This window comes from Pteronotus mesoamericanus, unplaced genomic scaffold (assembly GCF_021234165.1).
Source record: "Pteronotus mesoamericanus isolate MK-2021 breed Mesoamerican mustached bat unplaced genomic scaffold, CSHL_Meso_final scaffold_651, whole genome shotgun sequence".
Lineage (NCBI taxonomy): Eukaryota > Metazoa > Chordata > Mammalia > Chiroptera > Mormoopidae > Pteronotus > Pteronotus mesoamericanus.
In genome coordinates, this window is record NW_026555325.1 from 21,042,343 (window position 1) to 21,541,181 (window position 498,839).

The following is a 498,839-nucleotide window of genomic DNA, read 5'->3' on the forward strand; positions in this document are numbered from 1 at the left end:
AACCTCTAAAGACTTGAAGCTAGACAACTTCAGGGGGATAGGAAGGTATCCAAAAGTTGGTGCTGACCCATGGAAAAGGGGGTTTTATTTCTGAGAATGACGTATTGGGACAGAGCAAGAGATGGGAAGGGGGGAACGCTAAGAAGAAATGTGCAAACTGTGGCCACAGCAGACAAGCTCCAATGTGAGCTGGGGAGCCAAAGACAAGATTGGAAGAGAAGGGAGATCAGGCAGATGGTGAGAACTCCACCAAGTGTGATGGCACAGTCTGAAACTTCTCCTTAGGGTGCAGCCCCAAGGCAAGCCTTACATCACGAACACAACAACTAACAACCATCATTTACAAAGTACTTTCATATTTATCATTTGATCCCAGACTACCTACATGAAGTGGTATTCTCCTATTTTACAGAATAATAATGGAGGAAGAGATTAAATCAGTTGCTTAAAGGCACAAAACCAGTAAATGGTGAAGATTGCTAGAGCTCACTTCTTCTGACACCAATTACTATTCACTGCTCACTGCACCATCTTTAGAAATTGCATTTTGTTTACCAAGTGGTTTTCAGGTTTGTTTTTTCCTTCATAATTGTCCTTATTTACTTAAGGAATTTTTGTTTTATTGTTTGTTTAATTTAATCTTTATAGTATTTTTTTCATTACCATTTAGTCCTCTTATGCCCCCCTCTCCCCAGAAATCACCACACTGTTGTCTATGTCCATGAGTCCTTTTTCCTTTATTGTTTTTAATACAGATATGCCTTGATTGAATACAGAAGAAAAAAATCAGAAAGAAAAGAAAGATAGAAAGAAAGAAAGAAAGAAAGAAAGAAAGAAAGAAAGAAAGAAAGAAAGAAAGAAGGAAAGAAAGAAAGAAAAGAAAGAAAGAAAGAAAAAGAAAGAGAGAGGAAGGAAGGAAGGAAGGAAGGAAGGAAGGAAGGAAGGAAGGAAGGAAGGAAGGAAGGAAGGAAGGAAGGAAGGAAAGAAGGAAGGAGAGAGGGAGGGAGGGAGGGAGGGAGAGAAGAAAAAATATGCTAAAGCCTGGGCCAGCATAACTAAAGAGATCAATTTCCCTGTGGTGTCAGCCATTGAGTCATCAACAGTCCCAGCTACAGATCAGCCCCCAGATCACTAGAGTTGTGGATTACACGTGGTAACATTTTGATAAAAGATACATAGTAACTTTATCTAAATTATCTTCATTCCTCCCTCCCACCCAATGGATAAATGAATCTTATATTATTCTAATAGGAATGAAGGATTACAGTCAGGAAGAGAATGAAAATTTGAAAAATATAACTCAAAGGAATATTCTCTTCCAGGATATGGAACTTGCCTCTTTAGAGAGTATAACTTTGCCAAGAGCTCTTCAATTAATACATGCTTCCAACACTGATTAGAAAGTAAAATGTACTCCCTCAAACTAGAGTAATACCTTTTTTTAATAATCATATGATTTTGTTTTAAGAAAGTTTTCCAGAGCTGAGAATAGAATGTCTCTATGGCTCCCAGTCCAGTGAACTAAACAATGCGGCTTCTTCATTTTTAAATGGTCTGTTTTAAAATGAACAAATCTTAACAGTTCATCAAGCTAAAAGAAGAAACAAAAGAAAAGAAATAGTCTTTTAGGCCAAGAAAAAAGCTGAGATAGGTCTGAAGTTACCTGTAAGGCTGCCAAGTTAAACTGAATCAATTGATTTCACTTTTTTAAATTCAAACAAAACCCACCCGAAATATATTTTTTTTCTGACTCAAAATCTGCATGTTGAATTCACACAGATGAAATGCCTACCAAATCCAATGATATACAATAGAGTCACAGGAAATGTTGATATTTCCTAAGATAGAGATTTAAGGATCCGGTGTTTAACTTTGTAAGACTGGGCTTTCAAGCAAGATGTGCATGTATACAAAGATATACTCAGAGATATTCACAGACCACACATACATATGCCTTCTCCGCCGAAGGCACAAAGGTACTCATTTCAACTACTGTGGGAAAGCACCTATAACACATATAAAATATCTATTACATCACCAATTAAAGTGTAGTTTTTAGTGCTACTACCTTTACATGAACTAAACAATAAAGCTCTTCACGAACCTGACAGAAAGCAGCTTTTCCAAAGGGAAACAGTGAACAGCACTGTCCCCAATGCACTCATCAAACTAAATGATTAAAATGGCGGATGGTACAAAATTTAAAAAGCTGTTGTAACATAACACTGCCAAGATTACTAGTCTTGTCTCAAAAAAAAAAATTCATTTGTAGAGGCATTTATTTAAAAAGGAAACAGAACTAATTTATTTATTTAGCAAATGAATGGACTGAATAAATTTAAAGCAATCAAAAGACACTCAGTGGTCCTCAGACCCTCAAACTGCTGCCAAACTAACTTGGACACTGGTGATCACAGGCTGGTTCTAATGACACAATCTTAATAACAAACAGTTATTGTGTGTATCCAACAGGGCTGAATTCAAGGTTTACTTCCTCAGTTACTTACTATTTGCCTGACCTTTGGTAAATTACTTAACCTTTTACTTATGTCTTTTGTGACATAAGTATTATAAATATCAGTTGCCTAATGGAAGTTATGCTATTGGCAGTTATAAATGCAATTTTATATATATATAAAATTATATATATATATAAAATTATATATATATAATTATATATAGCACAGTGTCTGGTTTAGAAAAAATGCCCAATAAAGGTTAGCCATTGTTATAGGGAAATCTCAGAGTTAGAGTGACCACATAATTTCTCATCCAATCCAGGGCATTTTTGAGATTAAAAGGAAGTTCCATTAACAATACAGTGGCAGGGATGGAAAGTCACCCTAAAAATTGTCTGTGCAGTACAGTCTCGTAACAGGGAAAGCTAGGGACCAGGAGCAAGCTTTCAGTGATATACAACATGTAAATAAGGATGCCTAGTCATCAGTGAATAAAAATATTAACAATGTGGAGAAGGAAGGGCTCAAGGTAATTGGAAATTTTCACTTTTATAATCAGTTGATAATATGATCACACCAAAAGCACTGTTAGTGTTAAAAAAATTTTCAGCATTCTAAATTTAAAAAGATCAAACTGTTTAACAACATAACTTTACAAAACATTTTGAAATCAAGAGATTTTTATATTTGCACTTATCATAAAACATCCTTAACTATTTCTTATATCTATATACACTTTCCCATGTGGTATCTTTAGCATAGCTTTTATGTTAGAAATTAAACTAATTTTAAAATTATGGAAGAAACAGCATAGCAGTTATCTAAATCATCAAACCAGAAAGGAATATCCCGGAAAGTGCACCAGAATACTCCAGCCTCTTGAGAAAACCAAGCTTCCTCTCTGGCATCCTTAACTCAAACACTGTGCTTCCAGCAAATTAACCAATCTATTCTGAAACTTCTAAGTATGCAATCAATAAATGTTTATTTCAAATCATCTTGCTAATTTTGATAACTATAGGGAGATCTTGTGAATGTATATGTAGATGATTTAATTAAGTATCTTTGCAAAGAAGAGTTAGTTACCAAATGACAAATGAGTCAGTAGCAAGATTAAAAGAGCTTTATGGAAAGAATTCTAAATTTTTGCCACTTTTTGAAAGAATGGGAGAAAAATAAGAATTCATATTTGTGTTTCCTTGTATTTTCGTTAAGAAATATAAAAACAATCACCAAGAAACTACTAAAAATTTTTACGTATGGGGCCAGGAGGAACAAGGGGAACAGGGATGAAAAGGTGTAAGAGCTCTCCTTGCATACAATCTGAATCATTTTAATTTCTGAACCATATTGAATATTAGATATTTAAAAAAATGTTTAAGAATTTTTATATTGCCTATTTTAATTAAAAAAAATAGTTCTAAGGAAACTGTGTGGAACCTACAAACAAATTTAAAGATAGAGGAAGCTAAAGTACATCTATGCCTCTTATAATTATAAACTTTATTGAAAGATCCAAGATGGCACCAGGGTAGGTGGGAGGTAGACTCACCTCCTCCCAGGACCAAATTAGAATTACCACTAAACTATAGAACAATCATTCTCAATAACCAACTGAAAACTAGCTGTAGAGACTCTTATATCCAAAGACTTATGGAAGGAGCCACATTGAGATTGGTAGGAATGGCAGAGACTGAAAGTGTTTAAGGTTCTGCAGTGATATCTCAGCTGCAGGTGATTCTCCCTGAAAAGCTTGGGGTTTCAACCCCAAGATGGGCTCTGCAGCCCAGTGCACCAGAGCCGGAAGAGGCACCCACATAATATCTAGCTATAAAAATCAGTGGAGATTCTGTCTGTTAAGGAGAGACAAAAGTCCACTAGAGACACAGTCTTAAAGGGCCACCATGCAAAATTTTGTTTATAGCACTCACCATGGGCTCCAGAAGAGGAAGGATAGAGCAGACCAGAGTCATATGAGAAAATTCTGGGGTATGTGGCTCTGGGGAGAGAACTGAAGGGACAGCTGCCAGGGTCCATGTGCTGAGTCCCTCTCCCTCATCTCAAATGCCATCTTTCTTGGGTGGAACACTCCCTTATATCAGCCAGGGGAAAATAATAGTCCTCTGGACTCCCTCTCACCCTACCCTGCCCCACCCTATGGAGCTTATGTCCTGCTGAGGAGTCAGCTGTCTTGGCCAGAGTGTATAGGTCTGGGCAGACTCAGAGGGTATCAGTGACTGAGTTGTGTGGCTTTGCGCCAGGGGCCATTCTCCCACTTTCCTGTGAACCTGACTAGCACCTTCCCCCTCATGAGATATCTGCTTGCCTCACCAACCCAACTCCTGGTGACTATGCCCTGCTGAGAGCTGAGCAAAATCTGGGACAGACTGAGTTGTGTGGCTCTAGGCTTCTGAGATCATCACCTCCCCGTCATGGGAGAGCCACTAGCCCCATGCTCCCAATCCCTGGAGGCAACACCCTGTTGAGCCTGGGCTCCACCTGGCACGACCTGGGACAAGCTGAGTTGTGTGACTCTAAGACAGGGCCCATTTTTTCCTCACATGCCCAAGCAGTACAGAACCCTCCCTTCACACAGCCAACTCTTGGTCTGTTTATGCCTGATAAACTCTTCTGGCCTCACCATGATGACTCCCTGAGACCCTGCCAGACCACAAAGGTGTGCGATCACCCAGAGGGTGGCAGCTGGAGCTGGTATATCTGGGGACATTTGCTGAGTGGACTCAGATCCAGCACTGGCACTGAGTTTAAACCAGTATCTGTCTGGTGAATACCACTCGCCCCTACCTGGTGACTCACTGAGAATCTATCACATACACAGCTCCAGTAGCACAAGAGGCTCTTTCAGTAACTAACCCTAACAGGCAGCTAGCAGGCAGACAGGCAGATGCAGATCTCGAGTGCCTTAGGACTTTGCTACCAGTTTCCAGACCCAGTGCTGGTAAAAGATGGCCTTAGTTCTCAGCTTAATTCCCTACCCACCCCCCGCCCCACACACACACACGCAGGCCCAGCAGAGGCAGCTAAACTCTGTGGATAGTTTGGAGCTCCAAAAAGGTTGCCCAGGATCAGTCAAAGGTAGAGATTGACATTGGTCTGCACCAAAGTGACTCCCAGAGGCCCAGAATCAACACACTCAGTGGGCAGATTCAGATAACATCACAACAGGATCCAATAAGATTCACAAGTGGCATATCCAAAGGGAGATCTCTGCGAGCACCAAACCCTGCTGAGGCTAATTATGCATCAAGTGGTAAGTACGTGCACAGCAGTACACATGCCTTTGTCAGGGCTGAGGCTCACAGACAACCAGCCTGAGGGTCAATCATAGGATGAATGAGCCAATAGCAATCAAGACTCAATTACAACAGGAGGGTTCACATAACTCATACAAAAGGCATTCCTGGAGCACCCCACCCAGTTGATCAATGAGATTGCACCACTGGATCCCACAGGACACATATGCATACTATATAAGGCCATCCTATCAAGACTAGGAGTCATAGCATATCTACCATATACATAGAAACAAACACAAAAAGGCAGCCAAAATGGGAAGATAAAGAAACAGGCCCCAAATGAATGAACAGGAGAAATCTCCAGATAAAGAGCCAAATGAAATGAAGGTAAGCCACTTATCAGATACAGAGTTCAAAAAAACGCTTATAGATCAAGATGGCAGAGGAGTGAGTGGAACTCACACTGACCTCCTCCCAGGACCAACCTGGAATTACAACTAAATTGTGGAGAAATCACCTGGAACAAACAACTGAACAATAGCGAGAGAGGAGCCTTATAACCTTGGAGACAGAAGAATCAGCTTTAGCGCAATCTAACTACCACTTACTCTGGTCTCCGGCAAAGGCAGGGGCAGAGTGGGCCAGACACCTGAGGAGAGACTGGGGAAGGAGACTTTGGGGAGACAACTGAGACAGTGGCCGGTGGGATCTTGGTGCTGACTCCTCCCCCATATGGCAGCAGCCATCTTGTTCAGGCAGAGACCACTGCCCTGAGGGGCAGCGGCATAAGAGGACCCAGTAACCCGGCCCCCAGTAGGGACTCTGCCCCATGTTGAGCTGTCTAAGCTGGCCTGCTGAGTGCAGAGTGACTAGATTAACAGCTGAAGGAGACAGCCATAGACAGTAGATTCTTGGAAGTCTCGAACAGACTCTCTAAGGTCAGATAGGAAAAACATCTGACATCAGCAAAGACAGATCCAGAAAGAAAAAACAGTGATCTCCTACCATAGAAGTTCACAACACAAAGTCAGGAAATCAAGACAGATCAATTTAAGAATCAGAAGCAAAAAAGAAGAGTCTCACAAATAATGGGAAAACAAAGAAACACCCCTTATTCGAAGGGAAAGGACTTCCCAGAAAGAGAAATAAATGAAATAGAGGCAAGTAAACTATCAGATATTGAGTTCAAAATGATGGTTCTAAGGAGGTTCAATGATCTCAGTGAGCTTAGAGAAAATTACAAAAAACTAGAGGGAAATATTAGGAACTTACTGCAAACTATATCAGCATGAACAAGGACACAGAAACTGTCAATAGAGACAAGAGGAAATGAAGAATACAATTTGAACTGAAGAACACAGTAGAAGGAATCAAAAGCAGGCTAGATGAAGCCAAGGATCAAATCAGTGAGCTGGAGGACAAGGTAGATAAAAGCTCCCAGAAAGAGCAAGAAAATGAAAAATGACTCAAAAAGAATGAAAAGGCATTGAGGGAAATGTAATGATACCTGTATAAGAGGGATACGAGAAGGATAAGAGGATGAGGAGGGGATAGAGAACCTGTTTGAAAAAGTAATGATGGAAAACTTCCCTAATTGGAGGAGAGAAAAAGTCACACAAGTCCAGAAAGCACAGAAGGTCCAATTCAAGAGGAACCTAATGAGGCCCACTTCAAGACACATCATCATTAAAATGGCAAATATCAAAGACAAACAGAGAATCCTAAAGCAAGCAAGGGACAAGGAGGTAGTAACATATAAGAGAGCCCCGATACGGATGGCAGCTGACTTCTCAACAGAGACTGCAAACCAGAAGGGAGTGGCAAGAAATATTCCAAGTCATGAAAAGCAAAGGCCCGCAACCAAGACTGCTCTACCCAGCAAGGCTCTCAATTAAAATGGAAGGTCAAATAAATAAAGAGTTTCCCAGAGAAAAGAAGGCTAAAAGAATACACCTCCACCAAATCAGCATTGCAAAACATGCTAAAGGTACTGCTTTAAGATAAAGAAAAAGAGTCCACAAATATCCAGTTCCTTTCACAGATGCCAATACTTGATATTACCAATATTTTTTAACACGTATTAATCTGATTGTGACATTGATGTGTTATTTTAATTATTTCTTTATTATTTGTTGAAACTAAATCTGTTTTTGCATATTTCTTGCCTATTTCTATTTTTTTTTTTAAAAAAGCTTTATATGACTTTTCGGTATTTTTATCCATTTATTGATTAAAGGTTCGTAGAATTTTTTTCCCTAAAAACAACAACAACAACTATTAACCCTTTTTCAGATGTGTAGCAAATACTTTCCCATTCTATTACTTGTTCTTTAATTTTTTATATGTATATTACTATATCGTCTTAAATGTTTAATATAGTCATGCTGTCAATATTTTACTTCATAGCTTTTGGGTTTGAGTATTTTACTTCAGGGTAAAAAAAATACTAGTCTGTATTTTCTCTTAAAACTCCTTAGATTCTACATATTGATTTTTAAATCACCCAAATATTTCTTGTATAATGTGTGAAATAGGGCTCTATATTTGTTTTATCTCAAGTAATAGTGGTCCATACGTTGGGAAAAGCCCTGCCTGGTTTCAGAAGCTGTAACCCTGCCAACAGGCTGGAGGGCCCCAAGGCTGGAAATAATCAGGAGGCCTTGGAGAAACAGGCTCCTGAGGAGATTTGTCTTGTCCCTCCTCCCCACCCCCTGCCTCTCTGCTCTGCCATGGGTGGTCAATGGCCAATGACAGGTAAGTTACCTCGCACTGAGGTACATGACCTAAGCCAGGTATTGGCCGATATGGGCAGCAGATAAGAAATTGGGGGACACAGAGAAGGGGCAAAAAGGCCTCTGCACCTCTCGGCTTGGCTTGAACACGACCAGAGTCCTCATTGCAGCTGAGAAGCAGTCTCCTTATCTCTTGGTGGTTCCCTTCCCCCGCCTGGCTCAGGCTTGAAGCAGTGCAGGAAAAACAGCCCTAAATCAGATCTGGTGGGTCCTGGGGTAATCAGGCCTAGAGGTAAATTCTTTGGAGTGTGCTCTGTTCCTCCCTCAAATCTCTGGTCAGCTCGTGCTGCAAAGGACCTTTGTTTACACCCCTTACCTGGTATTGTTAAGACATTTACTTTATTTACACTTTTTACCCTATACCTTTGGGCGCCTTTAAGTCTACTTCTCCCTTACCTATAGTCTCTATTGTTGATTCTAATCTCCTCTCAGACCCATGAATATCAGTGAATTCCTGTCACTTGTTTTCTTAAAGGTATCTATTCTCTGTGAACCTTAATATGCTAATGTAATGAGATAATGTAAGCATTCCTGTTACATACCCCACTGATAAGATTTTCAATAAAAGCCTTGAACAAATGGCAAGGAAGCCTTCCCCACTAGACGGCCTTCCCCATTAGGGGGATATGCCATGGCCTTACCCAGTGAAAGGGAAGTGTTCCCCTCTGCTCTCCCAGCAAATAGAAAAGTGTTTGCGACATGTTGTGTTTGTCCCCCTCATCCGTGACAACCCCAGGACGGGCTCTGCGGGTTTCAGAGCCCTGTTCCCACCTCAGCTGGCCCAGCTGCTTTCCCTCAGGTTTCAGGGAGCGCTGCGCTCTCTGCGGCGCTCCCCGACTGTGGCGCGCCCCTATAGTCCTCACGCAGTGCAACATCCATGCACCTTACTTGTTGAATAAGCCTTAATTTACCCATTGAGTTGAAATATCAATTTAATCAGATATTACATTGTTAGACAGATATATATGTTTGTTTCTAGAATGCTCACTATATTTCATTGATCTACTTTATTATTTCTGTGCTGGTGTCATATTGTTTTAATTGCTGAGACTTTACAATGGTTTTACATTTTTTAATATTTTATAATTGGCTTTAAATTTAAAAAGAATAAATATAATCAACCTGCATTTATAAAAAAGAAAGAAAGAAAAGAAAGAAAGAAAGAAAAGAAAGAAAGAAAGAAAGAAAGAAAGAAAGAAAGAAAGAAAGAAAGAAAGAAAGAAAGAAAGAAAGGACTCCTACCTTTTGCTACAACATGGATGGAACTAGAGAATATTATGCTAAGGGAAATAAGCCAGTCGGTGAAAGACAAATACCATATAATCTCATCTCTAAGTGGAATCTATTCAACAAAATAAACTAATGAAGGAAATAAACCACAGGCATGGAAACATGGAGCAGACCGAAAGTGATCAGAGGGGATGGGGAAAGAGGACAATGGTGGAAAGAAGGGGAAGGGACCAGACAAAGAACATGTATGAATGACCCATGGACATGGACAACAGAGTGGGAATTGACTGTGGGATTGGGGGATGGGGGTGGGATGGGTGGAAGGGGTAAAGGGGAAAAATTGAGACAACTGTAATAGAATAAATGATTTAAAAATTTAAAAAATAAATAAATACATTTAAAAAAATGGTTATAAGGATGCTCAAGAAACTTAGAACTACAAGGTACTTAGTGAGAGCTACAACATTATGAAAAAGGATGTAGAAACCATAAAAAATTGATTCTAAAGAAGAATGCAATATCTAAAATGTATAATACACTGGAAGGAATAAAAGTAGGTTGTATGACACAGGGGATCAAATCAGCAATTTGAATGACAAGGTAGAAAAAATACTCAATCAGAGCAGCAAAATACACACACACACACACACACACACACACACACACGCATGCACACACAAACACATACACATATTTAAAAAAGGATAGTTTAAGGGACATAGGACAACATGAAGTGTAACAACATCTGCATCATAGGAGTACCAGAAAAAGAAGAAAGAGAACAAAGGATTGAGAACCTATCTGAAGAAATAATGACTGAAAATGTCCCTAACCTGGTGAAGGAATAAGACATGCAACCAGGAAGCTCAGACAATCCCTAGCATGATGAATCCAAAGAGGCCCATACCAAGACACATCATAATTAAAGTGACAAAGGTTAAAGAGAAAGAGAGAATCTTAAAAACTTCAAGAAAAAGACAGTTATCTAAAAGGGAGCTGTCAGTAGATTTCTCAACAGAAAAATTTTAGGTCAGATAGGATTAGCATGAAATATTTGAAGTGATGAAAAGCAAGGACCTATAATCAAGACTACTTTACTCATCAAGGCTATCATTTAAAATTGAAGGAGAAATAAAGAATTTCCCAGAAAAGAAAAAGCTAAAGGAGTTTGTTACCACCAAACCAGTATTACATGAAATGTTAAAGGCTTGTTTGCAAAAGAAGAAGGAGGAGGAGGAGGAGGCAGAGATAAAGGGGGAGGGGAACAGGAGTAGGGGAGGAAAGTTAAAAGAATAAAATTGCAATAAGCATGTACCTATCAATAATAACTTTAAAATGTAAATGGATTAAATGCTCCAATAAAAAACATAGGGAAACTGAATGAATAATATAGCAAGGTCCATATATGCTGTCTATATGAGACCTACCTTAAAATGAAAAATTCATACAAACTAAAAAGTAAAGGAATATGGAGTGATATTTTATGTAAATGGAAAGGAAAAAAATCTGGAGTAGCAATACTTATTTCGGACAAAATAAACTTTAAAACAAAGGCTATAGCATGGGACATAGAAGAACACTAAGTAATGATAAATGGACAATCCAACAGAAACTATAACCCCAACATAGGCGCACCTAAATATATAAATAAAATCTTGATGAAATAAAGAGAGATTGACAGCAATACAGTCAAAGTACAGGATTTTAACACCCCATTGACATCAATGAATAAGTCTTTCAAACAGAAAATCAGCAAGGAAATGGCGGCTTTAAATGACACACTAGATCATACCAGTTTAATTGATATCCTCAGAGCATTTCAACCCAAAGCAGCAGAATATACATTCTTTACAAGTACACATGTAACATTTTCTAGGATAGGCCACATGTTAAGACACAAAACAAGTCTCAATAAATTTAAGAAGACTGAAATTATCTCTAGTTTCTTCTCTGACCATAATTCCATGAAACTAGCAATCAATTACCAGAAAAAAACTGAAAAACACACAGACACATGGAAGCTAAATAACATGTTACTAAAAAGTGAATGGACTAACAATGAGATCAAGGGGGAAAAAAATCAAAAGACACCTTCAAACTAATGAAAATGAGAACACAACAACCCAAAAATACATGGGACACAGTGAAATCATCCTTAAGAGGGAAACTCAAAGTATTACAGACCTATTAATGTTAAAGGTACTTATTTAAGAAAAAGAAGATTAAAACTAGGAACAATAAAATGGCAACAAATACCTATCTATTAACAATTGAATCTAAAAAACGAACCAAGCAAACAAGAAGAACAGAGACAGAATCATGGATATGGAGAACATTTTATGGTTGCCAGGTGGGATGGTGGTGTGGGGAATGGGTGAAGAAGTGAGATGATTAAGAAGTACAAATAAGCAGTTACAAAATAGCCATGGGGTTATAAAGTACAGTAGAGGAAATGAAGACCTACTTCCAAAGAACCTACAAAGACTCTACTACAAAGAACCTACACGTGACCCATGGGCATGAACAATGTTCTGGGGATTGTCTCAGGGAGTGGGGGGTGCTGCATGGAGGGGTCAAAGGAACAAAAATTGGGACAACAGTAGTAGCATAATCAATAAAATATAAATTTTAAAGAAAGGACAATCTAAACTGATACAAATAAAGGCACAGACACAGCTTATATTTGATCAGCAAGATCTTATTACCCAGATTTTCACAGAATTTGCAAAAGGGGATAAAAACAGAGAACAAAGCTGAAGGAAATATTAGAAATATGTGCAAATATTTTCAACTTAGTTACATGAACAAAATGTGTTAGATGTTTAGTTAATTATCATTAAACATAAAGATCAGTTCAGTAAGATTGAATCATGATTTTCACAATTTTCAGACAACTTAATGGCTTCCATATTTACATATTTTATATTTTGTTAGAGTAGATACATAGGAATAATTTACAATGATTATAATTATTAAGTAGTTTGTTGGACATTGTAATACTTTAAAGTCATATAAAATAATGGCTAGGATTCATAAATATATGTACATTTGAAATGTATATGAATGTTGTGTGTGAGTGTGAATATGGTGAGTTCTGAAACTATTTCTATGGTTATTTTTGAAAACATAAAAAAAAAAAACTAGTTTTTGTATGTGAAGGCAATCTGGCTGAAACACCTGCCTGTTTATTGATTGCCAGGGTGGTTCTACGTCATGACGCTGTCTGCACCAGCACCTCCTTCCTCCTTGAGCTCTGTGCGTGCATCTCCCACACACCAACCTGCTCTGTGACCTTATTACTCCAATTCACACTTACTTGGACAGTTTGAATCCTAGAAACAAATCAAAACATTGTGGAAGCTCTGGCTTATAAGAAACCTGAAAAGTCTTTATAGAGATCCAAAGGTTCTCCTTATCCTTCTACTGCCTGAAGCCTATTAGAAATCCAATTCTTTGTAACATAGCAGGGCTGACACATAGCCTTTGGGTAGGGAGTTCACTGCACAAGCTCATCTGGAAATAGAGAAATAGAGGCTGAAATCTCAAATGTGCTCTGCTTTCTAAGCCACATGCCCTGGTGTAGGGCTGCATCTGACTGTTTTTAATTCATACGACAGTGTCCTGTGGGCTAGTGAACCCTGAATCATAATTTGAAGTACAGGTGAGAGACCGGCTATTTTATATTCCCTGATACTCTTCCTCTCACAGTAAGGCGTAAAACACTACAATATACACCTTCAGGAAGTTATTTTAAAGTACCCCTTTTGAGAGTACACTCTATTTGGTACATTATATTTCCAGTATAATCAATGAGGCCTGTTTTATCTAGATTAATAGAAGTATGGCTTCTCTCTTGAACCTCTCTTAATTTTCTCTGTCTCACTTTTCTCTCTCTCCCTTCCACTTCCCTCTCTTTCCAACTCAATATTTCTCTCTCACTCTCCCACCCTGACCTCATCCCTAAGACCTTGAAGAAAACAAAATTCTTTCTGGCTGAGTTTTTGGTATAATGCTCAAATTTGGGTTGAAACAGTTCTTTCCGAAGCCATCTGCCACCCAAGCTGTTTGCATTCCTCACTGAATTCCCATTTCTAAAAGTAGGGAGAAAAAAAGGGCCTATGCTGCCAGCTTTCTCTGAATTTACCCTTTTGACTCGAGTCTGCCTTAGGTTTTTCACTGCTGGCTTCTGGTCACCTCAGCTCCTTCCCTCGGCATCTTCTTTCTTCTATCACATTTCTATCAAGAGTCACCTGGTCTCAAGGTATCTGTCCCTCTATTTATTCCACCAACAAACCATCTACTTCTTGCTATTTCCATAAATAACATCCCCCAAATCACAGGTATATATGAGATTTTTTTTTTAAGTAAAAGGACATCTTAAGCAAAATAAATACAATGACAATATATACCCTATTTAACTAGAAAGAGAGATACATATATTCAGGAAAATGACACAGTTATTAAATTTTTGACTGTAGAGCATGTGAAAGAAAAAAAATTAAGCCCAAAGACACTTAGGTATAGAGCAAAATCAAAAATTAATTAGGCCCCAAATGAAGAATAGATTTTAAACTGGTCCGTGGTTGGGTTCCATCATCACATGTCAGCACTAGGAAAAAACTTGTGATTATATGCAAAATCTTTTTGTGTTAATTTTCCTGAGGAGAGATTACACATATTTCATCAACTTCTCATAGGGAATCTGTGACCCAAATAAGCTTAAAATATTAAAGAAGAGTCAGTGATGGAAATACCAGAAAAAAAATCTCAGTGTAAGTAATTAATAAAATCACCTAATACTTAGCCTATTTTAAGTGCAAATATGTATGTCTTTGTATAAATATTAAAATGGCCTCATCATATATGATAGGTCCAGGTAAGTTTTTTAAGCCCCATTCAAATCACTTCATATATGATTGAAAACATATGAAGTTATTCCTTAAAGTAGTAGTATCCTAAGCTTCTCTGATGATATGAATCACTTGCAGTGCTTTATACTTAAAAAATAATGAGTCCCGGGCGCTAACCCACAAACACTGAATTGAAATTTAGAGGGAGGAGGCCAAGGAATTTTTCATTGTTTTTTTTCAAGATAATTTTGTTAGAGCTGTTTTATGTTCAGAGCTAAATTAAGAGGAAGGTATAAAGATTTCCCATATACCCTCTGCCCCAACACATGCAAATGGACAAGCCTTCCCCTATTATCAACATTTCCCAGCAGAGTGGTACATTCTTTACAATTGATGAGCCTATGTTGACACATCATTAAAACTCAAAGTCTATAGTTTGCATTACAGTTTACTCTTGGTGTTGTATATTCTGTGGATTTGGACAAACACATAATGACATGTATCCACCATTATAGCATTGAACAGAGTAAATTCATTGACCCCCTAAATCTTCTGTGCTCCCCCTATTCATTTTTTCATCCTGGAATGTTTTTAAAGAAGTGTCTCAGATAATTCTAATCAATAGGAAGCATTTTATGGAAATTTTCCAAAGTTGCTATTAATTGATAAAAAAACAAATGGACAAACAGAAGGAAAGTCAGAAACTTATGGTTTAATTTTCTATTAAAACATATCATCTATTTAAAATTGGATTCCATTCTTTGTAAAATTTTGAATACAAGTTATTAATAAATAATAATATCTTAAAACATTTTAACCTTTGTAGCAATACAACAATAATTAGTTAATTTCATAACATATATAACCAGATACAAAGGTTTTTCTACCTAATTTTTCCAAACCAGGTGATAGAATGCACTTACTGAAAATATGTGAAGAGCATCAAGCATGTGAGTCTAGGAATTTGATGAATTATCATGCTTAAAGTATTAAAAATTATTAAAGGAATTTCAGCCTAAAAACGAAACATTAAAAGAAGTAGCAGGGGGTCAAGTATTCTCTCTCAAACATATTATTCCATTAAACTAATAGGTTTTTTTTTTACAAAAATAATGCTTTTCTAATGTATTAAAACCTCCCCAGAGAGATTATTTATAATGGCCACTCTAATGGGCTAGCCCAGCTAGTTTACTCTACAGTGCCAACTTTAATAAAAAACATATTGGGAGGAAATTTCTTTCCAATTTTAAGTATTTAATTTTTAAAATCAATGTAATCAATTCAATTTGACAAATATTTGTTTAGTATCTACTGTGAGCCTGGCTCTAGGCTAGCTGCTAAGGATAAAACAATGAGTAAGGCCCAATTCCTACCCTTAGGAAGCTACTCTGGTGAAGAAATTGGGTGTCAGTTCCAAACAGACATGAGTTTAAATTTCAGCTTTACCAATTATTTACAATGTGTTTTTGATCAAGGTGCTTAATTTCTCCCAAACTTGGCTTATTTATATGAAATTAAAATAAAGGTACCTACCACCCAGGGGAACAAAAAAGAAGCTATCCTGTTGTAGATATTTTAAATGTTCTTCTCATGCATTTTAAAATTTTGGGTAACCTAAATCAGGGGTTGGCAAACTTAACTCAGTATGAGGTCAGATACTAAATATTTTTAGTAGATTTAGAGTACAATACATGATCTAGATCTAGAGTCTTTTGTATTTATTCAATTCCATTGTGTACTATTCAAGTAGCTATAGAAAATACGTAATCTAAAAAGCATAGTTCCAATAAAACTTTATTTACACAAACAGGCTGCTGGCCAGATTTGGCCCTTGGTCTGCAGTTTGTCAACCACTGGACTAAATAATTTGTGAATTTAACCTTTCAAATGCTACTTAACATTTTATTACATTTGCCTTACTAAAAAAGTTTAAACCAGGAATAGTAAAAAGAGGATATACCAAGGAGATAGAGAATTAAAGGATTATAGGCTGTGAGAAATCAGGGAAGTTGCTTAAAAAGGAAAGGCAGTGTCACCCAAACTTAAAGTGATTCATCAACAAAGATCAAGCTCTATAGAACAAGATCGAAAACTTTTAAAATATGTGTGCAATAGTAGCAGTAATAATATTATACATAGAAGAATACACTATGCAAAATCACTTTTGTAGCTCTAACTTGCTTTAAAAAGCAGAAGTATTAAAGAATTGGGCATAAAATTACAAATGCATGCATCATCATTTTTAATTAAAAATACAAATAAGCACAAAGAAAAAAAATAATATCTCCTCAAATACTACCAACCCAGAGATACTTTTTCACTGAATAATTTTTAAATGTGTTAGAAGGATCCTCATCAAAGGATCCTCCTGGAGCTTGAAGGATCTGATCTTCATGCACTCATTCACTCCTTGAGTTCACATGTTAGATTTCTGAATATGCTCAAGTGGGGCACACTGCAGTGCTCAGTGCTCAAGCGTTTATGCCACAGGAAGAGTGTGTGCCAGGCACAGGTGAAGAGCTTTCTGGAGATCACCTCACTGACTCCTCCCTACAAGCTGAAGAAGCAAGCAATGTTATTATGTCCATGTTAGAAATGAGGAATCTGAGGCACAGCAAGGTGCTGAAGAAATTTACCCACCATCAAGTAGTTAATCAGTGGGAGAATCATGATATGAAAACAAAATCCTGTCTCCATCATCCATGCTCTAAATCTTTGGTGCTTTTCCTAAGGAAAAATAAGGACATATACACCCTAACACTAACCCTGCAGTCAGTCTTCTGACACTACTTGCTGTCATTGTGATAAATAAAAACATAAAAAGTATGAATGTACCTGCCACTTATGAAGAAATAATAGAAACAATGCCACAATCTTAAATGGTTTGGAGTAATTCCTGTTTATTGATTTTTGGTAATAAATTTGAGTCCATACTTTGATTTCTGGGGGTCATGATTTAAAGTGTCAGAACAATTGGTGGCGCTGAACTTTTTGGAGGATCCAAACACATGGCAAATATGACAAAAGCCACAGATACTTTCCCCAGAGGAATACACGTAAGCAATGCGTGGTGGCCCTGGGAGTGCATGACTCAAATCTCCTTCCAGACAGCTGTGGCCTCGAGCAGAGTTGATGGACACTCCCAGCTGCCACCCCTTGTATCCATGACAGTGCTCATAGCAAAACCACATTTTCCCTGGGACTCCACCCCCACCCACCCCGTCAGCTGGGCTGAGACTTTCTCGGAATGAGACTGAAGTTTGACACTTTCTACCCAGCAACTCCCTTTCCTCCCCGTTCACAGATGTCAAACCTGCATTGGGATCTCGTTTCTAACTACTCTTGCTTCCTCTCCTTTATCCTCCATAGGTATTTCAACATAAATCGAGCTTGTCTAATCCTGTCTTGATGTCTGTTTCTTGGGGACCTGAAATAATATTCACAAGCATATAAAATGTTGTGCACCTTTTCAGAGTGTGAGTACAACTTCAAAGCTCATTTGTGAATCCCTTGGAGCATAAGGACTCCAGGCTAAGAACCTCTGAGAAGGCACAATGAAAATCAAATGAGAGATAAATGCTAAATCAATATCTGCATTATTCTACTCTTACAGTTATAAGAATTTAGCCAATGATTTAAAATATATATATATAACCCAAATGTTAAACAATTAACTATCCTTAAATGCTGGTTAAATTATGAAAATTTATTTTAAAAATTTGAATGGAAAATAGTAGTCACAGAAACAACATGAATCAAACATTTTTGAATGTTTTCTTAAAAACTGGTTTTCTAGAAAGAGCACTGGAACCTGTAATACTGAATGAAGCCTGAGGTCAAAACCTGGCTTCGTCTGGGCTTATGAGTTATCTTCTATAAGTCACTAAACCTTTCTGGGCTAAAATTGTCTTGTCTCTGAAATGAAGGGGTTGAATCAGGTAACTTCTAAGGAAACTTTCAATTCTTAAAATTTTATGATAATATATGTTTCTCTGTGTGTGGCATAATAAATAAATAATGCCAGGGAGAGAAAGCTAATTCTAAGGCAAATATGAAAATATCAATAATGCCATTTCAGAAAAAAACTGATGGTAACTAATTTTATTTGAAATCCTCAAGATCTGGCCCCTGACTCCTTTTCTAGCCTTATAAACTATATTTTAGCAGCACCTTCTTTCTGTTCCTTGTTCCTCTAAAGGTCATTCCTGCCTCTAGGGCTGTTGCATCTGTTTGGAAAGTAGTTCTGGCAGTTTTTCAAATGGCTTGCTCCTTCCCATAGTTCATGTCTTGGTTCAAATGTTGCCTCCAACAAAAGATCTTATATGACCACCCTGTCCAAAATAACCCTACCAGTTCCACAACCTTCCTTATCAGAATACTCTTTCCTCATCAGCAGTTATCACAATTTCACTGTTTGTCCATTTCTCCCCATTAGAATAGAATTTCTAGGTGCAAACATTTTCACTGTCTTGTTGATCATTATATTCCCTAGAATGATGCCTGGAATGTAGGATGGGCTCCATAAGTGTTTGTTACATGAGTAAGCAAATATATGCATGCTAAAGAAAATATACATTTTAACGTTTAAAAGAATGAAAGGAGTAATAAAAATCATCTTCCATTCAATATTTATCCAGGGTCATACAGAAGCAGAATATGAACTTGGCTCTGTGTGTTGTTTTTCACAATTAGAGAAGATAATAATTCAAACATGAGCCAGAATTAGTATTAGCTTTCGCTGGGGATTTTTGGGAGGTCAATAGAATTGTATGATGATCACTAGCAAGATCATGTTCTAACTAACTGAGCAAAAAGGCTTAGATTACTCAGTTTTATCTGGAAACAAGCAAGTATCAAAATAGTCATGTTGATTTCCAAAGAATTAAAAATCACAATGCCTAATAATAAAATAATAAAATAGCTTTATGAAAATTTAATTACTATAGAAAGTTTATATAAGAAGGAGCCATAGAAGTTTAAAGAAACATTTTTTTTATAAGACAGTCCTTTCACTGAATTTGATGTCATAAAATCCAAAGAACAGACAAGTTTGAAAACAACTCAGTTTTCCATGATAGAGTCAACTTTTGGCGCACAAAGAAGTAGCAGAAAGGATAAAGGTTTTGGAGCTTCATCAATTCTGTCTTTGCCACTTACTAGCTATGGCTTTGAGCAATTCACTTAATTTTTCTAGACCTCTATTTACAATTTGTAAAATAAGATTAGTAATGTATGTTTTGCGTGATTACTAATATTAGTTTTGGAGTATCATGATAACTGCTCTAGAGCACTGAACATGGGACTAGACACACATGAGATAATTATGGCAACTAAGCTGAAAAATAAAAATGCATTGAAAATGGAAGTTTGTGCTACTTGGGCATATGTGCTTCCTTTGTGAAAATAAATAATCTGTACAGTTGACTGAAATATTTTGAAAATAAGTCTTTCTTCTCCCTTGAAAGACAAGTGGTAAACAGCAACGAGGAGGTAATCTTTTAACCATATTTTTTTAAAAATAGAAATCTGCCTTCATAATGAAACTTTACTTGAAATCAAATTCTTCTATGCTATTATCTTCCATGTTATTATCTTCATTTTTAAAAAGCTATTTAGAATATATGAAATGATGCACAAGGACCATAATTCATAAAGTGGTCAACAAATTTCATTTGGAATCTATCACGCTCACGATTCTATAAAAATAAAAAAGGCAATCATTGTCTCATATTTTTGTTCATTCATTCAGCAAATATTTATGTAGTGCCTAGTGCTAAAGACATGAAGCTTATTTTTACTAGGGACAAAGCAGCAGTGATATCATTAGTTTTATAAAACACATACACAGCGCATGTTTAAAGGGACAAGGGAGACTTTCTTGAAGAAATGACATGAGCTGAAATCTATAGATAAATGAGATTAATTAACCTGGAGAAGGGTGTGATTTGCATTTGGGAAAGGACATTCCAAACAAGGGTAATCGCATATGCTGAGATCCTGCAGCAAGAAAGAAGGTGATTTTCCAAGAACTAAAAGCAAGTCAGTGTGACCGGGGAACAGAGTGAAGAGTAATGTGGTAGGAGAAGAAAGAGAGGTAGGCAAGGGCCAAAACATTAGAGACTTTTAGGTCTTTTGAAAGATTAGGGTCTTTATCTTAAAATCAGTGAGAATTCATTGAGGAAGGATTTAAAGTGACCTGCTTAGATCTCCATTTTTGAAGATTACATTAGACTTAGTATTGAGGAGAGATGTGGGTGGATAATTATAGGGGATATATAGAGGCCAGTTAAGAGACTGTTATGAGATCAGATGACACATGATATTTATCTTGAGCTAATTAAGTGGCAATGGTGAGAAAAGGATGGAGTAAAAAAATTAAAAGGTAAAACGGACTGGGCTTGCTGATGGAGAGAATAAACAAAGAGGTACATTTAGAGATGAAAAATGAAACAGTTCAAGATCTCTCCCTTGTTTCTGACCAGCATAATTGGATAAGATGGAGGTGTAATTCACTAAAGCATAAAACATTGGAAATGGGCCAGGTTTGGAGGGGCAGTGGTTAGGGCATGTAACAAGATCACAATTTCATTAACTTGATTTTGAGTTGCCTTAGAGACATCCAAGGAGGATGAGGATGTAGAGTATGTAAAAGAGATCCAGGCTGGGGCTAGAAGGTTGAGGGTTCTTGGTAACCTTTAGTGTTGTTGTAGGTAAGATGTTCCAGGAACAGCATAAGAGATTTTTTAAAAGGCAGGGTTGGGGGAAAATTTGTAACAAAGCCTTGAAAAACTCCAGGATATTATGCCCAGGAAGTGGATGGTGAACCTGAAAAGATGTCTTAAGAGAAATGGCAAGAGAGGAAGGAGAAAAATCAAATTAGTGTGTATTCCAAAAGCCAGTGTGAGACAGTCTTTTAAGAAAGATATCTAATGTACACACACACACGTGCACAAATACACACACAAACAAATGCAATCTGTTGAAAGGTTTTTCTAAGGCATTAAGACGGTAATAACAATAATAACAAACCAGACTTCTACTTCTGACCATGATGGAGTATTGAGGAACAGGCTTACCCTTCCACTGTAAGCAACTACAAAACTGGACAAAATATATTAAACCAATATTTTCACACATTGGAGAACAATAAGACCATGTTCATGATCACTGAGGAAAAAGAAACACTCTGAATGGCACCCATGATTTACCTGGGTCTCTGCCAAGAGTTATATTCTAGACTATGCAACAAGGATAGGATTTCTCAAGCATTATTAGGCTTGAGGAGTCAGAGACTTGCAGTCAGGGAAGCTAAGACATCTAGAAGTTGTGAAGCAGAGTTCCCAAAAGAAGGGAGTGCAAAAAATTCAGCTCCGGAAGTCTCTACAGGCTTCTCCTTGAGTTTTTGCTGAATACTAAGAGATGGGTATGTCCAAGTAAACATTGGGTATGTTTGCTGAATACAAAGAGATGGGTATGGGGAAAATAGTCCAAGTCCAAGCAAACATTGAATGGGAAGATGTAAAATGAGCAGCTACTAGAGTCCACACAGGGATGGGAGATGCTCCTTTTTCTTTTGACTTGCCATAGTGGAAAGCCCTTGTTAATCACCCAGGGCATTCAGTAGAGACTCCAGGAGGTTATGCCTTAGTAGTAGGGCTAAATTTTTGTTTAAAGTCTACTCAGCATTCATTCTACCAAAGTTTAAAACAAGCCTTGATCTGATCCACAAGTCTACAGTGCTTGCCAAACAGGACATGACATTAATTTAAAGTAAGACAGCAAAATCAAGATACTCAATAATATAACATTCACAATGTCTAGTATTCACTCAAACAGCACTAGAAATACAAAGACACAGATAAAAGTTGACCAATAAACAGGCAAAAAAACTCAGTAATTGAAACAGATGCAAAAATGACAAGTATGAGCTCTGGCTGGTATGGCTCAGTGGATTGGGTGCCAGCCTGTGAACCAAAGGGCACATGACTGGATTGCAGGCCAGGTCAGGTGCATGAGAGGCAACCACACATTGATGTTTCTTTCCCTCTCTTTCTTCCTCCCTTCCTCTCTGTCTAAAATAAATAAATAAAATCTTTTTTTAAAAAGGGCAAATATGGTAGAATTATTGTTAAAGGAATTGAAAAAAAGGTTCTAATATATGCTATATATGCTTAAGTAAAAGAAAACAAACCTAAGAAGGAGTCAAATGGAATTTCTAGAGATGATAAAATACAACATGTGGAATGAGAATTCTACTAGATGCTATTAACAACAGATTAGACACTGCAAAAGAAAAAATCAGTAAACTTTCAGATATAAAAGTAGAAATTATTCTAAATGAAGCAGAGAGGAAAAAAATCAACAGAGCCGCAAAGGTCTGTGGGATTCCAAAACAACCAGTATACATGCAAGTGGGGTCCTAGAAGAAAGTGAGACCCAGAAAGAAATATTTTAAGAACAGTCAAAATATTTCTATGTTTAAAGAAAATGATAAAACAGATTCAAGAATTCCAACAAATCTCAAGGCTACCATGACAAACTTTAATAAAACCACACAAGACCACAACAATTAAATTGCTGAAAACCAGTCATAAAAAGAAAATCTTAGAAGCATCCAAGGCGGGGGGGGGGGGGGGGGACATATAGTACGCAGAGGAGCACAAATAAGAATGATCACAGACTTGTCAGAAACTATACATGTTAGAAGACAATGACACAAGTTCTATAAGGTGCTAGACGAAAAAAAAAAAAAACAGCCTGGCAAACTTGACTTCTAAAATATCTTTCAAGAACAAAGGCAAAACAAAAATATTTTTAGGCAAACAAAATCTAAAACAATTTATTGCCAGGAGACCTGCACCACAAGAAATTTTTAAAGTTTTCCAGGTGGAAAAAAAAAATTATACCAGATGGAAAATATAAAGAGTGGTGTTTATATTATATGTGGTTAAAAGAGGAATTAGAACAATGACAAATGATAAAAGAAGGGCAATAAAAATATGGTATGATAAGGGTCATATATAATGGATAAACTGAAAAAACATTGTCAAATAAAAATAGATTTTTTTAAGGTGCTGTCACGGTGGGCTTCCTGAGGATGACCACTGGCTCTCTGGGATTGGTTGCCTTTGAGAGTCCATACCTAAGGCTAAGAATATCATACACAAAGATTCTTGATGTTCTTGAGAAAATCCCTGAAAATGCATCATACAGAAAGTATACAGAACAGATAATAAATGAGAAGCTGGGTAGTTTTAAAGCAGAAGTAAATGTTAATAAATTAGAAGACCAACTTTAGGGTGGCCAAATAGAAGAGCTGATTCATCAGGCTGAAAGTGAACTAAGTTAAGTGAAAATAATGATACGATGGAAATCATGGGAGGCTTTAGTGGAAGAGCCTCCTGCCAGCTAACGGAAGTGGCCAATATAATTATCATCAAATGATTTGTGTGTTAATGGAAAACTGATACAATTAAAGGTTCTGTTATATTTTTTAAAAAATGGATTACTAAAAGCTACGGGATTAATCCAAAGGAGCAGAAAAACTCAAAGAAAATAAACAAAGACTAGATGGTATAAATAACAAAAACTAGCAAGATGGTAGGCTTCAATCCAACCATATTGATAAGTATATTCAGAGTAAATTATATAAACACTACAATTAAAAGGCAGAGATTGTCAAATTGATTCTTTTTAAAAAAGACCAACTATATCCTATCCAAAAAATACACTTTACATATGTACACAAATATAGTTTAAAAGTATATGGGTGACAAAAGGTATACCATGTAAACTTAATATAAGAAACCTGGAGTGACTATCTTAATATCAAATAAGACACTGGAATAAGATATATTACCAGGGATTTAGAGAGTTTTTCATAATGATAACAGATAATAACTCTAAAAATATTTGTACCCAGTAACAGTTTTAGAAAACATGAAACAAAATCAGTGATAATTGAAAGAATAAATAAGTAAATCCACAATTATGGAGAGTTCAAAACTCCTTCCCAAGTGATTCATAAAAAAATATATAGAAAATCAGTAAGGATATGTAAGATTTGAACCCTATCAACCACCTTGACCTAAATGACATTGTTAGAACACTCCAACCAAGAGTCGCATAATATATATTTACTGCAAGTGCAAATGGAATATTAACCAAGGTAGACCATATTCTGGGGCTTAAAACAAGTCTTGGAAAATGAATAGGATTTTAAATCATATAGAGTATGTTGTCTGACCAGAATAAAATTCTAAGCAGAAATTAGAAATCAGTAACAGATGAAGAACTGAAAAATCCCCTCGTCGTTCAAAATTAAAATATTTAAAAATCCAGCTTTATTGAGGAATAATCGATATGTAGCACACTCTACATATTATACAATTTAATTACTTTTGATATATGTAAATATCCATGAAACCATCACCAACACAATTAAAACACTTACCATATGCATGGTCCCCAAAACTTTTTTCTTGCCCTTTGTCATCATTCCCTTCTGCCCTCTCTGCACTTCTATCCCTAAGACTACTGATCAGCATTCTGTCACTATAGATTAGCATGCATTTTTCCAGAGACATGTGATCACATAGAAAGCAATTTTTGTGTATAGTTCTTTAATTCAGAATAATTATATTGATTTTCATCAATGTTATAGGGTATCAAAAAGTCCTTCCTTTTTTATTAGGTAGTATTCTATTACATGTGTATATCACAATCTATATATTTATCTGTTGATGGATATTTGGGTTGTTAGCATAAATGAGACATTTATTTAACTAACTCATGGATCAAAGTAGAAACCACAATGAAAATTTAAAAATATTTTGAATTGAATAAAAATGGAAATACTATGTATTAGAATTTGTGGAATATAGTTAAAGCAGTGCTCAGAGGAAAGTAATAGCCCATTTTTAATATGATATTTTTGTTATTAAGTTGTTTATCGATTTCTTACATTATCATACAATGTTATTTTTTCTTATGTTAGTATTTGAAATAAAATAGGCTGACGGTGTTTTATTAAAAGATATATTCTTTGCTATGACATATATGGCCTGGGAATTTTAAGCCCTACTTTTGTTGATACACAAGTATTTCTTTTTGAACTTTAAATACAATATTTATGATTGGAAAAAGAATGTATGTACTGATCAACTTTTTGTCAATATTGTTTAGTATTCTATTTTCTTTCCATCCTAGAAGGGTATGAGGAAATGTGAAATACTCATTGATTTATCCAGATTCAATATTGTTCATGTTCATCAGGTATGTGCAGTACTATAATTTTCTCAATGCTATAGAATTTTGCTTTTTTATAAGTCAAAATATTTTCCTAGGCTTTTACTCTTTATGTGACATATTTGTTATGCTTGCTCTATGGAACATTAGGTTAATGGTACTCCTTAATCAAAATGGATAAGCATGTTCTCTTTTAAAAACTGATATACTATAGTTAAATATTGAGGTAGAAAGTATGCTTTGCACCCAAATTTGAGTCTTGCCTATTAGAATTGATTGTTTTTTTTTCTTATTATAAGAGCTGTTATATTGTGAAAACCTGCTTTGATACAGAATTTTAAGAGCCTCATTATCAAAGACAAAAATTCGTTAAAGTTAAAATAAATAATTGGCTTTTGTTTATGAATGGTGAATTCTATTTCATAGTGTGAAAATGCTAAGAACAGATTACTTCCCTTAGATTGTTAGTGAATAAATGTTTTCATCAGTTAACATTCTTTCCTAAGAACATTTTTTTTCCAGTGCTATTTCTCAAATGGAGTATTAATTACATAAGTAGATCTGCCCAAAGGACAGTTCCTGAGCTTTTTTTCTTTAATGTCTTTAAGTATAATAATTATGGCATGCTAGTCCAGAATTATGACAGAAAACAAAAAAATCACATTTCAAACAGGTAATTTATTTGGAGAAAATTTTGCCATATATAGTCATTCCTGCAAGTTAAATGAAAGGGACATGACCCACAAATCATGCCAGTCTCCCCCTTCATCATGATTTGGCCAACATTTTACATCCCCCAAAAATGGAAGGGAAACAGCAGTGGATAAGTAATAGAGTGTTGTCTCAAAAGGCCCCTGAAACCTAAGACACAACATGCTACTCCCTCAGAGCTCCCCTTGTGCCTCAGCTTTACTCTTTCCTCTTCTACCCTGTACTGAAGTGATACCATTTTACTAGGTTCTATATAGAGGGGTGCAATAATTGCTAACATTTATTAAGCAATTACTATGAGCAGGGCACTATTGTAAGAGCTTTTTCTATTTTGATTCACTTAATTCTCACAATAATGTTTGAGTAACACTGCTGTTCCTATTTCACCAAATATTTAGAAAACTGAGGTCCAAGATCATACAGCTACTAAGTGGCAGAGACCAGATGCATACCCAGGCAGTCTGGCTCTGCAGTCCATGCAACTAATTTCTCTTTTTTGAAAATTTGTAAAAAGATTTTATTTATTTATTTTTAGACAGAGGGGAAGAGAGGGAGAAAGAGACGGAGAGAAACATCAGTGTGTGAGAGATCCATCGGTTGTCTCTCACACACCTTCAAATGGGACCTGGCCTGCAATCTAGTCATGTGCCCTAACTGGGAATCTAACCAGGGACCTTGTGGTTTGCAGGCTGGCACTCAATCCACTGAGCCACACCAGCCAGGGTTAATTTCTCTATTCTACTCCCTCTCAGTGAAGGGTAACAATTCACAGGTGGTGCTTGTCAACATGCATAGAAGTAGACAGACTTGTCATGTTTTGTTTTGTTTTTTTTTAAGTAAACAGCTGCTTTCTTGTTAAGATAAAGATAATATCCTAAAGGGAGGGAAAGGAAGGCAAAATATATAAATAAGTGGGAATTAAGGGGAGAGGCAGATCTTGAACAAAGATAAGAGAAAAAGTCTTTTCAAAGAGAGTTTATGGAACCATGAAAACAAAGAAAGTAATGGAAATAGACTTAATGGCTATAGCAAAGTGATAAATATTTTCAGTGAATTTTTTTCAGAAGGAAGCAAAGCCAAGATTTAGCATGAGATCATGCAGTTATTTCATTTTATAAATGAATTAATCTAATCCGAGAAAACATTTTAGTCTGATTGATGCATTTTACAGATCCAGAGAGATTAAATGCTTTGTTCAAGACTTAAATAAGCAGGTAGCATGAGTAAGGCTAGAACCCAACCAGGGCTCCTGATTATAAGCTCAGTGCTCTTCCACCAACCGTATCAGCTTCTAAAAACACAGAAGTAGTAGTCAATGCATTTTGACTCAATTCCAAAAACATAAAATATCACTATAGTGATTACATATTGAAAACTAAATATAGAATATCTGAAGTTATCATCTTCTCAAGAGTCAAATAACATTGCAGAAGAGCAGTGCAGATAAAATAGTCATTTATACATGCAAGGAAGGGAACTCTTGGTATAAACTGCAATTTTTTTCCCCTCTGTTGTTTTATCCTTATAAATTTTTTTAACTTAACATTATTTAGTTTTGGAAAATTTAGTCACACACATATATTTGACAAATGGTGAAATTTCTAAATGATATTAATTTTTTCGTTATTAGAGAGATTGATATGGTTGAATGGATAGAGTCTTAGGCTGGTAGTTATATGGTTAGTTTTAAAACTGGTTTGTAATCTCTAAGGTTTTTACCAGCTCTATAATTCTGTAATTTTAGAAGATTGATTATTGAAATAAACATTGAATTAAAACACTAAATTTAAGTATACATGACAAATAAGATTATGATATACCATCTAACAGAAGTCTATGAGAAAACCACTATATGGTTTCATAAAAGGGAGATTTCCAAGAATAAAATGCTGATAATTATGCTATCTATGGTAGTTCGGACTGTTACTTAATAAAGAAATTTTTACCTAATGTTAACAAATAGAAGGATGGAAGCAAAAGAAAAGTTGATGTAAAGTAGAAATAAGTCCTTTTCTGAGATAAATTCTTATATCCCTAAGACCCCTTTGCTTATGGTCAGATATAGGTAAAATGGCATACTCATACTACAAGTTCAGAAGTTTACACCTTTTACATTTTTTAAGTTTAAAAGTTAATAATTAATGTTTTTGAGATTGGAAAAATATATTAAGCCTCACTCTCATAGATGAAGGGCAGGCAGTGGAAAAATAAGTGACTTTCCCAAGGCCAAATAATAGATCATTGAAAGCCTAGGAGTTTGAAATCAGGCTCTCTACCGACTATCAAATATACATTAATTCTGTGTGGGTAGATTTTTTTTCTCTTCTCAAATTCTCTACATTTATTGCTATTTTCTTGGTCTTCTTTAAATTGTATATTTGTTATTTATGTCTCACTTTCACATCATTTGGCCATGTCTTCTCAACACCACTGACTATTCCACTGACTTCTTTCAGGTAGGATCATGATAATGATCAATGTCTGTGATGATGCTAGATTCAAATGTGATTTAGTGGAGGTAAATGACCTAAGTGATCTTCGAGACAAAGAAAAGAGCACCCTGGCAGGTGTGGCTTTGTGGATTGAGCGCTGGCCTGCCAGCCAGGAGGTCAGGGGGTTTGGTTCCCTGTCAAGGCACAAGCCTAGGTTGCCAGCCAGGTCCCCAGTAGGGGACAAACAGGAGGCAACCAGCTAATGTTTCTCTCCCTCTCTTTTGCCCTCCCTCTCCTCTCTCTGAAAATAAATAAATAAAAGTCTTTAAAAAAAAAATAAAGAAAAGAGCAAAAGAAAACAGATTAGAATGTAGTCTTTCAAAGACTTAGTCACATTACTTGGGGTAGACAGAAGAGAAAAACTTTCAAAAATCAACAAAAACAAATAAAGTCAAGAGGTTAAGAATGTACATTTAATTAAAATATATTGTAAAACCAAGGCCTCAAAACATTCTCAACCACATACCTTTGTTACTAAACATCTTTGAGCACATACTTCTACAATTATTTATTATTAACTCTAAAAGTATATTACCTCAATATTATAATTTACATTGCAATGTAAATTATAAAACACAAATACATAAAAATCCATAATTAGATAAAAGATATTTATTATTGGCATATATAGTATTGATAATTTAAACATATTTTAGTGAGATTAAGAGATGGAAAATATTGCATTACCTTGAAAATCTTAGTTTTAATACCTGATCATAGAAGAATTCAAAGTTTAAGTTCACATTATTTCCATACTTGATTATAAGGGCTATAATACTAATACAGACATTGCAAAAAAGATATGGAAGTAGTGCAAAATTGACTTCATATATTTAATCATGATACTCAAATTTCAATTCCATTCACTAATTATAGAAAGATTGTAATTTAGTCTTTTTCTCTAATAAATTTCTGACTTCTCAGATAAGTTTCCTTTGCAAAGTTTTTTTCTTTAATGTTTAACAAATGGGGTCTAAATCCACTGAAATGCCATTTGGAAGCTTTTCAATCATGTTAGAAAATTGTTTCCAAATTTTTTTTTAAAACCCACGAATTTACTGAGTATTCATATATGAGAGTTTAAGATAGTGTACTTATGTTACTTTTTATTTATAATATCTTTATTGAGATATAATTTACATTCTGTAAAAATATCCATTGTTAAAAGTAAAATACAATTATAATAAATGTATGTTTATACAATTTTTAAAAATGAATTGTGCAACCATCACCATCATTCATTTCATCACCTGAGAACTTTCTGCCATGACCATTTGCATTCAATATTTCCATCCCAAGCCAAGATAATCGCTGATTTGCTTTCTGTCTCTATATTTTTTTCCCTTTTTGGAAGTGTCATATAAATGGTATAATGCAAACTATGGCCTTTTGTGGATTACTTTTTTCCTCTTCATGTTGTAGCATGTATGGGTAGTTCATTATTTTTATTGTTGAATATTATTCCAATGTGCCACATTTAATCTAATCTTTAATTGGCAGACATTTTAAATATTTCTAGTTTTTTCCTATTATGAAGTAATACTATTATCATTCATGTAAAAAGTCTTCATATAATTTCTAAAGGCAGAAATGCTGGGCCATATAAGTTTACATTTAAATGTTTAAGAAACTGTTCAATAGTTTCCCAAAGTGGATATACCAATCAGCAATTTATAAGACTTCAGTTTTCCCACATCCTTGTCAGTACTTGGTATTATCTTTGCTATGCCCATTCTTGTGGTTGTGTAGTGGTACTGTATTGTGGTTTTAATATGCATTTCCCTAATGACAAATTAGTTGAGCATCTTTTCATGTGTTTAACCAATCATTTGCATAACTTTGGGGAAATGTTTATTAAAATACTTTGTGCATTTTTAATTGAGTTGCTTTCTTTTCTTACTTTGATGTTTATAAGGATATGTCCTTTACTAGGATTAGCAAATATTTTTTCCTTGTGCAGTCTGCAGCTTGTCTTTTCATTTAACACTGTCTTTTGAGGAACAAAACTTTTATTTTTTTTATTAAGTCACATTTATCAATTTCACAACGTGGTATCATCATATCTGAAAAATCTTTGCTTAAAGCTAAGTCACAGAGATTTCGTTCTATGTTTTCTTCCAGAAGTCTCATAACTAGTTCTTAGGTCTATGATGAATATTGTTAATTTTTCTCTGTTGTGTAGAGTATAAGTTCATTATTTTGCATATGGTTGCCTAATTATCCCAGCAACATTTCTTGAATAGGTACCCCTTTTGCCATTAAAGTACCCTGGCATCTTTGTTTAGAATCAATTGATAGAAATATAAGGACTTCTATTCTATTCCATTGACCTAAAGGGATATAATTATGCCAATACTGTATTCTATTTTTTAACTTTATAGTATGTTTTGAAATTAGATATTGTAATCCCTCTGACTGTTGGGAAACACCCTGCCTGGTTTCAGGGACTGTAGCCTTGCCAACAGGCAAGAGGACCCCAAGGCTGGAAATAATCAAGGAGGCCTTGGGAAAACACACCACTGAGGAGATGAAACCTGTCCCCCTGGTATCCCCCCTCACATCCCCCTGCTTGACCCTGTGATAGTCGCTTGTCGATGACGGGTAAGTTCTCTCAAGAGGAGGGACAACCTATGACAGACATTGGCCGGTGTGGGCAGCAGACAAGGACTTGAGGGACACAGAGAAAGGGCAAAAAGGCCCACACCCCTCAGCTCAGTGTGGACATGGCCGGAGTCCTACTTCTATCTTAAAGAAGTCTCCTCATTTCTTGGTGGCTCTGCCTCGCCCGCATGCCTGCCTGAGGCTTGAAACAATACTAAAAACAGGTACCACCCTAAAATGGACCTGGCAGTTCCCTGGACAATCAGACCTACAAGTAAGTTCCTCTAAGCATGCTTGTTCTTCCCTCAAAAGCCATGATAACTGGCTCATACTGGGAAGGAAATTTACATTATTCATAGACCCTGACCTGAGGCAGATCTCTTGTGATCCTTTAATTGTCTCTATTTGTTTGCTGTAAACATAGCCTTTTGACATTGATTGATGAGCTTTGTTGCATACCTCTGCACACAGGGTTCTCAATAAAAGCCTTTGGACATGGGGGTTCGGGGCCCTCTCTCCCCTAGAGGGAAGAGCCATGTCCCCTCTCTTGGCAAACAGAGAGGTGTTTGCGACGACACATGTTTATTCCCCCCATCCATGACAACCCTGGGAAGGAATCTGCGGGATCCAGAGCCTGGCTCCCTCCTCAGATGACTCTGGAGAGTAACCCTCAGATCCAGGAGCCCTGCGTTCCACCACAGCACTCCCCGCAACGCATCGCTCCCTGCGACATCCGACTTTGTTGTTTTTTGCGATTTTTTGTTCTTATGTATGTCCATTTTAAGACTGGATGGTCAATTTGTATTGTACTAAATGTGTTTGCTGGGATTTTGATAGGGAGCACATTGAATCTATAGGTCAGAGGTCTTATACTTTCTTTCTAAAATTTATTCCTAAGTAGCATATTCTTTTTCATCTTATAATGAATGGAATTATTGTCTAAAGTTCATTTTCAAATTGCTAGTTCCTAGCACATAAAAATTCAATTGATTTTTGTATATTGGTCTTACATTTTATGACTTTCCTAATTCATTTCTTACTCCTAGTATTACTGATTTTTAAAAAAATCTTTAGGATTTTCTATGTATAGGATCATGTTATCTGTAAATAAAGATAGCTGTAATCCCCACCCTCCCAAAAAAATCTATATGCCTTTATTTTTTCCCCTTATTACTTGGCTAAAACCTCCAGTATAATTTTAAACAAACAAAAAAACTATGACAGTGGGAATCATTTTATTTTCAATCTTAGAAAGCATTCAGTCTTTTACCACAAATGTGATGTTAGAGGGAGGGTTTTCATAGATGTACTTTATCACATTGAGGAAATTCCCTTCTATTGCTCATTTATTGAGAAATTTTTATCATGAATATTTGCATCAATTGCTTTTTTGTATGCATTTTTATCATTTTTCTTTTATTATTTAAAAAATCTATTACAGTAAAGAAAAATATAACAGTTCTTGACTTCTGGTTCCTGACAAAGTGATGTACTACCAGGTGTTCTTGACTTGCTCCCCCAGTCCAACCCCAGAGGTGCACAAATTCTGTAACCAGCTGTGTGGAAGCTCTGTGGTGACCGCTGACCTGGTGTATAAAGGAAACAGGACCCCATGAATGGAAAGGGCCATGGATCATTGTTGGAGGATAGGATGAAGAAAGGGCTCTTGAATGTGACGTATTTTCTCTTGCCACTGCTCTGGTCACTTTTATGAAGCAGACAGAGAGCTTTGGAGTTAAGAAAATAATGAGGTAATATTTTCCAAGAATTTATTTTGGGAGAGGAACTTCAAATCTAGTATTTTAAGTAACATTTAGTGTGGTGAACCTCAGATGCTCCAGGATAGGAATTGAGTTAAGAGCTGCTTCACAAATGGAGAGTATTGACTTGCCAGACTCCCTGCCTCTGTCTGACTGCCTTCTTTTGCTTTGGGCTTCACTCAAATCTGGGTCCTGTTCAACAATTAGCACATTTTCAACAGAGGTCAGTTTATGAGGACATTCACTTTCATTTTGGACAGAAAGTTTTGCTAGATATAGAATTCTTGATTGAGATGGTATTTTTTCTCTTAGTACTTTGATATGTCCTTCACTGCCTTCTAGTTTCTTTTGTTTCTGAAAAGTCAACTGTCAATTTTATCATGGTTTCCTTGTACATGGTAAGTTGTTTTTCTCTTGTGGCTTCAAAATTTTTCATTTTTGGTTTTTCAGACATTTATAACAGACCTAGTTGTGGCTCTGATGTTTATTCAATTTAGGATTACTGAGTTTCATGGATCTGTGGATTAAAATTTTTATAAAATTTGGAAACTTTTAGGCATTGCTTCTTCAAATATTTTTATATACCTTTTCAATCCTTTCCTCTTTGTTCTCCAAGCTATACCACAACTGCCAGCGGCTCTGTTCATTTTTCTTCAATCTTTTTTTCCTTTCTGTTCTTCAGATTGGATATTTTCTTCTTGGACTAGTATTTCCATTTGGCACTTTCTATAGCTTCTACTTCTCTATTGCAAGTCTCTATTTGTTGAGTCATTTTTCCTTCAAGTTTTTCAATGTATTTGTAGTAGCTGTTTTGAATTAGTTGTCAACTAAATCTAACAAAATCCATTCAGCTTGTCTGTTTGCTACATGTTTTCTTGAACTAGGGTTATACTTTATTTTTTTGCATGTCTCATAATTTTTTTGTTGAAAACTGAATATTTTAGATATTATATTATTATAACAACTTTGGACAAAGTCTGGTTTTCCTCCTGGAAGACTTTATTTAATTGCTGGAAACTAAATTTCATAATCTGTTTTGCCTGAGTTATGGGGCCACTGATCATTGATGTCTCTGATAATTTCTCCTACTTCATTTTTATTTTTTTATCCTGGTTCCTAAAAAATTAGTATAAATGTATAAAATAAATATAAATTATAATATATTCTTCCTATGGTGTGGCAAAATGATTCTACCCTGAAAAAGCAATCATATTGCTCATCTTCTCAAAGTTCTCTTCCTCCTAACTTCAAAGGAGAACTGAGAGTTGAAGAATATAAGGCTTTGAGGTTGTGGAGTAGAGCTAAATAAAGCTTTTTTACTCAACTTAGGTTGGCGATATTTGGAATTAGATCATTCACTTCCTAGTCTTTGCCCATTAGAAATTTTCAGACTGTTGCTCTTCATAGTCCAAAAAATAGCCATAACATATGTTTTGTTTTTTTGTAAAGTATTGCCATAATATTTTAGTGAAACCTTTTGATTGTAGGGAACAGATACTCACTAAAGGTAAATCAGAAAAAAAAAGAGAATAGCTTAGGATGATTATAAGAAACAGAAATCTTATGGAACAATAAAAAATGAAGTATATTCTGGCTTCACGGAGAGAATAGCAACCCAGAAAATGTCAGGACCAAAGAAGGCAGTTGCTCTCTCTGGCTCACTTGCTCTCTCAATTCCAAATTCCCAGATGAAAAATTTGTTTGGCACTATTACAGGTTATGGGTCAATGGTCAGCCAATGAATTGACTACATTTGAATCATCTCCTCACCAGGGCTGATACCATGGTTAGATGCAAGATCATGAAACATGAAGGGCAGCCAACATCAAGCATTATAGATGTAGGTACTTGGAGACATGTCTGTTATACTTAACAGGTGTTTGAAGCCTTTTTAATTTTATGAAGTTGTTAAATTCTCATGATTCTACAGTGTTCCAAAATACAGAGCAACCTGAATGTTTCAAATGGAAAAAATGTAGGTGACCCTTATTTAACCTGCTTGACAAAGCTGAGTTTCAACTGCTTTCCCTCCATACATAGAATTTTATAGCCTTAGCCCTGAATGTATCTTCATGCCAAAGAAGATGCAACCAGTCCTTATCACACAGGTCCCCTCCCTCATACAGGGGTTCAGATAAGTCCTGGCAGAGATAAGATTTGAGGCCTTTTCTCTCTCACAACGCTACATGGCAAAAACTTCTCCTCTACTTTGCCACACATTACCTCACTTTTTCCACAGTGAACCTCTAGTCCCATATTTTTCTAATTACTTCCCAGTATGACTGGTTCCAATTTTTCATTGTTGGAAGTCAAATTCTTCCAAGGGCTAAAAAAAAAAAAAAAAAAAAAAAAAAAAAAGGACTAATGAATATTGGCTCTCCTTAGTGTGGGAAGCACTTCAGTAGTCTAAAGCACACTGAAGAATATAGTCTTGACTACAATATGGATCCTATCCTCTAGGGAGAAGGTTCACACGCAAAGTATTGCTTGGGGTAGAGAGTGTTAAGTGCCACAAAAACATACTAAAGCAGAAATCATCCCTTCTAGAGTGGGGTAAGGTCAGGAAATTTTCAGAAAAGTCTTTATTATTGGATAAGGGAACTATTGGGCTGCACCTGTAAGGACAGGTGAGGTTTACAAGTTCAGAGAATGGGCTGGAGGTGGGGCACAGTCAATTCTGGAATCCTAAGCATATAAGGCCTAGCATCCCTTCTTGGGACCAGTTTATTCACTGCTTACTTTCCTTCATTGGCAACCTGCCTATGTTTTAACATTCCTTTGTAAAAACAAAACCATGTCAATGATCAGTGTACTTTTTGGAATTACTATCTTCACTGCCTCCACCTCCTCTCTATAACATAGAATGAGAAGAGACAGTGTTTCTGCTGTCTCCTTTTCCTTACTGCCTCTGCTAATATGAAAACGAAAATTGGAAAATTACAAAATTTTCATAATCATGAAAGGTTCAGGTTGACTTCTTTCTGGGTTGGAAGCTGAAAAGTTCACTCAGATTTGTGCTCTTTATGTTTGTTCTTGAGGGTGGAGCTCACCAAATTTCCTCTTTTCTTTCCAACATTTCTAACTTGCTCTAGGCCTCGGTCAGCCTGAGCAGAAACCACTCTTCCTTCCTTCTAACCTTTCTAGCTTGCCCTCAGGCCCTCTTCCCACTCTTACTTCCCAGTAGTTAGACCTGCCAAGGTGGTGTAGCCAGCAGATAAAAGCTTCCCCTTCTCTTGTAGATCATTTGCATTTCTCTGGACCCCTGGGGTGGGAGAATATGGTTTCTACCCTTCCCGGAAATCTGGAATTTCAGCGTTGCAATTTGCAAGAGAAGGGCAATTTTGTAGGAGAACTTTATTGGCAAAATAAGGTAGGATTTTGAGGAGAAAGAGCACCATCTTCACAGTCATTTTCGTTGTATTAAAACTTCATAACATTGGAGTTGAAAAAATAGAAGCCTCAAGAAATTCCCTTGGGACTCCTATTAGGGGAAAGAAAATGCCAATAGGTGGAGTTGGAGGTAGGATAGAAAGGAGATGTTTTTAAAGCGTAGGGGAAAAAAAATTAGGGGAAAAGAGGTAATACATGACCTAAGAGGAATTATAATCAGCAGAGCAAAATTGTGGAGGGGTAAGGATGACCATGTTTAGAAGCACAAGTAGAATATGAGCTTTGAAAAGAAGGGTGGATACCCCTTCTCAGCCAGGACTGATGGAAGTGATGAAGTGAAAAAACTGCAACTAAAGGAATCTGATGGTGGGGTGAGGAAGCTGACAGTGGGTGCTTCAATCAAGTTATGAAGCAAAATCATTTGCAGAACTGGAAGAAGACCAAGTACAGTGGTGGCTTATGGATAGCAGAAATAGAACAGGTTTGGGAGAAAAGCCCTGGATAAGCATCTGGATAATCAGTCTTCTGATGAGAAAAGGAATTTAGATAATCATTAAACACCCAGCCAAGTCTAGAGAGCATAAATTTTTAGTGAACAAAAATTTTTAACCTTATCCAGCAATGTTTGGTAGTACAGGAGCAAGTTCAAAAGAAACCTTTTAAATGAGTATAACAATTAAGAAAATACAATGTTGAATGAAAACATTTTAGGGGACATTACTCAGGGTGGATTTTAGTAACATTTTAAATTACAAACACAAAATACAAAATAGCAAAACACTCTTCAAACATATGACTTGAGAAAAAACACAAAAAGATTATTAGAGTAAAAAAATCAATTAGTTCTTGTTTTCTTCTTTCCATGCTAGCCTAAGGCAAGAAAACATCATTTTTTCCCTTTCCATTAGACACATCTTCCTTTTATCGAGTATTATTACATGTTTTTAAAAAACAAAATCATTGGTATCTTGTTAGTACATCGAAGGTGAATCTTATAAAAATTTGCATTTTATTTTTTCCGTTCTCCTATAAATAAACACCAAAAAAGCCAGAAATAAAAAGCATGATGGTCTAATTTCCATGAAGGCAAAGCAGGAGACAACACTCCATGGCTCCTGGTGATTCCTTTCTAATTCAGGAAATATTTAGGGGGAACATCTACATATTCAGTTGTTTTGTTCTGCAGTCCAACCCTGCATAGAATTGTTAACTAAGTTTAAATTTTACTACAAATTGTGAAAAATATTTTTGCAATCAGGTTCCATATTAATAATTCTTATCTATGTTTATAATCTTCAAATACAGTAACATAAAAAACAGAAAACAGCATACTATCCAACTTAAAACTCAGGACGGTAGTTAGACATATGTGTCTTGCACACATTAATCTGTTTCTGTCAACAAAATATTTATAATTTCCAATTATAAGTCCGATATGGTCCTCCCAACTTGAAGGGCAGTAATGTAAACATGGTCTTCTTACTAAATAGATTAGTATAAAAACAGCAAAATCACCATGGGATGGAACCTAAGAATACCAGTGGATATATGGTAGAGCAACATAATGCTTGAAAGCCGAATATATTCATAAAGTCACACTTTGATAGCCATATCTAAATGTGAAAGTGATTTACAAAAAAAAACAATTGGTATTGACAAACTTATACCAAGTAGCTTTAAATAAAAGCTTATTAAAGCACAGCATTTTTGTGTGTACTGTTTCCACAGCTCATTGTTCTTTACCAAATTTAGAGATAAACTGGAACACGCCCAGAAAACAAAACCCACCAACTGTAATCTATTTCCTTTACTCTCTTGTGAAATAATCAGAAGCATGGACTGACTCTGTCATCCGTCTTTCCCCACCCTATAACCTCTGAAGGGAAAGAGCAAACACCTGTCAAGCTCACAGTCCAGAATGCACACACAGATGGGTGTTTAATAAATATCTTTCAACAGACAGATGAGAGGTTTGCTTTAGGAAGCGGGAAACACATTATCTTAAGTGTTGAGCCGATGACATCCATTACACAATACTTCAGCCAGTTTCCTTACCAAAATATCATCCAAAGGATATCCTTTTTGAGTATCCTTTAGGTAGGGCTATAAGCTTGAAGACAAAAATTTTGGCAAGATCTGCCCCAGCGAAGGGAAAGTGGTTGGGATGAACAAGTAAAATTGAAGAGTTTCAGTGACGTCAAGCAGCAGCGATTTAAGGGATGAGGTGTAAACTCACCTGAAGTAGCAGAAGATGCACATATGTCAAAGGTCAAAGGGCATAGCCTCACGGGCTTCCCAGACTCAGGAATATTGAAACGCCCACGCCTAAACGTTTCACCTTCGAGTATTCCCTTTGGGGCTCAACCTGTTCCTGCCTCTGACGCCAGGGGACAAACCCTACCTTTTATAGCTGGAGCTGACAGGAAGGCGAAGCAAAAGCTGCACCAGATTACAGAGACCCTTCCGGGAATGCCCCTTACTTTTGCCCACTGCTTCCCGCGCCCAAAACCAGAGACACTTTCACCCTAACTCCCCACCTTCTCCAGGCCCTCACTCTTAACAGCATCGGTCTCTATGGCGACCTGAAACCGTAGTTCCCATTGGCCCGTTCAATATGCGGGCCGGGCCAATGGGGAGGGCCAGTCTTTTTTTCCCGACCAATTGGGTTGGCAGGGAGCGGGTCCGGAGACGGCGGCGTGCTGACGTTCCCGGGAGTCTAGGGCTGACTGGGCAGGCGGGCTGGCGGCTGGGCGGGTGGCGGCGGCGGCGGCGGCGGCCTCTGGGCAGTAGAGGGGGCTCCGGGGCTGAGTCTTGTGGCTGCCGGCTGCGGAGGCAGTATCATGGGCACGGGGTAGAGGGGCAAGTTGGCCACCGCCGCCGCCGGGGGTGGTGGGAGAGCCGCTTCGGGGGAGGGGGCGGGTGGGGGAGGGAGGGGCGGGCAGCAGCTCGGCCGCGGCACTTTTTTAATTTTTCGGGTGTCGCAGCGGCGACCCTTCGACGCTGATGTCCCTCATCCTTGGAGCAACGACGGCCACTGCCTAACCTAGAAAGTAAGTGTGCGGGCTCGTGGGAGGGCGCGGAGACTCTTGCCCGCGAGAATCCCGGCCCTTACTCCCCATCCCGAACCTGCCTGCGAGGGGTGCGGGCGCCTCCCTCCCGTTACTCCGGCCCCACCGCCTCGCGGCCGCCTAGGCTTTCCTGCCCCGCCTCGTGTTCCTGCCCGCACTCGTCTGCCTGCTCCCCTCCCCCCGGCAGGCGCACAAGTTTCACCTTCCATTTGGTTTTCCCGGTGATTCCTCTCCTCGGGTCTCCTCTACACGCCACTCACTACCCCTGTCCATGCTGCTCCTTTCGGATCCAGAGCCCCCAGCCCCGAACTTGAACACCACGCTGAGGCCTCCTGGACGTCTGCCCGGAGGCTTCCCCGCTCCTGCCCGCCTGGCACTTCGGCCCCTAGCCCCCAACACCCCGAGGCGCCCGCCTTTCCCGGCTTTCGAGGCCGTCTGTTCGTCCCTTTCGCCCCAGATCTTGCATCCTGGCCCCCTCCCCTTCCTTCCACGTCTCTTCTGCCTACGCTGTCTCGCATTTGCCCCTGGAGTCCTGTCCACCCCGCTCTGTCCAGGGCGCCCCTCTCTCCTTTCGGCTGGTGTTCACGCTCCACCCCTCTCGGTTCCCCAGCCCGAGCTTCCCTGGCTCTCCTCCTGCGCCGCCGCTTCCTCCTCTCCCTGCCTGGAGTTGAAGCGGACCTGCGCACCCCCCGGCAGATCGGGTGTCCCTTCCCGGCGCTGGGGCTGCCCGGCCGAACCTCTCTTTTTTTTCTGCTCCCGAGGAAGCAAGGAGATGAGCGGCGGGGCCGGGATTTGGCTGCATGTTGACTGAGTGCGACACACAGCGAGCGCGGGCAGTGGATGCGCCGCGGCAGCCGTGGCCGCTCGGGGCGCAGCAATAGGCAGGTGTCTGTGTGCGGGCGGGGGGCAGGGACGCACGCCACGGGCTCTTCGGCTGGCGACAGATTGTGCAGGAATGCAAGGAATGCACCAGGGGCATAGTCCACAGGGCCCGCCGCGGCTGCACTAGCGTCTTCCTGGCCCAGCACCCGCCGCGCAGCCAGAGGTCACCGGAGCATCTTCGGAGCTGGTGAGGCTCGCTCGACTCCTCTCCTCCCCATGCCTGTCTCCATGCGGCAGAGAGGGCGGCGGAGAGGAAGCGCGGCAGTTCTGTTTGGCTTCAGCTAGCCTTTCGTCTTGGTTTTTGCTGCATTGGTCTCCAGGACTGTGAATTGGGGGGCGATGGCAGTGTAGCCAAGGTTATTGATCATTGCACAAGGCTCTTGGCAAGTTTGGTTTGCAGGGTTTGAATTGCGCCTGTCTTTCCCCCCCGCCCCGAGGGTTTTCTGAAAACCTGCAGGAAAGGATGCCGAAGGTCTTAGAGTAATGAGCTTGCAGCTCTATCAAAAAATGTCTGTTAATGCTCATGGACGGGGATGTATTGCAAAAGAGATCTTGAATGCATCACTTTGCTATAAGAATTGTAATTTTTTTTTCTCGTCATACTGGTCTGTGCTTAGCCCTCTTATAATACATAATGAATAGAAACAGAGAAGCAGTGTTTGGTCAGCGATGGGACAGATAGAACTGTCTGGTACAGTTAAATTCGGGGCGTGTCAGTTACCATTGAAAGTAACACGGGGACAACACAATCATGTATATTTAAAGATGTAATTTATTAGTTGAGGTCGCAGTTCTTTCTCTTTTTGTTACTGAGTTTGAAAAATAAATAAACCCCTACAACTTTTAAGGAACAGTAATTATGTGTAACATAAAAAATGATTAGTATATATTTTGATTAAATTTTATTTTTCCTAATGCAGAAAAGCACATTTTTGACAGTAGATTCTTTTCTTTTAAACGGGAAAGTAAAGGACTGTTTCTCTTTTTGAATGCAGCATATTGCTATAGAAGTATCTTCATTTCTGGTACCTGTAAAACAGTTATGGAAGATGGCAACATGAAAATGAAAGCCACTGATGTTCAAAAATAAGTGATTCTGGGTGTTGAAAAGCATACTATTGTGTGTTACACAGTTTGCTTTGAAGGTTGAGTTTACTATAAGCCTCTCTGCACTTGGTTTTTTTGTATCAGATTCAGGCATGTAATAAGTAGATTGCCCAGCTGCTTTCCAACTCTTACTGTGCTTGGATCAAGGGCATTGAAAAGTATGAGATGAGCATCTTTTAGTTAAGGACCTAGTGGAAAGGAGGAAAAGGGAAAAAGAAAATAAAATCCTTTGCACTGAGAAAGGTTGTGTCTTTTGGCTTGTACATTGTTTTGTTTTGCAGGTATGTCTTTAATAAGTGTACCTTCTAATTTTAGAGGTTTAAACTCTAAATCAGCGATTTTCAGCTGATGGGTAGCGGCACACTGGTGTGCTGCAGGAATTTTTAACACATGCAATACCTGACTGTTTACTCAGGGGCACTGACCTCTTTTCCCTTTAAATTGCCAAATGAAGAAATGACAACAGCCGATACAACAGTAGCCATTTGGTGGGAATGAATCAAAATTGTATTTATTTTTTTTTGTCAGATCGACAAAAAATATATATTTTGGCGTGCCGCAGAGTTTTAGTAATTATGTATGCCATGAGATGAAAAAGGTTGGAAATCGCTGCTCTAAATTGTAGTTAGCAACACTGTGCAGGATATTGGGAGATATTTGTAGATGTCAACAGGAAATTTATTATGTAACAATATATTACAGCGGAGTTTAACACGTGCTAATTTGATTTGATGTGAAGATTAGAAAGTAAAAGCACATTTAGCTTTTCTGTCACATTGGAAATTGAAATAACCCCTTCGAGTGTATACATAATGTATATAAAGGATTGGCTGTGCAAGTAGTTATACCCATTCAAGAAAAGGCAGGCTTTCAGTTAGAAGTATGCTCTATTAGCTACAGATATTTGAAGAGACAAAGTTTAAAACAAATTATTGTTCACAAAAACAATATAAACTGTGTTTGACTGTGAAGTACATTATTTCCCCATCTTCCACTATTATGTAAGAAGAAAGGTGTGGCATTTCATATTTTATATGTTATACTGAAGATTCTAAATGGGAGAACTGAGTGTCCAGTTATCTTATTTCTTACACTTTATTCGAAGGGAGATAGGGGAGCAGGGTTGTACTGGAAAGCATAAGAGAAGGTGAAATAGCAAATGGGAGCAGCTAGTTAGCATTCACCCAGAGAGGAGAAAATTACGTTATTGCTGTATTTACAAGCTGAATAAACCAAATCTAATTCAATGACTAGTTCTAACATCCTAATTTGAATTTAAAGAATCTATTACCAAACTCAGTTAAATAAAAACTAGCAATTGTAAGACTTTGAGTATTTGGATTAAGTCTAAATTAAGTCAGGAATGCAGTTTTCCTTCTTTCTTTTTTTAAAAAATTGATTTCAGAGAGAGAGAGATTTTGTTGTTCCACATATTTATGCATCTATGGGTTGATTCTTGTATGTGCCCTGACCAGGAATCAAACCCATAGCCTTGGCATATTGGGACAACGCTACCCAGCCAGGGCCAGAAGAACAATTTCCTTTTTTTTTTTTTCTCCCCTGAGCTATACAAATTGGGAAAGCAAATTTAATTAAAAACTTTCAGTCCACAGAATTTCTAAAAATTGAATTATCACCAATTTTAAAACTGAATGATTTCCTTGCTGTTGACCAGAGATTGATTTAAAGGTCTTACATATTTATTTTTAGAGAGAGGGGAAGGGAAGGAGAAAGAGAGGAAGAGAAACATGGATGTGTAAGAGAGACATCGATCTGCTGCCTCTCACAAACCCCCAACTGGGAACCTGGCCTGCAACCCAGGAATGTGCCCTGCCTGGGAATTGTACTGGTGACTTTCTGGTTCCCAGGCCAGCCCTTAGTCCACTGAGCCACACCAGCCAGGGTGGAATTGATTTAAATAGAGAGTTTTCATACCCTGGATGATGCCAATCACTTGGTAAGTCCAGTCTCTCTCACCTTAATGCTTTGAAATATTAAGATATTTTGAGAATGCTCTATAATGTTTTTTTTCTATTTCAATCAAAAGGTAAATCCCTAAATTACTTAATTCTAAAATGGACAACATACTTTCATACTTCACTGGAAGATAAAAGTAGAGGTTATTCTAGGGCATAAACATCCATGGAATTGTATGTCACTTTGGGAATTGCCTTCACACCTTCAGTGTATTGGGAGATAATTACTTCTTCAATGTGTTAAAATAGTTTGTATTGCCTTTTCTGCACCGACCAGGGAAGAAGGATGTGAAACACAATGCCAGTAGACTGGATATGTTTGGCAAATTAACTGTTTTATCATCTAAACTGTGACTACAAATATTAATAGAGAGAGGTAGGGAGGGAGGGAGGAAGGGAAGAAGGGACTAAGCATACCTGAATGTAAGGTTTCATATACTGCCAGTAAGTGTGATGATAACAGTCAGCAGGTCAGTTCAATGGAGGGTAAGAAGGTCACGCCTTAAATCACAAAGAGCAATAATTCATTTACTTACTGGTTTCAGTTGAGATGTTGTACAATATTCAAATGTTGCTCACATTGCTACTTCAATAATTCAGTGGAATTATGTTAATCTTTTGGGTGCTAGGCTACCATAACTAAATTTTTGCATGATGGCAGACTTCTATTAAACTTAGACTGTTGCAGACATTTCATTTGCCATTGGTCTGTTTTTTTTCCTTTGTATAATTTAAGTTTCCTTTTATTTGATACAGCAATAAATGTCAACTACATTGCTGATCATTTTATTTTTCATGGTCTTGATACTATTATAGTTTGTTATAGCTCATATAATGATTTATAGCAGATGATAAAATGTCATTAGAGTTTGGATTTAAATCTTTAATACTATAAAATATATAAATTAAAATATGGAAACGTCAGTTATTTTAAAGCATGTGATTTTTGTGAGGCATTTTTCCTGCTGATTGGGGAGATGCCTATCCCTGTAGGCATATATTATGTAGCCCTCACAGAGTTCAGAACTCGCAAATGATGGGGGCGGGGAGGGGCACTGGTAACCTTCTTTTTTCAACAGCAAGGCATGTTTGACTTCTATAGTTATTAAATATAAATTTAGTGATTTGCAAATATTCCAGAGAGTTTTCTTGATCTTCCAGAATCTGGATCCCCTTCCTGTCTGGTACCCTGCCACCCCTGCCCAACTCACACACACACACACACACACACCCCCCCACACACACCCCCCCACCTCCACCCCTGCCGCCACCACCAATGCATCTGGAGAGACAGAGAAAGCCCCTTTTTGGGTGCCATTTACATAGAATATAGAAGTTGGTGCCTAATGTTCCAGGTTGAATTTAGAGAGGCTGTGTTTTTTTTTTGTCATAAAATTATATATGAAAGTTAGGTAACATGTAGTTGAAATGTGGCTGTCAGGATACCATGCAAGCTTTGGGGGCCTGGCCTGGAACTTGGAATACAGGTTTTCATAGACACCAGCAACCTATTTACAAATAGACTTTTAAGACACTGGGTAGGTGATGTCTGAAATTCTATCCACTATAATAAGCTCTCTCTTAAATTACACACGAGAGGAATATGAAAAGCATCCTAAGCCAGAAATTAGAAGACCTGCTGCTAAACCTTATGACCTTGGCAAACCATATAACATTTGGTTATAGCTTTCCCAAAGTCCTCAGTGTCTTTTAGTTTTTTTAAGAAAAAGTTTCCTAAGCATTCATGGATGTAATCAGTCTTCTTACCTATCCTAACCCAAATCATAGCAAAAAGGAAGTTGGAGTTCTCTTTTGAGACTTTTGACTATCTTTCATATTCATCTTAAATAGATTTTTTTAAAATGTCATTTTAGAAAGTGAGGGAAAGGGAATAAAGCACATAATATTTTCCTGGTCTTTCTGTCTGCCCCCCACGCCAGTCCAAGATTAACTGGTGGTTTAAGCAAGGAAGGTCTTGGAAGGGGGGCGGCGGGGGGGCAGGTTTCACCATTACACCAAATGAAGCACATTAAATGTGTTTAAGACAGTGAGGTGTTGTAGTTAGCAGCCACTGTCATAGTTCAATTCTGGCACTTTTATTTGTTAAGTGTTTAACCTGATAAATTATATAATCTCTTTAGATCTTACTTTGCTGTGAAACAATTAAAGTATCCACCTCATGGTTGTTGCAAACACTAAATGAGCTAATATATATGTCATTGTTTTTATCCTTACATTGTGATACTTAATGATGCTTTCTGTAGCAGCTACTATATGCCAGGCAAATTACTGGCTTGCTTTCTGTGATCCTAGTCACTATGATTATGAATCTAAGCAGGATATTTCAGGGAAGAAATAAGCTATTAAAGAAAAATTATTATGAGTTTCATAGTTTGCAAGAGGATGTCTGTAAGAAAGAGAATCCAGCAAAATACTGTAAATCAAACAAGGGCCTTTATTTGCTTTTTTTCCCCTCTATTATTGAATTTACAGGGATGACATTGGTTAATAAAATTATATAGGTTTCAGGTGTACAATTCTATAATACAACATCTGCATATTGTATTTTTTGTTCACCACCCCAAGTAATGAGGGCCTTTTTAAAATAGGGAAGTTACAGCTTGTGGTAGCAGTTGTTAGAGGCATGTAAATAAAATGAACCATCAGGTATAGGAGGTTTGAGTGAACACACTTTAATAAACTGCAAAGTTTAAAAAGTAAAGATTGGTAGTATCATATTACAGGAGCCAGAAGTGGAAACACTTGCAAAATTTAAAACGTACCTTTTAAACATGTATACAACCATTGCGTTTGTAATTCTAAGTAGCATTTTATATCATCTCTTTGTAATTCAATCCATGAAGATGCTAGAAAGTGTCAATCATTTATGGACTAAAATACAGCTTGTAAATTAACTCTTTCAGCTACCTTTTCTGTCCAAAATTAATCACAACTGAATTGACAGGAAACTACCAAAGCAAGAAAAACTAGAAGAGAAATTTGGAAGATAAATGATGTAAACTAACAGATAGTGGTTTACTAGATATCTAGAGGCTCTAGTACCAGTCCTGACTGTTCATCCCTTGAGCAAGTTATTCAGCTCCTCTGAACTCTAGTTTTCTCATTTATAAAATGAAAGAGTTAGGCCTAGATTCTCTCTAGAGTCCTTCGGGTACTCATATTTCTCTACTCTTAGAACATCAAGCATTCACATTTGGCTACATTTTTTTTTTTTTTTTCCTGAGCAAGAATGTACGTGTCTTCTCCTCAAGAATTGATTGCAATTTACCCTTCAGGATTAGAGGGAAAATTCAAGTTTTATACATGAAACGTTCAGCTCCTAAAAATGTGTGTTGGAGCCAAACTGACTCCATACTGGCTGGGTCAGTGGCTACCCTCTTGGATTCATTCGTTAACAGCCAGTCTGTTTTGCACATTTGAGGCCTAGCCTATGATTGAAGTTAAATTTTCCAAAAGTTGAATAAAAGTAGAAGTGGAATATAGGTGGTAGTTAGAGCAGACTAGTGTTCCTAAAATGAGAGACACCCACTTACTATTTGCTTTGGTTTGATTTGCCCTCGGAGAAATTAAATAACTGAAACAGTTGTTCCTCTGAAAATAGGTTACTTTTCCAGCAGTACTTTTTATGTTCATAGAAATTCCCTGGTCCATATCTCATTATAGTATATAGGTACTTTTCCTTTGTTGTGTATAGACTATCTGCCAGTGTTCAGAAAATGTGATGGAGTTCAACAAGATGGCATATTACTAGGATTAGTGCTCGTGGATTTGTATGTGTGTGTTTTATTTTTTTAAAAAAACAGTTTCCCCTAGATTCTGCCATCCCCTACATGGGTGGGGATGGGGGGGGGGGACTAATACCTATAGAATTTACATATGTATACATTCATAAAGAGTAGTTTTAAAACATTGATACTGCCTTTTTCCCTTTGCTAATACAACAAAAAGAATCAATTATACTACTAATGTATGCAATATTAAATGAATTTTTGGTGTCATGATCAAAGTAAACACTTGAACAGGGTCTTTGGTTTCCATACTTTCATGAGAATTGTAAACCCTCCTGTAAAATGGAAACCTGTAATAACCACTTTGCATTGAAGTGCGTCATTTTTTCTGATACCTGTACCCTCGATTCAATGGGAAACAAAGAGTAGTATCGGTTGAAGTAATCTTCTTCCTGAGTACCATCAGGCATCCAAGCTAGGAAATGAACACAATTAGTGCTTCACATATTTGCTGGAGTCCTACTTTGTGTGAAGTATTGTGTTATGTTTTAGATAACTCTTTATTTTAAAAGATACGTCTTTCATTTGAATCCAACAATGTTCATTAGTCCCTTGCTCCATATCAGATTGTGCTAGACCTCATGGACAAAAAATAATTTTCCCCAGGGAGTTTTGCAATCTGAGTTAGATATAGTATTGTGAGTCTCCACCTTTGAGGAATCTGATGTTTTCAATGTCATTGGGAAAGATAGGATACGTGAACTGGAAAAAAATTGTCCTAGAAAACTTTCGTATATAAATAAATATGTAAAATTGTTCTGTGAGTGTTAAGGATGAGCTGTAAATGATTTTGTATTAACAAGGTTTTAGCTAAACCTACTTTTCAGGTATGGCTTACTTGATACATTATTGAAATATAGATAGACAGCTGCATTAACGCTGAGTGGCTTTCTTTGGAAAAGGCCTACTTTTGAAAAGGTGCTCCTTACCAGTGATAAGACAGTGATGTCAGAAAAGGCTTTGATCATGAACTTGATTATTTTGGTTATTTTTCTTGGAGTACTTTACCACATAGCTTATGTAAAATAATTGATCACAATGAAAATGCATTATTTATGAAGAACCTTAATTTATGCCTCAAGACTTATTATTTAAGTAAGTTCTTATTTTTATTTTCATACAGCAGTACTTTGGTTTATTGTGTTGTGTTTTGTGCTTTTCTTTATGCAATTTATGTGCCTTTGTAAGTCCAAACTCATTATCTGTTATTGCAAACATTCTCTTCTGTTGTTATGAACAAACAGAAGAATGTTTTGAAAATCTCTTTTGACATCTGCTAGAATAAATGATCTCATTGAATCTTACCTTGAATCTCAGACTGATGCACTGATGGGAATTTTCCACTTATTCTCAATTTGTCAATGACTAAATAAGCAACAAAGTCAATTTTTTAAAAGCACTGAAAAAGGAATCAGAAAACCCAATTTGACAGTCTCAAGAACTGCTATTATTTTGAGACCTGTGATAAAGAACTCAGCTGTTAAAAGTATAACTCAAACTCTCAGCAGATGAAAGATATGTCAGACTGAAATTTTTGGACATTATATTGGCAAGCATCCATTCTTCCAAAATATTTTTTGAGAGTCACTTGTTTGGAACTCTGAATACAGTTCCCATAGAAGCAACATAATCTGTAAATCCACCATCCTAAAATGTAAATGTAGTATATTGGATCCATGTTCCCATTGCCTCCTTCCCTGAGCTAACTTGATAGTAGGGACTTAGTCTTCTAACATGACTTCTCTTGGCCTCTATTTTTTTCTAAATACCTTAAATGAATGAATGAATGTTGAACTGTAGTTTTGGCATACCTTTGCATACTACTCTTAGATAATTTCTCTGTCTAATATGGGCCCTCTTTCCTTTTGTAAACTGCTTTTGTAAATTGTTTGGTTTTACAAGGAGCCTCAAAAAGATTTATCATGCCTGTTTCAGTGGAAAAAAACTGCACTGTCAAAAAATATTACCTTTGTAATACAACTTGCTGGATAAATAATTCATTATATCAAATTCCTTACTAAAACATTATTATCAGATTTTAAACAGATTGAGTCATTCATTTTAACCATAATTGCTTGGATTATAACTATGGTGAGGTAAGTTTACATAGTACACTTTCTCAAACTATTCATATGCAGCCATCAAGGGCCAAGACCAGCTTGCTTGGCCAGGCTTTGGCAATGTGACATTGAGCAAACTTTCCATATCCTTGCCTTTTGTGAACTAGTAAATACCTTTTGTATACTTAGCTGATGAACTGAGGTCAAATGTAGGTGTAATTTTAAGCACATGAAGTTTTTCAAAGGAGAAATGTTACTAAAGTGACACATATAATTAGTTCTATAATACTACATAAACATTAAAATAATAAAGTAGGAAATTTCATAGCTTGTTTTGACCTAACGGGTGTAGCAAATCTTTTATTTTAACAGCATAATTAGAAATATTCTTAAATATTTTGGTTGTCCCTATCTCAAGTAATCACTATGATAAAATTAGAGTAAATTATAATTTTTAAAAACTAAACTTTTAATTGTGAGGTCATTATGAATTAACATGCAGTTGTAAGAAATAATATAGAAATCCTGTGTACCCCTTACCAGTTTCCCTCCGTGGTGACATCTTCTAGCTGCAAGACAACAAATGCCGGTGAGGATGTGGAGAAAGGGAACACTCATGCACTGTTGGTGGGAGTACAGCCACTATGGAAGGCAGTATGGAGGTTCCTCAAAAAATTAAAAATGGAACTTCCTTTTGACCCACCGATTCCACTTCTGGGAATATCCTAAGAATCTTGGAGCACCAATTCAATAGAATTTATGCACCCCTATGTTCATAGCAGTGTTACTTTTACTAGCCAAGATCTGGAAACAGCCCAAGTGCCCATCAGTAGACGAATAGGTAAAAAAAAGTGTTGTACATTTACACAATGGAATACTCTGTGTCCATAAAAAAGAAGGAAATCTTACCTTTTGCAACAGCATGGATAAATCTGGAGATACTTATGCTAAGGGAAATAAGCCAGTCAGAAAAAGATAATACCATATAATCTCACTTATATGTGGAATCTAATGAACAAAGTAAACTGACAAACAAAATAGAAGCCGAGGATTGGACATGTGGAACAGACTGACAGCTGTCAGAGGGGAAGGCCTGGAAGGCCCCAGAGCAAAGAACATGAAGGGATTAGTCAAAGAACATACATGCATAAATCATGACACAGGCAACAGTGTGGTGATGGCCAGAGGAAAGGGAGGATGGGGGATGGGTAAAGGCAGGCAAAGGGGGGAAATGGGGACATCTGTAATAGTGTCATCAAAAAAAAGAAAGAACCATAGTACAGTATCACAATCAGGGTATTGACATTGATACTGTCAGGATTACAGAACGTTCCCATCACTCCAGGGGTAACGTTGCCCTTTTAGAGCTGCACTCCTATTTTCCTTCCATCTTCACCTCCTCAGTCCCTAGCAACCACTAATTGTCCTTTATTTCCATACTTTTATTATTTTAAGATTGTTCAGACTGTAACTTTGGAGGTTTTTCTTCTTCACTCAACATAATTCTTACACATCCATCCCGGTTGTTACATATACCATTCTTCTCTTCTGTTTTATTGCTGAGTAGCATTCCATGATAGGGATGTGCCATAGTTTGCCTAACAAATCACCTGTTGAAGTACATCTGTCTGGTTTATTTTCAATTTATAATAATTTTCAGCTTACAAACAGAGCTGCTATAAATATCTGTGTACAGGTTTTTGAGTTATCATAAGTTTATGTTTCTCTGGAGGAAATTCCCCAGAATGCAGTTGCTGGCTTAAATTACAATATTTTTTAATGCTTTCTATAATTATACACTCAATTCATGAGGGCTTGGTAATATAAAAGTTAAATTTACAGTTTCAGTAAATTAGAAAATTTCTCTATAAAACCAGGTCTTTTGTCTTTCATTACTGAGTGCTTTACAAATCCTCCAGAGTTTACTTTATTTTTGGCAAAATTCCATCATTAATTTTAAGTAGAATTCATGAAGTTGCTTTGTAGCCTGACTTCAGGATTTGTTTTTTTTGTTGTTGTTTTTTTCCGTTACATTGTTTAGACATCAGGTTTATTTAATTTTCAATAACAATACATTCTTTAGAACATAATTGTTAATATTGGGTCTTTCAGAATTTTACCTATATATGATGTAAACAATTGTAGGTAATATTCTTACAAAAAAAAAGTTTATTGTGTGCCATGCTGACAGGCAAAGTGGGGATGTAACATAAAGACAGTAAGTATCCTTGTGTGTGATTGGATTCTCTCCAGTTGTCAGGTGGAAAGCCAACAAGCGCATCTGATACTTTCATAGGCAAGGGCTCTTCTTTCTTTCCTAGCAACAGAAGGCATTTTCACTAAAGCATAGTTCTTTCATTCTGCCTACCCCAAATTTTCTTCCTGGTTTTTGCGTGATTATTGTATACAGTTTCTGCCAGAGGAAGATGTTGAAATGCTGTCTGGCCCAAATAAAATCTTCGCAATTGATAATCTGGTTTGTTTGGTTTTCTTTTACCGTCAGTATCAAATATGTTTCTTTTTATAGTTTAAAATACCACAGGATCATTTAATTGGTTTTATTTTATGTCTTGTTCTGTATTGCTTATGTTTAATACTCTTTATCAATGCTTTTGGCATTCATAGTCTTCTGAAATCATAGCTGACAGGGCAATTGATGGCTATGATCGATATTAAAATAGAGCTATACAACAGCATTCTTCTTTAATACTGCTTTTAAGGATTTGGATTTTTCTTTATATTGGAGCGATATAACCGCAGAGCCCTTCAATTTTGTAGAAATAGGGTCTTTCCAACAAGTATTTCCTGAACGTTTCTGTAGATAACCAGTATGCCCTTCTCTGCTGGGTGAGCCCGTGGTTCTTCTTCTTACTCAATTACTCCTTAGCGATGCCTGCCTTGGCCTGCTGTGCAGATTTAAATCTTCCCATTTGTGTTTCTTAGCGCTTTGCACATAGCTCAGCTATGAAGACAGGTCATGTTGTGTTCCGGTGGTTTCTCTGTCTGTGTTTCCTGGCTATATCGTGAGCCTTACCCAGGTTAGAACTGTGTGTGTGACAGTCATCATTGTAATTTTCTCACCTAGCAATGTGTCTGACATATATTAAGCACCAGATGCTGGTTTTGGGTAAATAATTAAATACTTTGTTTATAACCTTAGTTTGTCCCTCTCTCCTCTTGCAGTGACTCCCCGTTGTTTACCCTTGCAGGATTGCTTCAAACCCCTTAGACTGCCCACCACTTAAGGCGCTGCACAATCAAACCCTAATTACTTTCCTTCCTGAACATTCCACATCAGTAAAAGTAGTTTCTACTCACTGTTCTCTGCCTCCCTGCACTCTGTGTTTAAATCTTTGCAGTCTGACTAGACCTAGTTCAAATCCTTCCTAGTATGCGTGTCATTCCCAGTCCTCTCTGGTTGACTGATGGTCATCTCTTTCTCCAAATGTCTTCACTTTTTCTCTGGCTTATAATGATAAACTCTCCATGGTGGTTGGTTTTTCCATTATTGGATCTGGCTGTTAAATTCTACTGGTTAACTGTTGTCTCTTTCCTCCCACTAGATTTTAGTTCCCTAAGGAGGGGTTCTTGTCTTGAACACTAAACATGTAAGATAATTGATTGCACTAAAACATTTCAAATAAAAGTCACTCAGGAAGTAAAGGTTATGTCTTTTGGAGATGTTGGAGGGCAAGGTCAACCTCTTACTCGGGCACACTGAGATGTGCATAAAAAGTCTCTCATTTCTCCTCCTTTCATTAATAGTTGTTTTCTAAGCACCTAGTATGTGCCTGTCTTTGATATATGTCATTTAGATTTTTTTGGAGACCTCATTTGCCAAATAGGCTACATTGAAATGAAGTTTTGATGGTTTGTTTTTAAAGATCCCATTTGCCAAACAAGCTATATTAAGTGGAGTTTTTCTTCTCTAAGTTGTTACCTTTTATTTTTATATAATACTGTCCCACATTGAAAAGAGTGGAAATTGGTTGGGAAAATGAAATTTTATCTCTTGAAATTTTTAACAATGGAAAAATTACATGTTTCTAAACATACAGAGTTGTGATGTTCAATATGGTAGCCACTGACCTCATAAGCTATTTAAATTTTTAAATTATCTACACTAGCCATATATGAGGTGCTAAATAACCATATATGGCAAGTGGCTCTAGTAAAAAGGCAGATACAGAATATATCTGTTGCAGAAAATTATATTGGAACCAGTACAGAGAATTGCAGGGACCAGTTATAAATAATAACTGGTATAAATAATAACTGGTAGATGCTTTTAGAGTAACAAAGCTAAATAAGAAAGCATTCCAGTTTCCAAAACATTATATTAATATTCACTTAGTTTTTCCCATAACTCTGTAAAATAGGTGAGATATTACCTTTATTTCCCAGACAAGGAAATTGTAAGTAAGAGAGTCACGTGAGGAATAAAAAGAGTCAGTGACTCTTAAAGGGTATTAAAATATACTGTAAGTTGACTTTGTGGTTCAGTTCTTTATACTGAAGCAAAATAGTAGTAAGTATTTGATTAATGAAATGTGGAAAGCATGTGATGTACAAGAATGTGTGATATTTTTGCCTTTGCTTAAAATCTCATCATTTTTTTTTAAACAAACTTTGTATTGGCATTATGTTTTGAAATTTTCAATGGAATTCAGTGAATTCTAGTCCATAATCATTTATTTCTGAGTCCCGGCACTAGATACAGGGAGAGTAATGGAAATGAACATGGCCTAGTCCATTTGTTTACATTTTATACTAAGGATATAAGCTCTTAGAAGTGATATTATAGTAGCAGCTGTGCCTAGAGATGCCAGAAATATCATTACTGATTTCAGAAAGGTTTGACTGTCTGTATCTATGTAGTAACTCTAAGTCTAGCAGAGCCTTATGCTCTCCTCCATTCATTATGTATGCCAAAACCTATAGGGGCAGCAAGGCTTGCCCTCAAGAAGCTTGTATTAAAATTTTCCCATGATTCTGGGGGTAAAGAAAGAAAAAATTATACTGAATATCTTTGATTCATACTTTCGCTTCAGAAATGAAAATGAAAAAGTTCCTGGAACACAAAGAAATTTGGGTATATAGAGTAAGTTAACTCACACATGAAGTATAATTCGTATAGTACTTAGAATATCACCTTACTTATTAACTATAGCAAAATAAAAGCAGAGTTTTTTTCCTTTCCCTTATTTTTTTCTTTTAATGCTGACTTATAGAGTACAAATTATATCTGATTTTAAAATTTCCATAAACTAGTTTTACAGCCAAAAAATGTGCTGAGATATATAATTTGAGTTGCTATAAATGCATAGATCTTAATATTTCAGGATTTTATCATTTAACATATCTCAGAAACCTATACTGCAGCTTACAGTCTTTTTTTCACCGCTTTTAAGAAATTAGGTGATTGGCCCTCCTCAGAGGAAAAGTATGGCTGTATCCAATGTGCAGGTCGGATTCAGTCTGATTGTATAGGCGTTAGAACAGGTAGAGTCAGTCTGAGGATAGCTTTCTGTTCACCTTTTTTGGATTCATTTTAATTTTTAGTTTTGTATTGAGCTTCTTAAAGGTTTTTGGAGTTGAGAAAGGTTGAGAAAGAACTAGGGAAGAATGCATTTTCACTTTATATCTTTTAGAAATCATTTGGTAAGATATATTTAAGTTTTGGTTATCTGTAAAATGAGACTGAATAATTTAAACATGTTTAATTTTTCAGTAATCAGAAGTGTTTAAATGCCTTTAAGTTTAATGTGGTATGTGAAATGGAATTACTTTTTGATGATTAGTGCTTCTCTTCTTTGAAATAATGCTTATCTCAGTAAATGGAAGTTAATAGAAGGAAATTATCCTGATTCCATAACTATGAATAAGACTGGAGACATATTAAAATAAGCATTCATTGACATTTAGGTTGGATGCTTCTGCTTCTGTCAAATCAACTAAGAGATGATTCTTACTTTTAGAATGTCTTCTCTCATGTGTGATGAGCTTCTGTTACTACACTGATGTGCACAATTTGAAATGACGCACAGTTCTTCATGTCAGCACTTAAAAGGTTTTTTGTTTTTGACAATGAGCAAAATGTTAGACATTTCAGTGTGAATAGCTCTCATGATCCAGAAAATAGGAGCAGACAGTTTAATTGTTCTTGACTGTAAAAATTAAATCTGATACTAAATTTAACCCAGGAATCTATTCATGTAGGGTCTCCCCCCGCCCCCCGTATTTTAAACCAAAATTAAACTTGCATGTCTAAGCAACTACACTGATGTAATATTCAGAAGGAAATTCATACTAGGTGATTTATAACTCGTCCTCTTTACTCCCTGATTATTATCAATGCTGTTGTTTGACATTCTTGCTACATGTACATCTGTAACCATATTCAAGTCTTCATCTTAAAACTTGTGATTTTTTTTTCCCGCTATGAACTCCTTTTGGCTATGATTTTTCTCCCCTTCATCTCCAAACTCTGAAAGATCAATCTACACTGGGTGGTTCCATAGTGTTTGGTGAAGAGGGGCTTAGGCCAGTGGCCTGGCTGAAGATTGAGACCACAGGGATCTTGGAGTTATTTCTAACAGGAGTGCTTTTTATAAGTTAAACTTTTCATAAAATGGTGTAACACACTCTTGGCAGACATTCCCAGCTACAAGGGGCTTTCACCAGTGACCTAAGGAAGATGGGGTTGTTTTGTTTGTCTCTGTCCTTCCCTCAGCAGTTTAAGGCGTTTGTTCCATACTAGAGGTGAAAGAAATTTGGGGAGGGATTTTTTTCTCTCTCTCACAGAGGCTGCTCGTCCCCCAGGCCTGCATGTAGTGGGAGACTGTGTCAGGGCTCTGGCCAGTCATCAGTGCTAGCTGCCGGGGAGGTCTGACGGTGAGAAAAACCTGACGTTAATTTCACCTCCTGTCTGTGGCCTTAAGGGCTACTATGTTCTCTTGCTTGCCTACATTTACCCTTTACCAATATGGTAAAAATTCTGGCTTTTTTTTTTTTTTTAACAGCATTTAGTAGGATCTGCCCTAGGTAAGTAAGTTTATCCTTGCAGGTGCTTCTCTTTCCTTTATTTCGGAATAGTTGGTTATAATGAGTTTTCAGCTCTATGATGGGTTGAAAAAATTGTGAATTGGCAGATTGCTTGGTGTTTCTGTTGCTGTCATCAGGGTGAGATCTCTGCTCTTGCTTCTTTACTCCTGGAAGAAATATTATGTTCCATTTATTATAGCCGCTTTGAAGAGTCTTCCATTTGAAATGCCAAAACCCCTGGCCCTACTTTTAAATCCTTCTATTAGAGGGTTTTTGATAGCCTGTCTACCTTCTGTCTTCTCACCAAATTGTGAACTAAAAGTCATGAAACTGACTTTATCCCTTTTCTAAATCATTCGTGCCCAACAGAGCTCCTGGCACAGAATGGGTGCTCAGTAAGTATTTGTAGTTTGCACTTTAAGGGGGAAGGGCATTTCATTTTTCTTATTGTTAATTAATGGGACAGCATATTTTGTCTGTATCCAGCCCACATCCCATGGCACTCACCACAAACTTACTGTTTCCTGACCCAGTAGCTTCCTAATTGCAAGCCCCTCAGCCTTTAAGCCTGAAGCTTTCCCTGCCATGGGTGATGGATCAGGTCAAAAGTGCCAAGAAGTTATTATCCCCAGGAGTAGCCCTCAACCATTAACTACAGGGATCTGGATGGTTACTCCAGCCTCTTCACCCATTAGTGGTGTCAACTCTGAGGACAGCCCTCTGCATTCTCCCAGAAGTCCTCAGAGGGCATGACATCCACTGCTCACAGCAGTAACTTATTCATTAACGCAGCCTGTACAGACTTCTTTCCCTGGCCTATATCACTTGTCCACCTCCCAAGTCCAATTTCTTGCACTCAAGTCCTGTCTTGGATTCAAATGGGGAATTCCAACTCAATACAGGCAGTTATAGTTCACATAAACACCCCATTTGAAATAGTTCTATATATCAGGAACAGTTTACAAAATTAAGGAGACTTAAATGTATGCAGTCTTATTTTGTGAGAGGAGTTAATGCTTTCAACAGGTTTTCAAATGGTACTTTGCTTTTCCTTTCCCCCCAAAAAGTTAGCATAAATTGCAATTAAGGAAGAACAGAGTCCTTTTTTTTTCTTTTTTAGAAAATATATTTTATCAATTATGCTATTACAGTTGTCCCAGTATTCCCCCCTTTGCCACCCTCGGCCCAGTATCCCCCTTCCCTCAAGCAGTCCCCCCCTTAGTTCATGTCCATGGGTCATGCATATAAGTTCTTTGATTTCTCCATTTCCTGTGCTATTCATAACCTCCCCCTGTCTGTTTTGTACCTACCAATTATGCTCCTTAATCCTTGCACCTTTTTACCTATTCTCGTCCTTCCCCATCCCAGTGGATAACCCTCCACATGATCTCCGTATCTATGATTCTATTCCTGTTCTGGTTGTTTGCCTAGTTTTGGGGGTTTTTTTTAGATTCAGTTGTTGATGGTTGTGAATTTGTTGCCCTTTAATGTTCATACTTTTGATCTTTTTCCTAAATAAGCCCCTTTAACATTTCATGTAATAGTGGCTTGGTGATGATGAACTCCTTTAGTTCTGCCTTTTCTGGGGAGCACTTACTCTGCCCTTCCATTCTAAATGATAGCTTTGCAGGATAGAGTAATCTAGGTTGTAGGTCCTTGCTTTTCATTTGAATACTTCTTTCCTGTCTTTTGTTGCCTGCAAAGATTCTTTTGAGAAATCAGCTAATAGTGTTATGGGAACTCCTTTGTATGTAACTCTGCTTTTTGCTCTTGCTGCTTTATGATTTTCTCTTTATCTTTAACCTTTGGCATTTTAATTATGATATGTCTTGAGTGGTCCTCTTTGGGTCTAACTTGTTTGGCACTCATGTGCTCCCTGGATCTGTATTTCCTTCATCAAATTAGGGAAGTTTCAATTCTTCCCTAATATGTTTTCAATTTCTTGCTCTTCCTCTTCTCTTTCTGGCTTCCCTGTGATTCAGATGTTGGTACATTTGGAGATGTCCCAGAGGCCTCTTATATTATCCTTGTTTTTTTGAATTCTTGTTTCTCCTTGCTGTTCTGGTTGAATGCTTACTTCTTCCTTATGTTCCAAATCATTGATTTGAATCCCAGCTTCCTTCTCTTCACTGTTGGTTCCCTGTAGATTTTTCTTTATTTCACTTAGGGTAACCTTCATTTTTCCCTTTATGTTGTTGCTATACTTAGTGAGTTCTTTGAACATTGTAATCACCTGTATTTTGAACTCTGCATCTGATAGGTTGGTTATCTCCATTTCATTTCTGGGGTTTTGTTCTTTTTTTCATTCGAGCCATATTTCTTTGTCTCCTCAATTTGGCAGCTTCCCTGTGTTTGTTCCTGTGTATTAGGTAGAGAGCTGCTTTGACTCACTATCTTAGTAGCATAGCCTTTTATAGAAAAGACACCGGTAAATTGTGTTGGGTGGTACCTTAGGTAGTAACCAGGACCAGGCAGCCTGCTTCACTGCTTTGTGGCTGTGTGTTGGGGGAGGGCTCAGAGATGGGACAGTGTCATTGCATGGCTTCTGGAGGTTTGCCCAGCACTCGCCCCATTTCAAGTCACTTTACCCACTTCCCTATATGCAACTAGCACCCTGGTACCAGAGTCAGTGGGATTGTGTACATTTTAAGACCAGTGGGCCCTTTAAGTGGAGTCTCTTGAAAATCCAGTAGTTTCTTCTGCCTCTGCAACCCCTACTACTTTTTACAGCCAGAAGTTACGGGGATTTATCTTCCTGGCCTTGGAACCCTGGGCTGTGTGGTCTGACCTGGGACTGGAATCACTTATTCCCAAGGCATCCCTCCTGATTTTTATCTACCACGCGTGAATGTGGCGCTGCCCCTTCCACTGCCACCACTGCCTCTCTGTGCCACACCATGTCCCCTCACCTCTCTGCCCATATTCACGCCTACTAATCATCTGGATGAATGTGGATTCTTTAAATCCCTGGTTGTCAGACTTCCATACAGTTCGATTTTCTGACAGTTCTGGGTGTTAATTTGTTTTGAATTTTAGTTGTAATCCTCTCTGTGGTTGTGTAAGGAGGCAAAGCGTGTCTACATACGCCTCCTTGACTAGAGAAGTCTTTTCTTCTTTTTAACCTAACACATTAAAGCAGTTATTTTCCTTTCATAGCACTGGTACACTGAATCTTTTCAGATGAGATCAGGAAATCATTGGGGCATGTAGGTGCCCATGTAATCATATCTCAGTAACTGATTTTTAAAGATATGATTTCAGGTTTTCTTTGTGTTCCTGGTTATCATCACCCACTTGTATAGCAAAAATGTACTGTCATGTTACATTTTATCATTCCTTTTCTGTACTTTTGAATTGAAACTCATCTTCTAAATTTTAATTGAAATAAAATAGTGTTAGTCTTGGATTTGAGAACTGCTATCTTAAATATAGAAAAATTAACTTTTTAACTAATTTTTTAATTATAAATGTCATTCATACTTTTATAGAAAAATCTTCAAATACAGAGAAGCACAAAAGAAGATATTAAAACCCACTATATTCACCTGCATCTGGAGGTGAGCACTGTTAGCATTTTGTTGTAAGTAATCAAATTCCTTTTAAAATTTATGGCTGCATTAAAGTTAAACCACAGATATAATGATCACACTTATTTGCAGATAACTGTGAGGATACTGCTGATGAGGTTAATGCCTAGAGAATCAAAAACTTTCGGACCAAGGAAGGATGTTAGTGATCTCCATATGTTGTCCCTTCCTCTTATATGTGATGAACCTGAGGTCTGGAGAGGTGCTCATTTAGATACATATGCCTACCTGGATCAGGAGGCTAGGTGCTTTCCTCAGTGGTGGTATGACTGCAGCCTGGTCATCCTTTGTCAGAACTGTCTTTGGAGGCTGAGTCCTTCACTTGGTGCATGCCAGATTTCCTCTGTAGGCCACATCTCTACCTTACTTAAGACAGTCAGCTTGCTGTTCCAGTGGTCCCCTTGCCTTAGGTTACTGTGGGAATTACTAGGGAGACTTGACCTCAGGTTGAGTGGCAAGAAACAATGACAGGCGTGCATCTTTGGAATCCATATTATTAATATCATTTTTGTCACCCAGTCTCCAAGAAAGGTCTAAATCTCAGAGCTGAGAAACAGACCTAAGTCTTGACCTAAAGCCTAAACCAGATACTGTTGTTAATATCCCAAAGTTATCAGCCAAATCATAAAAGATATATTGATCTTATTGAGAGTTGACATGACTATCTCTTTTCATGGATTAATTTTATGTTTGATTTTAGGTTTTAGGTTAAGTATTTTTTGAACTCTATAGTAATTGCTACTTGATGCTTTTTACATTTTAGGAAGTACTAAACACACATTCTCACACATACACACACACACACACACACACACGTAATGGAATCCAGATGTAGCCCTGGATTTGACATCCAAATGTCTTCAAAAAATAGAATCCATCTGTTTTGCATATTCAAAATGTACCTTTTTCTGAAAGTAAATAAAATAGAAATCATTTTTCTTAATGACTCAATGTTTTCAATGTAAAATCAATGAAGTAGTTGATCTCTAAATCATTTATTCTCACTGTGTCACCAAAACTATTAAAATGCTCCTTTATTCTTGGATTTATTATCTTGACGAAAAGACCTAATCCACTTCTACTTCATGTTAAGTAGCTGGCCTTAGTACTTGAAGCTTTGGTCTAGTGGTGCATTGTGATGTTGACAAGTAAATGAGAAATTACTATTGAACAAAATCTTAGGCCCTAGAAGTTGCAAAAAAGAAATTGATGATGTGGCAGTGAGTGATATACTAGTGAAATTTATATCAGGATTTATTTTCTATTGGTGTAATTCAATTACTTTGTTGTTTCAAGTATCATTCCTTGTGGTCATTTTATTTAAATCTATGAATTAAATTGGTGGGAGCGGGGGTGAAGATATATCCATGCTACCTAGCTAACCAATTTAAAAATAACTTCTTAGGTGGCACAGTCAAACCCTGACATGATAGTATTCATTGGAAACAAAAGTAAAAAACATTCAGTCCTGTGAAATATGGAGTTGGATCATCACAAGGTTAATGAAGTCACTAAACTAAGTCTGCCTACAAAACTAGCCAGTCACATATTCCAAGAGTTTGGGTGCCAATTTGGTTATATATACATTTTTTGTGTGTATAAATTCACATTATTCAAATTTGGATAGTTGTGAGGCACTTTATTACAAGATTATGATGTGGGGGGTTTTTTGTTTTTTTGTTTTTGTTACACAAGGCCTTTTCTTCATGAAGTGCAAGACCTGTTCCTATCCTGAATTTGTTGGTGACCAGAAACAAAATTAGGGTATGAATAAGCTGATATCTATTAGTCATTATATTAAAGGAGAGCAATAAGATTATCATCAATGACTACAAATTTCTTCAAGTGTTTGCTAGGCATCTTTGATTTAGGAGCACTGGGAATAGCCCAATCTTTAGATCTAGAGCCTGACCTGACCTCTTGGTTTGGCTTGAACCTCTTTCAAACTCTTAGATGTGTACATGCATAGAATTGTGCCTGATAGGGAAACACACATGAGAGCTCAGTGCATTCCATAAGCTTTTAATGTACTATCTGCCCCATTATGTGCATGAAGAAGAGGTAGAAAACTTGACAGCACTTGATGGTGGGCTCAGTAATTGCAAGGCCGCAGGAAACTTTCCCAAAACTGCTGGTCCAGTAGCAGCATCTCGGGCAAGGTACCATGCTTCCCATTAGCTAGATGAGACTCCTTCCCCTCCTTCCTCTCCAAAAACTTTAAAAACAGAAAATGATCTAGGTACACTCAGCTGGAGGTGTGTTTTTACAAACAGGGAATTGGAAGAAAACCATTCCAGAGTAAATGAACTACTTCCTTGCAGTAGAAGCATCAGCTCCCGTGCCATTGAAATATTAATTAAGGCCTGATTTCTCTGGAAGGGACAGACCTTGTAAAGAAAAGTGAAGTACCTGTCTTATATCCAGGTTCCATGAAAATCTGTTGTATTGATCGACTGAGATTAGGCTGAGGTTCAGTTTCCTAGTAATAATTTCCAATTTATAAAAATGGATCAAACTCCATGACTGCTAAACTGTAGGGACTGGCTTCTGAGGAATGTAAATAAATAAGTTAATAACCATAATGATGCTTCATATGTGTTACCAGTAATCCAGGGACAAAGTTTATTCTCTAAGCTCTTGTGTTCTAAAGAGAAATTTCTGGTTCAAGAAAAAACATTTTCAGTGTTCTAAAATAGGCTGGCAAAGGCTTGAGATCTTAAATTTGCAGTTTTGTTTTTGAAAGGGTGTGGTTTGAAGTTTAACCTCATGTTAGCTACAAGATGTGAGGCTGTTGGAAAAAGAAGGCTTTTAGCTTTATCCCAGATTTTAAAAACATAATCACTACTTAGGTTATGTTGAGTTTGTTTTTAATTAAGGAAAGAATAAAAAAGAATTACTTCTGTACCTTAAAAGTAATTACGTTATGTCGTATGTTTTGTTTCTGCCACTCAGTTTGAATATTATAAGATGAGATGCTCACAACCATGACATACTATGATTTTGAATTTTAAAGTTTAATAAACACTTTGAACATTACTAAAAGGTAGTCAGATGTTTTAGAGTTGCTGTACTAATCAAGATACATACAATTATTAGTATGTGTCATCTGCATACTACTGTCCATCACTCTACTTGGGCAGTATTTTATCTTTTCCTATTAAGTAGTTTTGTAAATATTTTGATTTGAATTATCTAAGCTATTAGCAATGGCTTAAACCTTCATTAACATAGTGAAGCACAAATAGTATATGAACTGTCTACATTATATTTTGGTAGTTCAAAAACATAATTTGAACTTTTGGACTAAATTAAACTGGTGATCACTAATGATCATGAGACTTTTTGTTTCGGGTTTTTAGATAATTTTTTTAAATACAGAGAAGTATAGAGAGTAATATAATACTTTATTCCCTATATATTTATATATATAAAGTATATATAAATAAATACTTTATTTATAAGGGGTATAAAGAACACTCCTGAAACTATCCTTCAAATTTAAGAACTGCTGTTTTACCAGAAATGCTTAGGGTTTCTGAAATTGGCATTTATTCTTTTCATTACATTTTTTTACTACATTTATATATTTTTACAAATATGGGCTTTTAAATGCTGAAAATTTTGTTATGATTGATTTCCTGTATCTCCTCCTGCCTCTCCCCATTAGAGTTAGTAAATTCAACCCACTAAGTACTTAGTAAGGGATTTTTTCCCATTACTTTTCTAGGCTGGGCTCCCAAGCTAGCTTTCTCCAGGAGTTTTCTATTATTTTTCTTTTTCCATTAGTAGGAATTACTTAAGCAGCATTATTTTTTTCAACCCTTTATACTCTACATCAATTTAAATGTTCAATAGCTAACTTTTAAATGCAGCATAATTTTTAAATTTTATTTATCATTGATATATTTCTATTTAAGCTTCCATAGGCAGTTTATTTTTGTACTTAAAAGAAGACTTGAGATATTTATCAATTGGAAAAGAAATTGAATGAAAAGCAACCATTTTAAGGGAAAAAAACTACATTAACTTCAACAGGTGGTAATTTTGTTCTGTCATTGATGACAGCAGAATAATAGTTTATGAGATTTAATTACTCTTTAATTTGTTATTTAGCCTTGACTTACTGTGTGAACCAAACAAGTGATCCTTTTTTCCCCCAAGACATGAAATAGAAATGTATTTATAAAGATTATGATTTCTCTTTTGGATTTACACAAATTTTGTACTTCCATGTTCTTTCTTGCCTTATTTTTTGCTGTAATTTTTTCTTTGTATCTTTAAGGAGAGAAGTTTCAGTCCATTTCTCATGTTTACTTGATTTAATGCCAAAACCTAAAACTCAGGGCTTGCCCATAACTTGGCTCCATAGTTTTGCATCAGTTCTAGTGTCAACCAGGGCTGGTTTGTGGCTTAAATCTTCCTCTCTCAGATTTGTCCTTTGTCAGCTGAAGAGGAGGTCAGAAAGAAAGAGACTCTAGCGTAAAACTGCTACTGCTTCATGGTGAAAGCCAAATTACAGACTTATCCTGTATCTCTAGGTCAGGAAGCCATACCTGTCCTATTCTACTCAGAAGTCGGGGCCAGCTCAGAGGTTTTCCTGATTTCTATTGAATGTCTCCTTTTTAATTTTAAGTAGCTAGCATAGTAACCTTTAAAATTTGCATCCTATAATAGCAATGATTTTCACCTGTGTGCATGCAGCAAGAGGCACACTGGTGCACCAGAATTTTTAAAACATGTAATACCTGACTATTTAGTCAGGGGCACTGACCTATTTTCCCTTATATTGCCAAATAAAAAATGACAACAGCCAATATAACAATAGATGTCTAGTGTGAATGAATCGAAATTACACCTTTTTTTTTTGGTTAGGTAGGCAAAAAATATATTTTTTGGTGTGCTGCAGAATTTTAGTAATTAGTTTATATGTGCCATGAGCTGAACAAGGTTGAAAATCACTGCTACATAGAATCTTTGTTTACAAGTAACCTCTTTTCACACACAGTCATTTATTAAAATGCCAGTATTTCTTTAGAGGAAAAAAAATCACAAACATATTTAAAGAAAAATCATAAAAATAGAAAATAATGAAATTTTAAAAGTAAAACTTTAAGTCTTTTTTAAAATTGAGATATAATTCACAAATGATAAAATTCATTCTTCACAGTGTATAATTCAGTAGTTTTTAGAACATTTACAAAGTTGTGGAATTATCACTGATTCCAAGACATTTTCATCACCCCCAAAATAAACCTTGTATCTGTGTAGCAGTCATTCCCCATTTCTCTTTCCCCCAAGTCACTGGGAACTACTAATTTATTGTCTCTATAGATAGGCCTGTTGTGGACATTTCCTGTAATCACACAATATGTATTCTTTTGTGTCAGGCCTCTTTTACTTAACATGTTTTCAAGATTCATTCATGTTTTAGCATGAATTGGTAATTTCTTTTTATGACATAATATTCTATTATGGATATATTATATTTTGCTTATCTAGTTATCAGCTGATTTATATTTGGGTTGTTTTATGTTTGGCTATTAAGAAAATGCTACTGTGAACATTTTTGTGTGTTTTCCTGTAGACAGATGTTTTCAGTTCTTCCAGGTACACACTCAGGAGTGAATTGCTGGGTCATATGATAACTTTATGTTTAACTTTTTTAAAAAACTGCCAAACTGTTTCTAAAGCAACTGCACTGTTTTACTTTCCCACCAACAATGTTTGAGGGTTCCAGTTCTCTACATTCTCACCCACACTTAGTATTGTCTGTCTTTAATTACAGCTTTCCTAGTGGGCGTAAAGTGATAACTCATTATAGTATTGATTTACATTTTCCTAATTTAGTCATTTGAACATGTTTTTATATGCTTATTGGCCGTTTTTATATGTTCTTTTGAAAAATGTCTTCAAACTTTTTGCCCATTTTTAATTGCTTTATTTCAAGTGTTTTTATTACAAATACTGTAATTACTTTTATGGAAAGAAAATTTTCTAGGAATGAATGATAGTGTATGAATAAAATACATGACTGCCTGATAGCACATAAAAACAACAAAACTGATGATGCAAATAAACATTATCCACCATCTGTATTATTGAAATGGTGCCAAATTAGCTTATAGCCTTAGGGTCAGATACTGAGATACTATTGCTAATGTTAGAGATACTTTATTTTACTTAGAGTAATATCAGTAAAGTTTATAGATTGGTTAACTGTGGTCTGTTATGCCTTGATTATTTGTTTGTGCTAATATATATCCACTAGCCACATTTGGCTCTGTGAGTTTAAATTTAAGTCAATCAGAATTAAAAAACTCAGTTTCTCAGTCATCACAGTAGCCACATTTCAAGTGCTTAATAGCCACACATGGCTAGTGCCTGCCTACCATACAGGACAGCACAAATACCCAACGTTTCTATGTTCACAGACGGTTCAGTTGGGTAGTGCTGGTTTAGATTTATTTTATTGAGGTTTATTACTCTAAGGAAAATGTCAATGGGATTAAAACAATTTTTTTTAACCTTAGTTTAGAGCCTTATAATTTTAAATAGCAACTTTAAAGTATTGGATAGCAGTACCCTTGTTCTTATTATTTCTGTTAACATTGTCTTTTATGTGTATTTGATATTTATTTGTAGCAGTCTTCTTAATACTTCACCTCTTAAGTTACTTGCCGTATAAAGGCTTTGTTCTTATTGTCTTCCTTAAAGGGGTCAGTTTGATGTCTCTCCAAATAAAATTTTACTTGCAGATAACAAAGTGAAGGGAGAGAATCAAATTCTTAAGATTTAGCCTATACACTGGTCAATTAATTTTTAAAGGTGCTTTTCCCAATCCAGTGTGCAAATAGTAAATATTTGCAGATAGTTCCTAAAGTTTAGACTACAAAAGTAGTCATTTGACCCATCTCAATATCTCCAGCGAAGATCTGTCTGTTCATTAGTGTGTCCTTAGAAAAATCAGTGAGTTGAGTTGGAAAGTTGGTATCTTTTGAAAAGGTTGAGATAAGGCTTAAGGATCTATGATTGGTTTTCTTTTCATTTACTTATTTTTTTGTATGTCCAGTTCTCATGGTGGAGTTAGTTTTTTGTCCTCAGTTAACTTGTTCTGTTTTTTGTTAATTTTTCTCAAAGGCTCCTTAATTTCTGGTGCCATTATGAGACTTCGTGATCCTTTCTCTATTTTTCCCTTTCTGTGAAATAGTCACATTGCCCTTGAGGTCATGTATTTTGGTTTTTGTTTTTGTTTTTATCATTTGTCTTCTCACTCTGTTCTTACATTGTTGAGGTTTGTATCCTCAGTTTGTAGTACGTGATTTCTGATCATTCGTAATAAATTTCATGAGGTAGTAGAGTCACCTGGACATTAATTACCTCTAGGTAGGTATTAGTGACAAAGTACAGAGTAGGGCAAAAGTAGGTTTACATTTGTGAGTATGTGAAGCAGAGTTTATTGTTGTATTATTTTCCATGTGGACAGCTCTAAGTCTGCTTTTATCCCACCCTGAATGTAACATCATAATATGATGAAGACTGTCAATGTGGCATGTTGGAAAGTAAAATCTTGTACATAGAGGTTTTGTCTGAGGAAACTGCTATCTGGAAGAGTGTTTTTTGTTGTTTGTTTTTGTTGGTAGTATTTTGAAACTTTTACAAGGTCTTATTTAAAAAAAAAAAATACTCCAGGTAAAGTTAGTTGTTTTTAACTCTTGTATTTATTAACATTTACTACAACCAGATTAATTTGTGGCATTATGGTCTACTCTAAGAATTTATATTGGTAAAATTAGGAGATAGAGAAATTAACCTGAAAGATACTGGTTTTCATCAGAGTTCTGTGAAGCATTTTAAAACTGCCAGTGAAATTTATTATTAGCTGATTTGAGTTTTATTTTCTAATCTGTTGCCAGCCTGACTTATGAAGCTGTAGTATGTGTGTGAACATTAAAAAGTAAACATAATAAGAACATTAATGGTTGCACATTTTTCAAAGCCTTTTGATATTGATCCAATTCTGCATCAATTTACTTGCCTTTGAGAACTGAAACATTGAGATTCTGCTGTCTTGGTTTGGCAAAAATGTTAGAGATCTTTTTAGTTCAAGGTTAGCATTTTTTCTTTATATGTATGTCATCTATTCTTAAGAAGATTTTTTCCTTTTGTTTGAGCATGCTGAACTTTTAATGACTAAACTGCCTGTTCCATATTGGATATGCATGTAGATTCCTTTTTCAAAGAGGACCTTACCTAATGAGGCCTCTGGTGTATTTCTTGTGATAAAGATGGTGGCAGCTGACTTTATATCAACTGACATTTTAGAAAGTTGTAATAATAAATGGACTTTAATCCTTTATAAGTAGTTTGATAGCTGTGGAGTTATTCTTTGAAACATAGTTGTAACTGTAGTAAACAGAAGATTGCCTAGTTCTGTAAACACTTGAAAACTTCTAATAAGTGGGGTGCTGGCACAATCCTGTATGGGCTTATTAGAAGGGAGTGCTTACAGTAGGAAAGTTCTGCAATTGCCAATCAGAATAAAAGATACAAAGATATTATTACTGTAAACCATCAGGTCTAACATACTCATATCTCTTCTCAGTGGACCTCGCTCAGTTGTCCCCAAATGCCAGCTCTTTACAAAGGAAACAAAAAGTTCCATTTGATTATATCACTTCTGTATTTACATGGCTTAGTATTGCTCTATGATAAAAAACGAAAGCTTGACCATGACCTAAAAGGCCTCGTGTGACCTGCTGTCTTCTACCATAAAGCTGCCAAACTGGCAGCCTGGCCTGTACACAAGTCCCGATTTCCAACTTCTCCTAAAATAATCATTGTTTTTTATTGAGTGCTTACTGTGTGGCCAGGAACTATTCTGAACATTTTATGTGAATTGATTAACTTATTGTTTACAGCCACACTAGCCAGGTGTTACTAGCTTTATATTACGGAAGAGAATGTATAGAAATACATAATGGTGAAGCATATCATCTAGAGATACACAGATAGGGAGTAACAGCTCTGGAATTTCAGTTTAGGCTATTTAATCCTAGACCCCATACTCTTAACAACTCACTTTACTGCTCCCTGAGATAGGTTGTCAGTATAACCAGGAATACTGTTGTTCATAATTTCACATTTATTTTTAGGGTTATTTGATTGAAGTCTCTTCCCCCCACCAAGACTAAGCTCCATGAAGGAGGACCTATGTCTTTTCTCCTTTCGTCGTGTTTTTAGAATTCATTACAATCACCTTACATGTAGTAGGTGGTTAGTGTATATTTGTTGATGAGTAAGTGAAAGTCATTTAATGTGACCCATCATTGTGTTTTAACGTGAGACCAGGCCCTTTTATAAGTAAAAATATTTAATCCTCTGTTACATCTGTAAAATGAAGGACTGATATTTAAATTTCTATAAAGCATGTTGGATTCTAATACAAAAGATATGTAACTTTGAAATGGCCAAAGATTTGTTTTTGTACTTTTGATTACGAGTTATGAAAATAGGTATCGATTAACTTCTGTTTAGCAACATCCATCCATAATATCAATAATTAAAATACATTGGCATAAGTAATCTAATTAAAGTTTTAGTAATTTAATTTCTTTAAAACTTGTAAACAGCATTCATATTTTGTTACAGAAAGAAAATGTGCATTCTGATTTTGGCCACATTTAATTTTTTATTTCTAATTAAATATGTAATCATTAATAGTAGAGTTCAAACTAAAAGAATTACAAAAATGGAATTTGATAGGAGGAATTGGATTTTATAACATTTAATTTGTAATTATAGTAAAATTATTTTGGAGCTCAATTATTTTGGAGTAGTTAAAATTACTTGGCAGCTCAATTTGTAAATTCTTTTGTGATGGACTAAAATTAAACTAGTTTCTGTCTATTTGAATATGTAGATATAAGAAGAAAATTTTATTAAGTTGTATGAGGTATTGATATAATATTGATATAAAAGGTAGAATTTTTTTCCTTGGAGGTTATTATTAAAATAATAAATCACGGAGAAGTCAAGGAGTTTAAACAATACAACGGAACATTTGCCATTGTATCGAATCTAATGGGTTTTTTGGAAAGTTAATACTCTAGTGGCAGTAAAACTGAGTTTTAGGTGAAATTAAAGATTAAAGGACAAAATTTTGAATGACTATGAAATCCATAAGACCTTCAGATATTATCTAGCTTTTATAGCAGTGTTTCAGCTTAACTAAGTTTGGAAGGTCAAGTAAGTTGTGGGGTTTAGAACATAGTGGCCCCTATTTCAAATCCAGCTCTTCTCAGCTTTGTCCATATAAGGCAGAGAATTGATTTTAAAAAGAATGATAAATAAATCCTAGCTACATGACAGACTGATTTGGGAAATAATCTAGAAAGATACCTGAAAGATGTACCTTTGTGTATCATCAGCAACAAACAGGCTGTTGTCATGTGATACAGATTAACGGTGACTGATGGTTCCTCTTGAGTATAAGCAGTTTGAGACAAAACGTGTGAGTCCAATGTCACTCTTTGCAGGTTGACTAAGACTGTTTGGGCAACAGTTGCTTTAATCATAACTCTGTGTGCAAAGAATGGTTATGGTCAGGAGTATGCTCCTTATAACTTCTGTCCATTACACCAGCATCCCTATGTAAGATATAACTGTAAACAAGGGGAGGGGGCACAACAGCCAGAGCATGGCATTTATCACACAGTGATTCAACCAGTAGTAGTGATCTTAGCACTAGCATGTCAGCTTTCTGTGATACTTAAAAATAATTACAAATGACATACTGAAACCAGAAGGTCTTAAATAGAATGTTTTCAACGGGCACAAAACCCTGATAAAAGGACATTAGTATAAACCATTCAGTGGCTCTCTAATATTTTATCATTTACTAGTTGTCTCCACCACAATCTTTGTGGAGGTATGTAATATAATAAATATTCTGTTTATACACCAGGAAACAGACCAGGAGAAATCTGTGACTTGCCTGAGACCTCACCACTGTTGCGTAATAGAATCAGAATCCAAACCTTTGTTTTCGGACATAAAAAGTAAAGTCCTCTGTTTGACCATGCTCTTGCTCTGAGTTATTGAGAGAGATGTCACATAAAAAACACCTATGAATTTAGAATTTTGGTTTGGCTATAATGTTTATATAATTGTTCAATTTAAATTTAGATGCACTTGTGCTGAAAGAATTTGAATGTTGGAATAGTGTCTGCAAATACAATTGCACACTTTTTTTCTTTATACCATTTTTGATTGCTGAATAAGGACAATGTATATTCACTGCTGGACACACTCCTTGCTTACAGGGACTCGGTGGTATCAAATGAGTGGAATGAATGGGAGGGAATGGAATGGGAAGGAAAAGAAGAAGAGGGGAGGGGAGGGGAGGGGAGTAGGTGAATGAAAGGAACAGGAAAAGTGGTTTTGCAAGTGTTTTTGTCTTGTAATAGGAGCTCTCTTGGGAATAAATATGGTGGTGAAATATATCGTAAAATAAGGAGAAAACTGAGATGTGTCTAAATCATAAATGAAATGTTGATGTGTTTCTTCAGTTAGGGAATCATTCACTTCAGAATTTATTCGGTAGAATCAGACCATAGTCTAGGTAGGTAGACCCTTCATTTTTTTCCCCTAATTTCTTCTCTTTAAACCCACACATTTGATAACTGCCACTTACTAACTTATTTCTAACGATTGTTTGTGTGATCCTACAGTAGATTTTTATTCCCATGCACTACAAATCAAATTTTACATTCTCATGAAGCCAAATTATAAAAATATTTTTGAGGGAGCGCTGTAAGATGCAGGTACTACATAAACTTTAAATGTATGAAAATTTAATTTAACAAGAATTTCTTGAGCCTGTTATGTGCTTGGGCATCTTTTTTTAAGCACTCACTAACTAGCACACATTATCCCAGCTAGAATTCCTTCACTTTCTCAACACTTTCTCTTTCCTTTAAAAGTGACTGTTCCTTTGGTCTTACTCTGACTACTGAGGCTTTTTCAGAGATGATACCATGCTGCATTCTCATACATACCATGTGCTCTTTCCGTATTTTTCTTTCCACACATCATACAGTGGTCTCTCACTTCTAAAGAATGTGAAGAAGCATTCAGAAAGAAGGGATCTTCTCCAACTCTGTCTCGACTGTTTGACACTCAATGTCTCATTTATATCCAGGTATTCAGTGTATGGTAGTATATGATAGATAGCTTTTAAGATAGTCCCCAGGGATCCTCACCTCCTGGAATTCATACCTTTGTATAATTCCTTCCCCTTGAGCGTGGCATAAATTTATTAACTTCTAATGAGTAGAATATTCCTTAGGATTATATGACGTCACTTTCAAGAATAGCGCTGTTACCAATATTGTGATTCTTGATAGCTTTGTGGTGAGAGAACTTTGAATCTGCTCCTGAGCCAGGGAAAGGAGAAGGCTTGTGACTGTTTAAAAAGAACTGTCCAAAGGATATCTGGAAACAGGAACAGGTGAGCAAGGCACGGTGCCTTCAAAAGAGGGCTTTTCTTCATTTCTATTGACTACCTTAGTGGTCTTGGAGAACACATTACGTGTCTCTGAGCCATTATTTTCTCATCTCTATAGTGGATGGAGTTGAACTTGAGGATTTTGATAAATACCTCTTTTTTGTTAATCTCTGTACTGTGTCCCAGGTTTCTTTATTTAAGATCAAAGAGATTAGTGATGCGGGAATTAAAATCAAGAGCATCATTGAACTTCATCTTCCCTTGAATGAGTTCCCCAAACTCCCTTCCCTCCTTGGATTTTGTTCCTAGTTCCCTAGTGAAGGAAGAACTTAGTCCCAAAGCCCCGGGCCAATTCTTGGGGTCTTTTCCCTTGCTCCTCCCTTTCCTGGGAAGGGCAGGCACCTCAGTTTGAATGCATGGCAGAGCCCAGAGTAATGACAGACACCTAGGGAAAGGTTACTCCTCAAGGAAAGGGTCTGAGAACTACAGCCTATGAAGTGAGAGCCCTTGTGGCCTGGGGTACCAAAATGGGGCCCTGATGCCAGAGGAAAGGATATTGTTCTCTCTGAGAAAGGAAGCCTGGAAGTCTCAAAATCTTGTTAAGAATTGTCACTGCTTGATTGTTTGCCCTCTGGCAGCAGTTGTAGAACCACACTCTGGACTGAGTCCTTCTCCAGCCCAAGCTTCTAGGCAATGTGGTTGATCTGCTGCAGGGTGGGCTTTAGGAAAATGTTCTCCAGGTTGCCCCTGGCTTATTTCTTGATACTTGTTTGCTTTCTCTTTCACGCTTGCACTCTGGTCTCTGTTTTGTATACCTCCTTTAGATTCTGGTTGTTGTCAGCTTCTTCTACCCACTTCCATGGCAGGGGCTGCTGCTTACACATGTTCTTCAAACTGAGCTGCAGAGCCTCAAAGTGGCAGATGGTTGTTCAGCTCAACACCTTCCCAAAGAGAACCCCTAAGATGAGCCCACATTGGTCTGGGTATATACCAGAGTGACCCCCTTCTGCTACGGGAACTTGCAGATTGCTCCACACCTTTCTGCAGAGCTCTCATGTCCTCCTTGGGGTTTGGTTCCAGCTTCTCCTTGTCCAGCTTCATGGCCCCAGGGCTTGGGGGAGGTCCCCTCAGAGTCGCTCTTCACCCTAGCTCCCACCTCACCCTCAGGCTGAGGGTTTTTCTAGGTCACCTTGGGGTACGAGCCCCACTCCAGCCTGAGGTCCACAGTAGGCCATCCCCCTGCAGAACTCATGTCGGGGGTGCACAGAAGAACCCTCTCCCCCGCCCCCGGCCCCTACACACACACCTTAGCCAAGAGGCCAAGCCCCAGACGGATTCCCCACCCGCTGAGAGGGCCCTGGGACACTCATCCAGTTCCCAGGATCAACCCAGTCCAGCTCCAGCCCTCCTGGCCCATTGCCTCCTCAACTGCCATTGGAGGCAAGAAGGCAAAGTCAAAAGCCAGTGTCAAAAAGCCACCATAGGAAGGATGGTGCCCCAAACTGGAGCCTGTTGAAAGCAGGGCTCTCCAAGACACTGCTTTTGATAAATCTCTTCTGTTTACTTCCTCTACATCCAGAAATCTAATATTTTGCTTTATAATTACATTTTATTTAAAACAACAAAAGTTCTATCCAGGTATAGGGAAGTTATTTTTTTCCTTCAAAAACCATATGTTTTAGGTATGAAATTTATGTACCATTTTAAATCTTCCAGTATTCTGTGACTGGATATACACAGATCTGAGCTCTTTTTGAATTATTATTTACAGTAACTTCCTAGAGTTATAATCATGAAGCCAGTTTTAATGTGATTAGACTAAAATTTTTTTTGAGTTTGCGTCTCTGACAAATCAAAGAGTTTTCTGAAGCTAAAAATTCCTTGTTTGGCGAAAATGATATGTGTCCCCTTCTCTACACTGAATGGGTTGTATCCCCCCCTCCCCACTTGGAGTTCCTCTGGCATGCCTGGAACCGTCTTCTACTCTTTAAAATGTTTCTGGTATCTGGGGCTCAAAACGTTGCTTCCCCTGACTCTTGGCCTCGTGCCTTAGCTCTTAGCTGGATGTAGGCAGATGGTTTTTTGTCGACAGTCCCATCCCTCTCAGGCTGAAAGTTTATTAACCCCCCCGCCTTTTTTTTTTTAATGTTAGAGTACCAGAAACTAAATTCTACTTAGTGTATTTAAGCCCTGTGTTATTCATGTGGCTTACAAAATTTTCTCACCATTTGGAATCAGGGGAAATAATTTTTAAAGTTATGCTTATAAAATAAAACAAAAGTACCTATGAAAAGAACATAATTATGTCTACCAAAACATTAACAAGATATAGTAGGAAGACATTAAGGTGAGGGGAGTCTGGATTTCTCAGGTCTCTCTCTAGTGCTGATGGCTCTCAATCCCTGGCCACAGTCTTCCCTACTCCACCCCATTACCAGCCTTCTTTGGAAAAATAATTAACAATGTAAACCATTTTTCTTAGCTATTGGTCATTGTTAAGGAAATAATTAGGGAAAATCTTGTCCTATCATTTCATTTTTAAATAGGCACATTAGAGATACTATATCAGTTAGATTTACGTAAACTTTTTAGTCAATTTAAGAGTGTACAAATCATTAATAACAAATGGCCTCTACCTAGGATTTTCAAAGGGTGAGATTGGTATATTGGTAGCCAAAATGTATGAATTTAGCTTATGAACAGTTACTGTGCCAGCAGATTGGTTGATGCCACTGTGAATATGTTGATACAACAGGATTTAGAGCACTAGTTGTCCGGCCTTCTTTCCTGCTAGACTTCTGGTACCTCTGTGATAACAGACATGGTTAGCAAATCAAATTTTAAAAGCTCTTTAGAGGGAAAGCAAAACTGATATCTCCTAGAGCAAGCATATTTACTGGAATTTTTTCAGGGGGTTAAAACCTGCGTGAGTAAATTAAATGTATTTTTCATAAGACTTTCAAAAAACCTATTATAGATACTCACTTTTTAATGGCTACTTATAAAAATACTGTTGGGCTTTAAATGGTGAGAGTGGCTTACCTGTCATAGGTGGTTGAAGTCTGGAAATGGGAAATACCAAGTCAGAATAAACCATCCCCTCTTCCTCAGTCCCTGTTCTTTGCTCAGCTCCCGACAGCCTGCTCTTTTCCTCCCACTGCTCCACTCAGGCTTTGCTGGTGAGGGAACTCGATTTCTTTATGAAGGCTTTTCACACATCATCTTGCGCAAGCAGCACTTGACCCCATTCGACTACCCATTCCTTGGTGAAATTTCTGAAAAGAAATTCCTTGCTATTAGGATATTGGCAGAGGCGAGGTGGGAGGGGCTGTGTGTGTGTGTCTCCTTTTATCTTTCTGACCCCTATTTCTTAAGTTCTCTTTTCAGCCGACTACTTTCCTCCTGCTTATTTCCTTAAGTTACCTTTTCTCTCCTAATAAAAGTGTTATTTATATTTATGGTAGAAAATATGGAATTATAAAAAGGATAGACTCCAAAATTTAATCACTGAGAAGCAGCGTTTTGGCCTTCATTCTTTATTGATACAGGATCATGCTACGTAAACAGCCTTTATACTTAGCATTCTAGTTACTCGCTACCTAATAATATGTATTTACCAAACAAATTTTTAATGTTTTCACTGTTTCAAGTTTTAAAAATGGTTTTAATTAATCTGCAAGTGGTTAAAGTAAAATAATACTGGAAGGTATGTAATAAATAGTCCTTTTGACCCCCCCTTGCCTCATACACTTTCAGTTTTAGCTGTTTTTTCCTGATACTCAGCTATATATTTTTAAATAACATGGTTATACTATTTTTTGAATTACAAATACCATACATTATCTAGTTATGTAAGTGCAAATGTCTGCCTTATACCCCTTTCCTCTCTTTCCATCTAATATTTATATATCACATTTAAAAAAAATTAAATCACTATTCATTGTTTGCATTATTTTGACTATTAAATATTGTTTATCCATGAGCCAAGTAGTCTCTTGCCTTTTTTTATACAAGTGTTTTTTTTCTGCAGTATAAATATTTGCCTAATTTTTCCATTTCCTTAATTTTGATCTATGGCTAACTCTTCTCATACCCTCCTTCAGCCTTTTAGTACCATTTGCTGTGTGATGGTCAATCTGGCAGATGATAAGTGAGTTCCATTGTCCTTTTTTGACCCACCCTCTTGGGGCCAGCCCTCTTTTTTTGCTACACACTGGGTTGGTTGCTCTCTAGGCCTGCTTCACACTGTCATTGCACCTGAGTAACCCTCATCAAGGGAATGGAGGGATTCCAGACATTCCTGCATGACATGAGATAAATTTGGTGATACAGTGATGTTACAAGTTTGGGGATTTCAGAAGACCTCTAGTCCTGATGCTAGCGGTGGGTACCGTTCCCCCCAGCCTTCTGATTTGTGTGTGCCTGCTCATTTGTTAGCACACTTTTTCCTTGTTTCAGAAGTGCTAGTCTAGGTCTGACCATTGGTTTTCTCTCGTTTCTCCTTCCACACTCCCTGCTTCCTATAGATCCCTTCTATCAGTCTCTTTTCATCATCCTGTGTAATTATTGATTGCATGCTGACATCTTTCGGGAAGAAGGGACTGGAGTCTAGGGTGTAAAATTCATCTAAAATGAGGCTCACAGTTTCATACTTCAGGAAGTAGGCAGCCTCTTGCCTACTTATATTATAAAACATGGATCATTTTCTTCTTAAAATATATGAATTTTAAATCAGGGGTTCTGGACCCCCAGACCACAGATTGGTACTGGTTTGTGTCCTATTAGGAACTGGGCCACACAGCAGGAGGTGAGCATCTGGCTGGCGAGCAAGGCTTCATCTGTATTTATGGGCGCTCCGCATCGCTCACATTATTGCCTGAGCTCTGTGTCCTGTCAGATCAGCAGTAGCATTAGATTCTCATAGGAGCATAAACCCTACTGTGAACTGCGCGTGGGAGGGCTCTAGGTTGTACGCTCCTTATGAGAATCTAATGCCTGATGATCTCAGGTGGTGCTGAGGAAGTGGTGCTAGCACTGGGGAGCAAGTGCAAATACAGATTATCATTAGCAGGGAGGTTTGACTGCACAGAGACCATAATAAATCAGTTGCTTACAGACTAATAGCAAAATCCTATCAGTGAGTGGCAAGTGAGGTGATGTACTTCAATTGTACAGCTGCATCTGATGGCAGATTTTTAGTCAGAATCCAACATTTATTTTAGTCTGTGTGTGGCCTGCCCATTATTTTATTTACCACCCTTTTTCCTTCACTGTGCACTTGTCTTAGTCAACAGTTTTGGTAAGCCCACAAGGGAACTCTAGCCAAAGTAAGTAAAAAACAAACATCGCTGGAGAGCTTCTTTGAAAAGGGAGAGAGACCCAATGAAGAGACAACAGAAGACTCTAAGACTGACAACAAAAAGTTGCATTTAAAAGACCAAGAGTCCTACTTAAATTACAGGTTCATTGCAACAGATAATTCACATTCTCCAAGCCCATTTTGTATATGTGGCGACCTGCTATCCAAAAAAGCCATGAAACCTTCAAAACTGTTACGCCACATGATGACCAAACACCCTGCATTAAAAGACAAGCCTTTGGAGTTTCCCAAAATAAAAAACATGAATACGAACAGAAGCAATTATTGAAGGCCACCACTTCATCCCGTATGTCTGCACTGAGAGCATCATTCTTAGTGGCTAACCGCATTGCTAAAGTTAAGAAGCCCTTTACTATTGGTGAAGAGTTGATCCTGCCTGCTGCTAAGCACATTTGTCAGGAACATTTAGGAGAGGCTTCAGTTCAAAAGGGGGCATGTGTTCCTTTTTTGGCCAGCACCATAACCAGACAAATTGATGAAATAGCAGAGTATTGAGGCATAATTGTTGGAGAAGGTTGATGAGTCACTGTGGTATGCAATCCAGGTTGACAAGTCTACTGATGCTGACAAGGCAACAATGCTTGTTTATGTGTGATATATTTTTCAGGAGAATGTGCATGAGTATATGTTATGTGCACTTTTGTTGCCAACCAACACCACAGCTGCAGAGCTATTCAAGTCTTTGAATGATTACATATCAGGAAAACCGAATTGGTCACTTTGTGTCTCAGGAAAACTGAACTGGTCACTTTGTGTCGGTATATGCACGGACGGAGGGGCTGCCATGACTGGACGGCTTTCTGGTTTCACTGCTCAGGTCAAAGAGGCTGCTTCTGAATGTGAATCTACACACTGTGTCATCCATAGGGAAATGCTGGCTAGTCAAAAAATGTCAACTGAACTTAACAACAGTTTGCACAATGTGATTAAAATTATCAACATTCAAGTACATGCCCCTAACTCACGGATACAGAGCACACACATCTTCTCTTATACACAGGAGTGAGATGGCTTTCTAAAGGTAGATCACAGGTCAGAATTTTTGAGTATGGGAGCCACTCCAAACATTTCTTTTAGAAGAACAGTCACCATTGGCAGCACATTTCATTGGCACAGAATGGGTTGCAAAACTTGCTTACTTGTGTGACATACTCAACCTGCTCAACGAACTCAATCTGTCACTTCAAGGGAAAATGACAACTGTGTTCAAGTCAGCAGATAAAGTGGCTGCATTCAAAGCCAAACTGGAATTATGGGGGTGATGAGTGAACATTGGGATTTTTGACATGTTTCATACATTAGCAGAGGTTTTGGTAGAGACTAAGCCAGGGTCTTCTTTCTCCCAGCTGGTGCATGATCACCTATCAGCTTTCAAAAGAGTTTGAGCATTACTTCCCAACGACAAAAGACTCCCAAACTGGGAAGGAATGGACCTGTGACCTATTTGTGAATAAGCTAGGAGAATCAACTTTATCCATTCTTCAAGAGGATCAGCTGCTTGAGATCACAAATGCCTGTAGCCTTAAAAGTATGTTTGAAACAACTTCAGATCACCATATATTCTGGATTAAAGTTAAGGCGGAATATCCTGAGTTGCCACAAAAGCACTGAAAAGCCTCCTCCCATTTCCAACATCCTATCTTTGTGAAGCAGGGTTTTCTGCAGTGACAGCAACCAAAACGAGATTACGGAGTGGACTGGATGTAAGCAACACACTTCAGGTGTCACTGTCCCGTCACCCCCAGATGGTCCCATCTAGTTGCAGTAAAACAAGCTCAGGGTTCCCACTGATTGTGCATTTTATGGTGAGTTGTATCTTTATAGCATTATATATTACAATGTAATAGTGATAGAAATAGAATGCACAATAAATGTAAGAGGCTTGAATCACCCCGAAACCATCCTCCCACCCCCGCCACTCACCCCCTGGGTCCATGGAAAAATTGTCTTTCACGAAACCAGTCCCTGGTGCCAGAAAGATTGGGAACTGCTGCTTTAATGATTCACTGATGAAGAGTGAAGAGGGAAAAGCTGTTTACTCTTAGCATATTTCTCATCGTACTTCAATTCCAGACGCTTATCTATTACCCTGCTTTAGGAATGTTGCTGTTTTCAGCACATTAGGACAATAGGTTATATATATATATATTTTTTCCTTTTTAAAAATATTTATTTTTAGAAAGAGGGGAAGGGAGTGAGAAAGAGAGGAAGAGAAACATTAATGTGTGGTTGCCTTTCGAGTGCCCCCTACTGTGGACCTGGCCCCACAACCCAGGCATGTGCCATGACTGGGAATTGAACTGGCGACCCTTTGGTGTTCGAGCCATCACTCAATCCACTGACCTCCACCAGCAAGGGCAGTTATATATTTTCATTATGTGCATTCATGAAGTTATTTCACCTTAGTATTAAAATTGTCTTTTTCTTTAAGCTATAGAAGGAAAAAATAGTTCAGTTTAAACCAAAAATACTTCTCAGTAGTAAAAAAGTGACCTTTAATAGTATTACCCAAAATTCAGTAAAAATATCAACTGTGCCAAAAATATACTGTGAACTAGAAAGTTATTTACAATTGTATGAATATGTAATTTTAAAACATACCTTAGTCATTTGAAAGTAGATGAGCAAATTATGAACCTGATAATGCTGGAAGTGATGATTAAAAACAAAAAGGATGATTGGTTTTGAAATAATATATTTGAACTAGGTAATCACAGATAGAAAAAAATTATATGTTAGTAGATTGCTTTAATTATTCCATTATTTTTTTATTCAGAAATTTTAATATGAAATTTCGTGCATCAGTTGCCCTGGCTAGTATGGCTTAGTTGGTAGGGGTGTCATCCCATAACCAAAAGGTTGCAGGTTAGATTTCCAGTAAAGGCACATACCTAGGTTGCAGCTTCAGTCCTGGTTGGGCACATGGGATCCCTGGTCCATGTCTTTCGGATCCCCAGTCCACATGCCCTTATGGAAGGGAATGAATCCATGCCTCTCTCCCCCATCGATGTTTCTCTCTCACCCTTCCTCTCTAAAAGGCAATGAAAAATATCCTCAGGTGAGGATTTTTTAAAAATAACTTTTTTAAACTAACTGCAAAGACTTTTTCAAGGTACTAAATATTTTTATTATAGATGAAGTGTATCTCACATTTCTTTGTACCGTATTTTTCCATGTATAATGCATACATTTTTTGCCCAAATTTTTGAGGGGAAAAATAAGGGTGCGCTTTTTACATGGGTAGTACTAATTCCATATCTATGTAAATATTTTTAATTTTTATTCATGCTCATGCATTAAAAATGTAACTCTAGCAAGCAATGATGATATCCGTATGCAAAATAATACCCCAGATGGAATACAATGATTGATTTTGTTGAATTTAGGATGAACTTGCAACGAAAGCAGTTTTGGCCAATGATTCAACAAAATGAAATGAAAAGCAGCATAGTGTTATCCACAGGGTAAGATGGATGATGCTGGTTGTTATCCACTTAATAAGATAGGTAGATAGTGGCAAAAAACTGAATTAAAAAAATTAGAATGAAAGATTTTTTTTTCCTGAAAGTTTGGCCCCAAAACATGGGAGTGCATTATACACAGCAAAATATGGTAATTTGTAAGTAAACAGTTATTAAAAACCAACTAGAAATTACAGTGTTGCTATTTGCTTCTGTAAATTTGGAAATATTTTAACTCTCTTAAATCTGTTTCTTTTCCAGTGAAGTAAGGATATTTCCTAACTAAGGTTTTGTGGGGATTTTCCTTTTAGCTCAATGAGATTAAACAAATTATTGTTATTCTATTTTTTAAAACTTATGTATTTTTGGTAATAAAAGAATGATTAAAACGCTATTGTATCTGTTTTTTGTTTTGTCTTTTTGTTTTGTTGTTGTTTGTTTTTAGACTAAGACTGAAAACAATGATAGGACACCCTCTCCCCCTCACCGCCCCCCGCCCCCCGCCCCGTACTGATGAGGGTCAGGTAGTCGAACTCACATTGCCACAACTCTGCTGCTGAGGAAATTGTCACTAGGCATCAACAGCCTTAAAAAATCAAAAAAGTACATTTGTTCTACCAGTTCTAACATGCTGTAAGGCAATAATCACTCACATGGACAGAGATTGTTTTCAGCTGAGTTGTTTAGAGTATTAAAAACTATAAACCTATATATTATGTTAATACATCATGCAATAAACCTCCATGTAGCCATTAAAGATAGTCATATATTAAAAATAAAAGGACAGGTGTATGTATGAATGTTTAACCTTTCAGTATGGTGAATTGATACCACTTTTCACATATTTTTTAAATGCCTACAGTGATAGGCTAACTTTTGCTATTCTGAACTGCACTACATTGTTTAGTGTCCTTTCTTTCCCTTGGCTCTTTGCTTAGTTTATATCTCCAAGTCCCCTTCCCTCATCTGCTTTTCCTACTCCTTTTCAGTTCCTTGGTTTTGTTTGCCTAGTGCTAGATATAAACCACATGGAGAAAATAAACAATGACAAAGAAGAAGTTATCTCCCCTTTTTAAAAGGTCTTCCAATTCTTTAAAATGTGGCTTTAGAAAATGGTCTCCCAGTGTTTCTGGAAATTTACAGTGTGGTGATTAAGAGCTTAGAAGTCAGGTAGGCTTGGGCTTGAACACAGACTGTGTCACTTGTTAGGTGTGTGACCTTTAGGTGGGTTATTTTACTTCCTTCTTTGTTCTCAGCAGTGAAACAGGGATAATGTAACTCAGTTTTGCCTTGAAGATTAAATGATGCAATATTTGTAAAGTGCTCAGCACTATCTGACTCACAGGAAATGTTTAATGGATGGTTGCTGATGTTGCTATTACAGCATTAGGTTTTCACAGATGAAATGCAGGCCAGACATCATATTTCAAATACTGTTTCAGTTTTTTAAATCTCAGTAAGCATTGCTTTCTCATTGTATGGTCCACCACCTCCCGCCCACCCCAACAAATCAACAAACATTAAACGTAGGGTAGAACTCTAAGATTCACTTAATGTTTTATGAGTATTATAAACTTGTATATGGAGTAGGGCAGAAAGAATGAGGAAGAGAAAAAACGAACGTATTATGAATGGATGCCTGCCTTGAGGCAATGTGAGGGTGGACAACGGGGCGGGGGGGGCGGTTCTGAATTGTACAGCTTAACGTACATTTTTAAATGCATGTGAATATAACGTTAGAAGTTGTGAGGTGATTTGAAATGGGCAGAAGAATCTATCCAGATGTAAAAAGCATTTTTACAGTCTTCACTACATTGTCATGATGAATTCTACATTTTGGTAGTTTGTTTCAGAATTTTTGTTGTGAAATGCTTTTACCAGTGTTAACATTTATCATGTTACTAGTTTTACATAGTTTTCCAAAAATGTTAACTGTGTTGTGAAAAGCAGTTTTGTTTCTTGGGCCTCATTTTTCCTTTCAGCATTCCTCCAGTGGTTGTAATCATTGGGGATCCAATTTACTTTGCTGGTGTTAGCTATCTAGTCATTTCTTCAGGATCGTCCTCTAACGTCTAGGGATCGTGCAGCATTAAACCACGGAGACAAGTTGGTAGGGCACTCTTAGGCTGTTCTGGAACTTACTGCAATCTGCTTTGACTTATTACACATAGGCGCCTCTTGTTCAGATAGCGCTCTTGCCCCTGTGCCTGCAGTGAGAGGGCTGCGAGTGGTTCTTCTCTCAGGAGGTGGGAGATTGGGGGAATCCGGTTTGCTCTGCCTCTGCTGACCAGGCCTGGCTTTCTGCAGCACAGCTGCTGTTGGTGACATCAACATCACACTGTCTGTGGCTACAAAAGAGAGCAGAGCTCCCCTTATCACCCACAGATTGAGGCCATGGAGCTCATACACCAGTGCTGTGCTCCTGAGTCCAACATAAATGTGGAAGTGTATACGGCAAGAATAAAGTACCCTGCTTGAAAGAGGCTGTGTTAGGGGTCCAGAATAACAATTACTTTAGATTCCCCACATGTTTGCACAATTATTGTGATAATTAATCGGGAAGGCTTAATGAAGCTTCATTTTAAAAACAAGACTAAATAACCCATTGGACTTTGTTAATTAAAAAAGATCCTTTTTCCTTAGCACTATAGAAGCGTACGCTGCATGAGGGTGCACAACCCCTACTCAAAGGGACAGTGTTTCAGTGGGCCCCCACATTAAACCCACAGCTAGCCCAACAGCCTTCCTGCTGAGCAGCCTGTCCCATCCTGGATGTCTATCAATTAGGTACCATTGACCCACCTTGTTCAGTTTCTTAGCTTATTCTTGAGAAGTTATTTCCCTGTGACCCAGTTGTGTCTCTAGCTCTAGAGAAACTGTAATACAGCTGAGTTTTGGCCAGATAACATTTAACATCTGTCTGTATATGCATTAGAGTAGCAGAGATCATTGTTCTTACAATCCTGAAGGAGAATTGGGAATGTGAAGGAAACTTTGTATTTGTTGTGGGTGGTAGAGCAAAACACCATTGACCCATACTACAGTTTGAAAGCTCCATGGCCTGAATTCCTGATAATATGTTGTAATTCATGCCATTGTCTTAGTACTTATTCTTCATCCACTTGGTTAGAAACAAGGTCAGTTATGTCTGGAAAAAAAATGGTAATACTTGGACAAAGTAAAATGTTACCCTTCATAGATTTTTTCCTCAGACTTCTTGAATAAAATGAAGGACATTAAAGCACAAAGACAATAGATTGGGAGTTAGAAAGTAAGATTCATGAATTGAACAAAGTATTACCTCTTCAGACTTGAATTTGCAATTTCTGATTCTATTACTATGCACAGTAGTATTACATTTACCAGAAAGTAAGGTGATACTCTGCCAGAACTGTTAGAAAGTTCTAATTATTGTACTAATACTAGAGAATGTAGTCATGAAAGCCATCCTCAGTAGTAAATTGTTGGCATTTTTATGTACGGTATATAAGGTAATTTAGTATATTTTACATTCATGAATAATCAGGGCAGACTAATCTTGCATGTTTGTTTCCTAATTACTCTATTTTTAGCACTGCTGTCATTTTTCTTTCTACCGCAGGGAGCTAGAATGCCCTAACCTGCAGTACAGTGCCTGCACCGATAGCACAGTAGCAAGTGTGAAGGCCCCAGTCAGTTGAGTTGCTTCAGTAGAGAAAGCAATCATCCTAACTGCCATTAATGACAACCTTGTTGATTATACCAGTGAAGGTCTATTATTAATCATTCAGAAATGGTCATTTTTGCCTCATAAATATCTTTGTTTTTTGGTAAACATGCATAATAGCAAAAAATAATAATAAAGATAACCCATCATTAAAACCTGAGTTCTATAGAGAAAAGGCACAAAAATCTTCTATTTATAGATATTTTGTTTCCCTGAGCAACAGAAAACGCAGTTCTTACTAACATCAGTGCCATGGAAAAATATAATCTTGCAGAGAGCAACAGCCTCCATTTCTTTTCATGGAAATACCTCCATGTCAAAGTCTATGGCATCAACCATGGAGCCCCTGACAGCATGCGTGAGGGTGAGATAGCTCTCCTGTGTTGACATCCCAGGGCACCCCTGCACTGCAACTTCTCTTGCCATTTTGGGGCCTGAGCCAAAGCCAAAAAAAAAAGCAGCCTGTAGCTGATGAAGTTGTGATTCCAGATTAGGTCCTTACTATTTGTCTGCTCGCCTTCTCCATCAGAGTGAACTACCAGACCGGAAAACCTGGTGTGTCCAAACTGAGTTCCTAACATTGGTTCTTCTTCTGGTTTTTCCTAGTTTCATATTGATACCAGGCATAAAACTGTAACTCATCTTTGTCTCCTTCCCCTACCCCCATGTCCAGTCAATTATTGTCTTATTGACATTTCTGTAATAACTTCTGAAACCTATAGTCTCAGTTTAATTCCCACTTCCATTTATGTCCCAACCTGAACTTCTGGGATAAGCTCCAAACAAAGTCTCCTTTTCCGTGTTCTTTCTAGTCAGCCTAACATGGCATAGCTAAAGTGGTCTTGCTGAAACATAAAGGTGATGACATCACTCTTCCATTTAGATTTTTTCATTGGGGTCCTGATGCCCCTCATGCAGGGTTATACTTCTTGGCCTACAGCCGTCCTTGCATTTCCCAGGATTTAACATTATTCCCCTTCAGGCATCTTGTCATTCAGCAAAACTGGAATGATCATCATCTCTGCATTCATCCTACAGCATGTTGTCTCCATTCTCTCTGACTGGGCTCTTCACCCTACCTCCAATCTTCTTCTCATTTCTTTACTCACTGTCCAAGGGCTTTGTACACTTCAAGGCCCTGCTCAAGTATTTCTTTCACAAAGGTGTTCCCGATTTCCAGCACCCTCCCTCCTGCACACATCATTTCCCACTTTATTTGTACCTCCTTTAATTACCTCAGATGCTTTTTAACAGTGTGTTTATGAACATCTGTCTTATTATTTACTTCTGAACCTAATTTCTTTGAAGTCTGCATTAGTTTCTGATTCACTATTCTGTTTTCCATGGTACTGGGCACGGCACTTCACACTTAGATCAATAAATGGATCCAGAGATCTTGATTTTTAATATTCACACTTGACTCTGTGTTTTTTTTCTCTCTATAAAATGCTTTTTATATTTGGTAATATTTATAAAATTGTATAGGAAGTAATGGTAAAAACAAATCCTTGTCCAGTTTTATTAAAAGATAACATTCCTTTGTGATCTAACCAGTTTTATGAGAATTTTGTGGTAGATAGACTTCTTATAATAGAAGTAGAATGGAGACATTCCTACCTTTTCATACTTTGCAGTTTAAATCTGTAAATCAGTCTTTTGTGTTAAATACGTTTTTTATATTTTTAACAGGCCGTGGAAGTTTGTGTATTGGTGACGAAGTTGTAAGGGTTGTCTACAGTGAGAAGTGATTTCCATTCTTCTGTTAATTAGAAAAGATTTCTCTAAGAGAAAATTTCAGATTCCAGTATTAGGGAAAGAAATTCAGAGAGAGGCAGGTATCTGCAAGAGGACATAGACTGATGAAAAGGTACTTATTTATATTCTGAGCAACTACAATTGTGCCTTTAGTCTTTCTTCGTCAGAAGCTCTGTTTTGGACAGAATGGACACTAGAGGGTTATGACAGACCTCCAAATCTTTTTTCCTTTTTTTTTTTTTTTTTTTTTTTTTAAGATTTTCCTTCTTTTCTTTTAGAGAGAGGGGAAGAGAGGGAGAGAATCATCGATGTGAGAGAAACATCGATCAGTTGCCTCTCACATCCATTGTATCTGGGACCAGGCTCACAACCCAGGCATATGTCCTGACCAGGAGTTGAACCGGTGACCTTTTGCTTTGCAGAACAGCATTCAGCCAGCTGAGCCACACCAGTCAGGGTGACCCCAAATCTTAATGCCCAGCTTCCTTGCTTTTATTCTGCTGCTTGAGGCTGCCTCTACTAGGAGCCATTTTGTTGAGCTGTTAAGCTATTGATTGTTTGAGATCTGAGGAGCTAAGAAAGTTTATCATAGCTGTTAGAGCTGGGCAGAGATGGGTTTTAGATAGAACTTAGCAGGGACAGCAAGCATCCTCAAAACTCCCCATGAAGGGGCCTCGCTCAGCAGCACTCTGCAAACACTACTTCCTGGGGCAGGTTTCCTGACTCAGCAGCACCAGGCCCCATGGCCTCCTGAGCTCTGGCCTCAAGCAGGCTATTTGACTTCTGAGATGTGTAACCAAAAAGGGCTAATACTACCAATGATAATGTTTCACTTAATAAAACAACAAAAAACCTAACATTTATCATTACCATGCACCCCTGCCTTTTTGACCTTTCTCTGGGTATCTACTATGTCGCTTAAATGAACTGTTTTATTTCTAATTGCTACATGCCAAGTTGGTTTATGTGCTTCTGTTTCTCAGCATTCCACAGATGCCGCATTACTCAAAGTTGTGCTTTAGTGCCTCTTCACAGATTTCTCCATCCCTGCCCTGCCGTCTCCCTGCCTGAGGTTCTAGTGTAGCAGCTGTGTGCATACCTGCTGACATCCTTCCACAGCACATGTACGGCCAACTGAACTAAACTGGGGTGAATGTGCCTTCAGTGCTGGCGAACTGGCTATGCTCCAGGACTTTGCCACTCCTGTCTTGCTGTCTGATGTCATGTTTTGTTGGAGAGGCAGATTTAAATACTTCAGTGAAGTCAGAACCACGTTTCATTAGCTTTGTGAAAAGGTGCATGATTATTATTTCAGTCTGTCCAAATTCTGTTGGCTTTGATTCATTTTCAGACTGTCCCTCAGCACATGAACAGTATCTGTGCTGCTAGGTGAGGTTTTCTTGCCTAATCCAGGTGTGACCTTGATCTTTTTTTTTTTTTTTCCTTTGCTTTGGGGCAGGGGCAGAGAAAGAGGGAGAAGCATCAATTGGTTCACTTCTCTTACACAACCAAACAGGGGATCGAAACCACAACATTTTGTTTGGTCCACAGGACAGTGCTCCAGCCAACTGAACTACACTGGCCAGGGCATCCACTTACTTCTCAATCCGTAGTATCTTTAAAACTATAGGATAATTTGTATGATCACTCAGGGGCTTTCCCAAATAGTACTTCAGGAGCATACTTGTTGGCATTGGGCAGGTTCTGGACCATATTTGTAAAGCACATTTGGTCATGCTTACAGTCTAACTGAGGTTTTTCTGAAGGCTGAGAGCAATTAGCAAAGTAAAATAGAGTAAAATGGAAGCCATTTATTTTATTTTGCTTAACTGCTTTCATGATGAAGAGTTGACCATCCATGTGGATTTAAAAGCCTGCAAAAGTGAAACATCAAGATCTTAGGGAGTACATAGGAGCAATCGTATTTTAGGAACTGGGATAATCTAGGCTGACTGATGACATAAACTTAGCAGATAGCTTGATGATGGTTTCTGGAAATAAGGGACTGGACTGGACACATTTGTGACCTCCAGGTCCATTAAACCCAGCTTGCTGCCTTTGTAGCTCAGGGTTCATAAGAACTCTGGTTCCAGTCTCTTCTGAGATTGATATGTCTTCATAACCCCAGTGTGCAGGCAGGCAGGCTCCCCAAAGAGCTTTCAGATACTCTGAAACTATCATTCCCAAGCTGTAGTTTCAGTTGTCACTCAAGTCCCTTTGAGCTTTAAAAATCTGTGACAGAATGTCTTAAGTTACCTGCCTCTGCTCTTGCCTTGACATCTTGCCTGTCTCCATGTCCCATCCGGTCTGAAGCTGAAGTGTCTTCTCATCGCCTCTCACCTTCATCATTCTTCATTCACCTTCCAGGGGAATCACTGCAGTTGATTTAGCTGAACTTTGGCCACCACTAGACTGCTTTCCCAGTCCCTTAGCCCAGCCCGTCTCGTATCAGACATAACACTGCTACCCTTTAGACAAATACCCAGATGCACTTGGTGCAATTGGAGACAAAAGGTAGTTCACAAAATTGTGTTAACTTCACATGCTAATGGGTGCTGATGGTGATAGAGAAGGTTTGTTTACATGTGATACAGCCTCTATAGTATTAGAGATGGTTTGGGTAAGAATGAAAGTAGACATTCATAAAAGCAAAGAATAGTAAGCTCTCCCTGTCTTAAAATACACTTTTGGCACAAATCCTTGAGACTCTGCTCTGTGGCCTTCTATTTATATGTTTAAGAATGCCATGGGAATTCTTGGTAAGAAGTGTTAAAAGACTTGAGGCCTGTCTTATACCTCTCTTAGCTTTGCTATTCACATCTGTTTTGCATAAATCCAGTTTGACCTCCCCTCTTAGGAATTTTTCAGCCTAATTAAAACTTTGAGCCATAACACATGTGAAGGAATTGGAACAGCTCCTGGAAACATTTGTCAGATGATATAAGCAATATCCAAGTTGTTCCCTGTACTTGCTATGATTCTGATATTTCATAGATGCACATCAACTCATGCAGATGATATGACAAAAGGAATTTCAGTGCTTTGTCTTTAATTTGTTTCATATTTAATTTAATTGGTAGCTAACTCTAGCATTTTAGCAGTACATTCCCTTGATTCTCCTTTTACCTTTAATTTCATCCTTCTTGGATTCAAAAATATTGTGATAACCAAATATTTTAATGGCCAACTAAAAAAACCTCCTACTGAAAGTAAATTTTTGTAAAATGACATTATATTCTTAAATGTAAAGTAATATTTTATGAAATCATTTACTTAGTGGGGATACATTTTAATTTTTCAACATGCTTTTTGAAAATTCAAGTTTTACATTTCTCATTGAAGTTTTTTGTTCAAATTTTGGACATTCCAAGTATTTAAATACTGCCTGTTTTTTAAGTGGAAATTTTGTCAGTTGGTCAAATCTTATACCACTCATTTACTTTGAACTATTTTTAATCCTAAGCTTAATAAGTGACAATTTATAGTTAATTACTGACTGTCTAAAAGCATTATTCCTATAGTTAAGAAATTATGATCTTTATTTTTCTTTTTTTATTGTTCTATTACAGTTGTCCCAATTTTCCCCCATCGCTCTCCCCTGCCCCCCATTCCCGCCAGTTCCACAGTCAATCCCCACCCTGTTGTCCATGTCCATAGGTCATTTATACTTGTTCTTTAACTAGGCCCTTCCCCTCCCTTATCCCCCTTCTCCCTTAAACCACACTTTCATTTTTATGTATACAATTACGAAAAAATTTGTTTTTTTATATTACCTCTGATTTGTTATTTTGGACAATGATTCTGAACCCTTATTGTGTATGGGACTCACCTAGAGGGATTATTAAGCACAGAAAACACAGATCATTCTTCCTGCTCCCAGCATCCCTGATTCAGTAGATGTGTGCTGTTGCTGATTCTGCTGGATTACACTTTCAGGACCACTGATTCTAGTAAATAGTGATCTTTTATGATTTTCAAATATAATGAATTTGAGAAACAAGAGAACATAAAGAAGGTAAGAAAGGCTTACTGTAGCTTTTATGGTTCACAAAATTGTATTCAAGTTACCTTTTAGCCAACTTCCCTTTCTTGCTGTTATCAGGTTTTGCATTTTACTTATTTTGATTTAAATGTGTATAGTGCTAATAATATGACCAGGATTACTTGGTAAACAACCAAATGTACATTTACTAGTATTCTTTAATAATTCAAGAGGTGGTAAATGGACTATTATACTATTAACTTTGCATCTGTATTAGAAACTCATTATTACAGATAGGTCCCTATTAAGCGCATGGCCTAGCCCCTGATACATAGCTGACACTCAGTAAATGTTGGGATGAGCAAATGAATGTACAAGTAGCCCACTTCCCCCCAACATAATAGAGCTACTCCTTGAAAACTTGGCTGACCTGACTTTGACTATTTGAGTGTTACCTGGTTAATCAGCTTTACCATTTATTTGCTTCTCATGCTTATCTTCCTGAGGGATGGATATCCCACTGATAATTTAGTCCTTCTACTAGAAAGAACGGGAGACTTTTCTCTTACTTGTTAGTAACACTTAAATTATTTACAGGAATAAGTAGTATTAACTTCAAAAAGTTCCTTTGGGGATTATTTGGATTCACAATTTAAACTGGTTTTACAATCTTCTAAATATAGTTTTATAAAAACTATTAGCTACTCTGGAACATAAGTGTATGGAAAGTTAGGTATTATGTATATATTCTTACAAATACACAGAAATTATCAATTCTTTACTATTGCATTCTAAACAAGTTTATTATGATAGTCCCCAAAGTAATGAATACTTTGAATATTTATGCAGTGTTACATTTTCCAGTTATATCAGTGCAATTTCAGTGATGTTTCAGCTTCATTTTTGATGGCTGTGCTGTTTATTATACAGATTAAAAGTGACTGTAGATTGCCAAACAACCTATTCATCAAACTTTTGTTCCCAAAGATGCTTCTCCCGCAGAAGGAAATGGACAGAAGAGCTTAGAGTGTTTTCAGGAGGGAATTAATAGAAAGCTCCATTTCTGTCCTGTGCTGATGCCATGATTTCATGGATTCTAGCTTATAAAACATTTCTATACTGCTCCTGCTTACTTCATGAGGATATTCTAAGAGTGAATTAGATAACTACTTTGAATGGTTTAAGATACTGAAAAGAAAGGTACTCAGTAAGTCACACATTTAGGAAATGAGCTGTCCCTGGTTTGAGTGTCTGGAAGGACTCCATGCTGATGGCCAGGAAACATGAAAGTTGGAACTGAGCTCAGGAGGTCTCCAGAATCATATTTCTAGTGGTTAGCCTAGAGTTGTTCATCAAAGCCTTAAGATTCCACCACCCACCCCTCCCCAAAGTAGATCTACCAGGAAAACCAAAGACAAACCCTTAGGAACACCCAGGACTTAGGAGGTATTGGGAATGAGAAAATTGAACCCTAGTCATTTGACCAGGCGTTCACCAAAACCAGGTTCTTATCCTGTACCCTGCTGCCTGCTGAGAGCTGTTGCTTTGCTGACTGGTGAACAAATTCTTTACTATAGTACCTACATAGTTTATATCTGAGATGAGGAGATGATGAGACAAACAGATCACAGGGTGATAAGTGTTAAGATGAAAAAGAAAGCAGGGCGACTGAAGGGGAAAGGCGAGACATCATGGGATGACAGGAGGGGATTGGTCAGGGTCCGGGCCAAGGAGTTCTCTGACATGAAGTAACTTAGCAGTACGAGGTATGAGACTAAGACTTGGAAACTGAGTGTGTCGGGGCCTGGAAAAGCAAGTACAGAGGCAGTTCGAGGGAAGGTTAGAGTGCTGCAGTCCCTAAAGTACACATGTGGGACAAGGGGGCATGAAATGTGACTGTGGCCCATCTCTCTGCCAGTTTAACTCTTGTGGGGAAGACCAGAAATACTCAGGAGGCAACTTCTTCCAACTGTGAGTTGGAACAGTCCTCATTCTGACACATTAACTAAAACATTTAGAAAAGAGTAAATCTGAACTATTGTCCTCAAAGCTATACTGTGAAATTTGAATTTTTAAAAGCTTGCATAAGCATGAAGAAAGTGACTCATGTTTCCTTTAGGATTCTCTTGCTTTGGTTGCATGCTGCAACTGAAAGAACCCTGCCTTGAGAACCAGCAGACCCATTAGCAAGACTGGGCAAGTTGTGCCCTGGCTCAGAGCCTGCCACCATCTCTATTGTGCAATCCTCGATCTTCCTCAGGGAAGCTTCCAGGCTGGCTGTGATTGAGGAGATGAAGGCCCAGTAGGCCTGTAGCTCCTGCTTTTATTTATGTATTGATGTTACTCTAGTTTATTTAGGAAAATAAAAGGTTAAGGAAATAAGGAATTTGGAAAAACATTTAGCTAGATCAGCTTCGAGGTCCTTCCTATTTCTAGAGTTCTGTGATGCTACAGTTTTTATTATTCCTAAAGTATATGTTGCTACCACATAATTTAGCCACAAAAATGTTTAGGTTATGTGTTGGTGACCTCGGGCATTTCTGACAGAAGTGCTTCTTGACTAATCTTGAATTTAGCAATAGTTTCTATGTTTAATACTATTTATTTTGTGATTGCTTTTGAAATCTGCCCAAGAACTGACATAATTTCTTCAAAATTTTTACTTGTTTATTTTCAACCTTTTAATAAACTTTATGAATTGAAATATTCTAAAACTCTGAAGAGAATTAGAAAAGGAACATTAGAGTGGAACTTTTCCCGTTTCCTCTGGCCAAAGTGCTAATATGAAACGTTGCCAAGGGGTTTTTGTAGATATAATTCCACCTTGTATACTTTCAGAATGGGTGGGCCAGCCAGCTGCTGGTTAAAATATTTTATTTTTCATCAGGAAGAGAAATCAAAAGTGTTTAATAAAGGAATGGCTAAGTGTTTGCTGAAAGTACCATACTTAGTTCATGGTTTTTCTTCATGGTTGTACTCACTTTAGAGGACATAGTCTTGTGGGGTGTTTTTACTACTTTGTGTCTCAAAAATAGCAGTATGGAATCATAAAAGTCAGGAGAGGGAAAAGGCTGAGTGATTTCTCTGGTCAACATAAAGCCTGTTCCATCTAGTTACAGGCTATTTTGCCCTTCCCTCCCCATCCTGCTCTCCTTCCTCTCCCCTCCAGTCCCCTCCCCTCCCCTCCCCTCCTGTCCCTTCCCTGCCCTCTTCTTTCTTTCTTTATTTTATTTTTTGCTTTGAAGGCCAAAGTGACATGTCCACCACTTGGATATTTTCATCTTCTGTACATTTATCACAATCCATGTATTTTGCTGTGCTGCACATTGATTGATTGATATCATAAATACCACAAATGTTTGGTGGCATATCACATTGATTCAGAACACACGCGTTCAAGTCTGCAGAGAGACCTGTGTTTCTCAGTGTTTTTTATGTGGCTGACCACTGAGAAGGTATGAAATGAGTTTATGCTGTTAATGGGCGTGGCTTTGTTGTGATGTAATTTCAGTAGATGTTCATGGCAGCTGTTAGTCGAAAGTAAATTGAAAACCAGCTGGTTTAGGTATCACAATGGTGAAGATCGACAGAGTACTGTGAAACTGGGACTCAGTTATGGCAACATGACACTATCCCGGAAACTAACTTAGATGTGTTTCATCTGACACTCTCTCAGTTTGGTCCCTTGCTTAAATTGCTTCATTTGAAAAAAAAAAACTCTCCTTTTGAGGGAGAATGAATTGCAGGTCTTGACAGAGGAATGGGTTTTTGGAGTCTTGGTTAGGTTAGTATTTTTGTGTTTTTGTGACCATCAGATTATTGAAGTTAAAACATTGATGTCTCCCTCAGACTTCTCTGGTTTCCCTCACAGGTATCAAACGAGCAGAGGAAATAATATTTTAATAAACAACCAATGAGAAAGTGACATTTGGGGCTGTGGGGAGGCTTTCTTGAAAGTGAATTACTAGGACAAGCTCTCTAAAACTTTGTTGCTAGTTGAATGCTGCCATGTAATGTGAGGCCTGAGCTCTCCGTGGTGAGCTTCATCCTCATGAAAACTTCCTGGATCCATTTCCAATAATAGACATTCTCCACCTCTGCTTATTGTACTAGACCACAGGGTACGTACAGGCTTTCTCCTTGAGCAGGTACACCCAACTTCCCCCTCCCAAAGCCATTTTATCCTTTAGACATTCATATGAGACACTGAAAACAGAAACAAAAGTGCCAGTAGGGGAAAGTTCAAAACCACGGCATGTCATCAGTGATTGCTAATTCCCACAGACAGTTCTTGCATGTATTTAGTGATAGTTTATAATTGATATGTAGTAGATACTGAGGGATCTAGCTGCTCTCAGAGTAGCGGTAGTCTCTCAGAAAAAGGAAAGAATTGTTGGGGTATAAAATGAGCATAGTGCCTTTTTTTCCTACCATCTTCACCAATGTTAAGTTAAATGTGTTATTTTTCATGGTACCTCTGATGTTCAAAATCATATATGTCGCTGTAATTCTTAGGATTTGTGAGGGTCCACACTTCCATGTGAACAGATGGTACTTTTGACACAGACTTTTTAATCCTACTAGGTTTATTGGGCATCAGAATTTTATAATCACACTATTACCTTAGTTGTAGAGAGATTCTAGGGTGGCTGTGAAAAGTCTTCCAACATGTGTTCTCTTTCTTTGCATTGCCAGGGTTCTAAATATTTATCAGTCATTACTTATTTATACACTGTAATGCCATACTTTATTGGTGAATGTTCCACCTTTCACAGGGCATTAGGTAATTCTCTGCAATATCTAAGAGAAATATGAGCATATCCCTTTCACCCTATCAGTGAACATCAAATCACAGTTTAATGATCTTCAGATTAATAAAGGACACTCTCTGCCTGCCGTCCCCCTCCAATTAATATGACACATAAATGCATCTAGGGACTATTTTATATTCAAAATATTTGTTTTTAAGATTTGATTATGTCACATTAATTTAGATTCTAATAAATTATAAAATTGTATTCAATTGAGTTTGATAGACTGAAATTATCCTTGCACTCTGAATAAATGAAGTTAAACAAAAATAAAGTTACAAAGTTTTAAGACATGTAAACATAGTTAATTTTTGAGATATTTTACCACACTTTAGAATCACTAAATACTGCTTTTGATCTATTCATTAAATCAGGGCACCGATACCTGTATTTTTATTGGCAGTGATAAAAACATGTTATTAAAATATGGAATAATCCAGTCCTTTCATTTTCCTGTCCATTTAATCAGACCAGGTGATGTTTCTATATATTGAGGCAAAATCAAGACTTTGATAAAAACTTTCTAGATTATTATCATAATCATAGTTCTGATTGATTGGGTCTCATTAAAAAGACACTTTAGTTATACACGAGATCTGCAGCCAAGAATTTAGAAATACCAGTGTGACCACATCGTGACATAAATTGTGTTATCTTCTGCAGTTGGAATGTAGCGTCCTTGACTTGTGGTTATTTTCCTAAGTTCTTCCTTTTAAGAAAGTCAAAATCCTCACCTGAAAAGAAACAAGTTCCCTAACTAGGAAGACTGAAAATGAAATCTGATTCTTTCGGACATTTTTAGTGCCAACTACTGAACAAAAGACTTCTTTGGGGAAGTAGTTTGTTCAGTGGTTCTTTGAATATGAGCCATCTAACATATTAAACATTTTTTCAGTAAGCGCAGCAGTAGAGTGCCAGTTTTCTGTTTTCAGCTCCTCTTTGCTTAGTAGAACCAGTTCTGTCAGCAGGAATTATGTGACATGCCCCAGCACATGTGTTAGACACCAAAGAAAATACAGACACAGAGGACAGGGATTCTGGTTTCAAGTGATTTAAGTGTAAATAGAGGGGGGGATATTTTAAGGAGCAGATAAAAGTGGGTGAAAATGAGCATTGTGCATTGTTAAGATTTTAACTAGATTAGTCAGGACTAGAGGAGTGAGTCTCCGCCCCCCCTCCCCCCCAAAAGGACAATTTCAGAACACATTGAGGAGTGCCTTCTTAAGGATGAGGCACTTTCAAAGTATGTGTGTGTGGAAGGAAGAAGTGGTTTGGTGAAGCAGGAGGCAGTGAGCTTGGTTTTAGGCTTGCTTGTGGAGTTTGATAGGACAGGAGGTAGAGTGGCTGTGCTCCGGGAGCAGCAGGGAGCTGTGGGAAGGAGTGGGTGGAGGGGCCAATTCCACTTCCCGAGCCTCAGACAACTGATTGCAGACATGAGCATAGTACCGTATGGAAGGCTGTGTTGAGAGGGCACTACTGCTAGCAAAGATGGCCATAGCTTGGGGACAGATACATTCAGAGGGGCACCTCCCTAGTTTCCATATAACTTTTGCTTCTGATTTCTGTAGTGATCTATACTAGTATATTTACCTTCATTGTTCCTCTACCATTTTTTTATCTTTCAAAGTCCAGTCAGGGAAGACTTCTGTGAGATAGAGTTGAGTGAGAAGCCTCGAGAGAAAATGTAGGGGATAGGGAATGTCCAGACGCCTATAAAACCCATGTTAAAGGTCTCTACTGCATAACCAGCCATCACAGAACCTTTAAGTTGATAGTCTTTATTTTTCCATACATACTGTAATCACAAGTGTCCTTTTCGTTAATTTGAGATACACAATTTTATATGAATGCTGAAACTTACCAGTACTCTAAAACAAACAAATGTTCTACCCTTTGGAAGAAATGAGTTAATTTGGAGAATCTGCTGTAACTTTGAAAAATTTAAGGTACTGTTTGTCTGATGAATAACATGTGCTCGGTTAAGCAGTGACTAATTGTTCTTACATGAGAGAGACACCCAAGAACAGTTAGGAAGACATTTTCAAAGCGAAACATTTCTGTTTTGCAGTTTTATTTTTGTTCAAGCTTTCATACAGAAAACATTTATTTACCTTTCATCTGACTATGACATGCCATTTATATTTTACAAGTGAAATGCATATGTAAATGCAAGCTAATCAAAATAGATACCCACTCTGAATCAGTCCCATTGGGTGTTTAAAAAAAATCCTGAATGAAGCATTTTTAATCATAAAACTAGGTAGTATTCCAACCAATAGAAAAGGTATGGTATGAATGATATCTTAATTTTTAAAAAATGTTAGGATTCACCCTGGCTGGTATGGCTCAGTTGGCTGGAGCATCGTCCTGTAGACTGGGAGATCACAGGTTCGATTTCTGTCAGGGCACATGCCTTGGTAGAGGGTTTGGTCCCTGGTCAGGGCACATACAAGAGAAAGCAACCAATCGATGTTTTTCTCTCACATCGATAGTTCTCTCTCTCTCCCCTTCTCTCTCTAAAAGCAATGAAAAAAATGTCCTCAGGTGAGGATTAAAAAAAAAATGTTATGATTCACTGGCTGGGAGGAAGTTTTTCTAGTTGCTTCTTAGAAATTTGAAGACACTTCTAGACAGTTGTACAGGGTTGGGCAAAAGTAGGTTTACACACCTACTTACACAGTTGCATTGTGACATTCTTTTGAGTTAATAAAGCTATTGTAATAATTGTAACTTTCATGTATTTCCGTATGAACTGTAAACCTACCTGTGCGCACTCCTGTATATGGGTTGTATGTATCTGTTCCTTGAGGTGCTGAGACTAGAAACACACAAAGCACTGTGAATTTTAATGAGGACAGGCTTTATTCAAAAATAGAGATAATTGTCTAGGTGCTTTCTGGATAGCATGTGTGGAATACTGAACCATATTATCCTGAAGAGGTTTTGAAATTGTTTGCACTTTAGATAATTAAATGCACTGTTTTCTGAAAGCAAAAATTTTAAACAGATTATTAGACATAAATGATACCCCAGAATTAAGGCATGGTTTTGCAAAAGTTGATTTAAACTAGTGAATATTGAAAGAATTGAATCTAATTAACATTCATATTGTATAATTGCAATGCACAAGCACAGCAGTGGTGGGGAATTGTGGAACAGTTGCCACATAAAACCTTCCTGAGCAGCTCTTTAAGTATGGAGTTGTTTTCATCGTGTTCTAGAGTGACTAATAGACATATGTTACTCATGGTGGCTAACCTTTTCATTTGTGGCAGTTTTGTGTTAAATTGTTCTTAAATTTCTGAATTAGAATGAGTGACCGACCTTTCAGCTAGATTGTTGTCTGGGGAGAACAGTTATTGGTGGAGACAAGGCCTCGCCCAATTCCCATCACGGAGCTTCAGAGTCATTGCAGCCCTGACCTTGTCCTCAGCTTTGCAGCTCTAAGAAGTGGGACTAATATATAAACCATAATGTTAATTTATTAATTCGCAATAACCAGATTATCCATGTTTGCCAAACAGGCTTCTCCCTTCTCGCCTCAAGGTAACTGTTGAACCTAGAATCCTGTCAAAGGTGTAAAGAGATAGTTTCATGGAATATTTCATTTCAAGACTGTCTCTATCCCTTCTAGCAAAATATCTCACTTTTTTTACTTCCTCAGGGCCAGAATCTAGGTTTTCTTTCCCTGTGCTGCAAACTGACTGTTGCCCTTTCCAATTCAGATGGTAATTAGGATTGGTCACAACCACATTCTGATTCTGCTCTGGATGTTACAGCCTTTTCCATGATTATTTTACAAAGTTCTTTAGGCGAATACATTTACTACTCAGTTGTGTTTTGTTTTTTTTCCCACCCATATCCAATATTATCCTTATTTTACTGATTTATATAAATTTCTTCTGGGAGTCCAGTTTGCTGTCTCTCTGGGTTTTTAGAAACAGCTTCCTGCTGCATCTGGATGTGTCCTGTGAAAATACTGAACCAAGGAGAGTTGCTTCTTTACTTTCTAGAGGACTTCTTTACTTTCCTTTAACAGACCACCTGGAAATGAAGGACAGGGTTTCCTAGGATTATAGTCATCATTGTAACTTGGCATGTAAATGATAGGGGAATAATTGTTTTCTATTACAGGTTTTGCAGGATGTGTTCTTTTTGAAGTCTCCTTAAGTGAAGTTGCTCTTCTCCCCACAGTTGCTTTTTAGTTCTTTTATATGTGTTACCACTACCATCTTCTCCTCCTGAATGTTATCTAACTCCAGGCCATGTTACCAGCTTCACTGAGGCAGTGGTCTTGACTCATTCAAATTCATTGCCTCAACTTTCACCATCATATTAGGCAATCCATCTCGTTCCCTGGCCTTGTGGTTCCTTCATTTTTCTCATCTCCAAAGTTTTCTTCCTTTCTTTCCTCCTCCTCCTCCTCCTCCTCCCCACCCCAAATTTATACTGTTATATGCAACACATTGTGATATTTTATACGTCTCTGTCTTTATAGTAACTCTCATCTTCTCTGATGACTCTCCTACTGTGGTATGTTTTATGCATCTTTACTGGTGCAATTTTCACGCTATTTTTATTCTTTTCTTGCTACACTGTAAGTTCCTTCAGCATCTTGATGGTGCTGAAACCTCACACTACCTGACATATAAATGCTATTTCAATGGCAACACACATTTGTTGTCATTCTTCCCTCAGTTTGTTTCATTAACTGAATAAACTCTAATGAACACCTACCATGTTTCAAGCACATTTATTGGTGCTGAAAAATACAGTGGTGATCTAGACGAAAATCATCCCTGCTCTTACTGAGCCTACAGTATATGTTTGTAGGATACAGAACAGTATAGGAAATACTCAGTATATACAGAATAGGAAATTGCAATATAGTCTGCTGCATGCTCCATCTGTCAACAGCAAAATTCTAGAGGCTTTATAAGGTTGATGTATTTTTTTGTGTGCTTCCTTCACAAAGCTGTTTGGAGATGTTATGTGTGAAAATGTGTTTGTCTTTCTGAAAACAAAATATGGTATCAAGCATACAAAGTCTAAACTGAATAAAGGAAACTGAAAGACAACCATCAGTTCTCTAATTTTAGCTTGCTGAAGACATGAACAGAGAGGATTGTTTTACATTTGTAAACCTCCTTTACTTCTTAATGCCTTTTTAAATCTAGACGTTTTTACTCAAGAAATTGGAAATCATTAGATGCATCATTGCTTAAATCAGCATTGTTAAAAGTGACTTAAACAGGTATAAAATCAATGGTTTTGATGAGACTCCAATTCAAAACTGTTAACTTTTACCTGTGTTTTCAGTAGACCACCATTCATAGATTAACATCTGTCTTAAACTGGACATGTTCTAGGCAAATTCTTATAGAAGTCCCAGATGGAGAATTGATTTCCCCAACCAAAGTACCGATATGTATCATGCACTTAGTCTGTTTCCTGTGATACATATCGGTACTCTGTTTACGATACAAGCATGAAAAATATAATTAAAATGTGTACCTGGCCAAGAGTAGGCTGAGTTCTTTTTCTGGAAGATCATTTATTGGTTCCTTCATTTAGAAACTAAGTTTTCCACAAAATTGGTATCCAACTTATAGCCAAAGCACAATTGCATGCTTCATTTTGTTGTCAGGAATCTTACTGAAAAAATTTTGTTTTTTTATATCATTTTCTTAAAAGTAACTAATGTTTTTCCTTTAATAGGCTGACACTGGAAAAGTTGGGGAGAGCCAAATTTTAATTGTGAAGAATAGAACAATACCTCTTTCTAGCTACTTTTGCTCATTTATAACAACAGTTATATTGTGGGGTGTCCTAAAGTATGTTCCTCAGAATTTTAATAGGTGGACCTCAAAAAAGAGTGGAGGTCAAATAAGTGAGATGTTGAGTTAAATGAGATTAAGCAAGTTCATTTTAAGATCACTTAAAGTCTTTAAAATGCTCTATACCACTGCTTCTCAAAATTTAAGATGCTGGGGATCTTACATGACGATTCTGATTTAGTAGATTGGGCTGAGGCCTGAAATTCTGCATTTCTTAAAAGCTCTAAAGTGCTTCCAGTGTAATTGGTATACAAATCACACTTTAACAAGGTTTTTAGGAATCTTTTAAGAGGAAGCGTGTTCTGCAGTATTTCCCAGGTTTACCATAGGAACCTTGTTTTGGACATACTAGAAGTAGTCCATGGAACATGACTTTGAGAACTTTAAATTTTAAATTGCACCCTTCAAATTATAAATGATTTTATAATTTAAAGAGAAGTCTAATGCAGGAATTCCAAAAAGTACAGAACTTCTAGGTTATTTTGAGCTAGACAGCCTAGCATAAATCCCAAACACTGAAAAATCATTTAGCCAGTTTATGTGAAAAGAAAAATTAGTATCAAGAAGGAAAAAGACAATCACCGAGTAAGATAGCAGGTTGTTACTAGACTGTATGTCTTTTATTTTTAAAACACCCTTCTTAATATTTTAAATGTCAAAGCCCTTAATTAAACAATTTTACTTTATTTTTATTGCTCTAGTAATTCACTTATAAATTACCATATTCCTAAATCCCCAAATGTAAGGTGCTAGTGATTTTATTAGTCTTTAATCTTTGTTAACACTAGTGTTTGATTATAAAAACCAAGATAAAAACAAATCTTTTATTTAAAGATCTTGAGATTTGATATGGCTTAACATATCCTTAATGGCAAATGATATAAAACAACAGTATAGGGATTTTTTTGAGAAATCTATTGAACCTAAAGCAAATTTTACCATATAAAAACTTAATTAAATTCATTAATGCATTAGTAGTGGGCTTTTCCCCCTTCTGGGTCCTTCTGCCGCACCTGGAACAGCGTTCTCTTTTATACATGCCTACTGAAGCCCTTCTGTGAGCACCTGCTTTGTGTGTCTGAGCTCCTCATGGCTTGTTTATCTCAAGCTGCATTTTATTGTAGTTGTTTGTTCATTTGTCTTGTCTTCCCTTTTAGAGCTGAAAATTGGATTTAGAGGTCAAGGTCTTACTCATCTTTATATTTGCAATAACACCAGCTTTATAGTGTAGTACATAAGTGGAAAATCAGTAATGCATTGACTAAATTATATCTTTAAAAGGTAATTCAGCATGTAAAATTTAATTTTTTATATCTTATACTTAAAAATGTTATTTTTTTCTTCATCCTCATTCCCTGTCTTAATGGTTGTATTAGTTAGTATCACTTATTCATCTTACAGCAAGTCATCCTAAATCTAAGTGGCTCAGTGATTTTTAAATTTCTCACAATTCTAGAATGCAAGGAGGTTCATGTACTGGTCTTGCCTGGACCTGCTCAGGTGGCTGCAGTCAGCAGTTGGTCAGGTCGCTTTCTAAGGTGGCCTGTCTTACATGTTCTGAGGTCTTGGCTGGAGTGGCTGGGATACATGGGCCTCTGTCTCCTTGGAATTTTATAATCTCAGGCTCTTTCAAAGCATAGTAACCTCAAGGTTCCAGAAGGCAAAGCTTCAATGCCTTTTAAGATGGAGCCTCAAATGTTGCTTAAGATCATGTCTGCCATATTCTGTGAGTCTAAAGAAGCCAGGCCCACATTTAAGGGGTGGGCAGTGGGATCTGCCTCTTCTTGAGAGGACAGAGAAAGCACAGTGACCTGGAGTTACTCTGTATGTATTTTTCCCACTAGATTAAGTAAGAGCATTACTACAATTTTTTTTTTTCAGCTCCTCACTTCTCTCCTGTTGATATCATGTGGAGTTTAGACTTAATCTTCAACTTCCTCAATTAATTGCTTAGCACTGTACTTTGTTCCCCAATCTCTTCTCCCTCTATCATAATTGCTTTTTGGTTACAGAATTTCCTTTAAAAGATTGTTGAAGCCACGCACTTTGAATCCTGGTATGTCCTAAAATGCCTTTATTTTGACTTCATGTTTGAGTCATAATGTTTGGTCAGTACTGGAAGCTCTTGCTTTATCTACTGTAGTTGATAAGAGGTCTGATACCAAACTGATTCTTATTTCTTTGTAAATATTTTGTTTCTTTCATGGTAATAATGAAGATCTTTTCTTTATTCTTGGAATCAAGAAATTTCTGTAGGTTGAGTCTGCATGCCATTTACCTTTTTCATTCATTTTCTTATTGGCTCATTTTAAAGGATTACTTTTCAGCTCTCAGAAATTTTCATTTATTTCTTTTAGTGTTTGTTCTCCTCTTTTTCTCTCTTTTTAGTACTCTTAATAAATAAACATAACTCCTGGCTCTATAGTCTCCAAGTTATTTATCTTTTCATCACATTTTCTTTCTTTCTTTTTTTCCCCAGTCTGGGAAAACTATTTAGATCACTCTTATGAAATACTCTTTTAAAAAATTATTCATTGCCATGGCCAGGTAGCTCAGTTAGTTGGATCATTGTCCCGATGCCCCAAGGTTGCTGGTTTGATCCTCGGTCAGGGCTCATACAAGAATCAACCAGTGAATGCCTGAATGGGTGGGACAACAAATCGATGTTTCTCTCTATCGTTCCATTTCTCTCTTAAATAAATGAATAAATAAATAAATTATTGATTCCATTGTATGAGATTTTTGTTTTTATCCTGTAATTCCCACTCGGCCCCCACACCCACACAGGTCTCTGGCTTTTTCTCTTTTATGCATACAGCTTTTGATTTAAACACAAAGGATATTACAGTAGTTCTGCCTATTCCATTTCACTTGTTCTGTTTAGGAAATTTGGTTTCTTGGACGTCAGTAGCTGGCTAAGGCCCTGACCTCTCTGGATCGCTCCTTCTTTGCCTGTGGGAACTGTTCGAGCACATCCAGGGCAGGGGCTGCCCACCCTGCTGCACTGTCTCGCTGCCCATGACCTAGACCCTAACCCTGACCTAGACCTAAGCAGATCTCCCACCAGCTGCTCCAGCCGCTAAAGCAGGCCCTTTTCTCTTTTGTGTTATGGTGTCCTCTGGTTATTTTGTCCTGGGTCTGCAGCCATTGTTTTTCTGACTTTTTGGTATACTGATGGCATTTTTAAAATTTCTAGACTAATTTTCTTACCATAGGAAAGAGAAAGTGGCTTTTATTTCATGGCGTTATGAATCAAGGAAGAATAGACATGCATGTTCATCTTGTCTCTTGATCCAGTTATCCTCCCTCAAAATTTTAACTATGTTCTTACACTATTATCTATATCCTTTTTTTTTTTTTAATCCTTCACCATTCCAGGATTCTCCTTTTCCCTCATTTTTATGCTATAAAGGATCCGAGTTTCTGAGGAGAAAAGTGAACCTGTAGTACTTTCTAAAAAGACATTTCAATTTTTCCTTTTTTGCTCTCCATAAGAAATAAGGTTTTCTGGTAAGGTTAAAAATATCAAAGTGAAATTTGTATTTATCCAACATAGAAATTTTACTTTTTATTAACAGTTTTTCAGTATGTACCTATTGTTACAGAGACCATATCAACACTTCACGTATCTCCAGGGAACATCATTCACGTAAAATACTATGAGCACTGCTGTGTCCACGTGCTGACCCTAATGTTACATATTAACCAGGGATGTATTTTCAGAAATTTTTATTGACCAGTATATGGGGTTGAAAGCATTCTGTTTTGTAATGTAATCCTCTTATTATTGAAATGAATTTCATCATTTGTGAGTTATAAAATTGTATTTTGTGTGTAGTTTTATAACCAGAAGTAGTTCAGTTGTTAAGTTTTTGCCATTCCAGTGGTTGTATATTAATATCTCATTGTAGTATGAATTTGCAATTTCCTAATTACTAATGAGATTGAGCACCTTATTTATTGGTTTTACTGTTTTTTACTCTTATTTATAGATTTACTCTTTTCCAAAAGGCTTATTCACACTTTTGTTTATTTTTATACCAAGGTATCTTGCATTGATCTTTTTTGATTATAAAAATAAATCCATAAGCCAAAATACTTAACTGCCATACATAGTTTATCCTCTAGAATAACTATGCTGTTTGGCCTATAGTTTCCTTCCGAACAAATTCTTGCCAAGAAATTTTAATTTTTTGAACTGCCTAATTAGAAAATGAGTATGCAGCAACTATGTCTAAGCCTCCTAAACAGTTGCAGATTTCAGTAATGCTGCTTACTTCCCTTATATTTTTTAAATTATACCTATTTTATTTCTATCTATATTTTTTAAAGATTTTAATTTATTTATTTTTTTAGAGTAAGGGGGAAGGAGGGTGAAAGAGAGGAAGAGAAACATCGATGTGAGAGAGAAGCATTGATCAGCTTCCTCTTGCATACCCCCAAATGGGGACCTGGCCTGCAACCCAGACATGTGCCCTGCCCGGGAAATCAAACCAGCAACCTTTCAGTTGAGTGGTTGGCACACAACCCGCTGAACCACACCTGTCACGGCTATTTCCCAGATATTTTAAAACTGTAACTGTGAGAAGCTTCTCTAGTACTTCTTCTAGAATTCTAGAGTAGGTTCCATATGATCCTAAAGACATATTTTGAGGCATATTCTTTATCTCCCAGTACCTATTTCTTTTTTTCTGCATTTGTTCCAGTTCCATTTTAAGTGAAGAAACTTACCTTTTTTACATAGGACACTAATTTTTTCTGCTCTTACTGTTGTGATATTTTGTTCATCTAATGCTTATTTAATATTTTTTTAAAGTAAAAGTGACACAATATTATATTAGTTTCAGGTATACAGCATAATGATTCAACATTTACATACCTTACCAAGTGATCATCATGGTAACTCTTACTAGCTATCTGTCATGAGTCAAACTTATTTCAGTATTATTGACCATATTCACTATGCTGTAATTTATATCCCCAAGACTTATTTATTTTATAACTGGAAGTTTGTACCTCTTAGTCCCATTCAATTTTTCACCCATCCTCCCACCCCCCCCGCCCCCAGCCATTAGTTTTGATCTCTTTGTGAGTTTGTTTATATTTGTTTTGTTTTTTAGATTCCACATGTAAGTGAAATGATGGTATTGTCTTTCTGTGTCTAACTTATATCACTTAGCATAATACTCTCTAGATCCACCCATGTTGTCAGAAATTGCAAAATTTTTTACAGCTGATTAATGTAACATATTTGTAGATACACATCTCTTACTTATCTGTTGATTGGTGGACACAAGTTACTTCCATATCCTGGCTATTGTAAATAATTCTGTAATGAACAAATTAACATAGGGGCTCATGCATATTTTCAAATTAGTGTTTCCAGTTTCTTCGGATAAATACTCAGAAGTGGGATTACTGGGTTGAACAGAAGTTCTATTTTTAATATTTTAGGGCCCTCCATACACTTTTCCATACGGGCTGTTCCAGTTTACCACCCCACCAATGGTGTGGGGATGTCCTTTTTCTCCACATCCTTGCCAACATTTATTTTTGTCTTTTTGATAATAGCCATTCCAACAGGTGTGAGGTAACATCTAATTGTGGTTTTGATTTGCATTAACCTCAAGATTAGTGATGTTGAGCATCTTTTCATGTCTGTTGGCCACCTATATCCTCTATAGAGAAATGTCTCTTCAGGTCCTCTATCCATTTACTAATCAGATTTTTTTATGTTGAATGTTATGAATCATTTATATATTTTGGATATAACCCCTATCGAATATATCATTTGCATTTAGTAGGTTGCCTTTTCATTTTGTTGATGGTTTTCTTTGCTGTGCAGAAGCTTTTTAGTTTAATGTACTCCCATGTGTTTATTTTTGTTTTTTTGTTGCCCTTGCCTGAGGGAACAATGCCCAAAAAATATTGCTGAGAGCAATATCAAAGAGTTTACTGCTTATGTTTTCTTCTACAATAGGAGTTTAATTGTTTTGGGTCTAAATTTGCCTTTAACCTATTTGAGTTCATTTTTTTATATGGTGTAAGAAAGTAATCCATTTTCATTTTTTTCATGTAGCTGTTCAGTTTTCCAAGCACTGTTCATTGAAGAAACTGTCTTTACCACATTGTATATTCTTACCTCCTTTGTCAGAGATTGACAATATAAGCTTGAGTTAACTTAGGGGTTCTATATTTTGTTCCATTGATCTATGTGTCTGTTTTTATGCCAGTACCATATTTTTTTTTTGATTACTGTATCTTTGTAGTATAGTTTGAAATCAGAGAGTGAGATAACTCCAGCTTTGTGAGGGGCATAATGCGTCCCACACAGAGCCCCTCCGGGTGCTACTAATGGAGGAAAATAAAATAAGTCCTTCCAGACACTTCTTGGTCTGCCAGGAAAAGGGGGTGGTGATTCCCTCTAATGGAGAATTCCCCGAGCCTTTCTCTTGAAGTGGCTTTTATTGAGAACCAAATATGCAGGGGTATACAGCATGGATGCAAAGCTCATCAATCAATGTCAAAAGGCTTTGTTTACTGAAAACAAATAGAGATCATAGGTAACAATTGAAGGAACACAGAGATTTGCCTCAAGTCAGGGTCTTGTACACAGGATGGCACCCATTTATCCCTGAAACCTGGGAAACTGATCACATTCTATGCCCAACCCCAAACATTAGTACTCATTAACTTGAGGGCATTCTTAGCAAAGTAAGTTTCATAGGATTTAATGCATTCCTTTTCCAGGCCTAATTGTCCGCAGGAATCATCCGATCAAGGTTAGGGCTGTACCTGCCTTTAGTATTGTTTCAAGCCTGAGCCAGGTGGGCGGGGCACAGCTGCCAGGAGATAAGGAGACTTCTTTCAGTTAGAGTGAGGACTCCAGCCATATCAAAACAGTGGGGTGAGGGTCTTTTTCCCCTTCTCAGTGTCCCCCAAGTCCTTCCCTGATGGGCCCCTATGCGACTGTGCCTGACTACGGTTGCCCCTGCCATCAAGGGGTCTTACCCGTTATTGACTAATCAGCCACCCTTCAGGGCCAAGCAGGGTGATGTGAGGGAGGACGGGGCTACACCCCTGCCAGGAGGACAAGTTTTGTCCCCTCAGTGGCCTATTTTCCCCAAGGCCTCCTTGCTGAGCTCCAGCCTTGGGGCCCTTTCACCTGTTGGCAAAGCTACAGTCCCTGAAACCAGGCAGGACGGCTCCCAACAGCTTTGTTCTTTCTTATCCTTGCGTTAGCTATTCGGGGTCTTTTGTAGTTCCATCCAAATTACAGGGTTATTGGCTCTAGTACTATGAAACATGCCATTAGTATTTTGGTACAGATGGCATTGAATCTGTAGATTGCTTTGTATAGTATGGACATTTTAATACTTAATGTTATTCTTCCCATCAGTGAACATAGTATATCATTCCATTTATTTGTATCATCTTCAATTTCATATCAATGTCCTATAGTTTTTCAATTACAGGTCTTTCGCCTCCTTGGTTAAATTTATTCCTATGTATTTATTCTTTCAGATCCAATTGTAAATGGGATAGTTACTTTCTTTTTCAGGTAGTTTCTTAATTGCTGTATAGAACATGATAGATTTCTGTATATTAATTTTGTATTCTACAACTTAATTCATTTATTAGTTTTAATTTTTTTTTATTGTTTTTTGATGGAATCTTTAAGGTTCACTATATAGTGTCATGTCATCTGCAAATACAGTTTTACTTTTTTTTTTCAATGTAGATGCCTTTTCTTTTTCATGTCTGATTGATGTATCAGGCTAGGATTTCCTATACTGTATTGAACAAAAGTGAGAATGGGCATCCTTGTCTTATCCCAATCTTAGAGGAAAGTTTCCAGCTTTTCGCTATGGAGTATGATGTGTGTTTGTCATATATAGCCTTTATTATGTTGAGGTATGTTCCCTCTATCCCCACTTTGTTACTTTATTTTTTCATTTTTTAAATTAAATTTGTTAAGGTGACCTTGATTAATAAGATCATATAGGTTTCAAGTATACATCTCGATGATATATGATGTGTATATTGCATTGTGTGCCCACCACCCAAAGTCAGATCATCTTCCGCCACCATATATTTGATCCCCTTTACCACTCCACCCCGTTTCATCTGGTAACCACCATACTGTTGCCTGTGTCTGTGAATTTCGGTTTTATATCCCACAATATGAGTGAAATCCTACGGTTCTTAGCTTCTTCTGACTGACTTATTTCACCTTGCATAATAGTCTAAAAGTATTTCCATGTTTTGCAAATAGCAATATTTCATCTTTTCTTGTGGCTGAGTAGTATTCCATACTATGTATGTACCCCATCTTCTTTGTTCAGCCCTCTATCAGAAGACACTTCGGTTGTCTCCATGTCTTGGGCAACATGAATAATGCTGGAATGAGGATAACGGTGCATATACTTCTGTGAATAAGTGTTTTTGTGTTTTCAGGTAAATATCCAGAAGAGGAATTGCTGCATCATACAGCTACTCTATTCTTAATTTTTTGAGGAACCATGATACTGTATTCTATAGCGGCTATACCAGTTTACCTTTCCACCATCAGTGAATGAGTGTTCCCTTTTTTGCACATCGCCTTCAATGCTTGTTACTCCTTGTCTTGTTGATAATAGCCATTTTCTGGTTGTTTTTGTGGGTGTTCTTCTTTTTCTCTTGCTCTCTTTTCTTTTGATTTGTTGACTTTATTTAAGGTTATGTTTGGAACCCTTTCTTTTCATTCTTTTGGGTATCTGTTATAGGCTTCTGGTTTGCAGTTACCTTGATAGTCATATATAACAATCTGTGTGTATACCAGTTTATTTTAAGTTGATGACCACTTAAGATTGACAAATTCTTAAAGCACTACATTTTTACTCCCTTCATTTAACAAACTTTTCTTATTCTGTGTTATCTATATCTTTCTTTCACTCAAAATACTCTTGCATATTTCTCTCCTTTGTTATTTTTTATTTTTCTTAAGTTGTTCTGAGGCATGATTATTTTATCAATTTTGAAATAGTCATTAACCATTATAACATTTTCTGAGTGTTCAAAATGAAATGATGAGATGCATGTTATAAACCAGCTTACTAATGCAAAAGAGAGAATAAATATGTGGATTCCAGTTTCTTTGCTATATGATAAGATGCAAAGTATACTTAGTATACTTTGACCAAAAATTAGTAATAAAGAGAGGAAAAATGAATATATAGAGAAACATCCAGTATCTAGCTTATCTTCTATTCCACAGAGACTTAGTCCAGAAATGATTTTGTGCATTAGTATCATCTGTATTAAAAAGGGATTATATAGATACTGAGTCATAGGCTGTGCCCATATATTGTGTTACATCAATAGCAATATATTATATTGACAGCCTCGAGATTTCAATAATCACACTAGAATGTATGTGGCCTGCTATCTTGAGCAGAAAAATTTTCTGTTAGTCAATTGTAATTTACTATAAGATTGAGATACATACAAAATTATACTAACACTTTCACATAAAAACTTTTTTGTCTTCAATAAAGATTATGTGCAGAGAGCCTTTGAAAAAGTGTTTTTATAAGGTTCAAAAGAATACAAATCAACTAAATGATAAAATTAGACCTGGGCAAAGATTAAATTTAATAAGTGATTACTGGGATAAAATGAGAACATACTTGTTAAAGTTGGTCAGAAACTCAGCTCTGAGCTTCCTTTGTATAGCCAAACAGAGAAATACATAGCACTACCATTTCCAGTATTCATCATGCCCGCAGGGAAAGCACCGCTTCCTGGCCTTCAATTGCCTTTTTACAGAGAGGTGTCACATGATAGACAGATGCTCTGAAAACTCCTAAGTAACATACACATCAATTCAGAATACAAAAGTTGTCTTATCTTAGTGTCAACCACAAGAGTCAGAGAGCTCCATTTTCTGTTTCTTCATACCCAGTGCAGGATCCCTTCTATTCCACCCCTGTTACTGGCTCATCTGAGCTATGATTAAAGACCTCTCATGATAGGGAATATACCACCTTTAGAGGCCAATCCGTTTTCGAAACTTTGGACATTTCAGTGTTTACTCCAAAAGGAAAGACCATCCTGAACTTGTTCTCATGGCTCTAGAATTTACTTTTGTTTAAAAGTAATATAATCCAGCAAAGAATCAACAAGGATATTGAAGCATTGAACAATATTCTAGGTCAAATGGACTTAATTGATATTTATAGAACATATCACCCCAAAGAAGCAAAATATACATTATTTTCACATACATACTGATCATTTTCAAAGACCACACCAGGGGACTCAAAACAAGCCTTAACAAATTTAAGAACATTGAAGTCATATCAAGCATCTTCTGGAACACAATGGCTTGAAAATTTCTAGAAACCTACCTCAAAGAAAGAACTCAACTTTCAAAGACATGGAGACTGAGTAATATGCTATTAAATAATGAGTGGGTTAACAATGAGATCAAGAAAAAAATCAGAAACTACCTGGAAACAAATGAAAGTGAATATGTAACAACCCAAAACCAATGGGACACAGCAAAGGCAGTCATGAAGAGGGAATTTCATAGCAATACAGGCCTATCTGAAGAAGACAGAAAAATCTTAAATAAGACAACCTAACCTTACATCTAAAAAAAAACTAGAGAAACAACAACAGACAAAGCCCAGAGTGAGTGGAAGCAAAGAAATAATCAAGATCAGAGCAGAGTTAAATGACATAGAGACTAACAAAACAATCCAAAAAATTAAAGAATCCAGGAGCTGGTTATTTGAAAAGATAAACAAAATTGACACCACCTTTAAACAGACTCATCAAGAAAATCAAAGATAGAGAGATCCAAATAAATAAAATCAGAAATGAAAGAGAACTACCAACTAATACTACAGAAATACAAAGGATTACAAGAAATTACTATGAACAACTCTGTGTCAAGAAACTGGACAACCTAGGCAAAATAGACAAATATTGGGAACATTCACTCTTAGACTAAATCAGGAAGAAGCAGAAAGCTGAAAGAGACCAATGACAACTAGCAAAATTGAAGCAATAATCAAGAAAACTTCCAGCTCACAAAAGCCCTAGACCAAATGGCTTCTCAGTAAATTTTAACAAACATTTAGAAAGGAACTAACACCTGTCCTTCTCAAACTATTACAAAAAAATTCAAGAAAAGGTTAACTCCCAAACTCTTTTTACAGACCAGTATTAATCCTAATTCCATAACCACATAAAGACACAACAACGAAAGATACAGGCCAATATCTCTGATGAAAATAGATGCTAAAATGCTCAACAAAATATTGGCATTCCAGATCCAGCAATACACTAAACAGGTCATACACTACAATCACATGAGATTTATCCCAGGGATACAGGATGGTATAATATTCCCAAGTCAATAAACATAATATACCATATAAATAAAATTAAGGAAATCACATGATCATATCAATAGATGCTGAAGAAGCATTTGGTGAAATCTAGCACCCATTTCAGATTTAAAAAAACAACAACAGCACACACACTGAGCAATGTGGGAATCGATGGAGCATACCTCTCTCAACATAACAAAGGCCATATATGAGAAACTTACTGCCAACATCATACCTAATGAGCAAAAACTATAAAAGCATTTCCTTTAAAGATCAGGAACAAAACAAGGGTGTCTGCTTTCATCTCTCTTATGCCCCATTGGACTGGAAGTTCTAGCCACAGTGATTAGACAAGAAAAAGAAATAAAAGGCCTCCAAATTGGAAAGGAGGAAGTAAACCTGTCATTATTTACAGACGATATGATAGTGTACATAGAAAACCCTATAGTTTCCACCATAAAACTATACTAAGCCTAATAAGTGAATTTGGCAAAGTATTGGGATACAAAATCAATATTCAGAAATAGATGGCATTCTTTTACACCAATAATGAATTCTTAGAAAGAGAAACTAATTAAAAAAATCTTATTTACTATAGCAACAAGAAAAATAAAGTACCTAGGAATAAATTTAACCAAGGATATAAAACACCTGTACTCAGAAAACTATAGAACAATGAAGACATTGAGAAAGGTACAAATAAATGGAAGCATATGCCATGTTTGTAGATTGGAAGAGTAACATCATTAAAATATCCATACTACCCAAAGCAATCTATAGGTTCAACACAATTCCTATTAAAATACCAATGGCATATTTCACAGATCTAGAACAAATACTTGAAAAATTTATAGGGAACCAAAACAGACTCAGAAAGCCTCAGCAATCTAGAATAGCAAAGTTGGAGGGATGGCAATACCTGATAAACTATACTACAAGGCCACTGTAACCAAAACAGTCTGGTACTTGTGTAAGAACAAACATATAGATCAATGGAACAGAATAGAGAGCCCAAAAACAAATCCATGTCTCTGTGGTAAATTAATATTTGACAAAGGGGGCAAACGAACATGCAGTGGAGTAAAAACAGTCTATAAATGGTGCTGGGAGAACTGTACTGGTACATGCAAAAAAACTGAATAAATTAGACCACCAATTTACAACATACACCAGAATAAACTCAAAATGGCTAGAGTACTTAAATATAAGTCATGATACCGTAAAAGTTACAGCAGAAAATTACAGGCAGTAAAATTTCAGACGTCCCATGTAATAGTGTTTTTGCCAATATATCTCCTAGGTCGAGGGAAATAAAGGAAAAAATAAAGAAATGGGACTACATCAAATTGAAAAGTTTCTTGACTGCTAAAGACGCCATCATCAAAATGAAAAAAGAGCTAATTATGGGAAAACATAGGCACCAATGATACCTCGGAGAAGGGTTTAACCTCCAAATGCAAGGTCTGTCCAGGAGGTATTCACTCATGTAATATGAAAAATAGAGACATATATGGAAGAAGATACAAGAAACATTATATATAGGACAGTGAAGCCTTTGTCCCTTTCATAGCAGGCACTTTGGGACCTCACACATTTTTTTCAGTCACCATCAGCTGCCCCGATGTATTTCCCTGAATCTCATCGAAAGCCTGAAATCTCTTCCCTTTCAAAGGTGATTTTAGTTTGGGAAAAGCCAGAAGTTGCAGGGCACCAAATCTGGGCTATAGGGGGGCTGAGTCACCTGGGTAATTTGATGTTTTGCCAAAAAGCTGCACTAGACTTGATGCATGAGTGGGCATATTGTTGTGATTAAGCTGCTAATCACCAGATTCTCATAGCTGCAGCCTTCTGAGTCATCCGAATAGTTTCTGTGGAGGAATGTTCAAGTTTAATGCAAAATTTGATCCTGATTTGGTGCTCTACTTGCTCAGTCATTTTGAATGCAACAGCCACACAGTACACATGCTCACTCAAAGGCATCTGACACACCCACTGACTAATACAGGGAAGTCATCATTATTAACCCATGAGCATTCCAGTCCACTCTAATTGGCTGCCAGGTTACATCAATGTCATGCCAACTATTCTTGTTATATTAAAATGTCTGGACCTTTTCTGAACAGACCTCATCTTATATAAATAATTTATATGACTCAACACCAGAAAAACAAACAAGCTAATTAAAAAATGTTCAAAGGACCTGGATAGATACTTCTCTAAGAGGGAAATACAGATGGACCATAAACATGAAAAAATGCTCAAGATCACTTTCCATCAGAGAGATGCAAATTAAAACCACAGTGAGATACCACCTCATACCTATCTTAATGGTCATCATTAACAAGTTAACAAACAGCAAGTGCTGGCAAGGATGTGGAGAAAAGGGAACCCCAGTGCCCTGTTGGTGGGAATGCAGGCTGGTGCAGCCACTGTGGAAAACAATATGGAATTTCCTTAAAAAATTAAAAATGAAACTGCCTTCTGATCCAGCAGTCTCAGTGCTGGGAATATACCCTAAGAATCCTGAAACACCAATTCAGAAGAACTTATGCACCCCTATGTTTATAGCAGCACTATTTACAGTAGTCAAGTGTTAGAAAACAGTCCAGGTGCCCTTGGATAGATGAGTGGATTAAAAAAATGTGGTACATTTATACAATGGAATACTACACAGGAGAAAGAGAAAATTCCTATGTTTTGCAACAGCATGGATAGAACTGGAAACTATTATGCTAAGTGAAATAAACCAGTAAGGTAAAGACAAATACCACATGACCTCACTTATAACTGGAAGGTAATGAACAAAATAATCTAATGAGAAAAATAGAACCAGAGACATGGAAGCGTGGAACAGACCGATGGCTGTAGGTGCAGGGTGGAAGGGAATGGTGCAAAGAAGGGGAAAGGATTAGTCCAAGAATATATATAAATGACCATGATGAGGAAAATGGAGAGGGGAAAGGCTGTAGGAGAGAGGGGTGGGCTAGGTGGAGGGTGCAAAGGGGGGAAAAATATTGGGACAACTGTAACAGAATAAACAATAAAAAAAAGTAATCACGAGCCAAATTTGATCCATTGTATAAAAACACTAATATAAGCTAATTAATACAAGTTTGTTACAAGACCATTAGTTTTTGGTCTGGCTCTGAGAATCATAACCTAAAAAGTCTAATCTTGTTTTTCCATGGCTGGCCTTCAGAGGTTTGTAGATACCTTCCGGTCTGCATAGTCTCTTTATTTTTGAGGTCAAAATTTCTCTTTTGGTCAATTAGCTGTTCTTTCTGTGTCACTTGCGAAGACTTGAGCTCGTAAAGAACTGGAGCTGTCATTCATTTCATCTCCATTCCTGTGTCTGGAAATAACGACTGAATTCTCTCACTATCATACTAATCCTCCCTTGAATGGATATCCTTGTATCCATTCCTGTTAATGTGCCACCCATAACCAGTTGAAAGTGGTATGTCCCAGGAGGTTTGGAGGAGGGGTGTATGTTCATTTGTCCCCCTCTTTCTATTATCTTGAATACTAGTATCATTACAGCATAAGTGCACTCGAAATTTGAGACAGCTTTGTCTCATTTATGGCTCACTCATTCTCTTTTGAACCTGAAGTACCTAAAACTTTTGCCCTTTGTCTTGCTTAGATAACCTTAATACAAGACCAGACATTTATTCCTATTGTTTGAACTCAAAGGTAGCTTATTACTGTAATTTAGCAATGTTACTTGTATTTTAATTTTGTCATCTAGAAATTCAGTGTTCTTAGTCATTGAAGAATTTGAGCATTCCTTATGTATTGTTATTATTTACATTATGGCTAGAGTTTTTGGTTAGGATTGGGTCAAACATTAGACCTCCCTGGCATTACATTAGAAATCTCTATAGAGTGATACATTTCATTCAGCTATTTTCAGATTGTGAGAGTCAGCAGTTGCCCTTTTGCCGGCCTCATTTTTATGCTTCTCATAACGTCAAGGGGGGCATCTAACATCATACATGCCTCACTGGAGACTAGACACACTGCATTTCCGTGGTTACGCTAGACAGAAATTAGACCAGCATAACCTGACTTTTTCTTTGGTGTACCCTTTTTTAGTTCTCACAAATTGTCTCTTGGATAAAATCCTTTAAGAATCTCACCTAAGATCTTTGTCTAGCTCTTTAGTTTGTAACATGAACAGAGTCTACTTTCTGCTTTCCAAAAACAGAAATGGCATTTTCCTGCTCCCAGTTTTTTGGTACCTCTTCCATTCTCTGTGAGTCTCCAGGGAGCCCCCAGAATGATCTAGCAACCTATTTGCAAGTTTTCTCAAGTCCTTAGAATGTGATCATTCAAGTCAGGCAAGTTGAGGTCATTGCAGGATGCATGGGGCCTAATTTTTCAGTCTCTTTGCTCCGTAAGTACTCATTGCTGTTTTTGTTTTGCTTGTGGGAAGAAATCAAAACACCATCCTGTGACTCTAGCCTTTGCTTAAGTCCTGCAACTTTTTAAATTGTTATGAGAACTACAAGAAAATGGACAGCTTTAATAGGTTTATAACTTGTCATTATTGTGCTCTCTCTCTTCCGTCTAGCATTGGTTGTGGTATTTTGGGACTGTTCCAAAGATGAGGGATAGGGAACTGTCTCACTGCTATTCTTCACTGCGTGAGTGTTAACGATTACCTGTAATGTCTCCTAGCCTTTGAGAAATCAGAAAATGAAAACATCACCCCTGCCTGTGAAAATTTCTTTTGCTGCTGAGCTGTATTTTCTTTGACAAACGTATAAACTCTAAGCAACCTCTTTTCATCAACTTTAGTGTTGTTATATTGCATCCCTTGTATCTTGCTATACTTTGGCTTGATCTCATTCATATTTTGCTGCCTCAGCTAGATGAGTCTGTAGTGGCCATTGACCCTACCTTATGCCTGTATCCCCTTATCACCCTGCCAAGCACAGGGACAGAGTGGTGCTCAGAAAATGCTCATTTAATTTAATTGGTTCTGGACAAAGTCATCATTATAAATATTGTAAAATTAAGTATGGTACACTCAGAATGATGGAATATAATTACAGTAATATAATTCTGTATCTTTCTTTGAACAATAAGGCACCTCCTCTTTGTGGTAAATAATTAGTAAGTACTTTCCCAATGACATTTCTATCTCCTTTCAAATTCTCTCTGTTCACTGAATTTTTGCTTCTTTCTCTAACATATTGGTTATTCCATGGTATTATATTCTTGACATTTTCAAAATTTTGATTCTTGGCATTATTTTTTTTTCACTGTTGCATAGTAACATTTTTGTTCCTTGCAACCATCTGCTTATTTTAAGGTGTGTAATTTTTCAATTGCATAGAATACTTTCATATCTTTAAATGTCTTAAGTGCTAATCTCGGATCTTTATGTGTGGTCTTTTTTTCTTCATAGACCTCATGTCTCTAATGAGCACTCGTTAAATACAGAAATGAGTTATTTTATCCAGTTGGTGATACTTTAAGCATATTTTACATCTCAGTAAGCATACAACACATACTAAAAAATAGATTGTCATAAAATCATCCCATTATGTTATATAAAGAATTAGGATAGTGCATTTTTTTTGTAAGTCAGGAAAGTGGGACTCAGTGAGGTGATAACTTGTCCAAGGTCACTTAGGTTTTGATCCTAGTCCTGCTTGCTTCAAGTCTGAAGCTGCTTCTTCTTCTCATACTTCAGGAAACTCGCCCTTTCAGCACTGTGTCCACCTGCGCCTTGGGTACCATGGAAATGGGAGAAGGAGAATCCAACTGCTAGGGCAGGCTTTGAGGAGTCTTCACAAAGAGGGAAATGCAGAAACTCTTCAGACCAGTTGCCTGTTTCTGCTTTAATATGGCCAGAATAAAGCAAAGCCATACTCTGTTGCATAAGCCTCTTCTGTAAACGTTAAAGCATTCGTAAATTTGTAGATGTCTTCTGATGTGTATACTGTTTCAAAAACTGACCCTTCCAGCAATATAGAGGGTTTATTTTTTGTTTCAGTGATAAGAGAATCATGTTTGTTTCTTGGTTATCTGATTACAAGACTCATCAATTTAACAAGCTTTTTCCTTAGTAAGTTTTTAGTTTAAGAGCTCTCCTTCCCAACCCTTTTCATGTCTTTTTTGACTGTGATGTTTAAACATTTTCTCATAATTTATTATCACTATTTTTAAATTTATCTTTAGTATTTGGTAGTACGTGCTATACTTTTGACTCTAGATGTTGCCTTCTCAAAATCAAATAGCTTTCAGGAGTTTGGGTCATTCTGTGTAGAAGTCTGTAGTACTTCCTAGGGACTGTCTGCAAATCCTCAGCTCCTGCCTGTTTTTACAGAGCAGCCCTTGAGGAAGTATTAACCCTTTGCCTGCTTGATTGCAGGAGGAATGCCAGCTCCTGAGCAGGCCTCATTGGTGGAGGAGGGGCAACCACCGATCCGCCAGGAAGCTGCCTCCACTGGCCCAGGCATGGAACCCGAGACCACAGCCACCACTATTCTAGCTTCTGTGAAGGAGCAGGTACATCCTCTTATTGGAATTTGCAATTAATTATTTCTTCAAGTGCGTTTAAAAATTAATCTTTGGATATGTTTTAAATTTGTTTAACGTCCTTGACGCCTTCACATTTTCTAATTATAAGGTGTTTACATCCCTGAGTACATTGGGATGACTGGCATGTAGAGCCGCTCCAGGTGCCAGTCAGAATCGGAACATGCAGGATACTTGTACGTCTGCAAGTAAGGACAATATTGATGGTGATCGGTGTCTCTGTCTCTCCCCCATTGCAGAGTGTGTGCATGCACGCAAAGCTTCGTAAAGCATAGTTCACATTGCTGACTTTTCTATCAAGAGGTCTGTAATAGCATTAGATATGTTGAACATTTTAACATAGGTATTATATAGGGTTGTCTCTGTGATTTTTGGATAAAAGCTATATTTGTTGTGTTTGTCTCAATCAAAGTTTTTTCATTTCGTGAACTAGTGTTCTAATACTTGTCAAACTGTGCCAGTTTGCTTTAGTGTCATGTTTGTTGATTTTCTTAAAGCCCTTAATACTATTTATCCTTCAAACCCAAGTAGTCTTCCAAATTAGATCTTAACTGTTGTGCTTAGAGAATTGGAATTCCTAAATTTAATTTCTTAAGATTTAAAAGTTTAATAAGGTGAGTGTAAATTTAAAGCTGCAGGGATAGAGTTCCTTTCTGCCCTTCCTTCTGAAACAAAACACGAATGTATGCCCTCTGTGAGGGTTACTGTGTTGGATATAATCTAATTATTAATTTAAGATATTTTACTAAAACCCTGGGTCAATTTTTCTCAGAAGTATAAACCTAGATGTGTATTTGTCGGAATATTCTTTTAAAAATCAGTATCAGCAGTTTAAATGACTTATGATGACAAAGAGTAAAGGAATATTTAATACCTTGTTATTTTACTGTTTGCTGTAACTTAGACCTAGGTATGTGGTATGAAGGAATTAGAACTACGACATCTGTCTGACATTGGAGCTGTGTTTTCAAGAAAAATGACTTCACAACTTATCCTAATATCAAGATGTCAAAATATTTTCCCATTCCTCTCTGAAATTAGTTTTTAAACATCCCACAATGTAAGAATTTGAGAAGACAACAAGAAAATTATTTTCAGTACTATTTTTATTTTTCACCAAATCGTAGATTATCTAAGCTTCTCTAACTTTTAGGGAGGAAAAGGGAGCTCTTTTTTAATTTATAGTTACTTCATGGTTGTCAGGATTTAACCCAAAGAGCAATGAAATGAAAAGGCTGTGATTTTGGGGGCTCATAAAGTATACTGCGTTTTTGTGAAACATGACAGTAAATTTTTCAAAAGGCCCAGAGCTGACTTTAGTACTAGAAACTGTTTTCTTAAACGTAGCAACAGGAACTTTTATGTTTGTATCTTGAAATCAGATACCCTGAATGTTGAAGAAAATTGGAAACCTATCATGATTTTGGCACTGGACTTCCTTGATGGCTTCAGATGACTTCAGAATTTTATCTTTTGTCAATAAATTGTGTTCTGAATGGACATTGTCTGGGAGATATTGCAGGAAGGGCTCCAGTTTCTCAAGATAGCCAAAAAAACCCACGGATGCTTGTCATTTATTAGAAGAATTATATCTACCATATTATTTTTTTAGTAAGACGATACATTCTACTCTTCTATTCCTGTTCTAAGAATTTAAGTTCATTAATACACATTTTTAGTTTTCATTCTTAATTTCTTTTAAAGTTGCTTGTCAGTGCTCAGTCAGTATTAATCATTCAACCCAAGACACTATATCTATCTCTTATACCAAGATACTCACCTGACTAAATAGCTAATTCTTGCTTGCGTAGGATTTTTTTGGCACTAGGCAAGATGCTCTAATTTCTCTATAGTTGGCATAAAAATTTCTTAGGATTTTCCTAAAATATATCACTCCTTATCATCTGCCCAATAAGACAGAGCACAGAAAAGTTTGAAAGTTAGGAATAAGAAAACCAATTACTATTTACCTTATATATCTGATTTTGAAATATTAGGATGTGACATTCTTAGTCGTGTTAGACTCAAATGGAATCGTTAATGTTATATTATGTCCTTGATCATGTTTTGTGTCAGTAGAGCCGTATTCTTGGATGAATGTATAATTATTTAAAAATATGTTATGCTTCTGTGTAGTGCTCATAGACATGGATTGATTATATCAGTTCCAATGATCTCAGAGAACAGACTTTGTTTGGTGGCAGCTGTATCTCAGGAAGGATGTTTCATTACAGTGCAGAAGGAAGAGAGCCCTTGCAGTCCAGCTGGGTAGACGGTTTGGGTTCTAATCCTGGCTTCACTACTTAATGTGTGATATTGGAAAGATTTCTTAGCTTCTCTTTGCCTTAGTTTCTCTTCTGTAAAATGGGGATAATAATAGTTATTGAGGATGTTAAAATAACCTATGTAAAATACAACAGTGTTCATAGTGAAGACTACCATTGTCGTCGTCAGTTCTACATAAGAAGAAAAAGCTCTTTGGATATGTTCTATTTTTAAGTATATATAGGGGTTTTGTGAGCTTTCTTTTAGATATTGATCTGAAGTCAAGAAGACATTCTGAATATTGAGTCATATTTATGCTGTGACAGTATTTCACTTTTGCATGGGATTAAACTTTCAGAACTTCACCATGTTGATCTCACAGAACAGTTTTAGGTATATATTATAAGAAATAGAGTGTGTGAAAATAAGTTTTTTTCAACATGCTTGTTTTGTGCAACCCCAAACAACATCAAGGCACTTGGTTAAAGAATTGGAAAATGGTATCTTTCAGCACACACCTAAATTTAGAGAGGAAAGGTGTGGATTCTTGAATATAGCACATTCAAGCCACTGGAGTAGCTGATATATATTCCCCCAGGACAGTTTATGGAAGGCAGTTGGGAAGGAAATGACAGTCAACCAGAGTAGCTTTGTTAACAAATCATTAGTATGTTACTATCTGAAATTGGTTTTAAGGTGTCATAAAAACAATTAAATCTTCCTCTGCAGAACCACACTTTTTTAGGATCTAGAAACCAGAAGCTGTTCCTTATTTCTTGACAAAATGATGATACTCACATTTCCTCTCTTTTGTAATGTGATAACCTTTCATATTTACGTCAGTCACATAGGTGTAAATCTGTGCAATTATTTTGTTTTCAAGTCCTTGCTTTGCGCATACAGAAAGAAAAAACCTACTTTTGTCCAAATGCTGCCTCTTTCCTGAAGCCATGTTCCCGCAGCCTGAAGTCGAATCACCTCCTGACCGCCTTCAGCGCTTTATACGCTGTGACTCTTGCCACATGCTGCTTTGGGCTGTACAGTCTGCTACTTCAGGACAGCGCCATGTTTTAAACATTTGTTTCACACACGTTTAACCAGCTGCTCCTCCCACAGTCCCTTTAATATGTTAGGCGTACACTTAAATGGTTGTTCAAGAAGGGAATGGAGGAATAATATTGGCCATCAGAATAATTTGTCTCCAGCTGGCTGTTCTTTGAAGATTATGAGACCTGTGGCCACACTCATAGAAACATTACTAGCCAGAGAATTTCAGGCACCACCTGGAGAACTGATTATCCAGCTGTATATTCTTGTCTGTAAGACAATTTGAGTTGCATATATCCATACTGATCTAGGAATTTAATGCAATCTCTGCATGAAGCAAGCTAAATTTTATTTAATATTAATGGTCAAATAATGACATAAAGTTAGAAATTCCTTGTCTGATCTAACTTAGCTGAAAATTAAGTGTAGGGAATAAAAGGATGTCGTTATCTTGGTGCTGTCAAAGAATATCTACCAGTATCATCTATACCGGGCAATATAGAAAACCATTGAAGAAATGTCTCTCAGTCAAGGACCATGCTTTGAGAGAAATAAAAAGTCAATCCACAGGAATAACAAAGAAATGTGATCCTTGGACTTGAACCTGAAATTACAGGAAATGTCTAGTGAGCTTGAAGCTACCAGTTGGCTATAATCAGGATCATCATTTGGCAGGTTATACTGTTTAGCTCAACTCCTAATAAAGAGTCCAAGAGTTCAAGATGAATACAGATGTCGGAAACAAGGATTTTATTTTTATTCTGATAGTGTTCAAATATCTGGGAAATTTAAGAATGATCTAGTGCCTAGCTTAATATCTTAACACAGTAAGATAAAGAAGTGTGGTGAAATGTGATGCCTTCAATGCTCCCTTTCTCCTCTTATGAAAACCTAGGGTAAAGTGCTAGATTCGTTCTTGAAACAGACAGGACATCTTTGGATGCAGAGGAACTGGAATTTGATAAGACACCCGCTGCACACCCAGATCTTTGCTCCTGCAGCTTAGTCAGATGTGTCAGCATGCTCACTTCACAGGCCCAAAGGACGAGCCTGTGCACTTAATAATACTATTATTTGCAGACAAATTATTTGTGCACCAAGGGCCGTGTGCAGGCTATTGTTATCAGTTGGGAAAGTAAACTTTACTTTCATAATTGACAGGAGAAAATCCTGGATTGTAGAAAAACTCTTTAAAAGACCATATGGCTAATCATGTTTAGGTTAACCAAATATATTTCCTTATTCTGTGTAATATGTAAGTTGATTTACATTTTTTAAAATCACAGTGTCCTACTTAGTACATTCTTTTATCTTCTGTCATGATCTTGCCTGAATAATTGAGAACTGCCTATTTGAACTTGGCCCTACTCAGGCACTCTACTTCCATTCCATTGTTCTTCCACAAACCACACTTCTTATTTTTGGTTTATGATTTAAGAAGTTTGGAATCTAGATTGAAAGTTGCAGCCATTCTAGATAGCATGAAATGGTAAGCAAAGGATAGATGTGGTAAAACATAAAATTCTATTGTATATACTCTCACTCTGGTGAAGTCCTAAATTAGATACCATGTGTACTTCTTTTGTTATCTTTAAGGGAAAATTGCAATGTTCTTCACTTGTAAGGCTCTCAAAGAGAACACTACCTTTCAAGATAGTGTTTTCCATCTGTTGTGAAAATTACAATTCTGCCTTCAGTGTTAACTTGTGATATTTAAATTTCAAAGAGTGAAATGAGAGTCATTAGAGGTCCTTAATTTTTGAAGATAAAATAAGGAAATTTGGAGCCTAATTGTGCCCATTTTGCTATTACTTCATTTTTACATGGTTATATTAGCCTCAGTAATCACACACCCTTCCTGTATGGCATCATGCCCAGAACTGAAAAAATTCCAGTACAATTATTTACTTTATTCCTCTGAAACTGAAACAACTCAACTATTGTGCACCTGCCTTTGCAACTTCCTTTTATTTGGCCCCTAAGTTTATTTACAATGAAATAGCTCTCTCTGACACACCTCAACCACATGCAGAAGACAAAATTTTTAACTGTAAACAAGTATAGTTTGTAACTTAGCTAAAAGCCCTGTACTGTAAGTGCAATGCCTAAAACTTCACATTTTTTCTTTTTATAACTTAGTGATTTTTTTTTTGTTGGTAACTGACTTATCCTGGTAATTGTAATTATTGTGTAATACATGGAGAAGTCTTCTGTGCCTAAACTGCGTCATCAAACACAAGTGGTAGAGTTCTTATGACACTGTTTGGCCAGGATTCAAGAATTCTGAACCAGGATACTTGGTTCTCAGGAAATGAGTTTTCTTAAGCTGCATGTGCAGCTGTAACAATGTAATACTTCTTTTCCATATGTTAACTATGTAGCTATCTCCCACTTCAGGTATCTCTGTGATTAAAGAATACAATACAGGGTGGCCAACAGGTTTATTCAGTATTAGAGTGTTCAAAAAAAAAAAAAAAATTTGCCTTCAGCAACATAAAAGGGTGGATTGCCAAGTTAGCCAATGACAGTTATGGCTGACATGTATTTTGACATGTACCCATGTTTTTTGAGAGACTGATGAATGATCATTTGAACCTATTAGAAAAATTCACCAATCTTACATATCCTAGGAATACATTCTGAATAACTGAATATTCTATTTTATTCAATTGGAGACTTTTTTTTAGGTGCATTGACAAATTTCAGGAATTTGAACAGATTCCATATGGCTTTCCACACATAGCTTGATCACATATGTGGGATGTGGATTACATAGTTGATGCCCCAAAATATTTATGGGGTTAATGAACGAAGAATGTAAAAGTGCTCACTGTCCCCCAGTAGATAGCTTGTGCTTGTTTTTTACTAAATAAAATATATTGATTGACAGCTTCTTGTAAACAAAGCTCTCTGTTCAGGAAAGGGAAGGGGTAGGAAAGGGGAATGGTAAAGAGACATACAAAGCTGATGTGTTTTATGTAGTTTCTACCCTCTGAAAAATGCAGAGGCACAAACCATATTTGTATACTTTTATGTACATTAATTGGCACATTATGAATATTCATTACTTGGAACTACAAAATCGAAAAACTTGTACTTTTACCCATTTTTTTAATTTAAGCAGGCTATAGAAGTATATTTTATTACCAGTTTCATGTAAATTTGTTAACTTAGGCAATCTTTAATTTACCGGTGAATTAGCATTACATTTCTTATACATTTTAAAATAATAGGATTTTTTTAATTAATACTTAAAACCAACGCTGATTTGGTGTGTTTAAAATAATTTCCTCTTTTTTCTGTTCACAATTCCTATTTGGAGTTAAATTATGAATATATAGAATAATTTTTCCCATGTACATACAAAGTTTATGCTATTAAATTTGAAATGAGTAACTGCTGAGTTGGTGAGATTAAATGGATGACAGGATCATTCAACACTGAATTCTCTGCACTGCATGATCATTTTTCTTTTTAGAATTATACTTCTGGAGAGGAAAATAGTTTAGAAACATATTTTTCCCCTCAGGTACAACCCTGAAGTTATAACATGCTATAGCAAAACAGTATCTTCCTGTTTAACTGTTCTCAATTTCTAAATCGCTATTTTTGTTACTTCTGCGGAATGGGTTCACATGGTCTTACCGTATCTCTTTATATTTTATGAATGTATTGTTTCCAAAGTGATTAGATCTACGAAGTAAGATCTAGTAAGATTTAGGTTATGATTAGTTTGTTTTAGGCATTCCGAAGACAAATCACTTAAAATGTATAGGTTTTTCAAGTAGTTCAAAGACAGATCTGTGTTTTATCTTATAGAACTGTGAGGTTTTATGCACTCAAACCTTAATAATACAGGGTTTACAAATAATAGAAACAGTCTGCAAGCAGGTTGAAAGAGAACATGATTGAAACTTGAAGTCATACATGTTATGTAATTAAATTTTATGTAAATCATATTTCAGAGATGGAAATGGCTATCATAAATTGTACATTAATTTTCTTAGAATTGAAATGTCTTGGCTCTTGAAAAAAATGAATTTTCTTTTAAAGTTTGGAATTCAAGACATTTCAATATATAGATTATTTAATTTATAGGCTTTTTAATTTGTAGACTTTTACATAGGAAAATTTCTGTAAAGCAGAGTGACATAAAAAGTGTGTTAATCGTGGGGTATCACCTACCCTAAAAGCATATATCTGATTTGTAAGTTTCCCTAAAATCATTCCTAAAGTCTAAATCATGATAAAGGTCTTTAGCTATTGCATATGAGGAACTGATTCTTACTATATGCTCCACATTTAGCCTTTCTTATTCTGTTACTCCTTTAGAAACTTATTTTCATCATAAAATTGATGTGAACTATTATTTTTCCCCTTTGTAAAATATTTTTATAAATGTTTTGTTAAAAAAAAAAAAAAAGAAGCCTGCCAGAGTGAACTAAATCAGCACCTCCATTTTTGATTCATGACCTTAGCTGCCTCATGTTTCTTGCTTTAAAGCTATAACTTTAGGAGGTAGGAGGGTGTGCTGGAGGTTTCCCATTGTGCCATTTTCTCATGGTTTCTTAAAGAAGTGAATATTGTTCTTGTTTAATGTACACTGTTAACAGCAGGATCCTGATTTTTCAGTTAGCAAAGTATAATGAAAAAGTGAGGTTTTGTTGAAGTATTTTATGGATATTCTTGAGAAGGATTTTAGAGTAGCTAGAACATAACCAATACGTAAATATAATATTTAAAGTTTTTCTAAGCAGAAAATAAATCCCCAAATATAGAGATTTGAAGGGGTCATCACATTCCAGATGTCACCTATGGAAAATACAAAAAAAAATTTCTAGAAATAACCTTGACAAATCCTTAAATTTACAAATATAAAGGAGAAAAACCTCCACAAGAATTCAGATAAAAGAAATGGCTTATCTCCAAAGATAAAATCAGATGGACATCTAGCTTTGATGAAACAGTAGATATCAGAAGATCATAAAGCTATATGTTTAGAGTGTTGAAGGAAAAAATGTTTATAATCAAAGAGTTTTATACCTAACTAAATTGTCTTTAATGTGTGAAAGAGTAAACTGATATCCTTAGATATTCAGAAGCTCGTGAAGTAGTATGTCCCACCTTGTACCCTAGTACTGTTTTTGATACTTGAAGATGTCTTCTTTTCAGAGAGTAATCAAATTTAATTTGAAATTCAAGAATGAAAAATTAATGTTGTTAAATAACTAGGGCATTTTTCTCTTGCTCGATTAATAGTCCAAAGCAGAAATTAAGAGTTACTACATGTTATCAGTTAGATTTTGCAGTTCTTCTCCTGTGTTCTCCTGCTTCTTTGGTCTGCAAGCTACGTACTATTTCAAGTAGTTCAGATGGATATGTCACTCTGATGACTTTCACTATTAGCCATTGGTACTATTCTAATTTACTCTTGATAACAGCAGCTAAACTTCTTTGGTCTTTTAAACACTCCAGAAGAACGACCAATCAATGCAGAGTCACACTTAGTAATATAGTGGCATTTTTCATTGTCCCAGCACTTAAGATGTTTTGCAGCCTGTAAACTTACTTGGAATGTCTTGAGTCATGGTTAATTGGCTCTTTAAAAATGCAAAGACAAAAAAATGTGCAGTTTGAGTTGGGAACAAATTCTTACACATGTTACCACCTTTCTTGGACCTGTGAATATTGTTTTAATTTCTCTTAAAACATCAGTGTTTGTAATTTGGTATTAGTTTTGTTAAGAGGTATACTCATTTAGAAAAATCCTTGTGAAGAAATTCCCCAAGGGGTTATGGACTATGAAAGATAAGAATTATGTCTTTAGCACAGTAGAAGGTAAGCAACAATACATTAGCAGATACCCATTTAATGAGTGAACAAAGTAAATGCAGCCTATGCAGAGTAATTACAAATGAATAAGGAAAAACAATAACTACCTAGTAAAAGGGGGGTACCTGACACCTATAGACAGTTGGCAAAAGAAGGAATACAAATGACCCATATGCATTTGAGATAATGTTCTTACCTCACTAATAATTATAGCAGTACAAATTAACATGAGAATATGTGTGCCTATCAAATTGGCAACAGCTAAAGATAAAACAGTGTGAGCACAGTGGTGTTGGCAGTTTCATGCAGTGTTGGTGAGAATAAATTGGCACAATCATTTTGCAAATCACTTTAATGATCTGTAGTAAAAGCCTTAAAAATGGTGTATCTTTGATTCAGTAATTCTAATGTAGGGACCTAGTCTAAAGAAATACTACATGTTAACACAAATATATCAATCATAATGATGTTCATAATATCTAAAAATTAGAAACAAACTGATTGTCCAGTAAAAGTAGAATGATTACAAAATACATGTATATTATGGACTTTACATGACCATTAAAAATTATTTTTAAAGAATTTTTAGTGATGTGGGGGAAAGGTCACCATACAAATGAAACCTTAAGGCATCTAACCCATTTGCATAGAATTTTGCTATAAAAATATATATTTTTGTGTATATGCACTTGTAAGCGTACACTCATAAATGAAACAGGAGACACTCCTAAATGTTGAGTACATATCTTTGGATGCTTTTCCCCTGATATTTTCCAGATCTCTTAGAAAAAAGATGTCAGTGCTTAATAAAAAATCTAAAGCCACAAAAGAATACGATAGGGGTTGGGACTTCACAAAAATAGTGTTACCGTAAACTAAGTTTGACAAAGAAGGAGGAAAATAAAGTTTATATAGGTTACAAGATGTGGAAAACTTGTTAGATGAATTGTGGTTGAAATAGAAAATTTAGGATAACTACGATAGCAGTCTTCAGATTCAGAAGGGTATCATGGCACTGGTACAAGCAGAAGCTTCCGCTTCTACAACTAGGCATTCTGGGTGGCCTTAAGCAGGCTATTTCGGAGGGAGGCTCATGTGTCCTCATTTATAAAATGCAGATAAATGGTTCCAATCTTACTAAAATAGTAGGTACTCACTATACACTTATTACAGTTGTCCTTGAGATGGTATCTAGAAAGATTATGGAAGCAGCATGTTCTTGCCCAGGGCCAGTTGGGAGCAACCTGGATGGATCAAGATAAAGGAATTCTCAAAGGCAGGGAAAGGGGTGCCAGCCAAACTACCAGCTAGAGGTTACGTGCCTAAGAGCCTCTAAGCAGTCATGCTGATGAAGCTTATGGGAGGAGTCAGTGTCTGTCTGGGCCCATAAAGATTGTGTCATACTAAAGATTGTGTCATAAAGGTTGTGTTATATTAAAGTGATTCTGCAAATCGCAGCTTTTTGCGGATATATTTTCAGAGTATATTCAGAAATCTCATTAAGAGATTCCTCACATATATAAATACCAGGAATTTTACAATGTATCATTAAAAGAAAGAAGATGCAGAATATATAAAATACTCCTTTTGTAGACTGCCCCCACTGCATGATATAAACTCCAAGGATGCTTGTCAGTATATTCCAGAGCTGAGGACAGTGTCTGGCAGTAACCGGCTCTCAGTGCTTATTGAATACATACTTGTTGAAAATGTTTGCGTTATCTTGGAAAATAAATAGGAAACCAAACACAGGTATACTGATGCACATCAAATTTACATTAATTACCTAGGAGAGGTGAGGGAAGAAGAAGCTTTCTGTCCCCAAAACAAAGTAGGAGGGGGCTATCCAAGGTTTAAATTAAAATATAAATATATATATATATATTCCCCCCGTGACATGTATATAATAGCTTATATCTGGCCATTTTTTCCTTGCTATTAGAAAAATCAATTCTGCACAAAATTAGTACTCAAAGAGATTTGTTCAAAAATGGATGTTTGCTTCTAAAGTAAAATGGTGGTCTTTGCATCTTGACCAGGACCACATCACACTTGGGCTTCTTCTGCTTGTGCAGACATCAGCCCTTCAACCCAACAGCCTAGTGACAGCAGACTGACTATATTTTGAAATGATATCACACATCTCTTGGAGGGGTGGGATCTGTACTGACACGATTGTTTTCTAGTTTTAAAATGCTTCCAGCAATATTTCATTTAAAATGTAGCCTTAGTTAGTCATGTCTAAGCCTGAAGAAATACAAAGAAGTTGAGAATTTGTCACTACTACAGTGGCTCATACCCATAATCTATTCTTGCCTTCCATAACCTGGATGCAATCCAAAACCCATTGTAATCACGCTGATTTATTTGAATTGGCAGAGCTCACATCAGTATACTCTCTAAATGTTCCCTTATGATACATTCTTACACAGAAGAATGTAAATCTAGTAATTAGAACTGTCATATTTATGACTAGAGATATGCAAAAAATATGGAGCCATTTCTAGTACAATCCTTGTATCTGAAAAATAACGTCCCAGCTTTGAGGTCCTTTATCCCAGGCAGACTAAAAATGCACGATAAAATAGAATAGATTGTATTGCAAAGCACAAGATCCAGTTTGCTGTTCTGTGGCTGTTTTAGCTACCAGTTTCACTTTTCTGAATAGGTTTTTGAACATCTTGAGGAAACCATGTTGACCAATAAAAGTTTTAATTTCAATAGCAGATTAGCATTGGGAGGGTAAGCACCTGGACAACTCAGAAGAATATCAAAAGGCCACCTGAGAGCATCCTCTCATCCAGAGAGTCCCTGAGGCCCCCTAGAAAAGGCACATAGAACCTGGGGGCTTTGGCTTGTCCTGAGGACATCACTCTACCATAGTGAATACTTTTAAATGTTACCTTGTCATTATTTATAGTAATAATCTGATAATGCAGGCTTTTACGGAACTTCACTGTATTCTTCTAAAGAATTCATTAGTTTTCAAATTTATCTTGGTTGGTGGGAAGAATACAGGCATTGGTATCAGGCTACCCTAGGTTCATATCCAGACTCTTACGCATAACTTCATGATACCGGGCAAAAACCCTTTAACTTCTCATAGCCTGTTTCCTCCCGTGTAAAATTACGGTAATAATGCTCAGTTTGTAGGTTGTAGATCATATATTTAAAATGCTAATTAATTGCTTGGTACTTATTACTTATTATTAGATGGTCGAATTTCTATTTAGAAGCAGAGCTTTCTCAGATGTTTCCTGAACAGTATAGTGTTCTTTCTTTGGGATTTTTAGTGAAAAAGTTGGCATTGAAATCTAATTGTCCTGAAATTGCTATAGCAAGATAAAGACATGCCCACTGTGGAGTATTGTTTACTCTGTTGCTCATTATTTCCTGGAGAGCGTTGTATTTACTTTTCATCTTCCTCTACCAGAAATCTTTAATTCCCAGTCCTTCAATTTCGTTTGGTGAGTTGAGAAAATGCCCCATGTTTTCCTTTTAGAACCTGCCACAGGGACTGCATCTTCCCTGAAATGCATTTGAACATTCTACAGTCCGAAATAACGTAGCACGATTATTCAGAGAGCTTTCTGCTGGGTCTGAGAAGCCAACAGTTGTTTTGAGAATATGAGCAGTTGCTGGGCGGAAGTCGTATGTTCTTAAATAAGTTTATGAAAATAAATTATTTCTTGAAATTTTGTAATATATTAATATTAGGACCTATGTGCTCTGTAATATATTGTTCAATAAACCTTCTTATTTGTCTACAAGACGTGTCTAGAATTCCTGTCAAATAGATGGAGACTTAAGAAACGACATTACCAAAAAAATGAATAACAAACTCCAATTGGACATAGCACTTCCTGACTTGCTTTTCTTACTGGATGCTAAGGAATAGTGCTATGACACTGTGGCATTTAGTGAATGTGTATTCGCTAAGTACAAACTATTAACATTACTTAATTATTGTTAATAATGATTGAATCCAGTGTATTGGGTTGGCCAAAAATTTCGTTCAGGTTTTCCTGTAAGATGGCTCTAATAGCACTTAGTTGTCTATAACTTCTGTGAAACAATTTTGTTAGATTGTATTGTAACAGTTATCATCAGTGTGCATTTAAAAAAACTTATCAGAATCAGTAAATTTTTGTGTAGCCATTTTAGTATTGAAGATGGAAGAAAATAAGCGACATTTTCAGCATATTATGATTTATTATTTCAAGAAAGGTAAAACACACCCCCCCCCCCCCCCCAAAAAGATGTGTGCAGTTTATGGAGAAGGTGCTGTGACTCATTGAATGTATCGAAAGTGGTTTGAGAAGTTTCATGCTAGAGATTTGTCGCTGGACAATGCTCCACAGCTGGGTAGACCAGTTGAAGTTGATAGCTATCAAATTGAGACATTGAGAATAATCAGTGTTATACCAGATGGGATATGGCCGACATACTCAAACTATCCAAATTAAACGTTGAAAATCATTTACACCGGCTTGTTTATGTTAATCACTTTGATGCTTGGGTTCCACATAAGGTAAGCTAAAAAAAACCTCTCCACCATATTTCTGCAGGCGATTGTCTACTTAAATGTAACAAAAATATTCTATTTTTAAAACAAATTGTGACAGGTGATGAAAAGTAGATACTTTATAGTAATGTGGAACAGAAAAGATCATGGGGTGAGCAAAATGAACCACCACCTATCACACCAAAGGCCATTCTTCATCCAAAGAAGGTGATGTTGCGTGTATGGTGGGATTGGAATGGAGTCCTCTACTATGAACTCCTTTTAGAAAACCAAATGATTAAGTCAAACAATTTCTGCTCCCAGTTAGACCAGCTGAAAGCAGCGTTCTACAAAAAGCATCCGGAATTAGTCAACAGAAAGCATACAATTTTCCATCAGAATAATGCAAGACTGTGTGTTTCTTTGATGACCAGGCAAAAATTGTTACAGTTTGCCTGGGAAGTTCTGATTCATCGCTGTATTCATCAGACATTACACCTTCGGATTTCCATTTATTTCAGTCTTCACAAAGTTCTCCTAATGGAAAAAATTTCAATTCCCTGGAAGAATGCAAAAGGAACCTAGAACAATTATTTGCTGAAAAAGATAAAAAGTTTGGGGAAGATGGAATTATGAAGTTGCCTGAAAGATGGCAGAACGTATTGGAACAAAACAGTGAATAGGTTGTCCAGTAAATTTATTGGTGAAAGTGAAAAATATGTCTTTCATTTTTACTGTAGCACTTTAAAACCAAACAAACCTTTTGGCCGACCCAATACTTGACACTGACTAAGCACTTGGTCTGTACCACCTCATGTAATCCTCACAATAGTCCTGTAAATCTGTAGCTATTGTTATCCCCATTTTACAGATGAGGAATGGAAGCTTAGAGAGTTTATGGAACTTAAGTCCCCGAGAATGTCGTACTGTCATCCATACAGATTCCTAGAATGGGGCCTTCTGGATAGTAGGCACTCAGTTGTTACTTGTTGGATACCTGAACTTGCTCAAGTTCAGACATCTGGTTAAGAATCCAGGGATTAATAAAGGATTCACTTCTAGGGGGCTGTCTGACCCTAAAGCTTACAATTTGGACTGACTTCATTTTCCTAACCCTGCCCTCTCTCAGTCAGCTCTGTATTAGACAGTTTCAGAGAAACAGAGGACATGATCCCTGCCCTTTGCATTCTTCAGCAAAGATGCTTTCAATGCAGTTAAAGGTGTTCAGAATATACTTGCTAACCTTCAGAATAGGAGTAGAGGCAGCCAAGTTCTAAAACAGTTCCATTATGACTATCTGTTCATTGGGCTTCAGGTTTGGTTGCTATAAAAATGAAACATGGCTTACATAAGAAGATAATATATTTCTCTCACAAAACATTCCAGAGATAGTGGTCCAGCCAACCGTGGCAGTTTTGCCATGTGATTGCCATCTCTGAGTCTGAGGGAGCTGTCCGTTCTCTTTAGGTCCAGGCCAACAGATTGGAGTAAAGAACCAGGGGAGGCAGTGGTGTAGAAGAGACTTGTTCCTCTTAGGTATAGAACTTGGTCACACGGGCTACAGCAAGCTGTCCCAGAAGCTAGGACTACAGCCGCCAGCTGAGAAGCCTTGAGAGCAGCAGTTTCTGCCATAGTCTACTTGGAAAGAGTGCAAGTGCCCTGGCATCTGGGCCTTGTTGAACCTCTTCTCTTTTCTATACACCTCACTGTACCCTGCTTTTGGTGACTGTTAGGCAAGGCTGAGCTGTACTTGATGTTCCTTGGTTGTCCAGAAAGGACCAGAATCAGAATCATTACACTGATTTTTACATTTCGTGGGAGATAGTTTTGTTTCTCTATTTAACATTTGTAATAAGAAATTCTATGGCAAGTAAAATAAAAATTTGTTTCTGTGGATTATTAATAAGTTGCTATTTTGAAATGCTTTAAGTTCATCTCTCCTTTACGCCTTAATATGCTGATTTTTACAATTCTACAAATACAAATTTTTTAAAAATCCTCATTCAACTTTTCATGCTGTTGCCATCTCATAAAATAGTGTAATGGAAATCAGTGTTGTTTTTTTTTTTAAATCCTCATATTGAACTTTTCATACTACTTCCATGTTGAAAAATACAAAGGAAATTACTGAATATGCCCAGTCTGAGTAATTAATATTGCTAAGATCCTGAATGTTTTGTTTCTGTTTTTTTACTTATGAGTTCCTGCATTTGAAAAAAATTGTACTACCCCAGGTTCTTAAATTTAAATGTAGTTTTTATAATGTTATCAGGTTTCTCTCCAGAAAACTCAGGATCTCAAGTTACATTTGTAAGCAGGTACTACACAGTTTTCCCCGTGGCCACCACCTGAAAACGTTTTCCTTTACAATTGAAAATGAATAAATTTCAAAGTGTAATCTCAACTAAAACATTCCTCTTTTAGGAAAACAGAAGTTTTATAATCCAAATATTTTGATCCATAAGAGTAGCAAAGGTGTCTATCTTACTCAGCTTTTTATTCCCTGTACCTAGAATAGTGTCTGGCAGGTGGTATGTACAGTACTCAAATATTTGTTGACTAAATCATACTTAAATTTTTAAATTAAAAAAATCTCCATTTTTAAAATGTTCAAATCTGTAAAATAAAATACCTTCACTATAGATATTATCTTATAAATACCCATATGTTCACACGCAGTACACACACACAGCACACAAAGTTGTGTTTGTGTATACACAAAGGTGCATGCACGACATGCACAAGTGTACATTTGTTTGCAGATCAGGTTACTGGCACCTTCAGTCCTTTGAAATGTACTAAAACTTACAGTGAAAATACCTCTCAATAACTAGAAATATCCTGTATTTTGCTCTTTAGGCACTCAATGTTTTTAGTGCAACTTTAAAATATATAATTTTGTTAACTTATTATAGAATGTATTTTAGATTTGTAAATTTGGCAAAGGCATGTGGTGGGCAAGGCAAGGAGAGAGCACACAGGGCAGGAAGAAGAAATGATGGAGATTGGAATTAGAAAAGGAACTGTGATAGCACCAGCTGAAGGAGACAGAATAACCAAAAGGCAGGCCTAGGGATTAATGATGTCTCCAGTATGGTTATGAATGTTCAGACTGATGCTTTCAACAAGGAAAGCGTGTGTGTTTTATATTTTCTATTTAACAAGTCAGGAAAAGGTAGGAGGTTTTGAAATTAGAAAATAAACTGGCATTTGAAGAATAAGCTTTGGATATCCAGAAATTTTAAACCTGTGGAACAGCTCTTCATTCTAAGGTGATAGAGAATGAAATATTACTAAAGAGTACAGAGCGTCCATGTAGCCAATTTTAAACAGGAATGCAGTAAAAGACCACGGCTAGGGAGAACATCACTGGGAGACTGGACTAGTTCTACCCAACTAGTCATCCTTAGCAGAGCAGCAAGGTAGGACGTTGTTAGGAAACTAGCGTATACAGCACTTACTATGAGCTGGGCACTAAGCCATGGCAGTGCGTGTAGCTCATTTAATTCCCCGTCACTAAATTATAGGAATTATGGAGATTATCTCATTTTAAACATGAGGAACTGAGGTGTAATGGATTAAATAGCTGGTCTTGGCCTCCCATTCTGCCACCTGTTGCGGAGCTTGTGCTCTTGGTCAGGGTTCAGGAGGGCCATGCTTAAATGAAGGCAAACCACTTCCTACCTTTGTGACTCTAGACCAGCCATGCAGTGTTTCCAAGCTTTAGTCTGTCAGTTGGATGATGGGGGTAAGAGTAATTTATTGACTGGCTGTTGCATACAGGTATTGAGAGACTAATGAGAATAATAGTAGTTAGAAATTCTCTAAATTGTAAAAAATCATTATAAAGCATTGGTATGATATCCTTATGCTCAGCAAATTAAGAATAAAATTTCTGTTTAGAAAGTATTATGTAGCATTGTGCACTAAGAAGTAAAGATTAAAATAATTTCGGCCTCAAATATTTTCAAGTCATAAATCTAAATTTGGTTCTCCCTTCCAAAATGTTTCTCTAATTCCATTCTCATTCCCACTTTCCCACCTCAAGCCCAACAGAAAATGTCCTGGTTGTATTGTGTTTCTTTCATTCTGTTGATATGTAAGCTGCGTAAAAGAAACAGTGACAGTGGTCGGAATTTGTTTTGTTTGGTGGTTCCTTTTGCATGATTAGTGAATAATCTGAATGCCATGAGAAGCTAGAAGGCCTGCACTCTCATATAATCGTTCATCCAACTTGGTATATACACATCTGTTACCCACATATAGCTGACTTTTGAATAAGTTCACATTCATCATCTGTTGGGACTTCAGGAGAGTAGAAACCATGTCAAGAGAGGCCTCTATTACTTGCAGGTGAAAATAGGGAGGGATAACAATGAAGTGTTAAAGAAGCTGTATCTTAATTAATGAAACTTCACTGTCCCACCCAGAGCTTTCTCTCCCTCCAGCACCAATCATTCTGTCCTCTACACATGACGGGCACAGTCCTATAGGGAACCTACAGATCCAGAGATGGTGCTCTTGAGTACAAAGTGTAGAAGAGAGCTGGCCAGCTTTCATGTTTAGTTGGGAGCCACTGGGTACAAGACAGTTCAGAATTAATTCTGAGCAGCTCAAGAGAAACCCTTTCATTGCCTCAGCCTTTTAGGGTGTGGCGTCCTCACCAGGAGCCTGGGCCTCTCTCCTTCTATGTTTCCTTATTTTAACAGCTGTTTCCTTTTCCTGCTTCCACAACTTTATGCTTTTTCCTCTCCCTACACCCCCTACCAGCAGCAGTGCCTTCTATTGTTTGTATAAAAAGAAAGGAAGGTGAAAAAGCTTTAAAAATTTGAAATATGGCTCTGTTCTTTTTAAGTTGTAAACTGTTTAAAGGTCAAGTGCCCTTGTTATCCATTACGTAGAGCATTAATAAAATCTCATGAGCTTAACGACTTTTACAGTAAGGGAGTAAACTATTATGGCATCTCATCAGATGCAGAAGTTAGGATTTTCCTAACTGCGTTTAGTTCATAATATTCATACTTATTTAAACCTGTTCCCAGTAGTTTTTATCACATCTATGAACAATTGTATTTATTCATTAGTATATATCTGTATATTTACCACCTAGTGGCATGCTTGATTCAAACCTTGTACCTCAGTGAAGTTTCACAAATGCATTGAATAATTAGTTGAATGTTTATAGAAATTATTTGAAGGTAAAATATCTACATAATGCCAAGAATTATGATTGCTTTCTTCATATAATTCCAAGGATTCATTTTCTGTTGCATATATTAATAGTTTCTCTCATGATCAATCAATATGAGTTTATATGCAATACCTTTGAAAATATTTCAAACTGAGAAACATATTTTTGCTTGAAGTAGATAATGGATTATTCTTGCTGATTTAGTCTTTAAAAAAAATGAACTGTATATTCATATTAAATTGATACCTCTTCAGTAATTTATTCCTGGAATACATGTGACATTAAAGGATATTACCCATCAGACTCTCTGCATTTCACACTCAGATTACTTTTAAAATGTATACTTAATTTGTGCCACTATTCTGATATTTATTTGAACTGAATTTTGTTGAAGTTGAGAATTCAGTGTGATACACTCTAAATGGTATTAAATAAATAAAGTGATCTCAAATACTGTATTATTCTTTTTAGAGTCCTTCACCACATAAAAATTCTTTTCCCAATTTATTTTTCATAGTTTTTTTTTTTATTCAAACAGCATTTTTTCTTCAGATTTTTGCTTTACTCTCCTTGATATATTGTAAAATCTGCCTTTTTTTCTTATGACTGCATTTGAGAAACCTGCAAACAGGAAAAGCTTAGGTAAAGGTGGTTAAATACCAAAACCTATAGACACTGTATATTTAAACTTGATGCTTTTGGAACCTTCTCTTAGTTAAATAGTTACACAATATTTGGGAGTTCAGTTGATAGCAGTTTACGGGGTGGGGGAGGAGTTTTGTGGGGACTAATATCAACATTAGGGCGTGAGCCAAAAAGTGCTACAGTAGGCAGCCCAAGTGAAGTGTCAAAATCAACCTAATTTTACTTTGGAGAAATAGATTTCCTCTCAGGCATCATAGCCCAATGGATAGAAGATAGGCATAGAGAAACAATATGTTGAGAACTGAGGTAAGCATACATTATGAATAAAAAGCACATGTAGAGACAGTACAAAAATAGGCCTGGAGCATATGCAAAAATGAATGCAATATAAAAGTTCAGGTGTAAAATGTAAGAGCTGAGTTGGAATCACAAAGCAAAAGTTTAAAGAAGTCAAGTGCTTTTTTTGAAATCTTAATTCTATCACTGGACACTTGAGTCAGTTTTGAAAAGGCACTTACTGATTGAGTATTCGAACTTCCCTACTGGGGATGTTAGAGATGGGATGGCTAGGGACAGTATGGTATAACATTCAGAGAATGGCCTTAGGAGTCTACCAATATGTTTTGAACTCTGAACTCATTTTTAAATGGTAAGTGTCAAATCAGGATAGTAAGTTATATCTAGGAAGTGTGTTTATAGAATTTTATCTAGAGAACTACTTGTGAAATGCAAATTTGTATTTCTTTGCATATTTCAACCAGGAAAAGCAAACTAATAGAGGGGAAAGAAAACCTGAAATACTCCTTAACTTTAAATAGTACATGTAACATTACTCATACCAAAACCAGCAGAGATATTTCAAGAAACTATAAATCAATACGTCTCATAAATATAAATGCAGAAAAATTTTCCTGAAAATTACCAAGTTGAATCCAACAACATGTAAATATTAATTCCTCATGAATACATGTTGTTTATCCTAAGAATGCAAGGTTGGCTTAGGATTTGAAAATTAAGCATTATGGACTTCTGGTCCAGATGGGGTCATACGCAGACATGACACACCACCTCCTACAGCCACATCAAAATTGCAACCAAAATATGGAATGACCGTTACTCAGAACCACCAGAAATCAAGTTAAATGGAAGTCTGACAACTACTAAATTAAACCACATCCATCCAGAATGGTAAGAGGGGCACAGACACAATGGGCTTGTCCCACATCCACATGTAGTAGATAAAAATTTGGGAGGTATATCTCTAGAGCAAATAGTCCCAGCCCTATACTAAGCCCCCCAGCCCAGGGTTCCAGTGCTAGGAAGGTAAGTCCCTACAACTTCTGGGTGCAAAAATCTGCGGGGATTGAGTCAGTGGAAGAAGCTGCAGGACCCCTAAGGAGTTCCTCTTAAAGAACCCACATTTGGACTCAACTACTCAGACTCTCTCTCTCTCTGAGCTCCAGCAGCAGAGTAGCAGCTTAAAAGGCACCAGTGGCATACAGGGAGAAACTGAAGTATCTGGCATCAAGGTCCGCAGAGGCCATTGTCCCTTTTTTGAACCCTCCACCCCCAGAGCCAGCAAGCTGCTACCATACCTTGGACTCCATCAACCTGGCTAACACTTTACCCTGCCTTGGAGATCCCCTGAAGCTGCTTCACCCAGCTTATGTGCCCACCCAAGCTGCTTTTCCACAGGAATGGCTGGTCTTGGCTCATGCTTTACAGCTTCGTAAACTCTCCCAAACAAGCAGCACCTGGCCTCAGTGAGCCCCAGGCCCAGCACTAACAGCAGCCAGCCAAGATCCACAGCTTGGCTTCACCTGGGAATCTCCAAGCTCAGTACAAATACCAGTTATCTCAGATTGCTTTATAGATCAGGCAGGGTGGCCCCTGGGTAAAACACAGGTTGGCGGCTGACCTGACCCTGCACCACCTAGGAAACCTCAGAGCCTGAGCAGCCAGTGGGCACCTACAGACCAGCTCAAAGTACCACCACCCTGCTGCTGCACAGCAGATCCTACGTGGAGGGCAGAGGGTGGTGGTCAATGGTCACAGACAGTCCTTGGAGCTGACTGGATTTAGTAAATCCCTCCCATTGACCTGCCAACAGCATTCAAGGCTCAACTACAAGAGGAGGGTGTACTCGGCCGTCATGAAGGGCACATCCCAAGTATCCAGCTTGGGTGATAGGGGAGGCTGTGCCACTGCACCCTACCAGACACCTACTACATTGTATCACACCCCCAAAACACAGAGTCAAAGCAGCTCTACCTAATACATGGAAACAAACACAGGGAGGCTCCCAGATTGAGAAGGCAAAGAAACTTGGTCTAAATGAAAGAACAGATCAAAACTCCAGAAAGAGAACTAAACAAAATGGAGATAAGCAATCTATCAGGTGCAGAGCGCAAAACATTGGTTATAAAGATGCTCGAGGAACTTAGTGAGGACCTCAACAGCATAAAAATGATCCAGTCAGAAATGATGGATACAGTAATTGAAAGAACAGTTTACAGAGAAACAACAGTATAGTGAATAAAGCTGAAATCAATGATTTGGAAGACAAAGAAGCAAAAAACAACTAACCAGAAGAACAAGAAGAATATCCAAAAAATTAGGAGTATAAGCAGCCTCTGGGACAACCTCAAGCATTTGAACATTTGCCTCATAGGGGTGCCAGAAGGAGAAGACAAAGAGCAAGAAACTGGAACTCTATTTGAAAAAATAATGAAAGAAAACTTTCTTAATCTGGTGAAGGAAATAGACATACAAGTTCAGGAAGCACAGAATCCCAAACAAGATGGATTCAAAGAGGCCCACTCAAGACACATCACAATTAAAATGCTAAAGTTTAAAGATAAAAGAAAGAACCTTAAATGCAGCAAGAGAAAAGCAGTAAGTTACCTGCAGGGGAGTTTCCATAAGACCATCAGCTGATTTCTCAAAAGAAATTTTGCAGGCTAGGAGGAATTGGCAAGAAATATTCAAATTTATGAAAAGCAGGCACCTATAGTCAAGATTGCTCTACCCATAAAAGCTATCATTTAGAATCAAAGGGCAAATAAAGAAGTTCCCAAACAAGAAAAAACTGAAGGAGTTCATCATCATCAAAACATCAGTATATAAAATTTTAAAGAGACTTATTTAGGAAAAAGAAGATGAAGCTATAAACAATAAAATGGCAATAAATACATATTTATCAACAATTAAATCTAAAAATTAAACTAAAAACAAGAAGAACAAGGGCAGAATCATGGATATGGAGAGCGATTTGATGGCTGCCACACAGAAGGGTGTTATGAGGGAATGGATGAAGAGTGAGGGGACTAAGAAGTACAAATAGGCAGTTACAGCACAGCCATGGGGATGTCGAGTGCAGTACAGGAAATGGGGGAGCCAAGGAACTTATACACGTGACCCACGGACATGAACAGTAGTGGGAGGACTGCCTCAGGGAGTGGGGAGTGCGGGTGGAGTGGGGCAATAAGGGTAAAATCAAGACAACTGTAATAGCATAATTGATAAAATATAATTTAAAATAAAATTCCTGTGTTTTTTTAAAAAATAAAACTAAGCAATGTAATTCACCATATTACTGAAAAGAGAAAAGTCATGTTATCTTCCTGAAAGGTAAAGAAGGCATTTGATAATAGTGAATAGCTCTTCATGAAGTCTCTCAGTGAACTATAATAAGGAGTATCTATGGAAAACCTAATGCTAATTAAATATAATGGTGAAAGATTAAAATATTATAAAGTCTAAATTAAACAGAGTGATGAAAGACTAAATATTTTCCCTCTAAGATTTTTGCCAGTCTGGTAAGGGAAGAAAAATAAATAAAGTGCAGAATGATTAGAAAGGAAAATTTAAATATCTTTTCACAGAAGTCATGATTTTACATGCAGGAAATTCTACTGCAGGAGTTGTCAAAGTACACTGAAATTTGCTTCTTTTCCTGTTTTTGTATTACCTATGCCAAGGTGGTTTTTACCTTTTTTTTTTTTCCTTGCCTGTACAAGTATAAGATGGCTACAACTATGTTGGTAAACAGCTTAGCAGTTTCTTATAATGTTAACCAAATACTTAAATCATATGACCCAGCAGTTCTCCTGGGTGTAACCCAGGAATGAATGAGATGTATATGTCCACACAAAAATTTGCATATGAATGTTTATAATACTGTTATTTACAGTACCCCCAAGTTAAAAACAATGTGTCTATCAGTGAATGAATAAAAAATTTTTACTGTATCTTTACTGCTCAGAAAGAAAAAAGAAATCACTAATATAACTTGGATGAATCTTAAATTTGCTGAATTAAATAAGTCGGACATAAGAGTACATGCTGCATTATTCCATTTATATAACATGCCATTTTTGAACATTAAAAACTCATCTGTAGCAACAGAAAGGGAATCTGTGGTTGCCAGGGAATATGGGAGGGGTAGTACTGCAAAGGAGATAAGGTAATTTTTGGAGTTGTGTGTTCATTGTTGTGTACAGTTAGCAAATCCTATCAGATACTTCTTAAAATGGGTGTGTTTTACTACATGTAAGGTATTTCTCAACCAAGTTAACTTTAAATAAAAAGTATTAATATTTTTTAAAAAAATCCCAATATGATTTAGCTTCAACTGGTCTGAGAGCTTTAGGAAGGCACAGATTCTTTGGTAGACATTTATTTTACTTCCAGCATTCGGCTTAGTACCAGACACTTGAGAAACAGCTTTGAATAAATGTCTGAGTACATAGTGGAAACAAGGTGACACAATGGACTGGAGTAGAAAGAAGCTCCTGGAAGTTCAGTGAGCAAGGCTCAAGGGCAGGAGTTCAAGTCTAGCTGAAGCTGCATGCAGCGGTTGGGTATAAAATTTTTGTTTTTGATTATTTTTCATCCTAGCTTTTTGTTTTTCTATTGGAGAGGAATATGTGCAATGTAACGCACCACCGTTGCAATTACAGGTAAAGTCTTCTGGATGGCAGGCAGGGATCCAGGCGATCACCTTATATAGGAAACAATTTTATTGAAATAACCTCAGGAAGCCTGTGTTGATAGTTTTAATAAAATCAAGCCTTACTCATCTATTTGAGAATCAGGTTATGGAAATAAAATCTTATGCTGCAAGAGTATTTTAAGATTGAAACAGTTATTTTCATACTTACTTATGAAGAAACAGAATTGATGGATAAGTAGAACTTTAGCCCCATGGGAAAATTTAGTATTTGTATTTGGCTTCACTGTAGTAATGCTAAAGAAACTATTTAGCTAATACAACTCCATAAATGTTAAGTTTCCAGTAATACCAGAAGCATACTTTTACAGGGGGGGATCATGTTGTATTTCATGTCTGAAAAATAAACTTGACTCAGTGTATTCTACTTTTTAATACTTTAAAATTGCACTATTTCAGAGTTTTGGGGGAAGTTCTCAGTGGCCCTACATCCACATCCGTGTAAGAAATGAGTGCATTAGTTGAATTCCCATCCGACCCTCCACCACAGTTCAGATTTAGAGTCTTTCTTGTGATTGAGCCCTCTGGTGACTGCTCAGACTTCAGATAGTTAGGTGCAGTCACCTCTCCGAATTCATCCATGTTTTATCTATTTTTTTTTTTTAACCCTAATAACTCATTGGCTCATCTTTGCCATGTTGCGGAGAGTATGTGCATTTGATTAAGTGGGCTTTTTTGAACCAACAGATGTGGTTAGTTCAGGGGATGCATCATTGTGTTTTTACTTATAACACCCCTCGTAACTGGACATGGATGTTTCCAGGGGGAGAGAAGAAAATTAACTCCCACCCCACTCTATTTAGTACAGTTTTCCTGTGGAATGTTGGCCATTAGTTGGCGCTTAATTGATACATACCAGACCTGGCATTTTATCAGGTAGGACTTGCTGCTTTCTTAATGATACTGGTCCAGCCATCCTCTGGCAGCTTTACTCTCAGGTAGTAAAAACCAGATCAGGATTCCTCGGGATGTAAACTACCTTCCTCAAAATCATCTAGTATGTTGCTTGTGAAAATTAATCTTAAAATGATGGAATTGAGACAGGCCCACATTTGGTAATCACCGTAATCATTGTTTCAGTCAACAGTCACAAGTGGCTATTAAAACTACTGGATAAGTTTGATGAGAAATAGGATGTTTGCATAATCTATTTACATAGTCTCAAAGTATCTCCTCACAATATGTTACTAATTACAAAGGGGAAGAAAGTAGCTTTGTGTTGGAAAGACCTAGCACAGACCAGTAAATCAAATGATCTAAGTTAAAACTAACAGCAGTGGGACAAATCAATATCATGTGTCTTCACCCACTTTTTTCTCCCCCTCAGTTTCACAGACAGATGAATTTAAATCAGCTAGAATTTAAGTATACTTTTCTTCCCTCTTGCCCTTTCTGTGCATAAAATTTCCTAACTAGTATCTCTGGACTGTGATTTCCAAGATGGAGCAAAAAGCTTTGGTTGCCTTTTAGACTATGATATGCCATTATATGTCCATTTTGACTGGTGTATTTCTGTACCTTGACATCATACAGATACCTTTAATCTTATTTGCCTAGCTGTTAGCTTCTCTGTGCAAGTATTTGCTTTGAAGTTCTGAACAATATGACTTTTCTTGTTCCCAAATAGGTCGCTTGGAGGGAGCACAGACACTTTTAAGATGTTCATACAGACCTCCATGTGATTTGTTAGCATTAATTGTCAACTATCTATTTACTGATATAAGACTTCATGTCTCCTGGGATATGTTGATCACCACCAACACTTGATCCATTTCTTTGATGAATTTGTTCTGCAAATGGTAGTGCTGTCAGTGGCCTAGTGCCTATCGTGAGATGCTGTAGTCACTGTTGGCTTCTTGCTTCTAGAAAAGTGAGAGCCAATCATCTCCCCTCCATGGGTGGCCCTGAATGTAAGATGTTGACAGAATCAGAGAGACTAGACCTTTTAGCTATCTATGAGCAGATAACATATTTTATCCTCATAAAATTCATTTTAAGTAGACAAATTTAAAATTAAAAACAGGCAACTTTTTTTCTCATTTATAATGTATTAATAAGCAGAGGGAGAGGGTAGAGATTGATTTAACTACATAGCCCAGTAATTAATCTTTTGTGTTGATCAGTTTGGAAAAGCCATTAATATTCCAATGCCTATATTTTGCATTTATGAACAGAATTTTAAATTAAAAAGGTTTCTTGGTTTAATTACAATGATTTCATTGAAGCTATAGTAACTTACTCTGATACAACTTAACATCATTCAATCATTGCTTTTAAAAAATTATATGAATTTATAGAAATGAAACATTTTAAGTTGTGGAAAATATTTATGATTATGCCTAATATATATGGCTGTGGGTTTTTAAAAAGGTTTTTAAATGATTTGACCTACTATAAATGGTATTTCATCTCAGAGCAATGTAGCTAGTGGTTAGAGTATTGTTCCAACATCTTAGAGGAGAAAACAGCAGAAGTGTCTGGCACACATGGAAGATCAAAACCTCACTCTTCTGAGGCCCTTTCTCAGGGTCTCACAGGAAAAAAAAATTCTACTTCCAGGGAGAAGTTAAAATGGATAGTCTGTTAATGTGGAGAAATGTCGGAAATGTAGAATTCTGTTTATAATGTGCATCAAGATGGATTAGTGAGTGAATCTTTAGCAGTGTTGCCAGAGTTATAAGAAAGGCACGTGTAGGTTAAAATGTCACAACTTAAAAGGAAAATATGGAGGTATGTGTTAATGTTTTTAAGGCACGTTGATATATAATTTACATACAATAAATTGTACCCTTTTAGTAAGTAGTTCTGTGAATTTTGACAGATAAGTACAGCCATGTAACCGCACTGTAGCTATAAAACATTTTCATTACCCCGGAAATGTTCTGTAAAAGATTTTACAGAAGGTGGTTTTGAGTCTTTCGTCAAATAGTGTAACAAAGCAAGCGTTTTGCCACCATGATTGTGACTCCCTGATGGGGTGAGCTCGAGTCCTCCTCTTGACTTCTCTGTCAGCAAGGGTGGCAGCTTGGGATCCTTTCAGTTGACAGACTCATGGACTCCATCTGCTTCTCAAACCCAATGAAGAATCCCTGCACTCTGTGCTCCAGTGAAAACCAGTGTTCGGAACTGCTCTTCACATCAAAGTTCTCTAGCTGTAGATTCCAAAGTGTATGAAGCACTGGGCACTTATGGTTTAAGTATTCAACATTTACGGATACTTGGTTAGTTTAGGTTTGCAAAATGAGTACTTGATGAGAAAGCGTATACTTCTAGAAAACAAATAGGGCACTGTACTGGGGAATTCACAATCTAGGCAACCTGGCCTTTTAAAGATGTAACAGAAAACAGATTAAGTTGCTTCACTGCTTATTTATGTTGTTTATATCAAAAATAAAGTTGTATATTCAAAGTGACTTGCAAGAATCATTGTTTTTTAGAATAACATCTTACAAATACAGTTACTTGTTATTACTATCTTTTCACTATTAAATATGTATGATCCTTCTCTAATGTAACTCAGGTTTGCCTGGTAGGCTCAAATGGAAAAGAACAATTTCCTTTCTTATTGTTAAAATTCTCACCAGTCCTGTGGTCTTTGGAATAACTTTACCAAAGCAATTAAAGCTATTACCAAGGACACAGTTTTTATTTGGCCGTTACGGCTTTAGACATAGAGTCCCAAACTGTTTGCTTCTATGTTAGAGAAAAGGCATTAATTTGTTTAGCACTACCAGTGTTTTTCTGAGTGTTCTCTTCTTTCCCGCAGCAGCAAATGCAAGCGGGGAGGAAATTTCTGGGTTCTGAAACCACTCCCATGATAATCAATTGAACTGGTAGGGTCTTAGCTGCTTATTGCTCTACCAAAACTATCCCAGTCAGTATTCTCCCATCTGGTATTTGATCAACTTTGGCTCTTCTGTATTCCAGAGAGTGAAAGTGTCTGCTGAATATAACTAGGCCTAGTTCCTAAGGGGAGAAAAAATATTTTCATAAAGAGTAGTTTTCTAAAATAAAGGCATATCTGCTTCTAAAGTCTTTTTGACTATCTTCAGAAATTTTATTTAAAAACTTTTGCAACTATTTGTACATTACTTGCTAATTTAACAAGGCTTATACAACTGTTAACCTCATTTTAAAGTTATGTTTGCAAAGCTATTGCACTTATCTGTAAATGTAGAAACCAGAATAAGCACTTCACATTAACATAATAGCTTCTGGAAAATAATTTTGCACTTTTTTTTTTTTTTTTTTTGCAATATTGGGTAACAAGTGGTCAGTCCGAAAGAGCCGAGTTTTATTTTAACACTTTTTTATAGACATAGTAGACTTTTAGTAAATTAATATGCTGCACTTGTGTACTCTAATTGGGGTGAGCAAAGTAATGCTCTTTTCTTCAAGGATATGAGGTCCTAATACCTGGAGCCTTCAAGTGTTACTTCATTTGGAAAAGAGATCTTTATGAATGTGATTAACTTAAGGTCCTTGAGAGGGGGAGATTATCTTGGATTACCCAGGTCAGCTCTAAATACCTTCACAAATGTCCATATAAGAGATAGGCAGAGGGGAATTTGACACATGAAGAGATGGTAACATGAAGGTGGGGACAGATATTGCAGTGATATGGCCACAAGCCAAGGTATGCAAGCAACCATGAGAAGATACAAGAGGCAAAGAAACAGATTCTTCCCTTCAACCTCCAGAGTGAATATATCCCAGATTACAACCTTGATTTCAGTCAAGTGAAACCAATTTCAAATTTCTGGTCTCCAAAACTATGAAAGTAGAAATTTCTGTTGTTCTGATACATAAGGTTTGTGGTGATTTGTCATAGCAGGCATAGGATACTAATACAGGTTTTGATAGCAGGAGGCAGGATATAATAAATACCTAAAAATGTGGAAGTGCCTTTGACATTGGATAATGTGTAGAAGAATTTTGAGGCACTTGATAAAAAAAAACAACACAAGATTATCTTAAAAAGACTGTAGAAATAGGGATATTAAAGCTGCTTCTGATATGAGAGCTCAGAAGGAATAGAGGAATGTGCAAATGGAAACTAGAGGAAAAAATGATCTTTGTTACGCAGTGGAAGAAAACTCAGTCTAATTGTCTCCCATAGTTGTGTGGAAAGCCTGAACTTGGATATTTAGGTGAAGAGATTCCCAAGCAAAGTGCTGAAAGAACAGCCTGTGTTCTTCTTGCTGCTTGCACTAAAATTTAAGAAGAAACACATACATTAAGGACAGAACTCTTCAAATCAAAATGAACCACAGCTAGATAATCTGGAAAATTCTCAGCTGACCCAGATTACCATAGACACTAAAATTAGGAACTTTATTCTTAGTAAAATGTGCCCTTGAGGAGAGAAGCCCAAAAGTATAACTGGGCAATCTTAGGTGCTGGAGAGATTAGGTATGTGACTCATGGATCCACTCATCCATCTCAGCAGAAACAGAAATGGAGATGGGACTATCCAGGAAAGATCTGGAGGACTGTCTTTTTTAGTGGCACAGATACACAGGAGACCCACAAGGTTTTTGAAAATATTATATCAGCAGAAAGAATGACAACTTGACTGAAAGGGACAGAGACAAAATGAAATATAAGGAGGCAGTTGGAATTTCAAAATTCTAGGCAGAAAACAGATTTACAAAACTCTTCAGGTACAAATACATGCTACCCTTTGAGAAAAAGGAAAAATAACTCAATGAGTAGAGTGTCAGCCACAGAGTATAATTCTCATGCCTTGAAACTTCGCCCTACTATATTTTGAAATTATTTGGGCTGGGCAACTCCCTTGTCTCCTGTTTTCTCCCTTTTGGAATGGGGATTTCATAACTGATACTCTGTGCATCCCTCACCACCTTTCTTCCGAAGCGTGTAACTTGACTTCTAGTTTCACAGATCAACACATGAACAGGAATTTTTCCTCAAAATTCCCAAAGTCTCACCCATTCATATTTTGATGTTTAGATGATAAGATTTTGGACTTCTGAGCTGATGAGACTTACATGAGATTTAGTTCTTCTAGATGATGCTTTAATGGGCTGAGACTTTTGGGAATGTTCGAAAGGGGTGTGTGTATTTTGCACATGGGACGGATGTGAATCTTTGGAAGCCAAAGGATGGACTGTGGTAGGTGTAATAATGGTGTCTGCCCCAGCCACCCTACCCACCCCCAAGACATCAGTAAATGTTAACTTTATTTGGAAAAGGGTTTTTGCAGATGTGATTAAGGACCTTGAGATGAGTCAATTATCCTGGATTATCCAGGTGAAGGCCGAATGCCATCACAAGTGTACTTACGTGGGAGAGACAGAGTAGTATTTGGCAGGCACTGAGGCAAGGCAATAAATACGAAAGTAGAGGCAGAGACTGGAGTGATGAGGCCACAAACCAAGGAATGCTGGCAGCAGCCAGAAGCTGTAAGAGGCAAGGAATGTATTCTCCCTTAAGAGACTCCAGAGGGAGTATGATACTTTGGCCCAGGAGAATTTATTTAAAAATTCTTGTCTTCATAACTTTGAGGTAATAAAGTTTTATTGTTTTAAGCCCTCAAGTTTCTGGTAACTTTTTATGGAAGACGTAAGAAACTAATACAGTGACCCTTTTACATTTAGCCATTGTTAAATGTTTGCTTTATTTTCCATTTCCATTTGACTTATCCTGGGTAATTTCCAGGAGTCACCAAACATTTTGAGGGAATACTTGATTCTGCTTTTAGATATTTTCCCCTTTTGTCAAAAAATGTAATTTCTCTGCTTTATTGATTTTTAAAAAATCTAACACCTGGTTCTGATACATGTATTGCATATGCTGCCTTATCTGACAATGTTTATTCATCTTTCAAGGAATTCACTGCCTGTTCTATCTTAGGTAGAAGTAATTGCTAACTTTACCTTGATTTATATTTACCCTATGAGGACTTCAGATGTATATGACAAATGAGCTTTAAAGCACATTTAAATTAGCTACTTAAGTCAGATGTGGACTTCACTTAAGATAATAAAATGATATTCTGAATTATGAATATAAAGATCACCTGAGAAACATTTACCTGGAGTTGGCAGAGCTGGGCTTAAGTCCAGGCTTTGCCATTGCTCTGCGACCTTGTTTATATTGTTTATATCTTATGTGCAAGTGCATGTGACTCTGTCTTTTTGTTAAACAGCAATGTAAATAACTTTGATGTAGTAGATTTATACCTTAAAACCAGTCTATACCTTAAAACCATCATCTCTAAAAACCATCCCAGTTAGCTGCCTTCATATATACATGATCTGAACCAGTGTGTTACCTCTATTCAGTTTAAGTTGTTCCACCAACATCTGATAGACTGAATGACATACTTCCCAATCTCTTGCTTCACATTTCATATTCCTTTCCTGCTTTAAGAAATAATATTGAAGAGTAAAAACCTTGATGATGATTTTGATGATAGTATGGAGCTTTTTATGGCTCAAATTAAGCATTTTAACTGTAATTTTACAGTGATACCACATTGAAGGTGTTATTAGCCTTGTTTTATATTTGATGAAATTGAGGATCTGAGAACTTTGAGGTTACACAGCAAGCAAAAGGTGAGGCTGAAATATGATTTCAGCTCTGATTCTAGTGTTTGCATCCATAAAAATTGTTCAAAATACTGTGGGAACTTGGACTTGGATTTGGTGAATAAAATATGTTATTTAGAAAGTGTAAAAAATGATTTAAAGTGGTTATGGTTAAATCGCCCTGTTAGGCAGTGTTTTCAAGTCAAAAAATATATTGATAAATAATTTGTTTTTTCAACATATGCTTAGTAAAATACTGGAGAGAATACAGTGACGAACTAAAATTAAAAATGCATGGTCCTTACCCTCATGGAGCTTTATAAGTGCTTGCAGCTCAGACTTAGCAATTCTATTAATTAGAATTTAGCTCATTAATTGATTTAATGATGGTTCTCTTCCTACATCTCTTTTTATAGTTTTTTACCATGTTGAACTAATAATCCAATTGGGGGAGGCACAAATTAAACAAGTACATGTTTTTTAAAAATGTATTTTATATATATAAATTGATTTTGAGAAATGCATGAAAGAAAAGAATGGATGTTACAGGAAAATATCGAGGGAGGTCTCCTTTAAAAATGGATGTTCAGGTGAGGCCTTTTTCAGAGAGATGACATTGAAGCTAAAAACATGAAGAATGAATATTATTTTCCTACCCCTCCCTCTATGCTGAGGTTGGGAAGCTTTTTGAACTAAAAAGACCCATGGGCTTCCATCCTTAAAATATATCCAGAATCCAACTGCTTTCTATCTCCATTTTCCACCCATTCCATGTCCATATACCACCCTCATCTACCTTTATTCATAGGAGCCTACTATGTTTGTCGTGCTTCTATGTTCCTTTTCTCATTTCCAGGCTAGTGTCAAGATTTTCCTGTTAAAAAGGAAATAACATTTTGGCCCTCTTCTGCCCAAATCTTCCTATGATTTCTCATTTTCACAGTAGAAGGCAATGTTCTTGTAAGGGCCTACAAAGACCTCTCTGGTTGAACCCATGGTTTCTCTCTGCCCTGGTCTTTCTCCTCTCTTCCACTCACTGCTTTTACTACATGGGTCTCCTCAGTGAACCTACCAGGCGCATTTCATGGCCTTTGCACTTGCCTTTCCTCTTCCTGTAGTGCTCTTCCTTCAGTTCTTTCTGCCTTGATTTCTCACTTCCTTCTAGTGGTGATGCATTTGATAATCTCTGCAGGATATTATCTGGGTACATTAAGGAAAACTTGGAAACAGAAAGGAGTTGCTTGCTGGGGCTGCCATATAGGAAGAATAAGAATAGGGTTTTCTTTGGGCTCCAGAGTCCAGTAACCTGCAGGCACTTGCCTGATCATGCTGTGGATCATGGCTCTCCTAACTGCCAGGCTGTGACCGCCTGCGCACTGGGTGTAAGATCTGTCACAAGAAGGAACAGGTGACTGCCAATTCACCTCTTGAGGCCTAAGACCCTCTAAAACCTGGAGCACTCACCGTACCTGAACCTGAAGCCCAGCAGGACAGCTATGCTCAGCTGGCCACATCCCCTCCCTCTGACAATCCACAAGTTTCTACCCTACTTCTGTAGAGACTCAGTCTCTCACACCTCACTTTGTCTTTATTTAATTGATCACCAGAATTCCATGCCTGTCTGGTTATCCTGTTAGCTGCCAATTTCCCCTCCCCATCCTTCCGTTTACCTTCTTGTCCAGCCGGACTCCCATCCTCTCCATGTTCCCTCCCAGACTCTCCTCCCACGTCCTCTGGAGTTCCTTCTCTGTGGTCAGTTTCTAACCCCACATTCTCAACGTCCTCATCTTTTCTTCTCTACTTCTTGCCTTAAGAGTAGTCTGGCTGTCCCCTGAGGGGACTCAACGTCCCCTGAAACTTACTCTAGGGACGTCTACTTATTATCTTAACCTCTGGTTGTTTTGAACTCAAGAAATAAGGTCATCATTCTTCTGCCTCCTCAGTCATTTACACATGTGCACCTGCACAAGTCCCTGCTTCTTTGCCTCTTCCATGCCTTTTTCTCATTGCAGTTATTCAACAGCCTTCTCGTTACTCAGTCTTATTCACTGGAGTTCCATGTTCATAGTCACTTCTCCAAATCACCTTCACCAGGAGTCTCTGGTGACTTCAGTATCCACCTAGCTCCTAGCTCTGTACTTTGACCAACACTGCTTGATATACCAAACTCACATTATTCAAGAATAGTGAAGGTAGGTCTCCCCACAGAAAAATCTGAATGCCATATCTAGAAGAAGAGTAAAAACATGCAAGGAGGCAAAAGCAGCAGACGTCCACTACATAATATTTGCATCACTGCATGTTTCCTTATATTAATATTATTTTCTGCTTGCTTGCTTAAAATAAAAAGTCTTGAATATTCTAATTGTGTGAATAGATTCTAAGGAAGTCATCTCCTAAAAACCACATCTGATCAATTAAATATAAGGACATGCTTATTTAGTGAAATGGTAATTTCTAATTTTCCTCTAGGTAGTTCAAAGAGCTTCCTAAGAAGGCCACATACAACATCAGCAAAAATGGGAGTAAGGAAAGAAATGGTTTTTGCCAATCTTTTATAAACTTTAAGTGCTTATAAAGTAATTAAGGTTTGAGATTGTTCAGTTACATTTTCTCCTCTGGAGCATGTCCTGTGAATTTGTCATTGTGAGCCAGCTGTCCTCCTGGCCAGCAGACTTCTGAGACACCACTTTTTCCATAGCAAGTGTATATTAAGGACATTTAAACTAATTTTAATAATAGAGCAAAACGTAATTAGAAAGGCAAATCTGCTACAGCATGCATTACAAATCAAATGTAAATAATTTGGATTAGATCCACACCATTGGGTGTCTCTAATAGTATAAATAACAGAATTGGTTGTATAAAAATAACACCTCATGAATGCTCTTATGTCCTTTTATTTGAATGTTTGTTAAATATTCTCTTTTTCCAGTACCATTTACAGCCAAATATGGGAAAAATTTGTTAAATATATTTGGACATGAAGATGGATGGTAATAATTCACATTCATCTGGATTTGGTTTGAGCTAATTTTCTGATGGTTAGGATAGATTTTGCCCCTGTCATCTGTATCTTCACCTAGTCTTTAGGTCCTGGCATAATTTGTAAGATAGTTGACTTTTTGTGATAATCTGTAGATATAAACTACTTTTTTTCTTTGTGGTCTATTTTTGTTATGGATATATTTTGCCAACTGAGCAGTAGTCCAAGTTCAAGGATAACCTACTCTGAGACTGAGATTGCTTTAACCTCAGGTGGTTTTTCTATAGTGATTCTGGTTATTGTGTATCTAACTCAAGGTACTTAATGCTCCTGATCAAATTTTAAGGATTGTACATTTATATTGTCATAATCACGGTTGAAAATGGAGCAAATATTTATGAACCAGAACAAGGAATCGATATTCATCTGTGATAAAGTGCAATGCCTTATTTGTTACATTACTACACTGGCATTGGCAAGTTCTGAAATAGTTTAAAGACCTGTCTCTTGTTTTCTAAATGAAAGGGAAATGGGCTACATACAATTAAACATCTAAATGTGAACGTATGTGTGAAAAGTATCTTCACAGGGTAGTTTGGTTTTTTTTATTTGTTTTTTTTTTGTAGTTCCTTCAGTACACCAATGGCATACAATTTAGTTTAACAGCTCAGTATGTTGTAATCAAGAGTGTGAATAGGCAATCAAATACTTCTGTGAAATTCTGCTCCCCAAAGAATTCATGGCAAGCCTGTTGCTATGGTGCAGTCTCACCTGGGACTTGTTTAGCTTCTTTGTCACGATCAGCTATATTGACAATGACGAGTTTAAAAACAGAAATTCTCATAGAAAGTTTGGAATGAAGAAATTCAAATAGATGAATGAAGTACTGTGGCTCTTCGTTCTTTTGTACTTGCGCTTATGGGTTCTTTTCTGTTATCTTAAGAGTCTTAAGATCCATTGAAGTCATTATTGTCTCACTGTAAAATAAGCTCAGTGTCATTGAAGACACTGTTTATTAAATGAGAAACTATGGAGAAGATAATCCCTAAAAAACCACAGACTAGATTCCCTCCATTCACAGCCTCTTTCCCTGGAAGTTTAGGAACTAACTGCGTTAGTTGTTTGAGACCATCAGCGTCTCAAACTATTGGTAGTGCTGTCTTATTTAGGTAATGCCAAAGAAAGGCTTCTGAGTCACAGGTATTAAATTGAAGGAGATGATCACATCTAAGGAAAATAACAAGCCAGGCAGTCCTTTGATGGATTGTTTTGGCTTATATTTTTTTAAGAGATTATTATCTTCCTCTAGCCACCTTGAAATCAATTCTATTGCCACACTCTGTAGGTCATGGCATGAGAGGTTGAAAGACAGTGATAAAAAGCACCAAGTCTGGAGTCGCACCTCTTAACTTTATATCCCTGCTCATTATCTTCCAGGTATATGACCTTGGGCACTCATGATCAGCATCTCAAAAATGAGAAAAATAATACATCCCTCATTTGGTGGGTGGTTGTAGAAATTAAATAAAGGTACTTAGCACATACAAGTCATTCACTGGGTATTAGTTATACTCACCATTTAAGAGATGCATAGAAGGTGTTAGTATAGTATCTGGTTTATAGCCAGCACCTAATAAATAATAGCTAATAATACTAGTATCTGTATAATTCCTTAAATGAATCTGTGCTGAATAGAGTCTTTTTAAAAACACAGGTGGAAGTATGAGGGAAAGATTACAATTTGATGTAGTCAAATTTTGTCATATGAATGAGGTGGGGTAGTGAGTCAGAAAACATCTAAGCCATCCTATGTTGTGTGCTAGAGTACCAAACTGCTGGATATAGAGTCATTGGCCCAGCAGCCTTTGCAATGATAATGTCATTGTTCTTCATTTAAATCCAACTAAGTACAAGCATGGCTGTTCTAAAACACTGTGTTATTCAAACCAGCTTAGTGTGTGCTGCTGAGGAAATGCCAACGTTTGCCAAATGGCATATTTTTACCTACCGTTTGATATTCTTGACATCGATTACTTGACTATTTTAAAATGCTGTGTTTTCATTATGGATACATTATTTTAAAATTTAAGTGTCATAGATATGTTTTTAAAGTGATAGTTTAGGTTTAGATTACAGGAGAATGACAAATAGACATAGCCTGACGTTTGTTCACTCTGCTGATGGATTCAGAAGGTCTCCTGTGGAAGGAACCCAGTCTTCTCCCCTGTGCTTGTGGACTGGGTGCAGGCACTAAGGCTGGGATACCTCTGAGAAGAGTTCTGGACAGGGGCAGGGACCAAACCTGATGCTCTGCTGGCCATTTGTGCACACATTCAGCTCAGAAGTGACATACTCTCCTGTCATCCTCTAAAAACAGTTCTAGAACTCTGCTCAATCTGTTCATATGTGTCAACTTGGTGGTTTCTCAGCATTTTTGTAAAATAGATGTAAGAAATTTAAAAAAATAATTGAGATATGCTTGACATACAACATTATAATAGTTTTGGATATACAACAAAATGTTTCAATGTAAGTATAATATTTACTATATCTATCTATCTATATAGTGAAGTTATCACCACAATAGGTAATGAATTTCTTAATAGAGTAAGATGATGAGAAATATTGAATAAAGATTCTGAGTTGTCTTAACTCAGTATCCAAATGTTAAAGAGTAACTGAACATATTTACCCACAATTCCTGTACTGTTCATTGATATTTTAATATTTTCAAGCTGGCTCTATAAAGAAGTCATGCATTAATATTGTAAGGGTTTCTAAATTTGCTGAGATTACTTGGTCTGAAATTTAATAAATAGGAAATAGGCATATGATAGCAACAAGAAGCAAACACTCTTTTCTGTCATTTGTCATGAGTGATGCTTCAACCACTATTTTTTTCTTGTGATTTTATATATAAAAATGGTTCCTCTTTATATGAGGATTAAGAGAAGAGAACAAAATGACAAGGCAGAGCTATTAACAACAGAATATAATCAGAAGGTGAAAGAAGTAAATTATTGACTGAGTGGTATAATAAAATTGTACAATGCTAAGTGCTTAGTAAAAAGTAGAATCCCAGACATCTATCTATGGTGCAAATTCAGTTTTTTTCTCCTCTACTTAGGAATTAAAAGTCAATGTATCCGTAAATTTTTGGCAAGGGAACTTCATAGGGATAATTTCATATATTTTTTAACTTTATAATGAATGCCAGAACCTTTAAAAACAGCTTGACAGTTTATACAACATTTAGCATTTTGTTAATATATGCACACCAACTCCTGTGCTGTGGATATTATACCCCTTTTACAGAATAAATTGGCATTTATACATGTAAAGTAACTTGTCCTATATTATACTGCTAGTAAGTGACAAAGCCTAGATTCAGATACAGACTGGACCCCAAATCCCGTAGTGCTTCCATCTTTGTTCTGTTGTTCCTTAAATTATATGCCTTTAAAGAGGCTTACAAGTTTTTAAACTCTAGGACTTGGGTCAGCAGACTCTGGCCCACAGACCAAATCTGGCTCTCCACCCATTTTTTACAGCCTGCTAGCTAAGAATATTTTCACATTATTTTATAGATTAAAACAATCAGAAGACAGCTATTTCATGCCACCTGAAATTTAGATGAAATTCAAATTTCAGTGTTCATAGATGAAATCTGATTGGACCACAGCCACACACATTCATCTATATTACTTTACCAAGGCAATGGCAGGTGGTTATGACAGAGACCTATGGTATCATCCACAAAGCCTGAAATATTTACTATCCAGCCCTTTATAGAAAAAGTATGCCAACACCCCCTCTAGGATATTAGAACCAAAATCTGTGATTAGAAGTTTTTACGGAACTTGAAAGTTCATTAAAGCTCACACACCTTAGAGACCCAACAGCTCGTGAGCCAGCTGGAGTTTACCTTGTTGTACCAGGTAAACAAGAAATGAGTGCCAGTCCACATGGTCTCATCAGCACCACTCAGCTCTTCATGTTTCCAAACTTCCGGGGTACCTAATTTGATTTGACATCTTTAAATGGGGGTTTATTTTCATATATAAGCTTGAATGTTTTAATTCAATTCCCCACTGTCTTGAGGACAAACTTCATGTAAGATTTTAGACCCGTGTGCTCCTGTGGCCCCACGCAGACTTCTGGGTCTGGCTGTGGAACTCACTCTCTACCTCCGCACACCCCCCACCCCAGCCCCGTTCTTCTCCCACGCTTCTCTCTTCATGTTTGCCCTTTCTGCCTACCACAGTGCCTGGCACATAGTAGGCATTCAAAATTTAAACAAATGAATAAATGGGTAATCAACTCAGGCTTTTAAATTGCTGAAGGGATAGCCATAATTCTAGTTTCATTCTTGTAGATAAGACCTTTCACTACTGAATTGTGTGAAAGGTAATAGTATTTAGACAAAGAAGAAGCTACTAGAGAAGAAAATAGAAATGTGTATTTTAGGGTATGTTTTGTTGGAGAATTTAGCTTAAATTTACAGAACTTTGGGGGTTAAAAAAAATATGTATAGACTGCCAGCCAAGATGGAGGCGTAGGTAGATACACTTTGCTTCCTCACACAACCAAAAGAAGGACAACAACAAATTAAAAAAACAAAAATAACCAGAACTGCCAGAAAATCAAACTGTATGAAAGTCCCACAACCAAGGAGATGAAGACGAAACATTCATCTAGGCCAGTAGGAGGGGTGGAGATGGGGAGCTGGGGCAGCGAGGACGTGCAGTGAGGCAGTGGCTGGAAGACAGGGCAGGCAAGGCGGCAGCTGGCGGACCTGGCCATCCCACATTTGCATGCAGATAAACTGTGCGGAACAGGTGGGGCGCGCAACAGACTGCACAGTCCAGGGTTCCACTGTGGGAAAAGAAAGCCTTAGAACCTGTGGAGGTAAAAACCTGTGGGAGTGCGGTAGCAGGAGAAACTCCCAGCCTCACAGGAGAGTCCCTTGGAAAGACCATAGGGTACTAAAACTTTCACAAACCCACCCATCCGGGTATCAGCACCAGAAAGGCCCAATTGGCTTGTGGGTAGCAGAGAAACAACTGAAAGCCTGCCAAGAGCCAAGCAAGGAGCATTGTTCCCTCTCGGACCCCTCCCCCACACAGCATCACTGTGCGGTGACCTGGGTTGCCCCACCCTGGTGAATGCCTAAGGCTCTGCCCCTCCTAACACAACAGGTGCGTTGAGACAAAGAAATATGGCCCAAATGAAAGAACAGATCATAAATGGACCTTAAAGACATTATATTAAGTGAAAAAAAATCCTGTCACAAAAAGACAAATACTGCATGGTTCTATCATATACATTGCCTATAGTAGTCAAATTCATGGAGCCAGAAAATGGTGGTTGCCAGGGGCTGAGTGGAAGGAGAAATTGAAAGTTATTATTTAATGTCTATTGCATTTCATTTTGAGAAGATAAAGTTCCAGAGATAGTTGGTGGTAATGGTTGCACAACATGTGAATGTACTTAATGCCACTGAACTGTGCATTTAAAAATTATTAAAATGGTAAATTTTGTTAGGTATATTTGGCCACAAAAATATATATTAATATATAATCAGCTGTTACTTTAAAAAATCATTTCTAGTTTGAATGCCTGATCAAAATTATGTAATACAATAAATGACTCTCCTTTCAAACCATGAAAAATTTACCACTTGATACATAGTATATACGTGATTCTCCCCTAACATGATTTAAAAGTGAAGAGTAGAGTCCTCTTCCATGTTTTATTTCCAAAAAATATTTTGACTATTTATATAGAATTTGTAAGACAGATTATATAGATACAATTTTATGTTACACTGAGCATAAGGTGCTCTTTCCTTTCTTGTTAGCAGTTTATGGAAGAAAATTAATTAAAACTACAGAGCATCCTGCGCAGCACATTTTTAGAAATGCTAATTATTTATTAAAGAGTCCTGCAAAGTTTCAAGACATATATTCAGTGCAGTAGAATCCATTAAATCAATCATTTCAATATAAAGCATATATTTTCAAATAAGGTATTTAGTACCATAGTCAGATATTTCATGCCTTTCACAAAAACTGATTCTTAAGATGTTCTCTTCTTTAATAAGTTAGAATTGGAGCATTTAACTATTAAAAATAGGGCCTTTGTGTGGTATAAGTGAATAAAATTTTATTTATAAAAATTTATAATGAATACTCAAAGTAAAAGAAATTAAATATTCACCTAAAGTGTGTAAAATATAAAGTAAATCACCCTACAAATGTCTAGTCCCTTTTCCCAACTGTTAAAATTTTCTCTGAAGTCAAGTTTCTTGAGCACATATCAAGGAAACAGTGTTCTGCATGCTCCAACATATGTCTTTTTAAAAATAACTACCTTGCTTTCTTTTTCCCCCTGAATAATCTTTCTTGGAGCTTATTCCACATCAGTTCATATGGATTTACTTCAATTCTTTCTAGCAATTGTATGGAGTCCATTTCTATAGATGTATGTAATATATCTATTTAACTAGGTCCTCATTGATGGATGATAGGTTGTTTCCAATTGAGTATGATTGGTTGATTTTGTGTGCTTTTCCAAGTATATCCCAAGTCTCAGCATTAGAACTGATAGGTTCATAGGGAGGTATGTATTTAATTTTTTTAGCTATTGTTAAATTGTTCTTCCAAAAGTTTACACCAATTTATATTCCCACAGCACCTTTTCTCCAACCCGTTAAGAATGCTGTGTACTTTTAAATCTGCTAAGTGTTGTTATTCATTGTTAGGATATGCCTTTATAGGATAATAGAATGGTAATGAGCCTGTTTAGAGTACTTTATTTATTTATTTATTCATTCATTCATTCATTCATTCATTCATTCATTCATTTACTTTTTGGAAGGTCTAATTGGCTTTATTGGATGATTCATGAACCAGGCAACACCCCATCTAGCAACTGGAAGGGAGGGCACTACCTTGCTTACTTCAATAACTTCACAAAAGCAAAAATTATCATTCATCTCTCAGTCAGAATATCATTTTCCAGGAATGGGACTGTTTCCATAGTGGGATCTGTCCTGGTAGTGTTAAAACAATACTTTATTTCTTTAGCCCTTTTGTTCTTTTATTTCTTCTTAATTTTCTTAATTAGTTTTTAATTTAAAAAGTCATATGCTTGTAATAACTGAGAATATAAAGAGGTAATATAAAAATGTAAATAATATCTTAATCCCTTTCTTGATCCCACCTTCCCATGGTAAGCAATCTTACTGATCTGCCATGTTCCTGTAAGTTTTCTCCATGCTCAAACAAACCCATGTAAATGTTTTTAGCTTTTTTTATTTTATTATTTTGTAGTGTTTTATTCAGCTCCTCATCTGGCTTTTTTACTAAATTATATATAATGGATGGTCCTTCTGAGGCAACAGATAAAGGTCCAGTTCATTCTTTTTAATAACACAGTTATTAAACTGTACATATGGTATGGAAATTCCATAGCCTTTTGAAATACTGCATTTTAGATAGAAATTCAGATTGTGTATAATAATGCTGCTGTTAATATTTTATGTATACATTTGCTTTTATTCATGTAGATGTCCAAAAGAAGAATTCTAAGGTTTGGGGGAATATGTATCTTTAATTTTAGTGGATGTTACTAGATTGTTTCCTCAAAGGGTCATAACAAATCACACTCATATGAACAGTAGGTGCCCTCTTCTCTGCCTCCTCCACAGCCTTGAATGTGACCACTTTCAAAATATTTGCCATTGTGATGAAAAATAGCATCTTGTTACTTTTTTTCCTCCTTGTGAATGAAAATAAGCATTTTGTTCTGATATTTTGATTAGCATTTACATTCCATCTTTAATGACTTTGCTTGTTCATACCCTTTGTCTGTTGTAGTATATTTTTGTAAAATTTGTTTAAATGAGATTTCATATGTCTGTTATATGTACTGTGTTACAAATACTTAATTAATTTTTTGTCGTTTAACTTTGCATGATCTTTGGAATACAAAGTTAGATATGCCTATCTTTTATCCCTTATGATTTTGAGATTTCTTGTATTCTTTAAGAAAGTCTCTATCATCTTAATGTTATGAAAATATTATCCTAGGTCATCATATATTTGAGGATTTTCGCTACATTTATTATAAAATGTGTGCGCGTGGACGTGCATGGTTTGAGGTAGTAATGTAGCTTTTTTTTCTCTAGTTACGTTAGCAGTTCTTTTTCCATTGAATAAAATTCTACCTTTGTCACAATTATTAAGTTCCCATTTATACTATCGTCTGGCTCTTTAATTATTATTATATTTCAGAGCTTTGTTTGATTTGGGAAGAAAGTTTTAAAGCAGTAGTCTCTATTAAAGTTCTAAATACAACCTTCAGAAATAGAAAATGAGACAACCTGAATTTTTTTATGGTTTTTTTTTTTAGCTTGCTGTAATGGAAAGGGCAACAGTTTAGAATTTTATTTCCTCCTCTTCACGTGCTAATTGTATGACCTTGAGCAAGTCATTTATTTTCTCCTTTCCACCCAGTGATAATAGTAGCCTGTACTTTTGTAGAATTAGAGAAAAAATAATGTAGAGTGTGTGGCATTCATTCATTTGTACTAAATATTATGATTAGTGTTACGACCACACAAAATAAGAAAGACATTTGATATCAAATTATACCTATTCAAAACATAAGAAGATATATTTTTTACGAATATATATTGTATGCAAGGAAAAGAGTTCCAAATGTAGTGATTAAAAGATTCTTTCAGATAACTTAGTCTGAACAGTAATGAGTAAAAATAACATCATATAATGAAATCTGGAACTTCTTTTTCTCTAAAAACTCTAACTTTTTGTTCTTTTTCTACTGAGCTAAATAGGCCTAACACAAGTAAAAAACATGTTTCTCTTACTGTTTTTATATTTTTTGCTGTGTTTATAAGAACTAGTCCACAGAGGGGAAAGGGTTAGAATTGTCATTCATTCTTCTCAGTTTTCCATTTCAGTAAATAATGATTTATATGATTATTATTATCTACTGTGCAATTAGCTCCCAAATAAGGATCTAATATTAGGTGATATGCATCATTTGTCTTACTAATTTTGAAATATTTATGTACTAGAAAATCAGATAAATTGTTAATATTAAGCCATCATTTTTTATAATTTCTTAATGAATTTTAAAATAATGGCTAATCAACTATTTAAGGTATTGTATTTGATAGAAAATCTTCTTGTATTTCTGACATTAGTTCTACCAAGGAACTACCTTGTTGGAAAATGACAGCACTAGTTGTCAGTGATTCCTGCAATTGACACTGTCTTCAAGCCTGCGTTTCTCAATAGGTAGTTGACTACTAGGACTTCTTTAAGTAAACATAAATTAGTAAGACCTCAATTAGCAAGTGGTTTAACTAGAATTATTTATATACCTACATATATATACACAGTACATGTGCATGAATATACATGTGCACATTCTACTTTGTAAAAAAGGAGATAATGAAAATAAGAGAAGGCATAATTACTTCAACAATTTAAAATATCATTGGACTAATAGACAGGTTTTCAAAAATGGCATGCCAAGATTGATAGGCAGGATATGATACTTGAGAGATCAGGGAATTCAGCAGGTTGGGACAGGTATAAGCAATTGGGGGCATGGAGCAGTGTCATGGGGTAAGTCACATTAACAGCAGTAAGCTGCATACCACTGGAATTATTAACATGTTACTTACTATTTTAAAAAAACTTATTTGCTCATATCACCATGAATAATATGAAATTCCTGATAAAGCTGACTTGTTAAAAGAGCAGTCAACAAAATTTTGGGGAACTCAGAGTATAGTGCTAGCTTTGCCTCCACATCTCTGACTTTAAATAAAAGTAGAACTTTTTTTACCATTGGTTTTTCTAACTTTTCTTTCCAGTGTTGTAAGGATATGATTTTTTAAATGGTTTTAAGAGCCTCATAAAGAATGAACCATAATATATACTTGTTTTGTATAAAAATACTCAGGAATCAGTAAATTTTAATATCAATGCAATCAACTATAACATACTAAATAAAATGTACTGTATAAATTTACCCTGAATGAATTATCAGAGGTTTAAAAAAAAAAAACTTAAAAAAAATTGATTTTAGAGAGTGAGGGCAGGGGGAGAGAAAGAAACATGGATTTATTATTCCATTTACTTCTGCATTCATTGGTTGATTCTTGTATGTGCCCTGACTGGAGAGCTAACCTACAACCTTGGTGTATCAGGACGATGCTCTAACTAACTGAGCTAGCCATCCAGAGCTGAATCAGCAGAGTTTTCTTATTTTGGTTTGGCAGGGAATTAGGAGAGTGACATGAATGAAATACAGATTTCATTCTTCTTTAAGAATCCAACTTAGTAAATTTAGTACATGTCAGGGCTTGGCACTTTTCCCAAGGGCTGGGTAAAAGACTGTAGGCACTCATGGGAAGGTGATACTTCAGGCTGATGGAACAACATGAGTAAAAGCTTTGAGTGGTATGTATAGGGAACCATGGGTAGTTTAGTGTAGGTGCATGAAGAGGGGTTACAGGAGACCAAAGAGGTATTTCGGGGGTCTGACTGCCGTGAGTCCTAAGGTACTGTGGAGTGAGTTCTGTTATGGAGAGTGGGGAGAGCCTGGTTAGCACTTTGGGGTTAGGAGTCAGACTGATGAGATTTCAAATCCCAGTTGTGAGTGGTTTTAGGAAAGTCAGCCTTCTGGAATGAGTATAGCCCTTACCACCTTGCAAGCAGACTGCAGAGTTAATAAAATAATCATATAAAGTACTTCGCAAAGACCCTGGAGCCCAGTAAACCTCAGTAAAAATAGAGATTATTGGTGAGTAAGATTGTGCCTTCAACAGATTTATCTGGAAGAAATGTGAAAGCAGAGAAAATGCCCTTCCCTCCATAGAGAGGAGAAAACTTAGAAGTTTTGGCAGTAGCCTGAACTTAATGTGAGTTTGAATTAGGGTAGCAACGGCAAAGATGGGAATGGATTGATTCATCTAGTGGTAGCAAGGCAGAGTAACAGAATTTGGGAAACTTTTAATTATAGGAATGGGGAATAAGAGAAAGAAGGGAAATGATGACAGGGTGGAAACACTTGCAGTTTGAGCCTGAGTCAAAGAGGAATGATGGTTCCATTAGGACAGGGATTCTGGAACCCTGTGTGAATGAGAACCTTTGGGAGGACTTGTGCAAATGCCAGGCTGATTCAAGGAACTTCCCAGATGATGCTAAAGATACTGCTTTGAGGCCCACACTTTGAGAATCCCTGCAGTGGAGAAATAGAAAACATAGGAGGGTGTGGCTCAGCAGAGTTATTTAGCAGACAGCCATTGAGAACACAGGGTTTGAATCTGCTTAGACACAGTGGATTTGGACATCAGTAGTGTACATGAAAGTGATGGTCAGGTTGACTAGTGAGACACTGAAGAGCTAATGGCATTGAGTTACTACTGAGTAGACAATATTTTAAAAAACCATCTATAGTGCTGTTGGAAAAGCTTAGGCTTTTGCCTGTGTACCTTGATGTTCTGTTCATGGCTATAAGCAAAAAGCTTTCCTTTTATATTTTAATGTAAACCTCTCTTCTTTATTTTGATTTCTAATAAAAGAGCTTTGGTGACAAAGTTACAGGTAAGAGTCTGAGCTTTAAAATACAAATTTAGAGCATCTGGCAAGCTTTGCTCTTTTTTTCTGCTTCATTAAAACTGAAGGCTAGATAAAGCTAGAACCAGGTATAATTCTGTGTAGTTTAGCAGTGGGATAAAACAGTAAAGCTCTTAAAATTGTTCACCTCCTATAAGGATGTTAGCTTTTGTAACAACAATACAGATTGGTGTTTGGACTTTGTGTTTTTCTTTTATCTTAGACAATATCTAATTGTAAAAAGCAATGGGCATATAGTATAGGCTAGGGTGTCCAACATTAAACCCAACACAAAATTGTAAATTTACTTAAAGCATTATGAGATTTTTTTTGTGTGTGAATACATGCTGCAGTGTATTTAATGTGTCACCCAAGACAGCTCTTCCAGTGTGACCCCGAGACACACTGGCAGGACAATTAATGCAGCAGAAGTATCTTAATAATGCGCACCCTTGATGTCCTGGGAGTGGTATGAGGTCAGCAGTAAAGCTTCCACTTGAAGTTTAACCATGTGTGGTGCTCTGTCCTTCGTAAATATTCAGTCTGGAGAAAGTGATTAAAATTTTGTTTTTCAATGTATTAAAAATATTTTAAATATAGAATTCATTATAGTATCCCTTAGCTCAACTATCCATAAATATATTAAATGAGCTCTATTTTCCAGTATTGCCTAAGTTGTGGCCTGCAAGACAATATTGTTTCTTGATGTTTATAGTTTCTTGAAAAAGAAGAGGCATGCTTAGTTTATAAATAAGAAAAAGAATTTCTAGACTAAATGATTTTAAGTTAATTTCCTACTTGTAGGCATTAGAACTCTTAAATGTCCTTGTTCAAGTTCATGATTTGGAATCATCTGGTCGGCATTTTCAAACCTTCTTAACCTGAAACCTATTCCTTTAAGGGCATACCTGTGGGACAGAGGGACACTGATGTTCCAAGAAAACACTTTGATTGAAAAAGGCAATGTTTTTCAAGTCTTTTTGATTTTGAATTTCTTTTTAACAAAGGGAACTGGCCACGCAAAGGATATACATCTGCCTAGCATTTTAAAAATTAATTATGAATGATGTAGAGACTAATAAGTAGTCAATTATTAAGCCATTTATTAAGTGAACTTTGATATTAAGTCAGGACATTAGGTCACCTACCTTTACATTACTGGCTGATTATCTTAAGGCTGAGAAGTTCAAGGGCGCTTTGAAAATATGGTTACTTTGATTTTAGTACTATCCTTGATTAGAGAATGGTATTTAGGAGTGTTTTGGGGCATTTCTTATAAGCTCTTGAATATTCATTTTTAAAATTGTTTCCTATACCTGATTCAAGAGCCTCAAAGATATGATCACAACAGTGATTTACTCAACTTTTGGATGTGGTAAAGAGAAGGGGGAAATACTGTAGTACATCCTTGAGACTAGGACGTACACTGCACAGTGCTGTGTTCCTTAAAAATCTAACATCATTACAATTGATCTTTTAGTGATCAAAACTCTTTCTCTCAGTGTACTAAGGCAGAAAAGTAAAATTTGGATGTGGGGGGAGATTTTTAAGCAACAATGATTGAAATAAAAATGCTGTTTTACTTAACTACTGATAACATCCATCACATAATGACAATGTCACTTTTCTTCTTTTAATGTAATTTATACTAAGTACTTCCTGCTAAGATTTATAGGCATGGAAAGGCGTGTTGATGTGAAATGATTTTTAGTGTACCAATGAAAAATGTTTAAATATTATATTTTAACATTTAATATCTTTATAATGTTTAAATATTATATTCTAATTGGTATTAGGAAGATTATATAAGCATTAGAAACCATGAATTTAATGATTTTCATGCCTGGAATGATACTGTGTCCTAAAAAGTTGTCAAAGACAAATATTTGGTAAAAGGTAGTATAGGCCAAAGGGGAAAGAAACAGAAATTAAGGAGTCCTGATATCAAGATGTGTTTTCTAGTGAGAAAAAATTTGAAACTCACTACACTGAGAGGAAATACTGAAGATTCAAGGAAAAGAAGCTAGATCCTGGGGGCGTGGGAAGGCTAGCTATAGAGGAAGGGACAGGGGACAACACTGCTCTGAACTGAGTCTGGAAAATAAGCGAGCGTTAGTGTGAATGTGGAGACAGGAAGTTGAGGGTGTCTGTCACCTCTAATGGCCTGACGGGGTGCCCACTGCTATTTCTTAATTGTTGTCATCATAGTGGTAGTAACTGTTGAAGCTACTCCCAAACAGTGAATTGGAATAATGTGAAGTAATTAAACAGAAGTGGCGGGCTGCTGTAGCTGGATGACAGCTGCCAGACATGGGAGCCTGCACACTATCCTAACCAGTCTTTCCCCTGAAAAAACTGAAATATGCTGAATAAAATATTTAAATTGTCTTTTAAAAGTAAGACTAAGCTGGAAATAAAGTAAGAAATTTAAAGAAACCAAAGCTGAAATGAGAGAATGCTAAACTAAGTAAGCAATACAGCTGGCTTTCACCCTGAAAGTATCTGCCCCACCTGGGCAATCCTGAGCATGTCGTTTGCCCATTACAGGACGGCTGCCTCAGGTGGGAGTCTCCTGCAAGACCCCTTGTCCAAAACTAAAACTTTACAAAGCTGCTGCAATGGTAGCACAAGAGTGGTAAGAAACCTGTTTTACAGAAGAGGGCAAGCCTGGAGGCTCGCAGTAAGGAAAAAGTCTCTTCCTGAGAGTTTACATCTATGAGATTCAGAAACTTAAATGGCCAATAAAATGACCAATGGGAAGATGTTGGTTATCAGGGAAATACAAAGTAAAATGAATGCAAGGTAGATTCCCATACCTATCAGATTCACACACACCCTGCAAAAAAGAAAAAAAAAGAAATGTTAGCCCTAGAATGCAAATCAATGTCGAGAATGTAGAGAAACAGAAACTCATACACTGCTGACTGGCATATAAATTGGTACAACTACTTTGGAAAGTAATGTGACCGTCATTATCAAGTAAAGTGGAAAGTGCTTAGCTTTCAACCCAGCAACTCCACTTCTGGATCTCTACTCTGGAATAGTCTGGCACATGCGCACAAAATGGTTTACACACGGATGCTTATTTTGCAACAGCTTATTATCTCCACAGAATTGGAAAACAGCCAAAGGGTTCATCATGACGAGAACATATAAATACATTGTGCTATAGTTGTACTATAGAACCCTGGTGAGTTATGAAAATAAATGAACTAGATCTATGCGTACTGATGTTAATAAATCTCAAAATCATATTAGAATGAAAGCAACCTACAGAAGTCTGTGTGCAGTATACCATTGATAGAAATTGTATGAACATGCAAAGCAATTCTATGTGTCATTTTTAGATCTTTAAATGTGGAGTAGCAATAATATGGTTTCTTTTGGGAAGGAAGGAAGGAAGAGAGGGAGGAAGGAAGGGAGAGAAAGGAATAGGATTAGAGAAAGAAACTAAAGGATTTCATCATATCTGTATTTTATTTCTCAAAAAGCTTGAAGCAATTGTAGCAAAATATTAAGATTTGCTATAGCTGGGTCAGGTTCTCCAAAGTTTATTGTGTTACTGTCTATACTTTCTCTGTGCATTTGAAATACCTCACTATATTTTTTAAAAATTAGAAGTGAGAGAAAATTTCTATCATTATATAAAAAGGAAGTAAAAAAAAACAGTACTGTCTCGGGTTGGGTTCTTAATGAGATGGAGAGGGGAACAAAAAGCAGGATTGGGCAGGAGAGACGTCCTGGGACTACTCAGGCCGACCAGGCCCACAGGGAGCTCCCCTGCGAATCTGCGCCCAGCCTTTAGGTTTCCCCTTCAGCCAGTGGCCGGATGCAACCTACCTGAAAGGGTGTTCCCTTGGTCAGGCTGTTCTCTGCAGCTGAGGCACTTCTGAACTGGCTAACAGCCGGGACAGCACTTCCTTCCTCGACCTTTTCTTGGACAGTACAGTTTTGTTCACCATTCAAGGCCGTGCAGGGTCATGAAGGCAAAGCTTTGCTTTCTTCTATTCTCATGACTCTCAGAGAATATTTAACAATATATTTAAATATTTCATTAATTGGTTTTTAAAGAGAGGAGAGGGGAGAAAGAAAGAGAGAGAAACATTTATGTGAGACAGAAACATCCATCAGTTGCCTCTCATACATACCCAACCAGGGACCAAACCCACAACCCAGGAATCGAACCAGCGATCTTTTGCTTTGTGGTATGTCGCCCAACCAACCACACCAGTCAGGAATAACAATATATTTACATGAAAGAGATGAGGTAAAAATAAAAGCTTTCAAACAAATATGGACTGACTCTATTTTTATAGCATATTAGAAGCCTTGACTTTCTTTCAAAGTTTATTTATGGTCTTTTGTGCCAGAATTTAAGAGGCAGTTGTCATATTCTAAATTGTTGGTTCATGCTTTTTGCATTATTTTCCTTGCTATTTACAAAAAAGAACAAATACAAGATCCCCTTATGATTCAGATGCCAGTTTGGGATACTAATTTAGGGACCAGCCTTCATAATCTAAGTTCTGAAAATAAAATATAATAAACATTTTAAGTTTATAGATGGTATCTGCATAGTCATTTTATTGAGTGTTAGTTTGGAAATCAGTCTCTTCCCCATTAGTCAATCTAAGAAACCAGTAGAGACAGAATTATCAAATACCCATCTTGATCCCAGTTACGTATGGGTGTTCAGTTTATATTCTGTAGGGGTAACACTAATAATTTTGCAATAAAGCATTTATATATTTTACTTATATATAAATATTCACAGGTATTAGGTAATCTTCACAAAAATCCATGCTTCATAAGTTCCTGGTGTTTTGCTTCTGAGGCTTTAATGACATCCTACTTTTGAGAAGTATGAACAAATAATGGGTAGAATGGGTTTGATAAAAGTAGCCACTGGTATTCAATATTACATGCTCTATTGACCATAGGATTATACTATGGACTTTACTCAATCCATATGAATGTTAAAGAAATTACCCAACATTTAAATTAAAAATTGTAGCTAGGTCATAGATACATAGACTCTCCTAGCAGATCAATAACTGTAAACGGTGTCAGTCAAGGATTCTAGTTCTAAGAAACAGACTGTCATGGCTAATTGTGCAGAAAAAAAAGCATTTATTAAGTGGGTATTAGTGGATTCCCAGATTTGTTGCAAGAATCAGAAAATGACCTTGATAATAAGCTTCTAGGAACAGTGTCCAAATCTGTACTACAAAATTGGTCAGATAAAGAAACCAGTAACACTACCACCAAGCATAAACAATATTGAGTGGCAGTCATTTTCTTTTTGGGAATGTGACCTTGAGACCTATTACAGGGATTGCAATAAGGAAGTGGAAGAGAAAGAAAATGAGTTTCATGTGTTATCTGATGTCAGAGTCTTGGCTTCAGCACCTGAGTCACAGTCTGGCATCTTGGCAAAGCCAACGTCACTGTCTTTGCTTCCGAAGGAAGGAATTTTGTGGACTGTGTGTCTTAACTTCTTCCTCAAAGCAGGAAATTTTACAACTATTTTCTTAAAAGGATGCTCAAAGATCTTAGGCAGCCACAAATGTGGTAAAAAAAGATCTATTGAAATGGATTTTTTATGTCCTAAATTGACAAAACATACCTTAATCCTACCCTGGTAAGTTTTGGCCATCCCAAAAGTAGAAAACACTCCAACACTTAATCTCTAGTAACCACTGAACTCAGAACCAAAGGTAATGTGACATGTCAAGAAATATTTCAGGATTCACAGAAGATCCTTTCCTGAACTAGCTTGATATAAGCAGCCAGTGTTGAGAAAAGTGTACAATAAACAATTGAGTATAGTAATTGAAAGAATAGCAACTTAAAACACACACATACTGTTTGAGGGCAAAGAAAGACTAAATGTGAAGTAAAATACCATATGATCTCACTTATAAGTGGAATCTATTCAACAAAATAAACTAACGAACAAAATAAACCACAGGCATGGCAACATGGAGCAGACTGAAAGTGACCATAGGGGATGGGGAAAGAGGACAAGGGTGGAAAGAAGGGGAAGGGACTAGACAAAAAACATGTATGAATGACCCATCGACACGGACAGTGGAGTGGGAATTGACCGTGGGAGCAGGGGCTGGGGGTGGGATGGGTGGAGGGGGGTAAAGGGGGAAAAATAGAGGCAAGTGTAATAGAATAAACATGATTTATAAATTTAACAAAAGAAAAAATAAAAAGTGAAGTAAACAATACAGCTTGTCCTTATAATCAATTATCTTAGGCTGATAATGAATGTTCTACAGTTATCCATATGGACTTTTATGACTTTTATTTTATTACATTTATTAACTACCCAAAGGGTAATTAATAGGCAATCTTTTAGAGGTAGTTAATTAATATGGAACATTTATTAAGAACCACTTGTCCAGGAATTGATAGGCAAAGGTAGGCAATGTCCCACTTACCTAGTATGATGACACTGTAATATTGACAGTGTTGTACAGCATTGTGGAGCCAGCTCTCATTCATTCAGGTCCTGCCCTATGTGTCCACACCAAAGGGCTCATTAGAAAAGGATTCTCATGAGAAAGCAATTGAGTTCAGGAACTGTGTCTTAAAAATGATTCTAGGACGTTTGTAGAATTTGCAAAGCCAGGGCTGTCAAGTAATTGCATGCTTCCCTGATTCCAGAGGTAATTAATATGGTTTCCAAAAAATTTTTATTTTTGCATGCCAAACAAATATTATATATTGTCATAAATAATATTTCAGGTGGCTTTATTTCTGATTAATTTCTAGGTTTATGCTTTGTGTGCCTGGTATTTTGAACTGACAGTCATTGTCCAATTAGACAGCTTATAAGTTCAGCATTTGCTTTGAGTAGACTTTTAAGGAGATAATATGGCACGGGGAGCTGGAGGTGTTACCGGAGATGTTGTTTGTGGCTTTAAAGCCTTTGCTGTATACTTGATTTGATCTATATATGTTTTATGGCACCGCATAGTTTCTATGAATTAAAATGCTATCAAGATAACAGTGAGATAAGTACCCAAAAAAAAGTTAAAACATTTTTCTCCTATGATAGAACTTCCTCGCCCTCATCATGCAGCGTAGAATGAAGACGGTAACTTCTTCAGACAATGTTTCCAACTTTGGAATGCAATTTTAAATTTGCTATTATTAGGTTTTTTCCCTTCCCTTCATACAGTAACACATGAATATATTTGTAGCAATAGAAAAAGTTTATTGCTTATATTGCAAGAATTTTTTCTGTGGGACTGGAATGATTTTTTCCCCTTAATTAAAAAGGCTTTTATCAAACATGCTAAGGTGATTCTCATCATGGGAATTTGTGTTTTTTAATTCTGTGCTAACATACAGTATGAGGAATATAAAAAAATAACTATTGAGTATGAATAGCTTGTCCTGGTTGCTGTGCTTCCATTATAGACACATCAGGTCTCTGCAGCCCCTGCGTTTAATACAGCACTGTAGCAGAAGAGCTGTTTGAAGACCTCAGTTAGCACTAAAAAACTAAAAAGTAAAACAAATACCTACATGTTTTCAATTCCAAACAAAGGCTTATATTCTCGTGCTTTAAGTTTGAAAAACCTATAAATTGGTAGGTTATTAGGCTCACAATTCCATCAAAAGTGTAATTTTACAAAGCCATATTACAGTGTTGTTATGGTATGTTCCTATGTTTCCTGTGACATACATTAATTCATATGTCTGCCTGAGCGGTAAACCTTGATGCCTTGTATGCCTTTTATTTCCTTGAATCACAGGAGCTTCAGTTTCAACGACTCACCCGAGAACTGGAAGTGGAAAGGCAGATTGTTGCCAGTCAGCTAGAAAGATGTAGGCTTGGAGCAGAATCACCAAGCATCGCCAGCACCAGGTACAGGGCCCATGGCTCTAGCTTTTTACGCACCTTCAAGTTGCATGCCTTATTAAGTTGTCCTGGATGCAACAAATGATTCTGTTAGAGTTGCTACTATTAACTTGCCTTCCTGAATTTGACACCAAAAAATGTCAACTTATTCTAATTTTGAGAAGCCTCTTCAGTATGGATTATACTTCAGTCCTGTGCTTGATATATTTTATATGGCATTGGCAAGCTTCTATACCAGAAGCTACTGTGCTGCATTTAGCAATTTGATTTCTCATGTGTAGATACACTTAATGGATGTTTTTCACATTTAATTTCTAATTATTTGGTACAGTGAACTAGCTTGAAAACATGGTATTGATTTTTTTAACTATGAAATATTTCTAAACAATCACATTTAGTTAGCTTTTGAAAATGCCTTCAGTTTGCCTTTAATTTTTTAAAAATACTCCATGAAATAATTGCTGTATGAAATAATTTATTGTATTCAAATGTAGTAAGTTCAAAACCAGTATATTACTGGGGGAGGAAACCCACATTTAATAATATTTAGATAGCCTTTTATGCTATTTTAAAACATCATTGCTATCAAAATTACTGCCACAAGCACCAAATGGTGATATCCCGGCATATCCTATGTTTGGATTCCTTTCTTAGTAATTACATATTTCAATAAAGCCTACCACAAAATACTTCGGTCACTTGCATTTTAAAGTTTGGTTTATTTACTCCAAAGTAGGTGTGTCCCCACAGTAGCTTGTCTCAGTTATTTCTAAGGTCATAATTGTTCTACTTCTCAGTATCTTCTATTACTCATAGCCAAAAAAATTCTTAGTGAATAGAGTGCTGTCTGTACTGTATCTTTTTCTACCTAATTACTGCTCTGAATTTAAAAATAATAGGCTTGTAAGTTGTGTTCTCATGAACTTTTTTGTCTCGGACCCTTACCAGTTGTGCAGTTATTATTCCTAGTAAGGCTTAAAGTATACAAATAAGGTCAGTAAAACTTTAAAAATACAAATATCAAATTACATCATCATTTTTAAATATACAGCCATTTGTTTATAGGAAGAAAAATTATAAGACAGCTTTAAAATTTTAAGTAAAAAATTTCTAATTCTGTAATAGTGAAATAATTTGTCAAAGAGGCTAAAATTGTCAAAAATTAATTTTAATTTTATTCAATAATTTTAAAAGCTGTATTTTTATCACCAAAAAGAGCAGTTCATAAGTTCAATAATATGGTATTATATAAATATATATATTTAATATATATATACTAAAAAGTGTGGATCAGCATTTTAAAATTATATAATTTTACACCAATAGAAAAATTAGTTGAACATTTATAAAATTCAGTTAGGACTTTTATTTTGGCAATTTAGCTAACTAAAGTAATATAGAAATTCTGTTGATAAAATCCTGGGAATACAAGTCAGTACCTAGAAATGACACAAGAGAAAGGAAGATGGCCAGGCATAAGAACTGGAAAGGGAACTGGAAGCCAGAGCCAGACGCATTTGAGCTACCTCTGCAGGAGGCCTGGGGCAGTCGAACCCCCAAAACTTTAGTCTTGGGTTTATCCCTATGCAGGGACCAAGAAGGAGGCTTTGTGTGTTGTCCTGGTGGTACGTTTGAACTTAAGATTGCTGTGTGACACCCTAAGGATGGCACCCTCTGAAACCCCAAGAGTTGCACCACATGTGAGTTTGGAACCCAAATGTAACTCCACAGTTTTCAGGAATCCACAGATGAGAAACTAAGGTCATTAAAGATGAGTTCATAATCAGATGTTATAAAACTGAAGTTTAAAAAATCTCAACAGTGAATGAGAATCAGACAAAAGACTAAGATTTAAAACTTCAAGAATTTGGTATCATTGGAGAAAGTCTTACAGGTGCGCACATTGTTGTCAGTGGACATAACCCTTCCCCCTCCCATGACTAAAGGCTGGTCGGACGGCCACTGGCCAGAAGGAGTGTGTATTATTTTGGAACCGGACTGTAATACCCTCATTATCTCCTTTTGGGAGCAGCTTCTTGTCCTGTGACTGCTTCTTGCTACATGTACACCCTAAGGTAATGTAGCTCCAGGCCACACGTAGGTTTGTGCAGGTGGACCCATGCTCTCTGTGTCTGGGGCCCCTTATAATGAGCCTCAGACTGTAGGAGGCGAGGTCGCTCTCACATCGACCGACTGCCATCGATGCACTCCCCTGTAATGTGAGTAATACATGTCGTGTCCACATCTGCTGGTCCACCGGGTGGTTTTTTTAGGAATATCACAAACACTTAAGCAGCTCCCTGTTTTGGGTTTGGAGCTCCTGTGCTACACACAGGAAGACTTATAAGACATATAAGACAGGAAGACACATATTACGCATTACAGCATAATTCGCAAAGATAAAATTTTAGAACATAATTATCCATCAGAATGGAAATGGAAAATAAACTGGATAACTCTATAGCAGTTAAAATGAGATGACAGGTCTACGTGTATCAATATGGACATCTTTGCAAAACAGTCTTCTGAGTGAAAACCACAAGTTGCAAAATAGGAATAGGAGGATATCATTATGAACATTCTTTAAGTACATATAACAATACTATATAATATGTATACAATGTTTGTTATTGTTTATGAATGTATGCATTTGTAGTAAAAGAAAAATTGTTTTGTAATGACACCAATTTAAGATAGTGGTACCTCTAGGGAATAAGAGAGGAGAAGGCTATTGGGAATTAAGATTTCTTAAAGTTACCATTTGAAACAAACATGACAAAATAGTAACATCTATTAAGTGAGGAGGTAATTGATATGTGCATGACTATTACATTATTTACTGTACTTTCCTTTAAGTTTCAAAATATTAAGTAATATTAAGGTTACATAGTTGAATTAGCTAAATCCATAAGTTTGCTAAAAATTTGTCAGTAACATGGATAATACTTACTCTCACTGAGTTTGGTACCTTGTGTTCGCTGGGGCTAAGTCAGTGAATGTTGGCTGAGTGAACAGGTCCTCCAAAAATGAGAACTGGGCTGACCCGAGAAACGCAAAAAGCACGCACACAGGTGTATATGATCTCACACCACTGTAGTATTGAAGCATCAAGTGGCTCAGTAGTGTCTAGGATGTGTCCTTAAACAGACCTAATGATTTATGAAGTTGGAAAGGTAAGGCTGGCATGTAGGGAACTGGGAAACAGGGTGATGATAAGCTTAACCTTACTTAGGTTTATAAAGGAGACCCATTAGAAGTTGCTGTTGTGGTTGTGGTTGGTGGCAGGTACCCTGATAGTGTAGTGCATAGGTCAGAATGAAGACAGGCTAGGCAACAGGAGAGGAAACTATTATGGAATCTTAAGGGTTATGAGTAAGGTAGATTTCTTCTTTCAGTGAATGGTAATTGATCTACTTTGATTGTCCTCCTCCCATCTCAGGTGGATACTTATGTATTCTCAATGCTCCCAATTAAGTGCTAAATCTTCCTTACAGCATTTCCCAGGTTTCTTCAGAAAAGTCATCTCTCTTCATCTAAACTCTTTAACTATCCCTTTGTGCCCGTATTATCTCTCCTAAGGGGCGGTGAGCCCAACCCCACAGCCCTGGCACAGGGCGTGGTGATCAGCAGGCAGGGACCCTGCCAAAGTGGTCACTGAATAGACAGTGAACCTTAATGAAGCCCAGTGTGTTTTGAGCTCAGTAAGGGTGCTTTACTACTAGATTGTCTACCTGGCATCTTTGGGTTTCTGTCTATTCCTTCTCACATCTGTCTTCTTCATACCTATCAGTGTGCTCTCCGCGGACCACAGGATGGCTATCGACACAGTTACTCTGCTGTGTGAACACCAGGTTTCACACTGGCAAGGAAACCATTAGAAAGCAGTGTTACTGAGGGAGTGTAGGCTTTTATTACGACTTCAGAGATCTCCCTTGTGTCTTCCAGTCCCCACCAATTGTCAGTCTCAGAACTAGAATCCAGAGATTCAGGAAAACAGAAATTAGCTCTCAGATCAAAGCTCCCTTCCCTATTAGCCTTTTCTGATTTACTCAAAGGAAATTAAAAGTGGGCTGGATGCTTATAGTCATGTAGCTTCCTAGTTCATTCTTACATGAAGTGAGTTTAGCAAAATAGGACAATCGAAATTTCATTTTGTTTGATTTAGATTCTGTGTCAGAGTTTGTAAGATGATCTGTAAGATTTCCTTACTTTCCTAGACCAAAGATGGCAATAATAAATCAAAGGGAGGTAAAATTATGTTATCACTTACTTTTGTAGTTAACCCAGAGTTGTCCAAAACTTGCCATTAATGGTCTCTTCCTGTGAATAAGGAGGCAGAGGCTTGAGGTCCTGCTTAACAAATAACTCTCATGTGTGTACTGAGGAGCCCTCTGCTGAGTAAGTAGCTCCAAAACTGAGGAATTCTGTTTTCACATTTACAGTACCAAAGATGAATTTTTAACCCAAACTGTAAGATGTTCTCATTTTCTACATAGAGAAACTGTGCCTCTGCATGTTATTATTTTGGAAGTGTCCTAAAAAATAAACTACACAGTTACCATTGGCAGTTCACTTGCAAAATGCCTTGTTGAGAACTTGAAAAAATCTTAATGATTACAATGATTGTTCAGTTTCCTATTAGTTACTCTTTGAAGTACTAATTTCTAAATAAGGTGATTAAAAAAAGCCCATTTCTGTTATGATTTTGCATTTGTTTTATTTGCTGCAAAACATAAATACAACAAAATCTCAATAGGTAATGATCCTTAACCTGGCAGTGATAGAGCCTGTATCCAAAGATGACATAACAGGCTAACAATTAGCACTGCATCTCTGGAAACCCCTGAAGGTGAGCTATGGGATTAGTTAGTACAGAAGTTACAGACTTTCTGCTTTTATACCAAGTACACTATAGTTACCTATGCATTTAATAGTTTCTTGTGTATTTAATATTTCATCTCATTAAAGGCAGACTATGAAAATAGTTAATAAAGAAGATACAGCTTTTCTACATTTATACTGAGTATAATATAGATCTTTACATTTTAATATTTCACCTCATTTAAAGTTGGCTGTGGGATCAGTTAATAGAGAAGCTATTCTATGTTTGTTTTGAGTATACAATAGTTACGTATTTATATTTCAACTCACTGAAGGTAGGCTGTAGAATCAGTTCACTGAAAAGTTACAAACTTTCTGTATTTTTACTGAGTACACTATAGTTATTTACATATTTAACATTTCATGTCATCCCAAAAGTATTTGAAATGTCTTTTAAAAACATAAAAATCAAAAATGGAGTAAGGAAATTTAGGGTTAAAGGAAAAATACAGAATAGAAAAATAAGGTGAAGCCAAGATTGTGTACAAAATGTATGTTGTTAACATTCCATGTATTTGCTGAAAGCATAGAGGGAGCCACTTTGGTTCTAGGTGTCCTAGTAGCCATGTTAAAGAGAGAAACACTAATGAATTGCATGATTCAAAGTATCTAGAAGATAAAAACCAGGTTACTGAGGAGAATCTGCCATTCCTGTGTCTGAGACTTGAGTGTTTTCTCTTGTGAGTCACCTTTCAGAGACCACTGTATGATGAAGCAAACAGCATCCATGGTAGTTTGTCTGTAAATTACAAAATCTGGCTCATCTGGCTTATTCTTATAACTGAAATGAATGTAAATGGCTGGAATAACACCTTAGCTGAATGTAATTCTCCAGGAAGCTATTTCTGACACTCCAGTTTGACTCAAGGATGATATTTAGCATATATAGATGGATGACTCAAATTCAGGTCCTCTAAGTCTTCTGAGCCTTTTAGAGTCCTGCATGGCAATGGGTACCAAGATGTGAGATGTCTCGTGTCGCAGTTTACTGTGCATGTGCACAGGGTGCGTGCCTTAGCAAGAGAAATGGCCGTTGGTATATAAACCGAATCTCAAGAGAACCTAATAGCAAAGGTGCCTTGGAAGGAAATATACCCTTTAAACTTCCTGCCTCCCATAGGCTAAGCAACAACTTTCACACCTAAATTTTGATAAACATGGGATTGATTCTTTTTCTTCTTGCATTATTATCAATGGGGTATTGTTTTCACATTAGTCTAGTTTAGATTTCATGGGATGAGGTGACAGTAAATGGGCCCAGTAACCCACAGTGAGGAGCCCACCTCCTTACCCTGGGCCTTCCTCCGCCCGCCTGCACTCCACAGGGGCACAGGAGGGGCGCAGGGTGGCCACGGCAGGGTTCTTACTCTGTTTTCTTTTTCTGACTGTGCAGTTACATAATGCTCATTTTAGACTATTTGTTAAGTTCAAGAAAGTGTAGAGGAAAATATCTAATTCTGTCATTCAGAGATAATTGCGTTATTTTTAAGTCAGGTGAAGTGTGAGTAACAGCAAAATTCACTCTTTGTGGCATACGGTTTTATGATTTTTGACATGAGTTGTGGCATGAAGTTGTATAACCACACTCAACATATAAAATATTTCCACTAACCCTCCAAAAAGAGACAACCACTTTTAAAAGTTTACTACACGTTATTCTCTTCAGTTTTTTTTTTTTAATATAGGTTTGAGGTAATTACTCTGGCTACCATTTTATCTTGTTCTCTGAAGTCCTACTTTGATACCGGGCCTAACTTTTAATGGCTTCCATCAGCCTGAGGAGTTCCCAAGCAAGTAAATACTTTAGGGCCAGACCAGCAGACTAGGGATGCTAATTTAGCAGTGGTTAGAGATCACTACAGCCTTACACTGGCAAGCTGCACTCTGTGGTTGGAAGACAGTGGCCAGGGGCAATACTGCAAGGTGAATTTAGCCTTCAAATGTACAAGGGTAGGGCCTGTGCTGCATGTTTCATGCAAGCAGAGAAATTGTTTTGGTGGTTGTTTTTTGTATACCAAAACCATAGAAAGAGAGTATAGTTTGAATTATAGAGTCTGTAAGTGAAAACATGATCATCTTAGAACTGAAGAAACTATTTCTGAGATTTTATTGTAACGAATTTCCAAACTATTCATGGTTGTAGACTTGGAATCCCACTGTTACCGAAAAACTGATAAACTTTGTTGGTTACTTCTGGGTAAATTGTAGATGGGGAAAGGGAAAGTTTATTTGTTTGAGGTACATAAATTGGTTCTATATATTTTATCTTGTAAATCATAGCCTGTCCTTTCATTAAGATGGAGCACTAACTTTTTATTTATATTGAAGCCAAAAAGAGATACATAGACTTTTTATTAATTGTAGAAATTATTAGATGTGAATGACAACTCTTAATATTAAAGCACATTTTTAGGTTTTCATTTTGATATGTGTACCGTAGTTAGAATTTGATTACCCCATTTGGAAGCAGATAGTCCCTTTACATTGTCCATCCTTTACCTGGCTTCTTCTGGTATTAGAAAGTCACTCTAAACCCTAAGAAAAATGTTCTTTATATCAACTGAATAAGGTGGGGAATATTTGGCAATATTGAAACCAAGTAACTTCACAGTCTCACTAAGATTCTCTCTCCCTTTTCAGTTAGTTTAAAGCCCTGCTAAAATCGAATTCTTATGGTTTCAAGAAAGGTCATACAATTTTGACAAATAGTCTTATTATTGCCCCTTAAGAAAAGAACCATGCAATTTTTTTAATAAAAAGATTTGATTCCCCACCATCATTCAGATATTTTTATACTTTATAGGGTCACCTCCTGGTACCTGACAGGCTTCTGTTGATACTAATAAAAAATCTAAAAATATTTAAGTGCTGACAGTAGCAGAAAAGACTTTGTGATACAGTAAATCCTTTTTGATGGTTCAAGTCATTTTTAAGTCATTATGAAATAAACCTTCCCAATGATACAGTCTTTAAAAATGAAGATTCTTGGAAAAGATTAAATGTTTGTGCCTTCACAGTTTATTTCTTATTTAATGCACCACTTCAGGAAGATGCTTGATAAAGTTTTGTGCCTTTGACCTTTTGTGCTCTCCCCAGCCAAAACCTGAGTTCTTTAAATAATAGTTTTATTGAGATATGTCACCATAATTTTAAAGTATACAATTCCGTATTTAGTATTTTCACAGTGCTGTACATGCAACACCATTGTTTAATTTTTAAATACTTTCATCACCCCAAAAAGAAACTCTCTTCCCATGAGCACTCCTTCCCCATTCTTCCCTCCCCACAGCCCCTGTGAAACACTATTCCACTTTCTCTTTCTATGGATTTGCCTATTCTGGACAGTTCCTATATGATATAATGCAATATGTGGCCTTTGGTGACTGGCTTCTTTCACTTAGCATACATGGTGTTTTTAACTCTCATCCATATTTAGCATGTATCAATTCTTCATCCCTTTTTTATTTTTAAATAATATTCCATTTTATGGATATGACATATTTTGTGTATTCTTCATCAGCCAATAAACATTTGGTTTATTTCCACTTTTGACTATTGTGAATAATGCTACTATCTCTCAGGTTTTAAGAGAGGAAAATCCCAAGGATTTCGCTCTGAGCATTCTTAGTTTGGGGGTCAGAGAGAGAGAAACGATATAGAGATCCTCCTTAGCTTCTGTACCCATCCTCCTATGCTCTCACAAGGATTTGCCTTCTTTGCTTTCTCCTTTTCTTTCTGTTACAGTAAATCCTTGTATATTGCTGAGCTAGTTGTCACTGTTGAGTTACTTGTAAGTGCATAGTAGGCACAGCCATTTGGGAGTGCTGTGATAGTCATCAGAATATAATAGTTTCCCCAATTTTCTGCTGTATTTGGTCACTAGCAACTCTTAACAGTCAAATAAAAGCTCTCTGATTTCATTTCTAATTCAGACTAAATGAATAATAAGCTATTTGATATTTGAATGTAATTATCAGAAACCCTCTTGGGGATCTCTGCAGTGAATATTTATTAAACGGATGCTCTTACCAGGAAATTTAGTAGCACTGAATTTTTATAATGCAACTCCTGTTGTAAACAGAGTAAAGAGTACTGTATCTCAAAGATACGGATGGGTCTGTGGCTGACCTGCAGCTCTTCAGAAGTCATTAATCTGGACCAGTTTGCTCAAGCACAGCTCTTCCAGAAGGCATTTTAATTATTACTTATTACCATTCCTGTTACTATCCAATTTCATCTAGGACATGCAAATCCAAGTGGCAGCTATCCCTACACATTTCAATTAAACATAGTAAATGAGTCTTCTGTAGGCATATGAGCCCAAGATTATTGAACCAGTATTCCATTAAGCTAACCTGTTTTAACCTAAGAATGTGACTGTGTAGAATTTGGATTTTAAGCCCCAAGCAGTTTTCATAAGTAATAAAATCTTTTATGGACCTAGAACATCATACAACAAAATGTTTTAATCATAATGAATAAATATTTCAAAATGAATTGCCTATTTCTTAGACCAGGCATTTTAAAATGTTAACTGAGCAATCTGGTTAGAAGGAACCACAAGACGAGATCAAGTTTATATAGTTAGCATCAAAGTTTCACATTGTTTTAGCAGCTTTTAATACATTTGCTTAAATGTGGAGACAGCCCAGCTGTATTAATTGTCCTAATTAGTGAAGAGGAAAATACTTGTTAAAATTTAGAGACCTATGCATCTAAAATGTATGTACCATGTCATAATTCAATCATCTATTAAAAAGCTATTTTAATTAAAATAACATTATTTGATTCTGTAATTTTTCATAAGTCACATTCAATAATTACTATTCTTAAAATATGTAACTGATGAATTATTGAATCAATAAAAGAATTAGCCCCATCCTTACTCATTAATTTTTTCTAATCATTGGTATATATTGATAAATTATAATTTAAATAACTTACATACATAGTATATTTCAAATTGTTTGAAAAAGTTTACTTTTAATAATTTATAGTGATTGATAATTACTTTAATGACATGTTTTCTTATTACTATCCTTTTGGGTTTTATCTGTATTTTTTCATCTGTATCTTGGGAAATGTTAAAAAAATAGAAGTACAGAGAATAATAAAACTAAAATTTCAGTATGTGACAATTGAAAATTGATAATTCCTCATTGACATTTTTATTTGAAAAATACATATTAAACATAAAACTTGAGTACCCTTTTGCCCCAGTCTTCCCGCCCAATATCTAACCACTATTGTCTTTAGGTTTACTTTGTGTACTGTTGTATCATATACATCGGTTTGCCAATATTTTTTGTTTCTTTTTTAGCCTACACAAATGTTACAGTCTATATATCATTGTGTATCTTGATTTTTCTACAGAGTATTTGAGCTCTGTCCATGTTGATGTGTGTAGATCTACATTGTGTGTGTGTGTGATGGAAAATGAATATTTATTTATTAACTCTTCCTTATTTCTCATTCATGATGGTATATCAGGATTTTTCAATAATTCTATAATCAGTTTTTATTAGGGACATGCAAATACATTGCACCACTGAAACAATTACTATACCATGCTTATATTTTCTATATGATTTTGGGGAGATTTTTTAATTTTTTGAAATAAATTTATTGTGGTGACATTGGTTAATAAAACCATATAGTTTTCAAGTGTACAACTCGGTAACACATCATCTGCATACTACATTGTGCACTTATCACCCAAAGTCATATACCTTTCTGCCATCATTTATGTCCCCTTTGCCCTCTTCCACCTACCCGCCCCCCCGCCCTTTGCTTCTATCAATAGCCATACTGTTGTCTATGTCTGTGAGGTTTTTTTTTGTTTTTGCGTAATTCCTTCACCTTTTCCCCCGAGCCCCACAACCCCGCTATTCTGAAAGCTGTCAGTCTATGTCTATTTATATTTTGTTTGTTAGTTTATTGTGTTCATTAGAGTCCACATATATGTGAAATCATATGGTACTTTTCTTCCTCTCGCTGGCTTATTTTCACTTAGCATAATACTCTCCATGTTGTCACAAAAGGTCATATTTCCTTCTTTTTTGAGGCCAAGTAGTATTTCATTGTGTAAATGTACCATTGCCTTTTTATCCAATTATCTACTGATGGGCACTTGGGCTGCCTCTGAAACTAGGCTGTTATAAAACAACACTGCAATGAACAGAGAGGTGTGTATATTCTTTTGGATTAGGGTTTTGTGTTTCCTTAGATATATTTCGAGTAGTGGAATCTGTGGGTCATTAAGGTAGTCTGATGTTTCATTTTTTTGAGGAAACTGTATAGCAATTTGCATTCCTGCCAGCAATGCACATGGGTTCCCCTTTCTCCACATCCTCACCAACTCTTGTTTGTTGATGATATATTGATGATAGCCATTCTTTCTCCTTTTTTTTTGACAGTTGTTTAGTTTTTACTTCATAATCAGAAACTTAACTCTGCAATCCAGCTAGACTTGGAAGGGGTGAGGAAACTGTGGTGAGAGCATGGAGATTATAGAACATACACAAGTACATGGGGGTGAAGGGGTGCTTCCTGAATGGTCTGGTGGTTAAGATAAAACACAAGTCAAATTTATTAGCATTGTCCACAGTCAGTAATGGTGATGTTCTTGCTGGTCTTGCCACTCCTGGACCCAAAGCACTCCATGGCTGCCACAACATCCATGATATCTTTCACCTGGCCAAAGGCCACATGTTTGCCATCCTGCCACTCAGGGTTGGGAGTGCAGTTGGAAAACTGGGAACTGTTTGTGTTGGGTTCAGCATTTGCCATGGACAGGATGTCAGGACCTGTGTGCTTCAGGGTGAAATTATGATCAGATTTCTCCCCGTAGATTGACTTGCCACCTATGCTGCTGCTGCGTGGGATGTCACCACCCTGGCATATAAATCCTGGAGTAACTCTGTGAAAGCAGGAACCTTGGTAACCAAATCCTTTCTCCCCAGTGCTCATAGCACAAAAGTTTTCTGCTGTCCTTGGAACTTTGTCTAACAGCTTGAAGGAGACCTGGCCCAAGGGCTCACCATCTCCAGGAATATCAAAGAGCATGGTGAGGTTCACCCTAGCTGGTCTGGGAAGCCCCAGGGCGGCAGTGGCAGCATCCGCAAGGCTTGTGGTGATAGCCATCTGACAGGTGTGAGGTGATAACTCATTGTGGTTTTAACTTGCATTTCTGTGGTGATTAGTGACATTAAGCACCTTTTCATATGTCTGTTAGTCATCTTTGTCCTCTTTTGGAGAAGTGTGTGTTCGGGTCCTTCGCCCATTTTTCAATTGGATAGTTCGTTTGTTTGGCGTTGAGTTTTGTAAGTTCCTTATAAATTTGGGAAATTAACTCTATCAGATGTATCAATGGCAAATATGGTCTCCCATTCAGTGAATTGTCTCTTCATTTTGTGGATGGTTTCTTTGGTTCTGCAAAAGCTTTTTAGTTTTATGTAGGCCCCCTTGTTTTTGTTTTGTTTTTTTCTTGTTTCCCTTGCCTGAGGAGATATATCACAAAAAACCCCGTTATGAAAAATGTCTGAGATTTTGCTGCCTATATTTTCTTCTAAGATTTTCATGGTTTTGAGTCTAATATTTAAGTCTTTAATGCATTTCGAGTTTATTCTTGTGTATGGTGTAAGGAGGTGGTCCAATTTCTTTTTTTTGCACATATCTGTCCAAATTTCCCAGCACCGTTTATTGAATAGACTTTTATGCCATTGCATGTTCTTGCTTTCTTTGTCAAATATTAATTGATAATAAAGGTGTGGGTTTATTTCTGGGATCTCTGTTCCATTGATCTTTATGTCTGTGTTTATGTCAGTCCCATTCTGTTTTAATTGCTACGTCCTTGCAGTATTGTTTCATATCACATAGTGTGATACTTCCAACATTGTTCTTTCTCAAAATCGCTGAGACTTCTTGGGGTCTTTCTTGGTTCCATATAAATTTTTGGAATATTCTAGTTCTTATATACATGCCATTGGTATCTTGATAGGAATTGCATCTAATGTATATATTGCTTTAGAGAGTATGGACATTTTAATGATGTTAATTCTTCCTATCACGAACATGCTTAATGCTTCTACTTATTTGTGTCTTTCTCAAGTTTCTTTCTTCCGTATCCCGTAACTTTTTGAATATACGTCTTTTACCTCTTTGGTTAAATTTATTCCTGGGCACCTTAATTTTTGTTGCTGTTGCAGTTGTAAATAAGATTGTTTACTTAGTTCCTCTTTCTTATAGCTCATTATTTTTGCTGTAATTTTTATTATTTCCTTTCTCCTACTTACTGGGGGGCTTCATTTGTGTTTTTCTCTTGTTGTTTTAGGTGTAGCAATACATTGTTTATTTGAGATTTTTCTTGTTTGAGGTATGACTGCCTGTAATGTTACAAATTTGTCTCTTAGGACTGCTTTCTCTGTGTTCCATAGATCTTGGGTTGTTGTGTGTTCATTTCGCTTGTTTCAAGGTAACTTAATTTCTTCCTTGATATTGTGACTCATTCAATGCTAAGTAACATGTTATCCAGCCTCCATATATTTGAGTACTTTTTAGTGATTTTTTTTTAATTTTAATTGACTTCTAGTTTCATACCATTTTCTTCAGAGAAGATGCCTGATATGATTTTAATATTTGTGAATTAATAAAGGCTTATTTTTGTTTCTGAACATGTGGTCTGTCCTAGGGAATGTTCCATGTACACTTGAAAAGAATGTATATTCTGCTGCTTTAGAATGAAATGTTCTGTAAATATCCATTAAATCCATCTGGTCCAGTGTGTCATTTAAGGTCACTGTTGCCTTGTTGATTTTTTGCCTGGATGGTCTATTTATTGAGGTCAGTGGGGTGCTACAATCCCCTATTATGAATGTATTGCTCTTGATCTCTCCCTTTTGTCCACCAAGAGTTTGTTTATATGTTTAGGTACTCCTGTGTTAGGTGCATATATGTTTACAAGAGTTATATATCCTTTTATTGGATTGATCCCTTTTGTATTATATAATGTCCTTTGTCTCTTATTGTGGCCTCTAGGTTATTTTTTCTAACTGCTACTGTATATAATAGAATATTAAACTATTTAGCCATTCCCCTATTGAAGCACATTTCACTTTCACTTTTTAATATTGTAAGTAATGCAACAATGAGTATTTTTAGACATATCTTCTGATTAACATAAGATTCTAAAAAATATATCATTAGAAGTGAAATATTTGGGTCATAATGAAAGCACATTTTCACTTTTTCTGGATCTTGCTGAATTGCTTTCTGAAGTAACTTAACAATTGTATCCTATGAAGTTGTGCATGGAAAAGTTCCAGGATCCTGTGTTTTGTTTTCTTTTGTCCAACATTTAATATTAGGCAGATTCTTTAAATTTTGCCAGTCTAATGTTATCTCATTTTACTTTTTTTTTATGATTAGTCAGGTTAAGTCTCTTTTCATGTCTATGATCCATTTCAGTTTCACATTTTGTAAATGAGTAATTTTGCCGCTTTTTTTTGTTTTTGGTTCTATCATTAGTCGTTTTTTAGCTGAAATAACTGTTGAGATGTATATCTTAAAATTGTACAGCACAACAGCACACCATGTTAATCTGTTTTTAGAATACAAATATTTTAGTATTATATGTAGAAGAAACAACCTTCTATAGATGTCATATAATAGATGCTAAATTATCCAGATTTGCATCTTAGTATAATTGAAAGTCCAAATAAGTGATACTAACATTACTTTCTATTTCCTCATTTTCTATTCTTTTTTTTTTAATTTTTAAATCATGTTTATTCTGTTACAGTTGTCTCAGTTTTTCCCCCTTTGCCCTCCTCCACCCATCCCACTGCCCCCGTAGTCGGTTCCCACTCTGTTGTCTGTGTCCTTGAGTCATTCATACATGTTCTCTGTCTAGTCCCTTCCCCTTCTTTTCACCATTGTCCTCTTTCCCCATCCCCTCTGGTCACTTTCAGTCTGCTATTTCCTCATTTTCTTTAGTGACTCTTTTTGTTTTCATTTTTTGTTTGTTTTTACTGCAAATGTTTATGGTGTCTTCTGAATTTACACAAGAAATATCAATGCCTTTGCTTTATTGTAAAGATAAATACAAGGGTACAAATCCCTAAATATTAGAAGGGATTATTATGCCTAACAAAATGACAAAGCACCTTAGTAGCAGCATAAATATATGTCTGCATTTTATCATTCTTAATCTTGTGAAGAGCACTCTGTTAATCAGATTAGATTTGCCCCCCTGACTCTTTCAGTTCCTACTTTGGTGTCTTTGTTTCTCATATCCTTAGGTGAAATACTTCTTTATATTATAGGGAGAAGAACAGTATTCATTTAGCAACTATTGCATAACAGACACTCATTCTAGATGTTTTGTACACATTATCTTGTATCTGTTCAGTAGGGTTTTTTCTTTTTGGTTGGTTTTTTGTGTGCTTTAGTTTGCTTCAGTTTTAATTATTGCATACCTGAATTTAACATGAGGATGATACTTCTCCTTGAAAATAGTATTCTATTGGTTTCCCACTGGAGTGTCAATAAGTGGTTTGAGAACATTTCACCTCACTTCACTCTACCACCCCAAATAGAGAGTCTGTATAAAATCATGCTTACTAGACAAAGACAATTGTAAAATTCCTATGCCACAGCCCCACATCCACTACCACTATGTTGTTTCTCCTTTATGGAAAACCTGGGATGCCTACCATTTCTGTTCTTGACTGGTCACAAACATGTTACAGGAAGTCATGTAGATATTAATTTAGAGATTCTTGAAAAACATTTTCTTCAGTTCTTTCAGGGCAAAGAATTTATCATTCCTCCATTTAATCATTAATCTCCATGTTGAAATAAAGGAAAGTTGATGTTACGTTCACATTCTCCTTACCATTTGACAGGTTAAGGACAGAGCAGAAAAGCTCATGTGTGTCAGGGTGTTTCCTTAACCCTTCAGAGAACTACCTATATAGTTCTAATCCAATGATGTATGGAAAGGGAAATTTGAACTGTGATTTTCTACCTAAACACGAGAGCCATCCATTAGTGCATTTTCAGCAGTTAGTCAGCTTGCTATAAAAATGAACATGACATGTCTGCCAAGGGGGGAAAATAACAACTGATGAGTTTGCCAGACTTTGTAGTGACTGAACTGTTATTATAGCTATCCTCCCTGAGGCTTCACAATCTACTTAATAACAAATCAATCTAATCTGTTTCTTACATAGATTTTTCTACTCTGCTGTTGTGTTACTCCACAATTAAATAGGCGGAAAAGTACTCTGAAGTTTAAGTGGGGAAAAAAACCTGTAGGCTACAGATTTTCACGGCTAAAAAACAAAATCTTATATTAAACAGTTGTACATTTTAACCACTGTCAGATAGTTTAGATACAAAATTTGGTTCACATTAATCGACTACTTATAATCCAAGAAGGAATTTCTTTAGAGAATATGTGTGTTTGTTCCTTTTACCTCTGTTTTTATTGGAAAGAAACAAAAAAAACAGCCATTTATTCTGGAAACCTATGCTGTGTAGTCTTTGCTTCAGAACAAGCCAATTAAAGGTTGCTCTATCACCACCCACCTTTAGTTATGTTATCAATAATAGTGCTATTTGAGCCACACAAAAAAAATTCAGATAATCTTAGCAACCATGATATAAGAACATGTCTTAGCAAGTACAAAAGACAGATTTATATCTTTTCTGCATTAGCAAAATAATTTTTAGTAAAAGCTTACTTGGAAATGGTAAGTGGAACCATATTTTTTTGTATTCCAGATGAACATAAATTCAAAGATAGAAATTATATTATTTTTTAATTCTTATTCAAGGATACATTTGGATATGTTTTATTGATTTTTAGAGATGGGGGAGGGGGGATGGAGAGAGAGGGAGGGAGAGAAGCATTTATGTGAGAGAATCATTGATTGCCTCCTGTATGCACTCCACCTGGGGATCGAACACACAACCTATGTATGTACCCTGACCAGGAATTGGACCTGCAACTTTTTCATGTGTGAGACAGTGCTCCAAACACCTGAGCCATCTGGCCAGGGCAGAAAATATATTATTGACTTAACTAGTATATTAAGAATAAGTCTAGAATTTAAAATCTTGGGTGCATTTTGCAACTACTAACAAAATAATGTATCTGGATCTGTGATCACCAATGTTTTCTAAAATCATTAGCTGAAAAGATGATGGGAAATTTTACAGTGACTGGATCAGGCAAATAGGCCCTGAACCCACTGATCTACCTGTGTTAGTGTCACAAGACAGAAGTCATGGCCTACTGATGTGATGCAATAGGAAGTAGGTTGGTTATACATTGTACTCTACACTTGCCAGCAGCCCATGGAAACCAAGGCTGTCCTGTTACACCACACTTTGCTGTCCCTGTTGCTTATGATTTTTTTTAAAGACTAACACCTATGCTGTGTTTTTGCTCCAAAATTGCTCAACCATCTAGATATAAATACCAGTTCATAGGAAATACAGGGACAGAGAAACAATAAAGCTGATTTTCCGCTTCTGTCATATTGCAAACCATTGTTCCTCTTTTCTTCTCCAAAGAATGCTGGACCTGAAATCTGGGAATTTAAAGCAACTTTGCCCAGCCACTTCCCTTGTCGAGTTGTCATAGAGGGTGCCTATTCAACCACTGAACAGTGTTTATGGATCACCCATTATACCTCAAAAATGTGTTTTTGAGATACCATGTTCCCCCATTATCATTATCATCATTCTTTCTCATTTATTCTTACAGGCTTTTTTCTTTTCATTCCCCTTTTCAATAGTATGGAAAATCTGCACATTAATGTGCTCGGGATAAATAGAGAAGAGAAGGAAACAAAGGAAGTAGGGAAATAGGGACAAAGTAGGAATCCAGGAGAGTATTCGGGAGAGATTTAAAGCATTTTAGAACCCCTTTCCTAGATTCCATACCTCTTACTACATGGAAACGTAGCATATGCTATGCCAAATGTTGACTGTATCCTTATGTGTCCATTCTTTTTTCAGAGCAGTTATTGATGATTGGGTCTGTATTCTATCCCATGTGAATCAGTTCCTCCTTCAGCACTAAAATGGCTATTTTATGATGTTTGCCCATGAATCAAGAGCTGAAAATGCTGTTACACCTTAAGAAAGACAGTTTTCTTCAAAAAGCAAAGCAGAATTTAAGAAATATATTATGTTCTTTCATTTTACACTCATAATGAGAATAAAATTTTCTCTAAGAAAGTCTTATTTAGAAAGTAAAGTCTTACTCTGGGTAATATCATTTTCAAACACACCAGATTCAATAGTGCCTTTACATGAGTATCAAAGAATTGAATGTGAATAAATCATTTGCTTTTGAATATCTAAACAGGAGAAATAATCAGGAGAGTACAGGGTTAATAAAAAATTTAGGCTTATGATATCTTAAAATTTATTTTAAATAAATATTTACGTGGGTTTTTCAAAGCATTTTAAATTCTAATATACAAAATGATCTTGTATGCATCATAAAGCTATTTATGTGATGATTTTTTGAGAGATTGGGATACCAGCCAGGATATCTGTTAGAACAGATCTCTACAGCTTAGTCCTGTCCTCCATCTCAAGTAAAGCAAGTAGAAAAACAGGACCCTTGCTCTCCTCCTTACCAGTGCTAGCTTTATTTAAAAGTGTAAGATTTGAATTGTTTAATGCATTTCTTTTAAGCATGTTTGTGTGTTTTCTTTTTCATTTTAAACTAAAAAAATTTTTGTTCTGTTTCTTCACCTTTGAGGGTTGTGGAAGAATAGAAATGAGGAATACAGTAACATTTTGTAGACCATGGCCATATATAAATTGCAGTAGTCCTTCTATTCTGAGACTGACCCTTTGCCTATATAGCATCCTGAGTTATGACAGAATATTTAAGAAAGAGAGTTTGGTGTTGTGTTTAGCCGTTACACTATTTTCATCTCAGTTGCTTTCACTCTTTCAAATGTCAACTGAAATGTTAGCAAACCCTTCCATTCTAATTTCTACTTTTACTGGTTGGAAAACCCATTGTGGGATGGGCTTAAATGGAAGTCATGCTCCCTGGATAATTCATGGGGATACCAGAGGGAGCTGTTTGTCTCATTTTTGTCTAGTGCTACATCCTTTTTGATCTTCCGCTTTCCACATGGCCTTCTGGATCTTTCATTCATAGAATCAAAACACTAACAAAATGCATTTGTCAAAAAATATTGAACGTCTCCTAAAATATGTTCACCTACAATCCCTATGAAATTCTCCCGAATTTTTGAAAGGGCTATTTTATAGTATTTCCTCTTTGTTCAGTGTTTTTTGCTGTGCATCAGATACATAATTTTCTCTTTAGGAGACTTCTTGCATTATTATTTATTTATATATTCCTTTTCCTGGAATTCATTTTAGGCAGCTGTTCTAAGGGTCCAAAAATATGGTAGAGTAGCATGAGTGAAAAGTGAGATGAAGAATTGTGGAAACAAGGGTAAAAACAAAGTAGAGCCAGTAAGGAGAGTATGAATGTCTACCACAGTGGTTGGTTATACATTGTACCCTACACTTGCCAGCAGCCCATGGAAACCAAGGCTGTCCTGTTACACCACACTTTGCTGTCCCTGTTGCTTATGATTTTTTTAAAGACTAAAATTGTGAAACCACACTGTGAGACCATGGCCATTTTTTTTTTCAGGTAAAGTGTCATTGAGAGAGAGTATACATTTGGGTCAAACTGTAAACCAATACCTTTCCTGTGTTCCATGCAGTATGAAGCTTACCTTCCTATAGCTGTCTTGTTTGTTCCTTCTGTTGGTTACACAAGTGATTGGGTTTAGAGTACAGCTGGATTGGCACAAGTCCGCACCACTGTTGGAAGAGAACCTTAGGCCCGTCCTCTATTTCTGGTGGGTCAGGAGCCACTGCAGCCTACATGAAGGGTATCATTGTCAATCCAAGCACCCTTTCATTTCTCTAACTTCAATATCACCCTCAGATTTATGAATAATTATGAAAAGAAGCCCTTTGGCCTATCCCATATGCTTTGCTTTAATTCAAATTATAGCCATATACCACTTTCAGGGCAATTTAAAACCATGACACATTAAAAATAATGATAAGCTTCAGTTATGAGCATGTCGTCATGTCATGGTCACCCTTGTCCTGACTGCTGAAATCGGGTGGTCCATTCTTACGAAGAAGGAAATCAGTTTTCACCCCACAGGGTATTGTCAAGGGTCTGGTTTCCTTGAAAAAAGAACAGAGAAAGGAGCCTCAGTCCTGGAACGATTGTTAATTGGAGGGAGAGCTTTTGTTTTTTTTCTTTTGGTTGAGATTGATTATGAAGAGATAATAACTAAATTTGGAAGAGGCTCTAAAAATGTAGTTAAATGTCAAGACAGATTGTTTTCTGATTGTGGCTAAAATATCCTTATTGTCATAGGCTAGTGGTTTTTTTTAAACTAGGGTCGGGTCCTCAGAGCCCCTCAGGGATGATAATGTGGTAGGTAGAGACAGTTGTTTGCATTCCAACTCCCTCCTCTGCTTCAACCCCATTATTTGTTCTACATATTGGTCTTCCTGACTTTGACTTACTAAAATAGCCTAGTGGAAGAATGAAGAGCTATTTACACCTGTCTTGAGAAGAGTAATCATGATATATTGTTTAATTTTGTATAACTGCTCTATTTGTTCTGATGCTGAGACAGAAATTAAGTCTCTGTTTAATGTAAAGGATTTATTTCTTAGTCAGTTGTTATCCAATTAAAAGTGAGAGATGAGGTCCCTGTTTCCCAAACACAGGAAAAACAACTAATTAGAACCGAACAGTTACATATTGGTAGTTGGTATGAGTTCTTGGAATATCAGGAGATGGTGTGTAGCTTTTAGAGAACCCCCAATTCCATCTCAGTCTTCAGACCCCACTTCACACCATGCTAATATGAGTATAAAAAGCCCTGAGACTTCCACAGGTATTATATTCAAAGTGTAGCATTCTCAAGCATAAATTCAAGTACGTTCAAGAAAGCTTGGACACAGCTTTACCTAGCTAAGTTCTGATAAGACACTAGTGGAATATTTTACAGATGCATTAAGAAAACTGAATCAAGTTTTAAAAGTAATAATTAAAACGGAAGGCAAAGCACTTCATGACAGTAATAAGACTTGAAATATGTTATGATGTTAGCTCCACATTATAACTGAAGACTTAATTTAATTATAATTAGTGAAGATAGAGAAATTTAAGTGTTCAACAGAATGGATTACTCAGATGAAGAAGTTTGTTTTAAATATATCCTGCAACGCTCCAAGTAGAGACAAAAACTTGAGAATTGTTAATAGTTATTTTGCCAGATTCCTGGGGGAGAAAAATCCTAGGTGTATAATAGGATATATGGAATTACCTGGGAACTGTGGAGCCCATATCTATGATTCCTGAAGCAGTTCATTAAAAAGCATTTTGTAATGCCTAGAGGATAACAGGTGTTAGATAATTACACTGTGTAACCATTGCCAAAAAATAAATCCCAAACAAATCTACTTTCTCTTTTTATTTTTTAGCTGAAAAATAGACCTTGGAATCAATTCAAAAGTAGTTATAAATATTAAATTAATGGATTTCCAAAGGTAATTATAATAAACCAATAGAGTTGCCAGAAGTTTTCATAATGGATTTAGAATCCAGAAAACCTACACATTTGCTAATGGAATAATTTTAATTAGTAGAATGGTAAAGCCTACCAATAACAAATGAAAAAGTTGAAGGGAAATTTTTTAAAATAAGCAAACCACAAGTTGAAGACAAGACATTAATATATGTGTAAGAAACAGAGAACAACAGTTTGGAATGTATTCTAGCTACTGAGATTTCATCTGTAAACATAAGATAGTTGTTGCATTAAAAGAGTTAACACATGCAGTAGAAATACAGAACTTTTGTGTGGAATTCAGAATTATGTTGGGAGCCCAAAACAATAAAACTAATAGGAAACTCAAGAGGAAAGACTAAGGAAGGCCAGCAATGTAAAAATGTACCTTAAAATTTTTTATAAGATTAATAACCATTTGATCAGTTAGTGTTCATTTACTCATTAGTTGTGTTCAGTAAAGGAATAAAGCCTAAGGACCATTTTAAATATTATGAACGAATATGCTGTAATAGTGAAATAAGTAAATTCTGTAATACTACTGAATTGGGATGGTTCAAACAACCATTTGAAGAGATGATCATAATACAAAGGGAGGAAATGTCAAGTTTGCTTGCACATGTAGAATATTATGTTGGTGGTCTCCCAAACTGGCTGGTTTCCCAGTATTTATAATTTTTGAGTTGTGGGAATTGAGCTATATATCTTTCCTCCAGAGACTTCATGTTCTCATTCCTACCTGAGTAGTTAGTCAATACCAATTTACCTCCTTTTAATAGGTGAGTGGAAAGAGAGCTAGCCCTTGTGTTTTGAAAGATGTAGCACACTTTTGGTGGTTAGAAGAATGCTTCTTTACTCAGCACACTGCTGGATCAGTCCTTTCATAAAAGATTCTGGCTTTAAGGTCAGCCTTTCAAGACTCTTGACACTCACTTTTTTTTGAGGGGCATGTGACCTAGTTTGGGAATCACACAGGTACTGTCATGAGTAATTACAAGACAGTGGTAAGCACCCAGAAGGCAAGGACTTTGCCTCTTTTCACTGTTATAATTCCACCTCTGACACTCCATAGATGATCAACAAATATTTGTTGACTGAAAAATATAATAGAAACAATAAGCGTCTTTTCTACAAGGTCCGGAAAGAGCCAAAATCAAGGGTTGGGAGTGGTGAGCAATTGAAACAATTTCTAAAATTACATAGAATTAGCTTTAAAAAGAACAATCCAAAGAGTTAAAATCAACTATTATTTATTTAGCAAACTCTTCCATGCTTCTTGGATGCAGATAGAATTAAAACACAATCTTTACCTTCCAGAAGGCCATAGTTTGGTAGTGGAAACAGAGAGCTAAACAGATACTACAATTACAGTCATGAAAACTTCAAAAATCAAGATGGATTCTTGAGTATATTCTTGGCATAAAGGAGGAAGTGATCAACTTCCATTGAGCTGATTCTTGAAAAATGATTGGTGATCACCAGGGAGAATGCTGTGAAGGATATATATGACAGTTGAACATGCCCATCCCACCATCCTCTATTAATAAATACAAATTTCTAGAAAAATTCATTTCACTAATTTTTCTCCATTTGTACTAAATGAACTTTAATTTGAAATTGGCCATGCTTAAGTTTTTTTGGCCTATTAATGAAGGTTCTGTATACACTCATATATGTGTGTGTGTGTATTAAATTTCTTAACACAATAATTTTTAAAAACAAAACAAAGAAGTGCATGTTATACTTTGACTGTTTTCTAGTCTCAGGCTAAGACCTGATTCTCTTTTCAACAGGGGAATAACTCTTGGATTCTATTCCAATTTAGTGTGTCCCTCTGGAGAGTAGTGACAGTAACCTAAAATCTATCAGTGATCAAAGGAACCCCATCTAGACCTGGGAGAAGATAAGAAAAATGACATAGTAAAATTTCCATGTGGCACCAACAAATTCTCCACTGCCTCCTCCCCTGCTGTTTACCTTGGTGTCCACTAAAGCAGTCTGGCTTATATCAGACAAACTAGAATCGGGACAAAATTGGGTACAGAATTAAGTAGGCCATTTTTTCAAAAATACTGCTGTTATTAAGTGATACAAAGGGAAGGTAAACTTCATTAGAGCGTTCAATTTCATGGGTATTTAACATATATATTGTTATATGGTACCTGCATATACCATTTTGGATGGAATTTGTATAATTTTGAAAGAGTTTACAGATTCTACTTCTCCATGTTCTATTCCCAAAGTACCATGGGAAGCGCGAAGCAGGATGGTGTGTGAGAGAACTGCAAGTAATTAGAAGTGCCTAGAATGTAGGTTTGTGAGGGAAAGGACAAACGGAAGGAACCAGGTGGTAGAGGGCCTTCTGAGCCAAACTAAGATGTCTGAATCTGTGCCATACTAAGATGTTGGAAATTTATCCTCTGTGGATCTGTTGTACATTAGCATCAGGGTGACAGTGTCATATTGGAGTGTTTGAAAAATCACTTTGAACAGCAGCATAGAGAAGAGTCTGAAAGGATGAGAAATTAAAGCCAGGAAGACAAGTTAGGGAAGAGACTGAAAGAATGGTCCAGCTAAAGATGATGCGAGGACGAAGGCCTGAGCCTGTCTGTGGTAGTATGGATAAAATCAAAAGGTGTATGTTTTGATTGATGGCCATTTGCAGGTGCTGTCTTAGGATCTGGATGTACATCTGTGAACAAGGGAGACTTCACTGTCCTCATGGAGTTTGCATGCCAGTCAGGAGGGGGATGGGAACAATAAAATGATTCCATGTTCTTCAATTTGAGTGACTGGGCAGTAATGTAATGATTAAACAGGAGTGAGTTCGGGGAGAGTTTCAGTGTGTTGAATATGAAATATGTCTAGTATGCATTTGGAAATACAGGTCTAGAGTTGAGGAGTGAAGTTCTGGCTCTCCTCAGAGGGCCTGTTTATATTTGTTTTCAGTTGTAGTACTTAGGTTTCTGCTAACATCAGTCAGAACTTTTGGTTGAATAGAATCTGCTCTGGCTTGTGTAAGCAGACAAGGAACTTATTAAAAGCTTCTGGGTGTCAACTTACGGAATCCCTAGGAAGGCCAGAGAGCCTGATTCTGAGTCAGGGCACCCAGGAGCAGTGCCCTCCGTCACTGCTGAGTCCACCACCGATGCCCCCCACCTTACCATTGCCGCCCCCTCGCGTGCGTGCTTGTAGACCCTCGGTAGCCGGCCTGCCCTCTGGCTGCAGAGGAGTGTGAGCAGGTTAATTTTCTGACTCATGGGAAAATGCTAAAATAAGGAGGGTTTCAAAGACATTGCACAGCTATAAAAATCCAACAAAAATATTTTTGCCTCTAACTTATGTCTCTGAATGGAAAAAAAAAACATTTAGTTTCATAAGTGTGTACAGTTTTACAGTGCTTGACTACATATTTTCATGTATTGTTGTGATATAGGCATGGTGTCTTCCTTAAAACAAAACTATCATTGTTCACATTAAAATGAATTGCCTTGGTTTATTAATTTGCTAATGAATTTTATTTTAATTGTTGTTCATACCATCTTATGAATGGATCTCATTCTAGAAAGTTGTTGATAATTGTTATAAGAAAATGTGAATGCATCTTCCCACTGAAACTAAGTATTATGTGTGGTTCAGTTTTTGTATATTAAAATGTGTTTCACATTCCACTGGAAGCTCCTGAACACAAGCTATTTGGCATCTTCAGATAAGAAGTGAAGGGAAAGGGACGGAGTCTTTTGGGCATTCTGCCTGTAGTCACATTGTAGGCATTCCGTAAAAGATGGGGGAAGTGTTTCTAGGAATAGATGGTTAGAGGGAGAGAGGGAAGGAGGAGGGAATAAGCTTCTAACCGGGAGCTGCCTTTAATTGTTCTAATAAAAGCAGGTTACATTCATTGACTTAACATTTCAGAGGGATTAAGCAAAAACAAAACATATGTATATAAAACATATAGACACAGTGTAGTGATAGCCAGAGGGAAAGGGGTTGTAGGGGGTACATAGAGGTGGGCAAAGAGGGGAGGTGGGGATGGAAAGAGACTTTGCTTGGGATGACGGGCACACAATGCAGTGTGCCGATGATGTTTTGATGAGTTGTACACGTGAAACCTGTATGGTTTTGTGAAATAATATCAACCCAATAAATTCAATTCTAAAACAAATAGGTTATATTCAGCAACTTAATGTTTCAAAATCGCACATATATATTGTCTGATCCCTGAATTCCAGAGCGGTGATTCAAAAGGAAATAGACTCTTCTGGATAACCTATAATGGCCGGTCATAACAGAATTGTAGGGTTAGTGTGAGGGTCATGGGGCTGAATATGCTGATGTTGGCAAAAGTAGGTTTATGTGAACCAGTTTATCCTTGTATTATTTATAAATTATTGTTTTATTTTCCGTACAAACAACTGTAAACCTACTTTTGCCCCACCCTTTATAGTCATCAAAATATACCATGGAACTTTGTGCTTATTTTTAATAGTAATATTAGTTTATTTTTCTAATGATTTGTATATTTTACCTAATATAGAGTTGGGGAAAATAATATGACCTGAGGCTTTCTATTGCCTTCACTTAGGAATGCCTTATTATATTGATGACCAAAGAGGTCTTTTCATTAGAAAAAATACCATTTGCTTGATTGTTGTTACACAATGAGGCTACTGGAATTTTATGCCTACGGTAGAGGAGAATAAGTTGACTTGCTTGAGCAGAGTAATATTTGACCATTTATATAACTGATCTTGCAGAACAATGAACAACTTGGTATTTTCACAATTTGTGTTATAAGAACAATATCTATAAAGCATCTGCTGTATTTAAGGCAATATGTTAGGTGGGTACTTAATATGAAGAGATGAGCAAAACAGAGACAGCCCTTGTCCAATCTGAGCAATTAACATGAAATATACTCTCTTGTATATAATTTCAAGAATAAAAAATCTTGTAAAGGTATTTCATTAAAGTTTATGTAAACTTCAAACACAAAAAGTAAATAGGCTTTCTTGATATTCCCAAGAAACTTAAAGTATTAAACATTCCTGGATGGTATTTTGATTTATCATGTATTTTAGTATTGATAAGAAATATGAACATTTTGATAAGAACATAGTTGAATAAATATCAGCCTCAGTGCTTAGAAAACTAATTTAGATAATAGAACTAAATGATAAAAATAGATTCAACAGAAGTTGACATTCAGTTTAGGGAGCCACTTTTAGATTCCTAAGAATGCGATAAAGCACTCTGAGGAGCAAGACAACATGCCCTTACTGGTATTTAACTAAATTTTCACCTTTTTCCATCTCATCGGTTCCTTTTGAAGTCAGTCAGGGCTGCATCAGACAAATGAACATCACTGAAATGCTAAAGATCAGCATTAACTGATTGACTCCATTCTTTGGGAGCATGCTTCCTACTTGCAGCTGATTTCAGTGTCCTGGAATGTGAACTGCTGGGCCTCTGATGAAGAAAAGGCAAATCACACATGAAATTAAAGCTCAGGGAGTTCTTATTCCATCCAGAGTTTTTAACCAGCAGGAGTTTCATTAACCACTTAATGACTTGGGGAGATATCAAGGGGTTAACAACAACTTAAAATCTTACAACTATAGCACTAAAAGGATTGCTCCTCCTTCTGTTCCAGGTCCTTCATTGTACAGTGTTTCCTTATATCCAGAGTCACACACCTTTTCCTTAAATTTAATAAACAGTCCAAAAATACTTCAATATGTGCTTTATTCTGATTTTTTTAAAAATAAAATGTTTGTAAAGAAACAATTTTTTTCCGTTGTGCCCCACACAGATAACTGCTTACTACTTGATTTTTATTTTTCTAGACTTCTTTCTAGGCATATTGTATATGTGTATGCATTGATGTAAAAATGGGGTTACACACTGTTCTGCCATATATCACAGTAATGAAACACCCTGACTTTGGAATCAAATGATCCTGGGTTTGAGTCCCAGCTCTTGAGATTATAAATAAGTCTTTGGCCAGTTACTTTATCTGTAAAATGAAGATAATGTATCTACTCATAAGGTTGTTCTGAATAATGTAAAGGAGACAACCTATGTGTAGTACTTGCAATAAAGTACTTAGTAAATTCTTAATAATCCAGCTTCTTGTTCCTATGTTCCTACCACACTGTCCCCTTGCTTTTCTGTATTGGGTGAGGGGTGGGGGTCAGAGAGGCACAGATATGTTTTTAAATTACTACTCTATAAACCAAGACAAATGTATAGCTAAAAATTTCTTCCGCCTTGTAAAACCTCATATTTTAATATAAAGTTTTATGATTTAAATTTTATAAGTTAACATTCTGTTTGAACTGATCCCAGTAACTTTTGTGCCTGTTGTATCTAGAGCTTGTTTGGAAAATAAGTAAAATGAATGAAGTTCTGAACAAACTTTTTGGTTCTTTCTAATGTAGATATTATTTTAATATATAGGTAATTTACATATTATCACAGAAAGCAGCATAGTAAATCATTTAATTACCATGATTATCATACGCAGTTGTGCTATTTTATTTGTCTCATTCAAGGAGAATCTTATGTCACTTTATAATTTGCCTTACTTTCTAAGTCGACGTACAGTTTTGTCTCAAATTAATGGAGAAGGTTAAGTAATTAACTTAGAAGAATAATTTTGAATTTTGTGTGAGGTTTTTATACTTAATGTAATTAAATGTGAAAATTAAATGTTCATATGCAAAATGGGTCCACAATTAAATTTTATGACAAAGAAAGTAAATGTTCCTGTTTTTTTTTCTTCTTCTTTTTTTCTAGCTCAACTGAAAAGTCATTTCCTTGGAGATCAACAGGTATGAGTTTTTAATCACATAAAAAAAATCTTTACTACGTTTTACACATACACAAAAAGCAGTTTTTTAGACTGGTTTTTGAATTTACGACCTCTTGCCTATGGCCATACCACCCTGAATGCACCCAATCTCATCTGAATTTACTACCTCTTGGTAAAAATAAGCCAAGCAAGCAAAGCCTTTAATGGTGACAATATTGAGCCATTTTGCTTTGAAGGAGTAGTTTTTAATATGCAAAATGTTTTAAATAATTAAATAGATTTGTATATTTCAACAGTAAAGAAAGATAAAGCATTGGACATCAACACTACTAATATCTACCCAATATCTGAAAATCTTTTATCATAAGGAAACACATGAGATCCCCTCACAAAGGTTATTGTATGTATAATCTAGGAAAGTTGGCTAGTCCTTCGTGTAAGTCAAGGTTTTTTCTTTCACAGTGTTTTTCATACTGAGAAGAGTTACCTGAAATGTTCATTTTCTTTATGTAGAATATCTGGTAGCTTCTACGAGAGTCTGGAAGCTTCTTTCTATTTTTCCTTTTTACCCTAAATTCACCTCATATAAAGGACAAATTACGGAGAGTATCTGCCACTTTCACAAATATTTGATGTCTCAGTCTTTAGTCACTAAATGTGTACTGAGCAGCCACATCATAGATCCAGTACTATACAATTGCTTGTCAGACAGTGATGGGCTCAACACACATATGGCCCCCTCACTTCCCCTGGAGCTTATAACATAAAGGACGTTGCCAACAATGTATAAATGCTAGATAGAATAGGCTTTGATATCTAAATACTTCAGCAATTTTTAAACAAGGCTTGAATTGAGTAAAACTCAGATCCCCAAATGCCCGCATCTGCGTTTACCTGAACCTGGTACTAGGAGTCTTGTGTTACTTACAGTGCATACAAGGTACTCTTCTGTTTATAAAGCTACTCCCGAGAACTGTAGTATTTACTCAAGCCATTGATTAGGCAGAGACATGTGAAAAGCTACTTAATGAGACTTACAAAGAACAGTTTAATACAGGGCATGCCATGAATTAATAATGTGTGGCTAATTGCCAAATAAGTATTATGTGGGGAAACATTTTTATAAACGTACAGCCTGCTTCTGAGATAGCTTTGGAGAAAAGATGTACCTGGAACCTAGGGTTTAATTGGTGGAGAGAGTGTTTAGGCAGCAAAAGAGACAACAGAAATGTCCCATGGGAAAACACTGGTTTGGGAGATGATAAGGTGTACAAAGCTAGAAAGCCACAATGGGTCAAATTACAGAGATCTGCACATATCGAGGACTTCAAACTCCCCTCCTGCAGGTTTTGGAGAGGCACTGAAATTCCTTTGAGTGAAAAGTCAGCTGATTTTAACATTCCTATGGAGAAATAACAGAACTATGAACCATTAAAAGGTGTTTTGAAAAATTTAGTTAAAAGAAAAATGCTAAGTACACCGTAGTGCATTTGTTCTTTTGCTCTGGCAAAATTTACCATTTAATATAAAATTCTTCTGTAAGTTCATCTTTAATGCTGCCTCATTAATTTATTCCAGAACTACTCCTTGAGAGCCTTTAACAGGTGTCTAACACACAGTCCTCAGTGTTTAAAACAATTATCCTTGCCCTCTTCAGTGCTTCAGGTCTAGTGGAGGTATATAACAGTATACACTTAAAACTTAGGGTTGCATTGAATGCTATAAAAAAAAATACAAATACATACCATGTTTTCAGGTTGTTTGTAATTTTTCATTCTCATAACATCGTAGTAAACATCCCCCTATGTAAAATTGTATCTGCACCTTAAGCTAGATTTTTATGAAGAAAATTATTTAATGTATATGGAGCATTTTTCAGGCTCTTACTATATGTAACCAAGTTTCATTCCTGAAAAGATTGTGTTGGTTTTCTCTCCCTGAAGGGATATGAGGTTGATCCTCTCATATTCCCTCATTAGTGTCATCATTTATGTTTCTAACTATCTACAAAATATTAAAGTACCTCTGTATTGCCCCTTTTTATTGGAGGGTTAGTGTTTGATAGGTGAGAGTTCTTTATAGCCCAAGGGTAATAGCTCTACCATTCAGGGCCCTGTCATGAAAACTGAGCCCATGAATGTGAGAGATTTGATACGTAGGAAGTTACAGTTAAGAGTGTGGATTGGAATGTTCGGGAGAATTAAACAGCGTGATGAAGCACCCAAAAGATTAATCATACCAGGAAGCTGCTACTGTTTCTAGGATTGCAGGGTCAAAAGGCTAGGTGGTTTTGGAGTTGAGGCGGGGGCAGTTCCAGCATCAGCTGAAACCATGAAATGATGAGCAAAGCTGCAGAAACATCCTGGCTTCTCTGTGTAGTCCTCTTCCTAACCCACGCCAGTCTGCCATGGCTGAACTGAGCTGGAGTGGGCAGTTACAGATTTTTAACTACCAAAAAAGGGAGGCACAGTACATAATTGTGTTTATTTACATATAGACAGAATGATACTAGAGTATGAAGACACGTGATAGGCAGTATCAAATATCTGGGCACTTGGCATTCTTTCTGTCTTCTCTTTCGTCCAATACATTTACTCAGCTTCAGTCATTTGACCACCATCTTCCCTAATTCACTAATGCAGTAAATATAGATCAAATGTTATATATTTAAATATAATATTATATGTGTCTGTGTGTATGTGTATAAACAGCTCCTGAAATACTTTAACGTTAGGGAAATACAGCTCCAGTAATTCATCTGTCCTGACCACAGCTACATTCGTAATTTACACCTGTTAACTGTACTTCATGCCTTCTGTCAGAATATTCTCTTGCCCAAACTCACGTTCAAACCTGGGAGGTATTACATTTATTTATGCTTTCTTTCTTTTGAGGGATCGGGACAAGTGTATTAACCTTCAAACACAGCAATCACAACTGGTATTTATTCTACCTTCTAATATTTTAACTATTGTTCCTTCTCATTATTGTTAGATTTGCCTACTTTTGAGCCATAGCAATAAGCTATTATGATTAGGGTAGAAAATTGAAATTTGATTGTATGAATAAAAGAGTAAAATCTGATTTGTTTCATGTTTCTTTTTCTAAGTAGTAATTGGTGCCCTTTAGAAGTTTGATCATAAGCAAATAATGGGATAAAATGACAGATTTGCTGCTACTTTTATTGTAAAGTTTAACTGTTGTCTTCTCATTACCACTATGCATGCAGTGATACTGAATATAATATGAAAATCGTGTCCTTTTTAGAATTTAGGAGTCTGAGGCACAGTGACTTAAATGTAAAATAAATAAATAAAAATATATATAAAAAACATATATTAAACATATATATATGTTTAAAAGTCTTCAGTCTACTTTTTCTCTGGCTGGGTCTTGACAAAAGAAACACCTTTATTCGATTTTCTTGCTTTCCTAAATAAGAACAGATTACATGAAAGAACTTAGGATTGAAGATCTGTTACTATTCTTTATTTTTCTTTAATATTTTGCACAGTTACTTGTAAACAATTTTTCTACCTTTTTTAATTACCATTTTGACTTGAAAAGCTTAGCACTTTAAAGCGTATAGGCAGTAAGGTGAATTGTTAGCCAGGCAGTGGTTTGCTCACTCACTGCTTGGGAGAGCTCCCTACCTACTCAGGTGATTTCAGGATGTTACATTCTGTTGAAATGCCAGAAACTGAAACCAGCTGCTGAATTTTGTTTCTAAATACCTAACATCCTTTAGAGTCATTTTCTAAGAGCTCAGGATGCCCTAAGCAAAAAAGGTTTTCATTTCTTTCTGAATCAGTTCAACAGAATAAGATTACTTGCTTTTTCTGGTTGGTTGGTTGGTTGGTTGGTTGGTTGGTTGGTTGGTTGGTTGGTTGGTTCGGTTGGTTTTTATCTGGTGCTAGGCATAGGAAGCTGTTCGAAAGTAAAAAAAGCGAAAGCTTTTTAAGTTTGGATGCTTGAAGAGATAACTTCCCAAGTCGTGGGGAAGAGCTGTTCATTTTACAAAACATTTTCTTTTCCCAGTCTGATTGGGAAGAAGACTTAAGGAGAAGCTTCCCTAGGAGTAATAAAGTTGTTTTGACCCATTTATGCTCTATTGTTATCTTACTTTCCTGTGACCTTCTCTCTGCATTGGTCTGCATTTTGTAACCTAACAGCATTGCTTATGTACCCTCTAAAAACATGTATGCACATCTTTTTGTCTTTTATGAAGAAGAGAACTTGTCATTTTTTGTTTTCAGTTTGTCTTTTCCTTAGCCTTGCATTGTTTTATAAACTCGCATTTTTGTGTTTTTATGTATTGTGCTAAAAAGGGGTGAAGAGCGGATGTTGTCCCAGTGTTCCTCCTCCCCCTTATTAGTGTGTCATTTTTCCCATGTTCCCCTGTCTTTGTATCTCTTAACAATTTATGTATTTGTACAATCTCTTCTTACTTTCCACCAAAGTTTGAGATAGCTCCTGAGAAGACATAAAATAAAAAAGAAAAATAAACACCAGAATCACAGAAAATACATATAATAATAGGTCTTGAGGAAAATGAGAATGCAAATATATGCACATGTAATTATACTTCTTCATGATGGAAAACATTGTGCAGAATATCCTTTAAAGAAAAAGCCTTGGACTTACCTCTCTTTGAGGAGAAACACACCAATTCAGTTATAAAAATAACCATACACAGGGTGTGCTACCCACCAGGAAGAAGCTGTTGAAGCTGTAAATTGAATCCTTTTGTCAAAGTTATCATTGATTGTTGCTTAAATCCTCCAGTCACATGCTGTAAAGTGGATTTTGCCACAATTTTACACTATTTTTGTTCCAAGGGAAAAAAATTTACTGGAGCCCAGGGAGTTTGCCAGCTTATGTATAAAATGAGGGGAGGGGAGTGGCATCAGCCTGAGTATCTGCTCCTCTGCCTCCCCTCCCCTTCCTTGTAGATGAGGAGGAGGAACAGCCTGCAGAGCTGGGCACTGTCTGTTCCCACCAGGCCAGAGAGTAAGGCTCACTTTCACTTGAAGAGAATGTTCAGGAAATAGTTGCAGGAGCAGAAAATCAACGGAACTTAAGTGATTGGGAATTATTTCTCATAGATAAGAAATTGAAGAGATCAAAAGATGACAGTATCTAATAAAGCAATGAGTTATCAAAGGACACAGTAGTGTAAATGGGGAAATTTCTGGTTGACCCAGAAGGCATTAAAGGATAGACTTGGGTCTTTTACTATATGTAGTGCATAGGAGAAAAAAATTTTAACAATTACATGCAGTTAGGATATTTGATGTTTGACAATAAATATGAAAGGGAAAGAAAATGAAAAGATTGTAATGAAATAGAAATTTTAAACTGATGAGAGTATTTAATTTCACAGTGCTACATTTGTTTATTGTAGAATATGTATTGAAGTACCATGATTTTAACATACTGTCCATTTAAATCATGATTTGGTGATACATACTGACAGTAGTAAATATGTACTAATAACCATGTAGGAGTTAGGTTTTGTATTTTGTTTATATATTTAAATTTTGTTTCTAAAATGTGTGGACACAAGTTTCACTGATGTGGGTTTAAAAAATAATAATAATACTAAGCATAAATGATAACTGAGAGTCTAGACCTAAGACAATTTATTTGCCTTTCTTTTCTCCATCTGGAATAGTTTACAAAACAAAAAAGCATCAACACATCATAAGAGTCCAACTTAAATGGGAACACTTTATGCCTCAGTAGAGATGTACTGAATTCATAAAATACCTACATGAAGAAGTTATATTATACATGTTTATAAATAGACTACTAGATTTGCAATTATGTATAAAAGACTACTATTTTATTGAGGATTTAGGATGTTTTTTTGTTAAAGCTACAAATTGTACAAATGACAAAATTTTATTGTATATTCCTTTCTGTTTCTATTCTAAATACTAGGAGAAATACAGGCTTCCATTAAAATTATCCGTAGAGCCCTGGCTGGTTTGGCTTAGTGTATTGAGTGCCAGCCCTGAACCAAAGGGTCGCCAGTTCAATTCCCAGTCAGGGTACATGCTTGGGTTGTGGGCCAGGTCTCCAGTAGGGGACATAGAAGAAGCAACCAGACATAGATGTTTCTCTCCCATTCTGTCTCCCTCCCTTCCCTTCTCTCTAAAAATAAATAAATAAAAACTTCAAAAAAAATAAAATTATCCTCAGAGTTCAAGTTTATCCTCCCATATATTTAGGCCTTTTTAGTCACATAGTCGTGATACTGTCTTACCACAATTGCAGTGATGTAGCTTCCTGATCACTACTCTAAAGGGTCTATTCACTTTACAATATTTTGTTACAAAAGTAAGGCATGCATTTTTTTTTAATAATAATAAGTTTAGAAACACTTGGAGTAAAAGATAAAAATTTCCTTCATTCCCACATCTCCGTGTCGCATGGCCATTGCCCCACACACTGAGGGTGAGGCAGCCACGAATCCCTTCTAGAGAAGTTTTATGACATGAAAGAAAGAAAAAAAATGGAGAAGTCCACCTGCATAAACAGTTACAAACTTACTTGCCTCCTGTTTGTTCCCTGGAAACCAATTTGTTTTTCCCCTAGACACCTTTTCTCCCCTCTCCTTCCTTATTACATTTACCCCTAACTTTAGCTATTGTTGTGGAATGATATTTAATGTAAACTGTGGTTGAAAAATAAAATTTAAAAAAAAAGAAAAAAATAGGGAAGCTCCAGGAAGTCATCTCTTGAGCCTCAGATGTTTTCAGTTTAAAATGATCTTCGTGCCAACTCTCTTGGGGTCTAAATGGGTTCCTACAAATAGATATTCCTGCTTATACCTATCTATGCTCACTATATTACCAGGGTATAAGAGTGTAAAACTTCAGGAATATTTTAATAAGTTATTAGTCTTTAAAAAACATTTGCTTCAAATTTCCTTATCAATTTTATGGGCAGATTAAATAGTAAAATTATTTAAAGAAATAATTATTAAATATTTATTAAATCAGAACATTCCATGGAGACTTCAGCATTACCAGTGATAATACTATCATTGGATTAGTTCTTACGAAAATTGGAAATCAGCCTGATCTTGGAGTTTAATAAAGTTTTCTTGTGTCCTGTCAGTTTTGCTTTTTTCTCTTTTTATATCTGGCTCAAAATGATCAGATACATTTTCTGTCGAAAAATTGTAACAACCACTGCCAAAACAAGCAAAAACAATTTTTTAAATCTTTATTGTATTTTTCCATTACTATTTAGTTCCCTTATACCTCCCCCCGCCCCCTGCCCAAGCAATCACCACAGTGTTGTCCACATCCATGAGTCCTTTATTCTTTTTGCTCAGTCCCTCCAACCCCTAACCTCCCATCCCCAATAGCTGTCATCCTGCTCTCCATCTATGAGTTTGTCCCCATTTTCCTTGTTCAATTTGTTCATTAGATTTCACATATGAATGAAATTATAAGGTATTTGTCTTTCTCTGACTGGCTTATTTTACTTTGCACAGTATTCTCCAGGTCCATCCATACTGTCAAAAGGGTAAAACTTTCTTTTTTTTTTTCTTTTTTACAGCCAAGCAGTGTTCATTGTATAAATGTCCCATAGTTGTTTTATCCACCCATATACTAGTGGACCCTTGGGCTGCTTCCATATCTTAGCTATTATAAATAACACTACAACATAGGGGTGCTTATGTTCTTTCTAATTAGTGTTTTTGCGTTCCTTCGGATATATTCCCAGCAATGGGATCACTGGGTCAAAAAGTAGTAAAAAAAGATCCATTTTTAATTTTTTGAGGTACCTCCATACTGCTTTCCACAGTGGCTGCACCAGTCTGTGTTCCCATCAGTAATGCAGAAGGGTTCCTCTTTCTCCACATCCTCGCCCACAGTTTGTTGTTTGTTGATTTATTGATGATGAGGTACCATCTCACACCTGTCAAAAAACAAACTTTTTATTACCAGTGGAGGTAGTTTGGATACAAACATCTCACTCCAGAGGTTCCCAGACTTTACTGCACATTAGAATTGCTTGCAGAACTGTTAAAATTTTGATGCCCAGGCCTCCCCTACACAGTTCAAAAGTCTGAGACCTGAACCAGGTATCAACAGTTGTCACAGATCCCCAGGTGATTCCACTCTACAGCCTGCGTGCCACTGCCTTACTCTAAATTAAATTAATTACATGTAATTGAAGAGAAGAACTGACAGTTTATCCTGCCCATTCTATACAGATTGTATTTCAGGATAACCAAATAGTCCTAGTCATTACTAGCTCTATAAAGATGTCTAAAATATGCCAAAAGAATTCCTGTTGATAAGTGTTAGAACAGTAACATTAGAAAAAAATCACAATTTGCAACCCTTAATGAAATAATCAGTTCAAGCAAAGATGGTCAAAGGATGTAAAAGCCTCTGTATTTCCACTCCTAGCTGCACATTACAATCCTCTTGGGAGCTTTTTAAAATTCTAATATTCAGACCACAGTTTAGCTACCAAAAAGGCAGCTAAAACCTACAGTTTAGGTTGATTGAATTGGACTGCTTGGACATCTGGCTCAGTCAGCAGCAGTTTCTCAACCCTGGCGCAGGGTGATCGCAGTGTGCAACAAAGGCTAAGCACCATTGCTTTCGGAGAAAGTTTGATGGTAAACTTAAAAAGAGAAAGGTCAGGCTGCCACCACTTAAAGTAGCTGTTTAATCTTAGCAACTATAAAAGTTATGATATGGCTTGATGGCATGTTATGGATGAGTACACAGCATCATCCATAGAGTATCCAACTACAAAAGTTTTACCTGAGAGCTTTTAGCTCTTTCTACTTAGAAGAAATATCAAGGTTGGAGTATGTATAAAAACCCCCATGAGAAACCGATACACAAATTCCAAACATGGAGCTCCCTGTGTGAATTTATTATTGTGGTCTCTTCAGTGAGCCAAGAAAATGAAAATAAGGGAATCTTCTTAGATATAAGGAAATTAAGTGACAATCACATTCAAACACAGCCATTACACCTCATTTCAGCCTGACGAATATAAACCAACTGAAGAAAGGTATTTCTGAAATGTCAAGAAAATTTGGTATGAACTCATTATGTAGCATTATGGAATAATTGTAGTTTTGTGAAGTGCTTACTCTATAGAGCTACATATAAAAGTATTTAGAGTTTAAATGATCTGATGTGGGGGATCTGTTTTAAAATTCTGAAACAGAAGAGAAGATAAATAGAACATAAAAATGGCGCATAATGTAATTATTCAGTCTGGGGAAAGTTAATTTTACTTTTCTCTCTTCTTTTATATATGTTTGAAAACATTAAAAATTTTAAATACAAACTCTTTAAGCGAAGAGTTCAAAATATTGGGGTTAAAATAGTATACCAGAGTGACATGTGTTAAAGCCAGCAAAGTATCCTGAAGTTTAGCCCTAACATGAAATGAGACCAATTATGTGATAGATGACATGAGTTTCCCAGCTAGTGGATGTTATTTAATTTGTATTTCCACATAGTTGGGATTTTGTTAATTGAATCCTTGCAGAACAAAATTATCTGCAATGTGCTGGGCATTGGCCTTTCTGGTAGCTTAGAACTTCACATTTACCACTATGTTTGTGCATCGGAGGCAGCCACCAAATAATACTAGCATTTTGCTTTAGCAAACGTGTGTGAATGTTTCTAAGCCATTTAAGTATGGTATGCCAACACATCCCCAAAAAGCTTAAATGAGTTAGTGCTTTATAAAAACCAAGTATCTAGTTTTAGCCTTTAACATTCTATGTTTAATACAAACATGTCAAATATTTAAAATTTCTCATGCTTTTAGTGATATGTGAAGAAATATTCTATTAACTATCTAAAAATAAAACAGAAATTATCAAGGCAGAAAGCTCCCCTTTTTCCATTACCACCTTCTCAGCACACAGAGCCACACTTCCTCAGTGTAAAACTGTTGCTTTGGGGAATATCAGAAAAGCTACCACCTATAACTCCACATTTTATTATGCCAGAGTTAGACTGCATTTGGCTTTAGACTCAATAATCATTCCCAAAATGGATGATTCAGTAGAATATTATAGGGAAACCTAGTTTCAGAAGACCAACCATGTCTTTTGATGGTAAATATGTATGCAATTTTTTAAAGATTTCAATTTCTTTAACAGAAAGACTCTCTTATATCTCCCACTGTCAAATATTCCTATTTCTGTATTTAGTAACATTTTTCCCAAAAGGAATAAAATATATCTTTGAAACGGTATTTTAGAGTGATTTTTGGGCACTTATTTTCCGTAGACCAGTGACTTTCGAACTCCTTGTCTTTTTAAGTTTTCCTCTTACAGAGTATAAATTTTTTTATGTATGATACCTATATTTTAATTAGTACCCGGACTAAAGTACTTAATTAAAATGACCATTTGTGAAAATTAACTTTTTTCCTAAGAATCATTTTTAATCATTTTGTGTCCCTTAATAGAATTCAGGAATTTTAAAATATTTATGACTAGGAGGACTTTGTGGTAATATATACAACTTAAGTACTTCTCAGATTTGTCATTGTTAGAAATCAAATAAAACACTTTATACCAATTTTTGTAGACACAAAGTTTGCTTAAACTATGCAATTGAATCCAGATACATGAGGTTTTACAGTGGATTTCAAGGCAGACTAATTGATGTTTAAAGCAAAGTTTCAAGTGAACTAAAATATACTTCAGTAATGGTTTCTGTTTTCCTAGGTTTCTTACATAAAATTTTATCCACGAGTAGTTTTTAGAGCTATTGTCTTAATATTTAAAAGACAGTATAAACCTATGTAAAACCCAAGAGCTTAGATATACTCAAGAGAATCAGACTAGGGATTGTTTCAGGAAATACAGTCTTCTGTCTCTTCTCATCTTTACTTCTATTAAAAGCCAGCATATAAAGGATATCAGGTGTTTATAAGTAGTTTATATTTGAGCCAACGATCTCCAATTATCTGTAATATTCTTTTTTAATTTTATTTTTAAATCATGTTTATTCTATGACAGTTGTGTCAGTTTTTCCCCCTTTGCCCTCCTTTACCCATCCCACCCTCTCCCCCCGCCCACAGTCAATTCCCTCTCTCTTGTCCATGTCTGTGGGTCATTCATACCTGTTCTTTGTTTAGTTCCTTTTCCTTCTTTCCACCATTGTCCTCCTTCCCCATCCCCTCTGGTCATTTTCAGTCTGCTCCATGTTTCCATGCCTGTGATTTATTTTGTTCGTTAATTTATTTTGTTGAATAGATTCCACTTATAGGTGAGATCATATGGTATTTGTCTGTCAACGACTGGCTTATTTCACTTAGCATAATATTCTCCAGTTCCATCCATGTTGTCGCAAAAGGTAGGAGTTCCTTCTTCCTTTTTTTTTTTTAAATGCAGATTGATTTTATTTTTTTAAATGTCAAAATCCATTATAAAATATTAAAAAATTTAAACCCAGTATAAAGTCTCAGCAAATAGTTTCCTATTCTATTCCTTATCCTTTAACTTTTTTTACATGAGTATTACTGTATAGTCTTAAGTGTTTAATATAGTTATATTGTCAATATTTTACTTTATAGCTTCTGGGTTTGAATATGTTACTTCAGGATAAGCAAAATATTATTTTGTGTTTTCTTCGAAAACTCTTTAGATTTTTACATACTGATTTTTAACTCACCTGAATATTTGTTATATAATGTGTGAAATAGGGCTCTATATTTATTTCAAGTAATAGTGATCCATGCACCTTATATGTTGAATAAGCCTGATTTTCCCCATTGATTTGAAATACCAATTTAATCTCATATTACATTGTTAGAAAGATATATACATTTGTTTCTAGAATGCTCACTTTATTTCATTGATCTACTTGATTATCTGGAATAATCTTAAAGTAAGTCAACATCCCTCTCTGTCTTCTGTAGACCAAAGAATGTTCTTATGTTTCATGTTTCCATCACCCTGTTTACATTTTCACTCTGAAACAGTATTTTCCAATGATCTCATTCCCTCCAGTAATAAATTATCTACTGTAGGTTACCTGAGTCTTGTACATTAGAGAAGTTACTGAAGAGGAATCTTTGCAGAGCCGCCTTCCAGGGCTACTTTCATGATTTGGCACAGAGCTTATACTTCTTAGCCGTAGAAAGCACTGCAGTACTCCCCCAGCTAAGTGGAAAGTAGACTCCTGCCTGAGCCTATCGTCCTGCAGGAAGTGAGTCCCATGACCAAACTGGAAATTGAGTCCCTATAAGACAAATTTTTTTGCTTGTATTTTTCACAGTGTCATCCCCTCTGAGCATGATAGCCTAAACTGAACTCGTAGACCAAAATTGAAAGAAATGTGACATATTCAGTTTCCTTAACTATCAAGACTATCAATTTGCCTTAATATTGCATGCTATTACCATCCCAAGAGTCCAGCCAAAACTCACACTAAACTATCTTTTGTGTAAGGGCAAATCTCTGAAAATACCATCGCAACTCAGGACAGGCACAAACAATGAGAATCTCACATGAGACCAGTGTGTGGACTGTGAAAGACTAGCTACAGGGTTGTATATTCTAAAACCCTCCTTACTGATCTCTAGGTTCCTGTTTCCATGGTGATTCTACACATAGTACAGACCTCTATAATTTTATGTAGCATGAACAGTGAGACACATAGATTAACAAAGTACAGGCATTTTAATAATGTGATGTTCTTTACAGAGGCTTTAGACTTTTTACTGAGTATATTTTTATTCAAATTTGGTATATATATTTGGGAGGTACATACCAGATATTCATAGCCCTACAACATTATTGTTTCTTGCCCACTAATAATTTTTTTTAGCTGCAACCTCCTACTTTTCCTAATTGCCTTTTATATATATATATATATAAATATATAGGCAATCAGATGAAATGTAACAAGCAAGGTCTGTGCTTCCAGTAATCTTCCAGTCTTAAGCACAGATGGAGATTATTTCATTCTACCTTGAAGCTTGTTCAAGTTCTGTATTTTTAGACATTCGTTTTCTTGGAAGATGGCTAATTTGATGTTTGAAAATGCCCCGTAGTATATTTCTGGTGTTCCAGAAAACATGTTTGTGATTTTCTTTAAAATGGAACACATGTTCTCCAGTACACAGATCAAAGAAGTAGCATTCATATTCTGTTTGTCATTTTTACTCATAAAAATGTCTCTCGATTTCATGTTCTGATTGTGCTATATTATAACATACCAGCTATTTAATTATATTTTACAGCATTGGTCGTGAAGCGATTAACACCATTCTTCCTGTGGTCTCTCCAGTTAATCTAACTAGTGACTTCTTCCATTCCATTCAGCAGATACTTTTTAAAACATGTATTTTAAAGTAAAATTGCATAAACGATGCATCATTAATAATTGTGGGCCTTGCCATACTACTAATAATTGTGAGTTTACCATACTCCAGCAAGGAGCACTTCATTCAGTAATTAGGAAATTAGTTTTCTGTTTATCTGATGTATGGTGACTGGGTGTCCATGCTTTTATGTGTGTGTATAGAATTTGTGAAATACAAGTTTTGAAAGAAACAGTAAATAATAGTAAAACTTTTGAAAACAATTTAACTTAGTTTTAGTGATGTGCAAGAGGCTTCAGTATCTTTCTGTCTTTGCAGATACACATTATCATTGGGCTCCACTACAGAAGTAGAAAAATGAATGAAGACCTAATTCATAATAGAGAATTTGGCTGGTTTATTAAATAAATCCCTTATATCAACTTGTTAAAACTTAAATTTACCATATTTTGCCATGTATAATGCATACTTTCTGCCCAAAGTTTTGAGGGAAAAATAAGGGTGTGCATCATACATGGGTAGTACTAATTCCATATCTATATAAATGTTTTTAATTCTTTTATTTATGCTTATGCGTTAAAAGTGTAACTCTGGAAAGCAGTGATGATATCCGTATGCGAACTAATACCCTAGAATACAATGATTGGTTTTGTTTCTAAATATAAATAAATTAAAAATTGAATTAAATAATTAAAGTGAAAGATTTTTCCCCCAGAAAGTTTGGGCCAAATACGTAGATGCTCATTATATACAGCAGAATACGGCACTCAAATAAAGCACAAAATCTATGCCCGTTCTGTGAGCCCAGCTATTTAAATCTTCAAATTGGATTTGGGGGACATGGGAATTTAGTAATTTAGTGTCTTCATTAGCCATCTCAGTGTCCTTTTCTATAGTTTATTTACTGAGGCATTACATTTAAAAATGTAAGAGGCAGATACTAACATTTAAAGGGCACATGATTATATTACTTTGGGGATGATTTGTTTCTATTTTTTGCAGTACTAATTCTGTTAAGTTTTGTTGGGATGACCAGTAGAGTCACATATGTCACAATTTGTGCTTTGTTTATGATTACTTTAAATAGCTTCTCTTAAAGAAGAGTTTATATGAGCACAATTGTTTGTCATATGGTTTTTGAGAAAATGTTCCATTGGATGACGAGACACAATTGCTGCTTTTAGGGTGCCTCTTTCTCTTTCTGTATTTAAATAATAGCTCCCAATAGTTTAAAAATAAAAGATGGAGGCATACACACACTCTAATGGTTTCTGGTTTCCATGGTGATAATTTTTCAGATCCTGACCCTGCATGCCACCTAGTGTTTCCAAGCCAAAAGCTCTCATGTATTGGTGTCCCAGATTTTACCTTCTACTGAACCTGAAGTTAAGAACTAACTAACCATTGTTTTCTTTTAAAAATACAGTACATTTTTTCAGTACAGTACAGTACATTTTAGTACATGTATGACAACTCCTAAAGCTACCAAATTGGTAGTTCCCTATCTGTAGTTTGTTGCAGTTTTATACTTGATTTTCCAATGTAACATTCCTGGAAGTAGCAATAGCAAACTGCTGCATGGTTCTGATCTCAGGTCCTGTCTTTTGTATCTATCCCCAGGCACTCCAGTTCCCTGGAAAGTCTTCCAGCCCAGCAAACGAAGTATTTTACCTAATCCTTAATAAAACCCCTCCAAAAATTGCTATATAAGAATTTTTAGAAGTCTGGAATCTCATGATAGAAGATTTGCGAATGAAGCAGATCACTCTTATCAGCCTGACACTTAGATCGTGTTTCAACATGTACTAGGGAAACCATATACAATCTGTAATTTTTATTGAAATTCCAAACTAAGAATTCAGAACTGACACAGCTGTCAAATGATAAATCAAGAAATAGGTTGTTAAGAACCTCTATTAAGAATGTCGGTGGATATTTCTGGAGGCTAGGAAACAAAACCTTGGATAATTTGACATCAAGTTGAAGCATTAGAGTGTACGGGGATTTCCAGGTTCTCCCATAAAGCTTGTATTCACTTTCCAAACTAGCTTGAGCAGCACTGCCAAAAGTATACTTCCCTTCACATAGACAAACTTTACTGAGCACAAGTAAAGTAAAGCCACAGTACAATGCCAGGTATGAATCAGCACTCAGAGAAGCTGCTAGTCTTACTGGAAATTTGATCAACAAATACTAACTGGGCACCTGCTGAGTGTTATGCACGTATCCTGAGCACTGACAAAGCAACAGTATACAAACCAAAGTTCCTGCCCACACTGAGTTTATATTCCAGTGGAAAGGGGTAGTTATAAGTGCTATAAAGAAGGGACAGACTGGCCTCCTGTGATAAGTGCATACTGTGCATACTGCTTAGCTCTTATTTCCTGTAGGAAATTTTTCCTAAGCTCCTTTCCCCCAGATACTGTTAGTCATCCATTTCCTGTCCCTCCCCTTCTCCCTCTTCTGTACACACACACGCCCTCCCTTTGCTCATAACTGCATTCCTAGGTCCTGGCATATAATGAGGCCTTAATAAATAGTTAAAGCAAAAAAGGTAGTCCCTGGCTGGTACGGCTTGGTGGGTTGGGTGCTGGCCTGCAAGCAGAGTCGTCACCGGTTTGATTCCCTGTCAGGGCACATGCCTGGGTTGTGGGCCATTGCGGGGGTGCAGGAGGCAACCAATCACTGTTTCTCTCCCTCGCTCTAAAAATAAATGAATAATTTTTTTTTAAGTCGTAAAGTAAAGAGAAATGAAGACATTGAAATCATTAGGATTCTGTGTCGAACTCAGAATGTGATATAAATTTAAATCTTTGAAGTGAGAGTGAAGCGGCATTTGTGAAAAAAAAAGTTTGATAGCAACATGAAGATTAAATTTGAGGAAAGAAAGACTTAAGAAGATAATCACACCATGGGTAAATGTATTTTGAAGATACTAGAGAAAAGAGGACATACTTGAAAGAAATTAGGAAAAGGCAATATAATCTATATTACCTCAATTTACAGCATTAAAAAACAAGTTGAAATTGGGGGGAAGAAGATCATTTTGTTTTTAAGTTCAAGACAGCAGAGTGGTACAGTTGACAGTAAAACAAGATAATGGGAGAATCAGATTTAGCTAGAAGAGACAGTGATCAGGTTAGATTTTCTATGTTCATTTGGAAAAAGACAAAAGAAAAAAATGGATAAGAAATTAAAGTTTCCTTTGTTAGCAGTCTGAAGTAGTTTCCATTTTTGTAACTGAAAACTAGAGTTTTGTTTATTTTTTATATGAAATATGACATAAAAAGCTAACGCTATCTTCAGAGGTTTTATTACCAGTCAATAATATGAACTCTGTGCAAGTTTTCATTTCAAAAGTTTGAGGTATGGCGGGGGGCGAGGGGAGTCTTTTTAAATACCTAGCACTGTTCTCACTCAAAGTCTGATATTCCTCTTGAAGGAAGTCACCTGAGAGGTGAGTTTTCCAAGGGAGTATAAGATCAGTTTTCAGATTTTAATTTAATATATAAATTAATTTTTATAAATCAGTTTCATCAACAACATCATGAAATTCAGCAAAATATGTTAATAGACTCTATGGAACACTTTCATGTAGAAAATTAAAAAATGATTGTACAGTTTAAGGTGAAATAGTCCTCCTTTAACATAAAGGTTATAATATGTTACTGGTAAATGAATCTTTGTAGCAAATTTTTATGTAATATTGTCCTTAGATTTAGCTAATTACACTGATCTTCTTACAGATGTGCCAAATACTGGTGTAAACAAACCTAGAGTTTCTGACACTGTCCATCCCAACCACTATCTCATCAGGACAGAGCCAGAACAAGGAACCCTCTATTCACCAGAACAGACATCTCTCCATGAAAGTGAGGGTCTGTTATACTATCTTTTAAGCATTAGATTTACTTTTAATATTTTATTTTTGAAAATGAGCATCAGAAGTGTAAAATAAAAATATTTCTGCTGGTTTCATTCCTCCAGGATCATTGGGTAACTCAAGAAGTTCAACGCAAATGAATTCTTATTCTGACAGTGGATATCAGGAAACCGGAAGTTTCCACAACAGCCAGAACCTGAGTAAGGCAGATAATAGACCACAGCATTCATTCATAGGATCAACTAATAACCACTTGGTGAGGAATTCAAGAGCCGAAGGACAAACACTGGGCCAGGTACACCAAACAGATCAACAGCCTTGGAAAGAAATACCCTCCTAATTGAATATCTGTTAGAAGTTTTTTGATTTGTCTTTTTTTAGGTAAAACCAGTATGTAATTTTGAATTTACAGAATGGATAAAGTAGTAAAATCATTTTACATTGTGTAAGTGTATGGTGTTAAGGAATTTATAGCTATAAAACCTACATATTCATTTATTTTAATTAGCCCCCATTAATGAATTCCGATAAATTCCAGACACAGGAGAGTAATTCTTTTGAAAGCAACAAGTTTGGCATAAGGGGAGAAGTCCAGCAGGAGTGGGAGAGAACTGGGTAGAATGTTGTCCCTGAGGAATTATGAGTTCCTAAAAATACTGGAGCTAGAAGATGCCATGGAGCCGGATAGGGCACTGATTCCACACCTGCATAAAAGAGGAGTGGCCTATTTTAACCAAAGGCTTTCCCTTTACTGGAATTGTTTCCTGAAAACACCTTTCTTTTCATTGCTAGAATATAGATATTCCTGCCTATAGAATGTGATTCTATAGAAGCATAACCATTCTGTTAAGGTTTTCTAACTTGATAATCAAAAAAATAATATTACATATGTATTTATAAAATCTTCTTAACTCCTGAATCATTGCCACTTTATTCGCATCAGTCCACCAACATATTCCAGAATTATTAGAGGCAGTGGAAGTCCTGAGTATAAGTAATCAATGAGGATAACTGTCTGTCCAAGTTCCTTAGTGATTTTCCTGGAGCTGAAAAATGACAAAATGATCGAAGAATTTAGGCACACACTAGTCCTCCCACAATGCAGCACAGAAAGCCATGAAGGCACCACAGCAGCCAGTCAGGCTTCCCAGTGCCAAAGGAGAGGCAATACAGCCTCAGCTCAACAATTCAGAGGAAATTTTTAAGTAATGAGAAACATTTATGTATTAAACACAAATATAGTGCATCAAATTTTAGCCTAAAACAGGAAATCTTACGTCTATAGCAATCTTCTTCAAGCTACACCTCAGTCCTCAGGTTATACTTTTTATCTTTGTTATTAGGAGTGCTTTGATGGAAAAGTTTGAGACACTTTGGATTAAGTGCTTATGGGAGTTCATCTGCTTAGGTTAATTTCTATGTCAGCAGGTCTGAAGTTGTAGATTTGAATAATAATGATCTTAACTACAGAGATAGTCTCTCTTTCTCTAAAAGTGGTTGTTACTTTTTTTCCCCCCCATTATGGTAAGGTGATTTTGTTCCTAGAGCTGAAGAATTCAATTGTGGGGCAGAGGGAGTCTCTAAAACTTAATTTACATATAATCTGGAACATATCTTTTCTAGCTCTTTGGGCAAACTTTATCCCATTTTGGTAGTATAGAGCTCATATATGGGATTTTCTTATTTTTGGCACTATTAATAAACCCTATGCATAGATTTTCATTTCCTAACTGTACTAATCTTTAAACCCCCTTTCTTGCCTTGTTGCTTGTTATAATTCTCTTCCCTCCTCAGATCCTCTCCTCTCCATGGCTGTTGCCTTTCCAGAATTGAGTTTGAGCCCACGTGAGGTCTCAGAGCAGGTGTTTCAGCCAGCTCAGTAGCTTGTGACACCTAGAGACTACACGTGCTTTTTTTGTTATTACATCTAGTAGTGTACAAAGTCCTTTTCTCATCCCTGGTTTCTTCCCTTATTGCCCCAACTAAAAGTGACAGGGGTTGATGGCATCTCCATTCCAACGGTCACTAAGGAGACGCAGAGCAGCCTGGTCCTGGGCTGGTAACCCAGTGCCGTAGTGTCTGTTTCCCATTCCTATTCCCGTCAGGCCAGCTCCCCAGTCCAGCCAGTGTTCTTCATTGTTGCACTGCATCGAGAAAGGGATCTGACACTCAATGTTTGCAGTAGTCTACAGCAATCTGCATATCTTTTTCCATATGAACAACTGTAAACCTATTTGCCCACCCCTGTCGATTGCTCTTCCTGCATATTCACAGAAGGCCCAGCCTTGGCAGAAATGTCTTTCATTTCTCACTATGGCCTTTCCAGCTGGCTAGGTCAAGAACCCACCAGAGACTTTGACATTCCTCCTGTGGGAATAGACTTTGGGGTACCTTTATTTGTATCTCTTTAAATTCACCAGCTAAGGATAAGAGCTTACATATGAAAGGAGATAGAAATGACTGAAATCACTGGAAGCTACACTAGAACTAAAAGAAGAGACACATTTAACTATAGCACCTGTGCAAACAAGCTGTCCCCTTAGAGTACATTCAGAGAAGGTTTGACCCTAGGCTCTATCCAAAAGTTCATTTATTCTGCATTGAAAGAACACATTCCTTTTGTTAATGAGGCCAATCCATAAAGACTAAACAACTATAGATGCTCCTCTAGCTACATTAGATTGATGTGGTCAAAAATTTTTTTTTGTTTTACAGAAATGCATTGCCTTGGCCAAACTGACTCACAGGGAATAAGTGCATTGCTCCAATAACGCTTCATACTTGGAATACAACATCTTATGTGTTGTGAAAAATGCATAGGCTAGAGGCTAAAAAATGTAAAGATAAAAGGAAAAAGAATATTAAATATCTTTGGGTCACTCTTTATTGGTTGATTTTAGTATTCTGAGGAGGAAAGGTAGAAATATGCCACCAAATATATATAAAATGAGGAAATATTTAGATCCTGTTCTAAAGCATCAAAAGTAAAAGAAACTTAGATGCCTAAAATAACCATGTTGTAGTGAGCTATGTGCATTTTTTTCTGTATTGACAATGGACATCAAACCTTGGTTAAACCCATTCTCTTTTTTCCCCCTTTCATCAGCCATCAGTAGCCAATCGGGCCATGAGAAGAGTTAGTTCAGTTCCATCTAGAGCACAGTCTCCTTCTTATGTTATCAGCACAGGCGTGTCTCCTTCAAGGGGGTCACTGAGAACTTCTCTGGGTAGTGGATTTGGCTCTCCATCAGTGACCGACTCCCGACCACTGAACCCCAGTGTATATTCCTCCACCACATTACCTGTGCAGCGGGCAGCATCTCCATACTCTGCACAGAGACCCGCCTCCCCAGCAGCTGTACGAAGGATTGGGTCCGTCACCTCCCGGCAGACCTCCAATCCCAACGGACCAACCCCTCAGTACCAAACCACCGCCAGAGTTGGGTCCCCACTGACCCTGACGGATGCACAGACTCGAGTAGCTTCCCCAACCCAAGGCCAGGTGGGATCGTCATCCCCCAAACGCTCAGGGATGACTGCCGTTCCACAGCATCTGGGACCTTCACTGCAAAGGACTGTTCATGACATGGAACAATTTGGACAGCAGCAGTATGACATTTACGAGAGGATGGTTCCACCTCGGCCAGACAGCCTGACAGGTGAGTAGTAGGTGAAAGCATTCCATAAAGTCCAGTGAGGAAATCTTCCTGCAATCTCCATTGAAACAGCATGATAACATGAAACGGGCTCATGTGTTGCTCTCAAAACTAACACTGCAAGCTCTATAATTCATATCACCAGAACATTGTAGTAGACTACAATGAATACATTTTTCTCTTTTGTAATATTGGGATATAAAGGTACTTTTTTTTGCATTTTAGAAAAATGAGTGGAATTATAAGCTGTTTGTTATTTAGTTTGTGTTTTTAATGAAAGGTTTTTCATCAGCTAGGCCTACCCATACTCAAACACGTAACATATTAAAAGGTGATATCAAAATAACTGATTAAATATTAATTTTTAAATGCTTTCATAGTATTTGAAACTAGAATATGGATTTTCTTACCAACTGCTTTTATTTTTTAGCACCCAATGAGAAAAACACAAAGCTGTTATGAATTACCTTCAAATGCCACTTAGATTACATCAGAAAGACATCAGCCAGGTTCCCGATAGTATAACCATTTCCTTCAGGCTATTTTCATGGAGAGTTTCCCACATAATGTATAGACATGGTTCCTTGCTAAACTGAAATTTATCTTCAACTAGTGTTTTATATTTTTAAAGTGATATATATTCAGTGGTAAAAAAAAAAATAAAAATTGAAACTATACAATGAAATGGGAAGCAAAAGTCTCAAGCTCCTCTTTTTGTTTACCCATTCCCATTCATCACTTTATGTATCTTCCAGAATGTTTGCTTACAAAATGCACACATTGTGTTTTCCTACTGTTGGGGTTCTTTAATATGAATCTTTTTTTAATCAGTTTGAGAGCTTTACTTCATTCCCTCAATAGATGCCTAGGAGCTCATTTTTATAGATACAAGTTTTTTGATCACTTCCCCATTAATAGACATTTAGGTTGTTTTCCATTTTTTGGTTATTAGAGTTAATGCAATATAAAGGCATGGGCAAAAGTAGGTTTACAGTTGCAGTGGGACATTCTTTTAAGTTAATAAAGCTATTGTAATTATTATAACCTGCATATCTTTTTCCATAACTGTAAACCTATTTGCCCATCCCTGTCAATTGCTCTTCCTGCATATTTACACTTAGATACAAATATAACTGGAATCCACTTCTTAAAGTAGAATTGCTGGCTTAAAATATCCATATATTTGTTCTTAAAGAAATATTGTCAAATTGCCCTCGAGGAAGGTAGCACAGATTTCTATTTCTACCAGTAGTCTTAGTATGCCTGTTTTTCCCCATACCTTCACGAGTATTGCATATTGTCAAAATGTTTTATTTTTGCCAACATAGTAGGCAAAACTGTACCTTATTGTTGTAAATGACCTTTACTGAAGGTCAAAAGTTGAAGATTTAATGTTTATCAGCTATTTTATTTCTTTTCTGCAAAATACAAATTAGGTCTTTTGTCTATTTTTGTTAAGTTATAATGCTTTTTATACTAGAAATAAATTAGTCTCTTTTAATATACTTCTCAAATATTGTTCTCATTTTGTAGTTTGTCTTTAAAGTTTGCTTTTGATATAGTTATAGAAATTTTTAATATTTTCATGTAGTAAAATTAATATCCTTTCTTTATGGCCTCTGGGAAAGATAAAGCCTGTTTAAGATTTTCTAATTGAATAGTTTTGCATGAAGAATTAATACCGAACTTGATTTTTAGCTCAAAGAAATTCCTAGTAGAGAAACCACCTCTTTTCCATTCAGCCATCAGATAAGTAAATGTACATGGTTTAGATATTTTCTGGCATGCCTCTGAAAAGGATGCAGCAGTGTGAAATGGAAATCATTTATGAAATTCTTTCTCCCAAGGAAACCTTAAAAGATAAATAGTTGTAAGGATTTCTCTGTTCCTCACTATGTGTGTAACGAATGGCTATGTAGTAACTATGTTTGTGAAGAGTGAAGTGGAGACCCAGGAAAGGAAGCAAGCGTATAAACACTGTCACCAGGTTAACCCTTTGATTTAAAAAGTCTGCTTCTCTGACTTCTGGCCAAGTTGGAGGAATAGGTAGACACGTTTTGCCATCTCGCACAACTAACTTCAGAACTAAAAACAACCAGAACTGCTAGAAAATAGAACTGTATTGAAGTCCAATAACCAAGGATTTAAAGAAGAAATATTCATGCAGATGGGTAGGAGGGGCAGAGATGGGGAGGTGGGGCGGAGAAGACATGGTGTGGTAGCAGCAAGGCAGCCGGTGGAACGGGTAGTCCCACATTCACGTGTGGTGGATAAAAACCATGAGGGAACACCCGGTGAGTGATCAGACCATACAGTCCCGGGTTGCAGCACAGGGAAAATAAAGCCTCATAACTTCCAGCTGTTAAAAACAGTGCGGGTTGGAGTGGCCGAAGAAATTGCCAGTCTTTCAGGAGAGTCTCTTGAAAGGACCCACACAGTCCTAGAACGTACACAAACCCACCCACTCTGGGATTCAGCACCAGGGCAGCAGCTAAAAGGGCGCCAGTTGCATACAGGATGTGGAGGAAGTAACTGGAAACAGGGTGCGAGCCAAGCAAGTAGCATTGTTCCCTCTCTGACCCCTTCCCCAAATACAGTGCCACAAAATGGCTAAGTGTGTTTCCTCACCCTGGCGAATGCCTAAGGCTCCGCCCCTTACACATAACAGGGGTGCTAAGACAGAGAGTCAAAGCAGCTCTACCTAATACACAGAAAGAAATACACAGGGAGAAGACAAAGAAATTGAGAAGACAAAGAAATATGGCCCAAATGAAAGAACAGATCAAAACTCCAGAAAAAGAACTAAGCAAAACAGAGATAGCCAACCTATCAGATGTAGAGTTCAAACACTGCTGATAAGGATGCTCAGAGAACTCACTCAGTACAGCAGACACATAAGGGAAGACATGAAGGCTCCACTAAGTGAAATAAAGAAAAATCCACAGGGAACCAACAGCGAAGGGAAGGAAGCCAGGGTTCAAATCAACAATATGGAACATAAGGAAGAAATAAACAGTGAACCAATACAGGATGAAGAAACAAGAATTCAAAAAAAATAAGAGGATAAGGTGACTCTGGGGACATCTGGATCATAGGGATACAAGAAGAAGAGGAAGAGCAACTTATTGAAAACTTACTTGAAAAAATAATGAAAGAAAACTTCCTCAATCTGGTGAAGGAAATAGACATTCAAGTCCAGGAAGCACAGAGAGTCCCAAACAAGTTGGACTCAAAGAGGACCACACCAAGACACAGCAAATTAAAATGCCAGAGATTACAGATAGAGAATCTTAAAGGCAGCAAGAGAAGAGAGTTACCCACAGAGATTACAGATAGAGAATCTTAAAGGCAGCAAGAGAAGAGAGCCATAAGACTTTGCTGATTTCTCAAAAGAAATTTTGCAGGCAACAAAGGACTGGAAAGAAGTATTCAAAGTGATGAAAAGCAAGAAGGACCTAGATTACTCTATCCAGCAAAGCTATCATTAAGAATGGAAGAACAAATAAAGTGCATCCCAGATATGGTAAAGCTAAAGGAGTCATCATCATCAAGTCCTTACTATGTAAAATATTAAAGGCACTTATCTAAGAAAAAGATCACTATGAACACTAAATGACAACAAACTTACAACTGTCAACAACTCAAAAAAAAAAACTAAGCAATTACAACAGGAACAGAATCACAGAAATAGAGATCACATGGAGGATTATCAGCAGGGAGGGGAAGGGGGCAGAATGGGGGAAAGGCACAAGGAATAAGCAGCATAATTGACAGGTAAAAAATAGACAGGGAGAGGTTAAGAATAGTATAGGAAATGAAGAAATCAAAGAACTTACATGCACGAACCTCGGGGATTGCTGGAGGGGAGGGGGATGCTGAGTGGAGGGGGGCAAAGGGGGAAAAATTGTGACAACTGTAATAGCATAACCAATAAAATATACTTTAAAAATCACAAATCAAAATAATATATTACTACTCTGAAAAAACAAAGTCTGCTTCTCTGACAATGCAGGTGAAATTAGACTTTATGTTCCAGTGGAGAAAAGATTATACCTGGCCTATCACAGATTTTTTTTTTCCCCTGCTACAGTCTTCAGAAGAAGCAAAATGTTTCCTTGGAAAGGTTTTCCATCAACTTCCTGCCCACTTACTGTGAATGTGGATTCCATTTTTTTGAATTTGAATTTCCTTTTGTATTCTTCAGAAAGTGTTGTCATTATATTTGCTATGGTTCTTGATTTCAAAGGATTAATACCTGATCATTGATAAGGCTGAAGAAATATTTTATAATAGTTTCGGACACTTGGATATTTGCTGATAATAACTTAAATGATATAATATATATATATAAATTCCTACCGCAGAAAAAAATGCATCTGTCCTAAAATATGTCAGTATAATCATAGCATGTCAAAAAAAGATTGCAAAATACAAAGAACCCATATTTGGAAGACAAATTTATATTAATTCCCAGTGTCAAATATAAAGGTTTTAAATCACAGGGAATATATCATTGTAATAGACAGACTAATACGTATTTGTGGAATTAGAAATGGAAACTATATGTTAGATAAATATTGCTATGAAAGATCAGTGTTTTCCATTTGGAGAAGGAGAAAAAAACTTGTGGAAATTCTTCTGGAAAAAAATATTTCTAATAACAATTATAGAACATAATTACTTCCACTTTAAAAGGTAGTAAATTTATCAAGTTTTCTACACATAATCATTTGATTTAAACTGTAGAGGCTATATAATTTTGTACTTTTTAAAAATACTAATCTGCAGGACTGTTATACTTATTTTCATGCATGAACATAAACAGAAATAGTTAACTGTTGTTATTTACAAATATTTATTATATCCAGAAACTACTATGTCTCACTATAATTCTGTCTTTTATTTCCCATTATAATCTGTCACATATGGTAATTTTATCTCACTAATAGTACTTTAACAAGTAAATTTTTACTGGATACTTTTAATAGCTCTGAGGAAGATCATTTTGTTACCTTTCCCATGAAATTATAGTAAATGTTTACAGTAGTTTTCATGTTGTATGGATTCCAGTGAAGGATCCAGCCAGTTCCTTGCACCATGAGTGCACAACATTTAACAACAATACAAAATGCTTTGTTTTTATTTCACATCACCATGGAGTGGAAGGGCCACCATCCTGCTTGGCTTGTCTCTGCCCAAGTGTGAGTAATGTTCAGAGTCTCAGTGAAGCACCAGTGTTTGTGGCTCTAATGAGTGTTAACATAGCATCTCATATTGATAAGGTTACTGAGGACTGGCTGTATTTACCTGCTCGCTTTCTGTCACCATTAACAAAAAACAATGTCTGCACTTTTGTTCACAGTACTCATGGGCTCCATAAAGAAATGGAATTTATACTCTGCTAAGCAGAATAAGAAATCTGCCAGCGAATAAAAAGCTGAAATCCTAAAGTGAGAGCTTTCAAATAACAATCGTAATACCATTTTTAGAATAACATCAGCTTCCATGGACCCCTGCTGGGCTAACCTTGCTCTTGCTCTTTAATTTTACGTTTGTTGAGGGCTCTTTTGAGTTCAAGGGTTCTCCCTCAGCTTCTCATTGACTCTTGAGGATTAGCCTTGTCCAGTGCTGATTGTACAGTGTTATAGCACTGACCTGGCGTTTCCTCTCAGCCCTACCAGAAAGTACCTCTGATGAGAATAGGGGATAAATCACATTTTCTTTTGGGGCTCTCATATTCCATGGTGTTGAAATGAGAGGGTTTGGCTGGATGATTCTCCAGTTAGAAGATTGTTTAAACCTGTGATCTTCATTTTAGCAAGAGCAGAGCCAATTGCTAAAAGACACATTGATACATTTAGTTCCTTTCCATGTCATATTGCTGTCCAGGGTAGGTAATAATCATTCATTTTAGAAGATTTAGGTATTAACTTTCTTGCTACCCCTCAGTAAGCAACATATAATTATCACTCAGTTCAGGCCCATTTGCTTTCAGTTGTGATATGATTACCTGAGATAACAGGATGTAAATGATGCTGTCTTTTCATAATTAGTTACTGTGTTATTTGCAGTCTTTTTAAAAGCAAATGTAGGCTGACTGACTTCAGATAAGTTTGTGCTTTCTCTTGCTCATATGACTATAGTTGGTATTCTTACCACGTGAGATTTTACTTACAGTGAAATTGATGATGAATCACAAACTTCTGAGCATCATAATATAGAATACACTAATTCACTTCTATTAACAGAATAAAGTGTTAGGGTTTGAATCGACTTTTTTAAAATCACGCATTCCATGTGTTAACATTAGTTATTAGCAATTTGAATGAAAGAATATTTTAAATGATTTTATATTTATGTACTAACTTTGTACTTTTTCTTTACACTGGAAAGAAGGTAAACAATCTGGTATTTGGGTTCCTATAAAAACATTTTTTTTTATAAAAATTGAAAACTGCAGTGATAAATAGCAAAATAATACTTTATAATACTTAATGTTATTGGTTCACTAATATTGTAAATTTCCTAATATAAAATTTTATGTTTTCCTTTAAAAATCGTGAATTATTTGAGAGATGTATTTCAAAACAATTCTTGGCAATCAGCCTTCATTAAGCACTATTATGTAGGTGTTGTCCTGGTGGTTGGGATTTAGAGAGGTGTGGGACATGATGTCCCCTGCCCCAGAGAGCTGATTGTCCACTTGGCGAGATAAGGTAGTTCTGCAGGGCAGGAAAAGAGCCTGGCATAGACCATTGTTTGTAGGTGTTTTTAACCATGAAAATCATATAATGGTAGAAGAGGACATTCTCTTTTTGGGCACGATAATGAAACTGGATTACAGTTGGAGGAATGAATTTCAGTGTATCAAACCATTTAATAATTTCTTATTATTTTCTTAGAAAATTTACTTTGCTGCCAAAAGAGAATTTTATTCTAAAAATATATACTGTCCCCTTTACATATCTGGCATCCTTCCTTTGTAGAACTGACTAGATTTGGTGTTTTGACTTAACATATGGTCCTTATTGGTTAGGAGTTTCCAACAGGGAAAAAATTAGGGTTTTTGACCTCACCACAGTTTTCCTAATTTCTGATGCTGTAATTTTCCTGCCTCTAGGCTTACGGAGTTCCTATGCCAGTCAGCACAGCCAGCTTGGCCAAGACCTCCGTTCAGCTGTGTCTCCCGATTTGCACATCACTCCTATATATGAGGGGAGGACCTATTACAGCCCAGTGTACCGCAGCCCAAACCACGGCACTGTGGAGCTCCAAGGCTCACAGACAGCATTGTATCGCACAGGCTCAGGTGGGCATCGGCTGACGTTACATTAACCATTCGGTTGTCAGAAAAGCAGTTGTGAGAGCAGATCCATTAGCAGTAACAGAAAAGTTCATTTTGTACCTGTTTTAGGTGATCTATTTTTATCTTAGTTCAATCTAATCAGTATAATGAGTGTACTGTGAATTCACAAATAAGTTTGTAGAGCTATAAATCTGACTGCCCTTGCATTTAGAACCATATCAGATATACAGAGGAAAGCCTTTGTTGGAATATTTGTCTTTTTTGTTGCCTGGAATGTGTATTTAGAAAATACCTTCATGAGCCTTGGCTGGTAGTGTATTGAGTGCTGGCCTGCGAACCAAAGTGTTGCTGGTTCAATTCCCAGTTGGGGCACATGCCTGGGTTACCAGCCAGGTCCCCAATAGGGGGCACGCAAGAGGCAACCACACATTGATGTTTCTCTCCCTCTCTTTCTCCCTCCCTTCCCCTCTCTAAAAACTAAAAATGTTTTTTAAAAAAACGAAGCTAGTGCATCACACTCTTGCACCCCCACCCTGACATCTATGCCACACGGCAGTGGCTGATAGAACAGAGCTGCAGCCCATAGCTGTGTAAGGTGCCAGATTGTGCTGCCGTCCTGGCTCACAGAATCTCCAGTGTCCCCTTCTTTAAAAAAAAAAACAGCCCACTATAAATTAGTACAGGTTTATTAACATATCCACAAATAAGCTCCATGTAGTAACGATAACCCCCTAAAGGCACAATTCTTGGAGACGTACCTTCCGGAACACAGGAAATTCAAAACTGTATTTGAATTGGTTCTTTGTCAAACCTGACAGTTTGTTCTACTGCAAGATTTTTCTTCTAGCAGAATATACCAATTTTTAATGATATTAGTGTAGAAATGTTTCACTTATGTTCTGTATATTGAGTATTTTATTTAATAGGATTAAGAATAATGTTAGAACTTCTTAATTGCAGGAAGAGTATGTATACAATCATTGGAGAAATACTGCAATAATTGGGAAAGAAGTGTTAAATACAGTGTGTAGTACTTTTATACTTAGAATCATACAGTAATTTAAGGGAATAGGTATAGAAGAATTTGCTGTATCAGTCTTCTTGTGAATGAATTTTCCAAATTATCAAAATCCACAGGTCTATAAATGAAATGTATATCAAAATGAGTAACCTATATATATACTGAGTGTTAAAAGTTTGATAGTTATAATTTTCTACAAATTTGACATACCTTGTTTTTTTACTGCTAAAATGAAATTATAAAATTTTGTTATTTCTAAGATTAGTTTAATTCTTTTCCAATGTTTCTGTCATAGTTTTATTACTGAATTTTAATAAACATATTAAGACCTATTATGAATCAGATTCATAGGTTCATTTTTGCTCTTTTCTACTAATAAAAACAAAATACCGCTTTTTTATTGTTAGTATACATTAAAAACTTAAGTTGTTTTTTTACCACTAATGAACTAAATGGGTAAAATCTACAAGTAAGCAAGTTATACAGCTGTTAAAAACTATAATCCTTTTTGAAATTAAAAATGTTTTGACTTTGATAAGTATCACCTCATAGAAGACACACTAACCTTTTTTAAAATGTTGACTTTCTAGTAGGTGTTGGAAATCTGCAAAGGACGTCCAGCCAACGAAGTACCCTTACATACCAAAGAAATAATTATGCTCTGAACACAACGGCTACCTATGCGGACCCCTATAGGCCAATACAATACCGAGTGCAAGAGTGCAGTTACAACAGGCTTCAGCACACAGCACCAGCTGACGATGGCACCACAAGATCCCCATCAATAGACAGCATTCAGAAAGACCCCAGGCAAGTACTGTTTCTGTGCGTTCAGGATGCTGCAGCATCACAGAAGTCAATCAGTTCCTTCATTCTCACTTTTACTCAAGTTGCCAAGGTTATGTTATTATAACATCAGTAACTCCTTACCTTTACTGTTTCCTGTTGTATTTCAGCATGTAGGTCATTGAGGTTAGCTTCATTTTAAGTAATTCATTTACAGAAGGAAGACAGATTCCTTCTAATGCTTTAATAATAGGTTGGAGAATGCACAGATCTGTGTGAATATCTGCAATGTTCGTCATTGAAGTACTTCGCCAAGGCAACTACATGGCACATCCTCTTCTGTATCTGAATCACATAAGATTTTAAAGGATCATTTTACCACTTTCTCCTTTTTCTGATGGACTGCTTGAGGACTTCAGAAAATGTATATGGTTGTTTTAAAATGGAAAAGACCAGTGTTTACATTTTGAATCACATTGGTCAATGCTCTTTTGTGCCTCTTTTTAAAATATGTAATCTTTATTACATTGTTTTCCATTACCATTTAGTCCCCTTATGGTCCTTTGAAAAGCTTTCTATCATTTAAGAGAAAATCATTTACAAAAATATCTCATCTTATAAGCAAAAAATATTTGGCAAATAATAAATGTTTCCTTTTGTAAATTATATTTGGCCATGTGGAAAACATGTTTATTAAGATAAGTATGAGTCCTGTAGCATTTACTTGGTTTTGAAAAACTGGCCTCATCTTTAATGAGAAGCACTTAAAATATTCAGGAAGTAATATATTTAAAAGCTAAAAGAGAACTTTAATTTCTGTAAGAATGAAATTATTGCCAAATTTTAAGCAGCTTGAGTGCTATTTTAAGGTATATATTACCAAGAATTCTTTCACTCTTCACCCCCAAATAATTGTTTCACTGGAAAATTGTTATGGTTATCTGTTCATTTTCAGCAACCTAGCAACTAATTCTAATGAATGAATTCAAAGCTTGAGTGAGGTTTTGGTCATTAAAACAAAATAACTAAAGGTAGTTTTGAGTTGAATGGGAAACCCACCTGCTTCACTAAAATCACTCCACGTATTCAGTCTTTTTGTCTAAAATTCTTTATAGATGCATTTGATTCTGTTACTCTGCATGCATCCTTTTTGTCATTTTAAGGATTTTATAAAGTAATTTGTTTAATAGCACCTCTAATATAATTCAGAAATACTTTTACATGATATTATTTTTGAAAACTTCAAAATGACAGAGACAAGGGCACCCTAATACATGCAGAAATTCCCAAAAGGGCCTTGAATGATAAGTGATTTAGACCAAGTCTCTGCCGAACTTGCAGAGAAAAGAACGGCTACCCAGAAAGTCTGTGAATTGTGATTAGAGCTTTGAGTTTAATGTGTCCCTAAAGAATTAAATTTTGACCTCTGATATGAGTTGATTCACTATAAACAAAAATTTCATATATGGTTATGAATATTTCAGCAATTCACAGCATGGTAACTTCATAGTCTGATCCGTAAAACTGTTATAGCTATCTTTGATTATGTGAAACTACTGATAACTCATTTTGTAAGATGAATAAATTATTATCTTATAATAATGAGTGTACTTATTCTAGTGGAAACTAGAATCCAGAGGAATTTGAAATTTGAATATTCAAAGCAAAATAAAAAGCTCATGAAAATTATTTAATTTTTAGTTTTGAAAATAACAATCTTAAGTAATATTTTTATTTATTTCTAAACCTACTTACTTTATCATTAATGTTACATTATACTAAACCTGAAAAATTCTTTAAAGCTGAAGATGTTATTCATGTTTTCTATATAAAAGGAAATCTATAAGATTTTTTATAGTTTTCTAGTTTGGAAGCAAAATTTATTAATAATACTAATGATTTATCTACAAGGAGTAACAAAAGTACTTCCTATTGAAAGTGACAGTGACTTAAAGAATGACAGCATTCATTGTGATCTTGATGGGGGATTATTCTGAGACATTCTACGGTGACTTTCATCTCCTTGACCTTTATATATTGTCAAAATATTTTATTTCTACATACATTATACGTCTATAACATAGTGTTACTATTTTTACTGTAAATAATCCATTGTCTTTTAAAGAAAGTAATAGAAGTAAAAGAGATGGTCTTTATATTCATTTACTATTTATAGTTCTCTTCCTGTCTTCCCATAAATTCAGTTTCCCATCTCAGCTCATTTCCCTTCAATCTAAAAACATCTTTAACTTTCTTGTATTGCCTATCTGCTGACAAGAAATTCTCTGCCTTAAATCTGAACATGTTTTTATTTTACTCATTTTTAAAGGATACTTTTACTAGAGAGAAATTTTAGGATTGATAGGTATAATTTTGGGGGATAGTTTTAAAAGATGTCATTTATTGTCTTTGACCTTCGTTGTTGTTGATGAGAAATCGCACGTCATTTATATCATTCTTTTCGTGATGTATCTTCTCTCTGGCTGCCTTTCAGATTTTTCTTTTAAACTTTGACTGTAGGCAGTTTTACTCTGAAAGGCCTAGGTATAGTTTTCTTTACATTTAACTTACTTGGGATTCACTAAGATTGTTTAAATGTTGATTGATGATTTTTACCAAAATGAAGACATTTTCCACCATTATTTCTTTTCTTTTTAAAGATTTTATTTATTTATTTTTAGATAGAGGGGAAGGAAGAGAGAAAGAAAGAGAGAGAACTCATCAATGTGTGGTTGCCTCTCACGTACCCCTTACTGGGATCTTGACCCACAACCTAGGCTTGTGCCCTAATTGGGAATCAAACCAGCAACCCTTTGGTTCTCAGGCTGGCACTCAGTCCACTGAGCTACACTGGTCAGGGCTCCACCATTATTTCTTTAAATTTTTTTTTTCTGTCCCAAACTCACTCTCCTTTTCTGGGGTAATTTGGTGTTATCTCACAACGTACTCAAGTGCTCTTCATGGTTTTAATCTCTTTATATTCTTCACATTGGACTTTTTCAATTGATTTGTCTTCAAATTTACTGTCTTTTCTTCTGCAGTATCCAATATATTGTTAAGCCCCTCCAGTGAATTTTTTCTATTTCAGACACTTACATTTGTTTCTTTACATAATATCCATGTCTTTGATGATATACCACATCTACTCAATTCTTATATACATCTTTTTCTGTAAATCTTTGATTACATTTATGATAACCATTTAAAGTTCTCTTCTGATAATTTCACCATCTGGGTTTTCTCTGGGTCCATTTCTGTTGTTTGGGTTTTTTAGTATCTTTTTAAGTCACATTTTTTAGTTTTTTCTTATGCCTAGCAGTTAAATTATGTGTGAATAGTTATGATACATTGTAGGGACTCTGGATTATGTTGTCTTCTATTAGTGTTCTGAGTTTTTTGTGGCAGATAACTAAATTACTGATGGATGCTTTTGATTCTGTTGAGATTGTTTTTGTTATTTGTTAGAGTGGGTCTGTTTTACTAGGAAATTTGTTTTACTCCTAGCACATGGCCCTTACTCTATGGCATGGTTCTTACCTGGCCTTTGTTGAGATTTAATGCTGAGATGCTCAGTAAGGACTGCACTAACGGAAGTGGAAGTCTACCATCACCTGGCATAATAAGTTCAGTCTCAGTGTTGGTATGCCAAAGCATGCGCATGCTGAGCTCTCAGTCTTGCAACAGCCACTGTCCACAAGACCTGTACATGTGCCCTGTACCTTCATAGCTCAGCACTTAACTAAGAATTTGTAAATAATCCTCCCACACACTTGTAGTAAGAGAATCTCCTCTGCATAGCTCCCTTCTCTCCAGTTCCCTGCCTCACAAGTTCTAACCACTTTGGGCAGCATCTCCAAATTCCAGTCTCTCCCTCAGCTCACTAAGCCTGTCATTGCTCTACTTCTTGTGCCGTGCTTCCAAAAGTGCCCCCATGCAAAAAGTCAGGTAAATGTGAGGCTCCTCCAGCACTTCCCTTCTCTCAAAGATTACAGTCTTGTGTTACCTGTTGTTCAGGGCATGAAAAGAGGTTTCTCATACGTTTAGAAGTCCAGTGTGCTATCCATTGCTCCACAGAGTCCTGATACATTCAGTCTGGTATTATAGTGGTTTATGAAGGAAGGGTAAAGTTCAGTACCAGTTACTCCACCATGACTTAAGGTGTCAATGACACAAACCCTGGCAGGCATTGATGCCATCTAGCCAGCCCATGAACTGATGGTCTTTCCAGGGTAAATTTCTGCTGAAAATCAAGGTTGGAATTGATGCCAACCAAGTCTAATTGCCCATCTTTAACTGGAGCCTACTCTTGGTGCAGCCTGGCCCTTGTGGCACCCAAGAATGCCAGGAAATCTTGGCTACCCCCATGCCAATTAGTGGGGACAAAAATCTGTATTTATAATAATTGTGAGTCACCAAGGAAAGATTAAATCACACTCCTTATACTCTGTTAATTACAGCATAAGTTTATGTAATGGGCTTAGATAGATTTTCATCAGAAATAGTTAACATACATTCAGTGCATGAAGGACATCTATTATTGCCGAGAATGCCCCTATTAATAATCATTTTTCAGGGATGATGAACATTAATAAAATATCTTTATCATAATTTGAAGTATATAAAATATTTTAATATACATTATCACAATTGAATTACCACAGCCAACCTGAGAAAAACGTAGAAATGGTAGTTTTATTGTTTCTATTTTCTAAATGGGTGATCTGAAGCTCCAAATAATTAACTAGTTTTCAAAATCACAAAGTAAACAAAGGACCTGGGACTTCAACATAGATGGCCTAACTCTAAATTCTGTCCTTGTTCTGATGAGTTATCCTGCCTCTCGGCATTTGTGGTATTCTTAGTGCCTGTAAATGACATGATCATCCAGTCTATCCCCCAAGCCAGACATCTCTGCTGGCTTCAGTTTTCAGAGGATATCAGGATGCTGTGCAGAGTGGATCAGGGGCGGGAGTGGCATTTGAAAGAGAGAGAACATGTGGGAGTCTGTTAGAGTGGTACCAGCAAGGTGGACAGAATGGATGGGTTTGGCATATATTAAATATTGTGGAGATAGTCAACAGAGCTGGCTGATGGTTTGAATAAGAACAATAAGGAAAAGAGAAAAATCAAGGATGGATGTAGTTTCTTTCACGCAAATGTGTAAATGGTGGATAGTCTCCTTATCACCAATGTTTTCTGATTCTAGTACATTCTCTACTTGGACACTAGAATTGTCTTCCTTATAAATGTGAGCATGTCCCATTCTGTTACTCTCCTGCTTCAAAACGTCCTTTAGCTTCTGTTCCTTAGGTGAGGATAGGATGGGACAAACGTAAGTTTACAGTTGTGATTATGCAAAACAGTTTATCCTTATGTTATTAATTATTGTCTTATTTTTCGTACAAACAACTGTAAACGTATATATGCTTTGTCTGTATACTTATTGTATAAGAAATAGAATAGCATAGCATGTTAAGACCACAGGCTCTGAAGACAGATTGCCTGAGTTCAAACGTTGCCCTGCTCTTCGCTACCTAGGTGACTTTAGACAAGTTGCTTAGCCTTTCTACCTCAATCTCCAAAGCTATATGGTTGCTATAAGAATAAATGAATTAATATGGTAAAATGCCTAGAATAGTGCCTGGCACAGAATAGGTACTCATGAAATTATAAGTGCTATTTAATAATAATCCAGTTCTTTGGAAAAAATTAAGTTAATACACATGTGCACATTTGCACACATGTTTAAATTTTAAAAAAGGACCAGCAGGACCCAGCCAGTAGTTCAGTTGGTTGAAGCATCATCCTAGTCAGCGTACATACCTAGGCTGTGGGGTCTAGTCCTGTTCTAGCCTGGGTCAAGCCCCAGTTAGGGCACGTATGGGAGGCAACCGATCTATGTTTTTCTCTCTCTCTGTCTATTCCTTTCTCTGTCTCTAAAATCAATTTGAAAAACCTACCCTCTGGTATGGACTTAAAAAAAAAAAAAGACCAGCAGGAAATGTCAGTTTTTTTGTCTATACAAAGGATTAGTGGTAAAATTTTTTTAAATAATTTTCTGTGTTACATGCTTATAATCAAAAGCAACCATAAACATGGCATTTCTTGAAAATCATCAGGCCCATAACATTTGCCGTTTCTGGGCTGACACCAGATCTATATGTTCCCAGCAGCCCCCCTGCCTTTCGCTGCACAACAGCTCCCCTGGCTAAAGTGCACTTGTTCACCTGGCCTTGCAACTGTGAGTTTCTTACATAGGTAGAAAGGCATAGAATTAGAGTCAAGATGAGGAAAAAGAAAATGAAAAAGTTACTCATGTTAAGAACTTCTTTGTTCCCTTGAGTCTTTTTCTGTGCATCTGTGCATCATGAGTTCAAGATCATAAGCATCTGGGCTTCTACATGTGTTCATCAGGGGGAGAAATTATTTATATATATGTATATTTTAGGATTTTTGTAACTTCCAATTTTGGTCTCAGCTGAGCTTTTTTCTTATGCCAAATGTTTTGTTCAATGTATTGTTGAAACATGGGCCTTCCTTTTTGAAGCCGTCTTTTTCTCATACAGGGAGTTTGCTTGGCGCGATCCCGAGTTGCCTGAAGTAATTCACATGCTGCAGCACCAGTTCCCCTCAGTTCAGGCAAACGCGGCGGCCTACCTGCAGCACCTGTGCTTTGGCGACAACAAAGTGAAGATGGAGGTACGGGACCCCAGTGCCTATCTGTTTAGCAGTTGCATGCTTGTGTGCTTAAGAAATTACCAGATGCCCTTTAAGAGGGATATTTTGATATCAGATACTCATTTACTTATTTGCCCCGCATTTCAGTATTTCTCAAGAAAAGCTATGTTTTTCTTTTATATGTTTCTTGGAGTGCTTTTAGCATTTTCAAATTGTGTGTCCACTCTTAAGGTTATTTATAAAATATAAAACATGAAGCAAAAATGAATTTAACCTGCATTTTTTAAATATTTTACAAAAATTTGTTCTATAACAGTTGTAGTATGTTTGAAATGAGTGAGCTCATGTATTTTATGAGGTTCTGGTAAAGATTGGTGCCAGCATCCAATTAAGTAAAGTTACAGAGGATTTATAACCATTACTAACATTGAACATATAGGAATATTTAATTGCACATTTTTAAGTTTTTTGGCATTTACAGTAACACCGTGAGTCATCGGTTATTGGCTAGTGTCCTATAACCTATTCTTTCTTTTAACATTTTAGACCATTTCCCCCCCTGAAACTTCATATAGAACTTAAGTGTTTCTCATCAATTTAATATGCAAAACATTAGTTAGAGACCTAAAGGTGGATGCAGTATATAAAACCTACAAATATGCATGTAATATAACAATGAATTGACAAATGGAAAAAAAAATTTAGAGAAAGTAGTTTAGAGAAACAACTCTGGGAACCAATGACTTTGGTTTCTGATGACTTTGGTCAAAAATCCTTTCCTGTTTGATCTGCAGCCCTGCATACAGCTTCGTTGTGTTTGTTCATTGCACACAGGAGTGGAAGTACATCCCCATGTGTGTTCTGAGGGTCAGAGTAGGAACTGCGCTGCCTACACGGGACATTCATCCACCTTGGCCTCCCTTCCCTTTTCTAAGCTGTGAACCCAGGAAAAGAGCTTCGTCTTAGTTAGGGTCCTTAAGATTTTTAAAAGATGTGTTATCTAGAATGAAAAGTAACCTTTTGAAATGATCTTCAATTGTCCATTTCCTGTGATCTTTTTATAACAGACTTTGGTTTGATCACTGCTGAATCATATGTCACTTAGGCCTGGTACCTAATATTTTTCATTCTAGGTATGTAGGTTAGGGGGAATCAAGCATCTGGTTGACCTTTTGGACCACAGAGTTTTGGAAGTTCAGAAGAATGCTTGTGGTGCCCTCCGAAATCTTGTTTTTGGCAAGTCTACAGATGAAAATAAAATAGCGATGAAGAATGTTGGTGGGATACCTGCCTTGTTGAGACTGTTGAGAAAATCTATTGATGCAGAAGTAAGGGAGCTTGTTACAGGTGGGTAAAGAATGTGATCTTGTCTTGGAGAAAATGTTGAAAACTACCTAGAACTATGTCCCTGAATGGTGCTTTGTGAAGGAGTTGGAGGTTCTAGGGAGGAGATGGTACAGTGCCACAGTGTGACGAAGGCTGAGTGTAACTTAATCTAATGATTCAGAAGGCACTTGCAGTGCTACTAGGATCGGTTATACTTATTAATGCGGAAGTGTCAGCTAACAGATGTCTTGTTCATAGAGGGCTGAATATCATTTTTATTTTGTCTTCCATAGTAAATCTACTTGTTTTAAATAGTTTGGCTCTCCTTTATTATGAAAATAAAATATACTTAATGGATGGTCTACCTTCCACTTCAGCTCAGTCCATGCCTGAATGCCTGTTAGTGTCTCATATGCTTTCCCAGGACCTGGGGATGTAAAGATGAATAAAACTCAGTCCCTACTCTCAGGTAGCACTCAGACTCAGGAGAAGCACAAGAGATTCTAGGAATATCAGTGAAAAATGGCAAGTGTCAGGAATCATTAAATGTTGCATTGGGAGCACAGAGAATGAATGGATAGAGAAACTGATGTTCCCTGGCTGATGTGAAACTGAAGTTGTCCTAAAGGATGAGGAGGCTCTGGCTGGGTAAATGGAGGGATATTTCCAGTCGTAAGCGGAGGCTCAGAGCCAGCATGGGAGGGAAAGAGCGTCAGAGGTACCAGTCAGAAGAGCATACTGAAGGAAGGCCAAGCTAGAGAGAAATGCAGGCCTGGTTTGGGGAGCTTACATAAGGCACTTGTCCCGCATGCAGTGGGAGTGATGCGAGGGCATGGCATGGCCAGTTTGGGCTTTTAAATACATTCTTCCAGCAGGCAGCAGGGTGGAGCATTGATTGAAAGGAGATTAGCCTGGCATCTGAGAGGCCTCTGTGGAGGTCAGCAATCTAAAGATAACACTTGAGCTCTATCAATGCTAGCAGTGGAGAAGAGGGATTAATTAGAGAAATATTTCATGATCAAGGCACAATGGCCTAGTGTGAAGAGTGAGAGGCCAAGAGGAACTGAGTGATTTGTATTAAGAGACTGGACATCGCAACACCATCAGGGAGGATCAAGAATGCTTAGGACAAGATGAAAGAATGATTCTGCCAGAGGGCAAATACATGACAGCATTGTTTATAATAGAAAATTAGAGGGAAATACCAAGTATTTGTTGGTAGGAAAATTATTAAATAAATGGCAGTACATTCACACAGTGAAAGGACATACAAGGTTTAAAACAAGTGCATTAGAGCTATATGTAGCAACATAGGTAAATCTATAGAAACATTTACAGATTAAGTGCAGCACGATAATATTTTTATAAAGTTTTTAAATATGTAGGTTGTGGCTTTCAGTTATTTGTTGATACATACACATGCATAAAGTAAAAAATTTTTATTAGCATAATAATAGATTCATAATAGTGGCTACATGGGGGATGGGGTGGAGAAGCTGGGATTGGGGAGCATAATCCAGTTCTGTGTCGTTAAAAGGAAAGCAATTTGAAAAAAGACACTATTAATATTTAACAAAGCTGGATGGTGAATAACTGGGTGTTTTATGATTGCTGTGCTATTTTTCATGCTTGAAATATTTAATTTAAATATTTTTAACACTTTTTTTTTCCAAAATTAATCCCTTCCCCACTAGCTTCCACTGTGAAATCAGAGCTGCAGGTTCTGTTAGATACAATTCAGTAACACTCGAGAATGTAGCAAACCAGCACGAATCTAATGCTTAAAGGGAATCAGCTTTCTCAAAAGTGTTAGTGCTCAAAATACAGTACCCCTGCACTCCAAATAAACTTCGAGACTATGTACTCATATACTTCACTTATATTACGTAGAATATACTTTAGGTATAATCTTAGACTCTGAATTGGACTGCCTGCCTTAATACAGTTTGAATGTTAATGTTTTAACACATCTAAATTACATACTGATTTATCAGTACATATTGATTTACATATTGAACTCTATTTCTAAAGTTCTTTGAGACATCTCACCCTCTCACAACAAAAAATAAATTACTGTATTTACACATGCATACCTATATGGGTATACATAAAATGAAAATTAGAAGAAGCTAAATAGAATTAAGAATATCCACCCTAGAAGTCAACATAATCAGTGTGGTAACAACTGCAAAGTTAGCCTGTGCTCCCAGCCAGGGAGGCATAGAGGAGACAGCGTGATTGCGGTCACTCGGTGCCTTCTTCCATTGTTTGATGTTTCTTTCCCATCATTTTCAACTTGCTGTGTAATGTCCAAGTATCTTCTCCCAGTAACACACATGTACAGCCAACAAAGCTGCAGAATGATGCATGGGAGCTCCCCAAGGGACCAGCAGTGATCCAGGGAGACCGCTTGGTTTTAGAGGCATAGCTTCATACTCAAGCTGACTCTCTTTTGATTAATTAGGCAGATTAATCATGACTCGGTTCTTACATTCTTCATGCATGGCTTTTTATCGCCTCTTTTTCTGTTATTATTTCTCAAAGAAGGAATAAGTCTTTGTTGGAGTTGGGTTTCTGAGGTTTGTTCCTTGGGAGAAACTGTTGCAGTGACTTTTGAATTGAGCTCTAGGAAAATGTAAGATGTAGTGATAAGCAGGGAAAAAATATATGAAGATTTGGTGATGTGTCTTTAATTTGAGAATAAATCAAATTTATTTGAAGTACAGCCAGACTTCACTACTAAGGGCTTTTAATGTACTAATTTACCTAGTTTATACTCTGGATATGAGTATAAACAAAATCTAAATCTGATGTAGATTCGTTCTTCCATATTCTATAATTTCTGTGTGGCTATAGTGCTAGTTGCTGAGAGGAGATGTTCTAAGGCATGGGCCCTAGCTTTGAAAGGAAGCTGTCATTGTTTCCTAATTCCAAAAGGGCTGTTTCCCGGGATAGATTGTATCATTTCCAGTATAAAGCTAGCAGCAACCTCCTGCTTCTTTTTTGGAAAAAGCTGCCGACAGCTTTTAGGCTTTAAGAAGTATTTTTTAGCCATATTTGTAGGGTAGGGGAAATTATGAATAGCTTTTTAGCTAGATACTTTTACACCTAATAATTTAGTCTCATATGTGGACTGATCACATATGAAGTGTTCTCTTCAAAAAGTAGTCTTTGGAATGAGTGTCGTCAATGTAGAAATATGCAATTGCCACGTGTTAAGGAACTGGACCAGAGGACTTCAGCAGTGAGTTCTGGTTCAAAGGACTAAATGGCAACCAACTGTAACTTGTATATAAACATTATCTAGCTGATATGAAACTACCAAGTCATAATTAAATCTGGCATAGTTGTATATATGTGTGTTGTATGTAGGTACATATTTGCCAAGATTAATGGAGACAAGAAAAATTATTCATATTTCTCAGTTCTAAAATTTAGTGGTACCAACCTTAATATTCAGTGATATTTTAAGAGTGACTAATCCTGATACATTTTAAAGCATAACCTTAAAAGATCCTTGAGCTCTTTCATTAACTCTTCCTCAAGCCAAATACTCATAAGCTGCCTTTAAATTACAGAATCATCGGGGTGGAGGGGACCTCAAAATTCATTTTTCCCGTTTAACCATGGGTCCCCTGTACAGCTTTCACACAAGTCACTACTCGTCATGTGCTTGAACCCACAGGGACAGGGAGCTCAGTATCAATACTTCATGGAATTAAAGCTGAGCAGCAGGGTTTTTCAAAAGCAACAAGAAGTTATTATGTATAACTTGAGATGGCAAGGAAGATGAGCCCTCAGAAGCTCATTTTGTTAGCAGCAGCTCTTCAAGAGAAGACCTGTTAGTCCCAAATCCAGCCTTCCATCTCCCTCCTAAACAGGAAAGTGTGTCCCCACCTCAGCCATCCTCCTTGAAGTATGTCTGTTTCAAAATGGATAGCAGGGTGCTATGTGATCGTGTCACCCAGTGTTCCCTATCAGCTACCCATCTCTGTAAAATCCCCTTTGAAAACAGAACATTACCCTTCCAAATGTCAATGTTCTGCCAGTGTCTTCTACCAATTATTGTGGCCCTGGCCAGCCTTACACAATGCCCAGACTTTGTAGGTGTTGCCTATGTAGGTGTAGGGCAAATGACACTCACCTTGGGATCATGAACTGATAAAGCACAATGAACTGATGTGTTCAAAATGTTATTATTTGAAGAAATTACTATCCCATTGAAGCTACATGTTCTATTATCCTTAACATCAGGTAATTCCACCTAGTTATTAATCCAGTGTCTTTTTTCTTAATCCCCTTTGTTTCAGTTTGGCATTGTTAATGTACTTAAATGGAGAAATTTTAGCTTTTTTTTTTTTTTTTTTTTTTTTTAAAGATACCTTGCCTTTGTTTTAAATTTAATAAACTGTCCGGGGCCTCCATTTTTGGCCACATCTTTGTGCAGAGAAATAAGACAGTTGGGTTGTCATTGTTACTTAAAATAGTTCTCTAACATGTAATATGATTCTTGTGTTTTCTTCATTATGTTGACCATTTTCCAGGCTGAAACCTAAATAATTTTTTTAGTAATTTCTGATATACATGGGTGCTCTGAATAAGGTTGCTTTTTAAAAAAAAAGAAAACAAAAGTACTTGAAAGCTGGATGAAGTAAGGTTTTCCCATTGGGTTATAAGATGAATGTCTGCTAGGCCACAGACTATGGATGGAAAGTGGAAAAGAACTCATTTGTTCAATGTAATTAAATAGTGTTCCTAAGCTAGGAAATATGACTTTCAAGTTTTTGAGCATCTTAAAAGAATCATTTTTTTAAAACTATAAAAATTGAAGGTATTGCACAGACTCTGGAAGCCTGCCGCTGAATGCACCAGCTGTCCCCAAACTATCACCTGTCTATTACCTCCACTGACAATGGTGTCAAAATACCAAAAGTATAGCCTTTGTTCTTGAATAATAAAAGACTTTGTTTAAATGACAGCTATATTCACGTCTCTTTCAATTTAGCAAGTGATTATTCATCCATATGGCTAAGTAAAATATTTCTACACATTCCTTTTAAAATTTTGGATGCCAGCAAGGGATTCCAGATACTATGTAGAACATGAAATGAGGCATTTTCTCTTCCTGGTTGTTAGCTTCATATTTCTAATTAGACAATAAATTCATAAGAAAATGATACTCATGCACTAAGGAATGGTAGGTGGGCCAGGCTAAAGTTCAGCAGACAGCAGGACATTTTGTAAAGGGCTGGGGCTTAGTGGATATGGAGTTAGCCTTTTGGACTGTTACATGCCATTACAGGATGAAATAATTTATTACACATGACCCTTTGGCCTAATTAATATGCTTTAGAACAGTCATTTATTCTCTAGTTCAGAGAGGAGTTGGCCTGTTAGTTTCTGTCCTGCTTTTTGAGAGCCACTTGAGCTGTGGGGAGCTGCATGGGTATTTCTCACAAACTTAGCAACATCCCCTCTCATTTCCTAGCCCAAGTCAGTAGGATATTTACCACTTGGCCCACTTTGTAAATTGATAGCAATAGAAATGTATGCTCTTATTTACAGAACACTTAAAACCTTTAAAAAATTGGCAAGAAATAAAATGACAAAAATTTAAGACTAACAAGAAAAACAGTTTATTGTAAATGGGATAACTCTTAATTCACAGTCACAGAACTTTGAACTGGAAAGGACCGTAAATGAACCCTCTGTTCTGCCCCCATACTACCCATACTTAAGGTGAGAAATGGGGGTCCAGGGAGACTGAGTCCAGACTCTGGGTTCCTGGCATACGGGCGGGAGCTCCTCCTTCCCTGCTGCCGTCTCTGCCCACCCTGGCCCAACTGCAGCCACCAAGGAGTGCTGGGCAGGCACAGGCCCTGCGGGGCAGCTGCCCGTTGTCATGTGTTGTTTCTCTTGTTCTTTTAAATTCCCACCAAAAAGGTAAAAGAAAAAAATACCCCACAGTATCTCTTGTGCCCTGAATTTTACCCAGGAATGTAGAGAAGTATTGTTTAGCTTGGCCACCAGCGTAGTCACAGCAAACTAGTGATCAGGTACAATCACAGTTTCAGGTCACTTAGAAAACACATGAAGTGTGGTTTTATAGTCTTGTGACTATAGTTCAAGACAAGTTCAAGATTTATAGTATGAAAAGATTCAAACTTGTAAGTGGAGAATGACCCTCTATGTGTAGGCTCTGAATGCTGAGCAAAATGAGGCAGTCAAGTGGGGAGAGGCAGAGGTCCCTGCGGTGCCTCAGGTGGTCAGCCATCAGGCAGAGTCAATTTTCTCAGCACAAGAATAGTCCCATAATGACGCACTCCCACAATAGAGCAGAAAGCCAGTAAGCCGGAGAAAAATGTAGGCACGAGACAAAAGTCTTAAAAGATGCCCATGAAACCCTAATTCGGGTTCTGCAGGTTCATTGCAGATTCTTAGTCTAATTCCTCAAGGCTTGGGACTGGAGGCATTTTTGTCTCTAAGCTTCTGCAGGTACCAAACAACTAGGTTGAAGATTTATTGCAATTACAAAGGAATGGGCACATTTCTGGAACAGGTAAAAGTCAAGTGTGGAACATGCAACTTCAGTGACATCGTCTCTAAATGTCTGACAGTGTAAATAACCTCTTTCTGTGTCCTCAAGAACAACCTGGGTGGCCTGGTCGCTGTGGCCTGTGTGCTGCCTCTGCATCAGAGCAATTCTTTTGGAGAATGTCCCCTCCTATAACCTATTTACTTTTACAAACTCTTCCTAACAGACAGAACCATCCATTTCATTCTTTACGGGCAGTCTTAAGCATTTCTAAACTGTAAGCTGATTTATTTTCAGTGGAAATGCCTTTCCAGGGCATGTAGGACTACATTAGGTCATTAATGCTCTCAACCTACCCATGAAGTTGGAAAATTACCTGGAATAGAGAGTAAGATATTGAAATGTAAATGTGTGTCTATAAAGAAATTTCTAGATCTTTTCAAAGATGCTGTGATCCACCTTTATACCTGAAAAATCACAGAAACACAGGCAAACCCTAATGTTCTTTAAAGACTCTAAAGATCTATCACTCATGTCCTTTAGCTGAGGAAAATTTAAACAGCAGGGGTAATCCCCTTCAAATGAAATATGTAGGCTGGGGCGCCACCGCGTGTAGCGTTCATGGCTAACACAGGTCTTCAGTTCCACACACCAGCCCCAGGGAAACTTCCTTCCCTCAGGTCACCTAAGGATTCACTCATTATGTCTTCTGAAACTGGGAATACTGACCAGTATGACCACAGCTGGGGCTGAGGTAGCTTTCCCATGCCTGACGTGGAGTATGCATTAGCTGTGTACAGGATATATCTGGGAGTGATATATCCCAGGTGAACCAGGCAAGCAAGGCCCACTGGGCTGGACTGTCCGCCGCCTGGGAGGCTGGCTGTGCCGGCCCATAGGGGATACAGTGAGCAGGCCTGTCCTGAGAGCAGGGGCAGGAAGAAGGAAGCACAAACATGCCTGTGAGCCAGGACCAGGCCTGCACATTCGCTGCTCTGAGGGTCCCTGCATAAGTTTCAGGAACCTCTGCTAAAAGGGTAGTATCTTAGGATCCTAGGAACCATTATAAGCCTCTGTAACTTGCCTTCCTCAGAATGTATCCACAGCTCGGCTTTCCTATCACTGAATACAATACTTCTGTCTCACTCATAATAATTGCCCATCATTTCAGTTCCATTTCAGTTTCATTATTTGTTCACAGCATTCCAGTATTGGTGGAAAGCTGGAGTGGTTTGCCTGAAGCCACAAAGGGCAGGCGTTTTCTATTGCACTGTTCTTCTCTCACTCCCCCCTCAATTGCCTCACTTCTGTTTCAGCACCATGTTCTCAAACGTGCCAAACTCCTGGCTCATCTTTGACTCCACGCGCAGCTTGCATCAGGCTCCAGGTCTCATCACAAGTATTCCCCCTCCCTCTTTGCCTTCCCATCCCCTCCTCTGAACTGCTGCTCCGGCAGCCTTACTGTCTTCCCTGGGATGACACCTGTCCTTGTATTCCACACTTCCCCCACCTGCCAGTCAAACCTGCATCCCGTCCTCACCTTCTATGCCAGCTCCCAGTCTTGACATTCCCTCCGTCCTGCTCCTCCCCCAGGGCTGGTCCCCCTGGAAGGTTCTCCCCGCCTCTGCCCGGCATCTGCCCTGCATACTCCAGCCCGGATGTGATCGTGTCCAGTCCTATCAGACACAGGTTCCTGTGCTCAGAAGAACATCCAGAAAGAGGCAGCATAGTGTCGGGGAATAAATAAGTGTGGGCCATAATCAGATCCACCTGTTTCCTTCCAGCTCTTATGGCCCCAGGCAAATCACCTCGCCCAGTACCAGCTTCCCCAGTGAGAAACACAGTCCCGGCTGCTTGGCATCTTTTGAGGATGGATGTGGAATGCCTGGCATGAACGGTGTGGGAGCTGTACTGTTTGTTGCTTTTCCTGTGCTCGAATGCTTTGTCCCTAGTGCCTTGTGTTGTAACTGTGACAAGGCCTTCCGAGGACTCACCCTACATTTCTCCCTTAGAGTCAGTCCAGCATAAAATGAATAGCATCTCTGCCAGTACTTTCCAATTGAAGTATAATGCAGGAGACAGAATTCTGGACTTCCTCGTAGCCACGTCAAAAAGGAAAAAGAAACAGGTGTTATTTATGTTAATATGTAATTTTTTACCTTATATGAATTACTTTAAATAATTACCTTATAAGCAATATAAAAATTACTGACATGTTCTACAGTCTTTTGTGTGTGTTTACCAGGTCTTTATACTCATAGCACATCTCAATTTGGACTAGCCACATTTCAGTTGTTCAGTAGCCACATGTAACTGACAGTTACTATGTTGCATATTGCACGTCTGGACTATCCTGGGAAAAATTAATGTGTGTCTGAAAGGCATGAGGTACATGGCTTTAATGGACAGGGATGCAGGGGGCCATATCGTGACAGCATGTAATCGCCGTAGCATCTTGACATTACTCTCTTCCCAAGAAAAAGTCTCAGAAGTTTATAAAAATCATACTGGACTTAGGGAAGAGCTTCAGAGAGAAGAAATGGAGGAGTGTTTTTTCTAGATCCTGGATTTCAACCAGAGACTTCTAGAGAATACGTTGGAGGCAGGTGCTAGGATCAGGCAGGACCTTAGGTTCAGAGGCCTATCGTCCTGCTTCGTTATCTTAGAAGACAAACAGACACTCTGACCCTCCAGTGCAATCTGCACCCTTGATATTTTACATTTAGTCTAATATTTCTACCCCCGTTTATCAAGAATGCTTACAGGGTGGGTGTACGTGACCCCAGTCTCTTCCAAAGAGTCCATAGATGAACAATTACTGGGAAACGACGATATGTCTACCAGGAAGTGTTCCTGATCCCAGGGAGCTGAACATAGTTATGACAGTGGCTTGTTACGATGCTTGCTGTCTGCCAGGAACAGTAGGGGACAAGACCCATTCCTCTGTTCTCTGAATACGTGCTCTCCACATCCCTAAGCCTGGGGTAGTTTAACTGACCTCATGGACGTTGTATGAAAGTGCATGACTAAAATGGGAACGTCAAGGACAGACACTGGGAATGAGGGTAACTTATGAAAGAAAATGCACGGGCCTGTCCAATGGTGATATTTGAAGTGCACTCGGGATTTGGGTTATTTTGGGGTTTTTTTTTTCAGTGTCCATGAACACTTGTGGGGTTTTTTATGGGGTTGTTGTTTTTTTTTTATAATTAGAAAACAGGGAATAAATATAATCCTATGTAAAAGTTAATCATTTTAGATTTCTTTTATATCAGAAAAAGAAATAGTTGTATAGAATGTTAAGTAAGTGTCCTACCAGAGAAATCACATCTCCAAGTGTCCTTTGTTTGGTTTTTAATGTCCTTTAAGAAATACATTTTTTAAATAGTGCTATTATTTTAATTAATCAGTAAAATCGGTTTCTAATTCAACTATAAAATTATCAGTTGGCTTAAAGAATAAGCTATAAAGCTAGGTTTAAATGTGAGCTCTTTGAAAATTCTGCTGTGTAGGATTTATGTGCAATGGTAATTTAATTACTTTATTCATTCTTTGTGGGGAAAAATGAACTTTCATCTCTCATGGCAGTATATGATTGTGATTATTGGTTACTTATAATAGTGTATACTTTTTCCTGTGGTAGAGAATATGCAGTGTTTTCTAAAATAATATACATAAAATTTCATAATATTTTCTAAATTACTTTGTATATGCATATTCTTAGTTCTCACAACAAACAGCTAATTGCTCTAAATTAAATAAAAGCCTCCAGCATTCTAAACCAAACATAGTTTACTTTTAACTTCCTCTTTGGGAACCAGGAGATAGTGGAGTGTGCTGGAAAATATTTTTTAAGCAAATTTTACATTAGGATGTTGGAGGTAGAGGTTTATCATCTTAATGGAAAATGCTAATCCTACAGCTCTGTATTTTCTCATCAGACTTGCTACATCTGGGAGTTAATGTATTTTCTATTCATTACATACTGCTCTAGCAATGTTCTTCCTGACCCATTAAATGAAGCCCTAGACAGACTAAGTGGAGAGAACATTGTTTTATTACTACCTTAGTGAGGTGGAGTGCACACAGGTATTATTAGCTGGCCTTAAGAATGGTACTTTTAAGTTAGAGTTGAGAAACCAAATTAATCATTCCATAGCTAAGGCTTTTAAGTTTAATTGAACCTTCTTCATTCAATATTGGTTGATCAAAATAGGTTGTTTTAGCTTTCCATAACCTTATTTTTAAAATAGAAAGTGAGGAAGAAAAGCCAGTTCCTGGAGACTTGCTTTGATGTGTGAAGTGGCCAGTTAAATCCACACCAAATGTTGTTCTCTGCATTACACAGTAAAGTACAGCATTAGAGGGATAATGTAACTTACAGTACAGGTGATAAAGTCACCTTTGTGTGGGTCCCTTGAATGCCATAGACTTAGTAAAAATAGAATCTCCCCTTTTTTTCTGGTCAAGAATAATTTTAAACATTTTCTGAAGTTGCAGTAATGAAAGCCTAAATTTCTTCTCTACTATAAGACTGGTTTTATGATTGATTAGTCAACTCAGTTGACCAAAAGTTAGCATAGTGAGCTTATCTAAGAAGGGTATTCTTTTTTCTTTTTTCTTTTTTTTTCTTAAATAGTGGTTCTACTACAGTTGTCCCAATCCCCGCCCCCCCACCATTGCTCTCCCTGCCCAGCCCTGTTGTCCCTGTCCATGGGTCATTTATACTCATTCTTTTAATAGGCCCTTATCCCCCACCCTCCTCCTCATCTGGTCCCTGTCTGTTTCTGGTTTCCGTGCCTCTGTGTCTGTTTTGCTTGCTTGTTTGTTTTGTTGATTCGGTTCCACTTATAGGTGAGATCATAATGGTATTTGTCTTTTGCCACCTGGCTTATTTCACTTAGCATAATACCCTCCAGTTCCATCCATGCTGTCGCGAATGGTAGGAGTTCTTTCTTTCTGCTGTATAGTATTTCATTGTAAATGTGCCACAGTTTTTTGATCCACTCATTTACTGATGGGCACTTAGGCTGTTTCCAGCACTTGGCTATTGTAAATAATGCTGCTATGAACATTGGGGTGCATAGGTTCTTTTGAATTGGTGTTTTGGGATTCTTAGGGTATAATCCAAGCAGTAAGATTACTGGGTCAAAAGGCAGTTCCATTTTTAGTTTTTTTAAGGAAATTCCATACTGTTGTCCATAGTGGCTGCACCAGTTTATATTCCCACCAACAGTGCACTAGCATTCCTTTTTCTCTATAACCTCGCCAGCTCTTGCTGTTAGTTGATTTGTTAATGATGGCCATTCAGACAGGTGTGGGGTGATATCTCATTGTGATTTTAATTTGCATCTCTCTGATGGCTAGTGATGTTGTACATTCTTTCATATGTCTATGGGCCCCCTGTATGTCCTCCTTGGAGAAGTGTCTGTCTGTTCAGGTCCTTTGCCCATTCTTTAATTGGATTGTTTATCTTTCTGTTGTGGAGCCATATGAGTTCTTCATGTATTTTGGAGATCCAACCTTTGTCCAAGGTATCATTGGCAAATACGTTTTCCCATATGGTTGGTTCCCTTTTCATTTTTATGATGTTTTTAGCTGTGCAGAGCTTTTTAATTTGATAAAGTCCCATTTGTTTATTTTTTTTCCTTTGTTTCCCTTGCCCTAGAGGAAGTATCAGCAAAAATATTGCTGCATGGGATATCTGAAATTTTACTGCCTATTATTTCCCTCTAGGACTTTTATGGCATTGTAGCTTATGTTTAAGTCTTTTCTCCATTTTGAGTTTATTCTGGTGTATGGTGTAAGTCGGTGGTCTAGTTTCATTTTTCTGCATGTACAATGCCAGATCTCCCAGCGCCATTATACTTCTGCCTACTTTGTCAAATATTAATTGACCATTGAGACATGGGTCTATTTCTGGGCTCTCTGTTCTGTTCCATTTATCTATGTATCTGTTCTTATGCCAGTAGCCCACTGTTTTGATTACAGCAGCCTTGTATTACATTTGATGTCAGGTATTATGATGCCTCCTACTTTGTTCCCCTTCCTCAAGATTGCTGCGGCTTTTCAGGGTCATTATTGGTTCCATATAAATTTTTGAAATATTTGTTCTAAATCTGTGAAATATGTCATTGGTATTTTAATAGGCATCGCATTGAATCTATAGATTGCTTTGGGTAGTACGGACATTTTAATGATATTGATTCTTCCAATCCATGAACACGGTGTATGCTTCCATTTGTTTGTATCTTCCTTAATTTCTTTATTCAGTGTTCCATAGTTTTTTGAGCACAGGTCTTTTGCCTCCTTGATTAAGTTTATTCCTAGGTACTTTATTTTTCTTGTTGCTATAGTAAGGGGGATTTTTTTTTTCCTGTTTCTCTTTCTGATATTTCATTGTTGGTATACAAAAGTGTGTTCAATTTCTGAATGTTGACTTTGTATCCCACTATTTGGCCAAATTCATTTATTAGGTCAAGTGGTTTTTTGGTGTAGCCTATAGGATTTACATATTTTTAATAATTTAACCTTTTATAATTGTACAGCACTGGTCCTTTCTGTTTGCATTTGGAGGAATGGGAGTTCTGGCATGTTGGTTCAAAGACATAGAAAAGCAATGGGATCCTTCTATCCCCATAGCTAGGATAGTAATTTCAACAATCATCTGTTTTGGTCTTCGAGTGAAAGGCAGGTAAAACTATGCTGACAGATTTCTTTATAGATCCAGAATATTGTTCTACCCTTCTCCCCATAGTTATAGACCTTAAAGGCACTCCTGAATACTGAGCTTTAAGAAAAGGCATGAAAGGGAGATAATACTGAAGAAGTAGATATGATAGTCAAAGAAATAAAAAGGCAACCCAAAAACAAATAGAAGTTATTAAGTTGGATTAATCAACACATTTTTAAGTTTCTATTATGTTTCTTGCAAATGTGTAACAAGACATAAGATGATGATAGAATTTTGTCCCTCAATTATTTGCTAACAAAATGAAAATTTAAAGTAAATCTAGAAATACAAATGCTCATCATCCTTTAAAATATCAATACGTAAAATTTCAAGCCTACAAAATAATTAAATGGGAAGTTAATTAATTTTGTGCAGCTTGGCTATTTAAGGTATTTTATGTAAAGCACACAATTCCTGGGACAGAGTAAAACCACAGTAACTGTTCACGTTACTCTTGTTTATACTGATTTATGGACATTTATCTGTTCAATCCTGTGTAGATATAAAGTAATAGTAAATTGTAAGATGATCTAAGGTAGGGGTGGGCAAAAGTAGATTTATAGTTGTTTGGGAAAAAACATGCAAGTTGTTATTATTAAAGTAAATAAACAATAATACAAGAATAAACTCTGTCTCGTATACTCACAGCTGTAAAGCTACTTTGTCCCACCCTGTAATTCCACTGGTCATTTTAAATGCTAGTAAGAAAAATAAAGAACAGTATAAAATTCTAGTACTTACAGAGAAAATGAAGGGAATTTGCAAATCTGGGAGATATCCTCTTACCAAAAGTAGGTCTCAGCAGTAGCCAGAAGTGGAAGCAGGAACCATGAAAAACAAGCTTTTCTGCCAATGATCAAAGAACTTCTCCACCTCAACTTCAAGATCCAATGTACTGAAGAACCACCCTCTTCTTAGTCATGTTTTCACCTGAAGTTTGTGACTCACACTGTTTAATTTTCTCTAGAGAGATCTAATTTTACACATGTAGCCTATATTATAATAAGCATTGCTTTCCATAAACCTTGTCTTATTGTTAATTTTGCTGGAATGAATTTATTCTATATGTTAGAAACCCCTGTTTTCCCCTATGTGATGAATTTTGTGGAGTGAGGAATTTGAAAAGCTTTGACAGAAACATAACTTGCTCCAATGGCATTAAGAATACATGTTATAAAATTGTCAGCAGGGAAGATGATGAAATGACCCTTCCACACCAATGGGCTCTGGGCCCCTGCCGCTCCTGTGGCTGGCTCATGCTCCAGCAGGTCCCGTTGGTGCCCTGGGGTGAGTATAGTTGGCCTTGTTAGCAGGAAATGGTAAAGCCTCATCCATGGCACCCTTCAATGCCTCATTCCATTCCTCCCCCTCCTCCTCCTCCTCCTCTCTTTTTTTCTTTTCTTTTTTTCTTTTTTTTTTTTCTTCTTCTTTTTTTTTTTTTCGGTACCCTCAGCCGAGGACATGCTCCCTGACTTTAGAGAGAAAGGGAGGGTAAGAGAGCGAAAGGAAAAGAACATCAATACGAGGAAGAAACATTGGTCAGTTACCTCCTGCACTTGCCCCAGCCAGGTACCAAACTTGCAACCTAGGCATGTGCCCTGACCAGGAATCGAACCCACAACCTTTTAGTTTACAGGGTAACACTGCAACTAGCTGAGCCATGCCAGTCAGGGCCTGTTTTTTCCTTCTATCTTGTCTACCACCTTTTGTTACTTGGATTGGGGCAGACCTCCAGAGACTCATCTGTAGCTCCTTGGTTCCTTCCATGGTCATTAGTCCTCTGATACTTCTCCACTAAGTGCTGCTCAAATTTGTTTCGGCACGAAACCTTTTTCAAACAGAAACATACTGAAGCCCAATTTGAGAATAGATAAGTATGGAGCCACAGTTAATTATATAAGCAGTGATCTGTCATGGTAGAAAGAACAAGCTTTCAGACACAATGCAAGGTCTTTAGAACTGTCTGAATCTTCTTCCCTCTCCAGGCCTGACTAGATGGGCTGCTGCTGAGGCAGAAGTCCTGAAAGGCTGAGATTGTGTTGGGCTATCCTATTCCAAAGGAAGGGTATGAGCAGAGAAAGGCAAGAGTCCTTAGGGAATAAGGGAAAGCCAGTCATCAAGATGCAGAAGTCAAAGCTAAGGGAAAGAGGAGAGGAGCAGGCACAGTGTGGAGCAGACCCAGGACCCAGACGTCTTCCCAGGATGCAGCCCAAGCATCAGCGTGCCCGCCCCCGCCATCCACCACTCCCTCCACAACAGGTGGGAGGGGCCAGGCAGGCTTTTGGGCAAGGGATGATCCTTTCTCAGTTAATTGGCAGTGTATTGTTTCACTAACTTCTGTTCAAGCCCTTGGTTCTTACCTCTCCTTCCTCCAAAAAGAGTAAAAGCTCCTGTCAGCTCTCTTCACCACCCTCCTTCACGAAGGGCCCTGTGCTTTCTCCAGGCTTCGAGGAGGCTGAGCAGTTTGCAGGCGTACACTGTCTTGTCTCCAGCCCAGCACTCTGAACTCATGTTCACAAACTTGACCTGCTCCCAGGGATGTGGGCAGGTTTTGTTGACTCCTCCTCCAAAAGTGTTTCTGTGTGTTGACAGTTCTAAGAGCACTATACAAACTTCTGAGCAGCTTACCAAGGATGCATCAGGCAAGCAGGGCTCTGACTGCAACATCTCTCTTCCACCTCCTTCCCTCTTACTTAGGGAAATGAATGGATGTGAAAATGACATTAGAGTAGCTATAATCTTGAATTTGCTCTAATTTCTAAAAGAGTAATTATTAGGAAATCTGTACTACAACAATAACCCACCTCACAATTGACACAGAAATGAAGATAATCTAATGTGTTTACAATTTTAATAGCACTCTAATAAGCTACATTTCAGGTCTTTTGTCCTAGCAGTCTTGTTATCAATTATAGTATGGGTGGCTTTTAATTTATTGGGAGTTTCGCCTATATCCAGAAGGAGTGGCTATAACTTGCACTTCTAAAACACATGGTAATAACACTCTTAAAGCAGAAGTAGAAATACCTAAACCGTATCTAAATAAAGATGAAGGAGATGTAACCACTTTCTTTGCCAGTAAAGTCGCTGCCAGCATTAAGCTTGAGCTTCCCAATAGTGAAAGTAAGAAGAGAAAGGATGAGCATGATGAGGAAAGACTTTTCAGTCTTCTGAGAAAGAGAAGCTTTTTCTAAGTTCTAAAAATGGTTTGTTTCATGGAACACTGAATGTAAGGGATAATGAAATGAATGACAATTTTACAACAAATGCATTACACTAGGATCCGTTACCCTCACAGAGGAACTAATTTGCTTTGTAAAAGCAATAGCTGTCTTGCTTGATAGACACGTAGGCTCTAAAACTTAGGAGAAGGTCTGTTACAACTTTGTGGTACTGCCAGAAGCTCACATATGTTCACTTAACATTCATCAGAGGTCCAGCCCAGCCTGGTTGCAGTAGGTTAGGTTTGGAACAGACTGAGTTAATCTGTTTATTTTATTACTGAAACTGCAGGACCTTTAATTGATCATTTGCTGTTTAAAATCTCATTTTTTAGGAGTTCTTTGGAATTTATCCTCATGTGATGCTGTTAAGATGACAATCATTCGAGATGCTCTCTCAACCTTAACCAACACTGTGATTGTTCCACATTCTGGATGGAATAACTCTTCTTTTGATGATGATCATAAAATTAAATTTCAGACTTCCCTCGTTCTGCGTAATACAACAGGTTGTCTGAGGTAAATTCTTTATCTCTTCTTATTAATTCTGTGATTAAATAATATGTCATCAGTAAGTTGATCCTAGAAGAATTGACTTCACTTTATTAAACCTACCTAAATTTCCAAGTTTGCTTCAAAATTTAGGCCACTGGACTTTATCTGTGAAGAAAGCATCATGAGCTCAGACTAGTGTCCTGAAAGACATTATCACATAAATGACTCTTCTGTGATTTAGTCAAAAGTCCTTTCAATCTGAAATTCTGCCAAAATTCCTGCATTTTCCACTTCAACAGCATTTTTCCGGTTATCACATTCTGATTGCTAATGTTCTTGTATCCTGGTTTTTGTTCAAGTTCAAAATGTGAAGGTTAAAATATTTTTGCTTTTAAAAGAGTACAGAGAGGTGTATGGTTTAAATAATCATTGAGTTTGAGTTTTATAAATAAATGAAAATGAGCCCAAATAGCATTTTTGGTCATTATATTCAGCATGTAGAATCCATAAAGCCTCTCCTAAGTGCACACAGTATTACTCATTATTTGCCATTAACACTAACCAGCTCAATTTCTGCCGTTTTCCCAGGCTCAAATGCCCCGAGAACTGGAAACTAATCTCGGGGCAAGGTAGCATGGTGATGATGAGAGTGGGCTCTGGCCTCACACAGCCTGGTTTCCCATCCCATTCTGAGCCTGAGTTTCCTCATCTTTAGAATAGGGATATTAGCACCACCTCAGAGTTACGAAGAATCAGCTTATAAAAAGTGCTTAGTGTTGTATCTGACACACAGTGAGCACTATTTGACATCTAAACCTCTCTCTACAACAAAGAGCTTGGAAGAGGGAGAGGGAGAAGCCTGGGCTGCTGCACTGGAGCCTTCCTCCATTGTGACAGGTGACAGCTGGCCACAAAGAGAGGGTGACGAGTCGCTCATATCGCCTGCAGATCATTTGTGGAAGCAGCATCTCATTCTCTCCCCATACCTGGATCCAGCAAGACCGTGATCACTCTTCAACCAGCCTGCCAGGCTTCCAGGAAAGCCCAGAGGCCGGACACACACTCAGGCTCCCCTGTGGTTCATGGCCACAAACATTTGGTGAATGCCTTCCCTGTGAAACCAATGATGAACAATACAGGCTAGGTCCTTGCTCATGTTATATTGGGGAAGGCAGACGGCCAAACAAGAAAATAATAATTTGTGCCATTAAAAAAGTGGGTGATGTCAGAGTTATTAGGTGATTATTTTGATAATCCAGTGGTCTCCCATAGGAGGTGAAATTTAAGCCATAGATCTGAAATACCATAGGAGCTACTTATTTGTGGGTAGGCGTCAGGAAGACGTGAGTTCTATGCAGCGGTAGTGGGTAGCATAAAGGCTCTTGGGCAGGAATGAGCTTGGCAGCTGGAGTTTCCTGGTCAAAGCTCAGAGTAGAATCAGATTATATAGGGTTTTTTAAATCAAAGGACTTTGCACTTATTCCAAGTGCCATGGGAAACCATCAGAGGGTTTTAATCATGGAGCGATGGCACTGGTGTCTGGCTGCAAAGTGGAAAACTGGGTATGGGCAATGGTAGAGACAGGAGGCGAGGCTCCTGTAGTGGGTTATCCAGACAAGAGGACAGCGCCTAGACCAGGCACGGGAGAAAGGCAGGCAGATGGAGTGGGGAGGGTTTGGTAGCGGACTGAATATCAGGGTTAAGGGAAAGGGAGGGAAGAAGGATAACATTTAGATCTTTGGCTAGAGCAGCTGGGAGCACAGAATTGCTGTGGATGAATTCAAAGAGACAAGGGTGGAGGGGTGAGTGCTTTTGAGTGTTGGTCCTTTTGAGATGTCTAATTAGCTAATCATGTGGTGATATCACACGGAAGCAGTTGGATAAATGAATCTGGAGTTGTGGAGAAAGGTCAGGCTAAATATGCACATTTGGGAGTTAAGGGTTCATAGGTTGTATTAAAGCCCAGGAGCAGAAGGAAGGGCCACCTAGGAGAGTGCAAAGATAAAGAAGGGACCAAAGTAGCCCTGGACCCATCCAGAGGGACCCACGGGCAGAAGAGGGTGAGAAGGGAAGGCAGCGAAGTGGAAGGAAAACCAGAGATGCGAGAGGGCCAAGGCGCTCATGGAGGAATGGCAGAGGGCACTTGTGGAGCGCTGCCAGGAGGGGGCACAAGGACAGAGGAGGGACCGCAGGTGACATTCTCTCTCTGGTCCCAAAAGAATAAAGATGAAAAGAAAAATCTTAATATTTGCAAAATCTCAGAGGTAGCCTAGAATCTTGTTAATGGGACATAAAATAGACCCTTATAATTTGGTACCAATTCGTGAAGACAAACTGATATCAAAATTTGAATATGGATAAGATCTAAAACAATTTTCAAGTTTTTTTAATAATTGAAAAAATGATAAAAAGTGCAGCATAAGCAATTGTCCATTTTTAACTCGAATGTTTATGGAGGAAATGTTTACTGTTTTTGAGAAGCATTTATGACCACCTACTGCATGCAAAACATTAAGGTTCCCTAATAAGGCAGGTAAAGCGTGCCTAAAATTAGCAAGCATGGCTAACAAACAGGCTACTTTTATGTGGCATGCACTTTTCTAATTGCTGTATAGGCAGCAACTCATCGCTTTCATACAACCCTATGAGATAGTTACTGTTATTCTCCCCTTTTACATATGAGGAAACTGAGGAGGATAGGCCCAAAAATCATTATGTTTGGAAGTTAGAAAGTGGCATGTTGCAGAAAAGATACAAAGCTGGAATATTCCTGCTTTATTCTGTTTGTGTGGATAATGGGGAGCTAGCCACTGTGAGCTCTCTGGATGCTAAAATAGAGACCCCCTGAATGCTTGCTCCAGCCACATCTGCATGGCTCCCCTCCCGTCTGTTTTCTCAGATCATTAAGGTAAGACCCTGAAGCTAACAAGTGAGATGTTGATCTCAGCAGCTCCCACGTGTCTCTGCCCATTTAGGAACCTCAGCTCTGCAGGGGAGGAAGCCCGGAAGCAAATGCGATCCTGTGAGGGGCTGGTGGACTCGTTGCTGTACGTGATCCACACATGTGTGAACACATCCGATTACGACAGCAAGGTCAGTGCCTGCCTGGCCATGTGAGGGGGGCACGATGACAGATGACAGCAGCTGCCTCCCACCACTGTTGGCATGCCATTCATTCTTTCTGGAATTCTTGAGCCTCTCTTCCTCATTATGCTACCCTCCAGATTAAAGGGACAGTCTCTCTAAAAATTACAAGTTAACAGGGACATGACAACTTAAGAAAATATCTTAGAACTATGAAAACTGAGTGACTGACCTGGCAGGGTGACAGGGCCCTGACCTTCTCTGTCGTTCTCCTGGGCCCCTCGTTGAGCTGATTGACCCTGCTTCTCTTCCCTCCCGCCAGAATCAGATCCAGCTGCATAGGCATTACCTACTGGATAAAAATCCCTAGTCAAGGCACCGAAATCCCTCGGAGCAGTCCACAGCCCTGACCCCAGCACCAGCTTTAAATGCCTCTTTTTACGTCCCCAGTCTTGGGCCTTCCCCTCCTTCTGTTGTCATGCTGATCTGTTCCCAGCATGAGCTCCTTCCTCTTCTTTCCCATTTGCTCTGTCCCTGCCTCCACGCAGGGAATGGTGCCCAGCAGTTTTCAGCTGTGACAACCATCCAGGATTTATCCCAGGATCAGGGCTTCAGGAAGGTGGGAAGAAACAGGAAGGAGGACTAAAAATGTCAAGAGTTCAAGGTGGGCTGGGCACTCGGTGCTCACCGTGGACTGGACCAGGAGAGGCCATAAGAAGTCCTTGGGTTGTAAATATGGGTCTGAGAGAGGAAGGAAGGATGATAAGTGGTAGTCTCGGAGAAAAAATGGGGAGGAGTTCAGGGTGACGGCCATGTTTTTATTTGAGCCTTTTGGGACCAAAAGAACTTCAAATGAAATGGAGAGGAGTAAGCAAGCTGGAAGAAGAGCTTGCTGAGCAAAAGCTGAGCTTGACTTTAGATACTCTTCCCTTAGTGAAGTGGCATTTCGCCTCCCAATTAGAGGTGTGAAATAGACTTTTAGGAGCAAAAGACCATGTACAGAAGGCAAAACGTCAGCAGAGAAAAGAGATCATGGAACTTTCCACAGAGGGAGGGGAGAGTTGGGAGATGGAAGAAGGAGACAAACATGGGACTTGAGGGGATGGGCAGCCCGGCAGTGGCGCGGTGGGACGGATGTTGACCTCACCTGTTGTCATGATGAGGATTTCTGGTGAGGAGCGAGCTTCTGGCAACTGGCTGCACTTCTGCCACTGCAGCTGCCCCTGAGTCAGAAACACTGGGCATTTTTTTTCTTCCAGGGCCTTGCACATTTTAGTTAGCATAAAATCAGATCCTCAGATACACCAAGAGCGGCTCTGCACTCTGTCATTTGTTCTAGAAGTCATAATTCAAAGTTGTAGAGTCATAATTTTCCTTAGATTGTTTCAGGTTCCCATAAGAAAAAGCAGTTCTTTCATATTCTACATTTATTTAATATTGCTGGCATTCAATACAGAAGCATTTTGCATGAATGTGCTACAATGGCTTTAATTATATGCTGTGTTGGGTTTCAGACCGTGGAGAACTGCGTGTGTACCCTGAGGAACCTGTCCTATCGGCTGGAACTGGAGGTCCCTCAGGCCCGGCTGCTGGGGCTCAACGAACTGGATGACTTACTAGGAAAAGAGTCTCCTAGCAAAGATTCAGAGCCAAGCTGCTGGGGGAAGAAAAAGAAAAAGAAAAAGAAAACACCACAAGAGGATCAAGTTAGTATGGTATTTGACATGAAACTTAAGTTTCATTCTCTTGGGAGTAAGAAATCACATAGGTGCAAGAAAAAAACAATTCTCAGGATATAGTTTTTCTACATAGCAATAGCTGAGTCCGTCAGAGACGGATATTTTCAAATGTTGGAGATTGTGTCCATTTTGCTCCCATATAATGTGTGCTCTTTGCCTTTCAGTGGGATGGAGTCGGTCCTATCCCAGGGCTGTCGAAGTCCCCCAAAGGGGTTGAGATGCTGTGGCATCCGTCAGTGGTAAAACCATATCTGACTCTTCTAGCAGAAAGTTCTAACCCAGCCACCTTGGAAGGCTCTGCTGGATCTCTCCAGAACCTCTCTGCTGGAAACTGGAAGGTAGGATATCTTCCACTTACCCACACTTCTTTCCATCTCTGCATTCACGTCAGCCGTGGTGGTGAAAGAGACATGGTTGTTTAGAGTTTGGAACGGGGGAGATAGTAGTTGGCTCTGGGAATGCAAAGATGATTCTGACATAGCCCTTGCTGTGAGCAACCGAAGGCTAGTGAGCAAAACAGAGAGCTCGTCACTACAGTGTAGACACACAGGATGTGTATGCTGTGGGGTCTTGTGGGAGGACATCTGTTCCAGCCCAGCAGATGAGAGAAAGGCAAGAAAAGGAGAGAGCCAAGAGGTAGGCAAGGTGTCCTGGAGGGGTGGTGCTGCCCAAATGGACTATTTAAGAATGAGCAGGATTAAGCCAGCAGAGTCTGAGGTTGGACGTGTAGAGGGAGTGGTCCAGGTAAAGGGACAAGAGAAGGAAGGCCTTCGTGTGAGGACAGTCTGGGTGGAGACTGCAGGCTGGTTGCTGGAGCATTTGAGGGCAGGACAAGAAGCAGCCCTTACTAGAGCCAGGCGTCATGAGCTGGTCTGGTAGCCGAGCTTCAGGGGCTGGAACCCGACCTCCAGTCCAGAGGCACCACTGAAAGCATTGAAGCAGACAAGTGACACAGGCGGATGTTGGACCCTATTGGATACGGCAGTGCAGAAGGTGAATTCGAAGAAGAGGGAAAGTAGTGGCTGGGATTTCACTGGGAAGTCAGGTGAGAGATGCCGAGGGTGTGAATTGGAGCTGAGGTTGGGCAGCGACCCAGGGACAGAGAGGAGCTGCTGCTCCTCTCAGATGCTTACAGAACATACACGTGGTGAAAGTTTCCACTTCCCCTTATAAGTGTGTGACTTTATGAAAATTGAAGGTAGTTTCCTACTGTTGCTATTTTAAGCATGTTCTCAAAACTTTTAAATGTCATCTAGCAGCTTCCCAGACAATCCTTATCTGTAACATTTCAACCTCTAGAAATTTCCTGAAAAGTGTATTTTAGCAGAGTTACTACAATGCTTGCTCTTGGCTGCCTCCTCCACCATTACCCAAAATGAGAACCTTTTGGCCACTCTGTTATCCATGAAAGGAAAAAGCACTGCTAAGCCTGGGCATGGTTTATTTCATGTAGCCAGCTGTTGTTAATGGGTATATACAGACAGTTATGGCCTAGTGCTTAGCCAGTGTGGTCATTTTGTTATTGTTCTTTTTAATTAAAGTGCTAATAGCTTAGCATGTAAGTGCTGCCTCTGGAGTCAGAACCTGTGGCTTTGAATCCTGGCCCCTCCACTTACTAGCTAGGGCCTCGGATATCTCTGTACTTAGCTTCTTCATCTATGAAATGGAAATAATATGTATGTCATGATGTGGTTGTGAGGATTAAGGAGATAATAAACATGGAGGACCTTGCCCAGCACATAAGTATTCATAATATTTCTGCTGATGACTCAGCATTCACCTCCAGCTTGTGACTCAAGGATCATTTGATGATAATAAAAAAGACAATGATTAAAAGAGGTGTGATTTGAGTTGTGTAGAATTTCATTTCTGGGATCACCAAGTGAATGAAAATTAGATGGTAAGCTCATTTAAAAATATGAACAGTAAAACAAAAAATATTTTACTATATATAAAATAGTAAATCAAAATATTGAACCCTTGTTAAGAAAACAAGATAATCACGGCCACAGATGCGACCAAGTCGCAAGCTGTCTGGGGAGCACCGGTGTCTGGGAGCTCAGGTGGGGAGGTGCTCCAGGCCGGGCTTAGCCATTTGGTCTCTGCACGAGACAGGCGTTGGTTCCGTTGCTGCAGGTTTCCGGGAAAGAGTTGATAGAGGTGCCTGCCCTGTAGCAGTCATATGTTCTATATCTCCCATAGATTTCACTTGATTTGGAAAATAAGAGTATGTGTTTCATATGAAAGATATTAATAGGATCTTTAAAATGCATCTTTTTCTCTTATTTGTGTTATTAAAATAATCTTTTCTGTTGGTATTCAAGAAACTGAGCTGTAAATCACATATTTTAATGTTGAAAATAATACAAAGGTCTGGTAGATCTTTGTCCTGATGTCTTGACAGCAGCTGGAAAGGATTAGATGTTTAATGAGCAATATTTTTTAGTTATCCAAAATTTTGAAAGACGATTTGCCTTGGTAAAAATGTCAGTGAAGGCTCAAAACAAGATTAAAGTCCCATTTTCAAATGTTACCTTTTTTCTCATTCTTTTGGTGTTTCCCTGATGACTTAGCATTCATTTCCAATTCATACGATGCACACACTAACTCATTGTACAGACTTGCCTCATAATCACAAAAGACTTTCTTAACTACAGATTTAAAAAAGAAGTAACAGCAGCTAACTAATCTTGAATGAGAGAGCATTTTACACAGAAATGTACTACTTTTCCACCAGTGTACATGAGTTATGTTGCTTGGGGTTTCTGGAGAATTCCTTTTCTTCTGGGGCAAGGGATATTTCCAAGAAATCCCTTCGAAAGGTTGTGAACTGTAAATATTGTTGCAGAGAAGATGGGGGTGGAAAATGACTTGATGGAGACAGGTTCCCTTTAATGTGTGATGATCGGTGACGAACTCTGCCATCCTATTTATAGCCTCTGGACCTGGCATGGGTCCAGCTGCAAAGAAGACACAAGATTCTTCCTTAATCATGTTAATGTATTTGAGGTAGAAAGTAGTCACTGCCTTCTCTTTTCTGCACAAAAATATCTGGCAGATGGTGGTTTGAGATTTTCAGGCTTCAGGAATTTTTTTTTTTCAATCAGTCATCCTAGCCTATCTTTATCCCAAATTATGATTTTCTCTTTACTGACACCACAAATTTAATCTCCAATTGGAAAGAAAACACTTAATCTATTAGTTCATCTTTTGGAAACATCATTTTTAGGCAACATTAACATCTGAGAGTTGAGCTCTGTTCTGTGTTACTTATTGCCTTGTTTTGCTCTTTGCTCACTAGTTTGCAGCGTACATCCGGGCGGCCGTCCGCAAAGAAAAAGGGCTCCCCATCCTTGTAGAACTTCTGAGAATGGATAATGATAGAGTGGTTTCTTCTGTGGCAACTGCCTTGAGGAATATGGCACTAGATGTTCGTAACAAGGAGCTCATAGGTATGTTCTGGTGACCAGGTGAGCTATAATGAGAGAATAACTACATTTTATAAAGTTCTTCTTTTGATTTATAAAAATATGACATTTAAAATCATTAGCAACTAAGTCCTGGTCCTGTTTTCTTTGCATATTTGGGTACACCCGCTGCTGTCTATTCTTTATGACTATTCTTGTTCATCAGAAGGCAGGTTCACTAATTAAACCTTGATTAGAGAAGGTACATTTTCAGAAAAGTTAGCAGTTTTACTTATACATTACAACACTACTTAATAGATTTGATGTCTCCATTTCCTACGAGGTTCATTTCTGGAGAAACAAAACGTTTTACTTCTCCGATTCTGACTCTTGAAACTGATACTTCCAACACTATAATATTCTAAAGTTAAAGAAAAAGAAACCACGTGAAAGGTTTGTAGCTTTTTCCCTCTCAGAGTCTGTGTGACTGCTCAACCGTAGGCGGACTACAGTCACTAGCCCAAGGCTATTTCCATCCTAGGGCAGGGTCAGGACTAGGGTTAGGCAAGTGAGGCACACAGAGTACAAAATTTAAGGAGACATTTACCCTTGGACACTTTCATGAACCTGAGAACGGGGCCTCTTCAAGTTTTGCACCCTGCGCAGCTTAGATTGCTTGCCTCCAGGGCATTGCCACATCTCAAGCAGAGAGTATGGAGTAAAGAAAAGACCAGAGACCCCCCCCCCCCAGAAGCCCTCAGGTTAAATCTTAGATCTATTGCTCACTGGCTGTGGAACCTGGGGTGGGGGTGCGGGGTAGTCCTATATTGAGCCCACTGGGCTCAGTTCCTTCATCTAAGAAGAAAACTTCTCAGCCCCTCTCTGGAAGGGAGCTGACTCTCTCCGCCATCCTCACCATGGGTTCTACAAGTAAATGAAATGAGAGAGTGAGGTAGCTACTTATAAACCGCCCAGCGCCAGGCCAGGCCCATAACTGTGGCAGGTCACGGGAGAAGGAGAGGAAATTGAATAAAACCTCAGGTGGATTAGTGAATATGTGTATATTGAACTCATTAAAATACACCTGTCATTAGAGAGGGAGACAAAAATGAAGATAGGAAAAGGGAAAGAACAAAGGCAATAACGTTGACCTTAAAGAGTTGCTGTGAGGATTCGCTGGCGCCTTAAAAAAAAGCACCTCACACAGTACCTGGCACAATTGCTATTTTAAATTATCACCTGGATTAACGTACTCTCTTAACACATGTGTTTGACTCAAATCATCCCCCACAGAGAGGAACGGAGCTTCTTCCCACCCTGTTCATACAGTCTCGCTGGTGCCTGATTCCAGTTGATGTGTCGTAACTTAGTCCCCACACTTCCTTGAGAGAAATCCTTTATGTCCCTAAACAGATACATTTTTATGTTATTTTTGTGAAATCTTTATTAGAATTTCTTATAAAAGAATACATGTAGTTTGGACGTTCTTAATGCTAAAAAATAAAGGGTTGACAACATAAATCTTATGGGAGGAGACACAGGAGAGTGGAAGGTACAGGGACAGTGCTGCGAAGCCCCAAATCTTTGGGGAAAAGGAACAGAAGAGTGTTAGCCTTCTCTCAGTGCATCCCTGTATTGTCTGGGAACGTCCCAATTCCCTTTTAAACTTTCACAAGCATTTTCTCTCTCCACTGATGAGCATTTTTTTACCCACCTGGAGCACACTTGAACTGTTTCATGTATCCATTTTTCTTGTTTCCCTATAAAGATTCCTTCCTTCTTAAGAGGTCTGAGCCCGTCTCTGACCCCTTCACTCTCTCCTCACGTCCATCACCAACACTAGCAATGGACTTTCTCTTCAGAGCCATTTTTCACAAGTACACAAAGTTTTGTCACTTCACAAAAATGACTGCATATTCCAACCAACCGGGCTGTCTGGAGCTACAGGCTCTGAGGGAACCACTGGGCTCACTCGTCTGCAGAGTAAGCTGCCTTCTCCCAAGGGTCAGGAGCACAATTTAAAGTTATGCCATAGCAAAATGACAAATTACACATCACAGACCTTTCAGGCATTTGTGAGTATTCAAAATCACCAGTGCTGACTTACCATCTGTTCTTGAAAACCACGTTTATCTTCTGGCTCACAGGGTCAGGGCAGCTTTCCCGCTCTTCAGAAGAGGGTGTGCTCTGAGGAAGCTAGTCTTCACTTTGACGCACTGTGACTTACGCAGTGTGCAGTCAGGACCAGTCTTCTGCTGCTTACCAGGATATATAAATAAGTCTTTAATAAAAGCTTATTTATTAGTGGAGGGGGGGGGAAACAAACTTAAGAAAATATTCACTTGGGCTTTAATTAATTTCTTTTGTTTGTAGTGCAGTTGTTCCAGTTTGTCACCTGGTAATTGAAAAAGCCAGAGATAATCTCATTTTGGAGAGGAGTAAGAGAAATTGAGTATGTTAAAGAAATACTTCAGTAGCTAGCAGACTCCCAGCCTGTCCTATCAAGAACTTTATTATTATTGAGTTACTCCTGGGAATTAATATAGCCATAATTATAATACCAAAATTTTACTTGTGTCTTCTTTAAAAGAAACTAACATGTTATTATCACTGTTGATGTCAGAACAGCTGATACATACTCTTAATAAAAATGGGTAACTGCATAGTTCAAATGGTAAGATCCGGAAAGATTTAATGAAAATTATTGTTTGGCATCTTGCTTTGTCCAGCTTTAAACCTTATTCAGCATTAAGTTTTCAAAAGCTGTAAGAGGAAACTGAGGTATTTTTGATGCATAAGCATTGAATCAAGAATAAAATTTACTCTCATAATTCCTTTCTTTCTTTCTGTTAATGAAAATAGTTGAACTAAAGCTACTTGATTTTATACACTGATTTATTTACATTTTATTTCACTGATTTACAGTAATATTTTATAAACCAATCATTTCTTCAAGTGACATTACAATAAATCTTAACTTTACCCTGTGGTTCTATTTGTCATTTTATTCTTTGCCATAGTTTCTTTCCCTGTTATCTTTTGCGGTTTTGTTATTAAGAGACTACATAGTCACAGTCCTTTAAGAACAAGAACAAAAATCTGGCACCTTCTGAAAGTAGAATAACATATTTTGCATTTGGCAGGTAAATACGCCATGCGAGACCTGGTGAACCGGCTTCCCGGAGGCACAGGCCCCAGCGTGCTGTCTGATGAGACCATGGCGGCCATCTGCTGTGCTCTGCATGAGGTCACCAGCAAAAACATGGAGAACGCCAAAGCCCTGGCCGACTCCGGGGGGATAGAAAAGCTGGTGAACATAACCAAGGGCAGAGGAGACAGGCAAGTCTGCTGCAGGGAGGCGAGATCACAGGCCCCTCATTCCTCGGATGGTCCTGTGATAAGGGCCTTGGTTGAGGATATGTTTCCTATTGGAAAAGATGTATTTCTGAAATTTTTTACATGCCAGTACACTAACCGATTTCCAGTGGTTTGCTGGGGCAGGCATTTGCAGTCATATGGCCCCTTCTCTGGTTTTTACTTTATTATAACACCTCTACATTCATTTCTGTCTCTAAAGTCACGTTTGGTCGTGCCGACCCTGAGAGAATCAGAAATGCCGTGATGCGAAAAATCTGGAGCACCGTTTCCCTTGCACCTTTGGCTCTGCTCCAGGCCTTTTATGCAAGAACATCTTAAATTCTCTGTAGAGGGGTTGATTCCTCTACTGGTGCCCAGAAAGTATTAAAATCACCACTCTGCAGCAGGGCCTGCTGTGTGGCCTCAGGACATGCCCTGGGTTTGCATCCTGCGTTTCCCTTTGCTTCTGGGTGGCACGTAATAGATGAAGCCAGAAAAGCAGGGATCAGAGAATCAATGGCAAAAATAGAAGGTGTTTGTCATGGAACTATAGCTTGACTATGAGTTTGTCCTACTATCAACTCAGAGATTCCTTCAGAGGAAGCAAAAAGTAGGGCTACTTGGTGTCTGCACAACACAGTAGGTCAGCAGCCACATGATCTTAGTGAAATGGCCTGTCTCTCCCCACTCTCCATCCCCTTCCCCTGCTCTGTTCTTCACAGCACGGATTCCCCGCTAAGAAGTTACTAGGACTTTCTCTGGTTCCCAACTCCCTCAGTAGCAGAGACATTGTCTTTTTGTTCACTGATATATCCTCTGCATCTAGAACAAAGCCTGGCACATAATAGGTGCTCAGTAAATACTTACTAATTGGCTGAGTGACAATTAATACAAGAACTCACTATGTCTTGTCATTCAGTTTATACTTTTGAAGGAAATGTCTAAAATATAAGAATTATGTTATAAAATATATTCTCCTCCCCCAGAACCTACACCTGTCAACATTAACCATATTTTCTTTTAGTCCTTTACTTATGTATCTTTTTATTTCATTAATAATAAAAGCACAGTTTCATTTTTATTTTAAAGGAAATGAAACGTTACAGATAAAGCTAAGATTCAGTCCATTAACTCTCCCTCCAGGTCTCCTCCCCTCTCCCTGAGGTGCCATAATCACTTTCGGTGCTCTTAAAATTTTGTTAGAGCCTTCATTTGTGAAAGGCATACAAAGAAGCTGGAGAAATCCCAAACCAGTGCCAAAACTTTGTATAGTAAAAAGGAAAAAATATTATCACCAAATCTAACCATTTCTTTTTTCAAAATAAGAGATTCAGAAACTCCTACATCAAATGAAGTTGTCAGCTGAACATATGCTTGCCTTTCCTTATCATTCATTTCCCAAATATATATTGCCTCCGTGCTGTGTGCTACCGCAGTGAGCCGATCACACAACAGCCTCTGCCCTCAGCTGGCTTACCTTCCGTGGGTGAGCTAGAGGAGGCAGCAGTTGAGTGAGAAACACACTTAGCCTGTCGGATGGTGCTGAGAGGTGGGGTGAATAGTCAAATCAGGGAAGGTGACAGGGCATGGCGGGGTAGGGGGAGGAGATCCCAGTTTTAGACAGGGTGGCCAGAGAGGCCTCAGGGAGACAGCATGAGCACAGGGCTAGAGGAGGGGAGGGAGGGAGTGGTGTGGTCTCTGAGGCACGAGCATCTTGGGCAGAGAGAAGAACAAGGGAAGGGCCCTGAGATGTGCCTGCCTCAGGTGGGGAAGCCAGTGGGACCAGAGCAGAGCTAGCCGAGGGGAGAGGAGGGGGAGGGAAAGTCAGCATAAGGACTTGGACTTCTAGTCTGAGTAAAACCAGAAGCCATTGAGAGTGTTGAGCAAAGGAAGGGTAGCATCTGACATTCCTTAAAGGTACCATAGTGACAAACCCTCCCCCCCAAGTGGTGTATATCCATTTTGTATATATTGTAAGTCAGTTTTCAATGTTAAAATGAATTCTGAAGAAAGGCAGTCAGTCATCCTTACGCCCGACTCCGTGAGCACTGCTCCACCCCTGACGCGGGGATATGAAGGCCTTGGCTGAAGCAGGAAGCTGCGCGTTCCTCTTCACTTACTGGTGAGGCCTCTGGAGATGCGATGCAGTGACTCAGGGTAGCAGGGCTTACACAGAGCACTTGGGTTCAGCAACATGTCTTCAGAGAGGGGAAGTAATAACTGACCATACTTCCTAAATCAGACATTAGAGTATATATCTACATTTGTTTTCATAGAGGTATAAATGATAAGGCAATGAAGATGTTTTATCAAGGCCTAATAATGCGGGGGGAGACATATTAAATTAACTTGAGAGGGTCCTCAGACACTCTGGGTGCACGGTCATGGTCACATTAATCCCAAAGCCCCAGCGAAGTCAGCCCAGTAGACATGGTGGGCGCCTGAGGGCCCCTCTCATGGGAAGGCTGAAAGAGGCCCTCAATGTAGAGGGCACAGGCTCACCCCACCCATAGCTCCTCGCCACCGAGCTGACTGCCTGAGAGCCTCGCTTTGGCCCTCGCCAACCCTGGACAGCCCTGAGCGTAACCGGCCCCCAGGTGTACCTGATCGTTTGCTGGTGTTTTTCAGCCGTGGCTTCCATGCCCTCTGCCTCGGTCCTTGGAAAGACGGCCTCTTTGCCACTGGTTGCAGCCTGAATCTTTTAGGAGCCTGAGGCTGTGCCACCCACAGTCATTAACATCCACTCTCTCTCCCTAGATCTCTAAAAGTGGTGAAGGCAGCAGCCCAGGTCTTGAATACATTATGGCAGTATCGGGACCTCCGGAGCATTTATAAGAAGGTAACTTACAAGAATAGCGCTGGCATAATTAGCATTCATCAGAGCACACATTCGTAATCATTTATTGTAATGAAATGTCATTATTCATTTTGAGAGGTTTCTTTTTCTCCTTTAACTCCACAGGATGGGTGGAATCAAAACCATTTTATTACACCTGTGTCAACGTTAGAGCGAGACCGATTCAAATCACATCCTTCCTTGTCTACCACCAACCAACAGATGTCACCCATCATTCAATCAGGTCAGTGGATAAATTCCACTTTTTTGGTGAGAACATGTGTGTGATAGGACATTGTTTCTCAACCAGATAAGATTGAACATAAGCTGATTAAGCCTGTGGTATTCAGTCTTTGCTCTTCCAGCCTTGTTTGGGAATTACTTGCCACTGTAAGCAACAAACCCACTTTCCAAATCCTTTCATTTTAAAAGTTTATGCAAATTTACACCAACTACAATGCATACAGGTATCCCAGGGCCCTCCATCCCACCCCGTTCCCCAAGATTCTGCTTCTCTGGGTTTATGAAGGGGCCCAGCAATCTGTATTTGACAGGCTGCCCTGGGGATGCAGGTGCAGGAAAGCAAGGAGCAGTTTGAGAACCTCAAGTTTGTGCCTGAAAATGGTTGCTCTGCCTGCCAGCTGTAAGTTTGAAATTTCTTCCCAAGTATTTTGAGTTTTCTGGGTGAAAACTCTTTTGTACTGGATCCTTTAGACAGGACCTTGATACCCACAGCCTAGGAGAGCTATGATCTCCTCCTGTACCTTCTTCACCACTTAAACCTCCGTCTCCTGGGTGCTTTTCAAACCCCCAGCCTTCACGACCAATGGCAGCAGACCCTACAGGTGGGTTTCCAGGAATTCCCTTTGATTTGCTCCCTACTTACCGGTTGGGTTTAATTTGGTAGAAAGAACGTTTTGAGATTCAGACTAATTTTTTCTTTTCACATGTAAAGACAGAATATTACTACCAAGTTGAGTCAGTCCTATAAATTTAGTTCTTAACTGAATGAAACAGAAAAAGTGATATTTTTTATTTGACTGTAAATCTCTCATTCTGACATATAAATAGTATCCATTGTAGTCAACTATGCTGCCACTGGCAGTATTATTTCTCATGGGGACATATATGTCCATGAAGACTAATATGTGACCAGTGGTTTTTGTCACATAACTGGATGTCTCCGCTTGTACTAGGAATTTTTTAAAATTATCTGTGCCTACTGTGTATGGTGTATATTTATATCATAGTTTTTAAATTATGGGTTGTCCTCTTCAAAGAGACCTATACTTGGTGTTTGACATCCTTGCCCAGCTCCCAGGTGTCACCTGAGGCTGTCTTCTTTTATTAAAATGCTGAGAATTATTTAGGGACTCAGAATTAGAGATACAAGGGGAAGTAAGAGATTTGGCTGCGTAACAGAAAGCATATATACAGACAAAATAGTAATTTCAGACAGATAAAGACATAGTTACTAAACAATGAGCTTGTTTTGATTATACACACTGGACAGTGTTGCTGATCCCCTGTCCAAGTTCCTGGGTACCTTTGTGGGTTTTATTTAGAGGTAGAATATAATTCACACTTGTTTCTCCACTTACTCTAAGGACTGATTATCCATCCCTGAGCACTGGTGTGGTAGCTGTGTATGGGCACATCTGATGCTTTGCTAATGTAATTGTGGGAGGCAGGTGGGTATGCTGTCTGTCCTAGCACCCCCTAGGAAGTCAGCAAGGGGAGTAGCACATAGACACTGCCCATTAATGCTCACTGCCTATAGGCGCTCACCCTTGTTTAACACAGAGCAGCCCTGTGTCAGTGAAGTGATGTTGTAAGGAAAAAATTTCAATATCAGTCTTTCCCTGGAAGCATCAGTGCAGGCAAACCCACTGGTGGTAGCAGGGTGTGGCTGCTTTCAGGTCGGTCAGGTGAATGAGCGACCTCATACAATTGACTTTAGTGCAAGCAGGAGAATTTTATAATGAAAAAAAGACAAAAGATAGGCAGTGTTTTCCTTTTGTGCAAAAATGTCCAAAGGGAGACCCATGGATATATATGTTATTATAAAATGTTTGGCTCAAGCTGGGCTAAAAAATCTGGGCCTTTGGGAGCCAGCCTTCTCAGCACTGTCAGCTTCTTGACAAGCTGGGCCTACTGAGTTTACATAATTTTCCTGATCCACCACAGCCAATCACCACAAAAGAATTAAAAATTTTATGGGCTGGGAACTCTTTCTTATTCAAACACATTTGAAGATGTAGGTATTTTTGAAACAATTAGAAATCAAAATATCCCATAAAACGTCTGTTTATTTACTGAAGAGCTATACATAAAGGATAATAGATGGGTTTTTTACAAGCAGCTGAACTGAGCTAATGCAATAGGAAATGTGACTCTTGTGTGGCTAGTCAGTAGTTCTTACTCAGTGTCAAGGGCCTGATCGAGTCACCAAGGCCCGCTGTTGGGGACACCTGCCTGACCTCCATGCTGTGTCTCCCTAACTGGGCAGCCCATGAGCTCAGGTTTTGACAGCGCTTCACAGTGGCAGGCCCAGAGGTCGCCTCCCAGTTACTCAGGGCTGCCTTTATAGCACCAGCTGCACAGCACTTCTAATTCTGACCTTTGTTTTTCCAGAGAGGATTTTCCAGAGGCACTGACAGTCTGATTTCTCTTTCTTCTCCTCTTTCTCTCTCCCTCCTCCTTTTGCCTCTCCCTTCAGTTGGCAGCACCTCTTCCTCACCAGCACTGTTAGGAATCAGAGACCCTCGCTCTGAATACGATAGGACCCAGCCACCTATGCAGTATTACAATAGCCAAGGGGATGCCACACATAAAGGCCTGTACCCTGGTAAGATGCCAGTTGGGTGTGTGATAGAGTACCTCGAAAAGCTGTGTGTTTCCAGGCACTCGGCCAGCGGCCTGGGGAGTCACCCGTGCCTACATTGAGACGGTCCCCCAGCAGCAAACCACATTCCAGTCTCTCCATTTCCTGCTCCGGGGGCTGTTGCCTTTTCTGCTTGTTCTAAGTAAAGCTGAGGTAGTGGCCTGGTGACCACAAATAAAAAGAGCACTGCATCCAAATAAGAAGATTGCTGGCTCCCCTGCTCCCTGCTCAAGCGCAGTCTCTCCCTGCACGTCCCAGCACATCAAATCCCCAGCTCTGTGCCGCTTTGCAGGGCCGTATCTCCTAGACTGGCCTGAGGATGGAAAAGAGTTTGAATGAATAACAAAATGTATAATGTGACTCTCCTCAGAGTGATTATTTTTTAAGAATAACAAAAATAATGTTATTAGTATTACTATTTTGTATCCTATTCTGAAAGCTGTGCATATACTTTATTTAAAGAATGCCAACCTGAAGGGTTACTGAGATTTCATATTGTCCCCATTCTCAACTATGTAGCATATTGTAACTACTTTAGAGGTTTCAAATAAGGCAGCGTGAGCTATCAAAAAAAAAAAAAAAGTACTCTTTTCTCAAAAGACCTATTTATTAAAAAGAAATAAAAGCTGATGGCAACTTAACTGCTGGGGGAGCAGTCTCGGTTGTGCTGTTGTCTTTGAAATTGTGATTTCACAGGACTGTTTACTAATCGACTGTTGTTACTATGGCAATTAATAGCTCAGAAAATTGCAGATGCTACATTTTCAACATCAAGCTCTTTGCAAAAGAATTGCACATACAAACGGAAGTGCATTGTTACTTCAGATTTGCAGCAGCCTGCTTTATTTTAATATTGCCTTCTTAGCATGCACACCCTTCTGTATCTTTGCTTGCTTCAATAAACTGATTTGCTTCAAGTATGTTTCATTTTCCTCATTAAAAAAAAAAAAACAGGTTAAAATCTTTTCTAACCATAACAATAATAGAAGAGTAACCTATGACATCATCAGCATCAGGAGTCTACTGTGGACTCTTAAAGACAACTAATTACCAGGTTCTTTTTGCTTTAAAAAGTACTTAAATATGGCAAACACAATATGCCTCCAATGTGGCCAGACTGCTTAGAACACACCTGTGCCTGCTCTTTCTAGGTCCTGGGAATTTGAATCAAAGCTGTTTTAAAGGCATGGAGCTTGTTCTGAGGTTTCCCTTCCCCCATCTGAACCAGTGTTCTATCTCATAGCTTTGGAAAAGTGGTGTTCCTCAGCTAAGGAGCAAGGCTGCTGTTCAGAGCCAGTCAGGAAGATCTTCAGGTGTGAACAGTGCCCTAGGGGTTCAACCTGGGGTTGAGAAGGAGTCCTTTGGGGATGAGCTATGCATTGGCACTGCTTTTTGGCGGAGCGCACACAGCCTGTTCATCAGCGCCTATAGCTCTGGGGTAAGCAGCCGCCAGGCGAGGCCCGGGGAGCCCAGGCTGTCGCGGTGTGTGCTCACCCCGGGGAAGCAGGCCAGTCAGTGCTAGTACAGGGAGCCCACGCAGCTTAGTGGACCAGAGTAATGAGCACTAGTTTTAATTTCATAAAATATTTTCTTACAGGCTCCAGCAAACCTTCACCAATTTACATCAGTTCCTATTCCTCACCAGCAAGAGAACAAAATAGACGGCTACAGGTGAATTTGCAATATCACTTTTACAGAAGGCCGATTAGCAGGCATCAACACAGTAAGGGGTCTGCGCCGGTTGACCTGCCAGAGCTGGGCCAGCACAGCAGGGGCTGAGGAGCTTTCTCTGGGGGTCTTCACTCCTTGGAAGCTCCTCGTGGTTTAAGCAAATCACTTGCCTCATGTCCTTGAATATCCAAACTGGTGCTGCTGAGGCCACCGTGCCACTGATGGGAACCTGCTGTGAAGTCTTTGACTCATATTCTTTGTCCAACGGTTTCCTTTTCCCACTGTCATTTTCCTTGTTAATCTCAAAAATCTCATCCATCCACTGGGTGGGAAAAGGTTGGTAAGCACACTTCATTTTCTCATCTCATTGTTCTCCTTTTTGTGCACCTCGCTCTCTGTCTTCATGACTCCCTCCCACTTCGGCTCCATGGTTTGACAACACTTGGGTCCGTGGCCAGGTCCCCATTAGTCTCAGATGAAAATGGACTTGCCTCTGCTGGGGGGAGCCCCACTCTCCCTCAGGCTGTACTGTTCATTCTCTGCTGTCCCGGGGGACCTAAAATTCGCGTTGGTCCTTCCTGATCCCATGTCCACCTGGGGTCATCTGCTCTCTCCTCTTACCTTCCAGTAACACATGAGCCGCAAGGGATGCACGAGCAAGCCCGTATCCTATCTTTCAGATAAGGGTTCTCTGAAACCTCCCTCCATTTCATCACCTTTTCTCTGTAGATGGAAGGAAAGGAACTTCCCAAGTTACTCATAATTTATACCATAGTTTTTTAGTCAGGAGAAATAGCCTCAGAATAATAACTCAAATTTAAAAGAGAACTTAGCTCTGAAATCCATATGATGTTAGAATGCATTTAGTTCCAGAATATGATGTTATCTGTGTGTAAGTTTGTTATATCTTACTTTTTGGGTTTGATCAAGAGGAAAGAGAGACATTAGAAAGACATGACAGTTTTTCTCCAAACATGTTTGGAGAGACTGATACGAGATCAAAGATAAGACAACACAAAAGGAAATGGGAGTAGGTGCCCTATGTGGATGCCCACTTGTGTTTCGCCTTGTGTTCTTGTAGACAAATTTATTAGCCTAGGCTTGAGGAAGAAATTTCCTTTAGAATTGGATTTACTCAGATGCCTCTTCTAGTTTTACTGCTCTCGTGCCTGGAGATTGCTTACTGTTTTAATATTACAGCAGGGTTTCCAAAGTATAACTGTTTTTCTCCAAACGACATATTTCTCTAAAACTGAGGGATGGACTCAATCTTCATCTCCAAGGTACCTGTTTTAAAAGATGATTCTACAAAAAATAAAAATAAAGTGAAAGATGTTTCTACAGTTGTACAACTTATCCAAAGCCCAACATCCAACCTCCAACTAACTTCATCACATGTTAATGGTTCCCCTGTGCCAAAGCAGTAATCGAGGCCGTCCTTTCCTGGGGCATGCTCAGGTAGAAGGCCTCTCCACCCCAGAGCACAAACTGGGCCTCTGAGAAGGAGGAAGCTAGCCTGCGGCTGTCCTGGGCTCTCCTGAGGCATCAGTTTCTGCAGGCTTTAGGACAGGACTTGAGCAAACTTCAAGCCCGACTCTAACTGTAGTTGAAAATATTTCAAATCAATTAGTAAACAGACAGCATGTACCAGAACCAACCTAGAACCATAAGTTCACAAATATCGAATATTGCTTTAAAAACATGAAGCAGGAAGCCCACATTAATTTTACTTAAACACGTATTTCCAAAAATTGCTTTGATTTATTTGCTTTTTCATTTTGTCAACAGCATCAACAGCTGTATTACAGTCAAGATGACACACAGAGAAAGAACTTTGATGCATACAGATTGTATCTGCAGTCTCCTCATCGCTATGAAGATCCCTATTTTGATGACCGAGTTCACTTTCCAGCTTCTACTGATTATTCAACACAGTATGGACTGAAATCAACCACAAATTATGTAGACTTCTATGCCACTAAACGACCTTCTTATAGAGCAGAACAGTACCCAGGGTCCCCGGACTCATGGGTGTAGCATCAACATGCTCAGTAGAGGAACTCTTTCTTTCTACTGTTGTTTGGATTGAAATGAAAAGCCCGTCGTGCTGAATTGCTGATGAAATGTGAAAGTGAAATGGAAGGAACGAGTGAAGAGCATTTTTTTTCTTTTTTGAGGAATTATCAGGGAAGTGAGGAAACCTTTGAGAGAGAACTTTCTAAGCTCTAATTTAGGTGTTAGATCTAATTACTTATAGATTCCATAGTTTGGTGAAGGTGTGGGCGATGTGATGAGAGATTTGAGAAATGGGTGAAATGAGATGGGGTATGTGTAGGTCAAATCAAATTAAAGATGATTTTTTTAATGTGAATAAAGTTATGTTCTGATAGTTTGTACAGAAAAAAAAAAATAAAATGGATGCCCTTCATGTTTTATTGCTATTACTAAATGTCAAGATTGTATGCTATTATGTCTTGTAAATTTCTTTTGTTGGTGTAAATATGGAAATGCCACATTGGTTAAGTGCCATCATTTGTAAATGCAGTGTGTCATTTGAAAAGAGATTTGAAGAGACTGACAACTGAAAAAACAAATGGGAAACCTAAGGAATCATTAGCAATTAAAAACAAATTACATCTTTTGTTTTTAAAAATGAATAGTGTACCTTTGAAGCACAAAGTCCAGTCTGGTATAGCAGCGCCGTGGCCATTCCCTGCCTCTTTCATAGGACACTTCACTGCCATTTTCTATGCACATGAAAGAGAAATAAATGTGGAGATTTCATCCTTGGAAATTTGTTTCCTGTTCTTTTTTTAGTGTCTGTGTGTAATACAGAAAAGGAGATTTAATATGCAAATCTAATTACATGTTGGAAACAGCTTAAATATATCCAGCTATTTTGTACTTTTCCTAGTTTTATACAGTTAATAGACTTTGCAAGATGGATGACACCAAAGAATGAAGCTGTGGACTCTCCTCCTCTATCTATCTTAGTATTTTTATTTCTTGGGATCGGTTTTGAATCTAATGCACCTTGTAATTTTATTATGGGTTGTTCTTTTTTTCTTTCCCCAAGCTGCTGTATGTGTTAAGCAACTATTCACTTGTATCTGGCAGCCCAGGCCTAACTAAATTGATAGACTCTTTTTGACATCATTTTTAAGAAGTAATAACTACATACAAATAGTGATTGAGCACTTATTGGTTGGCACCGATGTAGTAGACCTAAATAAATTCTAAATAATTATTTTGCTGAGTAATTCCATGAGACACAGGAATTGCAGGTTTAGAGACAGGGTTGGGGGTAGGCAGGAATCTACCCAAGCATCATTACTTTAAGCTTTTCTTCATCTGTGGAGACAATGAGGGGAACCAGGCCCAAAGTCTGAGGCCTTCCCAAATCTTGCAGTTTCCACCCTGGATCTTACTTGGAAAACCACCTGTGTGGCAAATCAGACCTGGAAGTGTTGACTTAGTACATCCTGCAAATGTGGTACAAATCATAGATTAAAATGTACATGCGTACGTTGGTGAGTACATGGAAAGAGTCCCAAAAGAAAAGTGCTTTCTTGCTAAAGGACGACCGAAGGTCAGGAAATAAAGTGAAACGAAAGCTGAGTCTAAGCAAGAAGTTTCCTAAAGTCTGCCATTCACAGGCTTCCTGAAATGGTGCCTGAGCCAGTTCCCACCATCAGACTGCCCAGCTGCCCCTGGGCGGACTCAGAAAGCAGACATCTATGGCAGAAGCTGCCGGATTTCCCCGAGGAACTGGCATCATGACTTGTGAGATGTCTGGTACCCACTTGAGGTTTGAATCACTGACTTCCCTGAACCTGATATTTTGTGGCTGGGTTCAAGGCCCACACTCAGGGAGTCGGGAGTACAAGGGAAGCTGCGGCTGGCCTGAGCTGATGGACAATAAACTGACTTGCCTTTAGTGACCTTGTTAGTCTTTGGGGTAGCTTAGTGGACCCAGGTCTCCCACTGTGACAGCATTTCAAAAACTGATCCAAATTGGGGTTGCAAAGAACTTACCTGGGCCTCCACCCAGACCAACTGAGGTTAGGAAAGAGGCCTGTGGGTGAGGAATGAGCAAATCAGCTGCCCTCAAGCGTTCCTCCCTTGTGACCAGAAGAAAGAAACTGCAAGAGGAGCCTGAAAAATACAAAACTGTACCATTGATCAAAAAAGAGTTCACTCTTCCTTCTTCTAAGTTGTAGGAATAAACAAGCTCTGCTAAAACAAAGTTCACTTTTTATTGCTCCTCTAGTCTCCCCAAGTAGCCTGCAGAATTCAGCCCTTAGGAAGAGGTCTGCAGCTCCGCTCTGCCAGCCGTTGAAACACTTCCACCCCATCTTGGTGCTTGAGCATGAACTGAGCCAATGTTGGGGAGTTAAACCAATGTGTCCACCCTGATTCCACATCAGAATCACGTGGGCAGTTTTCACAACTAGGAGGGTCCCACCCTGACCAGTCAAAACCACAAGAGGTAAGTCCAGGCCTCAGTATTCTTGAAAAGCTCCCTGGGTGACCGCAGTGCTTAGGCAGGAAAGAACCACTTGGCCTGCCCACCATTCCCTCACTACCTACCTGCTCCGTGACCTGAAAATTTAGTGGTTTGGGTTTGGAGTGTGGAGTTTGCCTGGAAGAGACTGATAGAGATTTGCAGTGTGACCGCTGAGGTTTTAATTTTTGAATGTCAGAGATGAAACTTGTTTTCCTGTCAGAGTATATATCTTTTGCTGATGCCTGCCTTTTTAAAGTTACGTCCTTTGAAGCCCATGGATGTTTCATGAGTGTCAGAAATGATGACTTCACAGATCCATACCTGTTCTAGCCTTCAGTCAACTGGTTAATGTTTGGTCGTCCACGTGACTGCTGATTCCTGCAGTGAAATACCAGTAGTTTATCAAGCACTCACTGTGTGCTACAAAGTATCACATACATTATCACTTAATCCTCACAGCGTGTATGAGGTCTGTATTAATATCCCATTTTACAGACCCTGAGGCAAACCTGGAGCATAACTTGCTAAAGTTGACACAGTGAGTAAGTGGCTGAAGCAGTGTGAGTTAGCACTACAGTCTAAACTACAATGCCAGTGTTTTTGAAAATTTAGTAATTTGAGTTCCAACTGAAATACTGTTTCCTGAAAATTTTTCATCATCTTAAATTTGCCAAGTGAACCTCTATCAATACTCAAAGGAAAACCATCATTATTTGCCATAAATACAAGGTAACTATAAAAATAAATACATCCCTGCAACACCAAAATTCATCTTGTCTACCACCGCTGTTACATGAACCTTATTTTGGAAAATGGGCCCAGGTCATTTATATATGTGTGATGATTAAGTCGGGTTGAGAATTCCCCTTAAAAGTCCATTGTAAGTCGTGTCTATGAAACTAGGCCCATTCCAACAAAGTCTGCCACTAGGCGACCTTCTCATTTTGGGACCTCAGCAATACCTTTGGAGGAACATACATAAATTCCCTGGATGGTGGTTTTATTTTCATGATCAACCAGATTATAGGGAAAATTCTGTAAATTTGGCCATTGCTTTTCACTTATTTGATTTTTTAATTGTTTATAATACCATTATTCATAATAGCCAAAAACTAGAAACAACCCAAATTTCCAAAAGTTGTGATATATTCATGTAATGTAATAATAGCAATAAAAAAGCATGAGCCACAGATACAATAACATGGATTACAAGCATGTTATCAAATAACATGCATCAAAAACATGTGAAAGAAAACAGACCCAGACGACTGTGTGTGTCTTCTGTGAACCTTATTTTCCCAATAAGGTTCATGTAACACCAATGGTAGTAGACAAGATATACATACACATACACTGGATGATTCGAGAACAGGCAAAATTCATGATGGTGATAGAAAATCCGAACCATTGTTGCCTATGGGGGTGGGTATTGATAAGAGAACTTTTGGAGATGACAGTATATTTTGGCTGGGATGACTTACACAGACGTATACATTTATCAAAATGTATCAAAATGTGCGCATAAGGTTGGTGCTTCACCATACTATGTAAAATTTACACCAAAAAAAAAAAAATATTAACACTTCAACAGTCACTAAAAAAGTTGGTGGTGACATTGTTTGAAACCTTATTTTATGACCTAGAATCAAAGCTATGATTACTAGTCTCTGAGTAGAAAACAAATCCAATTTATACATCTCAAACCTTACGAAACATTCACCTAGAGTGCTTTCTCATACGAAAGATTTTAGCACAAAATCCTTCACAGTTATACACATAAATTCATGTAAAAGCTGACAGCTTACCAAAGTTAAATTTAAACAGAATCTTAGAAAATATATATCTGAAAAGCACTCTAAGGGAGTGTCTCTGAGCTATGATTGTACAGATTTACATGTGTTGACAAGTAAGTTGAGAAGTAAAAACTTGCGCTCATGTTTAAACATGCTGCCGAGTGAGAGAAGTGTGCCACTCCTTTTACGGACTGATCCAAAGTGATGTGGAAATAAACACCTCACCCACCTCAGTGCAGGGAAAGAATGTGGATGAAGAGCCCTTTCAGCCAGAGAGGGTAGCAGAAAAACGATCAACGAAACCAGGCAACTAATGGGATTTTTTTTTTTTAACTCTACAAACGCAAGGCAGAAATTGAATTCCAAGAGGATATTTGCTGTAGGTCAAGGAAATCTTTGCAGGAGAGAAAGTGAACAGTCTTATCCTTAATTAGTCTGCAGCTGGGGACGGAGTTGCAGGGGAGAGCAAAGGGCACAAACCCTGTTTCCACCACACGGCAGTTTCCACCGTGATGGACAGCTGCCCTTCACTAGCCTGTGCCAGGGGCTGGACTGGGCCTCGGAGACCATGTGCAGCCCTGAGCTGCCAGCCACAGAGAGTAACTCTTTTCAGCTGGTACTTGTCAATGCTGCCTTCCTTCAGAAGATCTTGACTTCTGTCTCCAGGCTTACTCACCCTTGTGAGATCAGTTTGCTGTTATTCACTTGCATGATGGCTTAACTGGCTGTCTTTATGAATACACTAATTTAGGACAATCCTCCAATGCTGCAGACATAAAAAAGGAAATTATTAGTGAGCAAATCATCACTTGAATTTTATCTGTTTTAGTGCCTTTCCCCATCTTTACATCAGCAACTGCACTGGAAGTAGCTGGCATCTCCCCTAAGTGGCTGTTTGTGTCTATTGCTGTTGCCAAATTCTAACTAGAAATCACTAAAAAGCATTTTTTGCTGCTATAACCATTTGCATGGGCCATAACTAGCACTTTCATTATTAAAGCCCCATCCAACAGTTGGGGGAATTTTGATAAAGACTTTCTGACATGATGAGCTATTTCACCCTCCATTCACATCCCCATGATTACAGAGCTGACCAATGCACTGTCTTGTACTATAAAATTAGATACAACTAGTGCTGGGTCAAAGGTGTAACTCTGAGATGAAGTAGGAAAATATCCAATTGTTCCTCAGAAACCCCTTGTAACTGTCCATTTACTCCTCAAAGCAACACCCCTGAAATTTGCCTTCATTTGCTGGTGATGAAATGTAACATATTTGGTGCCAATGCTTTGATGGTGCCATCCACTGAGTACTAATCTAATAACATGACTTCGGGGAGGATGATACCCTTCTAGGGTCTCTCAGGGGGGCTCTTCAGAGTCAGTGGCCATCCCAGCCCAATCCTAGGAAGCTCTCTTTCCTTTCCAGTTGTGAGAATGAGTACAGTGAGGTGTGTCCGCCTCCCTGGGGGCTGAGGAAAGGATTCAACCCAAATGGGCTCCAGGTTGGAAATTACTATCATAGGAGGGGGATCTGGCATTTGTAAAGAATGCATTTCAACCTTTATAAAAATATTTCATAAAGACAAACCAGGAAGCACACTCTATAGCTGTATAAATTAACTATTTACATGCCCATCAACATCACTACAATCATGGATGGCCTCAGCGACCAGAACTCTCCTGCTTATCTCCAAATTGTGGTCAAAAGATAATGGTGTGCTTATTCAGTTTGCAAATAATTAAGTGCCTCTTTTTTTCCTCATTTTTATCGCATGTATTCTACTGTTTAATCACTCTTTTTATAACGCTTCTGTCGAGAAAAGGTATCAGAGGAAAGGTGAGGTGGTACTGAAACTCATCAAGCCAGTCACCATGTAACATCTTAATTGGAGAAAAGCTGGTCCAATACCACCTGGAGCTACTAATATCGTCCTCCAAGGATACATCACTGGGTTCTAGTAGTGATGTATCATCACTGAAGAATTATATTTGGCTGATAAAATTCTCCAATGTTGTAGCTTCAACAAGATGAGTTATAGAGATTTTTTTTTTCTCTCTCTCTCACATTCTGAAAAGAACAGAGTAAAGCAGACCACTGTTAGTTTGGCTCTTCTACAATGTCCTCACGGACCCAGGCTCCATCCTAATCTCTGGGCATGGTCCTCATCCACATGTTTTCCCTGGTGGCTGCTGGAGCTCCAGCCATTACATCCTCATTCCTCAACAAGGAGGAAAGAGTTGGGAAAGCGGAACCTACTAATTGAGTCAGCCTCTTAAAAGAGTTTTCCTGGGATCCTTGTCCGTACATCTTCTTGGAAAAGTAGTTTTTATCTGGGCTCATTGACACCTCTGCTCAAAGAGAGGTTCTGTTAACAAGGCAAATGAGGAGAAGGCACTATCAGCCTCTGCCCAGGATACAGGTGGTGCTATGAAGTGACCCTACAATTCCATTACTTGGGTTTCTATAAATGTAGGCTCCAAGCCAGAGAATTGTATTGTATTAATTCCATGCTTGGTCAGAAGCCTCAGTACCTATCCCTCCCAAAGCTGGATGAAATTTCTCAAGCTCAAGTTGTCTCAGGGGCTGGACTCCCCAGCAGTCCGGGTTCAATGTACTGCTCCATCTCATAGCTCAGGGGTGAATCATGGGTAGCCAGTTACCATCAATTATCTGAGGTCAGAACCCCTGTACTCCTGGTGGGCTCCCACTCTCCACACTCCAAGGGACAGAGATGTAGGAGTCCTCAAATGCTCCTCAGGAGTCAAGGGGAGAGGCTCTGGGTCCCTTACTTCACTGCACCAAGAACAGCCCACCATAAACAGCTTTCTGTATCACATGTCCATGTAAGATCATTTTAGCAAAGTTTCTACAACTAAAAGCAAAGGAAAGTAACACCAGCCATCTTGTGGCCAAGGATCACTCCTGACTGGCAAGCCTCGTGGAGTCCCAGGAGCGGCAGGGTCCCTCAGCAACCCAAGTGAGAGACACTTCAACTCGCTGTGCATCTGGGGAGCGTCCCCCTACACGGTCTTAGGCACAGTCTTGTGGGGACTCCTGGAAGCTGAGGAAGCTGCCATCACTCTGAGAACATGGAATCCCTCTCGGCTTCTCAGAGAGGGTAGCAGCATCAAGTCTGGGTTCAGCTGTCAAGGAAAGCCTCCAAGAGTGAGAGGACCGGGGCTTCAATGGAATGTACTTCAGGTTAATTCTAAGCGAAGACATCTGGAAATAAATGAGAATGGCAGGATGCTAAAGAGAGAACCAGTTCAACCCAAGTAGTGAAAGGAGGTCAAGAGGGAGAGGCAGGAAGGAAACAACAGTGAGTTTCTCTGACTGGTTTGGGGTGAGGATGAACCTCCTCATACTAACCCTTTGCTGACTGTTTACTGGGATATTAGGTGTCAAGGGCTGTGCTAAGTCCTCTACTCACATTATCCATTTAACTTTCACAACAGTCTTAACTCAATGTACAAGAGAAGAGAAAATTGTCCTCAGAGATGGGAGTGAGTGGCCCAAGGTCACTGCAATCAGAGATTGTAACCAAGATCTGCTGGAATCCCGAGCCCCTGGAGTGCTCCTGGAGGAGCACAGCGGTCACCTCCAGCCCCCACGTAATCTACATTTATGCGAAGGCAAGCCCCAGTGCCGGCCCTTCTCCCACCCAGGAGTCTCTCTCTAGCTTCCCACTAGCTTCCCGGCCAAATGAGGATCCAAGAATGCACCTCCCCAAGCATGCAAACTAGTTTTAATGTGTGCCTTAGCGAAATGAAGGTAACGGAAAAATACCTTAATGGCTCAAATCAAAGTTGATTTCTTAAAAAAGAAAACTCTAACCCTGGCTGAGTGGTTCAGTTGGTTGGAGCATCATCTCATATACCAAGAGGTTGCAGGTTTGATTGCCCACCAGGGCACATACCATGGTTGCAGGGTCGATCCCCCGTTGGGGTACATATGGGAGGCAACCAATCAATGTTTCTCTCTCACATCAATGTTTCTCTCTCTTTCCCTAAAAACCAATAAATATCCTCTGGTGAGGGCAGGAAGGGAGGGAGGGAGGGCGGGAGACTCTGAAGTGGCCTGTTTGAAAACTACAATGAGCCCGGACAGACCTCACGGGATCGAGTGAACCCAGGAGAGCACCTTCCCGGTGAGGGCCAGGCCACTGCCACCAGCTCAGCCAGAAGGGAACACTTGAGGTCTGGGCAGGAGGAGAGGGAGCGGGCAGAGCAGTTCATCCTGGGAGAGGCTGGAAGCCTCAAAGGAGAGAAGGGCCCGACCCCCTGCCCTAGCTGTTGTGGGGAAAAACCATTCCCAAATAATGGCTCACTCACAGCCCTGCAAGCCTATAAAAACGGACCTAGGGACATTTGGGAAGATGCTGAAAGAAACCTTTTATTTTTCTCTGCGCTCTACACTCGCTGCCCTTCGGAGTGCAGAGGAGGGACCCTCTGATAAGACTAGGAAACCTGAAGGTATAAGTTCATCTGCCCCGGGGAGAAAGTCAGGGCGTGGCCTCTCCTCGGGCCAGCTTTGCGCTGGGGGAGCCCTGAAGCCCTGGTCAGATGCGATCACAGTTAATTCACAGAGCCACAGAAACCTGCTTTTGCTCTGGTTCAATCTATAGGTTCCACTTCCCAATGAGAACGCCGATAAGGGCATTTTAATACACCCAGGCCCTGTGCGCGTTCCTTCATTGTTCTGACCTCAGAGAGGCGAGGGGTATGCCTCGCACATCCGGACCTGAGGTCTGCCTCCTTATTGCACAGAGACCAGACTGAATCTCAAGATCTAAGGCAGGCCCCCCTGCCTGGGCGCAGACAGAAGAGGGTATGAGTTCAGTGCCTGAGGTGACAGAGCCGGGCCGCGGATGGCCCGCCCTCCGGACCTGGCAAGCGCAGTGGCCCAGGGGACAACGCTTCTGGTTAGGTCTCTGTGGAGACCAAGGGAGAGCCCTGAGGTGTACCCCAGATTTCCCGCTCCACCCCTCCACTCCCCTCCCCGAGTGGGATTTAAGACACTCGGGGCCCTAGTGCCGGGCAGAGCTACCTGCTACCCCAGTCACAGGCCCGAAGGGAGACCAGAAGGAGCGTGAACGCAGGGCATCCCTCAGGGGACAGCGCGCTCACCTCCGGGGACAACACACCGAGGGCGAGCCGTCCCACCACCCCTGCGTGAAATGGGGCGCAGGAAAGATGACGCCACGCTCTGTATGTTGTGTCTCAGGCACGGAGCAGAGCCCTTCACGTGGATTATTTCACTGGGAGGTCGTGAGGAAGAAGTATCACTCTATTCTACAAATGAGGAGGCCCAGGAGAGGGAGGTTAAGAAACTTAGCCCAGTGACATTGGCTGTGTCAGCCTCCAGAGCCACCTCCCCAAACGAATAGCGGCCTCTCACCTCGCAGAGGAGCCGCTGGCCCTCCGCTGGGGACGGCTGGGAAGCAGGGGCGAGAGCTCCGCTGCGCCGCCATGGCGCTCCGGGGAGCGAGCATGGACGTCCCTTTCCTTGGGGGCCCAGATGGGAATTCATTCCGACTTCCTGTCCTCCGCCTGGAAGGCGAAGGCCGGCAGGACCTGCCCTGGGCTTCCCATCTCTCAAGTCTCACTGTGCCCCCTCCAGGCGGCTCTGCCCTCTTGTCCGCAGGATCTTCTGTTCCCCGCCTGCTCGGGACAGCCTCTAATTCTGCTTCTCTCCCCCAACTCCCAGGCCTGCCCTGGGCTTCCAGACCGCCTCTCTAGCCCCAGGGCCAAATTACCTAACCTCAGGTTGGGCGAAATGCTGCCCGGCCTACACCGCCCCCAACCGAACCCACGGCGGCACGCCCCGGAGGAAGCATGCTGCCAGCCTACGTGCCCTGGCGGCGCAAGCAGGCGGCTTCAGGGCACCAGGCGGCTCTCAGCGCCCAGGAGACCGCTTCGTCCTTCTGCGGAGTGTGCCCTGGAGACGGGCTCTACAAGTTGTCCCTAGAAGAGTTTCCTGATCAGGTATAAGTCCGGAAAACGCGGGGGCGCGTGTCTCTCGTAGAGGTTCACAATACCTTTAGCGCTCAAGTTGGAGGCTATGAGACCTGCAGTAAATACTGGTTCAGAAGTCCAGTATTTCTCAAGTGTATGTGGACCCAAGGACCCTTTGGGGGCGCTTGGCAGGATGGGCACCTCTTTTAGAAACTGTGTTCAGCGGAACTGGCCTTGTGCAATATGACAGTAGAAAAAAAAGCTATTTTTCCTCACTCATAGATGATGATCCCCTTTTCCTTTGGGCTATGTTTTTATAATTAAAATACATCTTCTTAGACTGTAAGGTCTTCTTAAATTCAAGATAGCCTCATTAAAACCTAGACTCATTTTTTTTTTATTCTGTACAGGCAGGGCGCAGGCACACAATGTGGCCCAAAGGCACTGACACTAAACAATGCTGGGGTGCTGTGTATTCTCAGTGTCTTCAGTAGTTTTTAAACTTATTAGTCTCAGGACCCCTTTAGATTCTTAAAAAAACATTGAGAAACCCAGGGAACTTTTGTTTATGTGGGTTATAGCTATTGATATTTATGAAATTAAAATTAAAACTCAGAGTTTTTAAAATATTCTAATAATTCATTAAAAAATAAATCCATTACATGCTAACATAAGTTATGCGTTTTACAAAAAAAAAAGCTATCATTTTCTGAAACAAAAAAATCCATAAGAACAATAGCATTGTTTTACTTTTTTTACAAATCTCTTTAATGTCTAGCTTAATAAAAGACAACTGGATTCTCATATTTGCTTCTACGCATAATCTGTTTCAACATCACACTGGGATTAACACACCCATGACCAGGGAGATCTGCCTGTCAGGGAGCCCCAGTTTTCTGGGGGTAGGGCGACCTGGAGGTCAGCACCAGCCATCGGCCAGCATTGCCCAGTCTGGCAGAAGCTTGTTTCTCTTCGCAGCCCACCACTTCTCACCATGGTATCTGGAGCCCAGTGGAGTGGGGGGTCAGTTTGCATGATCTTGTCTCAGAGGTTTTTGAAGAGCTTTGATGCATAGAATTTCATTAAAGCCATAAGGGCCCCCAAGGTAGCCATTGTCCAAACACAGATATTGCCTTCATTTGTAAGCTGCATAATTCCTGCAAAAATGGATTTTTTTTTATCTACAATCCATGCCCTGTTCTCCTGCCAGGTTTGAGTGGGCCCATGATGTGAGTGAGCCAAGAAGAGCTGTCTTTTATTGGTCTTCACACATGGGTGGAGGATGAAACATTGTTTCATCTTGGCCCTGGGGAGGTTTGAAGCCCAGACACAAAGGGAACAGAGGGAAAGAAAGACAGGAGCTCTGGTAGATCTGAGCACAAAGATATGTTCTGCCCACTGCAGGAGTGCCTCCCTTGGGCCAGCCTCCGAAAGCCAAGTGAGAGATGGGTCTCTGGAGAATAGGACCTCGGAGAATAGGACCTGGGTGGGTCCTTTTTCTGTAGCATCTCCAGGTGAACAATCGAACACAGCTAACAACTTTTCTGTCTTGGGCTGAAATAAGAAAAAATGAAATTAATGTTATCTTCTCTCATTTGTACTATGGCAATAGTTACAGCCCTTTTCCTTCTGTAATAACCTATGTTTCTGAGCCTCAAGAAGAGTTTTGTTTTTGGAATTGGGTGGATAGGGCATAGTCCCAGTTCACCCACTAACTAGCAGGGTGACCATGGACAAAGCGCATGGCCCATCTGACTCTTAGTTTTGTCATCTATAAAATGGATTATTGTGGGATTTGCTGAAATTGTGTGTGTAAGCACACAGCACAATGTCTGGCCTACAATTAGCATTCAATAAATGCTAGCCATCATTTTGCACTGTAGCTCACTGTCTAACATGATTAGAGACACCAAAGTACAGGCCCACCTTAAACATTTTCAGAGCACAGAAAAATATAAATGGAAGCCTGCATACTACATAAATATAGATATGTAAAAGATACAAATATCCTAATAAACTCTTATATGTTTCATATATTTATCTTTAGTATTTCTTTATAAAAAAAATATATTTATAAGTGGACTCTATTCAACAAAATAAACTAACGAACAAAATGAACCACGGGCATGGAAACATGGAGGAGACTGAAAGTGACCAGAGGGGATGGGGAAGGAGGACAAGGGTGGAAAGAAGGGGGAGGGACTAGACAAAGAACATGTATGAATGACCCATGGACACGGGCAATAGAGTGGGAACTGGCTGTGGAGGGGGATGGGGAAGGCTGGGTGGAGGGGGGTAAAGGGGTAAAAATTGAGACAACTGTAATAGAATAAACATGATTTATAAATTTAAAAAGAAAAATAAAAGTAATAATAATAAAAACTAAAGTACAGGGTTTAGAAAAAATGAAAAAAAAAACAAAAATATTTAAAACATGCCTTAAGGTATGATTTTCATATGACAAAAACTTGCAAAATGTCAAATCTTACTGAATTTAATTATTATTGCACATATTTGGGGACCAAATGATTTTGATAAGTAATAAATATAGACATAATTTCTTACTATACTTATTTCATATAATACTTTCTTGCTTTCATTTTTAGCAAATCAAAAATGATGCAGTTATGGTTAATATTTTTTACGTAATTTGTGTTCCATTGATATTAAAATTTTTAAATGAAATGTAATTGTGTTTAAAGTGCAGTATAGTCAAAGTTCAGGAATATATTTTTATCAAAATGTAAACTAAAGCATATGTAAAAATCAAAAACAAAATTTTTATGTTTAAAAAATATTTTTATCTAATATATTCAAATGATAAAAAGCAAAATATAAATTCTAATTCATGAACATAAGATTTTAAATCTAAAAATTTAAATAAAATTGATACTAAATTTTGCAATTTGATTAAATCTTCTTACCTATTTTGATAAACATGAAACGTTTTACAGTTCCAGCATGCATGTCCACCTAGTTACCAGACTAATCATTTTCATGCTTTATGCCATCATATATAAATTTTCATGCTTTATGCCATCATATATAAATTTAGACCATCATATATATAAATTTAAAGTAATGTAAATTAATACTGCAAAAGTACCTCAGTAACCATGTACAACTATTGTGAATATGCTGCTCCTTATTCACTACTGTGGGAACTATACATCAGAACTTAAAAAGACAATAACAACAAAACCATCTAGTAACCCAGTTAGAAAATGGATAAAGGACTTGAATAGGCATTTCTGCAAAGGTGATATACAAATGGCCAGCAGGTGCATGAAAGGTGCTCAACATCACTAATCATCGGAGAAATACAAATCAAAATCACAATGCAATGTCAACTCACACACAGTAGGATGGCTACTATTAAAAAAAAAAAATCCCCAGAAAATAACAAATGTCGATAAAGATGTAGAGAAATTAGAACCTTTGTGCATTATTGTGGGATAATGGTGTAGCTGAAGTGGAAAATAGTATCGTTTCTCAAAACAATTGAAGACAGAATTACCAAATGACCCAGCAATCCCACTTCTGAATATATATGTATAAGAGGATTGAAAGCAAGTTCTCAAATTGGAATTTGCACACTCATGTTCACAGCAGCACTATTCACAAGAGCCAAGAGGGAGAAACAACCCAAATGTCCATTGATGGATGAATGGATAAACAAAATGTGGTATATACATAAAATGAGATAATATTCAGCCTTTGAAAAAAGGAATTCTATGAATCTGGGCTTACCTGTGGCCCCTGTTCCTAACCTCTACACTCTCTTGCTTTGGAGCACAGCATATCTGGAGTGGTTACCTACACACTCCTCAGGCAACCTAAATTTTATAGAAGTTTATGTTCTTGAGAAAGCTAAATTAGGACACTGTTAAAACAGCATCTCAGGAAGGATTAATTGAATCAAAATATCCCTGGGCATGTTTTGCCTCAAGATGGTACAACCAATGTTTATTTGGCTCCCTTGTGTGGATGTTTTCTTCTAAGCTCAGAGAAAATACTCTTCCTGACAATGAGACGTTGCAAGGGACAGAGTCTTGTTTTCCTGAACTCTCTTTTCTCCTCATTTCCCCTGAAATCTGTTTGTCAGAAAGGAAAGTGAAAGCAGCTTGTTTATAACATGACTTGTAAAATTGAAAATTGAAGAAACAACTTAATATTAATTTATATTAAACAACCCTTTAGACTTCCAGTTTCTGGTCCAGCACGTAAGGAGCTTGGAAATCACTACTGCATCCTAACAAAAAGAGAAAGATGAACAAACTGAGAAAAAACAACCCTTCTCAGATCTGCCAGAGAATCAAGGTAAGAGGGCAAACTGCTGCCACCAGAGCAGAAACGTCTGTGGGAACCAGTACTGGGGTTCAAAAACCTAAACTGTAATTGGCAAATTGGTAGAGGCTCAATAATTCATCAGTCTTAACTCTGAGGTAGAAACTCCAGGGCACTCCACTCTTGGAAGTGGGGGGACCTCACACTTTTGTGAGTTCAACTTCAGAGCCCTACCAGGTTCTGGTAGATCCCCTTGTACTTCCTGCAGCAGGAGGGGAAAGATCGTCATTTAAAATAGGCCAGAGCATTCTGTTCTTAACAAGAACTGCCCTGCCGAGAAACCGTTTCACCAGAGCCTTACCTACTGGGGTTTTAAACGGAACCTAATCAGCCCAAGGAAAGGTAAATACCCAACCCCATCACTCTCAACCTGAGGTGGTGAAAAAACTGAGAAGCACTTATGAAGGTCACAGCCCAGGGACACAGGATCACTAAAAGACTGAGACCTAATCATAAGCTTATAGAATACACCAGCTCCCTTTATACCTTAACACTACACCACTTAAGACCTATTTACCTTAGGTCTTTTTACCCAGTATTTCATGTTTGGCATTCAACAAAAAATTACCAAGCAAACTAAAAGGAAAAAAAAAAATTTAAAGAAACAACGTATCAGAGCCAGACTCAGAAATTGCAGAAATGTTGTTTATATTAAATGTAATTGTGGATTTGTTTATTTCTCCTTTCTATTCCATTTGTTTTTGCTTCACATAGTTTGCAGCTCTGTTGTTTGGTGGATAAACATTGAGTATTGCTATATTGTTTTCATAGTGAATTGATCCTTTTATCATGACATAATGTCCTGCTATGTCTCTGATCATTTTCTTTGCTCTGACTTGTACTTTATCTAACATTAATTTAGCCACTCTTGCTTTCCTTTTTGTTTCTTTTTTTAAAATAAATTTATTGATTTTAGAGAGGGATGAAGGGAGAGAGAAATATTCATGTGAGAGAGAAACATCGACTGGTTGCCTCCCAAACATACCCTGATGGGGGGTCAAATCTACAACCTAGACATGTGCCCTGACCAGAAATCGAACCCACAACCTTTTGTTGTGCAGGACGACACTTCAACCAACTGAGCCACACTGCCCAGGGCTCCTGCTTTCCTTGATTAATATTTATATAATATATCCTTTTTTATCCTTTTATTTTTTTCACCATTTTAACCATTTTTAAGTATATAGTTAGTTCAGTGGCAAAAGTGCATTCACATTATTGTGCAACTATCACCAGTCTTCATAGCCAGAACTCATTCATGTTCCCAAACTGAACCCCATTCCCACTAAACCAAATACAGGAATACAAATATATTTTTGTGACTTGCTTATTTCATTTAGCATAATGTCTTTAAGGTTCATCCATGTCTCAGCATATGTCACAATTTCCTCCCTTTTTAAGGCTGAATACTATTCAATTGTTTGTATATACTACATTTTGTTTATTCATTCATTCATCAATGGACACTTGGACTGCTTTCACCTTTTGGCTATTGTGAATAATGTTTATGTGAATAAACATTTATTTACAAAGATCTATTCAGTTATCCACTTTTGTTTCTTTTAGTATATACCTAGAAGTGGAATTGTTGGATCACAGAGTAATTAATTCTACATTAAATTTTTCAAGAAACCACCATCCTGTTTTCCATAGTGGCTGTATCATTTTACAGTCCTATCGGCAATGCACCAGAGGTTTAATTTCTCCACATCATTACCAACATTTGTTATTTTCTATTTGTTTCATTTGTTTCATTTTAAATTATATTGATTATATTATTACAGTTGTCCCAATTTTTCCCCCTTTGCCCCTCTCCACCCAGAACCGCCCATTCCCTCAGGCCCACACCATTGTTCATGTCCATGGGTCATACCAATAGGTTCTTTGGCCATTCCATTTCCTATAACTGTACGTTACATCCCCGTGGCTATTCTGTAACTACCTATCTATACTTCTTAATCCCCTCACCACTTCATCCATTCCCCGATGCCCCTCTCCCATCTGGTAACTATCAAAACACTCTCCATATCCATGATTCTGTCTATGTTCTTCTTGTTTACTTTGTTCGTTTTTTAGATTCAATTGTTGATAGATATGTATTTATTGCTATTTTTTTGCTCATAGTTTTGATCTTCTTCTTTTTCTTAAATAAGTCCCTTTAATATTTCATATAATAAATGGTTTGGTAATGAGGAATTCCTTTAGTTTTTCCTGGTCTTGGGAGCTCTTTATCTGCCCTTAAATTCTACATGATAGCTTTTCTGGAGGGAACAACCTTGGCTGCAGGTCCCTGCTTTTCATGACTTTGAGTATTTCTTGCCAATCCTTTCTAGCCTGCAAAATTTCTTTTGAAAAATCAGCTGACAGTCTTATGCGAACTTCTCTGTAGGTAACTAGGCTGCTTTTCTCTTGCTGCTTTTAAGATTCTCCCTTTATCTTTAAGCTTTGGCATTTCAATTATGATGTGTCTTGGAGTGGGCCTCTTTGCATCCATCGTTTTTGGGACTCTCTGTGCTTCCTGGACTTGCATGATGTCTATTTCCTTCACCAAACCAAGGAAGTTTCCTTTCATTATTTTTTCAAATAGATTTCCAATTCCTTGCTCTTTCCCTTCTCCTTCTTGTACCCCTATAATGAGAACGTTCAAACACTTGAAGTTGTCCCAGAGGCTGCTTACTCTATCCTCATTTTTTTTTTTTTTTTGGATTCTTTTTTTCATCTTGTTTTTCTGATTGGCTGTTTTTTTGCCTCCTTAAGTTCCAAATCATTGATTTGATTCTCAGCTTCATCCACTCTACTGCTGTTTCCCTGTAAATTGTTCTTTATTTCAATTAGTATATCTTTCATTTCTGACTGGATCTTTTTTATGTTGTTTCCCTTATTAATTTTCCTTTTTCTTTTTTCTGTCTTCCAGTGGATTACTTGAACATTTTGTAGCATTCCATGTGGATTTATCTATAATTTTTTTAAATTTTATTTTAATTTATTCTTTCAAATACATTTGTCTCTGCCTCCCCCCCCCCCACCACTTTCCCTTGCCCCCTCCCTCCTTCCCTCCCTCAGCTCTTCCCCTTTGGTTTTGTCCATGAGTCCTTGCTGTATGTCCCTTCCTTTTCACTGCCCCCCCTCCCTCCTTCCCTCTTGTCTCTGTTGATTTCTTTTCCTTTCAGTGTTGCTGGTCTTATTTTCCTTGCATCTTTGTATTGTTGGTTAGGTTCCGCTTATAGGTGAGATCATATGGTATTTGTCTTTCGCCCCCTGGCTTATTTCGCTTAGCATAATGCTCTCCAGTTCCATCCATGCTGTCGCGAAGTTTAATAGTTCTTTTTTTCTTTCTACTGCATAGTATTCCATTGTATATATGTACCATAATTTTTTGATCCAATCATCTATTGATGGGCATTTAGGTTGCTTCCAACACTTGGCTATTGTAAATTGTGCTGCTATGAACATTGGGGTGCATAGGTTCTTTTGTATTGGCGTTTTGGTGTTCTTAGGGTATAGTCCCAGCAGGGGAATCACTGGATCAAAAGGCAGTTCCATTTTCAGCTTTTTGAGAAAATTCCACACTGCTTTCCACAATGGCTGCACCAGTCTGCATTCCCACCAACAGTGTACTAGGGTTCCCTTTTCTCCACAGCCTCGCCAGCACCTGTTGTTTGTTGATCTGTTTATCATGGCCATTCTGACCGGTGTGAGGTGGTACCTCATGGTGGTTTTGATCTGCATTTCTCTGATGGCTAGTGATGCTGAGCATCCTTTCAAATGCCTCCGGGCCCTCTGTATCTCCTCCTTGGAAAAGTATCCGCCCAGGTCTTTTGCCCATTTTTTGATTGGATCTATCTATAATTTTTAATGCATCTCTTTGTATAATGTTTTAGTTGATATAAGTATAACATTATATATGTCATTTTTACAGTGTAATGTTATTGTCATTTTACCAGTTTGAGTGAATATAGAAACCTTATTTCCTTTTATAACTCTTTACTCTCCTCCGTTTATAATACCACTGCCTTGAATATTTCCTCTACATATGTTTAGAACCATGTTACACTACATTGTAATTTTTGCTTCAAACATCAAAAATAATTTAGAAAACTCAGGATGAGACATAAAGACTATTATAATTACTAATATTTTTACTTACCATTTTTTTCTTTCTTCCTGATATTCCAAAGTTCCTTCTTTTTTTTTTTTTTCTGTTTAGAGAATTTTCTTTAGCCATTCTTTGAGGATAGGTCTGCTTACAACAAATTTTCTTAGTTTTCCTGCATTTCAGAATATCTTGATTTCCACCCTTATTTCTGTAGAATATTTTGACAATAGGCAATCGGATGCTAAGTATTACTTTCTTTTCACTCTTTAAAATAATTATGCTGATAACTTCTGGCCTCTATGGTCTCTGATGAGAAAGACTCTGTCATTCAAATTAGTTTTCACCTATAGGTATGATGTTGTTTTTCTCTGGTTTCTTTCAAAGTTTTTAGTTTGTCATTAGTGTTTAAATATTTAATTGTTATGTGTCTTGATGTAGATTTATTTGAGTTTACCTATTTGCATTCCACTCAGCTTCTAGAATCTATAGTTTTATATTTCTTGCTAAATTGGCAAAGTTGTCAGTGATTTTCTCTCTTCAAAAATTTTTTCATTCTTTTTCTCTTTCTCTCTCCTTCTGGGACTCCAATGATATAAGTATTAGATTTTTGCTATAGTCCCAGAGGTACCTGTGGCTCTGTTTATTTGTTTCATTCTATTTTCTCTCTGTTGTTCAAATTGGGTAATCTCTATTATTCCATCTTCCTGCTCACTGACTCTTTTCTGTTACCTGTGTTCTGCTGTTGAGCCCGTCAATGAGGGTTTTGTTATTTTTAATTTGGTGGTTGTGTTTTTCAGTTCTAAAATGTCATTTGGTTTTCCTTTATATTGCCTATTATATTGCTGATATTTCTATTTTGCATTTATTTCAAGTATGTTAATGGCTTTTTGAAGCATTTTAAAATTTTTATTGAATGTTTGGGGTGACATTGGTTAATAAAATTACATGGGTTTCAGGTGTACAATTCTATAATACATCATCTATATATTGTATTGTGTTTACCACCCAAAGCCAAGTTTTCTTTACACCACTGTTTATCCCCCCTTTACCCTCTTCTACTCCCCCGACCCCACCTTTCCCTCTAGTAATCACTATATTGTTGTCTGCGTCTACGAGTTTGTTTTGTTTTGTTTTCTTAATCCCTTCACCGACAGCCTGTTTTGATTGCTTTAAAATCATCAGATAATTCCAATATCTCTTCCATTCTGGTAACGGCATTTACCAATTTTCTAGTGGTAGTCCGTTTGAGCTCTCCTTCGGTTTGGGCATGATGAGTGGTCTCCAGCTGAAGCTTGAACTTTCTCATATTTTCTGCTGTTTTAGCCAGGTTTCTTTGACACTGCATGAGCAGAGGAAGGGGAGACATGCTGCCTCAGCTTTACCGCATGAAGGTGGAATTCCAGGTTCCCCATTCATCCTCCAGTAACACCCAGGGCTAAGGGGCCCCTGGTTCTTGCTGGGTGGGAGTCCTAGCTACCAACATGATCTTCACTGACATTTCCATGGAGGTGGCGTTATCTCCTCTGGGCAATGGTGAAAGTCCTGAGTTTCCATCAGGTCTTCCACAACACTGCCCCGGCCAGAGATGATGCATCACTATTCTTGGATGGAGGTGGAAGTCCAAGCTCCCCTGTGGTTTCCATTAACACCATTGTGGTGCATCGTTATCAGCCAGCCAGGATAAAAGCCTTCCCTGATACCACTTTGGTGGCAGGGTTGGGACTCCTCAGAATAGCCTCATGAGGGTGGAAGTCTAGACTCCCTACTTGGCCTTTGCTAGTGTAGGTGGAAGTAGGGGCCACAGTTTTTTCTGTGATGACTGGTGGGAGTGGAGATTTTATTGTCTAAAAGATTCCTATCTGGTTAAGCCCCTTCCCTCGTCCATTGGCTAAGGGAAACAGACTTTTGTGGGAAATTTTTATTTTGTCCATGCTGTTGCTATTTCCAGCTTCTTCATTTCTGAATCTTGGATACATGAGGTAAAAAAGAAAACCAAGAGACTGTGTTATTCCTCAGGTCAAAGTTCCCTAGCCAGTCTACCTTTTCTGCACCTTTAAAATTCTTCTTATGTTTGTTTTTAATATAATGTCCATGGTTTTCAGTTGTTGTTAGCAGGAAGAATAGAGAAAAGAATGTCTACTCCATCTTCCCAAAAGTAGGAGTCTGAGAGAATTGTTTTTAGCAGTGGATTTTTAAAAATGGAGCTAATATCAAGAATAGCATAATCTTCTTTAGTCAAAAATAATAAAGGCTATAGATATTTTGTATAGCCAAAGGCATAAGAATAAACATTTACCACCCTGTTCTAAGATACATTAACAGTTGTGCCATGAAAAAAAAATTCCTTTGTGATCAAAATCATCTGGGAAAGGGTGCATTTTATGCCCTCCTCTTTGGGACTGGCAATGCAATTAGCATTAAAGGCTCTGAGAAGATCTGTAATAAAGAATGTGATTAATTTTTAACCAGTGATTCCCAAATCACCGAAGCATGTAATCCCAGAACACCTAATAATATCCTGTAATAATGTTGACTTGGAAACATTGAGCCACACCAACAATGCAGGGCAGTCACCTCAGGATGGGGGCTCTGCAAGGCAGGAGACTGGCACCTTACTGTGTAAACTGTCCTCCCAGGTCTCTGGAAGGGTAGATCATCTGTCTCGATGGAACTTACACAGTAGCTGGAGGAGACATGGTAATCCTTTGCATTTTCCCACCTGCAGTAACCTCTGTGCTTTTACTTTCTTTTGCTTATTTATTTTATCTATATACTACCTCTACAACGTAAGAAGGGAAAGTATTACTATCCCCATTTTGCCAGTGACAAACAGGTCCAAACAAATGAAGGGATGTTCCTACAAGGGCCAAACAGATCTAGATGTGTAGCCTTTGGGCTACAAACCCTTCATAATCTCTGAGTCTCTGCCAGTCCTGACTGGAGCCCTGCTCTGCCAGACACGGGTGTGGTCTGACCTCCTGGGCCTGCCTTCTGGGATTCTGTGCCCTGAATCCTCGCTGGGCCTCCCTTGCAGAAGCACATCCATGGGGCTTCTAGAACCTCACCCTCTGCCCCACACAGGGCGCTGCCAGGATGGTCTTCCTGCTTTCCAGAAATCTTCCTTCCATGGAAAACAAGTGCTGTTTTCCAGAACTAAGCCCTTAGGGAGTGGAGGGGAAGCTAGAATTCTAAATACAGGATAAGGATCAATATTGCTCCCTGACCCTCACTTCCTCTTCAGCCACCACAGCCACTGTGTGACTGGAGAGAGGAAGTGGCCAGGACTTCAGAAAACATTTTTACTGTGAAGAAACGTTCCCTGTAAGCATAACATCCAAGTGGCATGCCTCCTGCTCCAGACTAACACAATAGGGACTTGTCGCCACGTTGCCTTCAGGGAATCAGGAGAAGGAAATGACCACTCTCTCATTTTGAAGAAGGTTCAGCACGAGGACAAAGTCACCTAATAAAGTGAGACACTGGATGATGCTGTGAAAACTAAATATGTGTCCCAGAAAAGAACCCTAAGTGTTTATCTTCCTTCGTGGTAGTGCCACAGCCCCCCTTTTTCCTGCAAATAATCACAAAGGAGGACAGTTCTTTAGTGGGGGAAGAGACGAGAGAGCAAACAGGGATTTTGTGGTTGATACTACTTACCTGACTGGCCTTGCCAGAGAATGGAATTTACTGTTGCCTGCAATTAGTTCTTCCTTCCTACTTAGCAATTCTTGCTACTAAGGACATTAACTAAGGCGTTAAATTCTCAAATTGTTCCCCCACTGATCAGACCCAGCTGCTGCAGTGGCTGCAGGCTTCCCTTGCCTACCTAAGTCATTGATGGCTGCTGCTAAAATCCAGCTATAACCTGTAAGGGGAAAAACAGTGTCTATCATTTACTCTTTAGATTGGATTTGTTTTTCCAGCTTGACCAGACAGGCTCAAGGAATCAGACATGGACACAAAGCAGATTTAATTGGGAGGGAGGTCAGAAAAAGATAGAGCATGTTCAAAAGGTAGGCCCTGGGAAAAGCCCCAGCGGTCAACCTGGGCCGGCACGAGGGCCCAGGCACTTGAGGCCATCCCCCAGGTGGTGAGAGGGAGAGAGGGGCACAAAAACCCAGGTGGAGGAACATAGCAAACCCACTTTGTTTTTTTTGTTGTTGTTGGGTTTTTTTTTCCTCAAGTATTTATTCAAAGCATAGTTTCCATGACATGTTAAATGTCACACAGGTACAGGCATTCACCTACCTTTTAAGTTTCTCCCAGTGTTTTATTTTTAAAAGAGCCAGGAAAGTAACCTGGCTTCCAAATTCTAAAGTATGAACAAAATATAGCCTATACGATTACAAAACAAAATGTATACCAACTAACCTGGAAGTAAACTATCCTCCCAACATCAAGTGACCTGTTTCTCTAAGTTGAATCCAACAGCTTCTATTTATCAGTTTGATGAATTATCACTGCTGCTGATGCTTACCTGTACTTTCTTTAACGATTTTTAAAAATTCTCCTGACAACTAAAATTTTGGACTACTAACAAGAAATACTTTGCTCTTAGGATCTAAGTCCTCTTTGACCCTCTCAGCTTGGGGGACCTGGTGTAAGTACGGTCCTGCAGGCGGCACTGAGAGGAAGGACCAAGGACAGTCATGACAGCGGGGCCTCCAGATTGTGTCATGACCACCTGACTGTGTGGCCTGGGGCAGTTACTTAGTCTTCAAGACACCTCCCTCCTTCGGCTAGATCTTCTCCAAAGTCACATTTAGCTTTAAGTCCATGGTTTTTTTAAAAGTATTTTGGGGTATTTTTATGTTCTGTTGTTTTTCTCCTGATTTGCATTTTTCTTACTACATATTCACCATAACAAATTACAGAAGTGTATAAAGTAAAAAGGACAAGACCCTGCCCACCTCCCCTGCCCCACTTTCCCGAGGTCCTTGCCCCTGGGGTTTCATTTTTACACAATTGGAACAGACCATGGGCTCTAGAACCACATGGCCTGGTTCAAATCCATTCCCTCTTCCTTCCCAGTCCTGGGGCTTGAACATAACTGTCCTCTCCTGCTTCTTCTCCCTCATCTGTAAAACTAAGATAATAACAGTATGGTGTTACTATGAATTTATATACACACAGCAATGCCTGACGCATGGTGTTCAGGACATGCTCGCTGTTTTACTGCCGCAGACCTCCACTTGCAATAAGGGGGCACGAATATAGCAGACCTGAGTGCTTCCTGCAAGGAGTCAGCCCAGGCAACTGTCAGGACCCCCTTTGCATCTGTTCCCTGCCCCTCTGTGTGTACATCTTACACAGAGAAGGAAATGCTGGGTAGAACAAGGAGAAGTTAAGGAGCCACCCAGAACTGGTGCATCACACACTGCAGGACATCACTGCATGCAATCCTTTTAGCCAAAGGAATCTTTGTCAAAGGAAAAGGAAACCAGACAATCCGATTAAAAGCAAGCCTCTGAAAATGGCATTGCAAAAAAAAGTAACAGGGAAAAACTGAATTTCTTATTAATAATGTGGATTTTTTAGACATCCATTCCATGCAGGGCTTTCCAATCAGGTATTGTCTGGAGGTGAATACTCTGCAGCAAAGAAATGCAGACGTGCTTCTTGATGCAGAGAGCTAACAAAATGCCCCCATCCCCATGCATCCCTGCCTCCTCTGGGTTATGTCCTGCCTTCTTCAAACTCCCTGCAAAATGAGCTGAAGACCTTTCCAGGCTCTGCAGCTGGTCCCTGGCCTGAGTGCGTGCTATCTGCTTCTCCATCTCACCATCACACTAGCTCATCCCTGGGCTGATTTGGTGGCCTGTGACCCCAGGTTCCCAGTCTCCTTCACCAGCGAGGCTCCACTGCGGCTTTCCCTCCCACCCCCAAGTGTCAGTTGCTCCATGCTGTAATCGTTTAAGACATATACATGTTGTGAAGGAGCACTGGAGCTGGCAGGAAAAGCTTGGGCTTTGGTGTCAGGATGTGGCTTAATTTCTGTAAGTCTCAACTATCCTTCCTCATCTCTTAAATGGGCTAATAGTGTCAGCGTCATAGGCTTGCAGCAAGACTGAATGAGATGATAATGTAGATAAAATATCTATCATCATGTCTGGCATACAGATGATGCTTAATAAAATTTTCCCCTTGCCACTTCCTATGGCAATTACATGTTTGTCAGCCTGTCTGCCCCAGTAGACTGTGAGCTCCTCACAGGTAAGAACTATGTCTTATTCTTCTTGAAATCTTATTCTCTGTAGCTCCAGACTTCAGAACAATGGTAGTATATAGCAGGTACCCAGCATATCCGTTATTTATTGCTATAGTAATGCCTCATAGCAAACCAAACTTAAAACCATCATTATTTAGCTTATGCTTTATCAATGAGGCTGTTTAAGCCAGGCTCAGCTGGGTGGTTCTGGTATGGGCTGTAGGTCATGTTGGCTCTGATCTGAGGGCCGGGGAGGATGGACCACGTGGCCCTCACCGAGCAGCAGCCGAGCCTGGCCTGTTTGCATGGCAGCTGGCAGGGTTCTCAGAGGAAGACAAAAGGCCACTTGAGGACCAAACTTGAAATGGGCACATTGTCACTTCTGCCACATTCTGTTGGCCAAAGCCAGTCCCAAGGCCAGCTCAGATGCAAAGGACAGCAAAATAGATTCCATCGTTCCAATCTCTTAATAACAAGTCACATTTTAAAGGGCATGGATACAGAAAAAAGTGGAGAGTTACCACCATTTTTGCAGTTTACCACACCCAGATTTCTGAATGGAAGAGGTAGTTAGGGAGAAAAAAAATGAATCAAAAAAATAAGAAGAAGAAAAGTCCAATTTATGTCCTCACAGTCATGGGCAAGGACACAAATTCTAGGTTGCTCAATACGAGAAAGATGAAAATGACCTCTCAAACCATTAAGTAGTCAAGCGTTCTCTAAGGTACAGTAAGGAGAATATGTGCCAATTGGGGGATAAATCAAGATACTCCTCTCCTGGTGTCTTGGGAAGGCAGATGAGCCTGGATTTATTGAGGACACTCAGCCTCTTGACAGCAGTATAATTACAGAATCCAGCATCATTAATCAGCAATCACTGACGACCGAGGGAGTCTATAAACCTCTAAGTCTCTCTGTTCTAAAATTGATTAGACTTAAAAACAATTATTTAAATTCCACATACTTGAGCATTTGGCTTAGGAGGAAGAAGAAAAAATATCAAAAAGAGAAGTTGGTGGTTTTTTTAAATTAATATATACCTCTCGAACATCTTTTATTAGCCTTTCAGTAATTTGAGAAAACATCTGTTACACATGCACACACACACTCACAAAACTTCTATCAGAGAAAACTTCACCAATACCAGATGCAATGGATTGGGAAAGTCCCCATCCCACCTACTGCAGGAAGGCTGGCCGCCCCCGATACGTCCATGCATTTCCAGGGGCAGGGGCTCACGTTCTTCAGGTCAGCTCTTGTTACCAGCTGCTTCCTCGCTGTCACCTCAATTCCAGCAGTGCTCACCTCTTCCCTTTCTTAACACGTCCCGGCAGGGCGCAAAACCTCATTTCCTTCTTTCCTGCAAAGTTCTTTATACACAGCCTCATGCAACAGATTTTACTAAAGGTTTTGTGGCCCAAGAGGGTAATGACCGCACAAAGTGGAAAGTAAATTCACTGTCAGACAGCACCGTTCCCAGTTTCAGTTGCCTATACTTGCCATCAGGGCTCCCCCTCTGGCTGCCGTCCGTGTGCCCCAGCCTGGCCCGGAGCACCGTGCCCTGGGCTCTCCTCATCGCTGCTAGGCTACTGAGCCATCTCCTTGCTGCTCTGGTCTTCTAGCCTCTCCTTTCTTTTCCCTCCTGGATGCCAACAGAACTTCAACATGTCTTATTTCCAAGAGCTGCTTAGCCTTCTTTTGTTTTATCCTTACCCATCCAGCTCAGGCCCAGGGGCCTCCTTTCTCAGCCCTAAGGATGTTCCCGTAGGTGTTTCCCAAGCAAACTGCAGTTCTCCCACTGAGACCAATTCTTCCTGCTAGACCAACAAAGAAAAATCACACTCAGCTTCTAAAATAACAGGTGCTTTCTGTCATCTGTCCACTCTGTCTGTAATACGATTTGAAAGCTCAGAGGGCTGTGTCTCACCTCCATGCCTGAAAACCCCACCAAAAAGGTCATTACTTCAGGTGAAGGGATTAGAGTCAGGAGACATATATAGTCAACATTTTATTTGGAAGAAGTAATTTATTAAGTTAGAAGTTCTCAAATTTTAGTGTATGTAGAAATCTTTCCATGCACAGGTTAACAATACAATTTTTCTCGTCTTATCCTATCAGAATCTGATACTAGCTATCTGAGGTAAAACCTAGGAGTACATGTGTTTAAAAAGTGTCCCACCTCCATCCCCCCACTCCCCAGATGATTCTGATGCAGAATCACACCTTGGAAAACACTGCTTTTTGCCTTGACCAGCGGCTGGTTGAGCATTGTCCAGGAAAGCAAAAGGTCACAGATTCACTTCCCAGTCAGGGCACATGCCTGGGTTGGGGGCTGGCCCCCAGTTGGGGGGTGTGTGACAGGCAACCAATGAACGTTTCTCTCACACATAGATGTTTCTCTCCCTCTCTCTAAAAATAAATAAAATGTTTAAAACAAACAAACAACAAAAAAACTCTGCTCATCTGTTTAACCTATGGAGAGGATAATGAGGATGCCAAGGATCAAATAACCATCTGCTTTAGTTTCCTAGAGCTGCTGTTACAAGTTACCAGGAACGTGGTGGCTTAAAACAACAGAAATTTGCAGCAGTATTCACAATAGTCAAAAGGAGGAAATAATCCAAGTGTCTGTCTATGGATGAAAGGATAAACAAAGTGTGATACATACATAAAATGGAGTATTATTCAGCCTTAAAAAGTAAGGAAATGCTAATGCATGCTATGACACGGACGATCTTTGGAGACAGCATACTAAGTAAAATAAACCAGACACACACACAAAAATAAATATTGTATGATTTCACGTATATGAAGTATTTAAGAGTAGTACATTTCACAGAGGCAGGAAGTTAAAGTTTGTTTGCCAGGGTCTGTGGGAAGTGAGGAGTGGAAATGAGTGTTCAGTTCGTGCAGAGCTTCCGTTTGGGGCGATGAAACAGTCTGGAGAGCGATAGCGGTGATGGCTGCATAACCATGTGAGCGTGCTCAATGCCACAGAACTGCACACTTAACAGTGGTTAAAATAGTAAATGTTATACTAGGTATATTTTAACAGAATTTCAAGAAACTAAAAAAAAAAAAAAAAAAAATCCCAGATATTTATTCCCTTACAAATGTGGAGGCCAGAAGTTGAAAGTAGTACCTCTGGGTTGCGATCAATGTGTTGGCAGGGCTGCGCTCCTTCCAGAGCTCTAGGGGAGAGTCTGTTCCCTGATCCTTCCAGCTCCTGGTAGCTGCCAGCATTCTTGGCTTGCAGGCACAGCACCTCAGTCTTCAACTCCGTCTTCATATCGCCTTCTCCTCTTCTCTGTGTTTGAAATCTCCCTCGGCCTCTCTGCTATAACTAAGAACTCCTGTAACTATATATTTAGGGCCCACTCAGATAATCTTTTCATCTTCAGATCCTTAACTTAATTATGTCTGTGAAGTGCTTTTTTGCCGTACAAGAGAACATTTACAACTTCCAGGGATTAAGATGTGGATATTTCCGGGGCCCTTTTTCAGCCTATCTTACTGTTTGTCAGAATTCTAGGGAATGGGGCCAGAATGCAGGGAGAAGAAGAGAGGGATTTTGGTCACACGGAGAACAGGTCCAGCGGAGCGACTGGCATCTCGGACAGGCGAGGGCACCGCCACTGTCTAGCTTCCTGGTGTTGGAGGTGCTGCCCCAAACCAGAGGGAAGGGAAGCTCAGGATGGATCCCTTGTCAAGGGAAGGTGGCTGGGATGCAGCCAGAGGCCAAGGTCATTGTCCAGGCCCACAGACTCTCCATGGCTGTCCTGGCAGGTACCCAGGCGCTTCCAGCATTACATGCTCTGGGGCTGAAGGGAAGCAGGAATTGACCGCAATCCTTCTCGTGCCCACCTTGGAGCACCCCAGATCTGAAAGACGGGCAAAGAGTCAAGTTTAGTTCCTACTGTGTGCCAAGCACGGAGCCAGGCTCTCTCCATACTTTAGCTCATCTAATTCCCACCTCAGCCCTAGAAGCGGAGCATATTAGCCCCATTTTTACAGAGGAGCCACCTGTAGCTCAGAAAAGTGAAGTGATTTGCTCACAACGACATAGCACATCCATCTTCTGAGTCCTGTAGAGGTAAAGGGCTCCAATTCACGTTGGACAGACCTGGGTTCATATCCTGGCCCTGTACTTACTGGCAATGTGGTCTTCAACGCGCCTCTCTGCATCTGCTTTCTCTTGTCTAAACTGGGGACACTGCTATAGGAAGCATCTACCCTATGGGTTCAGTTGTTATGAAAATAAACATAATGTTGAGTGTGGTGTTTGGGACAAAAGTGACCAGATAACCAACAGTAAGATGTCCAGCCCTGCCCAGATGCAAAGAGAAGGGCCTGCCCTAGCCTGGCTCCTTCCCCCGCTGGCTGGCGGGAGGGCCCGAGGCAAGCAAGCAGCCCCTGAGCTAACCTGGTTAGGAAGGGGCTTTCTATAGACAAGAGTGCCTGGGTTTGCAGCAACTTCTGGCCCTGCCCTTCTGCCTCCCCAGCGAGTCCATTCTTAACCCTCAGCAAAGCAGAAGGCAGGGAAGCCTGATAAATCATCGATTGTTCTCTGCCACTACCACCTACATGGATCTCAATGAGCTTCAAGGACTGAGGTGCTCAGCTCACTCAGGGACTTCAGCAGGCCCAGCTTCAGCCCCAGTGCCAGCTACAGCCACTGGGCTGGCAGCCAGAGTGGGAATGGCAGGAGGCAACCCGATCCCCTGTGCTGGGCCTTCCGGGGGGAGGTCGCCTGACCAAGACCTGCCTTTCAGAGCTGTGAATCCAGTTGCGGCAGAGGCCCATGATTGTACAAGTTGTTTTAAATCAGTAACAAGTTATTTTAGCAAATACAACTGATCTAACAATAGCCTAACATTGACTCTGGAGGTCACCAAACCTGGGGTGCCCCAAGAGAAACGACTGTGGACGTGACCGAGCTGCTCTAGGCACCCAGGGCCTAGTGGAGGGTGGACAATGGGATGGCAATGACTCCCACAAGCCACAATCTAGGCAGACCTGACGCCCAGTCAGGAGGGAATCTGCCCTTTATTGAGTACCATTGTACACTGAATCCTGTCTGCCCCATCCCAGATGAGGGGCTGGTGCCCTGTAAAAATGTTCCATGGTTCTGCCCCAAGGTCTCAGTGAGCTTTTCCCAAATGAGCCCCCTACCCGTAGTGCCAGACCCACCTGCTCCTACCTGGTATCTCTAGTTCCCACCCTGAATCCCCGTATCTGGCCTCTCCCTCCAGCCCTTCAGAGAGCACTGGGTGACAAATCCTTCCCCACTGCACTCACTCAGCACCTTGTTGGTTTACTGCCAAGCACAGTTTTTTTTGTCACAGGCCCTGCCCAAATGTAAACAGCCAGTGCATGCTGGCCCCAGGGCTGGTGCCCAGCCCTCAAGGCAGCACACTTGTCTCTTTTTTCATTGAAATCCTCCTTTCAAGTAAAAAGTGCTGCAGGCATAGCAACATGACCCAAGAGGACTGGATGTCATTATCTATGACATCAGCAACAACAACAACAAAAAAGCACTCCTAACACAAAAGCGAATTTCCTTCATTTTTTAGTACAACTTTGCTTAGCATCTGCAGATCGTGGACCTACAGAGGGCCTTCGAAAGTAGGAAGGGCAGCTCTTAGGTACATAAATTAGGAACCTGGAGCAAGGATGTCCTCCAAGGCACAAGCTGGGACTCAATTTTTTAATTGTGTAACCCCAGTTCATATTCCTGCTCACAGTTGACGAGACAGGGTCAGAGGGCAAAAGAGGTCATGAACAGGCACAGATTGACCCAGGTGTCTTTAAAGAAGTGAGGCAGACAGAGGGAAACCATGTACAAGGCCTCTGATGGCTTCAAAGCTGGAAGGTGGGGCCTGAGAAAGGGCCTTCTGCCCCTGCAGGGCTGCAGCAATGGGATGGTTAAGTGGAATAATGGCTCTTGCTTCCTGTTCTTGTAAAACTGGATAGCTGTCTACATTGCTCAACCCCAAGTTTAGAATCTGCTTTTTTTCCCTGTTAATGTGGAGTAGAAGCATGTTAACTGACTCAAGGTTAATCCCTTTCAAAATCAGCATAAACCGGTCAGTTTCGTAAGTGCTTAATACTATGAACAAGATCGCAGAGACCTGCCTCTCCCAACTTCCAGCCCAAGGCTCTTCCCACTAGACCAAGAAACTCATTGCTCTTGCAGAGCCTGAATTCATTGAGAAAACTTTTTTTTTTAACCTATGTTTTTGCCCTTCTGGCTTTGGCCTGTATAAATGAACGATGGAACTGAGGATTTAGCTCATTTTTAAAGTTTCTCTAACTCCATAATGGGCAGCAGGTCCTCCAGAAGGAATGGCCAGGTCAGCTGTTAGTCCTCAAGCCAAATCACAAATGGACTTGTTACTCTGGGCCTCTGTTTCTCCAATTATAAAAATTAAGATAGAAACTGGAGAAAAGATTTACCTAATGATGGTTGATTTACAGGGACCTCCACCTTACGATTTTGTATTCTCTCATTTTAAAAAGATCCCCAGATTGCGTATTCCTAAGACTCTGCGAAACATCATCCATCCCCAGATGGTGTCATGTAGCCAATTCAGAGTCTGTGAATTCAGATTTGATTCAGATTCACAGCATCTTGAAAAAGGAATCCAAATTTCTTGAGAGCAAGACTGGAAACCATACGTTCTTATCTCTACTTTTGCCAACCCCCTTTACTCCCCACCACTAAAGTTTTGGAGATGTTGGTATCACCAGCAAGCTAACACCAGATACTCATTTATATGATTCTATTTGAAAAGCTACAAAGGTTTGGATTACAATGGGGTCTCTTACTAATGAGGAAGTGAGTAGATACCACTGTGAAAAATAAAACTAAGCTCATACAAAACTGGGCTAATTTGACTTGAAGGTTGCAGAGCAGGAGGAGGCCCAGAAGAAGAGAAAAAAAAGAAGCAGAGAAGGCTATGAAGCAGAGACAGTTTGGCAGACTGGTCTCTAGGACAGGAAAAAGCCATCCCCTTACATGGGGCCCCCTTGTAGCACGGAGAAAAATATCACTGAGCCGGTACTAATGTTGTAGTAACTGAGGTCGTAGTCCAGAAAAGACCTTCTTCTGTGCTGAAAGGTTGTGGAGGGATTCAGTCATTCATTGTTCATTCAACAAATATTCTAAGTATTCCTTGCTAGATGCTGCGGACATAATGATGAGCAAAACATTATTTCAGTCTGAAAGAGAATACAGACAAGCAAAGAGATGGTTGCAAATCAATGAGATACGTGCTTTGATAGGGCAGATACAGGGTATTATGGGAAAACAAAGAGGGCATCTAATCCAGATGGGGGTTGGGAGGAGACTTCTCCAGGGAAGTGAGGAACCATCTGAGAAGTGCAAGATGAGTAGGCATCCACCAGAAGAAGAAATGAGAGGCATGTTTTAATCCAAATGAAGAGGGAAACAGGGCGGTGTTCCTGAAGGCCTGCGGACCAGGTGTGAGTTGAGTTGCAGGAGGAGGGTTCAGGAGGCATGGCTTAAACAGATGCTGGGTCACACCAGTTCTGAAAGCCTTAGTGAGGAGTGTGGACTTTATTTTAAAAGCAATGAGGATGACTTTATAAAGCCACCCAGATGGTTTGGGAGTGGACTAGAGAGAAGCAATGGGATACGAAGACAAGTTAGGAGGCCATGGCAAAGATGACAGTAGGCTCGATGGAAAGAAGCGGGGATGGAGAGGTGTATACAGATTCAAAAAATAGTAAAAGGCACAATGGATGTGTTTGATAATTAGTGAGAAATGAAGTGTGAGTTGTCCGAAGAATCTAGGATGACCTCAGGTACGTCTGGCGTGAGCAGTTGGCAAGCCAGATGGTAGAACCATTTGGAAAGACAGGGACTCCAGAGGAAACACGTTTAGTGCTTCTGAACTGAACCGCCCATTAGGATAAAAGGAGGCTTCAGACTTTACTGCAGAAAGCCCCAAGAAAAATTGACTTATTAGAATTATGGAGGTCAGGACAGAGAGGGAAAAGGCAAGAGGTTGAGAAGCTCAAGTGAAAATGCTCAGATGAGCAGAGCAGGCTACAAAACCATATGTACAATAAAATACACACACATGCACAGACTATACAGAAGGCAAAGACACTCGCTGTGTCTACATGAGCATGTGAGCAGTAGTTATTGCTTTATAGTGAATTACTAGTGATTTATATTTCCTTCTCTTTATCTGTACTTCCAAAACTAAAGATTATACAATAAATGTTATTTTTAAAATAAAAAACAAAGTTATTTTTGACAAGTAGCTATGTGAGTGAGGAAAGATTATTAAAGGCCTTTTAACTGAAAGTGAAGAACTTCATGGACAAGGGTAGTAACAGAGATAGTGGACAGCTGAAGGAGATGAGGAACATGATTCACTGCCTCACAAACTTGGTTGACTATTGGGATCACTGGCAAAGCTAGAAAAGTACCAATCCTGGGTCCTGCCTCTAGAGATCCTGATTTAATTGGCAGTAAGTTTGGCCTGAGACTGGAGGTTTTTTTAAAGCTCCCCAGATGATTTTAATGTCAGCAAAGATGGAAAGCCACTAATGTAAAGCAAGAGGGGTTGCTTTTGGAATAGCATTCTGAGTTATTTAGAAAGGAGGGAGAATCGCAAGGAGAAGGCTGTTGCGGTGAGACCCTGAGGCAGGGTCAAGGGTGAGCAATGAGATGGCGCCCTCAGGTCAGGCACACGGTCAGTCACTCAGTAGGCTCTTAAATGATAGCTGAGTGAAGTGAACTGAACTGAATTGAACTGAATCTTTTTAAAAAAAAAAAAATGGAGCTCTAAGAAACTTTGCAAGAAATGGGGTCATTTTACATGGGAAGAAAATCTGTAGTCATGGAGGACTCAGTGCAGTCAAGAACATGTGGCAGCTGGTACCATGTTCAAAGCCAAGGGGCTCTGGCATCCTAAGGTGTAGTTAGACAGGGGGCAGTATCAGGACACCAACTCAGCTAAAGGCCCTCAAGTCCATGGACTGTTGTATGGATTATTCACTAACACTAAGGAATGATTGTCAAACAGTTTGCCTCAGGCTCCGGGTTACAGTGCACACGATGCTGGCTCAGTGGGGCTGTGTGGACGCCTCCTTCGAATTCTGGTCCCACCACCCATCCTGTTCTTCTTCGGTGAGTTATTTTATTTCTCTGACCTCACTCTCTTCACTTGTGGAAAGGGCGATACTAATACCTGTTTGACAGGTTTCTCAGGATTAAATATAACACTGTAAAAGCAGCTAATAGGGCTGTTTTTTAAAAATGTTTTTTGATTGCTATTGTTTGAAATAGGAAAAGGGAATACAATAGCTGTTAGAATCAGTTTGGAGCAGTGTCTGCCTCATTTATATCTCTTGCCTGATACTTTCTCCATTCTTACTTAATGTTCAAAAATATGGTGGATAGAGTAGACAAACTTTTTTTCTTAGTAGGAGATTAACGGCACGGAATTGTTGGACCTAAAAAAAAAAAATTAAAATGCAGAATCAAAACACTCAAAACTTAGTTTTTTACTTAAGATATCTTGATTTAGGAATCATCAGAGTGAAACAATGATTATTGAAATTTAAACTCTAACATAAAAGCCAATTGTGGTGAAGTGTATGGGACTTTTATATTTCATTAAATCTGAGATGGCTTTGGTTGTAAGATATACCATCATTTTATGTATCATTAAGGAAAAAGAATGTTCCTAATTAAACTATGACAATGCTTTCTTTCCTCATATATTTTTTCTTTATTGAAAGAGCGCTTTTAGATTAATTTAAACATCTATCGTTACCATATATCACTCTTATACATACCTAAAAAGGAAAACAGTGAAATAAATCAGTCAAGGTGATCCACAAAACTAGTTCACATTCAGTTTAACTCTTCTGAATCACTTTTCAGTCTTGATGCCCATGTTATTCCACCACAATAATGTTCTCTGGGATTTCAAGTGACTTGGTGATACACTCTTATAACGTCCCATATTTTCTTCTAAGTCACTGACATCTTGGGAGTTTTTTGTTTGTTTGTTTTTGTAGCATTTGATAGACAATCCTTTTGTGTATGTCGGGTCACTAAACATAACTCAGCTTTATCTGCTTGTGGATATCTTCCCTTCTTAAGTCCTATAAAGCTGTGCTTCTCAAACTTTCATGTTCACACAAGTCACCCGGGGATCTTGCTAAAACCAGATATAAAATAGGTCTGGGCTAGAGCCTGAGATTCTGCAGTTCTCGCTTGCCCCCAGGCAAGGCCAATGCCACCGGTCCCCATACAATTGTTTGAGTAGCAAAGCTATAAAGCAGTTAGTTAGATTGGTTGCTTCTTTACAAGAAAATGTGGAAGCATTGTTCTATAAATAAGTGGTTGTCTCACTAATATCAAATTTATGCGCTGCTGCTGTTGTCATGCTCTACTATGTACACAATTTGTCACTTCAATACCAAATTAGTGTATAATCTTTTTGAAGTCACTTAAATGGCAATGAAGCTCAACATATGTAGCCCCAGCAATGCACATAATTCATTGATGTGATGTCTGCGCGAAGAGGTAGGAACAGTCACTGCTATACCCTAGAGCTGATCATAACGTGCCATTGATTATAAGCTGTGCCCCAATGTCAGGGATGCTAAAAAGTGCAAAAAGGCACAGTTTCAGCTCAAGGAAATACGACGAATCTGTTGTAAACATCTGTCCTATGTTAGCTCTGCTCTTTGCGGTTTTTTTCCACGTAAGAAAATGTTTGAGTCTGCATTAGGAAGTATGAGAGATAACAGTAATAATCCCAGTGTGTTTCTCAGTGTTTCTGTTTTTTAACCATTTGCCTTCAGCTGTGTGAATGGAACACAGGATAGAGGTTTTTCAGAGTGAGAGTTGGTGGTATGAGTTTACAACTGACTTCTCAGTGGTCAGAATCACTTGTAGAAAATGACTCACTCTGAATTCACCCAACCTATTCAAGCAGCATTTTTGGGAGCCAGTCCTAGGAAAGTCTTTCACCAAGTCCCCTGAGAGAACCCAATACTACCCAAGGGTTTAGGGTCTTCACACCTTGCTGCAGGATTTGGTCCTTCAGCCTCCAGGTAGGGAGTGCCCACCACATACCAAAAACACTGTGCCAGGTGTTGAAAGGAACACCAGGTGGTCTGACAGAGCATCTTTCTCTGTCCTCACTGAGCTTACATTCCTAATAGTTGGAGAGAGAGAATACTCTGCTATGGGCATTCAGAAGCCGAGTGAAGAGAAGAATAAGGTTGCTTGTAGTGGTTATGATGGTAACCACTTTGGGGAAAGGTAGGAAACGTGCTGGGTCTTGAAAGGTGGATGAAATCGGAAGAGAACAGGAGAGGAAAAGGGCATTTCAGGTAGATGGTACCACATAAGCATAGGTGAAGAGGCGGAGAGCACTCTTCACATTTCATAAATAGAAAGTACATTAGGTACCCTAAGGAGATGCTCATATCACAGAATCATAAAATGCACGCTTGGAAACATTGATGGGAGTAAGGTGATGCTTCAAGGGTGCTTGTGTCGGGTCTCTCCATTTAGAGTTTTTCAATCTTTTTCTTCTTGTACTCCTTCTCCTGCATTCATTCTATTCTCTTTTCAAGTTAGAAGACAGGAGGCCAGAGTCTTGGATTTTCCTTCAGTACTTCTGGCCATATCCCTCCTTCCTTTCATGTGGCTTCCCCTGCCACTCAGCTTGTTTCTCACAGACTCCTCTGTCTTACCCCCTCTGCTATCTGCTGGTGCGTGAGGAAAAACAGCAGTTCGCTGCAATATTAATCTGAGCAAAACACAGCTAGAGAGGAAATTTTGCTGCTCTGTTGCAAGTAGCATATGCTACCTTCCAAAAGCCAAAATAAATGACTTTTTAATCATCTGATGTTCAGGATTATCCATGCTCCCTTTCCTCGGCGTGGGTAATTGAGGGTTAGCTGTATTTGGATTTCAAAGCAGTTTAGACTTTACCAAAAACCACGGCTCCCAGTTCACCCTTCAGCAGCTATTCATGCCTGTAATTGAATTGATCTGTGAGGGGATGGCCACAGAGGTACCTCTGATGTGAGTGGTTACTAGAGAAACACAATTGGCATTTTTGTGTTGCACACATGGAACCAAAATGATACCAACTGATTTCCTACAGGAGTGATGCCCTTTGTGCCCTGGGTCTGGGGTCCTTTTACTTCTAGACATTTCAGTCTGCTCTCTGAAAAACCTTTGGAGAACTTAACATCTTTTAGAATAAGACTTCAATATGGTAACTATTAGGTTTCACAGGGATGCTAGCAGAGATATTAGAGATGATTTGGTTTTAAGGTGGCTAACACACACATGCAGCTGAAATTTTGAGTAAAGGAGAATGCTGAATACAGCATGGCTAGAAAAATTCATCTGTTCCCTGTGTGTGTGTGTGTGTGTGTGTGTGTGTGTGTGTGTGTGTGTGCAGTTTGTGTGTAAGGAAAGGTGGGCAGCCTCTTCTAGAGCATATGTGCCTCATAGAGCAGGAGGTATGTTGCTTCAAACAGAGTTTTCCCTGGGTGCAGGGGTCAGGTGGGGGAAACAGAGGAGATATGAGCCAGACCTTCCTTGGATGTGTTTGCCACCTAGAGCAGAACAGAGGAAAAATTTAGAGTGAAAACACAGGATCACACCCAGAAGACGTGCTGGAGGCCATCCGCGGTAGCTGCGGTGGCTGCACCGAATGTCGTGGGGAAGGCTGAGATGCCGGGAGGAGGCCCAGGAGCCAGGCTGTTTCTGGCTGGGAAGGGGCACTAGGCAGGTGGCTGAGCACCTTGGAGGGGCTGGACTATTGTGGCAGAATGACAAGAGTGAAAGGTCAGAGCAGGGCTGCACCCCCTTAAGCCGGCCACCTTTGGAGGATGCATTGGCTAAAGCCTCCTGAGCTTTCTCAGTGACATACCCATGCTGTGTCCCCCTTTTATGGCAAGAGCACTTTCCTCATTGCCAGCGGCCATGAACAGCATTATTCTGAAACCCATTACCTACACCCATAGGGGCATTCCCATGCCCCTGTTTAAAGTTAGATCAGGAAATGCGTATGTGTGTGGGGGACCCCATCGCTTCTTCTCTAAAGCCAGAACTAGAGAGTCAGGACCCCAGCCTCCCCTCACTCACCATCTCCCCCAGATCAAACCACAGCAGCCTCTCCTGGCTCCTGTCCCCTGCCGCCTCCACCATGAGCACCCTCCTCCAAGGGAACATTTGTTTCTGTTTTGATGGTTGGCATCAGCCTGTCTACAGGAAGAATGTCTTTAATTGGTGCAGGAAGGCCAGCTTTGTAGTCCAGCCTCCTTCACGGAATCCACAGGCTCCTCTTCCTAAGTCTCTGTCTCCTACCCTAGATGCTGCTCTTCTTGCCTGTATCACCTTGGAAGAACTTCCACCAAGACTCCCTGTGCTTGCATGGATCTCATTGCTGATTATCCATGCGCCCCGCCTGACCCCTCAGCACCACACACACACAGAGCCAGCAGCCAGTGGGTGAGGAAGGTTTCCCCGCCCTCTGTGGAGAGGACAGCCTGGCTATTCTCATGCTTAAACCCACTAACCACACCCACTGGCTCTGTGATGGCTTCTCCTGACCATAGCGGTTACTGATTAAAGAAGAGCTGGGTAATTTTTCTTAAAAGAGAGCTGAAGCCACACAGAAAAGGAAAGAGAAAGAGGGGGCCCTCCACTGCAATGCTGTTGGCAGGAGCCACAGATTGCTTAATCCATCTCTGCTCTCGAGACATCTGGCACCCCCAGGCATCCCGGAGACCGCCCAGAGGACACGTGCTATTGCCCAGTAAATGTGCATGTCTTGAGGGCACAGCTGGTAGCTCCCCTAGTATATATCCATTCCTCCAGAGTGTCAGGCACCATGCTGGGCCCTGAGTGCAAAAGCTAGTCGCCCCAGCCTCCCTCTACCACGGGGAGGCTGGCCAGCACACTCTGAGTGTGTAGGGGAGGCTTTCCGGCCGTCCCTCCCCGCTGTCCATCCTGCAGAGCTGCCAAGTGTATCTTGCTTTATAGACTGCAGAACTGCAGCTCTGCCTCAAAGGCTAATGTTGTCCCTCTGGCTCGGGAGCAATGAACTGTCCACTGGCGGCTCTCCCAGCAGGAATAGAAAGCCTGCACTTCAATTGAAGTTTCCTCTAAAATTAAAATAAAAATAAGGCACTGCCCTGGTGTTTCCCATCTGTGTGTCTGCCTTTTATGGCCTGGACTCTTGACTCTCATCAGAGTTGCTGATAAAAAGCTGGTGACTGAGCATAGTAGTGGCTCCAGGATTTCTGTAGGGGAGCCTTAGAGGTGGCATTGGGGTGACGGTTGGGGGGGGTGTTTATTAAGCACACGGATTATTTTCTTTTTTCTTAAATTTTGTTATTGTTCAAATACATGTGTCTCCATTTACCACCACTACTTTCCCCCACCCCGCCCACCCCCACCTTCCACCCTCAATCCTTCCCCACTTTGGCTTTGTCCCTGGGTCCTTTGTAGGTGTTCCTTGACTTAACCCTCCCCGTTCTTTTCCCGTTACCCACTCTCTCCTCCCCTGTGGTTACTGTTGGTTTTTTTCTTTCAATGTTACTGATTATACTTTTCTTGTTTGTTTGTTTTGTTGATTACGTTCCACTTAAAGGTGAGACCACATGGTATTTGTCTTTCACGGCCTGGCTTATTTTGCTTAGCATAATGCTCTCCAGTTCCATCTGTGCTTTTGCAAAGGGTAGGAGTTCCTTCTTTCTTTCTGCTGAGTAATATTCCATTGTGTAAATGTACCATGGTTTTTTGATCCACTCATCTACTTATGGGCACTTAGGTTGCTTACAATACTTGGTTATTGTGAATTGTGCTGCTTTGAACATTGGGGTGCATAGGTTCTTTTGAATCAGTGTTTCAGTGTTCTTAGGGTATAATCCCCAGCAGTGGAATCACTGGGTCAAAAAGCAGTTCCATTTTTAGCTTTTTGAGGAAATTCTACACTGTTTTCCACAGTGGCTGCACCAGTCTGCATTCCCACCAACAGCGTACTAGGGTTCCCTTTTCTCCGCAGCCTCATCAGCACTTGTTTGTTGATCTGTTTCTGATGGCCATTCTGACCTGTGTGAAGTGGTATCTCATTGTGGTTTTAATTTGCATTTCTCTTATGGCCAGTGATGCTGAACATCCTTTCATATGTCTCTGGGCCCTGTGTATGTCCTCCTTGGAGAAGTGTCTGTTCAGGTCCTTTGCCCATTTTTACTCGATTTTTAAATTGGATTGTTTGTCTTCCTGGAATGGAGTCATGTGAGTTCTATATTTTGGAGATCAAACCCTTGTCCGAGGTATCATTGGCAAATATATTTTCCCATACGGGTGGTTCCCTTTTTATTTTGCTGATGTTTTCTTTAGCCCTGCAGAAGCCTCTTATTTTGATAAAGTCCCATTTGTTTATTCTTTCCTTTATGTCCCTTGCTCTAGGGACATATCGGTGAAAATACTGCTGCATGGAATATCTGAGAGTTTCCTGCCTATGTTCTCCTCTAGGGCTTTTATGGTGTTATGACTTATATATGTCTTTTATCCATCTTGAGTTTATTTTTGTGTATGCTTTAAGTTGGTGGTCAAATTTCTTTTTTCTTTTTTTCTTTTTTTTCTTTTTTGCTTGTAGCTGTCCAGACCTCCCAACACCATTTGTTGAGGAAGCTATTTTTACTCCATTTTATGATGCTACTGCCCTCTTTGTTGAATTTTAATTGACCGTGGAGACTTGGGTTTATTTCTGGGCTCTCTATTCCATTCCATTAATCTATGTATCTCTTCTTATGCCAGTATCACACTGTTTTGATTGCAGTGGCCTTGTAATATAGTTTGAGGCCAGGTATTGTGATCCCTCCAACTTTGCTCTTCTTTTTCAAAATTGCTGCAGCTATTCGGGGTCGTTTATGTTTCCAAATAAATTTTTGAAATGTTTATTCTATATCTGTGAAATATGTCATCGGTATTTTAATAGGGATTATGTTAAATCTATAAATTGCTTTGGGTAATATGGACATTTTGATGAAGTAAACTCTTCCAATCCATGAGCACAGTATATGCTTCCATTTATTTGTGTCTTCCTTAATTTCTTTTTTCAGTGTGTAGTTTTCTGAGTACAGGTCTTTTCCCTCCTTGTTTAAGTTTATTCCTAGGTACTTTATTTTTCTTGTTCCTGTAGCAAATAGGATTTTTTTCCTGATTTCTGATTCTGATGTTTCATTGTTGATGTACAAAAATACTTTTGATTTCTGAATGTTGACTTTGTATCCTGCTGTTTTGCCAAATTCATGTATTAGGTCAAGTAGTTTTTTGGTGGAGTCTGTAGGGCTTTCTATGTACACTATCATGTCATCTGCAAACAATAACAGTTTTACTTCCTCCTTTCCAATGTGGATTCCTTTTCTTTTTCCTGTATGATCACTGTGGCTAGAACTTCTGATACTATGTGGAATAGAAGTGCTGAAAATGGACATCCTTGTCTTGTTCCTGATCTTAGTGGGAAAGCTTTTAGTTTTTGCCCATTGAGTATGATGTTGGCTGTAGGTTTTTCATATATGCCCTTTATGATGTTGAGGTGTGTCCCCTTTACTCCCACTTTGCTGAGTGTTTTAATCATAAATGGGTGCTGTAATTTATCAAATGCTTTTTCTGCATCTATAGATAGATCATGTGATTTTTGTCTTTCCTTTTGTTTATATTATGTTTCTTGATTTGTGAATATTGAACCATCCTTGTATCCCTGGGGTGAATCCCACTTGATCATCTAGATGATCTTTTAATGTATTGCTGGATGCAATTTGCCAATATTTTGCTGAGGATTTTAGCCTCTATATTCATCAACAATATTGGCCTGTAGTTTTCTTTGTTGTCTTTATCTGGTTTTGAGGTTAGGATTATGCTGGCCTCGTAAAAATAGTTCAGGAGTCTTCCCTCCTCTTGGATTTTTGGAATAGTCTGATAAGAACAGGGGTTAGTTCCTCCTTAAATGTTTTGTAAAATTTCCCTGTGAAACCATCTGGTCCAGGGTTTTTGTGTGCAGGGAGTTTTTTGATTACTGCTTCAATTTTCCCTGCTGTTATCGGTCTGTTTAGGCTTTCTGCTGCTTCTTCATTCAGTGTTGGAAGGTTATATTTTTCTAGACATTTGTTCATTTCACTCAGATTTCAAATTTCTTGGCATATAGTTGTTCATAATAATTTCTTACAATCCTTTGTATTTCTGTGGTATCAGTTGTTATTCCTCCTCTTTCGTTTCTGATTTTATTTATTTATTTATTTATTTATTTATTTATTTGGGTCCTCTCTCTTTTCTTCTTGATAAGTCTGCTTAAAGGTTTGTCAATTTTGTTTATCTTTTCAAAGAACCAGCTCCTGGATTTGTTGATCATTTGTTCTTTTAGTCTCTATATCATTCAGTTCTGCTATGATCTTGCTTATTTCCTTCCTTCTACTCACTCTGGGCTTTGTTTGTTGTTCCTCCAGTTCTTGAAGTTGTAGGGTTAGATCGTTTATTTGAAATGTTTCTATCATTTTTTAGGTAGGCCTGTATTGCTATGAACTTCCTTCTCAGGACTGCCTTCACTGTGCCCTATAGGTTTTGGACTGCTGTGTATTCATTTGCATTTGTTTCTGGAAACTTTTTGATTTCTTCTTTGATCTCATTATTGACCCATTCATCGTTTAATAGCATGCTATTCAGTCTCCATGAGTTTGAATGTTTTTGAGTTTTTTCCCCTAGGTCAGTTTCTCATTTCAAGCCTTTGTGGCCCAAGAAAATGCGTGTTATGATTTCAATTTTCTTGAATTTGCTAAGGCTTTTTTGTGTCCTATCATGTAGCCTATCTTTGAAAATGTTTCATGTGCATTTGAAAAGAATGTGTTTTGCTTCTTTGGGATGCAAAGTTCTATATATGTCAGTTAAGTCCATTTGACTTAATGTGTCATTCAGTTCCACAATCTCCTTGTTGATATTTTGTTTGGAAAAGCTATCCATTGTTGACAGTGGGGTGTTAAAATCTCCTACTATCAGTGTGTTGCTGTGAACATCTTTGAAGTCCTCCAAGATTTTTCTTATATATTTGGGTGTTCCTATGTTGGGTGCATATGGGTTTACAATGTTTAGGTCCTCTCGATGTATTCTTCCTTTGAGTATTATGAAGTATCATTCTGGGTCTCTTTTTATGGCTTTTGTTTTGAAATCTATTTTGTCTGATATAAGTATTGTTACCCCTGCTTTTTTTTTTCCTGTCCATTTGCTTGGAATGTTTTTTCCATCCCTTTACTTTCAGTCTATGTAGGTCCTTTGTTCTGAGGTGGGTCTCTTGCAAGAAGCATATATGTGGGTCATGTTTTCTTATCCATTCAGCTACCTTATGTCTTTTGATTAAATGTGAATGGATTAAATCCTCCAAAGTTATTATTGATAGGTACTTATTCACTTTTTCCCTTTGTACTTGAGTTCCTCTCTTTCTCGCTCTTTTTCTTCATCTTCTTAAAGCCGTCCCTTTAGCATATCTTGCAATGCTGGTTTTAGTGTATTCTTTTAGACTTCTTTTGTCTGGGAAACTCCTTATTTCGCCTTCCATTTTAATTGAGAGCCTTGCTGGGTAAAGTAGTCTTGGTTGCAGGCCTTTGCTTTTCATTACTTGGAATATTTCTTGCCATTCCCTTCTGATTTGTAGTGTTTCTGTTGAGAAGTCAGCTGCTAGCCATATTGGAGGCCCTCATGTATGTTACTACCTGTTTCTTGCTTGCTGCCTTTAGGATTCTCTCTTTGTCTTTGATAGTTCCCATTTTAAATTATGATGCATCTTGGAGTGGGCTTTATTGGGTTCCTCTTGAATGGGGCCCTCTGTGCTTCCTGGACTTGTGAGACTTTTTCTCTCCTCAAATTAGGGAAGTTTTCCATCATTACTTTTTCAAACGGGTTTTCTATCCCTTGTTCCTCTTCTTCTCCTGGCATCCCTGTTATATGGATATTATTACATTTCAGATTATCCTGCATTTCCCTTAAACCTCTTCATTCTTTCTGAGTTTTTTTTTATTTTCTTGCTCTTTCTGGGAGCTTTTTTCTACTATGTCTACCAGCTCGCTGATTCAATCCTCAGCTTCATCTAGCCTGCTTTTGATTCCTTCTACTGTGTTCTTCAGTTCAGAAATTCTTCATTTTCTCTTGCCTCTTGTGATAGTTTCTATGTCCTTTTTCATGCTGATATAGTTTGCAGTAAGTTCCTTGTAGTTTCCCTGTAATTTTTGGTAATTCTCTCTGAGCTCACTGAGCTCATGAAGCTTCCTTAGAACTGTTGTTTGGAACTCAATATCTGATAGTTTACTTGCCTCTCTTTCATTTAGTTCTCTTTCTGGGGATTTTGCCTTTTCCTTCAATTTGGGGGGGCGGGGTGTTTCTTTGTTTCCCCATCATTTGTGAGACTCTTCTTTTTTGCTTCTGCTTCTTAAATTGACCTGTCTTGACTTTCAGACTTTGTGGTGTAAACTCCTATGGTAGGAGACCTGCGAGATTCAGTGGTGCAGTCTCCTTGGTCTCCTGAACTTGATCCTCTTTGGATGCCTTTTGTGCCATTTATATCTGCTCGCAAGAAGTAATTGAGTTTTGATTGTTGTTTGGTCATTCTTTGGTGGGTCCCTCCCTCCAGCTGATTGACTGAGGGTCACTCTGCCCACCATGTCTTATGTGTTTTTGTGCAGATGCTGCCATAAAAAAAACCACAACACCCAGGAAACAAACCCACACCCACAAAAAAAAAAAAACAACAAACAAACCCTGTAATCCCACTCTCAACAGCAAATGAACCAGTATTAATAAAGCTGTAAAAAGATTAAGATTATTATAAGAAAGGAGAGAAATAAAATCTTAGTATAAAATCTAATGATTTGATATGCACAAACTCGATGGACCCAAAATGAATGTTAAAAAGCTATGTAGTAAAGAAAATATTGCAAATCATTGAGAAGACTACAGTGGATTTTATCTTGATAGCCTCTCATATTTACTGCTGTTTTTTCATTCTGGATCTGCCCCTGGTGATCTCAGATGTTGACCCCATCTGTCCTTGGGCAATCTGTTCACAACTTCCTAGAATCTACTGCCTGTGGCTGTCTCCTTCAGTTGTCAATCTAGTCACGCTGCACTGAGCAGTCAGGCTTTGACACCACATGGCCAGGGCAGAGACCCTCCTGGGGGCAGGGCTATTGTTTCCTCTCTTTCTGCTGCTGCTAAGGGAAGTGGTCTGACTGAGCAAGATGGCTGCTGATATGTGGATGACTCAGCACTGGGATCGTGCAGGCTACTCTCTCAGTTGTCTCCCCAAAGCCTCCATCCCTGGTCTCTCCTCAGATGTCTCTATCCCACTCTGCCCCTGCCTTTGCTGGAGCCCAGGGTAAATAAAATTTTGCCCTGCAAATAAAAATTTGGCTACAAATAAAAATTTATGCATTCACCTTTTAAATGGCCCTTTGCGTCTCCAGCTGCCCATCTCTGGCACAGAGCAACCCTGCCACTTTTTGTAGCTGGCTGTTATTTGTGTACCTTTTGGGCTCTGGTGTTGTAGGCTGGGGATCCCCGCTTATGGTTTAGACCCCAGTCTTCTCAGGGAGATCTGATTGGCTGCTTAAATATCCCTCGGACACTGCTGCCTGTGGGGGCCCAGTCAGTCTTCTTGACTCTCTACCACATTCCTTACCAGTAAGGTTGTGCTAAAGCTGATTCTTCTGCCTGTCCAAGGTTATAAGGTTTCTCTCTTGCTATTGTTCAGTAGTTTGCTCTGGGTGATTTCTCCACAATTTAATTGTAATTTCAGATTGGTCTTGGGAGGAGGTCAGTGTGACCTCTATTTTCTTTTCTGCCATCTTGCCTCATGCACACTGATTATTTGGAGGATGCTGACGGAGACTGCAGGAGGGTTAAACCCTCACCCATGACCCCCACAAGACCTTGACAGCACCCTAAATGGAGCCTTTGTTCCATGAAGGAAGCCAGCACTGGGAATGAGAAGAGCCATGCCCTGTTCTGCTCTAATGAGGGGCACTTTGTAGGACCCCAGAATTTTTTAAAGCCTCAGGATTCTTATCTGTAAAGAAATTGAGATTGGACTGTGTTGTCTCCAAACTCTCTCACAATGATTCTAGGCCATAGAGGAAAGAAATGAAATTGGAGATACAGTCCCCAACACAGAAAAAGCCACTGATGGTGAAAATAAAAGTCCAAAATAAAAAGTTGCATGAAACCACCAATGGCGAAAGTGGTGGTAAGTTCCTGCTTTTTGTCGACCACCATCTTTCACCACCACCTCTTTTTGTTTCAATCCTCAACATGGATTTGTTTATTGATTTGAGGGAAAGAGAGAGAGAGAGAGAAACACACAGATCAGTTGCCTCCTGTATGTGCCCTGACTGGGGATCAAATTGCAACATTTTGGTGTACAGCTCCGTGCTCCAGCCAAATGAGCCACCCAGGGCTATCACTACCACTTCTGACAAAAGCCCCAAATTTCCCTCTGGGAAGGTCACAGGGTTCTGCGGTTCTGCTTCAAGATATGGAAGCCGTACCTAAAATATACCCTGAGTCCAGCCTCTCTTCGCCAGCTCTGCCACCACCCCTTGCTCAGTCACCGCTGTCTGTCCTGGCTTCTCCTTACCCTCTCCACACTGCAGCAAAGAGATCTTTTTGTTGTTGTTATCTGTTTGTGTTGTGTGTCTTTTTAAACTGAGATATAATTGACAGATACCATTGTGTAAAGTGGACAGCATTTTGGTTTGATACATTTACATATTGCAAAGGTACTACAGTAGCATTAGCTAGCACCTTTATCATGTCACATATTTGTCATTTTTTTCTATCAAGAACAGTTCATAGCTAGTGTCCTAGCAACTTTGAGATTTATAATACAGTATTGTTGATTATAACCACTAATTTGTGCATTAGATGTCCAAAACTTACTCATCTGTGGTAAATTTATACCCTAAATAACATCTCTGCAGTCCCTTCCCCCACAAGCCCTGGTAACCATCATTCTAACTCTATTCTTACAAGTTCAGTTTTTTTAGAATCCACATATAAGTAATATGCCAGTATTTGTCTTTCTGTCTGATTTATCTCACTTATGATAATGCCTTAAAGGACAAGCTCTGTTGTCACAAATGACAGGATGTCCTTCTTTCTCATGGCTGAATAATATTCCATTGAATGCATATACCATATTTTCATTCATCTGTTCACAGACACTTGGGTTGTTTTCATATCTTCGCTATTGTGAATAATATTCCATCGAGAATGGGGGTGCATATATCTTTTCAAGATAGTGATTTCTTGTCCTGACTGGTGTAACTCAGTGGGTTGGGCATTGTTCCACAGGCCAAAAGGTTGCCAGTTCAATTCCTAGTCAGGGCACATTCCTGGGTTGTGACCAGGTCTCCACTTGGGAGTGAGAGGCAACTGATCGCTATTCTCTCACATGTCAATGTTTCTCTTCCTCTCTTTCTCTCTCCTTTTCCCTCTCTCCAAAAATAAATAAATGAAATCTTTTTTAAAAATAGTGATTTCATTTCCTTCAGATAAATACCCAGGAGTGGGATTGCTGGATCATATGGTAGTTCAATTTTTAATTTTTCAAGGAACCTTGAAAAGTGTTTTTCATAGTGTCTGTACCAATTTTCATTTCCACTAACAGTGTATGAAAGTTCCCTTTTCTCCACATCCTCTCCAGCATTAATTTCCTATCTTTTTAGTAATAGCCATCCTGACAAGTGTGAGGTGACAGCTCATCATGGTTTTCAGTGGCATTTCTCTGGTGATTAGTGATGCTGAGCACCTTTTCATGTGCCTATTGGCCATTTGTATGTGAAGATATTTTTCAAATGTAACTCATATGCTATTTCTTCCCTTTTGAAAAGTCTTCTGATTCTCCACCACTGTCTGAATAAAACTCTTTCTCCCCTTCTTGGCCTGCAGAGGTCAATATCACCTGGCTCTGCCCAGTGCGTGCTGCTCTGGCCACACTGGCCTTTGTGGCTTTTCTTTAAGAAGCCCGGCTTGTTCTGCCTCAGAGCCTTTGCATTTGCTCCCTCTGCCCAGGATGTTCTACATCCATATCTTCATCCAACCTCTGTTTTCATTTTATTCTGGTCTCAGCTCAAATGTCACTCTGTAAGAGAACACTGCCCTAACCACTTCTTCACCCTACCCCACATCACTCTCTACCCTCTTAATATGCTTTTTTGTTTTTTTAATAGTGTTCATCATTCCCTGATTTTGTATCATTTTATCCAATGTACTTGCTTGTTTTCTGTCTCATCTACTAGTAAGTAAGCCCTAACAGGGTAGAGGTCTGATTTGTCTTGTCCTTGCAATGTCCCAGAATACACAATAGTACCTAGCGCATAGTAGGCACTAAATAAACACTTGGTGAGTGACAAGAAATTGAGTGAGGTGGGTCATGCATTCAGTGGCCTGGTCCCAGTGGTTTGTTCTGGTCTAGACAGAGTGAATCTCAGGACTCTACTAGGATGCTGAGCATGGTGCACAATTTTCTCTGCTGCCCTAAGTGTCATAGTAGTCTGACACTGGTGCCAAAGCTTCCAGACCAGGGCCAACCCATAGGAAGAAAGACCAAGGGGGAAAAACATGGTGGCATCTTTAGGGCCCTAAATGAAGCCATGGCTAAAACCAGAACTTTCTATGGGATCTCTTCAGCCAACATCAGCCAATGCATTTCTTTCTCATTGTCTAGTTAATCCTCACAGAACACCAAAGGAGCTCTGCTCCCCACATTTCCCAGATGACAAAATAGGCTGAGGAAAAAAAATGTTGAGCGACTTAGCCAAGGTCATACAGTAAGATAAGGGCTCAACTTTAGGTCTTCTGACCTCAAGACCACGTTGGGTGACCTGGCTCCTGCTGCCTCAAAGGCCCTTCTCTGGGGAAGGCAGCAGCTGGCTGATAACAGACGGATCCTGGTTGGGTGAGGTCAGATTTGCCTCAAAGCAGAGCAACTTGCTATTTTAGTTCACCCTATATATACCAGGCTTCTCTTCAAAGCACTTTGCCTGCTTTTCCAAATAACTATTAAAAATTGTTTCTGCAGCAAGTCTAGAGGAGGCAAGTCAAAGAGTGGCAGCAGATGTTTTCCAGGCTTGGAAGCCAATGAGTGTCCACCCTTGTCAGCTGACATGGGTGGCAGGGTCTGGGAGTAGCACACAGGTCTCTGTTTTGTCTGGTGAAGTAACAAGGCACCTCACAGACATTTTATCCTCACTGTCTATTTGTCCTACCCACCAATAATGTATACGATTATGGAAGTCCGTATTTTAAAGAGTGACAGATGTGTGGTCCTCAGCCCTCGCAGGCTCCTCTCCCATAGAATCCCCAGAGGAGGGCTTTTTTGGGCTGTTCTCACAGCTGTGTGGCTGGCCCTGCCCAGTAAGAGCTTCATTCTTGGAGCAGGCTCATTCTGTGTGAATCCTGAGCCCACCTAACTCCTAGGCCTCAGGCCTTTCCAGCAGCAGCCTGCTGAATGCCAGGGTGGCTGTTCTCAGGAAGGAGCCTGCAGGGAAACACTTCAGCCTTCTGTTCTCACATATGCCCAAGGCTGTTAAACAGCATCCAGTGATCTGTGTATAGGAGGCTGCAGGCTCCTCTGCCAAGCCTCGGGGTTCTTAGGGCTGGGTCCCATGGAGCTGTCTCCATTCATCCATCACAACGTGTTCAACAGCCCACCAAGAACCTCTCCTGGGCCCGGGGTTCATGACCTGCTGCGGCTCCTACTTTGTCTCCCAGCCAGGCCAGTGGGTTGCTTCCCAGCTCCAGCCTGCTCTGCCATTTGGACCAGCACACACTTTAACCCAAACACTCAAAGACTCCCATGTGGGTGGCGGCACCCATCTCAGCATATGGCCCTGAAGAAGGGGGCTGGGAAGCTATGCAGCATGGAGTCCGAATTCAGCAAATAAAGATGGGAACAGAGTTTTCATCTGGATCCAACTGTTGACTTCCTTGAAGAGTTCTCAGAAAACTAGAATTGGGACAGAAAAAGCTGAGTTTTGCCTGCCTTTCATAGGCTTAGACAGAGACATAAGGAAATTTCATAGACACAAAGGAAAGATAGAACGAAACTTGAGAGGGGACCTCAGTGGATAAAGAAGACAGTCTCAGCCGTCAGCGGGCCATCAGCTAGTGGGTTGTTGCAGCGAAAGGTCAGCAGGGCCCATGTTCTGCAGGTCTGAATGTAGCAAGTGACCAGTGTTTCTCCCACCTTCATTCTCTCCTTCACTGGATAGACGTCAGGAATCACTAGATGGGAATCTTCTCATAATTTGTCTTTTGGAGAGCCAAGTTTTTGTCACCTGGGGAAACAAAGACAATGCCTGGAGTCCCTCAGGTGCACCTCATGGTCAGGGAGCCAGGTGTCCAGCCCTCCCTCCAGGACCTCAGAGGAAGGTTGGCCAGCAACAGCCACCCTAAAGCCAGAGGGACCCAACTCTCTTAAAGAGCAGCCACTCTCAGTCCTGATGGGGGCAAGGACAGGGGAGATGTCTCTGGGAACAGCTGGCCACAGTTCAACAGGAAGCAAGCCATGTGTTTATTCATAGTGAGATCATATTTCACCCTTGGCTTAGCTGGCTTCAAGCAAGCAGCAACCATCTTTGCTCTAGAAGGTAGTCTGTGGTAGGCTTTCTCTGCAGCTGCGCTGGGACGCATGGAGCTGTAATGCTGCTTTTACTGTGCGCAATAACAGCTGGCACTTTCTAACTACTGTTCTAAACACATCATGTTATTGGTTTATTAATCCGCATTAAAACTTTGTCAGGTAGGTATTAAAATCCCACTTGATATATAACTGAGGCATGGAGTTTGAGTAACTTGTCTGAGAGCACATGACTAGTGAATAGAGGAGCTAGCACATGAACCTAGTTTCTCTGCCTCCAGAGTTCTCTGTAGATTGGATATGAGGCTGGCGCACCAGTCAGGTCTGCAATTCTGGCAGGTCAACATTCAGGGACCCATCAGATCCAGCAGGAGGTGGTAACAAAGGCATCATCTCCTAACAGAATGGTGAGATTGGCACAGTCTGGGCGCTCAGGGTCAAGGTTTTTGTGACTAATCACAGATAAGCAATTGGATGACAGAGAAAGCACCATCACAGTGTTCCAGACAGGGTGAGGCTGGTGAAGCTGAGAGAGTGCCGATGCCCAAAGGGCTAGGGGAACTCCAGCTTCTGCTTTTCCCAGACGCAAGTTCCAATATCGGGGGAGAGAAAACAGAACCAAGCTCCAAAGAACATGCCCTGGCCCACCAACTTCAGGTTCTATCCAAGGCGGCTGTCATGGTCCTACAGATTCATGGCTCCCTGTCTTCTGTCCCCTTAGCCGGCTGTCCACTTGCAGAGGTCACTTCTCTGTGCCAGGATTTGGAGCCACAAAGGAAAACCAAACAGAACCTGCCCCCTCTGTGGCTGGCATTGTCCCTGTGTGTAATTCATCAGCCATCTAGCCTGTCTTCCTGTGTGTCTGCCCCTGATATCCCTCCCCTGCAGACCGTAGGGAGGAAAATAAGCTGAATGCATTGTTAGGAGTCACTGCTCCTGCCATATTGAGTGGGTGAGCAGGAGACACTGAATGGTTCTGCTGGAACAAAAGAGCAAAGGCGTGTGGGTGGAGCAGAGGATGGCTGGGAGCAGCGAGAGTAGGAAGGCAGAGTTGAAAATGTGCGCTGCAGAGAACGGGGGCAGAGGCTGAGCAGGTGGGGACACAGCTGCTCCCTCGGGTGGCCATGGGGCTGTTGGTCTGAAGGCAGCCCGGCCTGCAGTGTGCTGCAGAGTAGAGGAGAGAGAATAGAAACTTCTTAGGAACTAGGGCAAGAAGGATCTGAGATGGAACTAAGTGGACTTGATCGACTAAGCAAGGAATCCAGAACTCGGGGACAGACCTCCCAGGAAGAGCTATGTCCTGGGCTAGATGAAGTAGTCCATTTTATGCTGGGGCTTTAGCTACTAATCTGCCTGCAGACTGGCCCTCAGAGGCAAACACCCCTGAATTGGCATTTACTGAGGAAGAAGAGGTGAACGAAAAATAGAAGGCAACATTTCTAAAGCCCCATATCAAATGAAGCCTTAATGGAGCGGTCCCTAGTCTCAATACAACTTCTACAGTGAGAGTCTACGTGCAGCCAGCAGAGCATTTTCTTTCTTCACACGCACAGAGTATCAGGCTATGACCCACCCTTGCAGGTATGTTCTGTGACTCTGCCACAGTCATAGGAACTTTAGATACATGGGAGCTTTAGAACTGCAGTTCTAAATCTGTTAGGATCAAGGCCAGTGAGGCCTTCTTGTTCTAAATTCTGTTTTCCAATGAATGCTGGTGCAGTGAATTTCCAGCTGACAGACAGAAACGCAAAGCTAGACAGCATCTCAAATTATTAGTCAATGCCTGAAGGAACAGATGGGACACCACCCAAATCACCCCCAGTAATCCCAGGTGCCTCTTAGTAATTCCATCTGGGAGGAAGACATGGTTCAATCTCAATCCCAAAAGATCAATAAATTCTTAAGTAGAGCACTGGCTGGTATGGCTCAGTGGATTGAGAGCTGGCCTGCAAATCAAAGAGTCACTGGTTTGATTCCCAGTCAGGGCACATGCCTGGGTTTTGGGCCCCATACCCAGTTGGGGTGTGCTGGAGGTAGCCGAGCAATGTATCTCTCACACATCGATGTTTCTCTCCATTTCTTTTTCCCTCCCTTCTCCTCTCTCTAAAAGTGAATAAATAAAATCTTTAAAAAAATTATTAAGTAGAGCCCTGGCTGGTGTGGGTCAGTGGATTGAGTGCTGGCCTGCGAACCAAAGGGTCACTGGTTCAATTCCCAATCAGGGCACATACCTGGGTTGCAGGCCAGGTCCCCAGTAGGGGGCACATGAGAGGCAACGACATGTTTCTCTCCCTCTCTTTCTCCCTCCCTTCCCCTCTCTCTAAAAATAAATAAAATCTTTTTTAAAAGTTACGTAGAAAGGGTACATGATAACATGGTTTAGAACCAAACTCATAATATGCCTTACATTTATTTGTCATTACTTAAAATATCAGTTTTTGTTGCAATCTCATCATTTTTAGATCCAACACAATTCCTCTTTCAGCTTCTCTCCTTCATACACATCAGAGCTGCTTTATAATGAGAGAGAGCGAGGACACTGAGGGTATATTTGCAGGGTGGAATCTCTACTGGGGCAGGGCAGGTACTTAGGGTATTTGTAAGAGCAAGTGAAAACCACAACAGTCCAATAGTATTGGTCCACCTGTCACAGGAAGGCAAGCAAGCTCAAGTCTCTGTACCTAGCAGACCCCATCTTATACTCCACCAGCCTTTCACCTGCGGTGGCTGGGTGTAAAGAAACCCAATGCTTGAGGTGGACCCTGTTTTCCCAAACACCTAACTCCTGGATCTCTGAGTTGATGCTGCCCAACGCTTGGAGCCTCCTGGTGTGTCAGTGTCTGCACACAAGTCCTCTCTATCCAGGCCTTCAGAGTCTGAGATGAGGAAGAAGAAGGCAGCAGTAGCATTGGAGGGTGGCCAAGGCTGTGTGCAGACCAGGCTCACTGAAGTGCGTGGTCTGAGGAGTCCCTGCTGAGACTGTTGGGTATGGGTATCACAACGCTCAGGGTCAAGTTGCCCCAGAGTCTCAGATTCTCAACAGTTAATGCAAAAACTCCCCTTTGCAGGCTCCACCAAAACTTGTTCAAAGAAGTAGCCCTAATGGCAGACAAGTATAAATACGTACCCCAGGGTCCTTCTCAAGCTAGGAAGCTATTTAAAGGCATAGGTCCCCCTACGTCATGCAAAGTTTGCATTCTCCGTATTTTTTTAATATAAAAATAGTGTTTTAATTACTTACAAGTTAAGTAACAACCTTCTCCCATAAGTCTTCAGGTTAAATGGACTCCCTAGGAAAATGCCTGCTCTTCATTCTTATTCCCTGCCATGGGACTTAAGAGTGGATCCTGTCAGTTACTACCGTAATTGGAATAATAAAACATCTTTCACTACCATCTATTGGCAGTAGAATTTCATGCTGGGCATTGTGCTGTTTTATATGTATTGCTTTTATTCCATTTTTTTGGTGAGATTATTCACATAACTTACTATTCACCCTTTTAAAGTGTATAATTCAGTGGTTCTTAGTGTATTCACAAGGTTGTTCAACCATCAGCAAAATCTAACTCCAGAATATTTTTATTACTCTAAAAGAAACCTGGTATCCTTCAGCAATCATTCCCCATTTCCCCAGTGCCTGGTAACCCCTAATCTATTTATGTCTCTATGGAAACCTGCGTTCTTTCAGATCATCCTAAACAACAACTGTGTGAGGTTGGGGAAACTAAGGCTCTGAGAAATTCAGTAACTTGCCCAAGTCACATGTGGAATAAGTGCTTCTGAGCCAGGTTTTAAACCCAGGTCTGCCTGACTTTGGAGCCTGTGCTCGCAGGCCCTCCCTCACTCCCCGCCCCTCGCCATCCGCCACTGCTCTCATCCTGCCAGGCGCCTTCGTTCGACCTGGACACATCCAAAGCCTGGACTTCACTCACGCCCGACGTCCGTGTAGCCACACGGCAGATCTCTACATTGCTGGGGATGGAAGGGGAGGAAAATTTTTTCCTCTCCACTTCTAGGTTCTTTTGGCAGGTCTTTTAATTAAATTGACATAAGACAGAGTAATAAGAGAAAAATAAATTTAATTTTATATGTACGAGAGCCTCATATAGACATAGGAGGTTCAAAAACAGCCAGGTAATTGAGGCTTATTTGCCATTGTGAGCTAAGAGAAGGAGTTCAGGATCTGAGGCTTCACAGGGAAGGAAGACAATTCACAGGAAGATGGGAAAAGCAACTGTTTGGTAAGGAAATGTTTGTCATCTCATGCAGAGATGATGAGACACAGAGGGAACTTTGAACAAACAGGCCCTTCTGAGCTCCCCCAGCTTACTATACCTGGCCCATACCCTTTGTAGTTATCTCTAGTGATAGTTTTTTTCCTTGGACCAGACCCTCTATCTAAATTTTTAGGTAGTTAAGGGAGAGGTAAAAAACCCTTCTGAGTCTTGTGGGCCTTCACTCTCTTCAGTTCACAATAACCCACATACCAAAGTGGCATACTTTGGAGTCACATATTCTGCTCCCCTCAGGACCAAACTGTTCTCTCTTTGCATGTCTTTGGAATAAGGTTTGTCCCCAGCTCAGCCAAAAAAACTGGGTTCCACCTGCAGGACTGGGTTTGGGCTGGAAGTAGGGACAGTCGCTGGGAGTGAGGATGGGGTAGGACATGTGAGGCCGGACACCAGGAATCCACCTCACCTCAGGTGATTAGGGACAGTTCACCCTGTTCAGGACCGTCCTGGCGGCCTATCATGGTTCATAACCCCTGGTCTTTTATCTGGAGAAAAATCAAACCCATGCAGTTCTTTAATAATCAGACGCTGTTTCCGAGACAGCAAACATGGAGGGGAGTGAGGATGAGAGAGGAGAGCTCCTTGTAGCTTTAGACGTCTGAAAACCCCACCATTGGGCCTAATCACCAAAAGATGCCATTTTTGGGTAGGTTGGTGGCTCTGGGTGTGAACTGCCCCTTCAGCCAGAGCAAAGCTACAAGGTTTTGATGGCAGCATTGTTGAAGCTGGTGCCTCTGTTTAGTGCAACAACAAGAGCATGAGGACACAAGTCCCGCGTGTTTCAGTGTGTGTGTCTGAGTGGGCGCCTCTGCCTCCCCTAGGCCCCTCCTCCAGAGCCACTGCTGAGCGAAGCTGGGGAAAACGGTGCCTTTCTGCTAGGAAATCTCTCAGTTGATCCATTCCTGATTCATGTGGTCTTTACAGGGAGGATGGCGTTCATGAAATGGTAAGGTCAAGGGCACCCTTGGAGGAAGAAGCCAAGAGACACCATAAGAGTGATGAGGAGATAAAGAGAGAGGCGGGAATCACAGCAAACCTCCCGCCACCACCCCCTCACTCCCACTCCCACCCCCTCCCCAATCCCGGTGTTGAATGAATCCAGAAAAATGGAAAGAGGTCTCTAGGGAAACAACCACAGTTTACCAGCATTGAAGGGCGCTGCGTCTCCTGCTGGTTCACCAGCAAGTGCCCCACGCATTCATAAACAAAAGCAAAGGGTCAAGTGAGGCCTGGCTGCCTTGGAGTTCACTTTGCTGAGTCCTCAGGAGGAGCCAAGATATTTAATTTAATTCAGCTGCTAAAAGTCATGGACTTCAGTTCTGTCGGGAAGCTTCCCACCCATTCTTTTTAAAAAAAGCCAAGATCCCAAAAGAGTTTCCAATGGGCCTTTGGAAAGAACAGTAAATAAAAAGGACCACCAAGTATAGCAACTGGTAAGTTTTTAAAGCCTGTATGTGGTTTGCAAGGGCCTCTAGAAACGAGGCCACCAGAGCATGCTCAGGTAATATCCAAGGTAAAATATTACTCTTGTGGCCCTAAAGATGTCATTTCTTTGTTCTTGTCAATTGTTCCCCCAGATCCTTTGAAATATACATGTAGTTCATGTAGAGAAGAAACAGCATCATGAAAACAAAAAAGTATATGTTTTGCAGTCAAGAGCATCTATATTTGTGTCCTGGCCCTCCTTTTACTAGCTAGGTGACTGGGCAAGTTATTAAAGTTCTCTTAGCCTGAATTTCATTATCTGCAGATTTTGATTATCATTTGAGGTCATGGAAAGTCTAACTCTTAACGCTCAAACAACCCAGGGGCTGAGTGATTAATATCACTGAAGACCAGCACCAACTCAGCATAGGCTGCTCACTTTCTCTGTATCTGGGTTACCTGCTCTATCACATGCTGAGCAGAGGAGAAATGGCTGTAGCAGTTCCAGGCCTTATATGCATACACAAGATCAGGAGAAAGAGTGACTCTCTCCAGTAACTATCTCTTAAGGAAAAGCTTATTGCTTTTCCAGAAGTCCTCTTGTTTCCTATTGGCCCAAAGAAGTCACATGCCATTTTCTAACTAATTGTTGTAGCAATGAGAATGATTGGCCAAGAGCTGGACTCCCCAGCCTATCAATGGCAAACAATTCCTCTTGGGCCCAATAGGCCCACTGCTGGAGCTGGAGCTGGGAGTGGCATCTGCTTACTGGGAAGGCCAGGGCCTGGAGGAGAGGACAATGATGCTTACGTAGGCAGCAATTCCAATAAAAGTACCCATTTCACAGAAGATTGTGAGGGTTAAATGACACATGTGAAAGCACTTAGCCCTGGCACAGAGTAAAATCTCAGTTTCTCAAGGTGACAGGTAGGGTAGAATACCACAGGTGAAGGGAAACCAGAAATGAATCACTCACATATCTGGGGCTACAGGTTGGAGAGCACTCTTCTAAACTAGTTGAAATGCTATTCAAAGAAGTAAACCACCACCCCATCACCACTCCCCAAACACAAACATTTAGTGTTTTAGTGTTGCGGCCAGAAGGACAGATTCAAGCATGTGTGCAGGAACAGACAAAACGGAAACAGACTCAACGATACAGAGAACAGACTGATGGTTGACAAGGAGGGAGTGGTGGTGAGAACGATGAAGGGATCCAGTACAAATCAGTAGTTACAGAATAGTGACAGAGATATAACTTATGGAATATAGTTAATAATATTGTGATAACTATGGATGGAACCAGGTGAGTACTTGAAATAGCAGGGAGAGCACTCTGTAAAGTACATGATTGTCTAACCACTATACTGAACATCCGAAACTGATACAGAATATTACCTGAATGTAAGCTGTAATTGAAAAAAATTAAAAACTAAAATTAAAAAGACCATCCTCCAGATACCTCTAAAGTCTGGAGTCATAATAAGACCATTTACCAGCCTAGAGGTACAACCTGTCTGAACCTTTATTTCCTCCCATTAATTTGCTCCTAGTTAAGTCCTACCTTGTTCCCATAGGTGTCCAAAATGCCACAGTACTGTCCAGTAGAACTCTCTGCAATGATGGAAATGTTTTCTGTGCTGTCCAATATGGTGGTTACTGGCCACATGGGCCTATTGAGCAATTGAAGTGTGGCTAGCACAACTTAGAGGAGATGAATTTTTAATTTTAGTAACTTTTAATTTCATAACCACATATGGCTGGTGGCTATTGTAATGGACGGACAATGCAGCACTAGACTATAGGTTCCTGAAGTCTGATACATAAGTTTCTGCTTTCTCCATATCTTGCCATAGCCTTGAGTCAGGTGTGGGGCTCTTGGAGGGCCCTCCATAACTGCGTATGACTGACTGACTAAGCAATTGCAGTTTGCACAAAGTCATGAATAGCACTGTTCAGTAAAGGTGAAATTACTGACCCTTCACAGCTTGTGTTATAATAGAGAAAAATGGAATTACCCCCGGGGCACTGAGAGCGAAGTGCAGCTTGCTCCACTCTCTGCAGCAATGTTTTGCTTCATTATCCAGGTCATTATCAAGTCTGTCCCTGCCTGGGTTTGCATGTGTGCCTATTAATTGTTTGTGTAAATAAGAATGGCCTCCTCCTCATCTTCCTGGCTCCTGGCCCTGACTTCCAAGTCAATGGCCTCCATCTTGGTCTCCTGGTCATTTGGGAAGTTGCTGGGATGATACAGGCTTGAAAAGTAGAGGAAAAAAACCTGCTCTCAGAGCTGAGCAGGCTGAATATGTTCTCGCTTGACAGCTGAGAGAATCATCCCTTCTACCATTATTTTCAGGAAACCAAACGCCACCACTGACACTTTCTCAGGAGTAATAATGTTCTTCTCAGAGCTGAACATTTCCATGGGCACATGTTACCTCTCTCTCCTGACAGCTCCATGATCCTCAGGTAGATGAGATGTCTTTCCCCGCTGTTGTCATCAAGATGATCAAAGCTCTGCCATCTTTAAACCGGACCCAGAGGGTTTGGATTTGGGGGCTTGTACTTCAGCTGAAGTGGGTGGGATAGCTTATTTATAAAAGCTCCCCTGCTTCTGGAAGAGCCTTGATCAATTTGCAGATGAAATCGGCTCATCTCAGGATATTTATTATGGTGCGTGTGCCACCTAGAGACCACTGTCTTAAATGCAGCCTCAGTTCCCCTCCACCAACCTGTCGTCTCATTCTTTTTCTCTTCTTTTTCTTGTCAAGCAAAAAACTTCAGAAACTCTGTCTGTGCTGAGTGAACTCCATTCTGTTTCTAGCTCCTCAAAATTGGCTCTGCGACCCCACACCCTCTGCCACGGAAGCCCCAGCCTGAGGGAGGCCTGCGCCCCCCGGGAGTCTTCTCAACACTTTCTAGCCTCTGTCCCCATCAGAGGAAAAGAACTTTTCAGGCTCTCTTAAGGCTTAAGAAAGATGCTTTAAAAAGATAAGGTGAGACTTCCTGCTTATGTTCCAAACCCACAGGAGGTCTCCAAGGGCCAGGAGATACTCTGAGCTCCCCTCCGGCTGGGCTCTTCTGCGTGGGGTGCAGTGGCCAGGCCTGGAGGTCCAGTCCGTCTTCCCCTGCCTCCTCGGGTCACATCCACATCACACAGCACGCGGCCCAGGCGGGTGTCCTCAGGGGTGAATGCCATGTTAGGAGAACTGATATCATATATTGTTATTGGGTAATTGGTGTTTGTTTAGTTTTATTGTGGGAAAACATACATAACAAAATTTGCCATTCTATCCATTTTTAAGTGTACAGTTCAGTGGTATTAAGTATGTGCACAAAACAGGGCAACCATCACCACCATCCGTTTCCAGCACCTTTTTTTTTTGGTGGAGGCAGGGTGATAATTCTTCACAAAAAAGCTCCATACCTATTAAATAGTAACTCCCCAGCCCTCCCTCCCTGCAGCCCCTGGTGACCTCTTTTCTACTTTCTGTCTTTGTGAATTTAATTTGCCTATTCTAGTTAGAGGAGTCATATAGTTTTTGTCCTTTTGTGTCTGGCTTAGCCAAATATTTTTAGTTGTGACTGATTTACTTAGGTTTTAGAGGCCTGGCTTTCTTTTCTGTTTACTCTGGAGTAGAGTTGGGAAAGAAGTCAGCACAGTGAACATAAACCTTGCCCTTGAGCCACTGCCAACCCTGGCTGTGTTCCCTGGCTGGGCGCGCCTCTGAAACCACTGCAGCGCTGAGGAAAGGAGGAGCCACAGCTCACATCTCTCAAAACAAACAAGGAAGGGTCCATTGTTCGGGGGCTTAGGAGAATCAAGCACTAGGCTGGAATTTCCTGATCCTGTTTTAAAGGGATCCCGAGAAGACTCACTGTGAAGTCTGATAATTTCAGATTTCTTGCCACTGAAGATTCTGTGGATAGCTAGAGAATCTGACCTGGGAAATTTGGGGCCACACAGGCAAGAGGCAGCTCTGAGGGTCTGGATGTGTTGGTTTCTTGTGTGCCTGGGGATAACCTGAAGATTCTAAGGGATGATATCTATACTTCCTTTCTCCACTTTATAGAGAACTGACTGCATACTTTACAGTCAGCTTCTTACTGCACTAACAAAAAGAACCCTCTTGTAGAAATGGCTATTACTATATGTGTAATTTTCTGTTGTTTTTATATGATGAAACTAATTCTGAAAATGCCACTTCCCTGGGAGAAGGGGATCAGAGCACTGAAGTGAGTCATTCTAATAGTAACAACTAACATCTATATAGCATTTAATGGTTTATAAAGCACTTTTCATACACATGATCTCGTTTCTCATTCCAGAGACCATAAAGAGGTAGGGAGAGTTTATAAGTGGCACCAGAAAGGGATGCATCATTTATTGATTTCAAAATAAAGTGGTGATCACCTGAGATCTGTAAATGGGCTTCAAACCAGAGATATCTCCTTGGCGGAAAAGAGAGATTCAATGGGAGGTCCCCTAGGGCCCTGACCAGTGTAGCTCATTTGCTTGGGCATCGTCCTGCAAAACGAAAGGTTGCTGGTTTGATTCTCCGTCAGGGCACATACCTGGGTTGCAGGTTAAGTCACTGATCCAGATGCATATGAGAAGTAATTGATTGATGTTCCTCACATAGATGTTTCTCTCCCTTTCTCTCTCCCTTCCCCTCTCTCTAAAAATAAGTAAATAAAACCTTAAAAAAATAGGAAGTCCCCTAGGAACAAGAAAACTGGACATTTGAAAAAAGCATATTTGACTGGAGATTATAACAAATGTAACAAGTACAGGACACGGGCTCCCCAAGCTTACCTCTAAGCCAAGGGTTTTTAGTCAAGTGGGAAATGTTGAGTTAAATAGTATTAACATTTCTTTGCAGGACTTCTTAGACCCTTTATGTTGTGGGCATTAAGTTATATGCCTTGTGACTTCCCAAAGGGAAGCTAGAGCCTATGTTTCTCACTCACATTTGATAATGCATAGTGTCCTAAGGCCCACGGAGAGATCAGAACTACCAAAAGCTAGAAATAAGAGCTTTCCAGGGAGGGGCAGGGAGCTGAAGATCTGAGCAGGATGGTCTGAAGCCCAGAGGAGAGCAGCACAGGAAGGGGCTTACTCCTTGAGTGAGCGCAGAACACAGCGGTCCAGCTGCACAACTTCCCGCGGCAGTCCGGCCCTTTTGATGTGGTCGGTGCAGCGTTTCCCCTTCCTTGTCTACCAGGCCGACAGCAATGGGATCAGAAAAAACCTACATACCCTCAAGTTCATGGGGGAGTCCCTCAAACTGGCCAGACTCCTTCACATGGGAATTCAGACACTGCAAATCATTTAGCCCTGTGGGGATCACACTTAAAAGGAGCCATCAACACAGGCTTGGAGACACCTCAATCAAGTTCTTTGGATGACATGTTTATTTCAATGGGGTTTATCTCATGTAAGCGTATGTCAAAATTTTGCTTTTATAGCCCCCTAAATCACAGTCGTAGTACTAGCTGCCACTTTGGAGTGCTTTCTCTGCGCCAAGCACTATCCTGAACCGTTTAGAGCAATGTTTTTTGACCTAGCTCACACACACAAAAGAAAACCTTTTGGAGAGATTTGATTACTTTCTTCATTGTACGGGTGAGAAAACTGTCTTAGAAATGTTAGTTAGATGCCTTGTTGATTATACAGCTAGTAAGGTGATGGGGCCCCAGTCCCAGATGTTAACCCAAGTAATATAGAGGTTTCATGTCAAACCATGAGGATTTATTGCCTCATCCTATTTAGAAAAGATAGCTAGTTGCCTCACCTTCCCTTTGATTCTCTGTATCTACCTTTCCAGAAGAATCTTCTATTCCAGGAATTCAAGGCCATATTTCCCAGCCTCCTTTGCAGCCTGTCACATTCAATGAGATATAAGCAGAAGTTATTGGGTGTCGCTTTTGGGAATGCTACTTAAAAGTCTGCTGTGTTGCAAGACAACCATGTTGACCTTTTCCTGCTTCCTCCTGGCTAACACTTAGAGGTGATGGCTGGAATTTCAGCAGCCATCTTGGACCTTGCGATCTTTGGGAGCAGACATCACTTATGAAGGATGACAAAGCAGGGAGAGAGAAGTTCCTACCAATTGTGGAGCCAATATACTCACTATGGGCTCTATGGATAAATGAGCCTTTATTGTATTTAAACTTTTATTGGGGTTTTCCATTCTATGAAGAAACTAATCCTAACAGATCTCCAAGCCATATTTCAAAGTGTGCTTCCTGGTTTTAATTTCTAACTGCCTGTCCCATCAACGAATAATTTCCTGCATTAAGCCTTGTTTCTCTTCCACACCCCATTCCCCTGGGAAGCATGTTCTCTCCCTGTCTGACTCAAGTCCTAAGTCCCAGTGACCTCTTCCACACCCACCCAGCCTCTCCCATTCTAAATCTAGTAATTAATACCAGAACCACACATCTGGGTCCTGTATTCTTTTCAGTGCCATTCAAAATAGTATTAGGAATTCTTTACACTAATAACTGTTTGAGGAGAAGCATAGTTTAATGTAACAGGCTCTGCCCTGGTAGGAAAACAAGGGAGCAGCTCTGCCTGTGCAAGCTGCAGGCTTGTAAGAGGAGGACAGGTAGGTGATCTCTTCCTCCACACGAGCCTGAGACCCCCTGACTTGGCCAGTAATGACTTTTCCATTTTACAGGAAGCAGATGGGATTTTAATGAACTGTGACGCTTGTCTATTTTCTTTAAGCAAAATACACTTACATCTAGGTGCCCCTTCCAGGAGATATGATGCATAGTCAGAAAAAGGAAGGTAAAATTTGCAAATTCCTACTTAAACCCTTTCTTTTAGAAACCATGCTTCTTTGCTCTTTTATACACCCCCCCACAACCCCGCCCCACAATTAGTAAGAGGAAAGCCAGGCCCTTGTCTTTTGGATAGCACGCAAAGCCATTTTTCTGTTTCTTTGTTTTTGTCCTGAAGAAAACAAAACCAAAAAAAAAAAAAAAAGAGAGAGAGAGAGAGAGACAGAGAGAAAAGGATTCTTGATACAATGAATATTAGGGTGCTCTTAAAGGGGAAAGGGGCTGGAGGTAGAGTTTGGACAGAGCAGTGGAGGACTCCTCAGATGGCTGGCAAAATTCCGCCTTCCCACAAAGGTACTGATTTGTGTATAACAGTTTTTACCATATAGTAATTCATGAAGCTATATACTTGTTTTATGCTATTTTCTGTGTGTGTGTGTGTGTGTGTGTGTGTGTGTGTGTGTGTGTGTTATATTTAACATAAGAGGTTAAAAAAGGAAAGAGGAAGAGGTGACATCTTCCCACTGGGACGCTCTCCCAGTCCTGCGCACCTGCAGATGGCTGTGGGGTTCCCTCCACCCCTGCCCCCCCCCCACCTACAAGGAGCAGAGCTGGCTCCAGAAAGTGGAGGAACCCCATTTCTGCAGAGGGAGACGTGACAATAATAATTACCCTTTCTGAGCACCTACTCCAGCTACTTACAATTAAAAGACTCTTACACGTATTTTCTCTTCTAATCCTTACAAAGACCCCATGAGACAGATACTTTCATCATTCACATTTTATAGATGAAAAGCTGAGGCACAGAGAGGTTCAAAAACTTGTAGCTGAATGACCATGTTAGAGGTCAAATGCAAGCAGTCTGGATTTCTTGCTTACTGCCCATTTGGGGAGAAAAGGAAAACCATTGCGGCTACTCTCTGTTTCTGGGTGTCTTGCATTTTCATTTTATTGAAACAAGGGGAAAAAAAACATGGTTTATCAAAGAGGAAAACATTCCTAGTTTTGGGAGGTCCTTGGGACAGTTGGCTTGAGCCAATGGGCCAATAAGCAGGCACAAGCTCCTGGTCCTATTTGTATGTGACATGCTCTAGTGACCAACTGTCCCAGGGTGCCCAAGACCGAAAGGTTTCCTTGGACATAGGACTTTCAGTGCTAAACCTGGGCAAGTTCCAGGCAAACTGGGAGAGCTGGTCACCCTAAATGGGCAGGAAAAATCTCCCCCAGAACAAAACTCAGGTGACAGCTGGTTCATTATGACACATTTGTAAGCTACAGGCCCCCCATCAGAGATCATACCAAGAAACAACGAGATCTGGTCGCTCAGAGCCTTGCTAGGCAGGGTCTGCCTGGGATTGAGTTAACTTCCTAATGCCAAAGGCTAAATTAATCCTGACACCCAGAAAAAAAATAATAATGGTGGTGTAGGAATGGTTTGAATGAGAACAAAATTTCCATTTCTCTATATTGAATTATAAATCCCTCTTGGACTTCCCATCAGTCTAGGCCATGTTTAATTCTGTCAGTCACTCTGAGACAGCACTGCGGGCTTGGCAGACAAGGACTTGTGCACACTGCTGCAATCCTTGCCGTGGAGCAGGGCTCGGGGCATCCACCAATGTCACAGGCACCTCTGCAGCTGACTCGGAGTTGCTAATAGTGTTCAGTTCATTGTCAGAAGGGAGAGGATTCACCAGAGGCCTCACACCTTGCCACCAGCATTCATTTTTTCTGGTTGTGTACTGAACAGGAGAGGACATGGAATTATGGTGTCAGAGGTGGAAGGGACATGGGAGGAGATGTGTAGCCAGAGGCCACTGGGGCAGGTGCTTCGGTGGGTAGTAGGGACAGAAAGGGGAACAAGGATATTAAAATAACCACTGTGTGACTAACATTCATTCATGTTCCCCATTATGTTTCCTTCAATATTCCTTCACCTACTATCCACGAAGCACCTGCTGGGTATATGTTATAGCACCGAGGGTCAGCGGTGAGTGTCATAGGTGAAGTTCGTGTCCTCGTGGAGTCACTTTCTGGTGAGGGAGCCAAACTTGTGGAGGAGCCTACGTTCTAATGCCTGGCTCTCCCAGTCTTGCTGCCTTTGATGCCTGTTCATTAGAGACTGTATACCTGGAATGCCAACAGGTTATCCTTAAGGATCTGTAGAAAAGAAAATATTTTTGAAGCACATTCTTGGGAAGTGTGACTGGTAGAGCTGCTTCCTACCTACCTGTACCACAATGAACATCTCTAACCCAGTCCTAGGACTGCCAAGAACAGCCGTACAGGCTGTACACTGCGCGGCATCACAGAGCCCCAAATGATCACTCCCTGGACCCACACACTGTTAGGTGATACCCCTGCCCACCACTATCTGCCTAACAGAAGTCCTGTCATCACACCTGCCAAGGTTTGAAAAATTTACCCTTCTTGACTTCTAGTCCTGAAATCTTGACGAGCTTCTTTGTTCCAATTAAAATGAAAATTGATCTTATTACTCTATTCAAGCCCCTTTGAGTAATGGCTTTCAAATTTTAGTGAAATACATCTTACATTATGACCCAGTACACATACACATAAATGTAAGTAAAGCCATCTCCTCAACTACGTGCACTGTATTCTCTCTACTATGGAAAAAAGTGCAGGGGTTCCGAGTATGACAATGGAGCCAGACTGAGGTTTCAATGGCAGTTCCCCACTTAACAGCTGTGTGATTGTTTTAATTTGCTCTGTCTGCTATAACAAAACACCACAAACTCGGGGGCTTAAAATGACAGAATTTTACTTTATTACAGTTCTGGAGGCTAAAAGTCCAAAATCAAAGTGTTGGCAAAATTGGTTCCTCTGAGGAAGAATCTGTTCCATGCCTGTCTTCTAGGCTCCGGTGACAGCCAGCAATTCTCAGTGTTCCTCAGCTTGCGGACGCATCGCTCTAATCTCTGCCTCCACCTCGGATGGGGTTCTTTCTGCATCTCTGTCTTCAGATGGCCCTCATTTTATAACATACCAGTCATATAGGATTAGGGGCTCACCCTACTCTAACGTGACCTTGTCTTAACTAATGACATCAGCAACAATCCCATTTTCAAATAAAAAGACATTCTGAGGTACAGAGGGTATGCACTTCAACATATCTATTTTGAGGGTACATGATTCAACCCATAACAATGACCTTGGGCTAGTGCTTCAGTTTCTTCACCTGCAAAAGAGGGATAAGAGTAGTACCAATTTCTGATCATCAGTGTGTTCATAGAGAATACATACAATGCTCAGAACAGTGCCTTGAATGTAGTAATTTTCATGTAAGAATTTATTATTGCTATTTTATTTTTATATACTGGTATGAACCACTGGATTGATTTCACATCCACATTTTTAAGATCATTGTTTTAAATATACCTGATGCATTGCTGTCATAATAGAATTTCAGCTCCCTCCACGTGGTTTCCAAGGTCTTCATGAAGAGCCCCTGCTAACCACCACCACTTCTGTATTCCAGTCTCCCTACCTCTAGAGAATACTTCAGTCATCTAAATGTGTCACAATCACTTTTGTTCCTGGGGATTCAGCTCTCACTGTATCCCTCAGGTCTCAGTCAAAGAGTAGCTCCTCCAGGAAGTCTTCCCTGACCACGAATTATGGGTTACTGACCTACAGTTCTCCCTGCATAGCACTCACACATATTTTTAATGACAATTAACTTGTGTGTAACCTTCTCTACAAGCTCCCTAGGAATGGCACCTGACTTATTAACTACTGTGTGCCTAACCCCAGCTACCATGCCTGGAGGAGACTCCATATTGCCTACCAATAGCTTCTCTTCACCTAATTGAACCTAATATCAACAACTCTAGAAGACTAAGGGATATCTTGGGGTAAATCATGATTGTTCAGTTTCAACATGGAAACCCATTCATCCTGCCAGGGACTGATCTAGGGATGGGCAGTGTGACCCACTTCTGGTCCATAAGACATGAGGGAGGGTCTGCTGGGACGAATTCTGGGAAATCGTTCCAGGAAAATGTTAAAGAGCTGTGTGAGAGGAAAGAGCCAGGCCTGCCTCTGGGTGAGGGGAGTGGCCCCCATCTGCCGCCATGATGAGAGAGAGGCACCAGGACAACGTGAGCCTGCTGAGGATGGCAGAGCCAAAGTGTGGATGGGATCAGAGTCCTCGGTAATTCTGCTAATCTTCTACATCAATCAGTCCTAAAACTGCCCTACCTATGGACTTCTTATAATGAGATAATACCTTTTCCTTATTGTTACCTGCCATTTAGGTGAGGTGTCCAGTCACTTGCAGCTTAAGGCAGCCTAACTAATGTGGGCACTCGATAAATATTCTTGTATGAGTAACTGTTTATGAGCTAAGCATGCTAAAGAAGAGAGGAGAGAAGTAGAAAGTTGGCCATCTACCAAGAGCCAAACCGGAGAGGACTCTTTTATGTACATTATATTATTTAATCTTCGTTTTAGATTTTAGTTGTTTATTTTTAGAGAAAGGGGAAGGGAGGGAGAAAGGAATGGATAGAAACATCAAAGTGTTGTTGCCTCTCACTTGCCCCCTACTGGGGACCTGGCCAGCAACCCAGGCATGTGCTCTGACTGGGAATCAAACCAGCGATGCTTTGGTTCACAGGCCAGAACTCAATCCACTGAGCCACACCAGCAAGGACATAACTTTTTATCTTCACAGCAAACGTCACAGTAGTTTAACCTATATGAGAAAGGAGGAAACTGAAGCTTAGATAAATTATGTATCCTACACAAAGCCACAGTGTTAATATGAGTGAGACCTGGAAAATACTATTTTACAAGGACATAGTTCAGCATCTTAGCTGAGACTTTTCATTCATTAATGAGTATTTTCATTAGTACAGGATTTTTACACCCCCCCCCCCCCCCCCCCCCAATTTTCCACTTACCATTGAATGTCCACCAGCTAGTTTAGAAGTTAAAGCATTCTAATTTTGATCTTATCCTGGTCACTCCTAACTTTAGACCCATGTTCATGCTTATTTACTCCTGTTTACTTCTCAGTCCCATCACTACCTCTGTCTTTCCCTCCAAAGTAGGATATATCACCCCTCTTCTGAAAGCCAGGTCCAAGGGACTTTCCAAGCGATATAAGAGTCGCTTGGTCTCCCTCACTCCTCTGTCTCCCAGCAAATTAATATAGCCGTTTCTCCAGGGTTGCCAGCAGCCCATACTTGTTTGCTGTCTTGGCAGGAAGCTTGGGTGTGGGAAATGCATCCCACACATGTCTAATTCCAAACACATTATTTTCACTATACCATGAGACCTGCGTTGACACATGTAGCCTACAACTGTATTCTCCTAGTAATCTTAGAAACAGCAAAGCTCATTCGCTCAGCTTTCTGCAGGCCTTTTCTCCACCCCTTGGGAGGAATGAGTGACAGGAACAGAGAATACAGTCTTGCCTCCATCCACCAGAATGTCTGCTTCTTGTAGCCAGCATTTCACAGATGAATGAATGCACTAGAAAATGCCTTAGCTGCATCCAGGGAATTTCAAGTGCTTTCCTCCTGTTTCTGAGGGAAAACAAACAGGCAAAAAGTGTCCTTTCTACTGCAAAACGCCAGGAATTGGCTGAGAGGAGGGCCTTGTGGACTGGAAATCATGTGCCCTCTAGTGGTTTCCTGAACCAAGTCCCAGCCAGATGGTCATTTCTGAGAAAATCAGCCAGGAGTGTGGAGACAGAGAGACAGAATGCCTCAGAACACTTAAATAATAAATTTTAATGATGGAAAGCCACTTGCTTTAGAATTTTATTTACCAATTATAAGTCCTGGGTGGAGAAATGGACAACCAAGGTGTCCACAAAGGCCGGCAGGTTTTATTGAAGCTGCTTGGCCCTGGCCTCTCGGCATTGATCCCTCTATGGCTTAGATGGGCTTGGATAGGTTCCTGAAGCAAGGGTGCTGAGCTAGAGGAAATCCACAGGCCAGATCTCCTCCTGAGAAGGAAAGGCTGTTTCTGACGGGAAAATATTTGGTAAGACACTGAGACCTACATGGACAGAATGGCTCTGGCTGGATCTGGGGGAGATGCTTTTTACTGCAGCCTGAAAAAGGAAAAATGAAAAGGATGGATGAAAAAGTGAGTAAGGCAGATGAGAGAAGCCTGTTCCTTCCTCAGCGTGTGAGCTCTCCCGGTGGCCGCCCACCACAGCCCCCGGCAAACCTTCAGATGAGTCGCTACTGCCCACCAATGTGGGAGGGGATCCTTTTGGGCCTCTCTAAAGAGAGCTGAGCTCTGCATCAGAGTTGGTGCAAAAGCAAAAGTAGCACGTGAGCACAGGAGTGGGGTGACCTTGAGAAGCACAGGAAGTAAGTCCTAGGAACTCACGGGTATCAAGGGAGGGGATCGGATGATAATGATCCAAGTCTAACTGGATCTCTGTGGCAGAGGGGAAGCCTAGATGATAGAGTTACACAGGCATAAACTCGGTTAAAGTAGACCTTTGGCTTGGGTTTTCAGAAACAGCAACCAAACTAACCTGAATGCCAAAATTCACATAATAATAACAATAAGATAGCTTGATAATAGTTCAAGCCAACTAAGAAATGAAGAACGTGACATTTGGGTTCAGGAACAATACCTGTAGTCTTAAAACCATGTAATAAACTACTGAAATACCTCCAGATTTAGTTAAATTTCCCAAGGGAGAGGGCAGAGAAAGAAAGGGAAGACAGACTGGGATAAGCCACCCGATGTCCAAAGACTTCTGTTGGAACATGACAAGTGAGTTGCATATCTAGGACTCAAACCCAGGTCTTTAATTGCAGATCCCACACTTTTCTTATATCTTACGTTACCTTTCTCCTCCAGAAAACCCATTTTATTGGGGTTTTATGGTGAAATAACTTCAGTTGAGAAAAGCTCATAGTCAAATCCTTTTCTCTGACCTAAACTATTGCCTTTCTATTGGCACTAGAAAAAATCAGTGTTATAACAGCCCTAAAACTGCCAACACACCTAAAAAATATCTAGCTCTTTGTCTGAGGATGGGACCCAACTGACCAAATAAAACTAAAATAAAGCACATATAACTGCTCTTCCCAATATCTTTCATGTGCACCTAGGAACAAATTTTTTATTTCTTTTCGTTGAGATTTCTCTCCTCCAAAATGATCCAGGTATGTAGCTTCTTAATGTGCATCACCTTGCACATGTACACATTGAAACAGGGTGCGATGTTATTTATCTGTGCCTTTGCACAGCCTGGCACCTTTTGGTAAATGGGAAGTGGAAAATGCTTTGACATGGGCAGCAGGAGGAAGAAGTCATATGCTGCTTCAATTTTACAGCGAGAGACAACAAAGGGCTGAGTCACACAGGGGACATGTTCACCTCATCACTAGTCTAGAGAACTGCACAACAGAATCAGTTTCTCCAGAACTCTTACGCCTTGCCATTCAGATGCTCAGAAATGCCATTTCTGCCCTCCCAGCTGACTTGTGCAGCCATGATAAAGTGGGCACAATTTGGAGTCATTTGCTTTGTTTCTCCAATAAAAGAAAGACTGGGATTTCACAGCCGCTCTTCTGTCCAGCATGCTTGCCCATCTGGCGTCTCATTTGTCTTTGTTTCATCCCTATGAAGGCAGTAAACGGTGTGATGCTGGTGTCAGGACCAGGGAAGGTGAGAGATGTACGGTGTGGTATGTACGTTTATTCTTACTCACCACAAAGGGGAGCTCATGAGCCCTCCTCAAACACTTGCCCACTTAAGTGGCTACCACTGCTCTGCCCACAAGCAACCCCACCCTGCCAAGTCTGACAATGGAGACAGGCAAAGGCAGAATTACGGTACAGAATTACAATAGCGTGTGATAAGAGCAAGGCTGGGGGCGGGGGGCGGCGGGTAGGGGAGGTGGATTAGGTCTGGATGTGGAGAATCTGGAGTGGACCCAAAAAGGAGGGAATAGCTGACAGGTTTAAAAAGTAAAGAAAAAATACAAATGAAAAGTAAAGAAAGCTTCAGCATAAATTGTAGTAAGTGAAATGACTCAAAAGATAGTATTAAAACCTTTTTTAATTAGCTAAGTTAATTAAATCAGACTTTCCACTTACCAAAATCACTGTACCTTATATGTTTTCTATGCTTGATTGACAAACTTGGATGAAAGGACTAAACTACATTTCTCATAATAACCACAAAATAAATAGAAGAACTACCACCCCCACCAAAAGTAAAGCTTTAAATAATAAGTGTTAGCAAGGACAGGGAGAAGTTGGAACACTTGTGCATTGATTATTTAAATGTAAAATAGTTCTGCTCTTACAGAAAATAGTTTGGCAGTTACTCAAAAAATTGAACATAGAATTATTATATGACCAAGAAAATACACTCTTAGGTATGTATCTGAAAACACTAAAGACAAGGACTCAAATCTTGGTACACACATGTTCCTAGCAACACTCTTCACAATAGCCAACAGGTAGAAACAGCGCAACTGTCCATGAGCAGATGAACAGGTAAACAAACTGTGGCCTGTCTATTCAGCCATCAAAAAGACTGAAGTCCCTATACATACGACAGCTTTGATGAACCTAGAGAACATGTGGTTAGTGAAAGATATTAGAAACAAAAGGTTATATATTGTATAATCCCATTTATATGAAATATCTAGTACGCGCAAATCCATAGAGAGAGAATGCAGACTGGTGTTTACCAGGGGCTGGGAAGAGTGTTGAATGGGGACTGAGTGCTTAAAGAGATGAGGTTTTATTTCAAAATGATGAAAGTATTTTGAAACTAGATAGAAATCATGGTTACATAACATTGTACTAGATACCATGAAATGGCTTATTTTATAATACTTAAATTTATGCTATGTGAATTTCACCTCAATAAATTTTTTTTTAAGTAAAGGTTTAGCCAAGAGGTTACTGGAAATAGGAAGACAGCAGGACCTTGACAGATGGCCTGGAGGGGGACATCTGAGTCAGAGAGAGCGTGTGTATAAGAGGAAAACGGCCCAAAATGCGCCGCGGCGGCGTGTCGGGGGCTGCAGAAGTAGTCTCCTGTGCCGGCCGCGGCGGGCAGGAGTGAGGGCCAGAGGGGCCTCCACCAAGGGGTAGAGAATTAGATGGCAAATAGGTCATGGATATATTTTTATTAAGTCCGTGTGTCCTGTTACAGGCAATTCCAAATGTTTGGACAACTGACCAAGTGAAGGCAGGAGCTGAGCCAACCAGGGGATGTTCCTAGCACCACACAGAGCTGCCCAGGCCTCGCCTGAGGCCCGAACTAAGATTTTTCTCAGAATCATCAGTTCTAGGCCTGTCTCTAACAATCATTTGAACAAATGAATAGTCAAGGCTCTAGATTTCTACCCCATAAGGCAGGACTGGAGTCATCTTGCCTGGGGAACCTTCTCAAACCTTTACACTCCAAGGCAGAGATTTTTAACTTTCCAGTGCCTTGGACCCTGTGTGCTTCTTCATTAACAAATTGTGAAATAACATAATCTCGTGGTGGTTCTAGTAATCACGCTTTAGGGATAAATAATAGTCTGTATCAACAGTATTCAAAGATATCTGCACCGAGTATAATGCAATATAAAAATATCCATGACTTCTGCTGAGTCATGGGAGGTGCCAACACTGGATCTGTTGCCTCTGTTCATGATTGAAAGTGTCAATGTAAGAAAGGTCCAAACCTGTAAGAATTGCCAGGAAGCAAAAACTCAATGGATTGAGAAAATGCTCCAGAGAATGGCAATTTTGCACCTTATTTTATATATTACAACCAAAGAAGGAGGTGTAAGGAGGTTACATGAAATGCACTAGTGATAGATTAGAGAGGCAGAAGAAAGCAAATCATGGGGGGAGGGCATCTATGGGACTGGGTAAAAAGTAAAGGAATAGACACATAACTTCTTTTACATTGGTGGGTATAAGATAGTAACAATTACCATGATAATAGTAACAGTGAGGGGCTCTGTGGTCTCCTGCTCTGGAGGAAGATGGGTCTGGGCAAAGGACATTACCCTGACATTCCAAAAGTTTGTCATCATAGACGCAAAAAGACAATAGAAAGGCTCAGTTAAGATAAAGATTGACCTTTGTCCTGAAAGATCCTGGCCTCGGACAGGACTACCACCACGACTTGCTTTTAGCTAGAAAGTTTTAATTTCAGACCATCCTGTGAGGTTACATTTGGGCTCTGAGTGTGTAAAGCCGCCACGCAGGCCTCCCCTGAACTTGTTCGGTTTAGTATGTGCCTCCTTTTTTGTCCACAGAGGAAATGCTAAATTTCCATTGCAAACAAATAAAAATAAAGATGTATTTCACACATCCCAGGTTAAGAACCCATTCATTACAACCCAGAAGGGAGGATGTAGGATTAGTAGCTAAAATTGTCACCCCACAAACTCATTGATTGTCATTGGTGTCTAACAAAAAAAAAAAAAAAAAAAAAAAAAAAAGGAAAAGTTGTGCACCGCCAAAGTAGCTTAGATCTGTTCTCAACTAGTTGGAAACAGCAGGCGCGGGGAGATGTGATGATGAGCTGAAGCACAGCATAGCAGGAGGGCTGGATAGCAGGGCCGAGGGGAGGGCTGTCCAAGGGCATGCTCAGTGGGAGGGAGACATCTAGGTGGAACTTAAGATTCCTACCTGCTTTCTCTGTAGAACTGGTCAAGCAGGTTCTGTTCAGTGAGGGTTGTGTACTACCAATGAGCAGGGTTTAGTAATGACAGCTTTGCTCAAGCAGCTTTTGTTGTGCGTGTGTGCATGTATGTTTTGAGGAGTAGGATGTATATAGAAAATCCCCCCGAAAACTGCTCTTATCATGGTAGAGGCACATGGTAGAGGAAGGCGAAAGCCCAATTCAGGGCCTCTCATTCCATCCTAACAACCATAATGCAAGTGCACCTCCTATTTTAAAGAACCCCATTCCCTGCAGTGACTATGATGGGCAAGTACAAGGGATGTCTATTAAATATGTGCCTTATTCTCTGCCCAGGCCCCATGACCCTCCCCAGATCACTGCAGCTGCCCCCTCAGTGTATTCTCAACTCTTTATTCTCTCCCATAATCCTTCTATACTTTCTGCCTAAAAGCCTAAAAGCCATCACTATTCAGCTCGGTGTCCAAGCTCTGACATGGCCTGGCTCTGATGACCTCCCTCCCAGGCTCATCATTAGTCGTCCCACCAAACCTGCTTGACCGCCCTGCAGGACTGGCCGCCTGACTCTCAGTGTTCCAGGTGTGACAGCCTCTCTCCCCTGCAGACTCTCCCGTGCTACTCTGCCCTTTATGGGTCTGTCTCCACCACCAGGAGAGAACAGGATTTGTCTTATCGTATGAGCTTAGCCTCAGCACCAGAAGAGCACTAGCATAGATTTGTTGAGTGAATTAAAATTTAAATGACAAATTAATACTCACCAAATACAATGGAACCTGGCTGCTTAGGTTTTGTGTTAGTCTGCTCAGGCTGCCATGATAAAATACCACAGACAGTGGCTGCAGCAAACAGGAATTTATTTTCTCACAGTTCTGGAGGCCAGAAGTCCAAGATCAAGGTGCCAGCAGGTTTGGTTTCTCCTGAGGTCTCTGGGCTTGCAGACAGGTTCTCGCTGTGTCCTCACATGGCCTTTTCTTTGTGCATGTGCATCCCTGATGTCTCTGCCTGTCCTTAAAAAGACATTAGTCCTATCAGATTAGAGTCCATTCCAACAGCCTCTTTTCCACTTAATCATTTTTCATCATAATCCTTAAAGACCTTATCTCCAAATACAGTCACATTCTGAGGTACTGTGGGTTAGGGCTTTGACATAGGTTTTTGGAGGGGGGTACACAATTCAGACCATTACAGGTCGGGGACAATTTCCTGCGCAGGGTAGATGGTGCCCTGAGGCAATGTAATGGTTTGGCATTCCCATTTCTGCCCCTGCTCCTTTTGCTGCCATTTAGATATCATGAAAACATAAATCCCAGCAGACTGAGACTTGGGACCAGCCCTCTTTCCACGGTAGTAGCTCCCTTAGCAGGCTTCTCCCTAACAGGGTTGGCGCTATAAGGGTACTTAGAGGACCTGCTACAATAACAATCGTGCTTTCTTAAAATTAAAAAACAAAAAATGGCTCTTATAAAATAAAACTTCCAGACAAATTAAAAAATAACCGAACTACTCATCATCAATTAGAGACATTTTTTGTCTTAATATTTACTGGAGATGTACTCAGAGAGCAATACCCAAAGAATTTAAGAGAATCAACCACACAATGTCTGGTCCTTCTGAGTCCCCACGTGGTGTGTGGACTTCTCGCTCCACTGCTTCATGCGGCCTTGCAGCTCTTGGCCCTCCCCCACTAACGCCCTCAGCGCGGCTGAGGCAGGTCCGCTGCCAAACATCGGTTCAGCTTTGAGTTCTGTTATGGATGGAATCACATCCCTGCCAAAATTCATATGTTGAAGTGCCAACCCCCAATGTGACTGTATTTGGAGAAAAAGTCCTTAAGGAGATAATTAAGGTTAAATGAGGTCATAAGAGCAGTACCATAATTTAATAAGATTGGTGTCCTTATTAGAAGAGGAAGGGATACGAGGGCTCACTCACTCTCTCTTCACATGTGCACAGAAGAAAGGCCATGCAAGGACACAGCCATTTGCAAGCCAGGAAGAGAGTTCTCATCAGCCTTGATCTTGAACTTCCAGGCTCCAGGTTCTGTTAAGTCACCCAGTCTGTGGTATTTGATGGCAGTCCAAGCTGATAATATAAGCTTATAAGAAAGGCAGAATCCCAAGTTCCACACCAGATTTAGTGAATGAAAATCTACATTTGAACAGGATTATTGATGTGTACATTGTAGTTTGAGAAGCGCTGTTTAGGAATATCTACTACCTTAAAACTCTATTATGTTTTTGATACAATAAAACGGACCTCATGAACCTCGTCTCTACTGAGAGCTAACAGACAGACAAATTAGATGAATTTTTTTTTTTTTTTACAAAAGCCTGTAATTGGAGTAGACACCTGATGCTTTTGTCTGTCCAGTGCTACTCTTTCTGTTGGAGAATTTTTCTACCCCATGTTGCTCCCACAGGGCTAGACATTCATGTCAGCCACATGGTAGACCCGTGACCCAGGCCTAGCTGATCATGCCACCCTACCTGCCTGTCCCCTCTGATCTGTAAAAGTAGTGACCAAACAGGTCCAAGCATACTCCCTTGAGATTTAATATATGGATGCTGGGAGAGAAAGGCTCTCTCTCTTCTTAAACTGTAAGGATATAAGTTTAAAGCTGCCAGGTTCCAGCAGGGAAAAAATAAGACCAACCTGCAAAGAAAACCAGAGACGAGCAATGAGAAGGAGAGACCTGGCAGCATGGTCTGACCCCCCCGCCCCCGCCCAACTTCAGCTGCCCCCTTGGGTTTAACAGTTCTATAAGACAATTTGTGCCTGTACTAGTTAGAGATGGGTTTCAGACACATGCAACCAATATTTTCAAGTTATTAGTTTGGTTCTTCTCACAAACGCTGTTTGCTATAAATCTGTATTTAGTCCTGAGTTTGGTCAATATAGTACCCATGTATTGTAGAATCGTGTGCCAGGCCTCAGGCTGAGGGCCAGGGACACTGTGAAGAAGGCATAGCCCCTGCCGTCAAGTTGCTGACGGTCTGGGAGCTGGGGCTAGTTGAGAGTCAAAAGTGTGAGCAAATCACGCCACAAAGGTACAAAGTGCTGTCATGGAGCTATGAGCTCCATGTGAAGCATTGACCAATGGGTCAGCATTTGAGCAGAATCTTAAAATACAGGGATTTCCCAGGAGTTTGATATGGGGAGTGGTGCTCCAAGCTGAGGAATTAGCAAGTGAAAAACAAGGATCTGTGAAACACAAGGTCTGTGGCCTGGTGGGCGCACTGGGAAGGCCTACGGAGGGGCTGGTTAAGGGGGGTGGTGAGAGCAGGAAGCTGGAGAAGAGCTCATCTAGCCAAGGAGTCAGGTTGAATCTTTAGGCAGGAGGGAGCTAATATGGGTTTTTGAACTGAAAAGAGTTAGGAGCAGATTTCTAATTTAGTAAGATCCCTCCTGAGGGTAAAGGGGACCAGTGAACTATGAACCCCTGGATGGCAGAAATATCTCCGGTACGTGGTAGTATTTAATAAATATTTATTGAATTGAGAGACAATGACAGTCTCAATGGCAGCAGCAACAGTGGGACTAGAAAAAAGGAAGACATTTGGAAAGACATTTTTGAGCTACAGTCCATAGGACTTATCAAACAATTAGAAAAGAAAGAAAAGAATGAAGAATAATATAGCAGTTTCTCGCATAGGTGACCAGAAGGGTAGAAATCAGAAATAGGATTCAGGTTTCCAGGTAAAGATATTGGCCTCATTTTGAACACATTAGATGGGAAGGGCCTGGAAATCTGGGGTGGACCGGAAGGAAGTAGACCCAGCAGACACCAGAGCTCAAGAAAGAGGTCGAGCAAAGGAAGGGAGGGCCTGGAAGCGGTGATCACAGAGATGTGGTTCAGAGAGAGAGAGAGTTAGCTGAGAGAAGCAGCTTTTGAAATGCCAGAACTTGTTCAAATTATGATTCTTCAAAGGGGTGTGTCATACTCCAGGTGCTTTCTAATCATGGCAACAGCCCCCGCCCCTCACCCCCTCATAACCCCAAAACAACAGTGACAAAATGCCTCTGCACTCCAGGTGGGGATAAAACAACCAAGGCTCCCGCAGTTTGACCCCTCGGCACATCTGGGCCACAAACAAACTATAAGCTTCTGGAGATTGTGGCTGGCCCCTGATGTTGGACTATGCAGTAGGAGAAATAGCATCAGCATCCACTGACCCAGAGAACTTCCAAAGCACTTCTGCCAACCCCTGGATAAACCCGGAGCCAGGAGGCCTTCCAGTCTTTTCATTTTTCTGCCACACTGGCCACGTGCTCACTCTCCCTTGCCAGGAGGTCCTGCCTGCTCCCCCACAGGCACCTGAAAAGGTGCCACAGTCTTCGTGGTGGGCACACACACACGCAGAGGGGACAGGCAGTGGTGGCCAGGGAGCCAACATCCCAGTGCCAGTTGTACCAGTGATTCCCAGCTAAGTGCTCTGGCTTAGCTGTGGTTCATGAACCTACCAGAAAGCTGATTACTTTTCTTGTTATATCCTTTTCTTAAAAATAAAAAAAATTAACATAGATATTTCTACTGCATTTCTACTATAAGTGACAGATGCATACTGTATAGCAGTATTATAAAAGGACCTATTTGAGGTTTTTAAGGTGTGTGTATGTGTGTGTGTATGTGTGTGTGTATGCGCGCGCGCACATAGTGTTAAACAAAAACCTTTGAAGCAAAAGTTCTGAGAGAAAGGGTTTATGGAGATATATGCTAGCCAGAAAAAGGAGCCGGTCCTGGGACTTGCAGTCTAAATCAGCAGCAGCAGGGCTAGATGAAGAAGAGGAGTGTCTGCTATCCTGGGGTTGATGGGAATCTTTAGGAAAATGAGGTTGGAAAAGAAATATGTAAGTTGTTTTGGAAGAATTTGCATTGACTATAGATAAGGGAGTCAGGCAAAGGATGGGTGAATGGTTTGTCAGGAATAAATACTTGATGCTTCTGGATTGGTTGTAGGCAACAGTCTGGAAGTTTCTTAGGTAAGAGGATGCAATGGTATCCGGTGGTAGGCTCTTCTGTCTAGATAACCAGCTGAAATAGCTGCCTGGAAGTTCATTCAAAGTTTCCACATGGATTCAGGAATGTGAGCAGTCTTTTGTTGGCTTCAGCCATGACTGTTATCTGATTAACTTCCTGGGATTCTCCCAACTTCTGGCCGTCTGCGGTAAGTTAATTTAGGACATCTCAGAATTTTTCTCTTGTTAGGATGTACTCTGAAAGGATCACATCCAACACTGGGAAGCTGGGATGAGGAAGGGGGAATGAGGAGCTTTTACTTTTTGCCCTTTCATATAGTTTGGTTTACATTTTTTTTAAAAACCTTGTTAATTTTCAAATAAAACTTTCTTTAAAATGCATTGAACATGTTGATCAAACATAGAAGGACAGGCCAACATTTAATAGATTTCCAAAGCCTGTGTGTGAACATGCATAACTGGACATCATGATTTCCAAAGATGCTCTTAACCAAGCCAGTACAAGTTTCTGATAACTGACTAAATGGATCCTTCCCTTTCAGTCTCCCTCCCTCCTCCCTCCCACCCTCCTTCCATCCTTCCCTCTTCCTGTAATCCCTCTCTGGTCAGGTAAGGACTTGCCTGGAGAATGTGTGTAGGAGAAGGGAGTTACCACAATGATAAACATGGGAGTTGCTGGCTGCAAGGCACTTGTGAAACAAGACCAAGCACTGGATTACTTACTGCCGGTTCATGGGGAATTTGACCCTGCCCAGACCAACCCAAGTTTATCACACTCACTAGAAGTTAGCATGAAATTCATAGCACTGGCTTGTCCCTGTGCTGAAGACAAGCGATGCATGTTCGGGCTTTTTCCCATAGTGAGTGCTGGTTTCCTGACTGGTTGCCGTGCCCTCTCTCCCAGCCAGCCTGGGGAGAGGCCAGCAGGAGCATAAATCCTGAGAGCCTCTGGATTTTATGAAAAATCAGAGGAATTAGGACGAGCTGGCTCAGAAAACACTTTGTAAGATACAAAGTAGAGATACAGAATTCCCATTTGGGGAATTTAATTAAAAAGCAAAATAGGATAAAAACATGAAAACAATATATTCTTTGTTACATTTTTGATGCTCTTTAAATACCAGGAGATGGAAAATGCCAACATCAGTGGCAGGGAGCCCCAGCAGGAAAGGTAGTTCCTTTACATCCTGTGACACTCCCAACAGCTCTGCAGCAAGGACCCACCGGCCCGCAGGCAGGGGCAGATTGTCAGGGAGGAAGCCTGAGAAGCTTCCTCTCTGCCCACCCACCTCCCCATCGCTTCCATCCTCTACCACCCCAATCAAGGGCAAGTCCAGCTGTCCCCGCCACGGCCACCCTCCCATGTCCTCATCCTCCATTTTTTTATTATTTCATTCTTGTGTACGTATTTGTTTAAAATCAGCAAATTTCTAGGCCAGGTTCAGGTATCAGAAGGGCTTTATGTGTAGTTTATGTTGTCTAGTCCCAAGGTATGCTGCTAACGCAGTCTGCAATGAAGTGGGAAATTACAACTTTCTAAAGAGAGGTTAGAAATTGTGACCCATAAGTGAAGATGCTCCTTTCTCTGGGAGAAGGGCTGAGTTATATCTGGCTGCCATTCACCAGGAAAAGAAGGTGCACATCATCGAAAGCAAGGTCAGCTGTGATGCATGAGATACCCCATGTTACTGAATAAATATCACAATTCACATATCTACACACAAAGGGAAACTTACATAATCTTTTTAAGATATATGTGCAGTCAAAAATGTTATCACTGCCATTGGTAAGCCAGTGCCTCTACTAACCCATGTCACATTTTTAATATGCATCAATAAAAAACTGTTATTGAGGATGTGGAAAAATGGGAACCCTTGTGCATTGCTGATGGGAATGCAAAATGATGCAAGCCTCATTATGTGATTCCTCAAAAAATCAGCCATAGAACTAGCATATAGTCTAGCAATTCCACTTCTGGGTATATACTCAAAAGAAGTGAAAGTAGGGACTCAAACTGGTATTTGTGCACCCATGTTCATAGCAGCATTATTTGGAATAACCAAAAGGCAGAAAAAAACTCAAGTTGTCCATTGATGGTTGAGTGGATTATTAGCAAGCAGTTGGTCTGTCCAAAACATCCATGGAGACATTAAGTCCATGCCAAATAGTCCTTGGTTCTCTTGAAAGTATCCATGCTTAGGAAAAGTCCCTGGGTTCATATAGCCCACAGTATTTATTTTTACTTTTGGTTTATAGAGCTGATATATAGAAACATACTATCATGTTTTATTGGTCTAATAATTCTGTCGTGGCTGTGTTGTTAGCAATAACCCTTCTTGCCTCAGTAGCCTAGGTGGTAATGGCACCTCTTGACATGAACCAATATCTCCATGAATTTTTTGGACAGGACAAAAAGTCCTGCAAGGAAATGGATAAACAAAGTGTGGCACATATACACAGTAGAATATTATTCAGCTTACAAAGGAAGGAAATTCAGACACATGCTATGGCGTGGATGAATCATGTAGACATTATGCTAAGTGAAACAGACCACTCACAAAAGATAAACTTTGCAGGATTCCATTTATATGAGGAAACTAAAGTAGTCATATTTACACTGGCAGAAAATAGAAAGATTCTTGCCAGATTCTTGCCAGGGGAGTTAGTGTTTAATGATATAAAGTTTTAGTCTGGGAAGATGGATGGTGGTAACGATTGCACAACATTCCAAATGCACTTGATACTACAAAACTGTACACTTAACAATGGCTAAAATGATAAATTTTAAATTTTTGATAATTGTAATAACAGTTATTATTTACAAAATAATTTTTGAAAGACTGTTATTAGGTTATAGAGAGCATCAGTTAAGTCTAATCAATATATGTTGATTCGTGCTCAAGTAGATCTATTTCTGCTCTGGAAGTTGGTTAATTTTTCTGGTTATGATATCCAAAGTTCTTATGTTTTCCCTGATGTCATCTGGTTCATGATTTTCCATCTTGAGCCTATGTTCCCCTTCTCTCACCAGCTGGCACCTCTCCCTGGTCTTTCTCAGCCCCAACCAGCCCCCACAGCAACCTCTGCTTAACTTGCCCAGGCACAGCCATCTTTGGCTGATGGGTCTCTTCGCATTCTAACCCTGCAGGTCCGTCCTCACTTCTACTGTACCAACACTCACCATTATTGTCATCTAAAACTCCTCAAGCATGCCAACATACTCTGTAGAGAACAAAGAAAGGGCTCATTTTCTTGTCCTGACAGATACCATTCTAAGGATGTCAATGAACTTGAGAGGGCAGAATTTACTTCCCAAATTGCATTTTCAAAAATTCTTAGTAGAAGGAGACTGGCCAATATGGATTTAGAAATATAGCCTAGAGATAATAATTTCCCATGTTTCTATCTCACTCTCTCCTCTTCACTCTATTCTTTACCTTCCTCAGCAAAAACAAACAAAACCCCTAAGCAAACAAATAAAACATAATTCAACTTAGGTAGAGACTCTTTGCTCCCTTCTCTGAAACACTGGAGTCTTTGCAATCTTAACTTCTTCCCCAAGCAGGCTTATCAGAAAATCCTTCTCAAATAAGTGCCAACTCTAAAAATATTTTAGTAAATAAAAATATTTTCATCTAGTTATAAATATGTACACATCTTGCATTTCTATAGTGTTACAGAGTTGACCACACACTTTTACAAAGATGATCAGATTTGATCTTGCCAAGAACCCCAAGAGGTAGGATCATCAAGCCTCCATCTTATAAATGAGGAAACTTATACCCACGGAGGTTGTGTGTGGCCCAAAGTCAGAAGTGACCAATAAAGAAAACCAAGATTCATTCCAATATATCTTACTCCAAGTCTACTTTCTGTTCTATTACACTGTATGGTCAAAGCAATTAGCCAAATATCATTGGTAACCACCATTTTTGGCTTCCTATTGTGCGCAGGATTTGGAGCTAACCCTAGAAGACCAAAACTTAGTCCCTACACCCTCACCGAATAGTTCAGTGAGAAAGGTAGAATTTATTCAATAAGGAATGTCATATGCCAATCAACAAATATGTCCTACTGGCAGTAAATGCTGCAGGTTAAGGGTTCTATACTTCCTAGTACAAGAGTAGGTAGGCCCTTATGACTGACACCTTGACAACACCCGTGAAAACAGTTGGAGTGATCCAAGACACTCAAGAAAAGAATGTGTTGGGGACCACTTTGTGTGGTATCATTAATTGCAGCCCCGTGTGAGCCAGGCCTTGAAAAAGGGTCTGTAAGTCTTGACCAGAAAACTGGGAATGCTGGGAGGCAGACGTGATCTGATGCTAACACCAAGGGTTCTCGTGGGAAATCTGGCCTAAAAATTGCACTGTATCCCCTGAAGTTTGCTCTGCTTTGCACTGCCCTGATAAGGAAAAACCAGATGTTTAAGCTCCAAACAAAAGGAGTGAATTCCTGAATTCAGGAGCCACACCTTAGACCATCTGATATCAGCATGTCTAACAGACCCTGACCTGAGGCAAATTTCTGTGTTCCTTCAGTTGTTATCTATGATCTCTATCCGTTTTCTGTAAACATAGCCTTTAGGCATTGATTGATAAACTCTGCACGCATGCTGTACACCGCTGCGCATATCAGTCTCAATAAAAGCCACTTTAGAGAAGGGTTGGGGCATTCCCCACTACAGGGAATCGCCATCCCCTTTCCTTGACAGACAGCTGGTATCTGGAACAACTCATTATTTCATCTGCCGCAAATCAGAGGACTCCAGGGGTCAGACTCCCCCACAAGATACGCTCCTATGAATGGTTGGAACCCCTTCCAGGCACTGACTGAGTTGTTCTTGGTCAGTTGTTTTGTCTGATATGGCTGCACCTGGGCCTTCCCTACCCTTTTCCATGATAAATCCCAATAGTGCCTTGTCTTTTTTTCCAAATCATGCCATGAGTTCAGATGTGCTGACAAACCTGGCCTAGAGCCTCAGATGACCTTGCTATGGGCTCTGCCCGCACGTCCAGTCTTGCCATCTATAATTGCTTCTCTTCTTCACTCTGCTGGAATATTGGTGCCCCACCTGTGCCTGTAATTTAAGAGAGTAAAATCCTTGCACAAACACTATTCAAAGATCGCTTCAGCCAACAAGCATTTATTAAGTACCTAATAGATGCAAACATTTATGACCTTGAGTTTGAGCAATCAGTAAACATCAGTCGCATTAATAATTAACCAAAGAGACATTTACGCCTGGGACTTAGCCTATGTGGAGTTGGAGAGGGTGGCCAGTGGAAACTGCCGAAGGGTTGCCTGGATTATCTTTCTGTCAGCTGCCCAGTTCAGAATTTGCAGGGAAATTTGGAAAGCCAGACACACCCAGTTGTTGTCACTAATGAGACTCTTGGTGACTAGTTCTGGAGCCATTAACAGTGTTGCAGTATTAGCTGAGGGGAGGTCTCAGAAGGACACTGGAACGGCACAGTTTTATGGGGGCGGAGAAAATCGAATGTCTGAAGCATAAAGCATTGTCCAAACAAAGCCGGCTTAAGGAGTAAACCGCTTTGAGCAACCTTGGGCAACCAAAGTTTTCATGCAGACTCCTAGCATCAAGGGAGGAGGTATCTAAAAGGCAAAAAAGAGTGGGAGCAGAGGCACCAGAGAGGGAGAGGCCTCGCCCATGTCTGGCCCCGGGGCAGCGCTGAGCATCAATAATGGAAGCCTGGGAAAAAAGGGACGCTGCCTCTCAGTGCCTCCCAACCCAGGCTTCACCTGAGGGAGAACCCGAGGCTGAAATGCTTCCGTATCCTGTCCTATATTATGGGGATTCCCAGGACTAAAGAGGCCCCTTTGGAGCCTCTCAAACTACTGTGTCTCTTAAGCCTCTACTCTGTGAAGAGAACAAGGCTGTCTACGATGGCGATGCCACAGTCCCTTGGAATCTTCTGAGGGGAGTGGGATCCTGCTGTAATTTTCCAATCCATCCAATTTACTGGCCAAATTATTTTATACCTAACATGAGGCCGGTGACCAGCTTTCCTTTGGGGGTGCGCTATATTGTTAATGTGCGAGAAAACAGTGGAGATTAGAGCTTAATGGAGCTAAGGGGAATAATCTATAATAAATATTAATAAGCATGAAGTGTGAAACTATTAAGGGGATTGTAACTGGCATAAACTGTCTTTTTAAATGGTGTGGGAGGCTTCGTGGTCCACAGAGTATGGCTGGCCCCCTGTTCTTGATACTCTATCAAACCCAGGAAAACATTCAGTATTCCAACTAATTCTCCTGGACATTTTCCACTGTAGCTACTAGAAAACAAACCCTATCTCTAATGGGAACTTTAGGGGCCAAATTTTATTGTTGTTCATACTTATAAAATGTAAATACTGTGCGCTAGTTTGTAACTATTTAATTTTCCATGGCTTTCTCATTTTTGTACTCGCAAATATATGAATCAGGTAGATGGGGCCTCACTGATATTAGAACTTAATTTAATATTAAAATTTCAAGAATTTTTCTTCAAATTGCACGAACTATGATTGAGCCCTTTTTGGCTACTTCACGGAGGGGATGTGTACTGTGAGAACTTGGTTTAGCTGGCACTATGCTTCCTAGAATCCCCTTATGGTTCTGAGACAGGGGTGGCCAAAAGAAGAATTTGAATAAGGTTTGGAAGGTAAGAATAAGGCGGTAGTCATTATTCTTCTACGGTGACAGGCACAGAGATGCCGACAAGTTCCAGCTTCTCTCACTCTCTCCTGCTTGGTATCCAGTTCTTCCCAGCTGCCAACGCCGCTCACCAACAGCAGCCAGCGCCCTCCAGCAATGCTTGCCTGCAGGCCTTCAGAAGCAGCGGTTATGCAGAAATCGTATCTCTCACTAGCTTTCCCTCTTGGTCCTACTCTGACCGCTGGATATATCTGGATTCCCAGGCAGCTTCCCCTGCAAATTCCAAATTGCCCACCATGCCAGCTCTTTCGGGGAGCAGATTGATGACTTTTCTCTGATTGCCCCAACTCCCCTTTCAGGCCCTTACTTCCCCAGCTCCTATAACGAATCCCTTCTTCCTAACATTTCTTGTAGTTCTGCTTCCTTGATTAAACCCTGACTGAGTCCCTGGTCTCAGTCTCAACGTGTTGGAAGCAATAAACCAGCCAATGAGATTTCACACCAGAGTTCAGAGTTGGTTCCACACCTGTTTTTGCGGAAATGAGTACAGGGTAAAATTCAATATCTATTAATAATTCTCAGAGAAATAAAGATAACCCGTATAAGGCAATATTCTATATAAATCCTCTTTCTTGTGATTTAAAAGGAGGACCTGACCTTGTAAAACAGCTAAGAAATTATTAGCTTTAAATTGCCCTTTTGGATTTCAAAGATAGTGTTGTTACATTTTCTTTAAATGTTGTGGTGTTACCTGCTAGTTCACAGTCATGCACAAAGGAAAAGGATATCAGAAGCTATAGTTTTTATGCCCTGTTTAAATGATAAGGTTCCCATTTTAGTCTTGAGCTGTGTACAGCCACAACATAGTAATCATAAATACTTTCCACCTTCTGAAAGTATATTACACAAGAGATCTCCCAAGCCCTGGCTTCTGTTATTATTCACATTTGTCACCCACTTACATACCCCCAAGTGTCTCATCTCAGTCTCTGCCAAATGCAGCTTCTTCTGATTATCTTGTGAATTCCTCCATGAGCCGAAAACAATTTTTGCTGCCTGCTTCTTTCTCTGCACTCTTCTTAGTGCCCAAGAGACCATTCTAAGCCCCAAATGCCTCATCTGTTGTGACTTGAAAATACTCTGCCATGTGGCATTAAGCGTGGCAAGAGGACTCAACACAGCATCACATACGTTACCAGAATGTCACACACACAAAGGAGAATGGCAATTTAAGAAAACCTGTTAAGTCACCAGAGAGGCATCCACTCATCATAGATATCGCATGCTGTTCAGTGGACAATATAAGGAGCTGGGATAAAAATGATACCAGACAATAATAACAGGAAACCTGGGAGAATTGAATTCTATCTAGTCCTAACTCTACACTAACTTGCTATGTGGTTGTGGGCAAATCACAAACATGTGTTAGAGCAGAAAGTGCTAATTACCCCTACATGCATTTGCCCCTCTAGGCTACCCACAATTTATCTCAGGGTGTGACAGTCATGGACAAAGACTCCATTTCCCGGCCTTCTTTGCAGCTAGATGTAGCCACGTGACTAAGTTCTGGCCAATGGGATATAAAAGGAACTACATGGGAGTTTCCAGAAATTTCCTTGAGAGACAACTGAGACTGATCCCTTTGCATCTCCTCTCCTGCCTTTTTCACCCCACTTCTTGGGTTCTGAAATGTTCAATGAATTCTGTATTGGAATATGATCTTAAGAGCCACGCTCTTGTGACTATAAAGTCAAAATCTGTAAGTAGCCCTGGTTGCCAATGACTGAGGATTCCCCCACACCAGACTTTTATGTGGTAGAAAAATGAATTTCTGTCTTGTTTAAGCCACTGTTTTTCAGATCTCTGTTACAGATAGATCTAATCCTAACAAATATGTTGCTATTTTTCAATTGTATTTAGATGCTGTTAAAATTAATAAGATGAATATAGAAGTAAAATATTATTGTACTAGCAATATTTTCAATGGTATGTATTTTTTTAATTAGTAGAAACAACTGCTGTTGCAGTTTTTCTGGAGATTTTTGGTGTTAAATAATCTTTATTCTCAAAAATACTGGGACACTGTGCTCTGGAGGTTGGACAGAAATCAAAAGTGAATAGAGGAAGAAGTAGAAATAGAAGACAAATCACAAGATTTTTCCACCTCACGCATCCACCTGGTTAATCTAATTGGCATAACTGGAGAAATAAAAACAAAGCAGATGGAGGAAAATTGCCTATGGCCTCACCAAAGTTCAGTAGCGTAATCAATAGTATCACTGAGATTTTTATCCAGGTATCCCAGGATTTTTGCTTAGCTGGGCTTAGTTTCTTTAGGTCTCCTGGTGTGAGCTAGTCACATCTTCAGTAATGCAGAGATATCTGTTTTACTTGCTCCTTTCCTCACCACCCTTTGTTACTCCTTGTCTACTTGAGCTGGAATCTTGACAGAGCTCCCTGCCCAAATTCCTTCTAGAATTCTAACCCGTTCTATCTTCCCCGTCATTGTTCCTCATTTCATTAGTTTCAGCTTTCCCAGTTACGTTCTTCTCTTCCCTCACCTCTCCTGGCTCTCTGCTAAAATGCAAAATAAACACATTTTTATTTTTATTTTTTTAAAAGGTCAGCCATCCCTTCATCCAAGTGTATTAATTACATCTTGATTCCACGTCAACTTGGAGGCAGAATACAGACCCTTCACTGATTATCCCAGAAACCCCATGACTTCAAGAACTTTGTTTTCATTTTTTCTGATCTTGACTGAAGCTTTGTGGATCACAGAGAAAGGGCAAATCAAGCAGCACCTCTGATATTTCTCTTCTCCTAATGGCCCTCTCCAGCCTTTCCACCAAGAGCATTGTTATCGGAGCAGGTGTCCCTCTGAGGTGTTCCCACAGGGCTCCGCGCCCCTCCAGTTCTCCCTCCTTTGCTCTTCGCTCCCTACTCCGTGCTCCTTTTTCTGTTCAGAGCATTTCGGCGCTGCTCCAGTTTTAAGCCCATTTTTGCATAGCCCATCTCTGCTTTGATTTTAAATTCTTGGAGACTTAAATTCTCCAAGGAGCTTAACCAAAGGCCTGCCAATTGACAGAAACCCTCTCTGGAAGACAGCTTACTCATTCTCTCTTGTTGCCTGACTTTGACCCTTGGGACCTCACTTTCTCTTACAGCTTCTCTTATGTATTTCTTCCAAACAAATATCGTGCCCTTCTCAATGGAAAATGACCAGCAGCTAAGAGAATAAAATGTCTCTGTATGCGTCTGCCCTCTGGCTTCTACGAAACCACTAACCTTATCTCAGGTGCATCCTCAATTACCAATGTATTTCATAGTTTGGTAATTTTATAGGCTCATTGAAAAGAATTCAGTACTTTCCCTTTTCTGAAAATTACTCTTCATGATGAGCACCATCTAGAACAGTTTTGCATATGCACTTAAAGGCAGGTAGACATTACTCTCCTAGAAAAATACTTCCTCTTGGGATTTCATATTTGCTGGTAAAAAACCAAGTGGACATTTAGCAGAATTGGCTTGATTACTGACTTGATCTTGGGAAATTTAAAATAGAATCAAGTGATTCTGACCATTAGTTCTGGGCTTTAAGCTACACATATAATTTCCAGCAGATCTCATTAGCTGCAATAGCATAAAGAAAAAGGCATAATTCCTCAGTAGGGCTTATAGCTACAAAGATTATTTCATTTCCCGGGGACAGTCCTGGTGTAATTTTAAATAGAAGCCCTTTTTATTCTCAAAAATGTCCGTTTCTGACAATAATCAGTGACCCTGGGTAAGGCACTTGCAGCCCAGCGCCTAGCCCCGTGACTGGCCCTCAGCAGAGGCCATGCCTGTAGTGCTTAAGAGTGTGGGCTCTGCGGTCCAACAGTCTGGGTCCGAATTCTGGTTTCCCACCAGAGAGCCCAAATTGGATAGGGTGCTAAGCTACAAATGACAGAAACTAACTCTGACTTATTTAAATACAAAGGGAATTTACCAAAGAATTGGGGTCTCCCTGACCTATGTGGCTCACCTGGGCTCCATCCCAAAAAGCAAAGTTGCCAATTCCTTTCCCGATCAGGGCGCATGCCTAGATTTCTGGTTTGGTCCCCAGTTGGGGCATGTATGAGGTGCAACCTATCGATGTTTCTCTCTTACATCAATGTGTCTCTCCCTCTTTTTCTCCCTCCTTGCCTCTCCCTCTCAAAAAAAAAAAAAAAAAAAAAGAAATGGGGGTTACTCATCTAAAATTGACAGGAAAGCTTGAGAACCATGCTCGCAGCCTAGGCATTTGGGGTGATAGCCAAAGTCACGCTGCAGAAGGGGACTGGTGGCAGAAGCTACTGCTGTGGCCTTGAGCAGTAAGGCATCTCCCTGCTCCCCCAGCTGGCAACACTGCAGGCCCTAGGACTGGACCCTCCTGTAGCCAGCACCTGCCCTGAGAGGCTCTCCATGGCCCCTGCTTCTTTATGTTGCAGAAAAGCTACAAAATGGATCTCCAGGATGACCCCTTCCCCAGATCATTTTTACACATCTCAAATATTTACTTTTTCTATGCTTCTGTGGAACCTCATTCTTTCCTTTTTTTAAAAGTATAGTTGGCACGCAATATCATATTAGTGCTATTAGTTTCAGTTGTGCAATATAGTGATTCAACATTTTTATACCTTACAAAGTGATCACCCGCCTCATTTTATTAATCATCTGTACCCGTGCAAGCTTATCACATTATTATTGACTATATCCCCCTTCACCCTTTTCACTCATCCCCACCCACTTCCTCTGGCAACCATTCCTTTGGCCTCTGTTTCTATGAGTCATTTTTGTTTCATTTTGTTTGTTTGTTTAGATTCCACCTATAAGTGAAACCATACCATATTTGTTTTTGTCTGTCTGACTTATTTCATTTAGCATAATGTCCTCTAGGTCCATCTATATTGTCACAAATGGCAAGCTTTCGGTGTTGCTTTTTTTTAAAATTTCTGTATAATATTCCTGTGTGTGCATATTATTCATTCACCTACCAATGGACACCTAAGTTGCTTCCATAGCTTGACTATTGTAAATACTGCTGCAATAAACATAGAGGTGCATGTTTCTTGTCAAATTAGTGTTTTTGTTTCCTTCAGATAAATACCCACAACTGGAATTGCTGGGTTGTACGGTTGATTTATTTTTAGTTTTTTGAGGAGTCTCCATACTGTTTTCCATAGTGGTTGCACCAATTTTCCAGTCCTGCCTACCAACAGTGCACAAGGGTTCCCTTTTCTCTACATCCTCATCAGAACAGATTATCTGTTTACTTTTTGATAGTAACCGTTCTGACAGGTGTGAGGTGATATCTTATCATGGTTTTGATTTGCATTTCCCTGATGATTCGTGATGTTGAGCATCTTTTCATATGTTTGTTGGCCATCTCTGTATGTCTTCTTTGGAAAAATGTCTCTTCCTGTCCTCTGTCCATTTTTTAACAGGATTGTTTATTTTGTTTGTTATTGAGTTGAATATGTTCCTTATGTGTTTTGGATAATCCCTTATCAGATATATTATTTGCAAATATTCTTCTATTCAGTAGGTTGTCTTGTTTTGTTGTTGGTTTCCTTCTCTATGGAGAAGCTTTTTAGTTTAATGAATCCCATTTGTTTATTTTTGCTTTTGCTTGCCTTGATTGATGTGATGTATCTGAAAAGATCTTACTCAGACTGATGTCAGTTTTCTACCTATGTTTTCTTCTGAATTCCATAGTTTCAGACCTTACAGTTAAGTCTTTAATCTATTTCGATTTTACTTTTGTATATGGTGTAAGAGAGTAGTCTCCTTCCATTTTTTTTTTTTTTGCATGTACCTGTCCAGTTTTTCCACCACTTGTTGAAGAGACTGTTGTTTTTCCATTGTATTTGCTTGCCTTCTTTCTTTTTTTTAAAGATTTTATTTATTTCTTTTTAGAGGGGAAGAGAGAGAGAAAGAAAGGGACAGAAACATCCATGTGTGCTTGCCTCTTGTGCACCCCCTCCTGGGGATCTGGCCCACAACCCAGGCATGCCATGACTGGGAATCGAACCAGAGACCTCTTGCTTCACAGGCCGACACTAAATCCACTGAGCCATGCCAGCCAGTACTTGCCTCCTTTCTTGTAAATTAATTGACCATATAAATGAGGGTTTAGTTCTGAGCTCTCTATTCTGTTCCATTGTTATATGTGTCTTTTTTGTACCATACTGTTTTGATTAGTATAGCTTTGAGGTATGGTTTGAAATTTGGGAGAGTGATAGTGTCAACCTTTATATATATATACATATATTTTTTTTTTAGAGAAAGAGAGAGAGAAATGAAGGGAGAGCAAGATAAAGAGAGAAACATTGATGTGATGGAGAAACATCACTCAGTTGCCTCCCACACATGCCCCAACTGAGGACTGAACCCACAACCTAGGTATTTGCCCTGATCAGGAATTGAACCCGCAGCCTTTGGGTGCATGGGACAATGCTCCAACCACTGAGCAACACTGGCCAGAGCACTTCAACTTTGTTCTTGTTTCTCAAGATTGCTTTGGCTATTTGTGGTCTTTGTGGCTTATATAAATTTTAGCATTTTTTTTTTTTTAGTTCTGAAAACAATGTCATTGGTATTTTGATAGAGATTGCATTGAATCTGTAGATTGCTTTGGGTAATATGTTCATTTTAATGATAATCCTTCCAATCTATGAGCTTATATCTTTCTAGTTACTTGTGTTCTCTATAATTTCTTCAATATCTTATAGTTTTCAGAGTATAGGTCTTTCACATCCTTGGTTAAATTTATTCCTAGATATTTTATTCTTTTGGACACAATTGTAAATGGGTTTTTCTTAATTTCTTAATTGTTGGTTATTAGTGCATAGGAACACAATGGATTTCTGTACCTTAATTTTTATATCCTGTTACTTTACCAAATTCTTTTATTCTATTAACTTTTGGTGAATACTTTAGGGTTTTTGATATATAGTGTGATGTCATGTGCACATAGTGACAGTTTTACTTCTTCCTTTTCAGTTTGAATGCCTTTTATTTCTTTTTCTCGTCTGATTGCTGTATCTAGGATTTCCAATACTATATTGAATAATAGTGGTGAGAGTGGGCATCCTTGTCCTGTTCTTGATCTAAGAGAAAAAGCTTTCAGCTTTGCACCATTGAGTTGATGTTAGCTGTGGGCTTGTTATCATGTGATTTTTATCCTTAGTTTTGTTGATGTGATGAATCATGTCAATCGTTTTACAGATGTTGAATTGCCTTTGCATCTCTGGGATGAGTTCCCCTTGATCATGGTGTATGATCTTTTCAATGTATTGCTGGATTTGGTTTGCTAGTATTTTGTTGAGGATTTTGGATCTAAGTTCAGCAGAGATATTGGCCTGTAGTTTTGGGCGGTTTTTTGTTTGTTTGTTTTTGTTTTTTGTAGTGTGTCTGGTTTTGGTATCAGGGTAAGGCTGACCTGTACAATGAGTTTGAAAGTGTTCCTTCTTCAATTTTTGTAAATAGTTTGAGAAAGATAGGTAGTAATTTTTTAAATATTTGGTAGAATTCCCCTGTGAAGCCCTATGGTCCTGGGCTTTAGTCTGTTGGAGTTGTTTTGTTTTGTTTTATTTAAATTATTGCATCAGTTTTATTGCTAGTAATCAGTCTGTTCAATTCTCTGTGTATTCCTAGTTTAGTCTTAGAAGGTTGTATGTTTCTAAAAACTTTTCCATTTCTTCTAGGTTGTCCAATTTGTTGGGATATAATTGTTTATAGTATTCTTTAATGATTCTTTGTATTTCTGTGTTGTCAGTTGTAATCTCTCCTCTTTCCTTTCTGATTTTATTTATTCTTTCTTTTTTTCTTGATGATTCTTGCCATAGGCTCGTCAATTTTATTTATCCTTTCAAAGAACCAGTCTTTAGTCTCACTGATCTTTTCTATTCTGTTTTCATTCTCTATTTCACTTATTTTCGCTCTGAATTTTACTATTTCCTTCCTTCTACTTACTTTGTATTTTTTTCTTTTCCTAGTTCTTTTAGGTGTAAATTTTGATTGTTTATTTGGGATTGTTCCTGCTTCTTGAGTTAGGCCTGCATAGCTAAGAACTATTATAACTGCCTTTGTCACATCCCATAAATTTCATAAAGTTGTGTTTTCATTTTCACTTGTTTCAAGGTAGTTTTTGATTTTCTGTTTGAGTCCCTCTTTGATCCATTGATTTTTTTTAGAAGCATGTTGTTTAATTGCCACCTATTTGGGGTTTTTTTCCTCTTTTCCTACTGTTACTGATTTCTAGTTTCATGCCATCATGTTCATAAAATATGCTTGATATAATCTCAATCTTCTTGAATTTATCGAGGCTTCTTTTATGGCCTACTGTATAATCTATCCTGGATAATGTTATATGTGTATTTGAGAAAAATGTGTAATCTGCAGTTTTGGGGGGGTAAAATGCTCTATAAATGTCTATTAATTCCAGCTGGTCAAATGTGTATTTTAAGACCATTTTTTTCCTTATTAATTTTCTGTCTGGATTATCTATCATTGAGGTAAGTAGAGTATTAAAGTTCCCAAACTCTTATTGTGTTACTATTAATTTCTGCCTTATGTTCATTAATATTTGCTTTATATGCTTGAGTGTGTAGATATTTATAATTGTTGTACCCTCTTCTTGGATTGACCCCTTTAAAGTTATGTAGTGTTCGTCTTTGTCTCTTTTTACATCCTTTATTTCAAAGTCTATATTGTCTGGTAACAGTATTGCTACCCAAGGTTTCATTTTGTTTCTATTTGCACAGAATATCTTTTTCCATCATTTTACTTTCAGTCTGTGTACATCTTTTGATCTAAAGTGAGTCTCTTTTAGGCAGCATATAGATATCTTGTTTTGTTTTTGTTTTTATCCATTCTGTCACCTTAACTCTGCTTGATTGGACATTGAGTCAATTTACTTTTAGAGTAATTATTGATAAGTATGTGCTTATAGCCATTTTGTTAATTGTTTTTTCATTGTTTTTGTCCATGTTCATTTTTCCTTTAATCTCTTTTTTTTTTTTATTTGTTGGTTTTCTTTAGTGCTTTGATAGGCTCCTTTCTCTCTTTTTTGTATTTTTTAATGTTTTGGTTTATAGTTATAATGGGGGTCGCGCGCGCATGTGTGTGTATACATACATTTGTATCTATAGTAGTCTATTTGAAGTTAATAAGTATTTAAGTTCAACTGCATTCTAAAAGTACTATGTTTTTTCTACCCCTCCACTCTATGTTTTTGACATCAAGTTTTTTCTATCCTTTGGTTTTATATATACCATGATTATTTATTGTAGTTATATTCAACTTCATTATTTTTCTTTTTTAACCTTCATATTAGCTTTCTAAGTGGTTGACTCACTGTGTTTATTGTATATTTGTCCTTATCAGTGAGATTTCTTTTTATTTCCTATATTTTCTTATTTGTGATTATGGCCTTTTCTCTGTAAAGAAGACCCTTTCACATTTATAAGCGTGGTTTAGTGGTTGTGAAGTCCTTTAGTTTTTGCTTGTCTGGGAAACAATTTCTCCTTCCATTCTGAATGATAACCTTGCCAGATATAGTCTAGGTTATAGGTTCCTTTCTTTCAGCACTTTAAATATTTCCTACCATTCCCTTCTTGCCTGCAAAGTTGCTTCTGAGAAATCAGCTGATAGCTTTAAAGGGTTTCCCTTGTATGTGATTTGTGGTTTCATTTATGCTACCTTCAAGGTAAACTCTTTATCCTTAACTTTTGCCATTTTAATTGCAATATGTCGTTGTATGGGTCTCTTTGAGTTCATCTTATTTGGAAATCTCTGTGCTGCCTGGACCTGGATGTCTGCTTCAATCTCCAGATTAGGAACATGTTTACCCATTATTTCTTTAAATATTCTTTCTGCCCCTTTCTCTTTCTTTTCTCCTTCTGGAATCCCTGTAATAAAAATGTAAGAGTGCTTGATGTTATCTCAGAGACCTCACATACTATCCTCATTTAAAAAAAATTTTTTTTCATTTTGCTGTTTTGATAGTGGGTGATTTCCACTATTCTGCCTTCCAGGTCACTAATCCATTCTATATTAACTAATTTGCTGTTGATTCCTTCTAATGTAGTCTTCATTTCAGTTATTGTATTCTTTACCTCTGGTTCATTATTATATTTTCTATGTTTTTTTGTTGAAGTGTTCTGAGTTCCTCTATTGTAGTCTCCAGTTTGCTGAGAATCCTTACAATCATTTCTTTGAATTCTTTATCAGGCAAAATACATATCTCTATTTCATTAGTCTTTTTCTTTGGGGTTTTCTTTGTTCTTTCACTTAGGGCATATTCTTCTGTTTTTGTTTAAATTTAAGCGTTTGCTCCTATAAGATGGAATCACTATCTCTTCCAGTCTTGAAAAAGTGGTCTATGTATAGATTGTGTCAGAGAGTTTTGGCAGACTGGTTTTAATCAGTATGTGTGCATGCAGTGCCTGATGTATTGCCCAGCTTGAAGGAACGGGCTCCAGGTGTGGCAGCCTGGTCTGTGTGAGGAACTGCTTGGTGCATGTCCTGTGTTTTTATTATCTGTTGCCAGGGCTGCTCTACATGCTTGTGTCTCAGTGCTTACTAGCTCCACCCTTTCTTTGGGTGGGGCAGACTAATGTGTGCTTAGAGCCTCACTTTGCTAATTCTGCACCCTCCCTGGATGGGGCAGCCATGGTGTGCATGCACAGCAGTGCTCCATTCACTCCGCATAGGATAGCCCTGCATGTGGATACCACAGAGTTTTGCTAGATCCATACTTTCTTCATGCAGGGAAGCCCCACATGCATGTGCATCAGTGCCCCACTATTTCTGCACTTTCTCTGGGCAGGGCAGTCCTGCACACAGGTACCACAGTGTTTTGTTAGCTCTGCACTCTCTCCTGGATGGGTAGCCCCTCATTAACACACTAGTGCCCCACTATCTCTGCACTCTCTCTGGACATGGTCACCCTGGAGGCAGGTACCACAGTGTTTTGTTAGCTCTGCACTCCCTCCAGGTGGGGCAACCCTGCATGCATGCACAGCCCAGTGGGTGCCTGAACTAGTACCCTGACCTACCCATTGGATCAATCTCAGGGTAGAGGGACCCCTCATATGCACACTATGTCACCCCCTGTTCTTGATGGGTTTAGCTCACAGAGGGATGGCTGGGGACATGCTACAGTGGCCCTACAGGTCATCCAGAGAATCTGGATGGAGCTAGCCAAGTACAAGGAAGCTATAAACAGTGGCATTTACCTAGTCCTCCAGTCCTGAATTGTTCTCTCAGCTCCCAGAGAGCTCTCATGGTTCCCAACTTTCTCGATGTGGTCTCTCTCTCACTTATTATGCAGAAGCTATTCAATTATCTCTCAGGTGTCTCTCAGGAAGAATTCCTCTAAATATAGGTGTACGTTTGATGTGTTCTTGGGAGATGATGAGCTCAGTATCCAATTACACAGTCATCATGGACCCGCCTCCTGGAACCTCTTCTACCATCCACATTGGAGCTCCTAGGTCTCTGGTTCTGCCATCTGGGAATACTCTTCCAACATCTGTATGAGCATACAAGTTAATGAGCATAAAATAATGAGCAAGTTTTGTGAAGCTATAAGCTATTATTATAGATAAAAGAAAGTAATGTAACAAATCCTCTGTTTAATCTAAACACATTAGAAGATGCTCAGAATTGATTTAGAAAAGCAGTACATACTGACAAAAAAATCATTAGTCTGCTCCTAAATCTATCCCCACAGTAGACTTTCATATACCTTGCCTTTTTTATGGCTCATATTGAGCAAATTTTTATAGACATTGTCCAGCTTTTCAGGACAGTGCACAACCTGGGATTTACAGATTATCCCCTGTCCTTGCTAATTCAGCAGGTCATTACCCAGAAACCTGTGCCTTTGAGCTCTCTGGAGAGGTCATGGGCAGGGAAACATGATCTCCAGTCCAATTCAAATTCCCCCTACTGGTTTGGCAAAAATGCCCAGGCAGGTGAATCTATGGGAGGAGACCAAACCTGGAGTCAGCAATAAATGGAGAGGCAGATGTTATTCAGGCTAGTCTCTTTGAAGCCGGCATTCCCATCCGCAGTGAGCAACCGGGATACTGCCCGTGCTTGCCAAACTCCAGAATTAGAAAGCTAAGTCTGGGCTACTGTTGTTCCATGAATTTAATGAACAATGACAAGATTTGAAGTTTATTTAAATGTGTTCAGCACTCAATCGTGCTCTTGGTGGAGAAAGTTCTCACGGTGGTAGATGGAATTTTCTTTTAATTACAAACCACTAATGAACTATATTTAAAATTTGTCAAATTATAAGCAGTCTAGGTATCAATTTTCATTCCACAATTGGATAGCGTGAGAAAATACTGGCAATAATATTTTCTTCCAGATTTTCATATGCTTAGCTTATGGGGTACTTGTAAAACCAGAATAGAAGCAGAGGCAGGAAGCCAGGCCAAGCTGCCTATCTGTATTTTAATTCATCTGACACATAGTATAGATTTGTTGTACTTCCTTCCTCTGAACCTTGAACTTTTACAGAAAATATTTTGGACTGACTCTAAAAATGATGACAGTGAGGCTATTTCTGCTAAAAGAAAGACTGTGCCCATTTTAACAGCAAAACAGATTGTGTAGTTTATGCATGAAAATGAGTGCAAAATGAGAGAACTGGGGAAAAAAAATCTATGTTCAGTATAGCTGATATCCATGAAAAAAACATCATAAGTTGCCATCATGGGACTTCAGCTAGCTTGTAGAATGACTCTTCCACGTTAAAAAAGACAGCTTTTTTTGGGTGGCTGAAACCTTGGGATGAACATGGCTGTGCATTATAGCAAAAGAAGGCACACTCCAGGGTGCATGGCTTGGTGAGGGTCCTGGTTGGACTTAGCACCCACTACCTCTGATTAAGGTGCCTGGGCTCATCCCATGGCCTGAGCCTCAGATCACTTTTTTGTTGGCCCTTCTGGTCCTGCACTAAAAGCAGGGTTTTGAGATATAAAGGCAATGGGACTGTAATGGCCTGACTTATGCACCACCCCCGCCAAAATGATATAGAATATTTAACCCCCAGTACCTGTGACCTTGTTTGAAAATGGGGTCTTTACCCAAACTCAAGTTAATATGAAGTCATTAAGGCAGATGTAATTCAGTATGACTACATCCTTCTAAAAAGGGGAAATTTGGACACAGGCAGAAGCACATTAAAGGAAACTGTTGTGAAGACACAAGAAAAAGACAGCCATCTTTTTTTATGAGCAAGAAGGCCTGAGGCTACCAGGAGCTAGGAGAGCAGCCTGGAGCAAAACACTCCCTCCCATTTTGACAGAGAGAGAGAGCGTGCATTGCCCGGCTGACATTTTGACTTTGGACTTCTGGTCACCGGACTTCTGAGGCAATAAATTTCTGTTATTTAAGCCACGGAGTTTGTGGTACTTTGTTAAGGCAGCCCTGGCAAATTGATACAGAGACAAAGACACGGTTGCAGCAGAGGGCAGAGCCTCCGCGTGTGGCCTGGACCGGGAAGTCAGGATTCAACAGCGCCACACTCACCCAAAGTTGTCTCCCAAGATGGTGGAAATCACAGAGCTGAGGCAAAAAATGAGCCTCAGGAAGCTGTGCAGAACTGTAGATCTACGGGGGAGGGGTGGAGGCCCACTCTGGAGGAAGGTGAGGGGTGCACAGAAGCCTGATCAGGTTCCCGGGGCTGTCAGCACGGGCTGTGGAGAGCACTGCCAGCAGACATCTCACCAAAGGCAAAGAAATAAGACAAAAATGTAGGCCCTTGGCCCTAAAGAATAAAGGGGACAAGGTCCGAAAACAAGGTTGTGGGATTAAGAAAAGCACATTCAGAGCCAAGAGGCTCGAGCCACTAGGAGATGGAGAAAGGAGTTCCTGGGTCCGATCAAAGCACACAGGCTGAAAAACAGAAACAAACAGTTCTTCAAAAATAAAAATGTGTTTATGATATGTCCATTTGACCTCCATAAACATAAATAAATAAGATGCAAAAATTAAAATGTGTATAGTGGTCATTATTAGTGGATCTAGTTTCCTTACTATGTACAGAAACCAACAGGACGTTTGAGGCTGTTAAAGGATTTTCAGCTCTGGCCAGAGAGGGGTACCCCATGTCTGTTCAGCTGCATCACAACAAGAACTTAACTGGCTCCATTAACCAACCCTTCTGAATGTTTTCTATTTCCTACAAGTGAGCATCAAGCCATAACTCTCGTATGTGAAGCAAGGGAAATACTAAGGCAGTTGCCAGTTCAGAAAAGACAACTCCTGATGGCCTAGGAACGAACGTTCTGTCTCACGTTACATTTGCAAAACAACAAGAACTGAACTGAGCCTACAAGTGAAATGGAAATCGGTGTTTCAGAACAAAAATAGAATAATGCGTGCACTCTATTGCTCTTGATCACATCTGAGTCGAGGCAGAGGCACCGACGGGGTTTTCATTTCTGTTCGTCATTCTTGTCTTACCCACACATAAGGGAGCCAGATAACGGAGGTATGATCATAGCATCCCGAATGGATCCGTTTTCCTAGACAGTTTCAAATCATCTCAAACCACCCTCAGTTTAAATATGCTTGCCTTGTAACCCACGAAAGGAATGTTACATTCCTCGGCCACACAAAATATGAACATTACCGCATCTCCAAATGAGCAAAAGACTGCCCAGATGTTCGGCATTCTGAATCTTCCGAATCAAAGAAAACCTGGGGATCTTTTTCTTCTAAAGAAAACTGTCTTTGACTTGTAGAAGAAAGCACGAAAAGTGTATCACATATTCACACAAAAAATGTATAAAATCTTTGGAAATACAAATAATAATGGAAATGGCTATTTTCAGCTTTGTTTGCCATAGCAGCTGAGATTAATGGGTTTGTGTGTGGCATTTACCTTATATTATATGACAGATGAAATGCTTCCACATGATGCCAAGCAAATAATCTCTGAAGAGCGTTCCCTGTAATTTTAATTTTATTATCTCCTAGAGATTTTTAAGGGAGGAAGTCAAAGTCCATTTGTTAAATACCATTAGATACAGTTTCACCAGATTAAAAGAAGCTTTACTAAAAGTGCAATAAACACATAGGGTTACTGAATCATCCAGTTGGGGGACATTTTAATCAGTAACTAGACTCAGCCATAAATCAATTTGGCATTGGTAATAAAATAATAAAAAATACTTAATTGAGCATTTTTAAATCTACTATGTTCTATGTGAGAAGACACTGAGGAAGATACACACACTCACAAGCCAACCCAAGAATGACTGGTTTAGGACAAGTTTATCCAATAGGAATTATGCTACAATGATAAAGTGGCGACGGTCAATATCTGTTAAGGACTTGTTTTGTCCTGGGCTGGGTACTCAGGCTTTACCTGCACCATTTCCGTTATCCTCTCACCTCTCTGAGATAGATGTTATTGTCTCCATTTTACAGTTAAGAAAACTGAGGCTTAGGGAAGTACTTGCCCAACATCCCACTGTCAAGAACTGTGATGGGTCAGAGATTGTGCCCTCCTTGCTGGTTAATGAGTCAGCTTGCCACTGTTCTTGCATGCTGGCAGAAGACACCAGGTTTCCTGGTCAGAGGCAAAGAACTTTATTTTCCTGGCACAGCGGACGGCATGAGCTTCACATACACATCAACCACCTACTTGGAGTGACCAACAGTCTCAGTTTGCCCAGGACAGTTTTAGCTTTAGCATTAAATGTTACGAGCAAACCAGGACAGTTGGTCACTCCATTTCCCCTTGTCCCCCCAAGCCCTCCGAAGGCAATGGGAAGAAGCCCAGGCACGGTGCCCACACAGTAGGTCTGACTCAGCTGACACACCAAGCTTAGAAAACCCCCAATCTTATAAGGAAGCTGTTAGTACACTTGTCCCACTTAAGCCCCCAAAAGAGATATTATTTTTATCACCTTGGGTAGTAAACAAATCTGCCCAGTGCCCTGAAGGGAGACGCTGTATCTTCTAAGACTGTTCACTATGCAAACATCCTAGAAAAGATTATCTGATAAAAAGCTTTCACAAATGCAGAAATGTAAGAAACATAGCAAATTATCTCCCAGCTCCTGCAGCTAACCAGTGGTGAGGACAGTATTCAAAACCAGATCTTTCAGATATCAAAACCCATGAGATATCCTCCCTCTTAAGTTATTATGCTCAGATTTACAGATTTAAGGCCAGAGAGGGTCAGCTGTTCTTTTGATTGAGTCTTTGAACACTTAGTCATATTTTTTAAAAAATATGGTATTTTTCTCCTTAGATTAACTTAAGGGATAGAAATTTAGAGGTACCACATAAACTGTATTATAATCCAAAAAAGTTAAATGAGTCAGTTAACCTAATTGATTTCTAAGGGCTCTTCCTGTCCGGAGATGTTATGATTCTCCTTCTTTATTATTTTCCTCTTATTTTCTTTCCTCTTGTGGTAAATGCCTTATATAAAATTAATATTATTCTGCCTCATTTTGAATACCAGTAGAAGTACACCTAACCTGGGGTATATATTTTATACTAGAGTGGTTAGCAAACAAGTTCCATTATTTAAAAAAACAATTAAGATTATAGCATAGGAACTTGCTTTTTTCAGTTTGTTTTCACAGATTTTCATTAATTGTACCATGGTAACCACAGCATCAAATAGGTGTGATTTTTTTTTTTTAGACAAAGTTTTAAAATTATTTTTTCTTTGATATTCAGATCAAATTTCCTTTTTTTTTTTTAAACCTAAGACACTAGCAGAGGATGATATTACTGTACGTCGTTAAAAGCTATTTTGCTTTCCTTTTTAGTTGGAGTTAGCCCTTTCCTCTATTGCTCTCTAAAGATCAAAGGAAGATGAAAAGAAGAACCAAATGAGCAAACAGAGAACAAAAGACCCGTAACAAGAGAGTTTCTATATTGCCTGAGTGGTAGTTAGCCACAAGGACATTGTGTCCAAATGGGTACACAAAAGTTAAGCAAAATATGCAAAAGTTGATAAAAACAGCCCATTCTTCAAGGAGGTGATTAAAATGCTCTCAGGACTTGATCACATCACCCAGAAACCACTCGGATTACCCTGCAGGAACAATATGGTCCCCATTCTGGGCTCTCTAGGCAGTTCAGAGACTGTAAGAATGACACTCTGGATCCAGAACTCTTTTTAGTGAGGGGAAATTACATAGTCTCCCTCAGGGGCCTTCAGGAGCCAGGCCATCCATTTAAATGCCTGAGGCAGAAGTAACACCACAGGGTATGGTATAGCCCTGAGCAGGCTGGAGAGTACTCATCCTATCTAAAGATAGTCAAATTCCATTTTAACAAAGCTGCCCAGATAGACTCTGAGTTAACTTGGGCAGTCAGAAGGCCAAACTGTAACCCTGCCTCCCAGGCTAGCTCAGACACAGACTGTTGTCTGGAATTTTACCATCTGTGAGAAAATGCCCATACAAAGCTTTGAGCTATACAGTTGAGGAGGAAAAGTAGAAATAGGACTTGCTTATCTAATGCAGTTTGGCTGACAAAATCTTCATAAAGTTCATTGGATAGAGAATAATGAAAGGGGTGCTTAGAATGGAACTGTTTTTCTCTCCAAATGAGTCAGCATTTGGCATGCTAGGAAAAGAACTACAGCGCATTTTAAGTGTGCAAGAAAACAAACTTTCTTACTTTTAGAAGAAATACTTTGTTGAGGCCTAGGGGCTCTACTTCCTCTTCCCCCACATGAAGTATGATGATACTTTGGAAAGCACAGGCACGCAGTCCTCACCGACATTTCTACCTCTAAACTGAATGGGCTTCAGCAAAGTGGATTCTGCGGTTCTGAAGCATTGTCTGCTGTCCGTTAAGTAGGGTCCAGTTCTTATGTGGCTGTGCTCTTGAAATCAGCTCCTATACCCGCCTGACACCTAGATTCTACCAGCCTACTTTCATTTTATACAAGGCAGTCTTTGCATCTTTTTTTAAACTTTCTTCTTTCTCTTGCTTAATTTTTGACATTTCCATTCTTTGCCTGGTAGCAGAGCTGTTTTCCAACCTTTTCCATAGTTCGCAAGCTGAAAATTCTTTTCTTGCCGCTTCAGTTTTCATAGAATACACACTGGTTGCAGAGGAGAACAGTTAAAATGACTGTTTATCACAACCATTTGTCATTTTGACTTCCAGGTGCATCAGTAAAAATTTTGCGTGACCTAGATTGATGGCCCTTCCTTTCTGAAGCAGAATTTTAGAAGTTGGAGCAGCCAACTTTCCTGCTGACTGTTGCTGGCACCACACTGTTAGAGAGGTGCCACGCCTCTCACCACTGCCCTGCCTCGTATTCTCAGCGTCAATGGCATGCACTTTATTTTGTGCCAACCGCATGCTATGTGATCTGAACAACAGATCTAACTCTCCTAACCTCCCCCGCCCCCCACACCAAGCACACGCAAAGATTAAAATGCTGATGTTGCATGGCTCAAGGGACTCAGACCCAGAATCTAGAGTCAAGGTTCTACTCACCCCTACATGCGGATATGGGATTTCAAGCAGTGCAAAGCAAATAAAAAGAGGGGACTATTTTTTTTTAATCACTATTTAGTTGTGGTCATATAGGAAAGGATTATTTTAATAGCATCTACCACGAAAAGGTCTTTTATTCGTGGTTCTTGGGTAATGTAATCTACCAAATCTTTTAATAATATAGTATAACTTTTTTTTGTATATACATGTCTCTTTTTTTTAACTTCCAACCAATGCTATGAAAGAGCAGATTATGTTTAGAAGGTGGGTATTCTCTCACAACATCTTTTCAGCAACAGTTGAAATCAAATTCTACAAGGCCTGTTGGTATCTAGATTTTCATTAATTTTTTTCAATTTCTGAAACACATCAATCACCACATACACCCACAGCACAATATCCAAGAGAGACCAGAGCACAGGTGCCTCTTTTCCAAGCCCATCCATTCCTCGCCCCACACAAGCACACATCTTTTACTTGAAGACAGATTATTGCTGTCTCCTTCATACCCACGGGGGCATGTGTAGAAACCTTGCAAAGAAGAGGCTTTGCTTATAATTTCATTAGTTTATTACTTCATGTTTCATAACAGAATTATTATATTTAGTAAAGTAATTTCTATGGTTCAAATAGGATTGAGAGAATTTTAAAACCATTCAGAAAATAAGATTATTCATAGTTGTAGTTCTATTTCTTTATTTAAATAACATAATTATCTCTTACCCAAGATGGCCATGAAGCTGATATTCATGTCACCTACATATGTTAGCACTACTAGCAAAATCACAGTTTTTGTAGAAAGGCTTTGGGTAAAGTCATTTTCTGTTTAGAAACCACGTGTCCTTTTTTGTGTGTGAAAAATGCAGTTTTAAAAGCACAAACTAAGAAACTTGACTTCCTTTAAACAAGTACTTTTGAGGACCTGGGGAATGATTCAAATTTGGGATAGTATGAAATTTCATTCATGAGCCTCACAAAGGATTATGAACGGGAAGGGTCGGATGATTGCAGGTGCACCTCATAGACACGGGGTCATGGAAGGTGGGGGGGGCGGGGGGGCGGGGGGGCGGTCCACCTGAGCAGGGGAGTGCGGAGAGAAGAGGAAAGCGAAATTGCAGAGGCAGAAAGACAGTGAGCAAGAGTCACTTAGAAGCCGAAAGCCTGCATGATCACAGCTGCGACTTCAGCCACCAAGGCCTCCTGGCGGGACATTTTCCAAGCCCCCTGAACTTCCACTAACATTGTGCAGGCAACTGACAGAAGCATTTTTAAAAGTGGGATACAATAAACAAGATGAGGAGTTTTTTATTCCAAGTCCAATGAAAGGAAAAGAAGGTAGAAAGAAAAAGAAAAATAACTAAACTTCAAATGCTTTCAACACTATAAACCCACGTATATGTCCCACAAATACCTAAAGTGGGGATTAGGCGAAACTTCAACCAAAAGATAAGTTTTGCTCTGAATCTTTCACCGGATTAGATATGAGAGCCAGCTTCCCATATTGTGTATGCTCTCCTCTCAAAATGAGGTTGTGGGTTTCTTTGGCACTTCATTTTCTATAAAGAGAGAAGTTTTGTTTTCTGTACCTAATAACATTCTTGATCTGTATCTAAGCTGACAGATCAACCTCAACATCACAGAAAGAGAAACAACCAGACTCTATGTGCCTCTTGACATGATTGAACATGAAGTGCACAGTAACACTCCTAAAGTATACTTGCCAAAAAAAAATAAATCCAACCTGAATTAGATCACGCCTCTACATCTAAACACCATTCTACAGGAAATACAAAGACCAGGAGAAAAAAATCTAGAATGTGGCAAGTTCTACAGGACTACAGATGCATCTTCTTCAATAAATAACTGCAAGAAAAAAATAAGGGAAGGGAACTTCTAGATTTTAAAAAAGACTTAGCAGACACAGTAACCAAATGCAATATGTACATTGGGTTAGGTTCTGATGTGAACAAACTACAACAAAAAAAGGTATGAATCAATAAAGAAAATTTGAGTACTTATTAAATGTTTACTGATATTAAGGAATGACTGGTAATTTTGCCTATGAGACATTATAGTAATATTTTAAAATAATAGCAATCATTATGGTGAAATTATATAATACCACAGATTTTTGCATCTAAGTAGTCCAAGGGAGGGGGAAAATTGTGTAGGGGTAAGGAACAGCAAGAAAAGCTTATAGGTTATAAATAAGACTGGCCTTTTGTTGATAATTTCTGAAACTGGGTAGTGAGTACATCACAGTATATTATACTATTCTCTCTACTTCTACATGTTTGAAAACATCGATAATAACAGTTTTTGTTTAATGAATATATAACAACATTAAAAAAGACAAAATTTCCTCCAGAGGATACCCATGACATATACAACAATAATTTCTATGTATCTTCTAATTTACACAAGAAAATCGCCAACATGTTTCTTACAGGGTGGGGTAAAAATAGGTTTATAGTTGTTCACATGGAAAATAATGTAATAGTTAATAAATAATACAAGAATAAACTCTGTTTTGAATACTCACAACTGCAGACCTACTTTTGCCCCACCCTGTATTACACAAATAACAGGATATAAAAAGCTTTGAAAAAGCAATAACAAAAATGATCAAAATACCAGCAAACCAATAAAAGAATAACATAATTTATGATAAATAATTTAAACAAAAAGTATACAAATGAGTCTAAGTATTATGTTCAACCTCACTCATACCAAGGGAAATGAAGATTAAAAATAAAATTAAATGCTATTTTCACCTACCAGCTACAAAGATCAAAAGTTGACATATTGGGGGAAGATGTACTCATTTGTTTGTAGTGGAAATTGCCTTCCAACTTTTATGAAGGGCAATTTGTCAATATCAGTAGTACAAATGCCATATCTTATGATATAGCAATCTTCTAGAAATCTACCTTATAAACAAACTGGCACATACAGCCAGATTTGCATCTGTACAAGATTATTAACTGCAGCATTATTTGAAATAGTAAATGGTTAGAAACAGCATAAATCTTCTTCATAAGGCACTGGTAAAATAAATTCTGACCCATTCATAAAGTGGAAGGTTAAATAATAGCAAAGCATTTATATCCAATTGGGAAATTATCGTCAAGATATGCTGTGAATGAAAACATTAGGTATACAATAGTGTATGTATATATTACCATAGGTTGTATAAAAAGGATAAAAATATATAGGTATGCATTTCTTCTAAGTGTATAAAATATCTTAGGAAAACTGACAACTTTGGTTGCCCCACACAGGGTTACCTGGAAATTGGGAAGGCAGAGGTTAGAGAGCAATCAGAGATGGAAAGGCATATAGGTTCACTACATACCATTTTGTACTGGCTCTTTTTAAATTGAGGTATATCTGACATATAACATTATATTGGTTGGCCAAAAAGCCATTTAGTTTTTTCCATAAAATAAAAAACACATTTTTCACTTTCACCACTAACTTTATTGACTTGGATATTTTGAGTCTGTCGGCCATCTCCCATTATTGGCTTCTAGAGAATAGAGGCCAGGGGTGCAGCTAAACATCTTCCAATGCATAAGACAGCCCCACAGCAAAGAATTATTTGGCCAAAATGTCAATAGTACCAAGAAACTTCACAAATCACTTTTGACACTTTTGATCAGTAACAACACGTTCTCTATACGCTGCACAAATCATTTGCATTTCAGTTACATTTTTCTCTCTCTCGAAATAATAAAGCATAATATGCCAAAAATGTTGCATATTTTCTTCCATCTTCAATATTAAAATGGCTGCACAAAAATTCACCAATTTTGATAAAATTTTTTAAATGCACACTGATATAATGGCTGTCACAATACAATCTAACAAATTGTTTTCAATGAAGTTAAAGACAACTAAGCACTACTACAGCTATCATATTAAAAAAACTAAACAAGCTTTTTGGCCAACCCAACATTAGTTTTAGGCATAAAACATAATGATTTGATGTTTGTATAAATTGCAAAATGATCACCACAAAAAGTCAACATCCATCGTTATACATAGTTTCAAAACATTTTTCCTTTTGATGAGAATATTTAAGATTTACTCTCTTAGGAACTTTCAAATATACAGCACAGTATTTTATTAATCAGAGTCACCATGCTATATATTACATCCCCATGAAATTTATTTGATCACTGTAATTTTTACCTTTTTCCACCTTCACCCACTTCTGTCTACCTCTCCCCCGACTCCTCCCTGCCTCTGGCAACCACTAATCTGTTCTCTGCATCTATGAGGTTGGGTTTTTTGTTCATTTGTTTGTTTTAGATTCCAAATATAAGTGAGATCATATGGCATTTGTCTTTTTCTGATTTATTTCACTTAGCAGAATGACCTCAGGGTCGATTCATGTTGTCACAAATGGCAAGCTTTTATTCTTTTTATGGCTGAATAATATCCCATTATATATATATCGCATTTTCTTGATCCTTTCATCTGCTGACAAACACTTAGGTTGTTCCTCTATCTTGGCTATTGCAAATAACGCTGCAATGAATGTAGGGGTTACAGTATCTTTTCTAGTTAGTGTTTTCATTTTCTTCTGATAAATACCCAGAAGTTGAATTGCTGGATCATCTGATAGTTTTTTTTTCTTTTTTTAGTAACCATCATACTGTTTTCTGTACTGGTTGCACAAATTACATTCCCTCCAACAATGCACAAGGATTCCCTTTTCTCCACATCCTCCCTAACACTTGTTATTTTTTGTCTTTCTGATAATAACCAATCTATGAAGCATGAGGTGATATCTCATTGTGGCTTTAATCTGCATGTCCCTGATGATTAGTGATATTAAACATCTTTTCATATACATATTGGCCACTTATATGTCTTTGGAAAAATGTCAATTCATATCTTCTGCCCATTTCTAAATCAGATTATTTGTTTTTTTTTCTTTTGATTTCTATGGGTTATATATATATATATATATATATATATATTTTTTTTTGGATATTAACCACTTATCAGATTTTTGACTTGCAAATATTTTGTCCCATTTGGTAGGTCACCTTTTAATTTTGTTCCTGTTTTCCTTTGCTGTACAAACATTTTTTAGTGTGATGTAGTCTCACTTGTTTATTTTTGCTTTTGTTGCCTTTGCTTTTGGTGTGAGATCAAAAAAACATTGCCAAAACAAACATCAAGGAAATTACCACCTTTGTTTTCTTCTAGGGGTTTTATGGATTCAGGTGTTACATTTAATCTTTAATCTTTTTTGAATTAATTTTTGTGTATTGTATAAGGTAATGGTCCAGTTTCATTCTTTTGCATATGGCAGTTCAGTTTTCCCAGCACTATTGAACAGACTATGCTTTCCCCATTGCATGTTCTTGGCTCCTTTGTCATAAGTTAATAGACCTCATATGAGTGGGGTTATTTCTGGGCTCCCTAATCTGTTACATTGATCAATGTGTCTGTGTTTGTGCCCAAAAACAGTGTTTTGATTACTATATTTTTGTAACATAGTTTGAAATTCAAAGCATAATGCTTCCAGATTTTTTTTTTTTTTCCAAAATCACTTTGGCTATTCGAGGCCTTCTGTGGTTTCACACAAATTTTAGGATTGTTTGTTCAACTTGTGTAAAAAAATGCCATTGGAATTTTGATAGGGATTGCACTTAATCTATAGCTTGCTTTGGGTACTATGGCTATTTTAACACATTATTAACACTTCTAATCCATGAACATGAAATGCCTTGCCATTTATTTGTATCTAATTTATTTCATTATTGTCTCCTTTTGTAGTTTTTAACTTCTGAATTACATGAATGCATTATCTGTTTAATAAATAAAAGTGTAAAGAACTTCAGAGATGTTAAATTAGATGATTAGTTTGTAGGAGACTTAAGACAGGGCTTTGTCAATAAAGAGATACACAGCACATACTTAAGTGGGAGTGTTTTCCCGACACTGAGATGGAACTTACTGATGGAAAAGGGGCCATAGGGTCACAACTACAGGGGCCTAGGATTCATGTGAAGGAATCCCCAGGGTAAGAAACCCACCCTCCTACCCTGTGTGGCAGCAAAAAAGATCCCCAGAGGCAAATATGTCAGTCCTTTAAGACCAAGGACCAAGTGAACATTTTTCCCATAAAGTCACCCCATGCCCCACCCCGCCGTAGGGAACATATAACAGGGAAACAACTGGGAAAATACTGAATAAAATTGAAAGAGAAAACAAAGCACTGAAATAAATTGATACAAACTAAAGAAATAGCAAAGATGTCCACTGTGAATTTTCAGTTCTAGTTTTTCCTTTAATAGGAAATGCAGGGGGACCTTGGACAGTAGGTAAGGGAAGCCATCAATAGAGCAAACACAGTCAAACACTGGCCCATAAAAGGCTGGTGGCTCCGTCTGGCTCCCGTTGGAACTCCTTTCAGAATCCCAGGTACCTGAAACTTGAATACATGGAAGAGGCAGTTATCCCTGTGACGTATATTTTTAGCATCAGCTGCTTACAGAGAACGCTGTTTTCTTATTGGTGTGTTATACAGATTTCCAGTGTGACTTCTCAGATGCTAAAGATTGATTCAACAATAGAGCAATAGCAGCTTCCAATCATTTCTCTGCCATTTTATAATCTTTAACAGTTCACTTGCCCCTCTCTATCTCTTTTTATGGCCTTTTCCCACCTGTAAAGAGGAGTAAATAAGTTTTTACTTCATAGGAGATAGTGAAGATAGAGGATTGCAGAAATTAGTGTTTTCACTAATCTTCTCAAGTGTACTTCTATAAACAAGTAACTGTTACTATCTTCTAATGAAGATGTTGCCTTTTTGCTCTAACACCCACCACTAAAACTTCAAGGCCCAAGGCAAGAGAAAGTACACTGTTCACTGTTTACATTGTTATCAAACTTGACTAATTTCAAAACTATACCTACATGCCACCCTGCACACAGAATGGAGACTTGTTTTGTTTCTGGGGAAATCCCCCATCTGCAAAGGTGTGTATCTGTGGTAACGCAGAGGAAAGATCCCAATATACATCTCTGAATTATTAACGGATCCTTTGTTTTGGGTCCAGCAAAGTCAGAGAAGACAGCACAGGTTTGCTGATAAAGAATACCAGAAATTTCAGACGCCCTTGGAAGAAAGGAAAATTCTGGCATTGTAAAGAGAGGGGAGAGGAAGGCATGCTACCTCTTATAAACAGACAAAGGAAACTGGTGAACCCAGGTAGGCACTGGAAGCTCAGAAATATCTCACAAAACAAGGGCAGGGCCGCTTGAAGGGAGCTTCCCTCTAAACCACCCCATCACACGAAAGTCATTATCCTCCCGGTTAGCTTTCTTGCTGATCTAACACAGATTTCTCATACCTTCAGAACTGGACATTAGAAGCTGCATGTGACTAATGGTAAAAGAAAAAATAAAATATAAAAATGAGACACACACTGTAAAACTGTAAGTGCATGAAGAAAGTAATAATGGCTCCCCACACACAAACTAGAAGAAGAAAGTACACTGATGAAGCGTTGTATAATTTTGAAATGTTATTAATGTCTTTCATGTTATATCGTCCTTTCATTTAAAAGACAAAAAGCTGTCAGGCAACCTCAATGTCAGGAGAGAAGCCATTTTACTAGGCTTTTAGCATTGCTCAGCACAATTGCAAATGCTTTGGTCCTAGCATGAACTGCTCTCCCACTGCAGTTAACTAGACAAATGACTCCTTAAAATGAGGTTTATAAGCCCATTTAATGGCTAATAATATGTTGCCTTCCTTGGTTGAGACTTTCATCGTGATGGAGGCTGCAGTACATCCACAAAATAAATAATCCAGGCTCTCCTCACCTCACAGTGTGCAAACAGGCCTGGGCTTTCAATGACTGACAGAAGATAAGGCAGCGGAAGATCCCACCACCCTGAGGGGCTGCCTTGTGGTGGGGCAAGGAGTCAGGCCTGAGACTTTGGACCTGCTGTTCTTGCGGCAGCAGAGGTGGTGGCAGAGAGGGGAAGAGGCAACCAGGAAAAAAGAAACACGTTGGCCTTATTTTCTTTTTTCTCCCTCTTCTCACATTTCTACAGTTAAAATTTCTACAGTCAAAATTTCTACAGTTAAAGTTATTTGTCTCTTTGTTAAGTTATGCCACTCTTTTATTATATCCCCATTTACAGTCCTGTTATTAACTTGTAGATATTTTTCATTTGGGGGTAACTAGAGAAACAAAAGCTAGCATGGTATGCACTAGTCTGTGAAGCTCATGTTAAATAGGTAGGCTTGGGAGAAATAGAATTAGAGAGGGGTTGTCCTGTGGATTCTAATTACTTGTACCTTTCATATTTCTCCTAAAAGACTGGCAACAGTCACACACCTAGTTTTTATGCTCCAGACACATGCTGTCCAATACAATAGCCACAAACCACGTGTAGCTATTATATTTAAGTTAATTATAATGAAAAATTTAGTTTCTCAGTTGTACCGCACACAATGCAAGTGCTCAAGTCACATGTGGCTTTTGCTTACCATGTTGGTCAAAAAAGATACAGAACATTTTGTCATCATAGAAGTTTCTGTTGAACACCTTTAATTATAAACCTTGTTAACCATAGAAGGAATCCTCTTAGCCTTTCCATGTCATCTTCTACATCCCGTGTGAGACCGTGAGCAGGAATGGGGTTTTGTCACCTCTAAACCCCAGCTGCTACTCTGGGGCCCTGCAAGAGAAGGCCATCCACAAATATTTGCCAGATTATATGAGTGATCCCTTCTCTTTGCTCCCAAAACATCTACCTACCTTGGTCACAACACTTTAACACACTCCGCCCCCCTCCCCCCAAAAAAGTTTGTGTGGGGTTGGGTTTTTTTTTTGAGCTTCCACTCAGACTCTAATCTCCTTTTGGTTTATTTATTTATTTTTAAAGATTTTATTTATTTGTTTTTAGAAAGAGGGGAAGGAAGGGAGAGAGAGAGGGAGAGAAACATCGATGTGATGTGCAAGAGATACATCCATTGGTTGCCTCTCAGCATGCCTCAACAGGGGGCGTGGCCTGCAACCCAGGCATGTGCCCTGACTGGGAACTGAACCGGCAACCTTTTGGTTTGCAGACCCTCCCTCATTCCATTGAGCCACACCATCCAGGGCTTACTGTTGGTTTTCTTTTTAACTGAGATCTATTTGACATGTATTAGTTTCAGATGCACAACATAATGATTTCATATTTGTATACATTGCAAAATAATCACCACAATAAGTATAGTTCATATCCCTCACCATATAGAAATTAAAAATCGTTTTCTTATGATGAAAACTTTTAGGACCTACTCTTTTAGCAACTTTCAAATATACAATACAATGTTATTAACTGTAGTCCCCGTGCCGTATATTACGTCCCCATGGCTTATTCATTTTATAACTAGGAGTTTGTACCTACTGACCACATTCACCCATCGTGCCCACTCCCCACCCCTTGCCTTTGGCAACCACTTATCTGTTCTCTGTATCTATGACTTGTTTTTTTTGTATATTCCACATTTAAATGAGATTATATAGTATTTGTCTTTCTCTATTTGACTTACTTCATTTAGCATAATGTCCTCTGGGTCCATCCATATTGTCATAAATGGCAAATTGCTTTCTTTTTTTATGGATGAATGCCCATATTTTGCTGTGTGTAATGTGTACCCATGTTTTGGGTCCAAACTTTCAGGAAAAAAATACTTCATTTTAATTTTTTAACTCAATTATTTTTTATTTATATTTAGATACCTGTTTTTTTGTGTGTGTTATAAAGGAATTTTAGCATTTATTTTTTAACATATTGTGGTACAAGAAATTTTAGGTAACAAATAATTACAAAATGCAAGAACATATACAAGGTATTTCAGGTACTACCCGTGTATAATATGTAATCTTATTTTTCCCTCAAAAATTTGGGCAAAAAGTACACATCATACATGGCAAAATATGGTAATATTTCATTGTGTATATATACCACAATTTTTGTATCCATTCATCCATTAATGGATACTTAGGTTGCCTCCATGTCTTGGCTATTTTAAATAATACTGCAGTGAACATGGAGATGCATGTATCTTTTCCCATTAGTGTTTTTCTTTCCTTTGGATAAATTCCTAGAAGTGGTATTGCAGGATCATATGATAGTTCTATTTTGTTAATTTTTTGAGACACCTCCATTCTGTTTTCCAGAGTGGCTATATCAATTTGCATTCCCACCAACAGTGCACAAGGGTTTCCTTTATTCCACATCCTCTCCAACACCTGTATTTCTTGTCTTTTTGATAATAGCCATTCTAACAGGTGTAAGGTGATGTCTTATTGTAGTTTTGATTTGCATTTCCATGATTACTGGTGATATTGAGCACCTCTGATGCATGCACCTGTTAATCATCTGAACATCTTTTTTGGAAAAATGCCTATTCAGATCCCCTTGCCCATTTTTAAAGTCAGTTTGTTTGTTTTGGCTATTGAGTTATATGAGTTCCTTATATTTTTTAAATAGTACTTCTTTATCAGACACATGATTTGCAACTTTTCCCTCATTCATTAGGTTGTCTTTTTGTTTTGTTAGTGGTTTTCTTCGCTGTGCAGAAGCTTTTTAGTTGACATGGTCCCACTTGTTTATTTTTGCTTGTGTTGGCCTTGCTTTTGGTGTCTTATTGGTTCTTACTGATTTGAAAAGTAATACAGAAAAACTGAGAAAAGGTAATAAAAATTAACAGGTAATACTCCCACCTATAGACAGCTACCCTTAATGTTCGCAAGTATTTTTATCCACTTATTTAACAAATAGATATTTTAATTGTTTAGCGAAATATAACATGAGATATATACTGAGGTATAATTTGCTACAGTAAAAGTTCACCATTTTTATATGACATATGTATAGTGTATGATGAATGTAATCACCACCACAGTGAAGGCGCAGAATGTTCCTATCCGCCCCCAAAAGTCCCCTCCTGCTTTTTCATGGTCAAATCACTTTCCCCACCCTCTCCTTTGATAATCGCTGATCTGACTTCTGTTCCTGTAGTTTTGACTTTTTCATGAATGCCATATAAATGGAGTTATACATTAAGTAGCTTTTTTACTCTCACTTTCATTTAGTATAATACTTTTGAGATTCACCCATGTTGTTGCATGTATCTGTTCATTCTCTTTTATTGCTCATTACATTCTATTGTTTAGATGTACTGCAATCTGTTTATTCATGCTACAATTGGTTTGTGTTGTTTCTAACTCTTAGCAATTATGCATAGACCTGTTATAAACATGTGTATACAGATTTTTGTGTTTGCATATGTTTTCATTTCTCTTGAGAATATTCCTAGGAACTGAATTGTTAATCATGTATGTTTACTTTTATAAGAAACTGACAAACTGACTTCCAAAGTGGCTTTACCAATTTACATTTCCACCAGCCCTGTATGGGAGTTACAGTTGTTCTACGTCTTCACCAATAGGTAGTAGTTTTCTTTTTTTTCGGGGGGGGAGTGGAATTTGAGGTGAAGGAATTGAGCCACTCTAATAGATATGTGGTGTATTTCAATGTGGTTTTTAAAATGTTTATTGATTTTTAGCAAGAGGAGAAGGTTGGGGGGTGGGGAGAGAGACATCAATTAGTTGCCTCCCACATGTGTCCTAACCGGGGATCAAACCCACAACCTAGGTATGTGCCCTGATGAAGAATCGAACCCACAACCTTTTGGTTTGTGGGACAATGCTCCAACCAACTGATCCACACTGACCAGGGCTTTCAGAGTGTTTTTAATTTGCAGTTTCCAATTGATTAATGATGCACAACATCTTTTTATGTGCTTATTTGTTGTCAATATCTCTACTCTTTGGAGTTTTTAAAAAATATTTTGCTTATTTTTAACTGAGTTGTTATTGGGTTGTAAGGATTCTTTACAAAATCTAGATGCTAGTATTTATCAGAAATATGCTCTATAAATATACTCTCCCAGTTTGCAGCTGGTCTTCATTTTTTAAACAATGTCTTTTGAAGAACAGAAGTTTTTCATTGTATTGAAGAACAAAGAGACATTTCTAAATACCTGCCATATGCTAAATGTTGCTCCGCACAGGAGATATAATAATGCTTAAGCTTAAATTTGTACCTTTTTTTAACAAAATTGCCATCTATTGTTTTCTAGCCTGCCTTTTCACTATCTTATCATGAATATTTTTCACATCATTAAATATTATTTTAAAGCATGATTTGTAAATGTGTACATAGTCCTCTCATGGCTGTATTTTATTTAACTATCTCTATTTAGGGATGTTTATGTTGATTCCAATGAATATAAAAAAAGAAATATATGATTACTATTCTTGTGCAGAAATCTTTGTTTACATCTCCAGCTATTTTCTTAGTATAAATGCTTACAGTTGCAAAGACTGAGATAAATTCATAGCACTTTGTTTTATAATTGTCTCTTTTAAACGACTACAGATGTCTTGAAGCAAAGATCTAATCTTTCCCCTCCCTGTTATGCCAGCATATGACAAAGAGCCTGTCATATTTTAGGTTCACCATATATACTTGATGGATGGATAGTTGGAGAGAAAAAGTTTTCCCCTGAACTTCATTCTCCACCCTCTTCCTTTGTGAAAGAAAATAAGGGTTCCCATAGTCATCTACCCTGCCTTCTCAGATGAAGGGAATAAGAACGTTTTCTTCTATGAGAAAATCTTCCAAGGAGATTCAGGTTCCCAGAGAGCTGGGTGACGAGTCCTGTTGCTGCTCAACAATGCCCTTGAGGGGCCCCGCCCCCAGCCTTATAAAGCCAGGGTACGGCGGGGCAGCCACAGCTGGCACTCGCCCTCTGGAGCACAGCACCGGCACCGGCACCTGCACCAGCACTGGCACACGCTATGGCAAATGAAGTGCAAGCCCTGCCCTCCCCGCTGAGAGGGGGGCATCCTCCTGCAGGTAGGCTGCCCACCTGCCCTCTGTCCTGTGCAGAGCAAGGGCGCTCGCTGCTGCTGCTGCCGCTGCTGCTGCTGCTGATGCTGCTGCTGCTGCTGCTGCTGCTCTTCCTCCCACCTGTGCCTTCAACAGAGGCGCCCCAGCCACCAGAGATCCTCAACTTCCCACTGTCACTCTAACTTCATTCAACCTGATTTCCTCCTCTGTCTTTGATCTTTCTAGACTTGTGTATAAAATCACCTGGGGATTTGTCAGGCCCCAGTTAAATTAAAACCTAATTATATATGGGAGACAGGAAACTGGGTGTTTGTGGAAAGAGACAGGGAGGGAGGTTGGCCCTTTCCTTCCTGGCTGTAGGTTAGGAGTGACACATCCACACCTGGGTGGTGATTTACTGCCATGGAAACCCCGCTTCCTAGAGGTTCCAGCTCTGAGACTCAGTCTCCCAAGGTACCTGGGCATCATCTGACTTCATAGCCAGGCAAACCAGCTACCACAACAAGGACAACAACCGTCATTCTCTCTTCCTCCTCAGGCTTTTGGGCCGGGCAGTGTTTTCAGTGATGTAGTCTCCCTGTCAACAAGCTGAGGAGCACTTTTTAATAAAGACCCAAGGACTGGAGGAGGATGACTGAAAATGGTAGTTATCAGGTGTTTTGCAAAGAATCCAGTTTGTTCTCTCTCTCTCTCCCTCCGCCCCCCGCTTCCACTCTATTTTAAATGTGTGCTATATATATATATCAAGTCTTTGGAATATGGAAATTAGTTTTATTGTACTTAACCATATATTCATGTAGATTGACTGAGGCATATAGGCCTATTTTTAGCCAGTTTTATGTTCTTCAACTGGCTGCCTTCTTTTTTTCTTTAAGAAAGATCTCAAAAGCTTGACTGCTTTCTTTTTTCCTTTCTCCATTTACAAAATTTATTTATTGGTATACTTATTTGGCAACTGTAAGCCAAGGTTATTCAGTCATCTTTGCTGCAGAGGATGATGGCAGATACAACCTTTGTAAAGCTTGAAAAACTGACCCAGAGGTTCAGTGGCTTTCTGGTGAACAGCCCAGCTGAAAAAAGTCAGAATTTTTACTATTAATTTTGAGTTTCCAATTCTGGGCTCCATGCCCTACTCTCCTGTGGCAGACTCTCGACATTTTATATTTATAATTGGACTTAGCAATATTTAACATTATCTATATTTAAAGTTAATGATGCTACCTAATGGTCAGGAACTACATATGCAAATTATTAGAGAAGTCATTAGACAGATAAGAAAAAAGAAACGAGAACACCATTCTCTTCCCACCATTTCTACCTCAATCCTTCATAAAACAGTTAAGCTAAAACCTAATTTGCTAAATTACATTTATGCACTAAGAACACAGAGATAAACTTAACCAAGTGAATGTTTGAATGAAACCATCAAGAACTTTCTGCCCCCACCACTAATGAGTGCTAATTACTCTGTGTACTTAGCACACCATGAATCCATCAGGCATGTCACAATGCCTCTGGCATGACAATTAATTATTATGAACAGTGACACTACAGATAAGAGGTTTGGGATAATTAGAATAGAGATGAAGGCAGACTTTTGCCTCCCCACTGAGGCTAAAAAACAAAGATGCCTCATCCTTCGTCTGGTCTTGCTACCTATTTTAAGTCTCAACCAGTTTGCTATGGTACTAAATTTAATTTATGGAACAACAATAACTCATCACCAAAATGCCATTAAATCCTCACCTGACTTTTAAATAAGCAATATACGGGTCCCTGAAAAGGGGAAGCAGACATGGCAAAATGGGAAGGACCTGGCATGGCCCTTGGAATCGGACGGATGTGGATTTAAACCTGCTTTCGTTCCACATCTCTGAGCATCAGTTTTCTCATCTCTAACCCAGTGGGTAATAACTAACACCGATATTGTAAGGTTGTTAGGAGGATGAAAGGCAATGCCCTACGTAAGGTACCCAGCACATGAATGTTAATCGCCGTAAAATGCAGGCCTCATGGCACACACGGCTGTCAGAAGAAATTACCCTCCCCGATTGAAAGGTGTCCGGGCGTTTGAGGGCTCCTGCATTAGGCACTGTTGCGGGAGGCAGAACAGAAGGAAACTTCGGTGGAAAATATACACGTGCCTGCCCTGTCATAGTTAAAAATGAAACCACTCAGAAGTCAGCCAGCTGTAACTCTTTCCCACCTACATGTCGAGTGCTTAGTGGTTTTTCTTGCATGTGTATTAATATAATATATTGCACCTCTGTTAGCCCTGGTTATAAATTTATGCTATGAAACAAGACTACATTAAACATGAGCTGGCCTGGACTCTAGCAAGCTTAGCTTTCGATTTTCTGCTTTTTTGATTTGCCTCACTCTCAGTTTTATAAGAACCCCATCACACGAACAGCCAAAAATGTGTGAGGAGGAGGTGATCGAGGAAGCCAAGTGCATACGTAATGGACTAGAAAGAACAGGAGTTCATGAGTTTTTCTATATATTACCAGCACTTTTTAATTTGGTTTAAGTCAAATGAATCAGAGCCATCAGAGGGGCCACCACTGAACCTCCAGAGAGAATCAGTTTTCTGGCTCATTAAAGAGAGAACGAGGTTTGGGGAGTATGTCCCCAAGTGTGAAACTAATGCAGAAAATGGCAGTAACCACAGCTGCACAAGGGCCAGCATCATTAAAAAAGGAAGAGGAAAAAAAAGACAAAGACTTAATTCTCTCAACTGCAGTCTGCTTGCATCAACTTACAGGGTTTGATCTGTGCGGTTGGAGAGAGGGGATGGGAGGCCCACTGCGCCAGGCCTCACGGGGGCAGGGAGCGGATGCCTGCAACAACAACTGCATGCACCGCAACAACAACTGCATGCACCGCAACAACAACTGCATGCACCGCAACAACAACTGCATGCACCGCAACAACAACTGCATGCACCGCAACAACAACTGCATGCACCGCGAACCATGCTCCTGGCCCTGCACAGGGCCTCCCAGACACATCCATATCCCTGCATCTGAGGAAGTATCATCATCCTTGTGTCACAGAGGAGTAAACAAAGTCAGTGAAGTTGAGGAACTTGTCCCAAGTGACACAGCTGCAGGGCAGTGGGGCTGAGATTTCAAAATAAAGTGAACCCTCTGCCAAAGTGCCCCCGAGCCCACTCTCTTTGCTCCCCGGCCTTCTTCTGATGAGGGTCTTTTAGGTCTTGATTAGCAGCTTAAAATTCTCTGAAAAATCAAATGTAAATGCAAAGGAAGTGTTTTTCAAACATCTAACCTTTTCATTAAAATCTTTACATAAAAACTCTAAGTCATAAGGCAGAGTTTGCACAAAACTTTGTGTTGTTCAGGGCTGTTGTTGTTGTTGGGTTTTTTTTTCATGTTTTTTTTAATTCTCTACCAATTAGTAAAGGAAAAAAACTTAATTTTGTGTGGTAGGCTTTTCTTTATCTTGACTACCCTCTATGAAAAACTGCAAAATTTCTGGAAACCTTAACTGGAAAATTATTATATAACATTCTCAATTCAAAGGTCTATTTTTGAAGTTATAAATGACAAAAGGAGCCACAAGAGTCTAACTCTTACTCACAGATAGGAAAACAAAGTTTCATTTTCCCCATATAAATTTTAAAGAAACTATACAAAAGAGTATCTTTCTCTTTTACTTTTTTGCTGTAGTTCATTTTGTTTGTTGAAAAGACCTAAAGTTTTGTCTTATATATTTGTATTCAAAGGCCTGTTAAAATGTTAAATCAGCTCATATTTCATTTACCAGTTCCATTTCATCCTTCTATTGTGCAGAGGTACAAAAGACAATGTAGTCCCAAACATGAAATTATGTAAATGTCACAAATTTAAATGAATTTATTTAGTTACAGTGAGAACTTGAAGAGTTCCCACAAATCAGACCTATCTGTTATAAGCCAAATGAGCAAGACCCTGGTTGTGTTGGGTTGTAAATGTTTATTTACAATGGTTTATCTAGATCTCAGGAGACCAGTGTAAGCAGTGTTCCCTGTAGAACTTTGAAGATAACCCTCCTGCAAACTGGTTCCATCTGGTTCAGTCTCCTCAATGTAGTGAAGGTCTTAACCTGGGCATATCTCAGGGTATCTACTATACTATTATAGTAGATACCCTGAGATATGGGAATATTATTTTCTGCTTTTTTCTACTGTACATGGCTGACCAAGTGAGAGTACATACCAGAACAAGTTTGGTACAGGAACTGTGCTCTGCAGATCCACAGTGCAGTTCACTTACGCTTCCTAAATCACTCAATTAAAGCGCACAGCCTGACACCAGAGAGGATTCAAAGACTCCTGGATAAAAGTAGGAATCATCTGGGAGGATTTTTAATTTCCCCTCAAATGTCTCTATTTAATCATTTTTAAGAATAAGGGACTCCCATGTTTGCATTTTTTAAATTTCTTTTTGGCATTTGTTTCTGTGTTAAGTGCCTTACATTCTTTTGAAAGGGAGGGAAGTGATAGGTTTTTCTTTTGTCAGAAGATGGGAAGAGTTAGAATCATACTAAGGACTTCATAATAAAGACCGTCTGGTAGTTAAACTTCTACCAAATTCACCCAAATCCCCCTAAGACATTCTTGGCAGGCAGACTTCTTTAACACACCAACGGGCAAAGGACGTACTTATGTACAAGGCAATCTGCTCCATTTTGAATAACACACAATGTTATATGTAACCAGACTCTGCCTTTCTGGAATTTCCATTCTTTGGTCTTCATTCTTTCATCTGGAAACACATAAAGTAAGTGGAAATAATAACTACAAACTGTCGAGTACTTTCCATCTACCAGGAGCTTATGTCCCCTCTATTCTCTAGAACAACCTGAACCATCAGGTGAAGGGTGCAGAAACTGAGCCTCAGAGGGGTTTAAGCATCTCACACAAGATCACATACCCCAGGAGCGGTAGAGCTCTTTGACCCTACATAACATTTTCTCACCAAGAAACCTTTCCTCCTACCACACAACAGCCCCTCAGGGCTTTGAAGTTGGTACCCTAAGCTTGCCTGACTCTTGCTTCTTCAGAAGTGATCTGCCCTGATTCCCTAGGTCCTCACGTGGCATGGCTCCCTTCTCCACTCTGGTCACTCTCCTCTAGACGTTCTCTCTCTCTGTCTCTCTCTCTCTCTGGTGTGTCAATGTCCTTTCAGATTCATGCACAAATCCAGCATTCCACAGGTCTCCTTACTGTTAACTTGTTTATTTAACGATAACAATTTGCCTCGACCATTGGAGATAAAACCAGCTCAGATGGAAGAAAATGTATAGAAACAATAGCATCAGGAAAAACAAAAGGAGCACCAAAAAGAAAATCATTACCATACACCCTATTTTAAAAGCACTTGTCATAAGGAGAATAAAAATACTGTTGAGAGGGGTATTGAAGACGCGAACTCCTGTTTGATCCCTCGTGATAGGCAAGACAATGATGCTGTGAACACTACCATCCCTTACTCAGGGGCGCACACTCCTCAGTCTTCCTGAAAAATCCATCCATCGGTTTATCTCACATCTGGATTCCATGGCTGTTCAGAACATGTTTCCACATAATTTCATCTTTGCTGATGATTACTTTGTGTGTCTTTTTTTCGTATATATACATGTATATATATGTATGTGTTTGTATGCACTTAAAGGAAACCAGGTATGAAATAGCATTTTTTCCCTAGACTGCATCTAACATTGCAAAATTCTAGCACCAGGCTTTCATAATCAGTAGAAAAACAAGTTGGTAGTGATTGAAAATGACCAAGTGGGGTTTATTCCATGAATACAAAAATGGTTTCATAGTAAGACATCTATTAATATAATTAATACCAATAAGCAGAAAAATCATATGATATCTGTTTATGCCAAAAAGGTATCTGATAAAATTCAATATGTATTTGTAATTTTCAGGTACAATGAAGCTACTAGAAGGATATTTCCTTAACATGATGAAACTCTATACTTATGAAAATATATATACTTCATATATATATATATATAGCCTCATAAGTACACATTATTCTTAATAGAAAAACACTAAAAGCAATTCTTTAAAAATTAGAATGTCAAAGATATCCACTATCACCAATATTAAACATTATTTTGCAGGAAATAATGTAATTCTTCACATGTTAGTCTTTTTTTTAGCTTAGAAAACCTAAGAATCAATTTAAATTTGTAATTTAAAACTATTATAAACAATAAGAGAATTTAATAAGATTTAGATATAAATATGAGTAATATAAAAAGAACAATCTGTTAGTGTTATAATGGAAGACTAGGCCTATTTACAATAGCAACAGCAACAGCAAAGATAAAATGCTTGAGGAATAAATCTAATAATAAATGTGTGAGATTTATATGAACAAGTTTCTGAGGGACCCAAAAGAACATATAAACAATGGAAAAACATACCAAGTTCTTGAACAGAGAGCTACCAGGAATGTAAAGATATCAAGTTTTCTTTTTAAAAAAATCTATAAACTCAAAGCAAGATTTTTAAAAATAATACCAGTAGGAAATTAACAAGCTGATTCTAAAGTTCATATGGAAAAATAAATAAGAATAGCTAGTAAAATTCTCCAAGGAAAATATAACAAAAGAGAACTAACTGTCAGTATTAAAATATAATACAACAATAATCTAAATAAAGTTGTAATGGCATATGAATGCATAGAAAGGTTAATGGAACCTCCATTAGAATAGAAGTCCAGAAATAGCCACAAACACACACACACACACATACGCACACACACATGCACATATATACACACACATATATGAGAACTTAGTATGTGATAAAAATGGCATTTCAAGTTAATAGATACAAGATGGATTTTAAAAATATTATTAGAATATTCTAAAAAAAATCTATGATGCCACCAAATGACTTACACAAAATACATTCTAGAAGAGTTAAGGATTTTTGTATGTGTGTGTGTGTGTGTGTGTGTCTGTGTGTGTGTGTGTGTATGTATGTATATATGTATAATCAAAATCAAAGATTGATTATGCAAAATGAAACCATAAAAGTTCTAGAAGAGTCCTGCCCAGTGTGGCTCGGTTGGTTGGGTATCATTCCACAAAGCAATAGTTCTCCAGTTTAGTTCCCAGTTGGGACACATGCCTGGGTTGCAGGTTTTGTCTTTGCCTCTCTCTAAAAATAAATAAATAAAATCTTTTAAAAAAAAGAATATTTAAAACATAAAAAGTTATAATATGTAGGTAGACATATAGACTATCTGTGTATGAATACATGGGAAACTTGAGCATTAGCAGAAACTAGGGAGATGAACCAGGAGGCTGGGAAATAATGGTGGGAGGGAGACTACAGACCTTTTCATGCTTTTTGAATTGTGTGTGTTATGCATGTGTTAAAATCAAACCAATAAAACCCTGATCGGTGTGGCTCAGCTGGTTGGACATTGCACTGCAAAGTGAGAGGTCACTAGTTTAATTCCCGGTCAGGGCACATGCCTAGGTTGTAGTTTTGGTCCCTGGTTGGGGTGCATATGAGAGGCAAACAATCGATGTTTCTCTCCCTCTCTTTCTCCCTCCCTTCCCCTCTCTCTTAAAAAAAAAATCAAACCAATAAATTAAATAATTATTTTAAAGAGCAACTTTTTAAATTTTAATTGACACTAAGTCAATTCACAAGAGCATAGTGAAGCAAAATTGGTTTTTCTTATTTTGACTTTATTGGAACTAGTTTTAGAAAGCTGTCCATTTGACATCCCCATAAAAAGAATTAACAGGTTCAAACAAGTCAATGTCCATTTAGCTTTTTCTCATTTGAGCTTGTCAGATTTTAAATGTGCAAATTTCCTGGGAACAGAAAAAAGCATTTGCTTTGATTTGCAATTTGAAATGGGTTGTTCCTTTTTAAAAGTTGATTTCATCTGACGTTGTTAAACACTTGAATTGCTGTTAGGTCATCTGTAGCCTAATTAACACTAAATGATCTCTTGAATGGCAGGATTATTAATGCAATTTAATTACTCATTGCAATATCTGAGCTTGGCCAACATCCGAGGTTCGGGTCTGAGATGAAAGGTGGGTATCCAGTGGGATCAGAAGAATCTCTGTTGGATTAAATGCCTGTTATCACCACTGCCCTGACTTTTGGCTCATTCTCAGAAATCTGGCTTTTGAAAGCTTTGGTTGAAAAAAAAAAATGCAAGCCTCGCACAAACTTTAATCTTGTGGGAAAACAGGAGGGTCACACTGTAATTGTCGGGTGCTATCATGAAGAATGTAATTGGTCTGATAACAAGAAAAAATGTTTTTCAGTGAAATGCCTATGGGAGTGCGGTGTTATTCATCTCCCAGATGGAAGATGTAACCTGCGGCCTTTTTAACTTCCGTCCCCTTCTCTGAATGTAAACAGGCAGGGCTCAGGGCTTCTTCCCCTCCCCACCCTGTTTGCACAAAACGTATTTCTCTCACCTTAATGTGGTTTCAGGGTAACTTTTTATATTGTGTTGTTTTAGGTAAAAGTTTAGATCTCTAAAAAAATAAGTTCTGTAATTCTTTTCAAACCTAAATTCATACTTTGAATTAATAAAGCATGCCTTCCTTGCTCTTCTAACCATGACTCCCATGTTGATATGTATTTGTTTGTAGTAAAAGCTGGAGGAATGCGGATTTCCAAAAAACAAGAAATTGGCGTCTTGGAGAAACACACCAGAAAAACAGGATTAGAGAAAACAGGGTAAGGGACTGCTTACTTTCTCCTCCTGCATTACCACAAGGAGCTTTGAGTGACTCTTCTTCCAGAAGTCAGAGGCCTCCCAGTATTTTTGGACAAACCAAAGGCTCCTAGGCTTTTGCTAAGGAGGGTTAGAGGCAGCCACCAAGATGGGGTGGGGGTGGGGGTGGGGGGTCACAATCAGTGGTGATGCAGAATGGGGGCAAAAGGCACACTGGGGCGAAAGGTGGCCTCCTTCTGGAGGACTCTTTCTGGGCCTCCGTCGCTAACTCCACCCATTCTCCCCGACTCTGAGTCCAGCCCAGCTGTCCTGCCCTTAAATGACATGGTCCTAAATGCATTCAAACCTGACGCATGTCCCTTTAACCTATTTTCAACATGAGCCTTTAAAATATTGTCCCTAGGCTGCCCTATTTTCATAGTATGCTTTTAGCTGAAGCAAATCTCCTAACTTAAAAATAAGTGCTTTTATTGTTGTTTTAAATTCATCGCTCAATTATTTAGAAACTAGTAATGGCTACTATATTTGGCATAGCTGGAAGGCTTATAGATACTGAGACTGGTTTCTCCCTATTCTTTTACTATAACCTTGACACACTATTCTCAGAGCTAAGCAGAAAGCTGGGCTGGATCAGACATGCAAAAGGGCCCAATCATTCCATGTCTTAGGGAAGATTAGTATGTTCAAAAAGAAATAAACATGCAGAACTGGCTCCTCCAAGTAGCGTAATGAGGGGCACTTCAGAGGCTTTTTCAAATGGTTTCCATAGATGGTTTACCAGTAAAGTCTGTTTATAAAGGTTGATGAGTATTTGAAAAGGAGTCGACTAGAGGATGCCCAAGCTTGTTGCCACAAGAGTCAAAATGGCAACAGTCTCAGAAGAATTCAGAGTGAAATATACTATGGATTTTCTTTGGCTATTTCCTGTAAAATATTTTTGGATTGTTTTTAAAGTTTTCTTTCCCATTTGTGTAAAGGAAATTGTTTGGGGATCTTTTCTACATTAAAATAAAATACTCATTATCCACTTTAGCAATATGTTTTTGTTTCTCCTGATACTAGAAAATAACCATCACATAACGAAAGCCAGGCTGTTTGGTTGAGTCCCCAAGAATAGGAGGGTCACGTATTATTCTCTTGTGACCCAGCATCGAGGACAGCTGCTAGAAGAACGAGAGCACTCTGTCAATAACAGACTGTTGTTGAACTGCAAGCTGGTTATTTTGAAAGTTTATTCTGTTACTAAAATCTGACTTAAGCATAAGCCCTGTTCATTGTGACACTTAACATGCCAGGGCCAGCAGCTCAGGAACTCGAGTCATAGCTTGGAAAGGCCTTTCTCGTTGACAGCTGGTGGGCCTGTCCTAGTCTCTGCACCTCAGAAAAAGAGGGCTTACTATTCATTCCAACTTTGGCTGAACAATGTCAGAAGGGGCGTTGTCTAGAGAGTAATAAAGTGGTGATTGGAACTCTCTTTTTAAAAAACCCTCAATTTTTTTTCTAAGAGTTGTTAAAAGATGGGTATTGGACTATACTACAGAACTTAAACAGCACGAAATAGCTCTCTCTCTTGCTTCCTGTTTACCAGGTATAAATATAAGTAGGTGGGACCGAAAGCCTATAGCATTTGGGTGCCATCTTAAAGAAAAACAATAAAAACCAATATGAAATGGCTCGGGCCCCTCCCAGGGCTGTGGAAGAAGCCCATGCAGTGAGAGGCGGCGGAGCTGGAGCTGCATTAGCTCCACCATAAATTCACCGCTGCCGTTTGCATCGGCTTCGTGAGCATGTGCATCCGGTGCAAGCACCTCATTTTTATAGACAAACGTCTCCCCTTCCATTTTCTTGGAGAATAGCTTTTGAAAAAAATATACCCTGGAAAATAAGTTTCTAGGCATTATCAATCTATGTCCATTTCCTAATAACTTGTACCAACCAACACAAACCATCCAGAAAAAGAAATGCCTAGTGCAGAGTTTTCTTCAAGAAACTACTGCAGGCTCAGCCCTGATTGAAACTCTTCTATAAAATAACTTGGCCTCAGAGAAGAAGCCAGAAACAATAGAGTACATACCATGTGATTCATGTTATGAAGTTCAAAACCTTCAAAACTAGTCTGTAAGTCAGGGTCGTGGTTATCCTTCGGGACAACTGGTTAGACTAGTGTTTTAAGTTTGTGAATCTTCACCAAGCTATATACTGATAACGCGTGCCCTTGTCTGCATATGTATTATACTTCAAGGAAAAGTTTACAAGCAATGGGAATAATGAGTTGGCCCACAAAGCTTTTTTGCAACACATGGGCACACACAGGCAGGATTTTTCATCTTTTAGATGAAGCCAAGCAGAGTGAAAGCTTAAAAGCCAAGTAGACCGCCCTCTACATAAATCATTTAACCTCTTCAGTGGGGAAGTTTTCAGGTCCTCTCTGAAGATTCTTTTCATCTTTGCAGTGCCATTGTAAATGTTGCCAAAATACAGCCGGTGGACGCTCTGAATGACACACTGGAGAAGGTGAGTGCGGGTGAGGTGCGCCCTGTGACCCTCCAGATAGCATTCGCCCAGCGACAAGGCTGCATGCGGGAACGAGCCCACGGCTGCCGAGGTTTTTTCCAGCTCAGAGGTTTGATGTCCTTGTGAAAGAATCTGCTCTCAGTCCGAGAAACACAAAGAGGTCTCAATGAGACAAGCTGTTTCTCCCAAATTCCTACTGTCCATTTAATAAATTGTCTCAAAAAATAAGACAGAAAATAAAGCAAGAATCATGACACCAAATTGGCAGAACTTTACTTTGCCATCCCAAATATTTCTCGGAAACATTGGCATGCTTTTACCAAAAGGCAGCCTGTAGGGAAATCAGCAGTTTTTGACCTTCTCCGCACCGCTGCATTCCCTTAAGGAAAGCCTCCATTCGAGGGGAGTGCGGGTGAGGGAGGGGCTGTGCAGTTTCGTGCGGGAGGAAGGCTGGGCGCGGGCAGGCTTTACCCAGTAAAGTCTGTTTATAAAGGTGGTTGACCATCGCTATTTTTATGTCTATATTTTGAATTTCCTCTAAGTAGCTCAAGAAACTAAGAGAACTCTTACCAGAAAGACAGTGGTTGGCTTTTGTATTCATGAGTTTGTTTTTCAGTTACATAGGTGAGCTGAGGGTCCTCACTTTATTTCTAGGGGGCAGATGCATTGCATTTAAGGCAATGAAAAACCGCTCTGTCAGCTGTGCACATGTTTATTGAAGGGACAGAACTGGTCATCCTTTATGGAATAAACAGCAATGTTTACTGCCCACATCAAGGATCTGCAAAATATCAGAGCGGAACTGTGCAGCTAGACCTCTGAGTCCTCATTGGGCACTGACTCTTCCGCTTACTGTCTGTATGACCTTGAGCAAGTCACTTATCCTGTGTCCCAGATTTCTTGTTTGTAAAATGGAGACAAGAAAGGGAACACATTCACAGTTTTGTTGTGTGGAATGAATGCACGCATACACAGTGCGCTCCTAGAACATTGCCTGGCATAGAGCCACCTGTCTGCACTCCGTCTGGTCAGTAGCATCGGTTTCGTGGCAGTGAAATAAAAGGATATGTCTGAAGCCCATGGATGTTACAAAGCAGATCGTACAAGACAAGATCTTGATTATAGACTCTAGCTACAGAGCCTTCTCCTGTGGGAGGCTTTGTTCTCCCATCCAGTAGATTTGAGGTGAGGTCGTAAGTGCCTCTTTGCCTGGCTGGCTTTACAAGAAGGGCAGGCGTGCATGGTGCCCACTCTGGCCTCTCATGTTCTCTTGCTCCTGTCCACTAAACACCTCGTTCTCAGGGGCAAGAAAATGCCGCAATTGTAAGGAAACTGGATGGTACATTCCTCTAGAATGTATGTTCACCCAAAATAAAATGTTTAAAGAGAGTGGTCAGTAAAGAGAGTGCTATACATTAGGTATGATGCAAGGGTATATAGTGTTTGTTACGCACCTATGCACATATGTCTATGACATAGAGGGGTTCTTTCGCTTTCGGTTAAAAATATCAATTCTTTATTTCAAAGAAAAAAAGAAGAATTAAATATCAACAACAATAGTAAGTAGTGTTTGGAAAAGTAAGACAACATTGAGATGGCGTGCTGTTAGAAATAGTTTTAACAGCAACTACACATTTAAAAAGGAAAACTTTTAACACTTAGCTCAGCATTTACTGATGTGAGGAAGTGGCTCAGACTACACAGATTCCTGGCTGAAACAGGTCCTGGCATGAGACGGCAGCCGTCTGGGTCTTCTGCTGGCTGTCGTTCACTAGCTGTGTGTCCCTTGGGCAGGTTTCTTCACTTTTCTGTGCCTTGGTTTCCTCATCTTTAAATAGGAAGATGACTACCAGTATCCATGTCAAAGTGATGTTGTGAGAATAAAATAAGTTATATAACATGTGCAAGTGCTTAGCACAGAGCTAGGCAGTTAGCCCTCACTCCGTGCTGCCTTCTGTTCCCGGGCACATACCCCACAGGGCATCCTTGGGAATCCTGGGCAAAGGATAAAAGGCCAGAAAAACCTTGGAAGTCCCAAGATTACCATACTGACCGACCACCTTGAATATGGAAGTTAGTGGGACCCACATATTTCCTTATAGCTAAGAAAAATCCTCCCTGAATTCCTAATTCAAGCTGACGTGTAATAGGATTTCATAATGAAGGTCAACCTGGGGTTAGAAGACCAGTGCCTTTTAAAAAATAGATCGCGGAAATCAGTGGTAGTCAGGAGCTGGAGGTGGGAGGAGGGACTGATCACAAAGCAACAAGAAGGAATTTTTTGGGGGGTCGGTGATGAAGTGGTTCTACATTTTGAGTGTGGTAGTGGTCACAGATTGCATATACTTGTAGAAACCCACAGAACTATGCACTGAAAAGGGTATATTTTACTGTAGATAAATTATACTTTAATTTTTAAAAATAAATATGTATAAACTATATGCCTCACACCAAAAAAAATAAAAGACATAAAAGATAAAGAGATACAGATATTGATATCTGCTGATAAACTTTTGCCTGTATTATGATTTCCTCTGAAAGATACATTGTCATGAAGACCTAACATATGCAATTGGACAGAAGAAATACCATAGTACCATATGATTAACATTCTCATATTATTAACATTCATTTATGCCCTTAGCTAGAATTCTGTCTAGTTCCAAGAACCCATTTAAATTCTCATACCAATTTAAGAACTTAGAGTCTAAGACTGTGAAAGCACAGCCTGATTCATAGGATCTCAACAACCATTCAATCATGACAGGAAATTTCTATCCATATGCTATTTATCTGAGGATGCCCTACTTTAAAACCAACCTAGAGTTCAAGATTGAGATTTGGAAGATTGGAAAACAATCCCCAAAACATTGGAACTGTATAAACTGAAGTAGGAGGCAGCCTGAACTTTCTCCTCCCACTATCTCCCCCTCACCACCCTGCACACAGATCTCTGTCCCCGCTACATTTCCCCCTTCCCTTCCCACCTCTCCAGCCAGCCCTTCCCACCTCTTCCAGCCCTAAGTGGTACGAGGATTGGTGTTGCCTAATGCCAGACCACATGACACAGTATTCTTGGCAGCAAAGGAGTTATGTAACCCTGAAAACTGTCTAGGCTAAAAATCTGGGAGACCTGGCCTTAGACCAAATTCCACCTACTCCTTAGAGATTGTTTAACCTATTAGAAGTCACGTGGCTCCTCTGAGATTTATGATGGCTCATGTACTTAATTTTTTAAGGTGGGATTGAGAAAGAATGATACTGCCAAGAATATTAATTCTCTGGATGGTTATGGAAGTTACATTTGGCATTAGTTGTGAAGCTTCTCCAAACATGGAAGTATCCAGTTAAAACAATAGTAACAGGGTTGGGTTATGGTGTGGAGGGGGGTGGAATGTAGAAGCCTAATTAAAGTTGAGGCCCCTTTTCAAGTTGCCAGGCGCGTCACCAGTGCCAACCTTAAGTGAGGAGATGTGAAAGGGGATCCAGGGGCAGAGGAAACTATCAAAGGCATCTGCAAATCTAAAAAGGTTTCTCTTGTTCTGTAGATTAACATCACCCTAGGAGTAGCCTTAAATTTCATTGACTCAAGCTGAATGTTTTGTTTTAAGCACTTTACTTAACAGGGTGTGGAAATCTAAGTGCCAATGTTCAAGTTGGAAGTTAACACCCTGGAAAGATGAAGGAAAGAGCTGCCCGTCTACAATGCTACCTGACTTCAGGCTCTAAAACAAAACCAGCCACTGATTCTCTTGCATCTAGAATTTCTTTCACAGCTCCAGTCGTAAAGACTTTTAACATACTTCTTTAGCTTTTTCTCTGATACCAAAAATATAGGTTCTGAGGTCACAGCTACCCAAGATGAAGGTAAATTCTCAGTGTGGCAGTTTCTATTGATCTGCTTTTCAAGTTCAGTATGTTGGCCCTTATGTGATGGAGCCACAACAAGACAGAGTCCTTACACAGACACTGGCCTTGAATCCTTTCTCTTGTGGAGTTACCCTAGATTCTCATCCCCTAATGAATCAGACAAGAAACACCTTTCATTCTGCAAACCCTATCATTTTACAAAGATGAATGATGAAAAATCCAAAGCTTCCCCAAAGTAAGAATGCCAGACTAAAGGCACAGCTGGTTGTAGGTTGTACTCTGCCAAGCTATGCCTACTTATTTCTAATTCAGACTTGAAAATAAAATCTTCCTATCTCCATTGACATAAAATCGACACCACAAAATTAGGACATTTAGGGGCTGACTATTTTATTTATAGTTTCAATTCTAATTGAAGACTCCTTATAAACTCTACACCTACAACCCCCCCCCCCCCCGCCCCCGCCAAGTTCTTCTACATTAGGATATTCCTCATTGAGGCGGTGGGTATCTGGGGAAGAGAACTTCACTCTCTTGTCATATATACAAGGGTATGGCGAAAATGGGTTTACAGTTGTTTGTATGGAAAATAATACAATGATTAATAAATGATACAAGAATAAACTCTGTTTCACATGCTCACAACTGTAAACCTACTTTTGCCCCATCCTGCACAAGAGGTGCTAGAAAACCCTGTTACTATCCTCCGCAACATGTACATTTGTAATTTAATAATTATAGGCAGGTTCTCTAAGGCTATTGTCGTTGCTAGAATTTCCACTACTTTCTCAATCCCATTGATTTTTTTGCCCCCAAACTGTCCCAAACCAGCCACCGGTGGCCAGCAGCCCCAGAGGCAGCCTCCGGCTCATCCCCCCCCCCCCCCCCCCCCCCGCCCCCCCCCCCCCCCCCCCCCCCCCCCCCCCCCCCGCGCCCCCGTTCGTGTTCCCCTCCTGAGAAGCCGCTGAGCAGAACCTCTAGGGCCTCAGCTAAATGCCCTGGTTAAGGTGGAACCCTAAACCTTGTGCTTTACTGGTGGGAATGTAAAATGGTGCAGTCGCCATGGAAAATGGCAGTTGCTAGAGCTGGGGAAGGAAGGAATGAGGATTTATTGTTCAAGGGGACACAGTTTCAGTTTGGCATAATAAAAATTTCTGGAGGTGGATGGTAGTAACAGTTGCACAATAATGTAAGTGTATTTAATGCTACTAAACTGCACAGTTAAAAATGGTTGATCTGGTAAATTTTATGTTAGGTGTATTTTACCACAGTTTTTAAGTGATCGAAACATGTCGTCTCTAAATCGTGCGGATAAGCCGGGAGGTGCATTTGGGCCCCATGCCGCTGTCGGCGTCCCCACACCCGGCGCTCCTTCCCCTGCGCCTTCCCGCCTCCACCCGTCAGCCGTAAACAGCCATCCGCACCGTGGCTTTCTCTCTTCAGTCTCAACTTGTCATCTTGCTCCGTCTCACCTTGGCTAATTGCCCAGATTTCTGCTATATCACAATTCCTTGTTCATTTCCTTTCTCACCCCACCAACCCCTTTACCTTAGTTTGCATTTGACTTTAAGTAACTGGCCTGGTTGTTCTTCCTACCTGTAATCTCTTGAATGTGATTTACAGCTAACTTGAAATAATCCATCTGTTTGAGGGGACATTAAAGACACCCAGTCTAGAAGGAAACTACTGAAGTCAGTGACCTCTTAAGTTTCCTTTTGGTTCTAATGTTAAAAGAAAAACAAAACACGCCACACTTACCAAACTGTAAAGTGGATTTCCTGTGGCGTGATGATAACTGATCAGACAAAAGAAGACAGTGTTCTTTCTTTTTCTTTTCTTTTCTTTTTCTTTTTTTTTTAGATTTTTCTTCCTTTGTGCTAGAATGCCAGCAGAGATCATCCTTGGGTTTAATTATTGTATAACCTGCTAATTGTAAAACAAAAATTTTCAAAAAATACTGATAGGCAAAATAAAGAATAAGACTAGGCATTGCCCATAATTCTATCCCTTGGAGATAACCATTGTTAACACTTCAGTTTATATTCTTCCAGTGTGTTTAATTTTTTAAGATCAAGAAGAACAGGCTTGCTAATGTTCAGTTTCACATGAAAGGGAATGGTGTGTGCGTAGAGCTCAGGGACATTTGAGAAGAGATATAGGGCATGTATGTTTTCCCTGGCTTAGAAGAGCCCAAATAAACCATAAACAACGTGATGTTTGGGGTCATGAGCAGTTTATCTCCCCTTTTATTTAATTTGAGTGTCAAGGCAAGGGCATCTAAGTGTGATAATGATTCGGTTAAATTCCTAGTGAGCTGAGGCATTCCTTTCCTGCTTCCTAAAGAAGGCATCCTTATGTACCTTCATATTTATATCTATGGATTTGAAAACCAAGAACTAGAATGGACACAAAAAGGTCACGGGGTCCAAATTCTCTTCCTAGGAAAATTATATCTGAGGTCCTTGCATCATTGGACATCCTTTTGATTTTAAGCCATCCTTAATGCAACTTCCATAAGGTCTTTTGGTTCCTTGTGAAAGTTCTCTTATTGTCAGATAGTCTCAGTTAATTTAAATCTATTTAAGCCTGTTTCCTCATACATGTCTTACATGTGGAGATGACTAATGAGAAATTTGGTAGCTGAGACTAGTGAGTCATTCCTCAGCCTTCTCTTCACCAGGCTGTTTAGATTGAACCATATAAAATGACTAATACTACACCATCTTTTATCTATTAAAATAGCAATTTCACATGTTTCAACCTAATAAAGAACTCTAACTCTTCCTAACTTCTTTTTCTGTTCATGTCTCTGGTTCCTGGCACTCCAAAAGTTCTTTATTTCTACTCTTTTGACAATTGAGGGGTTCTTGCCCCTCAGGACTTTCCCAAATGTTTCCATAGCCTTTGTAAAATATAGTGATCCATATAGGCATATGGGTTGTGCCAAAATAATTGTTAATATTAGAAGACTGATGCAGAAACAATGGACCATCTCTACCTTTAAAAATGTCACTTCAAAGCATAGATACAAATACACATATGTATTATGTATATTACTTTAATGTAATACATATTATAATTTTACAAATTAGAGATAAATTAATGGGGGAAAACCCAGGTTAACACACTGTGGGCTCAGAGCTGGAAGTGGTAGGAAAAAAGAGATATTACCAAGGAGGTAAACAAAATTGTGAAATTTTCCTGATGAACTGTATTGCTTTCTACTTTAATATTTCATAGTCAAAAAGATCCAATATGCTTATTTTTTTCTTTCTTTCTCACATTTAGCTCAGCCATAAATTTCCAGCAATAGTGCACATGGCACATCAAAAACCCAGACCTGCTCTGGAGAAGGTCACTCCAATAAGAAGGATCTACATTATTCAACAGCCTCGAAAATGTTAAACTGGGACATAAAACACAGCCATCTGGCCAACTGCCTCGAACATCTGACAGCTTAGCAAAAAGGACCAAAACTTTCCTTAGGCTTCATGCATTTGCTTGGTAAATGAAACAGCGTTTGTATCTTCTCTTTGGACTTTAGCTAATAAAGCATCTGAAACTATAAATCCAATGCATTCTTGGGCCTCATTTTGGTCCAGGACAAGATCCCATTGATGTTTACATAAGTAATTCTGTTAAATAAGTGGAGAATCCAGAATACTTGACTCTTTGACTCTACCTCCTCAGACAAGTTCTCTTATCTTTGATGTGGACCCCGAGTTGTTCCAGCCACAGCAAGTTCTTGAAAGCAAAGGCTGGAGAGGAGTACACTGGCCTTTGCTAAGGCCAATATCATATGCAAACATGAGTCATTCTTCTCAGTGTGTTTGTCTTAAGATGCTCAAGTTTTCACTTGAGGTGAAATGTCTTTTCTAGTTCCATACATAAATACATAGTTTGTTCTGGAGGTTTAGTTGGGGGAAAATGGAAAGAATTAGATTTATTATAGACATAGTTCCTTCTGCAAAGCAATGAAGGATGGGAGGTTGAACTATAGTTTCAGTAGGAGATTTTCTCAGGGCCTCCCAGAAGGTTCATGCTCTAGAACTGAAGGGATTATGAGGCTACAGGGAATTGTGGTTGGGGTATAGAAATTGATTTTAATTGGAGGAGGGAGAAGAGGGAAAGCATTGCTCTAGCTAAAGCTGCTCTAGTTCTCCCATCCTCTACAACACACACACACACACACACACACACACACACACACGTGCGCATGCGTGCACCCCTACCTTCATATACTCACAGGCAAATAACCAAGGGCATCCTCAGGGGGATGGGAAGGTACATTTTTTTCTGCAGAGGTTAGCTGTCACAATTCCACCATTCTGAAACTCTAATTAGTAATGCTATCCAACCTTCAGCACTTCTCTTTACCCAAAAATGAGGTCAGCACTCTAGTCCATCATTTTATAGGTTGACAATCCTCCGAGTGTGGCCTGATGCCAAGCCTGTCTCTGGTTCCAGGAACTCCAAAGGTACCTGGCTAAGACCCAGTGGTCATAATGATGCATCCCACCTCCTCCTTGGTGTTGTTTGGCTCTTTTTCAGGAGTAATAGAATTGTTTGAGACAATATCAAGCCTCAGTCAGTGCCAGCATGAATCAATAAGACAATCCTAAATACCCCACTTTGGCTTAGCTCAGTTCCTAGTCTTCTTGGATTGTTGTCAGGAATATTCCAGAATGGTAAGTGTTGCAAGGCTAATAAATGCACAGAAGTTCAAAGTCAGTCACCACGGCCCAAGGGTAGAGTAGCAAAGTATAAGCCAGATGGTGGATGCTAGCTGGACCACTAAACTGAGATTAGGTGACTGAGGTTCTACTTCTGACCCATACTAGGTTGTTAACCTTAAGCAAGACACTCGGCCCTTCTGATCCTTATCAAACAAGGACAATAGCATGTGATCCCCTAGTTTAACCTTCCCAAGTGACATACTGAGAAGAAGACAAAATAGACCATGGGATTTGCAATAAGCCATTTAAAAAGTAGTGAGAGCAAGGTGGTACTAGGATGACTGTTCTAGAACCTTCCAGAACTATAGGAGTACAACTGTAAGCTGAGCCTAAAGTAGGAAATTCAAAGGAAAACTGGAGATTTGGGCTAGACAGAAGCAGAGAGAAAGCTGAGGAGGGAGATAAGGGAAATGGGAAGCAAAGATGGCCACACTGCAACACTCAGCTTTCCCGAGGGTAAGATAAGGCCAACTACTGACAGGAAGTTAGAAGAGAAGAAGGTGTCATTCTCTCTGTCTAGAGGTGGAAGATGTATTATAGGAGAAGAGAGGCTGCTCAAAGGGAAATTATGCAATGAGGACCCCAGCATTAATTTAGGTTCATAATTTTAGCCATTTAAGTCACCAAATCATAGAAAATAAGAAGTTTGGTGTGAATTTCATATATGAAAGGAAATTGGAATTATTTTGGAGAATGTATCAGAAGAAAAAGAAATAGGCCAGTAAGTGAAATTTCTGGTGACATGGCTGCATGGCTGTTCCTTCTCTCTCTCCTGAGGAATGAGCCCTGCATGGATGCGCCGCAGCTCCACCCAGTGAGAAGCCCCCCACGATGTGTTCACAGGCCCCGAAAAGCCATGGCACTGGGAGACGGGCTGTCAGTAGGGAAATGGCTACAGTTTTGCTGGCAATTTATTGGGTGATGTTGGTTAATGAAATCATATAGGTTTCAGGTGTGCAATTCTATAACACATTATCTGTATATTGCATTGTGTGTTCACCACCCCAAGTCAAGTTTCCTTCCAACACCACTTAACCCCCTATAGCTCATTTGATTTTAGCTCAAGAGGCTCTTTGCTAGGCGCCATGACACAAAGATGAGGAAGACACTGCTCCTGCCACCAGGAGCTCTTAGACCAAAGGGAAGTAGGCATGCCAGCTAATCAATACGAAGAGAACGTTTAGAAATGACTTGGTAGGTGGGTGGGGGACATGCTGGGGAAGAGGCTCATGCAATCACTCGAGGGTCACGTACAGTCAAAAACAATGTGTTGGGTGTGGAGATCAATACCCAAATGTAGATCTTAGTAACAAAATTTTATTTATTTTTTATTGAATATATTGGCATGACACTGGTTAACAAATTTATACAAGTTTCGGGTGCACAACTCTACATCATCTGTACACTGTATTATGTGTTCAACACATTAATAAACAAATTTCTGTTAAGCCTTTTATGGGAATTTAAGAACAAACACAAAACTTGAGTGAATATTATACTGAACCTTCAGGTGCCCATCACATAGTTTCAAGAATGTGGTCCATCTTGTTTCATCTATGGCGTCCAGACCCCCACCTCCTCTTCCCTTTTCCTCCCTCCTTCTGGATTATTTTAGAGCAAATCCCAGACATCATAGAAACACTTCAGTGTGTTAACTCCAAGAGATAAATACTTGTGTGTGCACACTCTCTCTATCTCTATCTTTGTGTCTTTTCTCTCTCTCTAAACTGAATTTGATAAATTTTGTGGAGCAAAAGGGGACATTTATGTAAACCATCCAAGAATCTTTCACCATAACAGGGAGACTGGCATTGCTCTGCTGGCCACAAGAACCAGAAACCAAAACCAAAACAGAGCAACACACACACGCGCGCACACACATGAGCCAGCAACATCCACAGACATGACTCCTGGGAAGTTTGAGAAAGCACAGGAGGTAGAAAATGAAGAGGGCTTTGAGGTTGAAAGAAAGAAGAAGGTAAATATGAAATTGGTGGAAATAAACAAGAAGTACAGGAAGAAAACACTAGGGGAAATCAATTCTTACTTAGAAAAGGGATATAGAATACACAAAAATAGCTAGTTCTAAGGTCACTCAGAGGAAAAGTGAGGTAAGATAGGAACAAAAGAAGATAAAATAATGGCAGAAAAAAACTAAAATTGATTTATTCAGCAAACACCAGGATCCCCCTGTGTGATCTGCTTCCTTTAGATGGTGCTTGGTACATATTATGCTTTTATATGAAGACCTAGGTGTCAGCTGGATCCACCATCCCCTTGGAATAGGCAAGATAAGCTCAAACCCCGATCCTCCCACTCATGGGTGTTCACATTACTCCTCATGATGTCTGTGAATCTCCAGGAGAGTTACATTGTCATGGTCACCTCTGATTTTCAACAAAATCGCTCATTAACTTCTGTCCCTGTGTCCCATCATCTTGACTCAGGTTAAGGGCTCAGCCCTTTTCCATGATTTCCCCAAAGCCCACTCCAGAGAGTAATAAGCTTTACCAAAGATTTAGTAGAGAGTTTACATCACAGTAGTCAGACAACTTACAATAGAGTATTAGATATCCCTGGTGTTATATGTATGTCCTTACTTCCCATTGGCCCCCCGACCCGGGATTTTGTTCACCACTCATGGCGCCCCGGCGGTCCCCCACTCCTCACACCGCCTTGCCGATGCTTTCCCCCTCCCATGCTCCCCCTCTCCTCCTCCTCCTCATGTCCGTTTGGTTCCAAAACAACAGTTAGTATTTCTTGGGTTGTCGTGACTCCTAGAAAACTGCATCCTCAGGGAGTCACCTTATCCCAAAACAGTCTCCCTGCCTCCAGCAAGTCAGACTTCAACTGTCAGGGTGTCAACATTTTCATCCAAATATGATAGAATGGATGAATGATTAATTGATTAATTAAGTATAAAGGGCAAAGCACCAGAGACCCTGAACCAAGAAAAATGAGAAGCCAAAGGAAAAGAGGAGAACTTTCAAAGGAAATGTTGAAGCACCAAAAGAAAAACACACAAAATTAGGGCAAACAGAACATGGCTAGTGCAGCTCACTTGGTTCAAGTGTCATCCCGTAAACAGAAAGGTCACAGATTTGATTCCTGATCAGGGCATATGCCTGTGTGGGTTCTGTCCCTGGAAATGATTGCTGTTTCTCTCACATCGATGCTGCTTTTGCATCGATGTTTCTCCCTTCCTCTCTCCCTCTCTTTAAAATCCCCCTCTCCCTCCTTTCCCCTCTCTTTAAAATCATTAAGCATGTCCTTGGGTGAGGATTAAAAAAAAATTATGGCTAGCAGAGCTTCAACTAAAAATCCATACTATATACAGAATTGTGAACATCATTTTGCACCCAGTATTTAATCTTCACAAGAGTCATGCAAGGTGGTAGTTATCATTATCCCATTTTACAGATGAGACAAATGAACCTCAGAGAAGTTAAGAGTTTCCCAAGGTTTTACAGCTTGTTAAATGGAGAAGCTTTTCTGGGAATCTTTTAATCCCAAACCCAGAGCTCTCTCTGTTACCCCATCAGCACACAGGCTGGAGCTGCAGCTTAGAAATTTCTAAAAAGAGAGGATCTGGATGTGATTTTTATATAAGAGATAGAACAGAATTTTAAGAGAGAAATCTGTGTGTGAAAGGACTGGCTTGGGACTGATCAAATTCCTCAAGAGGGGAAGAACAATTCAAGTTCAGATTTCCAGATTTTTGTTCAAGGAGTATAATACTAAAGTTTGAAAAATCATGGAAGTGAACCAGGTTGGGAGAAAAGATAGGATTTATAGGTATGAACTCTCAAAAGCAAAATGAAAGCTGAAACAGGAAAACGTGTGCAGAATCTCTCCGTTAGTACATCAAAGGGCGTGAGGCTGGGGAGATGTCAGGCACATCTTGGGAAAGAGTGAAGGCAGTGGATAAACAAGAGGTAACCTCTGCAATAAAGTATTTATCATCAGATGCAAGATGTGGTAACCGAGATGTGAATGTTTTCTACAAGGGCTTTCCAAATCAATCTGAATAATTGCAAAAGCATATTTTGAATGGCCCGTATGCCTATCTTATGAGCAGGACCTCAGGCCGTTTGCACCGGGTGTTTCCAACCCTGTTGGTGTCAGTCACGTTGCTACTGAGATTGTCAGAGGTCTGTGAGAAAAGAAAACAGGAAGACTCAGCACATGAATGTCCCTCATGAACAAAAGTTACAGGGTAGTTTGGAAAGACCAAAAAAATAATAAATAAGTGAGACAATCAAGTCATCCTAGCCTTGCTAAACTCAAGAAGCTGCCCAAACTAGGCAAAACCATATCTATATTAAAACAGCAACTGATTGTAAGTAAAGTAATTTAGGTTAACAGTTTGGGTCCAGAAAAGTTCTTTTGTTTTTGTCTCTAAAGGATCTATCAATTGTTAAAGCTTAACAATCATTAAATTGAAGAGGGTTATTTACTTAGCTGCAGAGGGTAGCCACAGTAGGATCAGGAGCATCATGAGCAAAAATGCTAGAGGTCATAGAATGCAAAGTGAAAGGTTTTATCATTTCCATTTATGCAATGGTAGACATTGAAATTAATTTCTTAAAACATAGAGAAGAGGGTGAAGAAGAACCAAAGTTGTGAAGTTGTGTTCCCTAAAGATTTTAGCATAATGAATCATTTTTTTTTTAAATGACATAAGGACAACTTTCCAAAGAAGCATAGCAAAGGCTTTCAATAATAAAATAGATATTACCACAGAAGCACTTAAGGGAGAGCACGGAGAGAGAAAACCAAGGTGAATACACTGGGGCAGAAATAGAAAGAACAGATGAAACAGAAAGAGAGGCGATGAGAGCAGAAAAAGGTCATGCAAGAACAAACACACTCCCTCCAGAAATCTAAGGTCTATGAGAAGAGAGAGGATTGTAGTAAGATTAAAGTGGGCAGAATAAGGCACAAAAGAGAACCTTAAGATAATGGAAGGGTTTAACTACACGTGTCAAGTGCAAGGAAAGATTGAGCAATGAGCTTGGCTGTGGGCTGATGAAGAAACAAGTGATCTGACAGCAGACATCGTGGGTCAAGTGGTTCAAAGTGAGCCGGATTTTGAAGCAAGGGAGGCCTCGCGGCCTGACAGACATGCTGCTTAGTTCCAGCCGGCTTTTAAGAACTGAGCAAACTGCTGTTTTCAATGGCAGACACTTCACAAAAAGGTAAAGTGACCTGCGCAGTGAAAAAGCAGCTTGTGATGATATTTTTTAAAGAAAGAGTGTAGACGTTGGGAACTATATAAGCATCAAGCAGGAGACAACATAACAGCATACTCAACAAAGGGAAAAAAAAGTTGGAATAGTGTGAAATCACAAAACGTGCCAGAGGATAAATGACAGTGGGAGTGAAGGCGGAGAGGATGGACGACACCTTCACACAAAAAATTGTTTAAAAAAATATATATATATATCTCTATATCTATGTATATATCTTTGCCGCAGCTCCATGTACTGGCCACTTCACTCCTTTCACCGTGGCCCTGAAACTCACCACAGGCAGGCATAGGCTGGGGCAGGACTATCAGTCTATTTTTATCGGGCAAAAACGAAGCCCCAACAGTGGCACATTGTCTGATTTTTTCAAAAGCAATTTGAAATACAGTTTTGTGTGAAACCGCTCGGTTTTTATATATTGGTTCAACTTTTTCTTTTTGACTGTGCACTGCACAGACCAAACGATTGCAGGCTGTGGAGTGGATTTGGCCCATGGACCACCATTTTACACAAGGTGTGATTTTTTCACCATGGGTCTGCACAACAGTCCGAAGTTCTTGAGGACCTGAGGGCTGTACGAGTAGGGCCTGCAGTATGAGGAGGGAAGGAGTCTACAAGGAGAGTCCAGCCGGGAGGAGGAGGCAGAGAGGAAAGGGAACGACTGGCTTCGGGCAGAGCTCAGCTTGCGCTTCCACGGGTGGTATCACTCCGGCAGGTACCGAAGGCTTATATTTTATTGATGAAATAAAATATAAGATCACTTAAAAAACAACAGGAAATCTAACAATATGGATGGTATAGATGAATGAAAAGGGTAGGCCCATAAGGAGTTTTTCTTTAAGGTTTGGAGTGGATAGAATAGTAGTTATCATTTACTGAGAATTTACCCTGTGTCAAGGGTCTGTCATTATATGTCATCCCTAATGTCTATAACATAACCTTTTTATCTCACGGTATATATAAACTAATTACTAAAATTCTGTGAGCACACCAAAAAATATCTATTTATGCCAATCTGACCAAAAAAATAGGAATGGTTTTGACTCACACCAGACGGCTATTGTTGTGTTGGCTGTTGTCATTTTTTACTCGACAACCTAAAGGGAGAGAGGTCAGGGCCCCTGGCTAAAATGTCAGGTATTGCACATTTTAAAAATTCTGGTGGCCCACCTGTTGAAAACCACTGATCTATAACAACCCATTTTACAGACACTGAATGGACTGTTCAAAGAGGTTAAAACCCAAAGCACCTGTGCCCCTGGGCCTTTGTCTATGCTTTGCATTTGCCATGGAAGTCTTTCCCTGGTCTCGAACATCTTGAATGCCAAGATGTTATTCAGCAAATGAAGTCCAGTAACCCCCTCTTATCCCCAGCTCCACTTTTCACGATTTCAGTTTACCTGCAGTCAACTGTGATCCAAAAATAGTAAATGAAAAATTCCAGAAACATATCATAAGTTTTAAATTGCATACTGTTCTGAGTAATGTGATGAAATCCCTTGCTGTCTCACTCTACCCGGCCCAGGTCGTGAGCCATCCCTTGGTTCCGCATATCCACGCTGCATACACTCCCCACCCCGTTAGTCTCTTAGCGCCTCTCAGTTATCGACCCACCCTCATGGTAGCACCGTGCTTATGTTCAGGTAGCCCTTATTTTACTCAACAATGCCATATGCATACAATTGTTATAGTTATTCTATTTTGTGAGTTGTTGTTAATATCTTGCTGTGCCTAATTTATGAATTAAACTTTATCATAGCTATGTATTATAGAAAAAAACAGTACATACAGGGCCTTGGAACATAACCCTCGTGGATGAGGGGTGCTACTTTACTCTTGCACGCTACAATATGGACGAACCTTGGAAATATGCTATGTGAAAGAAACCAGTCACAAAGGACCACATATTGTATAACTCCATCTAAATGAAATGTCAAGAAGAGGCAAATTTGGACCCAGAAAGTAGATTAGATGTTGCCTAGGGCTGGGATGGGATGGAGGGTTTGGGGGTGGCAGCTAAAGTGCCTGGGGTTTCTTTTTGGAATAATGAAGATGTGCTAAAATCGATTGTATTTATGGTTAATTACACAACTCCAAAAAATACTTTTAACAACTATTGAATTTTACACAGAAATAGGTAAATTGTATAATATATAAATTATCTCAAAAAAGTTACCAAAAAAAAGGAAAAGAAAAATTGGTTTTGAACGCTCAGTCTTGTGCCACGAGGCACACAGAGGATGTGATGTGGGTTGGCAATATTTTTGTGCTCTAACTCCCTCAGCAGCCAAGCCGAGACCCTGCCCCCAGCCTCGCTGCCCTCAGTGCCGGGGCGTGGCCCTGCTCCCAGCCTGGGACTGGGCGGGGCAGCCGAGGAGCTGTGCTGGCGCTCAGACTGGAGCTAAAAGCAGGAACAGGAGGCGAGCATCACATGCCCATTTTACATACAGTATCTCATTTATTGTCACAGCAGCCATGAGAGGAGGGTATTATTATTCCCCTGGGAAGAAAGGGGAAATATTTAGTCAGATTACATCATTTACCAGAGTGAATTTAGTGTGTGGAGCAGCCAGAGTGCGAGCCCCCACGGCCAGGATTTATAACTTCAAACCCCTAGAGGCCAGATGGCGCCTAGGAAGAGGACGCCACCTCCTCAGACTCTGTTCGTGGGACTGGAAATTGGTGCCCACTGGAGGGTAATTTGGCAGGATGTATCGAAAGTCATCAAAAGAGGCATACTTTTTTTTTTTTTTTAATCCTGACCCGAAGACATTTTTTCATTGCTTTCAGAGAGAAAGGGAGAGAGAGAAACATTGATTGATTGCGTCCTGTACACGCAACCAACCTGGACCAGAAAGAGGTTCCGACCGGCAGCCTAGGTATATGCGCTGACAGAGAGTCGAACCCACAATGTTTCGGTTATTGGATGATGCTCCAACCAACCGAGCTACACTGGCCAGGGCAAAAAAAAAGGAGGCATACTTTTGATCCAGCCACCCCACTTTGAGAAATTTATTCTACAGAAATATATCTTTGTCCACTTGTCCAGTGATTTCTGTAGAAATAGATTTCTCAAAGTGGGGTTGCTAGACCATCTACATATACTTTCGTCAAGGTGCTATATAAACACTAATAGTCAAAAAAAATTTTAAAAAAATCCATGTTTCCATCCACAGAGGGTTTGGTAAGGTTACAGGAGGACACACCTCTCTGCTGCAGCGGCCGAGCTCAGGAAGGGCATATTCTGTAGATAGTATCTGGGAAGGGCAGAAGTGGCGAGAAAAATTAGGGGAGTAGGAAGGAAGGACTTGCCCCTAAACCCAGCCATAAAGCCCAGCCTAAGCTGACATGTAACACTCGGGAAGGTCACCTCCTTACCACTATCAGAGTCTTCGTGAGGATTATATTAATGACAGAACCATTCTTCAATGTCATTTACCTGAAACATGACATCTGACATTAAGGTGTTTGTGGAATGCTTCTGAAATACTTTTTAAAAATTACCTAGACCTTGGGCTTTAAAATGCTATCTCTAAGTAGGCTGAAGAAGCTGTGTCAGACTCTAGGTCTTTGGCAAAGCCCTGGTGAGCAGCGTGGGGTGTAAGGTGAGCCCCCTTTACTTCCTTAGACCTCTCAGGCTTACCCCACATCCACATGCCTCCTCTTTGTCCCACAGGAGCAAGCTTAGCTTGGAATCAGGAACAAAAAAGGAAGATCTGTAACCTGACCACATTCACCATTGCTGCAGATGGAAACAAACAAATGGATTTGAAACAAAGTGCCATTTATATTTTTAAATTACTTTTAGACAAAATGAGGTTGAGGGATCTTCCTTCTTCCAAGTCTATTACCAGGGAGCATGAACAACTCTTTTATTTAGAGCTTTGGTGAAGCCGAAGGCATTTAGAAATGAATGACTTAATTTTTACCACAGGGAAGAGGAAAAAGATCTTCTGAAACTGACTGATGAACAATATTTAGAGTGTTTGATGACCTTCACAGTGATACACTGAATTGCCTTCCTATGGCCACTTTGTACAATATAAAAGTTAAGATGGGTCTTATGTTTAGGAAACATTTGTTTCCACAAGAAGATTTTCTAGTTCATATCATATCACAATAAATTCATTAATTTGATACTGTACTATGGTTATGTTCTTAGGAAATACATATGGAAATATTTAGAGGTAGAGGGTCATGAACCTCAGATAGTTCAGACACAAAATTAGTGACAGACAGATAGATAGATAGATAGATAGATAGATAGATAGATAGATAGAAAGAAAGAAATATAGGTATACAAAGACACAAAAGACCTGTATGCAGAAAACTATACAACATTGAAAAAAGAAATTAAGGAAGACACAAATAAATGGAAGCATATACCGTGCACATGGATTGGAAGAATTAATATCCTTAAAATGTTCATACTACCAAAAGCAATTTATAGATTCAACGCAATCCCTATTAAGATACCAATGACGTATTTCACAGAAATAGAACAGACATTTCAAAAATTTATATGGAACCATAAACGACCTCGAATAGCCGCAGCAATTTTGAGAAAGAAACACAAAATAGGAGGGATCACAATACCGGACATCAAACTCTACTACAAAGCCACTATACTCAAAACAATCTGGTACTGGCACAAGAACAGACCCATAGACCAGTGGAACAGAATAGAAAGCCCAGAAATAAGCCCAGGTCTCTATGGACATCTAATATTCGACAAAGCGGGCAGAAGCATAAAATGGAGCAGTAACAGCCTCTTCAACAAATGGTGTTGGGAGAGCTGGATGGCTACATGCAAAAAATTGAAATTGGATCATCAGCTGACACCATACACAAAAATAAACTCAAGATGGATAAAAGACTTAAATATAAGTCGCAACACCATCAAAGTCCTCGAGGAGAACATTGGCAGGAAACTCTCAGATATCCCACGCAGCAATTTTTTCACTGATATGTCTCCTAAAGCAAGGGACATAAAGGAAAGAATAAACAAGTGGGACCTCATCAAAATAAGAAGCTTCTGCACGGCTAAAGAAAACATCAGCAAAATGAAAAGGGAGCCAACCATTTGGGAAAATATATTTGCTAATGATACATCAGATAGAGGTTTGATCTCCAAGATATACAAAGAACTCACTCGACTTGACTCCAAGAAGACAAACGATCCAATCAAAAAATGGGCAAAGGACCTGGGCAGATGCTTTTCTAAGGAGGAGATACAGAGGGCCCAGCGGCATTTGAAAGGATGCTCTGCATCACTAGCCATCAGAGAAATGCAGATCAAAACCACCATGAGGTACCACCTCACACCGGTCAGAATGGCCATCATAAACAGATCCACAAACAACAGGTGCTGGCGAGGCTGTGGAGAAAAGGGAACACTAGTCCACTGTTGGTGGGAATGCAGACTGGTGCAGCCACTATGGAAAGCAGTGTGGAATTTCCTCAGAAAGCTGAAAATGGACCTGCCTTTTGATCCAGCGATTCCCCTGCTGGGACTATACCCTGAGAACACCAAAACGCCAATACAAAAGAACCTATGCACCCCAATGTTCATAGCAGCACAATTTACAATAGCCAAGTGTTGGAAGCAACCTAAATGCCCATCAGTAGATGACTGGATCAAAAAATGATGGTACATATACACAATGGAATACTACGCAGCAGAAAGAAAAAAAGAAGTACTAAACTTTGCGACAGCATGGATGGAACTGGAGAGCATCATGCTAAGCGAAATAAGCCAGGGGGCGAAAGACAAATACCATATGATCTCACCTATAAGCGGAACCTAACCAACAATGCAAAGAAGCAAGGAAAATATGACCAGCAACACTGAAAGGAAAAGAAATCAACAGAGACAAGAGGGGAGGGGGGGGCAGGGAAAGGGAAGGGAAGGGGAAAGTCAAGGAACATATAGCAAGGACTCATGGACAAAACCAAAGGGGAAGAGCTGAGGGAGGGGAGGTGGGAGGGGGCAAGGGAAAGAGGGGGGGGGAAGGCAGAGACAAATGTATTTAAAAAGTAAATAAATTAATTAAAAAAATAAATAAATTTTAAAAAAAAACCAAAAAAACAAAAAAACAAAAACAAAAAAAAAAGAAATATAGGTATAGATGGATGGGTGATAAATAGGGTGAGTTCATATAGGATACAATGTTAACAATAGATTAATCTGATAAAGGACATACATATCTTTTTATGCTATTTTTATTTTTATAATTTTTTTAAAATTTGAGATAATTTCTAAACCCAACATTAAAAATAAAAAAACCTGAAGCCAGCGACAAAGAGTACACTGTTGCTTCTCAAATGTTAACACATCACATCAGAATATTATTGGCCCATATCTGATATTACTTTTTAAAATTATTTTAAATCGATATTATATTTATATGATTGAAAAATCTGAACACTATAAAAAGTCAGATACTGAGAAACGTCACTCCTGCCTCATTCTCATCCACTCAGTTACCTCTCACAGCCTGCAGGCAACTGCATCTATAGTTTCTGATTTACCTTTCCAAAGATTATTTATGCTAATAGGAGCACATATTATTCCCCCTTCCTTACACTAAATGGCGTGTGCAGTACACACCATTCTGGGCTTTGCTTTGGTCACATAGCAGTACATCATGTAGAACTATCCATTCTGATAGCACTTTAGGATGTTCTCTCTGTCTATAAAGAAATGGATATAATAGCTGCTTCTTTTAGTTATACAGAATGTGCACCCAACCCTCTACTTGGCTGTGGGTTAAATTAAATGTGCTTTGAATGTGCATCTTACAAATAACTAGGAAAGTCAACTTCTAAGAATGTCAGAAGTCAAGTTCAAAATACCTAGACATTTTCTTAAATATTCTAACCAGTTTTGAACATCAAGGAACAATAAAACTTCAAATATTTTCTTAAAACACTAAGAAGGGTTGACCACAGAGTTCGCTTGCATTTTCACTGTTCCTTTTTTAAATGCCTCACTCTGGGAATTTTCAGACTATGTCTTGTGTTACTGCTCTTTATTATACACGTTATAGTACAGTTAGCACAAAGCTGTCAGAGGAGATTAAGTTTGTTAAAGAAAAGACTCTAAATTTTTGAAATTATGACCAAATGAAATATTTTTTCTTTTCTGCCTGCAAAGCCATTCAGTTCAGTTTGCCAGACACTTACTTGGCCTTGTACAAACCACTGAGCTTTAAAAAATGGATATGAAATTGGTCCCGACCTCAAGATGCTTACAAATACAGTCATGGACCACTTAACAACAGGGACATATTCTGAGCAGAGTGTCATTAGGTAATGTTGTGAGCATTACAGAGTGCACTTACGTAAACCTAGATGTGTAGCCTCGTACACATCTAGGCTATGCAAAATAGCCTACTGCTGAACAACATGTTAGTGTATTGAATACTGTAGGCAACAGTAACACAATGGTATTTCTGTATCTGAACTTATCTAATCATTGGACATGTACAATTTAAAAAAAGAAAAGGTATAAGGAATAAAAATGGTACACCTGTATAGGGCACTTACCTTGAGTGAAGCTTGGAGGACTAGAAATCACTCTTGGTGAATCAGAGAGTTAGCGGTGAGTGAACGTGAAGGCCTAGGGCAGCGACTTCCAACTGGTGTGCTGCAAGGCTTTTTAAAATGTGCAGTACCTGACTATTTAATCAGGGGCACTGACCTCTTTCCCCTTAGATTGTCAAATAAAAAAGGACAACAGACAACAAAACGATAACCCTCCATTGTGAGTAAGTCAAAGTTATACCTATTTTTATGTCAGGTCATCAAAAAATGTATTTTCTATTGTGCCACAGAATTTTAGTAATCAGCTTATGTTGCACCATGAGATGAAAAAGGTTGAAAATCGCTAGCCTAGAGCATTACTATCTGCAGCTATAGACTGTACAAATGATGCACACTTAGGCTGCACTAAATTTATAAAACAACATGAAACTAAATCAAGTACAAGAGGAAATGATGCAATCAAGAGACATTGTAAACGCAAGATGTATAAGGCTGCTGCCAGCATAGAATGGGATGCTGTTTTACAGCAAACTTTTTTTAATCAGTAGAAAGAGTGCACTCTACCATAATGATAGAAAGTATAAGGTAGTAAATACATAAACCAGCAGTATGACTGTACATAATTGTAGGAACTATACTCTTATATGACTGGCAGAGCAGTTTTGTTTATACCAACAGCACCACAAACCCAGGAGTAACGTGCTCTGCTGTGAGGGTATGACAGCTACAGTGTCGCTAGGCAATAGAAAATTTTCAGCTCCATTATAACCTTATGGGACCACCATCGTGTGTGCGGTCCCTGATTGACTGAAAACGTCATTATGCAGTACATGGCTGTAATGTCCCTTTCTTGTGAAAATTGCTATGCCACACAGACAGGCATGGTACACACTGCAGGGCTCAGAAGAACGCCTCACCTGCCTCGTGAGGGAAAAGGATCTAATTATAAAGATGAGTAAAAGCTGATCAGAAATAGAAGGATGGGGCAGCAAAGGGGAGGGCCATGAAGTTTTATGAAGACATGAAAGCACCTAGTATAAGTAGGAAATGGCAAACAGCTCAGTGTCATTAGAGTTCAAGACAGTAAACAGCAGAAGATGTGGCAGAAAAGGGTGAGCTTTGCATGGCCTGCCCGCTGGGACTCGACCCTGGGCAGCTATTAAAGGGAGGGGCTTGGACAGGCAGGTTTGCCTTTGAGGAGGCTCATCTTGGCTTTAATGTGGTAGATGGATTTGAGGAGACCAGTCCATAGTCAGAGAGCCAGACGGATGGAGAGGGGGAGGCATATTTTTATAGTGCGGGCAGCACGCTGTGCAGGGTTTGATGATTATTGGCTGTGGGTGTGAAAGGACCAGGAAGCCCCTTAGGTTCACACCTGTGTGACTCAGGAATGGTGGTTCCACTAAACAAAACGGAATCAGAGAAAGAGGGGGAGGCGATGGCGAGCCCTGCTGGGTCACGCTGAATTCGAGGCGAGCGGGAAGATGCAGCCATGACTCTGACGACCAGAGGAGAGTTCTGGTATTGGACACACAGGCTTGGACATTGTATTTGTTTTCTGAGGCTACGGTAACAAATTACCCCCAAAAGTGGCTTAAAAACACACAGATTTATTCTCTTACAGTTCCGGAGGTCAGAGGCCTGGAACCTGTGGCTGGTTCCTCCCAGAGGCTCAAGGGGAGAATCCGTTCCTCGCCCTTTCCTGGTCCTCGAGGCCACCTGCACTCCTTGGTTTACGGCTCTGCCTCCATCAGAGCCAGCATTGTAGACTCTTGCCTCCCTTTTATAAGGACACTCGTAATTACAGTGGGCCCACACAGATGACCTGGAATAATCTCCCCCATTTTAAGAGCCTTAATCATCTGCAAAGTCCCTTTTGCCAAATAAGACAATACTCATGAGTTCCAAAGACTAGGACTTGAATATGCTTGGGGACCATTATTCAGTCCACTGCATTGGTTGTTTGCATAAAGTTAGAGTATGTGCAATCCATGGATTGCATGTGTATGGAGAGAGGAACATTAGATTAGGAACAGAGCACTGGGAACACCAAAGTTAGGGCGTGAGCAATGGAAGAAGGAACTCAAAGGAGGGGAAGAAGGAAGCCTAACAGGAAGGTGATTATCAGGAAAGGGCTGGTGTCACAGAGGTGGAGCGTAGAGAATACCAGGGAGCAGGGAGTGGTCAACAGATGAAGCCAGGCAAACCATCGGGGGGTCCCGGCGACCATGTGGCAGTTCCAGTGAAGTCCAAGGGGTGGAGAGCACGTGGCAGCGGATGGCAGCACTGGGCAGTGGGGATGGGTGGACCCTTTCAGTAAGTTGGCTAAAAGAGAAGAAAATAGAGTGATGGTAACTAGGAAAAAAGTGCAGACTCAAGGGAAGTTACTTTGTTTATTCTGCTTTGTTTCTAAGAAGGTGTGAGTCTGTGGCATACTTGTAGGCTGTCAAGGAGCCCACAGAGGGGAGAGGTTAAAGATTTATGCAGGGGAGGGAATACCTGATAGAACAAGGTCCCCAAAAAGGCTGATGCATGTGAATTCCAAGAGCAAAGATAAGCAAAATTTGAAATAAGTCTATCCTTTGATCCAGCCTCCTGGAATTTATCTTTTAAAAAAACTTATCAACAAAAATCTTTAAAAACGTTCACATAAGAGAAAAAAAAGTACCATATTCTTCAAAGGCAAAGAGATATGTACAAAAGTGTTCAAGGCAGTGTTGCTTATAATAGGGTTAATTAGAAACAACTTGCATTTCTATCAGCAAAGGATTAGTTAGTTCTGGAGTTGAGAAAGCCTTTAAATCTTGGAGTGGAAAGGTTTTCCTATACATAATATGATTTCCAGACATCATAGAAGAAGGTGTTACAAAATTGATAACAAAACATACAGCTTCTTTAAACCTCATAAACAAGTAAAAACTGAAAAGAAAATTTGGAGTCTACCTAATGTATGAAGAATTACTTCAAATGTATTTTTAAATGACAACCAAACAGAAAAATGCACAAAATCTATAAACTGGAATTTCATAGGAAACAAAAATCAAATAGCTAACAAAAATATTTTTAATGATCAATCTCATTAAGGATGAGAAATATGCAATAAGATACCATTGTTTTACTTATCAGATCAACAAAAATTAGAAAGATTGCTATCTGTTGGTAAGATTATGAAGAAAAAGACACTCTCAAACATGATTGGTGGAATTTAAATATATATGAGTTTTAGAGAACTATTTTAAAGTATTTATCAAAATTTTAAATTTATCTGACTTTTTACTCAGCAATTCCACTTCTTAGAATGTTTCTTATAAAAATGCCTCCACACATACACAAGAAATTATGAATAAGTATCTATTTTACTGGATCATACTTTTATACTTGCCCGGAATGAGGAAAAATGGACATGACCTGAATGTCCATTAAGAGAACAGTTAAATACCTTATGTAGCAAGTACATGCTGGAATACTGGGGAGCTATTAAAATGAAAGAATTATACTAGATATAAGAAATTATATAAGGTAGGTTTATAATAATTAAGTAAGCAAAAAATATATACAGCTAAATTCCAGGTATAGTACAATCTTGTTTTTGGAAACAAAAACTATTCCCATGAACTAGACAGAATAAGGATTCAATGATACACACATCAACATGGATGATTCTCAGAGGCATGTACTAAGTGAAAAAGCCACACTCTATGGGCTGCATACTGTATGAGTCCATTTATATGACCCTCTGGGAAAAGCAGAACTATAGGAACAGAAAACAGGTTGCCAGGGTTGGGGGTAGGGAAAAGGTCACTATAAAAGAGAACAAGTGAAGTGTTTCATGGCAAAAGAAATATTACATTTCTCAACTGTGGTATTTGTCCCACACTATATGCATTGGTACACTACAAGGGTGAATTTTATTGTATATGAATTTTACTTCAATGTATCTGACTTTTTTAAAAGGTCATAAAGATTGCCAGTAAACTGTTAATAATTGTTACCCTTAGAGAATGGGAGTGGGGGAGCACAGGAAGGGAAGACTCTTTCACTTTTTATACTTCCATATAATTTGGGTCATTCTTAGTAAGCATACACTCCTTTTGTAATTTTTAAAAGGCTTGGTAAGTATGATGTTCTCAAACAATGGAGCACTATTCAGCCAACAGAAGTAGATTTACATCTACTAATACATATGGGCATTCACAGTTCCTGTTAAGTAGAAAAAACAAATTACGCGACAATATACAATCACAGTTTTGGAAAAATACAATAAAATTTATATATATATATATATATATATATATATATATATATATATATATATATATATAGATGCCTCTGTGTATGACTGTGTATGTGTGTGTGCAAACCAGAAGATACCTCCCAAATACTTAGCAGTAACTTAACAGTATTTACTGTTGGCAAGTGGTGTCCCTGTGGGTTTGTGGAGAGAATGACTTTTATTTTTAACTTTGGTTGAATGGTTATGAGGGTATATCATTTCTATAATTATAACAAGTGTTGTTTTTTAAATTGCATGGCTGAAGAGGTTGCTTTGACCAAAAGCAGAACTGTTCATCCTCTGAGAGCGGAGGCAAGATCTGTACAGACATAGAAAACTTTGTAGTTTGGACAATAGAGAAAAGAGTTAGTAATTTCGGCCTCAATTTTCTCAATAAAACAGGTCCTCTGGTGAGAGAGGACAGACTGGGTGCCGGGGAGGGCAGGGAGCTCAAGGAAGGCGCAAGTCGCCACAGCTCAAGAGGCCTGAGAGGAGGGGCCCTGGGCCGCCTGAAAAGCGCTGCCGAGGGTACAGGCTACGAGGGCCCTCAGAACTGGGCCACACGGCGCATGTGGGGGCCCGGGGGCAGAGGGGACTTCATAAACTGGGGTGGGCGGGATTGTGCGGTGTGGGTCCTGGTGACTGCCACAGCCCAGCGTCACCCTGACTCCAAGAGGAGGCAAAAGTACAGCTTTTTAGCTAAAATCATCCAATTGAAAATATTGGCAACTAATCAAATGCTTCAGATGCTGCCCAGGCCAAAACAAAGCCTAGGAGCCCAAAGCTTTGCTGGAGGGAGAGGGGGAGGGAGAGGGGGAGGGAGAGGGTATGGTTTTTCTGTTCTCCCAATATCACCCTAGGTATTTTTTTATTCCCCTATTTTTACAGCCCAACACCTTTTAATTCACTCTGGCTTGTTTTAGGGGGAGGAGAGATACATTTCAGAATAACAACCAAATATATTCATAATCATTGCTCAGTTATAATTTTTAAAACATAACTTTTAAAAAAGAGAGTCCGACCACTTGGTTGGGGGTGCGGGTGGCACACACTGGAAACCCTTACGATCTGCCCTCCTCCTGAACCCCTGGGAGGGGGCGGCCCCTTCCAAGCCCCTCGCCAGCCAGTACCAGGCAGCTTATCTGAGTAGCAGTCTCGGTAGGACAAATCTAGAGAGGGCCCAAGCGAGCCTCGCCTTCAACAAAGCTCTCTGACCCTCAAGAGACCTGGATGGTACCAGAATTTCCCACAGGCCTCAGAGGAGATGGAGAAGATGAGCTGAGAAGGCTGGCCTGCAAGCCGATGGTCCCCGGGGCAAGCAATAAAAGGACCCCACAGGGCTCCAGAGTGTGCTGTCCAGGTCACGGGGACCTCAGGTTACCGAATGTAACCCCTTAGCTATTATGTATTTCCATAATGGGACGCTCACCTCATGTAGCCCCATAGGCACATTATATTGAGTGATATGTTTACACAGAATACTAACATAATTACATATTGATTAATAACATTGATTATTTTCTCATGTTTGTCAGATTTTAGCAAAATTAGGGTCAATGCACGGTGTTAACTCTGTATTACACTGCTTACTTTTGTTTTCTGTTAAACACACATATAAGTTTCTCCTTCCCAATTTTTCAGTTGATGAAAGGAAACATCTTTTTTAAAATTTTGTTTTTAAGCAGTTACAGATGGACCCAAACTACCAGAGTAACCCATTCTGTACATTTTTACCTAACATTCCAAATGAGCTTACAGAGAAAACTTTTTATTTGACATAAATGCCTCTTTTCTTTTTTAAGTCTCCAGAGAAAATTACTACCCAGGAATGATTTTTTTTAAACTTGTTTTCATGTTCCCTATGCCAGACTAAGTATTCCTGAGAGAAAGCAGACCTTCTCGGGGAATCCAGGCTAGTGCCATAATATCCAATTCTGAGTGAATTAACAACATTTTCTCTACTGAGATGAGTAAAGAACAGGCTGGAAGAGAATCCAAGTTGACCCCTAGTTAATCTTTAGTTTTTACAACACATTAGCCTGTCTTTTCTCTTTAATGATGTAAGTATCTGATACTAAGCTTTCTTGTCAAATAAACTAAAAGTCTGGTTTAAGTCTATCTTCAAGTTTGTAGCTAAATGTTTATCTACGGTCTGAAAAAAGAGGCAAAAGTCACATTGGCTGTGGTGAATGCATTTCTGCGCATATCATCAGGCACTCGAAAATGCTGTTATAATTTCTGCCATTTTTAAGCTCAGGTCAGCCAGTAAAGGAGATCCTTTTTGTTTTCCCAATAATGTCCATGTATTTTCTTTAATTATTATTTTACTTTACTGTTTGAGATTCTGCAAGATCTGAGACTGCATAGGATCTAGCCTAGGAATTTGCAGGTGAAAATGAAAGCAGCAAGCAGTTGGGTATCCTTGATACAACAGAGCCAAATGCTCAGTTATCCCTGTAGAGAGAGGGGGCAGATTTAGGGAGGCAGGCCACGGATTTAAGGAGGAAAACCACAGACAATATAGAAATCCTTTGTACTTTCTCTGGACTCTTGTCCTCATGCACGTATATTTATACCACAGAGCAGCGTGCTCTGACTGCAAATGCTTGCAGGGTCTGGTAGGAGAGATTGACTGGCTTGCTCTCCCATCTCCTTGGAGTATTCACACCCGGTCGGGAAGGGGGCACTGTGGTGTGGAGGCTCTTCAGGGAAGGTTCTGAGAACTACGAGGGTCTCCTGACTAGGCAGGTCTGAATTATGCTTTCAACCAGGCGTATGGTATTCTTACTGCTGCTGCACCAAATTACCACAAAATTTAGTGGCTCTAACAAAACACAGATCGACTGTCTTACGTTCTGGAGGTCAGATGTCCAAAGTGGGTTTCATAGTCCAGAATCAAGGTGTCGGCCGGGCTGCGCTCCTGTCCGGAGGCTCTGGAGGAGCACATGTCTTCTTGCCTCTTCCGGCTTGCAGAGGTCCCCTGGAGCCCTCCTTCGTGAAAACACAGCCCTCCAGCTTGTCCACTTCTGTCGTCATATCTCCTCCTTCTGACTTTGATCCAGCTGCCTCCCTCTTATAGAGACCCTTGTGAATACATTGGACCCAATAATCCTGGTTAATCTTTGCATCACAAGATGTTAAATTAATCGCCTCAACAAAGTCCCTTTTGCCTTGTAAAGTGGCATAGTCACGGGTGTCAGGGATCAGAGCGTGGACATCGGTCAGCCTCCCACACTGGGGCCAGCCATGTTTCCTCCGACCTGGGACTCCTCTTGGTCTTCAGCCACCGCAGCCGGTCTGCAACACCGCAGTCCCCGCACTTCTGCGTGACCCCTGGACCGCTCGGCCGGCAGCCTGCTCCTGCCCCAGCTCCTCCTAGCAGATGGGACACAGCAGAGCAACCACGGAGGATAGATGTCAAGTCATTGCCAAGAACCCACAAAATCATTTTAACCCACATGAAACGGATATGGGAATAAGCATAGATGATGATCTAATCAAAACATACTTTTACTTTTGTCTTTCACAGTCCTTTAAAACTTTATTCAGGGAAGGGGTCATCCTGTCCTTGCCACCATGACTGGGTCCCAATGGGGACTCTGTTAACATTTCAAGCAGGACAGTTTTTACGATATTTAGCCTCCCAGACCCTTGCCTTCTAAATGCCAGGAGAGCCCTCCCCACTAATCATTGTGACAATCAAAATACTCCCAACACATTTCCTAGTGACCTCTAGGGAGGCAAAACTCAGGCAGGCCCAGGACCTATCTGTTCACTTGCAGGCCCTCAGGGAGTAAGTGTTTTCTGGTCCCTTTAGGTCACATGCACAGTCTCTGTCAGTAATTGGGATGCCTGGTTCCACGCACAAACCAGAACCTTGAGAGATTCAGCGATGCGGCTGGGGAGTCTGCACTAGGGAGGGGGCTGCGGTCAGCTCCTCCTCATCCCACTCAGGGCCCCAGTGCGCTCGCTTGAGTGGGGAAACCCCAAGCAAAAAGGTCAGAGAAGTTTCCAAGTTTCTTGCTGATGGCTTGATCACAACTGAGTTTTCCTTTTGGGGGGCTTTTGTGGTTTTTTCCGGAGGTTCCCTTTTGGGACTCTCTGGTCCAACTCTCAGAAAGAACACAATGCATTCCATTCTCAAGGCCAGGCCCCCTCAACCCCTGGTTCCCCCCTGCCCCCACCGCCTCCCTGGAGCAGGGTGAAGGGTCAGGGAACTGCTCTCCTTCACTCAGATTGTGGGGGTTGGGGTTTGCCTTTGGCATGTGACTCCTATGGCATCTTGGTACGAACTACCATTTTAACATCTGATTGTGGAATTAAGAGAATAATTTCAAAGCAAACAATTTAGAGCTGAATTCTCAATGGGAGAGAACCTCTGGGCCTGAGTTTCCACAACATTGTAAAGCACATGTTGTACAGTTCATTTTCATAATCCAATACCTTTTCAGGCTAAATTTTGAAGATAATACTTTTGTCTAGAAGAATGCATAGCAAGGGTTTGTTTGTTTTTCCTTCCATTAAAGTTCTTTTTCTTGTCTCTTCTCCTAATTCTTAAAGCTCTTAAGTCTGCTGCTTTATATTCCAGTGGCAGTTTAGGGGACCCACAGATAACTTCTCATCTATTGTTCTTTTTGATGTTAAAGAACATCTGGAACATAGAGGAGTGACGTTCTCAAACATGATGGAACTAGAAAGAGCTGTTTCACAGTAACAACTAACTCACTTCATAGCTAACAAATTATCTATACAGTTTTCTCCTTTGATCCTTGTGAGGCGAGGATAAAGCAAATCCCATTTCACAGATGAGGTAAGTGAAGCCCACACAGGAAAGGGTACTAACACTGGGTGAGTGCAGTTATGTGCTGGGTGGATTTTATACATGTATAATTTCATTTCATTTCCATAGTGAATATACAAGATGGGTATTATTATCACCCCTAGAAAACCTCAGAAAGGTTAAATAATTTATCTGAAGTTACACAGCCAGTAAGTAAGCCTTTTTGCTGTACCGTTCAATTAATCTCCCCTCTTGAACTAGGACTTGATCAGTTACCCATAAAATGCTTTGATGTTCACCTCATCCTAGAAAAAAAAGGGGTTAGAGGTGTTTTATTGGATTTTAATGCTAGCAGAAGGCCAAATGGCCAAAAAGAGTAGGCTTTAATGGTTCCCAATTTTGGCATTTAAGAGTGAGTGAAAAGGGATATGAATTGGAGGAAATAGTGCAAGTCATCACACATCTTTGTGAAGTGACTACTTTCAGACCAGAGTCAAGCCAAGATAAACACTGAATCATTCCAAGTGAGGCAAACACAAGCCAGTCTCTACCTTGCTCATTAGGAGCCCAGAGCCCAGAGCTCCAGGGACGGGGTGGGAGGTTAAACCCTGGAGCTCTCCTGCAAACACTTCCAGGACCCCCTTCCCCTTTGGCAACTGCACATTAAACAGCTTCCTCAGGGCAAGGGACCCCTCCTTTGGCAGACCTCCTGCTTGCAGGGCCTCCTACCCATAATTTCTCTCTTCACCTATCATTTCAGTAAAGCCCCGTGACCCCCTTCACTGCGGAGCTCTGCTCTGCCCTGGGCGCTCAGGTTTCCCCCAAGCCCTTTCTCCCCCGAAGTTTTATAGCTCTTGCCCACCCTTCTGTCCGGCGCAACACTTTATCACGCATGGTGTTCCTGGTTGTCATTACACAAATTCAAATATTGCTACTATCAAGTCTTTATAAATCATTGAATTGTGGCAAAGAACTGTGTAATGCAGGTTCAGGTGACGATATTTTACTGGACACAAGAGATTGTTAAGAGAACAGAAGCATAAATACTCAGCAGCAGTGATATAGCTGCCCTGCAATAGCAACCAAAGTCAGAGGGACTGGTCAGCACTGCTCAGAGGACCCTATCTAAGTAGATGCCGTGGTTATTATGTGTAATTAATGGGGGAGAATTAAGAAAAGGGCAAAGCAAGTCTCAAATGTGAACAACTCCCCAGAAGGAAACCTCTCTTCACTGAACTTTATTACCTCGCTTCAAAGCATTTTATGGTGCCAACAATTCCATAGGCACAGAGTGGACCTCTTGCCTTCAGAAAAATCGAAGATGGAGTAAAGCACCCTGAAAGTCCTTGGCAAGAACTTGCGCCCAGCCTGCTATTTACCATCACGGCGATTAAAGCACAGCCTGCAGGTTTGCAGCAGGTCTGCTCCGCCCAGGGACAGAGTTCACTGCTGCCAGCATGAGGCTCTTTGGGGTTGTCTGGAAAAGAGACTCGGAAGTCCGGCCTTCAATAACCGGCATTTATGAATAACATAGAAATGTAAAGCCCTGTCCAGTTAGCTGGAGCGTCTTCCTGACACACCAAGGTTGCAGTTAAGATCCCTAGTCAAGGCTCACACAAGAAGCAACCAACGAATGCATAAATAGGTGGAAAAACAAATCGATGTCTCTCTCTCTCTCTCAAATCAATTTTTAAAAATTAAAAGAAAAGAAAAGGAAAGTAAACACCCAAAGTCTGGTATGAAGCTAAAACCTCAGGCTCCGAAGTCAGGATACCTGATTCAAGATTGGCTCTCCCATCCCTAAGTTGGTGTGTAAATTATTTAACCTCCCTTAGTCTTCAATTTCTCACCTGTAAAATGGGAAGACTAATATCTAACTTATAAAAGTTTTGAGATTAAATGAAATAATGCTGGTAAGACACTTTAAAAAGTGGGTACTTAAAACAGTGTTAGTTTTTCCTCAAAATATATCATTAAGAAAATGAATACAGACAGCCACAGACTAGGAAAAATACATACAGCATGTTTACCTGAAAAGGTATGCATATCTAGAATATATAAAGAACTGTTATACATCAACAATAAATAGATGAGTCACCCAATTTTTTTAAAAACTTGAGAAGAGACTTCACAAAAAATTATATACATAATTGATAGTACATAAATATTAGCACACAAAAAAGGTGCTCAACATCATTAATCCTCACAGAAAAGCACATTAAAGCTACAATGCAATACCATTTACACCTAACAGAGTAACTGAAATCAAAACACCACTAACTGTTGGCAGTGGTGTAGAACAGCTAGAACTCTTATTCATCGGCTGGTAGGAGTGTAAAATGGCAGTTACCTTAGAAAACAGCCTGCAATTTCCCATAAATTTAAGCGTACATTAACCTGATGACTCAGAAATTACACACCTTGGTATTTATCAAAAAAAATTCAAACATATATAAACATATATCAAAAAGAATTAAACATGAATATGTGTAGCCTCAAACTGTAAACAATTCAAATGCCCATCAAAAGGAAAAAAGATAAATTATAGCACAACCCAACAATAGAATACTACTTAGCCATAAAAAGAAACAAACTATTGCCCAGGCCAGAGTAGCTCAGGTGGTTGGAGCACTGTCCCATGGACCTAAATGTCATTAGTTAAATTCCCGGGGCACATACCTAGGTTGCAAGTTTGATCCCCAGTCAGGGTGTGGATAAGAAGACAGACAATAGATGTTTCCCTCTTACCTCAATGTTTCTCTCTCCCTTTCTCTCTTTCTAAAAGCAATGAAAAAAATGTCCTCAGGTGAGGATTAAAAAGAACAAAAACAACTATTGTTACTTGCAGCAACATGTATAACTCTCTAAACTATGGTGTTGAACAAAAGCACATTGTACATGAGGCAACAGAATAGGCACGTTAAGTTATAGGTCCTTTGGTGCAGGAAGGATAGACTAGAGAGGAGCACAAGAGGACTTTCTGGGGTCATGAAAATGTTCTATCAAGTTTTGGGTGGTGGTTACATGGGTATATTACAATTTTTAAAATTCATTGAACTGAACATTTCAGATCTGTGGATAATGTGTCAAATTGTACATGAGCAAAAATAATCAGGGTCTGTTACTTATTTCATCATTGTTAGAACAAATCATCCCATCAGCGACAGTGTAGGACTTGGGGAGAACTGTGTGTATACAAACCCATCGTTTGTGGTCCCATCAGCCTGAGCTGCTGTCCTGCAGTCTCATGACTCAGATTCTCTCACTGAGAGACGTCTGCTACCTCCATCTTCACTTCTCTTGGCTCCTCTTGTAATTTTACCTCCTTCCCTCTCTCGCCCCTAGAGGGAATAAGGTTTGGCGTGCTGTCCTTCTGTGGTATCCATATGGGTTTGATTTTTCATGTCTGGCCACCTCAGAAGCCTCTGCTCTCCTTGCTGATAACATATAAATTTGCCTTTGTCAGAACTCTATTTCTCTCCAGTTTTATTGAGATATCATTGACAAAAAGTTTAGTTAACATCCATCATCTCCATTTCCCCCAAAAAGGGAAAAACATGTTTTTCTCTTTGTGATGAGAACGCTCAGGATCAACTCTCTTAACAACTTTCAAAAATATGGTACTACAGTGTTTAACTATAGTCATTTTATTATACATTACATCCCCAGTACTTAATTATCTTGTGACTAGAAGTTTATGCCATTTGACCACCTTCATCCAATTCCTTCACCCCTACTACCTTCCTCTAATAACCACAAATCTGCTCACTTTTCTATGAGTTTGGTTTTTTTGGTTTTGTTTGGTTTTTAATTCCATGTATAAGAAAGTATTTGTCTTTCTCTGCTTAACTTATTTCACTTAACATAATGCCCTCAATTTCCATCCATGTTGTCACAAGTCAAAGGATTTCCTTTGTTTTTATGGTTGACTAATATTCCACAGTGTGTGGGTGTGTTGTGTATATAGTAGGCTATTTTAAATAATGCAGCTATGAACATGAGGGTGCAGATATCTCTTCAACATAGTGTTTTCATTTGCCAGAACCCTAATTCAGGTCCAGTTGGTGTAGGAACTCAAGAGGCTGTGGAGTCCGGGCAATTGGAGGTCCCTGAACCAGTCATTGCAATGACCACGTTTTGTCACAGGGAAGCAGAGCACCTGGGCCCCCTAGTTTTTAAACCTCTGGCTCCAGTTTTGGAACACAAATCATTGCAGCAGGAAGAATCCAAATGAATATTTTATACCCATAAGACTACGCTAAGACTTGATAGTCTAAATGATAAGGTCACAACATTATCAGAACTACATAATTAAATATATGCTGTCAACTGTTAACTCCTCTGAGACCACCAGAAAAATCTATTGATAAATGCCATCTTGTAGGACAGGATATTTTTAAGTTTAATCACTGAGTGATTTTGAACGGATCTTGCCAGGTGAGGAACTGGTTGGCATTAAGCAGAGTTCGTGGTACAATGGCTTTGCATTTGTGGGCTCAGTGAGGGGAATATTGAACAAGTTGTTATTATTGATTGGAAAGCTGCTTAGTTGGCTTGTACTCCTCTTTTAGGAGTAAGGGTTTCCTAGAGCAAGCAATGGATTCATTTCTGCTCTAGCACAGCACTGATTAGCGTATGGACAGAGAATGGTTGTTCAGTTCTCACTGACTTACTTGTAAAATTTTTAAACAATTTCTCACATAATCTACTTTAATCTCTTTTCCGTGAGTTTGATTTTTAATCTCTTGCCTTTAAATCCATCAATTACAAAGCAAAGTCTTGAAATGAGTCACAGGTATTGGAAGACCGTGGACCATGGGAGCAGGTTGAAACAGGTGTCGGCCGTTTCGTAAACTCCTATGAGACAGGAGGGCACTTTTTATATTGTATCCGCTGCTGTCATTTTATTAAGTTTACAACCCAGTGTACTCTTTGACTTCCTCATTTGTAAAATAGGGATAACAAATCTATCTACCTCATGGAATTATTGCGAGAATTAAATGAGCAACACAAGTGTGAAGAGCTTGGAATAGTTATTATTATTATCTCCTCTTTTCTCCAAGCTAAGATTCCAAGCAATCTGTTTTGCCATGAACAAACATATCGTTGGCAAGTCCTTCTGTGACATTTGCCCCCTCACCTCTCACCTCTCACCCTCATAAGCTGGTGCACCAGTATGACCACAGTAGTTATTTAAAATATTGAGAAACTTCCATCCAGTTGTACAAGTTCCTTAAGTGTCCCCCGCAGCCTCCACCACATCTCCCCTGGGACACTCAAGTTTTCTGTAAGGCAACCAAAGGGTAAGCACCTTTTCTGGGTTTCCAGAAAACGCTGGGAGGTCTGCTGGGCACAGCTCTTGCCTGACTCCCCACCTCTGCTCTTGGTTCCAGCCCTGCCCTCTGACACCTTTTTCACTCCTTCCTCTCCCAGTATTGATCTGTCCAAACTATACCCTGCGGCTTTTTCTTTCATGTTGCTGCAAGGCATTGGGCCTGTATTTAGGTGTACACAGTTACAAGTCAGGCGTCTCATAGCTTAATCACTTCAGTTTGATGCCATTTAAGAATTATTTACTGAATTTGACATTACGTTGAGCTGAGGGCTATCCAACAAGGAACTCTTTTCAAGTCCTCCGCTAGAGAGTGTCCTCAGCTGGTAAGACTAACGCTACCTGAGCCCAGAGTTGGAGGGGTCAAGAGGTCATCTCAGCCTCTGGGCTCCGCCGACTCCCTGGCCCTCCGCCTGCTGCTGCAGGGGCTGGGGACAACCTTCCGGCCACCGTAACACTGTTCGCCTGGTATCCAGCCACTCGCAAGTTCAAGCCTTTCTCTTCCACTAGCCCTCTTCTGTGCTGGCCACCCAGATGGCCAGTTTCTTCTGCTTTTGTCAGCATTGGATGCAGTTCACGTCCCTGGAAGGGATAAACAGACATTCCGTGTTTACCTACTTACTGCTGGAGCCGTGTCCTGCACTGTGGAAGCCATAATCACATTGTATTTTCACACCCAACCGCAAGCTGGGAGTTTGGGAGGGGTGCGTCCCCAGGCCGCCTTTCTCTAAGCCGCCCGCACTGTTTCGGGCGTCAGAGCAGCAGTGCTGTGGGCGCAGGAGTGGGAGCAGGCACCGTGCGCGTGCGAAGGCGCAGGCAGCTGCTCCCCACCCGCCCTCCTGGGCTGGCGCTGGCGGCTTCGCTACGTGGCCCAGCGTGGGGACCGCGACAGCCTCCTGCCTGGTCTCTCCACCTCCCCGCGCTCCTGATGCCGCTCCTCTCCACCAAGGAGCCCGGTCACACTGCGCTCAACAGCCGCTTCTGACTCTATGAGCGACAAGATAAAAGGCGACTGCTTAGCGTGGTCCCCACCGCCTCCCACAGTGTGGTAACCCCAGTGCGCTCCTGCCACATGACCCTGCTGCCATTCCTAAAGCCACTGTACCTGCAGCCGCTCCCCAGCCCCGGCCCAGGTTACAGGCTCTTCCTCCACTCAGAATTCCTGGGACCTTCCCACCTGCCAGACTCCTATTCACCCTTCAAAACCCGCCCCAAAGGCCTTTGTGGGAAGAGAGTTAGTTGTTCCTTCCTCAGGATCTCCTTAGCACTGGATTCATATATCTAATACCACATATTTCAGGTTTTCTCATAATTGATCTGTTTACCTATTTCTCCCCCCACTACATGGTAAATCCTCAAGTACCTAATTCCTACCGTAAGTTGATATCCAATATATTCAGTGAATGAGGTAATAAAAAGTCTAATAATTCACACTACTTATTGTTTCTTCTGAAGTTTTAATATGCTTCTCTGTATTATCAATATTTTCATGCTTCCTCCTTTCCCCTCTCCATCCACCCTTCCTGGGGCTTCGGGGTTCTAGGAAAAGGAAGTTATGACTGTGAAGTGAGGCACCCAGGTCATTAGAATCTTCTATCTGCCCTTGTCCCATGCCCTTTCCCCCCTATGAGAACCTTCTCCTCCTCCAGGTGTCAGAGGGAGAGCAAAGCCAAGCGCCAGCCGTTGGTGTGGGACCGTGGGTGAGTCGTCTCACATTCTCGGCTCATCTGAGACATGAGAGATTTGAATATGGTGATGTCTATGGTTATTTGTAGTTCTAACCATCTATAAGTCCTAAAGGAAGTTGTTGGAATTCCAGGCAGTCCCCCAAAATTAAAAAATTACTTCTCTGTGCAGGGCCTTTTCAGTGTCCCATGTGATGCCTATCCATTTACCTGTGAGTAGGGCCCGCGTGGTGACAACGCCTTCCTGTCCTGGCACATCCCCTCCCACCCCTTCTGACCCAAAGCTGCCTTCTGAGCTGCCAGCTCAGCACCTTGGAAACTTCGCTTTTGACGTACTCGTTTTTGACGCAACAGCATTGCAAATACTACCACTGGAATAGTCCAGACTCTCAGTATCAACAAATGCCTCGTGTTTTCCTATGTCCTGAAGTTTTAAAGAGCCACCGCTTACACCCTGGACCATTCACAGAGCCTCTCAGAGGTGCAGAGGCCTGGGCTCTTGCGCTGTGTGAAACTCTGTCAGCGCCTGTGAATATCCGCACAGGTAGCACTTTCCACAGTTCTAGGGGTCACCCTTCATGCCAGGATCGCTGTAGAGTTGTACATGCATTAGAATAATTTTTCAGCAAATAGCAGCAAAGTATCTGAGGAAAAGGTGCCTTTTCTTACTCACACAAAGATACTTTGAGGTCAGCTTCCCCCCTTGGTGTACCCCCCCTCTTTTAAAAGAAATGATGCCAAAATAAGTTTATGCACATTTTGGTGAATTTTTAATGCGTCCATGTAAAAATTAATATTTTTAAAAATTATGGTAAAATATACACAACATAAAATTTACCACCTTCACCATTTTAAATGCAAAACTCAACAGTGTCAAATATGTTCACATTGATGTACAACCAACCTCCAGCACTCTTCATCTTGCAAAACTGAAGTTCTATACCCATGAAACAACAATTGCCATTTCTCTCTCCCCCGTTCCCCTGGCCGCCACCCTTCAGCTTCCTGTCTTCATGAATTTGACTACTTTAGGTGCATCAGATAAGTGGGATCGCCCAGTATTTGCGAGGGGGCCGGGCGGGGGTGACCTGTATTACTTAGTATAATGTCCTCAGGGTTCATCGATGTTTTAGCATGTGAAAGAATTTTCTTCCTTTTTAAGGTTGAACAATATTCCATTGTATGGATGCACCTCATTTTGTTTATCCAATTCTTATGACAATGGATATTTGGGTTGCTTCTACCTTTTGGCTATTGTAAACAATACTGCTATGAACATAGGTGTACAAATTAATATTTTTAACACACCAAAAAAGTTCCATGATTAATAACTCCTCTGGGATTGCTTATTTAACCTCACTTCTTTCTGTGAGTATGTGGCCGGGACCCTGCTGCCCCCCCCCCACCCCATTCTAGGCTTTTTTAATAAAGGTTTTATTTATTTTTAGAGAGAGAGAAAAGGAGGGAGAAAGAGAATAAGAAACATTAATGTCAGAGAGAAACATCAATCAGTTGCCTCTCATACACACCCCAAATGGGAGTGGGGTGAACCTGCAGCCCATGCATATGCCCTGACTGGGAATCGAACCAGGAACTTTTCACTTGGCGGGATGATGCCCAACCAACTGAGCCACACTGGTCAGGGCCACTGTTGGCTTCTTTTATACAATCCCTTTAGTAGGACTCCCTTACATAATTGGCAACCAGAATAAATAATTTTAACATCCCTCCTCTAAACAACAAAATTATTTTCAGAAATAATTGTGCAATGAAATGAGTAAAGAGGAGAGCCAGAGAAGAAACACAGACAGTATTAACTTTATTTCATTGGATTTTGCAAATACTGAGAACAAACTGTCTACAGTCATACAGTTTACTGCCTGCAGTAACATAACTTTACTCTTCCAGAAAATTCTTGATCAGAAAGATGAAGTTGACTTTCCTGAAAAACTGATTTATTCAAACAATAGACTATCAATTTGCCCTTGGTGAGCATCTTAGTTCAGGCTGCTCTAACAAAATACTCTAGATGGGTGGCTTAAACAACAGCTATTTATTTCTCAGTTCTGGAGCCTCGAAAGTCCAAGGTAAAAGTGCCCACTGGTTGGGTCCTTGGCGAGAGCCCTCTTCCTGCTTGTGGACAGTGACTTTCTCACCATGTCCTTACATGGCCTTTCCTCTGTGCATGAACGCAAGAAAGGGAACTTCTGGTGTCTTTTCCTGTTCTCATAAGGGGGCTAATCCCATTCGGGAGCTCTACTCTCATGAGCTCATTTACACCTAATTATCTCCTGAAAGCCCTGCCTCCCAAATACCATCACATGGGGGTTAGGACTTTAACACATGAATTTTGGGGGACACAAACACTCATCCCATAACACTAGATAAGTAGCTCCTTCTCAAAGCAATAGTTAGTTCAACTGTGCTTATCAAGTAATTATTTACTTTTTGAAGACTCACTTCAAAAGCTTAACTTCACTATATTAATCAATACTAAACTATTATATTATTAACTTCGTCCAATCCCAATCAAGCCTGACATTGAAAGGCCCACCTTAAAACAGACCCCAGAAGCCTCATAAATATCCTACCTCTGACCTCCCTCTTCTGAGACACCACTAAGATTCCATTAAGGTAGTGATATCCACAGCGCATGAGCAGTTATCAATATAATTGTCAGTAAAAACATTTTAACAAAAAAATAAAATAGAAGTTATAGGACACAAAAGGAAATAGATAATGGATCAATACTTTTAAAAACATGAATTTTTTTTATGAAGAGGAGCAAAACCTTATACCTGCATTTAGTGTGTCGCTGAACAGCATTGCAGTTTCCATTTTCAAGCCTTCACTTCTCGCGTTTCTCAATGTTGGTCAAAATGAACCTTCTTTACGTGTCTAATAAAGGAAGAACATAGCTCTTTCCACTCATATTAAACAAAGTACACTTTTAATTATTTTAATTTTGAAAAGCTTCCAAGTGAAGCAATTTGTACACAAATAGTTAAGGAAAAACTTAACATAAGAATGAGATTAGCATAGATTCATAACAATCCCATTTCACAATAAATCCCAGAGCTTGTAATAACTGTCCGTGTCTTTGTTTCTTCAGGATGAATTATAGCAGTTTTCAAATGTCTCTGCAATTTAAAAAAAATCCTAAATTTTCTTTATCAAAAATTCATCATAGATATCAACTGTATTTGGTTAAAAACTTCCCCAATTGTTCTTTTGCAGAAGTCAGAAAAAGTGGCTAAATGACAGTAAACATTAATTATATTTGATCCTTTATCTTAGAATAAGGATTCAGTTCTTGATGAAAATGACTGAGCCATTCAAACATTGTCCTTTTGACTTCTCCTGGCAACGTACCAGCACCTTTTGTCATTTCTCCTGACATTCTTCGTTGAAATGTCCATTCTCTTATGCTTTGGTTTTGTAGAGATAATGGTACACTCCACCATTTCCATGTGCCAGTCTTCAGTGAACAATTCTAAGCTTACCACGTCACTGTACATTGTTCTGGGTTGATTCTGGCTGCTTGCAAGTATGTTTGTGTGGTGTCCTAGAATGACAGAATTAAGGTTACTGGAATTCTGTTTGTTTTTTATAATCACTGTTATTGATTATTTCATATCTACAGTTTAGACTCAGGATACGTGATTCAGCTGTTCCCAAGTCGAGGTCTAATGATTCCAGTTTATCATGAACTTACTCCTAAAATAGGCTTGTGTTTTTCAAATGCTTGTAGCTGAATCTGCATGTGTCATAGGCCAACTGTGTAACTGGAAGTTCTCCAAATTAACCTCCATGATGTTGAACACAGTGTTTACGAAAGGATAAGTGATAAAATCATGTTAGTTAGAGATAATATATTATTTGCCCAAGCAGAAACCGAAGAAATTGTTTAGCATTTAGGCCAGGAAAAAAAAATCTCAGGGAGAATTATTTTATCATTGTTATTGTTTAGAATTATAGGCTGATGGTGATAGTAAAAAGCAGGCCACTTTTTAGCTGGCTTTATTGTTGTTTTTACATTCCTTTTAAACAATGCACCCTATTCCCCACACTAGAAGGGTTGTACCATCGCCCTCCCACCTGCAGGCCACCAGCTCCTACAGTCTGACAGGGATGGAGACTGGGGGACAAGAGAGACTTAAGGGGCACTGCTATGTACAACAGCAGCAAGACTTCTTCCTCGCACACAGAGCACCGGTTTTCTTTAGGTCTCCGCCTCTCGGGCAAGAGGACCCAGTTCAGGAGAGTGCACTGATTCACCTAAGACTTTCTGTTAGTTCAGTTCCCTCCCCTGTGATTGGTTTAGGCGTGGGTATTTATTGCAGTTCTAGCCAAGGAGCCTAGAAGGGAAATCTGTTGTGAGAGTTTTCAAACCCATCAGTGCACCCCAAGCATTGCTTGTAGCTAAGACATAAATATATCACAGAAACATGTGTCTGTGTGTACATATACACACATACATATAAATTGGAAATAAGATGATACATACATATATACATATGTACATTACAAAAGTATAATACATAGATACATATATATATCATCTTATTTCCAGTGTATCTGTAGACTTCTGAGATAAATAAAAATATATTCACGTAAAAGAGGTAGTAAATTCATGGTAGCTCTTTGTTTCTATATACTTTTAAGTCAAAAGATACTAAAAGTACAAATACTATTAGTACAGTTTCATGAATTAACCTTTATGTTTAAAAGGTGTCCACAAAGGACAACATTCTGTTTGCCATCAAACACCCGTAGCATCAGAATTTTCTATCAACCACTAGAGTGCAGTATAAACCAGCAAAAAGCCCAACCATCCTGTTCACTGCTACAACGCAGAGAATACCTAAGCCGTCAATAATCATCAACTGCTTCATTAGAAGAGCTAATTCCATTTAAAACAAAAACAAAAACAAAAACTTTACTATTCCAATGGAAAATATATGTATTCTCAACCTTAAACACTAAGTACTCAGAGTCTAGTGTTAGAGTTACTGGGTTTAAATCTCACGTCCATCTGTAACAGTATGACCTTGGGAAAATGATTCTACCTGTCTGTTTCTTCATCTGTAAAATGATAGTCAAAACGTAGTTAGGACAGTACCTGCCTGGCACAGCGTGAACATGCTCCATTAACTGTTAGCGCTTATTAAAGGTTAAATCTTAGGGCTCCAGAGTTATACTGTCTAGATTCTAAAACTGTCTCTACCAAGCTAAACAAATAGCTTGATACTTTTCTTTACCTCAGTGTCTTTACCTGTAAAATGAGGCTAATAATAATCAACCCTGTGGCAACTGCTTCAATATTAAATATTCTTAGCAGAATGACTGGCACATAGTAAAATGTAATATATGTTTATTGCTATTATTATGTTTAATATTCTTTTACAATTGCTAATGATATCATTAGACTTGTAACAAGAATCTTGGCACTGATATTTGTGCCATTTATTTTTTTACCTTGGCATACTTGAGAAACAGCAACACGGAGTACATTTTCTGATTCTTTCTAATGGTAGAGAGGCCCCTGACCACAGCCTGCTCACCTCTCTTCTAAAGCTTTGTCTCTACCAGAAAACCAAAATGGAAAATCATGTAATTAATTTGATTTTTGTCAGCAATGTATATAATTTGTGCCCCTATAAAGTTCCTTTTCTTTTCAGAAGGAGATATTTCATTTGGGTCATTTCAAAACTTTGAGTTTCTGATCTAAAATTGTGGACGAGGTGTTTTCCTCTGTTTATTTCTGGATAGACGTTCACGTATCAAAGTGAGTGTCTGCTTTCTCCCCAAGCTGGTGTCCACCTGGGTTGTGCTTGTCATTGTGCAAGGATGGCTTGACTTTGGCAGCCTGGTTTACATCTTCCTATCTTCATGGAGAAGCTCGTCTTTTTTAAAAAATCAGGTGGACTTTTGGTCAAGATGGCAACATGGGTAAACAAAGCTCACCTCCTCACACAGCCACATCAAAATTACAACTAAACTACAGAAAAACAATCATTCAGAACTGCCTGAAATCGAGATGAATGAGAGTCCTACAACTATGGAATTAAAGAAGAAACCACATTGAGACTGGTAGGAGGGGTGGAGATGTGGAGCTGGCTGGTCCCACACCCACGAGTGGTGGATAAAGAAAAATCTTATTTCAAAATGATTTTCTTAAAAAACCCATCAGTTATTTTAAGTGTTTTATTACATCTGCCAAAAGGGTTTGATGAGGCTGGACTGTTGCTTAGCATGTAATCTCTCTTAGTTAACCCCCCTCCCGCCAAAATTTATTTTAATGTTGGCAACAGAAACTAATTGATTTCATGAGTTTACCGGTAGTATTGGAGGATTTATCACTTGCCAAAATGAACCAAGAAAGCCAAATTGCTTTGGCTGCCCTATGAATCTACCATTGGCAGCCAGTGCGATCAATTCTGGACAATAGATCGACTTCCCTCTCAGTTTCGCTCAGTCTCACCTGTGAACTTTCTGCCCCACGGGACAGCATCACTGCTCAAATCAACTCCTTCGTGGCCAGAGCTCCAGGGCTGGCGTCACAGAAAGACAGAGAAAATTGCTGGGTTGGACTACGACGGTGAGGCCTGGATCACTTCCAGAAGACAACTTCCCCATGTTAGCCAGTGAATCTATTTTTACCAGGTTAAGAGTTCAAAAGACTTGCCCAAAAAGTCAGAAGTTCTGTAGCTGGACAGCTGGTGTTCCAATGTGATCACGTCTGCCCTTTCAATGTAAAAACTGAAGTACTTTGTAAAACCTGAAAACAGTTTGAGACATTAAAAAGACACACACATCCCCCCAACAAAAGAGGAATTTTCATGCACTGTAGAAACCATTCAGAGGCAAAACATCACATCCTAGTGAATATAATAGGGTCTTGCATCCCCCTCTTACTTGAACACAACTCTCATTGACTTAAAAGTGACATTTTCCAAACTGGCTGCAAGAATGATTTGTCCTCCAAACAAAGCAGGCTGCATTTGTTCTGGTAGAATGGCTTCTCTTCTTTGTCTCCGGATAATTTGATACAGCATTCATTCATTCAAGTGTGACTCTCATTTGAAAAATTTCTCAATGAGACCATTTAAAAAATATTTTTTAATCTGGAGCTTTCATGACTTACTCTAAGGTTTCTTTCAGCCTTCAGCCTTGTCCCTGTTAGCTTAAAAGAATTGACAAAAATCAATCTTTTGAAATAAAATTTTTTTCACAATAAATTTCAACCAAAAAGTGATCATTTCCCCCTAAAACTTTCTTTGGACTACGCCTGTGCAGTTTGTGCCTACAATATAGAGAATAGGGATTTCCTAAGTGCCTCAAGATATTTTTTCCAGATAAAGTGATAGGTTATCAGCCTATAAAGACTTGGAAAGGAAGGGAAGTCACTTAAATGAATTCCTGTGTCTTCCACATGCCTTAGGCGATTTCAAGAGAAGTAACAAATCTCTCAGTGTTTAAAAAAGAGTGCTGTGGAAACCAGAGCTGCAGGTAACTTTATTTTCTCTTCTGGGAAATGCACCCTATCAGGCAGGGGCCAGTCTCCTTGCTCCCCACCTTCTCCAGTCTCCTGTACTTCTTAGCCCCTGAGGTCAGAATTCCCATAAATTTCAATGCCTGCCATTTCTCAGGGCAGAGGTGAAACAGGGAAGAGGAGGCACCAAAGTCACATCTTCATTAACTCAAGCAAAGTAGACTTGCAGGGTTTACATTTTAAGCCTATGAATCTTCTTCGTGATGGTTCCCATGTCTCTTGAAATAAACAATGTGAAAAGAGAAATGTTATGGTCTCTGTTGCAGCACTTCACTCCGAAAGGCACTTGTGCGGGAGAGGGGAATGGTGGCACATGCCTGGGCGACGCTCCCTGCCTTCACCTTCCCCGTCGCCTCTCCCCAGGAAACAACCAGCTCACCGTTACCACAGTACCCGTGTGCACAGAGGAAAGCCAAAACTAACGGGGCTCTTTAGTACTGAAGGTGCCAGGGGACTAATCGGAAGGCATTCTGTTTGGCGGTAACGTTCAGCCTTCAACTGTTTTTAGCATATGAATAGGGTTTAGAAGAATAGTCGGTATTTAAAGTCCATGTAGTTCTTTAACATATAAATGACTGAGACAATCAATGAGATTGTTAAATATCAAAGAGGTTATATCACTACATCCTAAATTCCCCCTCGAGTGAGAAATGAATGATCAAATTCAGAAACACTTCATTTGATAAAGCTAAGTGTGAGCCTGCCCGTTGCTAATCTCCTCCCCAGATTTTGCTCTTCGCTTGAGCAAATTAACTGAGGGTGAACAATGATCAAAAGAAAAACTTGAGAAAAGCAAACTCCATAAATTGCTGGTGAGACTGAAACACACATCAGAAGGAAGATCTTCCTTTAGTCAGAGATCGGAACCAGAAGTCACAGATATAAGCAGGAAATATCCACTATAAAATAACTTGAGAAACAGAAACAGGAAGGTTTGAAGTGGGGCGAAGCACATCACCATCACAAGAGCACTTGGGGTGCTGGGCGGCACCTCTCAGCCCTCTTCCTATACAGGTCCTGGCAGGTAGAGCCTGGATTGTGTGGCACTCTCCATTTGCAGCCTCCCATGCTGACCCCATTCACAGCCCCCCCCCCCATCATCTTTCTTTTTCATAAATAGTGTTTACACAAAGCCCTTGAGCTAAGTTGAAATAACAGAGGAAATTTGCATATGAGTTAAGTAAGCTAGGCCATGCTTTAATAAATAGTAGTGTGAAAAATCACTTTTGGAATATATCTTGCAGCTATAACTGCACATATACCAAAGAATTTGTGTACAAAGTCATTTATTATAATATTGTTTGTAAAGAAATAATTGGAGACAACTCAAATGTCCATCAGTAAGGAACTGGTTAAATAAGTTTCACCCCTGCAATAAAATCACATGTAATTGTAGAAACAAATAAACAAACCAAAAAAAACCCCCAAGTCCGCGGATACCCTCCAGAATATAAGGTACTGAGCAGTGTACAAAGCAGATTATTTGTGGTATAAAAATGGAAAGGAGATGGGAATTTTTTTTTATTTATTTACATAAAGAAACTCTGGAAGAAAACTTAAATTAATGAGATTGTTCTCTGACTGAGGCTGCACAATCAGGGATTAATAAGGAAGAGATGGATACGTCTCAATGAAACAATTTTTAAAATAAGTTTTGTTTTTTGAACCATGTGACTGTATTATCTATTCAGATTTTTTAATTTAAAGTAATAATACAACTCAATAATAAAAGAACCCAATTTTTTAAAATGGGTAACAGATTTGGACACCTTACCAAAGAAAAGATATGGATAGCAACTAAGCACATGAAAATATGCTCAACATCATTAGTCATTACAGAAATGCAAATTAAAACCAGAATGGCTCAAATTTTAAAATCTGATAATATCAAGTGCTGAGGAGGTTGTGGAGCAACTGAAATTAAAAATGATACAGCCACTTTGGAAGACTGAGCATCAGCTTCCTATAACAATTAACATGCATTTACCATATTATCCAGCAAATCCACTTCTATATATTGAACCAAGAGAAATGGATACATATGTCCTCCCCCCAAAATAAAATTCCAACAATCCTGTACGTGACAGGGTAGGCTGGAGCACAGGTCCCCAGAAAACAGGGGCACCCCGCAAAAGGCGGGGAGGGGCAGGCAGGAAGAGTGCCCACTGAGCAGAAAGTGCAGTGTCTGAGGCACATTGCGTAACAAAGGGAGATTAACAGCCCTGCCTTCCTGAAGGGAGGAGCTGCGGAAGGAGGGTGCTGCCCGGGCGACTCTAAAGGTGACTGTGAGAACATGTGCTGGCAGAGTGACTCACAACATAGCCGGGGGAAGCTCATACAGCACCTGCGCGAGCTGTGGGGGCCAGATGCCCTTCCCAGGACAGACAGATACATGTACACCTGTGCGTGGCTGGGAAACTCTTGTCCTGACTAAAGATAGCAGCTGAGAGAGGGTCAAAGACACGGGAGCTGACAAAAATGACAGACACTACACACCATAGGAAGAGCCGACACCTGGATGTTTGGTCACGCAGGAATTTCTGAGCTGAGCATGTAAATTTCAGTGCACTGAGAAACAGGAGGGCTGCCTGTCTGTCTGCATGTCCGTCTGTAGGTCCGTTGGAAACATCCTTAGCACCCTTCCTCACAGAAGACGGTGGCAGAGCTGGCAGTGCTCTGGGAGACCTGCCTGGCCAAGCGCACAGGCACACTGGTGAGCTGGTGGCCAAAATAAAGGCAGCTCTGGAGGAGAGAAAAGGATGCTGTGAGAAGGACTCAGGCAGGTGCACACAGACTTGTGAGAGAGGCTTGGAGCTGAACCGTGACCAGGAATGCTGAGCTGCAGGCTTCTGCGTTTCTGAAGGATGGACCTTTTGGGTGGCATGTTCTGAAACTGGTCTGGCTTGGCAGAGGGAGGCAGGGTTATTTTTTGGGGGGAGTGTTTTTAAAGACAGTGGGACGTAACAGCTGAAAGCCTCACTCTCGCTTGCTCTTGCTCTCTCTCTCCCACTCACGCTCACGTCTTGGTAGGGAGAAGTTGCTCCCTTGGTATGGGGTGCTCCTGGTTTGGGACTTTGGAGCATGGTGCAAGCTCTCTCTCTGGGCTTTTAACATTTGGATGTTCTGGGCCTCTGGCCCTGTTCCCCGCATGGACAGGAACGCTCATGGGACCGGGAGAGACCAGGCCCACCAGGGGCTTGGGTCCCGCGGAGGATGGGAGGCCTCTCCTGGAGGCAGGGCCCGGCGCAGGGGAGCGTGCCTCCCCGGGCTGCAGCCTCTGGGACCCAACGACCCAGTGCAGCACGGTCCGCGGTTCTGGGGCTGCTACATGGCGACTGAGAGCAGCGCACCCCAGGCCCTGAGGAGAGAGCTGCTGAGAGCGGATGGTGACTGAAACCTGCAAGTGCACATTCCAGAGCGGATGGAGATCTGCCTGCCTGTCTGCCTTAAGGACAGATAAAGAAATGGGGAACTTCTGGGCGTGGTTTTGGCTTGTAGCCTTTTTGGGAACGCGGGAAGTTCTGGGTCTCACGGGATAGAAGGGCTCCCCGCAGGAGTGCTCTCAGCACCCCCAGGGCTGGAACCCTGTTAATAAAAACTGTTTCCTTCAACACAAATCGTTGGGTCATGTGGATTCAAGGTGCCAAGCAGCAAAACCCAGTTGCTACATGTACACAAATATTCATACTAATTAATGGTAGTCACCAAAAACTAAGAACAACAAAAATGTCTACCAACTGGTGGATAAGCAGTTACACTGTGGAATAACTACTTAGCAACAAAAAGGAATGAACTACTGATACATGCAACGACATGAATAATTTTCAAATGCATTCCGTTAATGAAAGAAACCAGACTCAAAATGCTGTATTGTGTATGGTTCCATTTATGTGACCTTGGGGAAAAGGTAACACTGTAGAAATAAGAAACAGGTCAGTGGCCAGAGGCTGTAGGTGGAGGCAAGTTGTCTACAAAAGGGCTCTAGCAAATGTTGGGGTTGAATAGAACTGTTCTGCATCTTGACTATGGTGGAGGTTAACATAGAGTGTATTTGTTAAAATTCATAGAATTGTATAACTTAAAAGGGTGAATTTTACTGCAAGTAAATTATATCTCAACAAATTGACTTTTAAAAAATTGTAATAATAAATAGGAGGTACACACAGTCACATTTCTGTTTTGGGAAGGCCACTCTGGTTGCTATGTGGTAAAAGAATGGGTTGAGCAAGAGGAAATGGTTCCAGTCAAACATCTCCCTTGCCATCCAGGACCAAGGTGGTAGCAGAGAGGATGGAGAGAGGCAGGCCTATCAGAGACACTTAGGTGTGAGAGTCACTAATGGACTTAAGACGGTTCAGGAGAGCCCTAGAGTCATCAAAGCAGACTTCAAAGATTTTTATATCCTATTTGTCTTAGTCCCTTCAGGCTGCTATAACAAAAATACCCCCGACTGGGTGGCTTAAACAACAAATATTTAATTCTCACAATCTGGAAGAGAGAAGCCCAAGATAGAGGCACTGGAAGATTCGCTATCTGCTGGGGGCCCACTTCCTGGTTCATGGACAGCCATCTGCTGGCTGTGTCCTCACACGGCAGAAGGGCAAGGAGCTCTTTGGAGTATCATTTAAAAGGGGACAAATCCCAATCATGAGGGCTCTACCATCACAACTTAATCATCTCCCAAAGGTGCCCCCCCTAACACCATCACACAGGGAATAAGGTTTCAACACATGAATTTGGGGGTGGCACAAAGATCTAGTCTGTAGCACTGTGCCATTTGAAGCATGTATAAAGCAAAGACCATCAAACAGTTCTGTTCCTAATTCCACTGTGAATTACCCGCATACATCCAGCAGGGTCTCTAAGTGTATGTTAAGGACTAGAATAATTACATACAAACTGGAGAACATGAGATCAAGAATCATTTTGTTGTTTGTCCTAGAACCAATCCAGTGAAGGTCTTCTCATGTAAGAAGGGTTACTTTGCAGGAGGATGCTCCCTGCCCCTCAGAAGGACAACAGCAAGAAAAGGAAACTCTGTCGATTATATTTTCTGACCCACAAAAAACCACCTAGCAAGAAAAGAGGAGGAAAAAACATGACTGAAAAGTGTTCCATTTATTATTAATACTAATCATTATAATTTATTTATATTACATTTTTCTCTGTAAAGTTTATTTCCTATGCTTACAAGTATATTTACTTTGGCTGATTATTGTGGGGGCTAAAAAAATTAATACTTTTCCTTCCACCATCGAAGTTCTTCTAGATGGGCTAATAATTAGCAGAGACAGATTAACAGGAGAAAATCAAGTTTTTAATACTTGTGCTTGGGAATTCACATAAGCATGGTACTCAAAAGACAGTGAAGCAGTATTGGGCAATATGACATTTTGGACAAAGCAGAAAAGAGGAAGTACAGGGTATTAGATTTCAGAAGTGAGAATGCGGATGATTTACAGGTAGTTGAGGAAGAGGGGAACACACATGGCAAGAAAATCCTTGCTGGGCAACTCAGAGGCAGTAGGGCACAGGGACGGCCTAGCTAACAGGCCCTGCCTGGAGCCCTCTGGTTTACCTTACTTAATTCAAATTAGGCTAAGGCAGCATCCTAAGATCTCCTTCCTGAAGCAGGTTTATCTTTCTGAGTCTCTTGGGCAGACAAGGAGGAGGGTCAAAGTTTCTTTCTGACTATTGTTTCTTAATAAGTCACTTAAAATCAATATCCCCAAAAGGCAGCGTTACGTGGGAAAACTTTGGTTCCCCTCAGTAGGGACTCACAAGTGGTAGCCCGTTAGCCTCGCTCCCGGCGCGCATGCCCACTCCAGTCTAGAGCAGGGCGGTTGGCTTCGGAAACCTCAGTTCAGAGACATTTGGACAAACAGGGTAAACCAGATCTTTTTTAAAGATTTGTCAGTTACAGTTGACAATATTGTTCTATACTAGTTTCAGGTACACAGCATAATGGGAAGACTTTATATAATTTATGAAGTGATCCCCCTGAGAAGTCTAGCACCCACCTGGCACCATACATAGTTACGACAATATTATTGACTATATTCCCTATGCTGTACTTTAAATCCCCTCCCCCATGACTATTCAGTAACTACCAATTTGTAATTCTTAATCTCTTCACTTTTTCACCCAGCCTCCCACCCCACTGCCATCTGGCAACCGTCAGCTTGTTCTCTGTATGGTGAATCTGTTTCTGTTTGGTTTGTTCATTTTGTTCCTTAGCATCCACATATAAATGAAATCATAAGATCTCTGTCTTTCTCTGTCTGACTTATTTCACTTACCATAATACTCCTTAGGTCACTGCATGTCATTGTAAATGATAAGATTTCATTTTTTTAAATTGCCGAGTAATATTCTATTTTATATATGTACCACTTCTTCTTTATCCAGTCATCTATTGATGGGCACTTAGGCTGCTTCCATATCTTTGCTATTGTAAATAACACAGCAATGAACATAGGGGTGCATATATTCTTTCAAGTTAGTGTTTTGGGTTTCTTCGGATATATATCCAGATGTGGAATTGCTGGTCACACAGTATGTTCTTCTTTTTTTTTTTTTAGGAACCTTCATATATATATACACACACACAGATATACACAAATATATTTTGATTATAAAAATAACGCACAAAAGCTATAAAACATTTTTGAAAACCCTCCCCCAATTCACTTCCTGAGTATCCACTGCTAGCTCTTTGTTATACGTTCCCCTAGATTGTTTTCTACACTGTACATGTTTAAAAGCATTATTTATGTGAAGATAATTTAAAGAAATTGAAGCCAAGATATAGGCACTGGATATTAATACTTCTGTACCAATTAGGAGGAGGAAATTCTATGAGAGGATATCTCTAAATTTCTCTAAAGGATATGTAAATAATGTATTAACTTTTAAAATATTAGGGTTGTTTCCTTTGATGGTTATTAAGAGAATGTGATAGAAAATTCATGAATTAGTAAAAGAGTAAAATGAAATTACAGAATCATCTGATTCCATGAAAAGATTCTTAGCAACAATATTTCAAAAAGAGTTCATACATTTAATTTATGATCATGACAGGGTTCAGGACATGCTACTTCAAATTATGGCACCTTAGCACACTGAACATTTTAAGCCACAGGAATTTGAGAAACAGCAGCTGCAGGAAGAGCTCTCTGACCTTTTCTTCTCCCCTAAAGCAGGTCATAAGATCCTCAGGTAGGAAATGCTCTCCCTATACACTGAGAAAAAGAGCATTCTTATGTTCAAAGATAGAGAGATAGTATGAGGAATCTGTACAAGCAAGTCTTGCTTAATTTCCCTCAGTTTACTACCCTTAGCTTATATACTTGTCCAATTACATTTTTTCATTACTTTCCATTCTTCATCAATAACACCCAGGTTTAACCATTTTGGGGGTGTTCGCTTTTTCATGAAGGCTCACATAAAACTTACATTAAGTAGACTTGTATGTTTTTCTTTCTCTATACGCTTTTTGTTACAGAGCTCCAACCAAGAATCTAGAAGGGTAGAAGGAAAAGATTTTTTTCTCCCCGATATTAGAAAATATTTTACTCTGATTGAAACACTTTCTAACTAGTATAATAAATTATATACCATAATGTATTTAAGCACTTGAATTAAGTACTTTAATTAAGGAAAAAATAGTGATTCATAACCAGTAGGCAATTATCATCAAGATACCTTGTTTGTCTAGACCCAACATTATTCTGGAAAGATTAAAAAAAAACCTTTAACACAAATGTGTTTTACATCACCTTATGCCCAATTTCTTTTGGTCATAAAAATATTTTGGGCAATCAAAAAATACCCAGACATGTTTTGAAAAGTCAACTAAACTACAAAATTTATAATTACAAACAAACAAATGGCATTGAAAACAACAAAATGACAATACTAGGTCCAGAATTAGATTCTTTTTAAAAATATTTTATTGATTATGTTATTACAGTTGTCCCATTTTTTTCTCCCCTTTATTCCCCTCTACCCTATACCACCCCACCCCCCAGCATTCCCTCCCCTTACCTTAGTTCATGTCCATGGGTTGTACATGTAAGTTCTTTAGCTTCTCCATTTCCTATACTATTCTTAACCTCCTCCTACCTATTTTGTACCTACTATTCATACTGCTTATTCCATGTACCTTTCCCCCCATTCTTCCCACTCCCCCTCTCCTCTGTTTTACTCTTCATAGTTTTTGATCTTCTTTTTCTTAGATAAGTCTCTTTAACATTTCACATAATAAGGGCTTGGTGATGAAGAACTCCTTTAACTTGACCTTATCTGGGAAACACTTTATCTGCCCTTCCATTCTAAATGATAGCTTTGCAGGATAGAGTCATCTTGGATGTAGGTCCTTACCTTTCATGACTTTGAATACTTCTCCCCAGCCCCTTCTTGCCTGCAAGGTTTCTTTTGAGAAATCAGCTGATGGTCTTATGGGAACTCCTTTGCAGATAACTGCCTGCTTTTCTCCTGCTGCTTTTAAGATTATCTTCTTATCTTTAATCTTGGGTAACCTAATTATGATGTGCCTTGGTGTGTGCTTCCTTAGGTCCAACTTCTTTAGGACTCTCTGAGTTTCCTGGACTTCCTGGAAGTCTATATCCTTCGCCAGATTGGGAAAGTTCTCCATTATTTTTTTCAAATAAGTTCTCAATTTCTTGCCCTTCCTCTTCTCCTTCTGGCACCCCTATGATTCAGATGTTGGATCATTTAAAGTTGTCCCAGAGGTTCCTAAGCCTCTCCTCACTTTTTTTTAATTCCTGTTTCTTCATTCTGTTCTGGTTGAATGTTTATCTCTTCCTTCTGCTCCAAATCATTGATTTAAGTCTCAGTTTCCTTCCCTTAACTGTTGGTTCCCTGTATATTTTTCTTTATTTCACTTTGCATAGCCTTTGCTTTTTTCTCCATTTTGTGACCATATTCAACCAATTCTGTGAGCATCCAGATTACCAGTGTTTTGGACTGTGCCTCTGATAGGTTGGCTATCTCTTCATCACTTAGTTCTATTTCTGAAGCTTTGATCTGTTCTTTTATTTGGGCCATATTTCTTTGTCTTGGCGTGTCTTGGAAATCTTTGGGAGGGGCAGAGCCTTAGGTATTCGCCAGGGCAGGGCAACCCAGGTCACTGCGTTGTGACCCTGTCTGTGGGAGAGGGATCTGAGAGGGAATAGTGCCATTTGCTTGCTTCTCGGTGGGCTTTCGGTTACTTCCTCTACTACCCACAAGCAAATTGGGCCCTTCTGGTACTGATTCCTGGGTGGGTGGCTTTGTGCACATTCTAGGACCCTGTGGGTCTCTCCAACGGACTTTCCTGTGAGGCTAGGAATTTCTCCTGCTGCCACAACCCCCACAGATTTTTACAGCCAGAGGTTTTGAGGCTTTCTTTTCCCACATTGGAATCCTGGATTGCATGGTCTGTCTTGCTCCTCAGCTGTTCCTCCTGGTTTATCCACACACAAATGTGGGACTGTCCGGTCCTCCAGCCACCGCCTTGTGGCAGGTCCTCTCCACCAGCTGCTCATCTCCACCCCTCCTACCAGTCTGGATGAATGTTTCTTCCATAGCTCCTTGGTTGTCGGACTTCCATACAGTTCAATTTTCTGGCAGTTCTGGGTTTTTTTTTTTTAATCTGTTGTCCTTCTTTTGGTTGTGTGAGGAGGCAAAGTGTATCTACCTATGCCTCCATCTTGGCCAGATGTCCAGAATTAGATTCTCTAACATCAGAGGCAACTTCAGTTTCGGTTAGCTGCTCTTCCCTTATATTTAACCCCTTATTTTTAATAACTTTATGCTGATTTATATTGTGTAAACAATATTAGACATCATGTACTCACTTCCTACTATGCAAGATAAGGACTTAATACTTTTCACCACCCCTACTCTCTCTCTCTCTCTCTCTCTCCCCCTCTCTCTTTCTCTCTCTCTCTCTCACACACACACACACACACACTTTTGCTTCCTGTGTATTTTAATCACAATTTTGCATTAAATGAATATTCAGCTTTTAAAATATAATAATGCAAATATTGCTCACAAGTAAGTAATACTTTGTTTACATTTTGTTTTGTTTTTTTCCTGGAGTTGAATATTGCTTATTTATTCATTTTAGTTTATTTTGTGCATGAGATAGTATACTTTATATACATGTATATAAACTTTTCTCATACTTTTCCAATTCTCTTTTCAGCAACATGGTCGAGCTCTTCGATTATGCTAATAGTTCTTTTTTTCCCCCCCTAAATGGGTCCTTCCATTCTTCTGTTTTTATCTTGACTGGCTGATCTCTGAATTGCTAGTTCTTGTCTCCTAGGTCATTTCTTCATCATCACTCTAGTAATTCCACTTGCCTCTTTCCTTTGTTTCCTCACTCAGAGCTCCCTCTTTCTTGGTTTGTCTCTTTTGTGTGCTTGTTTTTTTTGTGGCACAGATGTTTCAGAAGCTTCCTGAAATAAAGATACAAAGAAAACAAAGTTTTTGAGGTTTTTCCTGTTTGAAAACATCAACATGTTTTTTTGTTTTTGCTATTCTCATAATTAATAGCCTGGTTGAGCAAAGAATTGGGTTAGAAAGATTGTTTCTTTGATTTTTGAAGGTATTGATTGCTCCAGTAACTTTCATCTCCTTGTGCTGGGAGTCCAATGCCATTCCACTTCCTTGTAATTTCTTTGTTCTCTGGAATATTTTAGATTCTTTTTATCCCTAATGGGAATTTTACAGTGATGTGCCTACATATGGGCCATTTTTATTTCTTGTTCTAACAGGGACCCGTCATATTCTTTATTCTGGGATACATTGCTACATTGTATCTGTGATGGCCGATTTTATGTGTCAGCTTGACAAGGCCACAAGGTGCCCAGATATTTGATCAAACATTATTCTGGGTGTGTCTGTGAGGGTTTTTCTGGAAAAGATAAAAGCAAATTGCCATCTCCAACATGGGTGGGCCTCCTTCAACCCAGGGAAAGCCTGAATAGAACAAAAGGCTGAATGACAGAGAACTTATTCTCTGCCTGTCTTCCATCTAGGACATTGGTCTTGTCCTGCCTTTAGATTGGGATTTGGGTTGGAACTTACATTATTGGCTCTCTTGATGCTCCAGTTTGCTAATTGCAGATCTTGCGGCTTGTCGTTCTCCTTCATCGCATGAGCCAATTCCTTATAATAAATTTATATACTTATAAATTTAAGTTAATAAACTTATAAATTTAGTAAACTTACTAAAAGTAAATTTTAGTAAACATTAGTTTACTTTTAGTAAGTTTACATAGATATATAAAAGTAAAAGGCCAAAGTGAGAGGCAACAAGTATTTATTTAAGATCTAAAAGAATAGCTGTGTTGGAAGCACTGATTCAAGCAGGCACTCAAATTGTGTACAGATGAAGAGGTTAAGGCAAGGGGTATTTATGAAAAAGAGAAGAGGAATAATTACATGAATGGAAGGAAGGAATTTCTGTGCATGTTAATAAGCTAAAGAAGGAATTTCTGTGCGTGCAGACAAGTTAACATGGTGATGCTAATTCTAAGGAATGTCTTTAATTTTCAGCCTGGTAGTCATAACAAACAGTTGCTTGAAATACAATGCTGATTTAGGCCCAGTGCAGTGAGCTGAGGAATTAGACGTGCAAGGCAGTTCCTCTGGGATGTCAGCTCCCACCCCATTTCACAGCGACTCCAGCCCTGAGGCTCGTGGGACTCAGTGGGTTGGGCGTCGTCCTGCAAAGCAAAAGTTGCCGGTTTGATATTGGTCAGGCACATGCCTGGGCTGCGGGTTTCGTCTCTGCTGGGGCACATACAAGAGGCAACCGATCGACGTCTTTCTCCCACATGGATGTTTCCCTCTCTTTCTTTGTCCCTTCCCCTATCTCTAAAAACAAAAAACAAAAACAGGGAATTGTCTGTACCAATACTAGGCTCTTTAACATCGTTGGGAAATTACCCTTTAAAAAAAATAAAGTGGCTCCATTTATATTATTTTTATACTGACTTTAAAAATGAAATAACAGGGTCTTTAGGAAGCCAAAATGAGTTTGAGAATAACAGAGGAATTGCAATTCGGAATCAGCAACTATTGTGAACCATCGGAAAATCTGAGGAGACGACAGGAATGTCAGCTTTTCTTAGGTTTTTGGAGGAAACTAGGAAGGGCTGTGGTGGGTTTTTTATTGGCAGCAAACGGTGGGCAGCTTGTTGCTGAGTCAGCAGGAAATCCTCTTTCCTCCTGCTGGAATCTTCAAGCCACCGTGGGTGATATGGGAGGGAGCCCTCCCTTCATGGCCACCCAGCTCCATTTTTAGTTGGGTTCCTTTTTTTTTCATTTTCACAAAATATACAACTCCTATTGGTTCTTTTTCTCTGGAGAGCCCACACTAATATGGTGCATTTGACAATGTTTGCTTCTCTCTTTTTCTCTTCTCTTTCATATCCCTGTTACTCAGATATTGAAACTTTTGAACCACCCAAATTATATCTTTTCTAGCATTTTCCTAGCTTTTTTGGCTTCACTTTTGAGGGCTTCTTCAACTTGATCTTTGAACCCTTCCATGGACATTTTTTTTTTTACTTAAATTAACTTATTTTAATTTTTAAGTCTCTTTCCTGTTCATTGGTATTCCACTGCCTCAGCATCCTGTTTTTAATTCATGGATGCAATATCATCACTTGTCCTTCTGAGGATATAAAAGTTGGCTCAAAGTGTTCCTCTGCTTCATGCACTGTCTTTGATTCTTCCGAGTTCCTTTTTTACTGTTTATTTTCTTGCTATTTTCTCCTGTCAGAGGCTTTGCTCAAAAGGCGGCCCGTCATATGACAAGCGAGGTGCTAAAAGGCTGATTGGAAGCTCTGAGGACATGGACAGGGCTTGCTGACTGGAGCGTTCCACTGTGGGGTAACCAAGTGGAACGTGGGAGGCTTTGCTGGACAAACCTAAAGGTCAATAGGTCTCTTTTCTTGAAACTTCTCCAAGGAATTGTCCAGTCTGCTGAATGAGGGGTGTAAGGAGACTTCTTGCCAGCATTCTGGGGGCAAAGAGTGGGGGAAGGCCTGGTGGACTTTCAGTCAACCCCACCTGCAGCTGTGCTTCTCACGGTCCTCGGGTCCAGAGTCTCTGGCACCCTTTCCCCATGGACCAAACCTCCCGCTTCCTGCTGGGCATGGAATCACTGGACTTCAGGAAGTGGGGCAGAAGTTCAAGGGGTCTAATTGCTCCTCATACAAACTCTCAACTGATTTTCTTACGTTCCTCTCACATCTTGTCCCTCCTTTGAAGGAACAAGTCTGAATGTCTAAGGGAAAAGTGAACGCTTAGAAAGCATTAAAAAATTTTCAATTGAGGAAACAAAAGAGAAATGAACATTTAGTTCTAACTGGATAAAAAAGGTTTTTCAAAAAACAGATCGATGGGTCTAGTAAAGTGTCTACATGATTAGGCACCACGGGGGCGGCTACAGAGCCCAGTTGAGTTTTGTATACTCTGCTGTGGGGACAGAATGATTATGCTCTGGCACAGTTTTAAAACAGGAAGAATGAAGGTTTTAAATCACTGTTTTATTGAAGGGAAACTGGTCTGCACCAGAGGACTCAAAAAACCCAGGAAGTGAAGCATAGCCAACTGCTGCCTGGGGGTATGGGGGGAGTGGGTCTGAACCTGGATCCAGACCAAGTCTGTTTCAAGTTTATTTGATTGACAATTTCACTTTGAAAAGAGTGTTTCAGGGGACCTCTGGGAGCTGTCAAACTCTGCCCCAGGGCAGAAGATTAACTGCTCTGTGGACCAGCGGGAAGAAGCCTAGTAAATCAGAGGCCCCTTGTTTGTGGGTCTGTGGGCTTACAGGTGGCAATGTAGGAGGCTGTGCCTCTCTGCAGGCGCCTCAGGGACTTCGAAGTTTATGGGTCAGAACTAGTCATGTGGATGGGGAGGAGCATCTCAGTGCATTCTCCGAACTGCTGACTGAAAAACGGCCTTGAATGAGCCTGTGACGGCAAAGTTCCCTTGAATCCTCTAACTTCTGGAAGGAGCCCCCAGAAGCTGCCGACAGCGGTGGCTTCTGCGGGGGAGCAGCCCTTTTGTGCCTTTTTGCAGGGGCTGGTCAAGTGCAACGGTTAAGAGCATGACCCTGGAAGCACTGGTCTGTCCTGCAGTGTCTGTGGGGGTTTTCAACCTTCAGTGGTCTCAGCTTTAAAATGGGGATTATAATGAGGACTAAACGAGTTAATTATAAGGGAACAGAACAATGAACATAGTAAGTGCTATGTAACTATTGGCTTTTATTATTAGATGTATTTGTGTGCATTACTTATTGAAAATTAATTATCTGTTTTTATAAGTCAGAAATATTTCTATAAAGCAAATAATTATCTCATAATTTTTATGTTTTCTGGGATTTTATTTTTATAAGTAAAATATTCTTATAGTTAACCATGTCTGGTTGGAACAAACTTTACCCTCAAGGTTTTTCTGGCTGGCCTAAATAATCAAATAGACATGAGACAGATTAGCAAAAGAAAATAACCAAATTTAATACACACATATACATAGGAACCCCACATACATGGGAGAGTCAGAGACCCCACACACACAGGAAGTTCAGAGATAGAAAGGGGGAACTGAGGTATATAAGAAATCCTGAGCTGGGGGTGAGGTAAGACGCCTTGGGGGTTTCGAGGGGTCAGTGCAGGATGATAAGAAGAATAAATGTTTAGTAAATACAAGTCCTGCCCTGTAAGTCAAGAGGTTATCTCTGATAATCTCTTATTATGAGCAAGGCCCCTGATTCAAATTCTTCTGGTAGTTAAAGGGAGGGGCAGCAGCTTCACTTGAGCCTGAAGTTAAAATTGCCTTTAGCTCAAAGTAATCTGCATATCACTGAGGCACCTCTTGGGTTGGCTTGTTCTGAACCCCACAGACAAAGCTGTAATGCCTGTCCTTCCCCTCCTCCAACTCCCTCCTTTGCACTTTCCCCCTGACAAATTGGCCTTTAGCTGTGTAGGGCCTGGATGGAGGAGGGGTCCCTACGGTCAGTGGCCCCCATAACCTAATTCTCCAGTCATCATCTGACTGCTCCCCGGAGAGCTTATCAGAAGCAGAGGAAATGAAATAACATCTACTACCCCTCAGACAGTCCCTTATTTTACAGGCACCATCAAAAGAGAAGAGGGGGCTCTCTTCCTCCATTTTAGTTTGCAGTTAGTAAGGGCAAGGGAATATCTTCTCAAATGTATGCACATGGGCATAGATCTTAAACTAGAACCACCACCCTGCTCTTTTTATTAAAAAAAAATTTCAAATATACAAAGAGGTAGAGAAAATAGTATAAGATCCCCCATATATCCATCACCTGGATTTAACAATATTAACTTTTCTGTCTTAGCTTCTGTTTTTAAAAAAATAGTTTCAAACAAAATTACAAAGCATGACTTTTTTCTACTCATTTTAAAAACATCTTCATCGAGGTATAACTCGCATACCATACAATTTACCTACTTAAGTTGTACAACTCAATGTTTTTTAGTATATTCGCAGGTATGTGCAACCATAACCACAATCAATTTTAAAACATTTTCATGAACCTCAGAAGAACCTTGAACCCTTTGTCTGTTGACCCCACTCCCCCCCAACACGCCCAGCCCTAGTCAATCACTAATCTACTTTCTGTCTCTATTATGCATTTGACTATTCTGGACATTTCACATAAGTGGAATCATACCATATGGCCTTTGTGGCTGGTTTCTTTCACTAGCATAATATTTTCAGTGTTCATCATGTTGTGACATGAGTCAACACTTTATGTCTGAATAATATCCCATTGTTTAGATATAACATTTTTATTTATCCCTTCATCATCTGATGGATATTTGGGTTGCTTCCACCTTTTTTTTTTTTTTTTTTTTTTTTTACTACTATGAATGAGACTCTTGTGAACATTTATATACAAGCAACTGGATATTTTACCGCTAATGTTTATACTCATCCTTAAAGGATAAGCACAATTCCCCACAGAGCCACAAATTAGCAATCCATCTAATAAGCCAATCAAAATACATACTTCTCCAGTTTCCTCAAAATATCTTTTATGTTTTATTTGTTCAAATCAGGATCCAATCAACACAATGCTTCACTATGTTACATGTGGTTTTTATGTCTCTTTGATATCATTTAGGTAGAAGAGTGCCATAAAGTCCCCTTTTTTTCTGACATCTACTGGCAGCCTATGAGTAAACAGCAGGCAGAGCTTACAATTGCTTCAATTCTAAGATAAAAAGAAGATCAAAACTATGAACAATAAAGTGGCAATAAATACAAATTTATCAACAATTGAATCTAAAAAACAAACTAAACAAACAAGAAGAACAGAGACAGAATCATGAATACAGAGAGAGTTTTGATGGTTGCCAGATGGGAGGGGGCCTGGGGGAATGGGTGAAGAGGTGAGGGGATTCGGAAGTATATATAGGTAGTCACAGAATAGCCACGAGGATGTAAAGCACAGTATAGGAAATGGAGTAGCCAAAGAACTTACACACATGACCCACGGACATGAACAGTGGTGCGGGGATTGCCTGAGGGAGTGGGGGTGCTGGGTGGAGGGGGGCAAAGGAGGGAAAAATCAAGACAATGCTAATAGCATAATCAATAAAATATAATTTAAAAAATAAAAAATAAAATAAAATATGGCTAATCCAAATTGAGATGTGCTGTACATACTAGATTTCAAAGACCTTGTGCAAAGAATGAAAACTATTTCATTAATAATGTTCGTCTTGATTACATGTTGAATATATTGGGGTCAATAAAATATTTTAACAAAATATTTTCACCTATTTCTTTTTATTTTCTTTAATGTGGCTACTTACCAGAATATGGAAAACTATATATGTGGCTCAAATTATATTTCTGTTGGACAGTGTGCTGGTCTAGATTTCCCATGTGGCCATTTCTTCCCTAGCCTTTTATGCCACATGGATGCAGAGGGGATTCTGGTGTCGTATCAACTCCACAAGCTCCGCTCTGGAACGGGGTGCAGCAGGGTGGGAGGCAGCACGTAGGCTCCTGTCTCAGGAACATGCACAGTCTCTCACCGATCTTCTCCTCAACTCTCCTTTCTCCTCCCAGTTAGACCATATTTAGTCAGGGTATAGATAAAATAGCGTTTCAGCCAGTCTTTTAAATTTGTTGTTCATATTCCACCTGAGCTTTTGAAAGTCAAAAGCTAAGAATTTGACTTTGGTTCAACTGTGTTATTCTTACCATGAGACAGTCTGTGCATAGAACCCGCTATCTGCTGCTGGAAAAAAAGGAGATATGACTAAGAAGTGGGAAATACTGGGAATAAATACTGCATCGGTTACTATACCAAAACATTACCCATTATCCATTATTGCTGGAATAGGCGCTGTGAAATGATTCCATGCGAAGTGCTGCGCTAGAAGATGGGAATACCATAGTGGGTGGGACCCAGAACCTGCCGTCAGAGAGTACAGGTCTAATGGGTGATTTAAGTATGTAAATCCATAGGTGAAATGAAATGTTAGAACTGCAACAGATGAAATCGCTTCAGAATACTGCAGAGCACAAGGAAAGGGCTATGCTGTTGTGGGCAGAGCAACGAGCAAACGCAAGTCAAGGCCCTGTGGAAACTGCCAAGTACTATGGAAGCCAAACTCTTTATTACGGATTGTTTTACTGCCTCAGGGAAGTCACTTTCTGAGCCTTGTTTTCCTCAGCTGAGAATAATATGGATGCTTTTGACCAATTCTCTTTACTGTTGTGCTGAAGAAATGCTCATTCAACAAATATATCAAACTGTTAACATGGTTGGCATTGGCTGGCGGGATTATGGTGACTACTATTTTGTTCTCTATTACCAATTTTTATATAATGAACAAGTATTACTTTTATACTCAGTGAGAGAGAGAGAGAGAGAGAACAACTTTATTTTAAATTTTGCCTTTGCTACCAAACTCCTTGAACTAGTCATCTATGCTGGCTCCTTCCACTTCCTCCTTTCCACCGAATCCAACCATGTAATCTGGCTTCCATCCTCTCTCCCAAAGGTCTCCCATAGACTCCCACTTGCCAAGCCAAACACCTCTTTCAACCCTCATCCAACTTGACTTCTCCACAGCATTGACACAGTTCCTTAAACTTTCTGAAGAGCACTATTTAAATTATTGGAGATAATGCCTATACTACAAAAAATAAAAAACCATCATCTACAATGCCACTATCATAATACAACCAAGGCCATTTTAGACTATTTCCTATTAGTTTTTTTCTCCTGCTGTTTTTCTTTTACTTAAGCATATTTTCCCATCATCACAGTTTAAATGTATATCCAATTTTGAATTCACACCTCCTTCTTAAAAATCTCCTTATTTCCATAAAATAATTCTTTCCTGTCTTTTCCTCAATTCACCCATCTTTCAAACTTACATACTAATGTGCATCAAAATTTCCTACAGTGCTTATAAAAATTCAGATGCCTGGACCCCACTCTGCTCCCTCACAGAGATCCTCTTTCATTAGGATTGGTTTCCACTTAAGAGCCTGCATTTCCTGAATTCTATAGAAAGTAGTCCAAAGGCACAACTAGAAACACTGTTGCAGCCATGTTCGGCCACTGCAATCAGCTAACCAACCAACTACAAACCAAAAACAACCTAAGAAACCTAATGTTTCCTAATCATCAGATTCTAGGAATGGAATCAGAGTACCTGTATTTATATATCTTTAAACTCTCCTGGTCATGCTGTTGAATCAGTGCCTTAATTATGACCACATTTTTTTATCTACATTTCCCTGAACACATGGCTTACTTTCAAGTCTCAGAGCCTTTGTGGTGTTCATTGGCCTGGATTTTCATTCTTGAAGCCCACCTCATAGGTGGCCTCCTCTATTAATTTCACAGAGGCTTCCCTTCTATCTCCTCCTTCTCCCTTTCCAACTCACAAATTAGAATTAGCCACTTAAATATTTTTATCTTTAGGCTGGGCAATGAGCTACTTGAGAGCAACTGCAGTGGATGTATTCGTCCTCTGTTTCTGAGTTATAAGAACCAAAAATTATCCCCAAACGTATTGGCTTTAAAAAAACAATAAATTTACCTCACAGCTTCTTTAGTTCAGGAATTCAAAAGCAGCTTACCTGGGTAGTTTAGATTTGAGTCCCTCATGAAGTTGCAGTCAAGGTGCAGGTGTAGATCAAGGTGCAGTTATCTGAAGCCTTGACTGGGCTGGAAAATTCACTTTAAACATGGCACACTCAGGTGGCTAGCAAGTGGTATCAGCTGTTGACAGAAGGTCTCAATTCCTCTTCTGATGGACTCTTCATAGGCCTGCTTGAGCATCCTCACAATATGGTGGTAGCTTCCTTGAGCACAGGTAATTCAAGAGAAAGCAAGTTGAAGGCCACAATATATTTTATGACCTAACCTTGCAGCCCTCATGCCATCACTTCTGCAGGATTCTATTGGTCACACAGGCCAGCTGTAATATAGCGTAGAAGGTTATGCAAGAGGTAAATACCCAAAGTGAGGTTCATTTAGGGTTCAGTGAAGCTGGTAACCACAGTGAATATCTGCTTCTTTTGTCTATCCATTGCCCCTTTCTTTGTGTGGGAAACACACTTTATATTGTGTAACTAGGGTACAACACCCTCATCTGAGGGGGAGGTGTGTAACTTGGGCCTGGCCAATCTGAAAGCTCCACTCCCATTGCCGGAGTGGTCAGTAAAAGGGACATGTGAACAACAAGGGCCAATGAGAATCTTCCTTGATTTTTGATATATAGATTCTAAGGGAGAGAGGGTCTCTATTCCTCTGCTACTTTGAGCTCTGTGAATGATCTAAGCTGTAGCTTCTTATAGCCATTTTCAGGTCAAATTGGAGAAAGCTATCTTTAGTAAGAGAAAATGAGGCCAGCATCCAACGAGAGACAAAATGAGCAGAAATGAAAAGAGAAAAGGGAATCTTGATGAAGTAATTTGAGCCCACATGATCCAGCCATGCCTGAAATTTACATCAGACTTTTCAGTTACATGAGTCAATACATTTCATTTTTCGTTTAAGCTAGTTTAAGCTGCATTCCTACCACCTGTGACAAAAACAGCTCCAACAAATCAGCAGGGTCTTATTTTCTTGAATTTCCAACATTGGGTTTAATTCCTATTCCTAGTATTCAATTCAAGTTTGATGGATACATTAATTAATTATTGTACTTTTACATAAAAGCAATCCAATATATGCCCACATGGGAGTTTTTTTAAAAAAAGAATTGATGATTTTCCTAAGTACATAAGAGTTATGAGAACCAAAAAAAATCCTAGAACCTTGTGAAGTTTGGTGATCTGGCAGCTCCAGAGGTCGCTCTGTTACTCCGCTGCGCTCAAGGTCGGCTGCCAGCAGTTCTGTGTGATGTAGTTGAGTGCACGGTTTACCAGAATCCTGAGTACCCACAGAGCTACACTGAGAGAGAAGTGCTGGAGGCTTGCGCCTGTTGCCTCAGTGACAGGGAGATGGAAAAAGGCCCTGAGTGGACCTCTAAGCACTTGCTTATATAATGGGTGGGTAAAATCATGTTGCAGGAATGAAAGTGAGGGTACTGGTAAAGGACATCTGTAGGATGTTGGCCAGAGGTTGGTGGTTTCTGTCCCCTCTGAGAACCATGCCCAGAGAGGAACTTGGAAAAGAAATGTACGAGATCAGGCCTATAGCCTCAGATAAAGAGTGCGCCAAATACCTGTGTTAGTAATCAAATCATTCCACTCTTGCCTCAGTGGAGGGATGAAAGGAACAGAGAAAAACATGGTTTCGTGAAGGACTATTTTGCTGTGGCTTAGATCAGTCACTTCACATGCGTGAACAATTGTTCTAGTTTAGGAAGATATAGGGAGATATGAGAGGAAGGAAGTCAAATACGGAAAAGAGGGAAGCAGCTTGGCTGCTGCCTGCGTTTCTCTTTAAAGTCTTCTAATGCTTGGCAGCTTTGTTGCGTCTAGGAAAACTGTTATACACATCATCAACCAAGTGACAGGTCTTTATTTTTAATTCATCACAGAAGCCCTGCTGCCCAAATGATGCCTGACAGAAAAATTTCTTGTTGGTAAGAGCCTTTTCTCAAGCCAAGGAAAACCTCAGAATTCCTTAGTTTTCCCCTGGGTTCTTATAGCAAGTTCAGTTTTCTTTAACTCTATAAACTCCTGTGGCTCCTGGTCACATGCTGACTGCTATTTTAGAGAAAGGAGATGCTGGTGTCTGTAACAGTAAAAGCCTAGATTCCGGACTCAGACCGCCTGGGTTCAAGTCGCTGCTTCCCCACTTACTTGATCTAGGGCACATCACACTTTTTGCCTTGGTTTCCTCAACAGTAAATGGGGTTAATATTATAATAATAGTATCCTTTCATACAGTTTTAGCAAGTAGTAAATGGGGGGAGAGAGAGAGAGAGAGAGAGAAAGAGAGAGACAGAGTGCACGCTTAGAGCAGTGCCCAATACATAGTAAGCCCTGTTTAATTTTTGATAGTATTATTACATAGACATAACCACATTTCCCTGTGAATCTCCCTTGACTCTTTGTCGTTGTATGTAGATATTTTTTCCTATTTCTATTTGGCCCTCAATTTGTTTTCATTTAGTGCATTGCATCATAACTATTTGTGGACCAAATGTTAACAGGCTTAAGCCAGTTTTTTGGTACATGATTGCCAGTCTTGGCAGGGCCTCTGCCAGTGTGTCCAAGCATGAGGCAGGCAAATCATCTCTGTAATGTCATGAGTTCGAGGCTCACAACTATGACCTGTCATGAAATGTTCCCATGAGCTGGACACCATGATTTCCAGCCACACTTCTCATTGAATCAGGTCACAGAATCCTGCATTAAGAGGTGGGCAGGGGACTAAACAAAGACCCAGGCCTAGAGCACTCTTCTGGGCCCACTCAAAACCTATGCCAAATTTGTTAAGGGTGAGGTGCCTATTGGTGCATATTCCTCAAAAAACACGTATTTTATCAATAAAAAGTTATTCTAACATCTCATGCTAAAAAAAAATCCTCCTACGTAGCTGCAGAAACAAAGAGTTTACAAAGCTGTAGGAGGCACAGATTCCAAGTCCAAAGTCCTGATTAGGACCCTTCAGTGCTCATAAACCATCCCCTGGAGTGTGTATTTCCCACAGAGCACTTCAAAGTTTGTTAACAACTCCTAGGACGAATATTAAAACTAACTTTTAAAGCACACACATATATCTGGCTTTCTAAGCTGAAGTATTTAAATGATGACAATAATCACCTATGGCTGGTGAAATCCTCAGACTGTGATTTGGCTTTTTTTAGGTGACAGCCTACCTACTGACCCCAGTTTTTGAAGATATTCATTGATTCCTCATCAAAAATAAGTGATTTAAAATAACATCGACTGATAAAACGCTTTCTTTGTACGGAAGCCCTTGATTTTATAGTTGCTGTCACGGTGATTTCTGACTTGTGGGTGGGTTGGAAGTGATTCTACCCGTGACTCACACACATTTGAGGCCACACTCATTAGGGCCCTTTAATACCAGGATTATCAGTGGGAAACAGTGCTCAAATAAATAGAGTTTTGATGAAGCAAGTGGAATTTTGGAACTTAAATATCAATGTATTCACACAGGTCTTTTTAACTTCTGCAGACTATAGAGAACGACTTTTGTTTATGGTACATAAGGCGTCAGCCAGAATGGCAGAACAGAGCTCACTGGCATTTTTATTTTGAACACACTTCACCCCCTTGTTTTTGAAAGTGAATTAAAAGTAGGTCACAGTTGGCAAAATATTATAAGAAAATATAGATATTTATTTTTAGTGTCCTTGATGGCACATAAGTGTGGCTCTAGCTAAGTGCGCAGAGGGCAGCAGGCGGGTGCAGCTCTTCAGCAGGGGAAGGCGGAGAAGGCAGAGGAGGGAAAGGTTAAGAAGGGCAATTGCCAAAGACAGGCTTTGTCTAGTTTGAAGCAGGTGGTGTATCTCTAAGAACCCACACGGGGCTTTTTTTTGTTTGTTTCTTGTTTCGCTGTTAGGGGAAATGAAGGAACCCTATGGTTACCAAGGCGCAGCAGTTCCCTGGGATGTTGGCATGAAACTGTTTAACTGGTCCCAGCCTCCGAGGGTGGGATCCCTGGGCAGTGGGCTCTCTTAATATCTTAATGCTATCTCCACCCAGTCCCATAATTTTCCAATCCAGTTTCTAATATACTAAACTTTGATGTCAACCTTGTTGGAGCAGGAGAGGTGTCTGCTCTCATACGGCCATCCTCTCCCTGTTTCCCAGAGACAACCACCCTAGGTTTGCCGGGTGGAATGAGAGCAGGATCTCTTTCCTTGATTCCTGTAAATGGGGCGGAGGTGTGGGGGGAGCAATGGGTGCTACTACCAAGGCTGCTGTTGCCTCTCTAATACCAACAGGTTTTCTTGCCCTTCCTTAGCTGCCCACGTCCCTGGGTCACATGTCCTGGCACAAAGTTTCTTGACATGAAGTCTGGCTGAGGCTCGGGCTCAGCCCCTTCCCTCTCTCTGCCCAGGCCTCCCCCTGCTCACAGGGTCCCCTGGTCCAACCTCCTGCTGGGTGTGGTGCTGGCAAGATGGCTCTAGCTCAGCTCCTTTGTCTACTTCACTGACAGAAGATTCTGTCCTAGCAGAGCAAATGGCAGAAATGCAGTCTGGAGCCTCAGTAAGAGTGAATTAGAGCACTTCATAAGAGACAAGGGGAACAGCAAAAAACAATCTATCATTAAGTCAAAAGGAATTCACCATTCCTGGAAGCAAAGCTATTACAAGTTGAGGCAGGGAATAGATAGAGCAAGCTCCCAATCCATCTCCTAATTCCAAACATTAATCTAGTACCCAGTACACAAATGGAGAATACGATAGATGCTTTAATTGATAAGAAGATACCACATCTGAATTTTAACTGATTGGAGAGACAGGTCATGATCCCCTCTAAGCCACACAGCTCACTTGACATGGAGGCTGACACCTCCAGAGCTCCCTGCTCCTCTCCGGTGCTGTGAATCCCTTTCTGATATTGTTCCGGCCTGATGTAATACTTCTGAGGAACCATCTTCCTCACTGAAAATGGTCAGTTTTGAGGCCTGATCCCAATACTTCTTTTCTGTACTCCTACTTACTAAATTTCATTGGTCAGCTCCTTTCTCCCAGCTCCCATATTTTCTGTACCCTGTTGGGAGTCAGAAACAACTCCAGGACTCATGTCAACAAACTTTTTTTTTAACTTCCTTTTTAAAAAATATTTATTTATTTTTAGAGAGAGGGGAAGGGAGGGAGAAAAAGAGGGAGAGAAACATCGGTATGTAAGAGATGATCAGTTGCATTTCGCATGCCCCTAACTGGGGACCTGGCCCTCACCCCCGGCATGTGCCCTGCCTGAGAATCCAAGGGGCAAACTTCTAGTTTATAGGGCTTCACTCAGTTCACTGGGCCACACCAGTAGATTTTTAAAAATGTTTTAAAACTTTTATTATGGAAATTTTCAAGCCTAAACAAAAGCAGAAATACTTGTGTGATATACTGGCATGTACTCACCACCCAGCTCAACAAATATCAGCTCACGACCAATCCATATCCTCACCTAGTTTTCTTTCCGCACTGGACTATGTATCTAAAATATTTTAACTTTCTTCTTGTTTTAAACGTAACTGCAATACCATCAACACACCTAAAAATAAAGGACAATTCTTAATTATTATTAAATATCCAGTCTGTATTCAGATTTCTACAATGGTTTTCATAAATTGGGATCCTAACAAGATTTGTCTATTATAGCTGATTGAAGCATTTCTTGAATGAATCAGATTACACTAGGCTGTGCCAGAGTAGCAGAGAACTTGAAAATCACAGCGGCTTACAACAACTCAGGTTTATTTCCTGCTCATGTGAATTTCCACTGTGAGTCAGCTCCACATCCTCTTCACTCCTGGGCATGGACTGGAGGAACAGTCCATCTTTGGGATATACCCACTTCCTGGCAGGTGGAAATGAAGAGCGGTTGAAACACACAATGACTTTTAAAACTGCGCAGAAGTAGCAACCATCATCTCTGCTCAGATTGCATTGGTCAAAGCAAATCACACAGCCAAAGCTGATGTCAGTGGGGAGAAGGGAAATAGAATTCTCCCACAGGAGAGGGCAGCAAATATTGGGAATAATACAATCTATTCTACCTTATAAATCCCTTTTAATCCTTCCTTCATTTTTTAATTTTTTTAACATTTACTAGTTGAAGAAATTGGGTCATTTATGCTGCAGAATTGTATATTCTGCATTTTGCTAATTTCATCCCTGTGGTGCAGTTGTTTAACATGTTCCTCTGTCACCTCTACTTCTAAACCTGTAGTTAGATATAAAGGCATTATCAAACTCAGGTTCAAATTTTTGGCAAGGATACTTCTTAGGTGGTCATATTATATTATTTTAGTTATCTCCTGATCTGTAACAAATCATCCCAAACCTTGGTGGCTTAAAATAATAATAATCATGTTTTATCTCATGGTGTCTGAAAGCCAGGAATTTCAACAGAGCACAGGGGGACAGCTTATTTATGCTTTATGATCTCTGGAGTTTTAGAAGGAAAACCCAGAGGCTTGAGGACCAAAATCATCTGAAGCCTTGATTGAAGCTGAAGGTTCCCTGGTAAGCAAGTTGGTGTTGGTAAGTTGCTTCTTTTCTATGTGAGCCTGTCCACAGGATTGCTTGAGCATCCTCACAGTGTGGTGGCTGACTTCCCCGAGAGTGACTGATCCAAAAGACCAGTGCTGCCCTGGCTGGTGTGGCTCAGTGGATTGAGTGCTGGCCTGCGAACCATAAATGTCACTGGTTGGATTCCCAGTCAGGGCACACTCTTGGGTGGCAGGCCAGGTCCCGAGTAGGGGGTGTGTGAGAGGCAAGCACACACTGATGTTTCTCTCCCACTCTTTCTCCCTCCCTTTACCTCTCTAAAAATAAATAAATAAAATTAAAACAACAACAACAACAACAGACCAGTGCTGAAGCAGCAATGTCTTCTATGACCTACCTTGTGAATTCATACACTGACACTTCTGTTGGTCACAAATTAGCCCTTATTCAATGTCGGAAGTCTCCACAAGAGCCTGAATAACAAGAGAGGAGGCTCATTGGAGGCCATCTTAGAGGCTGACTACTATATGTATCAAGCAGCATTTTTTTAAAAAATAAGGACTGCTTTTTAATTTTTTTTAGATTTTACTTATTTATTTTTTAGAGAGAAGGGAAGGGAGAAAGAAAGAGAGGGAAAGCAACATCAGTATGTGACAGAAACATTGATTGGTTCCCTCTCACCTGGCCCCCTGGGGCCTGGCCCACAACCCAGGCATGTTTACCGACCGGGGATTGAACCAACGACCTTTCATTTTTCAGGATGATGCCCAACCAGGTGAGCCACACTAGGACTCAAGCAGCTTTTGATGTTAAAAAAAACAAGTAGAGATGATCTACATCATGGCACATGGGACAGTCGTCGCTAGCATTTGAGATGCCATGCTCCAGTAGAGGTTCAGGGGGGAAAATATATGAACTAATTGGAACTACTAGATCTTTGTTTTGCCATGCAAAGTCATGCACACACACACAAAAAGCAACCTGTTAATCCTACTATCATTATTTTTCACTCCTTTACATTCAGAAATGCATGATCTCCAAATGGAGACATCATTTTAGACGTGGAGTAATAACTCTTCTAAACTGCTGGTGGGAATGTACATTGGGAATCACCTTGGGAAATGTTCTGTAGTCAAGGAGTCACACACTCTATCACCCAACAATTCCACCCCTAGGTAGACACCCTAAAGAAATGTATATATACACAACAGGAATCATGTACATAGAAGCATGTTAATAATATCCCTGAATTGTCAACAAACCAAATGTTCATTAACAGTAGAATAGACAAATGGATGAATATTCATACTGTATGGTCCTATAAAGTCCCCGAACAAGTCATACTAAAGTACATAGAGTGCTTTGGGATGTATACTTGGATGAAGAACTTAAAAAAAAAAGAGCAAGAATGCGGTTATTATAAAGGTCTGGGTGTGGTTACGTTTCTGGGGAGGGAGGGCCTTCTGACTGTGAAGAGACCCAGGTGGAGACCGTTGGAACGCTGGCAGTGTTTTACTGGTTGACCTTAGTGGTAGTTACAGATACTGCCTTGATAACTCAAGCTTCACATTTGATGTTTCTGTCTACCTGTGTGCTATGTTTTACCATAAAAAGGGATTTTTAGAAAGGAAAAAAAAAAGAGCTCTTTTAATTACAATTTTTTAGCTTAGGGAAACTTTCTTTTTTAAAAGACCATCTGTTGTTTCTCGGCTCCATCACCCCTCTGCCACCCCTTTCTCCATATGGGGTGTCAGCAAGCTCTCGGGTAGTTCCAGCTCTGGCAGCTTCACACTTGAGACTCTCATATGTCCCGGACTCAGTGGAGCATGAGTGGATGTGGTCACACGTGCATGCCCACACGCATGCGCACACACACTTGCGGGGCTTCCCTCCCTGGGCTTCAGAAGGAAGAACCTTTGTTCCTCTTCCCAAGCTGGTGAGAAGAGGGAATAGCCTCTCATCAAGAACTCTGCAGCCCCCACAAAAGGTCTCCCCCACTTCTTGCTCACAGGCAAGTGTGATGATAGGGTTGATGGCTCTTCTGACAAGGACTGTCAGCCAGCAAGCCCTGCTGGCAGCCCCAGGTCCTGGCAGTGCCCTAGAGGAAGAATATGTGGTGCTTAGCACTGTAGTTCTCAGCAGTGGGCCTGAATAGCTCATTTTGATACTGGTCACTTTACATATCCTGTTATATCTCTGCTCATAGAGTATCTATTATATGCCAGGGATTGTGCTAGTTGTTTTACATTGTGGAACACTTTATAACTGACAATATTTTATTTCACTTTCCTAACAATTCTATGGAATTGATAGAAGCTATCTAATTATTTTCACTCTTTATAAAGGCCACTGAGGCTCCTAAGGTTTGAGTGTCTTACCTAAGGTCACTGTAAAGGGACCTCTGAATACTGTCCATACTCACAGTCTTTTGGCAGACAAGTGCCCCTGGGTTGTTGGATGGTGTCTCCTGACCCACCCCCAGTCCACAGCTGATACTGTCAGAAGTGGTTATCTGACTCAAGGGCAGCCAAGTTACAGAGCAGAGATATGTACAGGGTGGCTTAGAGAAAAAAATCTGCCCAAACAGGAATGATAGCAGTTAGGCAGATGGTTAAATTATCTTGGGAACACTGTGAAAATTACAAGGAAGCTGTCATTTTAACAAGAAAAGCTAAAAGACACCAGAAATGAGAAAGTTGTATACATTTACCCTAAGGCAGTCAGAATCATCAATAAACAGGGAGTATGAATAAGAGTATGGTAACTGTGAACAGTAAACACACACATGATACAAATAGGTGAGTTATCTAAATGGCATTGGCAGGAGCCCCAAAAGCAAAGATTTCAGGGGATGAAGTTCCCATAATGACAGAGAAGCAACACTCTGCTGCTGAGGGGTTTGGTCCAGCCTCTGTAGTTCAGTTCTCTCTCTCTCTCTTAAGTTTGGGGGTTTGGGGCACTAAATGAAAAAAGGTGAAAGGACTAAGCAAAAAATATATTTAGGTAACACATAGACATAGACAACAGTGTGGTGATAGCCAGAGGGGAAGGGAGGTGGGGGTAGGTGGAGGTAGGCAAAGGCGGGAACCGGGATGGAAAAAGACTTTGCTTGGGGCAATGGGCACAGGATGCAGTGTGCAGATGATGTTTTGTTGAGTTGTACACTTGAAATCTGTCTGGTTTTGTGAATCCCATGTCATCCCAACAAATTCAATTAAAGTAATAATAATGAATAAAATATTTAAAATAAATACATTGAGCAGATGCCCAGGCTATAAAAACAATGATCAAAAAAGCCTGAGCCTGCAGGCAATGAATACTGTATCTTATCTCATAACGAGAGTAAACCTTTTTTCCCCAAAGTACTCATAGATAAGTGGTAGAGAAAATAAGGAAGTTAGAAAATCAATCCAGAAAGTTTATTATCTGATTAACAGGATAGAGAGATTAAAAAAATAATAAACAGAAAGAAGTGGGGTGGAAGAAATTTTCAAAGAAATAACAGAAGAAAAGTATCCACAACTAGATGATGTGATTCTTCAGAGGGTAAGGTCCCACTGGGTGCCCAGTAAATCAAATGAGACAGACCAAAAAAAAAAAAAAAGGTGGCCATCGACATATCTTTACATAATCCCAAAACACCAGGTGGAAAGAAAAGAGTCTAAAAGTTTCAAGAAATCAAAATCAGATGATACATAAAGAAATGGGTAGGAGAATGGCACTAGAGTTCTTAACAGCAACACTGAATGCAAGAAGACGGTGTTGAGAAAAAAAATGTATATTGATTAATACCCAACTGAACCGTCGCTCAAGCTTGAAGGAGGAATAAAAATGTCTTCATCATGCAAGGCCTCAAAAAATTTACCTTCCAAGTGCCCTTTCTCAGGAAGCCACTAAAGGCTGGGTTCCAGCAAAATGATTGAGTAAATCAAGAAAAAAGTACAGAACAACAACAACAAAACAGAAAAGCCACAAAGGGAAATCTTAGGCAGTGTAGGAAGCCTAGAAAGTAGCCGCTTCATTTTGAAGTGCAATGATGATGGGTTTGGAGAGAGTGGTCTCCAGGAAAAAAGGGATGGTCCATATATTTCAGAGTTTGGCGGAATCTCTGTCTTTATGATAATGTCTCATTGATTTATTCCTACATACTTTATTGTTTTAGTCACTATAACTTTATATAGGGGTATATTTTGATATTTAGTATAATATCTTCATTATCTTCATTTTCAAAATTTGCTTTTTAGTATAAGCTAAAAAGTTAAGTTGCAAAACAAAAGTCTGCTTTCGAGTCTATAAAACATATTATTGGGATTTTGATTTTAAATTTTTCATGGCAGTATAACAGGGTTAATATTTAGCTGGTATGCATTGCTTGGTTCTTCTAGTTATTTACAACTAACATCCATTTTAATTACTTGATATACATGACATACCAATTTTAAATATTTTTAAATCTCTGACAGAAAAAGCTAGATGGGTATATAGTTACCCAGCTTACCATGCCTCCCAGCATTCTTTGCAGTTCTCACCAATGAAATGTGAGTGGAAGTAATGAATGCTACTTCCAGGCCTGGCCAATACAAATTCCCATGCTCATTCCTCCATGCTCCTTCCTCCTTCTCCATTGCTTGGAATTGTGATGGTGACAACCAGAGTCACACTGGAACGTCATAAAGAGGGCAGAGAAACTAGATCCTGGGTCCCCGAAAGACTGTGTAGATAAGAGCTGTGTGAGCAAACACCTCCCATACCCCAGGCCCACTGTTACTATTAGGGAAACCTGCTTTGAACTGTTACAGAAAAGAGAAACAAATTTATCATAAGCCATTTTTCTCTCTCTCTCTCTATTACTGCAGCTTAGCCTACTCTAACAAATGTAATGACTAAATGAATGTTGTTACTCTTTTGAAGGGCAATTTGATAGGACCTATCAAAATAGTGAAAGCAGAAATGTTTTGATACAGCAATTCTATTTATAAGAATGTACCATACAGCCCCGGTCAGTGTGGCTCAGTTGGTTGGAGAATCATCTGGTGGCCTAAGCGTTGCAGGTTTGATTCCCAGCTGGGGCACATGCCTAGGTTGAGGGTTTGATTCCCAGTCTGGGTGCGTGCAATCCCTGGTCCAGGTGCATATGGGAGGCAACTGACAGCTTCTCTCTCACACCAGTATTTCTCTGTCTGTCTTCCTTTCTCCCTCTCTAAAAAACAATGAAAAAATGTCCTTGAGAGAGGATAAAATAAGTTTTTAATAAAAAAAAATGCATTGTACAGAAATATTTAAAGAAGCAGGTAAGATTTTATGCAGGAGTTCCCCTGCAATGTTATTCATAGTAACAATAGACTGTAGACAACCAAAATGTACATCTTTAGGGAAATGATTAAATAAATGTTAAGTTCTAATGAAATGCTATTAAAAAGAACAAGGTATGTATTATGAGGAGAAATTATGTCCTTAATTATTTAATGAATAAAAATGTGCATTTTCTAATAGTTTTACAAAGCAACTATAAATGTATATATAACATGTAACATATACTTACATACACATGTATATCATATATATGTATATGCATAAAAAGGTCTAGAAAGTTATACACAAATATATTAATGGTAGCTACCTTTAAAGACTAGGAGCACTGTTGTGTTTTTCAAGTATTTCATAGAACTTCAGTACTTATCTCTCCAAAAGCAGGGTCCAATTTCCCTTCCCTTGGGTGTGGGCTGGATTGTGTGTGTGTGTGTGTGTTGCGGGGGGGGGGGGTGTGAGTGATTCCTGAGATTAGGCTATAAAAGACATTTGGCCTCCTTATTCTGTCTGTCAGATCACTCACAAGGGCACAGCCGGCTTCCATCTTGTGCAAACAGTCCTACAGTGAGGTCCATGGCAAAGGACTGAGGCCTGCTGCCAGCAGCCAGCACTGACTCGCCAGGTTCGTGAGTGAGTATGTGGGTGAGTGCCCTTGGCAGTGGATCCTTCAGCCCTGGTCAAGCCTTCAGATGCTACAGTCCCTTCTGGCACCCTTGATGGCCGCCTGTGAAAGACTCTGAGCCGAGAACCATCCAACTAAGCCACTCTGGGTTTGTGACCCACAGAAACCATGTGAGATAATACATGTGTATTGTTTTAAGCCAAAACTTTGTTCTGCAGCAATAAGTAACTACAATGAGTATGAATAGGAGAAGGGTTAGAGAAGTACATTTTACGTAAAATGTTTGTGTATTCCTCCGCATTGTCCGTATTTTTATAATTAGCATTTGTAATTTTTAAACAAAAAGTTTAAGTAAAAATCAAAAGGGCAAGCTTTAAGGAAAAATACTAGCTCATCATTTGCTGAGCTAGTACTTTAGAAAGAACATTGCATTAGAAAGAACAATATATATTTCAAAAAAAGAACATGTAAGAAACTCTTTCAATGAACACTAGTTGTGACTGCGTATATAAACAGTCCAAAAAGATATGAAATATCTACTCCTAGTGATATAAAACACAAGACATTGCCAGTCATCAATCATTATTGTTTTTCTGACTGAACATTACCCAGTCATCTCTGACTTGCAAAGGAGAAAAACCACAGAGGGGTATTTCTTTCTGTTGTACAAATGTTTATGTTTGTGTTAACAAAGGACAAAGAGCCCTTTTCTGATTTTTTTCCATAGAGAACCAGTCCTTAAATGTGCAGTAATGATTAATGGTAACATTACTAGTTGAGACACAGTTAAGAAGTATTTAACTTCTGCTTCTTTTCCATCACCTCCATGGCCGTCCTCTGAGATGCGTCCATTAGAACAGCAGCATTTGTCTTTTGCTTCCATCGTTTCTTCTGTTGTACGCAGTTATGCTATCTCTGCACTCTTTGGGCAAACCCAACAAATCAGTCTAGCCAGTGTGCAGAGGAAGGACCTCTAAAAAATACCATTGACTTCATGATCTTTCCTGTCCAGAGTCACATTTAATTCCTGTTGAGTTAACGGCACCAGGAGACTGATGTCTGCATCCTGTAGCAAATATTCCCATCATTTCTTCCTCTCCACTTAAAAACATTCTTTTGCTCTTACTAAAGTTAAGGGCTCCAGAGTTCTTTGTGTGAGTATTGTATGTGCTGTTATATGGATTTTATCCATGTACCAGATTTTTAAAAAAGTGAATATTAATCTTGCCTGTTTTATAAACTAAACATCTGCAATTTTCCATATGAAATGATACCATCAAGGGAGGAAGGAGTGTAAGACAAGAAGGGGAAAAGTCATTAAAGAGAGAATGTTAGGCTAAGACAAAGGACTCCAGACCTAGACCGACTGTCTGAAAAGTTATAGTAATTGTTCCACTTGAATTACATCATCAGCCCAAGTTGGGGTGTTCGGGGCCTTCCAGTCATGGCCATTCCAGCTAACCACCCAAGTGGTATAAAATCTGCTCTCAACCTGTTCCTGCTCAGTTTTAGAATCCAGGCTTAATTGTGTTCAGGCAGGAATTTGACACCTATTTGACTCACTCAAAATATGTTAGGAAAACATTTGTCCCAATCTCTTCCCTGACACCCCTTTGCTAACACAATCAAAGTATCCACTATAACATTCCCAGAAGAGAGTCAAGATCTATCCTGTTTTGACTACGGAAAGCAGGTCTTTAGGGTACTGGCTGCTTTACGGTCTCATTTGGATTATGGTGGACAAATAGGAGTGAGATAAAATCCAAATAAACTGGCTCCGAAATTCCCATGCTGTTGTGGATTTATTTGGTCCTTTGATGTCCCTTTTTTTACTCTGTTGGAGAGTTTCAAATATGCACTTAAGTCACCCCCAGAAAAGGTGGCTAGTGTAAATGAACATGTGTTTAGAATGCGCTGTCATCTTAACCTTCCCAGGGATGCAAAACCCCTAAGACACAAAGGGTCAATTGGTATTACCTTTTCTGTTTCTTCTTTTAAATACGAGAGGTTGCAGAGTTCAGATTGCCCTTTTCTTCTCGTCTCTCTATTTATTCAGGTGACTTAAATTTTGGCTCTTATAAGGAGAGGTTGACCCTCCAGTCTAGGACACCCCTCTTAAAATTGAGTTTTGACTTCCTTGCCTTACTGATTATTTTAAAAGTACTATTTGAGTCTCTGTGGAAATATAGAAGTGTGTAATGTGAAGTACTTGAACTCATATTGTAAATGCTCTTCAAGTTTAAACGACATTTTTTTCATAAAAGTAATGCTAAAGGGAATTGAGAAACAGGGGGAAATCATCTGCAATCTAAAACTCAAACACAAGTACTGCTAAAAGAGACCTAATCAGAGGAGAGAGGTGAAGCACAGGCTCTTCCAATCACACCCGGGTTGGCATAGTAAAGCCAGTGGGTACTGCTGCCTAGCCACTCCAGGACCGGTGTTGTTGAAAAAGTATACAGACTGCCTTTTACAGGTAACATTTTATTACAGGCCTTTTTTAGGTACAGTGTTCATAAGAGAAGGAATTGTATTTCTTAAGATTTATATATTTTTTAAGAGTGTACTTGGAAAAATCAAAATCTAGCTATATTAACCAGCATCTTCAATTTTGGTTGAATACTTTAAAAGCTTAAATGATCAGCCTTGCTTTGTAGAAAATGACATCTCTCATGGAAGAAGGTCACTGTTATGCAACCACACTCTCTCTGAGACTTCTGGGTAGAATCAGCCTCTCTGGTACACTTGACTGTGCTCTTCACTTCAAAATGCGAATCCCTCTCAGAATTAGTATATTCAGAGCAGTAATAAAAAAATACATACATAATGCTTTTAGTGAACTTCTCAAAATTTCAAACACTTCAGGGATTAAAGGTGAGAATTATACAATAGCAAAGAGAGCTTTTTGACGAAATTGGCCAGCACCCAATGGGAGACATTCTGAAGTGATCACTTGAAGGTTTTTGAGGAATTGAAATAGCATATTACTGCCTCTCCATTTGATGGGACTGTATGTCTGACCCATTTGGCACCTCAAGTCTCTCCTTCGCCACAATCATGTTCTAATCATTTTTGTTCCTTGTCTTGTGGGGTTTGGTTTCAGATCCTTGGTTAGGTTAGTTCAGTTGTTCATCTCACTATACAGACAAGGCCAAGGAAGTATGGGCCATTTGTCCCCGTGGAGAGAAGTATTTTGTAACAATAAACCTTTTTCTCCACTTTCTATTCCCCTGTTCCACCTGGCTTCCCAAAGTTGTGAGTTTGTGAGCAGCTAAGCCTGCTAAACTTGGGGGCTGGGGAAAATAATGGGAAAAGCATGAATTTTGGGAATCCGATGAAACTAAAATAAAATCTATATATTAAATGGGATTCTTGGGCAACTTACTTGACCTGCCTGTATCTCAGATTTCTTGTCTGAAAATTAAACAGTATCAAAACTGTTATAAGAATTACTGCTATGAGAATAACATGATAGGACACGCAGCTGGTATATAGCAGGCAGTGAGTAGTGCTCTTTTTCTAATGTCATTAGTGCGATCTGACAACTCCTTCTGGTGCTCCCTTTCCCAGCACAGGGCAGGATTATACTTCACGGCCCACCTTTAGTTGGGTGGGGCCGTGGGACTGGTTCCAGTGGGTGAATTGTGAGCAAACACAGCACATATTTGAAATAGCCAGCGCAAGGCCCTTTCCTTTTGACATGGTGACCAGCAACATTCCGGATGGTGGCTGCTCTCTCAGCTTGGCTTCAATGACCACAATGAGGAGACTGTCCCTGCTGACCCTTGAAGGGTGAGCAGAGTGAATAAGAAACAATTTTTTGTATTTTTCAGCCACTGAGATTTTATTTATTATTACTGCAGCCTAAGCCAACCTATGCTATTGCTTTCCTCTCCTTGAAAAATAAAGTGTAAAAAGCAAGAGAAGAGGAACACAAATTCATTAGTGGACTGCGGAGGCATCGGACAGGTTTTCTGATATCTGGTCCCATAGTGAAGTTGTGTTTTCAGATTGAAGCTTTTCTGGTGTTGGGGATGGATCCATGTTTCAATCCAAGTAGAGGAGCTTGAGGAAACCGATGGGAGGGCAAGCTCTTCATGGTTGTATATACCAATCCTTGGGAAAAATCTTGAGAAGTCTCGTAGGGCTTTTTAAGTATTTCAGATTTACTCTTGTGTGAATCAATGACATTCTATTTTCTCTACCTTCCCATCCTCACTCTTACTTAGAAAGGATTAAAATATTCTTGAGTTCCAAAGAAACTAACCTATTATATTCATAAATAAAAATACAGAAAGCATCTCTTCAAAATCAACATTTCTGTCCACCAAATAAAATTTGATTTGGAAAAAAACTGAATAGTCAAAATATTTAAATGTACTATTCCTGTCCCTCTCAAAAACTTACTGGATTTATCAATAAAAACATCTTCTTAGAGAGCTAGTGGAACATAGCCTAGCAGCAGCAACAAAACTCATAATAAAATATTAAATTCTATTTTTAAAAATGTTATTACAGCCAGTGTCTCTGAATAATGAGAATGTTTACCAGCCCTGGTTGATAATGAAGAACTGTATGTATTATTTTCCATAACTAAATTTCAGAACAGTAATTGTGAACCTCTCTTAATGCTCAGTGCAATGACATCTGACTTATAATACATTGCAGAACAATAAAAGGGTAACGTTTATTAAGGTATTACTACTGGCAGGCAGTATGCTGAGTGCTTAGGTCAGGACTGTATTCAGCTGCATATCACAGGACCCTGACCACAGCAGCTGAGCCAAATGGATTTCATCTGTCTCTTGCAACAGGAAGCCCGGAGGTAGGTAGTCCACTCTTGGCACAGCTGCTAAGAAACTCATCTAGGACCCCGGTTCTTCCTAGCTTCCTTGTAGCAGTTGGTCTTAATTGCAAGATGACTGTTTACTCTTTGGTATCCCTATTCTATGCAGAATGAAAAAGGAAGAGAAAAGGTCAAAATATACATCCTGGCTGACTCTGTACCTTTTTCTTTTTATCAGAACCTGTTACTTTCCTGGAAGTCCCTCCTTATAGAGCAAAATTATATGATCACCATAGATGTAAGGGAGTCTGTGGAGGGAGTATTTCAGCTGGGTACATTGCCACCCCAAACAAAATCATGTTTCTGTTAATAAAACAGAAAGACAGAATGGATCTTGGGTAGGCAACTAACAATATCCTCGAATAAACTCTACCAGCATTATCCCAGATCTCTGCAACAAAACTATGAAGTAGTTACGGTTATTTCCCCATTTTATACATTAGGAAACCAAGGCATTACATTTGATACATTTTATACATTAGGAAACCTAAGATTACACCGATGGTATATGGTAAACTTGGAGTATGAAGCTAGTTTGGAAGATGATTCTCAAGTAATCACAAAAGGCAAAAATGGAAAGCCGATCAAGTTGGGAGCTTGGTTCTCCTGTAAGTCCTCTAACTGCTTCCTCAGTCACGCAGGGAGCCAGCCTGGGGCATGGCCAAGGTCTCGTGGGCCATCTGCCAGCAGGTCCCTTGGGGAGGCAGCTATGCTGTCATTCTTTCCCTGCTGTGACCACATACTCTCAGACTCTGAATAGTCTTGAGGCAGCTGTGACAAGCACCTGTATGAGGCTGCTAGTGAAGCAGGCTCATGAGTCCGAAAAATTTGGCACATTATGTCCGGGGAAGCAACATGGACGGCGGAGGGGTGAATCAAAGCTGCGGCCTTTCTGCCCTTTGGGTTCAGGGAGTTTTGTTTCAGGCAAGGTATAAGGTACTTTTCAGGCTTGGGGAAGGAACAAATAGTTTTGAAACAACTATATCCAAAAATTCAAATAGTCATTAAAATACTGTGGGTTTTTTTTGTTTTGGGTTTTTTGGTTTTTTTTAAATTCACCCTGTTATCTTTATTCATTGCTGTAGTTAACTTTAACAGCTCCTGGTCTAGAGTAAAATACATCAAATATAGCAAGAAGAAAGACTGAGCTTAGGGCAGGAGAGCTGAGGCTCTGGGAGCCAGCCAGTATTCTCAGGTTGTAAAATAAAATCTCTAGACCAGTTGGACACTGGCCTCGGGCCATAGCAGTGATTAATGCCAGAGTTGTAAAAAGTGCTATGGTGGGAATGGTTAGGGGTTTGTAGTGTGTGTGTGTGTGTGTGTGTGTGTGTGTGTGTGTGTGTGTGTATTGGTTTTTCTTTAAAGCAGCTTAACATGAAACACATAATTTTTAGTTGGTTTGGAATCTAAAAATAAAATTAAAGACTCATTTACTTTTCTTTTTTAATTAAGAACTTAAGCAAATTTATAGAAGAAGCCTAAAAAGCATTAAGTTCAAAACTTGTTACATCACTCCAAGTCTCCCTGATCTTTGTTCATATACTTTCACACATTTTTACACAACTGTAGTTATTGTAGTCGATACTCTGGGTTCTACTTTTATCACATAAATTTTTTTGATTTGAGTATTTTCATACTTATCTGTAATTTTTTTTTTTAAGCTTTTGAATATTTTGTTACATCAATCTGCCATGGTTTCCTTAATCATCTCCCTATTGTTGAGTATATGGACTCTTTTCATGGTTTTGCTTTATACATGATGTCACTTCTAGAATCTCTTTTTAAAGATTTTATTTATTTATTTATTTATAGAGGGGAAGGGAGGGAGAAAGAGCGGGAGAGAAATATCCATGTGTGGTTGCCTCTCATGTGCCCCCTACTGGGGACCTGGGTCACAACCCAGGCATGTACCCTGACTGGCAATTGATCCAGGGACCCTTTGGTTTGCAGGCCGGCACTCAATTCACTGAGCCACACCAGCCAGGGCCCAATATCTTTATATAAAGTCTTCATTTCCTTTTTTTGCCTTTAGGTTATTTGTTTCCGTCCTGTTCCCCAAAACGTCATTATTTAGTCAGTGTGTGTGAAGAGTTACTTATCTCCATGTTCCACCTTACAGTGTCACCCACAATGTAGAATTACACCTGCTTTTCCACATCACTGGATGTGCTGGTTATTTACCTGTTGTGTGTTAGCTCCACACCAACGCGTCTATAATGCTTTAAATGTTGGCTGGGGCTAGAGGCCTGCACATCCCACTTCCCAGGCTTCATTCCTAGGTGTTTCCTGTTAGATTCTGCCAATAGAAGGCGCCAACAGAGAATCCGAAGGAATTCAAAGGAAAGTTGGCAGAAGTCATAGTTTGCTTTCTTTCTGTTTCCTGGAGTATCTCTAGGAATGACTTCATTTCCGAATGCCCCCCGCCCCCGTTTGCAGCTTCCTGGTCAGCACTTCCAGTGACACAGTAAGAAGTGCAGTCCTGTCCTGTGAGAGCATTTCCATTCCTTCACATTCCCTCAGCCGCTTCCTGTCCTTCTGTCCTACTGATCTCAGGGTTAGCTACCTTTCCCTTTTTGACCTTTCAGCTCTCCTAACAATACAGTTTCCTGTATTAAATACTCTCTTTGAAATATATAGCTTGGCTTCTATTTTCCTGCCTAGACTCTGCTTATAAGCTGGGTCTTATAATTTTAATATACAGGGTCCAGCACAAATAATGCCACTTTTTTATTACACAATCTTTTAGTACAAAACCATAAGCATGTAATTTTGTAACATAATGATATCATACTCACGCATACCATATGACATTTTAGATGAAATGTTCAAATTAGAACTATAAATTATTACACCCATATTTTAACCCTACCAACCATACTTAAGTGAGACTTACTTCTGCCGGACCCTGTGTATTTGTTAGGGTGATGTGTGTATAATCTCTCCCCAAGAGCCAATTTTTGCATTTTTTTAAGTTTATTTTTTTATTCTTGTTCAAGTACAGTTGTCTCCATTTTCCCGCCACCACCTTCCCCTGCCCCACCCACCCCCACCTCCCACCCTCAGTCTGTCCCCACTTTGGCTTTGTCCATGGGTCCCTTATACATGTTACTTGACTTGATCCTTCCCCTTCTTTTCACCTATATTTTTACACCCATATTATTATTACACCCATATTATTATTACACCCATATTACCCTACCAAGCATACTGAAGCAGGACTTACCTCTGCTGGACCCTGGATATTTATTAGGGTCATGTGTGTATATTGCCTCCCCAAGATCCAATTTTTGCATTTTAAAAAATTACTAGTGGAAATAGCTTTTCTTAAACAGTAAACATTTCATCCATTTCTCATTAACTTAATTGTACACCTATAAGGGTAATGATAAAAATCTGTAGAAGACTATATTTATGTACACTATTTCAATACTGTACCTCAAATTACTTGGATTAAACAGGAAAACAAAAATAAAACTGTAAACATTTCATTAACAAATATAATTGATTTGTAAATTTAGATGTAGACTTCAGATCTTTATTCGATTTTGTTAGGTTGTTTTTCTTTTTAAATGGATATTGTAGTAGATTGAATGGTAGTCCCCCAAAAGATATGTCCATGTCCAAATATCGTACTTGGAACTTGTGAATGTATTACCTTATTTAGAAAAAAAGGTACTCTGTAGATGTAATTAAATTAAGGGTTTTGGGATAAGATCATCCTGGATTATCTGGGTAGGGGCCCAAAATCTAACAATGAGTGTCCTTATAAGGGAAAGGCAGAGAAAGATTTGAGACAGAGAGAAGAGGGGAAGATGCAGCCATGGGAGGAGAAGACCTTGTGAAGATGGAGGCAGAATCAGGAATTCTGCAGCCACAGGCCAAGAAGCACTTGGAGCCCTCCGAAGCTGGACGAGGTAAGGGAGGATTCTCGCTCAGAGCCTTCAGCGGGGGCAGAGAGCGTGGCCCTGCTGATACCTTGATTTTGGACTTCTGGCCTCCAGACTATGAGCAAATAAATTTTTGCTGTTTGTAAGTCACAAAGTTTGTGGCAATTTGTGGTAGCAGTCATGAAAAAAAACTAATACAAATATTATATAACTTCAGTATTTATTATTAAATATTTTTTTATTTCATTTGTAGTATTTAAAGTATTTATACATTGAAAGGGAACAGAATCACATAAATATTGCGATTAGATAATTGGGTTTCAGATACTTCTTCACTTGTATTCATTTATCTCTTATTTAGTATTTGTTCCCACCTTTTTTCAGGTGAGACTTATTACAAGTTGTTCTTGTTCTGTTCTTTTCCATTTTGCTGATGACTCTAGCAAGCCTTATAATCAGGCCTCTGTGTCATTTATGGTCAAGGGGGAAAATCCTATTAGTTTCTTACTGAGCCAAAACTCTTGCAATTAATTTACCTTTGCTACCTGTTTCTTTTTCTTTTTTCTTCCAGTCCTTATTTCATTTTCAACCTATTATCCTGTCCTCTCCATTTTGTTTTGCTTCTTATTATATCTGTGATTTCCAATCTGTGTTTTATTTTTCTAATTGTGGAAATCACCAAAGGTCCTTCTGATTATTTTTCTCTCATATTGTTCAAATTTGGAGGAATTTTGTCTCTAAACCTTATTTGCCAGTTGTGGTGAATTTTTATTGGTTTGTTTTTCCCTAATTAGATATTCATTTGGGAACGTACCCTTTCCTGGTGTCGCCAAATATATCAAGGCAAACTAACCACCTTTACTTCTAATCCCAGAGATAGGACATGATAGACTTAGGCCAATTAGCACATTCAAGTGCCCTGTTCACTGTCATTGATTTAGAAGTGGACGTTGGACCTCAGCTGGTCTAGCCAAGGTGATTTTCAGGATTCTTGCTTAGAATGTTGGGACAAGAATGTGTATTCTCTTCTACTGGAAGTAAACAAGAAAGCACATAGCCCACTTGCAGATGGCAGCCATGTTTCATTGTCAAGGGGAATCAGCATTAGATGAAGGATGAAACTCATGGTGTGCATAGCTGAGTAGAGGATGAAAATAAAATGGATCTGTGGTGATACTGTTGAGTTGTTGGATCATCCGACTGTGAAGCTTTCTCTACCTGTGGCCTCACCGCTTAAGAGAGCCAACATAGCACTGTTATTGGCAAGCCCTTTAATCAAAGTTTTCTCTGGTTCTAGTTAATATGTAAAGTAATAATTAATAAGTCATTTTTATTAAGATATGTAAATTTGAGTTATTGACTAATAATTATAATACCTGTTACCTTTTATTATCTAATCTGCACCATTATATTGAAAAGTAGTTACAATCATTGTCACTGAAAGCGTAACTCATGTCAACCGCAGAGGGAGGGAGAATGGCCCAGAACAACACACAGAAGCAATGCATTACCGCAAACAACTTTAAATTTAATAAAAGACACTCTCTCATTCTTAAAATGTTCTATAGCCACCCATTGCAAGCAGCTTCAGGGGTAGGGGCGGTCCTTCCTACACGTTGCTTTGTAACATTTGCTATCTCACAGTGTCCTCTTACCTCCTCTCTTCAGGAGCAGACACAAATTCCTGTCCTTGTCACACTCAGAGCAGCCTGGCCCTTGTCTGCCATGCCTTGCGGCCTACCTCATACTCAGGACCAAAGATCTCACCTCCTGACCCAATGAATGTTTTCCCAGTAACGACCTTCTAAGGGAAATTCTGATGCCAGTCATTAAGATAGAAGTTTCACCTTGGACTGTAAATGGGTTAAATCACTTCGCGCAGGGCTCATGGCCAAGAAGGGGAGAGCAGGACTAAGAATGCAGGTCTCCCTGCCGCTAAAGCCCAAGGTCTTTCTCTTCTAACATGGGCACTCTCGACAAGACCATTAAGGTTGCTGTGTGACTTCTGAGTCTAGGTTAAATAGGGTCACACAGCTTCTGCCCTTGCTCTTGGGAACTCACTTTGGGAGCCCTCAGCTGCCGTGGGAGAGGTGTGGGCTATGTTGGGGCCACCATGTGGAGAAACCACATAGAGACGAGAGAGATGCCTAACCTTAGGAGCCCTGGCTTTCCTGGGTGTCCCCAGTCCAGGTGCCAGACCTCCCCGCAACCCCGCCCCAAGCCAGAGTGTGACTACATCTGCGTGAGGGATTGTGAGTGAGAATTGCCTAGCCGAGTCCTAGAACATTTTTATATAAAGACACTGAGTTTGGGGTAGTTTGACATACAGCAGTAGATAACTGGGGAAAACTGCACGATTTGTATTCATGTGATCATACAATATGTTCCTTGTCCTGATGGAGCTCACATTCTAGCAGAAAAAGCTGTCAGACTCACTATGATCAGCTTTTATGCCACTCGGCCATTTGGTCATCAGCAGTATTTATTGTACAGATCACACTCTTCTCCAGGCTTCTGTATGTTATGTTTTAACTTCTGGAGACTAGTCTTCGTTCAATACACTTGTCATTCTAGGTGATGATACACAGGACCCTTTCTTTTTTAATGGAAATGTTATCTATTATCATTTTGGTTTTCACTTTCCTGAGTATTTTTGCTACCTGATTTTTAATATTAAACTTTTTTTTGAGATCATTGTTAATAACACATGCAGTTGTAAGAAATGATACAGAGCTCTCTTACACTCTTCCCCCAGTTTGCTGCCAATGGCGATATCGCGTAAAACTTTAGGGCACAACCACGAGGATATTGACAGTGACACAGTCAAGAAGCAGAACAAGTCCGTCACTACAAGGATGCCTTCTGTTGTCTTCTTATAGCCACACTTGCCCCCAACCCACACACACCATCCCTGACTTCTGGCGACCACTAATATGTCCTCCATTTCCACAATTTTTTCATTTCAAGAATAGTATAGAACTATATTATAGAATATGTAACCTTTCAGAATTGACCTTTTTCATCTAGCATAATTCCCTGGAGATTCTACCAAGTTGTGTGCAACCATAATTCATTCTGGTGGTGGTGGTGTTGGTTTTTTGTTTGTCTGTTTGTTTTGCTGAGTAGTATTCCATGACAAGGACATACCATAGCTGGTCTGACCATTATCCATCTATTGAAGGACATCTGTGTTGTACCTGTGTACATTTCTGTGTGAACACAAGTCTTCATTCCTCTGGGATAAATGTCCAGGATGGCAACATCTGGGTCATATAATAGTTGCACATATATTTTTTAAGCTGCCTAACCATTTTCCAGAGTGGCTGTATCATTTTATATTGCCACCAGCAATGTATGAATGATACAATTTCTCCAAATGCCATCTGGTTTTAAATAACTTAAATGTAACTTCCCAGGTTAACTATTAGGACATTTTTAAAAAATTGCATATACCAATTCTTTGTCAAGATTTAGACCTCTAACATTCTGGCTCATAGGGTTAGGATGAGGGCGTGGAGAATTAGAGCCTAAAAGGACACTGTCTAATTTGAACCCCTAGTGATTGCTGTTTTATTTTGGGTTCTTGCCGTCTTGTTTTAACCTGTTTCTATTGTCCATAATCTCTTTCCCTTCAGGTGGTCTTTTCAAAGGCACTGAAACCCTTACAGAGTGAGAGGCAACAGATTAGCTGTAAAAGCAAAAGGAGGCTTAGGAAGAGCTTTGAATTCACTGAAAGGTAACAGGGCTTTAGCTACAGCTCACTAGGTAGTCAAATCAATCTTTACTAAGTAGCTGCTTTTTAGAACAAATGCTCTAGGTAAGGGATGACTTCTCTAATGAAGCCCAGTAGTTTAATTTCTCCTGATAATTACATAGTGCCCTATTTTCCCTTAGGCAGACACGACTTCTGTTAAAGCCATTGAAATATTTAGATATGACAAAAAATATAGAGAGCAAAGTTTATATTTAAACATTTCTGCCCCAAATCTAAAAAGTTCAGTTCTTTAATTGACTTAGATAGAATTTCTAATTATTGTATGAAAATCCCAGGTTTAGTTTAAAAAATAGTTTTCTAGATGCGGGAATCCTGCTTTACATACATTTTGGCTTGAAAGTTGCTTCTGTCTATTCTGCATTGCTCTTTAGTGGGGAAACCTCTCTTCCTTCTAGAAAATTGATTATCAACCTCTTCAATAGTATCAGTATTCCTCATCTTTTTCTGGATTAGGTTGTGTAATCATTAGACGGGAAACAGCGTACTGATTTTCAAGCAAAACCAAAGTTTCCATTTTGGCTAAGCTCTCCGTACGTGTGCCCCTCACCCTCACAAACTAAAACATTTGGTAGGTGCTATTCTCTGACCTGTATTTCTTCAAATAAATATGCAGGTGCAAAAGAGTTTTGACTAGTGCTTGATCTTACACTATATATATATATATTTTGGGGGTGGCGGGGTTTGTGTGTGTATGTATATATATTCAAGCTAATTAATGTTACCAGTACTATTTCACAGAATTGAAAGGATGGTTAGTAATTAAAAATGTAAATAAGATCATAGTGGCAATTGCAAAGAATCTCAACAAGAATGTTTTAAAGAAAGCATTTCCACCCTGGCTGGTGTGGCTCAGTGGACTGAGCGCCAGCCTGCAAACCAAGGGGTCACTGGTTCCATACCTAGTCAGGGCACATGCCTGGGTTGTAGGCCAGGTCCCCAGTAGGGGGTGTGTAAGAAGCAACCACACACTGATGTTTCTCTCCCTCTCTTTCTGCTTCCTTTCCCCTTTAAAAATAAATAAATAAAATCTTTTAAAAAGTATTTCCTTTAAATTAGTATATTGCATAATTAGGAATTTTTGTATGTAGATTTGCATAAAATGATATACACCTGCATTGTTTATGTATGACAATTTTTTTCTCTTTAACACTAACGCAGGAGAAAAATGTGACTCTGTAAATGGCTCCTGACTGCTACTGTTTGAGACAAGGACTGCCAATTTACCCCCAGATGAGCTTCTGAGAGCTTAATTGGAGTTATTATCTACTACTAAATCATCTCTTCCTTTCACATTTGGCAAATGTGGTGTTCTGAACTGCTCCAATGAAGCCTTTAGGCTGTTTTTCCAACCAAAGAGATCCCAGCTAACAGCAAGGGGGAGAACATAGCTTATTATCTAGTAAATAACAGTTAGCTTCTGTAGAGTCTTTTCTAATTTATTAAGTGCTTTTCACCTTATTTAGTCCTCTGGACAAAACTGTAAGACAGAGATTCTATGCTATCCTCCCATCTCACGGATGAGAGGCCCGAGACTCAGAAAATGAATTGCCAGGAATTGCAAACAACAGCTGCCAAAGTCAGAAATGGAGCCTAGATATTATGACTCCTGTGTCAATGTCTTTTTATACAACTTAGCTAGAAAAGAGAAAGCACCACTCCCAGGGTGGAGACATTAAAATGCATTTGTTACACTCAAAAGTTAAACGGCACATTTCTTTTAAAGCCATTTTGGCCAGACTCAACCACATTTATTGCAAGGATTACTACCTGATTGCATTACCTCACCCTTCCTGAACATGGGAAATAGACATTTTAAAAGTATATTTGAAGTGCTAGTCAGATGGCATGGCATCTTAAACCAGATTCTCCCAGGATTTTAGTTACTCCTACATTCTTATAAGGAAATGTGAACCCCTGAATCTATCTCCCTACTTTCTTCCCTCGGTGGATTCCTTATCAGTTTAAATAATTCACTGCCTAGCCCCTATTGGATGAGTTTCTACAATATTGGCAGACCATTTGCGAGACCTGTGGACGGGTTTATATATCTTGTTAGATGACTCTTCTAACTTAACTGCTTGGCTAACTGCACAACTATGGCTTTCACAGTCCCTGGGCGAGTGTCTGTCATTAGTCCACTTCTGACCATGGCCTTGGTATACATGTGTGACGGTGGCTCGTGACACATGCAGGATCCGTGTAGGGGGTTGTAATTTCTCTGCTTTTCCCAACTGCTTTTTAACTAGAACCCATTTCATTATTCCCTGCGTCTTGAAAACATTTTTTTTCTTCCCCAAAGTGTTAAAAGGGAAAGGAGGATTGAGTGGATCAAAGCAGAATGAATTCAGCAAACATTAAAAGATGTTCCAAATTAGGCAAAAAGTATTTGTGGCCCGAGTTGTTTTGAGTCGTTTTCCTAGCTTGCCTTAACTTTTTTTAGTTCTGTCTCGGGTTTTGTATTTAATTGCTACACTGTTTGAAACACTTCACTTCTCACTATGTATTCTATACTACGCATACCATAGTAACCACTGGTTATGATCCTAACTTAGGCTTGATTTAAAATAGAAGTACTTAAGAGTCTGAGCAAGGGTAAAAGCATTCTAACACTCATGAGCCACATTCTTTTCTCATGCCTTCCTCAGCCTATAGCCTTGGGCAGTAAATTGTAAGGTAAAATAACTAGTTTATTATTTGTTGTTTTTTAAATTCTGCTGAGAAAAGGTACATTGCTGGCAAACTGACGGAAAATTTAAAAATGGAACTCAGTATATTGTACGTATGTTCGGTGAATGTGTTCAATATGTAATATTAGGTGCTCTCTATTTCTCTTTTAATTTTTAAAAGAAGATTCTATTTATTGATTTTTAGAGAGAGGAGAAGGGAGGGAGAGAGAGGAAGAGCAACATTGACGGGCCAGAGAAACATTAATCGGTTGCCTCTCAAATGCCCCAAACCAAGGACCTGGCCCAGAACCTCAGGTGTGTGCCCTGACTGG

The 498,839-nt window shown here is 39.1% G+C and overlaps 3 protein-coding genes and 2 pseudogenes across 11 annotated transcripts; 3 read left to right on the forward strand and 2 right to left on the reverse strand.

The window, feature by feature from the left end:
* The first annotated feature begins 22,007 nt into the window (after positions 1 to 22,007).
* On the forward strand, positions 22,008 to 24,018 carry LOC129061804 (NADH dehydrogenase [ubiquinone] 1 alpha subcomplex subunit 5-like; annotated as a pseudogene).
* Positions 24,019 to 39,726: 15,708 nt separating this feature from the next.
* On the forward strand, positions 39,727 to 279,337 carry PKP4 (plakophilin 4). 8 transcript variants are annotated; one of them, XM_054562431.1, is made up of 22 exons: positions 39,727 to 39,839; positions 119,520 to 119,656; positions 174,150 to 174,262; positions 202,585 to 202,619; positions 219,682 to 219,813; positions 219,923 to 220,113; positions 222,925 to 223,477; positions 230,595 to 230,783; positions 232,392 to 232,615; positions 239,158 to 239,286; positions 240,399 to 240,612; positions 257,416 to 257,599; positions 260,551 to 260,668; positions 262,174 to 262,365; positions 262,563 to 262,736; positions 265,700 to 265,850; positions 268,949 to 269,144; positions 271,920 to 272,001; positions 272,125 to 272,242; positions 274,718 to 274,846; positions 276,480 to 276,553; positions 278,342 to 279,337. In XM_054562431.1, the coding sequence occupies exons 2-22, from the start codon at positions 119,525 to 119,527 to the stop codon at positions 278,588 to 278,590; spliced, it is 3,579 nt and encodes a 1,192-aa protein (XP_054418406.1). In that variant the 5' UTR covers positions 39,727 to 39,839; positions 119,520 to 119,524; the 3' UTR covers positions 278,591 to 279,337. The 8 variants fall into 8 exon arrangements, with proteins under 8 accessions (XP_054418406.1, XP_054418407.1, XP_054418408.1 ...); XM_054562432.1 differs by having other exon boundaries at positions 232,395 to 232,615; XM_054562433.1 differs by having other exon boundaries at positions 219,682 to 219,807.
* Positions 73,231 to 89,478, reverse strand: LOC129061805 (POU domain, class 5, transcription factor 1-like; annotated as a pseudogene).
* Positions 185,716 to 186,280, reverse strand: LOC129061749 (peptidyl-prolyl cis-trans isomerase A-like). The gene has a single exon (XM_054562516.1). It carries the CDS (start codon positions 186,278 to 186,280, stop codon positions 185,729 to 185,731), a length of 552 nt encoding a protein of 183 aa, XP_054418491.1. The 3' UTR covers positions 185,716 to 185,728.
* Positions 279,338 to 395,336: 115,999 nt separating the features above from the next.
* On the forward strand, positions 395,337 to 414,079 carry DAPL1 (death associated protein like 1). Of its 2 annotated transcripts, none has more exons than XM_054562322.1 (4): positions 395,337 to 395,445; positions 404,089 to 404,176; positions 406,628 to 406,688; positions 413,847 to 414,079. In XM_054562322.1, exons 1-4 carry the CDS (start codon positions 395,388 to 395,390, stop codon positions 413,961 to 413,963), a joined length of 324 nt encoding a protein of 107 aa, XP_054418297.1. In that variant the 5' UTR covers positions 395,337 to 395,387; the 3' UTR covers positions 413,964 to 414,079. The 2 variants fall into 2 exon arrangements, with proteins under 2 accessions (XP_054418297.1, XP_054418298.1); XM_054562323.1 differs by lacking the exon at positions 395,337 to 395,445 and adding an exon at positions 396,060 to 396,082.
* The last annotated feature ends 84,760 nt before the right edge of the window (positions 414,080 to 498,839 follow it).

Bases quoted from the DNA above. Each gene is read 5' to 3' on its own strand.
- PKP4 (XM_054562430.1), top strand. From the start codon at position 119,525: ATGCCAGCTCCTGAGCAGGCCTCATTGGTGGAGGAGGGGCAACCACCG. The intron at 240,613-257,415 runs GTGGGTAAAGAA...CTCATTTTTTAG, and splicing joins AGTAAGGGAGCTTGTTACAG to GAGTTCTTTGGAATTTATCC. The intron at 276,554-278,341 runs GTGAATTTGCAA...TTTTGTCAACAG, and splicing joins AACAAAATAGACGGCTACAG to CATCAACAGCTGTATTACAG.
- LOC129061749 (XM_054562516.1), bottom strand. From the start codon at position 186,280: ATGGCTATCACCACAAGCCTTGCGGATGCTGCCACTGCCGCCCTGGGG.
- DAPL1 (XM_054562322.1), top strand. From the start codon at position 395,388: ATGGCAAATGAAGTGCAAGCCCTGCCCTCCCCGCTGAGAGGGGGGCAT. The intron at 395,446-404,088 runs GTAGGCTGCCCA...ATTTGTTTGTAG, and splicing joins AGGGGGGCATCCTCCTGCAG to TAAAAGCTGGAGGAATGCGG. The intron at 404,177-406,627 runs GTAAGGGACTGC...TCATCTTTGCAG, and splicing joins ACAGGATTAGAGAAAACAGG to TGCCATTGTAAATGTTGCCA.